At 40.1% G+C, this 539,142-nt stretch overlaps 4 protein-coding genes, 1 long non-coding RNA gene and 1 other non-coding gene across 11 annotated transcripts; 3 read left to right on the top strand and 3 right to left on the bottom strand.

The window, feature by feature from the left end:
* Positions 1 to 3,321: 3,321 nt before the first annotated feature.
* Positions 3,322 to 25,484, bottom strand: LOC101155535 (ferroxidase HEPHL1). Of its 3 annotated transcripts, XM_078931228.1 has the most exons (22): positions 25,292 to 25,484; positions 22,938 to 23,198; positions 20,658 to 20,902; positions 17,937 to 18,149; positions 17,658 to 17,849; positions 17,264 to 17,518; positions 16,371 to 16,539; positions 15,901 to 16,040; positions 15,644 to 15,775; positions 14,432 to 14,637; positions 14,207 to 14,351; positions 13,887 to 14,099; positions 11,168 to 11,384; positions 10,906 to 11,045; positions 10,703 to 10,828; positions 8,601 to 8,707; positions 8,295 to 8,529; positions 4,854 to 4,993; positions 4,601 to 4,754; positions 4,498 to 4,512; positions 4,381 to 4,395; positions 3,322 to 3,684 (listed from the first exon to the last, which is right to left on the bottom strand). In XM_078931228.1, the coding sequence occupies exons 2-22, from the start codon at positions 23,099 to 23,101 to the stop codon at positions 3,596 to 3,598; spliced, it is 3,312 nt and encodes a 1,103-aa protein (XP_078787354.1). In that variant the 5' UTR covers positions 23,102 to 23,198; positions 25,292 to 25,484; the 3' UTR covers positions 3,322 to 3,595. The 3 variants fall into 3 exon arrangements, with proteins under 3 accessions (XP_078787354.1, XP_078787355.1, XP_023818216.1); XM_078931229.1 differs by lacking the exon at positions 17,937 to 18,149 and having other exon boundaries at positions 25,292 to 25,411; XM_023962448.2 differs by lacking the exon at positions 25,292 to 25,484 and having other exon boundaries at positions 22,938 to 23,211.
* A 1,007-nt stretch (positions 25,485 to 26,491) lies between these two features.
* Positions 26,492 to 38,371, top strand: tmem135 (transmembrane protein 135). The gene is made up of 15 exons (XM_023962379.2): positions 26,492 to 26,755; positions 27,722 to 27,849; positions 29,934 to 30,023; positions 30,097 to 30,130; positions 30,212 to 30,277; positions 30,534 to 30,580; positions 31,906 to 31,947; positions 32,038 to 32,202; positions 32,271 to 32,340; positions 32,424 to 32,591; positions 33,242 to 33,305; positions 33,392 to 33,468; positions 34,683 to 34,781; positions 35,545 to 35,612; positions 35,718 to 38,371. The coding sequence occupies exons 1-15, from the start codon at positions 26,618 to 26,620 to the stop codon at positions 35,872 to 35,874; spliced, it is 1,413 nt and encodes a 470-aa protein (XP_023818147.1). The 5' UTR covers positions 26,492 to 26,617; the 3' UTR covers positions 35,875 to 38,371.
* Positions 38,372 to 39,104: 733 nt separating this feature from the next.
* Positions 39,105 to 54,176, top strand: ltn1 (listerin E3 ubiquitin protein ligase 1). Its single transcript, XM_011483357.4, has 32 exons — positions 39,105 to 39,263; positions 39,417 to 39,623; positions 39,731 to 39,829; positions 39,892 to 40,122; positions 40,202 to 40,254; positions 40,326 to 40,506; positions 41,033 to 41,206; positions 41,895 to 42,085; positions 42,167 to 42,305; positions 42,400 to 42,657; positions 42,728 to 43,033; positions 43,179 to 43,382; positions 43,463 to 43,504; positions 43,589 to 43,778; positions 43,856 to 44,095; positions 45,485 to 45,638; positions 45,749 to 45,899; positions 45,987 to 46,197; positions 46,807 to 46,963; positions 47,044 to 47,157; positions 47,245 to 47,372; positions 47,446 to 47,581; positions 49,187 to 49,331; positions 49,401 to 49,614; positions 49,693 to 49,930; positions 50,349 to 50,429; positions 50,497 to 50,683; positions 51,322 to 51,487; positions 51,574 to 51,794; positions 51,945 to 52,139; positions 53,598 to 53,765; positions 53,848 to 54,176. Exons 1-32 carry the CDS (start codon positions 39,222 to 39,224, stop codon positions 53,908 to 53,910), a joined length of 5,286 nt encoding a protein of 1,761 aa, XP_011481659.1. The 5' UTR covers positions 39,105 to 39,221; the 3' UTR covers positions 53,911 to 54,176.
* A 29,658-nt stretch (positions 54,177 to 83,834) lies between these two features.
* trnas-gcu (transfer RNA serine (anticodon GCU)) lies at positions 83,835 to 83,916 on the bottom strand. The gene has a single exon. It is a non-coding gene; the product is annotated as a tRNA-Ser (tRNA).
* Positions 83,917 to 89,949: 6,033 nt separating this feature from the next.
* On the bottom strand, positions 89,950 to 393,592 carry cadm2a (cell adhesion molecule 2a). 4 transcript variants are annotated; one of them, XM_023962767.2, is made up of 11 exons: positions 393,200 to 393,592; positions 170,312 to 170,338; positions 151,408 to 151,557; positions 136,129 to 136,281; positions 132,109 to 132,246; positions 116,676 to 116,837; positions 115,129 to 115,219; positions 114,867 to 115,045; positions 110,323 to 110,430; positions 95,533 to 95,655; positions 89,950 to 92,268 (listed from the first exon to the last, which is right to left on the bottom strand). In XM_023962767.2, exons 1-11 carry the CDS (start codon positions 393,258 to 393,260, stop codon positions 92,150 to 92,152), a joined length of 1,311 nt encoding a protein of 436 aa, XP_023818535.1. In that variant the 5' UTR covers positions 393,261 to 393,592; the 3' UTR covers positions 89,950 to 92,149. The 4 variants fall into 4 exon arrangements, with proteins under 4 accessions (XP_023818535.1, XP_023818537.1, XP_023818536.1 ...); XM_023962769.2 differs by lacking the exon at positions 110,323 to 110,430; XM_023962768.2 differs by lacking the exon at positions 170,312 to 170,338.
* LOC144983782 (uncharacterized) lies at positions 337,348 to 339,832 on the top strand. Its single transcript, XR_013647589.1, has 5 exons — positions 337,348 to 337,476; positions 338,274 to 338,342; positions 338,857 to 338,931; positions 339,241 to 339,294; positions 339,372 to 339,832. It is a non-coding gene; the product is annotated as an uncharacterized LOC144983782 (long non-coding RNA).
* Positions 393,593 to 539,142: the final 145,550 nt, after the last annotated feature.

The following is a 539,142-nucleotide window of genomic DNA, read 5'->3' as shown; positions in this document are numbered from 1 at the left end:
GATTCTTGTCACGTCTAAAAGACTTTTCTAAAATTCAATATTATTTTCACAATTTCAAAGAAAAAAAGTCAAGAACATTATATCATTTTTATTTTCTAAACTTAAATCCCAGAGGTTTTTGCCCCAAATCTTTCCATGAATGTAAACAAACAGCCAACCTGATAAGGTAACTGACTTCATCATCTATCTGATGGGATCAGTTTAGAAAAGTCCTAATGTCACAACAAGAAATTTAAAGGAACATTAAGATTGAAGAGCTGCAAAGGAAACCGAACCGAAGTTTTCTTACAGTTTAAAGTTGTTGTTTTTTTTTTTTAGAAAAGTTTAGAAAATAAACCAACAGCAAAATGATTAAATCCTAAAAGATGCTGAATTTTTGGTTTACATAATATTTTTAAAAAGTTTTTTTCAATTGGTACTTTGATAATAAAACAATCCATTTTTTGTCTGTAAACAGATCATCAATGGATCAAACCATTTTGACATGATAACTTAAAGAAAGCAGTGTAAAAATAATCACTATTCTTTAGGAAGAAATACACTAAGCATGTTTTTGTGTTTTTAGAAATAGAAATACAACAAATTTGTAAAAATTCTAGATTTGTCAACATTGTTGTCTGGTCTTATTTGTCATTTCTGTCAATAAATGTTTGAATATTGCATTTTAGAGTTTTTAAAATAAATTGTGTCCCGGATTCAACTGTCTGATAAAGTCTCCTGATAAAGTTCCTCTGAAAACGCACCCTGACTATTCCCTTAGTCCCAGATGTCTCCATATTTTGGGAAGGAAAACCATCATTAAGAAGTATAGTAAGAACCACTAATATCAACCCTTTTTCAGTGTTTTTAGAGCAGTTTTATGGATGCAAAAAAGCATAACCCTTTTAGCCTTATTTACATTTAAAAAATGTTTAAATATGGGTTAACCCTTGTGCTATCCTAGGCACTTTAACATTGGGAGTGGGGTCATCTAGACCCACTAGACAGTGCTCTGAACCTTTGTTCTTCAATGATTTGTGATCTTCACTGGTGTCCATGGATTACATGAAATCTTTCTACCTTTATCCACCTTTGTCATGGTGGGGAGAACACGTCAATGTAAGGGTGGGGTCATCTAAGACGGCACAAGGGATAAAAATGTGCAAATGTAGTGTCCAAGCTGATTGTTCATCACATTAGTAGCATTGTCTTGCTTTAGCTTAAAATGTCAGTATACCTTTTTGCAAAGTAACAGGGTGGACACATGACAACAGGGGGACACGAGAGGCCTAAATTAATGTATTTCCAATATTTATTTTGAATTGAAAATGCATTTATTTGTTAACGCTCAGTTTAGATTAGATAGGTTCAATGGCATGCATAGATTTGTTAGTAAATGTTGACTGTAGGAATTGAGTTTACTTAATAAAATCACTTAAATTTTGCCCTAATTCCATTGATACTCCCTTACAAAATAAAAGTCAAGTGTTGAAATTAGATTTTACCCTTAATAAGTAAATATCTCCTTCCAGTATAACATTTTTTTACACATATTTTCTTCTAAAAAATTTGGACAATAAAGTTACGGACATTTACACTAGTATAAAATGCAACGATTAGAAAAACTGTGCCTTCCAAAGACTATGACTATACTCACAGGGTGGACATTTTGACAGGTCTTGAGCCAAAATAATAATAATAATTTCCTAAGCTAGACCAACATTTTTTTCATACATTATAAGGCCCCTCTTCAGATGAGACAACAATAACACGTAATATATACAAATATATGTATGTATATGTATATATATATATATATATATATATATATATATATATATATATATATATATATATTTATACATATATGTATCAGTGGCGATTTCTTCAAGACTGCAAGGTAAGCTCGGCTTCCCTCATAATGTCACAAAATTAATGGTCAAATATGTACTATTGTTTTAACATTTTATTGACTAAAAATGCGTTCAAACGTTCGTCTCAAAGATGAGTTCGTTCAGAATCAGTTACATATAGCAGGTCGACTGACTCGATTTCCTTCTCATACATTCCAGCAGCGTCACAGCGAGGCCCAGCATCCATTGACATCAATGGGGCTGCTTTGAACGGTTTTGTTTGGCGAAATTGCTTGATTTCCATCATACATTTCACACAATTACACACCCCATTCCTTGTTTCAGTTTTACGGAGTTTATTTTTTTTTTTAGATCGTTCATTCTTCACTTTGATTCAGAAAAACTGAGGTCAGAACTTCAAGTCCTGTATTCAGATCAGGACCTGCAGGGTAACAGGGGAAAGCTGTGTGATTACTTGGTGTTCCGTAAAGACATGGAGTTGGACAGTCCAATGCCTCAGCTTTACAAACTGTTCTCATTAGTGGCAACAATTGGAGCTACATCTGCAGGTGTAGAAAGGAGCTTCTCCTGTTTAACCCACGTGCTATCTTACATGACCCCACCCTTACTTTGACCTGTTCTCCCTACCATGACAAAGGTGGATAAAGGTAGAAAGATTTCATGGAATCCATGGACACCAGTGAGGTTCACAAATCATTGAAGAAAAAAGGTTCACAGTACTGTCTAGTGGGTCTAAATGACCCAACTCCCAATGTTAAAGTGCCTTGGATAGCACAAGGGTTAAAGCGACTCAGGCCATTGAGAAGACACTGGTCAAGTCACTTGAAAAGATTCCTAGTTGGTACGAGGGTCACAGACCATTTTCTTAAAAAGGAACGTAGGGCAGAATTTACTTTTAAATGAATAGACAACTTTATGATGTAGGCCAAAAATGAGCTTCCCATCTCTGACAGACCAGTAGCCGCCACTGATACACTGATATGTATGTGTGTACACGCAAATATATATATATTTAATTATATATGTGTGCATACTCATACATATATACAGTATATATGTATAGGTATATATGTATATGTATATATATATATATTGATCTGTATACACATGTATATATATAAATATATATATATATATATATGCGTGTATACAGATATATGTGTGTGTATATGCATGTATCTGTTATATAAATTGTGTATATGTAAATTATGAAATTATAATTGCTCTTCATTATAAATACAAGGGTAATTATTGCAAATCTTCATAAACAGTTGAGCTTTTTGCATGCGTTTAACAATCATGTGTTGTCATTAAAGTTACGCCACCTTGTGGCTGTCAGTGAGAAAGCAGGTGCAAGAATATAAACGGTGCATAAAAAATGCCTGCTGGGACACGGTTGAAAATAAGAACGTAGTTTTTAATCTGGATAAATAATAGCTACATAAAAAATAATAATAATCAAACACCATTTAAATAAATGTTTTTATTGCACACTTGAACTCCCAATATTTTTTTAAAGCACTTCTTTACAAAAAAATGAAAGTTCACCTGTCAGTAGTCTCCTCAGTGCAACTTATCTTAAAGCATAAAGCTTTTTGTAATAGATCTTTATTTCTGATAAATGTAAGGACCTTGAAGTGTAAGCAGGAGTGTATGTTGGTTGAAAAACAAGCTCTATTTACAGAAAAGAGTACAAATCCATGGGGAGGACATGCGTTATTTACTGTCCTTTCAGTCTTTTATCAGTGGAGAAGAGTCCCAGCGAGTAGACAAGCAACTCCTAGTGAGAAGAGCAGCACCTTTAGGGAGACTTCACGTCCAGGAGCAGCACCTGGAAGGCAGAAAACATTCCTCAAGAGATACACTTCTGTTTTTAAGTGTCATTGTTGTTAAAGAAAGGGTCCATTGGAAGAGGAAAGCACAGGATATGACTTTTTTTCCCAATAAAGTCACAAGGAATGTCTGACCCAAATATTAATCTGTTCCTTCACTCTGAACACACTGAGCAAAGACAGATAAGATTTTCAAAGCTATTCCACCTGAATTACTCAACAGGCAGATTCCTGCTGTCCTCCTTTGAACATGCACTGGACTGAATGCTAACCTTTGAGGATTCACTTCTGTGTGTTTTACAAAGTTTTGCTGATTTCTGCATTTTCTGATTTAATTTTAATCTATTGTCAAAGCGCTCCCAGTGTTGTTTTCATCATAATTATGACATTTTTAAACCACAAATCATAATACCCTAGTCGCTTTGGTCACTAAAAAAATCACCTCTGAGTTGTGGGTGGGGCTGTTGGTGCGGAACAGACCCACCCCCACTTCCCATTGCGCCATTGCGGAGCGGAGCAGAGTTATTTTGCTCAGAATTACTCAGAAATGTCAGTTTAAGCCTAATTTCTTTTGCATTTGTCCTCCATTACCAGAAAAATGCACCAAGAACATGTTAAAAACACCATTTTCATCAAAGTGATATATACAAATGATTACATTTTGTGCATCAATATTTAGAAGTTATTTATCGTACCTCTTGCAGATCGATCTGGAATGGAAATAGACAAAGTTAAGGTAAAATTCTATGATGTTGAACGATAGAAAAGGCAAACATTTTGTGCAAAATTTCCAGGAGAAAAACTGATCTTACTGTTTGAACTTTTATCTGAAAGGGAAAAAGATAAACAACAAAAAAACAGTTGTTAAGGGTGAGAAATGAGTCAATTGGCAAAAATCCAAACACTGTTACACACTTTCGATAGTGAACGTGGCCTCCATCCCAGCATGGATGTGGTCAGTTACATGGCAGTGAAGTAACCACGTGCCCGGGTTTCCAGCAACCATCTCCACCGTCTGGAAAGTCCCGGGGAACAGATCGAACACGTCTGCACGGTGCACACGATCCGTCTGAGGAGACACACACCACCAAGAAGAGGAAATGAGCAAATACACACTTCAGCTGAACCGACATACTTCCTCTGTTCTCTGCAAAGAGCTCAAAGCAACCTTATAGGTGAAAGTCTCTGCGTGGAAGTGAACGGTGTGCATGTCCACCTCGTTGCCCATCCCCAACAGATACCAGTCTACTTTCTGGCCCTGTGTCATCACCAGTCCATGGAGGTTCCCGTACAGTCTGCCATTAATGCCTGCAACAGGGAGAACATCAACAGGCAGACACAATCAGACTACTGTGAGAAAGTCAGTTAAATGTGGATTTTACTCTATTTAGGACTATAATCTAAGTTTAAGTATCCAAATTTAATTTGGATTTAATTGATGCAAACAAAACAAAAAGATCACAAACATAATGGGCTTCATATTGGTAATTGTATAATAACCATGAAATCCTAATGAACATTACAGTCATAGAATTCATTAGGTAATGTCTAAACTATACTAAATAGACCCTGCCCTAAGACACTCCTTCTCTCCATATATGTATAGATATATATCTATATAAATATATAGATATAGATATATATATGGATATATATATATATATGGATATATATATATATATATATATATATATGGATATATATATATCTATATCTATATATATATCTAGATATATATATCTATATATATATCTAGATATATATATATCTAGATATATATATACATATATATATGTAAGAGAGAGAGGGCAAAGATCCTGTGGGACTTCCAGATCCAGACTAATAGGATGGTAATGGTGAACCAACCAGACATTGTAGTGGTGGATAAAGAACAGAGGAGAGCCGTTGTGGTGGATGTGGCAGTGCCAAGCGATGGGAACATCAGGAAGAAGGAACATGAGAAACTGGAGAAATACCAGGGACTCGGAGAAGAACTGGAGAAAGTCTGGAAAGTGAAGGTGACAGTGGTGCCTGTGGTAATTGGAGCACTCGGGGCAGTAACCCCCAAGCTGGAGGAGTGGCTACAACAGATACCTGGAAAGACCTCAGACCTCTCAGTCCAGAAAAGCGCAGTGCTAGGAACAGCTAAGATACTGCGCAGGACCCTCAAGCTCCCAGGCCTCTGGTAGAGAGAAACCACCCACAGAGGGTGAGAGTCGTTTTTTTTAATATATATGTGTGTGTGTGTGTGTGTGTATGCAAATACAGATGTAATTTATGCAATTATAATAGCAATACATGACCCTTTAAAACAATGAAATTTGATGTTTGTTCAAGAGAGTTCACTTAATTTCATAAAAATTGTTTATAGATGCTTAAAAGATTGTGCTAGCTAGCCTTTTCCAAAAAAGAGTTTAAAAGTTAAAAAAAAAGATCATTTACCTATTACTATAAAAGAATCCATATAATAATCCATAATAATGAAGATTTTTGTAAATTTGACAACATTAAATTCTTCACGTGTGTTTCAAATTATTTCATGACTTTGGTTTCAGTTGTTTTTTTACCAAAAAAGAAAAAAATACGTATTTCTTTTTTTAAAGATCCACTCAAATAAAAATGGTGCTTTTGTTGTTTTTAACACGTTCTTCTGGCATTTCTGATGAATGTCTAATGAACTCCTGCAGTTCCATAGAAACTTTGTCTTAGAAAACGACGTTTTTTTTAAATCTTGGGCTTAAAACAGCATAATCACAATTAAAATACCACTGGGAACACTTTTGCAATAGATCAAAAGATGATCTAAGATGGACTTTCAGCAGTTGAATGTTTTAATATGTATTTTTTCTACAAGGATCAAGGTTTTTCATAATGATGGGGGCATCAGAGCAAATATCTGAAGGTCTTTGTGAACCTATGAGTTACATAGAGCTTATCAGCCACATTCACGTTTAATTACTTATTTTAAATCCCACACTTTGAAATACTATCTGAAAGTTTCCGAGCGGGCCTCCATGACTAAAACTGATGGAGCTGTCAGCCCTTTAGGATCTTTATTGCTCTATTGGAAATCATTGACAGAAGCTAACTGATGCAATCTCACCTGACTTTCTTTCTTCTAATTTAGATCCTTGTGAGTCCCTGAGTCTCACGACCAAATGAGTGAAAAAGATTTTCAAAGTTTTTGCAAAGTAAGACTTTCTTTCTTATTCATCTTATCAGTTTTTAAATAGTTGAACTATTTTGTTCAGTTTTGACATACAAAATCTGCCTGTACATATTTGCTATAGACTTTAGATTTAGTCTGTCTGGAATGTAAAAATGACTTACTTCTATATATTAGATGACAAGTGTTTGCGTATTAAAACTACTCTACTCTAAGTTGATTTGACATTTGCACTTTGGTTTTGCACAGGATGTCTATTTTGCAAACCACATCCGTTTCTTTTTATTTTATTTTATTTTTTTAACTTGTCTTGTCCAACAAGATGAGAACTGAGGGCCTCTTGTGTTGGACATATTTTACTTTAACAACAGAGGTTATTAATCTTCAGACAAACCAAAGGTATGACTGAATAAACCCCTTTTGTAATCGAGGCCAAACTTTATTAATTTCAATCATGTTTGAAAATCTTTGGTGTTGGACCGGACGGAAAAGGAAAGGAGGGAAGAAGAGAGAGGGATGTTAAAGAGAGGGGGGGGTAGGAGGGTGATAATAGGGGGGGGATAAGACCATGAAGCAGCATAAAGCAACAAGTTTACTGGTTGTTTATCATTACGGTACGGTTCAAATGTAGTACAAATCTCAAAGGGCGGGGCCTGTCCACACACACTCAAATGTTATCAACACACCTGCTAGCTGCAAAAATGTCAACATGTACACAAAACAGATAGTGTTCACACACGCATACTTATGGCTTCAACCACATCCATTTCTCCTGCTCAGAAAAATCCTTCAAAGCAGAAAGTAAAATGAAAGTAAAACTAAAAACGTCATCTTTGGTAATAAAAGTAAAAAGTGGGAAACAATATTGACCCTAAAATTGACACTAAATTGACCTAAAACACAACATAAATAAAGATCATTAAGGATTAATTTTGCTGTTATTTAAACTTTCCTACGTCCCAAGTCACATTCAACTGCATTTTTTTCCTTATTCTTACCGAATCTGACAAAAAATAAGACTATCACAATTCAAAAATTCTTTTAAGTTATTAAAAAAAGGTATTTTTTAAGCAACTTTATTACTTTACTCCATCAAATGCACTCTTGTTTGGATAACGCTAGAAACTTCAGGATCTGACCCACTCACAGCTCACTAGTTGGGCCGTGTCGACCGGAACCACAGAGGGTTGATTGTTCGCCGACCCTGGCTCCACACTCTGTCCGTGTGTCCGATTCCCTCACTACTCAGCGCACTATTTAGTATGTTCACTATTTTTTTCATGGTGATCGGATCTACAATTCCAAAATTCTTAAAATTGTATTCAAATTTAATGATTAAAATAATTATACCGCTACTTTTAGTAACCAAACTGAGGATTGTTTCTTCGATAAATCTGCAGCCTTGTTAAGAAGGGCGTTGTGGGTGTGTCCTGTTGGACTCACTGTGCATCAGGTTACTCTCCTCAAAGTCTTCATCTCCCTCATAAGTTTCAGGGTCAACACCCAGGTATGTTCTGATGTTGTCGTCAAAGTACCAGGACTTGTTTTCATCGTACACCATGAAGAGCAGTGCAAACTCCCGATCTACGTCTGTCCTCTGCCTGTCGGAGCCCTCGCCGTTATTCAGAGTCCGGGGTCTGCACACAACCAAAGGGCCCAAAAGCCCGCTGTACAGATCCTGAGCACAAACACGAGAAAAGCTGTCACAACCTACAAGAGATGCACTGGAGGTCATCTATGAACGGGTACCTTGATGAAGTCAACAGTGGAGTAGTAAGCATAGGTGATGCAGTTAGGATCTGAAGGCCCGGGACCAGAACTTTCTAAAATATCCCAGGTCAACACCAGAACATGATCTGAGGAAGAAAAAAGGTTGAATGTTAAAAGCCAGAAATGAAAGTTTGATAATGTCCAGGACATTTTCACTTGGAGGACAAGGTGTGCCACAGAGCTAATGTGACCTGTAGCCAGGAGTTAGTGAATTCAAAAAATATGGTTGAATAAAATATTAATGCAAATATTCAAAGTTTCGACTTTTCTGGACAAACAGTCATAACAGAATTAAACTCAAATACAGTTTCTTCTGTGTTCAGATTCAGCACAAAGTTTGCAAACACTTATTTTCAGAGCAAATGTCCCTTTAGAGATGTAATACCTATATGAGAAATGCACAAAGAAAAATATGCCTTTTCTATATAAACTGATAGTTGCTGCGCTTTTGAGTGGTATGTTCAAAGGTCAAAGTTAACTTAAAATAGACGTATTAACAATATAAAGTCATTTTAAACCCTTAGTGTTTCTTCAATTCATGATAACTGGGGAAAGTTATATGTTTTTTTGTTATCAGCTGTTTTTTCCCTAGAGCTCAAAGTTGTGTACTTTGTCCTGCCCAGTCACTCGTGTTTGGAACGTTCCTAAGATGGCCGTGCCACCCTGGTTTTCCTTTGTCCCAAATCAAAATGTATGGGTGATATCAAAAAGGACCCACCAAGTATACCGTATTTTACGCACCATAGGGCACACTAGTCCATAAGATGTCCCTCAATGAATGGTCTGATTTTGTCATATATTATGTCATATAAAAGACACACCAAATTATAAGGTGCATTAAGCGAGACAAAAGAGTCAGAGATAAATGCATTTTACTGCATTTAAATGCACTTACTCAACTGTGTTCACACTAATTCTAGAACTTGTTTGTAACGACCTTTTTTTACAACATTTACATAGAAAACGTATACGACTAAAACAAATGTTACCGTGACGACGCTAACTCCCAACCTTGTTGGTTCGATTTATCAAGCACACGTTAGCCGCATTAGCGTATGACACCCAACCTTTTTTGCAACTCATAAAAAAACATACTGATATCCCTAATACAAACATTACTGTAGCTACGCTAACTTCCAACCTCATTTGTAATACGTGATAAAAACAGATAGACATAGCTAAAATAAATGTTACAATGACTACGCTAACTCCCGACCTTAAAGGAAGGAGTAAAAAAAAACGACTGACTCAGTCAACCAAAAGAGTCAGAGGTAAGCTGTCAGTCAGACTTTATTAACTGCATTCTCAGTAGTTCTGGAACTTATTTGTCACATGCTACATGTTAGCCATATTAGCGTAGTCACAATACCTGTAAGTCCCAAACCTGTTTGCAACACGTAAGAAGCCAGGCTCATACACCTTAAACTACAATAAACTACAGCCTTGTTAGTAACACATAACAAAACATAGTACAACACCGTTTCACTTTAGCCTCATTAGCACCTAATGAGCGATTTCTGAGGATCATGTCTAAATCCACTGAGTTCTGAAAATGAAAATGTTGATGGTTTATTAAAAAAAATACATTTAAAAACAATTTTTTGGGCAAAAAGTGTTCAGACCGAATGCATTGTGATCTATATTCACCAATCTAGTGAGCATCGATGTACACTGGTTTTTCGCAGAGACTTCTGGGAAATTTCTAGAGCCCTCAATTTGGGAATTGTCGATTCGGACAGCACTACAAAATGGTAAACGCACTATATAGTGCTCTATGTAGTGAGTAGTGAAGGTATTCGGACATAGCCTAACGTTTTTCTCTGAACCAGAATGACTCTTTATATAAGGCGCTACAGATTATAAGGTGCAGTTAGTTTCTGGAAAAAAAAAGGCTTTTAGTCTGTCTTATGAAAATGCTGTAAATCTATTTTATGAATGCTATATTAACTAATTCAAATGAACCCTGAATCATCAGGCTCTGAATTCTGTATGGTTGATTATTGTGGTGCCCATTTGTGTGGCCATGGCCCCCCTCAGCCCCCCAGTTGGACACGCCTCTGTAAAAAGGCCATCCTTCTTACCAGGCGAGACAGAAATGTGGGATCCACTTGCCCTGACCCCGTGTGCGCTGAGGGAGTACGGTCGACTGGCTTTATTCTTGAAGGTGATGAGAATCTGCTCTCCTACTTCTCCTCTGATTATGGGGCCTCGGGTGGAAAGGAGAACGCGTTCGTAATTACAGTCTGTCCGAAATCATAACAACATCCAGGGCGCAAAGTCTTACCCATAATGCCCAAATGTTGCTGATTAGGTTGCTGTTTCTTTTGAACTCTGAAGGTGTCATCAGTGTATTCTCTGTAGACCACTTTCTTATAGCGGGAGCCAATCCGGTCCACTCCTCTCTCCACAAATATACTGCCTGGACTAGGAGACATGTACCAATTTGCTTTGGTTAACAAACAGTAATAAGTTATCCTGCTAACTACAGGCTGCAAAATCCCAAAACAAACCAAAGCCATTGTCCCACAGCCACCTCACTGACACACCTGTCTTCTGCTGAGGCGTTGTGCTTCTCCAGCTCCCAGACTCTCTCGGGGGAGTAGTCCCACTCCATTTCCTCCGCGCTGATAAAATACTTCACCACCCTGGTGGGCTCCGCATTGGCGTGCCTCACTTTTTTATCTGGGCACGCATCGACTTTGTAGCGGTGCCTCATGCCTGCTGAGTAGTGATCAGTTGTTCTGCAGCTCACCTCAAACACGCCTTCCAGAAAAAGGAAAATAGAAAAACAAACATTTTTGTTCATTTAAGCAGGAAAATGAGGAACAAATGAGAAACAAATGCACATCTACCCTCGGATTTTGCGTTATCAGTTATGTGGGAGGGTTTCACTTCCATTTTCTACTTGTGTTACTAACACAATTACGTATTAACATTACGTACTTAGGTCAAAATAGAGAATAAAATCCCCGACTGTCAGTCATTGAAAGGAAACAGCACAAGGTACAATGCATCTTGGGTAAATTTACAAGTAGAAAGGCTTCACTGAAGATAGCAGTTTTTAACACATGACAGCTTCATTTTCAGGCATAAAAGGTTTTTAGGCATAAACCTAAACTGATTGAGCTTAAAAAGCTAACCTGAAACATTTGTCTCTGAGCTGGAATTTAACACAACGAATGCAAGACCTAAAGGAAGCCTTATTCAACATTTCAAATGTTTTATTTATCCTAATATTGATTGGTATGTGAAAATTGATTTTTAGGAGAAGGTGTTTGGATCATTTAAAAGGCAAAAACGTAGTTTAGAAACCTTCACTCCAATAAAAATTGTATTTATAACAAGTTCTTATGGCATTTGTCTGAGGATGGAGAACAAATATATATAAATATAAAAAAGAAAATGAAGCTCAAAGTTTCATTTCTCCCTGCTCCACTCCATTCCGATGCATCCACTTACAGACGAAACATCAAAGTACGTCTTGGTTTTCCTCGTTCGATCTGGCTCCAAACTTTACGGCGGCAAAGCTCGCCATTTTTGTTGCACCAGTAATATTAGATGGGGTGGTAAGCTAGAAGGAGAGCGCGTAAACAGAGAGCTCTCAGCCACAGGGAGGGGAAGGGGGCGGGGTTTCTCCATGCCAGCAGTCCCGCCCAAAACTCAGAGATGAATTTTTAACGGAACCACTGCAGAAACTATGTCCTGGAAAACGACACAGACTTTTCAATTTGGGCTAAAATGTCATAATTATAATTAATAGACCACTGGGTACAATTTTAAAATAAATGAAAAGATAATGGGAGATGGACTTTAAGCAGTTGAATGTTTTAATATGTTTTTTTCTACAAGGATCAAGGTTTTTCATAATGATTGGGGCATCAGAGCAAATATCTGAAGGTCTTTGACGAAGATTTTTGGAGTGGTTCTTTAAAAGAAAGCGGGTAAAGGTAAAGCAGTGCCTGATAAAATGTTGAAACTAGTAAAGAGGAGGAAAAAGGTTTTATAATAATTGAAACTTGAATGAATTACAAACACATTGAAATCATACATTTAAAGTAAAAACATGTAACAAACTCAATTTGATGACAGCAGAACAGCTTTTGTTTGCCAGTTTCAGAGCTACTTCATCATTTCCAGCTTGAAAAAATCTTTATGCACATTTTAAAGGCCTTTTACTGTCACAAAGACACTCTGTACCGAACAGATTTAAAGCTTTAGCCGTGTGTGGATTTGACCTTTGGATGACCTCTGCAGAAAATCAGCACAAGTCAAGGTCAAACAGTTTAAGTGCTCAAACTAAACCTACATAACTGCAGTCTGGTTATTGTGTTATACTGCAATACTTTAAGTGTGGGGAGTTTTCCATACTTTTTCTTCAGGTATAAATAATAATTTCCGCAACAAGCACTAATTAAGAGTAACCGTTAATCCACCCAGTTTTCCATATTTCCCTATTTTTCAAAACTTAACTTTAATTAACTTAAATCATGTAAGTATTTTCCGGACTATAAGTCGCCATTTTTTTCATAGTTTGGCAAGGGGTGTGACTTATACTCCGCAGCGACTTATATTTGAAATAAATTGAAATAAATACATTGTTAACCCTCCTGTTATGTTCATTTGTGAGGAACAGAGTTGATGTTCATGGCTAAATTTGATGTATGAGGTATGTTAAGTGTTAGGGGTTTGTTAAGTGACTCAGAGAATCAGCAAATCTTTTTTTACAATAAGATCTTGAAGGCTAAAAACATAATATTCTATTTTCCAATGATTTCATAGATTCAGAAATGCAATAAAAATGACAGCTGTTTCTACAAATACAGGATGAAAACAGAGTATCAGTTGAACAATGATGCTTCATGAATAGAATAAATAAATAGGGTTGACAAAGAATTACTGTGAAATTATGAGATAAACAGTCTGCTATGATTGTGTCATATGAGGTTGTGAAAGTTATAAGTTCTTGATCCCAGATTTTGTCAAATAAATTTCCCGTCGAAATGCGACTTATAGTCCAGTGCGACTTATCTGTGTTTTTTTCTACTTTATAATGCATTTTTGGGCTGGTGCGACTTATACTCCGGAGCGACTTATAGTCCGGAAAATACGGTGGCTAAGGTTAAATCCTCTGTATCTACAACACCTTACCTCTACGTTTGCTTAAAAAAGAAAAATTTAAGTCAGAATTTTGAATAAAAAACGGGTCACATGATAATGCCTCGTTTAACAAACAACAGTATTAAATATTAACGCATTTGGACTAACCAGGAGTTTTTGGGAGCATGCTGAGAGCTGCCGCCGTATGGGGGAAAAGGCTCACAGTGTCACGGGTTGTGCTCTGTCTCTGAAAGGTATTTCCCTCAAAGTAGACACCGTGGATGTCCGTCTCCGTCCCCAGCCCGAAGGTGTACCATACAACCCTGTCCCCAGCACACATCACCAGTCCGGGAAGGTTCCCATACATGTATCCGTTCACAGCTAAATGGATTTAAAAAAAATGGTTTTGTTAGGAAAATATGGAGAGGATCTGAAAAAAGGGAATTCTGATAGGAATATTTAGACCCAAAGTAACTTTCGACATTGACCGTGCATTTTGTTGCTCTCTTCAAAGACTCCTTCATCCTCGAAGTCCGTATTTTTGCCAAACTGATGAATATTGTTGTCCAAGTACCAGCTCAGGTTTTCATCCATCACAGAGAGAAGAAGGAAGAACTCCTTATCCACACCCCTCTGTAAATCAAAACACACTTGTAAGCCAGGCAACACCAGCAGCATGTTTGAAAACACAAATGGATCATTTCCATGATCACCTGGACTCCGTTTGGCCCCAGCGCTCCTTTCTTGCACACCAGTAGAGGTCCGACCAGTCCTGTGTTGGTGTCTCTGGAGGGATCAGTGGCAGAATAGTACAGGTAGGGTATGCAGGGGGGGTCAGATGGAGACGGGCCATCCAGAACCTTCCAGTTGTAGGTAAAGGTTTCACCGGGGCCAACGTGGGAACCCGGTTTGTCAACACCTCCAGGTTTGCATTAAAAGAAAATCATGAAAAGTTACTAAAAGACTTTTTCCTTTTTTTTTCAAAAAAATATTGATTATTATATAAGTAATTAAAATATTACAGTTTGAATATATTTTATTTCCCGTTTAACTTCTAATTAACTATTGAGTTGCCCAGCATTCACCAAAGTTGGAAGTCCCTCCCTTCTCATTTACTGAATGAACTGTATGGCGCGTTCACTGTCTAAATGAACAATTACTATATTCAGTGTCCAGGAAATTTCCCAGAAGTCTCTGCAAAAAACAAGTGTGTATCAATGCTAACTAGATTGGCGAATATAGACCACAATGCAATACAAAATGATTTTCATTGCAAAATTTTTGAATTTATGTTTTGTAAAGCATCAAAGTTTTCATCATCAGAACACAGTGGATTCATTCATAAACTATTCATATTTATCAGGTTATTACTTCGCAAAACGGGTGACATCATGTTTGCCAAAAAAACAAAAACAAAAGAAAAAGGCCATTAGACAGTCCCACAGTATATAGTCTTTTAGGAGAAGTAAGGGAATTCAGATGGAGTCTTTTAGAAGTAGAAATTAAAGTGGAAATATACTTTTTTTGAAAAGGAGGGGGAGAAAATGAATAAACTAAATACAAAAGATATTATATATCACCAAAAAAAAATCTTTAAACACAAAAAAATACAAATTAAAACTATATATATGTTTCATTCATTTATTTATCAAAAAAGACGTCAGTGCACGTTGGATTAATTCTGGTTGCGTTTACAGATTATGTTGTGATTGTAAGAGGTACATAACGCTCTGTCAAAATGTTTGCTTGGATGTCTCAATAAAATTTAACATTAATTGGATCTCTGACTGTCTTGTCTCACTGAAATAATCTAAAAGTACGGTTTGCCTTATATATGACCTATATTCAAAAACAGACCATTTTCTGACGGTATGTCTTATAATCCGGTGCACCCTTTAGTGGGGAACATGCAGTGAGGTCCTCACCATCTTCATAGCTGCTTCCCTGGAACTGTTTGTCATAGTGAAGGCCATGAGGCTGAATGCTGTAGTTTCTATCACCTTTATTCATGAACGTCACCCTGATAATGTCTCCCTGCTCTGCCCTCAGAACTGGACCTGCAAAGAAGTACAGAAAAGATACAGTTAGAAGGCGAAAAAGACACCAAATCCAATGTTTGTTACAATAGGACATAATCAACTTTTGGAAAATGTATACATGTCTGAGGAAAGTCAAGATTTACCCAAAATTCCCAGGTGTCCTGTTTCTGGTGTCCTTGGTTTTGGTTGGGTGAAGGTGCTGTCTGTGTACTCTCTGTATGTCACTTTCCTATACGTGCCTCCTAGCCTTCCTTTACTTGTCCCGAAGAAGACCTCGGAGGCGCTATGAAAAGCATTGTGGGAGAACAAAGGCGAGTGTTTACAAAGACAGAGTGGCTTTTTCCTGGGGAGTAAATGGGGAAACAAAACCAGACGGAATGACTTTGTCATAAACAGTCACAAACAAGCCCACTGCAAGTTTTCCACAAGGTTTTATTCCAAACACGGAACTGTCCACAGGAATGAGCAACAAGCAGATGACCAGACTTCTTACATATACAGAAAACTAAATGAAAACACCAGATTTGGCAATAAAAGAGCAAAACTCCCAACTTTAGCAACAGAACAATGACTTAACAAGGTGACTCATGAAAAAACACACACATCCACCCACCTGTCTGCTTCAGTGAGAGATGCGTTTTTGGTCAAATCCTTTCCAGAGGGAGCATAGTTCCACAGGACAGGCTCTGCAGTCAGGTAGAAATCCCTCACCACGCCACTCGTTGCCGTGGAGACAGCCCCACTGTCACATGACCGCACCGTGTAAAAGGCCTGCATTCCAGCTGGAAAAGACGTACAACAAGGGCTTCAGTTCGGCAACCAGAAAATGGAGAGGCAACATTAAAGACCCACTCAGACCATCTTCTCAGCTATTCATGAAGCATTCCCAGTGGTCTTTCAGTTATGATTATGCTGTTTTTAGCCAAAATTTAAAAAAAAAACAGAGTTGTTTTCTAGGTGGGATGGTTTTGTGTGGAGCAACTGGAGCAACTTCACCCCTTTCTGTTGCTGAGAGCTCTCTGTTTACACGCTCTCCTGCTAGCTTACCCCCATGGCGTAACATTACCGGTGCAACAAAAATCCATCGAGGCAAACTGAGCCAAATGCCAGCTCGGACCAGGAAAACAAAGACGCACATGGATCTATTACTCTAGCTCTATTACTCTAGATAATCTTCCAGACATATTAAACTTATATTCATATTTATATTTTTTCGTTATATTACCAGAATTGACAAAGCCTTTTGGATAAAAGGTGAAATGTCTTCAACTTTAAAAACCAAGTCCAGATGACAGCCCTTGAACCTACTATTATGATCTTATATTTATACACATTATAGGGATGATCAATACAATGTCAGTATATTTCATGTGGTGAGTGCTGCATATTGTGTATCTCACACAGGCAGACAACACAAAGCAGCTGACCCTCCCCCGGGAGGCATTTTCCCCTGTCAGCAACTCGTGTAGCACAGCTTAAAAAGGGGTCAGAGGTCAGGTGTCCTACCCTGCAAGTGGTCGTTAACCTGGCAGGTCAGGAGCCACTTCCCTGCTGCTTTCGGGACCATCTGAGCCGTGGCAAAGGTTGCGGGAAAAAGACTGAGGGTGTCGGTGCGGTGGCCGCGGTCCAGCAGGGTGTTCCCGTGGAAGAAGGCGGAGTGAATGTCCACCTCATTGCCCATGCCGAACAAGTGCCAGGCCACGGCTCGGTGCTGGCACAACTCGATCCCGGGCAGATTCCCAAACACAAAGCCATTAATGGCTGTCAGACACACAGAGACACAAAAACAGACTTCTTTATGACTACCAGACAGCTGTGGTTTCTTTGGAGAAATGATCAAAATCAGTCTGAGAAAGTAACTAGATGTCATGCTTCTGGAATGCGAGGTAGCGTCTCCTACCGTGCATCAGATTGGACTCCTCAAAGTCTGGGTCGTCTTCGTTGACGTCCTTTGGATCAAGACATTTCTGAATGTTGTCCATTAGATACCAGCTCAGGTTTTCATCCACCACACTGAACATCAGGAACACATCCTGGTCCACATCGTTTCGAGCAGACCTGTTCATTAGCTCCCTGCTCTCCTTTAGGGTTCCTACAGTCCCAAATGGACACAAGACAAAAGAAAGTCTTCTTTTCAATGCACCCTTTCTATCGATTTCATTAAGCGGTGGGACTGTACCTTTCTTGCAGGTAAGAAGTGCTCCGATAAGCCCTGAGGCAATGTCCTTGGGGGCGTCTATGTGGGAGTGGTAGACCCAAGTCAGGCAGTTGGCGTCGTCATCAGTAGGGGCGAACTCCTGTCTGACCTCCCAGCGATATGTGTAGCTACCCCCCGGCGGAACAGAGTCGTCCTGCTTTAAAATACTTGACGTCCTGTCTGGGTAGAGCGCCCCTGCAGGACACATTCAGTATTTCCTGTTAGAAAAGCTGAGCCTGGACGCGTCCAGCTGTTCTTGGATCGTGTAACGAGTGTTTTATCCATTGACTGTAGAAGAGAACTGGACTGAGTGAGAGTGACGTCACCCAAAGAAAATGACTTACTTCCGGCTCCAACCAAGTGAAGTTAATTCAGTCGCAAGTAAGCAAGCGATTGGTGCAAATCAATCAGTCAATGTTTCTATGGCTACCACTCTGACCAATCAGAAGTGAGCATGTCCACCCCTACTACTAGAAAGCGGGCTACATGAAATCTTTTAAAGGTTTCAAACATTTGACGAGGAAGCCAGCAGGCCCATTCTTTTGAAACTTGCACTACAGAAAAAAAAATGTATCAAAATACGAATAGCAAGAACAAGTTAATTAAAAAAAATGTAACACAGCAAGAAAAACAGCTGTTTATGTATCAATAGAAGTATATGGGAGCCAGTAGGGACTTCCTGTTTGAAATGCTAGGGGTAGGAGTCCCTCAGTCCAGTTCTCACACACAGTCAATGTTTTAACACTGATGGTTTGTTAAGTTTTCAGCTGCTGTAATGGTTGCAAACACACCTGACTGATCATGTGACTAAACCATGAATTTCTTTCAAAGCTTTAAAACTCTTTTAAAATGACTTTCTGCCGTTTTTCAAGCTTTTACTATATTTTCTTTTTATTGGATAGATTAATATGAATAACCTAGATTGATATTGAGAACCATATTGCTTTATTTTTTCTAAAGGTTTAGGTTAAAACTCTTGCTTGAGGAGCTCGTTTTTTTCCATTATCATTAGCTGCTCTGTCATGATTAGGATGACGGGGGCTGCTGGGGGCTATTGTGGCTATCTTTGAGTGAAGGCAGACTGCAGCCTGGCCACACAATAACATACTTACCCCTATAGGGTCACATTGGTGTCACCAATCAGTCTATCACACTATAGTTTTGGACTGTGGAGTATCCCTGAGCAGCTGGAGAAAACCCACACGTCAACTGAAGGAACCCAAATGGCGTTCAACTCATTTATATTTTTATGGTTGGACTTAAAAAAAATTTGAAAATTCAAGATCTTTGGGCACTTCCAGTTCCAGGTATTTTAATTACATAAATGTTCTGAATATCAAGTTTTCGGCTGCAAAAAATCTTTTTAGATTCAAACGGGCGTCTTCTTCTCCTTCCTTCCAGGTGAACGTGTGGAATAAAGAATTTGATGATTTAATCAGTTTTGTGTATCTGTTGACGTTTTTAACCCTTGTGCTATCTTAGGCACTTTAACATTGGCAGTTGGGTCATCTAGACCCACTAGACAGTGCGCTGAACCTTTTTTCTTCAATGATTTGTGATCTTCACTGGTGTCCATGGAAATCCTCTTCACCTTTATCCACCTTTGTTATGATAGGGATAACACGTCAATGTAAGGATCGGGTCATCTGGACCCCATAGGATAGCACAAGGGTTAAAGCCACTTCTGCTCAGGTTATTGTAATCTCTGCTGGCATTTCGAGGACATGTCCTGAAACACAATCCAGCACCGCTCAGAACATATAGCAGAGGACTGACCAATCCCGGTTCTGGTGTTCTACCACCCTACCTGCCTAACAATTCTCTCTGCACTTTTATCTGCTGGTTACCTGGATCAGGTGTGTTCAGCCAATCAGAATGAGGAAAAACCTGAGTCAGCAGAAAGCAGAGCAGAGAGAAGTGAGGAACAGGAAGGGGGGCCGATCTCGAGGACCGTCCTGGTTTAGCATGTTTCCGATATGATCCTCCTCCAAATTATTGATGCCCTCTACAGCTAAATCACTCAGAAAAATGAAGAAGATAGCTGCTGACCTTTAATAAGGTTTGTGGCTTTTATTTACATAAATTCTGGAAATTTCTCATGAAAACATGTTTATTTCAGAAGAAAATGCAATTTATGCTTCAGTCATTTGCATATATCGTAAATACCAAATTGCCTCTTAGTCTTCACTGAAAATATATATTAATACGTTTTGCTCGATTGTTTTCTTTTAAATAAAAAAGGTGTTTAATTGAATGCCTTTGATTTACCCCCCTAACCCAATAGCTAATATCCATTGATTATCAACTTGGGAATCAAACTTTGACTTGATGATGATGTTTTGTCTTCACATAACTGGGAAGAATTTATATATATTTTCAAAAAATACATGATAAATGATCATTTTTTTAGATTATACTCTGACATCCATCTATTTTATGAACTTGCTATAACCCTTTCTGGGTCACAGGGTGGCCATAACCGGCCCCAGCTACTGTTGGGCGAAGTCGGGCTCTTCCTGTGCCAGTCCACAGCCCGGCTAAAATACAGGCTTGTAAGGAAGGGCGTCTGGTGCCAAACCACCCGTGGATTTCCTAAGATCCACATCCACTTTTTCTGATGTATCAAAATGTGTCAAATATTATAAATGATTGGAATTTTCTGTGTATGTTTATTCTACATTCTCTTGTTTTGTGCAGCGTTACCCTCTGAGTCCTTCTTGTAGAAAACACCATGAGGGTGCATGGAGTAGCTCCTGCTTGCAAAGTTCTTCAGGTGGACGACGATGACATCATCCACCTCAGCTCGCAGTATGGGCCCCAGGAAGCCCAGCCAATCAGGACGAGGAGCCAGCCGGGTGTAGGAGGCGTCCGTGTACTCCCGAAACATGGCCTTCTTGTAAATGCTGCCAATCCTCTGCGGCCCTCTCTCCAGGAACACCTGAGCGTGTCTGAGGCAGAAAGAGTTCACGGAGAGATGAAAATGAGAACCATGTGTTGCTCTGATCTGTCATCTTTTCAGTCCGTTTTTGACTGAACAAGTACAGCAAATATTTAAAGAGGAAAAAAACAGATTTTAACAAAAGGAGAAGTGTATCCTAACTGTTAAGGTTAGGCCACTTTCAATGAAAAGTCCACGTAAACGCACGTGAACACGCTGTTCAGGGTCAGAATACTCGTCTTCACATGTCGCTACTCAAGTCCATTCTCAGGTTCTACATACAAACCTGGCCTTCACTGATAGCGCAGTGGAAGTTCAACCAGTTGAACTTTTGATTGCTAAAAGGCGAAACAGCGGAACTTTGACCAATCAGGGACTCCGATTTGGCAGTGACTTGTGGGTAGCGTCCTTTTTTAAAACCTGTGAGGGCAGAACCCGCTGCCCCACGGCTGAGTTCATTTGTTATATCTCTTTGTTGTTGAGTATTTGTTTTACACAGTACATAAGAAAATGAATGGAATGACATTCATTTTCATGCAGTTCATTTTGTTGAAAGTATTTCTCTTCTTTTGAGTTCTCTCTGAGGGCTGGTGCTGGGGCAGAGGCAGGAACACGTCCTTTTGGAGATAATGGAGGAGGAAGATGACCTTTATTCTTTATTTTGTATTTTGGAAATATTAAACTTGTTTTGAAGTATAACTTCAGTTTTGTTTTGTCAAGCTTAAGTAATTTACGTCTTTAGTTTATATTGATGTCTTGTATTGGTCAGCTAGTATAAAAGCTCCCATATGTCTCCTATTGGTGGGTCAACTTTGACCTCCAGTGATTTCATAAATTAAATTGAAAAAATGTTGTTGTTCTCCTTATTTCGTTAGGGGTCGCCACATTGGCAGAGATTTTTACAGCGGATGTCCTTCCTGACACAAGCCTGTGTTTTATCCTGGCTGGGGACCGGCACAGGGAAACCCAGACTTGGGGCCCCTTGTGGCTACAATACTGTAGTTTGACATTAGCCAAGGACCCACAATGGATGAAGATCATCGCACCCCCATGGGAATCCTGGGAATCTAACCCTGATGTACCAGTCCTACGCTTAACCAACTGATAAAAAATGAAATTAAAAAAACTGTTTCCTGGGAGCATTTTCGGATCTTAATTTCGTGATGGTTACAATATTTTAAACCAAAATTCCCCTCCTTAAAGCAAAAATTTACCTTCTTTGCAACTCAGTTATTATTTTTTTTAAATATAAAACCAGTAAACAGAGACATAAAGCATAAATAAACAGCTACAGGCGGAATGTAAACACACCAGCAGAGATTTAATCAGCATGTTACCTCCTTTAAAGCCCCTTTTTGAGTGAAGTATCCCCCACTAAGCAATACTTCATAATAAAACCAAAAACATTTATACATCAAATATAAAAATAAAAGAAGTGATCTTAAATCAAGATCCGTCCAAAAATAAAAATCATAACTTCATTGTTGGACTTCTTAGAGCAACAGTAAAATATTGTTTGTTTCACACAAGAACTTTGGCTCAATATAACAATACATTTAAATGACAAATTCGAAATTACTGAATAACCTAATGCAATATTTTATGTTTTGGGAAATAAAAGAGTGTGAAAGACTTCGTTTGTGCCTCGTGAAAACTGAAAGTGTCAGATTAGCTGAGGTCACTCAGGCAAGTCCAGAATTGTGTAACAGTGAAGGAGTTCAAGTTACATGAAATAATAGAGGTCTTGCTTTAATTTAAATACAAATCTTTAAGTTGTCACTTTACTATTAATAATGTTCTAATTGTTATTTGACAATAAATGTTGAGTTAAAATGTCCTAAACGTTTCTAGAGAGGACGATTTTTTTTTTTAAATAAACTTTTACGCAAAGAGTGAGAACAGAACTTCACTTGTGAGGCTTTCGAGGTTTGCGAAAGATGCTGAAGACCTGCAGGAGTCTGCAGAGTTTATTAGAAGCCCCCCTAAAGGTCTGCAGAGTTTATTAGAAGCCGGAGCGGTGTGTCGGTGCGCAGTGAGGAACTCACGCGTCCTTTTCCACGGCCTCCCCGGTGAGCAGGTTCTTCCCGCTGGGCGCGTAATCCCACGCGTCCTCGATGATCCCCACATGGTAAACCCGCTCCACGCCGCGCGCCCCCTCCGGAACCAGCAGCACCAAGGCGCTCAGGAAGAGCGCACACGTAGGTGCCATGTTCGGCTGAGCGCTGGAAGGAAGGACAAGCCTCCTCCTCCTCCTCTTCCTCCGGGGGTGCTACAGCTGCGGAGCGCTTACGAAACTGCCACACAGACTGAGGAGAGAAACGGGCTGCTCAGCCTGAGGACACCGACAGACCGCCTCCAGGCAGCGATGCCAGATCTGGGCATGGATCACAGCGGGGGAGGATTTACATCCACATTCAGCGCTAAAAGTGGATATATTCCAGTTTGTTTAGAGTTTATAGTGTTGAAAATACTGTTTATTTGAAAAAATGCGCCACTTTTGTTGGCCAGAAGTCAACAAGGTGAGGTTCGCACTCAGGAAAAATCCCCCAAACTTCCCCAGAACCAAAGGCTTCCGTTGTTTCTGCTTATTTATTTATTTTTTAGAATCTGGTTCTGTCAGCATTATTTCCACCACCTGAAACAAACAACAACCTTTCATGCATTTACCTCCCAAATAAACCTGAAACTGTGTCTGGTACTGTATGAGTACTAGGTAGTACTATATGATACTATGAAGTACTCATACAGTAGGTAGTGTGAAGGAATGGTGATCTGCTGATCTGAGGAACAAAGTCTGCCAGTAATGTCAGTTTTACTTATAACGTCAAGCTATACAGTAAAATAGGCTTATATTCAGTGGTAGTACTGTATAAAGTACCAAATAGTACTGTGCAGGAATGCTGATCTACTGATTTGAGGAAGAGATTTGATTCAAAGCCAAATCCTGCTAAAGGATGTCACTCCTACTTGTCTTATGAAATTCCAGTAATGGATTACTCAAAAACTATACAGTGAAGTAACTTGATACTATGTGTGGTTATACTCTAGTACTAAGTAGTACTATGAAGGAATGGTGAACTGCTATTTTGAGGAACATGTTTGATTTAAAGCCAAACTCTGCTAGTTACGTCAAATTTACTATTTGTTTGAAACTTCAGAAGGCTGCCTTATTATATCATAAAATAACGTTATATTCAGTGGTAAAACTGTAGTACTACTACTGTGAAGAGATGGTGATCTACTAATTTGAGAAGCTGTTCTTTTTTAAGTCAAAGTGAGTTATGTCCTTCTTACTTATCTTATGACACTTCAATAACTCAAAAAATGTACAGTAAAGAAACATGATACTTTGTGTGGGAGTACTGTGTGAAGTACTAGGAATTCCTTTGAATGAATTGTGATCTAAAGCCAAGTTAGAGTCAATTTTACTCATTGTATGAAACTTTAGTTGTACAAAACTATACAGAAAAAATACTTTACTTTAAGTGATTGTACAGCATGGAGTACTAAGTAGTATCGCGAAGGATTGTGATCTACTTATTTGTTTTATCCAGAACCAAAGTCTGCTAGTGATGTCAAAGTTACTTGTCTTATGACAGTTCAGTACTACCCCAAAACTATACAGTAAAGTAACTTGTGTGAGGTATTACTGTATGAAGTTCTGAGTAGTACCTTGAAGGAATGGTTATCTACTTACTAGAGGGTTAGGTTTTATTTAAAGCCAAATCCTGATAAATGATGTCACTGTTACGCATCTTATGGCATTTGAGTAATCTATAACTCAAAAACTATACTGTAAAATAACGGACGAGTTTGTACAAGAGTACTTCATAAAGTACTAAGTAGTACTATTAAGAAATGGCGATCTACTAATTTTAGCAGCATGTTTTATTAAGTATTTGTAAGTGATTTTCGTCAGTACATTTCCAAAAAGGACCCACTAACTGATATTTTGTGTTGTTTAGATTGTTCCTGGTAGAAGCATTGGAGGATTTTCAACGAGCTTCATTCATTAGCGGCTCTGATGTCATTTCCTTTCTCTCAGCTCTCCCTAGCTATTTGAACAGTGTATCTGTTCTTATCTGCAAACTGTGGCTCACTTATCACAGAGAAATATCCCATGAAGTATTGCTGCAACAAAGGAATAATCTAGCAAAAGTACATGTTTGTGCCAAGTGTTAAAAAAAACAACTAACTAACCCACATTTGCAGAACTCTCAGTTCATCGTCATGAAAGCAGAATACTGCAATTGTTTTTAGGAATTTGGGATGAAATCCAAAGTTTTCAGCTTCACTCACTTCCTGAACAAAGACTCTGAATCCCTTAGAAATCATCCAGATGCCAAGAACAATCCAGGAAGTAGGTTTGTAATGAAATAACAGGAACTAACATACTCACATCATTGGTCTTCTGAGCATTTGGGAAGCCAACATCAATATGCTGTTCTCTGAATCAATGTTGTAACCCTTGTGCTATCCTAGGCACTTTAACATTGGGAGTTGGGTCATCTAGACCCACTAGACAGTGCTCTGAACCTTTTTTCTTCAATGATTTGTGAACCTCACTGGTGTCTATGGATTACATGAAATCTGTCCACCGTTATCCACCTTTGTCATGGTAGGGAGAACACATCAATGTAAGGGTGGGGTCATCTAAGATAGCACAAGGGTTAATATAAAACAGATTTTATGAGTTTTAAAAAATGTTTTACTTCAAACAGAACCAGTTCAAACACAGAGAGGCAGTGCCACCTGCTGGCCAAGTCCCAAAACTACAACCTGGTAATCATGGGAAAGGAAGATGGCTTTTTCAAATAAGCAGGTTCGGACTAGTTCAGGCTTTTCATACATTTTTTATTGTTGAGTAAACATGTTAAGTACGCAGCACAAGTAAACTCATTTTAATGCATCAGGTTCCACACTAAGCCATTGTGCGAGTTCTGCCTTTAAAGACCCACTCTGATAAAAAAAAATGTTTCAGAAACATAAGTAAATTAAAAGGATAAATAAATGTCCAATACATCACAGAGCTGAGATTCTCACTATTAAATAAAACTAACGAAAAGAACATGAAAGTTTGGAATATTCCAAACATAAACTCCCCCCAAGATGCAATTTCCTTCAGTACTTAATAATATAAAAATAATATAAAAAGTTGCTTTTAGTTTAGTTTAGGTTGTTTCTACATATTTTGGCAACATTTTCTACAAGTTTCAGAATAATGTTTTTGCAAAATGTTTTATAATTCAGCAACATCGGGAATTATTTCATGATGTTTTATATATTTATGAGAGATTTATTGGTTGATTGTGTTATTGCACAAGGTCATATTTATTCATTTATTTAATTAAATATATATTTGTTTAATTATGAAGAGTTTAGGACCCCATAAAAGAGAAGGTTATGATGAAGATCTTCCATGGCATAAAATGTTAATTCAATCCTCTTTGAGACTTTTAAACTATTTAAAATGATTCAAGAATATTTATTAATTAGTTAAAATATTATTTGTGTCCAAACTCCATAAATTAAGACGAATTTTTCACAGAAGAGTTGGCAACATAATGAATTGACCTGAAAAAGACCAGAATGGTTCAGTCCGCAGGAGTTCATCACAACGTAAACGCCTCGTGACCGCGCACGTCAGCGCGTATCCGCCGCACAGCTCTCCCTCCCTCCCTCCCACAGTCCCCGGTTCCAGTGCTGTCTGTGCAGGCTCGCAGACATGGCCGCCCTCAGTAAAATACCTCACAGTTGCTACGAAGTTGGCCACACATGGGAGCCGTCGTGCGTGCAGTCCGCCGTGGACATAACCAGCGCCGCTCTGGACGTCTCCTTCAAAATATACGCCCCTCTTTACCTGGTAAGGCTTTCCCAGCGCGAGACACTGCGGCTCGGGAGTTAGCGCGCTAACCAAGTTTGGCTAACTCACTGGTTTGGAAACGAACTAATCTAGATTAGCCCGAAAGGTCCAAGTTCAAGTCATGCACGGTTCGTGGACAACAAGAAAAGCCCTTTTTTTCTTCTTCAAACAAATAACTTATCGAAACTCAACGGACACTCATGACACCAAATTCAAAACAAAACTTTATTTATAAAATTGCCAGACTCCCCAATTAATGCAGCGGGTCCATAAAACGGTGTTTTCCAGAGAGAAAACAGCAAAACGTGTGTGTTTTCAAATGACTGCAAAAATAACCAAAATAACACACTTTCTTATACACAAGGTCACTGATAAGAAGAGACGTGAAAATAAACCTTTAAAAAATACTCCTGTGGTGGAAAAGTGAAGCATTTCACCTCATTTTCCTCACTATTTGAATGTAAGGAAATGTTTAATATTTTAATGACGTGTTCAGCGGCACACCTTCAATTTAAAACTATTTTAGGAATCACAAATGTGTTAATAGTAATAAAAAACATCACTGTGTAGTTTAAGTGATTTAAGAACAGCTGGATCTGTCACTTTAGTTGTTTTAAATGTTTTATCTATGTCTATAGCTGTGAGATGTGTATATATATATCTATATAAATATATATTTATATTTGACTCTTTCAATACTATTTCTCTAAGTTTCCTTTTCATGTCTGTGGTAACTGTGCTGAACTCTTAGGTCAAGGTCACTAACTGATCAATACTTGTCTTAAAAAGGTTTCGTAGTTCATTTCAATGGATCGGCTAAGTCAAACATTTCACATCACCAGGCTTTCTCTGGCCAGTTTTGACGGCCTCTACTGTCGTTTAGCGAGCTCTGAAAGGTTTTTTTGCTTTTGGTGCTTGGAGGTGGTAAATCATTTCTCGTGGCGGCTCTCCAACTGTTCCTTGCAGATAGCGGCCATTCTGAGGAGACGGAAGAAAGATTACTATATAAAAAGGCTCCTTCCAGAGATCCTGTGGTCCACCTCTTTCCTCACAGCCAATGGAGGCCTGTTCCTCATTTTCTTCTGTATTTTCAGGTGAGAGAGGGATTTGGGTTTGTGCAGTTCTATAGCCAAAGTTCAATGTTAGTAAGATCTCTATTTATTTTTTTAACACCTGATATGTTTGGTGTTTTTTTTAAAAGATGTTTGCTGTAATTATTGACAGTTTTATTGTTCCAAAACTATCAGAACTTCTTCCTGCACTGATTAGCAGAGACTCATCGCATCAACACTTTCTTGTTGTGGACTCACTATGTCAAAACCTGCTGGGAAACTATCAGTTCCATCTTAGGAATGATGCATTGTGGGAATTATTTACAGAGTTTCCTCACGAGAGCGCGGTTCAACATCTCTGTTTTGCTGCTTTATTTTATTGCAACGTTGCACGCATTTTTTTTTTAACAGCACATTGTGTTCTTTGTCCTGATTGGCTGGAGACCGGTGTCAATCATTCTCCATGTCATGTCACCCGTACAGACGCCGTTCCGTTTGATAAATGTATCTAAAACTGAGTGCGATCAGGGGCCTCATTTATAAATGTTGCGTACGCACAAAAGAAGGCGTACGCCACTCTCTACGCAATAGTTGATATTTATAAAAAGCAAACTTGACGGGAAAATGTGCGGTCCTTCACGCAAGCTCTGACCCAGGCGTACGCACAAAAACGGGTGAAATGAGAAACGGCGACACCGTCGGCAGATGGAAGAAACACCTGAAAGTGAAAATGACAATACTGCCTCTCAGAAATAACATGACGACTTCACAAAGCAAGTCTTACAATTAACAGCCTACACGAACACCCGTTTAATCGATCAGCAGTGAAACAAACAAAAGAAAATCAAACGAAAATTACAACAGAAATTCAAATGAAGACTTATTTGCAAAAAGAAAAGTGAAATATGTTCTGCAATACTGGCATGTTGTGCAATTCATCCTCATAAATAATATAGTTAACAGAACGAAATAATGTACAAAACTGATATTCTCGTCAGTGTGTCCGTCTGGCGGAGCAGATATAGGTGCAATTAGACAGACAGATGGATAGATAGAGAGAGATGCATTAATTGTCCACTGGGGAAAGTTGTTTTCATAGCAAAACATTTCTTCATAAGCTACAGAATTATGGTATTCATACATATGCCTTTAGTTTGTTTTATTTTTGATAAAACAATGTATGGCGTATTTTTCAACCATTCACAAAGCAACAAGAAATTACATTTGCGCTGAGCAATTTCCCATTTCCACGTCGATTATTACCGACATCTGTAGCTTGTCAGATGTAATTAAATGGAGGGAAATAAAATGCCCCATCACAATGCGTAATGACGCACAATGGCTGATCTTGCGCTCTTAGAAGATGTGGCAAATGGAAGAATTCGGAGAGAACGCATCTTTAGACAGCAAGAAGACTTGCTGGCAAAAGAGGACGAGTGGCTTATGAGCCGGTTCCGACTTCCTCGAGCCGTCCTCTTGGACCTCTGCGGGCTTTTGGGGGGGTGTCAGGCCGGTGCATGTGGCGCGTCGTGTCCCCCTGCGCCTCAGTCACCACTCCACTAAGGGAGCATTTACGGCGTCTGCCGCCGTCTGCCACTCACGTGCCTTTTTGGCATTAGTTAGTAATGCCCACACTGTGCCCTCCAAACAACATTTTTCTCCTCTTTTCCACCTCGCCAACGATAACTTCTACTTCACATTGAGTGAAGTTACGTTTTGTTCATTTCCTCTCGGTGTGTGCCATGGTTTCGCAATCAATGAATATTAACTTGTGGGCGTTTCACGGACCATTTATGGGCAACTATGGGCGTGTCATGAAGCCGCAAAAGCTGCGCAGCATTTAGAATCGGTTGTGATTTATTAAGGGAAAGATGCGTAGGATGTGCGTGCGCATGGTTTTATAAATCCGAATATTTCTGTGCGTACGCACGTCCTATGTTTCATCCGTACGCCACTTCTGACGCAAATCCTACGCAAAGTTTTATAAATGAGGCCCCAGATCTTTGTTTTCATTGATGAAACTGGACTTCTGTGAAAGTTTGAGGTTCGAGCGAATAATGTGAAGATGTTCACGTTTGTCGGAGAAAAAGTATCATTTCTGAGCGAAAAAGTCTTTGTCATTTTAGAAAACTGTTTGGAGGGTTCTACCCCTGGTCGGGGTTTGGCGCCGCCCTCCCCGCCTCCTACATCGCCATCCTTCTGGAGCGAAAGAGCAGGTGCAGCGACTGTTTCATTCGCTTGTTTTTACCTGACGTCCAGTCTGTCTAACCCGCCGTCTTCCCTTCCCAGGAGAGGTCTGCTGACCATTTACATGGCAAATCTAGTAAGATACGCTTTGATGTCTCTCAAGTTTCACATTTGTGTTGCTCTGTGGCCGTGGTTGACATCCTCTTGTCGTTGTCAGGCAACAGAAACGCTGTTCCGCATGGCCGCGGCTCGAGGTGTCGTCAAACCCATCAAACACGGAGAGGTCAGCCTCTTTACCAGCACTTTTCAGCATTCTGTCTAGTCATCAACCAGACCTGAGCTTACTGGGGCGTGGAGTTGTTTAGAAACACTTGATCAAATGCACGTGAGTTAACCAGCTGTAGGGGGTCTGTGGTTTTAGCTGCCGCCATCGCTAACAGGTCAGAAATGATAGATTTTTGACCACGAGGTCTCCGTTTAACACTGAACTCACCGGACTGAGCTGTTGTGGTGAAAGAAATGAAATGTTTCTTTCTCAGGTGCTGCTGTTCTGCGTCACTGCGTCGCTCTTCATGTTTTTCTTCAGGTCAGACACGACTGTGACTCACACTCACTCATCTGTTTTCAGTCTCATCCAGAATAACTTCATGTCTCCGTCACGGGAGCCCCTTCCTATCCTTTCGCTCATTCTAAAAACATTTAGGGGATAGCAGGTGGATTCATTGCTAATGATTATGAATCTGAACAGCTATTTGTGAGAACAATGAGCTTCATGAAAAATGATGGGGAGAACCGAGGGGTTTATGACCGTCCACCACCTGATGGAGTTTGCTCAAAACCGTCATAAAAACCGTCCCAAACGAGCCGTCTGCGGATGAAAAATCGGCAAACCTGTTTGCAGGACATGTAAAGGTCACAGGCCGCGTGGCGAGCCCGGAGAGCCAAAATGGTTATGCACTTTCACGTTCCATGTACTCAAGTTTATAGACTCTTTTCGGGCTCTACGTACGAATAAACATACGAGTCAAAGCGGGTGGAACTTCCAGCCGCCAGGGACTCGGATTCTGTGGCGACACAGTGAAACTCGCCAAACTCTCTGGCTTGTCTGGTGAACCCAGACCGCGGCGACAAGCCGCTTGTTTTTAAATAAACTCAAACTGAGGCCACACGATGCTATTCCGCCATCCTAGCACTCACGGAGCCGTTTTTGTGAGATTTGCGGCGCTTCTACATTTTACACCACGCCTCTTTAAAAAAAAATGTTATTTGAGAACACAGGTGACCTACAACAAAGAACAAGAAAGTGTTCAGAGAAAACGCCAGGGGGGAGACAAACACAACATAAACTTATATGAAATTAGAAAGCTGAGCAAAATGACACGTTTTGTTTGTAATGGGGGAATTTAAGTCAAATCTAATTTGTGTTAGTAAATCAACAACATTTTGAGCTTTATTGCTACATTTTGTTCAAACTACAGGCGGCGGACATGCGCTAGTAAACAGTAGAAGAAGAAGTCCGTCCCTGCTTGTCCAGTGTGAACACCAAATGCTGGAAAATTGCACTTTTAGCGTGTTCCTGAATGCACCTCCGGTGTGTACATAGCTACAGGCTAACAACGGGGCCTCCAGCTGTACTTTGTGAACCAAGCCGCCCCCTCCCCCACCCAAGTGAAAACCTCCAGTCAGGCAGAAAGTAGTTTGTTCTAATCAATGCAATGCGAAGGGATCAGGTTGTGATGGCGGTCAAATCAGACACTGCTGTAAAAGCTGAGTGTTCCTGTTGGGCTAATCATGGAAACATGATCCAGTTTGATGTTTCATCAGAATAAAGTGCAGCTTAAAGCTGGTTTCAGTGAAATAATGGAGACCTAAGTCAACATTTCATGTCACCCCTGCCTCTCTTTATTCTAGGAGTAACGATGGTCTTAAAGGTTTCGTCTTCTCTGCGTTAAAGTAAGTTTTATTTTATTTTTTTCTGCTGTTACCTTAAATGAAGCCATCGGGGGGGTGGATGAAGATTCAAATGTGATTTGCTGGTGACAGATTCATCATCGGGAAAGAGGAGCTTCCCACTCATTCCACTTTGACGGAGCCCGTGGGTTCGAGGCCCGCGGAGGCAGCCGCTGGCGTAGAACCAGCAGCGCTGCCAGCAGAGAGCTCCAGGAGGAGGAACCTGCTGGACAGAACCAGGAGGCTGCTGGAGTCCATGTAGGTCTGAAGGAGACGTCTGTGGAGGGAGCAGCAGCTCTTACAGCCATGCTTTCTTTTGTCTCCAGATGCAAACGGGGTCCAAGACACACGTGCTGCAAACATCACCATGACAACTGCATTTCCTACTGTGTCAAAGTAAGACTTCTCCACCTCTCTGAAATAGATCCATTGCTGTTTTTCCAAAGGAAACCCAATCGTTTGTTTGTTTGTTCCTGCAGGGATTCATCCGGATGTTCAGTATCGGGTATCTCATCCAGTGTTGCATTAAAGTGCCGTCAGCCTTCAGACAGATTTTCTCCAAACCCTCACGGCTTCCCTCCATTTTCTACAACAAAGACAACTTCCAGCTGGGAGCCTTCTTAGGCTCTTTTGTCAGCATCTACAAGGTGCGTTTAGACCCCCGTCTGCTTGGTTTCTGCTTCAAAGACCCTCTCCCATCATCTTTGATCGACTGTAAAAGCTTCCTGCTGGGCTTTTGATTATATTTTAGGAAATGAAGAAAACTCGCGATATTAGTGATCAATATTGCGAAGATCATAGAACTTGCGATACATGAACAAGTAGCAAAACAACGTAATCCCTAGTTTCCATTTCTCTGCAACAGTCAACATAACTTAAATGATGGTCCAGATGACCGAGCATCTAACACAAAATGAGTCCATCCGATTGGTCAAATGCATGAAGGGCTTCATAGACGGCCATAAGATTGTTTTAGCACATTTAAGCTAACTGTAGCAATTTTCGCCGACTTTTGCACGATATCTTTTTGATTAATTGTGCCGGCTTAATGTTTCTGCCTATTTTAGTCCAAATAAAAAGGTCTCCTTTTCTACGATGGAGGTTCTGCAGAGCAGCAGTTCATTAGAAATTTGAATAAAAATTACGCAGAAATTCAATTTTAAGAATCATTTTGTTCATATATATCCTCTTTCATCAGAAAAATGCCACAACCCCCCTTTTCCTCTGAGTGGGTCTTTCTTTGACACATTTACGTTCTCCTCTTTTTGACTAAACTGTGCATGTGGCTTCCGTTCAGGGAGCGAGCTGCCTCCTGCGGTGGATCCGTAACATCGACGACGAGCTGCACGCCCTGGTAGCCGGTGAGACGGGACGAATTCCCCCACAGAAACTCCACAGACTCCTGGAATGTTTTCCTGCAACACATTTCATCCTTTTGTGTCTCCAGGGTTCTTGGCGGGAATCTCCATGTTCTTCTACAAAAGCACAACGATCTCCATGTACCTCTTCTCTAAGCTGGTGGAGGTAAAAGCGTCTCTACGCTCAAAGCAGACGCTGACATTGGATCAGATCAGGGATCCAGACAGAGAAAAATATCATTTGAAATGTGATTAAAGTGAGAAGAAACCTGTTCCCACATACATGAACCCTTTGTCACTCTGGACTGCAGTAAATCTTCTGCTGTTCACACAGTTAACCTCATTTTATTTATCATATTTTCCAGGCTATAAGCCGCTACTTTTGTCACCAACTTTCGACCCTGTGGCTTATTTAATGATGCGGTTAATTTATGCTTTTATTTCTCGGCCGCCAGGAGCGCTCCAGCAATCTCAGAGGGGAAACTGCCTGCGTGATTCTATGTCCAGCAACATGCATGATTGCTTTGACAGACACTCAAACAGCATGGACCTCACTTCAGTTGTTAGACACTCAAGTCATGGTGCAATAAAAGAAACACCCATGCTCAGCCGCATCCCACAATCCTGTGGTGCCTTTAGACAAAACGTGCACATGACCGCCACTACAATATGGCAGCGCGCGCAGAGGCGCCTGCCGTGCGCGCTTATAAGTCACCGTGCTCTCTTTTACTGGTATTTTTCATCCAGCCCTGTTATTTCCACATTGCTGCCGTGTTACTGCCGGAAGGAGGGGAGAGCTGCTCTCGCGTTCCGCTGCAGCTCCCTGCTCCTTCTTAAACACGCACACGGTTTCAGCACATATACATCCTCAATCTACAACACGGTGTGGCGAACCAGGGGTCAGCCCCGCCTTAAACCCCTAAGACTCATAGGAAGTGGGGAATCTGGGTGTGAAGTTTCACACCATAAGTGAGGGAGCTGTGAGCTGAAGTCAGCTCCATGCTGTTTGGCAGTTGTGGGTGTGTTCAAATAAATAAGCTAAACTATTGGTCAATCCTCTCTCTCTGAGACTGCTATGGTCTCAGTGATGTGCCACTTGGATTGCTACAACATGTGGCTTGTATACAAGTGCAGCTTGTGTATGTAAATAGTGGTTATTCCTGATTAAATTGGGAGGGTGCGGCTTGTAATCAGGTGCGCTCTACAACCCGGCATTTACGGTATTCATTGACACAGTTTGGAGTTGGAGGAACTCTGTTCCTGCTCTGAACGTTACTCAGTTTAGTAAAACCCTCCGAGTTCCGTCAACCAGGTTTCCTGATAAGTTGGAGCAAAGGAATGTGCGGTGTTCTGATGCAAACGCTCCTTCTGCCCCTTCAGACCATGTACTTCAAAGGCATCGAGGCGGGACATGTCCCCTACTTCCCCCACGCAGACACCATCATCTACAGCATCTCCACCGCCATCTGCTTCCAGGCTGTGAGTAACGTTCAGCACACGGACAGAAAAACAGACACTTTTTAAGTTAGGTCTGTTTCAAAACATACCTACGAGTTTCATTGTTTCAAAAACGTCTTTACTCTCAACTTCCTCCTGCGTCAGTTTCTTTAAAACATTTTTTAGGCTATTTCAGATGTTGATTTAAAAAATAACGCTTCCGTTTCCAGGAACAATTTTCTTCTGGGGTTTAATCTAAAGGGCCTGTATCATGCTGTTCTTAAGCCTTTCAGAGTAAACTATAGCCATAGATATCAGAGTTTATTACCTTTGGCACACTAAAGAATGATTTTTTGAATCAACCGGCTCTGGCTGCTGCACCGAAGCCGGTCTGGACACAGTGGGAGTCCGGAGCTGGCAGCACAGACTCCTCCTGGAAGGGGCTGTTCTCACTTTGTGACATCACAATGTGAGAACCCGCTGGTTTTCGTGGGTTGGGAGGGGCTAATGCTCAGAGCGCAGGTTTTTAGAGGAATACTTAGAAATGCATGAAGGGATCAAAACACCACTTTGTTTTTAGTGAAGAATGAACATTATTATATACTTAAACGCTCACAAAATTGGTTTTGCATTGAATGGGCCCTTTAAAGTTCATTTGACCTTTTTTTTTAAATGTTTGTTCATTTCGGGTAGCAGCATTTAACAGTGGCCAAATGGGTTCTCCAGGGTTTTTCTTTTGTGTTTTTCTTTTTGTGTTTGTGCTGCTGGTTCAGGAAGGTGGATCTCATTATTTTTGTGTTTTCAGGCAGTGATGGAGGTTCAAAACCTCAGGCCTTCATACTGGAAGTTCCTGCTTCGCTTAACTAAGGGCAGGTATGCATGCATGCACTCTACAGAGTATAGCAAGCTTTGTTTTGTCTTAAATGAGGCTGTGGCTGCAGGAACATCACTTCCCAACACTTTTCTCCGTTTCCTTAGATTTGCTCTGATGAATCGAAAGCTGCTGGATGTGTTTGGGACTCAGGCGTCCAGAGACTTTAAAGACTTTGTGCCCAAACTGGACCCTCGTTTCACCACGCCTCCCAGCGCGGCCGTGCTTCCAGCAGGAGGCGACCTCCAGCTGGGATCCCTCTGAGCCAAAGCCCCCCCCCCCCCCCCCAGAGCGCTTTGGGATCCCATCAACACGGACAGTCTGGCTGCTCTTCCATAGTTTTTTTTTTTCTCTGCAAGCGATGGAACTTCTCAGAAGTAATGTAGCCTTGTTTTAAAATGGGAGGAGCTTAGGAAGGCGCACAAACTGGAAGTCTGTGATGTCATGAAGGTTGACTGTGGGGCAATAGTTGGCACATTTCTTACAAAAGTGCAGCATAAATTAGAAGGCATACAAATGCATTTAAGTCAATATAAACTATTCAAATGCAGTGATTGACATAGGAAAAATGATGTCAAGTCAAACCAATTGACCATTAAGTACAAACACATTCAGAACTGCATCTGTACATCCCATCCATCCAGATCTACGGTGTGACTGGAGAGATTTCTGATTCCCTTCATGCAGTTTTGTCCGGGTTGAAGTGAAATTAGAACATTTAGGCAGCACTGAACTGCTGAACAGGAAGACTAAAAGTAAGAAGGGAAGATGGGCTTGGCTGCAAGTCTGCACTTTCATTCACAGACTAAACTATTAGTAGCTGTGTGATGAGATTCAAAGGGGAATTTAGTCCTGTTTTGTTAGGAAATAATATTTCTAATGGAGATTGGAAGGTTTTCTAAATGTGCTTAATGAGTAAAGTTCAGTATTGAGCAAAAGCTTTGAGCCAACGTCAATTCCGTTTTGACCAATATTTCCAATTCAAGCTTTGATTTGAAATGTTTTCTCTTTGGATTTTGGTTGATTTTTATTTAATTTTTTTCTTGTTGGTTGACCATTGATTTAATGGATACAGAATAATCCAAGTATTTTTATGCAAATAATAATTCTGTGTCGAGGTCATACAAACACGCAGTTTGGTTAAAAACAAATGAAAACACATCAGGAGCACTTGAAATCTTTGACATTTCCCAATTTCAAGTTGCATTAGAAAAAGGGTAAAAACTGAATCCCAACGAGCAGTTTGCCTAAAACCTGCTTTATTTTACAACTACAGACAGGAACTACACAGAAGGATAAGCAGGGCTTTTATTCTGGAAATAGTCTGAAATGGACTAAAAATACGTCATATATTTTTAGAACTTGAAATTGTTGCTTAAAATACCCTTTTTATGGAATATTTGAAGAAAAAAAGGACGTCAGACATGACAGTAATCATGGAAACGTAAAAAAAAAGAGGTTCAGCAGATTTTCTTCATAAAAACATTTTTATTTGCTTTCTCAGCACTTCAACGTCCGTTTCCATTAGTTTTGACTTGAGTTAGACCACAGATTGGATGCAAAACTGGGCAAATAGAAAACAAAAGAAATCCTGGCTGAGCCAAAGATGGAGCTGTAGACCTGTGGATCTTTGACGTTCTGAACGACGAGCAAAATGTGATGGTCATTAAATGCGTGGAGCAATCTGGCTTTCTTTGAGTTATTTTTTGAAGATTTTGATAATCAGATTTCAGCGTTTACAGCTGGTTAGTCAGTTCAGCTACAAGAAAACCCTGAATATTTATACAGAAAATTCACCAAGACGGGCAGATTTCAGACAAACCTCCAGAGATGTATTGGACCCAAAGGATTTACAGAAAGCTGAGGATTTTAAAAGATGACCTCACAATTTACAGAACTTCACAAACTAAAGTGTGATTATTCAATGAGTAAGATTGATATTTTCCAACACTGCTTTGTTTCTTCACCTGAATTTAGGAATTAAAGATGAAAAAGCTGGTTTTAACATCTTGTGGCATTTTTCTGATGATGGAGGGAAAAATATGAGAAAAATTAGCATTAAATTGCATTTCTGAGTATTCCTTAACTCAAATGAATAGGAAGCAGACGGGATAAAAGAGCTTATTTGCGACGCAGATGCTTCCACTTGCAGACTCATAGATCCATGCATTCTCTGTTTTCTTTTCCAAGCTGGCATTTGGCTCAAAACTGTACGACTGGAAAGCTCTGAGGGTGGGAGGGACTGTAAGCTAGCAGAGGGGCCTGTAAACAGAGAGCTCTCATTAATGAGGAAGCGTAGGGGGGCGGAGTTGCCCGGCCTAAACGTCCAACCCAAAATTTGTAGGCGAATTTCTGATGAACTCCGGATGATGCTAGAAGACGTCAGGTTTTTAGATTTTGAATATAAACTGCAGAATCATAACAAAAACAACCTCTGGGATTACTTAAAAAGTAGATCAAAGGATGATTGGAGTAGAGTCTTTTAATAGAATTCAAACTTGATATGGATCTTCAGCTGGAAGCAAATCCCAAAGCGATTCATTTTCTCCTTTTGGGAGTGTTTGAACAAAAGGGGTTTTTATTTTCAGGCTAATCCTTGTTTTAAAAGTTTGAGGAATAAATTTTGGTGCCATGAAAGTATCGGGTTTTGATTTATGATGACAAAATGTGTTTTTAGAGCTAATTACATTATAGGTTTTGTGAAAGTTGTTTAATCTGCAGTTCAACAATAAAGAAGTGTTTCCTGTTCTTCATATCAAAATCCAGGTAAACTGTCTCCATTTAATCTTTTTACTGGTAAATTACTGATAATTATGGTCCATTTTGACCACATAAATTCTCCAAAAATATAAAATCTGCAGTATAAACCAGCAGTATGTTTCAGAAATACGGCATTTTACTTCCAGTCATCTTAAGACACGGTAGACCTTGATAACAGTCCATGATTGTATGAAACAAGGAACAGAATTGTTTAAAGAGATCTTATAAAATACAAAAAGAAGTGATGTTTCAGTTTTAAAATATACATTTGTGCTGTTTTTTTTCTTTAATTTAAAGCGATATTTCAATAAAAGTATTTCAAAAGCACATTTAGCTCGGGTCCATTGTGTTTTTTGTTCAGACTAGTGACCAACTAAGACGAATTATTCTTGTTCTTAAGCTAATTAAAAGTTAGCTTTGCGGTTTCATTAGCCATTTTCAGTACTTGTAGTTTTTGAACACTATGGTAAATAAAACTTCAACTCCTACAATGAAGTTTCCATATTTTCAACAAATCATTTTAGAATTTAATGCTGAAAGAAAAAAACATCTTAGGCGATCACATTTATTTTAAATATTCACACCAGAATTTTCAGAAATAATGCATTTATTACAATTTTATAAAAAATACAAACCAATAACAAAAAAAATCAAAGCAATAGTAATGTCAATGTTTTTGCTATTTTTTTATATTTTTAAAATAATTTTCATTCAAATATCTTTGGAGTCGAAAAGTAAAGACAGGAAGTGACGTCTAAACTAGTTCCGGTCTTACTTCCGAGTGTAGCCCTGTGCTGTCCAAAGTACATCATTTCTTTGAATTTTGTGTTTTAAAAGGCTAAATCGTCCCCATGGGGGGTAAGAACAAACAGCGAACTAAAGGAAATGTCCGGGTAAGTTCTTTAAAAACATTTACGATGAAAACTCTCCGTCGTTAGCACAAAAAACCCGCGCTGCCTTTTAACGTTAAACTCTGACAACCCACCGTGGTTTACTTTTGGCTTTCATATAAACAAATGACGTCTGCGTTTCTCCCCCATGCCCAGCCGTCTAGCAGCGGCCGGGCTGCGGAGGTTCTTAGCCGGGAGGGCGGAGTGATCCCGGGCTTCGTGGGCTTCGGCTCCACGGCCACGTCTGAGCTGAGTTATGTGCCAGCTGTTCACGGCGCGGAGGACATCGACAGTCTGGTTGATGCGGACTTCCGGATGGTCCTGAGGAAACTCTCCAAGAAAGATGTTGTCACCAGACTGAAAGTGAGTGTCAGAGAACATTGCAGGGGGAAAAAGGAAAGAGGATGAGGGCCCCCGGTGGGGGTTTTAGTCCACATGTGGCGGGTTTTCAGAGCTTTTTCTCCTTCTAGGCTGTGCAGGACTTTGGATCCATGTGTCAGGAAAGAGATGCAGAAGAAGTTAAAGGAGTTTTGCCGTTCTGGCCGAGGATCTACTGCAAGATATCAATGGTGAGCTGGTTTGATCCCTTTGTGATCATGTTTTGTTGCGTTAACAACCGTCTGGCTGACAGGATCACGATCGTCGCATCAGGGAGGCTACCCAGCAGGCCTTTGAGCAGCTGGTGCTGAAGGTTCGCCGCAGCTTGGCGCCCTTCCTGAAGAGCTTGATGGGTCACTGGATTCTGTCCCAATGCGACACCTACACCCCTGCAGCCTCTGCTGCATGCCAGGCGTTCCAGGCAGCGTTCTCGCCCTCCAAACAGCCAGAGGCTCTCGGCTTCTGCAAAGACGAGATCCTCAACGTGAGCTTTGATGGAACTTTAATCAAGGAGGAAACTCCCTGCTCGAACCTCCCAAACTTTAATTTCCTCTCGGTTTCAGGTTCTTCAGGATATTTTGTTGAACGAAACGGCCGACTCGTTGAGCGATCCACAGTACGTTCAGCGCCACCGCTGCCTGTTTGCAGGTGTCATCTATCAGAGACTCAGCCTCTGCTTCTGTCTAGAAATGTCACAGCGGAGGAGAAGGAAGCCAAGTATCTGCGCATGCTGACCAGTTCCCTGCTGGGAGTGAGAACACTTCTTTCCCTCCTGCTTCCGAGCGACAGGGCAGCCCTGGAGGGTCGACTAGCCTCTCTGCTGAGTTCTGGGAAGTTCTGGAAGTACGGCAAACACAAATCCCCCCAGGTACGGCTGTGTTATCTAAATGTTCATGAACTGATTTTAGTTTTAGTCCTCATCAAAGTGCATGGATCCTTACTTAGGTTTGATTCGTGAATTAAGATCAATGATTCACAGATCAAACCACAGTTCTTACTATTTAATGTTTGATAGTTTGCTATATATATATATATATATGTTTGTATTTTCTACAGGAAGTATGAAAGTTAAAACATTTTGTATTTAGCCCGTCTGGGGCTCTTTTCACCTTTTTTTTCTACATTACAATTTGCTCTATTTATTTATCTTTAACATTCTTTTTCTTCTTTCTGACAATGCTTCATTTCCTTTTATTAGAACAACCCCAGCTTCTTCTTTCCACTCTTTTTTCCTGGAACAGATTGCAGACATCCGAGTACTTGGATTACAGCTGAATAAAAGTGTATCTGCAGATTTGTTTGAACCGTCACACAGAAATCTAAAGGCCTCAGCTTGAGTTTCATTCAAACTATATTCGAACTGGCTCTTAAGAACACTGTGTGTCACCCCACAGGTTCGAGGCGCTTTTTTTGAGATGGTTTGTTCCCTGTGCGAGTTCACGCCCGGACTGGTCCAAGCGGAGGCGGGCCGGCTCTGCCCCGCCGTGCTCCTCAGCATCGACGACACGGATCCGGTGGTGCTTCCTCCTGTGTGGGAGGCGGTTCTTCATGTTGTCTCCACGATTCCTGTGAGCATTCCATCAAGCGGGAAAAGCATCAGAGACCTCATCTTATGGGGCCAAACGTTTGGAAAACCAAAATACAAAAAACTCCAAACTGAAGGCTGAGAAAATCTAAATGTATAAACCTAAAACAGACTTTGAAGAAGTGAAGGAGGATTAATGCAAGTTAAATATAAAAATTTTCACTTTCTAAGTTCTTTTTTTACTTTCAACTTACAGTTTCAAATCAGAAATCTTCTGTTATGACCTTTGGTCCCTTTCTGGCGTATGGGGGCGGGGCTTAGATGTCGGGCCAATCTGAACGATGAGGCGGGAAACAGTGGAAACCAGAACATTAAAACACTAACTATTCCAGTGGTTGTTGTGAACAAAGTGGCCACGGTAGACTCTTCTTCCTCCTTTTCAAGGAATTCCCTCCTACGTTCACTCCGGCCGCCACAAACTCGAGTTCAAGCGGCGACTTTCAATGAATTAATCGTCAAACAGCTGAGCTTTGACCAACCGCGGTCTCTGATTTGGTGCTAACAAATGCATGGTGTCCTTTTCAAAAGACAGAAGTAGCAACCGTTGTAAACATGATCATGAAGGAGAACTTGTACTTAATCATCATTGACTTTTTCAAAGTCAGTTTTTGGTTTCTTTTGAGTTTTATCACCAGGTTTAAAGACAGACTCTCTTGTTTGTTTTCCTCCAGGACTGTTGGACCCACGTGAACGCCCGGAAGGCCTTCTTACCGAAACTCTGGTCTGTTTTGAAAGAGGGCGGTAAGGGCATGGCCAAAGCGCTTCACCCTAACTTGATGCCGCTGCTCAGCAAGTTGCCTGGAGAGGTCACCGATCCAAGCGTGGACTTCTACAACAGCTTCTTCGCTGCCCTCACACAGGGGTAACACACAACACTGGGGACACAACAACACTGACAGGTTTCTAAAAGTGAATCCGTATTCTGTCCCGGTGTTTCCGACAGTCTGTCCAGTGAGCGCGCTCTCACCAGCCAATCAGAAAGCGCCGCGATAGTGACTTCCTTTGTAGAGTGTCTAAAGTTCTGCGTTCTGAAAGTGGCAGACGGCCATGACAGGATGAGAACCGTTCTTGTTTCACAGCAGGTGGGAGAACTTTCAAATCCTTTTTTAATTTTTTTGTAATGAACATGTGTGTGAATCCGGAGCTTTCTAAGTCTCTGTTTTCATCCGCATGCAGCTTCTGCCTTTGATAGAACGAGCTCTGAGCGAAGCCTCCCTTCAGAACGGGCCTCTGTTTTATCTGCTCACCGACATGCTGCTTTCCTGGGAAAGAAAAGCAGCTGTGAGCGGCGAAGGAGAAGCTCCCGCCGCCAGTGAGAACTTTCAGAGTCTTCTGGAGGATTTCTGGGAGGACCTGGGCCTTCTGTGTGTTCGCTACGTCGACGACGAGCAAGCAGATCCACGGCGCCTGGAGGGGTTGGCCTTCCTGCTCCAGGTCAGTTTGTCTTCACTCCCGTCAAACGTCGTCCATAGGTCTTTGTTTCTGAACCCTCGTTTTTGTCCAGGTGATGCGTTCTCCCGAAACGACGAGGACCAAACACACGCAAAAGAAAAAATCCACCCGGATCTGCTTTTCCAAGTTGGGAAAAGCAGAGACAACCGCGGAGGACGGCGTGAAGAAGCCCGCTCAGGGGACGCCGGGCATCACGAACGAGAACGCCACCGGGGCGCTGCAGGATGGTCACTTTGAAGACATCGTGTGCCAGCTGGCGCTGATCTGCCTCACTCATGTTAGCGAGAAGAACTCGGAGAAGCACCTGGTTTTCCTCTCCCGCCTGCTGAGCTCTTTCCACACGCCCAGAGTCTTCAGGGTGAGCGAAGTTCAACTTTAGTCTGTCCGGCGCCGCCGGTTGCCGACCTCTGGACTAGATGGATTCCTCTTCACTCTGTTGCACTAAGCTTCATAAGGATCAGCCAAAATGGGTTTCCTGATTGCTTCCCACCGTTTCGTTTTAGACCTTGGCTGAATCCGGTGAGCAGAAAAGCGAGGAGGAGGAGATGAAGAACAACCCGGCGGTGCGGTTTCTCCTGGAGCGGGTGGTGGTGTGGCTGTCCGAGAGTGACCGCAGTGACACCGAGCCCCTGGTGGAGATGACCTTCAGCTCCTTCCGCTGCTGCAGCCAGCAGGAGATCACCCGCATCCTCAGCCACATCACCACGGTAACACCAGTGCTTTTGGTCACTTGGTTGCTCTTCGTCGTCATGGTGAAGTTTTGAGGGCTTCTGCTGTTCTTTTCCAGATGGGTTTACCATGTGGAGTCCTCCTGCAACTTATCCAGAGAGTAAACAACGTTTCCCTTTTCACTCATTTCTCTGCGTTTCCTCTGCAGCAAGTGTCTTGACTCGGTGCACGTGTCTCCACACAGGCTTGTAAAGACTCGGAGACTCTCTCAGCTTGTCGTGATTGGCTGAAAGGTTCCGTTCTGGGGCAGCAGCTTCTGGAGCTGACCAAGGAGCTCTGCAGGGTGGGGAGCAGCTCCCGCCCTTCAGCGTCTACCACAGGCGGCCACAGCTGGACGCTCATCAGCCTGGTTCTGTCCCGAAACCATGACGACGGTGAACTCAGTCGCCAAAAGAAAAAAAAGGCTTTTGTCATCAGCAGCTGTTAGAGCTCCAACCTGTTTGAACTGCAGAGTCTGTGATCGGGGACGTCTACCTGGAGAAGATCCTGGAGAAGCTCCACGCCACTTTGTCTGAGACCAAGAGTCTGTCAGACGCGGGAAACGCCGAGCCGCTGGTGTCCTTCATCTGCGATGTGGCCTCCTCTTTCTTCTCGTCGGTGCGAGGTTGTCTGTCGCTGCTTCCTGCAGAGGAGCTGCTTCTCACCGTCTTCCAGCTCGCCGCCCAAGACCAGAGACAAACGCGTCTGACTGGTGAGTTTACCGCACGGCGTCGCCCGAACCCGTCAGTGACTCATGCCATACTTTTGAGGGAATAATCACTCATGACCCACAAAAAGTCATTGCTGTGAAAAGCCTTATTTAAAAGTATTTTCATTGACATTTATAACATTGTGACGCAGTAAAAGATCAAAATAGAACTAAAAAAGTGGCTTTACAAAAAGCAACCTTTACTTTTTACCACCAATGAGTTTTTTTCTATTTTGATCAATTAAAAGAAACAAGAGAGCAGATATAAGAAAATAAGATATAATAAGAAGAGACACGAGGAACTGAATCCTTTAGACTTTAGAGTTTATTTCTTTGTTGTGACCGGACAAAAACAGATTCACACCTCTGTTGTTGCGTGAGCGAGGAGTCTGTCTCACAACGGTCAGTATGCTTCCATCGTCTTCGTTGTGTCTCCAGTCCCCCCCCCGCCCCCCCCTGGGACCTGGGTGAGTGGTTTCTCCTGCCACCCCCCCGCCGTGTCCAGCAGTTCGTCTCGCTCTATTTGCTCTTCCAGAACGTAGCCAGCCAGGCTCCATGCCCGCTCCTTCCTTGTTTGGGTCATAAAGAATGTTTTTTAAGCAATCTTTAAAATGAAACATTGCTGTCGTCAATTGCGTAAAGTGTACAACAATGCTATCCGCGGTGTTAACGTGCGTTATTGCATGGGTGATACACTTTAATATGAAATAAAGTTTTATTTTGAAAGTACAACGTAAGTTTTTATTTTGAAAACCTGGCCCTGTTTCCTGTTTCTCCGGCTTTTTTTGCCATGACATTGACGCGTCAGCGGGCTGGAAATAAAACTCCTGCGTTGCGCTGCAGACGTTAGACGCAGACGGAGGCGATGGGAAAATTTCGATTGATTGATCATTGTTCTATTTTCACGGAGAGGCGCCGCAGACGGACCAGTGGAACTCCGCCTTAAAAGGCCAACGCTTCCTCTGAAATGACGCTTTATTGTGATGTGTGGAACATACCACTGTACCTTGCAGAAGTACCAGCTTGGTGTGGGCTCTCTAGCTGTTACCATGACAACACGTCGCACAGCGTATCAAATACTATCGTTCTGTTTTTGTGTGTGAAAATGATTTAAACATAAAAATATAACACGATTAGAGGACCAATAATTGATTAAAACATTCTTTTTCGTGAGTGACCACGGGGGATAATGCCCTTTGAGGTTTCCATTATCAGAAATGAACGCACCTTGCGGAAGCAAGCGTCCTCCGGCGTGCGTGAATTTCTGATCATGCACACTAACTGACACCTCGTCTGGCATTATCACTTACATAGTAGATAATAATCATGGATTAAAAATCTTCAATAAAAATATATTCAAAAAGGTTATGGCGCCCATTCTTTTTGTGAAAGACTCTGTGGTGGAAAAGCTGGAGGGAGTGTGTGTGGCGGGGGTGCGGTCGCTGGTGCAGGACTGTGACCTGGAGCTGGACGAAGGCGGTTTCCTGCACAGCGCTGCTGTTTGGGTGAAGACTCATCTGCTCACTGCCTCTCTGGATGTTAAAAGGTATCTCCTTTTCATCCCTATTTTCGTTTTTAGGAGAACAAATGTGTGTGTTTTTTTTTTTCTCCCCTGCAAATTGTGGAGGTTTTTTTGTTTTGTTTCTTTTTTTGCAGCTTGCAGGTCCTTGCTGCAGCGGTCCAGACTTTAATCGAGACGGTCGGTTCTGTTAGCTCCCAAGCTCTTCCCATTCTCAGCAACTTCTTAAACCTTCTGATGCCCAACCAGACGGAATGGACGCGACTCCGGCAGGCCCTCCCTCCCCAGGTGAGGAGATGGTTTGGTCCTTCACAGACACAGAGGAGGCGTCATCCGTGGGTTTGATCCCGGAAATCCTGTTTTTGTTTTTTATAGTGGATCGCCTCGGCTGTGCTTTCCAGCCACTACAGAGGAGTTTTGGACAAACCCACACGGGACATGTGGACGTTTCGGGAGTTTCATTATCTGCCATCGCACCTCTGCGTCTGCGCACTCTTAGGGAGGGTGGCTCAGACGGCGGCGGCTGTGTCTGCCGACCACAAGGAGGCGGAGTCTTCTCTGCCTCTGCAGCACCTGACATCTGCAGGTACTCGACGGATGTTTTTATTTTTCTGTGTCTGGTCCAGATATTTTTGAATCCACACTTTAACCTTGAAACAGCGGCTTAAACTCGGCTTAAAGGCTGAAATACAAAATAAAAGTTTATCAAAGATACAGTAGAAAAAGGGAAAAGAAATCCTTAAGCTCAACTTTTGCTCAGTTTGTGTGGGTCTTTCAAATTTCATCCTCAGTTGAAGGAGTTTGTATTTTTGTCATAAACCGTTTATTTTTGGAGCCCAGAGACATGAAAGAAAAGAGAAAAAAATTAAAGTTCAAAAAAATGAACTACAAAAAGTGAAGAAGGAAAAAAATAAAGTAAAAAGAAAATCTTAAAAAATAAAACCAAGTAAAAAAGATATAAAAGGTAAAAAACAAACAAACTAAAAGATCAAAAAATAAAAAAATCATCGTTAAAAAAAAACACTTAAAAAAGGCAAACTAAAAAAAATCTAAGTTCTTTATTCTTCCGTTACAAGCAAATGGAGGATGTGAAACTGGCAATGTTGGGCCCAAAGCCCTGTATCTCACCTTGCTGAAACCTTCAAAATAAAAGCTGGAACTGTAGGAAAAATGACTCCATGTTGTTCGTCTTCAGTTTCAGAGCTGCTGTACGCGCTGCAGTGGTGCAGAGAGTTCAAGTTCAGCCCCACCCTAGTGTCGTCCTTTCACACACTCCTGACAGAATGGGGACTGTCAGACGGACGCCACAGCGGACTTCCTGTTCAACCGTTGCTGGAAAGACTTTATTCAAAGTAAGATGTGCCTGCCTATCTTTGACCGAGCGGAGATGTGCCGATAAAATCATTTTCTGACGTCGTCTTGTTTCTCAAAGGTCTCTGCAGGACGGAGGTCTTTGGTCTCTGACTCTCCACAACTTCCTGTCCACCAACGGCCAAGAGGGAAGTTGCGTTGCGGCTCTCAGGAGGTTGTATGGCAGTGCCGACAGGTCAGCGGTTTTTAGCAGCGGCGGCGGTCTGATGTCAGAAAAAAAAACAGGCGTTTCCTAAAAAGTGAAACTTTGCCCTCCGAACAGTCTGTTCCCAGTCTCCCAAAGCACACTGAGCACGCTCCAAGTGATCGTCACGGCGATGACCGACGAGCACAGAGAGACCCTCATCACGCTGGCCACCGCGGGGTTGATCAACTGGCAAGAGAACGACGGTGAGACGCCACCGCCAAACAATCACAGGGGAGGGGACACAGGCAGACGGACACATCTGGACTTGTGTTACAGATGTGCACGGGTGTCTGGCGGTGCTGCTCTGCTGCCTACATGCAGACGCGGCGGTGGAGGAGGACATCGTGAAGGCGGTGCTGGCCACAGTGATGGAGTGGAGGAGCAGCAGAGAGGACTGGTTTCTGCTCAGCTGGTAATGTGGATGTTTTAGGCCCCGCCCCACACGCCCCGCCCAACACGCCCCGCCCTGGTGTCTTATAGTGCAGATATTGAACAAGTGATCACAAAATGCACTTTATGGATGAAAAAAACAGTTTTAAACTTGAAGGAACACAAAGAAAAACTTCAAAGATCATTTTAATAATTAAAAAAATGTATATATTTTAAATTTAAAGAATTACTGAATTCTAGAATAAAAACAACTATAAACCTCAAACTGTTAGTATATGGAAATAGAAATGTTGATTTGTAAAGCTACGGACAGACCGGGACATGTGACACGTGTTCAAGAACACGCTAGACGTTTGCAGCTAGCAGGTGTGTTTATAACATTGGAGTGTGTGTGTGGACAGGCCCCGCCCTTTTTGTACTACATTTGAACCTTACCATAATGATTAACAACCAGTAAACCTGTCTGCTCTATGCTGCTTCATGGTCTTACCCCCCTTCCCCTCCTATTATCACCCCCTACCCCCCCTCTCTCTATCGTCCCTCTCTCTTCTTCCCCTCTTTCCTTTTCCGTCCGGTCCAACACCAAAGATTTTCAGACATGATTGAAATTAATAAAGTTTGGCCTCAATTACAAAAGGGGTTTATTCAGACATACCTTTGGTTTGTCTGAAGATTATTAACCCCTCTTGTTAAAGTAAAATATGTCCAACACAAGAGGCCCTCAGCTGTCATCTGTTTGCCTAGCTGTTGGACAGGACAAGTTAGAAAAAAAAATAAAAAAGAACACGCTAGACGTGCATTCTTCTATGGTGTTCATATTGGACAAGCAGGGAGGGGCTACACATGAAATTGCAATTATTAATTTAGTTGATTCGTTTTTTCTCCTCTGTGATCCATTTTTCAAACGGTTGTCACCTCTTAAAGGAGGCGCCATCCTTATGTCACTACCAAATCGGACTCCCTGATTGGTCAAAGTTTCACGTGTAGCGTGCGTCCAATGGCTGCAGGTGTTTATGTAGAGCCCAATAACGGTCGTAGAAACTAGCGTAGCTATGCATGCGTAGCTTTAAAGTTTAGTTTCTCTCACTCTTTGCTTTCAATCTTCATTTCAAACTTTCCGTTTTGGAAGTTGAGCCTGGTTTGGCGTGGGGGTGGGGCTTTGAGCCCATTCAAATGGGGACACGAGCGACAACAAGTGACAGAGGCTACGGCGGCGTCATTTACGCTCCAAAACGGCCTCTGCTGTTGGCGCCGCCTGGGTCGTCACACTTGGGAGAATTATCACAACTGTACGCCACATTAGAGGCAGGCCACGCCCACAACATCCATTCTGACCATAGATCCATGTACGTCTTTGGTTTTCCCGCCCGAGCTTGCATCTGGCTCCAAACTGTAAAGCTGAATAGTTCCACTATTGCTCGCCATTTTATTTGTCTCGCTTGGAAGTAAGCTAGTAAGCTCTGTAAACAGAGAGCTCTCAGCAACAGAGAGGGAAAGAGGGTCCCGCCCACAACTCGGAGGTGAATTTCTGATGAAACTTTTTTCTAAAAAACCACCCAGCTTTTCTGATTTCGGCTAAACTATCGGCTGTGAGCTCAAAAGCTTCCTGTCGTGTTTTTCTCCTCAGTGATCTGGCGGACACAGCCTGCGAAAGCGTGAACCTGACCGTGGAAACCATGCGCTTACTGTCCTGGGTGCTTGGTCACCACCCAACAGTTCTGGGTGGCAGCCAGTGGGACTTTGTGCTGTGCTCGCTGTTAGCCTGGCTGGAGGTAACGTCTCACATCCTGAAGGGACCTGGCGTGGTGGGCGTCTCCCACGTCTGATTTTGTCGTTCCCAGACGTGCAGCGAGAGCGTCGGCAGCCTGTGGAACCCCTGGGTGCAGCTGTTTGTGAGCGAGACCGCCGCCCTCGTCGTGCAGCTCAGCCAGTTCTTCGCCTGCGCCCCGTCAGACGTGCTGCAGAGCTTACCGCCTGACGTTTCCGCCGAGTGGGCAGATTTCTTCGTGGAGGGAATCTACAGCCTGCTGTTGCCTCTCGCCGTCAAGATCACCGGTTGGTGCCTTCAGCTTTGAAGCTCTCTGGATGGGTGACTCCAGCAGCAGCACTCTGACCGCTTTCCTGTTCGTCCAGAGGCCTTCCCTGAACCGGACGATCCGGCGTTCCCGACGGCCGCCCTGCAGTCTGTGGGATCGGCTCTGACGTACACCCCGCTGCAGCAGCTGCTGAAAAGCTCGCTGCCGCCTCGATTCATCGCCGACCAAAAGACGAACCTGCCCGAGAGTCTGCAGACGCTCCTCAACACTCTGTGCCCCCTGCTGCTGTTCAAGGCCCGACCTCTGCAGGTCACCGTGCACCACCTGCTGGACAAGTAAGGCTCCTGCAGCGCTGCGTTTGACCAAAAACAAACAGAGAAGTTACTCGGGAGTCGCACTTTTGGGAGAGAAATGCGATGTTTCTGAACCAATCCGCCAAGCCTTGTGTCATGCTGCGTTCACACCGAACGCCTATAACGCTTCAAATCCACGTACCCCGCCCCTTTTTCGGTAAATAATAACAAAAAAAAACTGTTTGTTTTAAAAAAATTGCACCCCTGGTCAAACTATGAAAAAAGACAAAACACGATAGTTTAGGGATACTTGTCACAGGATTATCCGACACCTTACATCATCAGTTCGGATGGAAACACTGAATGATTATTGAAACAGAACAGGATGACGCTGTCGCTTTGGCGTTGATGATGACCAGAACGCTTTCTAAACAATCGTTCCTGTCGGTCGTCGCTGCAGGGTGATGCCTCAGCTGCCCGAGTGTGACGGAGACGGAGACGCCACCAAGTCTGACGACGACGACGGAGATGAGCCGTGCCTGTGAGTGAGCGACAACGCGGCCCCATCTGTCCAGGTTTGCGTCCTCTCACTGCCGCCCTCGCCGCAGGTCCCCTCCGGCGTCCCTCATGGCCGTCCTGTCCACCTGCGAGGAGCTGTGTGACAACATCCTGGCGGGGGTCCAGGTGGGGGAGTTCGCCGTGGTGCAGCCGCTCAGTGTGGAGTACTCCTGCATCCTGGGGTACCTGCTGGCGTGGAAGCTGCTTCTGACGTTCTTTAAGGCCTCCCCCTCCCATGTGAGTGACTGTTCTGCTACGTTCACGTCGCCCGCGGCGACAGGCGTTTTGGTGACCACTTTCCATGAAAAGTCTATGGAAATGCTCACTCCGGGCTTCTGTGTTTAAAACTCTGGGTTCATGCGTGGCAAGTATCTACGACCGTTTTTAGGCTCAACGTCCAAAATGTGTCACAATTGAACGACGTTAAAAGTTTTCCCGGTTAAACTTTGACAAACAACCACTTCTAACTTCTAATGAAGAGTCTGTGAACCCGCCCGCGGAAAAGTGTCTTTCAGGCTTCTTGACCGCTGCAGATCTACTTATGTCGCTGATCACGTGACTTGGATGATGCCCTTTTTATTTCACGGAAATACCAACTGTTTGAAAATTGATCATGGAGGAAATATTAATAATTGTGGTTTCTGTCCGACTGGAATTCTATGACAGCAAGTCTTTTATATGGGAATAGAGCTGTGAAAGAAAAATCCTTCACCAGATTTACACCGCTTTAACATTTCCCACCGAGCTTCTTCCAACTGTAGGTGTGAACACCACGGGCTAAACGAACGGCGCTCTCATTTGAACCCTGCTCTCGTTTGAACGCCGCTTTTGTTTATTGGCGCTCTCGTTTGAACGCCGCTCTTGTTTGTCTCCAGTTGCGCGCCCATTACGCTCAGTACCTCAAACGAAGCGGCTCCCTGAAAAAGCTCCTCCTTCATCTCTTCAAACTGATGCCGGAGAACCCGGTGTACCCGGGTCAAGGGTCGGAGACGAAGGACGCCAAAACCTTTTTCACCGAAAGCATGACGCTTCAAGTTGACCGTAAGCTAAACCTGCACGCCGTTTTCCTGCAAACCCTCCCTTTCCTCAAAAGCTGAACCGCCTCTGTCCTTCCCCTCCGACTACAGAAAGGGAAGGTTTTGAGTGGGAGCTCCCCCACCTGGCGTGCGGCGTGTACTACAGCACGGTGCAGGACCTGCCCGCCATGGTGCGGCTGTGGTGGAACAGCCAGGAGAAGAAAGTGAGCACCGCCGTGGAGAGGTTCACCATCAAATACGTCAGTCCGGTGCTCTCAGCCCAGGAGATCTCCTCGGTCCAGAGCAGCACGCAGATCTTCGACAGCATGACTGTAAGTTTCCAGCACCGAGGACCACAAACATCAGGACCTGTGTTACATTAGAGCGAAAGCCTCAAATGTCATTTCCCGGTGATCCCGGATTGAGTTTTCCATCCTGGATTCAGCTGGTGACGTTTTTTGCACCGATCCCGTTTCTCTCAGGTGAAAGCTCGCCAAGCAGCCCGAGAAGTCATCGCCACCTATTCGGTTGACGACATCTTCATCGAGTTGGTGATCCAGCTGCCGCAGAACTACCCTCTGGGCTCCATCGCCGTGGACAGCGGGCGGCGTGTGGGCGTGGCCGTGCAGCAGTGGAGGAACTGGATGCTGCAGCTCAGCACCTACCTGACGCATCAGGTACGAAAAGCACTTCTGGGTTTTTTTCTCCAAATAATGTGAAAACTGTTTGAAAAAGACATTTGACAGTCTGACATTTTCATACATTTTCAGTTTGACCCGTACAAACTTGATCTCATTTGCTGTTGGATCTTTTTCAAGTTTTATTAAAAGAAAAAAAGAAGAAATGCACTTTTTTTTTTTTCAACCACTGTAGCAACTCTCACTTTTCCCCATTTTTTTTTCCAAATTCAAACACTGATTCAGAACACACTAAACAAAATTTCTACATCAGACGCACTGCTAGATGTTCATCTAAAAGAAACTTCCTAAATCTGAGGCTCTGGACACAAAGTCACATGTGGGAGGAGCTTTGCTAGCCTCATTGCTACATAGTGGAAGACTCCGATGTTGTTGAGAGATCAAGGCTCTGTCTGAATTCCCACCCTGACCCCTAACTATTAAAAAATTATATAGTGCAGGACTATGTAGTGCCCTGGATTTTAAAAGCAATTCAATCACCATGCTCACTACTTTTTATTTTTTCCAAACGGCAAAAATGACGTCATCGATTTCACGAAGTGGAATCTCATTGATATGAGCGTTTTGCGACAATCATTAATAACGTCCACTGAGCTCTGATGATGAAAAAGCTGATGTTTTATTAAAAAAAACATTTAAAGACAATTTTTTTGGCAAAAGGTGTTCAGACGCAATGCATTGTGGTCTATATCTGCTGGTGAGCATCGATGCACACTGGTTTTGCGCAGGGACATTCTTTGGACGACCGTAACTCTTCAACCGTTGTACGCAGTTGACATAAATCTAGCAGATTCTAAAGCAGGAAAATGTGGCTTAAAAAGCCGCTTTTTTTCCACGCCAGAATCAGCGGATTCGTGTTGACCGCGGCAGGTCAAAGGGCGTGTTTTATTTAGGTGTCGACGGCAACATCTATGGGAATGAAAGGGTTGAATCCAGCTTCTCTAGTCAACGCCTTTAAAAATGAACGAATGAAAAGCAGTCGATCCTATAGATACTAAAGTTTAAATGTAGGGAGAAGACACTCACAGTAACTAAAGAAACCAAACTTTTGTTTTTGTGTGTGAAGTATAAAAGTGGTAACAATTTTGTTGCATAGGCACACGTGAATGATAGAAAGAATGAAAATGGTGTTTTTATCAGGTTTTTGCAGCATTTTTCTCATAGATCATGTAAATGGTGCTCCGATTGCATTTCTGAGTATCTCTTTATTCAAATTGTTGTAAACATCAGGAGCAGACGGAAAAAAAAATGCAGTTTGAGAAAAAAGTGGTAGATGGTAATAGTAGGTTAAAGGTGGGAGGGGCTGTAAGCTAGTGAGACAGAGAGCTCTCGGTCAGTTGAGTGTAAAAACGGCATAATCATAATGAAAAGACCACTGGGATTGCTTTGAAAGATGATGGACCTTTTGCTTTCTTTCGTTCTGTTTTTTCTGTACAGAACGGCAGCATCATGGAGGGCCTGGCTCTGTGGAAGAACAACGTGGACAAGCGCTTCGAGGGAATAGAGGACTGCATGATCTGCTTCTCCGTCATCCACGGCTCCAACTACTCCCTGCCTAAGAAGGCCTGCCGCACCTGCAAGAAGAAATTCCACTCTGCGTGTTTGGTGAGGGTCACCGCCGCGTCGCCTCCATCACAACAATTCACTAAACTCCTTCTGACCTCCTGAATGTCTTCTCTGTCCACAGTACAAGTGGTTCACGTCCAGCAACAAGTCCACCTGTCCGCTCTGCAGAGAAACCTTCTTTTAGGCCCTGAATGAAAGCTGCTGATCCTGCAGAACACAGCTCTTCTATCCGCTCTCACTCCAGTGGATTTGAATATACTTGTGCTTCGTGTTGCAAAGACCATCAGTGACCTCCTGCTGACCCCATTCAGTCTCTGTAAGCCGGGCTGGTAAATGTTTCGGGTGCCAAAGCAAATATTTCCTAATATTTAGGAGTTTAAAAGGAGTTTTTTTCCCCCTGCATAAATCATGCTACAATGTAAGAAAAGATTAAAAAAAGGTGAAAAGTTGGACACGTCTGAAATGGTTTTTGTTGTCAGCCGCCGCATGAACCGTTGAGTTGATTTACTCCGCCTTCCCCTGCAGGTGGAGCCGTCTAACCTGCGCTTGTTTCCAAGAAAAGACTGTAATTAGCCCGAGCCCGCGACTTCTGCTCCGATCTCCCAGGCTCATTTATCCTGAGGTCCACCTCCTCTTCATGATGAATAATTTATCTGCTAACGGAGACTCGCTCTCATCACACTCGCTCCTATGGAATTAATTATGACAGATTAAGCCTGATTAGTTAATTAATCCCCTTCATTTGGGCCGCCGCCTGCTGGATTCTTCTTTTTTTCTTTTAGATTTATTTTGTAATTCGTCGCCACGGTCGGAATTTATCAATGCGTACAGGCGGCGTCTCTCATCATCTTGCCCTTGACCTTTTAATGGTCATTGATCTGTTTGTCTGACATCAATGTTTGCGTGGAAACTCTCCCCCCTCCCTCCTCATGGGTTTGGACAGAAACACTCGCACCAACAGCCTCCAGTCTTATTGCTCATTATCTGCTTGATTAAGCAGCAGAGCAAATGTTATGCACTGCTGTACAGTCCTGCGTCGGAGCGCCGTCTGTACACAACACATGCAGCGCCTCACCAGGAGATGGCAGTATAAGCACAAAAGCCACCTGACTCATCTTGTTCATATTTTATCATATTACATTTGTTTTGACCATTATAACACTTTTTTTTTTTACAGAAAAACTATTTGCTTTTAATGCATCTTTTAGTAGTTTTAAATAAATTAGTTGTAATTTCTTGTTTTGAAGTGACTAATACACTTTCGTATTATTTATAAAACACTTAGTTTTTAGTTCTTTTTTGTCCTATCCAACAGATGAGAGCTGAAGGCCTCTCGTGTTGGACATATTTTACTGTTACCACATGGGGTTATGATACATGATGTGTTATATATGTGAAGATGCGACAGATGAACAACATCACCAAAAAACATAGGTGGTCCTGCAGGAAAAACATGGAAATAGTGCAAGGTTTAATGCTACCATTGACTTTGTTACAAGATGAGCATAAACATTCACTGTTCTGAGAGTAAACTCACTTGGATCTACCTAAAATATTTTCTAGAAGTTCTCCTTACTTAGCTCACAGTAATAATTTACTGTAAGCTAATAAAGGAGAAGCTCTGTTTGTGCAATTGTAACCCACCAGTGATCCGACATCTTGGCCTTTACAATATGGCGTCCAACTGCGTAGCAAGAAGCTAACGTAGCGACTGTAGCCTATTTAACTCAGTTCATGTGACTATCTAGCTATCTTAGCTTAGTTAACTTGGCTATCTGTCTTAACTAACTTAGCTATTTATCTTCGTTTATTCCAGCTCTGTTTGTGTAATTGTAAACCAGTGAGCCGGCATCACAACGTATCTACTATGGCTTCCAACTTGGCGTGAGTACCAGGCTAGCGTAGAGTGGCCTAAAAAAACAAACTATATAACTATCTATTATAGCTAGCTAGCTATAGTAAGTATTTTAGCTATCTATTCAGCTATCTTAGCTGAGCTATCTGAGCTATCTATCTTCTTATTGTATATTCATTTGATAATTGGAACTTATGTACAGAAACTGTTACAAGAAGCCTTTTATTTTTAAAAAAATACAAAAACTGAGGATTCTTTGAGGTAGTTTTGTTTCAAACTAATTGTACATTTTTGTGGTCTTGTTTCAAGCAGATATTTCGTACACCATCCTGCTTAATCTCTGTCAGGGTCACAGGGGTTGCTGGAGCCTATCCCAGCTAATGTTGGATAACGGTGGGATCTGAACAGAGATGTCTGTTCACAAATTGCCTTCATGAAATAGAAAGTTTTTTTCTTTCTTGTATAGGCAACAGGACATATTAGCTTGTTTTAAATAATATAAATACACTTTTTTTGCCTTTTTCCTGAGTCCAAAAAACAGTAGTTTACATTTTTGGCAGCTGTGACCCCAGGTCTGCGTTAAAAAAGAAAACAAAGAAAACAGACAGGGTCACTCTGGACATCTGTCTGTTTTTTTTCCTGTGCAGAGAAGCTGCTTTCAGATGCGCTCTATCCCCCTGTTGTCCTCTACCACTGACCCACTTGCATGAAACTGACACCACAACAAGCTAATTAGCTGCCAACAACCAGTCAGAGCTTTGGCCTCGGTGGCCCTGGAGCCTGATTGGTGCAAACCTGGTTACTTCATAATTAGCCAGGCCTAGTTAGTTCTCATTTAGCTCCCCCTGACCTATTTGTCGGCCTATTAGTATTCCTTGCCACTCGTGGTGGTGCGGTCCGCTCCTGTTCAGCTACTCCACGGGCAATTGCTCAGCTCTGGAAATAGCTCCTGTTTTGTTTGTGTGTGTTTTGTGCATATATTAAGCATTTAGTGCGACTCTTGTGAGATGATTCCCACTCAGTTTTTTGTTTTGTTTGCATCCTTTCTCTGCCTTTCTGCCGTTTACTGCCACCTGCAAAAAAGAATAAAGAAAAAGCACACACAGCTCATTTTAGTTTCCACATTAAAATGGGATCTGAACACTCGATTAAAAATGTTGAAACAAATATAGAATACAAAAAGTTTTTCCCTTGTTATATTTAAAAAATAATTCCAGTGGAACTAGTAGAATTTGACTTGGTAAGATTTTTAAAGTAGGTTCTAATAAAATCTTCACTTTAACACTAAACACTCATATTTAGTTCTTTTGCTCTGAAAATTTGAAATCTAGGTCTTAACTTTACAGTTTTATCCTCTTTAAAGTAGTTATATTTATACACATTTCTGCCCAAAATGTATTTTAAACACAAAAACAGTCCGACTTTTCTTATTTCTACCATAATTATCCTGAAGTGAGACTTGAATTACACATTCAACCTAAATTTCTCCTAAAGATGATGTCCGAGTCATAAAAATCTCAGCTTCCCCGAACAATCAAGTCTGTTTCTTGTAATAAGACGAATAAAAATTCAAAAAGGATTCATAAATTCATAAAGGGTAAATAAGAAGAAAACAGTCTGTATTTATTAAGATCCACCTTGATGAAAAGTGGGAGGGGCTGTAAGCTAGCATGTAAAGAGAGACCTTTTGACCATTGTGATGGGAAGGGGGGGCAGGGTTGCTATATGCCAAAAGTCCCGCCCGCAACTCTGAGGTGAATTTCTGATGAAGTACTGCCGCTCTGCAGAAACTATGATCTAGAAAACGACACCGGCTTTTTTTTTAAATTGTATTTTGACTAAAAACAGCATAATTGTAATTTTTTAAAAAAACTGGGAAAGCTTTGAAAACAGATCAAAAGAGTACTTAAGTGGGACTAAATCTTACTGCAAAGTTAAAATTCGTTAAGTTTTACATTGAATGTAATAAGATATTAGTAGACAAACTGCTTGGTGGGATTCTGCAGAGAAAAGCCATCAGATTATTTCTGCTTAACTCAGCAGGATCAAGTTAGTTATGATTGGCCTTTTCAATCTAATAAACTACTTTTACTTACCCCAGACCTTTCCAGTTTTATTTTTTATGTGCATTAGCCATTATAAGCACAGGGAAGCGGCTTGTCTGCCACACTTTAAATCAAACGTTATTAGTCATCATATCGGGCCGTTTTATAGCTTTACTGCCGCCATGTTGCTGCAGCAGTGGAGGACACGACACACCAGAGGTTAGTGTGCTGTGTTCAGATGCAGCAGAGCCACAGTGAATGTTCAAGGAAGACATGCAGCTTACACTGCAGAAGGAGGTAGCCGAAAAGAACGCTGATCTGTGATCACTGCAAGTCCATTTCATTCAACGAGAAATCTGAAAAAAAAATATCTAAATTTAGAAAATGAGTTCCACTTAAGCTAACTTTTAGATAAAATTACTTTATTAATTGAAAGTCATACAGGCCAATACCAAGTTTGTTTTTTGCTGGTCCTGAGCAAATAGTTGTAATTTTTGAGTTTTTACGTACAAAACTGTAGTTTTTTTATGATTACAGTGACAGAAAACTAGTGTAATAATTGGACAGGACCCATTTTAGAACAAAATGGGACCAAAATGAGAATATTTCTATACATTTAATTCCCTTTTGTACTTAATTCTACATGCAACTTGTATTCTGTTCTATTCTATTTTATGATTATTAATGTTTTCCTTTTTTTTTTTACAAGGTACTACTATAGTGTGTACGGGTAGTTCCCTGCGTTTTTCGGCGAGTAAATCATCTCTTCCCATCACGAGGACCTCATTGCATTGTTGACCTTACTGTGTATGAGAAATGAAGCTTCATTCATTCATAAAATCTACAATTAGTTCATAGAACATAAATGCACATTTCTTTTTCCAAAATAATAATAATGAATGCCAGTATAACTTGTTAAATGTATTCAACTTTAAAATTAGTTTTTTTTTTTACTTTAAACCAAACAATACCGAAAAAATTGAGTTCCTTTTGGTCTTGAGTTAAACTTTTCTGTTGTCAAGAGTTTGGAGCAAATTGATTTGCTCTCATTTCAATAATAATTTCCTTATTTCTAGATCCTAGCTCTCAATGAGACAAAAACCAATCATGTGTGCTGATTTAGAGGAAAGCTAGAAAAGGTGTCAAAGATAAGTTGAGGTTTGGAAGCATCAAATAGTTTGCAGTTTTAGCGTCTCATATGGATCTATTATCAAAAGTATCTTTAGCTTTATATTTATATTTATTTTTAAATAATGAATTTAAATGCCCTAAAAGCAGCAAAAACTTTGACATTTGCATTTTAAGACCTTTTCTTCTGCCAATCATGCTCCACACAGATGGCTGTCTAACTGCGCTGCTTGGAGAAGATTGGGAATGTTGCAAGGAATCCATGCATGACCGGATGCAGCGAGGACAGACACACTTCCTGAGTATTTAAGGTGGAATGATTTAAAGGCTGCAGCACCAGAGCGACAAACCCAGACGTTTGGCATCACCTCTGCAGGGCTGCCGCTGGGTAGTCTGATTCCTGACTCACTGCAGACGCAATTAACCCACAAGTTCACTCAACGAGGATCTCTATCATCCTTCGTTTGCTAAATTTAGACAGGCCTGTAGGCTTGTCCATAAACTGAATGTATAGAGAGAGAGAGAGAGAGAGAGAAAGTGATGAAAAGTAGGAAAAAATAGGTTTCCGCCCCCTGTGGTCAGATTTGATTTACTGGGATATTTAAATGGCCACAGTGTTTGAGAGAAACTAGTGCCTCCATAACTAATCCCAAGGGCATTTAGATACAGAATAACAAGACGTTTAACTCAGACCACAGGAGGTGCAATAAAAAAATAAAAAGCCCTGCATTTGGCTCACTGTAATTAAATTCTATATTTAGACTCTGCAGTTGGCTCCCGCTTAGATAAATCACAGCCTTTTGTCAGAAAGCACAATAAAATTACCTGCGGAATAGAGATTTTGTTCACTGGCTGACTTCTAAATTTCAGGATATTGTTTGATTAAAGTCTTTTATTTGGTGAGCTTTACCTTATTTAACCTTAAGAAAAATAAAGGGAAAAGAGTGAGACAGAAACAGGCAATTTCTGAAGTCAGAGTGGCTTGATTTGCAATAATTATACATATACTATCTTGTTATGAAAGAGGCAACACTGTCAATTTTGGCGCCAATTTAAAGATTTTATTTTAACTTTTACAAAGATTTTATTTACATTTCCATCACTTTTACTAATTTTTAGTCCCTTTAATCAAAACAAACTATGGTTAAGTTAATAAAAACTCAGAAAATACCAACTATTTGATTAGAACAAGCAAAAAATGTTTGTATTTTCCGCACTATAAGGCACACTTTAAAGCCTTAACCCTTGTGCTATCCTAGGCACTTTGACATTGGGAGTTGGGTCATCTAGACCCACTTCAATGATTTGTGATCTTCACTGGTGTCTATGGATTACATGAAATCTTTCCACCTTTATCCACCTTTATCATGGTAGGGAGAACACGTCAATGTAAGGGTGGGGTCATCTGGACCCCATAGGACCCCTTTAACAAGGCCTAAAGGGTCTATATTTAGCAAAAAAACATTTTTGAGCTCTGGAGTGTATCATAATGTTCATCTCTAATGAAAAAAAAAACCCAAAGTGGCATTTCAATTCGTTCACGCATTTCTGAGTATTCCTCTAAAAGCCTGCGCTCTGAGCACCAGCCCCTCATGGTCCATGTAAACAAATGGGTTCTCACATTGTAACATCACAAAGTGAGGAACCGCCCCTTCCTGGAAGAGCCCGCGCTGCCAGCACTGCCCCCAGGCCAAATCCCCCCCCCACACACACACATTCTCCTCGGAGTTAGCAGCGTTTGGTAAAAACTCTTACCTTTACTTTGAACTATATGCACATCCGTCTTTGCAAACGTTTTTGTGGGCGAAATGCAGACATGGTGCCGAGAAAGACTCTAGGATGACGTCATGAAATGGGCGGCACCCACATGGAGAGCAAGGCAGTGCCACAGATTAAGTCGTCTTGTGAGAGACAAACTTGATACATCACAATAAGCATTGACACTGAACAATGTCAACATAAACATTGAACAAAATTAACCAAAAAAGGTGTTGGGTGAAACCAAGGCTTATTTCCCCCACCCTGATTACAAACATCATATCTACCTACAAATTGATAGAACCTTAAAAAAATGTAAAAAAAATAAAAAGAAGAAGAGGAAAGAAAAACAACAAAAAACACTTCTCAAAATTACTTCACAACCACAAGAGTCTGTCAGTCCTGAAGGTATATACGTAGGTCTTACTTCCTTGTAGGAAAATGAACTGCGAAATAATTCACATTTCATTTAAAAAATCATCCATTAGTGTGCCAAAGGTAATATATGATCATATATATGAATATAGTTTACTCTGAACAGCTTAAGAAAAGCATGATATAGGCCCTTTAAACTATTTTCAAAAACCAATGCGCTTTAGATACGATCAATTCTGGTTGTGTTTACTAATGTTGAAGGGATTTTGAAAGGTTCATGGTGCTCCGTCAATGTTTTATTTTCACGAGTTGCAAATAAGGTTGGCTGTTTTTGGAACCACGCTAACGAGGCGGTCACAGTAAAGTTTGTTTTAGCGGTATCAGTCTGATTTTTTTCATCGAGAAAGCCCACAGTCATTGTTAATACGCTAACGTGTAGCAGTGTCAGACTGTGTTTTTTTAATTTACATGTTACTAACAAGGTTGGGAATTAGCGTAGTCACTGCAACGTTGGTTTTTCGCGGTATCAGCCGTTTTTTTTTACACGTTATAAATAAAGTTTGGAGTTACAGGTATTGTGAAAAGGCTAATGTGTAGCATGCTACAAACAAATTCTAGAGTTGCTGTAATAAAGTCTGACTGATAATTTTTTTGACGCTTTTGTTTTGTTTAATGCGCCATAAAGTTTGCTGGGCCTTACTGTTTATATGACATAAGTTTGAAAATTGCCATTCATTGACTGTGCGCATTATAATACAGTAAGCAAATCCATCTACAGTAACTACGTCTTCCTGCAGTGAATAAAGTGAACACAAAGTGGATGGATGGAAGACGGAGTTATCGTTTTGAGTGTGTTAAGAACCAGACAAGGATGTGGCTGGTGCTTTGCAAACTTCTGCATTAGGGCTAGTTTTGTGTATATCTGGGGGAAGGGGGGGGGGGCTGTTATAGCAGAGAAAATGGCTTTTTTACAAGGGAGCACTCTCTCCATGCCCTCTTTCACTGCAGGGGTCTATTTTAAGCCAAAGTTCATAAATGATGCATGGGGAAGTAAGTGCCTCGATCCACGGGAGTCAAGGGTCAAACCTGTGGATGTACAGAGAAAACTGTAAGATGAATCCAACCGTGTTTGTCTCAGAGGGTGGCAGCCTCAGCATGTCTGACATCAGAGATCGTGGCACAACGGTTAGACCAAAGACTGAACACGCAACCTTTTTGTTATTAGTATTTTTTTTTAGATCAAAAGATCTTCTTGAACCAAAGTGAACCAAAGCTTTAGACTTATAAACTGTAGATGTTGGATTTCCTGCCAGCAAGCATTGACCCCTTTGTAATCCAGATACCGTTCAAAGCTATCCGGTGTCTGATACTTTCAGAAACCGGATAGCTTTCTAGGCGTTTTTTGAAGAAAAAAGAAACTTCCTAGTTGAATGAACCTCATAATAAATACAGACAATAAGCTGCTACAAACAATCAGCTGCTACCCTTTGGCGTCCACGAGTTTTTGAAGGTTCTCTCATATTTTTTCATTTCAAATCTCTTCCTTAACCTCATGACTTGTGTTATTACACATCAGCTCTATCTGAACTCCCCCTTGCACCCACACACACAAAAACATCTAATTTCAGGACCCCTTAACCCTTGTTAACCCAAGGCACTTTAACGCTGAAAGCTCAAAATTACAGTTCTGATCGTATTTTTTATACAAAAGGCTGTGAATCAGGAGCAGACAAAAACATGCACTCTCAGCAGCGAGGATGGGTAGGGGGGGTGGGGTTTCTCTGAACCAACAGCCCTGCCCACAATTTAGTGGTGAATTGATGAATGCCTGCCGTTCTGCATAAATTTTGTCCTGGAAGACCATTGGGAACACTTTGCAAATAGATCAAAAGATGATGAGAGTGGGTCTTTAGGCATGGAGGTAGAAGTATCATGGTGGGGTTGTTGTTTTTTCCAAGCTCGAAAAATTACACTTTGGATTGTCCTTAAGCTCTCATCTAAAGCAAAGTTTCCAAACCTTAATGTAAGGCCATCTGCATGTCTTTGGACACTTGTCCGTAACTCTTATCGTGCAACAAAAACAGCAGTCGGAGCAGGAAATGATGCACAAAACAAAAAGTTCCAGAAGCAAAAACTACAAAATATCCAGAACCAAACCTTTCTCAATTAGAAATTATTCATTTGAGGGGTTTTCAAGACAACTATCAGTAGCATTGTGGGAATTCCTCCATCAAGTTATTTTATTCTCTTGGTAAATCACGTGAAACGTCTCTCTGCTTGACAGTTTAACGCAGGAAGTGCAAACGTTCTCCGTGAGGTTCCGCAGCTTCTGTTCCGGCCTACTTCAGCCCTGTTGGGTACATGAAAATCTGTTCCCGGCTGCTCAGCTCGCCTCCATCAATCATCACAGCAACGCCACCAAGACGGAGCTCCAGAAGCTCAGTGCAGAGCCACAAACTGAGCCAGGAAGCATCAGATCCTGGAAGATTCGAACAATTAGGTAAATCCTAATGGGCAATTACTATGATTTGTAATCCTAAAGGTTTTTAATGAGCTCATTTAATGGTGCCATGGAGCATGATGGAGGATGGTAATTGGCTTTTAGAAGATGTGTGAAAAAAATCAAGGTGTGCCTGTGAGGTGGGTGGTGCTACGTCATTCTGGCGAGCCATAATGGGACATAAACAAAAAGTTTTCTCTCTTTCAGGAAACGTAAAGAAAAACTTTAGAACCTGAAGCTTTGGGTTTAAAGAACACAACGTTTAAAAGTAGACGGTTCTAGGAGGTTTTTAATGGTGGTTTGTTTGCAGATCCTCTTTTAAAAGTTTTTCTATTTTTAATTATAGTTATGCCGTTTTTAGCCCAAATAAAAAAAACGTTTTCTAGGATATACAGTCAGGACTATACATATTTGGACAGAGACACATTCTTTCTAATTTAGTTTCTGTACATTACCACAGTGAATTGTAAAGAAAACAACTCAGATGCCATTGAAGTGCAGACTTTCAGCTTTTACTCCATGGGTTGAACAAAAAGATCGCATAAAAATGTGAAAAACTAAAAGATTTTTTTAAACACAATCCCTTCATTTCATGGGCTCCTAAGTAGGTGGACAAATGAAATAACTGAAAACAAAATGGTCATCACTAATATTTGATTGAAAACCCTTTGTTGGCAATGACAGCCTGAAGTCTTGAACTCATGGACATCACCAGATGCTGGGTTTTCTCCTTCTGAATGCTCTGCCAGGCCTTTACTGCAGCAGCTTCCAGTTGCTGTTTGTTTGTGGGCCTTTCTATCTATAGTTTAGTCTTCAACAAGTGAAATGCTGCTCAGTTGGGTTAAGATCGGGTGACTGACTTGGCCATTCAAGAATATTCCACTTCTTTGCTTTAATAAACTCCTGAGTTGCTTTGGCTGTATGTTTTGGGTCGTTGTCCATCTGTATTATGAAACGCCGCCCAATCAGTTTGGCTGCATTCACCTGGATCTGTGCAGACAGTTTGTCTCTGAACACCTCAGAATTCTCTGGGCTGCTTCTGTCCTGTGTCACGTCATCAATACACACTAGTGTCCCAGTGCCACTAGCATCCATGCACGCCCAGACCATCACACTGCCTCCACAGTGTTTTACTGATGATGTCGTGTGCTTTGGATCATGAGCTTCTCCACGCCTTCTCCATACTTTTCTCTTGCCATCATTCTGGTAGAGGTTGATTTTGGTTTCATCTGTCCAAAGAATGTTTTTCCAGAACTGTGCTGGCTTTTTTAGATGCTTTTTAGCAAAGTCCAATCTAGCCTTCCTATTCTTGAGGCTTATGAGTGGCTTGCATCTTTCAGTGTACCTTCTGGATCTACTTTCATGCAGTCCTCTTTTTATGGTAGACTTGGATATTGATACGCCTACCTCCTGGAGAGTGTTGTTCACTTGGTTGGCTGTTGTGAACGGGTTCCTCTTCACCATGGAAATGATTCTGTGATCATCCACCACTGTTGTCTTCCGTGGACGTCCAGGTCTTTTTGTGTTGCTGAGTTCACCAGTGCTTTCTTTATTTCTCAGGATGTACCACACTGTTGATTTTGCTACTCCTAATGCTGTAGCCATTTCTGGCATGGTTTTTATCTGTTTTCTCAGCTTAATGATGGCTCCTTTCACCTGCATGGTGAGCTCCTTTGACCGCATGTTGTCTGTTCACAGCAAAATCTTCAAAATGCAAGCACGAGTCCTCTAATCAACTCCAGGCCTTTTATCTGCTTCACTCATAATGACATAACAAGGGAATTGCCCACACCTGCCCATGCAATAGCATGGAAGTCAATTGTCCAATTACTTAGGAGCCCATGAAATGAAGGGATTGTGTTGAAAAAATGCTTTAGTTTTTCACATTTTTATGCAATCTTTTTGTTCAACCCATGGAATAAAAGCTGAAAGTCTGCACTTCAATGGCACCTGAGCTGTTTTATTTATAATTCACTTTGGTAATGTACAGAAACTAAATTAGAAAAAATGTGTCTCTGTCCAAATTCCTGACTGTAATTTCTATATACACCCTAGCTTACAGCCCTTCACCCCTCCAGCTGAACAGTACCGTTGCTACAGAAATCTATCCAGCCGTACAGTTTTGATGCACATGGATCTACCTGTTAATACAGTAAAAAGGGGCGGGGCAGGGAGCTTGTGGCCCACCCATCATATTTTCTACTAGGAATGCAATTTTAATCTTATATTTTCAGGAAAAAAGTGACAAAAACATGTTAAAACATCTAAAACACAATTTTCATCATAGGAGTGGGTCTTCAATGACTATTTAACTAATTATTTGATCTTGAAAACATCTTATTTCAAGGAATATCTCTGGTCAAACACATTTTTCCCCGAATGATTTTCATTGCCAGCTTACAGCCAAAGTAATATATATATTTTTTTTTATTTCGAGATTTAAAGTTGTAAATTTATGACTTTAAATCTTGTAATTTTACATCTTTTTTTTTTGGTGGCCCCAAAATCAGTTGTATTTCTTTTTTTGTGTTTTTTTTACTTCAGTACTTTTAACCCTTGTGCTATCCTATGAGGTCTAGATGACCCAACTCCTAATGTCAAAGTGCCTAGGATAGCACAAGGGTTATGTAGATTTGATATTTATGAGTGGTCTTATTTCAAGAAACAGACTTGCATAATTTGAGGAAACTGCAGGGTTTTACACTGAAGTTTCCTAATTTTTAGGACAAATTTACACAAAAAAGTATCATTCTAGACCTAGACACTCTGTAACCCTTGTGCTATCCTAGGCACTTTAACATTGGGAGTTGGGTCATCTAGACCCACTAGACAGTGCGCTGAACCTTTTTTCTTCAATGATTTGTGATCTTCACTGGTGTCCATGGATTACATGAAATCTTTCCAACTTTGTCATGGTAGGGAGAACACGTAAGGGTGGGGTCATCTAAGATAGCACAAGAGTTAAAGATACAATCTTGTGTCTGTAGCATTTTTTTTTTTTTGATGAAGGAGGACATATACGAAGAAAATTAAGCTTAAAATTGCAGTTCTGAGTATTTCTTTATTCAAATTGTTTATTCAAATACACCCCCGCCCTCCCAATATGATATATTGGGAGGGGGGGGGGGGGGTGTATAAACAAAACCAACCCCAAAAGCTATTTTTACAGCTGCAAATGCAGTCACCTTATTCTTCGACTCTAACGAGGTCAAAGTTGATGGAAATAAGAGTGAGATGGAGACTAAAGTAGTCTGGCAAGACGGCAAAAAAACACAGGCAAGAGTCTTTTTTATTAATTTATTTATTTTACAAAGAACTGACAGAAAGAAAGGTTGGAAAAAACCATTAAAAAAAGAGGCAGCTGGGTAGGGAGAATAGGAGACTGGGACAAGTCAGACGGGGACGGAAGGTAATGGACAACAGGAGCAGACGGAGGGAAATGAGAAGAGAGAAGCAGGATGTGCACCCTGAAGCTGTGTTCCAATAACAGCTGTCTGAGCCTGAATCTGATATCAATTTATTCCACTGATAAATGCCTCTGCTCAGCTGACCTTTACCCAGAGGGACGCATGCACGCTGCTTATTATTCCATGTGAGGGAGTCAGTTCTTTGCTACCGTCTTAGATAAGTTATTTGTAATCTATCACTGTTGAATTGGCTATAACAGGAGACCATTATTGGCTGATGTGAAAAATAAATTTCCTCTCAAGTATCTGTGTCGCCTTTATCTTTATGTTATTAATGCATCTGTTAGCGGCAGTCAGCGGCGCTCACACGCACGCTCGCTCGGTTTTTGGCGCCCAGCTAATGGTTAATAAACACGGGTCCTTATTATGAGGAAAGAAAAGATAAATTGGCATCAATTCATCAGCCAGAAAATGCTGACTGATTCAAAGACCGAGTCACGAGAAAGATCCCTGAAACGGGCCGTGGGGTAACGCTCACATTGTGTCGACATTATCTCTCTGTGCAGTGGAGCCTTATCAACTAGCTAAAGTAACAAGGTAATCAATTAAGTGAGCCACAGAATTAACATAATTAATAGCGTGTATGCCCAAGAGTTTCCTGGGGCCCTGCGCTGTGTGGGATATTACTACAGTGGCCGGTGATTAGATTACAGAGTCAGAATTGCTGTTTGAGTCTCATGTGTGACACTTGCAAAGTGGAGTCCCACTGGTTGCTGTAGGCGTCTATCCCCTAAATTAACAGTGTCCTGCACTAGCAGCAGGGGCAGGGGGGGGGGGGGGGGGGGGGGACAGGGAAAATAAAAACTTTGCTACAACCTAAGGTACGGTGGCCCTAAAGTACAAATCAAATCAATAAAATCAAAGCAAATATGACAATTAAAAAAGCAAAACAAGTAATAAAAAACAACTATACATTTTAGAAATTAAAACAAAATGTGAAGTTTTTTGGTACCTTTTTTCTTTCTTTATTTCTTTTGAATTTTTGTGAATAATAATCTGTGTTTATGCTGTAAAAATGTATGCATAAAATATAGTAGGAATAAGGAATGGAACTACTTAGATTTGAATCCACCAACCCCTTTTTTGAGCACTTTTATTATTTTCTGTTTACGTTTATTTAACTATCTTTTTTTTATCCTGGAAAAAAATGTGTATAAAAAAATTGGCAAACAAAAGTAATTTTTGGAAATCAAAATGTTAAAAAACTAAACAAAATACGATAGCACAAAAAGGTGGGTATTATGGGATATCTCTGATTGGATTATGTAAAAGGTGAACAAATGTCATCATCCAACATTTCCAGTTTCTTATTTTGTGTCATTTTTTTAAATTTCATTTTGATTTCTGGAAATTATTTTGTTTTCCAGTATGTTTCCTTTCCTGATAACTATGCTAAGTTTTCTCTAATTTAGTAAACCACAAAAACAAAATGAATTAGATACATGAACTTTACAGACAACACTAGCATATTTATGTCCAAAAAAGTCTAACGTTACAGAATAAAATATATTAAAAAGAAATATCAACAAAACACTCAATACTAACCAAGCTAGCAAGCTAGTGTTTTAGCCATAGACGTAAACCTTAACCTTCTTACAAAACTTTATTACCAAAAAGTCCGGAAAGTTTAGCAATGCCGAAAAAGAAGATATTATGATGCCCACAGACCCACTCTAATGAAAATGCTGTTTTTAACGTGCTTTGTAGCATTTTTTTTTTCATATGGAGGAAATGAATGAAGAAAATGAAGCTCTTTTTTGAGTTTTTCTTCATTCAAATCGCAGTGAATCAAGAGGAGATGAAAAAAAGCTATTTGGAAAAGAGTGTAATTGTGATGTAAAAATAGAATGGGTGGGGCACAAGCTCCCTACTATGCAATGTGGAGGGAGAGGGGGGCGGCGTTGCAACACCTATAACTCAGAGGCAAGTTTTGGATAAATTTGGGCCGCTCTGCAGAAACTATGTCCCATGGAACAATAAAGGTTTTTTACAATAGTTTAAAAGATGATTGGAATGGGACTTCAAAAATGTATAAATAAAGCTCATGAATACACTAATATTCCTCTTGTATTACTAATAACACACACACAATGATATTTTGGGGCATTATAACAACTCAAAGAAAATCTCATCAAAAACAAAACAACAGCAACTCCTGTATTCTGATTACAAAGTTGGAAGATCGCAGTTTAGCATCTTTGGAACTTGAATCCATGAAGTTCTGTTATTGACAATTCACATTTGTCTTCACAAATGCAGGAAAACAAATCGTGTTTGTCTTTGCACCCACGAAAAAATGAAAGTGTCTAGAGTTTGAGGTGCTGAAAACCCCACACGCGCCTCACAAGGAAATTTGGAGCATTGATTTGTAGCCATTCGATTTGCAGTCATTTCTCTGTGCAGTTTCAAGGCAAATTAATTTCTGAAGTGCTCCACATTTGCAACAAACACCATTGGTGGATTTTAGTGGAGCAGGATGCGTTCCCCCACTGTCTAGATTTCACTGCTGTTATAATGAACATGCTGACAGTCCAATTAGCATGATGTCACAGGGGTAGCATTGGCTTTGTGAAAGCACAATGCACCCTGTTTCAGGATCACAGCACTTCCCATGAACCATGCCCACTGGTTTATGTGGAACATCCTGATGGGACTTTTGCATTTGTCTTCTTTGATCTCCTTTAAATTGCTTGATTTGAATAAAAAAAAAACTCAAACTTTTCTTTTGGGTTAAAACTCATTAATTGCTTGAACAGAAGTTTAGTATATACTATATTTTTCAGACGAGTCGCTTCATCCACCTAATTTGGTTCGAATCAAGTCCTGAACTTTGCATGTGGATCTGTATTTAGACTGCCGTCAACTGGATTTTTCTGTTTCGAACCAAAGCTTGTAAACAAAACCATGTGACTAAATATCTCGTAACCCTTGTGCTATCCTAGGCACTTTAACATTGGGAGTTGGGTCATCTAGACCCACTAGACAGTGCGCTGAACCCTTTTTCCCCAAAAAATTGTGATCTTCACTGGTGTCCATGGATTACATGAAATCTTTCCACCTTTGTCATGGTAGGGAGAACACGTCAATGTAAGGGTGGGTTCATCTAAGATGGCACAAGGGTTAAATAGTAGTCTTGGTGTTTATTTACACACTGTTATGTTGTAATAGTTTGTCATGCAGATTTGAATTTCGCTGTGCATATAGAGCTTACAGGAATAATCATTTATTTGTACCTGAATCCAAACACTCAGGTGAAGTTTGGGGGATACTAAAAAAAAAATAATAATAACAGCAACACAAAACAATAAATTTAATTGAGTCCCTCTGAGAAAGCTGAAGCCATCACTCAAACACAGGACTTATATTTTTAAACCCCAACAGCTAGAATGGAGAGCCCTGTGCCTAATAAGCTCCCTTGAGTCATGAAGTTATTGTTACTTCAAAAGCAAAAGACACAACGATAAAAATACAACTATGATGCAATTAAAGTCAGAGATAAACATAAACTAAAACAGACCTCCTTTAGCCTTAATCTTATTAAAACATGCTCAGAGAACAGAGGAAAATCTCAGTTTGGTTAAGTGTTTAAAGGAAGTGAAAATGTGAGAAAAGTACAGTATATACAGAGGTTTATTTTTAATTTTTGGGAGCAAAACATATAAAAAGGTTTAAAAATAAGGTTGTTTTAAATTTGTTTAAAGATTTATATTTCCTAAAATTCTTCATTTTATCATCTTTTAATGTATTGCAAAAGCGTTCCTGGTTGTTTTATTATTATTATTATTATTATTATTATTATTATTATTATTATTATGACTATGGTGTTTTTAACCAAAATTAAAAAACATGTTTTGTTTTCCAGGATATTTTCACAAAAGCTGAGCGGGAATAGTTCATTGGAAATTTGCCTACTTGACTTGGCTTGCCTGCCAAAGTCAAGCCCCCCCTTCCCCTTCCTATTCATGAGAGCTCTCTGTTTACATGCTCTCCTGCTAGCTTACAGCCCCCAACAACGTAAGACTACCAGTGCATCAAAATTGGTGAGCAATATTGTAGCTGTACAGTCTGAAGCGGAGCATGGAGCTTCTAGCCCCGCCCACCTTATTTTCTACATCACATACAGTCTTTTTTTTCCCCCTCAAATATTTTGTCTGTTCCTGAATTATAACAATTAATTATTAGAAATAATCAGAAATGTTGTGTTACACTAGGCTGGCGTTGTTGATAACACCGATTATTAAATCATAATAAAATCCATGATGAGAAACAGAATCCAGAGAAAGAAATCACACTGACACTCAGGAGCAAAACTCTGTGAAATTGCTTGTTTTGCTTTCATCTCCACTTCACTCCATCAAGAATAAAAAGCTCCAAAGATGTCTAAACAGGTCTGGCGATGAAAACGCCGATGTTCTTCCCTCACATCCATCGTCTGTGAACAACAGCTGCTCCGTTCTTCTGCCTCTGATTTGCATGTTGATCACAGATGAAGAGCGATGGAGCTTCAGATCGGACATGTTTGGCTTCATCAAGACTGTTTGTGGATAAGACTCGTTTTTAAAGCTAAATGGTGATGATTAAACCATTGGTTAAACAAACTCATTATTTAGGTTTGATTGAGAGAAGTCACTGAAAACCTCAAAACATAGCTGCCAAATATCTCATTTCAAACTGGTTTTTGCATGATATTTGCTGAGCATTACGTTGTTGTCACTCATTTAGCTATTTTTCACTCCTAATTGTTATAACCTTTACGTTTTTAATGTACAGCACTTCATTTAACTGTGGATATTTTCATGTTGTGTCAAGGAACCTTATAAATAAACTTAACCTTATTTGTTGAATTTGAATTGACTTTAAAATTTAAAAATTGAAATGGAATTCACACACCTACAGTGCCCTCTAGTGGTTGTTGCGTTTTTTTTAAAATCACATGTAATTCACATCCGCGGCCGAACTATGCAAAAAATAAATTAGTAAATAAAAAAGGGACTTCTACCCCAAAAAATACAGTACATATATGAACATTTTATATTAATTTGTCACAAAATAATTTTATTGGAAACAACTACAATGAACTTTATTACAAAAACAATTTAATTTAATAGATAGATAGAAGTTTACAGAAGACACTTATTAAGAAGAAACACTTATTTCTAATAAGCAAAGAACTCCCAGAGATGGAGAATCTAAAAATAGCTGTCAAGTAGAGTGCAGTCGTCCTAGTTGTAACTTTAGTAAGAGTAAAAAAGTAACTTGTGAGAAAAGTATTCAAGTAGTGAGCAATAGTGTGGCCTCATGTCCTTTATTATCCAAAACCTGACATAAAAATATCAATAAACTGTTGTTGAACATCAGAACTGATATGCAACATGAAAGCATTTGATTTCCTTTATAAATTGTACAGTGAATAAACCAAATTCACCTATCACTAGCCAGGATAGGCTCCAGCAACCCCATGACCCCAAAATAGATTTAGCAAGTTAAGAATATGGATGGATGAGGCAAAAAAAAAAAATTGAGGGCAACTACTGGCAAAAGTTACATAAGTTTATGAAACTGGGTAAGTCTTAGTGATTTCTGCCCACCTGTGGTTGTGCTACAGTCACTGCAAGGGCACCAGAGGGCAGAGTGAAGCTATAAAGATCCAAGCGCATGAAAATTTGATGAAAATCTCCCCCGATCTGAATCAGCAGTATTTGACATTCAACAGGGTTTACTTCCAAATTTTGGAGAACAAGCCTACTTTTACATATTTGACTTTGAAACACGACCGCCTATGTGTACTTCTACAACGTCGGCTCCAGAGTTCCCTCTGTTTACTTCTGGTCGAGCAGAGTGTCCCTTTGCTCCATCTTAATGGCAAATGTTCAATAAATATTTATAGGGAGCATTGGGGATATTAAAAAACATGACATGCTTAAGTGGGCTTTATTCTCGAGGAGATAGAGATCTGTGTGGAGTTAGCAAAGCACAAGGGAAAAAAAGATGGAGGCATCGCAGTTTGACTAACAGAGGACTTTCACAAGGACATCCAGGTGATCGCTGCTCTGTGTCCGTTTGCTGTTCCATCTCAAAAAGCTCTTTTTATTTTAAAGATCCACTGATCATCTTTTCATCTCTTCTAAAAGTGTTCCCAGTGGGCTTTTGATCATGATTATGTCGTTTTCCACCAAAATGAAAAAACTGTGTGCAGAGTAAGCCCACCCCCGTTTCCCATCATCCATCTGTTTACACGCTCTTCTGCTCGCTTCCAGCCCCTCAAGTCATTCTCAGTTTAGGCAAACATGAAAAGTCTGAGGACTGAGTGAACTGGGGCCTCATTTATAAACGTTGCGTACGCACAAAAGAAGGCGTACGCCACTCTCTACGCAGTAGTTGATATTTATAAAAAGCAAACTTGACGGGAAAATGTGCGGTCCTTCACGCAAGCTCTGACCCAGGCGTACGCACAAAAACGGGTGAAATGAGAAACGGCGACGCCGTCGGCAGATGGAAGAAACACGTGAAAGTGAAAATGACGATATTGCCTCTCAGAAATAACATGACGACTTCACAAAGAAAGTCTTACAATTAACAGCTACACGAACACCCGTTTGATCGATCAGCAGTGAAACAAATAAAAAAAAATCAAACGAAAATTACAACAGAAATTCAAATGAACACTTATTTGCAGAAAGAAAAGTGAAATATGTTCTGCAATATTGGCATGATGTGCAATTCATCCTCATAAATAATATAGTTAACAGAACGAAATAATGTACAAAACTGATATTCTCGTCAGTGTGTCCGTCTGGCGGAGCAGATTTAGGTGCAATTATACAGACAGACAGACGTACTAATTGTCCACTGGGGAAAGTTGTTTTCATATTAAAACATTTCTTCATAAGCTATGGGATTATGGTATTCATGCATATGCCTTTAGTTTGTTTTATTTTTGATAAAACAATGTATGGCGTATTTTTCAACCATTCACAAAGCAACATGAAATTACATTTGCGCTGAGCAATTTCCCATTTCCACGTCGATTATTCCCGACATCTGTAGCTTGTCAGATGTAATTAAATGTAGGGAAATAAAATGCCCCATCACAATGCGTAATGACGCACAATGGCTGATCTTGCGCTCTTAGAAGATGTGGCAAATGGAAGAATTTGGAGAGAACGCATCTTTAGACAGCAAGAAGACTTGCTGGCAAAAGAGGACGAGTGGCTTATGAGCCGGTTCCGACTTCCTCGAGCCGTCCTCTTGGACCTCTGCTGGCTTTTGGGCCCGGCGTTACAGAGGAGCACTCGGAGGAACCACGCGTGTCACCCGGTGCATCTGGCAGCGATTCAGACCTCCGCCGCGTCCTACGTCTAAGCTCTAGTGCAGGGGTGTCAAACTCATTTTCACCGAGGGCCACATCAGCATAGTGTCTGTCCTCAAAGGGCCAGATATGACTTATACATTCAACCAAATGTAATGAAAAATAAATGTAACTCCTCCTTAATGTAAAATAACTGATTATTTATTTTTTAAAACGTTTTAAACTGATAATTACAGCAGCATAGAAAACATATGTTTGCTTGTTACTCTAGCACAAGTCCTTTTACATTTTGTCCACTTATTAAAGCCCACGATCAAAACAGTCCAAGTTAATAAAGAAAAATAACATAAACTGAGCTGGAAAGAACATGTATTACATGTGTAACATTTTACAAAAAATGTTGTATCCAATGCCTTGCATCCAACTGATGGTTTGGTGACAATTTCTCTGCATACACACAAACAGTGTGCAAACATTGAATAATTACAACTGCAGCCACACATAAGTGTTATCAACTAAAGAAAAAAATTATTTAAGAAATTAAAAACTTTTATGCTCTCGCGGGCCAACTAAAATAACATGGAGGGCCACATTTGGCCCCCGGGCCTTGAGTTTGACACATGTGCTCTAGGGGTCTCATCCTAAACATCTGCTGCCGAGAGCCTTCTGTTCCCAGAACCATCCGCTAACTTGATGTTGCTGTTTTAAAGTTTTGTCACGCTTCAGATCGTTTGTGGGTTAAGAAAAGTTTACATTGGTCACTGTTCCTCACACTACTTTTGTGTGTCCCCCATTTAACCCCTTGTGCTATCCTATGGGGTCAAGATGACCATTGACGTGTTCTCTCTACCATGGCAAAGGTGGATAAAGGTGGAAAGATTTCATGTAATCCATGGACACCAGTGAAGATCACAAATCATTGAAGAAAAAAGGTTCAGAGCACTGTCTAGTGGGTCTAGATGACCCAACTCCCAATGTTAAAGTGCCTAGGATAGCACAAGGGTTAAATAATTGAAGACTTTGAGTTTAGTGCTGACAGATGATGCTTGGTTCAGAAAAGTCCTCAATATCTGCTGGATTATTTCATCAACCTCCATGTCTTCTCACTAGTCTAGATTGGCGGCAAAGCAGATGCAGAAATCCTACATTTTTGACTCATTTTTTTCTCCCATTACCTCCTCCACAGCCGATCTTACAGGAGCCGACTGCCAAAGACAGCAGTTAAGAGGTTTATAAGAGATCTTCTGCGGGGAATTTCTCACTTCAGCAGCTCTCTCTTGCTGCGCTCATCTCTACTTGTCCATTAATCAAACCGTGTCAGAGAAGCGTCTCCAAGGTTTTCTGAAGGTAATTGAAGATGTAGACATTTGTCTTGTCAGACGGGCATTTGATCTATGCAAAGTTGGCTTCTTCCCGCACTATTTCGAGAGACGCCTTGGAGCCAGTGGGTCTGAGGCGTTCAGGAGGTTGAGTCGGGCCGCAAGCACCCAGAAAAATGTGGGGGAGAAAAAGGGGGAGAGACAATGAAGTAAAGTCGGATGCACAGATGATGGGGAAAGAGAGAGGATTACCTGCAGACAGTAGATTCTGAGCCAAATTGGACGTGTGGGCTGAGAAAGAACCAGTCAAAGCGCCTGAGTGACGGAAGCCGGTTTCATCAGCGACTGCTGGGAGGAAACTGGCTGCTCTATGGATGGTTTCATGAAAAAGTTGCTCATTTGTTTGTGTGTTTCTTCAACAATCAATATCTCTAACTACAACTAAAACCCTAACATTCATTCTTCTGTTTAGTCTGTAAGTAAAGCGACACTTCATTAGTTTGCAGCTGCAGTTGGATGAATGAACTGCGGAGGCCAAGACCCGCAATCGCAGCAAAAAACAGCAACTCTGCAAACAAACAAAAGACCCTTCTACAAATAGTAGAAACGCTGTTGCAAATAGATTGAAAAGTTCTAATGGACAGAAAAAAGATAAATTCTGATTATTCCTTCCTTCCTTTTTTTTTCTTTTTTGCTTCAACTTGTTCTGTCCAACAACTGAGCAAACAGATGAGAACTGAAAGCCTTTTGTGTTGGACAGGTTTTACTTTTACAAGAAGGGGTTATGAGTCCTCAGGTAATCAGGGTGTAAATTTGTATATTTTGTATTTATCATTTTGTATTTATTTGTTTCATTTCATGTTTTAAGTATATATATATGTATATATATATATATATATATATATATGTATGTATATATATATATATATATGTATATATATATATATATATATATATATATGTGTAAAGGGGGGTGTGTGTGAATATTCCTTCCTTAACCCTTGTGCTATCTTAGATGACCCCACCCTTACATTGACATGTTCTCCCTACCATGACAAAGGTGGATAAAGGTGAAGAGGATTTCCTGTAATCCATGGATACCAGTGAAGATCACAAATCATTGAAGAAAAAAGGTTCAGAGCACTGTCTAGTGGGTCTAGATGACCCAACTCCCAATGTTAAAGTGCCTAGGATAGCACAAGGGTTAAAAGCACTTGAGCAATAGAAGTTTAATGCTTGTGTTTCTTTGTAGCTTTTAGATCAACGACTGAAAAAAAGAAATCCGGTGTTTCTCTGCTGTAACGTTTGTGTCGTAGTCTTTGTATTTGCAGTAGTGTAAATCCTTTAGAAGCATTTAAGAAAGAAGCTCCAGAAGTTTATCTATCTGCTATTTCTCTGGGATGGATTCACTTCTAGCACACTAGTCGAAAAATAATCAAATATTTTCCATAAAATCTCCCAAAAAAAACCCCAATAAATTGCATTAAATTGTCACACGACAGCCCCCTTCCATGCATATTTAGTACAAAGACGCTCCGTGTTAGTTTAATAGAAGTTGATTTATCGTACTATACTAACACACAGCAGAGATAAATGATCAAGAGGATTCATCCTTTATTTTTTTTCTTTGTCAAAGAGAATCCTCGTCTGTTCTGTCACAGAAGCATGAATCATCCCAGGAGGAAGACTGACAGCGTGATGGTTTCATGAATTAATAAAGCTCTAGCTATTCAACAAAGCCTTCAGATTAATCCAAATAAGGTCATAACTCAGCTGCATTTGCTTTGCACAAGTTGTACAACACCCCCAACCAACACATGAACAATTGCTCTGTTGCCTTCTTTTTTTCAGCAGTTTTTTTTCATCGTACAGAGCGCTACATGCTAATAGCTTTTATTCTGAAACAGCAGGGTGGTGCTCGGCTCAGCAGCAGGCCCATTTTTTAATAAACAGCTCTCTGCTAAGCCACACGCTTTCAGCGTTTGACAGAAAAACACGCAAACACTAAAGAGTTTAGTCAAATTAAAGGCAACAATTTGGGACCTTTTATTTTGGTTTGAGTATTACTTTTATTGCGTGTTTAGTTTTATAATCAGTCCTGAACTTTGATTTACAACTTTTATTAATTATTTTTTTCTGTGCTGCTAAAAAGGAGCAGCGAGAAAAACATGATCAAATGCTTCATTTGCAATCCTCCCCACAGACTAAACTCTTGGCTCGACCGACGCAGGAAAGGGAATTACGCCTCTATAAACAAGTTCTGCTCACGAGACTACGATTTTTTTCCTTCATCTCTTCATTCTGTTCAACTTTAGCCATTCATTCTATTAAAACGAATACTTTAAATTTTTTTTATTAATGTGTCACCATGGTTTGGTTTTGATCCAGTCATCATTTCTCTGCTTATATACAGACAAATTCATCGCCTCGGCTGCATTAACACCGTCAGGAATCTCCGAACAGACTAAAGAGCAGCTGTTCACACCGGGACGAATTTCGCCGGCGATTTTCGCCGACGTTTAACGCCTCGTGACTAAACAAAGGGCACCAATGTGAGTGTGCACACCGAGACGAAAAAACGCCAAGCGCCAAAGCGTCAAAAAAAAAAAACGCCTCGGGTTCGTTTTTTTTTTTCGACGCGTTGCGTCGAAATCTATTCTACCAATGAGAATGGCGCTTTTGCACACGTGTCTGGAGCTTCTGAAGTTACAGTAAAACACAACTTGGGGGCGCTCAAACACAAAACTGCCTTGCTGAGCACACATACCAGCGAAGAAGTTAGACGCCAAGTAGCGTCTACACTGCCGCGAAGAAATAATGACGGACATTCTTAAATATCCCCTTACCAAGTACCAGTTGGAGCTACTGATGCTTGAAATATTCATGTTTTCTTTGTATGATTCTGACAAGCGCGTAAATACTTGCTCTCTTCTTCTGAGTGAAAAGCGACTTTAAGAAGCGTAAAGTTGCGCAGCGCCACCTTGTGTACAGGAGTATTTCTGTTTACATTAAGCGCCATCTAATGTCAGGGAATGAAATTGCATGTTCGCTCGGCTCATCGTCAGCGAAAATCGCCTGGGTGTGAACACAAAAGACGTGGCGAAAAACGCTGGCGAATAACGCCTGGCGAATATTCGTTCCGGTGTGTACGGGCCTTAAAGAGCAGCTGTTCAGCCAAACTCTCGGCAGATGGTAGAATTTAAAGAAGCGTCTAAGTATTTTATGGCACAAAATCCCTATTTTTTCCCCCTCATACTTCCACTACCATTCTGTTCAGACTAAACCACTTTGCTCTCAGACTGTAGGGGTGTTCATAGACTCAGGAACATGGCGGCAGAACCTGTGGGATTCCATGTTCTATGTTCTCTTTATTGGAATTTTTCAAAGTGGTTTTGCTGCATTGACTTTATCGTGGTTTTGTTCAGTTTCTGTGTTTAGTGTTTGAATCTGGTTAATTGTTCACACCTGCTTTTAATGAACTGAACCAGCTGTTTCTAATCAGCTCGTTACTGTTTGGCAGATCCTTCACACCCCCACATTTTGATTTGGGTTTTTAATTTTTAAGTTTAAGTAAATAAGTAAAGTTTTTTTTATGTTGCTAACATTTTTTGTTTGTTTGTTTGTTTTTGCTTTAGAGAGTTCCCATTGACTATATAGACTAGGAACTGGACTGAGTGACTCCTCCCCCCTCACGTTCCAAACAGGAAGTACACGCTGGGCTCTGGTTTTAAGGAGCCAAAATCCCATAAACTCCTATAGAGAAATAAACAGCTGTTATCCAGTCTCTCTGTATTTGTCAGAATAAACATTCTTGCTCTGATACCTCTTTTTAACATCTTGCAAAGCCTTTTTTTTATGTTTTTTTTGTTCTTCAAGTTTTTAATTTTTTAATCTGGCCAATCAGATGCCTTAATAAAAGCAAGTGAAAACCCAAGAACCCTCTTCTTCTACTTGAAGCTTCATTTGACTTTTTCTTTGTTTGTTCATACAGCAGGAAATAAAAAGAACATAAAAAAAGAAGAAGAAAAAAGTAAAAATGAAAGATATATTACTTTTTAAAGTAAATATATCTATTAGTATATATATTAGTATATATTATATATATTAGTATATAATATATATACTAATATATTATATATATATGTATTATATATATTAGTATATATATTTTAAAGTACTTTTTAAAGTTATTAAAAGAAAATGATGCCAAATTTCAACCAGTAGGTTATTTGGAAATAAACTGAATAAAAAAAAACTAAATGAAACTAAATGCTGTTCACCAATCATTCACCTATTTCATTGGTTTATCCAGGTCATACAGAGAAGCTGCAGTCCACACAAAAACACCAAAAAGGTAAAAAATAGAAAAATATTACAGTTAAAATTCAATCTTAATTAAATAGTTTAACTCCAAAAAGTTATCAAGAAGTTGCTTCAGTGCAAATACATCAAACGGTTTAAAATGAATCGACTGTTTTTATAAAAGGAAAAAAAAAAAACAGCTGAAAGGGAAAGGTCACTAAAGGTCACCACAAAGGATCATTAACCAACCCACAGCAGCGGCGCATGACTGACAGAACAGCAAAGGGACACAACACTCCAACAATATGACCCCAATCAGTTTTAAGCCGGACTCCCACCATAGTGGGGTAGGGCTCAGAGTAATGCAACCCCCCCCGTGCGTAACATCTGCTTTATACTGACCCGTGTCTCAATAACAGAGGAGCCGACCAGAACATCTGCTCAAAGGTGACCCTGACCCCGTTTGGAGCTTGTAGGGAAGCTGGAGCTTCGTCTCCATATATAGATCATTATCTGAACCTGAGGGGGCCACGTTTGTGGAGGAGGCGCACGGGGAGGCTGAGTTCAGGGAAAAATCTCTGCTTCTTCCTGAACTGTTTGCAACTTTTGATCTACTCTAAGCTTTTCAGGCTTTTCTTTTCTTTTCTCTTTTTTTGCCGGATAGCTTCTTCCTGTCACGCCTCCGGGGGAGATTGGGAAAAGTGTTTAGAAATGATGTTGAACTTCCACAAAGAAAGACTTCCTCTACAGCGCCAGAAGGAATATTTTAGGAGGTGTCAAACATCTGTGAGGGAATACAGATTGGTTTTACTGTGTAACCATTGTGCTATCCTAGGCACTTTAACATTGGGAGTTGGGTCATCTAGACCCACTAGACAGTGCTCTGAACCTTTTTTCTACAATGATTTGTGATCTTCACTGGTGTCCATGGATTACATGAATATTTCCACCTTTATCCACCTTTGTCATGGTAGGGAGAACACGTCAATGTGAGGGTGGGGTCATCTAAGATAGCACAAGGGTTAAATCGTGAGCGAGACGCAGTCACGGCCCACGAATTAAACGAGGCAGAATCTAGGTTGATGTCATGAAATGGGCGGCACCCAAATGAGCGAAAGGCGGAGCCTCAGAGATCGAGTCGCCTTACATGTGGGTGGGAAAATAGTTTGTGAAAATAACTCGTGTTCAATAAAAAAATGTTTTTTGGCGTACCACAGGTAATTTATTATTATTATTATGCACATGGATACTTTGTTACTATGAGAGGCGTAAGAATAGCATGATATTGGCCCTTTAATATTCATCAAAAAAATACATCTCTCCTCATAATCTGCAGCGCCTTTTATATGGATTAGTTTGGTTACAAAGGGATGTCAAAGCGGTTTTGACGAGTACACAGCGCTGTTTGGTTGGGTGTTACTGTGAATTCACTAAAACAGTTAACGTAGCGGTGTCAGACCGCGTGTTTTTAACGTGTTTTAACGTACACACTGGGATGAATTTCGCCCGCGATATTCGCTGACGTTTAACGCCTTGTGACTAAACAAAGGGCACCAACGTGAGTGTGCACACCGACGCGAAAAAACGCCATGCGTCAAAGCGTCACTTTTTAAAAAACGCCTCGGGTTCGTTTTTTTGGTTTGACGCGCCGCGTCAGAAACTATACGACCAATGGAGAATGGCGCCTTAATGACGGACATTCTAAAATATCCCCGAACCAAGCACGAGTTGGAGCTAAAGGTGCTTGAAATATTCATGTTTTCTTTGTATGATTCTGACAAGCGCGTAAATACTTGCTCTCTTCTCCTGAGTGAAAAGCGACTTTAAGAAGCGTAAAGTTGCGCAGTGCCACCTTGTGTACAGGAGTATTTCTGTTTACATTAAGCGCCATCTAATGTCAGGGAATGAAATTGCATGTTCGCTCGGCTCGTCAGCGAAAATCGCCTGGGTGTGAACACAAAAAACATGGCGAAAAACGCTGGCGAATAATGCCTGGCGAATATTCGTCCCGGTGTGTACGGGCCTTTAGAGTTAAAGCACAATCACTCAACAAATGAGATCCCCTCAGACGCTGACGGTCATGGAGCTGAAGAGAGGAGAGGAACAAAACAGAAATGTGATGAAGGCTCGTCCACTTCGGCAGAAAAAGCATCTGAGGGGAAGAAAAATGAAGAGACGCGGCTCCGACTGACAAGCCTGGAAGAATGGCTGGTGGATCGTCGCCATGGAGAGGAGGGAGGGGTTTGGATGTGCAGAGGTGGATGCGACACCTTTCATACAAATCCTGCCCTCTGTGAGTGACGGGGACACGGCGGCTCATTCACACGGCATCAGAAAGTGGAAATTAGCTCCATCGGGACCGCTCCCTTTCTTCTCGCACAACAATGTGGGTGTCAAATCCAATTCCATGAAAAATCTGTTCAATTCAAGTTCAAAAGAGGGGGGGCAAATATTTTGTTGTATTTGCCACAAATCAGGATTTCTGATTTTTCAAAGAGCTTCGTCTGCTGTTGTGCTACTGGTGACAAAAGAGAAATTTACTTTTTAGATTTTTACTGTTTTGTTTTTTTTGGGACGAATGCCAACACTTTAGTTTGGAAAAATCAAAGGGAGGGGAAAAAGGGAATAGGAAATTCCAGAAAAGTTAAAGCTACTATCCTTTAACCCTTGTGCTATCCTAGGCACTTTAACATTGGGAGTTGGGTCATCTAGACCCACTAGACAGTGCGCTGAACCTTTTTTCTACAATGATTTGTGATCTTCACTGGTGTCCATGGATTACATGAAATCTTTCCACCTTTATCCACCTTTGTCATGGTAGGGAGAACACGTCAATGTGAGGATCGGGTCATCTGGACCCCATAGGATAGCACAATGGGTATGCATAAAGCACTGTTGGTATGTTTCTTGTATTTTTTTAACCTTTCATTCCAAAAGTAATACAGAGAAAAAAACGTCAGAGCTTAACCCTTGTGTTATCTTAAATGACCCCACCCTTACTTTGACGTCCTCTCCTCCTTACCATGACAAAGGTGGATAAAGGTGGAAAGATTTCATGTAATCCATGGACACCAGTGAAGATCACAAATCATTGAAGAAAAAAGGTTCAGCGCACTGTCTACTGGGTCTAGATGACCCAACTCCCAATATTAAAGTGCCTAGGATAGCACAAGAGTTACACAGTAAAAACAATCTTTATTCCCTCACAGATGGGATGGGTGGGAACCTTCATGCCATCCCACCACCATCCTCCAAATGGAAGGCTTTTTCCTAAGAAAGAAGCTCCTAACATTTAGAAAAGTTGGATCATCAGTTTCCCAGAGGAACACCAGCCTTTTGCCATAAACCTCAGCTCGAAAATGAATGAAATTCATTTATGCAAACTAACATTTTGCACCAAAAGGGTTTATTTCCGTCTTTGACAATTTGAGGGGTAATTGGGTTTTTCACTGACCCCTCACTTTCAATCAGCAGAGGAATCATACCTCTGCCGCAAAAGTGCCATCCTCTCCAGGCTGTATTCACTCCTGACAGATGGGCTGATTGCAGCTGCTTTCTTCAGTCTAACATGACATCTTACTGCCATTACCTAATTGCCCCTTCAGTCATCATGCCCCAAACTGATGGAAAAGCCTGGATTTCTCCCTTTTGTCTTTCAGGCTCTGTTGCTTCCATGTCTTTTTACACTATCCGTGGACACCAGTGAAGATCACAAATCACTGAAGAAAAAAGGTTTAGCGCACTGTCTAGTGGGTCTAGATGACCCAACTCCCAATGGTAAAGTGCCTAGGATAGCACAAGGGTTAAATAATAAAGATGCTTTAAGTTTTGTTGTATAGGTAAACAGATACATAAAAATAATACAGAAAATGATGCTAAATCATTCTATTTCAGTCATGTTGCTAAGCATGTCTCAATAAGACGATTCATTTAAAAAAAATCCTGCAAAGCATTTTACTTTTAAAAATAACTTACATCTTCTATTATAGTGCCAGGCTCAGTTTATTTTCTCTTGTAAGGCAGAGTATGAACGGGAAGAAAAAACAATTTCGACGAGGATGGGATTCGAACCCACGCGTGCAGAGCACAATGGATTAGCAGTCCATCGCCTTAACCACTCGGCCACCTCGTCGAGTCGACGTCATCCACAGAAGTATGGGAAAATAAAGAATGAGATGGACGTTGAACTATGAAGTCTCCCTAACCAATTGAATATCGGCAGTTGTTAGTTTTGAATCGTTTCCTTTTTGTAATGAATGATACATTGACCTAAAAAACTTTTGCATTTTGTTATACATATGGCTATGACAAATAACTAGCTTTTCCCTTTAATGTACAAACATATAGCAAAACAAAACCTACTTGTATTGTAATTCAATATTCTGCCGTATGAATTTTAATTTTTACCTATGTATTTTTTTTACAATAATTGCATCATGAAACGGCTGCATGAAATATAAGCCTTTCAAGCGGAGGTAGATCTTTGTAATTTGGGTTTAAAAAACTGCTTTAAGCTCTATGGCAAGAAATTTAAAGTAACATTTGTAGAAAATATGCTCTTTTGAAATTATCAAACAGTCAATGTGTCACAGCTGTTTGGTTGGACCAAACTGCATTCTGGGTAATGTGCTGGAGGAGCACTGCTGTTCTCCCACTGAGAGATAATGATTATATACTAAAATGGTGGTGTTCTGTACCCAAACGGCTTGATTATCTCCAGTTTGAATAATAGTAGTGTGCGCTCTGCTTAGTAAACATAGTCACGTGTAAAAAGGAACATGTGCGTTTGTGATGCACATATTACAGGGGCACACATTCTTCTATGGCTTGAGCAAAGTAATGACAGAACAGATGTTTTGGCATCTATTTATTCAACAATTTCCTTATGATACAAAGAAACCTCTAAATTGAGTAATAAACCCCAGACAACACCAGAGAAACACTCCACACATATCCTGCTGTCTCTGTACATCCTAATATGAATCAAGAATCTGAACTAACATGGATCTACCTCTAACCCTGGTGTTTCCTCCCCTTTGTGAAGTACGTCAGTGACATTGCCTTTAAAATCCTTCACTTGATGTAGACAAAGATTTGTGTTGAGTGTACACAAGCAAAAACAGAAAAAATGACATTTTGGAGCTCTGAAGTGTTTCACACCACAATAACCGTCTTGGAATTAGTGATTGTTTGCTGTGTGTTGTGCTGAATCTCATTATTTTAAGTCAGAATTTGTTTAAGAAAGTTAAATATTTCAATAACAGAGAAGTGCCAGAATTACCAAAAGAATCACGGAAGGACTTTTATTAACATTTCAGACATTCTGAACTCAATAAATACACGGTGTCGACCTACGGTGACCGGCAAAGAGATGGGTGCTTCCAAATGTTTGAGACAGCAGGGAAACAAAGATTTAGAAAGAAACATATTCCTGAGATGCAAAAAGACAGAGATAAAAAAAAGCAAAAAGCACATCACAACATACAACTGTGTCATCTATAAAGATAGTGTAAAGTTTGAGTTGATTGATTTGTCAATATTGCAGAAGAAGACAGCGCTGAAGCCAAACTGTACAGCAAAGACTGTAACAGGACATGATGGGTCTTCGTCCAACCTGTGGAGATCACTTGAAATGTAAACAAAAACAACAACAACAATAAAAGAAGGAACCCAAACTGCCATACTCTTGTAATTGTGTTTTTATTTTCCCGCTAACATAGTCCTCCAATGTTTCAGTCGCACAGGGAACTTCGATAGCATGGTGACGTGAGGGCTAAAAGGAAATCTCAATTCAGGAGCTGAGTGGATGAGTGGTCCTCAGAGAAGTTCAGTGGCTTTCCAACTGTTCAGCTTCTGCGTCTTTATCTGTCGATTTAGAGTGTTCTGTAGCACAAAACTGAACCGTCACCTTCAAAAGAGGCACAAAAAGGATGGAGCCCGGATGAACACATCTGCTAGAGAAAGTTATACTGAAAAGCATTTATTCTTAATCCATGTTTCATTTTGTGGACATATTTTCTAATGTGTTATGTGGTTTAACCCTCTAACAGCAGATATCTAGCTTTAGTGTTAACATTCTTTAGACTACCGTGACTCTTCAACTATTAACGCAATATAATTCCAACAGATGTGCAATACTTTGAGCTACAGTCACATCGCCCTGAGCAACGCACATTCGAGCGACCACTTCCACTTGGTTTCGGGCTTCTGCATTCAAAACCTTTTTGTTCACGCACGCTTTTCCTACTGTTTTTGGGCTCTACATACAAAACGCACAGCCATTGAACGCGGGTTGAAATTTAAACCAGGTTGAAGTTTGACCATCGGGGATTTGTTAGTGGTGTATGGATGACCTCCCCTTTGATATATTGAAGTGTCAACTGTGTAAAAATTGATCATGAAGGAGAAATTAATGGAGTTACACGACACCATGGCTGTGTCCAAATTCCCACACTAAACCCTAACTACAAAAAAACTATATTTTTTTTGCAAAGACTTCTTGGAGTTTTCTAGGGAACTCCATTTTGGAATTGTTGATTCGGACAACACTACAAAATGGCGAACACACAATTAGTGCACCATGTAGTGAATAGTGAAGGAATTCGGACACAAACCTAGTCTTTCATATATCGAAATAAAGCTGTAAAAGAAAAGGAGATTTGCACCAAACCTCTTCTGAGTGTAAGTTCATGTGCTAGTATCAGGTATCGACAGTCCAGTGTGAACACCGCGTTTAAGTAGGGATGGGTACCGAGCTCCGGTATTGAACGAGCCCCGGGGCTAAAATTCTTCAAGACCGCAGTATGGTTAAGATCTGACCTCAACGGTTCTGCTATCGGTACTGGAGAAGTAGCTTTTTTTTGGTGTCCCACAAGATATAAACGTTATCTGCCATATTTAACTCACCAAGTCAGTCAATTTTCCGTTAATTAATGACGATATTCAATTCACTATTCTCGATGAAGAAGAAAAGTCTGTCTGGCTATTTGTGTGCACGGGGGGCGGGGCTGTTGTTCAGAGGGTACGCGGAGCGCGCGTTAAATTAACTAAATCTGCGCCACAGCGCCCCGACTATCGTGTAAACCTGCTGCTATTATGACTGTATTTTGCGCTCTCTGTGTAGGTCACACTGAGAAGCGCGGGAAATAATAACTCTCAGCTGCAGAGGATGTGAACAGGTGAACAGGTAGAGAGGAAAAGCAGGTGCGGGGGAGGGGCTTTGGCTTCAAACTCTGTCATAGTGATGGAAACACGGGCGTCAGAGTAACCTTTGTGCTATCCTAGGCACTTTAACATTGGGAGTTGGGTCATCTAGACCCACTAGACAGTGCTCTGAACCTTTTTTCTTCAATGATTTGTGATCTTCACTGGTGTCCATGGATTACATGAAATCTTTCCACCTTTATCCACCTTTGTCATGGTAGGAATAACACCTCAATGTAAGGATTGGGTCATCTAAGATAACACAAGGGTTAAGATGCCGCTTTCACACTTTATGTTCTTAATTTGTTATGTATTTTTTTATTTTTCGTCCTCAAAATGTATCGATAAGTGTATCGTTAAAATACAGGATCGATAAGCAGTATCAACAAGAGTAGTAGTACAGTTAAAACCTTAACGATACCCATCTCCACGTTTAAGAATTTGCATTTGGTACGTTTGAGAACACGCGTCACATGCCGGGTCTGAATGTAGCATTAGAGTGGTGACGTGCTGACACAACCGAGTCAGAAATGTGACTTACATGCAAAGCCGCTTGTCACCACGTCAAAATTAGTTGGAATTACTTCTGTTGCGTAAACAGCAGAAGAGTTGTGACAGTTCAAAGAGTGTGTGTGATTTAAGTGTCGCCGGCGACATCTTCAATGTTAAAGGGTTAAAATAAATCGTTGGTTGGTTAGTTTTTGTACGTTTCCACTTGTCTGTTTACAAGATTGTGTTAAGTTTCATAGCTAACATTGTAGCTATTCCTGCACAGCTACCTGTGCTACAACACGTACTTTAAAAAAAAAGGGTTCAGAAAAAAACCCCAGAAAATTGGCACACAATTCAAGAAAATTGTATTTTCTGCCCGAAAAATAAAGACCCTGTAACTTGTGTTGTCTGTTACCGAATTATTACCCAGAAGCGAGTTAACCAGTAAGCGCTAACCAAACATACTAAAACGTAAGACACAATGAATTAAAACTTAGGAAAACAACAAAATTTTAAAAACATTGAAAAAAAAAGACAATTTTCTTTATGTTGAATGGCAATAAAATACAGCCACACTAAAAAATATGGACATAAAAAAATCACTAAAATAAATAAAGACCCTCATTGCCATGTTATATATTTACATTTCATTTCACAACCAAAACAAAGATGGGTTTCTTTTCTATGAACTATGATCTTCTGAATAATTATTTCAATTTTTTTCTATGGAATTACCGACTCATCCACTGCAAAGGTTAACCATAAAAATATCCCCGTGAATAATCCATCACTGATCATCGGAGACAGAAAAAAGGATTCAAAGTGGAAGCGAAAAAAATAGTTTTATGAAGACAGGAACTTGCGGAGCCCCTAAAGGGCCATTGATGAAAAAAATGGAGGAAAAAAACTTTTTTTGGAGTAAAATTTTTTTTTTTTTAATAGAAAAAAAAAAAAGAAAACTAACTGGTGCGCACCAGTTAGAATCAGGTGCACACTAGTTAGTATCAGAAGACATCAGATGCTCGCCTGCTTGCTCCTTGTGCACCAAGTAGCTACAGTTGTCTTGAGAATGGCTAAAGTTGAGGATATGGACCTTGTAAGCTTTCTGAAAAAACGAAAATGCTGGTGCGCACCTGAAACTAACTGGTGCGCACCTGAAACTAACTGGTGCGCACCTGAAACTAACTGGTGCGCACCAGTTAGTTTTTTTTTGTTTTTTTTTACTTCCAAAAATGTTTTTTTTACTTCAAAAAATGTTTTTTTTACTTCAAATGGTTTTTTTCATCAATGGCCCTTTAGGGGCTCCGTAGAAAGTGGAGCATTTAAGGTGGAAATAAACAAAAGAAAAAAATCCAAAAATACAGACTAGAGTTTAAATCCCACTTCCATGGGGACTTCATGACTCCCAAACATGTGATCAACTCCAGTAGAGCTCAAATTGTGACACATGAAGGAAATTGCTGGCTTTTTGCATAAAGTTGTAAATTGGCCACCAAACTGCAAGGTCCACCTTTTTCTTTATTGCCCATGGTAAGACTAAGCTTTCCGTAAGTGGATTAGTGAATTGTTTCAAGGCCTGCAGGTATTTGGCGCTCTTTTACAGGAGCGTTGTAGAGCCACATTCCTTTAAACTTTCATGTAAACAAACATTCACAGTGTAAAGGCCATGTCACACAGCCTCTAGGTACATTTTGTGCATATTGCACAGATGAAAATTGGTCATACGTTAACACACATGGAAAAAGTGAGAAAAGTTGTGGTCTATATGTGAAATTTCCACAGATGTGTCACGAATGAATGACATTAAACCACAAAAGAAGTACGTCTAAACCACGCAAAGAACACGGAAATCCATGTGCAACATGAACTGCGTGATTATTGCGCTGTTTGTATGCAATTTATTAATAATTTGTGCCTCAATGACCTAATTATAATGTCATATGTGCGCCGTATGTGCGATATAAAAGTTATTCAGCTGTGGGACATGCATGAAAATTCTCTTAGACATACATGGAACGGTTGTGGAAAGCCACAAATCAGCGTATGCATCTCGCCAAAATCACGCACAATTGCTTAATATTTCCTGAATAAATGCGTATAACTTACGTTAAATATTCTCAACCAAATTAAAGTAAAGACCCGTCGGCTGAAACCCTCGACGGGCATCTGTGCACATCAATGAATGACAAACACAAGAAACACTTATGAATGTCACGCATGTAAGACTGAAACTTCATACGTGGAAAATGTGCAAAATGTATAGTGGCTGTGTGACACGGTCTGAACTTTCTTTTGATGTCGGGATGTATTTAAAAAAGAAAAGTTTTAAATAGCAAATTCATACCAAGATTCCCAAATTTTACTTGAGTGTATGAATTTTGGATTATGTTTTCTTGCTTTAGCTCAGTGACCACGGAGGCTTTAGGAGGTAAAAGTTATGATTCTGGGAAATTATTATTACACACCTCCATCCATTGTGGGTTTGTCTTTAATAACTTCAGTGCAAATAAATTAAAACATGTAAAGGAACTAAAAAAAAACATGCTAATGTGTATTATAAAAAATGTAGTCTTTACACATTATGTTCATGCTTCGCATTTAAACAAAACACACTTGATTTAAAGTCTATGCAATGGAAAATGAAAGGAAAAAAGTGAATCAATAATGTGGCTAATATACAAATTTGAAGGAATACAGGAGTCCAGAATTTAACATCAATTTTCACACTTTAACCACATTTTAGAAGACACCATATACAGCAGGGAGCTCAGGACAAAAGATTGGACATTTTTCCTACTTTTTATTTTGAAAACACAAACACATGGTTTTGTTTAAAAATGTTTTTTTTTAACATCCCGAAGTGAATCAGCTTTGTCATTTTTCCGCTACCCATTTGATGAAAGCTACCCCTCCAGACAATTGAGCTGTTGGCAAAAGGGAAATAGTAACTCATTTAGACAGATGTTGTGCTTTTCTGTTTGTCTCCAGTTTTTAAGTTCAAAATGAGGCCTGGTACTTGTACCTTTTTCTTTCTTTCTTTCTTGCAGATAAAACGGGGACCAAAGTAAAAGGGGTTGCATAAACGGAATGTGTAGAAATCAGAAAAATCTAACAAATACTGGGTAGATTTTTACCTATCAACCAATGAAAGCCGCCTGCACCTCATAGAAGAGGTGTCCTTCGAATTGCTCAGTGGTACACGGAAAAAAGAAGAAGCCAAATGTTTGCACTGCTCAAACTGCTACATTCAAACTGCCCTCTGCAATCCGTGTAAATACGCGTTTCTGGCTTCGGCTTTCAAAACTCTCATGCTTCGCTACACGAGCATCTACAACCATTTCGGGGTCTAATGTATGTTCAAAATTCACATCCATTCAAAAGCGCGTTGAAAGTTAAACCAGGTTCAACGTTGACCAATCAGGGACTCAAATTTACATTTACGCGTGTTCAAGAACGTGGTAAAAGAGTGTTCTTGGATGCGTGTCACATTTCCGGTCTGAATGTAGCTTTAGAGTAACACCAGATTGCTTCCTGCGTTTCGTAGGGTTCCTGAAATGATTTCAGTTTGACAAACAAAACAAAACACGAAAAAACAAGATCGTCAAAATCCATACAGCTTTTGGACATTAGAAAATGATGGTGGTTTCTTTTTTTTTGTACCTTCAATACTAAATAAAACCTATAGCAGGCTGAGAGGCTGTGTCTCTAAACTGCAAGCGCGCACAGCGCAGAAATACATATACAGCAGAAAATTCCAGAAAACGCGTTTATACATCTGTTTGAGTTGGTGGAAAGCTTTCGTAGCTATCGTACGTGAGTTTCTCTGCTCTAAACAAACGCCACGTCACTCCAAATGATCACGGTAAGAATCGTATTTTACACGTATCCGACTAAAGAATCTTGCTACTGTGTTTTTCAGAAAACCTTCTTCGTATCTTACAAGCGCATCACCATCACAAGTCTATTCAGAGGAGGGGGTGGGGCAAAAGGGGGGTGGACCATCGAAAAGATATTCACGTGATAGATGTGTGTAAGGCGTCAACAGCGCAGCTTTTCTTGCGAAACGTAACGGAAAAAAAAAACGCGTAATCGAAAGCTGTGGGCCAAGCAATGAAATGACCTACGAAGCATTTACATCGCAATGGACAGACACTAAAACCAAGGCATTGACAGAAATTCCATGTGTTTCTTTTAGGCACCGTGTTGATGTGATATGTGTTTGTGTGGACACGGGATATGACGATGTGTTCCGTGTGTGTGCTTGGCCTGAATCTCGTCGGGAAAAAAAACAAAAAACGATGAACAGGGATGAGGTGGGGGTGGGGTCATGTAAAAAGCTGTCATGAAATATACAGATTTTCAAATATTTACATGAAAAGACTGCCAAAAAAAAAAAAAACTTTAACAAGAGTGAGAGCTTCAACAGTAAGAGCAAACCTTTAAAAAACATCATTTAAAAAACAAAATAATGCAAACAAAAACACACAATAAGAAAGTGAAATTATAGAAACACCCATGGTGAGAGTCTCTGTCTGCGGGCTTCTCACTGACTCGAAGAAGGGTCGTCCAGAAGTGAGGAAAAAAGTGGGGGACAGCCAGAGAGAAGAGAAGATATAGAGACTAAAGGACAGAAAGTAGAGGGTGAGCGTTGGACGGCTCCGCTCTGCAGTCTAAATGAAGTACTCCTTCTTTTCCTCTGCATGCGCGTGGTTACCCTCAGCGTTTATGATGGCTGTGTCGGCGTCAGGCGCATCATCTGCTCCTTTGGCTTCGTTTGTCAAATACGTTCCTGCACAGAAAAGAAAACAAAAGAAAAAGCAAGTGGCCAATGAACGTGTGTTGCCAGTTAAACCAGGTCGAACTGTTGAATCAGTGACTTGGATTTGGTAGAGGCGTATGGATTTGGTTTATTTGGTAAACCCGGACAAGCCTGATGATGTTTGCATTTGGTTTTCAGATAAATACTTTATAAACCAATGCCACTCTACTGACTTCTTGCTATTCCATATCTGCCATTCGAAGGACACTAGCAAAGAACTGAACGGTTTCCCCTTTGTGCCCAAATCACGAGATCTACACCGCTTCGACATTTAACTCTTGTGCTATCTTAGATGACCCCACCCTTACATTGACGTGTCCTCCCTACCATGACAAAGGTGGATAAAGGTGGAAAGATTTCATGGAATCCATGGACACCAGTGAAGATCACAAATCATTGAAGAAAACGGTTCAACACACTGTCTACTGGGTCTAGATCAGTGTTTTTCAACCAGTGTGCCGCGGCACACTAGTGTGCCGTGGGAGATGGTCAAGTGTGCCGTGGAAAATTGCCCTCATTAACTGATCTAAAAACATTTCCTATCTCCAGGAAATCAGCTCTTTGTTCATCCAAACAGGTCCTGATAAAACACTGAGTAGTTAGGAATATAAACGATCATAAAATACTTTTTTCTTTGTGTTTATTTGATTCTATTAAAGACATTTTGATAAGAATGACAGTAACGCGAAATAGCTGCAGCTATAACTGTGTAAGGAAAAGTCCCGCAGCTTTTACTGTCTCCACGACTCCACCAATCATTCTTGAAGGCTTAATCACATGTCATCAGTCTGACCAATCAGAAGTGGTTAAAGTCTCCACTTCCTTGTTCCAATTTAGCTCATAACTCAGTCAGTTCCGACAAAAACACCAGCTAAAGCTCGTCTTTAGCGGTGTAACTTTCCACAGAATCCGGTATCAGACCGTGGAACAAGTGAACAAAACCATGAAGCTCAGAGACGCGAGTCTTTCTGCCGTTTTGTCGCAGTTTTCACACTACATCTCCCATGATGCATTGGCTTAAAGGGACAGCGTCTTGAAAACACAACGAACATACAGTTTGTATGTAACTTAACTTTTATTACATCTTTTAGAAAAACATCTGCAACTTCCTGCTTTTTCTGCCACAATTATCACAAAAATGCACGTTAGATTGCCGGGGGGGGGGGGGGGGGCTGTAGATCAAAACAGACTATGAGTTTCTGCTTTTTTTTTTTTTTTTTTGGGATGCTGGTGTGCCGCGGGATTTTTGTCAAGGTTAAAGTGTGCCGTGGTTCAAAAAAGGTTGAAAAACACTGGTCTAGATGACCCAACTCCCAACGTTAAAGTGCCTAGGATAGCACAGGGGTTACAGAAGTCCAACTATAGGTGGGGGACATACGCTAGTAGAAATGTGACGGATTGGCCAACGATGAAACCCAGGAGCAGGATCCTCAAATGAATTAATGTATTAATAACCAGAGTGAACAGAACCATAAACAGGAAAGGTTTGAACACAAGAAGCTGCCTGTCTGGTTGAACACAAGAAGGCCACACCTATTATAGGATTTTGATAAGAAAGAGTGCAGCTGTGACTCTCACAGGAGACCTCAGAGAAGGGGAGGGCATCCAGGAGAAGTCACAGCCTGCCAGACTAATCAAAACATAAAATCACAACAATTAGGCATTTCATGACAAGACAAAGATGGCCATCCTTTGTCCAGTGTGAACACCATGGGTTAAACGCGTGTTCATGAATCTCTGTCAAATGCCTGATGTGTACGTAGCTTTAGAGTAGGGATAGGCAACTCCAAGCCTCGAGGGTGTTTGTCTGCATGATTTCCAGATATCCAAGTCCTACTCAGGTGTGTCCAACAGGTTAGATCATGCCAGAGCAGGAATTGGCTTCAATGCCTGGAGTTGCCCATCCCTGACTTAGAGTAACACTTTTTTTTGACATTATGTTGAATTTACACCCTTTGTTGCTGATCACCTAGCGTATCTCATTAGGGGTCGCACACAGACCTTCCTGACACAACCCTGTATTTCCAAGGCACAGTGAGACCCAGATAGGCAGCAGTGCAGAGGGTCTTGTCAAGGGACCCGAACTGGATGCACCGCAGACGATGCAGAATTCAACAGATTTAAGGATTTAAAATGATTTAACCCTTGTGCTATCTTGTGGGATCCAGATGACCCAACTGAACAGTACGCTGAACCTTTTTTCTTCAATGATTTGTGATCTCCGCTAGTGTCCATGGATTACATGAAATCCTCTCCACCATTATCCACCTTTGTCATGGTAGGGAGAACACATCAATGTAAGGGTGGGGTCATCTGGACCCCACAAGATAGCACAAAGGATAAAGAGTTTCGTTGACTTGTTGGCTTGTTCTTTATGGTTATCAGAATAATTGTCTATGTGTAGTGCTAATATACTAGAGTCCTCCTATGTTTCAAGAACCTAAACACGGTTATGGTAGAGAAGAGTGTATATTTTCAGTCTTGCTATCTATTGCATTAATATGTTTTGCCTTTCAAGTTTAAATGTCCATTTTTGGTTCTTGCTGAATACATTTCTGTGACATATAAATGATTTTAGTCTGAGTTTTTATGATATATGTTTTGGCTTCTGCGACATGGCATGGGGTCTTAGACCTAGTGGGTACTTTCTATTTGGACCGTGAGGGGGCGGGCTCACTCTCATGTATGTTGTGTCCTTAGTTCCTATGTTTTTCTTCTTTGATATTGCACTTTTCCCACTTTGATCTTTGCCCTGTCTGTTATGTCACACACATTGTACAGTTGTTACTTTGAATCTACGAAATAACAGTACTGAATTTGCAATTTTCCCAAAATGACAGGGTGGACACCAAATTCAGAAACATGCGCAAAATGTTCAATGGTATTATAAAAGGAAATTTGCGTGATCAAAATGACTTATTTTATCAAATAATGTGGTGTGACAAAAAAAAATGTATACCCATATTTTTTTTTATTTAGCAAATTTTAACTATTTATTCCACACCCTGAAGTTAGCAGAACAGCGTTTGGGACGTACCAAAATCGCATCCATCCAAAGGAAAAAAAAATGCATAAACTAAAGGAGTCACAATTTAAGAAACAAATTATTTTACAGGTATGTGTGCACTTATGATAAGAAGTCAGAGTTTCTGCTCCATTTTGTTCATGAATGAGTGATAACCATGAGTACACCAAAGGCACTTTACTGTGATAATGACCCATTAGGGTTTTTACCTTTATGCCTGGCCAGGTACCTTCCCAGAACAATGATTAAACACAAGGTGACAAAGACCACCACCGCCACCACTCCTCCGATCAGGGCGTGGTCAGTGCCATGCTGTCCCAGTGCGTTGGGATCTGAGGAGGAGAGACGGAAAAGAACAAACACACAACATCAAAAAGTCAGTTAGTGAGGTGACAGAGTGGGGGCACCGGGAAGAAAAAGAAAAGGTGGGCGAGTTGGATTTTTTCCAGATCGTTCCTGGATTAAAGATTGTTCTGAGCTGGCTGTCATTTCTCAGTCAGCTGACAGCAGCAGAGCCCACGCAGACTAATGAAAAACGAGACACACTGATACAAAAAGACACACAAACCCACATTCTCTCTGAGAAATGACGGAAAAACAGAAGGTAAGAGAAACTTTGAGGCGGTTAAAGTGAATAATTTAGGAGCACCTACATGCCGGAGGAGTCCCCAACATGCAAACCAGAGCAGTGGATACATAGCAACACACGGTAAATAAGAAATTACAGGAAAAAAAGCACATTTTTTGCTTCATTGAGAAAAACAATATAAAAAAAAGAAATTAGACACAAGAAAATGACAACACTGCCAGAAAAGCCTAAAAGAAAAAGCAAAATGACTCCAAGTCGTGAAAAGAGTTAGTCAAATTTTCATTCACCCACAGCTCAAGGTGTGCTCCAACATGACAGCTGCACCTGCCCCTCAGGGTAAAACTGAAGTGACACTAATAGTGTCAGGCAGATGTCTTCAAAAAACACATTTTTTGTCATTTTTCATCTCAATTAGTCATTTTTCCCCCGCATTGTTTGGCCAGGGGTGGGACTTATATGTGATTTTTTTTTAAATAAATAAATAGCCTCATGTGTTCGTTATTTTCCCACTAAACACCACTAGAGGGCACTGGAGGTGTGTGTATCAGTGTTTGCAACTGACAGCATTGTAGATGAAGAAGTGTCGGCCTCGGTGGAGCTACAGGGATGATGAAGAAGCAGAAGAAGCTTAATTTTTCCTGAAGAAAACAAATATATACATACATACATATATAATATATATTATTATTTATTTATGTATTTATTTTTATTTAAACATATAATAAGTCAACCATAAATCCATAAATGATGATGAAAAATTACAGGGATTTAGTGATTTGAAGTGATTTCAAGAATTTAGTTGACTTGTTCTCTGTGCAATTGTTATTGGAATAATTGTTCATATGTATCGCTAATATTCTAGATTCCTCCTATATTTCACGAACCCAAAAGTGCCCCTTATAGTCGGAAAATGTCCTGACGTGTGCAAACGTAAACGTAACCATACACAGATTTCCACATTGGTTCCCTTTTCCTATCCTGCTGTTGTCTTCACTACGTCTGCCCACACGGTCAATCCAACAGCCGGCGTTCTCTTGCCACGTAAACCTCCACTGCGGGTGGGAGCTGGCCCCTCGCCACTTCCCAGTGGACGCACAGCCACGGCGGCCCTCGTGAGAACAGGCGTGACTACTTTCACTGTACTGCATCTCTGCTTGGTTAGTGGAGCAGAAAGCGGAGATATGTACCCCCGGCAGGACCCAGCAGAGCATAGACAAGGAGGGGAGGGCCTCTGGCGGCGCCTATTTATTTTCACCTCCACCCGTCAGGGCGCCCCAGGCTGGACGCTCAGGATGCTCCAGGCTCCACCACTGCTTCTCAGCTCATGTTTTTGATGCACAAGAGGCCGGACTGTGAGTCAAACTCTCTGAATGCTCTCTGGAACATCACAACATTGATTCGGAATTCATGAAAACATTTGAATTATGTTTGGAAAAAGTCAAGGACAATCCACTTGGTTTTTTGCCGCTGACCAGGGCGGATTCCTTTTTTTGACCACTTATATGAAAGGAACAAGTTTTTAATAAATTTCATCAGCTCAAAAATAGTAAAAAAAAAAAAAAGAGTTAGATACTATCTTAATTATTTTTAAATGTAACCAAAAATGACATATTTAAAAATATAAAAAGGAACAGGAAGGCAAACTGAAGGTAAAGTAGTTTCTCGAGTCAAAAGAAAATATTTGGACTAGTTACTACATACTAGCTACTACCACTGAGACATCTCTATTCAAGGCTATGAAGCATCATAGCTGGAAGATGTGGTGTTACCTCGAGATTTCCAGGGTGATGAATAGTTTAGTGGATAAGTTCAGGGGATTGGTTTACCATATGCAACAAAGATGTACCAAAACAAGCAGAGATGTGTTCTTCCTCAGGGTACAGAAACCAAACCAAAAAGATGTTATTTGTTTCTTACAGCCCTGATTTTTGGAATTTTTGCAGCTTCATTTGAGAACATCCAAACAGAAAAAAAAAAAATGTTTTTTTTTGTGATAGGTCCCGAAATGGAAGTGAGCGTGGTTGTTCCAAAAGGACTAGTACTGAATAATTTGTTCAAGCCTTAACCTCATGCAGCCGTACAGGAGTGTTGACCCGGACGGGTGCTGCGGGTCTTTGGGTTGTAGATGACCCCACCCTTACATTGACGTGTTCTCCCTACCATGATAAAGTTGGATAAAGGTGGAAAGATTTCATGTTATCCATGGACACCAGTGAGGTTCACAAATCATTGAAGAAAAAAGGTTCAGAGCACTGTCTAGTGGGTCTAGATGACCCACCTCCCAATGCTAAAGTGCCTAGGATAGCACAAGGATTAAGGGGAGTGCAGGTGTGTCTTGCAGTGTCCTTGAGGCTCGCACAGCCACTCAAAGGACATCGTTGAAAATGGAATTTACCAAGGTCATCCATGCGGTAAATGTATCCATAAGGCTCGAGGAAGTAGCACCCACAGGTGACGTACGGGTGATGCTGTCATACGGGTCCTATTTACGCCACACTCTAGTCATTATTAAGGTGCGAGTACTGGCCCCTTACTGACCACATGGAAATGAAGCACCCGCGAGGTGATACACACAAGTGCAAGCGTGACACCTGACTAGGGATTCAACAGATTACCGACGATCAGTACAGTTTGGCGCCAACGTGTACCACAGCTAATGTGTAATGATGTTTTTTTTTACATGTTACTAACAGTGTTGGTAGTTAGTGTGGTCACAGTAATGTTTGCTTTAGCGGTATCAATCTTTTTTTAACATGTTGCAAACAAGGTTGGGAGTTGCAGGTATTGTGAATACGCTAACGTGGCTAAATTTAGCATCCAAAAGAAGTTGTAGAATTACTGTGAACCCAGTTAAGGACTGTCGGACTTATCTCTGACTCCTAAGTTTCAATTAATGTGCCTCATAGTTCGGTACGCCTAACGACATAGGTTTCAAAGTAGACCATTCATTGACGGTGTGCCTTACTATCCAGCGTGGAAAATCCGGTACTAACTGTGTCTGAGTGGTGAAGGAGCAGTCTGAGTGCAGCCACGGCCATCGTGTCTTCATCCCTTCTTTCAAAACAAGTTTCAAAAAGAGCCATCCAGCTCACGGCGCAGACCAGTACCGTCTGGCCTTGATAAGCTCATTACTCTCCAGGAGCTAACTTCCTTTGAACAAAGACGTCCCAACAGAGAGTTCAGAACGGAGCTGGTGTTTAATCACGCAGAGAGGACATTAGTTCCTCCACTTATTAACTTCCATGAGTTATTCATGTCTGCCAGCATCAACTTCAATTTACTAATGCTTGCTATTAAAGGGTTGCACTGAAGACAGTTACTCTCCTAAAGTGGATAACGCTCCTCATACCGAGGCTTCAAGGAAAATAGCCAGAGCAAGGAAAAAAACTATGAGTTGAATAAAAACATAAATGTTTCGTCTTAAAAAATAAATCCAACACATGAGGAAACAGAAATATAAAAATAACAGGTGGATTCAAAAAAGGTAAAAATCTGACTTAAACCGAAGAGAAAAAGGAACCAAAAAAAAAGCATTTTGCTGGCGACTTCTACCTTTTTATCACTCCTGACTGCATTATCTTTTAACAAAGGCATACATTCTCTTCAGTGGGATTTAATGCGAGCGCTGGGCTGAGAAAACGCTACCTTTAATATTCATGACGGGCTTCTTGTCACCTGGCCTCTGTGAGTTCAACTTCTTTAAAAAATTCAGAAGGGTTAAGGAATTTTCTGAACCGTTTTTCAGGTCTTAGAGAAGCAAAAGTGCTGGTTTGAACCCACCCTCTGTCTAATAACATGACTGTTTTTTGGGTTTAACAGCTTACCTTACACACAGGTCAAAGGGCGTCACAAAACACGGAACACATATTTAATTATATATAAAGTGGTGTGGTTTTTTTTTTTTAATCTTCAGATTACTTTACCTTTTTTCTGGTCTGTTTTTAAATTGCATTTTTATTCCTTTTGTGGCGCGCTGTCCCTTATAATAATCTCACAATCATATGCCACAGCCAAAGTTTGACCTTTGACTTTTTGAATTTTCCCCCCAAACTCCCTATTCCCTAATCTTAATACATTTTATTGTTGTTTTTTTAAAATATCCCATCAACCTTGCAGGTTTTTGACTGTTTTTTTTTTAGTAAAAGCATGTTTTGACTTCATGTTCCTATTTTTTTATTTTATGTATGAAGTTACACAAATATATACAATACATTGAAAAGTTATATAACATTTCTGGCTATATTAAGGCCATTTCACTTTATTAAGCCAGTACAGCAACCATTTATTGTATCATAAGAAAACATCTCTGCTTCCATCCAGGTCCTTGTTTTTCCTTATGTAAGCCGTCACACACAGCCTCCTTTAGCATGTGGTTTAAAGGCCTCCTCCACACTGCCGCTCGACACCCTCGACTTTAAATTAACTTAACACTAAAATTCCTTCCCTTAAGGCAACCTTTGGATTGTGGCTCTTTGGCTCTCAGTAGTTCAGATGCATCTCTGTGCAGCGACGTTTTCGGTCACACTGATCAGTAAATCACAAGCTGGACCGAGGCCTGGACTCCTGTAGCAGCAGGGTCCTTATGTGTGTGTGTTTGTGTGTGTTTAAGGGAGAGTCTTTGAATCTGCTCATGAACTTATCGCTGTCGGTCCAAGAGTTGGAAGAGTTTAGGAAGTCTTTGTAAACAGCACCAGACAATAAAAACTGCTTTAAGTCATAATAAATGACATTTAATTATTTTTATGCCGTTTTTTACCAAAATCCCAAATCCTATGCTGTTTTGTAGGACATAGTTTCTGCAGAGCGGCAGGCTTTTTTTTTTTTCTCTTTAGAAATTTGCTTCTGAGTTGATGGTGGGACTATTCCTCTCCAAGTCCATGAGAGCTCTCTGTTTACAGGTTCTTCCGCTAGCTTCCAGTCCTGCATTTTCCCAACCTAAAATTACAGATGCAACAAAAAAGGAATATTGGAGCTCACCAGTCGTACAGTTTTGAGCCAGGAGCCAGCCAGAACGAGGAAAATAAAGATGTACAAGGTTTTTGATCCACAAATACCGTCTTTTTCTTGCCTACTGTTGATTCACAACAATTTTAAATAAAGAAATACCCAGAAAGGCAAATTTGAGCTTAAATGTAGTCATATCTGTCTTCAGATGTTAAAAACACCAAAAACACTATTTTCCTCGGAGAGGGATTTTATAGTTTTGTATTCATAACTTTATTGAAACTCTGTGACACCTGTAGCGACAGGGAGTTTCAATAAAGTTTTGCCGTCGATGGGCTCCGGCTTGATCGGTAATCCTATTAATGGGATTTGGAGTAGAGGAAGCCACATCACAAGATATCTGGGAACCAAATGAAATTCCTCTCATCGGAGAACTTTGTTTGCTGCTAAAGAAACATTAGCGCTGCTTTGATTTAGATCATCAAAACTGATTACTCGACTTTCTGCTTGATGATTTTCCTCTAGTTTTTGGACAAACGAAAGTTTAGATCCGTGTCTCATTGTCCTCCATGTGTAAATTCAGGGATCAAACTAGACGTCATGATTATATTGTCCAATCCAGACGGACCTGCTTCCCACTCACCCACAGCTGGGTCTCCTCTGATGCCTTCAAGCCCTTTTCTTTTCTTTTTTTCATGCTGAAACAGCCGCAGATTGTTCATAGATGAAGCCAGTCAACCAAAGTAAATACCACTATAACTCATGAAACTTCACTGGTTACTCGCTTAACTGGAGTCTGCAGTTGGTTATAACTGCTTTATCTTCTTTCTCCATACCTGCAGTTTTTCTGCTATATTCCAGCTCTGAGACACACTTCACCATATTTTTGAAAATTTGGGCGAAACAACACTTTTTATTTCAGTTTTGAGGTCCTAAAACCTCCTATCGTGTGATATTTTGGAAATATTTAGTACTTATTGTTTTATTTAGCTGGACTCATTGTCAAAGGTAAAGGATCACAAATTTCCAAACAGGTTTTTTTTTTTGACAAATCCTAAGATGATCAAGGCCAAAACACATGAAGACAAGGGATGGACCGACATCTTTCAAGTCCCACTCCAACTGTCTTTTGATTGATTTTGAAAGCAGTCCCATTGGTCTTTAATAATGATGAAGCTGTTTTTCGGCAAAATCCAAAAATCTATGTTGTTTTAGGACATAGTTTCTGTACAGTGCAGATGTTCATTAATAATTTGCTTCGGAGTTGTGAGCAGAACCCACAACCGCTGTAGGAACCATAACCATTCAGCCTGCACCAACCGTTCGGGTTCCTTCGACTAGTGCTGACGTCACATTATGTGATTGGCTGTCCGTTGGTCCGATGACAGATCAGATAGTGATTTGTCATGATACTAGCGTAAAAGAAGATATTATGCGGTCCGTTGTAAACAAACAGAGCTCCGACACAGAGCGAGATTATCCTCTAAACATGTTTTTATTATTTTTATTATTATTATTAAGTGCATTGCAGCCAAACGGACTGCAGTCAGAACCCTTCTCTGGACCGCACACTCTAACAAAGCACCTTCCCTGCCTGCAAACACGAAGCTACTAGACTCCAGCTGCTCTGCTCAGAGACACGGTTCTCTAGTGTGGAGCAGCAGGTTGATTCTAACAGCCACAGATCTTTTTACAAAGTGGGTAAAAAATCTCTCAATAAACACTACAGAGAATAATGTCAGACACAACTTATGAAGGAAAAGAACTTTAGGTTACAAAAGGAAATGTGAAATGAAAATAGGTAGAGCCCGAGCAGATCTCCATGCTAGTTTGTCCAAGTGGGGCTACCGTAGTGTGACGTTATCCTCAGTCGTAAGGACCCCGAACGGTTATTGCAGGCCAAATGCTTATGGTACCTTCACTGGCTAGCTCCACAACTCCCTGACACCCACAACTACTTTGTTTAAACTCTCACCCGTTAGCTTACAGCCCCTCCCACCCCCAACCTAACATCGCTTTGCCCCGCCCTCGTAAATCCTGGCCAATGACTGAAGTGATCTTTAGTCATGTGCTTTTGGTTCAAAAACAGAAATGTCCGTCTGAAGCCAGTCTGACCTCAAACCAAACGCAAGGTTCCGGACTCGATTCGGCCCAAATTAAGCGGACTCAGTCTGGACCAACGCCGCACTTTTCCAGTCCGAACACACCCTTAAAACCATGACAATTTTAAAAAGAAATCTAAGACAAACGCAAAATCCTTCATGTTAAAAATAAGTAAAAGAAAAACAACACTAATTTGCATCAATCACCTACAGAAATGCTGTTTCGGAGAGACAAAAATTAAACTTCTCTTTCTGGAGATTCCCACTTCTCTTCACTGAGCTGCTTTTAGAGTTCACACGAGGCCTGAGAGACACGCCGGCCCACCGAGAGGCGCCTAAAAAAGACAATTACGAGCGAGCACACGCCGCCCTGAGTGGGTACGTTTGTGTTTGTCTTTGCGCGTTACAGCTTGCTGGGTCAAAGTGGATTAATTAGATTCCAAAAACAAATTACCTCAGCTAATCATTCAGTATTAGCCCACATGTGGACACTATCCTGAATATTCAATCCTCTTCTTCTTTTTTTTAAATTTTAAATTCCCTCTCAGAATAAAGAAATGGCGGTCAGCGGGGAATCATTTGCACGGCTAGATGATTCATCATGTGCATTCATTAGGTCACAAATATCTATCAAAGCTGCTGAAAAAATCTATAAGTTCTCCAAAAAGAGCAAAGGAGACAGAAAGATAGCAGCTCTCCTCCCATATCATTTCATTTTAGAGCATGATGTCATCATTGTAACCCAAATAAAAAGAGCAATTTGGAGTCTTTTTTAGATGAAAAAGTTGCATTCTGCACGTAAGGACAGCTAGAAGCGTCCTTTGCCTCCGGGATTTAATGAAAAGAATTGCTGCTCCGCGTAATTCATATCCTCAGGATGTAATGATTTCTGCTTCTGCTCAACGCTTTGTTCCAAATTGTTGCCATAACTCTTCACCCAAAGCCAGTTAATGTGGCGGCTCATCAATAAAAAAGGCCGAACAATAAGTGGAGGGACCTTTGCGTTCCGTTCGCTCCTCCTCTGCGCCTCGGCTTTCACAGAGCGGGGGGAAAAAAAAGAAGGAACAAATGCGGTCAGTGCTGTTCAATATTTAACAATTTCGCCGTTAAACGCAGCGACTAACCGAGGAAATATGTCCTTTGCTCATCACACCGGCTAACCCCTGTCTTCGCTTTTAAAACAAAAATCGATGGCAATGAAATCAAGGAATTACCAAATCCCTCCCAGGGAGGAAAACTGTTCCTTTCCCTGATTGAGTTTTGAAAAAAGGTCAGAGCTCGTCCTCAGTGAGGTTGAAGGTAAATGTCGAGTTAAGATCGCTTTCTGAGACCAAACACTCCTTTCAGTGAAAAGGAGGATTTGCCTTCTGGATTTAAAAAAAGAGTTTCAAACAAAACGCTCTTTATTATTTTGTCTGCTTGTCATTTGTAATTCTGACAGAAAAAAAGTCTTTTGTTATAAAGACAATTAAAAGTTTTGATGGAAAAGTCTTATAAACATTGAAATAAACCAGCTTTAACTAAGATTGTCTTTTTAAATTTGCTCTAAATATTTTCTGTAAAAACCATCCATCCATCCATCCATCCATCCATTTTCTTAACACACTTAAGCCCATTGGGGGTCACAGGGTTGCTGGAGCCTATCCCAGCTACTGTTTGGCAAAGGCGGGGCACACAATCACCCCCCCCCCCCCCCCCACACACACACACACACACTCACACTTACTGGGACACTACAGAATTAGCTGATTAACCCAGGGGGTGGGCTGTAGTTTGCCCTGTGGCTGTTCCTGTAGTTTTTTTGTCTTAAATATTAAAAAAAAACAAAAACACAATACCCATAAAGTATATGATGGTGGATCAGCTACCATGGTAACCTCTTAGTCCAGCATTAAATGTGAATGAGAACTGAGAAAAATGGGCAACATCTATCCAGCTTTGTGGAAACTTTGATTCTCTTTGCTTCTGCACCTTTTATCTCCTCTTGAGGAACAACTACTGGGCCTCAGAAAAAGCAAACTTTCACTCCACCAAAAGATGAATAGGTCCCATTTCTTTTTTTCCTGGTTCCCCTCTATAGGCGCGGACAGCGGGCATGAATAATTGTGGGCTCCACCGCAGCGGGCCCTTCTCCCGCAGTGGTAACAGGCGTCAAGGGCTGCACTTGGCCACACAAAAGCAGATTATGAGAGGTGAACGGCTGATACTTCAACCGCCAAAGAAACTCTTGTGCACGCTTCAACCTTTTTTCAGCCCAACAAGGTCAACAATTATTTCCAAGCCAAGAAAAAAAAAAGACATTTGGCAAATTCCAGAGAACTCAGTGGTGGAGGATGAAAGAATGCATAAGTGTGGAAAGAAGACCAGTGATACTTAGTGAAAGAGTTATTATAGCCATTAAGGCAGGCTGGGCTATTGGAACAGTGTGACTGTTGCTACCTGCCAGTACCTCATTAATAAAGTGAATCACCATCTGCAGTTGTGCATCAGTCCAGGTCATATCAACTGAAAAAGAAAAATACTTGGCGTATCTGCACAATAACTGGAGTTCGTAGGTCAAAAACAGGAAGAATTGGGGTCATGCTGGGCATGTGACGTGACTGCTTCCATATTCCAAAATGCCACCACGGGGCTACCTAAATGCAAGTTTCTCAGCCAAATCGGCAGGTGGCCGTGAGTTGGCATTTGTAATCGGGAGGCGGCAGTCGCGTTTTTAAACGCTGCGGGACGCTCGCTTGGGTTTTAAGCAAAAAGTAACATTTTACAGCAACCAGATGACTTTTTGACAAAGGGGAGTGGCTGCCCGGGCACATTTGGAGGTTTCATGGTGCCAGTCCAGAGACAGAGAGGCAGCAGTCCAATAATTGACTGATAGAAGGCTGGGTTTCATGGGAGGCATGTTGCCTAAAAATTATAATGTGTGCCACTTTTTATATACCACTATCGACCAGGGGCAAACAATATAGACGGCCGCCATCCGGAGACATTTACACATCGTCCATTCAGAGCTGCTGCTGGCTGGCTGGCGTTCCGGCTGCCACCGCTCTGTGGACGCCTGAATTCGTACCAACATAATCCCCACCTGACTGAGATTTTCTAAAAAAACAGGCGGCGACAGATTCTAGCATACCTCCCCATTGGGCGGTGACAGTTGTATTTGTGACCGTAGCAAAAATGCACATTGTTGAACGCAAGCTTGAGACGAGACAGGAGGGGCTTCCTCTGTTTTTTCTTTTACTACTGTTAACTAGCGCACGTCCACCACCTACGGGCTGAAGAGGCTTGGTGCAAAATGTAGATGGGGTACAGATTTCGTGAATCTTGCTCCAGAGTTTTTCCTTCACAGCTCTAATCCCATAATTCACATGTGTCAAACTCAAGGCCCGGGGTCAAATGTGGCCCGCCATGTCATTTTATATGGCCCACGAGAGCATAAAAGTTTTTAATTTCTTGAATTTTTCTTTTTCTTTTGTTAATTACATATTATTTATGTGTAGCTCCTGTTGTAATTATTCAATGTTTGCAGGTCTTATGTGTAGGCAGGCAAATTGTTGTCATCAAAGCATCAGTTGGATGGAAGGCTGCGTGTAGCCTTTTTTTGTAAAATAAAACACGTGTAATATATATTCTTTCTAGTTCAGTTTTATGTTATTTTTTTTATTCACTTAGACAGTTTGATCGCGGGTTTTAAAATTTAAAATTTAAAAGGATTTATGCTAGAGTAACAAGCAAACACATGTTTTCTATGCAACTGTCAATTTAAAAAGTTATGATAAATAAATAAATGAGTTATTTAACATTAGGGAGTAGTAACATTTATTTTTCATTACATTTAATTAAATGTATAAGTTGTATCTGGCCCTTTGAAGACAACCACTATGCTGATGTGGCCCTCAGTGAAAATGAGTTTGACACCCCTGCCATATTTGAGTTGAGATGAGACTTGGCTTTGCAGAATTCCGTCCGGACACCAACAACAAACGGTGAGTGCTTCCAAAAGATAAACTGGACGACATCCAAACTTCAGTAGCACATCTGAGTTAGTGATTGGTAAAAGCTCGACTTGGTGTAACTTGCAATGTGTGTTCAATGGCTGCATGCTTCCTTTGTAGACCCGATTAACGGTCGTAAAAACTTGCCTAGCTACCCATGGACGCAGTAGCCTGAAACACACATTTTTACGCGTTCCAATAGACTTTTTATTGAAAGTCTAGGAAACGCTAGTTTCCCAAGGCGCTGTATAACTGATGTTATGGCATGCAGCAACAAATATTTTCATTGAATGGATCATAATTTTATCGTCCATTAATATTAGCACCGTGTCAGTAAAAGGAAAAATGCCATGATTTTGATTGTGTCTTTTATTTGGTGAAATATATTGCGATGAAAGGAGCTAAAGGCCTTTGGCACAAAATGATTATTTGAAAAAAAATCAGATTTTTTCTCATCAGTAGCATCCACATTGAGACGCATCTGAGCGCTTAAATCTGACGGAAAGTAGGATTTGTTGGTGCTGAAGCGCTGCTTCCTGGAGGAACGGCTCTCCTTCATCCGGCTAATGTTGTCATGTCTGATGGATGATGTTGTGGGTCTACAATAAAATAACTCTTCTCTAAGTTATCTAAGTAGTTTTCTTCACGACTCCAGATAAATTAAATATTAGTTTATTGTAAAAAATAAAAAAAAAGCTGCTATAAAGGCGAGACTGGATTTCATAAATGACAAAATCCCCAAAATCCAAAACAAAAGCTCTTGATTTAAACCATTTGTTGTCATGCAGCTGTGCCAAAATCACATTTGGAAACTGATTTAGGGAATCTCTCCGTGCCCCCGTTCTCTTTTTCAAACTACCCTCTGCTGGGACAGCCGAGTTCCTTTTTCGCACAGAAGCCGCAGCCTTAATTTCCTGTCTGCAGGCTGAAGACTTTAATATTAAAACAAAAACATCCTTTGGGTTTTGGGGCTTCACACTTGTTTGCTTTCATGTGCATCTTGGTGTGGAAATGCTTTAAGCAGACACAGGAACAGGTATTGGTGAGACTGCAAAGCAGGAATTTGACCTTTGGGGTGTGCCAAAAGGTTCAATTCTATCCGTGTCCTTGGAAAAACAGTTGGGGAGAAGCCGGAAAATGCAACATCCAGTGGTTTTTGGATGCCTGTAATCTAAAGGCTGATTTCCACAGCGATGTCACGACACAAAAAATAGAACGTTTATGAATCAATTGGAATGTTTGCATCACCTCTGAAGACCGGCCATCAGCAACACAACGCAACGCAGTGCACCACAATGCATTGCAAGCTTTTCACGCTAGTTCCATTTCCCGTCCTGGAGGTGGCTGCTTGGGGGAGCGAGTTGGTCCTCTATCGATATGGGGCCCTTGAGGTTTGATGGGTTGGGGTCTCCACTTAGGCAATCGGTGGTTGCCACGGCTGGTCAGCTTCCTCGGTCCCATCGAGGCCTGACCAGAGTTCTCCCAGGGGCGGTGCTTGGGCTTGCTCCCAGGGGCAGCGCTTTCTTCGGTCCTCTCTCCTTGTGTGGGGTGGGGTGTGTAGGGTCTGGGGGGTCGGCGCTTCAGGCGATGGGGCCCCTGGGCTGGGGAGGCCTGGGCCCAATGCTGGGTGGTGGTGGGCCGCCTGTCTGGGGCTTGGGGTGCCCCCCTGAGCGTGGTGGGGAGGCTGCTCTACGGGTCGGGCTGGGGCTTGCACTCTCTGCCCCCTTCGCCCCTCTGCTCTCTGGCGTTTGGGGTCGCTGTGGCTGTCCCGCCGGCCCTGCCCGGGGTGGCGGATGAAGATGCCCGGCAGGCGGTCTATATCTATCTGCTGTACTGTGCGGGTGTTGGGGGGCCCTGGCTGCCCCTGCTGCTGCGGTGGGGCCTTGGTTGGGGGACGGCTGGGTTCTCTCCCTCTTTTTACATTCCACCATCCACCCCAGAAGCACAGGTGCTATCTCACCTTTGCACAAAGAGTTTGCGTGACTGAATGAAATGTTTCACATGTGTTAGTCTGAATGCATAAGTACGCGTGTGTGAATCTTAGTGGTAGTAGACTTGTTTGTGAGTGAACACTTTTGGAGCCAACAGGTGTGTTTGAAACGTTTGAGTGTGTGTGTGTGGAAAGCCCCCCCCCCCCTCCTTTTAGATTTTTTATGCATCTTAACCTGTGAGTTGTGATTATAAAGCTCCAGCAACTTGTTGCTGTCTGCCGTTTCATGATCTTACCCTCGCTTCTATAATCACCCCTCTAACCCCCCCTATCTGTTCCTCCTTTTCTTTTACCGTCCGGTCCAACAAAATAATATTTACAAATACATTATTTACAAATAACCCCTGTTGTAAAAGTAAAATATGTCCAATACAGAAGGCTTTCAGCTCTCATCTGTTTGCTTCGCTGTTGGACAGAAAAAGATAGGAAAAAAATAAATAAAATTAAGAAAACAGTTGGCACTTCTGTGAATTAAAAAAGGACATTAACCATCCATCACTACCAAATCCCTGAAACCGAGTCCCTGATTGGTTAAAGTTGAACTGCTTTAACTTTCATATAATGACCATGTATTTTGAATGTAGAGCAAACTTGTGTAGCGACCCATGAACCCAAGAGTTTTTGAATGCAGAAGCCCGAAACACGCATATACACGCGTTTACATAGACTTTTCATTGGAAGTGGCCACATTTCCAAGCCAAGTTTGAACATAGCATCAGACTTTCTGGTCTCCTCCCTGTTGGACTAGCCAAACAAATTCACAGTAAAGTTTCCGGTGGAGAAGTTGAGCGGACGCCCACAGCAACATGGAATAGGCGAAACTAACAACCACTGCAGCCAGCTCCCACTCCTGGTAATGACTTTGGATCTCCATTTACCCTGACATGCAAGTTTTTGGATTGTTGATGAAACCTGGCAGATCAAGAAAAAAAACCATATTCTCCCGGGGAGAGCGTGTGAGGTCCAATGAAGGAAAGCTTCAGCTCAAAGATGAACCAGCAAAGTAAAACCACTCAGTTTAGTATTTTTTAGATCTTCATTTTTGAAGTCTTCTTTTTTTAACTGTGATGTACAGCTTTTATTTTCACCTAGGTCACTTCAACTTCCCGTTTTATTGAAAAACCAAAGAAAAAGAAATGAAAACTTCTTTAAAAAGTTGTCAAAGTAGCATGAAAACTATGAATAATGTTCTGTAAAATAAATGCTAATGCTTTTGATGATAAACATGCACAGATAGATACTAAGTACAAAGAAAAATTGAACTCAGTACTTGAGGAGGGATTTATAGGGGCTAAGAAATAAGGAGACACAAAAGAAAAAGATAGTGAAGGCGGAGTAGCATGCTGAGGGGGCTCGCGGCTCTACATTGATGGTTACTGTACCTCTGCTGTCTGTGGGGTCTGAGGCGTGGGTGCTTAACTGTGCAGTAGAATCTGGAGGGATAGGATGTAGGAGGGGAGTGGTGGATGGAGGCAAGGTGGTGGGGACGTCTGGTGGAGGGCACAGACAAACATAAATATAACAAATGAAGAAAATAATTGACACAGAAGGGTGAAAACTGAACCAAAAATAACAAATCGATTTAAATTCAATTAAAGTAAAGTAAGCAGCAGAAAGAAATTCTGCCTTTTTTGCCAGCATTGAAAATTCAAAAACTTTATTGACAGTTCAGTTTCTTTGACAACATTGAAGCTCCGTCTCCAGCTCGTTTCATCACAAGTAAATGATACATATATTTTAATTGATGAAATTTCTTCTTAAATCTAAATACACAAAGATTAGAATAATATAATCTTTGTTTTAAAAAAAATTGGCCTACACATTTTTTTTGGTTTTAACTATCTTTAAAGGTAGCCAAATGGTGGCAGACATAAACAATTAGAAAAAATTAGGGAGGTCATTCATTGCACTTAGAAAAATAAAATAAAATAAATTGTTGCCACTAGAAATAATGTTTGCTCTTACTTTGTTTCATACTAATTTAAAAATTACATAAAATAACGGAACTTTTTTTTTTTTTGGTAACTATCCAACGCTTGCTTACAAGTCTAGCTAACTAACATTAAACGTCACACTGATTACTAAGGTATATATATATATATATATATATATATATATATATATATATATATATATATATATATATATATATATATATATATATATATATATATACACACACATGATCAATCAGACTGCCAAATCTACATTAACCTTCAATCACGAGTAGATCTTTGTTGACATTTAATAAAACTGGACTTATTTTTCAACAAAGATTTATATTTTCAAAGTTTAAACTGGAAAGAAAAGTAATGGAATGTTAATGTTTGTCTAATAATACGTGTAAAAAGTGTATAATCCTGCTTCACAGCTGTCATCTATCACATGCTTATTTTTAGAACATAACTCCTGCAATAAACGAGGGTTCATTGGACTTGAAATAACCTTTTACCCTAATTTAATATATTTAACAATTAAAGAAATGTAAATCAGTACAACATATTTTTAGTTCTGTGACACTGAGAAATAAGTGGGGACGTCTGAACACATTTTCTTTTTTTTTTTAAAGATAAGTTAAGGCTAAATTTTTGGACAAAAGAAGATGAGATTACCTTCATCTATTTCATATATATCTAAATTTACTGAACATTCAACTCAGCCAGATGTATGTAGACGTGGTTAAACTATTCTTCCTGTTCGCAAGTAAAATTGTTGAGTTTGAGAAAAATTCAGACTTAATCGCTGAAGTCTTTTACGGCAGGGAAGTGTTTTCATTGTTAAACGTTAGAGGGAAAGAATGAAAAACAAGGACTGAAACAATGTGTGACCAACTTAATGAGGTTACATTACAGCATTGGCTTTAATGTTTGTGTCATTCTGCATTTTATGGCGAGCTAAAGGCTTTTAATTGGCTTTGGTAGTATTTCTCAGCCAACCGTCCTCTGTGTCTTCATGACATTTCAGCGTGACTCATAAGGGAGCAAACTGCATGTCTGTAGGAAATGAGGGCGAGAGAAAACGTCTCCCCGTTCGAGCGGAACCATTAAAAAGGTATTTTTTAAGAATTATGGAGGCAGTTGTAAAAGGCTAAAAGGTGTGCTAATCACTAATGAAGGGGAGAAACAGACTCAGTGCCATTTCAGGCGAACACGGCGTGAATCTGAATAGGACTCTTTGACCCTCCTACACCCAAGAGCCTTTTTTTTTTCCAGGCAGAATTTGCCAATTTAATATCCCGCCATCATTTTGTGCAGTGGTTAATTCCGCTGTTAGCTTTAGCTGGCATTTAAAATATTTGTAAGGAATATAATGGAATGTGTGAAAGGTACACTAATTAAAACAGCTCTACAATTACTAGTTAGTTAGTTAAAAGGAAATGATTTAATCAGTGAAATGGAGGAAATGGTGTATAAAGAGGGTGAATAAGTGCAAAATCATGGGATCATTTGTTCTGACAGTAGCTAGGACATCCCACTCTGTTTCTTTTCTTCATTTCTTTGCTTACCTGCGCGTGAACTCTGCCTGTAAAAGCTACATGTCACGATGAAGGGTATAGACAGCATTTATATTTCAGGATGAAAGATGTAAATATTATATGAAGTGTATAATATTTATATTATATGAAGTATATAATATTTACTGTCAGCTTAGATCAGAAAGATTTTCACTCAAATGTTTACTTTTTTAGAGAAAATCTGTACAGTATTTGCACTGAACTGTAAACATTATGAGTCAGAAAACATGTGATTTAGTAGTCACCAAAAACAATGTTAAGTTTTCTTTCTACTTAGATCACAACTGCCACTTTAATTTGAAACTAAAGACTACAAGCTATAGATCAAGTCACCTGTTATATCAATTCTATGTATTTAGAGGCTATTACGCTATATTTCCATGACAATTGTCATTTACATTTCATTAACAACTTCTCGAATAATCTTTTGTCGTTTAAAGACCCTCTCCGATCATCTTTTGATCTATTCTCGGTGGTCTTTTAATTCTCATTATGCCCTTTTTAGCCAAAATCGCAAAAATATTCTTTTCTAGGACATAATTTCAGTAGAGCGGCAATAGTTCATTAGAAATATGCCTCTAAGTTGTGGGTAAGACTGTTAGCGCGGAGCTACCTTGCCCCCCCCCTTCCTCTCCATGTTATTAAGAGCTCTCTGTTTACTAGCTCTTTTGCTAGCTTACAGCCCCTCACACCTAACATTGCTATTGCAATAAAAATAGCAAGCAATATTGGATCTATCCTATCCTGACTATTTCATGTCACAAATATAGTCTACTTTAATGGTACTTTGTCATCTGCTGCTGATTCACAATAATTTCAACAAAGAAATTCTCCAAAATGGAATTTTAAAACTAATTTTACTTATATATGTCCTCCATTTTAAAAGAAAATGCTACAATAACATGTTAAAATAACCAACTACACAATTTTCATCGGAGTGGGTCTTTAATGACGTGACAAAAACAATTAGATTTGTGTTATTTACGTTTGTGTGTGTATGAAATACATTGGTAATAACTTAAATTACACACAATGGGGAACATTCAAAGATGTGCCGCCATACCATAAAGAATTGTTTAATCATTTCAAATGAAAAAATGTTCAGTTTGCTTGGCTATTTTCCCTTTAGTGTATCAGAACTGCTGCAGTTTATTTGATTTCTGGTGAAAATTGTATTTTTACTGCATTTTCCCAACAAGTATCTTTCTGCAGCCTTCATTACTGTTTGTTAGCGAGAACATGCAAGATTTATGTGTTTTCCAAGTTTGAGCACAGTACCTGAAGGCAGCTTAAACCTGCTTTTCATAAGGGTTTGTTTTTCAGCTAAAAGAACAGCTGAATCTCTCCTCAAGGTGAACACATAAATATGATTGTATTGATCGAATCAATTAGGTTTTATTTTGAAGTGCCCATCTGAGCCAAGAGTCTACAGTTGGTAAAGCAGGAGGCCATTAAAGGTTTAAGCCCTCCTCTTTTAGGAAAGCATTATTACTTGAGAGGAGGAACGGAAGGGAGAAGGAGCGATCTGTTTTCCCTGACAGTGAGTTCCTTTATACTTCACCTCCTTTGGCGTTACTAGGAAAATTACTTCTCCTGATATTCCTAACAGAGCAGCAGTACATTTTTGCCTCTCTCATATGTTTCCCTCTTTATGCTATGTATGTGGGTTCTGGGGCGCAGGTTTATTTAAGGATAAGCGTTGGTGGCAGCTGTGTCACCTAAGGGCAGTATCTTTCCTGGGAGAGATGATTGCTCTTATCAGTCTTTGGCTGATGCAATATGCAGATTTGGAGGCGTTGGTTTTTGCTGTAGTGTGATGACGATGATACATTTCTGGGATCTCATGCTACGTTCACATGAAAAGTCTATGTAAACACACGTATATGCACGTTTTGGGTTTTTGCATTCAAAACTCTTGTGTTAAAGCGTCTGTTTGAGGCTGTACGTACAAAATGCTCGACTAAAGTTCAACCAGTTGAACTTTGAGCAATCAGGGACTTGGCTTTGGTAGTGATGTTTGGCTAGTGTCCTTTTTCAAAACACGGAGGTACCAAGCATTTGAAAATTGATCATGAAAGAGAAATTAATATTTGCGTTTTCTAGGACATCCTTTCTGTAGAGCGGCAATAGTTCATTATATGCCGCCCTACAGAATTCTAAGTCTTTCATATCTCGTAATAGAGCTGTAAAACCGATGAGGCGAAATTTTTTCAACTGTGACTACAAACGCTGGTATCAAGTAGTGAGTAGTGTGAACACCAACGTTCAGTCTGTTCTCGAATGCGCCACACGTGCCCAGTGTGTACGTAGCACAAGTTTTTTTTTTAAATCAGCCTTTTGATCCCTTTGAACGCGCTGCAAAGGTAAAAAAAATGATATGAATCCTCCAAACAGCCACTCCTCTGAACTCACCGTAGACATAGAGCACGTACTCAGCGCTGCTCCTGCCCAGGTGGTTGCTGGCTTCACAGCGGTAGGTGCCATTGTCCGTCTTGTTGAGCGAAGTGAAGGTGAGCTCTCTTCCGTCAACGATCATCCTGTCCAGGTCTGGAAGTTCAACTCCGTCTTTCGTCCACATCACTGGATCTGGCCTGGAGTTGAACAGTTCATGAGCGATAACCAAACCATGGTAAACTGAGGATGGAGTCGTCAGTTTAGACTTCAGTTGACTTACGATGGGTTTCCTTTGGATACACACTCCAACTTTAAATACTGGCCCTCTTGAGGGACTTCAAGGGAGTGAATGATCTCCACACGAGGGGCATCTGAGGGGGTTGAGAGTCCAGGTAAGAGAACGATGGACAAATTTGTATTTTTTGCTCACACTAAATATCCATGAGGCTCCAATGAACCCTTTCATTATCAGAGGTGTCACTGGCAGCAACAAATAGCACACGCTATTTCAAACTACTGTGGCCCTCGACCGTTTACACAATTAACATAATTCCAACTAAATTACCTTACTACCGTAAAGCGTTGCATATCGGCACAGAGCTGTTTCTCCACATTAGAATCAGTTGCTTTTTCGTTGATTGCGTTAACACTTCACTACATTAAAGTGCTGCACATCGGCACAAAGCTGCTTTTCTCCACTTCAGAATCCGGTGGAATGACGTTAATTGCTGTTGAAGGGTAACACATCAACACTGGAGCTAATGTTCTGGCGTTAAAGGGTTAACCCCTTAAAACATGAAATGTCGCTGGTGACACGTAACACACGCTCTTCGAACTTCCAGGACTATTCAACCATTCACCCAATTAACGCAATTCTTTACAACTGTGGCTTTTTGCGTATCAACGCTAAGCCACTTTTCAGTCAGTTCACGTTGATTGCGTAAAATATTAACTACTCTAAAGTGTTGCTCATCAGCCTTTCAATCTTCAGTAACTCTTCAAGCCTTCATTCCATTTACGTAATTTTTACAACAATTAAGTGTTGCATATCGGCGCAAAGCCACTTTTTTTCACGTCAGAATCAGTCGGTTTACGTTGATTGTGTAAACACTTTACTACTGTTAAGTGTTGCTCATCAGCGCTTTATTCATTCATTCATTCATTCATTTTCTTAACCGTTTTATCCCTTTCGGGGTCACGGGGTTGCCGGAGCCTATCCCGGCCACTTGGGCGTAGGCAAGGGGTACCCTGGACTGGTCGCCAGTCTGTCGCAGGGTGGAATATCCTCAATCACACATCCATTCACTCTCACACCCACACCTATGGACAATTTAGAGTTGCCAATCAACCTATGTAGCATGTTTTTGGATGGTGGGAGGAAGCCGGAGATCCCGGAGAAAACCCACGCATGCACGGGGAGAACATGCAAACTCCACACAGAAAGGTCCCCCATTGATGTTGTGTTTTTCATGTCCCCCAGCCGGGGCCCCCTTGAACCGGGGGCCTTCTTGCTGTGAGGCAAGAGCTCTAACCACTGCGCCACCGTGCAGCCCATCAGCGCTTTAAACTAATTCCAAGGGATTCTGAAGCTGAGAAAAGCGTAGATATGCAACATCTAAATTGTACTTTACTACCGTAACACGCTGCATATCGCCACAGCTACGGAATCCGTTGGACTTCCATTAGTTACGTAAATGGTCGAAGAGTTATAATAATTCAAGGATCGTCAACCCTGGAGCTTAAGCTCAGGTGTTAAAAGTGTTACAGCCTCTGTCTACTTTCTTCCGTGTCTCTTCACAGATGTTGTGTTTGGGTGTGTAAACTCACACTGGACCTCCAGTACTTCGGTGGCCTGCTGCGGTGCCAGCGCTAACGCCACGTGGTCCACTCTGCAGGTGTACGCCACGCCGTCGTCGTTCCTGTCCACATGGAGCTGCAGGGAACTCTGCACTTTGAACGTCTTCCCTTCTGCGTTCACCTCTTTAGCACCTTTGGACGAGAGTTTCAGATGATTACAGCACATTATCGGCAGGGACGCCACTAAAATACTCCAGAGTAATGTTTATGTGTTACTCCAAATGGGTCTGAGAAACTCAGTTACATAATGGAACAGACATTTTTAGGTCAAAAATCCCTTTTAACAAACAAATGTTCTCCAAAAGAGAAGCTTTGGAAGCTATTTCTGCGTTATGTATTATAAATGACCATCATCCTCCAGACTACACACTCATGGAAGCATTTCCATGTCGTTTATTCCCGGGTTTCTCCAACAAGCAGCTTTGAACATCTTCCGTCTCTGAGTCGGATCTTCAGCCGACATAAATGAGCCAGACTGGTGTTCAGAAATGCAGCACTACAAAAAAGACGGTCCCTAATCGGATGACGGCTTCAGTGCAGCTCTGGAGATAACGCGCTAAATTCAAACGTGTTCCTTATGGAAATGTGTGTCCTCTTCTGTTGACTCAACGGTTTCCATCATGTCTTCCAACACTGTCTGTCCACTTCTACCCCCTGACGCTAAGAACCCACCCCCAAGAGTTTTATGACTGACAGTTTTGCAGAGTGAGCAACATCCAACCAATGGGACAAAGAGGAGCAAATATTTTGCAGGGTGAAAGGAAGTGCTAAACGGATTTTCAAACATTTTTTGTTTTTTTGCTGCCTCACCCTGCTTTTGACGGCTCATAGGCACAGAAGAGTAAAAGCCTTCAAATCTTTGTCCCCTTTTTCACTTCACTTTAACTCCTCAACAGCTATGGCTAGCATAAATGTCTGAGTTGGTCATTTTATTTGGGTGCAGTTCCAGTGTGGGAACTTTTTTGTTTGTTTTTTTAACTTGTCCAGTGCAGAAGTTGAGCAAACAGATAAGAGCTGAAGGTCTCTTGTGGTGAATCAGTTTTACTGTTACGTTCACATCACGCGTTCAAGCGGCCACTTTGTTACGGTTTCTTTTTCTTTGCCCTTGTGGTTTGTTTCCTTTTTGTTCTGGCATGAATGAATGAATGTTTTGAGTTACTTCCTGTTTTTATTTTGTAGCATTTCCTGTTTTGTTGTTGTCTCTAGTTATACCTTTCCCCATCAGTCCTGAGTGTTTCCACCTGTGTCTTGTTCCCTTGTATGTATTTAAGTCTTGGCTTTCCCTTCCTCCTGTGCTGGTCCATATCCTCCTCTTCCCCAGTTTTGCGTGATAAGTGTTTCGAGTTTCGAGTTGTGGTTTGCCTGCTTTAGCAGTGGTTTTTGGTTTCCTTAGTTTAAGTTATTAAATTCCTTCTCCACCTGGAACTTCTGCCTCCTCTCCTCTCTGCGCCTGGGTACTCCCTCATCCGCTCCCCGTAACACACTTCCTATTAAAAGTCTATGAAACGCCTGTAAATGAGAGTTTCATGCTAACGCTCACGTGTAGCTACGCTCATTTTTAAGACAGTTTTTTTGGCTCTACATAAAACGTGCAGCCATAAAACGCCCGTTGCGAGTTAAACTAGACTGAACTTTGACCAATCAGGGACTCAGATTTGGTAGTGTTGTATAAAGTGTGACGGGCAAGAAGTCCAGATTGGACGGGCCAAAAGCAGGTTCTTGAACACGCCTGATGTGTTCATAGCCGTTTTCCAGTAGAGTACTTCCCAAATGATACAGGCCGATCCTTCCTCCCCAATCAGAAGGGAGAACCACTGTAGATAATGTTCCACTTTACCAGTTAAGTCCTTAAGTTTTCCCACAGTATCAAATTGTTGGTCAATGAATAATTAGGAATGTGCGCTTCTTTGATTAAGTCACACATTGCTTCCCAAGCGTAGCGCCCAAAGAGTTATTAATTAAGCTGTGGAGGTTGCTGTCTTCATTCCCAGCCTCCGTTAATGGAGAAGCTGTTCATGAGGGAACAGATGACACATTTCTTTAGCAGTCCGAGATGACCAGGGGTTTCTAGTCATCTATTGGATGGTTAGAAATGTTCTTTTTTTTTCATAAAGAGAGTCCTGCTACTTTTTATTAAACAGTTTTTTTTGATGAGATCTGCAACGATGATATGAACTCAAATGAAATCTTTTGGGGACATTACACACCAGGTTTCTAGAAGGACATGGAGTGATTCCACTGGAGCCTGATATTAGCCTACAAAGAGTTCTCACACTCTTTGTAGGGTAAATATGAAATCCTGTATTTCCTGAGGTTAGCCTCCAAAGACCATAACATACATGCAAAGTCTTATATTGATCTTTCATCACTTATTTCATAATTAGCTACACAACGGATTATTTTTTTATTCATGAAAAATAACATGTCAACAACATTCAATCCCCCCCCCCCCCCCCCCCCCCCAAATTTGACTATATTCTTAACTTCTGCACATAAAAAATCCTTTAAAGTCTGTTTTTCTTCTTCCTGATGGATTTGTTTACCTCCTTTATTGAATTAAAGTTTGTCTTAAACTGCAATAAAAAAGCCACAGTCGGTGGCTCTTGTTATGACCTTAATATATCAGTCATTTGTTTTAAAAAAAAAAAGCTGTAAGACCTGTTTAAAGGAGGTTTAGTTGTGTGTAACCTCATTAGGGCATAATAACACAACTGTTGTGCAATAAGTGCAAATAGTTCAATACAGTGCAATATTTAAACCAGAGCAGCAACACAAGGGAGCTAATTTTGACTTTTTAGCAAAGCTTGGACCTTGATTTATCATTTTATATAAGGCAATGTTAAGGTATTTTGCAGTAATTACTGCTTGAGACTAACAAAAATAATCAAAAAAAACACAATCAAAAATGTTCTAAACATGAATTACGACCTAAAAAGGAAAAGAACATTCAGTGGGATTTAAATAACTTAAAGATTGACAGTGTTTAAATCGAAAACCGTGAAAAATGTAATAAAATAAAAGTCAACGAATAAAAGCTTTGGCCTTGTTTGTGCTAAAAGAGAGACATTTTTTTCTGCTTGTTATCATTTTAAACTCTATCATCTGGAGTTTAGGCTCTTTGGGTTGGGGCTACGCTTCCCGGAGGTGATTATTTACAGAAAGATTTACTTAAAGGGATCGAACACATTCACATTTACTATCCCTCATAAGCACAGTCGACCTTTAAAGCATATTTGACTGGTTCATCAGAAGTAAAATGTATATTTTTCATGAAGTTAAAACGGTGGGACTAAATAAACATTAAATTCATAAAATTGATTGAAGTCAATACAATTTCCCAATGTGGGTAGCTAGATAAAAGTGCATATATGTGTGTATCTGTTCATGTATTTACATACTTAAAGGGACCAAACATGACATATATTTTTATTGGTACACATAAGGTAAATATCATTTTTTAATTATCTGAAGTTTTTAGGCTTCAATTACAAATGGTCATAGACTGACAAAAGGTAGAATCTTACAACAAAGTTCTGTCAGATGTCTATTTGTGGTCCTCCCAAGTATAGGAAAAGATAAAGACATGTACACACATGGACACGGTGTGTGTGTATTAGAAATTAGTTTTAGAACTGGTTATCGGCAGTCAAAAGGTAAAATCCTACAGCAAAGTTTTGTTAAATATCTATTGGTGGTCCTCACAAGTATATAAGAACATGTACACATGCACACACACGGACAAAGTGTGTGTGTCTCAGACCTTAGTTTTAGGTCTTGGATACAAAAATGGTAATTGGCGGTCAAGAGGTAAAATTCCACAGCAAAGTGTAGTGAGATATCTATTTGAGGTCCTCACAAGTATAATAAAACATATACATCCACTCATGCACACACACAAACACACAAACGGACAAAGTGTGTGTCTCAGACCTTAGTTTTACATCACTGATTAGAATTGGTCAAAAGGTAAAATCCGACAGCAAAGGTTTGTTAGATGTCCATTTGTGGTCAAGTATACAAAAACATGTACACACAGTATTAATGATTCGATACTGGTTATAAGATCTTTTTATGTCTTGCTTAAATGCAAGGAATGTATAAATGTTTGATGTGGCGGTATATTAAAACTTTAAATAATAATGTAAGTCTGCAGCAAATTTACAGCCGTTCACTGGAACTTGTGCTTAATTTGACCGTACTGCAGTCTTTCTGAGGACTTTTTTTTATCGGTGCTTGCTGGAACTTAGTCCTTACTTCCCCTCTGAGTGAAACTGTTAGGATTCAAAGCAACTTTCCGCTCTGAAATGAGATGAATACTCGGGCTCAGCGCTCTTCGGTGTTTAAACACGGACAGGTGGCCGACCTCTGCAATGTTGCTGTTAATGGGCACAGGTGCCGGGCCGTTGAACTCTACTTACCCCCAGCTTTTGTGCTGAAGGCAAAGCGGCACCGTTCCGCACCGCCAGAGGCTAAGCATAACTTGGATGCACCTGCCTATGACTGTGATTAATCAAACACAGAGGAGATGATGCAGCAGTTACTCCATTCGGCGCGCTCTATATTCAGACCAACTTGTGGTTTGGACAAAAATGTAACTCATACATTATGCACCAACAGTGATACTGTCCGAATCCCAAAATACAATCTTAGGTTTCTGTATTGATGTATGTGGCATGCATGCTTTTCTTTTTCTTTTTTTGTGATGCGTGTGTAACAGGATAGAAAGGTTAAATATGTATTTTTGGGAGTGTGACTTGAGCATCTTTTATTCATGCCACTGTGACTTGCAGGAGCCATCTTGAAATTACATCTTTAATGGTCATTGATCTGCTTCTTCCCTGGGGGAGGGGGGCAGGCCGTATAAATGTATCCCAACGCAGACTCTTTTTTTTTAAATGTGAGCAGAGCGAGGTATTAAACATGGGTAAAGTGGCAGAAAAGGTCTTTTACTTTTAACTAGAAAACTTCTTTGAATTTCAAAACCTTGGTTCTAATTTTTTGTATGTAGGTTCTCATTTGTCCAGGAGACGTCTTGAAGTTGAGCCACGGCATCTGGACCTAAAATCTTCTGTCTTGGTTTCTAATTTTTTTTCTTTTTTTGTGTGTGCACCGATGTCGGGAATGTCATCGACATTCGGATCCTGTTGTTCGCCTCCAAAACCATAATCTGTCCTTCATTCTGATCTTATTCACTCTCTGTGACAGTGATCCCTGTCTGATGTTCAGCACAACTTTAAAAAGACTTTAACACTATTATACTGGAGTTCTTACGATTGTCACTCTTTAGTAGTTTACACAATTATTGTGATTCCAGTGGATTTTATAGCTAAGAAAAGCAACTTTGTGCTAATATGACATTTTACTTTACAGTGGTGAATAGATTATGCAATCAACGTAAACCGATTGATTCTGTCGCGGACAGAATCTTCTGGAATTAGGTTAGCTGCTTAAACAGTTAAAGAGTGAAGTTACGTCAGAGAGCGGGGGTTATGTAGGAGTCGCTGGCAAGATCTTCAGTTTTACCGGGTTAAAGAGCTGCATTTCCATCCTTTACCAGCGGGGGCATGGATGAGCTGAAGAATCAGGAAAAAAACAACAGAAGAAGAAACAAAGCGGCTTAGACGTGTTTTTTTGGAGGGCATCAAAAAGTAATGCTGGCGTTGAAACAAACTGAAGAACTGTTAGCCTAAGTGACTCGCACATGTGATTCTAAAACTAACCGTATTTTTTGGAGTACATGTTTTTGCATCGTTTGGCCGAGGTTGTAACCTTTACTCAGGTGCAACTTACGTGCATGATTTCAGAAAAATAAATAGGCTCATGTGTCTGTTATTTCCCACTAACAGCCACTAGATGGCACTTTCAGTATGCGTATATTTATTTCTGACAGCAACAAAGAAGAAGAAGCTGCATATTTGGCAGAGTTGTTTAAAAGTGACACAGAGGATGTTTAAAGTTATATAAAGAGCTTAGTTGACTTGTTAGCATGTTCCCTATACTACAGTTATCGGAAAAATTCTTCATATGTTGTGCTAATATACTATCCTATACACACATTCAATTCTGCCCATGTTTCATGAAGCTAAATATGTTTACAATAGTGAAAGGTGCTTATATTAAGTCTATTAGTGTTTTCCGTTCTGTTATTATGATTTTCTTTTTATGGTAAAATTTTCCCATCCTAACTATAATGAAGCAATAACCTCCACAGTTTAGGTCAAAGCGTATTGTAATGCCAGCGTCCCTCATTTTCAACAAATATTCATTTCATCTGGGCGGTAGCCGCACAGCTCCTCCCTGGTTCAGCGGTGTGTAAACAACTCCTGAGCGTGGCGATATTGGAGAAGTTCTCCCTGGGTTAGTGTGTGTAACTGAGACAGAAATATGATCACCGAGCGGGGACAATAGGGGAATCTCGGAGGACAGGGGGGCTGACAAATAAGAATATCGCATTCCGTCGCACACGGGTTATGGCCTCATACTCGGGCTGGTCTGCGCCGTCTGCTCCGTTCAGGCAGACGCGCAACAAAGACACACAGGCGCTTAGCATGGGGTGTCTGTTCACTTCATGGGGATGGGTGACGGGGGCTGCTCCAGTGGACTTGCTGGTAATATAATCTCCTCCGTTCCCCCAGATCCCACACCAATATGTCATCTATTCCCAGCATGGCTGCCCCACCATCAGATGACATTTCACACTTAACACACACTGATCCCGTCAGAATGATGAACACTTGGAGCGCTCCACACCCGCCCGCGTTCTCCAATGCCTACTGTATGTTAGCGTCTGTTCTGTTCGGGAATGACCACACAGTTTACTGCTGACACCGCTTCGTTTTTGCACGCCAAGCAGCTACATTCACATCCTTGACGTTGGACTGACTTTGACATAAAAAACCAATAAGCGCTAGAAAATTAATGGCAGATATGCATTAGTGGAGTAGCCAAGAGAGAAGATTATGTGGAAATGTGGGTGTCAATCACTCTTTTTATTTTTTTTCCTGAAGAACAAGTTGTTCGAAACAAATTATGCAAATCCAGGAAGCGGCTAATTGTCTTTGTAAATAAAGATGTGCTATCATTAAATTAACTGGGATTCTCTTTTCAACGAGGTAAAAAATTTACCAAAAGTGCAATACAATCAAAAACATGTTGATGGAAATGTTCCTGGAGTGTTTTAAGAGAACATTCTGTGAAACCTTTGGCTCGATAGAACCAACTTGTGAGAGTGTCTGAGCCAAGGAGCCGTTCTCTGCAAACCCCAACAAGCTCCAGCAACACAGATCCCATTTAAATGAGCCAGTAATTAAAATCCAAGATAACACTGATGTGAGTTCCGACCCGCGTGGAGGGACATCATTGATCTGGTCTTATCTCCTCGCTTATCCGGAAGCTGGAAATTAATGTCTGACTAAAGGCTGAGCTGTCTGGACTTAAGCCCGGATACAAAAGGTGGAGGCAGCGGAAGAGAGGATTGAATCTGGGGACGGCCAAACACCACCCATATCCAAAATCCTACCGAGAGCAGAAGTGGATCTGACAGCTATCGTTCAACGTGATATTTGCATTACCCATGAAGTTTTCTTCTCTGGGGGGAAATTTTCATGATTTGCTTTAGAGAAGTCAGGGGTAGTGTGAAGAATAGTTAGAAACTGCCTTTAACTTTTATTACACTAATGGTTTAAACTTAATTCACTGAGCATGTATTGTCATCTCAAAATTATATTACATTTGAAGAAAGCACAGCCAAACTATTGTTCTAACAGTTTCTTCCCATACTCCCTCTTTTCTGTGCATGTTTTCTGCTGAGCAGGCCTCAGACTTATCTTCACTTTAGCCTTGGAGCTTCCCTCCAGCAGTAACCTGTGGGCGTTATTTTCACACGAGGCCCATCGGACGATCTTCTGAATATGCAAATGCAGGGTTTTTATACCAAAGCCCATCCCTGAGCTCGTTGGTTCGGACTTTGAATGTACCATGTTCATGTCTGTCCCCTTCGTGTTTGTGCGAAGTAAAACCTCCACAAAAGCTAAGTTACTGTCTCTGAGTCATTATTCATTATTTCTGTGTGTAAGAAACTGACGGGGTTACGAACTAAAATTTAATACAGTCCTTTCTAGAGAATCCAGTTTCTTCACATTTGGTCCTTCGAGCCGGATGGCGCGCGCCCTGGACATCGCTGGAACCCCTGGGGGGGGTTGCCTGAAAACCGCTAGCGGTCTGAGATCACAGCCTCAGCATTGACCAATCCGCCTTCAGGATCGGCGGCCCTCGCCCTTGGGTCCGGTGGTGCCCCCGGTGACGTCGGACCCTCATCAAATAGCGACGTTCATTGCTTGAAGTGAGTACGCCACACAGAAAGTCTGTCCTCTCTTTACTTGTTAGGGTTTTATGTTGACTGTGTCTGTGTCTTGTGTGTGGGTGCCTCATCTCTTGGGGAAGAACAGAGAGAGCCGTGTGCAGTCACAGTGCTGCGCGTGCACGCTGACCACAGGAGCGCCTGCAGTCAGCCTGCTGCGGGTGCATGTGTCCTCCTTGTGTAGCGTAAGAGAAACCCGTCGGAAGCTGTGTGTCCCCGACGTAGGGATAGATTAGGTTGAAACCCGTCGGAAGCTGTGTGTCCCCGACGTAGGGATAGATTAGGTTGAAACCCGTCGGAAGCTGTGTGTCCCCGACGTAGGGATAGATTAGGTTGAAACCCGTCGGAAGCTGTGTGTCCCCGACGTAGGGATAGATTCGGTTGAAACCCGTCGGAAGCTGTGTGTCCCCGACGTAGGGATAGATTCGGTTGAAACCCGTCGGAAGCTGTGTGTCCCCGACGTAGGGATAGATTAGGTTGAAACCCGTCGGAAGCTGTGTGTCCCCGACGTAGGGATAGATTCGGTTGAAACCCGTCGGAAGCTGTGTGTCCCCGACGTAGGGATAGATTCGGTTGAAACCCGTCGGAAGCTGTGTGTCCCCGACGTAGGGATAGATTAGGTTGAAACCCGTCGGAAGCTGTGTGTCCCCGACGTAGGGATAGATTAGGTTGAAACCCGTCGGAAGCTGTGTGTCCCCGACGTAGGGATAGATTAGGTTGAAACCCGTCGGAAGCTGTGTGTCCCCGACGTAGGGATAGATTAGGTTGAAAACCGTCGGAAGCTGTGTGTCCCGACGTAGGGACAGAATCGGTTGAAACGTGCTGTCGGCTGTGTGGACGGCTTAGGGACAGATTCGGTTAAGGCGCGTCGTGCACGGCATTTGGGAATAAACGGAGCTCCGGGGAATTCATGTGTGTGTAACGTTTTTTTATGTCTCTGTCTGTGTCTGACTGTGCTTTCTGCGACGGCTTCTGTGGTGTGTGCTCGCTTTGATTAATGCCTCGTTCTAAAACGAAATAGCGACTCAGTTGACAAATAATTAGGTTTTCTTTTCTGATTCTCCAAGCTTTTTCTGCTGATTAGATTCAGTGCTGGAGAATCCATAAAACGGGTTACTTGGGTGGGAACTCTGGTTTGTGATTGAAAATGAGAAGCTGGTTCTCAGGACAGCCACGTCCGCAAAGACTAGCTTTGTAGAAGCTTGACGTGGTCGATGATTTCCTGAGAGCGTTTGTGGCTGATCGTCGATCAAAAACCTCAAAAAGATGGGTGGGACTCATTCGTAAAATCTAACAAAGATAGTAAGAAAGCACATTGATCAGGTCCAGAAAACTTTTCATAAAGTTTGGAAGTATGTGGAAAGTAAGGATCAGACATTAATCAAGTATTTGGATAAATGGGTTAAAGATTATGGATTTCATAGAAAGTTAAGCAGCCTCAGAGTGCAGGACAGAGTAGAAGGAGGGGGAGCAGCTTCTCAGATCAGAGTGCGCGTGCCCGAGCCTGCAGACAGGCTGATGAGAACTCGCAGAAAGGAGGGGTGATTTCTCCGTTGTAAGCAGGTGTAACAGCTTTCTCTGCTCTCCGAATAATGATAGGACGTGTTTTACTGTGTATTTTGGTGTTTAGGACATGGACTAGGGTAGATGTTCAGAAAAAGCAATAGAAAGTATCATTTCTTACAAAGCAGATGTGGATCAGTTTGTGCAGGACAGACCTCCCTCTTGTATAAACATGATCAGACTCGGATGGCTGGTGCAGCCTTCCCTTTTTTTTAGTTCACTCTCCCCTGCTCATAAAAAGTTTGATTGCAGCCTTCTGACCCCACTAATCAGGTCCCTGCATTTCTGCTTGTAAATCAGGATTGACCCCTTAAAAGCATTCCTGAGGGTCTCTGGTTCACTAACTCGCCTTACATTATTTTTAATGGACATGTCTGCTAATCTTTCTAAGTTTCAACTCTCAGGGCAATAAGTGCGGTAAAACTAAACTCCAGCTGGCCCAAGCACAGGTTAAATTTTTTGGGACATTTAGTTTCTGTTTCTAGCAAAAATTATTTCTCTCCCTGGACCTCACCACCTTATCTGATCAGCCCCCCACCTTTACTCACTCGCTGTAAGCTGCAGCTGCTTGTGCGGCTGATAGTTGAAACAATGTCACCTGTGATTCTCTTGTGCGAATTCTCCAGAATCACATGCAGTGTGCTCTACTCCCTTCCGTTCAAACTTTCCCATTAGTCAACGTGCCTGTTTTTACCGTTTTACTGTGTCCGTGTATGATTTATTTATTTACGACCTAACGCTCATGGTGCTGTTGAAATGAGACGCAGTTCTTGTCTGTTTCAGTTTCAATGTGTTTTTTCACAATTATTATTATTTTTTTTTTTAATTTTTATTTATTTTATTTTTTTCCTGATTTTTTTTCTACTCTCATGCCTGGCTCTACTGACATCATTGATGATTTACATGATTGTTTGAAGAAAGCTGTGAGAACAAAGGAACGCATTGAGTCTGCCTCCAGCTCTCTCCTCCCCACAGACTCTGCATCCTGACCAGAAGGCCTCTGTCGGTGACCTGCTTTACCCTGAAGACCATTTAACGGACTGATTGGTCACACCCAGGTGGACAGGACCCTTCAAGGTTCTCCTCACCATGCCAACTGCAGTACGAATTGCTGTACGACCCTTCTGGATTCACGTAAGCCACTGTAAATTGCTGAGAGCCTATGAGACTGACATTTTGAGACACATCCCTGGTTGAAGTCCAACTACGAAGCCGCCCCAGTGTGACACCACTCATGGCGAGGGGAGCTCCCTGGTGTGTTTCCTCTAGCGCTGCTCTCTTCCAGCTACAGTGAGCTTCGAACCAGCTAACATGGGTCCAGCTGTTCCTCGTGGTTTCATCTTGTACTTTTATTCCCTCTTCTTCTGGAGATCTCATTCACATCATCAGCGAGGTCAAGGCCCTTAAATCACAAATTTCTTCTCAGATGACTGACGCCTACTGGTCTGGGTCCCCACTTTATTGGTTTACTTCTGGTGGAGTGTACTGATAAAACTAGTCACTCCGGTCCTCTGTGTGTTGTTTTTCTTTTTTTCTTTTCGTCACCTGTTGGATTCCATGTGTCAAATGAATTATCGCTGTCAGGCCAACTCTATCAGCATTATGCCAACACTTAACCTAATTCGCATCCGCTCGTGGTTGAAACTGGTCTTTACAGATTTATTTTATTGTTTTTCTTTTGTTCGATTTCAATTTGTTTATTTTCTTTATTTCTTATTATGTTTCTTGTTCTATGTAACTTTAATTAATAATTTTGTGCCGAGGTCTGGACTGGTGATGCATGTGTATCCCTAGTGATGGCTGCTGAGGGGCACAGAGCCGTTGATGAGTTTTGCCCTCCCTGACTGCTCACTGAATGTTTCACACAGACGGTATAAGTTTAGCCCTGGAGGTTTTCGCATCAACACTCATGTATCACCTACCACCTCTGATATGCTCATTTATTCACGTTGATTTTATGTTTTCTTTTGTATTTACATGTACCTCTACATTTTTGTTTTCGATGCAGAGCCGATATGCTGCCTATACTGAAAATCTTCGTGAAATGGTGTATGGTTGATGATGACAGGAGTTCTGCTGACTATCCATGTATAATTTTAATATGACAAACAGGGGGGTATGTGAAGAATAGTTAGAAACTGCCTTTAACTTTTATTACACTAATGGTTTAAACTTAATTCACTGAGCATGTATTGTCATCTCAAAATTATATTACATTTGAAGAAAGCACAGCCAAACTATTGTTCTAACAGTTTCTTCCCATACTCCCTCTTTTCTGTGCATGTTTTCTGCTGAGCAGGCCTCAGACTTATCTTCACTTTAGCCTTGGAGCTTCCCTCCAGCAGTAACCTGTGGGCGTTATTTTCACACGAGGCCCATCGGACGATCTTCTGAATATGCAAATGCAGGGTTTTTATACCAAAGCCCATCCCTGAGCTCGTTGGTTCGGACTTTGAATGTACCATGTTCATGTCTGTCCCCTTCGTGTTTGTGCGAAGTAAAACCTCCACAAAAGCTAAGTTACTGTCTCTGAGTCATTATTCATTATTTCTGTGTGTAAGAAACTGACGGGGTTACGAACTAAAATTTAATACAGTCCTTTCTAGAGAATCCAGTTTCTTCACAGGTAGATTTATAAAGTGGACACATTTGCACTTGTTTGCCTGACATTGACTGAGTGTGAGGCTTGTGAGGCTTCTTTCACACCAACCATTAGTCACACCTGTAACTCTCCTTCTGTAGGTAAACTCTAAAGCTAACTTCACACCGGACATGTAACGCGTGTACATAGCATACAAACCGTCCATTCTCAAACGCACGTGTAGCCCCCGGTGTTCACACTGGATGAACAGGGAAGGGCATCTGTCACTTAAGCTTGGAAGACGCTTGGTTATGACATGTTGAAGTGGGGCAAATCTCGTCAATCTTGCTCCAAACTATTCCTTTCACAGCTCTATTCCGATATGTGATACACTTGATGTCATATAATTTCAGGCGCAAACGATTAATTTCTCCTCAGTGATCACTTTCAAACAGTTGGCACTTCCGTGAATTAAAACTGGGGGACATCAATCCATCACTACCAAATCTGAAACCCAAGTTCAAAGTTCAATTTGGTTTAACTTTGAACACCTGTTCAATGGCCGGGCATTCTGTATGTAGATCCCAAAAACAGTTTTGAAAAATGTGCACAGCTACGCATGAATGCGCGAGCTTTGAAAGCTGAACCCCGAATTGCGCGTTTACTTAGGCTTTGCCATAGAAATGTTGACTTGGACTGACTGGGACCCAAACTGCTTACTGATGTTGGCTTGTTCCAACACGGTGGCGTGCTTATCCCAGAAAAATGGCGACTGAATTGACTTTATTTGGTTGGAGCCAAGTCATTTTTTAAGGGTGATGTCACACTCATTCTGTCCAGTTCTTATATACAGTCAATGGCTACAACCAACTTTGACCATCACAAGAAGTAGAGATAATGGTGTTCTTTTCAGTTAAAGTATTAAGGAAAAACTTGTTACGTAACACAGAAATAACAGAGACAAGTCAATCCTAAAACTATTTAAATGTAACCATTGGTTTAACAGAGGAGTTGTTGCAACTCTGTTTATTTCACAGTGATAAGGTAAACTACTTGGAGGGTAAATATATTCACCACAAAGATGAAAAACTTTATCGGTCTAAATTAAGTCAGGTTTTAAAAACGGAGAAAGCCTAATTTAACTGTTTGGCAAGATTTAGGAGTGAATCACAGCATCTGACTTAAACTATAGCACATCCTTTAAAAACTGTCTTTACTTCAAGCCCTAACAACTAACTTTATATCACAACAAATGAAAAAAAATACAACACAACAGTTCAGGCGGGTTGACAAAGAGAAGGTTTTGTCGTCTGTGGCGGCAAAGACAGTCACAGTCATTAGTGGAGGCAGCAGTGAAACCAATCGAAATGCTTCGTTCTGATAATTACTCCACTATAAGATCGGAGTGTGTTTGTTTCTGGGAAAAGAAGAGTGGAAAGACTGAAAAGGCTTTAGCAGTTAAAGGATTACTTTAATTAGAAGAGAACATTATACAGTTTAAGGCGGAACTTTGAAACACTTCAGGAAAGCGAGAGGATTTCATTTGTTTCAACTGGCAGCTACTGTACGTCTCCTCCTGACGCTAATGAGCACAGAAACACAGGAATGAAATGAAAAAATTATTAAATAAAATACGTAAAACTAATTTTTCAAAAATAGTCATGAGGCAACAGAATTTTTGGGGAAAATCAATCCAGATGTAAGGCCTCATGATTCCACAAAGCCTCACGACTCCACAAAGCTTCACAACTCCATGAGGCTTAATGACACTTTGAAGCCTTATGACTCAATAAAGCCTCACGACTCCATGAAGTCTCACGACTCTTTGAAGCCTCACGACTCCACAAAGCTTCACAACTCCGTGAGGCTTACTGACGCTTTGAAGCCTTACGATTTTTTTAAGCTTTTTGACTCAATAAAGCCTCACGACTCCATGAAGCCTCACGACTCTTTGAAGCCTCATGACTCAATTAAGTCTCACAACTCCATAAAGCCTCACGACCCTTTGAAGCCTCATGACTCAATAAAGCCTCACAACTCCATGAAGCCTCTCAACTCTTTGAAGCCTCATGACTCAAAGCCTCAAAACTCCATGAAGCCTCACGACTCTTTGAAGCCTCATGACTCAATTAAGTCTCACAACTCCATGAAGCCTCTCGACTCTTTGAAGCCTCATGACTCCATAAAGCCTCAAAACTCTTTGAAGCCTCATGACTCAATTAAGTCTCACAACTCCATGAAGCCTCACGACTCTTTGAAGCCTCATGACTCAATAAAGCCTCACAACTCCATGAAGCCTCTCAACTCTTTGAAGCCTCATGACTCCATAAAGCCTCACAACTCTTTGAAGCCTCATGACTCAAAGCCTCACAACTCCATGAAGCCTCTCGACTCTTTGAAGCCTCATGACTCAATAAAGCCTCACAACTCCATGAAGCCTCACGAGTCTTTGAAGCCTCACGACTCCACAAAGCTTCACAACTCCATGAAGCCTCACAACTCCATGAAGATCGATTCATGAGTCTATCCAGCATTTTTGCTTCATACAGCCTGTTGAGCATTTAAGATAAGCAACACCTGGCTACTTATTATATAGAACCTGAAAGGGATTTGGCAGGTTTGGAAAATAGATTTTTGTTTTGCCAATATGGCTTGTAGAAAATATTTTATGGTAACAAATAGTTAAAGAAAAACATGGGAGTTTTTCTATTTAATTGTATTTAGGTTTCTAAATTTCCTCTGTATAACTGAAAGAAACACAAACGCACAATTAAAATTCTTCCGACTACGTGATTTAGCGTTACTCCTTTTCTGACTTACTGAGATTCTGCAATGTTTTTTTCACCCACTGTGCATCCAAAGCTGTAATCCGTGTGAATGCAGACCCCAGTGTGACTCACCTTTGACCTCCTTCTCGTTCCTAAACCAGCGCAGGTCGGCAGCGGGCTTGCTGCCCTGAGTGATGCAGGTCAGTGTGATGTAGTCCCCCTCCACGGCGGGCTTTTTCAGGCCGTTGATCTCTGGCTTTTCTGGCACTCCTACATGATTGGATGGAAATAATTCACAACAAAGAGCAGAGCTTTACTCAGGCACATAATGGAGAAAGTAATCGCAGCAAGTAGGACCCCCCCCCCCCCCCCAACATTTCTCATATTGGTTGAATATGTGCGTTTAGACTGTTCCAATTGTCCTTTTCCTGCCTAAATCTCCCTCTGCTTCAACTCCATGAAAAATGTAACAGCCCTTTATCTACTGTGAGTTTCACGCAATTCCAGGTAATTTACAAACCTTGGCTGGAACAGCCTTCCTGTAATTGCCATGACAACAACCAAAATAAAAAGCTGAAATGGCGTCAATCAAAGCACAGAGGGCAAGAGAAAGAAATCCACCTTTGTCTGCGCGGGTGTACATTTGTTAAAGCAAAAGGCCCACGAGCCAGGAAATGAAAATGACCGGCCTTCACTCTAATGACTGTTTTAAGCCACTTGCGTCTGCCCTTTATTGTCGCCGAGCAGTGAGTCTGCCTGCCCTGGGGGGGCTGAGTGACTGAAAGGTCCGTCAGTCAATGCCATTGACTTCCTGTTTCCGCGTCTGCCTCACTACCTGCTGCAGTCGTTTTCAGGGTTAAAGAGGCTCTTGTTTTCTGCATTATTCAAATCCCGTTTTTTTTTGCAGATTGGTTCTGGGCAGAGTATAGAGAGGCACAACTAAGCCGTCCATCATATACAAAATGAAGTGTGTGTAGAGGCTCCATTGTATCATTTTTTCCTGCGCTGGCTGAATAACAGCAGATCAAGAACGTGTTTGTGTTGAGTCGTCACAAGGCTGCAAAGCTTCTACCTCTTTTTTTCCCTTTGTCATTGTCTGAATTGAGAGTTTTATTTTTTTCATTTTTTATTAGATTGATTAGATTTTTGGCAGTGGGCGTGGCTAAAAGATGAAGCAGGTGTCAGGATACGTATGAGTGTTAATTTTGTGATTAATAATCTGGTTTACTGTTTTCAACTGCAGCTGAAGAAATTATTAAACTTCAATGGATGGAAAATTTTAAACCTTTTAGATTTGATCACATTTTCTTAAGATTGGACCAGATTAAACAAAATTTCACTAGATTAGATTAGATTAGATTAGGAATGACTACCCCCGACATTGGCAGGGATAGGCTCCAGTATCCTCGTGACTGTATATTCAACGCTAGTTTCAGAAAATTGATGAATGTCTGGATTGGATTGGATTGGATTAGATTAGATTTTTTTAGATTAGGATTGGCTACCCCCGACATTGGCAGGGATGGGCTCCAGTATCTTTGTGACCGTCAAAGGGAAACTGGTTTCAGAAAATTGATGAATATATAGATTGGATTGGACTAAATTACATAATAAAACGTGGATAAGAATACAGAATTAGTTAAGAAGGCTATTATTTATCTGAAGTCCTCTAGTCTTGATGTTAAAATGAATGGGACGGCACCAACATTCACAGTAAGTGGAGATGTAAGAAAACAGCGTTAAACATGAATAGTCTAGAGTAGCATATGCTACAACACAACATGTGCAGATTTAATGTAGGCAGGTGCTGTTGTTTGAAATATTCAGTTAAAGCTTCCTGTGTTGGTAATTGTTTTATATGCTGTGGTTCCGCGCTCAGAAGTGCTACTGGAGCCGAGTCATGTGTTAGCCTATAAACCAAGCTAAGTCAGTTAATTTCAAGAGATCACTGTTATATTTATTCAAGATTGCAAAATGACGATAATGTCTTTGTTTCTTAACCTTGACCGAAGGCTTATTTGTGCTATTTTTCTCATGGTTCCTTGTCCTGTGACTTACCTGAGACCAATGAGTTAAAACAGGAATTGAGATGGCTAAAAACCATAAATCCATCCATGCACTAAACCCATTAAATCCCTTTTGGGGATAATTGAGTTGCTGGAGCCTATCCCAGCTACTATTGGGCGAAGGCAGGGAACACCCCATACAGCCCATCAGTTCAGTAAAGGGTAGCTAAACATTGCTGAAGGTAAAAAAAAATAAAACTGCAGTAAAAATAGTTTCTGATTGTGTGATTGGTCAGCGTATGCTTTATTACTTGTTTATTTTACACATTGTGTCAATTTGAGATTTGATGGCTGCAACAGACTAGGGACCTGTACAAGGGATGCCCCACCTTCACTCAACCCTCATGTTGTAGAATTTTGTAAAAAATCTTAGCAAAATATTTTTTCAATGTCTGAAAAATTCCTGTTATTCTTTGATACAAATGCAATAAAAATTCCTGATAATAAATTTAGCTCATTGTGCAGAGCCATATTAGCTCCACAAATCTTTTTTTTCCTCTTTGTTTGCTGTAATATTTACAAGCTGGCTTTTATTTGTGCAGCAAATAATTTGAGCGGGAAGGCCTAAATGTTTATTTTCCAAATGATTATTAATCGTGTTCATTTCCAGCCCCTGCTGTCAGATAAAGCCGTCCCCGATCGTTTGCTACGATTATTGAAGCCGTGTCTCCGTTTGCCTCGTGTGGACCATTAACTATTGTTTAGTATTGCGCAATCATTTTCTCCGTATCTTCCCTGAGTGCTAGCCTTTAATGTCTCTCATTTTCCCAGCGCTTGTTAACACAGAGACTCAAGCTAATGGTCCTAGAGTGCTCTAACACATCTATTAACATTAGACAGAGAAAAAAAAAACAACTAATTGGAATTATAATAAGCAGACTAGCAGAAAATGAGACAATGTTTGTGCAGGGCAAATCTGCTGTGGCGAATCACAGCGCGCTACAACTGCGCACGGACCTTTGACACATTCCTCGCTAAAACATTTCTGTTTATCCGTGTATATGACTGAAAGGTTCTATCTGCACTTTTCTTTCCTTTCCTTCCTTTATTTTTAAATCAATTTTCAAATTTTTTTCCTTTTCTTTTAAAGTAAATTTTACGTTGATTATTTCTATGATGTATTGTGATTTTAATGCATTTTTCTGTTTTGTGAAGCACCTTGAATTACTTTGTGTACGAATTGTGCTATACAAATAAACTTGCCTTGCCTTGCCTTGCCTTGCCTCGCGAAAACCAATCTGTGTCCATTAATGGAACAAAGGGGGGAGGGGGTGTCAACCAATCAGAGTGCAGGACTCAGAAGATTTGGTAAAGTTATGAGAGACACTCCCAAATTCAGACTTCCGGCCTCAATAACTCTTCTGACAAACGTCCAAATGTGACAGCAAGTCTCTCAATCGTTGTGTATTAACACAGAGAGTGAACTACAAATGCATTTAAAAGTAAAAACGATTGTTTTTCTGTCTCTGAGTTCTGCACTCTGATAGGTTGACCCCCCTGGTCCATTATCGGAAACAGATCAGTTTTGACACAAATGTCTCGTAAGGAATGTGTCATGAGTCCGAGTGCAGTTGCAGTCGGCGATTTGAGGTTGTAACTCTAAATGAACACATACAAAATGGGAATGCAGATGCAGATTTGTGGTTCTCACACTCCACTTTACACGTTCTCACATCAAATCTACAAGCTCATCCATATGGACACATTTCTACATTCACAGCTTTAGTCTGACTCAACATTGCTATGGCAACCAGTCTCGCCAATCAGGAGAGGGCTTGCTGGAAGGCCCCACCCCTACCACCTGAAAGCAGGCGCAGAGAATCTGTAAGTCAAATATTTCAAATGAGCGACATACTTTTATTGAGGCATCTGATTGGTCAGAGCAGGATTTTCAACAACATGTTAAAATTAAAAAGGCATCAGAGCAAGAATGATTATTTTGATCAATATAATGACAGATTTTGGCTTCTAGGAACCAGCGTGTACTTCCTGTACAGTTGTCATATACAGTCCATGGGTGCTAAACAAAAGAATAAATGACTTAACAAAAAAAAAAGCTGAGTCATGAATGAACTTCTGCACTTACCCAGAACGGTCAGGTAGGCTTTGGCTGTTCTGACGGGCATGGTGAACAGGGAGCAGGTGTACATGCCCTCGTCGGACAGCGAGACGTCACTGATGCTGATGGTCAGCTCTGACGAAGACGCGCGCACAAGTTCAATCCTGTTGTCTCTCAAAGCTGCAGACGGAAACCACACAAAACGCGGAAAAAGAAATCAACAATGTTCTCACTGTTCCTTATCCGTCTGACCGTCTTAGCCAAATGTTACTACTTTTTTGGAAGAAACACATGATATGTTCTTACATTTCAATAAAAATATTGCTTGGAGAAAAACCCGATAAAAATATAATTAATTTGGGTATTTTTTAATGGACAAACATAAAAATGTACATTTGGAAAATCATTTCCAGCTAAACCTTCCGTCCACGTTACTCCTTCAGTTTTTGCTTCCTTCTTATGGCTGCAGACATTAATTTATATGACAATGTAATCTGCCAGAGGACATAAAGAGAAAGAAATCAATACGGCAATAAAAGGCGCAGACAGAGAGGCCTAATGAGAATTTGGCAAGATGCTGGAGTTTAAATAGATCTGCAGAGATGAGATGCTGAGCTGAAAGCGACTCGGCGGTCTTTAAACTTGACATCACGCTTTGAGTGAAACACATTTTTAACAATCCAGTGAAATCTCGATTATGAAAGGACAAAATGTGGCGCTATGAATAAAAAAAAGAATAGAAATGTGGAGTGTTAAAAAAAACAGATTCATGTCATTGTTTTGGTTCTAGCTGCTAAAAACATCACAGAAATGCAAATGAAGAACCATAGTTTTACTGTTTAAATTGGGCTGGTTGGAGGTGGTGGTAGAGTGGTATGGGGAATAAATGTGACCAAAGGCTTTGGGTTTTTTATTTCTAACATGAAATCAACATATTTTCTTTTAATGTTGGGTTTAAGTAGCTCTAAATTCAAGTTTGTGATGGTTTTGGTGTTGAAAATACTGATTTAGTCTCGTTAAAGTCTCGTTTAAAGCCAGAGCTCTGAGTCGACCTCATTCTTCGTCCCACCAAAAGCCACAGCCAACTCTGCTCAAGATGAACGCGTCAAGGATATCTTTCATTTGGCTGGAGCTATGCTGGCGAATTTGTAATAAGCAGATAACACTCGCGGGAAATTACCAAAATAAAAGCACAGAAATCTAAACCTAATTCTGTTTTATTGACATCACTTTTTTGGAGGATGAGAAGGTAAAAATATAGGCGATGAAAATAGTTCCTAGTCTGATTGTATACATTTATTAGTAGAGAATTGTTCTAGAAAACAAAAAAATAATGTTTCAGTTTTTGTAATCTAATATGCAGATGACTGCTGTGTTTTACAGAGAAATGTGATTTTTTTTAAATTAGTGAATCTTTTTGTTTAATGAGGGGAAATTATATGATGCCATGAATAATTCTTCTCATTCCATTATGAATGTTTTATTGCTACATAATTTGTTTTCTAACATATTTTCTCTTCTTACTTTTCCACTTGAAGGGGGGCTGTTTATTTATTTGGAGACTCAGGCGTTTTTGAACTAAATGACAGATTTGTGCACATACAATCAGCAGGGTTGGTGTAAGTGAAGCTCCAACTGAGCTCCAGCGGGGGTTGGGTGACTCTGCAAAGCGAACCTTTGTCACTGTCAGACATCGCTGAGTTCCTCGCCGTGGCAGGTGCAGTCTGCCGCTCGAGCTGCGTCACTGGCGAGGCCTCCGCTGGCGCAGAAATGCTGCCGGAACGCACCCTTTCATGTCGTCGGGCTTCCCAAGGGACAGACGGCTTTGGTTTGCCGCTTCCAGGCTAAACGCCATCGTTAACCGCTAACACAGTGGTAATCAGTTTGGCTGAAGGACAGCTGCTCGCTCTCAGCTCTCATCACGTTGGTGTTTTTTCCCTCCTGGTTCTTCAGATTATCTGGCATGGAGGCGGTGTGAGAGGCTGTTTTAGGTGATTCTCTGCTCCCATGTGCTCATGGGTAAAATACAGTTATCAGTGCGAGACCACCAAATCCCTTTCAGTCAAACGATCTGGCAGTTTGGGCAATGACGAATCCTGCCGTTGTGCTTTTGGGCATGCACAGGTATGTGTGTTCCAAGCACCATAAAGATGGGGTCAGCGTGAGCCTCACTCTCCTCTGAGAACACGTGGGACTCCGGAAGCTGCGGCGCTCCGACCCGGCTCTTTGCCCAATTTTTTGCTGGGCCAGAAACTACAAGCAGGGAAATGTCAAAAAACACATTTACTGGCTCACTAAACATTGCAATGAAGCCCCGCCTCCATCCTCCTCACCCGCCAACCCGCCTCACTGAACAACTCCTCTGACAAGCAGCATGTGACACATCCTGGAACTGGATGGTTTCACTTTATTTATCTCTTTTTTGGATTAGGCTAAAGGGCTGCACGGTGGAACAGCGGTTAGCCTCACAGCGAGAAGGCCCTGGTTCAAATCCCGGCTGGGATGCTTCTGTGTGCACGTTCTCCCCGTGCACGTGCATTTTCTCCGGCTTCCTCCCAGAATCCAAAAACATGCTTCATAGGTAATTAAAGTGTCCCTAGGTGTACATGTGTGAGCATGTGTGTGTGATTGTGTGACAAAAATATTAATACATTTGAGGTAATAGAAATAATTTTTGTCTCAATTATTGCAGCACTAGATATTATTTTATCACTATCATTCCCTCTTTCTACAAAACTTTTTATTAAAAAAATGATCCATTTTGCTTCAGCCACTTCTAAAAATAACTTCACTGGCAGGAAACAGACAACTGAGCACTGTCCAAAAGAACCCAACAAGTCCTTCTACCTTCAGCAAAGGGCCGGCAACCCTCTGCGTGTGTCATTGCATGTTAAGAACATGGAGTTGGCGGCGCGCACGTGTGCGAGGGTGGGGGGACATTTAAGTGGCATTTTCTTAGCGGCCCCCGACACGTTCCACCTCGAGACGTGACAATTGTTAGTCTGCCAGAGCATGGGAGGCTGGCTTCAGAAGCTCTGCGGAAGCGGCGACATTTTCCAAATAATTACAAGTGCTGATGAATGTTGGCTCAGCGAGCCGCCCGCGCCGAAGCTTCCCCCGGCACAGCCAAGACCAATCACAGAACACTGTGTAAAGGAGCGTGACACCAAAGCCACCAGGCCCTCTGTTCCACAGCAGAAATGGACAGAAGAGATGGGGGGGGAGGGGGTGATATTTTCTCTTTAAATCTAAGGAGGGGGGGGTTAAAAGAGAACCAGCTGAGTTTAGCTGCACAAAAGGATGACTTTTATTCCTTTAGAGCAGCTTTCATTTTTGACATTTACAGCGCCTGATAGTCGGACTAAAAACTGAATGAAACTCTGAAAGCAAATGAACTAAATACACAATTACTGACAATGACAAGTCTGCATTACATTACTCTTTGAAATGCAATTAGTGTGTGTAAATTATTCCTATACAGGTCGTTGGCAGCAAATAATGAAAATATATTTATTGCCCTCCCCCTCCCCCTCCCAATATGAGATTTATTTATATGAGATAGGAGCCATTTCGTTTGCGACCAACACATCCCAGTTTTGCTGCCTTCCCTTCACCCATACATGACAACAAAAAAAGACAACAGCAAAACTCTTAAAAAAGGGTGTACTTTTTCTTTGAAAAAAAACAACTATTAGTTTCCTAAAAATAAAAAATAAAAAGTAAAGGTGAGCCTTAATTTAATCATCCCAGAATACACTCCAGAATCTGCATTATAAAATGCGAGAAAAAAAATACCAATTGCGGTGGCGAAGAAGAATCACATACAGTGGGCGGAGCGCAGTGCGTTTAACCCGCCCACATTGAGCCAGGCCTCAGTCTACTCTACACACTGCAGCCTGGGGTAATTGGATGTCCTAGCATAACTGCATTTCCAACCTTTACCAGAGGGGGCAGTGGTGAGCTTAAATTCATGGAAAAGAGCAGAAGAAGGAACAATGCAAATCTAGTGCTTTTTAACAATAACCCTTGATGCTCTTTGGATTACCACAACGTAACATTTGAAATACTCTAATCTACATAACTACAATTGAAGCAGAGAAAGGCAGCGCTGCACTGATATGCAACATATTACGGAACATACGTTAATCGGCTGATTCGGGCGCAGAGGAAAGTGGCTGTGCACCATTATGCAATATATTACTTCTGTCAAGCGTTAGATTTTGACGCAAAACTGTTTTTTCCTTCTCTAAATCCGATGGAATTTTGTTATTTGCTCAAATAGCCAAAGAGTTACGGTAGTTTTAAGAGCGTGTGCTATTTAGCTTTCACCGAAGACAGCCCAGGTGTGGAGGTGAAACACAGTGAAACAAACATGATACAGATTGGACAAACTTGGTAAAATTGTAGTAGCATTACCTGGAAGATCTGCATTATGGAAAATCCAATTTCTGAAGTTTTCATAAGCCACAACTAAAAGAGCTAAACTGTCTGACAGATTCTTATGTTAAAAAAAGGCATCATTTCTCCATAAATTGAAAAAGCTGTTGGTTTAGGTCATTAAGTCAAAATAACTAAGCTATTTTATAAAAAAAATAGTTTGAGTTTTGATTCTGAATGGTCTGTTTATTAGTTTTTTCAGCAAAGACTTAAAGTATGGTGGCCCTGAAGTGCAAATCACATCAACAAATCACTCGATGCAAAAATGTTTTTTTTTACCGAATCGATGTTTTTCCTACACCCCTAGTATTAAAGGACATCGTGGTTGAAAAAAAAAAATCAACTTTGTACATTTGTCTTGAATTTCTGCACATTTTGAAATTTGAGGTCAGATGTTTTCTCTTAATGAACACGAGGCTAGAAGTCAAAATCTTCTGTGAGCGCCCCCTGCTGGTGCTCAAATCTAGGCGTCGACAACCGCCAATCCTTCTGCTCGTCTGTGTACAAACCAAACGGCATCTTTGAGCACAGGCAGCCTGTATCGTCCTATTCAGCGTTGGATCCTCCGCTCCTGCAGCTTTAAGGTCAAACCAAACGGCCACAATCCTTCCCCCTTTTGGCCCGCCGTGTTTGTAGATTTCATTTCACCCCTTTATTTCCTCTCCTCCGTCTTCTCAGTGCTCTCTTTTTTTCTTCTTCTTCCTCTTGGCTTTCCGCCGTCCGTCCTTCCCCTCCCTGTCCTTTCATGTATCCAGGGACAGTTTGTATTAGTACAGAACCGTGGCAGGTGTTTGCTCATTCAACTGACACAGTTTTATAATGAGAAAAGTGCAAATTTTCACAATATACATTCGGCTGTCTGTGTCTCGATGTGGCTGTTCTCCTTTCCATGTCAACAACCCATCTGGGAACTTAAATATGTGTGTGTGCGTGTGAGGGAGTGATAGCGCCACAGCAAAGCAAACAGAATTCGACGCTTGCTGAATAGCTTCATGTATATTCCGTATCGACACCGTCCCTCCACCTCTATTGCCCCTCATGCCTTTCTGAGGCAAAGCTGGGCTTTGTGGAATGTAAAATGGGCCATACTCCACTACGGTAAATGGCTTGTGGAGATTCTTTTTCTTTTTTTTTCTCTCCCAGTGACAGAAATGATTTTCTCTCAGTCTCCATCTGCCATGCTGAGTTCAGTGGGACACCGTCACCAGCCCTACTTCATTAAGTCCTTGTGAGAGGCAGGTCAGTGAGGAGACAGCTCTCGCCCATCAACTCTATTGTATTTTGCAGAGGAATACATTTTCCCCCTGCAGCTAAAAAAGTAGCAGAACAGCTGCCCCGGTCCATAAGGAGGAACATATTTTTCTGGGCACCCACTATATCTTATCCTTCACAATGACTTTGAGAAGCTTCTGTGGGTAAATGTGGACTTTTTTTTTAGCCCTATCCTCATTTAAATACAGACCCATCCCCAGAACAGATGCCTTTTTTAAAAAAAAAAAAAAACTCAACTCTATTCTTCTGAACTTCCATTCAAAGGAGAGAAAAATCCTCGTCTGCTCCCAGACGGAAGCCTTTAATATGAAAGAGAAATAGGGTTAGAACACGATTCGCTGTTTTTCTTTGAAGATGTCACCTTTCTGTCCCAAAATGACAAAAACAGAGCTGCCATTTCTTTGGCGGCCATATTGTTCTGATTTTGCAAACACTAGTGCATCTGCAGATCTTTGTTTTACAAAGTGAATACAAACAAAGATAGATTATTTTGAATTATTTAATGTCTAACTTTAACGGCACACTGAATCATGGTGCATGAATGAATGGTTTACTTTTGAATTTATCTAATAAATAAGGCTCACCAAACTATAGGGCGCATTTAACAAGACCAAAGTCAGTATGTTCGTCAGTCAGTCAGACTTTATCAACTCTTTAGTCAAACTTTATTATTCCAACTTTCTTAACTCTTTATTAACTGCGTTCATAGTAATTCTAATACTTGTTTGTGACAATACCGCGAAAACAATTGTTACTATGACTACGCTAACGCTTGCTTGTATCACGATAAATAAAAAAACACAGTCCAACACCGCTACACGTTAGCTTATTGACTATACCTGTGACTTCCAACCTTGTTTGCAACACGTAAAAAACAGACCGATACGGTAAGACTGATGTTACTATGACTACGCTATCTCCCAAACTTGATGGTATCAGGAAAAGAAAAACACAGGCTATGTCCGAATTCCCACTCCAACGCCTAACTACTAAAAAACTATATAGTGCAGGACTATGTAGTTCCCTGGCTTTTAAAAGTAATTCAAACACCATGCTCACTACTTTTTTTTTTTTCAAAGGGCAAATATGACGTCAACGATTTTCACGAAGATAAAATCTAATTTATATGAGCGTTTTGCGACAATCATTAATAAGTCCACTGTCTTCTAAAGATAAAAACATTGATATTTTGTTTTAAAAAATACATTTAAATAAAAAAGAATTTTGCCAAAATTGCTCAGACGCAAAGCATTGTGGTCTATATTCACCAATCTAGTGAGAATCGATGCACACTGGTTTTTTCGCAGAAATAGTGCACTATTTAGTAAGTAGTGAAGGAATTCGGACACAGCGACAGTCCACACCGCTACACGTTAGCCGCGTTAGCGTATTGACATACCCCGGAACTTCCAACAATGTTTGTAACTCTTAAAAAAGCGCCGGAGACCAGGAAAACAATTGTTAATATGACTACGCTAACGCTATCTTGTTCACGAAAAATAAAAAACACAGTCCCACACCGCTACACGCTAGGCACGTTAGCATAATTACAATAACACCCAACCTTGATTGCAACTTGTACAAAAAAAACGACCGACATTTAGACAGAGCGCTGCGTGCCTCTAAAAATATTTTCAACATCAGTAAACATTACCAGAACAATTCTATATTTAAGGCACACCAGATCATTAATACAACGCATTGTTGTTTTTTAAAACAGTTATATTTTAAATGTGTAATATGGAAAATACGGCAATCAAAAGACAGAACAAAACATTAACATGAACACAAAGAAGCTAGAAAGAATCCCCTCCAGTTAACAGAAGGAAAAAGAGGAGGTTTTTGCATCATTTAGTGTTGAAGAATTTTTCTAGGAGCTCTCATGCAGTGCCTCCTTAATTTTGCACCTTTTTTCCACCAAGACCTGTATTCTACTTCTCTTCCATTCTCCCTCCTTTTTTCTTTCTCTTTCCTCCCATGTTTTATGGTCCTTGTCTTGAAGATAGGGGACTTGTTAGAAATCTCTGGAGATTTACAGGCAAGGTCTTTTTATTTTCCTTTTCCGGAGAACACCTTACCAATCTTCAGGACTGATATGAAAGGATATTTCTTACACGGAGTTCTCCAAGAGACAGAGAAAAGAGGAAAAAGATTACTTCAAAAGTTTACCCTTTCTGTCTGTGTGTTAAAAAAGAAAATAGTCATCTTGTTTGCTGTTTACTGCTCAAAACTTTGGAAAATCTATCCCACTAAATGCTCTGGTGCTCTGAAAGCATCAGAGTTGCACACTGCACCGGCAGGACGCTTGGCATTCCACATGCACACACGCATGTGCACGTGGACATTTGTACACACCAAAAAATATGCCTGCTCACACACCCATAAACAGGCAGAAAATTGATTCAGAGAGCTGAATATTTGACATCTGAGAACCTGAATAGTTTCATATTGAGCTGCTCGGGGGCCTTAAAATGAGCAGTTGGCCCCTTAGTTGTTCACCCATAACGCTCATTTTAATGCCTAAACGGGTTCAGTCATTCACAGATGGCGCAATACAGGCAAGAGATGCCAACAAGCAGGGAGCGGTGGACATTTTTAGACATTTTTATAACATAGATTTTAGAAAATGGAGGGGAAAAAGCAACGTTTTTTTTTTAACACACAGTTAAAGTTAACATGTAGACTTTGTTGCATTCAAATCTGCAATTTAAGGATTTTTTAATTTTTTTTTTAATAATTTAAGAACATGTTTTAAAAAAAATGAATAATGAATAAAAAAAAATTTTATTGTGACTTTTTCATTTAACCCAAAAGTTAAAAATAAATAAATAAAGTAAAGTAAAGTAAAATAATAAAAGGCTTGATTTACGAAAAAAAATAAGGCAAATCTTTTATTTAATAAAAATAACTATTGTTTCTTTTTAAGAAAAACGTCAATCTCAAAAACTGAATGGATGTTTTTTCAATAAGATAAAAGTTTAATGGAATTAAACTGACTCATTCATTAAAATGACTCATTTATTCCACATTTTTTTGGGGGGAAACTAAATGTGTCTGCTCTGGATGACCTTCCTGAACCTGAACTTCATGATCTGGTAAAAAGCTAAATATTTTTATATAAATACAACAAGCAGAACTAAGTTTAGGAAAATATAAATAAATAACATAAATGTGTTCATAATTTAAAAAAAATACATACATCTGCCTGTACAATTGTTGTTGTTACGACATTAAAACTAAACTGTCAAAAAATAAAGTTTTAAAATTTGAATTTGAAATTCCTCGGAGGATTGCATTTTACTAATAGGTTTTCCTAATTATAAAATCCAAGCTGAAGACAATTTCACCTGTCAGACAAATGAGGATTAATCCTTTGTATCCACTTTTCCACCATTAATGTAATACAATTATTAGGAACGTGTAGCACTCGGAGCATTATAATGAGGTGGTAATCAGTGAAAGCAGGTTTAGGGTGCTAGACTTTGCCGATCCATATGCAATTACCTCTATTTTTACCTCAACGTTTCAGCCTTCAGGTCTGTTTCAAGAAAATAGCTCTGACACATTTTATAGGTCACGCTTCAGTCCCCCGCCTGATGGTGATTAAACTATTACAGTCTAACAGTAGAATGAAAGAGGGATAAATGCTCATTTTAATATCAAGTTGTTCCTCCTTCAAATAAATAAATCTCATGTTTCCCTTAAAAAAAAAAGTCATGTTGAGGTTTGAACGGTGAGCGCCTCCTCCATGTGGTAGTTTTGAAGTACTTTTCGTAAACTAAATCAAATAAATGCTACTTATAAAACTATACATGTAACTTACACCGTCACCACATATGACTTACAAAAACAAGTATTTCTTTCCCACATTTGAACTATTTTGTGGCCACAAACTAGTGATTTGTTTGCACAATTGACCAGTATTGTCATCCCAAATTAGCATTTTGTTAATACAACATAACTATTTTGTGGCCATGAAGTAGTATTTCGTTAGCCCGATGAAACTATTTTGTGGAAACAAATGTGTATTTTGTTTAACCCTTGTGCTATCCTAGGCACTTTAACATTGGGAGTTGGGTCATATAGACCCACTAGACAGTGCTCTGAACCTTTGTTCTTCAATGATTTGTGAACTTCACTGGTGTCCATGGATTACATGAAATCTTTCCACCTTTATCCACCTTTGTCATGGTAGGGAGAACATGTCAATGTAAGGGTGGGGTCATCTGAGATAGCAAAAGGGTTAAACAAGTTAACTATTTTGTAGCCACAAATAAGTATGCCGTTTGTAGTATTTAGTGGCCACGAAATAGTATTTTGTTCATGAGAGTTAACTGTTTTGGGGGAAAAAGTTAGTATTTGATTTGTATGATTAAAGCATTCTTTTGTCAGAAATTAGTACTATGTTTATAAAATTTACTTAGTGTAGTGTTTCGTTTGTATATTTTAACTATTTCAACGTCACAAATGAGTATTTTGTTCATTCTTTTTAACAGTTTTGTGGCCACAATTGAGTAATTTTTGTACGTTTGAACTATTTCATGGTCGCAAATTAGTATTTCCTTAATAAATTTTAACTATTTCGACGTCACAAATGAATATTTTGTTCGTATATTTTAACTATTTCGCGGTCACAAATCAGTATAACGTTTATATTAATGAACTATTTTGTGGTCACAAATTAGTGTTTTGTTTCTGATTTTTTAACTTATTTGTGGCTATTGTCTATTTATTTATTTTGTTTTAAATTCAATTTGTATGAAATGGGCTCTGAATGTCAGACCTCACTAAGTAACAAAAGTTGACAAAGATAATGAAACTATTTTACATCCTTTTTTTATCCTTGGTATATTGCTGTGATTCTTCATTTGTCTGCATGTTTCATACATACTTAAAAACATTAAATCAATAAAAACATGTTGCTGCTTTTTGGCCAAGGAGTAAATAAATAGCATAAAAGCTGAGAAGCAAGTTGTCAAAAAGGAGCTACATCTAAATGTCAGGCCACTAATTAGTGATCTCTTTCCAAGGATTTGTGCAAACAAGCCTTTTTTACCCGACACCTGCCCTCAGCTGCTTCAGCTCGTCCCGAACAAAGCTTTAATACACTCATTGACACCAAATATGTGCTGTGGGGATTTTCCTAGGTGAGCTGTGACACCTCCATAGTGAAAGCGAGTGGACTGAAGCTAAAGCAAAAAGACACGCCTCATACTGCAAACACAGTCGTTGGTGGTGCGACAACAATCGGCATGAAATTAGGGGCAGCAAATTGCATTCTCCGCATTATAAAGGAGAATTTATAGAACGTACCTTTGCTCTAATGTGGCGAGTCTACTAAATAGGTCTGCAAATTTAGCCTGGGAAGTAATTACACATACACAGGCTCTTTCTAGTGAAGGTGAAAATGAGGAAATTCTAATTATGAGTCTTGGCACATTTTTGGAAATAAAGCTATTATCAAGTCCTAAATTACTCAAAACCAAAAAGAGCAATTTGTTAGAAGATAGTCGCCTCTTTTGAATCTTAGAAATGACAGTATCCCTTTTCCCAATGCTCATCCCTCGCTTTCTGGCAAAGCCCAGCTTAAATTTCTCAGCAGTGAAGGATGAAAATGACAAAAGTGGCTGCTTTTGATTCAATGATTTATTTGATATTCAAAAAAAAAAAAAATATATATATATATATATGTATATATATATATATATATATAGAGAGAGAGAGAGAGAGAGAGAGAGAGAGACAGAGAGAGAGAGAGAGAGAGAGAGAGAGAGAGAGAGAGAGAGAGAGAGAGAGAGAGATGACATAAAAAAGCAACACACTCCACCTTTCAGTGGGTTGGAGATAAGGTAGCTTTCTTTGGACACACTAAACGTCTTAAATGTGAAATTGCAGGGTCGATTACATCTGAAAATTAAAATAAAAAAACTATTTGATAAAAAAAAGTATCTCGCTCATTGTATTCGTTCAACATTTTTGTACAAATTTTTTAAAATCTACAAAAGCAATGAACTACAAACAGGCTGGCCCACTGACCTCATCTGCTCATAAAAATGATAAGATGACAGGGAATTACAAAAACAAAGCTCCGCTTTACGATTTCCAGCCTATTTTGTTCTTCCTACTTCCTTTATTCACAAACGTTGGAGAAGTATGACATATTGACCAGTATGAAATGTTATTTTTTGTTTGTGGTGATGCAGAAAATGAGTTACAGACAGAGTATCTCAAAATATTGGCTCCGCCTCTAACTTTGGGGTTTGATTTTAAAGCATGTGAAACTGCAGAGGCAGGAGGCGGGGACCGTCACTGAAGTCCATCCCAGACAAACATCCCAGGCAAACATCAGCAATTTCCCAGCAACTCCCATAAATAATCTCAACACCATCACAAACACTCATTATAAACTTCACATTACTCTTTCTCCTCTAGTGAACCAACTTGAAAAAATGTTACAAATGAAAAAATGTTCCATAGAAAGTTAGAAAAACAATGATTTTGAAAATCATTTAAAAAATATCTTGAAAAACAACAAATATATCTCAAAAATCATTTAAATATATCTAAAAAAACAATCGTAAAAAAAATTATATTGAACAGTCAGAAATAAATTTACAAAAAAATACATCAAGGATCCTTAAAAGAAAATTTTGAAAGACAAACTGCGTGCCGTAAAGTTGACCACACCCACAAAATGAGCTACCTGGTGACCCACGGACTTTGCTGCTTTGAGCCCAATGTTGCTGTCGGGGATTGGCTCTCACACAAAAACAAAAAAACAGTTCATATTGGTCAATATTTCAGATTTCCCCAATGCTTTGCTCTGTAACATTCATAGATAAAGTAAGAAGGAAGAACAAAACAGACTGGTCATGATATCATGACGAGCACAAAGACTAAACAGACTTGGATCCTTTCTGATGACACGACGACATTTTGGGTTTTCCACTTTTAATTGCAGCTCATCTTCTAGTTTTCGAGAGGACATGTTTGAGGCTCTTTGCTTCAGTAGTTTTTAAAGAAATGAGCACGAGAAACACAATTACAACAAACAAAAATGCAATCCATAATCACCTTTTATCTTTTTAAGTGACATTTTTAAAAAACAAAACAAAAAACCATTTACTAGTAACTGTTGTACTGTTATGTAACTGGATGAATTGGAATAAAAGACAGAAACTCTGTGAGACTGAGACTTATTTTTGGTGTAAAATGGCCCGGCCCCTTTCATTTTTTCTAAACAGAAAGCAAAGAAAATGAATCTAAAACCTACTGTGATGAAAGACTTTTGCAGCTGAGACACGTCTTTGCTCTCACACTGCCAGTGGCACTTCAAAAACGCTCAGCATCTCATAGTTCCCATCAGCATGTGCATCTCAACTTGCTATGATCAGCAAAACAATTCCCAAAGCACGTGTGCACACACACCTACACACACACCCACATCCACACACAAGAAAAAAATGATCCACAGAAGCATCACAGTTCAGGGGCCTCAAAAGTACCCCTTTGCTTTTCTGATAATACAAGAGTCTTTGGTGGCTTTTTCCATTTACCATCCAAGAGCGCTGCACTGGAAATGCCAGGAAGCAGACCCCCAAGGTCAGCCCCCGGAGTGATATGGAATAACCTGCAGAGACCACCATTGAAGTTCAATAGATCTTTTCTAGTGCTGCTTTCTCTCAGCAAAATGATGTGCATAAACCATTTTCTTACTGTACACTCAAATACAGAGATGCGCAGATAATGGGACACAGGAGAGCAAAGATGTTTTTTTGGGACTAAATATCCTACTTTTAAGGTTAAATTCAAAGTATGCCATGGTTTTGTGGGAGAGGTGCACGGGGTAGCATGCTGAGTTTTTTTTTTTTTGCTTCCAAAGGATATTTATACTGGTCAGCAGTGGATGCAGTTTATTTTTCGAACCCTAAATACAATTATAAATGTTTAATGTTTGATTCTTTAAAGACAAAAAAAACTTAAATATGTAGCATTAACCAGCGCTTGCGACAAACCTGATCATTCATGTAAGGTATATTGTATATGGCAATGATTCTGCTGGAAAAATAGTGAATGAATCGACTTTTCTAATTTACTTTAGACATAAAGTATAAAATTCCATGAAGTTTCTGAACAAAACCCTTTTTTTCCCCCTATATTCCTTCGTGTTTGCAGTGTTTTTGTCTGTTCCTTTCTTAACAAACATAGCTGAGCAGTAAAAAGCTGCTTTCACTTGTTTTATTTTGAACGCTTCTGTTGTTCCACATTAATTACTATCAGTCTTTGAATCATTAAACCATCAAGTCAGATTTCTATTTGGCATCTATTTCATATATTATTTTGTTTCAGTATGTTGTGTGGGTTGGGGGGGAGGGGGGTGGCCAGGGTCCTTGAATTTTTTTCTTTTTCTTTTAGTTTTTAAGTTGAAAATGTTTTTAATACGAAAATCACTTTGAGTTACAAATGTCGGAAAAGTGCTTTATAAATAACGTTTGACTTTATCAGTTAGCTAACCCTCTTCTTGTGCGCATTTAAACAAAAAGCCAATCAAAAGACAGCTAGCGGGAAGTGGGAGGTATTTTTTTATGCTTTAAAGTCGTTTTCCCCAACCCTGGGCTGCAGACGGGGACCAGTCCTTGGGACAGTTGGACAGCAGAGAAAAACAAAAACTGCCCCCCCCCCCCCCCCCACTTTATTTACCATCTGTTTCCGACGTTTTATTTTGAAAAACTGCTGGATTGTCTTCACCCAATCCGACTCATTTTTGATGCACGTCAAGTCGCTCAGTCACTTGAAAATACATCCACTACTTTCGGCTGCAACGACGGCTAAACTAAAGCCGTCAATTCAACTTCAAAATAAAAGAAAGACAAGAATCAAGAGTTTTTACTCCAAATGAAAGTGACAGTTGTTTCCACACACTATAACCATAATGCAGAATATTCAGAGAGCTACAATGATGCTGCTAATAAAGTTCCTCATACGGGTTTATTCACTTTCATTATTGCATTTAGAAAATACCAGTTTTTTTATTCATTGCACCTTCAATATCGGACGAGGCTGCAGTTGGCGTGTAATTTCATTGCTTCCACTTTGATAGTTATGGGAAAATCTGTATCATATTTTAATGGTAAAGCTAGCTACTGAAAAAAATAAGAACTCTTCTGTCACTGCCGGAAAAATATCAAATCAGCTCAGAAACAGAGCTGGTCAGATTGGCACTTACCCTAAAGAGCTTCATATTACTGTGTGAATGTGTCACATGTTTTTTTTTTTTTTTGCAGGCGTGTGGGTGTAAAGGCAAACATAATAAAGGCCCACACAATCCCTCAGTGGAGGAAATGATAAGGAGGATTCTTTTAAAAGTGTGCTAAAAATGGATGTGTTTTTCAGTGAATACTGTTGCTGTGAATCGAGAAACAGACACTATGACACTACAAAAAAAAACTGACAGAGCAACATGAGGTGTTTTTTTTTTAATACCCCTAAGGCAGCTCTCCAATCCCCCAGCCACCGCAAAGCTGCTGTAACACAGGAAACACTCTAAAAGACGGTGTCTGTCCTGTGGAGGCTGCTGTTTGACAATCTCCTACTCACCTTTCTTGTCCCCAAAGAAGAGGGTTTGCTGTGCCGGGTTTGACCACTGGAGGGAGGTGTTGTCATTGTACTCCACACGGCAGGTCAGGTTCGCCGTCCCGCCCTGTGTGACGGTCACATTCTGAACCAGAGGGTACTGACCGCTGGCACCTGCAGCAGGACGACAACATAGATCCGTGAGGACAGAACTGCTGTTTAAATCAAAGTATTTTAATGGAATACCCCTGTTTTGGAGATAATCGTGTAAAAAAAAAAAAAAACCTTCTTAAAACAAAACCTTCTTCCACTGACATTTCATGACAGGAAAAGAAGAATAGTCTGTGTCTAGGGAGAAAAAGCTTAGCACTAATTACAACACAAACGTTCATGGAGGTTTGCCAGCGACGACTGTGTGCTAAATTAGACCCTCACACTCAAAACACAGGAGGCATTCAGCCAAGGGTATAGAAACCTAAGATAGACGGGTAAGACCAATTAAAACTGCTCTCTGCTGACTTCTGTGTGTGGATGCTGATGTGTGTTTTGCATCAGACCAGTCAAAGCAGACCACTAAAGTGAGGTTTACACGCGCGGTGACGTTGAGCGTACACGGGTTTTCAGCACCGCGGACAGCACCACTAGAAAACCGCCTTCCCCTCCAGCTTTCAGGACCCTGGACAGCTCCCCCCAGCAGCCTGAATCTGGAGGCGTGCTTGAGACACAAGGCAGGGAGCACGACGGGGGAATAACAATAATAACCACAAATCCCCCCTCCTCCTCTCTTAACCCCCAGAGAGGAGATTTTAAAGACTGGGAAGGCTTAAGCTGGAGAGATGACTCATCTCCTTACATCTCACACGGCATCTGAAAAACCTGAGGCATCGCACAGAAAAGATACAACTCACACGCTAAAAGATGGCAAAGAATAATGGATTTTGACGTCACTTCAAACAGTACTAGACAGGATTTTGGGGATTCAGAGCAGCATGCCGATAATTACAGGTAAAACGCCCTCAGACGGCGTTTAAGTTTGGACTCAGCCGGGGGTTAGGGTGAGGGGGGGTGAAGCTCCCATCGACAAGACATGTGGTGCAGGAAGGAAGGGTGGAGCGGCGGGAACAGGAGGTGAAGGAGGGAGAGGAGAGGGGAGGTGAGTCAAGGAGCACGGGTCATTTCCAGTGTTGATTAAGGCCTCCCAAGGTTAATCATGCGTGTGAAAGATAGGGAGGGAGGAAGGAGAAAATGGAAGGAAAAATAGATTTCCAGCAAAAAGGGAGGCCAGAAAAGATGTTTTATTCATGGAAGTTTTGCATGAAGCATGATCTGTCAATGATTTACCGTTCTCCCGCGCCTGCCTTTGCTCACTTTATTGCTTCTTCCCTTTTAAATCACTTACTTTTTCTCTTTTTCCTCCCTTCCCCTCCTCGCTCAAGCAATGGGGGCGACATGCAGCACAATGTGCTGCGTTGTAGCTCTTTTGTGCCCGGCCTCAAAGGGAGTTAATAGTTAACTGCCATTCCAGATGCAGGCGGTGAGTGAGATTTTTGGCGGAGTGCAATTTCACTGCCGAGAAAGTGTCGCTGTGAAATGTCACTGAAGCTGGAAACATATGCTTATCTGTTGACGGAAAAAAAAAAATATACCCAAAAGCTGCTTTCCTTATCCACCAAAGACACGGAAGACCTAATAGGTGTTTTGAATGTGTTTCTACTGTTGTAAAGCATAACATAATGTCTTTTATTGCCACAGTCTAGTAATCTGCATACATGATGACAGCAGATGAACATACAAGACAGATGCTGGGAGTTGAAAGTAATTGTGAGCGAGCAGTAGGCCTGCACAATAAACAAAAATGTACCGTCACTGCAATAATAGCCTGTGCGATTTTGCTCAATTTGGCGGAAACTGCCGTAAACGCGTCAAACGTAAATGGCGTATAAGCCTTGGAGTATTTAATGAATTAAATACAGCCTTTCAGACATTTGACCAACCAGATACATCAGGCGAGACAAGATCCATGTCAATCAAACTCACAACAACAGGATACTCAAAGCCACAGCATTTCCTGTTTGTTTGCCAGATCACCAGTTGCAGATAATGGATATTTCCTTCTCAGCACTGTCTTCAGTGACGTTTTAATGTATGCCTGACACATAAAGCCTTTTTTTTTTGTTTTTTTCAATCAGCCTTTCACCTTCTTAAGGAGTTAGTGGATGTAAAATAGAGGGTATTTTAACTGCATGGTGTCAGGGTGCCCTACAGGAAGTACAGCTCAATGACATTTGCTGTGTTGTGGAGGTAACAGGTTAAGCAAATTGCTAAAACTTCAAAAATAACAGCATAAAAGATGAAATAGCTGATATTTTTATTGGTAAAATTACAAAATAGCATAAAGGGAAAGACTGGGTGAGTTGAAATGGACAAAATAGGTGGAAAATTTAAGAAAAATTAGCTAAAATTCATTTTTCTCATTAAAAACCCAATTAAAAAAACAACAGGGTTTGGTTTTCTAGTGGCTCTATGACATTATGCTGTCTCAGAGGAAGAAACATGTTCATGTTTGCATTTTGCCGTCTACAGCACTGACAGTTGTTTGAGTGTGGTGGAAATACTGAGCAGTGTGTTTGCATTGGATGAGCTGCGGTTAGCTTTCTCGCATTATGTCCGCCGAGGAGTAGTCACTGCTGGGGCCTCAAAAACCCTTCCTGCTGGGTTGTTGATAACATTTGAAATCCTGGCTTTTTTCTTTTTTTTTTTAAAGCTTTTTCAAAAACTGCTTTGACCCTGGATCTCAATGCTGCTACTGCAACACCAGACTTTAAAAGCGACAGATGTCTTGTATCATACTGGTTCCACTATACTGTACATTGTTAATTCTATTGAACTTAATAGCTCTTGACTAATAAAAAAGTTGCAGAAAAAAAGTAAGTATGGTTGGCTAACATCAATGAAACCACTTGGCTGACTTAGTTTTGTTCTTTACTAACTTTAATTTACAATTCTTTAATATTTAGTTTCTAATTTCATTTGAATTTGTCATCGTTTCATCTATTTCAAAGTGTTCCCAGTGCTCTTTTATCCCTTGTTCTATCCTAGGCACTTTAACATTGGGAGTGGGGTCATCTAGACCCACTAGACAGTGCGCTGAACCTTTTTTCTTCAATGATTTGTGATCTTCACTGGTGTCCATGGATTACATGAAATCTTTCCACCTTTATCCACCTTTGTCATGGTAGGGAGAACACGTCAAAGTAAGGGTGGGGTCATCTAAGATAGCACAAGGGTTAATTATGAATTTGCTGTTTTTATTTTATGTCACTTTCTATCACAAAGTTTCTACAGAACGGCAGTAGCTCATTCCAAATTCACTTCTGAATTTTGGGTAATACTGCTGACGTGGAGTATGCCTGCCCTCACTTCCCGTCACCCATCTGTTTATACTCGCTCCTGCTAAGTTACAGCTCCTCACAACCCCAACCTAACATTACCGCCAGTATCTTTTTGTCCACTCCTGATTCACACCAATTCCAATTAATATATACTCAAAAATGCTATCTTAAGCCTAATTGTCTTTATATATGTCCCTCATCACCAGAAAAATGCCACAAGAACATTTTAAAAACACCAAAAACACTATTTTAATGAGTGAGTTTTTTTATACGTTTAAATAAATTATATATGTATTCTAACCATCTCTTGTATTTTTGAGGCTGTAGGTAAAATAAATGACTAAAAAAAACTGCAGTTTTTTTCGCTCTTGCGTTTAAGGTATACAAACTCTACTATCCTTTCCCTCCAGATTGAATCCCAGCAGGTGGGGGTGGGGGGAGGGCCCAGCAGGGTTTGCCCCATGCTCATTAACCCCACTTTGATGATCCTGAGCATTGCTCTGTGACCACAAAGATGTTTGGGCAGCTCCCAGGTGTGAAGGTGAACCTGTGAGTGTGAACGGGATCAACTTCAAGCAGAGAATTCAGCTTCATACAAAGTCTGTAAATACCCAAGTTGTGGTTTTGAAAGGGTAGAAGGAAAGCATAGTCTTTTTATTCATTATATTATTAACAAATGATGTTTAACCTGTAACCCTTGTGCTATCTTAGATGACCCCACCCTTACATTGACGTGTTCTCCCTACCATGACAAAGGTGGATAAAGCTGGAAAGATTTCATGTAATCCATGGACACCAGTGAAGATAACAAATCATTAAAGAAAAAAGGTTCAGCGCACTGTCTTGGGTCTAAATGACCCAACTCCCAATGTTAAGGTGCCTAGGATAGCACAAGGGTTAAAGGCCTGCCAGCCTAACCCTGTGCCTCAACATCTGCCACCCTGCCTTGCATTCCAGCTTTCTTTTCGTATCGGATTATAAATTGCACCGTCAATGAATAGTCATATATCTAAGGCGTACTAAACTATAAGGTGAATTAATCAAGACAAAAGAGTCATAGATAAGTCCGTCAGTTAGTCAGACTTTTACTGCGCTCACAGTCATTCTGGAACTTGTTTGCAACACGCGACACGTTAGCCACGTTAGAACGTTCACAATATCTGTGACTCCCAACATTGTTAGCAACACGTGAAAAAACAGACTGATCCAGCTAGAACAAACATTATTGTGACTAAGCTAACTCCCTGCATTGTTAGTTACAAGTACAAAAAGAATTACAGTCTAAAACAGTTGTCTAAAACAGTTGTACTGTTTTAGACTGTCTAACTTTCTAACCTCTCACATTCCTTCCTTTGGCCGATTCCTGTCAATAATTGTTTACGACACGCAAAAAACAGACTGATACCACTAAAACAAATGTTACTGGGACTACTTTAACTCCCAATGTTGTTTGTAACACAAGAAAAAAAATAGTCCAACACCACAAAACATTAGGCGGGTTTGTAGTAAGCACAACCAGAATGAATCCATACATAAGGCCGTCAGGTCATTTTTTGGAAAGAAAATGAAGGCTTTGGGTGTGCCTTAGTGCAGAAAATACGGATCCTGAACCAGGTAAGTTCAGTCAGTCTGAGTGAGGAGGCACCTGAGTCCACAAATCAGGAGAAACCAGAGCGGAGAGGGGCGGTGGGTCTCGAGGGTCAGGTATTCCTGGTCAGTAGTTTGTTTTGTATGTTGAAGGTCAAAGGACGTAGCATTTTCATTCCTCTCCTCTGTGAGGGTGCCGAAAAAGTCCCGGGATCCCTCTGTCTAAGTCCTGCATCTGTGTCTGGCAATACGTGTCCTCTGGGACAAAAAGGACTGAAGGGACCACAATGATGGTTATATTAGAGCAGTGCAGTGTTCAGTGCGCCTAATTGGCCAGTGGAGTAGGTCCTTCCATTTTCCCCTCTGGCCACCCAGACCTGATTTAAATGTATCTCCTGGGGAAAGAAGGCAGCTGTTCTCTCCTGATTTCCATGTCTAAATTAAGGTTCTTTGCTAACTTTAACTCAACTCTTTCTCCTACTTTCAGCTTCTTGCGCTGGATTTTCTAGTTCATATCTTTCCCTTTCAGTTCCCTTTCTTGCCTCTTTTTTCCCTCCCTTTCACATTCCTTCCTTTGGTTGATTCCTGAAGGGTGGCATTTCCACATTCGTGTCACTATTTTTCATATTCTCTGTGTCTTCTAAGGCTTGCTTGTCTATTCGTCTTGATGCCCCCCCCCCACCTTTTTTTTTAGCTAATAGGTCTCTGGCTAAGGGTGGGGTCGGATTTATTTGTCTTAACCTTTTACACCAATCAAAGGTTGAGACAACTTAACAATGATTTCATCTGGGACCAGGTCAAATCTGGTTTGAATTAGTCAAGTTTAAAGTTTGGATAAACCAACAAACAAACTAAAATAAAAATATGTTCTGCATCCACTTTTATTTAAAAGTAAATTGGTCTTTGCAGGAGTTTAGCAACTGACAATTTAATTGAATGGGATGAAAAAGTTTCACTGACAAATCTTTGGTAAAATCTATTAATTACACCATTCCTTAAGCTAGCCACATACATGGAAATGGTGCATTAGCCTGGATAGCCTATTACACAGGAACAAAGACATTTATCAAGTCAGCCTAAATAGACTACTTGGGCTAACTTGATGAATGTCTTGTTTATTCTAGGCTACTACACCGTACATGTGCCTTAAATTAGCTGGACTACTTCACCCTTCGTGTGCATACGCTTTGCTAGGCTAATGCACCGTTCACTTGCATTAGCCTAGCTATGTTAATGCACTATTCACACACATTTCATGTGGTTATCCTTTGTGCCAGGGGTTGCTGGCTTGATCTGGTGTTTTTGTCGTGGTTTCCATCCTTGCCGTGGTGACAGGGATCTGGTATAGCAGCCTCAGGGGCAGGTGGATCCTGCTGTTGTTCCGGTGTGGATGGACACTGTTACAATGTTCTTGTTGCTGAACTGGTTCCTATGAATCGATTCCCAATTTACTGTTTCCCCACAGCAGAGCCCAGCCTTAAGTTTCTTTTGTAATTTTCTGTTGTAGGAGTTATGCATTGTCTTTAGGGTCATGGGTGTGTTAATGTATGTGTTAATAGAGGTGATGGGGAAGGGTAAAGGGTGGGTAGGGTTTTTATTTGAATTTCTATGTTTTTTGTGTGTGTTTTTCCTTGAGCTGTACAAAGCATGAGAAGACATTTTTATAAATACATTGAGTTGATTAGTTTAGCTAGGTTACTGCACCATTTATGTAAATTATCTTAGCTAGGCTACTGCGTACACGCGCATTAGCTTAGCTAGGCTGCTGTTCTGCACATGTGCTTTACATATACTATATACTTAATGTAAAGCTTAATGTATACTGAGACCTTTGCTTATTGTAAAATGGAAAAATTTTAGCTACACAAGAGAAAAACATTTTCCGCCAAACTGTTCACAAGGTTCGCGCTAAGCTAACAAGATTATCAGCTTTGGATTTTCCTCACAAACACGTACAGTACATTGTTATTTTAAAAAACTAAGGCATGTTATGATGCGACTGTAACATAATATAGACTTTCAATTGTTAGTTTTTGTTTGTGCTAAACATTATAGCTTAAGGCCCTTAAAAATGAACTATGGCTGCTTCTGCTAAATCACTTGTAGTTTTCTCAAAACTACATTTTTCTGCTCAGTAAAGCAATAGAGAGAAACCAAGTACCTTTTGTTCAAAAGGCACTTGGCCTTCCCTGCACAGCAATTGAACAAATAATTCTGATAAGAATATGAGAGTATCCTGAATGTTTACTGTCTGCACTTTCTCATGACCTTTCAAGAAGAGCAGCCGAGTTTACAAGCAGTTCTTATTTAGGCATTCAGGACGCAGGGAAACAAGAGAGAAATGTAAGCAGACAGACACACAGACACTGGGAGCCGCTGACCTTTATACCCGAAGTGAAGCTCAAGCGAGCCGTGGAGCAATAAAGTATGGCTAAGAATACATGATTACAGAAGGGATAAAGACAATCCACAGATTTAATCAGTTTCATTTACTCAGTTTAAGTCAGTTAGACACAACTATTGATCAAGATAATTTATGAAAATGTAGCCTAAACCTAAAAAATGGCTTTTAGTCATGTTGTTTATAACAACATTACCAACACAGAAGCATTGGACAATTTGACTGAATAAAGATGTAGAATGATTTTTGGCGCCTTGGATCAAAGGCAGAGGGAGCTGTGTGGGTGGGTATGGTGATAAAGTCAGCACAAGGACATAGATAGAAGCATTTTCATGTTGATGGAAACACACATCCAGCCCGGTTGTACATCTTTACACTTCAGCAAACATTTGGCCTGATTTTCTCTCACAACAGCCCATGAAAGTAGAGGACACAGTTTTAGGCAGAAAAAGACGGGCCTCACATAGAGATGTAGGGATGTTGAAATTGGCTTTGGTTTGCCCAAATAAAAGTCTAGAAAACACAATTCTTTGCTCCTGTTCGTTTTGGTAGTCCAGAGGTGATTTTTCACAAAGTATATCTTCTATTGTTTGTAGAGTTTAGACCAAGAAGATGGGACATTTGTTGATAATATCTCCTTGTGTCTGATTCTTGGGCCGAAGGAGAGATTGAATCAAAAGTTTCTACTTTTTTACCGCGAATAGCTCAACTGTATATTAGTTTATACCAGTTTCATTGTACTTTTATTGAATGTAGTGTTTTTACACCCCTAATAATATACAACCCTTTAGGATCTAGTTTGGTAGATTGACTGATTTCTAGTTTTTAGGATAAACTACAGTTGCTCATAATCAAGAACAGCCAAACTAACACTTGGCATGAAACAATTATTCCTCTTCAGACTTTCCTGGTACCCTCAACTCAAATTTTCATTACAATAACTGTTCACCCTGAGGTAAATATATGAATTAAGGGTTTTTTGTCTTGTTGAGTACAATGTGGTTTGTGCCATTTTGAACAAGCCTTACCCAGCTCCGATCTATGTAGCAATCATGCAAGATTAGCAACAGAGTTCACTTGATCACGCCTGAAATCACAACACTGCGATAACACGAACATATCACACCAGATTTCAGGGGGTCAAACATTAGGGCCCTAACCTCCAGGCTAAGGACCGGAGGTTAGCTACAGAGCCAAATGACCCACAGAACCTAAACATTTTACAAAAACTGACAGTTTTTTTTAAAAAGGAAGTGAACTTAAGCAGGAGGCTCCCGGAGACCAGTCTCTGCACGTTTGGGATCAAGAAGAGACAATGAGAATCTAGCTACAGAGAAAAAAATATATGACTTTCATTATTTCCCATAAATATATCATCGGATTCTGCATATTTTTGACAGATGATGATTAACTTTCCCGTGGAAAGTTAAAAGAAACTGGAGGGTTAAAAATGATGCAAGATGCCAACTTCAGCCTTGTACAGTATGGTCAATGAAAGTATTAGGAACCAAGGTGCTAGGCAGCACTATGAAATGTGTTTATGCCCAAAATTGTATCTTTTTTGCCCTTCCATTATGGCATTTAAGTACAAACATAAAATAAATGACTTCACTTTCAAATGTATTAAGTAGATTTACATTATGATGACTTTTTTTGAAAAAGCAAACAGAAAAAGGATCAAATCAGCCATCTTTCTTTAAAAATTGTATGCTTATAATAATTTTCAACATACATTTTCTCTTTAAAAACTTGTTTGTTAGAAGTCTTTTCTCAGAAATTCTCACATGCGACTTCAAATGGCTCCATGTTAAAAAAAGTAAAAAAAAAAAAAACATCCCACCAGGAAGTGCATGAATGAGATGGAGGGAACTACATGGAACATGACAGCTTTGGCAGCACCAGTTAGTGTCTATAAGGTTACACAGGTGGCTACGCAGCTGGGTACTCGAGCTTTTCAGACTGACTGATTTTTGTGAGTGTTTGGCAGCGCCACGGCCTCTGTAATTGGAGAGTCGGTACAAGGTCGAGAGTCTGATCATCTCAAGATCTGGTGTGAATTTATCAACCAGACATGTATCCTGTCAAAGAGTCCTTGAGCAAGCAAACTCTTCAGCTCTTCAGAATTTTGCAATGGCTTAAGGTATCAGGAGAATACTGATCATAGATAAAAATAAAAATAAATGAAAATACTTTCAAGAAAAGCACGTTTTTTTCTTTTTAAATGAAAGATAATAAATATAGAGGACAACTGGAAAAGTCAACTTTGCTGTCCTTTCTTTGCCTCGTGTGACTCTTCGCTTCCACCCCAACACATTTTTACAAAAACTCCATTTTTCTCAAGAACATTCTTTGTGAACAGTGTTATTTTTGATATGACCTTTTCACAAGGAAATTACATTGCATGTTCCAGGGAGAAAAAGGCTGTTAAAAGTATGGTAAGAATACCTCGCTGCTTAAAACTCCAAGAAAGAAAAAAAAGAAAAAACGGTTGAGTCGTGTGTGACTTTTGTCTTTAAAATGTCACACAAGACGTGTAAATTGGAAAATATGGAGCCGTGACAGGTTGACATGGATTTTTACTGAGCATTAATCAAACATACATGTGATTTCATGAAAACTGGAAGGTTGTAATGTGAAGAAAATACAAAAAATATAACCCCTAAATATTGGTATGTATGCAGTCCCATATATACGCTATCCCATAACATAAAAAAACGACTTTTACGAGATTTTGTTAACAAAAATGGCAAAATATTACATTAAATTTGCATATCTATCTATCTATCTATCTATCTATCTATCTATCTATCTATCTATCTATCTATCTATCTATCTATCTATCTATCTATCTATCTATCTATCTATCTATCTATCTATCTATCTATCTATCTATCTATCTATCTATCTATCTATCATTTTTTATAGAACTCTTTGTTCCAAATTTAACAGCAGATTTAAAGATTTTGAATTTGATTTTTTATTTTATTGTTACCACTGGTCCCAGGAATGAGCAATGGTTTTACGTTGATACAACTATATCTACACCGTGGCATCTACACACACACACACACACACACACACACACACACACACACACACACACATATATATATATATATATATATATATATATATATATATATTTTTTTTTTTGTTACATTTTGATCACTTGTGGTCGACTCTTATGAGAGAGTAAAATGGATAAATGTCCATTTTCGTGGATATTTTGTGTGTGTGACCACTAAATCAGGCGCTTTCTCACTGATCCCACACCTGCTGTATACAAATGGAATTCAGTCCCTGCAGGGGGTGGAGGGGCCTTTGTATTCCAGCATCCAACCACCCCAGGACAGACATTTCTGATTTGAAAATAGGAAAATAATCCTCAGAAAGCGGAGTATGTAGGGTATTGCAGTGCTGCTGTCATTTACATGCAGTAATTAGACCGAGCGGTTGCCGGTGCATTCCATCATAAGCTGGGTGTGCATCTCATCCATTGTGGTCAAATGAAGAGGATTTTTTTTTTAATTGTTCTGTCCAGCAGCTGAGCAAACAGATAAGAGCTGAATGCTCTTGTGTTGGACAGATTTTACTGTTACAATAGGGCGTTCTAAATCTTTGGACACAGTAGGAGTATATTTGGATAAACCCCTCCTGTATTCGAAGCTAAACTATTTTATGTTAATTACATTTGCATACATATCTTTGGATTTTACCCAAAACCCATCACTGTGGTGCTTTAGTTATTATTTTTAACTATTATTCCATCCAAATTCAAAGCACCTTGGTTTGCGTACAGAGTAGACAAACATCCTTTCATGGTTGTTTTTTTTGTTTTTTTTAAACAGCTTCAAGCGTAGCTTTCGTGGGTCTTTGCTCTTCTTGAAACCAATTCTATATTTCAGGATTTATAGATAAAAAAAAAACACACTTATTACAAATTGGTGACCAGACTTGCTTCCAGACACATAATTTGCCAAGTATTCCTGTCTGTGATTCAGGCACATCAATTTAAAGGGCAGAGATATAAACCTCCATTCGTTCTGAGTGTAAGCCATCTAAGCTTAGGCTTTTTCAGCCCAGAATGGCTGAGGGGATCTCGCTATCCTCTCAGGGCCAAGGTCAGACATCTCAGGGTTTTATTACAGAGGTAAACCTGGCCTTCATAAATACTTCATACAGTCCTTTCTGGCAAAAAAAGAAGAAGCTGAAAGCGAAGGTGAGCTTGGTAGAGAAGTACATTTGACAAAAGAGAAAAGAAAAAAAGCAGAATGGAGAAGACGACTAAACGGAAAAAAGAAAAAAAAAATGAAAACGGAACAATGTTGGAAAAGTGTCTTTTGACCAGGAAGAGGAGTTGGGAATTTTTTAAAGTCAAGAAAAATGAAATAAAAAAGCCTTTGAAAAGGATGCTGAGAGTAAAAAAAAAACTGGTGTGTTGAACAGCCCCCCCCCTTTTTTTGCTGCATGTGTGCTGTTCAACACTTGACTGCATGACAAGGCTGCCTTTAAAAAAGACCTGACATTTCCTTACATTATAAATTCAAGCAATCTCATCAGCAACCACACAATTTCTGGGTAATTAACATTTTGCAATGCGTAGCTCCTAAAAGCTCATGGTTATGCAAATCTGCTTTATTGTGTTTTTCCTTTTTCCCACTTGTTGAAAACTGTTTTATTTACTCATCTTTTAATCACTTGAAGGAGCTTGTGTTTTGATGCTTTAACGTGGAGAGGAAGAAAAAGGATGATTGCAGGCAAAAGGTGAGGGGAAATCAGACTAATAGCTGCCGCCAGCGCCGTCAAACCTCCCCAAAGAGTCCCACATCAACACCACAGTGTCTGATTTGGTAATGCGCCATGGTAGTCTTCTGTTAGGTCTGTAAAGCCCACTATATCAAAGAATTATCTGAAAATGCTCTCTCTTTGGGAATTAAGATGTTTCAAAACTATTTGACAAATCTGCAAGAAATGTTGAAATATCTTTTTTTCTTTAAGAGATATACAGAACTTTCCGAACTATAAGTCACATTTAAAAGCCTTAAAATAACTGCGCTTTATTGTCCGGAGAACCATAAAGATGGATTCATGATGGTTGTGTTTACTGATGTCAAAGCGATTTTGAGAGGTTCACTGTGTTCAGTCAAAACATCAGTCTGTTGTTTTTTTTCAAGACTAGGCAAGGCAAGTTTATTTGTATAGCACAATTCGTACACAAGGTAATTCAAGGTGCTTCACAAAACAGCTTCAGTTCTGCTTCAGTTCATTTCCTTTAAAAAAAAAAAGTCAGTGTTTGTAACATGTTTAGGTTCTGATAGACTAGCAAACAAGGTTGTTTTTTTTGTAAATATGCTAACATGGCTAACGTGTAGTGGTGTGGGACAGTAGTATTTTTACTTATTACCTACAACTTTGGGAGTTAGCCTAGTCACAGTTAAAAAATTCTGTTTTGCAAGTTAGGTATTATTGTGAATATGCTAACGTGGCTAACATGTAGCGTTGTTGGACTGTGTTTTAATCTCAAGTGTCACTAAAAAGGTTTCATTGTTAGCGTAGTCACAGTAGCTTCTATTTTAGTGGTATAATTCTGCTTTTGTTGCATTTAATAAGGTCTAACTCACTTACAGACTTATTTCCAACTCTTTTGTCTCTATTAATGCACCTTATACTTTAGCGCACCATATACAGTATATGACAACATTTAAAAAATAAACCATTCACTAATGATGCGCTTTATATTCTGGTACGTTCCATAGTGCAGAAAATACGGTAGATGGTCTAAATTATGATACGATAAGCTTTTGTACACAACAATGTTAGCTTAAGATGCAAAAATAAGCGTTAAGAAAAGAAAACCTTATTTAGCCACTGTCTCAAATTTGATCCACACATGTTTAACATAGTGTATATATAACATCAAAAAATCATATATCAACACATTTTGCATTTTTTTTGTCATTATCAAAAAATAAAATAAAGTAGTAAAAAACTAGCTAAACGTTTTGCAACAAAAGTGAAATTTCATGGAGGCAGCCATTTTGAAATTAGCAGGAAAAGTACTTTTACTCTCCCTAGTGGACTGATAATGAAATACAGGGCATAAAGAATAGACCAAACGATACACATTATGTTTTTAAGGAAAGTTCTGATCATGCTAATGATACATTGGTCTCAGATAAGATCAATAAGCCTATAAAGTATGACATGAACGGCCATGTAAGGAGAGATTGCCTGCCACCCTCCCAGTGGGAGGTACGCAGCAGGAAGCAATGGGCAAAAAGAGCATGTTTTTATTTTATTTTATTATTTTATTTTAAGTGCAGCTTTTATCCTCTGGCTCTTGTCAAATTGACTTTACTGCAGCGTTTTGTCTGTGCCCGAGTCACTGCTCACAATGCCAGGACTGACACCAGATCTCCAGGCTCATGATGCTTCAATCTATCTAAAAAAAGAACATGTGGTAACTTGTCTGACAAGACAAATAACAGTGTCTACTGTCCACTTGAAAGAGTATCTTGTCCCTCAGTACTTTATATCCCCATTGGCTGTGGAAAAGAAAAAAAAAAAAAATATATATATATATATACACAAATTTCTCTTTTTCTATGCGCTATTTCTTTGCAAGAGGTTGGATGTTGTTTGTTTTCATTGGTGAGACTGCTGAGGCCGGCTCTAGGTTAACGTCATGAAATGGGCGGTACCCACAAGGAGCGAAAGGCGGTGCCTTAGAGATCGAGTCGTTTTACTTCCAAACTCAGGAAAATAAGTATTTATTTAAAAAAAAATTGTTCTTAAGTGTGCCAAAGGTAATATATTATCAGTGCGGTGGCACACTCTACAAATTAAACTTGATTTGAGGTTGGATTTTGGTCTTCTTAAGCTAAAAACCTTTTTCTTTTTGTCTTTTAAACCACATCATGGACTTGGAAAAGGCCAAAGTCCTCCGCACTGAAGACAACAGACACCGCAGATGGATCATGGAGGCGGTGGAGATAAGAAAGCGAGCCCACACTTCCATGAACAGGGATGAGGGGGCCTTCCTGCTCTCCCACACCTGGAGCAACATCCTCCATCAAAAAACGGACATCAAGGGGGGGATTAACTTGTCAAAGTTTGACAGGTGACTCCACCTCAGTCACAACCATCACCACCTGATGACGACCCTGACGAAGGCGGAAGGTATTCCATCGAAACATGTCGGTACGTTTTATAAAAAAACAATAATTACATTACAATGTTTACTCTTTTAGAAAATGTTTCAAATCTATATTTCAAATCTAAGAAATGAAACGCAGAAATTAAGCATTTACATGTGATTCTTGTGCAAATGCACCATAATGCTAACTTTTCCTAATCTGTATTTCGGTAAGCAAGGGTATCACGTCAAATTTTCCACACACACACACATAAAAAAAAGAAAATTTTAATCAAAATGCAGCAAAAAACAAAGCAAACGTTAAGACTATGCTCTCCTGCTAACAGTGCAAAGAAGCCTCCATGGTGCCACAGTCGGACAGAGAGGGGTGGGAATGGGGGGAGAGGCCCCGCACTGAAGGAGATGCTGCAGTCAGACATGCAGCTGGATGCAGATCAGGAAGGAAGGAGGGAAATGAATTACCGTACACATTTAGGCACAGCGGGAAAATGAGGAATGGTTATGTAGCGAAGTGTAGGGAAGAAAAAAACAAACATATGTTGACGTTGTAACTAGTGTTGCTACTGATGAGGTGGTGGAAGAAAGCTGCAAGGAGGCGACGGTGCTCTGAGATGAGCGGCATGTTGCGGCTACACAGGAAACTTTGAACACAAAGCATATAATGGTTTTTGACTAGAAGAAAACTGCATTTTTAATCAGACAAATATGGACAGATAGATCCTTTAGAATATTAATAAAAGGCAGGAAGTGTAAAAACTAAAGAGACATAGTTTTTTCTTTACCTCTTAAGAATTTTAGGGAGTTTAATCGTAAATTTCTATTCTGATACATATTAGAAAAAATCAAACCCCTAAGAGTTTAATATTCAAACTATTTGTATAAATAATTGGTCATTAGAAAAAAAAAAACCTCATCCTTGCAGACTGTAGAGCTGTTTTTTGTTCCAACGTCTCTTTAGGAAGGCTTGTCTGAGCAAATGCAGAACTTTTCACAGATTTCTCCACCTTTGTCTGCTTCTTTCTATTCACTGAACTCCAGACGGATTTTCATGGAGTTGATAGGTCGCAGTTTTCAAAGAAAAGAGAAAAAACATTTGTTTGATGAGGAATGCTTCGGCGGCGCTCACGAATCACTCCACCAAGGCCAAAAGTGACACTTCATTCAGCCAAACCTTTGATATTATTTCATAAAATTGATTGAGACTTGACGGTTATCTAATACATTCAATGGAGTGTTACAGCATAGGACTTTTAGCCTGATGCCATCATTATGCTCTAAATGAAAGAAAAATGTCAGCTTCAGTTGTGCAAAAATGCTAAACGGCTTAAACTCAAAGCAGATTTTGCTTGATTTTCTGTGTATTTACAAACACTTTTGACTCATAATTAAAAGTTGAGTGTGCACAAAAATAAGTAAAAAAATGTAAATAATTGAAAAAACTTCCCGTAACCCAGGACTGTCCAAACCTTTTGCAATGACGGCCAGATTTGGTGAGGTAAAAATGTGCCACCCAATTGGCCTGACCTTAGTTGAACTCTTATAATAACAATATTGCAAAATGAAAACATTATTGAAATGACATAGAACGGAAATATATCTAAATACATTTTTATTCAAATTTCTGATCCAAAGGCAGAAATGAAATGAAGTAAAAGTCTGTCTGGAAGAAAAAACCTTTCATCCATCACATTAAATATGGGTCCATATGAAATGGTGCATATTATACACTATTAAATGCTCACTGTAAACTTCTAAATTCAAATCATGAAGTTCAAACAACTGTGGTTTGGATCCCAGAAAAAACCTTTTCTTCTCATTTGACCCTTTAAGGTTCTGAAGGTCACGTAGCCCCAATTGTTGCAACAGCTTGGAACATAATTTACCCAATCACAATCAAGAAGTAGTAGTTATTACAAAGTGCAAGTGACCCAGTTTACTTGCTTATTCAGTATTGTCACATTTCTTTTGATTTATTGAAGTTGCCTTTAGTTTCACAAAAGGTTAAGTTTGAGTTGTAAAAGAACATTTTTTAAAACAGCGTTACTGCTTGTAATGAGTTTTTTTGTTTATTTAGACTCTTATTGTGAAGTCGCCCCGTACTTCCTGTTGTTCCATGCGTCAATTTAGCTGAAACAGAGCGCCATGTCCAAATTCCCTCACTACTTACTACATAATTTTTAGTAGTTGTAGTGTTGTCCGAATCTACAATTCCAAACGAGTACCCTAGAAATTTCCCAGAAGTCTCTGCAAAAAACAAGTGCATTGATGCTCACTGGATCAGCAAATATAGACCACAATGTATTGCGTCTGAACAATTTTGGCACACAAAAAAAAAAGTATTTAAATGTATTTTTTAATAAAACACCAAAGTTTTCATCTTCAGAAGACAGTGGATTCATAAATAGTTGCAAAAACGCTCATATCAAGGAGATTTTCACTTCGTGAATTCGATAACGTCATATTTGCCTTTTTGGAAAAAAAAAGATAAAAAAGCAGTGAGCAGGGTGTCCGAAGTGCTTTTAAAATCCAGGGCACTAGATAGTCAAGCACTATTTAGTTTTTTAGTAGTTAAGGGTTAGTGTGGGAATTTGGACACAGGCCAGAGAGTTTGGTAATGGCTGAGAAACAGATTGATAATTGTTTAATACCCAGCATCTAGCTAGAACAGGGGTCGGGAACCTATGGCTCGCGAGCCATATATGGCTCTCTTGATGGTCACATGTGGCTCGCAGACAAATCTTTAATTATACTTTTTTTTTTTTTCATTAGACCAGTCCTTCTCGGGCGCGATGCGATGCCAGAGGCGCGCAATAGTAGCGGTGCTTAGAGAGAGAAATCTGCGCCAGCACTGGTATAAGTTTACAATTATCTATTATTTCACAGAGTTTGTACCACCCGGAAACCTGTGAATTGCCGTGGCTAAAACTGCGCGCTCCCGTCTCTGAGAAAGAGCGCACAGTAGTGGGGACGGGATGTGTGAGGAAGAAAGCAGAGGGTGGGAGTGAGGGGACCGGCAGCAGGTGAAACGCGCAGGGATTGTAATAACGTAAAACCCACTGCCTGTCACTCACTGCAGCGTGTCAGTGTGTGTTTGGCTCCGCGTCTGCATGTGAGCAGTCTGTCTCACATCTACAAAACATTCATACAAACCTAAGACCACGTTTAAAGTCTCAACGCCTGCATGAAGCAGAAACTCACCTCGTATCAACCAGACTAGACCATCAGCAAAACTACCACGAGAAATACTCATCATTTATTAGCAACAGCATAACGATGTTATTAAAAAGAATCCACAGACTTATTGTACTTTAAAAATGTTGAAATTACATCAAATGCACACATTCATTTGTATATTTAGTTTTAAACATATTGTCGCGGACTGAGTTGGATGGCTGTTGGGCCGCGTTATAAGTTCTGGAGTTCATTAAACGCATCAAGCAGAGATCTGATTGGCCCTCAGTTCTGTCGCTCAGCCTGTTGTTAGGTAATTTGGACCAATGGGGTTCAGCATTGGGCCGAATAAGGGAAATGGGAGGGCTGGAGCAGGGGAATATAAAGTTGGTAGAAGCGCTCTCTCTCGTCTCGGCGGGAGAGATTCAGGAGTTGCTGAACTAATTGTACGGCGTTTGTTGCGGTCTACAGTAACCAGAATAAAGAACTTAAAGAGGTTAAGTCTCTGTGCCTCAGTGTGGGACAGGGACGCTACATTATTGAATGGCTCTTTCGAAATGACATTTCAAAATATGTGGCGTTTATGGCTCTCTTGGCCAAAAAGGTTCCCGACCCCTGAGCTAGAAGGTGATCAGATCTGAGTGTTGGTTACATTTATTGTTCAATTGTAGTTTTTGTTTTGTGTATAAAAAACAAATATGTTTAGATTCATCTGACAAGCTAATGCTAATAGCTAAACTGTCAATTAATGAGTTGGAATACCCCATCACCGTCCATCAGTTGAAATCATTGAGTGCATCACCTGAATTAAGTCCAGCTGGAGATCTACAGAAAGTGCTGTAAAATTTAGGATTTTATGACAAGAACCTGCGGGACGACAGAAATTTGAAAACAGGGCCCAGTTGGCCCAAGGGCCGGACTTTGGACATGCCTGCCTTTACTCTTTTGCGCCAGAGTTTTAGCTCCAGTATTGACAGTTAACGTAGTTCCATCGGAATCTATCGCAGAGAATATCGGCTTTGCACCGTTATGTAATGTTTCGCATATCTGTGCAAAGTCGAAATGAAAAGTGGCTTTTCTCTGCGTTGGATCAGCTGATTCACGATAATGGAGTAAACCATTCAAGAGTTAGGGTAGGTCACAGAGCGTGTGTTATTTATGTCAGTGATGTCGAAGGGTTTAAGTGAGTTGGAGAGAGAAGCAGCAGAAGCCACAACTCACCTTGAACTCGGCCTTTTGAAGCCATCACTGCGTTCGCCAAAGTACAGAGGAAGAGGCGGACGGACAGCAAGCGAGGAAGATGCCGGACAACAGTGGGGAAAAAGAAGAGAAAACAGAGAGCATGCTGTTAAAGGGCTGCAGGACAGAACAGCTCGTTCGCATTTTAGTCGGGGCGCTGCAGCGGATCGGTCGACTCTGAGAGGTAGAAAAAGTTCGGCTTCAGCACAAACAGACAGCATTTTCAAAACGCGACAGCAGTCTGGCTGTGCCGCTAACCCATGAAAGCCCATAACCCCCCCTGTGGAAAAACAAAGGCCTCCGTGGCAGCGGGGACCAACCCAGGAGCGCCAGCTTTGAGATGCTTTTTTTTTCAGCACAATTCAACAGGACAGTCAAATAAACAGACAGGACGCCTTCTGAGTGCACGCGTGGGCCTTTGTGTCTGCATGCACGTCCCATGGGGAAGCACTCCTCTGCTTTGCCAAACTGATGGATCTACTGGAATGCCTCCAGTGAGCCGGAAAAACAGCCGTGGAGAACAAAAACTATCTCAATTCAGGTTGCACAGCAATTATCGGGGCCAATAGGGTACATTCTCCTTTGAAAATAAATACATTTCTTAATGAAGAATTTACAATAAAAACAGCAACTGAACGTTAATCAAAAAGGGAAAAGTGGGGGTTTAATTCCACCGGAGCACTATGTGGGTTTCTCCCATATTGTTTATGTGATTTGTGGTCCTGTGACAGACTGGGGACCTGTCCAGGATGTCCCCTGCCTTCGCCAACTAGTGGCTGGGATAGGCTCCAGCAGCCCCGTGACCGTGGAAGGGACAAAAAGGGTTCAATAGAAGATGAATGAATGAATGAATGAATGAATGAATGAATGAATGAATGATTATGTGTTGGAACAGGGTCCGCATAGTAAAATGAAAATGTATTGTCGCGATCAACCAACCAACTGTCAATCTGTCAGTTCGTCCATCCATCCCTCAGTCAGTGAATCAATCAGCCAACCAACCAGTCAATCAATCAATTTATTTGCCAATTGTCAGAGTTAAATCACATTGTAACAACAACCGCAGGGCTCTCCCCCACACAACACAACAAGAAGTACTTGATAATAACGGTACATTTCAGCCTCTATGCCAGGGGTGCTCACACTTTTTTGGCATGTGAGCTACTTTTGAGTCGTTTATGTACTGATGATTAAAAACTACACAGTAAGATTACACAAAGAGACTTTTGTCCTAACGATGAGGCCTATTTTTATAAAGACAGAAAGCAGCGACCATCGTATGTCATGCTCTGCTGTAAACCATGCAATGTGGGGAGTGTGGCATTTCTAAAGCGCGTGCCACATAAAAAACAGCTTCCTTAATGAGCTTGTATTTATCGGGCGAGAACTGCAGAGGCGACAGCAGGAGGACACACGCAGGGCGGCTTCAATAAACACTCCGGTTGTCCGGAGTGGTTTTCTGCCGCGGGACAGAAAGCGACTTTCTGATGACAAACAGAATTTGCGCTCAGTTAATATAAACACGCATGTGCCGTGACGTATGTTTCAAAGGATGTTCGATTGGCCGTTCTGCATGTCAATCAAGTCCCGTACTTCTTGGTGAGGATTTTGATTGGCTGGTGGATTTTTAAGAAGTAAAATTTTTTTTTTTATCTTATCTATCTACCCTCATGTCCTCATCATTCATTACGTCGATCGCGATCGACGTAATGAATGATGAGCAGCCCTGCTCTACGCCATAACGTGCAATAAATGGTTACCCTACATCTTTCCACTCACGCTAAAACAATCTAACAGCAGCTCGATGTTTTTAAAATCAACTACAGTCCTTTACGCATTTGACCAATCAGACAGACCCCTCCATGCTGTCGACCAATCCAACACAGCCCTTTTATGTTAGAACTCCTCCCCCTATGTAGACCTGAGTCATCTGCAGTGTAAATGAAGTTATGTCGACTTTTAATTACACAACTCTAACAGTGAAACTGAAATGATGTTTTTTGTTTTGCTATTTGTTGGCCTGTCGTATCGCTAGTCATATCGTCATGCCGATATTAAGCAGTCACATAGCACAAGTTTTAAGTTTAAGTTTAAGTTTTTTAAGTTTTAAGCTCTAGTTAGAACCATTATATCCTGATAGCCATTTTTTTTTAATCTGATAGAGAGGGTTCTCATTTGTTAGTTCACAAAATGAGGGAGGGGGGGAGTCACAGAGAGAAAACAAACAAAGAAACAAACAAAAACTGATGTTTTCATCCAGCGATTTGTGGTAAATTGTTCCTCATCGTTTCCATAAATATCTAGTCTTAGGCATCCCTGATGACACACAACAATGGACAGGTGATTAGCGAACAAGCAGAAAATGTAATCATCTGAGATGGATTGTGTTTGATTGACGCTTAAGAGTTTTTTTGTGCGTTTTTTTTTTTTTTGACTTGTCACAGGTAGAGAAGGAGAGGACGCAGTGGAGAAATAGGGGAACCTTTTCTGCAGGCGCTGCTTTTCACACCAGACCAGAACGGTTTAGGGGAAAAAGTCCCTCCGCTTGCCTGTCAGACTTTGCTCCAATGCTGCCTCTCATTCCTGTTGGCAGAGTGTGATCTTCCCGGCAACCACTGAGGTTCTGTTGATCCGAACGAGTCGAAGGTGAGAGTGCTAGCTTTTCGTCACTAAAACTCGCAGCACCTGAGTTTTTTGCTTTGAGGAGGCAGACAGAAGACAAGGAGAAAAGCAAAAAAAGAAAAGGGGAAAAATGGTGGGAGTCTTATACACTAGAGTCTGTGCACTTGTATGGAAGAGTATCACAGTTACTAGGCAACCGGTACAACAGTTGAGTAAGTCGAGCTGAAATTGCATAAAACACTTTTCATTCCTCTCTCTCGTTCCCTCATTTCGCCATGCGCTGAGGCAGAGTATTCCCAATCGATTACACAATGCCCACCTCTCACATGCTCCAGACGCTCGCCGCCGATTGGCCAGAGCGCGCCGAGGATAAATAAGAAAACAGCTTCCAAATGAGATCTGAATTGGCTATTTAGGATTACTTTAGCCCACGGTGTCACATTTCAAACTGACACTCTCGGGACCCCTCTTTCCACATTGTTTTGTGCTCACGAAACATCTTTAAGAGTCTGTGAGAATCACACTGCGCCTACACTTATTTATTCATTTTTTCGTGATTAGTTCACCTAATGTCTGCGAAGATTGTGTGCAGATGGATCGAGCCGGGCTCGGCAGTGAATCAGACACAAATAACACTGTATAGATTACAAAAAGCAAAAAAAATCCAAATAAACTGGACTGAGTGACCCCTCCCCCCTCCAATTCCTAATAGGAAGTACCTGCTGGCTCCAAAAAGCCAAAATCCTAAAGACTTCTATAGAGAAATAAACAGCTAGCCATTCTGCGTCAGAAAACCATTATTGCCCAGATACCTTTTTTAACATTTCCTTTATTCTTTATTGAAAGTTATTCAAGTTATAAACTTACCAATAAGATGCCTTGATATAAGTATGTGGTCGTACACAAAACGATTTCAAGGGATAGTGGTGTGGACTTCCAACAAACAAACTCCTGATTGGCCAGGGTGGTTGCCATAGAAATTTTGACTCAGACTGACTCACTGGTAACTTCCAACTTCTGGCTTCAACATGGCAGTTTCCATACTGTGGATACATGGCGACTGAATTGACTTCATCTCATCGGACCCGGAAGGAAGCCGTTTTTTATGAAGTTGTCTTTTTAGAGCTGCATTGTTGGCATAGCTTTAAAAATATGCCACAAATCAGTTGTGATCTTGTTGTGGCTTCAGTTAGCCACTAGATGTCTCTAATCAGTTTTTGTCGTTCACTTTTCGGCATATCCCTTCACAGCAAATCTGCTTGCACGGATTTGCATGTTTGGTTTGACAGACACAACACTGCCCTTTATCCGGGCTGGGGACTGGCCCAGGGGGACCCAGACCGCTAAGGGTCATGCATAAGCACCCACACAGGACAAAGCTCATTCCTTCCTCCCATGGCGCGTTTCTACGGTAACCACTCTCACCAACCAGGAATAAGTCCACACCCCTACTAGTTGAAAGCGGGCTACATAAAATCTGTCAACCAAATGTTTCAAACATTGGATGTGGAGACCAGCAGGCACCACATACCTTTATTAAGGCATCTGATTGGTCGGTTTATAACTTGACTACCTTGCACTACAGAAAACAATATTAAAAAAGAGGATTAGCAAAAACATTCTGACAAATATGATTTATTTTCTCTTTAAAAGTCTAATTTGGAATCTTGCAGCCAGCAAGTACTTCCTGTTTGGAATGCAAGGGGGAGGGGTCATTCAGTCCAGTTGTCGCATACAGTCAATGGTTGTGGCCCACAGCCTTTTACCCCTAGGATCCATAAAAAGTCAAACATAGGCCAAAAACCTTTAGATGGATAGAAAAAATGACAACAAACGCAAATGATAGATTAAACCCAGCCCCCGTTTGAGTGAAAGCTTGCACAGTAACTGTGGCTGAAAACAAATAAAGAAGGAGTCCTTTGGGTCCAGCCAGGGACATCCAGCGGGGGATTTTCTGCAGGGTTCAGAACAAATGGTGTGCAAGCAGAGGGCCCTTATTTCCATCAGTGTCGCCAATTTCTGCCAGCATCTCCCCCCTCAAAAATCAAACAAGTGGTGTGATGTCATGTTGGTTTGGTCCTACCTCAACATTGCACTGTGAAAGTAAACATAACCAAAGAAAGATGTAATTTTTTTACCATTTGTGGCCACAGAAATCCCCCAATGTGCCCTAAAAATACAGATTATATGGAAAAAAGGGCTTTTTCCTTACAGCTCTATGACATGATTACCTAGTAATATTAATTATTATGAAAGAAGAACAGGGAGGGGAAAAATGTAGAGGATTGGTTAAATCCCCATCAAAAAGCTAATTACAAAGGAGTCCATACAGGCTTTAAAGAGCACTGAGAAGCGCTGAGCTGCAAGCATGCTGTTCTCCATCAGTGGGGGAGCCGTCATAAATAAACTGTGTGATAGTTCATACAGACACCACCTACTGTGGCCCCCCCTCTGCACACACTCACAAACAAGCGTACATAGCAGTGATCACAGTTTTCCCTTAAGGGATGAGTCTCTTGGGAGGAAGTGTGTGTATGTCAGTGCAGCATCCGTCCTGTTTTCTCCTCAATTTTCCTTTCCTGCAACTTCACAGGAGTTCATCTCAGCACCTGGTTTCACAATATTTCTTCTCTCCTTATTAACTCTTCTTATCTAAATTTCCCTCTTTTTTTCCCCTCATTCCCTGCCCCCTCAGGCTGCCATTTTCTGCTTTGCAGATCCATTCAGACTCTGACAGGCAGTGAAAAGCCTATGGAGATCGATGCGTGCAGCGCGCCTCTTAGAGCTGTCACATGACGTGATGGAGAGTTTAGCTTATCTTTGGTACGGCAGCAGCTGTTTCGCCGTGCGTCTGCCGCGCCCGAGGTGTTTGAAAATCGACCAAATATTCTGCCGCGGTGAGCAGAAGCGTCACAAATTCTTCGTCACCTTTTGACTCTGCAGGATACGGAGGCATCCCTTTGCTCAGATAGACCGCCGTGAAAAGAGGTCTAAGGAATGAATCGTGGCCAGCTCTTCACATGTGGGACTTTTGATTTGCCAATAATCATAGAAATGAAAAAAGAACAAAAAAATATAAAAGTTCCAGACAGATCTCTTCACATGTCATTTGGTCAAACAGAAACCAAATTCAGATCTCTAGATAACAAAGAAGATGCAAAACCATCATATGAAGACTGAATTAGAGAAACTTAATCTGCCAGCATTCAGCCTGATAAAAGCCGTACTTTTATTTTTACGCATCATATTGTAATTTCATCCAAACATATTGGATTTGGACTCATAAAGCCAAGAGCTTAAGCTTTAATCACATGCAGTCATACAGGAGGTTGACCTGGAACAAGATGTTTGGTTGTCAAGGGATGTGGAGGGTCCAAGACAGGTGCATATCTTGAGACTCACCTTAAGGCCCCTAATGAAAACGGAACTTACCAGTGTTCTGTGTAGTATCTGTTACTGTGATTAAATGCTCTTATGACGTACAGGTGATGCTGTTGTACGGTACCCTTATGCCGCACCAAAGTCATTAGCTTCTTATTCCTTAGTCACAACTGCCTTAATGGTTGAATATGGGCTTTGTGCGGGCGAAAAACGGGGGTTGACATGTACGGGGCATCCAGGTGGCCTGCACAAAATTTTGGGATCGTAGACCCCCTTGGTAAGGCTCTCACACATTTTTTTATTCCTTCTGCTGGCATCCTGTGGCCGGCAGGTCATAGAGAACACTTATACAAAAGGTAAGGGTAAGTAAGAGTGAAGTAGGTTAGATGCAGGCGTTTATTACCAAACGTTGGCACTATGCAAGGTGCTCAAGTGATAAGTGTGCACTCCGTGCTTGTAGCCTGAGTTGTTAGAAATTAGGAATTTAGACCATCAGAGTGCAATTTGCGTGGGCATCCAATGGGCGCCACACATGCAATTACGTATCAAGTTCACGTGCACACTCCATGCGTGCTGCATGTATGAGCAGTCAGTAAGGAACCAGTGCACTAAGGACATGGGTGTGGTGCAATGGCAAGGGTACAACAGCATCACCCGTACGTCATAAATGTCGCTCCTTAAAAAGTCCTTACAGCATACCTACCACATGGACAACAATGGTAGGTTCCATTTTCCTGACGTCCCTTAATGTGGCCACACGTGTCTCAAGCGAAGACACACCTGTGCTCCCTTTAAGGTGTAGCAGCACCTGTTTACGACCGTCCAAGGTTAGACACGAACCAACCCAAAAACCCATCAAGAGGTCAAAGCCCCATAGGGGTGCATGAGACTAAGGCTTTATCGATCACAAATGAACAGCACCAATAGGCTCCTTACGTAGTGCGCAGAGTTGGAGGGGTTGAAAATTCATGTATCACGCCCTTTGATCCCCTACTCCACCCTTACTTACTTTTGCATGTTGTATGTGTTTCCTATGACCTGTTGCCTGCTCACGCCTATAGAAAAATGGGCATGAACATTTTGGATCTACAAGCTCTACGGTCTACGACTTTGATATTTCGTGCGAGCCACCTGTACACATTTGCCCATTTTTCGCACACAGACAGCCTGTATCCACCCGTAAGGGCAGTTGTGAGTGAGGCTATACCTGTAGACAGCCTCACAATCTGAAAAATACTCAAAGGTGTTCCAACACTTGTGATTGTTTTTCTTTCTTTTGGTCAAATAGTCAATACAAAGATAAGGAATTGCTGAAAAAAAGAAGCTGATTTCACGAATTCCACTCTTCTTCAGTCTGCCGTGTGTTGCCTGCCAGTGCATCGATCTGCTCAAGCATGGACGTTGCATGTCCCTTATTAGTTATGTAAGGGATTTGTTTTGGCAGGTAAGCAACGACCCTGTTTCACAAGGTAAATGCAGAGCAGTGACCTCCCCTGTTAGGACCATACATCACACTCTGTTTCTTAGGTCTACAGAAACACCAAGACCCTATTTCAGGTCTTTGCCACAACCGCCTGCTGTTTCAGTGACTGTGTGGGCCTGGTCCAGAGGCAATGCACAAGGATAATGAGTCAAGGGATCGACAATTTATTCTGACAGGTAACGGCCTCCAGCTAAAGACACAGTGAACGTATTAGGGCTCTGGAGCTGATGGATTGCCAAGACTCAAGGGTTTTATGTGTATGTTGGTGCAGGTCAAGCACATGGCTGACCCTGAGAATAACAGCTCTTTTTCTAGCATGCTTTTTCCTGGCAGGACTTATAGTAATTCACACAGTGGAAGAAGTTCTAAGGGAAACAAAAAAAAGTGTCAGGAGAAACAGTTCCTCTACCAGTTACTGGTAGCTCTACTCCCTCAGTCAGGATTTAAGCCTTAAACCCTCAGAGTACCAAAATACTTTAAATATATCATACACACTTTATATATATATTACAAATTATATATATATATATATATATATATATATATATATATATATATATATATATATATATATATATATATATATATATATATATATATACATTGTGTATATGAAATTTATATAAACCTTTACAGAAAAATCCAGTATCATAGAATGTAAACAAAGATCTGCCCAGGATCAAAGATTGAAGTATATGTGGCAAACGGAAGGCATACTGTAAAGCATACAGGGCATAGAGATTGCTTGATAAGGTCAACAGCCAATCAGGATGCAGAACACAATGTGCTGTGAAAAAAAAGCACAAAAAAAGCATGCAATATTGTGCTAAAACTATCCTTAAAACAGCCAGACCGCAAAAGGTGAACTGCAATGTAGCAAGGGACTAATGTATACTCATACAAGCATGTGTGCCCTAGCCTGCTATCAATACCAGTTATTCAACTGATTAACCCTTTTCTTATTGTATTTTATGATAATCCTTCTTCTCTCTGTGTATTGCAAGAAGGTAACACAATGACTACATTAACTTACAACCTAGTTAGTAAAACGAAAAAAGAAAAAAAAACAGACTGATAGCGCTAAAACAAACGTTAAGTGACTATGCTAACTTCCAACCTAGTTAGAAACACTCAAAAAAACCAGACTGATACCGCTAATACAAACGTTAGGTGACTATATCACTCCTAATCTACAGTATTTAGTAATAAAACAAACAGATACTGCTAAAACAAACATTAAGTAACTACGCTAACTTCAACCTAGTTAGTTACACACCAAAAAACCAGATATGACTGATATTGCAAAATCAAACGTTAAGTGACTAAGCTAACTTCCAAGCTAGTTGGAAACAGGCAAAAACAAAAACAAAAAAATAACCAGACAGATACCGCTAAAACATCCATTAAGTGATAAGGTCAACTCCCAACCTTGTGTGTAACATGTAAAAAAAAAAACACAGTCCAACGCCGCTACATGTTAGCCGAGCCGCATTAGCATATTCACACATATTTGGACTTGTAAAGGAAACAGACTGAGGTTTTGACAAAGTTATTCCAGGGAAAAATCAGAGTCCAGTCTGTAGTTAGTGTATTAGGAGAAGAGTTCAGTGACAGCAGCCTGGTGGTTTTAATGTCAGGACATTTCATTTTCCAGCTCCTCTGTCACTTGACTTCACAGCCGCTCTATAAGAAAGGTCATAGCATGCACGGCTAACACAAAAACAACATGAGCAGGCCGCTTGTTTACAGCGGCACATACTGACGAGGGACGGCAGCGCACACACTGCACAGCCCCACGGTGGGTGCTGTATGAGTAGAGAGCCGGCTGGTTTCAGTCACAGAACCTTCACCCACGCTGCCACAAATCACTTCCTCCTCCTCCTAGACCCCACAAGACAGCGTTTGTGTGCACAGAAACTCCAAACGACTACACGCCATAAACATTTCCCCCCACCGAGTTTTTAATCTAGTTAATTAGCAAGGGAAATATACAAGAAAAAATAAGCTGGAGCCCGCTTTTATGACTGAAAACATCAAAGATTTACACCCTGGATTGGAAAAAAAGTTTTTTTTCTTTCATATTTAACTATTTCAAAGCAGTTCTTTTTTTTTTTTTAAGAAAACCTTTTTTCTTCAAAGCAAAGAAAAAAATAGACAAGCGTTGTATTTTGTGCATCCTTGCATTAATTTCTGTATTAATTATAAGGAAAAGACGAATCCTTGTATGTGAAAGTTGTTTAGTATCAGCTGATGTAACTGACAGTACATATTTTAACAAAGTTTATGATTTTAATAGAAACTAAAACAGGAATCATCTCACAAACACACACTCTTCTCCTATTTTTAACTTTCCTGACGATAATTATCAGGCAGCCACCTGGATGCCCCATCCACATGCTGACTTGTTTTCGTGGCTGAAAATAACCTGATCTCTTTTTCGTACGGCGGGCTCTCCAGTTTCGTTAAGTCAGAACAGCACATGTACCAACATGTGAAAAGCTGTAATGCGAGTGCGGGGCTTCGCTGTGGCCATTTTAGCGCCGTGTGTTGGCTATGTCTCAGGGAGAGATGAGCTCCCTTCATGTGACTAATGTCAAACCAAACTAACATCCAAATCTTTACATATATACACACACACACATCTACCTATGCTCAAGACTGCAAGTCACGACACACCAACCTGTGCACAGCCTGGATTGATTACAAGAAGGCTTATGACTCAATGCCACACACATGGATCACTGAATGCTTGGAGCTGTACAACATCAACAGGACTCTAAGAGCCTTCATAGGAAACTCAATGAAGCTGTGGAAAACCACCCTTGAAGCCAATGGGAAGCCACTTGCACAAGTGTCCATCAAATGTGGGATATACCAAGGTGATGCTCTGTCCCCACTGCTGTTCTGCATAGGTATGAACCCCCTCAGTCAAATAATCACCAAGACTGGCTATGGATACCGACTCAGAAATGGGGCCAACATCAGTCACCTCCTCTACATGGATGACATCAAGCTATATGCTAAGAGCGAGCGTGACATTGACTCCACACCACCAGGATCTACAGTACTGACATTGGGATGTCATTCAGGCTCGAGAAATGCAGCCGGATGGTGACAAAGAGAGGCAAGGTAGTCCACACAGGAGGGGTCTCACTCCCAGAAGGAACAATAGCAGACATCGAGGACAGTTACAAGTACCTTGGAATCCCACAGGCAAATGGCAACCTGGAGCAGGCAACAAGGAAAGCTGCAACAGCTAAATACCTCCAACGAGTAAGGCAAGTCCTGAGAAGCCAGCTCAATGGCAAAAATAAGACCCGGGCAATAAACAGCTACGCACTGCCCGTTATCAGATACCCTGCAGGAATAATAAGATGGCCAAAGGAAGAGATACAGACCACGGATGTTAAAACACGAAAGCTCCTCAACATGCATGGAGGGTTCCATCCCAAATCCAGCACCCTGAGACTGTATGCTAGCCGCAAGGAAGGAGGCCGAGGACTAGTGAGCGTAGAAGCCACTATCCAGAATGAAACATCCAAGATCCATGAGTACATCAAGCTCAAGGCCCCAACTGACAGTGTGCTCAGTGAATGTCTCAGGCAATGGAGAACAGAGGATACAGTGCTGGAGGACAGATCCTCATGGGAGGACAAACCCCTACATGGGATGTACCACCGGACCATAACTGAAGTGGCTGATATCAAGAAGTCCTACCAATGGCTAGAAAGGGCTGGCCTACAGGACAGCACCGAAGCGCTCATCCTGGCAGCCCAGGAACAAGCCCTGAGCACCAGAGCGATAGGGGCTCAGATCTACCACACCAGACAAGACCCAAGGTGTAGGCTGTGCAAAGAAGCGCCTGAAACAATCCAGCACATAACTGCAGGGTGTAAGATGCTGGCAGGGAAAGCATACATGGAGCGCCACAATCAAGTGGCTGGAATAATATACAGGAACATGTGTGCAGAATATGAACTGGAAACCCCAAGGTCAAAATGGGAAACACCTCCGAAGGTTGTAGAGAATGAGAGGGCAAAGATCCTGTGGGACTTCCAGATCCAGACTGATAGGAGGGTAATGGCGAACCAACCAGACATTGTAGTGGTGGATAAAGAACAGAGGAGATCCGTTGTGGTGGATGTGGCAGTGCCAAGCGATGGGAACATCAGGAAGAAGGAACATGAGAAACTGGAGAAATACCAGGGACTCAGGGAAGAATTGGAGAAAGCATGGAAAGTGAAGGTGACAGTGGTGCCTGTGGTAATTGGAGCACTTGGGGCAGTAACCCCCAAGCTGGAGGAGTGGCTACAACAGATACCTGGAAAGACCTCAGACCTCTCAGTCCAGAAAAGCGCAGTGCTAGGAACAGCTAAGATACTGCGCAGGACCCTCAAGCTCCCAGGCCTCTGGTAGAGGACCCGAGCTTGGAGGAGAAACCACCCGCAGAGGGTGAGAGGGGCGTTTTTTTTAATATATACAGTCTATATGAGAGACCCTCAAGACAATTTTAGGCTTTTTTATTTGTTCACATCACAATACTCAATAACAAAAAAGCCTTTATTTTAGGATTCATGACTCAGACAGGAATTAACGCTCTTTCAATAAATCCTTTTCAGACAGTAGCTGGGATTAACTATGGCAACAGCCTATAACAAATATTACTTTTGTCGCTTAATTTGGTGCCCCCATGACCTTTTTTCCAGTCACAAGGGATTGAACTGCTTTCCAAAAATAAGAAATCTCATCAAAAAATTGGTAAACAAACATTTTTAGAAGTTTATAGATGTTGAGATGCGCTAAAGGTTGAATCTAACATTTTATTGAGGAAGAACATCAAAATTATTGGGGATGATAATCCAGGTTTTTCTTAACGACCCTCTCTGATCATCTTTTGATTTATTTCAAAGCATTCCCAGTAGTCTTATAATTATGATTATGCTTTTTTTTTGCCAAATCAAAAAAACCTGTGTCGTTTTTCAAGATTACCGGTGTGGAACAACCCCCCATCCTGTTCCCGTCCCCCATTGCTGAAGCTCTCTGATCTGAATGGATTTCCTCCATCATTAGAAAAACGCCACAAGAACATGTTAAAACACCATAAACACTGTTCTCATCAGAGTGGATATTTAAGAATAAGAGTTTAAAAAAGATAGGATGAGTTTTTTTCACATGATTTTAATTTTTAGGGGTTAGTATTTAACGTACATGACGTAAAGCTTTCAGGCCTATGAAAATTCAAATGCAAGGCCATTCTGATACAGAAATCGTTGTCCGTTTTTGGCTAAAGAATTTTCATTAAACTTGTTGGAGACTGCAGTGGGCAGCCATTTTTTTTTAGTCAAGCCTTCATTAGTGAGGCAGCTGCTGTTCAGGAAGTAGGGAAGTTGGCTGCCAATTGGCATGTTGGTAGTTTGACTCCTGGCTCCTGGAACATGTCTTTAGGCAAAACATTGCACCCCACATAACATCTGGTGAATCCATTGATTTTTAAGGGAGAAAACAAGGAGGGAGGGAATTTTCTAGAAAAGAAAGGAAGAAGATTTCTATTTTTAAAATGTCTGTGTTTATCCTAATCGTTTCATTTTTCGTTCTCTTGAACACGTTTACTGGTTGTTCCATCTGTTGTTTTACGTTAAACTAGATATCTTAGATTGTAGATTTTACAACTTTTTGGTAAATTTCTATATATTTTAACCCTTTGATGCCAGACATGTTTCCGGCCACACCTAAATATCAAATGACATAACGTCAATCTATGACGCAATCACCGTCAATCAGCTGATACTAACGTGGAGAAAAGCAGTTTTTAATCTTGATCAATGTAAAAGAGAAAAATTAGCTGGAGCACGGTTTTATCATAGATAAGGTCGATAGATTAACACCCTGGATAGGACAAACAAAAAGTTCTTTCTTTAATATTTAACTATTTCGAAGCAATTTTCTTTTTTGGGAAGAAAACCTATTATCTTCAAAGCAAAGAAAAAAAGACAAGAGTTGTATTTTGTGCATTCATTTCTGGATTATTTATAAGGAAAAGATGAAGCCCTGAATGTGAAAGTTGTTTATTATAAGCTGATCTAACTGACAAAACGCACTTTAACAAATTTCACAATGTAATACAAAACTACAACAAGAATTGTCTCACCCTTCCCTATTTTTACCTTTCCTGACTATAAATATCAGGCAGAAACCAGAATTCCCCGTTGAGATGATGACTTGCTTTTGTGGCTGACTTGTTTTGCACCCTCATTATGGCTGGGAAAAAATCCCAATCAACCCAAAAATAAATCTTCTTTAACAGCAAATTGAAATAAATCGCTAACATACATTCATCGCCCACCCCTAGCGGAAAGCAGCTTATTCGACTGAGGATGAGAAGGCCATAGTTTCTACAGAATGGCAGTAGTTCATTAGATATCTGTTTCTAAACCCTGCCCCATGTTCCCATCACCCATAAGTGAGAGCTCTCTGTTTACACACCCCTTAGCTAGCTTACAGCCCCTTCGCAACCCCATGGGCCCCTGTAAAGCACTTATGTTACAGAAGCCAAATAATGCTAAATAAGACATAGACGGACAGATTGATTGGCCAATAAAAGAAGCAAAATGCGCAGAGAAAACAAACACAAAAGCTATATTTCAACAACGGCAGTGAAAGAATGTGCATACACGGTCCCACAAAAACACCCCATAAACGTTTGCCTTTTTAGATCTTTCAGAAATTCCTCCGGGACCCGCTGGGCACTTTTCAATTTGCACATAACAACTGAGAGGCATTGAAAGCATAAAAGATGAGTCGGACACAAACTGCTGTTCGACCGGACGGTGTACGAATCAGAATGGATACACACGCTTGCAATCACACACATGCCCCGTTCTGTCAAGCCGGTATAGCCCATCGATGATGGAGAGTCTGTGCATAGCCTATAATTCTGCAGAAGCTTTTTGTTACCTCTTCCTTAAATGAAGAGTTTAGAAATTGAGGTTATGTTGTGATTGATGGCTGGAGGATAACAAATGTCTTTCTGCAGACGCGGCTTTGGAGCAGATGCACACGTTCAGTCATCAACCTGCAATCTTCGGTCATTTATCAGGTTAAGGGGACAGGAGCCTTCAAAGCCTTAACTTTCAGACAAAGCAAGCGTCTTTTCTTGTTTTTGTAGTTGTACTTCTCGCAGAGGTCAAGAAACTGTGTGTGGTAATAATTTTTCACTCAGCTTCAGGGGCTCCCTTTAATTCGACCATAGCGATATTTCCAGTGGACTTTCTCTTTTGTGACTTGATCAGTCCCGTTAAGAGATCATGTTGAGGGGCGAAGCTTTTATCCTCGGAGGAGAGGAACACACAGCCTCCTCCCCCTCGATAGTGAGACTTTGATCAAAAATGTGTCGTAGCATTTTGCTCCAGATGAATTATTCAAAGGTCAGCGAACAAAAGCATGTTTGTGGCGGGTTGCCTTACAAAAAAAAGGGGGGGGGGGGGGGGGTTGAATGACGGTAAATTGGCAAAAGTGTTCGCTGGGTCTCGGTGGGGAGCTGGCCGCTGAGCCTCGCCCTCAAGGGACCATTTGGCATCAAACAACGCAAGCTCCCTGGGATTGTTGCAGCTCTAGTCAAAGCCAGGCTGTTACTCCGCATTTTCAAACCATCAACTTTATATCCAATTCTTTTCAGGGCATTATGATTTCTGCAGCTTTCAAGCACGTGGGGAGGAGAATGGACTTTTAACTAGAGAGACAAAACGTCTGTTCCTGTTGGGTTATGTGTGTGTTTTTTTTTTTGTCATGAGTGTTAGATTTTCTTGTGCGCTTTTGTGTGTGTGTGTTTTAATAATCAGTGAATTCAAGCAAAACTCTGTTGGCTCTATTGCACCAACACGTGTAAGTGTGACCGTGCAATTGTGTGTGAAGAGTGGAATCATGAAATCAGTCCTATCAGGATTCTCTAAGACATAAGGTCGCTATCGCTAAAGGGCAGTGACTCTGAAAAAAATTAAACTTAATGAATTGAAAAAATAAAATAAATGACAAAGTTAGGTCAAGTTCAGAATACAGAAGTGATGGGCGATACCACACTTCTGAGATTCGATACCTCTACTTTTTGCATAAAATATTCAATATATATAATATACGATACACTTGCCACCCTATCAATAATTTTACGTACCATTTTCATAAAGCCTCTTGAAGGGATTTCACGAGGACACACCTAAGCTTCCTAAAAGATGCAACGGCTCTCTATGAACCTCTATGATTCCAGACAACCTAAAAACTTGCAGCACCTGTACAAGAGGTTTCCGTATGGGTGCATGGGACTAAGCTTTTAGGTACCTCTTAGGGCAGGAATGTTGCCCATCCCATGCCTTTAGGGCTGGTATTTGAGCATGATTTCCAGGTATCCAAGCCCTACTCATGACTGATTCATATGTCCAGCCAATTAGAACATGTCAGAGCAGGGTAAGTTGAAAAACATGCAAGAAGCCCTCGAAGTCTGGAGTTGCCCATCCCTGTAGGTCCAACTCACTACATAATATTGAAAATGTGGCAAAGAGTTAGACAAATTACCATCTCTGGCTTGGGGTAAAGTACTCTGTCACCAATCGCGCCCGAGTACAGCTACTATATTCACCAGTCCGCTAGGTGATGAGGTTTTCTCCTCCCATTAGCCCTTCATATGGTTTCATAGTCTATGTTTGGTCTTTGAATAGGATCAATACATTGGGGACTCTGGGGTCGCAAGACACTGTAGCATAAGCGATGCTATAATGTAAAATCTGGGCTTACAGCACAATGCATAAAGTTTCAGTTTTACAGTACAAGAATCGGTGAAGGAGTCTACTCCTGCAAGCAAGCCAAGTGCTCTGTACACAAAAGTGGCACCAGAGTGATCGCAGCTTATTAAAAGCGGCTTATTACTGGAACAAATATTAGTATATTTCAAAGGCAAAACCTATGGATACTCTGCATTGCACAATGTGCAATAACAATAGTTTACCATGCTTTGCCCCCTGAGTGTGGGAGAAAACAAAGGAGCGATGAGGGCAGAGGTGGGAGGATAGGTCTGACCTTGAATGTTCTTATGGTTTATGTACTGTATGCATAACACGATTCATTACACTGCGGCACCTTCCATTATTTATGAAGTGTTTCTAAGAAAAAGTCAAGAAAGCTTAAGTGGGTTATGTGAATTGATTCATCAAGATGCAAAAAATGAAAAATAAAAGAAAGCAAAAAGGACAGAGACAAAATAAAAACAAGAGTTTGGCATTTAAGTTTCAGGGTTTTGCACAAAGGTCTTCAATTGCAATTACCCACCCATTTGGTATATGATCCTGGAGAGAAGAATACTTAAAATGTGTCTATTCATCCATGTTATAACTGCTTGGACTTACAGATAACCCATCTCCTCAGTCACCTTCTTCACATCATGTAACACTGATGGTACTGAGCCAACCAAGTGACATCACTCCACTACTGCCATGTACCTTCAAACTTTTATGTCCTATAGAGAGAAATTACGTAATTTATTTAATGTATAAAAGAGTGATTTAAAAAAAACATTTTTCTCACTTTTCTCACTGAAGTTGCATTGAGTGTATCATCAGCATATTTATATAGACATTTAAATGCAGCTCTGAAAAGTTTTGTAATAAAAAGGGGCATTAGTACACCTCAGTTCGTCCCTTGAAGCCACAAAAGTAGAGGGAATTTCTGAGGGTTACACGTGTTATATATCCTCAAACAATCTCTCCAGTGAATCTTGGATCTGTGCTGCGGCTTTTCTTTTAGCTGCTTAACCACGGAGACATTTCGACCAAACAATCAAACCAATTTTATTGGTTTCTTTCAGTATTGAGGATAATGTAGCGCTTCCTCATGTACCTAAGAAAAAAGGGAGATCAGCCAGCCTTAAGCTAGTATTTTATCAGGATGCAATTAGTTAGGAGGGAAAACACAAGGAGTACAAAATACTATAAGAAACCAGTAAAGGGAGGTACTATGGGACATTGCTGATTTGATGATGATATCCAGTTTCGCAAATATGTCAAATTACTTTCAGTTAAAATGATGGACAAACATATCATCCAAACACTGATGTCCCATAGTACCTACCTTTTCCAGTTTCTTGTTGTGTTTCGTTTTTTAACATTTTATTATGTTCTCTGCTTTCCGAAATGTTTTTGTTTTTGCTTTTTACTTTTTGGTTGTTTGAAATTTTGCTTTGTTTTCTAAAATTTAATGGTGTTTTCCTTTTCTTTTTTTATCTGTTGTGATCTTTAAAATTGTTTTGCATAAAGTGATTTGTTGGTTTGCACTTCAGGGCCACCTTACATAACTCATTTGACTGTGGACAATTTGGAAGTGTGTAAGGTGTGTTCTTTTGCCTGGTTCTTATTTTGTTTGGGGGCAAAATCTAGATTATTCTTTAAGTAGTCCAATTTATTAAAATTAATTAGGCAAATGTGACCTTATTAGAAATAGCTTACTGATTATACTCATTAAGTTCAGTTAATGGCGCACCTTTAGTCATCCACTATCTTTTGCCTATGGCTAAGAAAAAATTTTTACATCTTAGATTATATTTACAGAAAATAAAGAAACATCTTCAATTACAACAGACAAATCTGAACTCATTTGAGGTACTCGGAACAAATTGAGCTGGAACTAATTTATTTTTAAGGGCAAATTACCTACATAAGTAAATATAATTGTGCTTTCCCCCCGCTTTTTTTTGTTTGTTTTGTTTTATCAAAATAAAATTAAAACTGACCTCAACATGCTCCTATTATTGCTGTCCACGGGCAAGAATCCACAAGAGTCATGTAAGCACATTAGGGGACAGGGGAGTGCAAAAAAAAAAAAGACTAAGCTGTCATTTAGCCCTTGTAGGACGAAAAAAATAAATAATAAAAGAACACACACAGCCAATTATAAGAAAAAGGAAAAGATTTTTTAAATCAATATTTCTGTTACTTTTACACTCCCTACCACCTTTCTTGTTGATCCAAGCTTTCACTTGTTCCCACTCTCCTTTTCTTTGTCGTTCATTGTAAAGGTGTAAATTGGACACAGATAATTGAATATTATTATCCTGATAGGACACCATCTGTTAACTGTCCACCCCCAACATCACAGAGGTACCACACAGTGCGTGCACACATCCCAGAGCACCACACTGCACAAAACTCCAGGCACGTTTGGCTGTAGCTATGGGACACTGAACTCCTGCAAATGATTAAATTTAGTCAGAATCATATCTTTATGCATAAATAGTGTTTATAAACTCATTAACTAATTCCTTACTTTACCCCACACTTTGAAGGCATTTTGTCATTGTTTTGCTCCATTTGTCATGAGGGTAGCTAGCTTAGCAGGGCTACTAGCTTTTTAAAAATCTTTTATTGGCTAATCGTGTTAAATGTTTAATTGTTTATTTATCGATTTCATCGACTAATTCAGTCATAATGTCACAAATGCATCTATATTTTTTAGTTTAGGAGGAAAGCTCTGTTTTGTTGTAAACTAGTCAGATGCGATTAGCTTGTGCGGGGAGCCTTTAGCCTAGCATGTTTGGTAAGCGGTTCATAAAAACTGCTTCGTCAATCCAGTAACAGAAATGATAATTATATTATTAACATTAGAACAATCAATTCTGTTACGTAGTAGAGTAGTCGTTGATTTAAAACAATAAAATTGTATTTCCGGGAATTCTGACATACCACAAAGTCAATTTCAGGTCCATAAAGTCACTGTTAGACTATGCCTGTTTTTTTTTGTTTTTTTACTCTGGGCCTTTTTTCAGTCTAAAGCCTTTTTTTTTACTTAGTGGTCTGATACGGTACGCTACAGTCCGGTATGGCCCTGTCTGGTGTAGAATGGTCCAGGGAATTAAGGTGAGCGTTCCACTCAAAGTTGGACTGTCACGGCGCATGTGGGGTGAAGCTATCATTGCCATGTTGGAACCAGATATCCTCAGTCACCTGTGATTGTTCCATGTCCGTCTTAGTCCACATTTCTAAAGCAACCACTCTCTCCAATCAGCAGTGAGCATGTTAGAAGGCCACACCCCTTCCACGGAAAGTGGGCTCAAGAGAATCCGTCAATCAAACGTTTTCGCTTTTGACGCAAGGCCACCTACTTACTTGAGTTGAGGCATCTGATAATTTGAATAACTTGCGCTAGAGCAAAAAAATTAAACATGAAAAAAATTAGGATTAGCAAGAACATGTTAAAGAGATGTAGCAGAGCAAGTTATAGTTATTCTGACTAATAGTATGACAGAAATAGCTGTTTATTTCTCAATGGAAATCTATGGAATTTTGGCGTTTTGGAACCAGCGATTACTTCTGGCACAAGAGGGGGTAGGGGTCCAGTTCTCATATAAAGTCTATAGTGTTACCCATTCATGCCTGACTTTATTTCCAATTATATAAAACAATATTTTATTTAATGTTTTTTCCCATTTAATGTTACGCTAAATTAAGTGGAGTCCTGGATATAATGGTACGCTGCTAATTAGGGACATACAGCATGACGGAAACTAGAATCTGCACCAGGAAGCAGACTTAAAGTCTTATACAACAGGCAAACACAAAGCCAACAGAGAATCTACAAATAATAAAAAAAATAAAAATTAATTTAGGTTTCAAGCATATTAAAACCACAAAATACGACTGAACCAAAGTAACTACCATTAAAATCTTTCTTTGTTATTGAGTTAATAATTAATAATCAGACTGATTTATTTTTTCTTTGAAAAAATTTGGTTACAGCAGCACAAATCTTAACAAATGAACATCTTCAATGCGCTTACATTTTAACGTTCCTCAAAGCACCAGCTGAGGCAGAAGTTTGTACAAATGATGCACAATGACAGTGTTCCACATAACTCTAAACAAAACCCAAATGCAGAGTGGAGCTGGATCGTGATCCCAACAAAAAATGAAGAGAAATTCCTGAATGGACTTTTGAAAAGCCTTAATGGTCCCCTCTCCCGTCGTTGCCTCTCTTGTCTTCCAACACACATGGGTGATTAGCAGTTGGCATTTTGTCTTGGCCATGTACGAAATGAGCACACCAACATTACCATCTCAAAGATGCTCTCGTTTCCTGGTTAATGATCAGGACACAATGGCTGCTCAAACACTTGATGGATCATTGAAGGACTTTGCTATTTGGCTTTGTGCCTCTATAGTCACTTTGCGTGCGCGTGCACATGTGCGCTTGTGAAACAGAGTCGCAGCCACTCTGGGTCCCGTATGAGGACTCCTGCAGACCTTTCAATGGGAGCAATAATGTCAAGGAGCTCCAATGTCATATCCATCACGGCTGACTCTCTGTCAGGGCCAGACAAAGGTGTTGACACGTCAACACCACGCAGTGAGTGAAGAGACCATTCAAATGTCAGTTTGCTGACGCACAGCCATGCTCTCACAGATGGGCGCAAACCAGTGATTGTCAGCTGGTAAGTCAGGTAAAAGGCCACTGCATATAAAATGCTCAAGAGGAGCAATCCATTGAGGCTAAATGAAAGAAGATGTCTTCATCCCCAGAGGAAAATATTCAGTTGGTACAATCACACCTGTCAACTTGGGCAAATCGGGCCCGGGCGGGTCTATTCAAGTCAGAGTGTGTTAGGAAAGTGCTTCAAAATGCAGCAAATCTGGAAATGCATTTGTAGGTTTCATAAGAGAATTTTACTCTTATTATTTGAAAATCTAAATTTTGTCTAATCTTTAAAGGGCATCAAGAATTAACAGAGAAAAAAAAGTGTTTTAAATTATTTCTGCAGTTGTAACCTGTAGAGAGTGGCTATTAGATCGGACGAGTATTCTGTCTTCTCTGCACCAGTGAGGAGTCGAGCTGCAGCACTTCCAAACAGCTGCAGGCCAGATGGGACCCTTTGACTGATTCCTACAAACAACATAGTGGTCAAGATGAGATCATAAAACAGCATCAACTGCACACTACAAATATGGTCCCTGAGGGCCTTTGGGCAGTCCAGGGGCTTGGATGTCAACTGTAGCAATAGAAAAAACAGTGTGGGACCTCGGGAGATTAGACTCAGTTGAATGACTTATAAAAAATAGAAATAAGTTGGAGATTTTAGATCCCCTATGGTTTAGTCACATGCATCAATATGGGTGCTGTGGGTTTTCCGGTTGTCCGGGTCCATGGAGGGTTGTAGATATTTTTAAGGGAGTGCCGATTTGTCTTGCAGTTCCCTTGTTGCTACTGCGACCTAATGCTACGTTTGCTCCGGGCTTGGAAACAGGCTGTCAATCAACCACGTCCAATGAATAGTCTATGTAGACGGGCGTTCAGAAATCTCTTTCATTTGTTACTACACATGTTTTCAATTCAGTTTTCGGGTTCCACGTACAAAACCTACGGCTATTGAACGTGCGTCAAAAGTTGAACTTTGACCAGGGATGCAGATTTGGTATTGAGGTATAGTTAGCACCCTTTTCAAAACACGGAAGTACCAACTCTTGGAAAATTGAGCACGGAGAAATTAATAATTGCGGTTTGTACTCAAACTGAATTATTTGACCCCAAGTCTTTTGTATATCAGAATAGAGCTGTGAAAGAAAAAGCCTGGAGCAGGATTCTTGAGTTTCCAACTGTGAGTGCCTGCGCTAGTATTGCGTAGCGACAGTCCAGTGTGAACACCATATGCTAAAAAGCGCATTCAAGAATAACTGTAAGCTCATTCTTGAATGTGCATCACATGCCAGGTATGTATGTAGCATTAGGGACATCATGAATAAAACAACGTACCATTGTGAGGCATGTGGTAAATGAATCGTGACGTGTTTGTAAGGACAATGAAAGTTACACACACTTATGACGTACAGGTGATGCTCTAGTATGGTGCCATAATGCCACACTCTAGTCATTAGCGAGTGTTGGTCCCTTACTGACCGCACACAAATTCTGCAGGTGATGCATTACTGAACAGCACTATTGGGGCAGTTGTGCAGTGTACAGGTTTCTGAGTGGTTGAAAAATGACAAGTGTCACGACGTCTCAAACACTTCACCTTTACTTACTCTTACGTGTTGTTAAAGTGTTCGCTACGACCATGCCCGTAGAATAAAATGTACATGATTTTTACATTTTGAGCAGGTCGCCAACGTGACCTTACATTATTCACCTGCAAAAATGCCCAACTGTAATTGTGGTTGTAACAAAAGACTGACTGATGGGTAGAGAAAAAAACGTTGAGAGATTGAGATTTTTTTAAGGCAAAGCCTCAACAAAGGTGGTTAAAATCGATGATAAAATTCAACCCCAAAAGTTGAAACCACCATTTTTAGAATATGGAAATGATGTCTGATATTAATATGAGGCAGATTTGACATTACCTCAGTTTATGACAAATCTCTATGAACCTCTTACCACAATTGGAAATGTACGCATTAGGAAGAAAACAACTTGAAAACTCAAGAGGATTAGGTCACTCAAGCAGGAGAATGTAGAAATAAATATCATTTGCAGTTGTTTTCCTGCTAATGGAAAAGAGATTGTGGAAGCAGCAGATTCATTAAGGAGACACATTTGGATTAGTCTGCAGATGTGAGAAAGTTTATCTTCACTGTTTTCAAGCCTCCAGCAAAAGCTCCATCTGGGCTCCAGACTTAAATGAAGCTTCACACCTTTCCAGTGTGAAGAATCAGTCAAAACAGTGGCAAACCTGCCACACCATATTACAAGAGAATAAACTCATCACCATAAATGCATCAGAAGATGCAACTTTTTTCTTATGAAAAACTCCAGTACAGTTAAGAGAAAACTCATTTTAGATCCACTGATTAGCTGATTAAAAAGGAAGCACAGCTTCATATGTACGGCATTTGGTGGTTCAATCTGTCATTTGAGAGGACTTTGAATACATAAACAAATATTTATATTAAAGTGAAAACAAATTAAGTCAATATTAAAAGAAAAACGCCATTAATAGAATGCTAAGGAACAAACATTTTACAAAAAATATTCACATAAACAGTACTTAATGAAGGAAAAAGAACCATTTCAAAGTCGTGTCACACAGCGTAGTTCATGGATGAAAATTGGTCATACATGACTATATGTGAAAAAAGTGAGAAAGCTGTGGTCTTCACGTGACATTTTCTCTACTTTACCATGTTGGATGTACAAATAAACCAGGCAGAGAACACGTAAATCAACTTTGAAGATGAACCGTGTGTGATATTGTACTTCTTATATGCAATTCATGATTTGTGCATCAAATACCTATTTTGAATGCGATATGTGCGCCGATATATATAGTATGTGTGTATATATATATATATATATCTATATATCTATATAGATAGATAGATAGATAGATGACTTTATTAATCCCACAATGGGGAAATTTCATTTATCTGTGGCAGCAACACGACATTCAGAAATAATCTATATAATATAACATCAATAAAGGACATCACAAATTACATTTATATTAGATAATTAAAAATATTACTAAAATTATTATGAAAAATTATTATCAAAAATGAGATTCTTATTAAATAAAGAAATAAATATTAAATAAATACAGCTGCAAAAGTGTAAAAAACATGCGGTCTGCAAAACATGTAAACTGTAAAAAAACATTACAAATTTTTTCAAAATACAGAAATAACTAATGAAGTTCACACCAAGAACAAAAACAAACAACTGTTCAGGAACAAAAAACAATTTAAAATTGAAAAACAACAACTACAACAAAAGTAAATGAATCAATGACTAAACTAAACAGAAAAACACCCCTGGGACCGTGGAGTGTCACTTTGACATGGTGTTGTACAGTCTGATGGCTGTGGGGAGGAATGACCTGCGGTAGAGCTCCTTCTTACACTGAGGGTGCAACAGTCTTGTGCTGAAGGAGCTGGTCAGCGCCTCTACAGTTTTGTGCAGGGGGTGGGAGGGGTTATCCATGATGGATGTCAGCTTAGCCAACATCCTCCTGTCCGCCACCTCCTCGATGGACTCAAGTGTGCAGCCCAGGACAGAGCCGGCCCTCCTAACCAGTTTGTTAAGCCTCTTCAAGTCTCTGCCTGCACTGCCCCCCGCCAGCACACAACTCCATAAAGGACCACTGAGGCCACCACAGTGTCGTAAAAGGTCCTCAGCAGCTGTCTGCACACGCCAAAGGACCTCAGTCTCCTCAGCAGGTGAAGGCGACTCTGACCCCTCCTGTACAGAGCATCCGTGTTGTTGGACCAGTCCAGTCTGTTGTTCAGGTGAACACCCAGATATTTAAATGTGTCCACGACCTCAATGTCTGAACCCTGGATGTTCACCAGTGACTGTGATGGTGAGGACCTCTTGAAGTCCAGTATCAGCTCCTTTGTCTTGCTGGTGTTAAGCAGCAGGTGGTTAACTTCACACCAGCTAACAAAGTCAGTGATGACCCCCCTGTACTCCTGCTCACCCCCCCCCTGATACACAGCCCACAATGGCACTGTCATCTGAGAACTTCTGCAGATGACAGTGGTGGGAGTTGTAGGTGAAGTCTGATGTGTACAGGGTAAACAGGAATGGGGAGAGCACAGTCCCTTGAGGTGCCCCCGTGCTGCAGACCACCACATCAGACACACAGTCACGCAGCCTCACAAACTGTGGCCTGTCTGTGAGGTAGTTGATGGTCCAAGCAACCAGATGTTGGTCCACACCTGCAACCTCCAGCTTCCTCCTCAGCAGTGATGGCTGAATTGTGTTGAAAGCACTGGAGAAATCAAAAAACATGACTCTCACAGTGCTCCCAGGGGCCTCCAGGTGAGACAGGGCCCGATGCTGCAGGTAGATGATGGCGTCATCCACCCCAATGCCTGGTCGATATGCAAACTGCAGCGGGTCCAGTGCTGAGCTCACCTGAGTGCGGAGATGGCTGAGGATGATCCTCTCCATAGCCTTCATCAGGTGGGAAGTCAAGGCGACAGGTCTGAAGTGGTTCGGTTCCGTAGGACGAGGTACCTTTGGAACCGGAACCAGGCAGGAAGTCCTCCAGAGGACTGGTACCTTCTCCAGTCTGAGGCTCATATTAAATATGAACAGCATCACCACACAGAGCTGGTCTGCACACTCCCTGAGGAGCCTGGAGGTGATGTTGTCAGGGCCTGTTGCCTTCCTGGCCTTTGTTCTCCTTAACTCCATCCTAACCTGATTCAGGGTGAGGCAGAGGGGGGTTGGAGGATGGGTGGGCGGTGGCTGGTCTGGTGCTGTGAGTCGTTGGGGGGGTCCCTTTGCTTCTGTTGGAAGAAGGGGAGAGTGGACTGTTTGGTGCCGAGGTGGTAACAGCTGCAGCTGGGAGGAGACGCCTGAACTGGAAAGGTGTGAAGAGGGGGCCGAGTGGGTGGAGACTGGGGGCTGGGCAGAATCAAATCTGTTAAAGAACAGGTTCAGTTCATTTGCCCAGGCTTGGTCACCTGTGACCTGGCGACCAATTCCAGCCTCAGCATGTCCTGAGATGTGTTTTAGACCCCTCCACACATCACGGATGTTGTTCTGTTCCAGGCGCTGCTCCAGCTTCTTCCTGTAGCAGTCCTTGCACTTCCTGATCTTATATTTCAGGTCCCTCTGTACTCTGCGTAGCTCCTCCTTGTCCCCAGAGAGAAAAGCCCTCTTCTTCTCATTTAGGATGGTCTTCAGCTCAGGAGTGACCCAGGGCTTGTTGTTGGAAAAACACTGCACTGATTTTGTTTGCACTGTGTTTTCCACACACACAAAAAAAAAAAAAGAAAAAAAATATCTATATATATCTATATATATATGTGTGTATATATATAGATATATATATATCTATATATATATATGTGTGTATATATATAGATATATATATATCTATATATATATGTGTGTATATATATATGTATATATATATGTATATATATATGTGTGTATATATATATGTATATATATATGTATGTATATATATATATATATATATATATATATATATATATATATATATATATATATATATATATATATATATATATATATATATATATATATATAGATATAGATATAGATATAGATATATACATATATATATACACACACACACATATATATATATATATATATATATAGATATATGTGTATATACACACTTATATACTTATATACATATACTGTATCACATCACTTACACTTTGTAATAACTACTACTTCTTGATTGTGATTGGGTAAATTATGTTCCAAGCTGTTGCAACAATTGGGGCTACTTGACCTTCAGAACCTTAAAGGGCCAAATGAAAAGAAAACGTTTTTTCTGGGATCCAAACCACAGTTGTTTGAACTTCATGATTTGAATTTAGAAGTTTACAGTGAGCATTTAATAGTGTATAATATGCAACATTTCATATGGACCCAGATTTAATGTGATGGATGTTTTCATCGAGTAGTCCATTTTGCAATATTGTTATCATAAGAGTGCAACTAAGGTCAGGCCAATTGGGTGGCACATTACTTCAACAAATTTGGCCGTCATTGCAAAAGGTTTGGACAGTCCTGGGTTAAGGGAAGTTTTTTCAATTATTTACATTTTTTTTACACATCTTTGTGCACATTCACCTTTTAATTATGAGTAAAAAGTTGTTGTAACCACACAGAAAATCTGTCCAAATATTTATGGTCCTGTAATTTGACCCTGATATGTGCGCCAAGATTCTCAATTGACCAAAAATGTTAACCAGATCCACACGGAATTCACGTAGAGACCTGTTAGCTGGATGGACATGTGTGCATATCCAGATATGACAAATGCAAAAAAAAAAAGACTTATGGATTACGTATATCATGAAAAAACGAAATTTCATACATGGAAAATGCGCAAAATGTACATAGTGGCTGTGCGACCTTCAAATCAGTGTTGAAGGAATTTATTTTTTGTGGTTCTTATTTCTCCTAGGTTTTTATCTTATCTTTATTTCTTTGAAGGTTTTCTTTCTGGTTTACTGTGTGTGGGTTTCAGTCATTTCAATTAAAAGGGACTTCCTGATAATTGCATATGTAAAGAGGTTTCAGGAATGCAGCTCCAACCTCCAACCCCCTTCAGGAGAAAATGGTCTTTGATCTTCTGAGGCCATTTGGTTGTAGGTCTGACTTGGATCATGAATCAATCATCTCAATCCCTGGGAACCGCCACAGGCATCTGCTCCCGTGTGAAGAACAAAGCTCTAGGATCGACTTCCTGCGGTGACAGTTCCTGCCACCCATGGGGATTCCGTACCGTGTCTATCTGTGAGGTTCGCCCCCAGAGACCAGATGCTGTGATTCTAAGGATGGGCTGAAGGAAGAAGGCGGGCTCCTCTGTCAGCCAATCTCTAGCGACCAGAGGCGGAGATTCGGCGGCCATTTGCTCCCGGGGGAGGATGTTCTGCCCACATGCTTAAAAGTCTGAACTCAAGGAATTTTCCTGTGTCTCCAGACAAGCTGCATGTGAATTCGGAATGTAACCTCTTGCGTATTGCAGGCCTTGATTTTGGACACCCAGATCGATCTGTTTTTATTTTACTCTGTTTTTACTATGTTTTTAGAAATATTGTTAGGGAATAAATTTGTTAATCTTTAATCCGGACGAATCCCGTGGTTTTCTTCTTCTCGACTTTATTGGACATGCAACAAAGGAAAGTAATCTCAAAGCGACAGATTATATTTTTCCAACATTAATTGGTGACCCCGACGTGATAAGTGGGGAAGAAACGCGGAAGCGCAACGCGGGTAAGAGGACCGATAGTGGTTTATTATGAGATTTCTGGGACTTTCGGCGAAAAGTCGGTGACGCTCCCCCCACGTGCTTGACTTCCCTCGAGGCCTCACAAACAAAAGGTAAAGCAGGAACCTGTTCGTAAATTCTGCATATTGTTTACGTTATTCTTTTAGTGAATAACTCAAATTGTGGGGAAGTGAAGTATGTGGACGGCATAGCGCACCTGTATAAGTTTTGTGGGTTCACCCTCCTGAAACAGCAAATTGGACTAAGGAAATTCATGAAAATTAATTAGAGCTGAGCAAATTGTGCAGGTTTTGTGTCTGTTTAACCTGTCAAAATTGAATAAATAGTAAATTGGGAGCGGGTGATATTTGGATTACGTTAAAATTTAGGAGGTTTTGCGTCTGTTTGAGCCTGTACGAAATCCCGTACGAAAACAACAGTGTTACTATAGGAACTAATTTTGCGCGTTTTAGGATTTTCGGAAAAACCAGGAAGGCAGCGAACCTTCACAAATTATTTTTAATGCGTAGAGAAACCACAGAGAGATTCACAATAAAAATGAAAGGTGCACTAGGCAGAAGAAATGAGGAAACCGGTGAATTTTCTTTTGACGACAGACGACGCTGACGACTTGACTTGACAACAGCGGTGAAAATGGCTTGAATGAGAATGAATGGAATGAAATGTATGCGATTTTGGAAAGAATGGGATGAAAATGTTTGAAATCTGTGTATTTTAACTGTATTTTCCACATTTCCCTGTGTATTGTCTGCTCCATGGACGCAGCCATCTTGTTCATCATGTTTACATCGAACGGACCAATGACGGGACGTTTTACTTGTTTTCGAATGTGTAGACGACTGTGATTGGTTTTGTCTGTACCACGTGGTAAGCGTGACGGAGTCCTAGCCAAAATGGCGACGGTGGCTGTGATTTGCTTTGTTCGTACCACGTGGTTAGCGAGTCGGCGTTCCTAGCGACCAACATGGCGGACCGGCGCTGAACTTTCACAAACAAATCTGGAGAATTTGGGACCTAGTTTGCGGTACAATCATCGCGGGGATTGTCTTATTGGGCTTAATCATGACCTCGGTTGTAAAACAGCGTTGAAAAACAAATTTCAGTGGGTTTTCGGTTCGCCGAAAAAGGTTTTTATGTTGCACAGCGCCTCCGACGGGAGCCTCTGCTGCAACGGCGATCAGCGTGCATGGTTGCAGGGTCTAATACATTTGGGGTAAAATAATTTTGTAATTATTTCGGTTTTCTTATTGTGAATACATGTCTCTAATTTGTTTGTATGTCCTAATAACCGCGATTAAGTTCAGCTTTGTTTAAAGAAGTATTATTGACATTTTTAATTTGTTTAAGTTCGTTTTTCTGTTTGTTTTGATCTTGACTTGTGCACTGCTGTTTGAATGAGAAGCGAATGAGTGGCGGTTTTGTTTGTTTGAATCGTAATCAATAGTATTTGAAAATTGTTTTCAGAATGGGGAAAAGGACGAGGTAAAGGAAAGGGAAACATGGTTTTTGAGGATTTGGAAGGATGTTGCAATGTAGAGACAAGAAATGTAAGGTGACAAGAAGGAGAAATTAAAAGGCATTGTAAGTAAAATGGAGGGTCTGTGGGCATGGAAAAGTGTGGTATGAAAGTGCAGGGTATGGTAGAACAGGAGAAGAGGGAACATGAATGTTAAAACGCTAGTTATGAACGATTCATTTCAGTGAAATGGTTTATTTTTATTTGTGTAAGGTACCTTACTTGTTTTATGTCTTTTGCAAAAACGGTTAAAAGTTAATGTCTTTGTATTGATTGTCTGTGTTTTAGAGTGTGAATTGTGTTTTTGGTTAAATAAGGAAAAGCTTAAATTGTGGGATTTTGTTGCTTTTAGTACTTCTCCAAATTCTTTTTGTAGGGCAGCAAGTCCTTAATGGTAAGTAAGAACAATTTGTCTTTGTTTCTTGATTAAGAGTGAATGAAAAGCTGCCAGAATCCATGTAAGACAATATATTTTTCAAAGATTTTGCCCCAGGTCCGTCATTTCGGACAAAGACAATTTTAGGGATTTTCCCCTTTGCTGGTTTTCATTACTGATCAACTGACGGTGTTGGAGACGGTGAAGACTGAACATGACTAATACATTCTAAATCTCTTTCCAAGCAGAAGAGCAGCCCCCCCCCCCCGAGATCTCATAAAACTTTAGGCAGAAAACCCCCCTCTGCTACGTGGGTGAGTGACAAAGGCGCATAAGTTTACCATCCTCCGCAGCTCTTTACCTTCACAGGAGGGGGCCGAGTCAGCAGTGACTGACCCCCAGAGCACATTTGAAGAAACAGGACAGGAGAGGGGGGGAGGTTGAGCAGCTGAAGAAAAACAATTCTTTACCTTACTGAAATAATTCACACAGGATAAAAGGTGTTTTAAAAAAGAAAAGGAAACTAACATGAATTTTGACTTTTGATGCCCTCAGAAACAGCAGTAATGACGTGTCATGCTCAGCCATTCGGAGACCGAAACAGGATGACAGGTGGAAAAATCCTGGGAGAAGCAGGCCACCCAGGGGACCCCAGCAGCAGTTGGAAATGGCATCTATGGCGCTCTGAACCCTGACAGCCCACAACGAGGTGCCCAACAGCAGAATGTACAGACCAAGAGGCAGAGGGTCTGGAGGAAAAATGAACAGTACCCATGACCACTCCAAGCCCTCCTCCACCGTGGCGAGGACCACAGGGCAAGTCGGACAACACCACTTGATGCAGGAGCCATTGTCTTTTCCAAGCTCAAAGGTAACCACTGATGAGTCTACTGGACACTCTACCTGCTCTGACAAATGAACAAATGACTCCCCAAAACCTGCAAAAGACCATCCGACTGACTTTTGACCAGATGGTGGAACATTCATGCGTGCATTCACCAAACACGCCTGTGACTCTGTTGGGATGGGACAGTCTTGTCAAAACAGGAGACAGTAGACTGGATGCCATGCCGGACACCACAGCCGACCCCCACTGCAGACATGTAAAGGGCCCTGAAACGCCAGGTGGTTTAGTTAATTTCAGGTTTGAAGCCTGGACTCCTGTGTTTGAAGCCTCCGAATGGTCTGACCTGTACACTCCATTGCGACAGAGAGCATGATTAACAGTAAGAATTATTTCAGCAGGTAGAAGACCACACATGGCATTTGAACTACACCGACATATATTAACCCTGAGGGCGAGCGGCTTATTGTGCATTCATACACTCACAAATGCAATGATACTAGCTGTCAGACACAGCTGTATCTCACATAGGATTAGACTAAGCAGGACATTAACAACACATTGGTTGAGTTGTGTTTTTCAGGTGTTCACTTTCCTCCCTCAAATAAAATGTACAGGTTAATTTTGCCGTTCAACAACTGAGCAGAGAGGAGACGGCTCATGAAGATGCAGAGGTGATGTTAAAACGCTCTCTGATGCTTCATGGTCCACAGGTTCAGTTGATGTTGGTTCATTCTTCATCGTCCCCCCGGTGGTGATTCAGGTAACTGCAGGAGCACAGGTTTTTAGATCTCAGTGCAGCTGAGTGACTGATGCAGATGAAGGGAGGAAGGAAACTCAGTCTGGGCTGTAGAACTATAGTGTCATTGAATATTCGTATTCTTCATAGTTTACTTTAGGAAAGCGGTTTTAAAAGCTGATGGATCGTATGGCATATAATTTAAGCTAATGTTAATTTAAGTTGATGACGTTACCATTGTTATAAAACCTATCCGTCCCTGATCCATATTGCATGCTGTCACCTTTAACCTCACAAGGTGTGTTGTTTGTTGCTATTGCTTTAGCACACGTTTTCTTTTAATGGAATCATTACATAAAAATAGCAGACCATTGTTCGCATTATAGTACAGAGGGGTTCATAAAATCCTTCTTGCATTTTTGATCACTGTTTAAAGTCTCTCTGACAGAACATTATGCTATAAGAGGTTTGTGTTTTGCTAATACAGGTGGATGACATCTGCCTGCAATTAATGAAAGATCTTCTGTTGCAGTTGTATTATTTCTTCTTGTGACCTTGCCTTTTACAGGAGCGTGGACAGGACGTCTGTTCACCTTATCGATGCACCAAACAGTTTATTGTTTTCATGATTTTGCTTTACATTTAATTCGTTTTGTGTTTGTGTCCTGGGGTTTAACCCCAGGCCAAGAGAGGGAGGTAGACAAAAGAGGTCTTAATGATTAAAAGAAGGACATTATTTTATCATTATCGTTTAAATGTATTTGTCTAGAAAGAGATTGACCATTTAGAAAGAATGTTTAAATAGTAACACAGATTGACCATTTTTAAAATTTTAAAGCTTTGTGTGTCTGTTCATCTGATTTTCTCTCATCCACAGCAAGGATGAGTAGGTTCTACGACTGGGTCATTAGGCAACAGCCCAAAATAAACTTTTTTCTTTTTCTTGAATTTGTATTTTCCCCACTTGTGTTCTTCATAAAACAGCACGAGGGGAAGCAGACCTTTGAGAAGAGAAATGTGGTGGACCTTTTCCATCATATTTTCTCTTACTGCGCATGCGTAAATTGATTCTTGTCTCATTGTCTTTTGTGTTTTATTGTTTTTTATTTTTTAATTTCCTGACCCTAACACTAACAAAAACTTAGACCCACAGCAGAATCATCTTGGCAGAACAGTACCACAGCAGTGGACACCAAAGTCCTTTTGCAGCCGTTCTGTTGTATCACTATGTGTCACATCTCTAATAACAGGCTTATTGAGAAGTCCATAGGAGGCCAGGTCCAAGCTTGCCAGAGCTTGTGGGACATGCAGAAGGAGGACACGAGTGTTCGAGGCCCGGAATGACCTTTTTTGGACTTTGTTACATTTTATAAAATTGCTTACTGTTATGTTTGACAATTTTCTTTTTTCTTTTCATCGTCTGTGTGATTTTGTTCTGCTTTAACATTTCTCAATTCCCCCCTTAATTCCAGGTGTTCCTTTTCCTTACAGGAAGTGCTATTTTTATTGTCTTTATCTTTTACTTTTTAGAATAATTTGAATTTTTATTTGTGCATTTTCTTTATTTACTATTTTTTGTCTTGTTCTTTGTAAATGCCAATGTGCCAAATATCTAGTGAAGCATAAGTATCCTTAGGGATGGTCGCTGATGGGGCACAGGACCGTAGCGAGAATTTTCCCTGTCCAACTGAACGTTTCTTAAAGATGGTTAATGCAAGCTCTGACAGGTTTTCGCTCCTACACTTATGAACAAATCATTCACACCTTAGAAGGGCACATTGGTTCTGATAAAGATTGTGAGGGCGAAAGACCACAGCTGTTTTGATTGCATGATGTGATGATGTGTTTTTATTTTTTGTGTGACCTCACTTCGTGAGGTCAAGAGAGGGAAACTGAAGGAATTTATTTTTTGTGGTTCTTATTTCTCCTAGGTTTTTATCTTATCTTTATTTCTTTGAAGGTTTTCTTTCTGGTTTACTGTGTGTGGGTTTCAGTCATTTCAATTAAAAGGGACTTCCTGATAATTGCATATGTAAAGAGGTTTCAGGAATGCAGCTCCAACCTCCAACCCCCTTCAGGAGAAAATGGTCTTTGATCTTCTGAGGCCATTTGGTTGTAGGTCTGACTTGGATCATGAATCAATCATCTCAATCCCTGGGAACCGCCACAGGCATCTGCTCCCGTGTGAAGAACAAAGCTCTAGGATCGACTTCCTGCGGTGACAGTTCCTGCCACCCATGGGGATTCCGTACCGTGTCTATCTGTGAGGTTCGCCCCCAGAGACCAGATGCTGTGATTCTAAGGATGGGCTGAAGGAAGAAGGCGGGCTCCTCTGTCAGCCAATCTCTAGCGACCAGAGGCGGAGATTCGGCGGCCATTTGCTCCCGGGGGAGGATGTTCTGCCCACATGCTTAAAAGTCTGAACTCAAGGAATTTTCCTGTGTCTCCAGACAAGCTGCATGTGAATTCGGAATGTAACCTCTTGCGTATTGCAGGCCTTGATTTTGGACACCCAGATCGATCTGTTTTTATTTTACTCTGTTTTTACTATGTTTTTAGAAATATTGTTAGGGAATAAATTTGTTAATCTTTAATCCGGACGAATCCCGTGGTTTTCTTCTTCTCGACTTTATTGGACATGCAACAAAGGAAAGTAATCTCAAAGCGACAGATTATATTTTTCCAACATTAATTGGTGACCCCGACGTGATAAGTGGGGAAGAAACGCGGAAGCGCAACGCGGGTAAGAGGACCGATAGTGGTTTATTATGAGATTTCTGGGACTTTCGGCGAAAAGTCGGTGACGCTCCCCCCACGTGCTTGACTTCCCTCGAGGCCTCACAAACAAAAGGTAAAGCAGGAACCTGTTCGTAAATTCTGCATATTGTTTACGTTATTCTTTTAGTGAATAACTCAAATTGTGGGGAAGTGAAGTATGTGGACGGCATAGCGCACCTGTATAAGTTTTGTGGGTTCACCCTCCTGAAACAGCAAATTGGACTAAGGAAATTCATGAAAATTAATTAGAGCTGAGCAAATTGTGCAGGTTTTGTGTCTGTTTAACCTGTCAAAATTGAATAAATAGTAAATTGGGAGCGGGTGATATTTGGATTACGTTAAAATTTAGGAGGTTTTGCGTCTGTTTGAGCCTGTACGAAATCCCGTACGAAAACAACAGTGTTACTATAGGAACTAATTTTGCGCGTTTTAGGATTTTCGGAAAAACCAGGAAGGCAGCGAACCTTCACAAATTATTTTTAATGCGTAGAGAAACCACAGAGAGATTCACAATAAAAATGAAAGGTGCACTAGGCAGAAGAAATGAGGAAACCGGTGAATTTTCTTTTGACGACAGACGACGCTGACGACTTGACTTGACAACAGCGGTGAAAATGGCTTGAATGAGAATGAATGGAATGAAATGTATGCGATTTTGGAAAGAATGGGATGAAAATGTTTGAAATCTGTGTATTTTAACTGTATTTTCCACATTTCCCTGTGTATTGTCTGCTCCATGGACGCAGCCATCTTGTTCATCATGTTTACATCGAACGGACCAATGACGGGACGTTTTACTTGTTTTCGAATGTGTAGACGACTGTGATTGGTTTTGTCTGTACCACGTGGTAAGCGTGACGGAGTCCTAGCCAAAATGGCGACGGTGGCTGTGATTTGCTTTGTTCGTACCACGTGGTTAGCGAGTCGGCGTTCCTAGCGACCAACATGGCGGACCGGCGCTGAACTTTCACAAACAAATCTGGAGAATTTGGGACCTAGTTTGCGGTACAATCATCGCGGGGATTGTCTTATTGGGCTTAATCATGACCTCGGTTGTAAAACAGCGTTGAAAAACAAATTTCAGTGGGTTTTCGGTTCGCCGAAAAAGGTTTTTATGTTGCACAGCGCCTCCGACGGGAGCCTCTGCTGCAACGGCGATCAGCGTGCATGGTTGCAGGGTCTAATATATTTGGGGTAAAATAATTTTGTAATTATTTCGGTTTTCTTATTGTGAATACATGTCTCTAATTTGTTTGTATGTCCTAATAACCGCGATTAAGTTCAGCTTTGTTTAAAGAAGTATTATTGACATTTTTAATTTGTTTAAGTTCGTTTTTCTGTTTGTTTTGATCTTGACTTGTGCACTGCTGTTTGAATGAGAAGCGAATGAGTGGCGGTTTTGTTTGTTTGAATCGTAATCAATAGTATTTGAAAATTGTTTTCAGAATGGGGAAAAGGACGAGGTAAAGGAAAGGGAAACATGGTTTTTGAGGATTTGGAAGGATGTTGCAATGTAGAGACAAGAAATGTAAGGTGACAAGAAGGAGAAATTAAAAGGCATTGTAAGTAAAATGGAGGGTCTGTGGGCATGGAAAAGTGTGGTATGAAAGTGCAGGGTATGGTAGAACAGGAGAAGAGGGAACATGAATGTTAAAACGCTAGTTATGAACGATTCATTTCAGTGAAATGGTTTATTTTTATTTGTGTAAGGTACCTTACTTGTTTTATGTCTTTTGCAAAAACGGTTAAAAGTTAATGTCTTTGTATTGATTGTCTGTGTTTTAGAGTGTGAATTGTGTTTTTGGTTAAATAAGGAAAAGCTTAAATTGTGGGATTTTGTTGCTTTTAGTACTTCTCCAAATTCTTTTTGTAGGGCAGCAAGTCCTTAATGGTAAGTAAGAACAATTTGTCTTTGTTTCTTGATTAAGAGTGAATGAAAAGCTGCCAGAATCCATGTAAGACAATATATTTTTCAAAGATTTTGCCCCAGGTCCGTCATTTCGGACAAAGACAATTTTAGGGATTTTCCCCTTTGCTGGTTTTCATTACTGATCAACTGACGGTGTTGGAGACGGTGAAGACTGAACATGACTAATACATTCTAAATCTCTTTCCAAGCAGAAGAGCAGCCCCCCCCCCCCGAGATCTCATAAAACTTTAGGCAGAAAACCCCCCTCTGCTACGTGGGTGAGTGACAAAGGCGCATAAGTTTACCATCCTCCGCAGCTCTTTACCTTCACAGGAGGGGGCCGAGTCAGCAGTGACTGACCCCCAGAGCACATTTGAAGAAACAGGACAGGAGAGGGGGGGAGGTTGAGCAGCTGAAGAAAAACAATTCTTTACCTTACTGAAATAATTCACACAGGATAAAAGGTGTTTTAAAAAAGAAAAGGAAACTAACATGAATTTTGACTTTTGATGCCCTCAGAAACAGCAGTAATGACGTGTCATGCTCAGCCATTCGGAGACCGAAACAGGATGACAGGTGGAAAAATCCTGGGAGAAGCAGGCCACCCAGGGGACCCCAGCAGCAGTTGGAAATGGCATCTATGGCGCTCTGAACCCTGACAGCCCACAACGAGGTGCCCAACAGCAGAATGTACAGACCAAGAGGCAGAGGGTCTGGAGGAAAAATGAACAGTACCCATGACCACTCCAAGCCCTCCTCCACCGTGGCGAGGACCACAGGGCAAGTCGGACAACACCACTTGATGCAGGAGCCATTGTCTTTTCCAAGCTCAAAGGTAACCACTGATGAGTCTACTGGACACTCTACCTGCTCTGACAAATGAACAAATGACTCCCCAAAACCTGCAAAAGACCATCCGACTGACTTTTGACCAGATGGTGGAACATTCATGCGTGCATTCACCAAACACGCCTGTGACTCTGTTGGGATGGGACAGTCTTGTCAAAACAGGAGACAGCAGACTGGATGCCATGCCGGACACCACAGCCGACCCCCACTGCAGACATGTAAAGGGCCCTGAAACGCCAGGTGGTTTAGTTAATTTCAGGTTTGAAGCCTGGACTCCTGTGTTTGAAGCCTCCGAATGGTCTGACCTGTACACTCCATTGCGACAGAGAGCATGATTAACAGTAAGAATTATTTCAGCAGGTAGAAGACCACACATGGCATTTGAACTACACCGACATATATTAACCCTGAGGGCGAGCGGCTTATTGTGCATTCATACACTCACAAATGCAATGATACTAGCTGTCAGACACAGCTGTATCTCACATAGGATTAGACTAAGCAGGACATTAACAACACATTGGTTGAGTTGTGTTTTTCAGGTGTTCACTTTCCTCCCTCAAATAAAATGTACAGGTTAATTTTGCCGTTCAACAACTGAGCAGAGAGGAGACGGCTCATGAAGATGCAGAGGTGATGTTAAAACGCTCTCTGATGCTTCATGGTCCACAGGTTCAGTTGATGTTGGTTCATTCTTCATCGTCCCCCCGGTGGTGATTCAGGTAACTGCAGGAGCACAGGTTTTTAGATCTCAGTGCAGCTGAGTGACTGATGCAGATGAAGGGAGGAAGGAAACTCAGTCTGGGCTGTAGAACTATAGTGTCATTGAATATTCGTATTCTTCATAGTTTACTTTAGGAAAGCGGTTTTAAAAGCTGATGGATCGTATGGCATATAATTTAAGCTAATGTTAATTTAAGTTGATGACGTTACCATTGTTATAAAACCTATCCGTCCCTGATCCATATTGCATGCTGTCACCTTTAACCTCACAAGGTGTGTTGTTTGTTGCTATTGCTTTAGCACACGTTTTCTTTTAATGGAATCATTACATAAAAATAGCAGACCATTGTTCGCATTATAGTACAGAGGGGTTCATAAAATCCTTCTTGCATTTTTGATCACTGTTTAAAGTCTCTCTGACAGAACATTATGCTATAAGAGGTTTGTGTTTTGCTAATACAGGTGGATGACATCTGCCTGCAATTAATGAAAGATCTTCTGTTGCAGTTGTATTATTTCTTCTTGTGACCTTGCCTTTTACAGGAGCGTGGACAGGACGTCTGTTCACCTTATCGATGCACCAAACAGTTTATTGTTTTCATGATTTTGCTTTACATTTAATTCGTTTTGTGTTTGTGTCCTGGGGTTTAACCCCAGGCCAAGAGAGGGAGGTAGACAAAAGAGGTCTTAATGATTAAAAGAAGGACATTATTTTATCATTATCGTTTAAATGTATTTGTCTAGAAAGAGATTGACCATTTAGAAAGAATGTTTAAATAGTAACACAGATTGACCATTTTTAAAATTTTAAAGCTTTGTGTGTCTGTTCATCTGATTTTCTCTCATCCACAGCAAGGATGAGTAGGTTCTACGACTGGGTCATTAGGCAACAGCCCAAAATAAACTTTTTTCTTTTTCTTGAATTTGTATTTTCCCCACTTGTGTTCTTCATAAAACAGCACGAGGGGAAGCAGACCTTTGAGAAGAGAAATGTGGTGGACCTTTTCCATCATATTTTCTCTTACTGCGCATGCGTAAATTGATTCTTGTCTCATTGTCTTTTGTGTTTTATTGTTTTTTATTTTTTAATTTCCTGACCCTAACACTAACAAAAACTTAGACCCACAGCAGAATCATCTTGGCAGAACAGTACCACAGCAGTGGACACCAAAGTCCTTTTGCAGCCGTTCTGTTGTATCACTATGTGTCACATCTCTAATAACAGGCTTATTGAGAAGTCCATAGGAGGCCAGGTCCAAGCTTGCCAGAGCTTGTGGGACATGCAGAAGGAGGACACGAGTGTTCGAGGCCCGGAATGACCTTTTTTGGACTTTGTTACATTTTATAAAATTGCTTACTGTTATGTTTGACAATTTTCTTTTTTCTTTTCATCGTCTGTGTGATTTTGTTCTGCTTTAACATTTCTCAATTCCCCCCTTAATTCCAGGTGTTCCTTTTCCTTACAGGAAGTGCTATTTTTATTGTCTTTATCTTTTACTTTTTAGAATAATTTGAATTTTTATTTGTGCATTTTCTTTATTTACTATTTTTTGTCTTGTTCTTTGTAAATGCCAATGTGCCAAATATCTAGTGAAGCATAAGTATCCTTAGGGATGGTCGCTGATGGGGCACAGGACCGTAGCGAGAATTTTCCCTGTCCAACTGAACGTTTCTTAAAGATGGTTAATGCAAGCTCTGACAGGTTTTCGCTCCTACACTTATGAACAAATCATTCACACCTTAGAAGGGCACATTGGTTCTGATAAAGATTGTGAGGGCGAAAGACCACAGCTGTTTTGATTGCATGATGTGATGATGTGTTTTTATTTTTTGTGTGACCTCACTTCGTGAGGTCAAGAGAGGGAAACTGAAGGAATTTATTTTTTGTGGTTCTTATTTCTCCTAGGTTTTTATCTTATCTTTATTTCTTTGAAGGTTTTCTTTCTGGTTTACTGTGTGTGGGTTTCAGTCATTTCAATTAAAAGGGACTTCCTGATAATTGCATATGTAAAGAGGTTTCAGGAATGCAGCTCCAACCTCCAACCCCCTTCAGGAGAAAATGGTCTTTGATCTTCTGAGGCCATTTGGTTGTAGGTCTGACTTGGATCATGAATCAATCATCTCAATCCCTGGGAACCGCCACAGGCATCTGCTCCCGTGTGAAGAACAAAGCTCTAGGATCGACTTCCTGCGGTGACAGTTCCTGCCACCCATGGGGATTCCGTACCGTGTCTATCTGTGAGGTTCGCCCCCAGAGACCAGATGCTGTGATTCTAAGGATGGGCTGAAGGAAGAAGGCGGGCTCCTCTGTCAGCCAATCTCTAGCGACCAGAGGCGGAGATTCGGCGGCCATTTGCTCCCGGGGGAGGATGTTCTGCCCACATGCTTAAAAGTCTGAACTCAAGGAATTTTCCTGTGTCTCCAGACAAGCTGCATGTGAATTCGGAATGTAACCTCTTGCGTATTGCAGGCCTTGATTTTGGACACCCAGATCGATCTGTTTTTATTTTACTCTGTTTTTACTATGTTTTTAGAAATATTGTTAGGGAATAAATTTGTTAATCTTTAATCCGGACGAATCCCGTGGTTTTCTTCTTCTCGACTTTATTGGACATGCAACAAAGGAAAGTAATCTCAAAGCGACAGATTATATTTTTCCAACAGTGTATACTTGGCAGAGAGTCACTTAGGGATGTATGAAACAAAATAAAACAGATACAAAAGGAACTGAGACATTTTAATCATTTTTGAATGGGTCAAAATTCATATACACTTTCATTGTTAAAATTTAGAAATTAAAGTCACTTACTTAAAATGTAATGGATTTTCTTTTGAAAAGATGATAAAAGTTAATAGAGTAAAATAAAAGAGGGAGAAGTCTGTTTGCTTTCCTACTGGTAGCGGCTGATGGTGAGGTCATCTTCAAAATCTTTCAATTATCTAAAGACAAATAAACGTTGTTGGTCTGGCTGGAAGACTTCTTGCTGAGGGCACCGTGACCTTTGAAACACACTTTTCAGTGGAACAAAACAAACTTTTACCATAGATATAAAAGAAATGGCATAATAACAACTTGTATGAATTTTTCCATTTGGATAAAATAATGTTTTATATTAATATTTTATATATAAAAATACAGTGAATCTGGATAGTTTAATACCACAATGCCCAAAATTGGAAGAATCATTGGGATTCTGCAGTGTATTTGATCTTCTACAGCTTGGATGGCAATCAGGAGGGATTAAGGAGTTTTTGTTTTTGAATTCCCTCAAAAATTCTCTGCCAGACTTTAGGGTTTTGCTTCAATGTTTCATGTCAGATCTAAGAAAAATATATTTATGTTATCTGCCATTTATGTGTGGACTTTTGGGTTTAAGTGTCCATAAAAAAGAAAAATTAAAATTATTTTTGTTATGTTTTTTTAATTATAAAATAGAAAATTAAAAATGTGTTTGTTGGTAGCAAAGATCACAAAAATCTAGTTAAAAATAAAACCTGTTTTACTTAATTACATGAATTGGAAGTTTCATTTGGACGGTGGGATGAAGCCGTAGACCCCGGAGAAAACCCACATATACACGGGGAGAACATGCTAACTCCACACTGAAAGGTCTCCCCCTAGATGATCTGGTCCAGGTCCCCCAGCCAGGACTTGAACCGAGGGTCTTCTTGCTGTGAGGCAAGAGCGCTAACCACTGCGCCACCGTGCAGCCCGTGGAACAGAGCTGTGAAAGGGCGAGAATCACGGGATTTTCACCGCTTCAACATTTCGTAAAAAGCCTCTTCCAACTGTAGGTGCCAGACATGGGCTAGTATTAAGTAGCTATGGTCCAGTGTGAACACCTTGTGGCAAATGTGTATTAAAGAGCGCCAGTCACCCAGGAAGTCTCTAAACAAAAGTGCTTACCTTCAACATTATGATTGTGTTATTTGGATCCATTTACATCATGTTATTACAAAACCGTCACCTTTATTTTCTTCAAAATAAAAGTCACTTCAGATGCTTTACATCACACTTTACAGCAAGAGAAGACCTAATATGCGTTCTTATGTTTGGCTGCGTGTTTGCTGTGTTTTAAGTCACCTGAAAATGAGCAGCAGCATTATCTTAATCACTGTGACAACACGCTATAAACTATTCTGTGTGTTTCACCTCATCTCGCAAAGCTGACACTAAACCAATCGTCGGTCTGACGCTTGACTTAATGGCTCTCCCTCAATGGCGCTTTTTAATACATTAACTTCCGAGCTGTTTTACGGCTTTTATTTTCTTCTCGTCTATTAGTGCAGCTTCCTCCATCGTAAGATCTCCAATGCCTGTCACCCCCCTTCCCCCCCCAAAGGGCCTCCTAGGCAATCCCTGTCTTTCATCGTAAAATGAAATGAACGCCGTCTAAAAATATATTTTCCTGTCCCGCTTGAATTTACGGTTTCCATTATATTATTATTCGGGTTCCTCGTAATTTTGATTAACGGCTGCCCTCATAGCAGCTTGATGTGTTTATATTCTTTTTATTGAAATGGTTTTTTTCTTCACAGAATATTCTTTCATTAGTTGATATTTGCACACAGCCAGGTTGTTTTACTTTCAGTTTTTTTTCTATTTCTCTTTAGCTTGTGTTTGTTTTAGTGCCACCCCACAAACCAGCAGCTGCTCTAATGGAACCCTATTTTCCCACGTAGTTTAGTCCACGTTAGCGAGGAAGCAAACCGTACGAAATTAAGATATGTCTCGCCTAGTTATGGCCAAAAATTTCACGAATAAACACACACGGGGTGAAGGACCAACAGTCACAAACAAAACCACACACCCTCTGTACACTAAAAACCAACTCTACCTTTTTTACAAGAGTTATCGTTGGACGATGTTTTTTAAACATATTTACGTGTGGCCAAGCACAAAAACTGATGCAAATTCATGTTTGCCACACGTATTTTGTGTGGCAAACATTGCTGCAGTGCCTGCCCGTATTTTAGCCCTGTAACCCTGAACCCTAACCGTGACCATAATTGCTACCTTCACCCAAAGCGTTACCCTAACCCTCCCCCAATTACGTGCGAATCGTCGTTTTCTTATAATTTTTCTTTCTTTTTTTTCTTCTTCCAGTTTTTCGCCCCAAGTTTGATCCCCTGAGCATGTGCAAAAACATCAAAATGTCTAAAGTCATCCAGTCTAGTAAAAAAGATCAACAAGCAACGACATCACAGTGATCTCAAATGTGTGCTCTGCTTTGTTAAAAAACAAAAATAAACATGGAGTCCAAGTGTCAAACCAACTTAACTATATAAAAAAAGAAAAGATCACTACGGTGATGACCTTTGACCTATGAATTGGACACGAAATTTGTAATCACCAAATTTATGACAAAAAATTGCCCAACCTAGCCTTTTTCCAAGCTAGAAACAATTTAAAAAACAGACTTTCTGTAATGTATAGAAGTTTTTTTACCCATATTTCAAAATGTTATTTCATTCTCAATTGACCATCTGATTTCCTATTCAGGCTTCCTATTAGAAAATGCATTTTGCAACATAGGGTTCAATATGACAAATCACAAGTCAATCTTACATTTTAAACCAAAACAAAATCAGTTTCAACAAATGCAACAAATCAATTAATTTGGCATTGTTATTGATTTAATGATTTCAATTCTATTGGGTGCTATTTAAGTGTTATTTAACTCACCAAGCCATTCATTCAAAAGCATGTGATTCAGTTGTGCTACAGCCTATACAGGCACACCAGCAAATAAAGGCTTGAAAGTGGTTCATCATGACGGAAGTAATGGAGGCGATAAGATCAGCAAAGCTTTATCAGACATGCAGACCCTGCAGTTAAGTGTTGAGACACCAGGAGGTCTGAGATGTCTGATTGGATGAGGAGTAACTGCTCAAAAGGAGGACAACGTCTCCTGTAGTGACTCAACACTAAACAATATTTAAACGTCTGTGTCCGCATTTACAGGAATATGATCAGAACGTAAATTTACGAGAAAAAAATCTTGTATATTTACAAGATTTTTTCTCGTAAATTTGCAACTTAAAATCTCGTAACTTAACGGTTATGACTTTCTTTCTCGTAAATTTGCAACCCTGTATCCTAAAAGTTTGAATTTTTACTTTTATTTGTGTAACGTCAAAGTACTCAGGGTATTTAAAATGTTCACAATTCGGAACATTAAACACGATGTCTGATATTTTTATTCTTGTGATGATTGTCTGTTAATAAAACAGCAGATACAGCACTCACTCGCTATTTTGCTTTTTTGATGTAACAAATAAGGATTTTGTGAAAAAGTAATTAGTTCCCACGTAATAATCAAACAATTCCCCCAAAATAGTTATTTGTTTGAACAAAGAAATATTTAAAACAAAGAAGATCCTAAAAGATTACTTTTTTTCCCGCATGAACCGTAAATTGTTGGTTGTTCAATTAGGCAAATGTTATCAAGTTTCACTTTGTAAAATGTGTAGACAACTCTTTTATATAGATGCAGTCGCAAAATCCATTTTATTTATATTATTTCTTCAAAGAAGTTATCTTATTTACAGTAAATATGTAACCGGAGGCATTTACGTTGGCTGATCAAAAGGTCACAATTGCCTCGTTTCCACTGAGTGGTTCAGTATTTGAGCGTTTCCTTTAGAAAATGGACACATTGACTGAACCGTACTGTACCTGTATTGTTTCACTCGATAAGATCTTTTCCTGTCGCACTTGAATCACAGTTTCCATTGTATTATTGTTCAGGTACCTCGTAATTTTGATTAACGGCTACCCTCATAACTAAGAATTTCAATTTTCAATCTGCACGAAAAAAGCAAGGGAACAAAGTAATAATTCGTTCAAACTAATTATTATTTTAAGGGGAACGAATTACTATTTCATGGGAACAAATTATTTTTTTTCTTTTCTTTTTACCCGTCAGGTTACGGGCTTCATATAAAAACAAAAAAACAAACAAAAAAAACATATACCATACATGTGTCACAGCAGCAAAACATGCTAAATAAAAAAGTCATACATAAGTCGCACTTTTAGGGAAATATTAATTTAATAAAATACAGGAAATAGAAGAGACATTTCCTCTTGATAGGTACATCATATTAACGGAATAATTCAGGGTATGAACAATTATATAGCGTAAAAAACATGCTAACAACTAAACTCTACATAGTGCGGGACTATGTAGCGCCCTGGATTTTCAAAGCAATTCGGACACCATGCTCACTTATTTATTTTTCAAACAGCGAATATGACATCATTGAATTCATAAATCAATATGAGCATTTTGTGAAGAGCATTTATGAATCTACCGTCTTCTGGAGATAAAAAGATAGATGGTTTATCAAGAAAATACATTTAAATACGTTTTTTTAGCAAAAAATTTTCTGACGCAATGCATTATGGCCTATATTCGCCTATCTAGTGATCATTGATGCACACTGGTTTTTAGCAGAGACTTCTGGGAAAGTTTTAGTAGTGAAGGAATTTGGACACAGCCTAAATCACTTTAAATCTGTTAAATTCTTCATCCTCTTCTTCTACGTTGCTGTCAGTAGAAAATACTGATACACACCTCTACAGTGCCCTCTAGTGGATTTTGCTATATATTTTTTTAAAAATACATCTAACTCGCTTCCCCGGCCCAACAACGACAAAAAAAGTGACTTTTACTCAGAAAAAATTGGTAATCAAAGGCTTATTGTATTTTTATGCAACATTATGCAACAACTGTATCTTTTGCAGCACTCATCTTATTAGAATCATTACAAAAAAAGATAAAAGTTATGCCGTTAAAAGAGAATGTTTATGAATAAATGTAATGGTGAGACGGTTGTGTTTCTATAAGAACAACAGTCTTTTTGCTGTTTCCCATTCATCACTGATGTAGTGAGCGTAAAGACAGACCGAGTGCAGGTTTTCAAAGCTTATTAAAATGAAATGGATGAAAGTACCTTCCCATATAAAACAGCAGTGATAAAACAACACTTGTAAATTCAAAAACACCTCATAAAAATGCTTTACATCCTTTTACTCAAAGATGATGAGAGAGAGTTTACATGTTAGAGTTTGAATGAGACTTGTGAGCACAGCTGCTGCTGCTTTTATGGGAGTCTTAACAGACGAGTACATTAAGAAATGCTCTGTGTCATCATTTTATGTTTCATGAAAAAAAGGGTGAAAACCCATTAAAAAGATTAAAGATACAAAAATAATAATAAAAAAGGGGGTTAAGAGTTTTGGAAACTTTCTGGGTATTATGGGATGGTTTTTTCATGCAATCTTTTAGAGAACTTTGTGTTGGTGGAGATGCTCTAGTCTAGATGAAGAGAACCACTAAGTTTAATAATAACATCCATCCATCCATCCATCCATCCATCCATCCATCCATCCATCCATCCATCCATGTTTCAACATACAAAATACTCAAAAATGACCCTCACTACTAAAGCCTAGAAATAAAGCAGCTTAATTCCATTTTTAATCTAAAGCTATGTACACACCGTGTGCGTGACGTGCATTCAAGAACTCGACAACCAAAAGAATTCGAGAAAAAACAAATGTATGTGAAAAATTTATTTGAAAAGGTACGACAACCGTTAATTTCTCCTTCATGATCAATTTTCAAACAGTTCACAAGGCCATCCATGTCACTACCGACATCCGAGTCCCTGATTGGTCCAAGTTCGACCTGGTTTAACTTTCAACGCACGTTCAACAGCCACGCGTTTTTTAACATAGAGCCCAAAAAACGGTCATTAATTCATGGATCAATCTGAATGAAATGGTATCACATGAAATCTGAATGTGTAAGGAATGTGGTCGTGGTTAACGAAAAACCTCTGTTGCCAAGGAAATTCAAAAAAATCACTTCTGCCAATTCTTCTAAGAATGACCTAATCATTACCCACAGGCAAACAAAAAATGAAATGGTTGCTATGGAGATAAAATCAACTGAAAAGTTGCCATTTTAAAAAACAGGAATAGGTCACTTGCACCTCTGACTAGGATAACAGGGGTAAGGGGGTGAGAGTGAGGGCATGTAAAAAGGGGGTTAAGGGGGGCGCTTGGGGCTTTCATTTCACTTGTCTTGTGTAAAAATATTCAACAAAGCAAAAGCACACAGCTACAGATTTAGTTCTTTATCCCTCAAAGGATTTTTTATCAAGTGATTAAAAAACAATACTTGCCTTAATCAAAGTAGATGCTTTGCTGTTGTTGTTTTTTTAAATATTTGAAGAAGACTAAATTTAAACTCAAATTTAAAAAAAAGCTGCTTTCCCCTTAAGTTTGTGGGTGAGACAGAAGATCTTTGCGAGACTTGGATAAAAACCTGATTTGTGGAGGACGGTGTCTGCTGTGACATTTACAGCACTGATGTCATAAAAGGAGGACACACCTAGAGGCCATGATCGTACGTCTTCCTATTTTAACAGGAGGTAGTAACCCCCCCCCCCTATTTTCATCAGCATCCTTCCACCATTTAGACCCATCATCACACTTCCTCTTTAGACCTGCCTATTAGTCTCAGCTGGCTGCTCTCTCCTCCCCCAGGAGAGGATCCATAAAAACACAAGATCTTTTCCCGTTCATGTGCATCCACGCATTCCAGCACACGCAGACAACGAAAGAAAGAAATAAAACAACTCAAGAAAGCATTCCTGTCTGACTCAGGCTGGTGGAAACTTTCAAAACAATCAAAGACGGTTAAAGTCGCTCTCTAGCTGTCTTACCGTTCAATTTGATTTTAAGAGGAAAATAAACGCTTTTTTTTACTGTTTCTTAGCCCCGCAGGCTATAAAAGCCCCTAAAACCGAGACTGAAGCATAAAGAACCCGTCAGGACTTTTATTATTTTTTTTTTAACAGCTGTCAAATGGTAACAAGGCGCATCTAATATTAGCGGTTTTGCCAAAAGTGTCTGAAGCTACGGAGTCAAGAGTCTGATCAGAATTGGGCGTGAGCCGCTGCAGCAGACAGAGGAAGATTGTACTTTAATATCTAATAATATGTGCACAGATAGCAAACCCTTTTTTTTTAAGGTTAACTAATATATTTAAACAGAAATGGGAAATGGGATCCGTGGCTTTCAGGGAGAATTTTTTTTTGCGTTACTAACGGACGGTTTTCCTGTTTCGGGCAGTTTATTGGATATGTCTCAAAGTCGGCAGACTGGTAAGGGCTGGGCAGAGGATTTAAACATTGATGTCCACATGAGAGCATACAATTTTGCTAAATTGTTAATTTTGCTGACAGCAACACAAACGCTCGGTGCCGGCATCCACTGTGCACCCTGAAGAAAATCCTTCCTCTGAGCTGTATCGATTGTGGGGTTCCGCTTCACTGTAAATGGATATGTGGTTGTTTATACTAGTCTGTGTGTGTGTGTGTGTGTGTGTGTGTGAGACCATTGCATCGATCCCTCACTTTGTTCCAATTATCAGTAAGGTTATAGGGCCTAATACTGCTATTCACGCAAGCTTTACAGCAGCAGAGGGAAGTACATTTGAGAAGAAGGGGACATGGAAGGAGCATGAAAAAGGAGTTGGAGGAGATTACAATGGGGGCTTAAAACACATACTGAAGAAGTAATATCGTCCTTTACAAAGAGTTTTCCAAATTAGGTGTGGTTGAGTGTCTCTGTATCTGTGGTGTTGATAACTGCCGCTGTGTTGACTGGATCTAGGGCTTATTATTACCGTGGAAAGTTGTGAGCGTTTGGCAGATTTTGTATATAGCCTGTTTTCGAGTCGACTTCGAACTAGCTCCCTCCTGATTGGTGAAGAGTGGTTGCGATAAAAAAAAAAAAATTGACACGGACCAATCACAACTTACTGACGTCATCTGATTCCAACATGGCGACGTCGATATCACAGAAAAGAAATCGCGACTAATTTGATCTCATTTTCTTTGGAGCTGGAAGCAAGTCTATGGATGACATCACACTCACTCAGTCCGGATCTCATAAACAGTCAACGGTTCTGGTGATCTGTTGGGGGGGTAACACACCCCAACAGTAGCTAGGATAGGCACCAGCAAGCCCATGACCCTGAAAGGGTTTTAGAGGGATCGCAAAAAGCATGGGTGGATGGATTGTGAACGTGATTAATAAAAAAAATCTAAAATAAAAAAAACAAAAAATACACTCTGCTTAAAAAGGAGATCCCAAAAATGTAATTTTGCCAATGCTTCCAAAAATTACATAGACCTATCCGTCACTCTCATGCGAACAAAAAAAAAATGGTTGCTATGGAGATAAAATTAACCGAAAAATCCCCATTTTGAAAAAAGTGAATTGGTCACTTGCACCTCTGACCAGGATGGCATGGGTAAAGGGTTAAGGGTTAGGGTGCATTCAGGTGAACGACACAAAAAAGTTTTTTTTTGGAATGCCAATGTGGTTTCAGTAGAGTGTAAATATTTCATGAGCTCACTGACGATTTCTAGTTTTATCCTCATGAAAGCCTGCAGTCCCCACATGTTGCCACCTTAGCAGATGGTTGGATTATTGCCGCATTAGCAGAGTTTTGGCAGAAAATAGTAGCAGAAGAATGAAAGTCAAAATGATTTTTTTTTCCCCTTCAAAGTCTCACAGTGGGTTTAATCTTACAGAGCAAAAAGCTTTCAGAAAAACCTCCCCGTCCCTTTACGCATGTCTGCCTGCTGAGTGGCTTTTCCCCCTTTGCTCTCCAAAGGACACCCGTGGTGTGAATTAAAAGATTTAGTGTTGTTACAAATTGATTTTCTCCTTACATTAAGTGCCGCCCTTAGGATTTTACATGAGCGTGTTGCCTGAGCTGCTCAACAGCAATCAGGTGTAACCTATAAAGTCTGCGGCGGTGGTCAACAAGGTTGACACATCATGTAGGGATTGATTGCTCCTCACATCAGGGGAAATGGCAAAGTTTAAAGGCATTCAAGACTGCTACAAATCTGAGAAAAGTGGTTGTTGATAATAATAATAAGACAAAGCTAATAGTTTAAGGAAACCTTAGAGAAGCAAAAATTAGATGCAATTGTGGAAGTGTGTGACTCAGAACTTTTGTTTTGTGTCCCCCCCCCCCCCCCCCCCCCCCCCAAGTGTTTATTAAAATCTCTCTTGCTGTTTTAGCAGCATTGTTTGATTCCACTGATTCCACTGTAAGAGCCGCCGGGGGGCTTGTTGCCCGGATCCGGCGCAATTGAATTAGGGATTTGCCATTCCCCTCTCGCTGCTATCCTCCTGACCATTTCCTGCTTCTGGGAAATCCCTGCAGACTCTTCTTCTCCATTCAGCTGTGGACTATAATTGCATTTAGGATGCCTGTACAGAGCCCAGCGGAGTACATGACAAGGAGAGACAAAAAGAGATGCAAATAGAGCTGAAGGGCTGCCTCAACCTGACCAGGAGTGTGTGTATGTGTGGGGGGTGGGGAGGGCACAGAAATAAACCAGTAAAGACAGGAAGGAAGTTGGACACCTGTAGTGAAAGGAGGGAATTCGAAGCTGTAGATAAGTCGGAGCGTGTTGGGGACATTTAATAATAATAATAATGGATTGGATTTTTCTGCGCTTTTCCAGACACTCAAAGCGCTTACATTGTGTCCATTATTCATTCACCCGTCATTCATACTTGGTGGTGGTTACTACTGATGTAGCCACAGCTGCCCTGGGGCAGACTGACAGAGGCGTGGCTGCCATTTCGCGCCTATGGCCCCTCTGACCATCACCGGGACATTCATACACATTCACACACCTGTGGAGCCACACTGGAGGCAAGGAGGGTGAAGTATCTTGTCCAAGGACACAACGACATTTGGCTGGTGGGAGCGGAGATCGAACCGCCAACCCTTCGATCATTGGAAGACCCGCTCAACCGCCTGAGCCACTGTCGCATTTACGGCATTAGCGCTAACTCAGCATCAGGGTTCTGCCTCGTCTGAACCAGTGGGAGACAATAAGATGTTTGGGTTTTGCCGACTTTTGACGAGACACACATTGAGCTGGTACTGAAGTGTCATGTAAGAAGAAGCAAGAACCAACAGCAAGTCAAGTCGAAACGGCCAATGGAAGAGTAGCAAAATACGTTAAAGTAGACATATAGCAGCCATCATGGTAAATGCTGTGTTCTTATAAACCAAAATTTCTACCTTGGTCATCCCTTTAACATTGGAGAAGTTGTTAGCTAGACCAAGATATCACGCGCTCCACTCTAACATGCCGTAAATCTTTGACCATTTATGTGATCACCGTGAATCTGGTGATTCTTTGGCAGACAAAAGTGGCTTTGCGCTGTTATGCAACACTTGTAATGTGTTGCAAAACAGCGAATCCGCTTTTCTCTACGACAGAATCAGCGGATTTACGTGGATTGCATAATCACTTCACTACTGTAAAGTGTTGCATATCAGCGCAATGCCGTACGTTTATGTTATTTGCATCAACGGTTTAAGAGTTACGGTAGTCGAAAAAAAATGTCAAAGGTTAAGGTTCAAAGCACATCAAAGTTCCTGTTTACCCAAGCACACAATCGCACACAGCGTACCATTCCCGTGACCACCCGGACCAATGTTGTGTTTTGCCCAAGGACCCTTTGACACTTGGGGTAAGGTGAGAACTGTACCTGTAATCCTCTGATCAGAGGTCGACAACTCTACCTCTGCACCACAGCTGCCCCAGATGAAACACAAGGTCACGGTTACCACCAAATTCCCCAACCGAGGGATTTTAAAAAGGGTTAGATGTAAATGCACTCATGCCGTGAAGACGGATTCAGAGGTCACAAGAAGTTTTTTTGGTGTCCCATTCTTTGTTCCGTTTTGGGATTGTCAGATAATAGTTTTTATTTGTTTTGGTATTTTTGTTGTCTTTGCTTTTTACATCGAACACCCTTTCTAATGTCAGCATTTTTCCAGACTTGGGACCAGCACATGAAAGCTCTGGGTCAGTGATCTTTAGCATTCATGACCCGAGCAAACATTTTCCTCCATAAAGTCTCCATCTTCCCAGTAACTGCAAAGGAAATAAAAGCTCCTATGATTCAAGTCCATTTTTTTAGAAACACTCTACAGTACATCACAATCAAAGCAGCAATAATAAAATGTCAGTGAAGTAATTCATTGAGAAACTGCTTCCCTGCCGTCTGGTTTGCATAATATGTGTTAATAAATTCCTGTGTGGATTAATTCACCACATTAGTGGAGCTATTAGTCCAAGTTTAAATGACAATGCATTCCTGATGTTAACATAACATCAGGTGGAGCACACTGGGAGATTTTAGCTAAAAATTTTCTGAACATCAAAGTGTAGCAAAAATATCTCTTACACCCAATAACCTTTTAGCGTGGGACCCCTGAAGCCTCCTAATCAAGACTTCCCACTGGTTTCCTTCCGGTGCCTGTCTCTACAGTCCTTGTTGTTGTTGTTGTTCACCTTTTGGCATATCCCTACAGGGGTCACCCCAGCAAATCAGCTTTCGTTGATTTGCACAGGTAGTTATGGCAGAGATTTTATCACCGGATGGCCTTTCTGACACAACCCTGTATTTTATCCTGGCTGGGGACCAGCACAGGAGGACCCAGATTTGGGCCCCATTGTGGCTACACAGTTAGGCACTAGCAAAAAGGGTCTTGGCTAAGGACCACAACCCACATTGGATGAAGCTCATTGAGTCTTTGGTAAATGAACCCTAGTTTTCCATGCACCAGTCCTACACGCAACAGACCGAGCCTCCAGCTGCCTTGTCTCTACGGTCCTTGTACTAATTCCTGGTTCGGCTCAGTTGGCTTTCGTTGAAGTCATTCGGAGACAAAGGACATGGTAAATAATGAATGTGGTATAAGATATAAGTCATTTCTGTTCACCTTTAATCCAATAAATATCAAAGGAGTCAACACAGGCCGTGAATTCCTGTAAGCAAAGGGTTCTACCTACGCTATAAAAAGATGGAAAAGCAGAAAGTTGTTGATCGATAGATAAATGTTGATATTTGGCAATTTCAAGCAACGCTGAACACTCTCAATTAAGAGTGACACGTCCACCACACGATGAGGCTTAGTGGATTATGATTGGCTTTGATTTACACTGCCACCTTGCAGCTAAACGGGGCTAGCTGACACATTACACTAAGAGCATTGTATTGCCACATTGGATAATACTCACACATTTGGTCGCAAACACATTTTCCTGTCCTCCTAAACAAGTACAACTATCTCTTTCCAAGGCCTCATTCGGTCAGTGAGAGCATGCCCAGCTCACCCTATGGCTTCACACCCTGGCTTGCGTCCAGTGGAACCACAAAGCTACCTTTGATGGTGTCCAACAGTTTTGTCAGACATGTGTTGATCAGAGTCTGTCCTTCTGTTGCACCAATTGGATCAAAGGGGGAGGCTACTCCTCCCATCTGTGTCACATTTAATTTTCTCACATGCACAACACACCTCGCTTTTTCGAACCGCGAAGGGTAGAACCGTGTAATCACGCACACAAAAGAGAAAAACGCGATGTAGATGATAGTCCGGTTAAGTAAAGTACTGGACTAGAGAGAAAAGTATGAGACATTTATTTAGAAAAGAAATAAGTATGAGAAACGTGCCAATTCATACTCTTCCTCTCCTTTTCTTTTGCCCTAATTTCTTCTTCCTTCTCTAAAGATGAGAGCCCTCTTTGGTCTTTGATGACCAGGTGCTGGGCAGGTGGTGCGGAGTGACAGCATGTCGCTCTGCATGTGTGTGTGTTTATGCGATTGCATGCATGTGTGTGTTGGCACCACAGAAGAAAATCCATCCCCACAGTAATAAGAACGGTGCCAACTGCTCCTCCATCTGGCATTGAGAAAACTTTCTCTTTCCGCCCTTCCTCCTCCATTTCTCACTCCTACATGTCTTATCAGCTGTTAATTTGCCTGTACCTCACCATCACCTACTTTGACATTTCCCAGCGATGTGAATGCATGACTACCCACACACTTCACCTTTCAATCAACACATCAGATCTGAGAAAAATCAACATAAACCTCTTTACGTTTAAATCTTCTGCAGTGGTTCTTATTTTATCTAATTTACAAGGTACTATCATTGATAAATGGATGATGGCGTTTGAGTTTTTTTAAATGCTGTCTAATGTCTGCATACCATGAAAATTTTTATGATTAGTACGGATCACATCCAGTGTCGCTTCATGCCAAATAACTTCAAGTTAAAATAATGGACAATCGTCGTATCGTGTTTCATTTTTTAACGTTTAATTTTGATTTCTGGAAATAAATCTACATTTGTTTTCTAAAACAGTTCATTTTTTGGAATTTTGCTTTGATTTCCGAAATTTAATGTTGATGTTTTTTATTTGTTTTGCTTTTTTCATTGTTGTTGTGATCTTTATTATGTTTATGTGTTGTGATTTGCACTTTAGGGCCATAATAAAATACAAGGGGAAATTCCCTTTTGTTGAATCAATAACGTTTTATTCCATTTTATTCTAAACAATCATTATATTACTTTTACTTACTTTAGATAGTTTTATCTCAAATTAACTCTATAAATATTATACCTAGGGCAACACTATAGCGACTAGAATTAGTAGCTGTGTTTCCTTTACACACGTGGGCTAAAGTATCGAAATTCTAGAAATGTTACTGTTTCATAAAATCATAAATGTAAATAAATACAAACTAACTCACACGATAAGTCCTTCAAAAATATGGCAAAAAAAGGTAAACAACACTTTGATTTCCAGCAGATAGGCTCAATTTTTGATGGCCTGTGTAAAGCTTTGGGACCTCTTGTGGCACTAATTCTGCAGCCAGTTCCTACAAATTGGAGCATTGCCATCCGGTTGTTGGTCACGTGACTCTTTTAATTCAGGAAGGGTTTCCAGTGCAGTTTAGCAATATATGTAAATTTCAATATGCCTCAAAACCCACCTCCTCCAAGCGCACAGACTTATTTTCAATAATCAAAATTGTAGTGTTTCCATTGGGCAAATTTATTATCGCAAATCCAATTTGCGCAATATCAAAGTCGATGGAAACACAGGTAATATTATTATACTAGGGCGACATCGCAGCAGCTAGCATTAGCTATGCTAGCTTGACTAGCTACGCCATCTCTACAGGAACTATTCTATTTTTAAAGGGCCTATATCATGCTAATCCTAACGAAGATGGCACCACAAAGGGAAATAGAAAAATGAAAAGAAAAAGAATCGCAGTAGTCATGGTGAAAAAATTTATTCTAAAAAGAAAATCATTATTGACTTGCTCCTATTTTCTTTAGATAGCTTTCGCTCAAACAACCTATAATTAATATTAAAATGAAGGCAGTATTATAGCGGCTAGTATTAGCTATGCTAGCTCCACTAATGCTTCTAAAGCAACTTTTCTATATTTAAAGATTAGTCAGTGTAATCAATAAAATAAACGTATGCAGTTTTTTTAATCATAATCAAACCCTAAAATTATTTTTCCTGAGATTTTTCACGAAAGCATAGCATGTTAGCGCTACTGCTAGCAAACATGCTACTACAAGTTTGCGGGGAAAAAAAAGAAAAAAAGAAAGTCAGTTACGAAAAAAAAACAAAAATTTATCGTGTAAGCATAATCATGTTTAGGATATATTTAGGAAACTATATTTACTTTTTTATTTGTTTATTTTTTATTCTTCTAATTTTGCTTTTTTTTTGTATGTTTTTGTTCTTCTTTATATTAATTAAGTTTCTTTTTATGCCGAGCTTTAAATGCTTGGTGCTTGATTCAATTTTTTATTTATCCCCCTTATAAATAAAGGCCATCATGACAAAGATCCATTCTACTGCATACTTTCCCTGCTTTGATTTAATAAACAGAAAAACACCTGGTTTTACAATTAAAAGTAAAAAAAAACGGAAGCACAAACAGATGCCAATACTAATCGACTAATTGAAACATCATTAGTTGGCAAAAACTTTAAAAGGCAGCCAGAGGGTTCTTGTTTTTAGAAGTTAAGGTCACACTTGTTTCTTTAAGTGCAGTATCTCAATGGAGCCTTTAAAGAACATGTCATTTGCAGGTAATTGTAAGTCTGCTTGTGGTTTTGCCCTTGTCTAAATGGCGAGGCACTATGGAAGGACAAGAGTTAATTACTGATTCACTTATTATTCTTTCTGCATTCCACTGACCCAGATGCAATTTACTCCACATCTGCAGTCACGTGCGCCCCCCCCCACCCCTATCCCCCCATGCATCTTTCACAAAAACACACACTATAAGGTGACCTGACATGTAGACAAACATGCTTCTACACATTAGTTGACTTTCCAGCTTCTTCCAGGCGTTTTGATTGACAGAGGCTGCCAGGGGAAATAGGTTATGATGAGGCATCTGGCAAATGGGCTGATGGGTAATGAGGGACCCAATGTTGGCAGCTGATAGTTAGATAGTGAGTTAAATGGCATCTACCATGTGCTAAAAGCTGTATACATTCAAATATGCCATTCTCGGGGTGACAATGTTCCCAAAATGAAACTCAAACCCTATATGTAACATTTCACACTAATTTGCTATAAACACAATTTAAGGTATTTACATTTTTATTTATTTATTATGTAAAGCTGTATCCATTAGGACTTGACTTGTGCAGGAACTTAACACTGTTTATATCAATTTAAAAATTTTCAATATCAGTCATTTTAAATGGTGCTGTTTAGGTAATTAATGGGGCTTTAACATTTTTTTATCAGTTATTAACAAAAAATTTTTTGACAGAATTTACAAAGCTCTATTTAAAAAAAAAACAATAACACACATATTATAAATTAGTGTGAATGGATACAAACAAAACTAGATGCTTTGAGATCATTGCAATCAACTGCTCAAATACTATAATTATAAATAGATTACTTCACAACATAAAAGCTGTTTGTCGTTCTAGTCTAACGATAACTTGACAAGTTTCCCTGTTCTATTTAAAACTGACAAAAATTTAAATAAGACACTTTTTTTCCTCAAATTATTCTTTTAAATGGTTTACTATTTGTTGGCTTGGCTGTTTTAGCAACTACACACCAAAACATGAGTCACAATTGTGTGAGAGTGTCTATTAATATTGGGAAAATGATGCCCTTTCGGCATTACCCTTCAGGGGTCGCTGCAAAGCAAATCAGCTTTCACTGGTTTACACAGCTGGTTTGACAGAAATTGCTACGCTGGATGTCCTTCCTGACAAAACCCTGCCTCTTATCCAGGCTGGGGACCCCCACAGGGGAACTCAGACTCGGCCCCCCTTGTGGCTACACAGTTAAGCAGTAGAGGAAGCTCATCGCGTTCAAATCCTGGTTTCCAACGTTGGGACAATTCAAAGTGAAAATGATCTCATTGGTTTGCATTTTTTATTTAGTGCTTTGAAATCACTCTTTTTAAACGTCCCCTAATCTTGTGAGTATCCCCTACATTATGCTCAAATTTAGTAAATTATACAGCTTTTTGTCAAAATAAAGTACAAAGGCTAAATTCCTTAAAGACCCACTCTAATGAAAACCATGTTTTTGGTGTTTTTAATGTGTTCTTGTAGCCTTTTACTAATGCTGGAAAGTACATACAAAGAAAATTAAGCTCAAAGCTGCATTTCTGAATATGTCTTTTTTCAAATTGTTACATTGAAAATACACTGGGCGGGGCTGCAAGCTTCCTGCTCCACCCAATCCGATGCATCCACACCAACGTCTTTGTTTTCCTCGTCTGAGCTGACATCTGGCTCAAAAGTGTGCGGCTGGAAAGGCTCCATTATTGCTCACAATGTTTATTGTATGGAGAGAGTGTAAACAAAGAGCTCTCAGCAAGGAGGAAGGGGCCCACAACTCAGACGCAAATTTCCAACAAACTCTTCCTGCTCTCCAGAAACCATAGAAAATGACAAGTTTTTTGATTTTGCCCTAACCCTAACCCTAAAAACAGCATAATCATAATTAAAAGACCACTGGAAATGCTTTGAAAACACACCAAAAGATGATTGGAATGGGTCTATAAAGGTCCAATTTAGAGTATATGTTTAAGTCTACCAATGTACTCAACTCCCATGCTATTCTATTGAAGCCATGGTTGAGTACTGTGGCTAACAGATTGTGCTTCAGTGGTCCCTAACCTTAAAAAAGCAAACACACTAATAAACTTCAGAAGTGGAATCTCCTGCTGACATTAATGGGAACTGAAGAAGGCTTCTGGACTTACTGCTGATCGAACATTGTCACTCGATGTTCCCATCCGCCCCCAAACAAACAAAAAAGTTCAAATGGCAGCAAAAGACTGACATTAGCTTTCGTTCGATTGGCAGAAATTTATAGGGGTTGATTTTAAAATCTTGAGGAACGCCACAAGCCTTATTTACCCCCTACGCCTTGAGTAGTCAAAAAGATAAAGGGGGCCGGCTGTTCTCACTTTGGGTGCTTACAGTGGCAGACATTGTCCATTTGGGATACCATTAGAATGATGTAGTGCCTGGCTTTCTGCTGACAATAGCACAGGCCTTATGGGCTCTCTGTTTATTATAGACCATTACGGATATTTACTGCAGCCACCAACAATGGCCTGACCCCTGAAAGCTCTCGACTAACCTCTCACTCCTAACTGTTTGTGGTTGTGACTCTGCTGCAAGCCTCCATTGTTGGAAATGACTGTTTAAAGGAGGTTTCAACTGCTGCATTCATTTTCAGATGCATTACAATGGTATGGATAGATCGGTCTTTGTTTTAATCGCATGTGCTTGGACTCTTAGTCATTTAGGTTTCTCACAGAAGCCTTTGACAATCATTTGTTCTCTTTTCTAGTTTAAATTAGTCATCTTTTAAGATATTTTACATTTTAATTATGATTTTAGTGGTTTTAACCAAAAATCAAAAACTTGTGTCTTTATCTACGACATGGTTTCTGCAAATAGGCAGTAGTTCATTAGAAATGTTGTTGTGCGTGGGACCGTTGCCATGGAGCAACCCCACTCCCCATCCCCATTGCTGAGAAATTTTTGTTGAAACCTAGGTCACATATGCCAAAATGCGATCGAAATCCAAGTTTTTCGGCAAAAATGGCAGGTGGTTGCACGGTGGATTTGAAATCCGTAGGATGCGGTTGCAGAGGTTTTAAGAAAAAGTTAAAATCTTACAGCGAACAAACAATTTTTTGACATGGGGCAAAAGCCCCTGGGCACATTTGAAGGTTGCGCAGAGGCAGTCCAGTGAGAGTGGGTGGCAGAAAGGCAGCAGTGAGAGGAAGATCTCCAAGGTCCCCCAAATCGTCTGATGATTGGCCGATTTCAGACTGTCACCCTCAAGCTACCCCTTTGTGTACAAAATTTGCCGCTATGGAGTGCATGTTGAAAGTTAAACCGGGTTGACCTTTGATCAACCAGGCACTTGGATTTGATAGTGACATATGGATGGCATCCCCTTTAATTCCTGGAAGTGTCAATTGTTTGAAAATTGATCATAAAGGGGAAACTAATAATTGTGGCTAATTTTGTCCGGCTGGAATTCTATGACACCAAATCTTTCATATACTGGAGTCAGTAGAGGTTTTAGGCATGGGCCATACGGGCAATTACCCGGGACGCAAGATTAAAGGGGGCGGCTCAGAACTCCCACTGACTGGAATAGAGCTGTGAAAGAAAAAGTCTGGGGCAGGACTTCGCACAAAGCCTCCTCCAACTGTAGCTGGCAAACACGTGCTAGTAAACAGTAGAAAAGGGAAATGAAGAAGCCCCTCCCTGCTTGTCCAGTGTGAACACCACACGATTTCTGAGTTTTGGACGGGCGTCAAATGCCCGATGGGTACTGTAGGTTTTAGGTGCCATCTTTGAAACCAAACCAAACCAAATAAAAGTGTGAAAATTAAACAGCCTCCACTGACTATCCTAGTGGGAAGGAACCCAAATGTCCTAATTTCCAGGGATTGGTGGCGTCGGGCCCAAATGATCCCTACAGCGGCATTTATTTCCAATTTCAGTGCACTCAACGGACTGACCTGTTTTGGAAGAAGCACCCAGTGTTTCCTTAGTGACCTGTGCCTTCCTTTAGTTCTGTGAGTTCTGTACATTGGTATGCAGTGATGGATGAGCAAAGTGAAAGTTTGGGATAGGCAGACATTCCCATGAGCCATGTTCTCACCAAGACAGAACCTGGATGGCGTGCTGGTCCCCCATTCTACAAGTATGTCGCCAGTCCAGCAGACAATTACAGGCAAGTCAGTTTACACCCTGCTGATCTCATTTGCTTATCAGATCTTGGGGGATGAATCTATAGAGAGCTGCATTACGGTCTACGAAAACTGAAGTGAGTACTGAGTGTATTTCTTAGAAGAGGGATTGGTGTGTGAATTGATCCCTCAAAGCTTGTTTCCCAATTATTGAGAAGTATCCAAGCACAAAAACAGAAAAACATCACATTAAATGCAGACATATCATTGTTTTATACTTTTTACTGGAATCAGGATTGGTTAAGATATAACACGGCCCAAATCACAACATACAGTATTTTTTCCCCTTTTCTTGTATTTTTTTGAGTTTCCTGTTTCTAGTTTTGGACAAACATCACCATCCGTTTAAGAACAGGTCCTTTTCTGTTGAGTAGTCTACCAATCCACTTGCTTGTTATAGATAATCACCAAAAAGAAACTCAGCTTTTCGGCCGGCAAAATGCTCTCCTCTCTTTTCCAACAGGCATCCGTTCACAGCTGCGATATAACATAGGGTGCAGAATTTACCATTTAGCCCACTTATATCGACAAATTACCAAATAAAACATTAAGGTGGCAGGTGGTTGGACTGCAGCGAGCAACCTGTAGCTCCAGGCTGCACACTTGTTTGACATTTACTTAGCTCCCCAACCCCAGGGTTGCAGGTAAAAATGTGGAACCTGAATTTGGACCACTGGAAACTGTTAGATGGACAATGATTGGATCGTCCAACTGCTTGTGGAGCTATTATAAAAAAATTGCATTTGGTAATAGAGTAGCTATTTATTTTTCATATTCTAAGATATACAGTGGTCCCTTGTGTATGGCATAATTTAGGTTATAAAATAGCCTGCGATAGATAAAGCCAGTGAAGCAGTCGTCTTTATTTTTCATAATTATTACAGATGCTTTAATGTTGTAAACCTACTCACTCCAAACGTTATACACTTTAATGAGACAGACATGATTTCACACTTTTCTCTCTTGTTTAAACTCTCAAAGTTTCAACCTTCATAGAAAAATAAATCCAGTATTACACAAAGAAACCAAAGATCTGATCGCAATTGACGATATATGGCAGTTTGGCAAACTGAACATATTCTGCACAGGGGACATGGCATAGAGAAGATTGACAATGGTCGACGGTCAATAAACACAATAGGCAGTCAGTAATAAAAAACATAAAAACAAACAAACATACAGTGGCATGCAAAATTATACAAATGTCAAAGTTCAAGGCTCCGTCTGAATTCCCACCCTAATCCCTAACTACTAGAAAACTACATAACGTGGGACTTTGTAGTGCCCTGGATTTTAAAAGCAATTCAGACACCATGCTCACTACTTTTTTTCTTTCTTAAACAGCGGACATGACATCGATTTCACGAAGCTAACATCTCATTGATATAAGCGTTTTGCAACAACCCTTTATTGTCTTCTAAAGATAAAAATGTTGACTATTTATTAAAAAAATACTTTTTTTGACAAAAATTGTTCAGACACAGTACATTGTGGTTTATAGTCGCCAATCTAGTGAGCATTGATGCACATTGGTTTTTCGCAGACACTTCTGGGATATTTCTAGGGCACTGGATTTTGGAATTGTACATTTGGACAACACTACAAAATGGCGAACTCCCTATATAATGAGTGGTGAATTAATTCAGACACAACTCAGCACTGTAAAAGGTGAACTGCAAAAAAGTGAGGGATCACTGTGTACAGTTATGTGTTTGTTGCTAAAAATGACAGCAAGGAAGATGGATGGGTGAAAAACGTTTATCACTCATCTAATCACAAATGTAAAGCCCATATCCCACAGCCACTACATACATTTTGCGCATTTCGCATGTGTGCATGATATACGAAATTCATACGTGTTTCTTGCGTTGGTCATTCATCAATGCGGGCAGATGTCTGTTGAAGGTTTCAGGCAACGGATCTTTTCATGAATTCAGTTTTGAGCTGTTCAAAATTTTTGGACGGTTAAGAATGATACAGTTTACAAGTATTTTACGTAGTTTATACACAACTATTATGTAAATCCTTTTCGCGAACGTCGGTGAGTTTTGCAAGATGTATTCGCAAATTTGTGGCTTTCGGCGACCGTTCCAAGCACGTCTGACGGACCTTTCACTATTGTACCTCTGATGTATAACTTTTATATTGCTTATACAACACATATCGCGTTAAAATTACATTAAAATGATGCACAAATCTCTAATGACTTGCATATAAACAGCGCAAAAATCACACACGGTTCACGTTGTACATTGATTTACGTTTTCTTTGCGTGGTTCATTCGTACTTCTTCCATGGTTTGAATGTGAATCATTTGTGATACATTTGGGAAAATTTCATGTAAAGATCAACATTTTTCTCACTTTTACCACTTTTATTCACGTATGAACAATTTTCAACCGTGCAATATGTGCGTAATGCATATAGAAGCTGCGTGACACGGCCTTAAGGTTCCAGTCTTTAAAACGTCCACATGGATACAGAAAAGAATTTTTCAACAAATCAGGGCGTTTAGTGCATAGGGAACTGGGGTCTTACCTGTTCAGGAAATAACAGAGGTCAGGAAACAGGTCAGCATCGATGTGGGGCGGAAAAAGGAGAAAAAGGAGAAACACAATTAGTGCAGGAACAGATTTCTAAAAAAAAAAGTGCAAAATTATGAAACTTTTAATCTAAATAAGGACACAGCATCATTTCTTCTGAAAGCCTCTAGCATATCCTCTGCCATGCCGTGGGATCTATTTCTGGTAATGTTATCTCTGCTCATCTACGACGGAGTTTTAGGGCCACGGTGAGGAAAAATAATTCTGGCCAACGTGGCGAGATTAAAGTTGTCATGTCGACTTTAATCTCGTCATGACGAGAAAAAACTCGACACAAAGTTTCGAGAAAAAACTCGTCTTGTCGAGATTAAAGTCGAAACAAAGTTTCGAGATTAAAGTCGCAATGTTGCGCGCGAGCGAAAAAAACTCATAAATTTACGAGATAAATTGTGGAAGTGAGCAGCACGCAGAGCAGCAGGTGAACGCCGCGCAGCAGCAGAGCAGACCGACTAAACTTTGTTGAACAGGTGAGCTGAATGTTAATTGATAACGTCCCAGATGTCTGGAAGCTCATTTGTTTGATTTACAAGTTATTAAGTTTTATTTATTGATGGTTGGTTTGCAGGATCACTGCAGCCCGATGAAGCCGTCATCGGTTGTCCCTGCAGCTGTTTGCTTGAATCCTTTCTTCCTCCACCAAAGACAAGATCTCTATGTTTGTGTGATGCTTCCGTCTGAGGAGGAGAAGCACTTTTTGCCTTTTTCAACGTTGTAATGCTAATATAACAGACTATTTTCATTCATCTTTGTTTTTTAATGATCAAACGGGTCGCTTCATCTGCAGGAGGGGGCGTATGTAACATTGTTTTGTATTGATTTTTTTACATTCAATAAAGTTTGAAAAAAAAAAAACACTGTTTACTTCCGCATTGGTGATCGGATGACAGATTCATGACGTAATGTGACAGATGAACTTCAGGTTATGTGAATGAAAAGGAGAATAAAGGCTGCAGCGATCCTCTACACCCAAACGTGTCTCTGAGCTCCTTATTTTACATATGAAAGTCCGCTTTACCGACACCGAACCCCGGAAAGACTACTACACGGAAAATAATCTGATTTTGAGTTGCCAAAAGGTTCAGAATCTCTTTGTTTTAAACCTATAATCCGGAAATAAAGCTTCACAAAAGGCTCCACATATTTCATCTTCAAGTGATGCTCCGATAAACAGACAACTTCGGGGTTTTCTCCTTGTTAATCTATGACTTTTTTCCCGTAAATTTACGAGTTTTTATCTCCTAATAAAATTTATTTTTTTGGTGGCCATAAAACTCTGTCGTAAACTCTTAAATACAAAGCCACTAGCTCACTAACGTTAGCCATAACACTGAATATTCCTGAAAGACTCAGCTTCACTTCTCTCTCGCAACATTGCGGCTTTAATCTCGAAACTTTATTTCGACTTTTATCTCGACAGGACGAGTTTTTTCTCGAAACTTCGTGTCGAGTTTTTTCTCGTCATGACGAGATTAAAGTCGACATGACGACTATAATCTCGTCATGTTGGCCAGAATTTTTTTTCCTCACCGTGGCCCTCCGTCGTAAAACTCCGTCGTAGCTCATCAAACACCATCCGCAGCTGCCCTTTTACATACGCATCAGACTACAGCAAAGAAGCCAGCGCGAGCTGCTTCCACAGCTGGACATATTCCCGGGAGGCGTTTGGGGTGATCATAAAGAAGCAGGAGGAGGATAATGGTAGTAACGGTTTGATTTTTTTTTTTTAACAGCTCGGGTTGTAAAATGAAGAACATTGGTAGCTGTTTCAAATTTACACATATATTAGTGATATCTTCTGAAAAATGGAAACAATCTAGCACCTGCTGTCAGGGGATTCTGCATGACAGAACAGGCTGTTCCAACCTGAGATTTGTCCTCCAGATAAAACAAAACTGTAGTTTGTAAGAGTCATTCTATGAGGCAGAATAACCATTCTTGTTCTGCTACCTTTTTTTATATTATAAACTAACCAATTGAGATTCCTCAATAAAAGTATGTAGTCTAACGTAAAACATTCAAAATGTATGATTGACAGATTCCCTGTGGTCCACTTTCAAGAGGTAGGGTGTGGTCTTCCAACAAGCTCACTCCTGATTGGCGAGAGTGGTCGCCTTAGAAATGTAGACCAGTTTGGACCAATCACAGCTCACTGACGTCGTGTGTTTCCAACAGCAAAAATGTCGACTGAATTGACTTCACTTCGTTGGAGCTGGAGGTAAGCCATTTTCTATGGGTAACATCACACTCACTTGGCACAGTTCTCATATACAGTCAATGGATACTGACAACAAAGATATACAACTAAATATTCATAAAAACCTGAAATATAACCTATTAATGCAGCCCATTTCTTGGTAGAATTCCTTAGAACATGTTTAAATTCTGGTACAGTATTTTCTGCACTTTAAGGCGTATCGTATAATAAGCTGCATCATCAGTGAATCATCTATTTTCAAAAATTAAATATATTAAGTGCAACAAACTATAAAACGCAATAAGCGAGACAAGAGAGTCAGGGATTAGTCTGTCAGTCAGTTACACTTTATTAACTGCGTTCACAGTAACTTTGTACATGCTACACGTTAAAACATTAGCAGCGTCAGCATATCCACAATTCTCTTAAATTTGTTAGCAACACATAAAAAGCAGACCGATACCACTAGAACAAACGCTACTGTGACTGTGCTAACTCTCAACTTTGTTAACAACGAAAAAAAAAAAAAAACACAGTCCGACAACGCTACGTTAGCGTATTCACAATTACCGTGACACCCATAATTGTTTGCAACACATAAAAAAAATCAGACTGATAACGCTAAAGCAAATATTATTGTGACTATGCTTACTAATTAACTCCCAACTTTGTTAGTAGCACATAAAAAAAAAGAATAAAAAAAATATATGAATAAGTTAACGTGTAATGGTAAATGGTAAATGGCGTATATATATATATATATATATATATATATATATATATATATATATATATATATATATATATATATATATATATATATATATATATATATATATATATATATATGTATGTATATATGTATATATATATATATATATATATATATAGCGCTTTCTACCTTCTTACGAAGGCCCAAAGCGCTTTACAGTCACAGACCCATTCACCCATTCACACACACATTCACACTCTGGCGGTGGCTCCGCTGCCGAACACTGGCGCCAACCTCCCAAGGTGGGGTTCAGTGTCTCTTGCCCAAGGACACTTCGACACATGGGCGTGCAAGGCGGGAATGGAACCTGCAATCTTATGATCATGGGTCGACTGCCCTACCGCTGCACCACGGCCGCCCACGTTAGCCTGTGGCGTTAGCCTGTTCACAATAAGTGTAACTCCCAACTTTGTTTGAAACATGTAAAAAACAGACTTATACCACTAGAACAAACTTTACTGAGACTATGCTAACTACCAACCTTGTTAGAAATGCATAAAAAAATCCCAGCCCAGCATAGCCAAATGTTAGCCACATTAGCGTATCAACAATAATAGCCAACCAAATATTATGAAAGAGTGCTGTGTACCGTAAAAAATTGCTTCAACATCAGTAAACACAACTAGACTTAATCGGTATAAAAAGAGCTCTGGATTATAAGGCTTTTTAAAAAAAATATATATAAAAATTATTAAGCTTATGAGTGCACCTTATAGTGTGGAGACTATGGTATATCAACAAAGCATTTACAGATGTTTGACTCCAATGGAATGACCGACATTTATAGCCATGACAGACAGTAGGGCTGCACAATATGAGGAAAACTCGCGATTTGTGATATTAGTGATCAATATTGCTATGACGATATAACTTGCGGTACATGAAAAAATAGCAAAACAACCATTTCACTGCAACAGTTTAAAAATGATCCTCCAAATGACCCTTGTCTACATAGGAGGGGAACATCTAACATAAAAGGGGCTCCATCGGTTTGCTCAAATGCATAAATGTTTTTATTTGATTCTACAAATGCCATAATATTGTTTTAGCAATTTTAAGGTAACCTTTTATTGCAATTGTTTGCCATCATTTGCAATATGTGTATTGCACTGCTTTATATCGTGATAACAAAATAATTCAGATTTCTTGTGCAGGTCTAACGGACAGCATCACCACCAGAAAAAACAATATGCAGGTGACACAGACTAGTACCAAAGCAAAAAATAATAAAAATAAAAATTAGAGACTCATGTGTTTAATAAGTTGAAGGATACCTGCAGATATTACTGCGAGGAACAACTCAGTGAAGTTAAAACTGAGGGAAAATTTTCTGTTATTCATTTGAATAGTAGAAGTCTACCAAGAAATTTTGATAAAATTAAATCTTTTTTGGAAACATTTAAAGGAAAATTTAAAGTAATTGCTCTGTCAGAGACTTGGATAATTAAAGGGAAGGAAAATAATTTGAAAGTTTAAGGTTATGATTTGTATTTCAATAGCAGAACAAATAGGATTGGAGGGGGAGTTGCCCTTTATATTGACAACGGTTTAAAATGGAAACCGGTAAAATGCATGACATCTACTATTGATGATTTAATGGAAAGTGTTGCTGTGGAAATAGAGTTACAAAAAAACAAAAATATGACTGTTGGATGTGTATATAGGAAACCAGGATCAAAAATTGAAACTTTTAAGGAAAATTTAGAAGACATGTTAAGTAATCTAAACCATTATACACAAATAATAATTTGTGGAGACTTCAATATAGATCTCATAAAGCTAGATTCACATTTACAAACATCTGATTTTTTTGATTCATTATACAGTAAAGGACTGTATCCTTTGATTACAAAGCCTAGCAGAATAACAACAACTAGTGCAACTTTAATAGACAACATTTTTACCAATATTTTGGAAACTCTGACACTCTATGACATAAGCCATCACTTGCCTGTCTTTGCTATATTTGACTTCAGGTTGCAAAAAAAGTCAGCAGAAATCCACCAAATATACAAAAGAATAAGGAATGATGAAACTCTGAACGCTTTCAGAAATAATCTCATAAATCAAGACTGGAATGAAATTTATACAAATGATGTAAATGGTGCATATGAGGCTTTTCTGAAATGTTATTTAGATCTTTACAATAGACACTGTCCAGAAGTTCTAAGTATACCTAAATCTAAAAATAAAAGAAAACCCTGGATAACAAAGGGCCTACAGAATGCTTGTAAAAAGAAAAACAAACTCTAAAAGGAATTTTTAAACTTAAGAACAGCAGCAGCTGAAAAACGTTATAAGGTTTACAAAAACAAGTTAACAAATGTATTGAGACAAGCTGAAAAGAAATATTATCATAGGATTCTGTATGAAAATAAACATAACTTAAAGGCTACGTGGAATATTCTGAATAAGGTCATAGGAAATAAGTCAGGATCAATAGAACTACCTCACTTCTTCCTTAAAGACAATGTGGTAATCAAAAAGCAAGAGGACATGGCAAATGAATTTAATTCATTTTTTGTAAATATAGGACCAAATTTAGCAGAAAATATTACATGCAATATACAATCAAAAGATATTATTAAAAATAAAAATTGGATTTCCCAATCTATGTATTTATCTGATGTGACTGAAAATGACATTTTGACTACAGTATACAAACTAAAAAACAAGACCTCAAAGGACAGTGACGGGATTGACATGAAATTAATAAAAATGACCATAGATTGTGTTGTAAAACCACTACATCATATCTTTAATCTTTCACTTAAATTAGGAATTTTTCCTGAGAAGATGAAAATAGCTAAAGTCATTCCTTTTTTTAAAAATGGAGACAGACATACTTTTAATAATTACAGACCAGTATCATTACTTTCTCAATTTTCTAAAGTTTTAGAAAAGTTGTTTGTTAACAAACTAGACAGCTTTATTGAAAAAAATAAATTGTTAAGTGAGAATCAGTTTGGGTTTCGTTCTAATAGGTCCACTGGTTTGGCTATAATGAAAACAGTTGAAGAAATTTCAACAGCAATTGACAAAAAGAAATACACAAAAGGAGTTTTCATGGATTTAAAGAAGGCTTTTGACACCATAGATCATTCTATCTTGATTTCTAAATTATATGCATATGGGGTTAGAGGAATCGCCCTGAACTGGATCACCAGTTATTTAAAAAACAGACAACAATATGTGCAGTTTGGAGGTAAGAAGTCTGATCTTATGAATATTATTTGTGGACTCCCACAAGGCTCAATTGTAGGACCTAAACTTTTTATTTTATATATAAATGATATTTGTGATATTTCTAAGTTGTTACAGTTTGTTTTATTTGCTGATGATACTATTTTTTTCTGTTCTGGGGATAATCTGAAAACCTTAGCTAAAAGTATTGAAATGGAAATGATAAAACTCAAAATGTGGTTTGATTACAATAAACTATCTTTGAATCTAACAAAAACAAAGTCTATGGTATTTGGTAATAAAAACAGAACAGAAGTGACTTTGTCCATTGACAACATAAAAATAGAACAGGTGTCTGAATTTAAATTTTTAGGGGTTATGTTGGACGACAAATTAACATCGAAATCTCATATATTTTATGTAAAAAATAAAGTAGCCAAGAGCATTTTTGTTCTGAACAAATCTAAATATGTTTTACCATGTCATATTATGCATATGTTATATTGCTCTTTGGTTTTACCTTATTTTACATTTTGTATTGAAGTGTGGGGAAATACATATGAAACTAATATAATGCCCTTAATTCTACTACAGACTAGAGCTATTCGAATTATTCACAAAGCTAATTTTAGAGATCACACAAATGAACTTTTTATTAAGTCAGGCTTATTAAAACTTAAAAATTGAATTGAATTGCAGACCTTATTAGTTATGTTTAAAGCCAGAAACAGAGATTTACCAGAAGACCTACAAAAGCTTTTTATGTTTACCACAGGAGAAGAAAATCACAGGAGAAAATTTGATTTCAAACAACAGATTGCTCGAACAACATTAAAGCAAAAGTGTTTGTCTATAGCAGGGGTAAAGATGTGGAATTCCCAGGAGAATCAGTTAAGAAGTTGTCAAAATATTATTAAATTTAAACGCATGTATAAAGCTAAACAAATTAGTTTGTACAAACTTGACTGTTGAATGCAATTTTTGGAATGTATGTATTAAATGAATGGAATGTATTTACTGTTTAGTGGAACTGTACATTGTGAAATCTGAGTACAGGTGATGGTGTGAGAAATGTAAATGTAATGTTTAAAAGGGAGCAGATAATTATAAGAATTGTGTTCTTCAATTCTGCTCCCTTCCAATCATGAAAATGTTCAATATGTAAGACAAACATGTAAACATTTGAACATCAATTTTCATGAAAGGAACAAATAAATAAAATAAAAAAAATCTTATCTATTTTGTCTTTTTGTTTTATTCCAGAATAAACAAATGATGTTGTGTAAATGACTTGGTGATCTCTTTTGGATTCAAAAAGGAGATTGACTATAATCCACTCTGCCTCTCCTTTCCTTTGCCCTCCTCTTCTTTGTTTACACTCAACTGTACCCCCCTCCCTCTAAGGAAGGATAAGAGGATTAATGAAAGTTCTCTGAGTGTGCTGTCTCACGTACGTGGAGGGCGCTTGCATGAAAACAAGCATTTATAAAGTGAAAAAAAAAAAATCAATAAAGATGGAGTCCTAATTGTCACATAAACTGTTTGGGAAAAAAACTAATCCTACTTAGAAATCTTTACATATACGACTTGAACATAGCAGTTTTCATTTGTGGGCTCCTCTTCCTCAGTGGGAGAAACACAGCGTGTGGTTAGCAAACTGACGGAAGTCAAAATCTGGCCGCGTTTGTGTCAAGCACGGTCCGTCGAGGTAAAAGCCATCATCAGCTGAACCAATTAAAGACCAGCAGGGCTTGACGGAAACGGAGCCGGACGTTGGTGCTGAGAAGTCTAAGAAACCGCAAACCACCAAGGCTTTGATGAGAACCTTTCCCGTCGCTGTGAACTCACCCGCTAGAGTTTGTGCACATTAAACCGTCGCAGGGGAGGTGGGATTGACAGAGAGACGGTCATTGGGGAGAACAAACAAACAAACAGAAAAACAAAACAAAAAAAAAACACCCAAGATGCCATTAAGGGTTTTCAGGTGGATGACCTGCTGGAGGACAGACGAGACAGAAACACAACTTTGTTCCTGATCACAGCCAAAGCCTGTAAATCAACACTTAGACATAAACTCTGTTTGGCATTTAACTCTTCATCAATATATAAATAATACAAAGCAAAAAGTCTTAATTGAAAGGTGGACTTTTAGTTTGGGTTTTGACGTTTTGTGACCTACCGTAACTGTTCATGCAATTAATGCACAATTACCGAATTCTGAAGTGAGCCTCAGGAAATCTCAAGGTCGTAGACCAAACTGGATGTGACCAAAGCTTAAGTGTTTTTGTCGACGTCTCCCGTATTAACCCTTGTGCTATCTTAGATGACCCCACCCTTACATTGACGTGTTCTCCCTACCATGACAAAGGCGGATAAAGGTGGAAAGATTTCATGTAATCCATGGACACCAGTGAAGATCACAAATCATTGAAGAAAAAAGGTTCAGAGCTCTGTCTAGTGGGTCTAGATGACCCAACTCCCAACATTAAAATGCCTAGGATAGCACAAGGGTTAAAAGGGTCACTGGACAGTAACTGCACCCTTACAGTGGAGATATATAACACAAATGTCCATAGAAAACACATAAATCTGACACTATAATATATTTTTCTACATAACACAATAAAATAGAAAACAAATGTTGCATCACAGTTTCTTGACAATCAGAAAACCTGAAGCAGGTTTCATGGCAAACTTCAATTAATATTATGTAAAAGGTTTAATAACTCCCCTAATCTGCAAAGGAAACACAAAAAGCCACAGAGCCTCAGAAGTCAGCAGAAGCTAAAAGTGAAATGCTGATCTCAGCTTTGCGCTGAAGAACTGATTTAATAAGTGCTGCTCATGAGCACGAAGAATAATAAGTCCCTGGTTTTCTTTGAGATCCGTCTTCAATTTAGCTCTGGACTTGGTGTGGATGAAATAGGTTGGAAGAAGATGCTGAACCGTTGATGCGTGAGAGCACGAGCAGAGGCAGGTAAGCCGTGCAGTAAAAAGTTCTCACCCCCCAAAAAAAAGGAAAGAATTCTCACCCAAACCCAAATCTACAATCAAATGTAGACAAAACTGAAAACGCCATGACGAAAAAAAACAAAATGTGGAGCAGGAAGTGTTGCTTCTAAAGCCACTAAATTAGTGAGAAAATGGCGTTGGTTAACTAGAACGCCCATCGTGTTTACTAAAACCATCTGTTTGCTCATCAATACTTAAATGTAATCTATAGTTTTGTAATTAGAAATCATCTGGCAAACATCTGTTAGCCACCTAAGAGGGAAATATGTTACAGGAGCCAGATGTTTCACTCCTGCCTGCATTTATTAGAGAACATAAGCCTTAGATGTGTATCAGAAATGGTTGTTTATTTTTATTGTGTAGTCATTTTGTCGTTATTTAGGTGAGAGCTTAAACGTAAAGAGCTGCTAACAAGGTGTTATTTTTAGAAAGACAGATGGGAAGCAGATTTCATAATTTAAAGATGAGACTTCATCTAAGAAATGTAAAAAGTTCAGGATTTCTACGGTTTGTTTTGTTAAATCAATTTTCCATCCTTTGATTTATAAAATGTCATTTGAGACACCAGAACCTGCATAGGAACAATAAAAAAAACAATAAAAGAGTTCTTAGGATTCATGGTAAAAACATAGTTCTAAGGAAAAAAGAGCTAAAGCAAGAGGACATTTTAAAGCGGCGATTTTCATAAAGACAATTGTGCTGAGCAAACAAAAGCTGAAATAAGCCATTTTATATGCAAGTCAGAAAAGGCACGTGTGAACACAACAGCCTGCATACTTATACATCACTCACAATGAGTTAGGGATATTGTTATTTTTTATGAGTGCTTTTCTTATTTGGTCTGAATTTGATTTAAAGTTATGGCTGATAATGATTGAGAAGAAAAATCATTATCATTAGTCTGATATTTTTTAACCCCCATTATGAAGACAATAATAACGATAGCCCCAAATAACAACAACTGACCACGTCAATAACGGGTATTTCTACTGTTTGCCCTACGTCAGTGGTCCTCACTAGCCTCTTCCCATCATGCAGGTCTGCCAGGCCACTAAGGTGTGGGGTACGATCATCCAGTCTCTGCTTTAGATAGTCCAAGACGGGCTAAGTGGGGTTCAGGTCAGGGATCATATATATAACATGTATACACTCCGACTTTCTGAAGTCCAGCTGTGGCTCCGTGTGGTGGAGCTTTATCATCCATGAACAGAAAGTTGGTGGAATTTGGGGATGATGGTGGGTTCTATGATGTCTCCTATGTAAGAACCAAATTGTTTTTGCGCTGACTGGCGATGCCTGTCCTGACTGTTCCATCTTCTTCACCAAACTGAACCCTGAAGACCAAGTTGACCTCAGCGTATCGCTCACCTCACCTTCTCCAGCAACACTCATTTCTGTGCAAGGTGACCTTGCGCTCAACAGTGGACAGGTCGGTAGACGATTGTAGCATTGTCCAGGTCACATGGTCTCTGCAAACGTTCACGGCGATGTTTTGGTGTCAGTGGAGTCAGCTGCAACAGTTGTCTGGCATTCAAGTCAAAGCGGTGGAGTCGGTTGTGAATGGTTGGTCTGAAAACCCTAGTACCCCTCCCATCTGCTGAATGGGCCAGCAGCTGTGTGGCATTTGAGGTCAGTCTAAGGTCAGAGGTCCTTAGATACTGGTCATGATTGTGGTCTGTCACTGGCGGGGCTCCACTCCTGGCTCTGTCACAAACTCTACCGGTAGTTCTATATCTTGAAACAAGTCAACTGATGACACTTTGAGACAAGTTCACCTGCAACATCTGACTGTCTATTGTAAAGTTGTGTAATTGTAAACTCTTCAACACAACACAAAAGTATTAAACACTAGGATACAGTACAGCTACATTTATTTACAATTAGGCTGTCACTATTGACTAAATTGAATATTAAATAGAAAATCTGTAAATTTTTTCATAAGATTCTAATGAATAGTAAGACAAGATAAACAATGTAACTCTGTACAGGTTGTACAGCTGAGCCGTGTTTTCATTTGCCATTTGTCAGTTTGTGAGATGATGAAGAAAAAAATAAAACCTGACAGTGATTTCCTTTTGTTATGGATGAGGCTATAGCTTTGAACATTACATCTGTTAATTACTCCAAATGGTTAATGGTCTGAATAAGTCAATTAATCCGATGATTCACGTGCTCCAGCATGCCAGCATCAAACACAGCATCATTACTTCCCATCTCCACCAATGATGACGGTAATGGCTGCTATATAGCAGCCATCTAATTCTATTTACAGCAAAACGAAAAACTAAAACATGGAAATGAAATTCTCTTTGGTAATAAATAAACTATATTATTGAAATAATCAAATCTTTACACTCTGTTTTTATTTTCCTCTGCATGTCAGAATTCATTTTTCCTCGATCTCTTTCATCTTCTTTGATCCGGGAGGAAGAAGCGATTGCGATGATCAGGTTGCACGAAAACGTCCACAGGAGGTTGCTGACTGACATGGCTAACGCCAAGAAAGTGTGAGCAGGCTAAACGCACTACATTATTCCAGCGCACGACCTGTATTTATCCCAGCAGGTAAGCGCTACTCCAGAGAAATTTTATTTGGAGCATAGAAGTGAGAGGAATGCACACTCATTCATGCACATGCACATTCCTACAGTCGCTTTTTCCCTCTTCAATCTGTGCCAGAACACTAGATAAAGAAAGTGGAAAACAAAAGAGAACTGATGATTTTAACGAAATTTAGAGACATAAAAAGATCTGATCACAATTGTATGGATTCTCATGGAGTTGTTAAGGCAACACCTTTAAAAAAGAGAAAATCTAAACAACAAACTAGTGAAATCTGTCAATTATTTTTTGCTTAAACTCTGTTAAAAAGCCGACGTGCTGTAAAGCGGTGTATCATCAGCATAGCTCGGAATCTTAATGCCAAACTTTCTGAGGATGGACACATTTAAATAAAAGGACCTTGTTTTGCATAAACTCCTGTGTTCTGCAGCTCTGAAGTTACAATCATACCGCCCTCGGTCATGCATGTTCAAGTGGCCACTCTCAATGAAAGGTCTTTGTAAATGTACGTAAATGCCTGTTTTGTGCTACTGTGTTCAAAACTCTTGGTTCAGACGTAACTACACTAGATTCTATTACTGATTTTGGACTCTACATACAAAACCCACAGCTATTGAAGGCTTGTTGAAAGTTAAACAAGGTCGATTTTGGTAAGATTCACAAGATTTGTACCGCTTTGACATTTTGCACTAAGCCTCTTCCAACTGTAGGTGGCGAACATGTGCTAGTAAACAGTTGAAAAAGAAGTAGACGACGTTCAAGAATGATGCCGGATGTGACCCTAGTTTTAAATGTTGAGCCGTCCAAATAATTTTAAGATTAAATGGCGCTGCTAATATTGTAAGATATACTGTATGGTATTATAGACTTAAAACACCAGCGTGTCTTTGTATTAAAATACTCTCTCAGGTAATGCTAATAATTTAAATCTACACTAAGGTGTATTAAGGCTGGAAAAGTCTGTTGGTCTGGACGAGTCTGCTTAATTTGGTCCGGATTAAGTCCTAAACCTTGTGTTGTTTAGTTTGTATTCAGGCTGCCTTTCAACTGGACATTTCTGTTTAGAACCAAAGCTTGTAGACTAAAGTTCTCTTCAGTCATTGGCCAGGAATTATGAGGGCGGGAAAAAAGTAACTAGAAAAAGAATAATGGACGTCCTTTTGCAGTCCTTGTCAGCAATGGTCCTCAACCTTTTTCAGACCACTGACCGGTTTAACATCAGACGATATTTTCACGGATCGGTCCGAACGGTGCTGAAGTTTGCGTTAAGCTTCTGGTTTCTGAAAAACGTACTTTTCAAATTAAAACGCTTCTACAAAAAATTTAGTTTTTAAAACAATCTGAAAACATTACTATATTTTTTATATATTAATTTTTCTTTATTAATTAAGTGTCTACGACATATACCGGTAGATTGTCAGGAAAACAGAGAGCGCTTCCTGGTCCGGGACTAGGGTCCACCTGATGTATTCAGACTGAACATGTGTTCAGGATTATTGGGGGGAAAAAACTCTGGTTCACTTTAAGTGAACCAAATGTGTCCAGTCTGAATACAACCTTATTAACAAAGAATATTAATACTTAAGTGTCAACAATGAGAAAAGCAAACAATCTACTTTTAAGTTAGTTGCTCATTTGTGAGACAACAGGAGTCAATCCAGAAGCCAAAACAACGGATGGTGTCAGCGAGAACTGGTGGGAGGAGTCTGTTTATAGTGACATTTTTGCAATCTCTCAATAAATCCCGGCAAGATCCACAGCAGCTCCTTGAACAGCTCCCTCCTGTCAAGCCCCAATAAGTGTTGTTTTTGAAGTGCAATAGGAAGCCTCCTCTGCTCTTTTGTTTTCCACCAGCCGCCCTCGATGTGCGAGCGCGAAGCATAGAAGGAGACTCTCGCTGCTCTCACAGGCATGTGGCCGCGTTGATGTGACAAGCGGTTTGAGATAGCGCGGGGTTGTATGCAGCTTCTGAAGAGTTCCTCCGCAGGAATTTAATGAAAGAACAAAGAAGAGCCCAACATGGTACACAAAAAGCCCCCCCCCCCCTCCTGTTTTCACATTGAGGCTCAGTTCAAGCCCAAGTAAGATTGAGAAAGCAACAGGACAACTGAACAAGCATTACCTGATCCCATTTCCTTCTCATCCCTTTAGAAACTATTTCTTCTACCGCAGTAATGTGCCTTTACTCACAGCTTTGCTATTTTGTTGCATCTACAGTCCCCCAAGGTTTTTTTAGCCTTTCCAGAAACGCCACAACCAACATCACTACCAGCTCATCCAAGGCGAGCAGCTTGTTGGTCAATACTTCACCAGCAGCAGGAGGACGTTTAATGACTACGGCGACCAGACGACGTGTGTCATATAGCTGGAGAGCTGTCATCAAGAGGGTTAGCCAAAGTGAAACAGACAACTCCGATGCTAACTACGTAATGACTGTCAAATTACTTTTGTTTTCTTCTGTAAAAGTAAGCATGCTGACTGTGCAGTACTGTTGAATGCTTTGTGCTCTTAGTCAGACAGGTGGCTCAACAAAAAGGGGGAACAATTGAACTTCCTGTTCGTAGTTTGTCTAAACTAGAGCAAAAACTTCAGTTCAAAAAGTAACCACAAAAGGAAGTTAGATCTCACCGATGCAAAATAGCAGTTAAAGTCACCCTGCTATGCTTTTCTCCCTCTGTGGTTAAACTGAACTCTTTAACACCAAAGCTGTAGCTCCAGTGTTGACATTCTTTTAACTACCGTAACTCTTCAATCGTTGGCGCAATTAATGTACCGTAATTTCCGGACTACAAAGCGCACCCGATTACAAGCCGCACCCACCCATATTCACGTGTTTGACTGCTTTTATACATACACAAGCCGCGTCAGAGTACAAGCCGCGCATGTGTTAGCCGATATTGTCATCCTGACAGATCACGCCCAGCATCCCAGAGTGAGTGCAATTCATTAGCACATTGTGGAGGGGGCCAATTTTGCCTCTGGGTCACGTATTTGAGTGTATCGACATCTGACAAACAGCATGGAGCTCTATTCTGTTCACAAGTTCCTCAGTTATGGTGTTTTTATTTCATTTTTTTTTTTTACTTATTGACAATCTAGGTATCATACATAAAATTACAAACAGTAACCATATAATCAACATTACATCCCTCAGTTATGATGAGGAAATTTACATCCGCGATTCCCCATTTCCCATGAGTATTAGGGGCTAAAGGCGGGGCCAACGCCCGGCTCGCCATTCTGTTGTACGTGTTTAAGAATTAGCAAATATCAGCAGTGCATGGAGGGGTGAACGGGAAAAGCTCTCCTTCCGCTTGTGTCGCAGCAGCGTTATGGGAGTAACAGGACTGGTTAGAAAACACAACGGTAAAATAAAGCAGCGGCGACTGAAAAGCGCGCGCCTCAGCGCGATACGCGTGCCTCAGTGCGGCGCGTGCGTCAGAATTCAGAAGCCTCTGCACTCCGCGGACGCCTCCGCGCTCCGCTCCCGCCCCGCGCGCTCCTTGTCTCCCCTTCCTATCTACTCCGACACCTCTGGCCAGGGCAGCTTCAAGGAGGAGCACTTCGTCCCCGTTGCGCCGGTGGATGGAGCAAATCGTTTCTGTGCAGAGCAATCGGACTTAATACTGTACGTTTTGTGTATGAGGGGCGGGTGCGTTGTTACGTGTGGGAGCCATCAGACTGCCATCGGCCCCGCAGCTCAATCAGCAGGAGAAGATGTCTCCAGCTCACACGGAGGCTGTGAGTTTTTCAAAGCAAAATTCCGCTTTTACGGTTTCCTTAGAAACCGTAAATGGAGTGTACATTCACTCCATGCGCTGTTCTCTCCGTCACGCAGCAAACCGGCTTTTCCAAACCCGTTGGTGACGGTGGACTTTTTTACGCTGCTTTTAACGATTGCTTTTAACTTGAAAGCTTCAACATAATGTAGCGGCGATCACATGCACGTTGGGTCTAATGGCCCCAAAGGATTCTGGGATGCGGCCGGGCATGCGTGTTTCGTTTTGTTGAACCATGACTGAAGTGTCTAAGACCTGAAGTCAAGTCCATGCTGTTTGGCTGCTAAGAGGTGTGTTGAATAAAAATGCCTCGTCAGGGCTCCAGACTAACTTTTTTCACTAGGAGCACAGTGGCCCCTAACTGAAAATTTTAGGGGCACATACCGTAAATCAACATGCTGACCAAATCTACTAATTTCCACTGTATAACTAATAAATACTTTAATAATAGATGCAGAAATTAGAATGTGCTGTTTCTAATTCAGTGTCACATTTTATTCTTCACTTTTGAAAATGCAACAACAGGTAAACTGACAGCAGCATCGCTGTCATGACAGTACAAATAGTATAGAAAACGGATGGAAATTTATCTTTGTGACACCAAATAGGTGCAGCCAAGATGCACAATAAGCGTGTTTGAGATCACCCAGGTGGACTCAACGCTGCGCAGATCATCTGGTGTGTGACATATATTTTTATTTTTGCTCCAACATTAACTGTCAATCATCACAAAAATATTGCGAGAAAGGGGTGGGAGCAAGGGGCAAACCTACCCGGACACAGCTGGAAACTGAACTGACTGAAAGCTGCCCTACAGACTACAAAACAATGCATTATGGGACACGTGTCCTGATGGTTTTTGTAGTTGAGTGATTAATTAAAATAATTTAAAATACCAATTCATTAAAAAAGGCTACATACATCACAGAACATTAAAATAATCGTAAAATAAATATATAATAACACAGATCACACTAAGGGGGAGAGGAATATTAAAACTAAATTGAATGTTTAGGACAACTCCAACTTCCTGTTGTCCTTTAGTCTTGCTGCAGATTCGCCTTTATCCCACAGCGCCCCCCCCCCCCGGCCTGGTCTCCCCAACGATCCAGGCGAGGTGCCGGTTCATCTCAAACACGTCTATCGTTGCATTTTCCCCACGTAGCCCCGTTTTCAAGCCCCGTTAGCTGTCACGCACGTACGTGGGGGACATTTATTCTCCTCAGCTGACCCGACTCCCGCGGGAGCGGTGTGCTGCCGTAACAACCGTGCATAAACCGTTTGATGCGCCGCCGTAACCGTAACCAAAACTTAACCTTCCTCCGGGTCTGTGTGACCCAGAGAAAAGTTCAGCACGGACTGCATGTATTTAGAAAATTACGAGCGAATAGATACGTTCTAGAAAGGAAAGTAAGGAACTACTTAATGTGGTCCGGGGAGGGAGGGGGCTGTCAGGTGTCCTGCTTTCAAGCCCTGTCATTGTCCCGCCCCCAAGAGTCATTTACCCCACTGTGATTGGTTGGTCATCTCCGTGCACGACAATGAAAAAGTGTCATTCATTATAACTGGCGGGCTGCAGTAACATTAAATTTTCATTTAAGGCGGGGGCCGCAAAATATCATCTTTGGGGCCGCAAATAGCCTGCGGGCCGCGAGTTTGAGACCCCTGCTGTACACTCTGGCACTGGTACACTAGCCGCAGGTCGGAAGAACGAATCAATAGTTCGCTTACCCATAGTTCAGACGCACATATCAGGTTGTGACTATATTTGTCTCCGTTTCCTTCCCACAGATGTTTACGCGCGCGCGAATATCTCTAGGCCCCGCCCCCTCCACATATTTTAGCCACTTACAGTGACTTATTCTTCTCACACGCAGTGGCCGCCTCACAGACGGGCATCGCGCGAGAGTGTGTGCTCGCGTTTCATGAGTATGTGCGCGAGTTTGTGTGTCTGCCTGCGTGCGTATGCGCTCGCGTCTCAGATTATTTCATTGATCATTGACGTGCCCCTTCCACATTTAATGTATAAAAAAATACGGAGGGTGGGGGAGGCAAATTTACTGGTCGCACATGTGCGACTGGATGTAAAATTTTGTCGCACACTCTCAAATTTTGGTCGCAAAATGCGAGCAATTGGTCGCAGTCTGGAGCCCTGCTCGTGCTTGGTGTTAGAGAATTCAAACTATTCACTGAGTTCTAAAATACGTACATGGCGGCCGCCAATTAAATCCATAAATTAGCCGCGTCACTGAATAAGCCGCAAGGCTGTAAGCGCAGGAAAAAAGTAGCGGCTTGTAGTCCGGAAATTACGGTAATTGCATCGGATTCTGAAGCAGGCTTGCACTGATGCACAACACTGTATACAGTTAGGACCATAAACATTTTTTCTAATTTAGTTTCTGTACATTACCACAGTGAATTTTAAAAAAACCAACTCAGGTGCCATTGAAGTGCAGACTTTCAGCTTTTATTCCATGGGTTGAACAAAAACATTGAATGAATGAATGAATTCTGAGGTGTTCAGACACAAACTGTCTGCACAGATCCAGGTGAATGCAGCCAAACTGATTGGGCGGCGTTTCATAATACAGATAGAACAACCATCAAAAACATACAGCCAAAGCAACTCAGGAGTTTATTAAAGCAAAGAAGTGGAATATTCTTGAATGGCCAAGTCAGTCACCCGATCTTAACCCAACTGAGCAGCATTTCACTTGTTGAAGACTAAACTTCAGACAGAAAGGCCCACAAACAAACAGCAACTGAAAGCTGCTGCAGTAAAGGCCTGGCAGAGCATTCAGAAGGAGAAAACCCAGCATCTGGTGATGTCCATGAGTTCAAGACTTCAGGCTGTCATTGCCAACAAAGGGTTTTCAACCAGATATTAGTGATGACCATTTTGTTTTCAGTTATTTCATTTGTCCACCTACTTAGGAGCCCATGAAATGAAGGGATTGTGTTTAAAAACTGCTTTAGTTTATCACATTTTTATGCAATCTTTTTGTTCAACCCATGGAATAAAAGCTGAAAGTCTGCACTTCAATGGCATCTGAGTTGTTTTCTTTAAAATACACTGTGGTAATGTACAGAAACTAAATTAGAAAGAATGTGTCTCTGTCCAAATATGTATGGTCCTGACTGTATACAGTGTTTTACATGTACTGGCCCTTTAATTAGATGCTTTAAAATCCAGACATGTTGATATTTTCCAAATAAATGTAACTAAGCTAAACCGCACAGTCATCCACAAAGAAAAAGATAACTAATAAAATAAGAACATCCTTTTTGATTTAAGTGGTAGATTTATTATTGCACAACAAAATCAAAGCTTCAAAACTATTTCGTCATAAAAAAGAGACTTACCATTTTCCTTTTTAACGATTGTCCTTCCTTCTATCAAAAGTGGTCATCTGTATTTTGATGAAGCGATACACAGACAGATAAAACCATCTGTGGCTTTTAAGAGGGCTTTGAATGGCTGGAGAGACAGACTCTCTGCAGCTCACTGTGAGAAGCTAAAGTCAGCAGGTGGAGGAAAGAACACCCAAGAGGCAAAGAATACTCCTTCTGAAGGATTATCCACTGTGTAAGTGACCTTTTACTGAGACACCTGATAATGATTTTGCTTCTTTCAACCTGCGTCTGTGTTAAATCCCCATGTAAGCGTCTGTGATCCGACTGTTCGAACCCTTTCATTCAGATAGACTGATGCGGTGTTTTGTTTGTTACTTTCTCAGTCAAAAACAAGATGGAAACGCTTCACTGAGTCCGCAAGAAGAAAAAATGCACACATTATGTTTTAAAATTGAAATCTAAATATCTGATGATCCATAAAGTGTATTCAGTTGTCAGTAACAGTATATTAATGTAGTGCTTTTTAAATTTCGTTGAAACTTTTTCTATTTTTCAAATTAAAACTCCAAAAAAGAACATCCTAAATGCTTTTAAAGTGGAAACAGGAGCCAAGGGGAAGGGGGGGGGGTTGACTTTCTTTAATGTTCTTTCTCTAGGCAGGTCCTTACAATTGACATTTATAATGTGCCCTTAGGTTCCAGATATGGACAAAAAAAGAAACACCAGCTGAAAATGACACTAAATTACCTATATCCTAGCACGTTTATTACCATTTTACATTAAGAAATCTTTGATGTCTTCATTTGTCTCCATTATACATCCACTGTTGAAGATGTTCGGGGATTGTGTGTTCTGGTTATACAAAAATAGTGAGTGGAAATTAAAAATTAAAAAAAATCCAAACACTATTGTGAACTTATCTAGACTTATGTCCCTTGGGTTGATACATCATGGTCACCAGAATGGAGGCGCCAAGGTCATTTATTGTTTGGATCAGTGAAAAAAAAAGGATGTTTTTCATGGCCACATCAAGGTATTTGTTTTGATGCCTCTGTGCTTTTGCCCTTTTCAGCCACACTCTAATTATTGAGCCTACTGAGCTGAGGAAAATAATCACTCTTTCCTTTGAGATAAATGCTCAAAAACACCCAGCTTTTTTTCTGCGAAACATATTTAGGCAATAAAGCCACCAACAAGACTTCATATTGGTTTATTTTTTGGACTTGATTAGTAAGGTTGGGGAGTATCCAGACTGGAAAGTTCGGCCCACACTAGTATAACCCGACAGTCTTTTTTTAAAGGTGTTATGGCTTACCTGAACTGTGCTAGGACCAAAGACTTCAGCTCTGGGTGTTGGTTTGTGCAAGCAAACAACACGGACGTCACTAAATTGAAGATGTAAACAACAAACCTGATTCACCAGAGAGTGAAAGTAAACTGAAGATTGTACTGATTGTATTAAATGAAAAAGGGTCATTTTGACCCAAACCCAAAATAAAAGTTAATTGTTAAAGTTTAACCATCAGTATCAAAATTGTAAGAGAAAAAATATATCTTCTGTTATGAGTAGCTCAGAAAATGAAAATGGGTCATTTTGACCCAAACCCAATATAAGGGGTTAATTAAAGTTTAACCATCAGTATCAAAATTGTGAGAGAAAAAAATATATCTTCTGTTATAAGTAGCTCTGAAAATCAAAATGGGTCATTTTGACCCAAACCCAATAAAAGGGGTAATTGTTAAAGTTCAACCATCAATATCATAATTGTGAGAGAAAAAACAACTTCTGTTATGAGTAGCTCTGAAAATGAAAATGGGTCATTTTGACCCAAACACAATATAAGGGTTAATTGTTAAAGTTTAACCATCAGTACCAAAATTGTGAGAGAAAAAACATATCTTCTGTTATAAGTAGCTCTGAAAATGAAAATGGGTCATTTTGACCCAAACCCAATATTAGGGTTAAATGTTAAAGTTTAACAATCAGTATCCAAATAGTGAAAAAAAGGATAAATTCTGTGTCTATGTTAGGTGTCTGAAAACTGCTTGAGGCAAGGTAAATGTTTGAAGAAAACAGCAGGACAACGATCATCTTCTGTTCTTTGTATCATGCAGGATCTTTTTCTTTCACGTTGGGTTACAGAAATCGCTGCTATAACAAAAAAGTAATAGTAGTATTAAAAACCCATGTAAACTGCTTACAAAAGCAGAGAGGGATCCATGACTTCTCCATAAATGCCCTCCACTGTGGAGCCGATAAACAGTGAATCCAACATGAAATTGCTAATGAGATTAAAGTGGAGAGCTGCTTCAACAGTCTACATATGATATTTCAAAGAGCTACCCACATGTCACAAATTAGCTAGTGACATGCCTCAAATTAGCCTTTGTTCAGTTCTGAACCACGCTGACTCGGAGTAATTGGGAGACTGTGATGCAGAATGAGGGAAGGGATGAGTGTGAGGCTTACACAGAACATGTGAGACAGAGAGGCTGAAAAGAAACCACTAATTCTGGGTCTTTGTCACCATTAAAACAGACTGTCGGTGTTCCACCAAGACAGATTTGCTGTAAAAGCATATTAAAAAGAAAAAAAAAAAACGACTTTTGGGTGTGTTTTTACAAGTGCAGTTAGTTTTCCACTACTAGAGTAAAAATGGGAAGAAGGGCGGCAATCTGTGGCATGAACAGAGCCTGTGTTGGCTTTAAGAGGACACCTCTAGAGCAAACATCGAAGACAGATGTTGGCGTTACCAACAAGAATGTAAAAAAATAGAAGCCTGTGAGTAGAAATCATCAACAAATAGCATTCTGATTGTATTTTCTTCTGTACATGTACACAACTTTTGAATTTCAGCTGCTTTATTTTTATTTTCTATTTTTTGTCTTGTTTTTTAGCAAAAACAGTAAAAGGAAAAAAAATGGACTTAAAAAGGTGATGAGTCCTCCAAAAACTGATAGGAGGTTGACTACTTAGAAGCAGTTTTGGGAAAAAGGCAGAAAAACTTGTAAGTTAAGTAAATTTTTGAGCAATAAATTAACATTTTTTTATGGAATTAAGGCTGGATGGAGAAAAAAAGGTCCATAGAATTCACAAGACATTGATGAATCCTAAAAATATTTGCTTATTTTGTTTTTTGCAAGTTTATTACTTGTGCAAACTAACCCCTAACCCCTAACCATGGCCCTCAGAATTAAAAAGTTTCCTTTTTAAAGCTCATATTAGAGGGCATTTTCTACCAAACGTTACATCCAAGCTATAATTTTTTTATAATATAGAACTTTTATTTTTTACAGAGCCCTGAACATGACATAAAAAAATTGGTTCTTTAAAATAATATTATGTGGCCACAAATTAGTATTTCGTGGGAACAATACGTAGATTTTTTGTATTTCATGGGCATTTTTATTAGCTCATTTGAAACCAGGAAATGCTCATTTGACTGCATAGATGAGAATTGTGTGGTCAACAATTAGTATGTAATGCATAAAAATTAGTATTTGAGTATTATCAGTTCCTAATAGTAATTTAAGCCCAAAAAAACCACCAAAATGTGTAAATAAAATAGCATTTTTTTCCGCACAAATCAACATTTTGTGCATACAAATTAACATTTTATTAACATTTTGTTAAAAAAAAATTTGTATTTGTTGGTGTGAATTAATATCTTAGTATCATCAGTTCCTACTAGTAATTTTGTGGCCACAAAGTACTAATTTATGTAAAAGATATGCTACTTTGTGCTCACAAAAAAAGAATTTCTGGCCAATTTGTACCCATAAGATAATAAGTAAATAGTGGCCACAAAATATTTATGTTTCCACAAAATATTAATTTGTGCCTACAAAATGCTAATTTGAATGTACAGAATGCTCATTTATGCACAAAATGCTAATCTGTGCTCACAAAATATTTGTTTCCACAAATTGCTAATTTGTATGCGTAAAATGTCAATTTGGATGCGTGAATTGTTAATTTTTATACACAAAATGTTAATTTGTATACACAAAATGTTAATTTGTATGTATAAAATTTCAATTTGTGTGCATAAAAAGCTAATTTGTAAGCACACAAAATGCTAAATGGTATGCACAGAATGCTTATTTGCACCGAAATTGCTTATTTGTGCACAAAAATTACTAATTTGTGGTCACAAATTCTTTCGTTTCTCTTTTTTAATGTCACATCTAGGGATCCTAAAGTTAAAAAGAAAAAAGAAAGGTTGGAAACATCCACAAATATATGAACTAATGCAAGTTGCTCAAATAGAAAAGGTAAATGTAGCGTTCAGGTTTAAGGGAAGCTGAGAAAAACAAGCAACCGTCACCTCTCTGGTCTGCACTGTTCAGTGGAGCAGCACCAAAAGGATGACGGTTAAATGAACATCGGAAAAAAAAAAAAAGGCTGGGGCATTCTGCAAAACACCGAACTGCACAACAAGAAGAGGAGAAAAAAAACATAAAAAATCCAAACACAAACCTGCTTTTTTTATGTGTTTCTACCTGACTGTTGCACCACTGTGGGTGTTAATAAATTCAAAGTAAATTCCTCTGTCTCAGCCAAAGGAAACGTCTCACAAATGTCTGCACAGACTTGTCATAATGCGATAATGACATGAGACCTCTCACTGTTTTTATTTTATCGGATTTTTTCGCCGGAGCTCCTACTATTTCGCACAATCAAACTGATTGTTTGTTCCTTTGGACGGCACGACAGGCTGCAAAACCCAGCAAGTTAGGAATGCATTATCAAAATGTATTCAGAAGAAATCCACCAAATGTGGTCATTTTTTACCACAAGGGTGGATAAAAAAGAAACTTTAAGACCCAAACTAATGAAAATTGTGTTTTTAACATGTTCATGATGGAGGACAGAGACAAAGAAAAAATTAAGATTGAAAATGCATTTCTGAGTATCGTATGTTCTGCCTTATTAGGGAACCGTCAATGAACCGTCTATTTGAGCAATAATAAGGCGCACCGAACTATAAGGCACAATAAGAGAGACATATAGATAGGCCTGTCAATCAGACTTTATTAACTGTTTTCCCAGTAATTCTAGAACTTTTATTGAAACACGCTACATGTTAAGGGAGGTAGGTTGGTCTCACCCACAACTCAGAAGCGAATTTCCACTGGACGAGAGCCGCTCTGCAAAAACTATCTCCTAGACACAGTTTCTTCCCTCCTCTTTGGCTAAAAATGGCATAATTGTAATAAAAAAAAAAAATCAAAGGCTGCATGGTGGCGCAGTGGTTAGCACCCCTTCCTCACAGCAAGAATGCCCCTGGTTCAAGTCCCGGCTGGAAGACCTGAACCAGAACAGTATTGGGGGACCTTTCTGTGTCACGTTCGCATGTTCTCCCTGTGCATGTGTGGGTTTTCTCCAGGGACCCCAGCTTCCTCCCACCGTCCAGAAACATGCTTCATAGGAGTGAATGTGAGTGTGCATGGTGGGACATGTCCAGGATGTCCCCTGCCTTCGCCCACAAGTGGCAGGGATAGGCTCCGGCAGCCCTGTGACCCCGAAAGGGAGTAAACAGATTGGAAGATGAATGAATGAATGAATGTAATTAAAAAGGCTTAAAGTAGATCAGAAGACAATCAGGGGAGACCTTAAAGACTCTTGACAAGACTGAAGAGTCAAAGTCTCCAGAACTTCAAGCAGATCTGCCACTGTCTTTTTTTGTCCAAAATTACTCAGCACTGGTAGTGTACTCCCTGCATCCTAACCTATGGAAAGAAATCTCTAATGGAACACATGCACCGCCATTGGTGGTTGGGTTCCACTTGTTTGACAGAGGTGAAGGAACTCGGGTCACTGGGCTTGACAGGAAATTCATTGGAGCTGCAAGCAGAAAAGGGATGCTGGGAGAGAGGACCGATGGGGACCCCCCCCCCCCTCCCCCTAATGCACTTCCTTTTAAATAAGCTGCACATTAAGCTTTCATGGGATTCCCACTGCTACTCTAGTCGAGCCGAACTGCCCGCACTGCCGGGGTACAGTACAGCTTGTCTTTTGTGTTTTATCTAATCTCACACTTTGCAGACACTTATTTTCCTAAAGCTAGTAAAACAATTTCTTATGAAGGAGCGTCACCAAGATTTCTGTAAATGGAGTCTTACCCTCCTTTTGGTGCATTTAAGAGTCTCTTTCACACCTGGAGAAAAACTTTTGTTTAAAAAAAGAAGCTGTTGTGAATATATTTTTACACATTACCCGTTATTTGTTCCATAAAACGACAGTCCGCCCCATAATCCAGAGCGCTTTATATATGGATGAATTCTGGTGCAAACGCAAACACAGATAACGTGCAGCAACGTAAGACTAGGGTTGTGTCCGAATCCCTTCACTTTTCACTACATGGTGCACTGTATAGTACGTTCGCTATTTTGAATCACTAATTCCAAAATCCAGTGTAGTAGAAGGTCTTTGCAAAAAAACAGCATGTGAATATAAACCACAGTGCATTGTGTTTGAATGCTCAGCAACAGTACGTCTGCAGATGGACTATTTATCAAACCAAAGCGCACAGGTGAAGTAAATAGTGACATTTTCATTCAAAATAAAACAGCGCCCTGCAAAAATCTCAAAACACAACAAAAAAAAAAGCTAAAAGATGTTTTGCAGATAAATACTGTTAAACGGGGTCGTGGAGGCGCTTCCTAATAAACATTGTGTATTGTGCAAGAACAGAAAGACAAACTTCGATAAGGAAATGGTGTTTTCAACATGTTATTGTGGTGTTTTTCTTATGATGGAGGACATACATAAAGCAAACTAAACCTAAAATAACATTTGTGAGTATTTCTCTTTTCCATTCGTTGTGAATCAGGAGCAGACAAAAAAATTTGTTGGAAAAAAATCTTATTTGTTACGTAATAGTAATAACTATGCTGGGTAGGCTACAAGCTCCATGCTTTGCTCCATTCTGATACTTCCACTCGTCTGAGCTGGCATCTGGCTAATGCTAGGTGAGCTAGTGGGAAAGCATGTAAACAGAGAGCTCTCAGCAACAACAGATGATCGGAATAGGTCTTTAAAGATCCGATTACACTATACTGTGAAAACGAAACTAACTTACAAGTACCTTTTCAGGTAAAAAAGGAACTTTTATAAATCTAGAATATCTTATTGAGTCATTTGAACTTGAAAACAGAAGTTTTTTTTGTGAATGCTGAGCGGTCTTATTTCAACAAACAGCCATGCCTCATATGAGGAAACGGAAAAGTTGTGTGAGAATTTAGTCTTTCTTTAAGATAATTATGGTTTAGAAATAAGGATAGACTGTTGAAATGCTTAAAACAGGACATTTTTGGGGAGAAACTCCTGAATATTCCTACTTTAAAGAGTTAAAGACATAAACATATTTAAAAAATCTTACCAAGACTAATTCTACTAGTTCCTTTTGGAAATTTTATTATTATTAAAAAAACTGTCCTTTTACCTTTTTTTTAAAACTTTTTTTCCAATGAAACAAAGCACTAGCTTCTCATTTTCAAAAATTGTTTTATACATCATTGTTCTCCAATGAGTATTGGTTGCAACCATAATTTTTTTCTGGTAGTGTTTTGTAAAAGCAAACGCAATGATGATGTGTATTTTTTTGTTTTTCTTCCACCCGTTCAAAGTGAATTAAGTTGTCTATCCAAGTGTAAAAATGTGACCTTTTTTCTTCTTTACAGATTTTAAACCTTTTTTTGAATCATCAACCAGGTTTTCTTTCTGTGTCTTTATCTCTCCTAAGAAGGACATTTTATTTTGAAAGAATGAGAACTAGTCTTTCAGTCCTTCGGAGAATTGAGGTCGTTCCAGAGACACAAATATTAAAAGCAGCGAGAGGGCACTGCCTTTATTCACATTCTGTGTGTTCATGGAGCCTGAACCAACATAATGGCAGCATTCATTTCTGTTCAGTGGGTGTTTTTCAGGGTCAGAGGTTCAGTCAGCAGAGTCTTCAGAATTTAGAACTGTTTCACCAAGACGGCAAAGAAACACGGAAAATTGTGAAGCATGAAGAGAACACCCATTCAAACTCATATATGTGTAATATCTAAAATTAAAAATTCAATCCAAGAGTAATAGAGTGCTGAGTTATTGATTTTTCATTAGGTACTCTTTTTTTTAATTTATTTATAAACTTGTCCTGGCCAGCAGTTAAGCAAAAAGATAAGAGCTGAAAGCCTCTTGTACTGGAAAGATGAGACTATATTAGGGGGTTGTACTTGGAGTATATTTGTATAAACCTCTACTGTATCCATGGCTTAAACGCATTTATTTATATTATATATATATTATATTAATTATATTTGCATATTTTGAGACCAGACCACATCCTATTGAATTCTTATTCCATTATAAGTGAATATCTTTTTTTTTGCCAGTTGCAAACAAGGTTGGATGTTATTGTAAATACACCAGGGGTTCATAAAGTTTTGGTAGTGGAGGGCCAAGTTAAGAACTCTACATTAGACTGGGGGAGAATTTTGGTGAAAAAAAATTGATAAACAGAAAAAGTTGTTTTTAAAAACTTTAATGACCAAGTGTCATTTGTACACGTAGCCAGGCCTCCAGATCTTTTCCCAGTTGAGGTCGGAGGTTGCTGCCCAGATCTTCCACTTGTCTAGTAATTGTATCATTTGACAGACTTATTTCTTCAAACATTTTCTTCTGTGCTGGACAAAACAGCTACTTTCAGTATACATCCTTTAGGGCTTGCCACACCAGGCCATTTCTAAAGCCACAACGTAGCTAGCTTGTCTCAGCTTCACTGGATTTAGCCATTTTTGTAAACATTATCTGCGGTGCAGCATAGCCTCATTGTAGTTGTTGGAGTTTATTTTTGTGCCCCTCACCGGTAAATTTGTTTTAGTTTTTATGATTTTTATCATTGTAACAATTTATATTGATATCTTTGAGCATTGCATTTAGCAGCTTGGAAATAAGGCACATGACTTTATCCAGGTCTTGAGGTACAACAAAGTAACCGTTAGTCCACTTAGCTTGAAAGCGCCTTTTCTCCTTGCCAACACAATGTTTTTCTTCAAAAAAACCTGCTCTGGCACTCTTTTTTTGAGGGCCATAAAAAATCTTCCCTTGGGCCTCCATTGGCCACCGGGCTGCACTTTGGGAACCCCTGAAATTCACTAACGCAGCTAACGTGTAGCGGTGTCAGACTGTGTTTCTTGACTATATGCTCACTCACCATCATGTTTGTTTTTAGCGGTATAAGTTTTTTTTTTTTTTTTTATGTGTTGCAAACAAGCTTGGGAGCTACAGGTACAGTGAACACACTAACGCGGCAAACGCTTCTAAGTGCTTCTAATGCTGCTCACACTTTTAATGTTGCCAACTTGTACTGTGTTATAAACAAGTGCTAGGGTTACTGTGAACATTGGTAATAAAGTCGTTTCTCACGTAATGCACCGTATATATAAAAAAGTTTGAAAATAGACCATCCGTTGACAGTGCATATTATAATCCGGTGTGCCATGTTGACATTTAAAAAAAAGCCTCTGTTTAACTGCTTGAAGGTCTTCAGTTAGTGACTCTGCCCTGGTGAGTAAAACTTTAAGCATGTGATTGTGTGTTTTGGTGTTTGTATAGACAGGTTAGCATAAAAACGGAGTGTATTCTCATAGCGCACTCTGGCAGAGTCCATAGAGAGCTAATCCTATAAATCCAGACACAGGGATTGTGGCACGAATACACTACCACTGTTGCAAAGAGATCCACCAGCACTTCCCTCTCGTCTCCCATGCCTCTCTGAGTCTCTGCACTCCTGATTTATTCATGCTCCTTCTGTTGAGGAGAAACAACAGTCTGTGTGTGTTGGTGTGTGTATTGGGGAGTAACTTGTGTGCACGTGTGTTATACGTGCCTAAAACCTCACGTGCCTCTTTGAATACGCCGGTCGCCACTGGAACACATCGGGCTCTAGAACAGCGTACTGAATAATCGATGGTCGAAAGGCTTTGAAGGAGTAACAACAAATTCAAACCACGCGTGTTGTAACAGATTTGACCTCTTTATATGTCATCTAATCGACATCTAAAGCCCGTACAGGGATTGAACAGGTTGACCATGGAGAGTCAGAGACAGGAGCGGCCACATCTTAAAGGGAGTCCAGGTGTGTCTTGCAGTTCGCTTGAGGCTTGAATGGCCTTCTTAACCCTTGTGCTATCTAAGGCACTTTAACATTGGGAGGGGGGTCATCTGGACCCCATAAGATAGCACAAGGGTTAAGGGACGTCATAAAAATGGAATGTACCACTGTTGTGTGTGTGTGCTTAAGTATTCTTGAGGCGAAGTTGCATGCACTCATGACGTGTGGGGAATGCTGTCGTACAGTGCCGTTTCGTCATACCCTAATTGTTAGAACAGTGTGAGTACTGGCTCCTTTCTAAACTTGCATGTATGCCGCATACATGGCGTGTAGATGTGATATGTAAGTGCCCGTAGGATGCCTAACTATGCTATGATTTTTTTAATTTACTTATCTCCAACAGCAAGGCAGAATGCAAGTAGCGCCCACTCTGCGTGAACAGCACTTAACGGACATTTACCCTAGTCCGCAGAAATGAAAACTTGATACGACATGCTTGCTTCGTACTTCACCTTTACTTACCCTTGTGTGTTGTATAAGTGTTCATTGTGACCTGTTGCTCGTACAATGGCAGTAAAATACAGTTTGCGCAAACATTTCTGTTCTACGAGCTTACCAAGTGTTCTACAATTTACCCATTTTGTCTAGCCAACCAGCATTTCACGTACGGGTTTGCCCATTTTCGCCCACAGACAACTTGTATCCATCCTTAAGGGCAGATGCTACTAAGATTTAATCAAACGTTTTGTTGCAAAATCGCCCCCCATAACCCCCCACTCCCATACATTGGCATGCTAACATGTGATTCCCGAACAAAGCTGTTTTTGGGTTGATTGACCAGGTCAAAATGGTTACGTCGTAGACCGCTTCGTAAGCCCGGAGGACAAAGATGTTTACGGGGAAATCCAGTTGACGGGGAAACAGATTGAAGCCATTAACGATCAGCTAAGTTGGGAAAAAGGGACAGAGAGGAAAACAACAATGTAAAAAAAGAAAAAAGAACAAAGACAGAAAAAGACAGAAAGAACAGAGTTGGAAGCAGATTGATGCCAAGGGAGTCTGTGAGGCAGCTAGAGAATGAGCAAGCGAGTGAGAGGTCCCTCCTGAGCGAAGCCTGTTGAGCGAATTTATTTGAGTTGTGGCCTCTCAAGTGAATCCCCTGAATGAGAGTAAATAGACAGCAGGCACTGCGAGGCGGCCTTGCCTCACAACAGCTGCTGAGTGAAAGAGAGGAGAAAGGCAACAATAAAAAAGGATCTAACGGGTTTGCAGGCGGTGGAGGCGCAACACACAAACAAAAACACACAATATGGGAGTGAATATGATGAAAACAAGCTCTTTATAGCTATACAATAACAACCAAACAAAGGGAATTAAAAAACAACCAACAAAAGCAGATGGACTAGATGAAGACGACGATTAGGAAGTTGTTGCCATGACGGTTTCCCCCGCAGCTCACGGCTCAATCAGTTGGGAGACGAGGATTTCTGAAATTGGGATCTAAGCTAACGGCTAATCTGCACGGAGTCCACTGAAGAGCAAACTTTAACTGTAGGCTAGACTCTCTTCAGAGACCCTAGCTGTGTTCTCAGAAATGCCAGAGCTGCTTTGGACCTCCCATGACCCGGCCAGCAGAAGAAAGGATGGCTCTTTTGGGCAGAAAAGATGTCAGCAGATCCTTTTGTTGATGAAATAAAGAACAGTCAAAACTGAACAGGCTTAAACCTTTAAGCTTTAGCTCCAGCGTTGCTGTCCTTTTGTCTACAGTAACGCTTTGACCGTTTACGCAATTAACGTAACTCGGTAGTTTACCATCAGCAAGTATGAATGCAGAGTGAATGGACACATTTGAGTGTCTGTCAAATAATTATCCCAGCCTGGTTTAGTAGTGGGACTTGAACCAGCAAACTAAACTATCGAGTGACATGACGTCCTGGCCAGTGAGGATCTACTGAGGATTTCAGAGCAATAGTGTGTCAGATGTCAGAACTCTGTCTTCCCCTCAGGTCACCGGCGGGAGCCATCCCCAGGGTTCTATCAACACTACAACTCCCAGCAACCCCAGCGTACACTTCCTGCATGCCGCACACCTGACTCTCATTCACTCAATCAATCCCAGCATGCTTAAGCATGGTACTGAGCCTCACTCAGTGCTAGGTATCGTTTGTGCTACTCTGCGTTCATTACCGAGTGTTGTATCTGGAACTGATCTTCTGTCTCCTGACCCCATTTCTGACTTTGTTTTCTTGCCGCCTGCCCTGACTCTCGCCTGGATCCTGACTACCCCGTTTCTTCTCCGATACTCTCAACCTATTTTTAACCCCTGCCTGCCTGACCTTGATTTAGCTTTTTGGACTTTTAGCTAAGATAATAAACCTGCTGCATTTGGATCCAGCCGTCTGCCTGTTCTTGTGACACAGTGACAGATTGACGCTTGGACAGCTTATTGCAAACTGAGCAAAAACAACAAATTATAAAAAGAAATACATTTCTTGGAATAACAACTTGCCGCTTTTAAAGACTCACCGTCAGTAGTTTCAACCTGAGGAATTGTTTTCTTTAGTCGTGTTCCTGCCGACAGCAGCAGTTCAGAAACATGAGCTCAATCAACTCTGATAGTAGCATTTCTTTTTTTCACAGTTGTACTTTTCTGTGCTTTGAGCGGTCACTCTCAGAACACAAACACATGTTGCTGAACAGAAACTCTCTGTGGAAAGCTATTCAACCTGCACCTCCAAGACCTGACAAAATGGAGTGTCTCAACGTCCACCCTGGTAGTGTTTTAAGGTCTTCCCTCCCGTCTAAGCCTTTGTGGTCAAGTGAGTGTTGCCAATGAGTCACATTTTCTAACTCTTTCTGTTGAGCGTTGGGGACGACTTTAAGCTTTTTAGGGTCACTTTTGTTATATCATGATGCCTTTTAGTCATTTACCAGTCTGCCAACATTTCCATGTCTCTTCCGAAAAGGAAACAAATACCAAACAAGTCATCATATTTTACTCTACAACTGACTTCATAAAAAAAAAAAAATTAAAGCTGCAAGTGGCACTGTATGGCCTGCAGGCACAACTTGACCCCGCCCCCCATTTCCACCATCACCAGCTGCGTGGCTGCTTCAGGCCCTTCACTCCCTTCTTTTGCTTCTGACAGCACAATCAGGGCTGCATGTCACAAATTTATGAAAATAACCCTTTTTATCTCCAAAATGCTGGCTTTTCTGTTGGTTTCATCTCCATAGCAACCATTTTTTGGTCACCAGGGGATGACGAACATGTCTGGTAACTTTTAGAAGAATTTGCAAAAGTAAACTTTTGGATTTCCTTGGCAACGGATGTTTTTTTGTTAACCACGCCCACATTTCTAATATGTTCACATCGTATGTCATATAATTTTGTTCAGCTTAAGGCAACGATTTTTCTATCAAATTTTCACAATATTCCAAAAAATAAATGTGCGAGCAGTAAAAGAACGGCACTAATATCAAGGTTTTTGCCAAGTAGCTTCCCAATGATGCTCGAGCAGTTTGGAGGCTATAAATCAGAATTCGAGTTTAAATTTGTAGGGTAAAGGTTCTTTATTTTGGAAATTTCAAGATGGGGGCCGAGGTCAAAGGTCCACCAAACTTTGGCTTTGGTTGTAGACTCAAGCTGGCACTATGTGTGTGAAATTACATGAAGTTTTATTTCCATGTTGTTCAGAAATGCAAAAATCACCAATTTTCTGATTTTTGTCACAAAATGGCCACCAAGGTGTAGGACCCGTGGCCATCCCATAATAATTTCAACACTTCCTTTGGATATCACTGATGCACGGTTTAGGTTTTGTTAGTGAAAATGGTTGGCGTGGTCACAAATATAGACGGCAGGTGTCTGTCGGGTGGGGATGACACCATGACCAAATCCAGTGCCCGCCCTCAGGACGCTGGCAGCCGGATCGGCGGCCAGCAGCAGCTCTGATTGGACGATGCGTAGATGTCCCCGGATGGCAGTCGTCCACATCAGGAGCCATTGGCCTCCCCATGACAAATGCCGGCGCACTGCCACCTGCCGAATTTGCTGAAAAACCTGCATTTAGGTCGTTGCTCAGTGGCATCTGGCATAAATGCAGTATTTCAGGTGTGTGTACATTTACATAAACACACAGGGTTTATGTCAACGAGAGTGTGGTCCTGTGTCAAACAACGCCAAAGCTTTCAGATTTTCTGATTTAGCTACTCATTTCCATGTCGCTTGTTTCCATTTGCCTTTTTTTCCCCTTCTACAAATGTACCAGAAGTGGCACTTCAGAGTTACTTGGAGCGACTTGCAGGTACACGTACGAGGCGGCACAATGAAAAACCGAAACAGCGAGGCGTAATGAGTCGCTGTGCTTCCTGGCTTTAAGGCGGAGTGTACCCCGTCTGGTCGATGGCGCCCGGTGCAGGCATCTCATCCATCTTCGTCAGAGTCATTGTCTCAGACAGCTGCTTTACAGCCCAGCATGCACAAACACACACACACACAGTAGATGTCCTCACACCTGATTTCACCGTTAGACTTACAGAAACACACACAGGCGGAAAAAAACAATATGTTCTACAGCTCCAAAGCACCACCATGAAGTCCCTGCTGCAGCCCCCTGACCCAAAGGACACCTTTAATACCTTTAATATCCCAGCTGCCGTTGTTTACTATAACTCCAGTTTTTTTCTTCATCAAAAGACAAAAAACTTTTTATTGAATTGCAGTCTTCTCATTCTTTTGTGCCTGTGTTTCTCTCTAGCTGTGCAGATGAATCTTTAAGGAATATGAGTTCATTCCTGAAATAAAACAAAACATAATTGTTTCCATGTGAGCCTGAGAAGCAAAAAGGAAAAGTAAAGAAGAGTAAAATGCTGGTAAGGAGATCAGTACGTGGAATAAGGAGATTGAAGGCAGAATAAAGAAAGTCAATGGATTAAGGCCCAGCAGTTAGACAGGCGAGCTCAGATTAGCCGAATCGAACAGCTTAACTGGAGTGAGGGAAGCAATTCCTTACAAGGCCAAAATAACTGGATCCGAGGAAAGCCGGCCACATATTCCGCTTTGTGAAGATGAGGATGGGTAGTTCTTTAAACAGACAACCAACAGTTTATTTCCATTTAGCGTAGAACGTATGCGACGCGTTCCAACCTGGTCTTCAGCCGCGTTAACGATGCTGCTGTCTGCTAAGTGGTCGGCATTCAACCATAAGGTCAGCACTTTAATTCCCAGCTCGCCCACGTATCAAAGTGCCTTTCTGAAACACAAAGGACCCCCTTTCTCCAGGCGCACAACATGATACCGTCTCATTATGGACACCATGCAGAAAGCATCAATGCATAGACAACAATATGTGGCATAAAAACAAAAGTAACTTATAGCTAAGGCTTAGTAAAACCTTCCATAGAACCTTGGAATATTTTGAAAGACTTAAGTAAATGCAGACTGAGATAAACGACAGAGGTATGAGCTAGAAAGGGCCGTGTCACACGGTCACCACAAACACTTTGTGCATATACCATAGATGAAGGAGTGATCATAAGTCAATATATGTGGAAAAAGTGAGAAAAGTTGTGATCTTTATGTGAATTCTTCACAGATGTATCATGATTGAAACCCAAGGAAGAAGTACAAATAAAACACACAAAGAGCACGTAAATCAGCATAACAAATGAACCGCGCTTAATCACTGCGCTTTTAATATGCAATTTAATACTGATTTGTACGTAATTTTAACGTGATATGTGTGCCGTCATATAAAAGTCATACATTGGTGGTTCTTGCGTCAAAAGTCAGTTAGACATACATGGACACATGTGGAAAGGTTGTGGAAAGCCACAAATTTGCATATATGCTCCTACAAAAATTACACACCATTGCGTAGTTATACAAAATCATGTCACAACAGAAAAAAAAAAAAGGGGAAAATTGCATTTTGTGTATTCGAGGGTGGTCTCTACATGAGCCCTCATGGCTCCTTCCACCTCCTTGCACACTTTACTGTTCTACTCAAAGTAATTTTCCAGTTTATCTTCTGTAATATTATTTTGTCTTATGTCATGATACTATTCATGTGCTGAATAAATAAATAAGGCGACCCAAGTCTGGGTCCCCATGTGCCGGTCCCTAGCCCGGATAAAATACAGAATTGTTTCAGGAAAGGCATCCGGCATCTCTGCCAAACCACCCGTTTGAAAAGCGAGACTTGATTTACTGTGATGACCCCTGAATTGTATGCAACAAGATAAACAACAATGATCATTTTAACTTCTTTTACTTTGGACAGCAACACTCACTGCTTTTTTCAAAATAAAATCCATCCGGTGTCAAATAACATGCTTCTGCTGCAGCAGATTTCCTTGAGTTTCAAAAGTAAGAAAGTCAAATCAAACATAAAACTCTCTATCGACATGACTTCAATTCCCCTTTATTGTTTTTGTATATAGGATATATTTTTGAAAATAGACCATTCATTGAAGATGCAACTTAAAAATGATTTAAAAAAGCAAAGATGATAAAAAAAAACCTGAAACAGGTGCAATAACTTTAGGTGACAGAATTTAGTGGGAAATTGCTTCCTTATGAAATCTGCCTTCAGTGGTTTCTGGTGAAACTGCAACATTTGGTACTTTTTGGTTGGCCTTAAGGGGGCTGGGGTTTAGAATCCTTCAGACTTAAATTTGATCAATAAAACTCAATATTGATTTTGACGAATTACCACAATTGATTATTGATAACATTCTATTTTACCAATTTCTTCAACATTTTCAGGCAAAATGTTTTTGTGGTTATTTATAAAGAAACAAGTATATGATTTTTATATCAAAACTGTTTGTTTTCCAACCAATAAAATTGGTTTTGAAGGAAGAGTTTGACATTTGAATTGATATATTAATAAAATTATAATTTGAAATCTTATGGCATTGTGTACATGAAAATTCATTATTTGTGTGCACATCAACTGTTTGAAAACAAATCGAATCAGCAAATTAAGTTATTTTAAAAGAACACTGGGTTTCTGACTCAATGCCTGTAAATCAGTTTTGATCTTAGACCGTTCTTGCATCCGTTATCGTTAAAAGTGATTGCATAAGTGATCAGACAACATCTTGTAATCCAACTCCTCTTTTTTTTTTTTTAAATCCCTGTGCAGAGAGAATATGACGGTTCATCATTAACATTAAGTGATGCAAACATGATGTAATTAATTGTAAAACAGCCAGAAAAACAACTTCCGACTTTCAATCATTTTACAGTAAAGTATGAAATGACAACTTGACGCTGCGCCTCAACTTTAATAAAGATAATGTAGGGAAAAATGCAATTGTTTGATGCCAACAAAAAAAATTTAACAAAAAAGTAAAAGGGTGGGAGACGAGAAAAAGGAGAATTACAGTGGAGAGATGGAAGCATTTCCTGCCCTGAGGACAGATCTGAAGAGGATAGAGAAGAATATAAGAGAAAATCGGCTGAAGTGTGGCACTCCAAGGGAGCGCTGAGCATAGATAATTACGCTATGTATATGCTAAGGGAAAAAGTATTGAGTATGTACTTAGATAACCACTGAAGAGTGTGAAGAAAGGACATCAAAAGGCTGACATATTGGATGGAGAAGGAGCCATTTGGTAAAGAGTCCTTTCCCCATAAAACCCACAAAACGAATTTGTGTTTGCTGCCGTGGCGCACTGCAGTTAGTGAATGATGCATATGGATGGGAAAGACAAGCCTTGCCTGCCATAAATCCTTCTCTTTGCACACGTGAGGACAGACTTACGCACAAGTGCACTGATAAGGATACAAACATACAAGTTAATGCACAAACACACATATAGGGAAGTCCCCTGGTGGATCTAATTGAAGAGATTAGATGTTATCCTGTTAGATCCCTGCCAATTTCTGCCCATAGCCAAAAGTAATGCCAGAGAATTCCGAGGATAAAACAAGCTCCTCACGCAGACGAGCTGTTCCCTTGGAAACAACAGCGAGGCGCTTCATAAGAACCAGCCCTAACAAACACTTTATTTCCTCTCTACTCTTTCCGTTTGCCTTTATTATTCCTTTAAGCTTGATGTTGGAAAGAGCAGATCAGGGATCTTGATCTGCTCTTTCCATATGAGTGGTTATTGTTTCTCTTTCTCCAAACTTAAGTATGCAATAGACAAAAAAAAAAAAAAGAAGTTAGCGATAAGTCATACAGAGAATAACAAATTCTGTTTGGGTGTTTTTCCTTTTTTTTTTGTTTTATTTGGGAATTCCTGATGTAATCGCTCACCCGTGTAGCCGCAGTGGAAATCCAGATAACAACAAAAGCTGACAACACTGCAGTTTTGTATTTGCAGCGTGCATCCATTGCTTAGTGTGAATCGTATTCAGAGAAAAAAAAGAGGGGGGCATGGAGCAAAGAAATTCATAAATGCATAAAAATATACATAATCACAGAGGAGTAGTGCAGGGCGCATAATTTTTCCTCATCCAGAGGCCCTCTCTCTCTCAGCAGGACCCGCAGCTAACAAAAGTCTAAAAATATGTCCACTAACAATTAAAAGACCACCGATGAGGCCGGAGTGGAATATAGCGAACAGAGCATGTGCAGAGCATGAGCTCAGCGTGGTACAGGTACAAGCACTCGACCACTTGTAGAGAGACCAGGAGCTTCAAACTGAGCAGATGAAAGCAAACATATCAACAGTTTGTAGCAAAAGAGGAAGTGCAATGGATGTACTTTAAGCTGTAGTCGCATGTACTCAGACTGGGGGGCTGACCCATTTGGTGCTGTGGGTTTTTGGGTTGTCGGTCCCCCCTGGAGGGTGTAACATCTTGATGGGAGCGAAGGTGCGTCTTGGAGTTCCTTTGAGGGTCAAAGGGCTACCTTAAGGGACGTCATGAAGATGGAACATACAATAGTCGTGTGTGGGACTCGCATCGTGGAGTGTCTGTAAGTGTAGGTGACGCTATAGGACGGTACTTGTTCGCCGTCATTACGGTACCGCTTACTGACCGCATGCTAATCCCACAAGTACAGGGTGTGTACATTCTGTAACTGTAAGACACACACACACACACACACACACACACACAAACACACACACACAAGCTATGCTCTGCCTGTCTAATATCCTCATTTTTAACAGTCAGGTTGCATGCGAACAGTGTACAAGGAGCATGGACAGCAGTAACAGGTTGTTGTCAATCCTTGACTTTCGCTTGTCCAACACAAACCGTACAAGGAGAACAAATCAGTTTACCTCTGCTGTCATGAAAAATATTTGCGAGGAGCGTGATCAGCATTAACAGGCCCTGGGAGGGTTAAAGAAAATGAGAAATCTATATGTGTTTCACCTACTTCCCCTGTACCTAGGCTGAAATGTTGTACAAGTATCTTCTACGACCTGCCGCCAAGACCATTCTTCCATGAATACTTTTGCTCTATAGGCTTACTAAAATGGTCCACGATCTTGAGATTTCATGTGAGCCACATGCACACCTCATGCAGGTTTGCCCATTTTTTTGCCCACAGATAGCCGGTACCCACCCCTAAGAGCAGTTGTGACTAAGCTTGTGTCCAAATTCCTTCACTACTTAATACATAGCGCAGTACATGCGTTTGCTATTCCCAGAAGTCTCGGTGTGCATCAATGCTCTCTAGATTAGCAATTATAGACCGCAATGCGTTAAAACACGTTTTGCGAAAATAATGTATTTAACTGTAAGCCATCAACGCCGTTAGCATGGTGTCCTAGTTGCTTTTAAGATCCAGGGCACTAAATAGTCCTGCACTCATCGTCTGGCGTCAAGGATTCAACAAGATGCGGGAACGGAAAAAAAAAATGCACATCACCGAAGAGATCAGAGCAACGACGGGTCACGATACAACATTTCATCTTTTCTCTAAATGGTTTCTTTGGCAGGAAGTCCATGTTCATTTATCCAGCATGACTGCTTGTTTTACAGAGCTCAATAGAGATGACAAAGCCGACTGCTTTTAAAAAAAGATGCTGGGGTTTTATACTTAATTATTTTTTTTATTTCCTTCAATCTTGACTACCACCCAATTTTAGAGCAACGTTCCCATCCCAGGAATGAAGACATCAGTTACAGAATTTTATTTATTTATCTTTTTATAACCTCCCCTCCCCCGATAAGGCTTCAGAACCTTTTTGGATCAAAGGAACGGCCTGTGGACAGGAAGACGGCCCGCTTGGTTCAAAAAGATTCAACTTTAGTTGACATTAAGCTACCATTGAAATATTAAAAACATGGCCACTCTTAGTGTTGTTTTGATCCGCCGGGTGGAATTGTTAGTTTAAAAAAAAAAAAAAAAAAAAAAAAAAATCGAATAAACACAAAAAATAAAACCCCTCCCCCACACACAATCACAATTAAGGGAAAAACAAGAAAACCTTGATGAACGGTAAATACTGGCTCAGCAAAGCTATCAGACTGACCCATAATGAGGGCAAAAAGGCATAAAAATCCATCCCCATCGTGGCAAATTCTATGATTACTATTGATGCCGCTCATCAAGGATCCCATTGCCTGTGTGAGAATGATTGGTTCTGTCTGCCAGGGATTTCCATGTCTGAGTGTGTGTGCTGAGGCTGATAGGAGTAGGAAGTGTTGGTGAGGTGGTCTCATGATTAATACTCCTATTTGCAGCTGCCCCCACCCCCCTCCACCGCCGCCACCGCCACCACCTTCAGCCCTTTATTGGCTCAAGGTTAGCGGGAAGCGTGTTTTCCAGAGGTTAATTGGAACCACAAAACACACAAAAAAGTCAAATTTGACACAAAATGTCAAGTCTGGCACTCAATTTGAACAAATCCCATCGTCATAAAAAATGAAAAACCTTCATTTATGTTTGTCTTTGAGTGATAAAGATGAGGGAATTCCAAAAAAACCCCATAAAGCTCCTGCTCCAGTTTGATGATCATTAAAAATGAACCCTTATGTTGTTTAAATGGACCCGTTTCCACACTTAAAAATGGGTCAAGTTGACCCAAAGACAATATAAGGGTCAAGTCAAACTAACTGCTTACAAACTAACAATTTGACAAAAGGGAGATTGACACTATTGAGGCGGGTCCACTTTGGTTCCGTCCATTCTAATTATTCCAGTGGCCCAAAAGCCGCATCTTAAGTACCAAATAATCAATTCTTTCTTGGCCAGAGCTTCAGACAGTTACGGCTGTGCTGCTCTGTTCCAGGGAGTCCAAGGTGGAGCTGAATGTGGTGAATCTATCCTACTCTCTGATTAAACAGGGATGTTCACTTGAGATTACCAGAGATTTATTAGCAAACTCCACCAAATCCTCCGTTAAAAGCCAATATATGCGCTCGTTTACTAGCTCATCATTTGGTTTCTGTCCACCAAAGTAGGTTTACAGTCTTTATTGCTGAGATAAAGCTTTGTTTTGTTAAAAGAACTCCAAAACAAGGAATGGTGGACATTAGACGCATGTGAGAAATAAAAAAAAAGCAAATTCTTTGGTCACACTTTCACCTAAAAGGTTTCCAATTCTGACCTAGCAGGATCTGTTTTTGAGATTTTTGAGGAACAAAAAAAACCTACAGTTGAGATTTTTTTTAAATTTCTCAAAAATGATTTTAAACAAACGGCGATGAGAGGATGGATGAATTTGAATGCAACTGTATTTTATCCAGTTTGTTTAAGTCCATTTGTATGTAACCTTATTAATAACCTTGTTATTAAACAGTAATTGATTAAAAAATATGCGATAATAATGTTCATAACACTGCTCTGATAAATTTGCCAAAAAAACAACCAAGATTGGATATTTGAAAAGTTACATATATTTACACACACACACACATATATATATATATATATATAAATATATATATATGGGGGTAATTTTAAAATTAAAGTTATTAAAAAATGTTTACCCATTAATCTTCAAATTGAAAAAAAGAACATGTATTTAAAAAATAATAATTTTCAGTGTAATTTCTAATTAAATTATGATCGTGTTTCTTTAAAGTGAAAGTGGAAAATTCAAACATATTCAATTACTACAAATCCATTATCAACTCAAAGAAAGAGAAGATTTTCTTAAAGTGTAAAAAACAAAGGGAAAATGAGATCTAACCAAAAAAAAAAATGTCATTCATTAAAATGATTTATTCACAATCATGAGTATGTTAGGTATGAATGAGCTATTTAATGGCTTTTATTAAGTAAATAACTGCAATAAACAAAACATAAAAATCATTAAGACCATTAAAGTGGAGAAAAACTGTTCCTTAATGAATTCCTATATTCTTCCTACAATAGATTCAGATACAATGCAGGCAGGTAGACATTCAAAACTGCACACAGGTTGATCTAAATATTTGTATTTTGTTGTAAACAATAAAAGTAAACTAATCGTTTATAGTTCAATCTGCATCATATAGTAGTTCTATAGTAGGTATTCCCACGCAAACGTTAACAAGGATGTTTGACAAAAATATCTGCAACAAACTGCCAAAAACGTGGGATTAAATCTCATCCCGGTTTAAACCAGGAGGCAAAGACTTGAAATCATAACAATACTTCTACAACCCCACAACCCCCACAACCTCAGTTTCACCAGAGCATCCAGTCAAACGTTAGTAATTACTCCCCAATTAAGTTGCCTATCATCATCCGTCATCTGTCACTCGGGGTTGTATTTTTTCCGCCACATTATCATGTAAATTAACAGCTCTTCAATCAATTAACACACTGATCCCTCTCATTTAGAGCTTTGATAATCAGGGATTATGAAAAATTATTCAGCACCTCTGACAGCAGCGGGAAGTTTACCAATAGATATAAAACTTTTTTTGGACTCTTTTTGCTCTGTTTTGGTTCCGAATTTTCCAATTTAGCTTTTTAACGGTACATGAACCTTTTTACTGTTTGAATAAAAATAAAGTCTGACTGATGGACTTATCTTTGTCTCTCTTAATGCGCCTTAACGTTCAGTGCTTCATATATGACCTAATTTCAGAAAACGACCAACGACGATGGTGCTCATCATCCACTGCACCGTAATTAGTGCGGAAAATACGGAAAGTTTAAATTGAAAATTTTAAATAAAACATAAAATTAATAATAATTACGCAGCAATTAATGGTAAAAGTGAGCTAAATAATATCATTCTCTTTCATTCAAATGCACAAAAATGCGAGAAAAGGTCTTTTCATCAGTGAAGGAGAACAAAAGTCGGTCCTCGGTTAAATGCACTCTAGTGTAAAAATATTCACGCTCAGCAAAGATGCTCGCCAAAATCCCGACAGACTCAGCATTCAGTCACTCTGCAATTAAAAAAGAAAAAAAAAAGACATTTCTTTTTCCTGAGGCTTAAACTATGTTTATCTCGCTTTCCTTCCCCAACCTCCACCCTGGTTCTCCATATCTCAATATTTCTGCCTGATGACAGCTTGATTATGCAGAAACAGTCGGAAAGACAAGTGCTTGCGAATAAATTGATATTAATAACTATGATTTGGCTGGCAGCGTCTCACCCTGCCATTTCTGCTTTTTTTTTATAATGTACTTGGGACATCATTCAGAGAAATGACTTGCTGACTCAAAGAAAAACAAAAAAACAAAAAATGGAAGGTTGTAATTGTAGCGATTCCCCCCCCCCCATGGTTTCACCTCTGTACCATTGATGAAATGCGACAGGGTTGTCCGATATACGCAAGCAGCCGGGCTCCATTCCAATTAAAACGAGCACTCATGAGAGGGATTGACATGAAAACAGGTCGCAGCTTTACGATATTTGAACCAGAGAGGAAATATGATCCCAGTTGGGAGGTGACAAAGTCTCAACATCAACATTGTAAAAAGCAAATGGAAGCAGCAGAGAGACGAGCCCACATCTGGACTGATCCATTTTTCATGCTCCTTTTTGTTGCTCTCTTGTCTGACAGTCATCTGCTGTTTGAGCTGATGTGAAACGTGCTGATATGATTTACTCGTGAGTGGTAAGCCCCCACCCCAAAAAAAAAACAACCCTCCCCTTTCAATAATCCACCCCGTCAGGGGTTGACAGGGCGTGGCCCGGGCTTTGCCAACAGACAGATTTGGGCAGACTAACGTGCACAGCGAGCTCTGTGTCAGACTAAAGCGAACAATAAAAACACAAAACTGTATTAAAGTTCTTTAAAAAAAACCTGGAGCCCCGGCGCACTCCAGCCCCGAGGCAAACAAAGCTTTGGGCTCGGCAGGTAATTGACAGAACAAATGAGTTTAACAGCAAATTCTGCTTTTGAAGATTTAAGCACACATAACTGACTCAATCTGGCGCCACAAAAGCAGAAATCCAATGGTAAAACTTCCAAAATTAAGATTGTGCATCTTTTCCTCTCACATGATTTAACACACATCTCGATTCATGTGTAACCCATTGATACACAAGAGATTCAATTAACTTTGTGGCGATACGATACAGTCCAATTATTATACCTAAATGGGTTAAATCTAGACATATATAATGCATTTGGCATTTAAAAATATAATTGAAAAATGTGTTTTAATTGCACTTAATATTATAAGAAACAAAATCACGATTCCTCCATTCATCTTTTAAACAGCGTTCCCAGTGGTCTTCTAATTATATTAAGTAGTTGTTGTTTCCTATGACATGGTTTCTGCAGAGTGGAAGTCGTTCAATAAAAATCCACTTGAGTCTGGTCAGGGTTTTTGGCGAAGAGCAACCCCGCCCCCCTTTCCTCTCCCTGTTACTGAGGGCTTGGAACAGGGGGCTTGTGGCCCGCCCAGCGTATTTTCTATGTCACAAATACACTCTTTTTAAACTGCTTTCTTTTGGTCTGCTCCTAATTCACAACAATTTGAATAAAAAATGTCAAAAAATGACATTTTGAGCTTACATTTCTTAATATACGTCCCCCATCATCAGAAAAATGCCACAAGAAAATATTAAAAACACCCAAAACACAGTTTTCCTCAAAGTAGGTCTTTACCATAACAGTTTCAAGCCAAAAACCTTTTTAAAAGTGTTTGTTTTTCTGGGTAAACATTTAGACAAAAGAGACAAAAGAGTCAGAGATAAACCCATCAGTCAGACAGACTTTACTAACTGTGTTCACAGTAATTCAAGATTTGTTTGTGACACGTTTAGTAGCAATAGTTGCGTTAAAAGCATTAGCTGAGTTAGAGGCATTAGCCATATTAAAAATGTTAGCCACGTTAAAAGCGTTAGCCATGTTAAAAACGTTAGCCACGTTAAAGCCTTAGGCTATGTTAAAATTCTTACCCTAACCCCTAACTGATAAAAAAAACTATTTAGTGCGGGACTATGTAGTGCCCTGGATTTTAAAAGCAATTTTGACACCAAGCTCACTACTTTTTTTTTTTAAACGGCAAATGTGACGCCATCGATTTCACGAAGTTAAAATCTGATTGACATGAGCACTTTGCAACAATCCTTTATAAATCAACTGTCTTTTGAAGATAAAAACATTGGAGGTTTATTAAAAAAAATACATTTAAAGACAGTTCTTTGGGCAAAAACTGTTAAAACGCAATGGGTTGTGGTCTATACTGACCAATTTAGTGAGCATTGAGGCACACTGGTTTTTCGCAGAGACTTCTGGGAAATTTGTAGGGAACTTCATTTTGGAAATGTAGATTCGGACAGCACTATGAAATGGTAAATGTACTATATAGTGCACTATATAGTGAGTAGTGAAGGAATTTGAACACAACCTCAGTCACATTAAAAGTGTTAGCTATGTTGACTACGTCAAACATGTTAGCTACACTAGAAGCGAATGCTGCGTTAGCAAATTAACAATACATAAAACCCCTAACCTTCTTTGCAACACGTAAAAAAAAACGGACTGACAGATAAAACAAATTTTACTCCGACAATGCTAACTCCCAGTCTTGTTGGTAACATAAAAAAACACAGTCCGACACTGCTAAACGTTAGCCACATTAGCCTCTTCACTATAACACCCAACCTTGTTTGCAACTTTTAAAAAGAAAACAAGCATTTTGACAGAGTAACATGTACCTCTCAAAGTCACTTTGACATCTGTTAACACAACCAGAATTAATCTATGTTAGTCTATTATAATCTATATTATATTATCTATATCCCCTATAGGCTCACTGCAGTTTTTTGAAAGACAATAAGGCTTTTAAGTTTGCCTTATAGTGCAGAAAATAAGGTCCATAAAAGGCAGACAGAAGAGAGCCAGAAACCGATTATTTAGTTCCCAATTGATTTCATACTGTGTTTACCAACATAATGTTGTTCGCATCTGTAGTTTTGAACCTATCTTGCCGTTACTCTCAGTACTGGATCAACTTTTTGATATGTATCAGTACCCTGTACTTCAAAGATGATCTAATGGCTGACACATCATCTCAGCTTAGTTCTTTTTCAATCATCTAAATAATTTCTTTAAACCTCCAGTTTGTAGACCCTCTCTACAGACAACTTTCTGGATTATCATGTAAAGCACGTGATAAAGACTCTAAATCCTGAACATAGAAGGCCAGAGGACGATGCACAGGGCCGAGAGTGGAAAACTGTATAGCACGAGTGAAATCTGTGGGAGCAGAGAAGCGTGTGCGATGGAGTCACTGCATCGCCTCCGGAAGGCTTTGCAAAAGCAGAATGCATTTCAAAGTCAGCACGTATGACGGTAGGTATGCGGGAGGTTTTAGTGTCCATGGCAACACTAAATGTATGGATCAAAAAAAGCACTGTTCATTTTCTTTTTTTAAGCATTTAGACGTCTCCTTCAAGGTGATAAACAACATAAATATACAGCTCTGCAAATCTTTTTTCAAACTTAGGATAATTATTCATGCTATTAATTGGTAAGGCCATTTACATACATCCACACACACTAGTAAATAATTTAAAGGTTGCTCTTAATCCTAAATAGATATATTTACTCTGTTATATACAAAACGCAACAGATGAGACTATAAAATATAAATTTGTCAAAAGGCGTTTAAAGAAGTGAGAGGAAGCGAATTTATATAACCCCTTTGGTTTACTTAGCTTGGATTATTTCTTCAACCTATTACCTTGATTATTCATTTTTTTGGATTACTTTTTGGAGCAATACTGATGTTTTAGGTTACAATGGTTTCATTTGAACATTATTCATGTTTTTTTCCTGATTTCTTTCACGAGTTAAAAGAGCCATTAAAAAAAAGAAGTCCTTTTTTAACCTCAGAGTTGGGTTCAAAACAACCCACCTTTATTTTAGTGTGCACCTTTCAGTTATTAAAATATTTCGATGAACGAATCAAAAACTGTAATCGTAAAAAAATAATAATAATAATTAAAGAAAGACAAAAAAAAACGGTTAAAATACCCCTGTTTTTAGCTGCACTGGTGATTGACATTTAAATTTTGTTGTTTGTTTTTCACCACCTTAACGAACGCGACTCGTTTTTCCTGATCCACACAGGAAAAAACAGAACCATCCGCCCCAAAAAATCCCTGCTGGAGTCCATTCAGACCCAGGAAGTAATCTGCATGTTTTACTGCCACGACTGTGATGATTGGCAAATACTTGGCTGGAGTTCTCAAGTGATGTTTCCTTAAAATGTTGCTTTTAGTTTTTTTCAAACCGGCAAAAAAATGAAGACAAAATGTAAAAAGCAGCTACGTTGAGGTAGAAAAATGCACACACTGATGTAAATAATTAGCTGAACAGCTTCTTTTTGTTTCTACGGTATTGTCAGTGATTACTTTTAAATAAAGTTGCATAAAATGCATTTATGAATCCATTTATGTAAAGAGTGCAGAAATGAGAGGCCTTTTCCTACAGAGACAATATTCATTTCATAATCTGAAATTCAACATTACAACCTGAAAGACAGATTGGAGCAAAATGACAGATTATCTTCCTATTAGCAAACATTCAAATTCTGCATGTTTACCCACTGGTTGTGCATGTCTCAATCATTTCGCAATTAACCTGTTACAAACTCTTCCGCGACGTTTGTAAGTGCGCCACGTGCAAATTATGGCCCCGCTGAGAGGAAAGGGGGGATCTCAAAGGGGCTTTACAAAGAGGGTTTTACAGACAGATGCGTCTCACAATAGAAGAAAATTGCAAGCGACCTGAGCAGACTGGAAGCTCTCAATGAAGCAATTCACTGGAAAGAAGAGTCCAATCAAAAGCAGCATGACTGGTGGAGAGCCAGACGTGCAGATCACCAAAAGTCTAAATCTGACCCCCTCCAATCTAAATGTGAGGCGGGCTCCTGGCGTGGTGCCACTGAAATGTACATCTTACTATAGGGAGCCAAACAAATCGATATCATTGCTATAAGTAGTGGAGCTAAAGAATAACCGGGAATAATCGAAAAAGGCTAAAAGTAGAAGGCAGAAAGTGGGTTTCTTAATGTTAGGGCTCAAAACCTGAGCAGGGATGAAACTTCCATGAAAAGGTGTTTTCCGTGTCCTTAACATGTTCTTTAAATATTTTCTGACAGAGGAAAAAAAATTAAGCGGAAAATTGCTGAAAATTTCAGAGTATTTCTTTATTAAAAAAAAAATGCTGTTCGAAAAAAATCGTTTTATGTAGACATAAACTAGGTGAAGGGAATTGGGGGCGGGGTTGCTCCTTCCCAACTCAAGGCCATGTCGCACAGCCACTACATTGATTTTGCGGATATTACACAGATAAAAAAATTGGTCGTACGTGAACATAAATGGAAAAAGTGAGAAAGTTGTGGTCTTTAAGTAAAATTTTCGTAGATTTATCACAAATAATAATAATAATAAAAATAATAATTGAGACTTTCTTTATCCCACAATGGGGAAATTCTTCTCCGCATTTGAACCATCCCCTGGCTGCCGCCGAACCGCGCTCGGGAGGCAGTAGCGTTCAGGGTCTTTCCCAAGGGCCCCCACTGGGTGATGTTAATTGCTTGCCATTGATATGGTAATTGCCCCACGATTCCTACATGGTAGCCTCTCACCTTACCAACCGAGCTACCCAGCCGCTATGAATGAACCACATTAAAACCACGGAAGAAGTACGAATAAACCACGCAAAGAACAGCATCATAGAACATGAACCGTGCGTGATTATTGCGCTGTTTATAAGCAATTTATTAGCAATTCGTATGTAACTTCGGTAATTTTACTTGATATGTGCTATACATTATATAAAAGTTATACATCGTTGGTACATGCGTGTTAGTCCGTTAGACATACATGGAACAGTCGTGGAAAGCCACAAATTTGTGTAGTCATCTCACAAAAGTCAACGCGCAATTGCGTAAGATTTATGTAATTATTGTGTATAAACTACGTAAAATACGTGTAAACTACGTAACTCTCAACCAACCAAAAATTGTGAACAGATCAGAACCGAATTCATGAAAAGACCCGTCAGCCAAAAGCCTCGTCGGCAGAGCGATGAATGACAAACGCAAGAAAACACTTATGAATGACGTGTGTGACACATGTATCACGGAAATGTCCATAGCAGCTGTGGGACATGGTCTTCAGAAAAGGATCCACACAGGATTTTGGCCCAAAACAGCATAATCATAATTAAAAGACCACTTGGAAGGACTGGAGTGGGACTTTAGGGCTGTAGACATGTCACATGTTAAACTGCAAGAAAAAAACAAAAAAAACTAATGAGAAAAGACTTTTTGTCCAACTAAACATGTCACCCTCCCATCTCAAATCATTTGTTTCATGCTAAGAGAAATCCAATCTATCATAATTACATGGATGCCTGCCTATATTGATCACATGTTAGTCAGGCAAGACTGACAGTGAGCAGGAAAATTAAAATAGATGTGTGAGTGCCAGGCCCGAGCCGAGGGACTTCCACTTCACTTTGGCTGAGTAACTCACAGATCTACAAGCCTTTAAGTGTCATTTTGATAGATCTCTTTTGGCGTCCCACACGCAGCTCTGCGCACACATCGCGATTCCATGGATACATGGGACAGAGTGTTCAGTGCAGACGTCCACAAGGAGACCTGGGTTCTGACACCCCTGTCGTAAAGCTACACGCACCAGCTGAGATTCAATCATTAGTGGACTGCATTCCCGAACTTTAGTGTGTGTCGTTTGGGCGTTTCTCAAGAGCACAGATCAGTGTGACTTCCCCATTCCCCATGGAAGGAACAAAACCTTAACGATTTCTAATGGCTGACTTCAGAAGACGAGAGAAATGGCGACATGGTCACACGGAAAGGGTAAGAGGAAAAAAAAAAAAAACCTGACAGATGAGGTTGTGAAAAAAATGAAAAGGTGAGAAAACACATTAGAGGAAATGTCTGGAAAGAATGTGTTGATGGGACTGGAGTGAATATAGCAGGAGGATGGTAGAAAAAAAATCCCTGACATGTAGAGAACCATTAATTTAGGAGTTATGATGCTGTAATAACTAAAGAGGAGACTCAGGCCATGTCTGAATTCCCTCACTACTCCCTACAACCCCTAAAAGACTATTTGCCAAAGTACAAATCTGATAAATATGAACATTACACGAAGACTAGACAGTGTTCTTAATTTTCTTTCAGCTTTTCCCTTCAGGGGTCGCCGCAGTGAATATGCTTCCTCTCATCTGACCCTGTCTTCTGCCCTCTTCTCTTTTATTCCTAAATACACGCCTTTCTCCTTCTTCGACTAACAGTAGTCCAATTTTGGTGAACAGCACCGATGGCGGACGTTGTCAACCCGGTCCTAAACCAACCCGTTACGGATATCATAAATTTGATTCCCATATTTGGTTTGACAAAGACTTTTTTCCTGACACAACCCTCTGTATTTATCCGGGCTGGGGACCAGCACAGGGAGACCCTGGCTTAGGCCCTCCTTGTGGCTACATTTGTATTCTTGGATGATTTACACAAAATACATTTAAAAACTTTTCTTTTTTTCCGAAACAAACCCATCAATGCATTGTGACCTATATTTGCTAATCTAGTGAGCATCTTTGCACAATAGTTTTCACAAAGACTTCTGGGAAATTTCTGGGGCACTGGATTTTTGAATTTTTGGAATTTTAGGTTGTGTCCTGATTCCTAGATTGATTTAGACCACAATGCATTGTGTCTGAACAATTTTTTGTGTGAAAAAACTTATTTTAGGTAATCTTCTATAATTCCTCCACGTTTTCCCTCATCAGAACACAATGGGTCACACACAGTCTTCGGAAAATGCCTATATTTATTTGATTTTTACTTTGGAATATGGGTGACATCATATTTCCAATAAAAAAAAAAAGAAGTAGTGAGCCTGGAGTCCTAATTGCTTTTAAAATTCAGCGCACAAGATAGTCCCGCACTATATCGTTTAACAGGGAGTAGGGAGGGAATTCAGACATAGCCCGAAACACCCCGAACACCCTATATAGTGCACTATGTAGTGAGGGAATTGAAAACAATCACAGACTATACTCCTCGACAGTAGTGTTTGTAAACTGCCCATGCAGGTGTACAAAATGTAGGTTTGGTGACAATACTCCCGCACAGCTGGCAGCAGAGTTTCTGTAAATGTCTACAGAGACTTTCTTTGGTTTTGCATTTTCCCATTGGCGATGTGTTACTGCGCATAGGCAGGACTCATCTTGCAAACTGGTACAAGTTGATGACCACTTTTAACCCCAGCAGCAGGCTGATGGGGTAAATGCAGCAAGTGTATGCGGGATCACACCCCACGCCGTGGCAAAGCACACGTCCCAACGCGGCCCCCGGTCCTGAGCACTCACTCGCACGACGGGGACAAAACAACAGTTGAAATTAACAAATGTGTTTACTCCAAATCAGTCAAATCAGTCAGGTTGGAGCGCAGCGGGAAAACTAGCAGGTCAGGGAGGGGGAAGGAGAAGGAAAAACAGGAGAAGAAAACTGAAAACTCGTCCTTATCACATTCACCTTTAGTAAAGAACGATAACTTCAACAAATAGGAGGAACCGGCACCATCAAGGGTTACCAGACCAGTTAGAAAACACTATTTATAGGAGTAATTAGTTACCACCAGATTAAATTTGGCCGTCCTACACAGTGAGGAATGCTCAATGAGGTGAAGAAGAGTGTCTGCTAAGGACTGTCAGAAATCTCTACGACGTGTTAACATTTTCATAAAACACAAAACAAGGATGGGGTTCATGGGAGGACACCATAGAGGTTATGGTTAACCACTGAAACTAAATGTTGTAGCACATTTGGAAAGAACACACAACTCTATCTATGTGTAAAAAAAAAAAAAAAAACGAAACGCACACCACATTTCAAATTAGAACCTCATTCTGAATGTAAAATGTGGTGGTGGGAGCATCATGGTTTGGGACTGCTTTTTTACCCCTGAGTCTGGACGGATTGCCTTCATCAATGGAAAAATTAGTTTTAGACCATCGATCCACTAACTAAAGCTGAAAAGAGGATGGGTGACACAACAGAACAACAACCCAAAACATAGAAGTACGGTAGGTCAACAACATAGACGTAGACCTGTGTCTCCTAGACAGAGTCCGGACCTCAACCCAACCAAGAAGCCGTGGCATAACCTAAAAGAGAGATTCACACAAGGAATCCCACAAAAATTGCTCAAATGAAGCAGTTTTTTAAAGACGGATGGACCAAAACTCCCCATAACCGTTTGGAACTAAAAGAAACGTTAGGTTGAGGTTATTGCTGCCAAAGGGGTGTCAACCAGCAATTTTGCTGAAGGTTCACTTACGTTTTCCACCCTGCACTGATTTGACTGATTTCTTTTTTTTTTTTTACATATTTTATTCAATAAACACACAAAAATCTATGAAGTTTGTTATGACCTGGATAAACATTTGAACATTTTCTGTTTAATTCCTGCAGAAATGCAATCATCCCATGGGGTTCACATACTTTTTCTTGCAACTGTAATAAACTGGGCAACCCAAACATAGCGCCAGCCGCCGACTCTCTGTCAGAAGGGGAAACTAAGAGGGTTAGCAACAGAATATGCAATTACGATTGGCCGAAAAATTAAACAAAAACTAACAGCTGATAATCAGACTTTACCAGCTTAGACAACAGCACTAAAAAAAAAATTTCAACTGCATTAAACTGGATATTTTATCCAGAAGTAGTGGTTTAGATGCAAAAAGCAGTTAAAACCCTTACAGCTGCTGTCCAGTCTGGTCAGTTTAAGTCTACGCGTTCACAGAGGAGAGGGGAAAAGGCAGAGAGTGAATCACAAAAGAGGCTCTGACAAATTCAATTTCCAAGGCCTTGAGCCGGTGCATGCAAACAGGCCTATATTAGTATTACTCATATGATAGAGCAGCCGATCCATCACAAACACAAGAGAAAACAGAGGAGAGGAGATGAGAGGAACGAGGGGGGGCGCGGAAGAGAGAAGAACAATGCATGTAAATAGCATCCACCAGTGACTGAACAGTAAATTTAAATCGATTCCCTCTGCTCTGAAGGCATTTTTTTTCTAATAAACATCTATAGAGTTGTACGGAGCTCTGGACATGACATACAAAAAATAAAAAATAAAAATTGTTCCCTGAAATTAAGAATTTGTAGTCAAAAACTAGCATTTCGTATGCAAATATGTATTTTTTGCACAAAAATTCTTATTTTGTGTAAAAAAAGTAGAATTTCTGACAGGCAAATAGGTAATTCGTAGGCACAAATTAACACTTTTTGTGCAAAAACTTGTATTTTGTGATCCCAAATAAGTATTTCGTTGGCCCAAAATCGGATTTTGTGCACAAAAATTGGTATTGGTATTATTCTTGATACAAATGACTATTTAGTGTGCACAAAGTAGCATTTTGTAATTGTATTTTGTGAACACAAATGCATATTTTGTGCACACAAGTTGTATTTTCTGGACACAAGCTATTATTTAGAAGGCACAAGGTAGTGTTTCGTGTGCACAAATTAACACTTTGTGTGCAAAAAGTTGTATTTGCGACCACAAATAAGTATTTCGTTAGCACAAATTAGGATTTTGTGCACACAAAATGGTATTTTCTAGACACAAATGACTATTAAGTGTGCACAAGGTAGCATTTAGTATTTGTTTTTTGAGAACACAAATGAGCTTTTTCTGGCCACAAATTAGTAGTAGGACTTGATACCCAAATACTAATGTGTCCTCAAAAAACAATCTTATGGTCACAGAATGCCAACTTCTGTTCACAAACTGCTAATAAAATGCTAATTTGCGGCCACAAAATGTTAATTCGTGCGCACAAAATACTTGTTCGTTTGAGGGAACTTTTTTATATCGTGTATACAGGTAGACTTGTTGTGTTTTTGCTTTCACTGACCTCCAGGGGGGTTAACTAGATTATCCAAGCTACCCTTTTATATAAAAACAAAGCTGAAGGTTGCGGATACGGAACGCCATGTGGGTCAGCATTCCCAAGACAAGGCTTTTGGTTTTTTCCCTTTCTTCTTACATGTCTCACTTAAGAGTGTGTTTGTAGCCTGGAAGAGAGGAAATGTGTGGAAAACGCTCAAGTAATTACAAGGACCAGTGCACACTAAGGCCGAAAAGCACAGAAAAAAAAAAGAAAAAAATGCAGCCGGAAAAACAAACAAAAAACACAACATGCTTTAAGGAATTTAAAAGACAATACTAATTTGTTGCTTTGTGTGAGTTTGCTGTGATTTACCATGATTTAAAGGGACAAAAATGTTTGCAGGCTGAAATAAACTGATCAAACTGCAGCTGTCACCCCCATAAAAAAACACGCTCATTTGCCTTGACTTCTAACGCGGTGACCATCTGTGCTGGAGTTCAAGAAAACAAGAAACAGCCCAAAAAAGACGAATGTGTGTTTAATTCTGAATCCTTATGTCAGTGTCAGCAAACATAAACTGTATGGTTAAAAAAAATAAAAAAAATATTTTTCTTTGGTTATAGCTTTAAAGTCCAAATCCGATCATCCTTTCATCTGTTTTAAATAGTTCTCAGTGTTGTTTTAATTACAGTTGCAGTCTTTTTGTCATTTTCTTAGACGTGGCAGTACCTTATTAGGAATTTGCCTCTGAGTTGCAGGCTGGATGATGGCGTGGAGCAACCCCGCCCCCCTTCCCCTCCCCATTGCTGGGAGCTTTGAGGAAGAAACTTGTGGCCAGTATTTTAAGTCACAAATGCGCTCTTTTTCAAACGACAGCTGCGCCTGATTCACAACGGTTTGAATAAAGGAATGTGCAGAAATGGAATTTTAAGCTTCATTTTCTTCTCCATCATGATAAAAATTCTACAAAAACATGTTAAAAACACACCTTTCATCAAAGTGGGTCTTGAACTTACTAAAAATCCTAAAAACCGTTATTCTTTTTTTGTTAAAAAAACAGTTTTCAACTTTAACATTCAGTCCTTATTTGCTGTTTCGCTCCCGTCTGACTCTGAACAAAAGCCTTTTTTCCTCTCCCTGTGGTTGACATGAAAAAAATAACACACAACATGTTTCCTTCTCCTCATTTTTCCTCGCCTCGATTGTTCCTTTGCTGTCCCTCCCACGACATCGAACGCCATGGCTACCTACGCTCTGCTTTAAACTGAGCGCGGAAAAAAAAAAAGCTCATCCTGCATGTGGCCCGGGGGTGTGCGCGGGGTTCATTGGAGTGCAAGAAAATAAATGAGCAGGTAATGCTTTTATTTTGACGGGCACATGTTATCCAGCTGCCTTAGAACAAAATGAATCGACGCCTTTTGTTGTCAAGCAAGGAGGGAAAAAATAAATTAAAAAAAGAGGCTAGAAAAGGCTGCATTACAAGTGATGGGAAAAGGGGGCGGGGCCAAACACACACCCAATTAGAGGGTCACCCTCAAGGTTCAAAAAGCATTACTTTGTTTCCAAATGAATCCAAATATAACTCACTAATAGAATTATTCTTTCAGCCACTTTTGGTGAGGGGCAACATTGCCTCTGAAGGGGCAGAAAGCGGTAGCAGCCCCAGCGAACAATTCCAAAAAGATAAGATCAACCCAAACAGAACTTTTAATCCTCTCAACCAACAACTTGAAGCATTCAAATGCATTAAAAAAATCTATGAAATACAATGTAAATAATGAAAAACATCTTTTTTTCCCAACTTGCAGTACTGCCAGGTAAATGCTTGAGCACATGAACCAATTATCTGAACTCCAGCCGTCAGCAAAAGTATGAAGCCAAGTTTATGCCGCCCTCTGATTCGATTAAAAGTTCGCGTCAACAAACGTAAATGCAAGTTTCGGACTTCTGCGTTCAAAACTCTCATATTGACGTGTAGGTCCGCGTTTTTAAAACTTGTTTCAGGTTCTAAACGCATGTTAAAGGTTAAACCAGGTTGAACTTTGACCAATCAGGGATTCGGATTTCGTAGTAACGAATGAACTGCGTCCCTTTCGATTCACGCATAGTAATAATGGATTGGATTTTCTGCGCTTTTCCAAACGCTGAAAGCGCTTACAATGTCTATCCATCATTCATTCATACGTGGGAAGCTGTCAATGTAAGTACCGTAGTAACATTGGACATTTGATTGAATTGAATTGAATTGAAGCACTTTGCAACAATTTGTAGATGGAAAAAGAAACTGCTAACCAAACTTATGCTAAGCTCTGTTTGGTGAAACACATTAGTTTTGTTTCGTTCATTTTGAGTAGTTAGTCTTGTTAGACTAATCTGGATGGGCGCACACCTAGAGGGGCGTGCGTCCTGAGTTGATGGGCGCATGCCTTGATGGGCGCGTGCCTCATGGGGTCCTGAGTTTGTGTGGCGCGTCTTGAGTCTTGTGTGGCACGCTAGTTTTGACCATTTTCTGTAGATGCTCCACTTAGGATTAATACTTCTTTGGGATAGAAGTTTTATCTTGGGTAGGGGGATGTTACAGCTGTGGCCGTATTTGGTTCTTTCTTTTTGTTCTGTGTTTTGTGTATTTTATTTCTATCAGAGTGTTGTTTTTTGTGGATCTTTGTGCAACTTTTATCGGGATATGTTTTTGTTGTAAACAGTCGGGGTGAACTGCCATTTGATTTGTGACTGTTTTCTCCTGTTTTGGTTAAGGTTTAGGAAGACAGGACAGACTCTGTTAGTTCTTTTTCTTTTGTTTTACTTAAGGTCAGACAGAGCATTTGACATTTGAGTTAGTTCTGTTTTGTTTATTATTTTGGCTTGGGTGCACCCTGAAGGTAGAAGCTACATTTTTTTTCTTTTGTCATATTTACATTTGGGACAATAAACCCTTTTATTATTTGTACAGACATTGGGCTTGGCAGCTTTATTAAATTTGGTGAATTTGTTGGCATAGTTTTTGGCATTCGGGGTCATCTCCTTCTTATTTATATTATGCCCCGCAACCCCAGACATAAGTTGCATAACACCAACCACCTGAGCCCAGAATAAGATTGTACTTGTGATGTAGAAAATACAATGGGTGGGCCTCAAGCTCCGCCCCATTCTGATGCATCCACTTGTTGACGACTAGATCCACGTTCGTCTTTGTTTTCCTCATCTGGCTCAAAACTATACATCTGGATAGCTCTAATATTAGGTTGGAGGTGTAAACTAACAGGAGTGCATGTAAACAGAGAGCTCTCAGGGAGAGGACTATTGGTTGCTCCACCTGAACAGTCCTGCCCACAACTCACAAGTGAATTTCTGATAAATTACTAGGACTCTACAGAAACTATGTCCCAGAAAACAACTTTGCTTTTTATATCTTGCCTAAATATGGCATAATCATAAATAAAAGACCACTGGTTTAAAAATATATCAAAAGATGATCAGAGTGGGTCTTTAAGAGAGACTTACGTCATCATTTGTTCTGCAGAGTTGTTTTCAATTTGCGTCCGAGAACAAGAAATGAGCACTGAAAGGTCTGCCGCATTAAAATCTATTCCAGGATTCAACAAAGATTCTCATTGGGATTAATGGGTAATCCATGTGGGAAAAATGGCATCCCATGCTGACTAAACCGACATACCCTGGCACAGTCTTCTTGGAATCTGTCCAGGGCTAGAAAAAAGCTTTTGATGTTTCTCTATAGTGAGAAATTCTGACTAAACCTTAATTTAGCAGCATTAAAGTGCTGATTTTACCAACTGTAAATGGCAACACAGGTAGATCACACTTATCCTGATTTACCTGTTGCTTAGGAAAACGGAAAATATGGTCTTGTAAGACATATTTTAATTAATCCAGTCTACATTATGAGCTAAAGCTTTTATTTTTAGCTAAGGTCTTTAAATAAAAAAATTATAAAAATGTGTCTATCCCATTGGTGTTCCATGCTCCTACGCTCCCTGGTATACAAATGTTTTTTTTTTAAATATATTGACAAAAAAACGCTGTATAGGAGAACACAGATGTTAGAAGATTAGGGAAAAAGACTGAATAAATCAGAGAAAGCACAAAAAGGACTTAGTGCTTTACAATACTCTTCTCCATGTGATCCAGAATTATGTGAAACTATTTTTAGAACCCATAGAAACCAATGTTTGTGCCTGTTTTTGTCTCGGGTTCTCTTTATCTTAACATTGACTTAATATTTATATATCTATATTTTTATAACCCATTTTATTGAACAGGGTTAACTTTCTTAGTAAGTTTGCTGGAAACATAAAGTTTGAGAAAATAAATAAAAGAAAATAAATGACTCGGAACACACAAGGATTTTTGAAATAATGACACGCCAGGCTGGAATTACACAGCTGAGACAGATAGCACATGTAAAGTCAGGTGGTGTTATGCATCTCCTGCAAAGCTCCAAGCCAATTCCCATCGTTCTTGATGGTGTTAGATGTTATCCAGGAGTTCTATAGCGACTCTGAACACTCTCTGTGTGTTTGAGAGAGGAAGATAATGCCAGACGATCAGCAGTATTTCATGTGTTTCTCTGGTCGGTGTGCTCCTCTGCCAGCCATCCCCAGTATGATCTAATAAAGAGTCTGTGGTGTTTCTCAAGCCTATATTTAAGAGGGACCAGAGCCAAGATCCCAAACCACAGTTTCCACCCACTCATTCCGACTCCTTTCACATTCACCCAAAAGGCTGTACTTTTATCTCCAGCCACTCATCTTGGAGACAGAAGCCTAGAAACGGGCTACACCCATGTGTTCCCCTCTTCTCGTCAATATACATTTCAAATATGGGGCCATTCAGAGCTGTTACAAAAAGGAGATTGTTGTGAGGATAAAAGCATCTGTTTGCAATTTAGTCACTTCATCATCCATTTGAACTGCAGTGGAAATAAATAAACGCCTCTTTTGTTTATGATCTAGTAGCGCGTTGGGAGCTAATGTAAAAGGCTTTATTGTGTCTGATTGTAAAAGCCTAGACGCTAAACTGCGTGTAGAGTCATTTTATGGTTGCAATGACAACACAGGTCAAGAGGGGAGGCAATTTGTAGCATGACTACGGTGAGTCCAAGCACAATTTGTATGAGTTTTGAAATGATTTAAGAATTGTTTTAATTTCTTTAAATTTCTAATAGCTCATTTCTATGGTGGCCTGAAGTGCAAATCGACAAATTAGTTGACACAAACACATTTAATATCCCAACAATAATTAAAAACAGAAAACAAATAAAAAAACAACAACATTATATTTTAGAAATCTAAAGATGTGCAAGAGTCTGTGCTGGCAAACAAACAAAACCTGCATGACGTACATCACATGACACCAGCATCACATGCCTTAAGGTCTAAGTAATATGTATCAAACTGAAAAAGGGAACAGATTCGGGATGTGCTTAGTGGACAGGGTAGTGTAGAGTCGCTGTATATGTGTCACTGATTGCTGCAGGGTTCAAATCTTTGACATTTAAGAAAGATGACAATCACTTCAGCTGCTGCACCATCCTACCACATGCCATGACTGGAAATCTTTGCTCTATAGTGCACCCAGAAACTGACAGTGCGTAGGTTTGCATCGGCTGTTAGAGCAGAAAATGTTCAGCTAAAGCTTTATAAACTCGCCGATAGCTGGCTGTCTTTCAAAGCCGGAGGTTAACCTTAGAAAGACAATAATGAAACCACCAAATACATTTTTTTTTTTTTCGTCCAAGGCATCGACACAGACATATTCCCAGTTGTCAAGGTAAACACACAGTCTTCTCTCTATAAGCTCAAAGATTCCAGCACAGGTGATTGAAGGGCACAAGTCACAGGAAGAAGAAATCTGCTTTTAATAATTACATAATTTTTGAAAGCATTGCAGTGTCTTAATTTAGATAGTTTTTAGGATTGTTCCACAAAAATTCACAACTGATCTGTTGAAAATTTGTAATCTTCTGCACTGTAAGGTGTACTTTATATGTTTCTTTTTTAATATTATTAACAAGATCGGGGGCTAGCGTAGTCACAGTAACTTCTTTTTTGACTGTATCAGTCTAGTTTCTTTATGTGAAGCAAACAAGGTTGAAAGTTATTGTGAATATGCTAACGTAGCTAACGTGTAGCCGTATCTGACAATGTTTTGTTTTTTTAACATTTTATTAATAAAGTTGGAAGTTAGCATAGTCAGAGAAATTTCTTTTTTTGCGGAATCAGTTTATTTTTTACGTGTAGCGAACAAGGTTCTGTGTTATTTTTAATAAGTTAACGTAGCTAATGTGTGGGAGAATTGGACTGTGTTCTTTTTTTTACATGTTACTAACAAGGTTAGGAGTCAGCATAGTCAGAGTAACGTTTGTTTTAGCGATATCAGTCTGTTTCGGACATGTTGCAGACAAGGTCAGTGTTGTGAACATGCTAACATGGCTCACGTGTAGAAGTATCTGACTGTTTTTTTAAAATATATGTTATTAATGAGATTGGGAGTTACCGTAGTCACAGTTGCGTTTCTTTAAGAGGTGTCAGTCTTCTTTAAATGTTGCAAACAAGGTTGTAAGTTACAGCTATTGTGAAGATGCTAACCCTGCTAATGCTTGTAACGTGGCTAACCTATAGCATGTCTCAAACTTCTAGAGTTACTGTGAATGCAGATAAGAAGTTCTGTGTGAGTGATGGTCTTATTTCTGACTTTTTAGTCCTATTTGATGCGCCTTATTGGTCAGTGTGCCATATATGAAATATGTTTGGAAATTGACCAGTCGTTGACAGTGCGCCTTACAGTCTGGTGTGCTCCGGAGCTGAAAATACGGAATCTTTCTAAAACCAAGGGGAATTTCTGCATCTTTTTTTTTTTTAGCGATATAGATTTATTTTATTTTTAGAGCAACTGGTGACTTAAAGTTTGCCTTCATTCTGGTCCGATCTGTCCTGTTGCTTTAGTGAAGCCTATGTGCCAAGTGTTCCACATGGCTTAGGCTTTTCCAACCACCAAAGGGGGCTGTGTGGGCTCGGGAAATGTCTTCCCGCGTGTGATTGTGTTCACAATCTAAAGCAGCATCTAAAGCGGTGTGACAGCTTCAGCAAAAAGGGAAGGCTACGCCGGTCGCCAGCCAGAGTAGAGGTTGTTTACACCCCCAAAATGTGACACATCACACTTGAAAGGAAGGAAGGGGAACTGGCAGAGAATGTGATGAGATCTGACAGCTTTTTTTGAGCTGGGGTCTTTGTTTGTGTGATTATATCTGCGGTTTGTAAAGAAACGAAGAAAAGTACAACTCCGTTCTGGAGTCTTTAATTTACTTTTAAAAAGAATTTGTTGTGCACTGGTCTGTCAGAATGGAATGCGCTATCCCAAACTAATATCAGAATCTACCACCTCTAGAAAAGAACATGTAAAACAAAAACAACAGACTCAACCTAATTTCATTTTAAGTTTTAACATATTTTATTATTACATATCTTTCCTTTTTTTACTTTATCATGAGTCAAACTAGCATTTAAAGTCTCCAGTTAACCACTTAAAGGAAGAGAAAACATGAGGGTGGTCTCCACTGCAGAAGCAGACATTTGTCCCAGATGAGTAAAGACTTTTTTAATGCAGACCAGATGCGTGTTTTGGAACTGAGCTAACTGCACCGCAGCCTTGTTACTGACGGTGGGTTTGCCTGTTATGTGACTCAATCAAAGCAAACAGAGATGGGGGCAAAAGTTTCACTTCTTTCTGAGTGTTTTATATGCTTGCTATTTCTGTAGCCGGGCCTTATTGGATGATCAAAAACTGGTTGCTTAAAAGTTTTACCACAGGACACTGTTAGCCCAACTGTGTGTGTGTTTGTGTGTGTCAGAGCATGTGTGTATGATCCAGTGCCAGTTCATGGTGACTGTGTTTGGATGGAGCAAAAGACTAAGGGCATTGCTGCTTCTAGGTTTCTCTAATTGACACAATAGCACATGACTGGCAGTAAGATTTGGATCAAAGTGAAAGAAACTGAAAACAGAGCAAATACTCAAAAATGTAGCCAAGAAAACAAACACACAAAAAATGAAAAAACACCCAAAAAGTTCTCAGTTTTTAAACTGTACATTATAAAAAGGGCCATCTGTAACCATCGTGTACCTTGACCCATGTGAAAAGTAATGGGATAGCTATAGCTGGATTTAGAAAGAAATACTAGAAAGGTTCCAGTTAACCCAAAAGTTAGGGGATTGTAACACATTTTGACTTCTGTTTTAACTTAAGTGTTTTCACGCTTTTAGTAGTAACGCTTTAAGATCAGAGAACTTGGTGGGGACATCTAGAACAGGTTTTTTGACCAACTTTAACTCCTCAACCGTTGAATCGTTTGATTCTGACGTGGAGAAGAGTGGCTTTTACTATGGGCTATGCAACACATTACTAAAGTATTGCATGATGACCAAAAGGCGCTTTTCTCAGTGACAGAATCAGCTGATTAACGTCGATGGTGTAAACACTTCCCTACTGTTGAGTGTAGCATTTGAACCCAAAGCCACTTTTCTCTGCTTCAGAATCAGGTGGAATTACTTTAATCGAGTCAAAAGTTGGAGAGTTACAGTAGTTGAATGTTAACTTTGGAGCTAAAGCTTCAGGTTAAAGGGTTAACTTAAAGTATATACACTGGACGATATTCTCTGATATATCCATGGGCCGACCTGTAACCACCAGGATCAATGTGGGGTCCGGTTTTTTACCCAAGACTCTGACACATGGACAGGTAAGGCGGGAAACAAACCTGTGATTTTCTGATCAGAGGTCAACTGCTCAACCTTTGAACCACAGCTCCACCAGCTACAGCTACAACTACACAAGTGAAGCCCAAACTCATTTTGACTAGAGTTTACTTCACCCAGCTTAAGGATTCCAAAACCAGGACAATTAAGTGGAATAGAACAAACGGAGGGTTTTCTGAGTACGCACATTGGTCCACCCACCTGCCAATCAAAAACTTGGCACAAAGCGACAGAAGAAACTGATTGGACAGCCTGGCTCTGTAATCGGGGGCAAAATGAAAACCTTCGAAGCTGTGATGGAGAGGAGGACTTTGAACAAACTCGTATCTACCAAGCATCCTCTCGATCCTGAGCAACTTTCTAGGAGGCTAAAACAGCTTCGCTGTCACACCAACCGCTGCAGGAAATCCTTCTAACCTCACTGCATCGGACATTATAACCCATTATCCTTTTGCCATAGATAAACTCATTTGATGTTTGTTTTCTAAAAGCTGTTATCTGACTGATTGCTTCCCTGATTTTCTCACATATACACAAATTTAAGCTATATTTAAAATAATACACCAAAAGAACACTAACAACCTTTTGCCACACTACACTGAGACCGTCCATATCCAGGTTGGCCTACAGCCTATCTGGTTTTTGGTTCATCCTGGTTGGTGTTTCTTCTTTTGTTTGTAGTTTGTTCATGTTTAAGCTCTGATGTGTCTTCAATGCCTTAAAAATGCATTCTTCTGAAGTTCCTCATAAGCCCAATTTACTATTTTCTGGGTCTACAACAACCAACTCTTGATATAATGGGCTTGTCAATGCCGTGTTTGTACTACTGCATGCTAAATACGAACAGTTTCCCCATTGATACGCTTGTGTGTTGATTTATAATTGTTTTTCTTTCTGCTGTTTTTATCTCTCTGGTTTTACGGGGCTGTTATGCATTTGTTTTGTTATCAGACTGTAACAAACAGCAGCAGAGAACAAGGATGATAATGCATTAATCTGCCGGAGCGCATTCTCTTTTAAAATGGCTGTTATGCTCGGAAAAAAAGCCCCAAAAACATGAGCAGATCTAATTCAGACATTTTTTGCTCTAGTCTACACTCATGTGTGATTAGGCAAAAAAAAAAAAAAAAAGGAAAAAAATTAGATGTCAAAATAAAAGCAGGTTTATTAGAGACAGAAAAATCTGATGTGATAAAGTCCAAAACGGAAATTGGATGGATATTAAAACGACGTACTAATTAGATTTTCAAACAAGGTTCTGTCAAATGAAGGAATTTCCATCCGAATATTAGACATCAGTTTATGATGTGGTCTAATCATTTTTGCATAAGTACTTTGAAGCAAAGTGTGTACTACTTTATTATTACATTTTACACCAATTCCTCTAAGTTTCAGTAATCCAGATCTTACAGATGTGCCTGCGAGGGGCTCCATTGGGAGTAATGGGATCTAAAGGCACAACTGCAGGTCAAGAGACACACAAATATGGCGGTCTTTATCTCGCACAAATCAAATCTGTTTAGTTTCAGCCTGATACTGTCATTCTGACTTGATGGAAGCCGCTTGGCAGAGCCGGCATGGTGTGTGACACTCAGCACGATGGTGAGCTGGTGTCACCTGCAGACAGGACACTGAACAAACTGCTTTTCTATAATAGACAGTGGAGTCCTGCTCTGAAGACTTTTAACCTGAGTGGCATGTTAAATTACAGGCTGGTGCCACATAGCCGCTCAACAGACATGCTCTGGTAGATTGTCCACTGAGTCGTCCATCTGTCTAACCTCCAGGGTGACAGGGGAAGAGGAGTCTAGATCGACCTGCCCTACAGGTCTATCCTGGATTCTTTTTCTTCCTTAAACTTCTTGTCTCGTCATTTAAGCAAGCGAATATTGAGTAGACTCACAGGTCTACTTACTGTATTTGCAAGAAAAACAACAACGTTGTAGCGACTGCAACGCCTCAATGTTTCACTGTCAAAGTGACACCTTGAGGTCACCAATTGTCAGTCCCTTTGACTGAGGATTCTTGGGGACTGAAGATTCTTTGTGAATTTTACACATCTTGACTGACGGAGGTAGTGATTTTGGCACTACTTCCTGTCCCAGATCCTATCTGGACCTCAGGACTTCCCCTTTTACCACTCCCAATGTTTAGTTTTACCTCAACTATTAAATGCATTGCTGTTTCCTTTTTCTTCTGTCTGTCTCTCAGCTACTCTGCCAGATTAAGTGCTCTGAATCAACTCTTCTGATCATCTCTACTTGAACCTCTGATACCGAACCCTATTTGACCTCTGCCTTTGGCCCTTCTTTCTTCCTTTCTACCCACTTCATCTGTTTCTTCCTCTCCCTTATGGATTCTACAGAGTGGATCTCTGGATTTAAATTTGACAATGGATTAGGGTTTTGGATTATTAGACTCATTTCTTCTCTCTCCTTAACCCCCTTTACGAACCCCCTGTTGAGTGTTTCCCACCGAGATCATCAATAAATCTGCATTTAACTTTATTTGGACACCTGGTTTCGTAACTGTGTTCTATAAGTCATTTGGTGGGCGTAACTGTCATAATGGACGATCCAAATGCCGAAAACCAAGACCGAATCTGAATCGAATTAATTTGACTTTTATAGCACCTTTCATGTAAAAAGAACAGCTCAAAGTGCTGTACATAAAAACAAACAAGAACACAAAAACACCAATCCCCACACATGCAATAAAATTATAAAACACACAAAAGAGGAATGATTCTAAAAAGCTAAAAAAGAGAGAACCCAGAAGGCGCTGTCAGCCCTGCCCTCGTGTTGGGTGGGGTGTCAGCATCTAAGCAGCACGAGCACAACTCATCCCCAGCACCTCCCGCCCCACAGTCCCCCAACCCCCGGGTCCAATGTGCCCGACATGGGCACACCAGGCCGGGCAGCTCGCAGGACCCGCAAAAAGAGACGCCAGAGGACAAACAGGGACAAAACTCTGGGAGCCTGAACACAAACACCCCAGCCAAAGGGTGTGAAGACACTCGTATATGATCTAAAATGTAGAGGTAATGAGTAGAAAAGGTCAAATATAATAAAAAGCTAAAATATGAAAATATAAGTTAAAAAAAGCTAATGCACAAAAAAGTGCATTAACTTGCATAAAGAAACTAGAATATAAATTATAAAGAATTAAGACGTAATACGTACGACTTGATGAAAATGCCTTAAACAAATAAATATGTTATCAAATATCATATAAACTACAAGCGTAAAATTTAGATCCCACATACGAGATCTAATTAAAAACTGAATTAAATAGATATGTCTTTAGTTTCTTTTTAAAAACCTCAACAGTAGATGAGGCCCTCATCATCCTCAGGCAGGCTGTTCCACAGACAATGTCCACAGCATCTAAACGAGGCCCCACTGTGGATTTTTGTCCTGACCCTCGGGACCTTAAGCAGGTCCGCAAGATGGGAGGTTCATAAGCTAAAAGCAAGTGTGGGGTAAAAGAAGGACCAAGACCATGAACAATTGAATAAACTATTAAGAGAATCTTCAAATCAATCTTAAAGCTGACAGGGAGCCAGTGTAGAGATTTTAAGATTGGTGAAATGTGCTCCCTCTTCCTGGTTCTTGTTGAAAGGCGTGCAGCTGAGATCTGGACTAAGAGTGGTTTTCTTTACACCAAAAAGGAGGGCATTAAGGTAATCTATTCTTGATGAATAAACCTTCACAAAGAAGGTAAAGACAGGATCATAGAAACCATGTCTCTACTTGTACTTGTACAAGCATGTACATAAGTGACAAATTTTACAATTATAGTTTGTCAATCTATTTTTTTTACAGGTATAAATAAAAGAGTATATCACTATCGGTAGATAGTAGATACTCCATAGAACTTACTGAAAATATGCTCTGGTTTGGCCTCGACTCTGTTGTCTTTTGATTTTCTTTGCGCAGAACAATTCTTGGGTGGCTTTGGAGTTCTTTTAGTTTCCACTTGTTCCTCAACTTAACCTATGTTATTGAGAATTTCACAGGGGCACTGCTGGCTAAATGCTTTAATTCACCAGTGAAATATTATGACAGCTGGCAGGACACGACACAAGAAGAAGGCAGTTCTCCAGGCGGGATTGTGAGCTTCATTTTATAATGCAATGTGAAGGGCAAGCCTGCTTTGACCATCCTGCATTGCGGCTCTGCGATAAAGCGTCATGTCATTGCGAAAAAAAAAAAAGAACATTTGGATATTCTGTCATCGTCACTGGAGTCTTTTCTTCTCCTATATGAGTGATTCTATCTGAGTGGATGGATGCTTCAATAGTCCTTAAGATGAATAAATGGTTCATTAGTCCTTGTTAAGAGCATCAAAACATCCCTTAAGTATCATCCATGGCCTTTGGTAGTAAAATGACAGATATGACTAATATAAGCATGCGGTGATGCACTTGTGTCGCTATCACTGTTTGAAATGGAAATATAATGAGTTTTACATGAAGCTGAAGGTTAAAAATGAGACAGTAAGACAATAAAATGATGAAACTTTACCTTGAAATCTTAAAATAACTGTTAAGCTACGATCACACTGAAAGCGAATGGTATGGCATGGACGGCCAGTATCCATGTTAAGTCAAGTCGATGATATAAGCATCGACAAATTTCCAGCGCACAGAGAATATTGGGCCATGCAAGTTCAAATATCTTAACCATCTACAGTTGGAAGAGGCTTGGTGCAGATCTTGTTCAAGGCTTTTACTTTCATGGATTTTTTTTCCCCCGGTATATGAAAGATTGCGGCCGGACACAGACTGCAATTATTCAAATCTCCTCCATGATCAATTTTCAAACGGTTTGTTCTTCCGTCAATAAAAAGGGACACCATCCCTACGCCACCACCAAATTCAAGTCTCTAAATGATCAACGTTTGACCCAGTTTAATTTTCTATGCACGTTCAATGGCAGTACATTTTGTATGTAGAGTCGTAGAAACGTGCGTTACATGAGTTTTGAGCATGTAAGCCCAAAAAAACACATTTTCGTGCATTTACATGGACTTTTCATTGAAAGGGATTGACAGCGCATTACCAAGAGGGATGTAAACAAAGCCTAAAGTAATTTTTTCTCACTTCTCTTTTTTCTTACTTAATCCAGACGCTCAAACAATTGCAAGTTCCCTAAAGTTTTTTTTAGATACCCAACTTTCAAATTAAGTACTGCCTATTTAAAAAATGGAAGAAGACAAAGTTGATGTTATGGAAAGAAAGGTCTTGGGTGTTTTTGGCTTAAGCCTCCTTCCACAGAATTGTGGAAGGAGGTTTCCCTCCATGTGCAGGAAGCCTAAATGAAAAGAGTTTACTGCTTATGACTGGCTTTGGGGCAGAAAACTCAGAATGTAAGAAAAATGCATGGTGTGTCTCAGAGGCTTTTCAAAGGTTTATTTGCTGCTGAGATGTCAAATTGTTTGCTGGAATGTATTGCATAGTGCTTTTCCCTGGTTGACCCATGCTCAAACATCCAAATTGAACTCTTCTATTTCTGCCGTAGGGCAGAGTCGAGGTTCTGGTGGAGACTTCATATCTTTTTGGCTCGGTTGGGAACACCTGGGTGTTTTAGGAGTTGGATGGGGATTCCCACTAAGTCCCCTAGTGGGAACACAGTCCCTAGTAGAGAGTTCCTGAAGAGAAAACCCCCTAAAGGTAGAAGGCTTCCTGAAACTGTCTGGCCATCTTTGGACTGACCTAGAGACCATTTTATATTGGAAGTGCTTTGCAATTTTAGCAGTTTTCAAGGCACAGTAAACAGATGAGATGCAAATATGTGCTCTTTAAAGTAAAAAATAGAAAATAAAAAAATATCTCACAAAAAACAGCATACGTGCCTCATCACTCACAGCTCTGTTGTGCATCAAAGAAAAGATTTCGTCACAAACTCACCTGTGGAGAGAGGAAAGAGAAAACACATACAAAAATGAAAAACTATTTTAAGAACGGCATTGCTTTAAAAATTTTTTAAAATAAAAACCAGATAATGTGATGCAACAATCATACTATGGACCAGTCCCAGCTCTTTTTTTATGAGTTGTTGTATGCTATAAATGGGGCATTTGGTGAAGCAGAACATTCAGGTAATGTAGTATGACTACACCACCCAAAAAGCCTACAGGACCCAAGATGCAGGCGATTGGTCAGAGGGATCGATGGGAAGTTTTAACAGTGAACTGTGTTGGTGTTCATGTGCATCTCTTAGATCAGCAAAAAGCAATCTTTGGAGAGAGCATCAAGGCAGATAACCTTATTGATAATAACTCTCAACACTGTTTAGGTTTAAAAAATGAAATGCAAAACAATACTTTGAAATTAATTTTTTTTATTCCAAGAATGATTACTATTATTTTTTTAAATACTGCAATTAAAAAAGTAGAGTGCTCAGATATACTAAACCCATTTTCAGACATAAATTAATATATAAAGCAAAAAATGTGAAAAAAAAAGATGTTGACAGTGTAATTAATCATCATCATAAATATACATTTTTGCTGGAATGCAAACTGTACACACACAACGTCACCTGAGAGCCATTCAATCTGATGGTTATCAAATAAACTCATGTTAGGTTTGATTTGTTGCTTGAAAGGGAAAAGTGAATATTGGATTACACACACACACAAACACACACACAAACACACGTAAGGATAAAGTCATAAAATTATGTGAAAAGAGTCTTAATTTTTTGAGAATGAAGTCTTAAAAAAGAAGTCACAATTTTAGGATTATAAAAGTCATAAAAATATGAGGAAAAACATGGTAATTTAAGAGAATAAAGTCCAACAAAAAATAATTAATTAAAAATTAAATTTGACAAGAGAAAAATCGTAAAATATAAGTAAATTATGACAAAGAATTTGTGAATTTACAAGGGGAAAAAAACATACACTTTTTTCCTCATAGTTTTACAGCATTATTTCACAAAGCTTTGACTTTATTCTCATATCCTTTGTTTTATTTTTATTTTTAAAATGGTCCTAATACTCCCGTCATAATTTACAGATGCAAGCCAAACAGCTGTTGTATTGCTTGTTGGTTCAATCCCCCTCCTGCCGCCCTCTCATCTAAAGCTTTGTGGATCCTCCACAGATCCAACCCCAGGACTACAATCTTTATCAAAGGAAGATCCAGATGTTTCTGCTCCCCTTTTCTTGCTGAGTGACTGAGCGAGATTACAGAGGGGGCGGAGAGTGTGTTTCATCTGAGAGGAGAAGATGGGCGTTTGCAGATTTGCAAGTGTGTTTCAAAAGACTCGTGGGCGGATGGGATCCCAGCATCTAGTAGAACGCAGTGTGGTTTAATGTCAGCCGCTGGCAGCTCCATCTTCTGATGAAGGTTTTGTTCCTCATTTCCTCAATGGACTCCACAGCATTTGCATCTAGTCATAACCGATGGTGCAAATTATTACAAAACTAATTCTTTCACCGAAATTTACTCAGCGATGGTTTTTTATTTTTTTAAATAAATGTCCGGCGTGAAGGTGCACCTGGAAACAAAGGTAGACAAGGGCAGGAAGTGAAAGCGGAGGGGTAATGAGGCCTGGTCTGAAGTTTAAAGTAACGTGGAAGCTCATCTGCCACAATCAGATGATTGCTGAGCTAATGGGGCACAAAGACGGCCTTAGAGAACCTCGGAGCTGCTTTTGTTCCAACCAGGAGCTTTCACATTAGCTCGGGTCATTGAGATAAAACCTTACATTACAGAGACAAACTCACCTCAGTGAGCAAGCGATCTTCAGTCGGCTAAAACGATGGTTACTTTTCGCCGGTAAACACATTAGGTCCTGCCTGATCTGTCTTTAACCCTGGAGCACTATCGCTGGGGGATTTTTACCCGAGCAAAACAGTTTACATGGATTTTAATATGTCGCGTGTTAAGGAGTTTGTGCCTTCACCAGGGACGTCTCACATGTCCCAGGAATGGGTGGACCAAAGACCACGTGTCTAGTATCATTTTATTCTTTTTTATGGATTTTTTGTTCTCAAGTTCCTAATTTTTCTGTAATTTTTGAGCATGACTTTGGGAACTTCCCATCTTTCCCTTTTTCATTTTGTTACACATACCACAGTTAAAAAAATAAAAGAAAACCGCTTTAATTTATCATGTGTTGTCATATTTTTATCTATTTTTTATGACAAATACTTAATTTAAAGGGTTTATTGTCATATGCACAGTAAGAACCGGGTTTCCCTGTATAATGAAATTCTTCCTTTGCTGTCTGCTCTGAATGCCAAGGTTAAATTAAATAAAACAAAATAAAGACAAACAAACAAACAAACAAATAAATAAATAAATGGCTGCACGGTGGTGCAGTGGTTAGCGCTCTTGCCTCACAGCAGGAAGGCCCCTGGTTCAAGTCCTGGCTGGGGACCTGAAGCAGGGGCCACTCATGCATGTTCTCCCCGTGCATGAGTGGGTTTTCTCCGGGGGACTCCGGCTTCCTCCCACCGTCCAAAAACATGCTGTTAACTGGTTACTCTAAATTGTCCCTAGGTGTGAATGTGAGTGTGAATGGGTGTGTGATTGTGGACACTCTTCTGCCTTCGCCCACAAGTGGCTGGGATAGGCTCCGGCAGCCCCGTGACCCCGAAAGGGAATAAACTGAAGAAGATGATTGACTGAAGGAAGCAAGGAAGGAAGGAAGGAATCAATGAATCAATGAATCAATGAATGAATAAAGATAGGAGTAGGATTTATACAGGAAACTGAAAATTCACACATAACATAATAAAAGTATAACTATACAAAAAAATGTCGTGCAAATTCTAAATGTGCAAGAACAGCAATAATAAACAATGAGGATGTGCAAAGGTGCAGTTTGTTGTTCCAGACTCCTGTCAGCTGTTAAGGAGTCTGATGGCAGAGGGAAAGAAAGAGTTCCTGAGTCTGGTAGTCCTGCACTTCACGCTCCTGCACCTCCGTCCCGAGGGGAGGAGAGTGAACAGACCTCGTTGCGGGTGGTTGGAGTCCTTGATGAAGGAGGCAGCTCTCCTCAACCCTGCGTTTGTGGACGCTCTGCAGTGGGGGCAAAGGAGTCCTGGTGATCTTGGAAATGGGGTAACTTTTAATAGCAAAAGTGTTCAAGGGTTCTTTGATAGTGAGCAAAAAGCAGTCAGTCACAGCTCTTCCTCCTGCTGCTCCTGCATGAAAAACACGCTATACCTTGCGTGTGGAGCCACACTCGTGACGCACATTTAGGCAAGCGCTAAATGCGGTTAACCAATAATGTTCACACTGGACAAGCAGGGAGGGGCTTCTTCTTCTACTGATTCTTAATTTCTATGATTGGGATCCAGATCTCATCCCAATCCTCCCTGATATTATTTCTAGGATTAACTAAATAAACTCCAGACTGGCTTCGTAAAAAGGAATTAACAGACCAAAAGAGCCAGTCTTTTAAACGGCTCTTTGAAATGAACTGATCCAAAAGATTCGGCTCCCCAAGAAGAGCCATAAATCCCATCACCACTTCACAGATTTCTTCCCACATATGAAAGACTTAGTGTCATATAATTTTGGCCAGACACAAACTGCAAATATTAATTTCTCCCCTATCATCAATTTTTTAAGGGTTTCCATTTCCATAAATGGAAATAGACGTCACACGTACGTAACCACCAAATCCGAGTCCCCGATCGGTCAAAGTTCAACTTTCAGTCCACGTTCAACGGTCGCAGTTGCAGAAACTTGTGTAGCTCCATGTGAATGTGAGAGAAAATCTCAAAATGCATATTTACATGCGTTTTCATTGGAAGTGGCTGTTTGAACATGGATTACCAAGGGCGATGTGAAAACAGTTGTAGAAATGTGTGTAGCTATTTTTCAACATAAAAGTTTTGAAACTCTCGAAATGCATATTTACGTGCGTTTACATCCACTTTTTATTGGAAGTGGCCGCTTGAACATACAATACCGAGGGCAGTGTAAAAATGGTTGAGGAAACTTGTGTAGCTACATGTCAACACAGGTGCTCAAAACTTTAGAAATGTATATTTACGCATGTTTACATAGACTTGCCGCTGGAAATGGACACTTGAAGGCATGTTTCCGAGGTTGGTGTGAACGTTGGACGACGCTTTCTTCATCGAAACACACGCTGAACCAAAACCTATGGCCTCTCTGAGCGTGTACGAGTCTTTGTGACTAAGTATGTCCATAAAAGAACCTCAGAAATGTGGTTTTCTTCTCTTCTTTTTAAAGTAAGAACTTTTCAAACATCAGCCAACCGCTCAAAGCGTGACCCCGTTCTAACCGCCAGTGCTTTTCATAAAAACTGCATGATAAAAACTCCAGACAGGACAGAAGCCCCAGACAGCCCAGTACTCCGCCGCTGCTGTCAAACACACTCAGTGTCTCACACACTCAAGAAGGACCAAAATACTTTTAAGTGTTTTTGTCTGAGCGCGACCTCCAAGTTGCTTTGCGACCATTTGGAAATCTCTAAAATGATTCCGGAGAGAGAGAGAAAAAGGCATACAAGCTGGGAAGAGAGCAAGAGCAAAGTGTGCAAGTAAATGATGAATGAGACAAAAAAGAAAAACCTGCAAGCTAAGTCCTCCTTTGTCATTCTTTCCACAAGGGCTCATACATTCTCACCACAATACTCATGCTGGAGAGTTTGCACCTGCTCTCCTTTTGGTTTGCTTCACAATGCTGAGTCTGCCTTCAAATCTCCACAGGTGTAAGGTGAAGTGGTCCTCCGCGGAGAATAGTTTCAAGTAACAAGTAAGGGTCTATAGTCTTGGTGGAGGTGGCTTTAAACACGCAAAATAAAATAAAATAGAAATAAAATGGAGAAACTCATGATTGAGGTCTGTTGTGCAGAAACTGCTGCGGTTGTTTGGTTAAAGACCCACTACGATAAAAAAAAGATGTTTTTGCTGTTTTTAACATGTTCTTGTGGCTTTTTTCTGGTAATGGAGGACATATATAAAAAAAGAGCAGGAGCAGAGGAAAAAAAATGCAGTTTGAAAAAGTTTGTAATTGTGATGTAGAAAATACAAAATGTGGGCCACAAGCTCCTTGCTCTGTTTCATTCTCATGCATGCATGCACCCATTTGCAGAAAACTAGATCTATGTCCATGATCGCGATTGCAGTATTCGCGTCAAAGTTTTACCACACGCCAAAGGGCATGCATCCTTTATGGTCTGGTCTGATATTTTGAGCGTTGGTTTTAGGTCCATAGACAAATTGAATGGGCCGGTTAGGGCGGATCTATTGCTGAAACCCCTTTGATTGGCTGAAGGTCAGTAAGACCAAAAAAATAAAAATAAAAGCGCCAAGAAAGCAGCTGTGCTCCTCTTCTCTCAAACAACATTAAATGCTTTGTATATACGAAGTACCAAAATTGTTGTTGAAAGCTTTAACCTGCATGCGCTTTAAGTGGAAACGCTCACCTAAATTACCTGGACCATTCTAAACCAGACCAGACCACGCAGTGGAAATGAGGCTTTAGTGTTCTTATTTTTTCTAGGTGTCTTTATCTACAAATCTGAAATCCAGACCCTAGAAGTGTCCCAGATGTCTGAATACTAGTGTGTATTGATGCTCACTAGGTTGACGATTACAGACCACAACACATTGTGTCTGATCAATTTGTCATTTGAAAAACATGCATTTAAATTATTTTTCATCCAAGTTTTCGTCATTACATTACAACACAGATGTTTGAGGTTTTTTCTACAGCAAATGGGTGACGGTCATATTAGCCGACTAAAATAGTCTTTTAGGGGTTAAGGGAGTAATACGGGAATCGGGACATAGCCCACGACTTCCTCTTTTGATGTTCTACCTGGTTGGCTTTCTGTTAAATACCTGGATCTTGTGTGTTCAGTCAATTTTAAAAGTGGAAACACCTGAGCATCCCTCCAAACCAACATCCGGTAGATTTGCTGAAGTCCACTATTTTCATCAAGTAAAGGGGAATGATAAAATTACTCAAAAGAGTAAAAGAGAGATTAAAAAAATATTTATACTGTCAGTTCCCTTTAAAAACTATCAGTATTGGCTCCAGAAGCACCAGTGTAAAGAGTAAATTAATATATTTTCTAAATGAAAGAGCACATAACATCCATTTCAATAACCCAAATCACCAGGACTTAGAACATCAATGCCTGATAAAAGCTCCCGCAGTCAGAGAGAGAAAACGGCCCTTATGAAAAATCCAACACCTTCCTTCGGAGCGTTCCGACACTTTTATGCATCACAGGATATAAAACGCATTCATGCGAGAGCCCGTCTGCTGTGATCGTTCCCTCATTGGAGCCGTCTGACTGCGGTCTGTAACGCGGCAGCTCCTATTGCAGACATCATGGCGAGAAGTTCAACCACAGCAGAAAAGAGGAGTCAACATATGGTGAGAATTAGTTAAGAGAATTATTGAGAGTTTAGCAGGAGGACACGGGTTTGATCTGCTGAGAGGTTCGGTTTTTTGTCTTTTCGACAGATAGAAACAAAGCTCAGACATTTGACTAGGAAGCATCACATTCACTGAAATTCAACTGGATCTTTAGCACAAACGTCTTCACTGTCTGGTCGATAATGAAAACAAGGAAAATCTGATCTTTTTTTGCAACGATGAGACACTCCATAAAACTCTTAGATTTAAAGGTATTTTGTGGGAAGGCATATGTTCTGTCACTCCTGTATATCTTTTTACGTAAACCTTAGACACAAAAAATGTCACTTACATAACATGCATAGCGTAAAGCTACGGACAGCATGTGACGTGCATTCAAGAATGCTCTAGATCGTTTTCTTAGTCCATGGTGTTCACAGTGAACAAGCAGGGAGGGGCTTCTTCTTCTTCTTTTTCTACTCTTTGATGGCTCATGTCGCCGCCTACAGCTGGAAGACGCTTGGTGCAAAATGTTGTGGCGGTGCAAATCTCACAAATCTTGCTTCAGGCCTTTTCTTTCCCAGGTCTCTTCTGATATATGAAAGACTTGGTTTCGTAGAATTCCAGGCGGGCACAAATCGCAATTATTTATTTCTCCTCCATAATCAATTTTCAGATGGTTGGCACTTCTGTGAATTAAAGGGGACGCCATCCAAACATCACTACAAAATTCGAGAGGTGTAAGTCTAAGCTGGCCTAACTTTCAACACGCGTTCAATGGATTTTGTCCGTAAAGCCCAAAAACGGTCTTAAAAATGTGTGTAGCTACGAGTGAACGCAAATCCTTTAAACACTAAAGCCCAAAACAGGGATTTACAAATGTTTACATAGACTTTTTGTAGGAAGTGGCCACTTGAACAGGCGTTGCTGAGAGCGGTGTGAACGTAGCTAAAGAGTTACGGTAGTTAGAACAGCGTGTGTCATTTCCTGTCATTAGTGACAGCTTTGGAGTTAAAGGGTTAAAAAATTGCATATTTCCCCACTATGGTGAGGGTTTTTACTAATATTCCCCCTCTTGAACAGTGATCTGTCTTCATTTCTTCCCCCTTTTTTTTTTGGGCAGCAGTAAATATGTATTTCACATAACAGACACACCACACACAAAAATTCACAGCAGGAACAAATTGCAGTTGAGATACCACTACAACAAATGAGTCCAGGTGGCAGAAGTGAATGGAAAACCAGTGTACAAAAGCCATTGTGTTTCATCCAAATGATTTGTTTATGTTCTTTCTCCCCTTGACCGATTCACAGTAGTCCTGACCAACAAAATTCACAAATGGGACACTTACAATTTCAGCAATTAACAAAAATACAAGAAACTACCAGTACAATAGGGATCAAGTTATCCCAATTTTAGGATTTAAAGGTTAGTTTTAACTAGAAGTCTTTTATATTAACTTTAAATGAACATAGTTGACATGTATTATGATTTTCTGACTTGAAAAAAGTAAAATCGAAAAGGTTTCTCTATATACAAAGACCTTTATCCCTTGTGCTATCCAAGGCACGTCAAGTTGGGAGTTGGGTCATCTAGACCCACTAGACAGTGCGCTGAAGCTTTTTTCTTCTATGATTTGTGATCTTCACTGGTGTCCATGGATTACATGAAATCCTCTTCACCTTTATCCACCTTTGTCATGGTAGGGAGAACACGTCAATGTAAGGGTAGGGTCATCTGGACCCCACAAGATAGCACAAGGGTTAAAAAGAGCACTTCATACCACAAACAAAGCTTACATTTGAAAAGCAGTAGGTTCCTTTACAGTCCAAAAGCAGAATTAACAAAGTCTATAATTATTTGAATCCCCCTCGCTCAAAAGCAAAAACACACTAAAGCCCCCTCTGGATTTCGGTGCCTCAGACTCGTGCAGGTAGGCTGGGATTGACATTTAGGGAACGTCGGGTTACTAATAACAGCTGCAATATATTTCTAATGAGACACCTGCCAGGCTGCAGAGCTGTTAATTCACTCGTATATTCAGCTGAGCAGCTCCACTCTCTTCAGCTCAGCGGGGGACGCAGACTCACACAGAGACCGAGAGGGTGAGGAAATTTGTAGAATTTTCTAGATAGTAATAGAGATAATAAAGCAATAATTACACCCCACCTCAGACACACCCACCCCTCCAAAAGAAAAAATGAAAGTGCCTCTGCTACAGGACTAACATCATCATTAATGAGAACATGTTTAACAGGTTCTCCACAGTAATTATGTTATTTACATCTCCAGCATGCTTTTGAGGTTAAATGAAAACTATAGACTCATCTGTATTATCAAGAGTTTTTGGAATTCCAAACACATCGTTTTTTTCTTTAGCAAATGTACATCTCATTCTTGCAGATGGTTCAGCCCACGTCTTTGCTTATAAGACCTGCCTAATGGTGTCATCCACCAGCATCCTCCATTTTTCGCCATTCATCAACATCGTCCATTTTTCGTCATGTTCAAACATCGTCCATTTTTTGTCATCCACCAACATCGTCCAATTTTTCGTCATTCACCAGCATTGTCCATTTTTTCAACATTGACCACCATCGTCCATTTTTATACATGTTCAGAAATCGTCCATTTTTCTACATGTTCCAACATCGTCCGTTTTTCGTCATGTTCCAAAATCGGCCAGTTTTCGTCATTCACCAACATCGTCCATTTGTTTCGACATTAACCCACATCGTCCATTTTTCGTCATTCACCAACATCGTCCATTTGTTTCAACATTAACCCAGATCGTCCATTTTTCGTCATTCACCAACATCGTCCATTTTTGCGACTTTCACCAACATCGTCCATTTTTCGTCATGTTCCAAGATTGTCCAATTTTTCGTCATTCACCAGCATTGTCCATTTTTTCAACATTGACCAGCATCGTCCATTTTTCTACATGTTCAGAAATCATCCATTTTTCTACATGTTCCAACATCGTCCATTTTTCGTCATGTTCCAAAATCCGCCATTTTTTGTCATTCACCAACATCGTCCATTTGTTTCGACATTAACCCACATCGTCCATTTTTTGTCATTCACCAACATCGTCCATTTGTTTCGACATTAACCCACGTCGTCCATTTTTCGTCATTCACCAACATCGTCCATTTTTGCGACTTTCACCAACATCGTCCATTTTTCGTCATGTTCCAAGATTGTCCAATTTTTCGTCATTCACCAGCATTGTCCATTTTTTCAACATTGACCAGCATCGTCCATTTTTCTACATGTTCAGAAATCATCCATTTTTCTACATGTTCCAACATCGTCCATTTTTCGTCATGTTCCAAAATCCGCCATTTTTTGTCATTCACCAACATCGTCCATTTGTTTCGACATTAACCCACATCGTCCATTTTTTGTCATTCACCAACATCGTCCATTTGTTTCGACATTAACCCACGTCGTCCATTTTTCGTCATTCACCAACATCGTCCATTTTTGCGACTTTCACCAACATCGTCCATTTTCCGTCATGTTCTAAGATTGTCAAATTTTTCGGCCTTCGCCAGCATCTTCCATTTTTGCAACATTGACCGGCATTATCTTTTATCCGTCATGCAGCAACATTGTCCATTTTGCGTCATTCACCAACATCGTTCATTTTTTCTACATTGACCAGCATCGTCAATTTTTCGTCATGTTCCAAAATCGTCCATTTTTCGTCATTCACCAACATCGTCTATTTTTCGTCATTCACCAACATCGTCCAATTTTTCGACATACACCAACATCGTCCATTTGTTTCGTCATTCATCAACATCGTCCATTTTTCGTCATGTTCTAACATCGTCCATTTTTCTTCATTCACCAACATTGTCCATTTTTTGTCATTCACCAACATCGTACATTTTTTGTCATTCACCAACATTGTCCATTTTTTTACATTGACCAGCAGCGTCCATTTTTGGTCATTCACCAACATCATCCATTTTTCACCATGTTCCAACATCTTCCATTTGTTTCGACATTGACCAGCATCGTCCATTTTTCGTCATTCACCAACATCGTCCATTTTTGCGACTTTCACCAACATCGTCCATTTTTCGTCATGTTCCAAGATTGTCCAATTTTTCGTCATTCACCAGCATTGTCCATTTTTTCAACATTGACCAGCATCGTCCATTTTTCTACATGTTCAGAAATCATCCATTTTTCTACATGTTCCAACATCGTCCATTTTTCGTCATGTTCCAAAATCCGCCATTTTTTGTCATTCACCAACATCGTCCATTTGTTTCGACATTAACCCACATCGTCCATTTTTTGTCATTCACCAACATCGTCCATTTGTTTCGACATTAACCCACGTCGTCCATTTTTCGTCATTCACCAACATCGTCCATTTTTGCGACTTTCACCAACATCGTCCATTTTCCGTCATGTTCTAAGATTGTCAAATTTTTCGGCCTTCGCCAGCATCTTCCATTTTTGCAACATTGACCGGCATTATCTTTTATCCGTCATGCAGCAACATTGTCCATTTTGCGTCATTCACCAACATCGTTCATTTTTTCTACATTGACCAGCATCGTCAATTTTTCGTCATGTTCCAAAATCGTCCATTTTTCGTCATTCACCAACATCGTCTATTTTTCGTCATTCACCAACATCGTCCAATTTTTCGACATACACCAACATCGTCCATTTGTTTCGTCATTCATCAACATCGTCCATTTTTCGTCATGTTCTAACATCGTCCATTTTTCTTCATTCACCAACATTGTCCATTTTTTGTCATTCACCAACATCGTACATTTTTTGTCATTCACCAACCTTGTCCATTTTTTTACATTGACCAGCAGCGTCCATTTTTGGTCATTCACCAACATCATCCATTTTTCACCATGTTCCAACATCTTCCATTTGTTTCGACATTGACCAGCATCGTCCATTTTTCGTCATTCACCAACATCATCTATTTTTCGTCATTCACCAACATCGTCTATTTTTCGTCATTCACCAACATCGTCCAATTTTTCGACATTCACCATCATCGTCCATTTGTTTCGTCATTCATCAACATCGTCCATTTTTCGTCATGTTCTAACATCGTCCATTTTTCTTCATTCACCAACATTGTCCATTTTCTGTCATTCACCAACATCGTACATTTTTTGTCATTCACCAACATTGTCCATTTTTTACATTGACCAGCAGCGTCCATTTTTGGTCATTCACCAACATCATCCATTTTTCACCATGTTCCAACATCTTCCATTTGTTTCGACATTGACCAGCATCGTCCATTTTTTGTCATGTTCCAACATCATCCATTTTTTGTTATGCACCAACATTGTCCATTTATCTGTTATGCACCAGTCTTCACAGTAAGTGCATCAGTCAGCTGCACTAAACTGATGCACTAAATTTAAAAGAACGGGATTTCAAAATAGGGCTCTATAGAAGAGGCGATGTCCTCTTCTATACAAACCACCTAAATAAATTACTGCACTTGATACGCACACGGTCAAAAAGAAGATGACCCAATTTTCTGTGATCAGCGTGGATACTACTTGGAAAAAAAGAAGTTTTGGGTGAGTTATAGCAAAAGTGTTAATGTTTTACTGCTTTGAGTTGTAGAGCAGTACAGCTATGCCTGTCCAAAGCTTGGTTGACATAATTTATTTGACAGATTTTCCCAGATTTTTTCTTTCCTGATTAACTTTATACAAATTAAGTGATAATTAGGCAGTGACATCATCTAGCAACTTCTTGGTGTACCAATAGCCATTTTTCTTAGAGTTGTACAGAAACTGCACAAAGGTGAAAGAATAGAATAAAAAATAAACATTGAAACCCCAAATATGATAACACATTTAATTTAATTTTTGGTTGTTTTGGATGCTTTCTTTACTTGGTATTGTAACCTCCCACACATGGCATATGGCAAAGTCTTATCAACAGGCAATGCCAATGTTATAACTTCCACCGATATGAATCAGCGGCGCAATCAAGCCGGCATGAGCTACACAGACGTCCAGATAGAAAAATCAACATAGAATAGTAGATTTTTTTTTACTGTCTGTGAACAAACTGCATGCTGCTTGCTTATCGGGCGGCTGCAGCATGACAATCTGGAAACTCTGCTCCCTTTTTTAGAAATACATTTAAAGTCTGCCATGCCTGTTCGAAAAATAAATAAATAAATAAAAAACAACCCAGATTTCAAGCCTTGATTTCAATGCAGATATTAAAATAGGTACTGTGTTATAACTTTTATTGGATTTTAAGTGGTAAAGCTATTGACATTTCTATTAAAAACATCTACTAATTCATTCAGATTGGGATGAAAAAAATTATTTTGGTAAATGTGTCCCAAATTGCCAAAACGTACTAAAGAAAGACGTTTTTTTGTTTTTATTATGGTTGGATTATCTGATTTAAATCCTGACCTGTTGAGATAATAAAAGCGTCTGTCACACTTTGCATTTGCAGATTTTTTTTTATTTTTTATGATGTTATCTCTTTCGGTGTGAATCGTAAACAACAGTGGAGCCGTCATTGTGTTAGTACAGTCCATAAAACAGATAGAAGGTGTTTTTTTCAGGCTGTGCAGTAGTCATATTTCAGTCTCTGGGACTACAGGTGATGTTGTATTTTGGCTGCTTCCATTGTTTGACTATGACGGTCTCTTTCACTGTTAAAGAGCTGTCACAGCCTGGAGATGTGTGGACTGGACTGTGTGCATGTATTTTTTTTTTTAAGTTGAACATAGGAATTATCTAGCCTCCATTGAAGAAAACATTTGAAATAAACCTTGAACAGACATTGTCTGGGTTTTTCTTGCAGGTTTGGCATCAAAATGTGTGCAAAATGAATAGTATCTGTCAATTTCAAATCCATGCCTATGAGCAAATCATACAGGTCTGTGTAACGTCTTTACCAGGTGGAAGAATCTTATTATTTTTGCATGTTTGTGTGTGTTTACAAGTGTCAAAGTGAGAAAGCAAGACAGAGGTAGAATGCACGCAGAGCAAAAGGTGGGGAATGTGTTGATGTACTCAGAGGAGCGAGGTGACAGCCACTTGCTAAAGAATTGATGAGTACAAAAGAAACATGTTTCACCAAAGACATTTCCTGCTGTGAAACATGTCTTCTGTCATCACTTCCTGTCATCAGTATTATTGCATCCTGCCATGGTGAGTTGACAAAGGTGTGTGTGTCTGCGTCCCTCCAAGACTGAAACCTAACGTGCAAGTTAAGGAAACAGAGATCCAAAGGGTGTTTTTCTTTTAAAAAGTTAATCTTCAATCATTTTTAAACTACTTTAAAGGTGTTGTCGGTGGTCTCTTGATTATAATTACCCTATTTTCCGCACAATAAGGCACACTCAAAAGCCTTCATTTTGTTCAAAAAATGACAGTGCGCCTTATAATTCAGAGTCTGCAAACAAGGTTGACTGTAATTATAATTAGATTGACGCGGCTAACGTGTAGCGGTGTTGAACTGTGTTTTTTAACGTGTTATAACACGGTTAGCAGTAAGCGTAGTCACAGCGACGTTTTTTTTAGCGGTTATCAGTATGGTTTTTATGTGTTGTAAACAAGAATCGATGTTATTGTGATTACGTTAACGCGGCTAACGTGGCTAAGGGGTTGAGGTGTCAGACTATGTATTTTTACGTGTTATTACAAGGTTGGAGTTAGCATAGTCACAGTAACATTTGTTTTAGTGGTATCAGTCGGTTGTTTTTAAGTGTTGCAAACAGGATTGGGTGTTATTGTGATTACGCTAATGTGGCTAATGTGGCTATCGTGTTTAGGTGTCAGTCTATGGTTGTGTCCGAATTCCTTCACTACTCACTCGCGTTCGCCATTTTTCCAAGTGCGCATCGATGCTCACTAGATTGACAAATATAGACCATAATGCATTGCATCTGAACATTTTTTGCCCAAAAAAAATGTATCTAAATGTATTTTTTTTCCTTAAAACATCAATGTTTTTATCTTCATCATCACTGGATTCATAAATGATTGTTGCAGAACGCTCATATCAATGAGATTTTAACTTCGTGAAATCCATGACATCATATCCGCCATTTAAAAAAAAAATAGTAGTGAGCATGGTGTCCAAATTACTTAAAAATCCAATTTTTACGTGTAACTAAAAACCTTGGGGGTTATCATTGTCAAAGTAGCGTGTAAATCTGTTTTTGAGATTTAACAGGTTGGGAGTTGGGAGTTAGGTTGGGAATATGCTAACGCTAATCCTCACCATTGCAGGGCTTTAAGTGGCCTCCCCAGCAAATTACGCTTGTTTTCAAAGCCATTTTTTCCATCTGCTTTCTATTTACGACAGTTTAAATAAAGAAATACTCAATTTCTACCTTAATTTTCCTTATATCAATCCTCCATCATCAAAAAAGCCACAAGAACATGTTAAGAACACCAAAAATAATATTTTAATTGTAGTGAGTCTTTTAAAAGCATCGTAAAGCTATTGTACATCCTGAAACATTTGATTCTGTATAGTATTTGTTAAAAATAAAACTTTGGACATATTTTTCAAATTTAAGATAATGTAACTTGACAATATATTCATTATATTTATAATATAATGCAGGATTTAGACTCACTAGAACTTTAGTGGGCTGCTTTTGACTGCGTGAAACCTTTTTAAAGTGGCCATAGATCCATACCAAAATGAATACTTTAAGAAAATTAATGGGAAATTTTCTATAATTAAAGAATAATTTTCAAAACCAAACGTTTTGAGCCTCGATTAAACTTATGTTTCTCGGCTGAAAGGGCCTCATTTCATTGGAGAGGTCTGAAATATCAGTCAATCTACTGAAGGATATTGAGGCATGTATGGCTGAATATTCAAAGGTATATTTTTGAATTTCTGCCACAAAGTAGAGCTTTTATTTTGAAGAAGGACTTATGGGTCTTCACATGAGCTACAGCTGATATCTGGTTAGGTGTACTAATTAAGCTACTCCTGCTATAATGCTCTGATTTTCATTAGCGTTAAGACTTCAAAATGATCCAGCACCTAGTAAGCTTTATTTTGGACGCAGCCTCTTGTCCTTGTGAGCGCTCAGCCAATTCTCATTTAAGTAATCTGCATACTTGAGGGCGTCGCACCACCTGCACTTCATACTTCACCCTCTGGTGTATTCTTAGTGCAGCACTTTAAGTGATGAAACCGTTGTGGCCGTTACAGTGCCGTACCACACATCTTTATTTAGCGGTTTGTTCAAACTGTGCGGCCTAAAAACAAAGCTTCTACATCACTGTCAGTCATACACACATAGCACTGCTTTAATGTATACTTTGAAGAACAACAGTTATATCCTTTCACTTGAAATGTATCTAAAGCGAAAATGTACCGTGCAAGCATTGGCTGTATAAGAGAACTGGACTCAGTGAGTGTGACATCACTAATAGAAAATGACTTCACTCCAATTCCAACCAAAGGAAGTCAATTAAGTCGCCTTTTTTTCGATAAGGACGCCGCCATATACGAGCCAGGTGACGTCAGTAAACAAAGATTGCTCTGATTTAGTCTGAGTCAACGTTTCTTTGGCAACCACTCTCGATCAGGAGTTAGCTTGTTTTAAGGCCACACCGCTACTACTTAAAAGCAGACTTGGGCAAAATGGTCAATCAAACCTTCGCTGTGAGACAACATACCTTTATTGAGGCATCTGATTGGCTACTTTATAACTTGTATCTCTTACACTACAGAGCATGTGTGGCAGAGCAAGAAGGCTATTCTGTCAAATATAATAACTCAGTTATGGCTGTTTATTTCTCAAGCAATGATTTTGGCTACTAGGAGGCAGCAGGTACTTCCTGTCCTTGAGGGGGGAGGTTCTCATCCAGTTAATGGCAAACCAGACGGCTTTCTTTGAGGCTTCTAGTCTGCAACACCTCAACCCAGTTAAATCCAATGATGCCCCATGAGAAACAGGAAGTCACTGACTTAAATCTAACAGACAAAAGGCAAATCTAATAACGGCTGTAGAACATATAGATTATCTTCAGCAGCAGAGGTGTTGTTTTTTTTTTTTCCGCAGACTGTCAGTCTCCAGGACTCATAACATTACTACTCTGAAGGCAGAGAGCGTTGTCGGCTCTTTCAGACAAAACACAAACAGCAAAAATGTGTTATTATCACATCACAGTATTCTTTAGGATCTTATTATTGTGATCATGAATACCTTTTAAAGGTGTCTAAAATTACCCTGTAACCAATCACAGGCTACAGTAGAAGACATTCATAGTGATTTCTTCTATGCGTTATTAGATTAAATGACCTAGAAGTACATATGAGAAGGGTTTCGCTTCCCTTCAGACCTTTTTTTTTCTCCCTCTCTTAATGCCATTTTCCACTTTAACTGCACGGGTACAGCACTGCATCAATCAGCTGACATACATTACATTTAAAATTTGTTTACCTCTCATTTGAAATCCTTAAGAGCAAGGAAAGGTGTAATCGTGTGCCATTGTTAAATGGCAAATTAATTCTAAGTTAGCAAGCCAGCTAACATTTTTTCTGCATTACAGGGCACACCAGATTGAATGGCACACTATCAATAAATGGTCTATTTTTGAATTTATTTCATATATAAGACACACCGAATATAAGGCACTTTAAGCATGAATTAAGAGTCAAAGATAAATCTGTCAGTCAGACTTTATTACCTGTAACTCTAAGGTTGTGTCCAAAATCTTTCACTAATCATTATATATTTCGTTTGCCATTTTGTAGTGTTGTCCGAATCTACAATTCCAAAATTGAGTGCCCTAGAAATTTCCCAGAAGTCTCTGCAAAAAACCAGTATGCATTGATGCTCACTAGATTGGCAAATATAGACCACATTGCATTGCGTTTGAACAATTTTTGCACAGAAAATGTATTTAAATGTATTTTTTAATCAAATATCAAGCTTTTCATCATCAGTGGATTTATAAATGATTGTCGTAAAACACTCATGTCAATGAGATGTTCACTTCCTGAAATTGATGACGTCATATTCGCCGTTAAAAAAAAAAAAAGTAGTGAGCTTAGTGTCCAAATTGCTTTTAAAATCCACGGCACGACATAGTCCCGCATTATGTAGTTTTTTTAGTAGCTAGGGAGTAGGGTGGGAAATCGGACATAGCCTATGACTACGCTAGCTCCCAATGTTCTAAGTAGCACATAAAAGAATAATGTCCAACACAGCTACATGTTAGCCGCACTAGCATATTCACAATAACTGTAACTCCCAAATCTGTTACTCAGTCAACCCTTATTAACCGTTTCCACAGTAACACTAGAACTGGTTTGTAATTCGCTACATGTTAGCCACGTTTTAAGTATTAGCCTAGGGTTAGTGTATTTGCAAAACCTCTAACCCCCAAGGTTGTTTGCAACAAGTAAAACCAAAAATGATACCACTACCCTTGTGCTATCTTGTGGGGTCCAGATGACCCCTCAAGACAGTGCCCTGAACCTTTATTCTTCAATGATTTGTAATCTTCACTGGTGTCCATGGATTACATGAAATCTTTCCATCTTTATCCACCTTTGTCATGGTAGGGAGAACACTATCAATGTAAGGGTGGGGTCATCTAAGATAGCACAAGGGTTAACAAAGATGCTGTTTGACACAAGCAAATCTTGCTAGAACAAATGTTACTGTGACTTCGCTAACTTTCAACCTTGTCAGTAACACGTAAAAAAACAATGACCGCACAGTCTGACACTTATGTGTTGGCCGTGTTCTCCTATTCACAATAAAATCTGACCAAATATTTTGAAAGAGCACCACTTACCTCTCAAAATCGTTTTAACACCAGTATGCTCAACCAGCACTAGTTCACAATAAGGCACTCCAGCAAATAAGTTGTACCATCATTACTTTTTTTCTTTTTTTATTAAAGCTTTAAGGCAGGATGTAATTTGCTGTAATGCTGTAAAAGCAGCATTTATATTTAAGGAAAGCATCTCTCAACGCTATTAAAAACTCACCAAAACACAAACACATCAACAGAAGAACTTTATATTTCATCCAAGTAAATCCTTGCCTTTACAGTAATGTATAAAATATATATATGAACAGATTCGAATGACTTGTGATAAAAGCAGACGTTTTCTGGACTGATTCTTTTTACTGCTGCTGCTACCTGGTAAATATTTGATAAAAGTCACATTTCCGATGTAGCTTTTTTTTCCAAAAGCAAAGCCTGATATAAATGGGAAACAAATTAGGACATGTATCTGGTCTTTAGTGTACAGAACAGCTTGTGCTGTGCACACCGAAAGGAAAAACAAACGCCACTTTCAGGGATGAGAAGAAGACGACAGCTCTTTCGGCGCTCAAGTTTCCCAAATGGACTAAAAAGTGTGATGAAGGTTTTCAGCTCGCCATCTCAGAAGTGTTGAGTTCAAAGAGCACAAAGGTTGAGGGTTTTATGCAGGTCTGTGTGACTTGCTGACCTCCATAACCACGGAAACAGAGGTTTTTAAATAGAAAAAGGGCATCTGAAGAAGAAAGATCTGATGGAAGATGGAAGCAGATTTCAAAAATGTAAAGAAAGAACATCACCAAGCACAATGTAGATGTCAACAGAATCACTTCAACCCTTTAACACAGAAGCTTTAGCTCCAGTGTTGACATCATTTCGACTACGGTAAAACACATCGCCTTTGACACCGTGCGTTCAAACGACCACTTTCAATAAATAGGTCTATGTAAAAATACGTGGAAATGGGACTCCGTGTTCAAAACTCTCGCATTCATGTGTCACTACACAAGTTTCTTTGACCTTTTTTGGACTCTACGCACAAATTTTACGGCCACTGAGCATGCTTTCTAAGTCAAAACACTTAAAACTTTGGCCAATCAGGGAGTCAATTTTGATTAACCCCTTTTACGTCCAAGGCACTTTAACGTTGGGAGTGGGGTCATCTGGACCCCACTAGACAGGGCGCTAAACCTTTTTTCTTCAATGATTTGTGATCCTCACTGGTGTCCATGGATTACATTAAATCCTCTTCACCTTTATCCACCTTTGTCATAGTAGGAATAACACGTCAATGTAAGAGTGGGGTCATTTTGACCCCACAAGATAGCACAAGGGTTAAAAAAGATGCTGTTCGAAAATGTATGCGCGGGGATGCAACACTTTTTTTTTTTTTTGTTTTAACTTGTCCTGTCCAACAGCTAGGCAGACAGATGATAGCTGAGGGCCTCTTGTGTTGGACATATTTTACTTTAACAAGAGGGGTTATTAATCTTCAGACAAACCAAAGGTATGTCTGAATAAACCCCTTTTGTAATTGAGGCCAAACTTTATTAATTTCAATCATGTTTGAAAATCTTTGGTGTTGGACCGGACGGAAAAGGAAAGAGGGGAAGAAGAGAGAGGGACGTTAGAGAGGGGGGGGGGGGTAGGAGGGTGATAATAGGAGGGGAAGGGGGGTAAGACCATTAAGCAGCATAAAGCAACAAGTTTACTGGTTGTTAATCATTATGGTAAGGTTCAAATGTAGTACAAAAAGGGCGGGGCCTATCCACACACACACTCAAATGTTATAAACACACCTGCTAGCTGCAAAAATGTCCACCTGTCGACATGTACACAAAACAGATAGTGTTCACACGCATACTTATGCCTTAAAACCAACTAGTGTGAAATATTTCAGTCATTCAATCATGCAAACTGTTAGTGCAAAGGTGAGCTAACACCTGTGCTCAGGTGAGTGTTTACCTTCTTCTAAAATGAATGGTGGAACGTGAAAAGAAGGAGGGAGAGTGCCCAGCCATCCCCACCCCAAGACCCCCACCGCAGCAGCAGCGACAGCCGAAATCCCCCCGAAACCACACGGGAAACGGCAGGGAACAACCGCCGCCCGGGCGACCAAGCCCGCCACCCAGGCCAGGGCCAGCAGGACCGCCGCAAGGCCCCCAGAGCCAGAGAGCAGGGAGGCACGGAGGGAAAGAGAGCGCCGCCCCAGCCCAAACAGGAGAGCAGCCCCCCCGCCGCGCCGGGAGCGCCCAACGCAGGGCCCCACCGGAGAAGGACGCCCACAGCCCCAGACGAGCACCCCACCACCACCCAGGAGTTCCGGGCATCCCCCCGCCCCTACCCCAGGTACGAGCCAGGACCCCCCAAGGGAGACCCGCTCCGCACTCCAGGCAGCCATCCGCCCGGCCCACGGTTGGTCCAGGGAGGAGCAAGGCAGGGGCCCGCCGCCCCCGCCCAGGAGGGGGGAACCCCGGGGAAAAAAGAGGGCCCACAAGGGGTGTTATAAATATGGCACGACCAGGCTCGGCCATGTTGGAAGTTTGGTGGGGCCCAGCGCTCAGGGGCAAGGACCAGGACCCACCCACCAGGGACACGAACACCCCCGGCTCAGGTGTAATATGAGCCCCCCCACCGTGCGGAGAGAGCACCGTCGGGCCCAGGGAGCCAGCACCCAAGGGACACGGCCGCCATGGCCAAGGGGCCCGCACCCCCCACCAGGGATGGGGTAGGGGACAGATGGACCCAGGTCCCACCTTCCTTGCAAAATGTGTGTGCGTGTATGTGTGTTTGAAAGGGTGTGTGTGTGCATGTGTGTGTGTTTATGTTGGAATGTATATATTGAAGGGGGAAGGGTGTGTGTACTAAGGGGGGTGCAGTTAAAATTGGCGAGTAGGGCACTAAGGGGACATCTCCTGATTACTCACAGTGATGTCCCCTCACCCTCCCCACCAAGGGGCCCTAAATGTCTAAGGTGCGGTTAAAATTGGCGGGTAGGGTGCCAGGAGGACATCTGCTGCTTGCTGGCAGTGATGTCCAAGCACCCCCCCTACCAAGGACCCTACATGTCTAAGGTGCAAATAAAACCGAAAGAGGGGGGGCCCACTCCATACGGCAACCATAGGAGGGGGGCCACTGCCAAGTAGCCCCCCCCCCAAGGCGCATCGCAGGCTAGACCCCCCACCCCCTCACCCTAATATGAGGTTATATGAGGAAGGGGGTAAGTTGGGGACAGCTGGTAGACTGTCCCCCGGTGGTCAAACAGCTGTCCCCCAGCCCCCCAGCCCCCCCCCCCCCCCAGCAAAGGGGCCAGTGCCACCCAGCCCAGGGGCCCCACCCCCGGAGGCGCCGACACCCCAGGCCCAGCACCACCCACCCCACACAGAGAGAGAGAGGAGCCAGAAAGCGTCGCCCCCCCCGGAGCAAGCCCAGGCCCCCACCCCCAAACGCCGGCCCTAGAAGAGCCCTGGTCAGGCCTCGACGGGACCGAGGCAGCCAACCGGCCGGGGAAACCGCCGATGGCCTCAGCGGAGACCCCGACCCGTCAACCCCCCCTGCCCTGTACCAATAGTGCCCCCCCCCCTCCCCCAGAATGCCCCCCCAAAGGACAGGGCCGACAACACCCCCCCCCCCACCCCACCCCAGACCCCGCAGCCGAAGCGGATGACACCCAGAGCGACCGGGGGCCCCAAGAGGGCCGTCCCGTCCCGCCCCAGAGCCAGGGAAGGGCCGATCCCAGCCCCAGGTGTAGATGGACAGCCCATCCGGCGCCGCTGGCCCCCCCCCGAGCAAGGCCCCCCGCCAACCCTCCCAGCACAGGCAAAGGGACCACCCCCCCAAGCCAAGCCAGACCACCACCCCACCCCCCCACCACGCACCCCCACACCCAAGCCCAGAGGACAACGCAGCACCCCAGCCCGCCCCACCCGGGCGCCGGACCCGACCCCCCGACCAACAGAGCCCCCACCACCCCCCGCCAGGCACCGGAGGCCCCGACCCCCACCCCAGCTCACGGCAGAAGGGCAAGGAGCAACGACGACCAGGCCCCCCCACCCCCTAAGTCATGGAGTTATGCAACACTTTACAATAGTGATGTGGTACGTGTTAGCCATTTGCAGCGACAGTTCACGCAATCAAAATCCATTAATTCGGTCATAGACGAAAGCAGTTTTGCACCCTTATGCAACACTTTACGTTAGGAAAATGGATATAAAAAGCCTCTTTTCTCCACATCCGTATCAGCTGATTCACATTGATCACATGAACTGTTGAAGAGGTACATCATGTCAAGGAGCGTTTGCTATTCGCCGGTGATAAGGGTTCAAACATCGCAAAAACGTATCAGACCACAGATGTAAGCAAATTTAAAGATGTTAACTGTGTGTGAATTAGACATCAGCCAATAAAGTACGCTCGTAAAAAAAAAAGAAAAGGAATTCTTTCAAGAATTGTCTCAAATTTTTGGACAAATTGAAGCAAATAATATATTTTTACTCTAGCCAATGAATGTCAAAATCTGCTAAATGGACATTTAGCCCAAAAATTGTTACTTTTTAAAGCTCTGAAAGTATTTTGTCGGACTGTAAAAGATGCGTTTTAACAGATGTTTGTCGACTGTGTTAGAACTCCGTTTGGTTTTAATGTCAAAGGCAATAGATCTCATGCGTGTAGTCCTTTCTTTGAGCCATCAAACTGAATGTAATTGTACTGAGCATGGAACAGAAGGTACAGTACACTAAAAGCCTCCAGTGACACGAGCAGTTTTGGACTTTCACATCAAAAGCTCATTTGCTTTTTGAAAACAATGGCACGCCCCCATCCCAAACCATTACCATGAGAATGTACATCAGAACCAAATGATGGGTTGTCAATGCATCTGACAAGTGAAGGCAGACTTTGATGTTTTATTCATGCAGATTTACAGACTGTACTTGCAGGGAATGAATGCAGTCTGACCTTGGGGTCTTGAATGCAACATAACGCCGCACACAGGTGTCAGACAACCTCTAACCGCTTCATTTTCAATGAGGATATTCAGACACACAAGGATTGATGTAGAATTTAGATGTATGCACTTTTACTTCCTTTTAAAATATTATTCATAAACCAACTCATTTAGTTGTATAAAGACTAAAATTTAGAAGAGGAAAACATAATTATACGAGATTTGCCAACATACCTGAGTGAAAACAGAACGACAGAATAACGTAACATTTAAAGTTTCTAAAATTTCTTCAACCCTTGTGCTATCTTAGATGACCCCACCCTTCCATTGACGTGTCCTCCCTACCATGACAAAGGTGGATAAAGCTGGAAAGATTTCATGTAATCCGTGGACACCAGTGAAGATCACAAATCATTGGAGAAAAAAGGTTCAGAGCACTGTCTAGTGGGTCTAGATGACCCAACTCCCAATGTTAAAGTGCCTAGGATAGCAAAAGGGTTAAAACCAAAAAATTTCAAAGCTTTAATATATTAAAAATAGTAAACTATTTAAACATGTAGTTGTAGATTTAGATAAGCCAATTATTTTCGTTGAGTTCTAGTACATCGCCTGTCTGATCCGTCCTTCATGTGGACATCCCTGAGGTTTCTTCTATTTTTCGGAATCTACTTTTTTTATAGGAGTTTTTCCGTACTGAGAAGAAGAGTCTCAGGGCAGGGAGGCCCAGTTTAGTTTAGATTAGTTTAGTTTAGCAATTACTTACTGAATTGTGTGACTGATTTCATGTTCTCATACAATTACTGGTATGAAGCCTATTAAGACAACTATTGCTGTAATATTGGTCTATATAAATAAAATTATATTCAATTCAATTAAATAAATGATGGTGATTATATACAGGGCTCGACATAGCCATTTGTCCGCTGGCCCGGTCCTGTTTTTCGAGCAGTGCGGACCACAAGACTTTACTTTTCACTTGTCCGCTCGGGCCACTAAAATATCTAACGGTTTATATATTCTTCACCTTTTTCAATAAAGTAAATTTTGCGAAAACGTGTAGATTTACCTCGTCTTCATAATGTAGTTTTTCTGCTAGTCCTGTGTTCAGACTTCAAGGGTTTCTATGGGAAACCTTTGATCACTTCTCCTTCTCTCCCGCCTGCGCGCGCTCGGCTTTCACTGCCGAGCACCACGCGGCACGCGCTCACTACTTTTTTTTTTCAAACTTTATTGAATGTAACAATTCAATACAAAACAATGTTAAACAGCAACAACGAAGGCACAAGCCAGTGGGTTATTATTACATTTGATTATAAATCCGACACCGTCACTGAAGAGAGACTGAAGCATGTCAGAGATGTGGAAGACATGGCAGGAATAGATAGGAATATGTTGGATGGAGTAGTGGGTATAATTAGTAGTATGGACAGCAAGATATTTAATGAATGCATTGAAGATGAAACTGTATGCACTAAGCTTTAAGCTGAATGTCAAAGAATCAAAGGCAACTCCAAATACCTGAATCTCAGACTCAAATGCAGTAGAATGTTAAACTACTTAATTTAGTTTTTCTTTACAACACTGTAAGCAGTAAGTATTTCTAGTTAGCTGAATGATCTCAGTGAGACCTGCACAATATGAGGAAAACTCGCGATATGCGATATCAGAGATTAAAATTGCGATAACGATATAATTTGCGGTATATAAACAAACAGCAAAATAACCAAATAACCATTCCCAGTTTAAAAATTATACTCCAAATGACCCACGTTGACATAGGTTACAAACATCTAACATAACAGGGCTCCATCTGATTGGTCAACAATGTGAAGGCGTCCATCCGATTGGTCAAATGCATTGGGGGATTTATTTGATTCGTTAAATGGTTCAAGCTGCCATTAGATTGTTTTAACACATTTAAGGTTTATGATTTATTGCGATATTTGCCGTTAGAAGCACCATGAAAACTTCTGAACTAGTGTTACCTACTACACTGCAGTGCTCTCTTCAAAACATCTGAAACAGACTAGAGCAGATTTAAGTTTGATATGGTCTATTTTCAGTCATTGAAAAGTGTAGAAATAAGTGATGTCACCAGAATGCACCAAATTGTACCATATTAAAAGTTTCCGGGGGGGCATGCCCCCAGACCCCCCTAAAGTTGCAAGCACCTGCGGAGCGGCGGGTCCCGCTATGCGCGGTGTCGGGCCAGTAACTTTCAGGCAGGGCCAGTAAGTTTCAAAAACTACTGGCCCTGTGGGCCAGTGCAAATTTCTGGGCTATGTCAACCCCTGATATACATATTTTAGTTTTTATCCATCCAGTAAAAAGACACAAATGAAAGTATTCAAACATAAAATACTAAATAGTATGAACTGTGGTTTGAGCTGTGAATCATTGATCTTGATACATAGATACAATCAGATAAGTCAGTCAAAATTGGGTCAACTGCCACTCCGGATTCTCTTTATTCGGGTCATCTGAGCTGCAACCTCAGCAATAAGACGCAGACCTTCCTATTTAAAAAAGAAAAACACTTTTTGATCCTGAAAAATGATCCAGAGTTTTACACACCGGCCAGGACGTGTCATCTCCTCATCGCGTGCAGGAACTGTGACGGGACAGAAGGGAAATACTGTACATGAAAGCTCTGAAGTCAGACGATCAAACCAGTGTAGATGACTCCTGGTGATTTAGCCCTGGTGCTGTCTTGTGGGGTCCAGATAACCCCACTCCCAGCTGGAAGTGGGGTCATCTAGACCCACTAGACAGTGCTCTGAACCTTTTCTCTTCAATGATTTGTGATCTTCACTGGTGTCTATGGATTACATGAAATCCTCTTCACCTTTATCCACCTTTGTCATGGTACGGAGAACACATCAATGTAAGGATCGGGTCATCTGAACCCCACAAGATCGCACAAGGGTTAGAGGAGCGGTGGAACTCCTCTAATCCCGTAGCTGTCCATATAAAGCTCACTTTTCATAGCCCATTCACATCTTCCAGCCAGTGACCTAAAGGTGGTGACATGACAAACTTCGCTCAGTTCCCACCACTGATCTTAAAGGTCAAACGTCGTTGGCGATTACAGGGTTTGAGAATCTTGAATGTCAGGAAATCTTCTTACAGTTGTGAATGCAGCTGTTTATTGCTGTTAGGAATAAATATACTTGTGTTTTGATGCACTTTGATTCACAGCAGGGATTATGAGGCAGAAAGACCTGCTGTTAAAACAAGACCGCCACGGTAACGTTTATCCGTTCAAGCAGATCGGATGTGATGTTTGTGTGCGCATCCGCCCGTGCCGCAGAGCTACCATTTTGAAAATGCGTCTTACCAAACAGTCTGCTGATTAAAGCATTTAAAGAAAATTAGCCCCACAGGCACCATAAATCTCAGAGCTGCGCTTTAATGAAAGCGGCAAATCTTACCTTTCATTTCTCATTTGCATTTGAAAATCGTCACCTTCGCTTCCACCGTATCAGCGCGCAAACTGAATCGCAATTCAGGAAATGAGGGCTGGAGAAACTTCTTTTTTTTTGAGCATGCACAACACCTGCATTTCAATTTATGAAGTGGAGGAAACCTTGAAGAACCTTCCCTCTAATGACATAAGCAGGAGATTTCTCCATAACCTCCGTCTGTGACATCAAGCATTACCCACCGTGACACTCCCGCCCGATCCCCCACGAACTGTATCGCCCGTCACTCCAGCGGACGGGAAGGCGGCGCAGACTGCGGACAGCATCCATGGCATTTCAGTTTGATCAATACTTGGCTTTTTGGGGGAGTAAACAACGACGCCTCAGATGGTTACCGAGGCAAGAAAGAAGGAATAGAGCAACTTCTGTACGGCATTCACAAAAGTCCCCACTTAATGGAAGTTTGAATTACCATTTAAATAGGATTTCTTTTTTGGGGGGGAGGGGCAGCGGAGCTCCATACAGAAAGATAAATTACATTGTAAACAATGTCAAAACAGTTTAATGACACATATGAAATGAAAGTACACAGCCCGTGCTTTCTTAGCTACTAAGCGATATAAAGAGTGAAGTGAATAAAAAATGAGTTCGCCGGAGGACAAAAGCAGCTCTGCACACTTGTTTTGTCTCAGACTGGGCCTGCACTTTTAATTGACTCGAATAAAAAAAAAACACAATTACGGCATTCTGGCCGCTGGAGGGAGAGTAGGGGGAAAGTGACAGGGAGGACGAAAGGGAGAGCCGAGAGACGAGTGAGTGAAGCGCGGTAGAGGAATGAGGGAGTTATTGGGTCAGAATGGCACCTCGGGGTGGGGGAGTCAGGGCAGCAGACAAGGTTTTCTGCAGTCCAGTCTGTCTGTGGGAATTACAACTCCCTGAAAGGTGGAAGGGGGAGAACTGACGGCAACAAGAGAAGGTGGGAGAAGTGCTTTATCAGAGCCTCCGAAAGGATTTTATGCATTTATTGTCATCTGTCCTCCGCTATTCCGCCGAGGCTGACGGTGATACTGATTGAAGGTGAGGGGCATTAAATCAAGTGAAATCAGTAAGCAGATTCACTCAGCTGCGGCGCTGATTTAGCTTCCACAGAAGTTGACAGGCCTTGTACTCGGTGAGAATTAAAGTGCAGAACATGCACAGATAAGAGCGCCCAGGACGCTGATGTAATGATGCAAAGGGAGAAGAAAGTGGCGGCGCTTTGTGGGGAGCGAACAAAAAAAATCTCCTGCGCAGCAAAGTGATGACTTCAGTCTGATAAAGCGTGACTGACTGAAGGTCTTTTAACCCTGTAAAGCCTACTATATCAAACACAGAGAACCAAAAGGGACACGCAAGTGAGAAGGTATCTGGTAGTCATTTGTGCACGAGGAGACTTTTTCAGAGTCGGTTAGCTGAAAATGACATTATGTGAGATGGTGGGGATTTAAAGAAAGGACCATTTGTTTACAATTTGCAACAAAGAAAGTCTTAAAATCCATCATGAATTGAGTCAGAGGATGTCTATGAAGACTTTCATTCATCCAGGTTGATTCCATCATAGTAGTAGGTTTAAAGGTCGTCATCTGGACTTGGTTTTAAAAGTTGAAGACGTTTCACCTCTTATCCAAAAGGCTTTGTCAATTCGTCTGAGGTTTTACTAAACACGAAGAGTCCTTTGACAATTTAAAATGACCATAGACTCAAAGAGGGGGCATTGGGTCCACACCCCTCTGTTTGTTGTCCATCCCGCTTCCCTTGCTGGCTTTGAGCCCTGGCAGCGTGTCTCTTTCTCCTCCAGCGGTGCGGCCCCCGCGTTCTCTGCTCTTCTCCGCTCAATCAAAAACGAGCTTGTTACGCCCACCATCGCCACTAGTACTGTGGCTCATTCTCTTCGGGGGGACGGGTCATTCCTGACTTTCTCCTCTCCCAGGTAACCCCCTTCCCGGCCTGGTCTCGTTTCTCGTTCTGGTGCTCTCCCTCTGATAGATGACAGATACCAGGTGCACACCTGTTGCCTGTCTGCAATTATATCGGCGAGAAGTTCAAGGTCCCCGGAACACACCCCGTCACAATTACAAGAGCTCTTTGAGATTTATTTTACATTGCAGCTTTGCTTGCCCAGCGTCACCATTACTTCATGTCTGAACCTCATCTAAAACCAGTTCTGAAGTCATGTAGTTTGTTTCGGTGCAGGGAATACACCTGCTTTGATCACGTGGCATGTGTTCCCTTTCTTGTGCGCACAAGAAGCCAATACAACATTCTTTCTTTACTTCTATGACCCTTTAAGGGCTCTGTAATCAAAGAATTTATTGGAATCCAAGATGTTCTGTTAACCCTTTGATGAAATCCTCAAAAGAACGATGAGATATAGATAGTATCAATTCTGATCTGTTGGGTGATTTGCTCAAACAATGTTAGCTAAAGATACAAACTATTGCCTTTAAAGTTCAGGAAAAACACAATTTATTTACCCACTGTCTTAAATCTGATCCACAAATTTTTCACATTGTGTAACTGTATTAAAGAACTAATTATCTACTAATTTAAGATTCTTACACTACAACAATTCATCATTTAAAGGTGGATAACAATGGATGAGTTTTTCTCACCATTACGTTTTCAAAACTAGCTAAACTTTTTCCCACCAAAAGGTTTTTGAAGGTAAATGGAGGCAGGCATTTTGAAATGAGCGGGAAAAGCCCTTCTGCTGCTCCTAGTGGAATGATGATAAACTACAGAGCAGATAACATGGAGCAAGTTATTTACAATGGGTATTTAAGGAATGTTTTATTCACGTTAATGAATAGTGTCTCCGAAAAGTGTTTATCAAATGTATTTTGAATGGTTTATCTGGGGTTAACGGGTCGGTGTGTGAGGGAGATTCCTGCATTTGAAGGTACAGCGTGGCTAGGAGTTACTAGTGTTGACAGCGAATGCAAAGGCGGGGGTATGATGTGGAAGCCCTCGATATCGCCAACAACAGATTCTTTGTCAGCTTCCAGCTTCCAATGCAATGTTTGCGGACAGCGTGCCAATAATTTCGCTTTGTGCGTGTGTGGACAGCGGGCTCTTGTTCCCATGGTTGTGTGTTATTGATTAGTCATCTCTGTGGGCAATAGGAGCTGTTATCAGGCCTGACATGGAGACAGACGGGGGTGGATGATGCATGGGACGGGAAAACTGTTCAGACGCAAAGATAATGGAGTCACACAAACACACTTGCTAACACACACACACACACACAAACACATCAGGACGGACAGGTAAACACAACCACACACTTCCATAGATTCCTGCACGCAAAATAGACCTATTACACAACTGAGCGCAAATGTATTGGCAGAAATAGATTTGTTTTCAGCACCATGGACAGCACTCTAAATCTTGAGCAAAGCCAGTACACGGCTAATGGATATCTATGGAGACGGCAGCAACTTTAATCAGCCATTACTCAGGGAAGTTAAGTGTATATGTGCTCAAATATGACAGTGAGTTTTCAAAAGGAGTTTGAGGAAGTAAAGAGGAGAGTGGGTAGGTGTGTGGGCGGGGCAAACTGTTTCGACCAAACCTGCAGGTCCCATGAAGATGATGCATGCGTGCAGCTGCGGCCTTGTTACTCACCTAGGAAAGGGCAGAAAAAACGGTGGTCAGAATTGTTTAACTCTGCAACATGGACCAGTATATAGCCAGATGAGGACACACATTTTTATATTTCTTGCATTAATAATCTACATATTGTCGCCACAAACACCAAATTTTGTGTTTTAGTCCTTAGGGTGAATCAGGTTCCAACCTCCAAAGACATTCTTTCAGCTATCATAGCTGGTTAACATAATTCCATCTGATTCTGAAGTCGAGAAAAGCAGCCTGGTACACTAGTGAAGTGCTTACGGAATCCGCGTCAATCAGCTGATTCTGTCGCTGAAAAAAGTAGCTTTGCGCCGTCATGCCCAGTTTATGCTTCATAGTAATCCGCTATCACATCAATCCTATCAGGTCCCTGCCGCAATCGGGTGTTCTAGTTCATGCCAAGGTTGGTCGGTTTCGCTTGCGACTGTCCACGAAAACTGTGATGAACTTCTGAGCTGCGTTTATAGTTTTCAAGCCAGACCTGATGGTCTCCAGCATTTCAATGCTTTGGTATTTTCAACGTGGATGAAAACTTCCCGATACATTTGCTACATTGGTGAAAGCGCAGGTACAGGATGAGGCAAAGGAAGTTCGTCTACTAAGCAGAAGCAAGAAATACATATGCATATATTTCTTAAATTCTTCAATTAAGTTTGCACTGTCAGCAGTGTTGAAAAAGACACAATTTTCTCTTTCTTGGATCGTGTTTGCTCCGCCATCATGAACTCTAATCACTCAAAATAAGTAAAGGTTAAATGGCGCGATATGCAGTGGCTGCATAGCTCAGTTGGTTAAGTGTACACAGAAATCAGGGTTCAATTCCAAGAGTGTGCAATGAGCTTAACTAGTGGGGGTCCTTGGGCAATACCCTACACATTACTGCCAAACTATGTAGCCACAAGAGGGGCAAAGTCTGGATCTCCCCGTGCCAGTCCCCAGCCCGTACAAAACACAGGGTAGTAGAAGGAGGGACATCCGGCCCTTCCAAACCACCCATGCTAGTCAGAGAAAGTTGTCGCTGTGGTAACGCCTGAAAGGATATACCTTCCAACGGCCTTTGGACCAATATGACCCAAGCAATTAGAATTTGCTATTAAGAATAAACCAGGCATATGCGACACCTAATGTCAGTATGCAATAGCCATAGTGATTGCAAAAATGGTCAAAGGCGGTAGCTCAAAGAGTGTGCGTTTCCAGTGACATTTCAGGGCTCTCAGGTGATACTTTACTTTGAAAACCAAGCACAATCTGTTAGAGAAGACTTCCTGTCTGCTAAACCCTCTTGGTTTAAAACAGACCAACTTTAGCCACATCCATTCATATAAATAGCTTGGACCCCATCTTGAGCCCCATCACCTCGCCTACAGGATGATGTGTGTCTGGCATGACGAAAATCACATGCACTGCTGTCACCCCTGCGGGTCATGAATGACCCCTGCCAGTGCACATATCTACTATATGGTCTCATAAAATTTTTGCATAAAAAAACCCTACTTATGGAGTCACAAGGTAGGACAAAAATCAAGCTAATATGCAATAGTAGAAACGTAAAGGAATTGTTTTTAAAGGACTGTTACCTTTAATTCTTCCAGCTTTTGATTTCATTGACACAAAAATTTGGTGTTCTATGATTTTATTCGGGAAGTGATTTTCACACCTTAAAACATGAAAACATGTTCTATGGGTTGGTGAATATTTGATCCCTACCCCTCGGGAAAATAATGCGTTTTGGTTGAAGCTGCCAGAGTCGACTGTCAAAAAAAACCATGACTTCTCAGGGAATAGACTGTCATGGCCTGCACTTCACCATCATTTCTTTTCTCCACGGGGGAACCGTAAAGTCAGGGTCTTTCTTTCACTCAACCAGGTAAACGTCTAAGGTCAGGCAAGGTACTGTGTCCTCAGCTCACCCTAACCACAAGGATGGGTTGGACTTCAGATGTTCAAAAGTGATCCAACAGAGAGGATTGAAGCAACATCAAAGATTAGCGCAAACTAAAATAAAAAATGCGTGTATTTTTTTTTTTAACGTTGTTATTTTGGGGAGAAAAATTGACAATTTTATAAGGTAATACCATAAAATAAACCCTGTAAATTGGATACACCCATTGTATAACATGGTGTAACTGTTTTATAAATAATTTTTGATCAACAAATTTTACATTTTTAGAATACAGAAAGGAGTTATTTTTCATAAAAATGATAACAATGGATGAGTTCTCTCATAAAGTTTTGAAAATTAGCTAAACTTTTTCCTGCCAAAAGTGTTTTTGAGATTTCACCGAGGCAGACATTTTGAAATGAGCAGGAAAAGCCCTTCTACTGCCCCTAGTGGACTGATGATAAACTACAAAGCAGAAAACATGGAGCAAGTTTGATTCGGTTTGTTTTTAAGTTTGGATCATGCTAATGAGATAGGGGTCTCAGAAATGTGTGTATCAGATATGATATCAATGCTTATGAGGAGTTAAGCCCAAATCTACCGTTTCCTGCTAAATTTGCATTTTGAAGTCCAAAGTTTTAGAGTTTTGCAGCAGCTTCAAAGCACAAAGCTTTGAGTTTTCTGACACATTCATATTTGTTTAGCATACATTTTTTATTTACATTAATTTCCAGTTTTGCTCCATAACTTTGATATCCAGGGTCAACCAGCATTTACTACTACTTCCTGTCAAAAAATTAATAGGTAAAAATTCATTAGGATTAGCAAGCATTTTCCTTTTAAAAAATACACATTTTTAACATTTAGTTTGAGGTTTTAACTAATAAATACTTTATTTTTTTCTGAAATTAAAAAAATAAATTGCAACACGTTTCTTGAGAGTTTTTTCTTCTTCTGTAAAGCACTCTCATTCTCCTTTAAGGCACAGGTCTGTGTGAACCATGTCATTTTTATTTGAATAGAAGCTCACATTTCTCTAAAGTTGCATTGTTTCTCCGTTTAATCGTTTGATTAGAAGACACTGGAACCTTAACCTACTGAGAAAATCTGTTGTAACACTGTTAATGTGTGTTTTTGGTTGCCAGAATGTAGAACTAAACATCTGATTGATAACCTTTGTTAAAGACTTTTAGACTTTTAGACCAAAACAGTTCGACGGAGTTGGTTTAAATAAAATTTGTGTGGCGCTAAAAAGTTATTGGCGCATAAAAGGTGCTGTAAAAGTTTAGGAAACTGTTGGAAGAAACAGTTGAGTGAAGAAAAATTGTGTGAACAACAAAAGAATTAGGATTTTATTAGCTTGGTGATCCATTTCAGGAAAAAACAGACATAATGCAAGCAGAAAAGTGAAGAGAGCATGACACCTAGACAGTCGAATACGTTTGCAGGACTCTAAAGATAACACACTTTTACACTTGTCACATTTAGTTTATCAGAAAGTGAACAAGATACATTTTATTTTGGTGGGAAAGATAAAGGAAGATGTTTCATTGTTTTGTTTTTATGAAGCCAACAAATCGACACTGTTGTTTGTTATTCAACTTTTGCTCTTTGTGTCTAGATTGTGTTTGTTTTTTTTACCATGGACTTTATATTAGACCTGGACTGAGCGTGTGTGACATCACCCAAACAAAATGGTTTACTTCTGGCTGGAACCAAATTAAGTCATTTCAGTTCCATATTCTTGTGATGCAGACACCACAGTGGTTGGTCAAAGGTGGTCTGAGTCCATGTTTTTATGGCAACCGCTCTGGCCAATCAGGAGTGGGCTTGTTGGAAGGCCACACCCCTACCACTTGAAGGCAGTCTATATTAAATCTTTTGATCAAAAGTTTCAAACGTATTTTTTCGATTCATCTGATTGGTCAATTTATAATTTCAATAACTAATAAAAAAAAGATCACAAAAAAATAGGATTAGCAAGAACATGTAAAAAAAAATAAAAGGTAGCGGAGCAAAAATGGCTATTCTGACAAATAGAATGCCTGAGTAATAATTGTTTACTTTAAATAGTAGTTAGTGTGATTTGGTTTTTTTTTGGAACCAGTGGGTACTTCCTGTTTGCAACGCGATGGGGTCTCAATAACCCTGAATCTTCACTTTTGTAACATACAACGGCAACAACACACATGCTAATGGGACATATAGCATTTGCCGCAAACCGTGAATGGAGCTGTAGGGGTCAAAGGTTGCCTTCCCTAAACGTGGCGGTAAATCTCTGCTGGCGTCCAGGGAAGCAGACCTTTTGCGTTTGGCTTTCCGTGCACACAAACACACCACAACATGAACATATTGATTTCTCTTTTGCCCTCTGTTCTCATCTTCGCTGCTCTGGCAATACCTGTTTTTTTGTGTTTTTGTTTGTTTGTGGACATTTTCACAAAGTTCACTCTGATGGAAAACACAATCTCGTCTTGTCCTTATTTTTTTTTTTTTTTTTTTACAATCATGCTTTTTACCCTTATTCTTTTCTTATTTACTTTTTTCTTAATTAATAGAAATTGTGTTAGTATTTTTGTACTGGATGAGAGATGAAAATTTTTTGGTGGAAGGGGGAATAAAAATGACAAAGGAAGGGAGGGAGTGGGTGATAAAAAAGAAAAAAAAAGACAAAGGATAGAAAATCGATGGGAGATGAAATACATCAGAACTCCTGGAGCAAGGTCAAGAGGATATGATCTCTCACGACACGCAGTTGTGCCTCACTGAGCTGGGGGGAGGAGAAAAGATGGAGAGAGGGGAGGAAGGAAGAGTAGGGGGAATAAAAAAAAAGAAGGGATACAGGTGAAAAAAATGAGTCACCAAGAGAGAGAAACGAGGATTAAAGCCAAGGCAGACAAAACAACTTTTCCTGAGTGAAGACGCTGCTATCTATCAAAGCCGCTATAACGCCAAGTTTACCCACAGGGGCAAAAATACTGGAACCACAAAGCAGTGGACATGCAGTCTGCTGATGCTAGCGTATTATGCTACAAAGGGATGACTCTTCCTTCACTCCAACTTTCTTCTCACGCTGACTAATTCAGCAGCTAAAGGGGGCCGGATCAGCAGGCTGCGTCGCTACCACAGGTCCCCGGTTCAGGGCTTCACACGCCATTAGAGCCCCGCTCTCACCTCCTGCAGAGAGAAGGTCCAGATAACATTTGTCAACAGCTACCTCCCAGCAAACACTCAGCCAATTAAAGAGCCATTAGCGCTCAGGCTTGACGGGTGGTTGGGCGGGTCACTTTGCCTGTTTGGGTTCTTTTAAAGATGAACGCCCGTTTTTGGGGGGTTTATTTTTTATTTTTGATACAACCCGGTGGCAAAGGTAGAGCATTTAATATGATCTGTTTTATTATTGAGAATGTGTTTTTCCAAATATAAGTCAAAGGATTTTGGTTGCTTAGAGGGTCCCAACAGCAATCACATACATTACAGGGGCGTAGCAAAGAATTTGAGGGGCTCAAGATTTCATTTTAAACTGTTGCTTTTGTCATGTCTGCAATACTTCAAAAAGCTTGTATTGAATGTTTCTAATATTCACTCAAAAATGGGATGGGGGGGGGGGGGGTTTAAAGGGTTGCTGGCCCCCCTTAGTTACGCCCCTGATCCAACAACTAGTTCGATTACTTATATATATGCTGGCTCTGAAGTGCAAGTCACATCAACATATCACTGATAAAAACTTTTAAACATGTTCTTGGGATATTTTTCTGATGATGGAGGACAAATAAATGAAGAAATTTAAGCTTAAAATTTCTTTTAATCTTAATCTTAAATTCTTTTTTAAATTATGATAAAAATGCTACAAGAACATGTTAAAAAAGACAACAACAAAAAAACCACATTTTCATTGGAGTGGGTTTTCTGGCCACACCCACTGCAAAAGTGAGGTGATTGCTGAATTGAGCAATCACCTCACTTTTGCAAAACATTTCCGTTTTCCTTGTTCTTCAAAACTCAAACAACACTGAAAAAACGGGAAAAGTGGGGTTGTTCAATTTACAAATACTAAACATGTTTGTTTAATATGAACAAATTATGTTTACCTTCGAAACATAATATAATCTTGAAAATCACACATAATTTCTTGCTGTGTTACTTTTATATATTTAAATCATGTTGACAAAACATGAAATAGTTATGCTTGATCCTTTGCCCCTTAATTTTGGATAAGTAAACCCCATCGGTGAAGAAGCATTCCAGGAGGAGAAACATTGCAGTCAGCCATTTTAGAGAAGCTGCAAGCACCTGCTGGCCGGAGGAGCTTAAAAAAGGTAAATTAATTTAATCTAACAAATTGATTTAAGGAAATGAACGGCGTTCATTTATCATTACTGTTATTTTTTCACGGGGAAGAGCTTTGTAACCCACTTTTGTCGTAGTTATCAAAGTTAAGGCTCTGCGCGCCACTTTTGTCGCTGGCGGCCGCAGCCCTCTGACGGCAGGTAGGGGGAGGTGAGCGCGGTAAATTCTTTCACGTCGAAGACAGATTCAGCGGTAAACACGGTGATTTCAAACGATGTGCGGGGAAGAGTGGCGAGTAGTTATGCCGTAGGAATTCGCTTTCGACAAAGGGGCAGTGGGCGCTCGCGGGCACGGCGGTTTATTTTTTTCCCACAGGCGAAAACCTTTGCCATGGGGGTTCATCGTCACTAAGTGGATTTCTTTTTGCTAAATTCTGCGTTGAGACCGAAATTGAAGGAAAATGTGAGAAGCTATCATTACTATCATTATTTCGTTTTTCCATACCGTTCCACCATGAGCTAGCTTAAGGACGGCATTATTTGACCAGCAAACAGCACCGCACTTCTGTCTCAGTCAGCTGTCAATCATTCTCCGTGCGCGTCTCGTGCACAGAATGCGTTCGGTTTGTCCAGTTTACATAGATCTTTGGTTTCAATCAGAGCTTTGTTTTCATTCTATGATGCTGAACATATTTTTCTATGGAGATTTTAGCTTTGAGAGTTTAAAATGGAGTGAAAATATTTATGTCCTTTTGGAACAAGTGTATAATGTGTAGTAAAAAGTTTACAGCCTTGGTTATAATAATGTCTGTAATACTACTTCACAGATTCCCCCTATTTGATAAATTAATATGGTGTGACGGGGTCCCGCCGAGAAAGGATGCAGAGGAGCCAAGGTGAGGAGGATCTGTTCTTTATTGCCGACACTGATGCTACACGCAGGGCCACGCAGCATACAGCACACACTGTCACTCCTCTCTTTTCGCCACCTGCAGTGCTCACCTTTAAGTGGGATGCCACGCCCACGGGGCGTTGCTCTCAATCCCAGCCAGGCGGCACCACAGGTGGTAATCATAGCATACAAAATACAAACAATAAAACCCGGTGTGGCCCCCCCTCGGCATCTGACGGGGCCACACCGTCACATATGGGAATCCTTTATGGGTGGGGGGATTAGCTACTCCCGATCTGCTAGTTTAGTTTTGCAGTTTCCATCTCAAAATTCGCGGGTTCTCATTAAGCGTGGTTTGAATCCTGTGGTGGGAGGGGGGTGTCAAATGTTCTTTCTGGTCTAATTTCTTCAGAATATTTTTGCAGCTATTGATTTCAAACCAATGCATGTTTAGTTAGTAAAATTATACAACAAAGCTGTGGAAGTGTCACTATATTTATTTCCTGATTAATTTACAGAGCTCATCACACAACACTTCCAACTGCTCCTCCCTGATCATGCTGGGGTCCATGCTCCAGTCTTCACTGAGTTAGGTGGGTCACCATGCATTTACTATATATTATTGGAATTATTGTCTCCTGGATTGTCATCGAATCCTGAGGTAATCAAGATTGCCAGCCCTACTCTTTACACACAACTTTTATGCAGAAAGATACATACATAATAAATAATGAAATTGATGATTGATCAGTTATCCTACTACCTCTGTTAACATGACACTAAGGATATAATGATTTTGTTAACCCAGTAACTATAACATTTATTGATGAGCCAAGGGTAAGAATTGTATTTTTCTGAAGTTTTCATGTGAATTTAAAATTTGTTGTCTCTTTGTATTTAAGACTGCTGACCTTCTCGCCAATATAAGCAAGTTCAGGGGTTTATTCAAAGTACAGGTGAGTTGTGTAATCTAGACGTTTTAACTAAACTTCAAATGTAAACTGTGCACACAAATATTTTCTGTGTTCTTTAGAATGAAGACCATGCAGCAATCCAGGAGGCAATCGAGGACACCACGGTGGGAACTGGCAGTGGTGAGGAAGAGGACATTCTCGTGGTCCACATCTCCCAGGCTGTGGTGGTCGACCCACCAAGTGTCAAGAGTGGCAGTTGCCAAGGCTTTTTTGACCTTATTTACAGCACAAATCTGATTACCATCCTCATCTCAGAAACACCTTTGAGGTAATTCAAAGAAAAACTGTAATAGAGTTGTAGGGCAAAGTTGTGTATAAGGTTTCAGGCTTAAAGAGCCGACTCTTTTAATAAAAATGACCTTTAAAAAGTTTTTCCTAAGAAGAGATTCCAGCTGTCTGCTTTGGCTCTGTTATCTTCTGTTTAATAAAAATAGCAAGCCCAATTTATATTGATTTGTACTTTTTGCTACACTGTAAACATATTTTTCAAGTTTAGATAATAAAAAAGTTAAATCTGAAATTTGTGTTCAGTGTCATATGTTCATTGGACTGTAATAATGCACAAGAAAGTATTTGCTTTAAATAATAATCTGCAATTGCAATTTTATTTTTCAATTTAAATTTTATTAAAATAATTTATAAATTAAAATGAACTATGTAGGTAATTTCAAAATAATAGTTTTGCTAAATTTTTATTGTCTTTTAAATTTTTGAAAAAATTATGGTAAATGACATAATAAAATCTTGTTTGTTTCTGTAAAATTATTAGGTGCAGAAACAAAGAAGCATTCATTACGGTAGAACATGATTTTATTATGTGCAATAATTATATTGGTTCAACATGATTTTTTTGCGCGCAACCGATGTCCATGATTTTTTTATGTCAATCCAACAGATCTTTTTTTTCAGTGAACATCATCCAATCAGTGACATCCCATAATACCTGCCCTTCCTGGTTTCTTTTTTTTCTTCCTTAACATTTCATTTTGATCTCAAAATTTCTTTTCCTTTCTTAAATGAAACGTTTACTATCGCTTGTTTTGCTTTTTCAATTGTCGTTGTGAACATTAATATGTTTTTCCATTGAGTGATTTGTTGATATGATTTGGACTTCAGGGCCACCGTACCTACGCACAAAATATCCACAATCCCGTTTATCTGCCTAACCTTTTTATTTTTATTTTTCATTATCTTTCACTCACTCAGCACCACCGCCCCCCACCCCATCAGCCACCCCATGTAACATTCATCACTTGCCCCAGTCTCCCTCATACAATTTTAATTCATAATAGAGACAGAAGTAGGTCATTTGACAAACATGTCACATCTGCTCCAATCAAAGGCGCATCTCTTTTGAGCGTCTGTGCTGCAGACGAGGGGAGAAGTCTGAGGCTGGAGAGCGCTGCAAGCACACCTGAAGTCAAGAGAAGCTGATGAAATGTCACCCCCCCCAAAAAGTCAAATATCTTACTGACGCGCTGAGATGCAACCATCACACATAGAAGGCTGGCTTTTTTTAGGTTTGTTTCTCAAGGTCTATGGGGTTAAAGACGAGGCATTTACGGTAAAAAAAAAGCTTTTCTTCTGCATTACAGTTGTTTACAAAAACAACAACAAAGGTGCCGTAGGAATAAAAACCCTATTCTTGCACTATTGACATCCGTGCAAGAGAGGCTAAAGGAATTAAACTTTCATGTGAAGAGACTGTTGCCTGGAGCTTTGTTATTTACCATGTCCTCCTGTAAATATGGGAAATAAAAAGGAATATTTTTACTCATCACAGGTTCAAAAGCAGAAAAGAAAGGCATAAAAACAGAAGGTTTATGACTTTCATCACAACGGGGTGTTAACACATTACAATAGACGAGAAAAGATTTGATTTCACACTTCAGTCTTAAAGGGGGTTAAAGTACCTGGGTAACCTGGATGTGATGCATGATCCGGAAATGTTATGATTACAAGATTTGTTAGTTTGGAGGAGATTAAGCCCATTGGTTAAATATGAGAACTGAGAAGTGAGTGTGACATCACCCCTTATCAAATAACATCCTTTTTTTTTATTTTTTTTTTAAATAATGGAGCCACAAGGCATCAATAAGCAGTGATTGGTCTAAGTCGGTCTAAGACAACGTTTCTATGACAACCACTCTTTCCAATCGGGAGAGAGCTTGTAAGAAGTCTACACCAAAAAGCAGGATCGGGAGAATCTGTCAATCAAGCATCTACTTTCTGTTGAGGCACCTGATTGGTGAGTTTATCAGTTGAATAACTTGGACCACAATGACATTTAATAATAATAATAAAAAAAAGGATAAGAAAGAACATGTTAAAACAAATTACCAAAGGAAGAATGGTTATCTTGGCAAATCCAATGAGTAAAATCTGTTTTATTTATTTCTATATAGAAGTCTAAGGAGTTTTGGCTTTTTGGGACCAGCTTTCTGTCCCATTTGGAACACAAAGGGGGAAGGGTCACTCAGTCCAATTCTCATGTTCTGTCATTGCACTCTGAAACCAGTTAGTCTCTATCACTCTTCTAGTTTTTGCACCAGGGTTCACTTGCAAGTAAACCAGTCTCCTTGCTTTCATGGAGACCAGTTCTTCGTGTGGTTTACACCAGAGTTCTGTCTTTTCAAAATAGAAATTCACTATTTAAATTAAAAAATAAAGTCCTGTGAGAAAGTGCACTTAGATCTCATAGAGTTTTTTTTAATTTTTCATGTAAAAACAAACAAAAACATCGATATTTTCTTAAAGTCACCAGTACTGGCATATAAAAACGTCTTGAGAAAACATGAAGTGCAGGAAAGTGAAACACGGAGGTCAGATGAGCTGCAGATTCTCTGTGCGCCCCATCTGTCAGCCAGCCTCCTGTGTGTCTGCGCCTCGCCTCGGCCCCCGGGGAGGGGCCGTGTCTGCTGTCCTCCCAGTGCCCCGTCTGTCTGTCCACAAATAGGCGTCACACCGAGCCTATGTGTTTAAATCTAAGATGCACAGCGCAAGAAATGTGCCTTACCAATATTCACTTTTGCCATTTTTCTATCAAAAAATTAAAATACAGCTTTCAGCCTCAAAGCTGCCAACACATCCACTTCTGCAGAGGATATGCAGGATTTTTTTTTATTTTTAAATCCCCATGTCCGACACGAGTCCCCCGCTCTGCTTTCACACTGCTGCCAGCTATTAATTTGTAACCATAGCTTAACATGCTGCTGTGACTTCTGCGAGGATGTATGCACTGAGTTTTAAATTGTCAAAAGGGAATTGTCAGCGTCTGTGTATTCGCTCCACACAAGCAACTTGTGAAATCAATGATGAAACAGATCAGCACATGCTGTGACTGAATATTCTAGAGGTTGGGCGGTGGGGGGGGAGAGAGGGGGGGGGGGGGTGTTAAGTCGCAGTGCTCTGGGATTTTGCTGGTATAATGACCCAGTCGGCTAGTAATATGAGAGAGAATATTCAGTTTTTGAGACTCACTTCTTGGATTTTCAAAGTGTTCCCAGGGTTTTAATTTTTATTATGGTTTAAGTCTTTTTAGCCAAAATCCCTTGAAATCGGTGTTGTTTGCTAGGACATAGTTTCTGCAAAGCGGCAGTAGTTCGTTAGAAATTCGCCTTTGAGTTGTGGGCGGGGACATTGCAGTGGAGAAACCCCGCCCCCACTTCCCCTCCCCGAGGGAGGTTTCGTCTGCATCACAAATACGCTCTTCTTTCAAACGCCATTCTTTCTGCTGCTCCTGATTCACAAGGATTTGAATTAAAAAAAAATTGTCAGAAGTGCAACTTAAAGCTAAACTGTCTTTATTTATGTCCTTTATTAAAATAGAAAAAAATCCACAATATGTTAAAAACACAATTTCCACTGAAGTGTGTCTGTAAGGAGATGTGACCAACAACTATAACAGTTGTGCCGTTCGTCTCTTTTTTGACATAGACTTTATGGAATGTCAAATTCCGCAAAATCCCAAGAAAAATTGTTATTTGTCCATCCGACAAATAAAACTTACATTTCTCTGAATGCAAAAAAAGCCCAGAGGTGAGGAGAGGACAAGAGGGAAGTAGATAGGCAAGGAGAGTGGGTGATGCATACTTTCAGACAACCTCTGTCTCCTCCACTTATGTTAGAAGATGAATATTTATGCAGGCCTCACTACCCAACAAGAAAACGCTGAAAGTCTTTCTTTTTTTTTTTTTTTAAAAGAAGGCGGCCCACTCCACACAAACCGACGAAGATTCACTCTTATTTTCATGGCACGGTTATTATTTATTTATTTTTGTCAGGATGAGAAAAAAACATTAACATGCGATTGGAAAAATGGAAACTTGATCGTCTAGTGGATCATTCACTACTGTGTTCTTAGTGCAGCAGAATCATGCAAAAATAATCAAAGCGGTTTAATTGTGCCGTTTATTTGCATATGCCTGCAGCTGTTGCTACAGAAACCACAAGCCGGTAAAAAAACATTTGGGCTCTTTTACTGTATCTTTGCTAACAGCACATTTTAGCAGGGTCTTCCGTTGGTGCCACTTTTTCGGTTTTCTCGTCTGCAGATTGCAGATTTATTGGTGCTGATGCATGGTGGTGTAGTGGTTAGCGCCACAGCCTCACAGCAACAAGGTCCTGGTCCAAATCCAGGCAGGGACCTTTCTGTGTTTGCATGTTCCCCTTTTGCATCTGTAGGTTTTCTCCGACAATCCCAAACCATGCTTCATTGGTAAATTGGTGACTCTTTCGCTATGTGGGCATGTTCAAGAACCCGCGTTCAGCGTGTTCTTAAACGTGCCACAGCACGTTTAAGAACACGCTAAACGCGGGTTCTTGTTAATGCTTTCAGCAGGCCGGCTCCCTGTCCCGCCAGCTCGCCTCCCGGGAGCTGGCATTGTGATGGCTCCAGCTCCATCGGCCCTGCGACAGACTGTCCAGGATGTACCCACCTTTGCCCAACAGTAGCCGTCCTGCGCTGTGTGAAATCGTCCTGCTGCCAGACCTTTGCGCCACACCTGTTGCTCCAATCACGCCGCTGCACCTCAGATCGCGTCTGTACTTTGAACATTAAAACTGGCAGCCTCTGCTGAGCCAACCACATTTTGTCTTAACCCTTGAGCTGTCTTAGATGACCCCACCCTTACATTGACGTGTTCTCTCTACCATGACAAAGGTGGATAAAGTTGGAAAGATTTCATGTAATCCATGGACACCAGTGAAGATCACAAATCATTGAAGAAAGAAGGTTCAGAGCACTGTCTAGTGGGTCTAGATGACCCAACTCCCAACGTTAAAGTGCTTAAGATAGCACAAGGGTTACCCGGAACCCGTAATCCTAAACTTAACCTTTCCTCTGGTTTCGTGCGGCCAAGAAAATAAGTTCAGCACTGGACGCAAGTGTTTGGGAAATGTTATATAATGTGCAAGTGAATTTAACAACCTGCAGGTGCTAGCATCAAATCAGTCCTGAGCCACAGCCAGTGCTGTTCGCTGCCGCAATGTCACCTCAATTATAATGTAGTTCAAAGTATTTTTCATGGGCTCATCAAAGTTATGTTTGTGTGTAATTTTATGAAAACAGCAGGGGGTTTAATAAACACATTTGTTCGGTCATTCCACACATTGTTCAAAATGTGTCCCTATGGAACCTTAAATATGTCACTAAAGATAAACTTTTGAGCATAGAGACTGTCAGTTAGCGTCATTTGTGCTCCACTAAGTTCAAACTCTTCACTCATGCAAGACGCGGTTTGCAGAAAGGGCGGATCAGGGGCGGGGCTACTCTGCTCAGCAATGGCCACTCCCCTGTAGAGGAGATTTTGGAAACAGTGGCTCCAGATAAACATGAAATGTGGCTTTAAGATTTTTAGGTTGTGGGGTTTTGGTTCATAATCATAATTAAAACATCATCTGGAACGTTCTTATTAAATAAAATGTCATAAGGGGACTTAAAGGTGTTATCACGGTTGAATTTGTAGCTCACTGGTTTCAAATATAAGAATTTTTAGCAGCAAATAAGCTGCGTTCGAGAGCATTTGTATTAATATTCTCTTTGCAATATTTTACTTATGTAAAAAAGTAGATATATACATGAAATGGCAAACCAATAAGTCCATTAGCTGAGTATTTCCATCTGCAAACATACCATTTAAAGATTCAGATCCAACTGAAAACAGATGGCTGGTATTTGCTGCAGTCATTTGTCATTTGCAGAGTTTATATGTCATGTACACTCCATCACAAAATGTTATGGTCTCGCACGCTGCACTCTCGCGGACTTGTCAAACACAATAGTAGATGTCAGATTCATTTGAGGGAGATGTGTTTTGCGTCAGGCCTTGAATTAGCAGTCATGCCTTTTCTGCTTTAAGATATGGGGGACACGCCATCACTGACACAGTGCATTTCTCGCTCCCGTTAGCTACTGGAAGTACGGAGTAGTTGATCAGCTGGAGGGGGGGGTGGGCACACTGGAGTGTGTGCTTGTTGCTCAGCGGCAGTGGACGATGATTAAACAAACACGCAATAAAACCGCAACTTCCAATACAACTCCTAACTGCTCCGACCGTAGCTTCTCTTGTCCTGGTGACTTACCCTGACAAAGCACATAAGGGAGAGGGGTAAGAGGAGAAAAGGGGGAGCTGCCTCCCCCTGACTCATTTGTGCCAGTTGCCACACTCTATAAAATCTCCCCCAAGTTGTGCAGAGCATGTCACCCGCCCACAGAGTGCATTCCCAGCCCTTCACCCTCCGCATGGCCAGTGGGAGATGAAGGCAGGATAAGGGCAAAAATACACGCAACCCCATTGGGTTAATCCCCTACACTGTCACGCACAAAGCCCAACTCATCTACAGCAGGGAGAGTTAGCTTCCACCCAGACTGAAGACATTTTGGAACCTGTGGGGTTGCAATGATTTGATTATTTAAACAAACCATATTTCTATTTATGGTGGATGAGCATTTATGCGATAAATCCCTTTGTAAGATGTTATCCCTTGTGCTATCCTAGGCACTTTAACATTGGTGGTGGGGTCATCTAGACCCCACTAGACAGTGCTCTGAACCTTTTTTCTTTAATGATTTGTGATTTTCACTGGTGTCCATGGATTACAAGAAATCCTCTTTGCCTTTATCCACTTTTGTCATGGTAGGAATAACACGTCAATGTGAGGGTGGGGTCATTTTGACCCCACAAGATAGCACAATGGTTAATGACTGTTTATGAGGTCTGGACTGACTGAGAAAATGACCTATTTATTTCTGAGTCAACGAAATTTCATCAAAAAAGTTGCCAGTTTTTCGTAATGTGGACGCCACCAAGTTGGAGCCCGACAGCATTTCCATGGCAACCCCTCCCACCAATCAGGAGTGAATTTGTTGGAAGTCTACTCCCCTACCACCTGAAAAAGCAGGCTACATGAAATCTGTCAATCAAATGTTTGACACAAGACCACACATTTTTATTGAGGATTGGTCATTGGTCAGGAGAAATATCCGTGTCGGGCAAAAACAATTATATCCCTAAAAATAATCATGGTTGAAAATTTAAATTTCTCGACAAAGAAATGTTAAACAGAAGTTTTAGACTGCACATTTTTTATGGGTCAGATATCAAGATTCAAGACTTTTATTAAGGCTTTTTTAAGGTATAATTTCCCAATTCATAAATTCAATACTTGAGACTTTTTACGACCCCGCCGGAACCCTGTACAAATGCCACTGTGCAGCCATCTGCCGGATTTGCTGAAAAACGTGCACTTAGGTTGCTGTGCTGTGACATTTTAGGATATGTGATGCAAAATTCAAAATAATGAGACCATAATAAATGATAAATACAGATAAATTACAAAAAAAAGAACGTCGACTAAACCCACTCAGGAGGCCATACTTTTCTGTTTCATACCAAACCATATGTTGTACCGTTAAACCAAATCATGGCTAATCACTGTAATCATACTGCTTACCAGTATGTTTACGTTGAAAGTTGTTTAACCCTTGTGCTATCCTAGGCACTTTAACATTGGGAGTTGGGTCATCTAGACCCACTAGACAGTGCTCTGAACCTTTTTTCTTCAATGATTTGTGATCTTCACTGGTGTCCATGGATTACATGAAATCATCTTCACCTTTATCCACCTTTGTCATGGTAGGGAGAACACATCAATGTAAGGATCGGGTCATCTGGACCCCATAGGATAGCACAATGAATAAGAAGGATTTAGTATGTATTATTTTATTACATGACACCAGGCTTAGTATAAGTCAACTGAAAGTTTTTTTTTATTGTTTCTCATTTATCAGAAAAATGTTCGAATATTTTGTTTTTGTCGTTTTGTATTACCCAATACATATATCAAACTGAAACAAATCTGTGACCCAAAAATCCAGGTTTGAACCGCATCGTGGTGAATCATTGCATCCCAAGAGCCCACAATGTGCTCGGTCCAGGGGCAGAGCTACAGGGGGGGAAAGGGGGTTTAAGATCAAGAAATCATCAATACAAACATCTTTAAGCATTAGGAATTGCACCTGAGCTTGAAGCAACTGCTGTTTCAACATAAATAACGATGATAAAAAGGTATTTTTCATCCTTTCTTTTGAAAGGGTCCGTCCACTCTGCTGTTCTCATTTGCCCCCCTTTTCCAAAGCCTTCAGCCCCCTCTCCCATATAAAACGTTCTTGCTCCGCCACTGGCCCGGTTTCCAAAAACGGAGTGCAAAGGCATGCATTAGAATTCCCCAAAGCACATGTTTTTGAGTTGGAAACAAAAATTAATAGGGGTGGGGGGGAAAGTGATCACAAACACAGAATGAATTTCAATTACCTTCCTTTCGCCATCTAAGACTTCATGCCAGACGCAGCGTCGGCATGGAAACGCATTCCCAGTATAATAGAATCTACAAAGCACACAAGTGAAACTATTATCCTACATTAAAGTTTTATTTGAACACATAACTCAAACAGTTCAACTTTCTGCTATGTGTAAGAAAAAGCTTCTTTCTCTTCTCTCCATCCATGCGTTTCTCGGTGATTAAAGGCTGCAGCGTGAAACCCAACACAAAGAACTTTAACTGGTAATAGCAGGAACACTGCACAATCCCAACAGCGATGAGGGTTTTATCCAACACAAGGGGCTCCGGGAGAGAAAAAAAACAGTCAACCGTCTTGCAAGCAAAAGGGAAGTGCACTTAAAACGTCTTTCCATTAGTCACATAGCAACAGCAGCAATCTTTCCTCCCCAAAAGCATTTGTTAAAATGATGCATTGCTGTTAAAAAGGACAAAGCCTCCCTGAGCTCAACAAAAATAGATATATTAAAGCTTTTTTTTCTTTGCATTGCCAACCATTCGGGTGGATGCAGCTTTGCATTTACTGAGAAGCTGCAGCTAAAAACACACGAGCCCAAAAGGCGAAAAGCAGACGGAGACAGATAACTCCATGTCCCGCTTTCACCGAGGTGGATGCTGTCTCCTTCTCGTCAATCTGTCAAACACTGTAGGGTCCCGCGTTAGCATGCAAGTCCCCGTTCGGCCGGCATTAACATGCAGGGCCAGGAGCCGCTAGGTGGGTCTGAGCGGAGCCTACGGCAGGTGGCAGATAGTCAATGTGCACGCTCCTAAATCATTCATGTGGCTTGGCTGAGGGGAATTCTGTGTGTGTGTGCAATGAGAGAGGAGGATTTTTCTATTGACGTTTTAATACAAGGAAGAGAACGAGAGGAAAAAAAGAAAATGACAAGGGCCATAAAAATACATTCCCAAAGCCTTGGTGAAGTTCCAAAAGGACATGTGTACCCTTTGTGAGTTTGTTACGACCGGGAATTTGGGGGAAATAAAAGGAAAAGATGAAGCCGAGCCTGATGAGTGTGAAGCCACGTCCAAACCGACATCGGCGACACGCATTCGAGCAAACACTTTAAATGAAGACTCTATGTAACTCTACCCGTGTTCATGCGTGTTTCTGCTGCGTTCAAAACACTTCACACGAAGCTACAAACGTTTTCAGGCTCTGCATACAAAAGGTTGAAAGCTGGTTCAAATGAGGCTACGTTCACGCCGGCCTCGCCAAAGCATGTGGTGACCAGGTTTAGTGAAAGGTTTACGTCAACGCGCACATGGGGGCATTTCGGGCTTCCTGCGTTCAAAACTCTCGTGTACGTGTGTCGCTGCGCACTTTTCTATGATTTTTTTCGACTAAAAGCGCAAAGAGTTGGAAGCAAGTTTAACTTAATCTACGTTCACAACACCGCCCTCTGCGACGCACATTCAAGTGCCTATATTTGATGAAGGGTTTGTGTAAAAGCGCATATTTTCGGGCTGCCATGTTCAAAACTCTCATGTTCATGTGTCCCTACCAACGTTTTTACGACTTTTTTGGGCTCTACGTACAAAAGGTTGAAAGCTGGTTCACCTTAAGCTACGTTCACACCGCCCTCGGCAACACACGTTTAAGCGACCACTTTCAATGAAAGGTTTATGTAAATGCACACATATACGCGTTTCAGGCTGCTATGTTCAAAACTATTGCATTCATGCAACACTACGCAAGTTTTGACGGCCGTTTACGGACTCTACGTACAAAACATGTTGCCATTAAAGGAAGCGGTGAAAATGAGCCTAGACCAGGTCAAACTGGTTTAGGCAATCAGAGACTCAGATTTGGTACTGATGAATAAATGGTGTATCTTTAATTCACGGAATTACCAACCGTTTGAAAATTGATATAATTATAGGTTGTGCCTGATCCAGAATTCTATCACATCAAGTCGTTCATGTATCGGAATAGAGCTGTGAAAGAAAAAAAACTGGAGCAAGATTTACACGTCTTCGACATTTCGCACCAAGTCTCTTCCAACTGTAGGCGGCGGACATGCGCCAGTATCTGGTTGCGCTTTTTGTTGAATGTGTTTACATGCTCAATGTGAACGTGGCTTAAGTGTTGATGAAATTGGAGATATGAGAGCGAAAGCAAGGAAGGTGACATTCTTCAGAGAGGGGTGGGGGTGTTAATGAATTAGTATGCATGGCAGCCCCGGCACAATGACCTCAAGCAAAGAGCTGGCATGCCACAGACTCTCGGCTGAAACTAACACTAACAGCACAAATTATTACCTTTTCATTATGGAAATTAGCCCTTCCTTCTCATTCATCCCACTCCGTCTCTGCCTTCCCTTCTCTGCCCGGCTTGCTCTCTTGCTTCCTCACATCTCCTCTGTGATATTTGGAGGAAGAATGGTGTTGACTCTGAAAAGCAATTGCCTGTCATTTACCTGTCTGCCTCTCCCTCTGATAATGAATTTTAGGCACACACAAACAAAGTAAAATAATTATCTTTTCACTCAGCAAATCAAAGCTGTAGGCGGAGAAAAATACACTGTCACAATATGCGCCGTGGCATGTGGCGTTAAAGCCTTCCTCGGTAACACATCCAAGCGGGGCTGAAACGGTAAAAGCGGTACAAGTTGTCCCCTTTGCAGCATTTGAGCGTACACCTCAACGGCAGACAGGTAAGTGGGTTATATTGCGCTCTTCGATTGACAGTCAGATCTGAAAGTTCAGATCAGACAGTTCCTCCCTCTTGATTTGCGGCAGCGACAAACTGTTTTCCAGCCTGCAGCAAGAAAGCAATACATCCATTTGGAAGAGCAAAACTGAATCACTGTAACTATTGCACAGTCACAGATTCCAATATCCAACAGCCACATTTGTGCAAGTGCAAAGAAAAGAAAATTGGTGGTGGTGGTGGAGGGGGGGTTACGCTTTCCATTGGGGAAACGAGGGAGAGCTCCAACAAACACTGAGCAGCAGCAGAGCAGACATGTGGCAGCTCTAAAATGCAGAGATATGTCTGCTGAGATGCTATAAAACAGAACGGACAAACTGACCAAAATAAGAAATTATCGGGGGGGGGTTTGCCCCAATTTAGCTTTGAAAATTTTGTTAATTAATATGTTTTCATTCAGTAATTACAATGTATTTATCGGAATAACTCCAAAAAAAACTGGACAGAGTGCAACTTTATTTGCACTTTATAGCAACACAATCACAACTGCGATCCTTATTTTATTTTATTAAAAAAAAAAGACATTTACAGTTTAATCAGTAAAACAGACATTTTTTAAGCCCCAATTCTAAAGTTGCAGAAGAATCTCCATTGGTCATTCATCAGAAAAATAACAAAGCCAACAAAAGAATCTTCAAAAGGAACAGGAACCTTATATCTAGCACTAGATGCGAACAATGGGAATGAATGTTTGGGAGTTAGAAAAGAAGGCGGGACATCCCCCTGTTCCTCCAGTCACCTTTGGGTGGCACCTTAGTGGAGCCTTTTATCTGGAGGAGCTTCGCTTCTAATCCAACTGGTTTTGGCAATTTACTGTAGAGCAGTTCCAGTCAAAGACACGGATGACATCAATATCTAAAATAAAGACCAAATGATTCAACCTCTATATAAACCTAACTTACCTTCAGCTGAGTGCAAATTTGACCTAATATCGGGTTAGGCCGTCCAAAAATGACCACTGTATAAGCATGTCATCCAATATGGGTAAAAATTGGTCCATGAACTCTGCCCTATTGTTCTAAGAAGCGCAGCATAGGTTAGGTCTGTGTGAAATCTATAAGCCTTCACAGCGGGCATTTGCTCAATGTCAAAAAATAAAATGAGGTGATAGGACAAAGGAAAGGGGAAAAAAAAGATAAGGATGGCACAGATGAGCAGAACCCGAGGAAGCAACAGGAAAGCGCTGCCTGCTGTTGTTTTTTTCCCCCTGTGGCACGTTCAGGGAAACAACTTTCAGCCACAGGAAACAAAGAGGAAGCTTCAAAACGAAAACCGTTGCATAAAGACAATCTGCGAGGCTCCAGCGTGCAGAAAAGAAATGAGTTTGGAAAGGAATGAAACAGCAAGGTGAGCAGGAAAAAGTGGGAGAATGAGGAGGCTGCAGATGCTGATGATCTGCATGGTGGCCATGGGAAAATAAGTATGACTCCAGTTATAGCTCAAAGTGTGATTCCTCTGTCAACATCCCATTGATGAGAGAAACTGCACTCAAACCCCTGGGAGCAGCAGACATTTATCCACTCTATACAGGCTCCCTCCTGATAGAGACTCAGCCCCCTAAGGTTCTCAAAGATCTGGACAGTTTCCAGAACCTCAAGTTAAAACTATAAAGGGTATAATTTTATATACCTTCGATCGAAAGATCCTTGGTTCCATTCCACCCTTGCCCGCCCTTGTCTCAAAGTGTCATTGGGCAAGAACCCCACATTGCTTTTGGTGGTTGAGGTTGGTGCCAGAGTTAGGCAGCAAAGCCCCCATCACTGTGTGGAAGGGTGAATGGGACTATGACTGTTAAGCAGCCATGGGCATTAATCAAAGTAGAAAAGTGCTACATAAGTACCATTTCTTTCCTCACTACAGGCCACAAGTTATAGCCTCATTTTGTTTCCAAAAATCGAATTTGACGACATGCTGTCAAAATGTTTTTTTTTTATGATTAGCAAACAAGTTTGGGTGTTTGGTAACGCAGCTAGCATGTAGTGGTGTCGGATTGTGTTCTTTTTTTTTGTACATGTTACTAACTATACTAGGAGTTAGCGCAGACACCTTAACATTTTTTATAGCAATATCAGTCTAGTTTTTTATGATTGTCAAACAAGGTTAAGTGCTGTTGTGAATATGCCAACGTGGCTAACATGTAGTGGATTGTGTTTTTTTCCTACGTGTTAGTCAATAGACTAGGAGATAGCGTAGTTACAGTAACATTCGTTTTAGCGATATCAATCTGTTTTTTAACAACAAGTTTGGGTGTTTTGTAAAAACGGTAACACAGCTAACATGTAACTTGTGTTTTTTTTGTAAGTGTTGGTCAGTAGTTTGGGAGTTAGCGTCGTCACAGAAACGATTGTTTTATGGGAATTAATCTGTTTTTTTATGTGTTGTAAATATGAATGGGAGTTACGTGTATTGTGGATATGCTAACATGGCTAACATGTAGCGTCAAAAACAAGTTCTACAGTTACTGTGAATGCAGTTAATAAAGTCTGGATGACTGACACTGTTGTCGTTTAACGCTTGTGCTATCCAAGGCACTTTAACGTTGGGAGTCGGGTCAATTAGACCCACTAGACAGTGCGTTGAACATTTTTTCTTCAATGATTTGTGATCTTCACTGGTGGAATCATGGATTACATGAAATCTTTCCACCTTTATCCACCTTTGTCATGGTAGGGAGAACAAGTCAATGTAAGGGTGGGTCATTTTGACCCCACAAAATAGCACAAGGGTTAGTGCGTCTTATAGTTCTGTGCACTAAATCTGACAAAAAATTGGAACACCATCTATTTGTGTTGTAATCTGGTGGGCCCTACAGTGGTAAAAATATGCTAAACGCCATTTAGCATTTAAAAGAGGTTTATTACCCCGACGTCAAGTTAACCAGTCACTTTGTTTCAATTTTTTTGGAGCTGGCTGGGATAAAATTACATTTTAATCACATTCACAGATTTGCACGTCCTAAAATTCACAACTAAACCTTAAAGGTGTTCAAATTTAGTTTTGCCGTTTTTTTGGCGCATGGAAAAAAAATTAGGGTTCCCACAGCGTCTCAGTCAGCCAGGTTTATTTCACACAACATTAAAGAAAACATCATCAGAATGTCTTCACATACAGTTTTTCCACTCTACTGATACATAATAATAGGGCAGAGCACAATCATGACAAAAGAAAAAAAGGGTGAATTTGTTCCTCTGAAGTTGCTCAGCAGTAAACATCAGAGACAAGGTCTGTTTTAAAAAAATAAAAATTAACTCCCAAGACTGACGGGACAGATCAAGAGATTTGCTGCTCACAGCAGTTCACTCTTGCCACGGAAATTAATCAAACACGGGCAGAGTCTTTTCTGTGAATTATACATTTAGCGAGTTTTGGAATCGCTTTTAGGCTAATATTTCTCTCTGAAAATCAGACAAGCGAGAAAGGAGCATTCGGAAAGAGGAAGCAGCTTGTGGAGTCACAGCAGGTGAGTGGAGGGTTCTTCTAAGCGGTCTACCACACATTTGCATTTGCGCAAGAAAACAGGGCCCACCTCTGAACAAGGCCTGGGATTTGGAATCTGTATCAAGAGGGACTCCTAGTTCCCCTGCGCTAGTCCCCAGACTGTATAAAATACAGGTGGTCACGAAGGGCATCCGGCGTAAAAACTGGTTAGCTGCGGAGACCCCTGAAGGGATGGGTCAAAAGGTGAATGAAAAAGATAAAGAGTGGCTTCTATCTATGCTATCTGTTTGCAACTGGATTAGAAAGGCCTTAACCTGTTTCACCCGTTGACCCGTACGGGTGCTGTGGGTTTTTGGGTTGCCCGGGCCCATGGAGGGTCGAATCTTAAAGAGAGTGCAGGTGTGTCTTGCACTTCACCTTGAGGCTTGTATGGCCACATAAAAAACATATTGAACGATTGTCATGCGCGTGGTGAGTGTATATTAAGGTCCATAAGACAAGTGGAAGTTTCACATACATGTGTTGCTGTGGTACCGGGCTCTTATGCCACACTCTAGTCATTAGTAAGGTGTGTGTACTGGCTCCTTACTGACTGTATGCAAATGCTGCACAAATTGGATATGCAGGTGATGCGTAAATGCTGCAGGACTCTTGTAGGATCCCCACACAAACTACACTCTGATTGTCCAATTTTCTCATTTCTAACAGTCAGGCAAGCTAGCCACGACCCACACTTATCACTCTATGGCACTAACGACCGAACAACGCACAGGGTTTGAAGTTGAAAAAATGTCAAATCTGTATGGCATGCCTGCGTCTCCACTACTTTACCCTTCCACCCTAACATGTTAAGTCTTCGCTACAACCTTTCATCCGAAACAAGCCCGTAGTAAAATATGCATGAACATTTTCGCTTTATGGGCTCACCAAACGGTCCACAACCTTAAAATGTTGTGTGGGCAACCTGCGTACCCCGTACAGGTTTTGTCACAGTTTTAGGTTCTTTGTTTTTGTGTTCTAGTTGTTTTTTGTTCTGTGATGTTTTGCTTTGAGGTAACTTCCTGTTTTATTTTGTAGGGGTTCCTGTTTCGTTGTTGTAGTGAGTTTTACTTTGGGTCCCCATCTGTCCTGAGTGTTTCCACCTGTGTCTCGTTTGTCTGCATGTATTTAAGTCTTGTCATTCCTTTCCTCCTGTGCTGGTCCATAATTTGTAGTTTTGCTGTTACCCTTCATGAGTATTGCGAGTTTTCAAGTTTGCTGTTTATGGAGATTCTAGTGTTTTAAGTTTCGAGTTTCGGATTTCCTGCATTGCAGTGGTTTTTGCTTTTTAGTTTGTTTAAGTTATTAAAGATCCTGTTACACCTGGAGCCTCCTCCTCTCTGCGCCTGGGTGCTTCAACCTTCCCTCGTAACAGGTTTGCCCATTTTTTGTCTCCCGCAGAAAGCGTTGACAACTCCAGCAGGTAAAGACGACCAAATAAAACAGGAAAGAATTCTTGAACTGATTTTGTTGTATGTGTGTTAAGTGTATCTCAAAGTATCTGTAAGGCTAATGGGAGTTATTCGTACTCATCACGTACTGGTGATGCTATCATACGGTTCCCTTCTGTCACTACTGAGAGGGGATTCTTTATTGTTTTTAGAAAAACAAGTCCCTCCCACCACGTTTACTGCCTTTTGCTCAAAATGTTTGCTCATAATTCGACCAATTTTCAGAGTAACGCCTGAAAAAGTCACTTTTTTATGTTAACTTGTGTACTTCGTCTTGATAAAACTTACAATTAAATCCAATTAATGAGTGTGTAATGAAATTCAACAAAACTGACACACTGTGACACAAACAGCATCACTGAAGCTCTGAATACTAAACACCTTTTTCCTCTTTTTGCAAGTCTGAGCCAATTAGGATGTTTTGTCATTTTCACTTGCAAATGGTTCCTTTTTTTTCATACTATCTGTCAATCATATTTACAACTGTGTTTAAAAGAGCTATCCGAACGCCCTTTTGTATTTAAAAATACCACTGTTAGTGCTTAACCAACAGATTGAAGGTGTGGTGCAGAGTTGGTCTGCACCTCATCTACACCACTTATAGCTTTAGGTTTTCTAAAGCTAAAAGATCAATCTGCAGCATTTCCTTTTGGGTGAGAGCTCACGTAAAACAACCTGGAATGTGACGCAGCGCACACAAAGTTCAGGAAACATTTTGTGATCTACAACACAGATCGAAGAGGTAAATATAACATGAATTCAGCTCAGGGCTACCCAATGCTGGTCTGGGAGATCTACAGCCCCACCGCTTTTCCAGCTTCACTTCACTGTTTGCTGCCAATTACATGGATCAGGTGTGCTCAGTCAGTCAGGATGTGGAAACGTCTGAGTCAGCTAATCAGTAGCTGGTGGTGGGGGGTTGGAAAACAGGCAGGGTGGTAGATCTTGAAGACTCGAGTTGGGCAGCTCTGATTAGCTCTACGACTGCTTGTGTTTTTATGCAAAGGTCATGTAGGAAGTGTAAGCAGAAGCCAGTCCATCTTCTTTCGATTTATTGGCAGAAGGAAAACCAAACAAAAGGAATGTACACCGCCCCCTAGTGTATGCAGATGTGTAAACTATTCATTTCTGAGTACAGAACCAGATTGGGGAATCAGGAGTCTTGCTCCTCGTCGTGTTTGTGGAAAAATGTCTATTTATCCTGACACGGCACTTTTAAATGTGACTCAGTTATACTGGAAAGGATTCATAATATGTCCATGTGGTTCAGGAAATTTACCGACTTAAGAAACTGTTTAACCCTTTAATACCTGAGATATCGCTGGTGACACACAAGTAACTCATGCTCCTTGACATACCATAACTCAGGGTGGACACTTAACCAGAAGGCCACTGACCTTGTACTAAACCCACTGACCCGGTACCAAACCTGGTACTAAACCCACGCATTCACACAGAAAGGTCCTAGCTGGGATTCAAATCAGAGCCTTCTCACTGTGAGGCAAAGGCACTAACTATTGCTCTACCGTGCATCTTAAAATACAACACTTTAAGTTAGAATAGTTTTTTGCGAAGATAACCAGCTTCCAAAAGCACTTTTCTGATGTAAAATGTTGCATATAAGTTCATAACTAAATGGTTGAAGAGTTGCAGAAGTCCAAAGAATACCAACTTTAGCTGCAGTGTTGAAGGGTTTGGGTTACAGAATGGACATTAGATAGTTTTCAAGTCTATTTTTCAAGTTACATGATTGTTTATCAACTTGTGTACCTTGTTTCAAATCAGTTTCTAAAAAAAAAAAAGGAATGAAAAAGCACTAAAATGAGAGGCGATCCATGAAGCAATGACAGGCTGTATGATGTCTGGAGAACAAGTTGAATAAAACGTTTGAGGAGACATGTCTATGTCATATATGCACTTGTGAAAAACACATTATCAGTTCCCCCTAATGTCATAGCTACTATGCATCAAAGTCATTGGCAAGGAGGGTGCTGTCCCGCTGTGTTTTCTGATGGACACATTTGGGTTGAGTAGTAGTGACTTTGCTCTGCATGTTCAGCTTCGCCCGCGCCCCACCTCCGGCATAAGGCAAGCCGGATGCCATTCAAATGCTATGCAATGGTTTCAAAGCACACCTTATTTGAACAGCACTGCACGCTCGAGCAAAAACACAGCACGCCTTATTGAGCCTCAACAGGTCGCCAAGGAAACGCTCCCCACCCCAAACCATGCATCAAGAAACAAAAGAGACCTGGAAGTGTACACTCTAGTTATCTGCAGTTAAAAAAGTCCAATAAGCCACACAACATGAGGATTTGTCCCTTGACTGCAGAGGTATCCAATGACATACAGGTCCTGTGTTGCTTGAAGTACCAAACTACAAGTAATGGCTGCTTTTGCATCCATCACAGGCACTTAGCTGAGCTTTTGAAATGGAAATTTTCGGATTAAAGACAACAATAAGCCGAGTCCTTTTTTAGTTAAAATTGACAATAAAAGGAAGAAAGAAAAAAACTATGTAGAGATTCTCTTCTTCTCCAGCACTGTCAAAATAAAGTCCTATCTCCATACATCAAAGCACTTTTATTCTTTTCAAGCAACAAAAAGACAACACATTCACACTGTAACGACATCTACAGCAGTAAGAAAGAGGAGCGCGCAACAAACAATGACACACGAAGGGAAGACGTCCACGTTTGTGTGCGTGGGCTTTGCTTTTTATGGTAATGAACGGATGCTATCCATTTTTCCTGGATCAAAACAATGGCCGACAACGATGGTTTTCTGGATTGTAGCCGCCTAAGGATTACATGAAAGAGTCCTCTCGACGCAAAGATGAGACAATGGGGCGTCTTTTTTGGACAGCGAGTGTGGGATGCAGGGATATTTTTCTCCTGAAGAATCCTCATTCTGCTGAAGCAAATGAAAAGTTAAAAGAGTGATGAAGCAAAACGTAGGTGGTATGGGTGGTGGGTGTACATTTAGTAAATAGGATTTATGCATAGAAATGTTTAACTGTTTATGTGTAGAAGCTAATATGTTTAAAGTCAAGACAAACAGGAAGTAGGAATGCTTTGTAGTCTGGTATATCATTTTCTTTGTACATTATCAGCACTTGTGTCAGCTTTGAATTCTTCTTTATGAAATATACTATTATTAGTTTGCTTTAACCACCACTGCTTAAAAATAAGATGTATTTTATTGACAGCAACTTTTCTATTCATCTATCCATTTTCAGAAGTCCATTTCGGGTTCATAGGGTTGCTGGAGTCTATCCCAGCTACTGTTTGGTGAAGGTGGGGTTCACCATAAGCAGGTCTCCAGTCTGTCGCAGGGCCAATTTCAACCCAATCTTTAATTATTTAATGTGTGAATTAATATTGTTAATTTGCAGTTGTGTTAAAAAAAATCAATCTAAAACATAGGGAATATGTCTGTATATGGTTCTGTGGTGGATGTATCTAAGACCTAGAAATTATTCTTAAAAATCTACAGTTTCATGTTATATGACCCCTTCAGTCCGAAATCCAGGATAAGTCATTCCTTGCTTACAGAAAAAAAGAATAAATAATTCAATGAAGAGTAACTAACCAGTTTGTGGAAAAACAGGAAAACATTCTCAAAAAACATCATCAGATAATGTGATTCAGCAAAAAGGAGTTCATATGCAAGCTTTAAATAAACTTATTAAAGGAAACTAATAAATATTAACATTCACGCAATTTAGTCACCATGTTCCCTATGTAGTTTTTTTTTTGTTGGAGGCTGTGGGAGGAAGCCGGAGTGCCCGGGAGAAAACCCACACATACACAAAGAGGATCCAGCCTGGATTTAAACCAGGGCTTCTCTCTGTGAGGTGAGAGTGCTAACCAATACACTATCGCGCAGCCTATGCTAGACAAAATCGAAGGACAAAACATCCAAGGTCATTGCGATTCAATGCAAGTCTAACTTTTGGTGCAGGTTGTTCATGGATGTTCCTTTGGCATGCCATACACAAATGACTGTGGACCATTCATCCCAACACGATGGGAAAAAATGAGACGAAGCCACAAGGACACAATGGCGCGTCCAGCGTTGTATTGTCCGTGCATCCAATTCTTATCAAACATCGGCAAAACTGGTGGTTTGCGATAGTAGTGATCAATATTGCGAACAAATAGCAAAACAACTAAACACATCATTTCCATTTCACTGAAACAGTTTAATTTAAATAAAAGTCAACATAACTTACAAAATACTCCGAATGACCCTCGTCTACATAGGAGCCAGGTATCTAACATCAAAAGAGTCAATCCGATTGGTCAACCATGTAAAGGGGTCCACCTGATTAGTTAAATAATTCAAGCTGCCATAAGAATATTTTTAAGGTTACCATTCATCGCTAATTATGCCAACTTTTGCGATATAGATATAGATTGTGCAGGCCTAATCGGCAGTATGTCTTCCATAAAGAAACCAAAGAATCAGAATTCAGCACCAAGATAACATAACAGGAGAGCTTAAGGCCATAGCACACAAGCAGAAAATATCTTATTTCTTTGGGAACACAAATAGGATGAGTGCATATTGTTCAAATAATGGAAAGCACTTTCCTTTTTTTTTCACCTCACACAAAACTAATATATTAAGCGTTTAAAATTAAAGCTTCAAATTTAAGAAGAGTTGCGGCCAAGAAGCTAATGGGTCTCGCTTGGCCTTCACTTTTAAAGATACATGCAGCACTTTCTCATGGGCCTCAAGCGAATGAATTTCACAAATTTATTAAACCTGAGGACCAAGGTTAATCAGCTCATATTTTAGTAAAAGACAGCCTTCTAGTATCCCCCCTAATGGAAGGGAGGGAGGGGGCTCATCTACATTCCAGACTGCAGAGAGAATTAAATAAAAAAGCTTGAAATCTGAAAGTTTTAAACCACATTTAAAATTATTTAGAAATCGTTTCATAAACTCCTTAATGCAGATGGTGGGACGCTGATGGTAGCCTAAGGTTATTTATCTGATTAGACTCTGGGGAACCCATCAAGTTCCCAATTAAAGTGGGTATGGCTTTCTGAGCTGTAAAGAATATTTATTTATTTGTGGCATGTCTAATTCAAGACGTCTGCGTTTGCACTTTTTCCCCTTTCTTTTACTGTTATTTTTGCTTTATTAGCTCTATTTTTTTCATTCCACTGGTTTTTTAATTACTTTTCATTCCCTCTTTATGGCCTTGTTTTTCTTTTCCTTTTTTACTTTAATCAAAGAACTTCTTTGATAGTTTTATAAGTTGAACCCGCGGCTGTGTGGTAAGCAGATTAATAGGAAAGCAATGCCATTAAAATGGTAATGTGTAGACTTGGGCGAGATGCTGAAAACAATTAATACTTCACTTGATTTATGATACTTTAATGCATGGGAATCAACCCAAATGCATAAAAGGGACTTCTTTTTTTTTTTTTTTTTTTTTTGCAAGCGTTAAATTAAATGGATATGTTTTCATTTATCTCTCAATCTCAGGCATTCTTGCTGAGATTACACCATAGCTGTCAAGCTATTGTGCAAGGACACTTGAGCCACCAAAAGAGCCGAACAAAATGAAAACAAACAATGTGCCTAATGCCATAAAGCTGCTAATTAGACCAATGAAGAGATGAGGAGCAATTGAATCACTTCAGTGTATAGTTCTCCATGATTAATACTTGCTTTGAGAAGACTTTAAACAAGTTTGCATTGTTGTGCGAAAATGACACCACACATCCTCATACGTGATAAGGAGGATTCCACCATAAGCAATACAGCCTTTAAGTTATGTGATATTTGAATGATGAGTTTCCTTTTCGCGCCTATATAAGCCTTAAACAAAAGAACCCCTTTGATGTTTCGGCTTATTGTGCATTAAATATGTGCCTACGTTTTCCTGCTATGTATATAGCTGAAGTGGCGATCTGAAACACGCCCCTTTTGGCTTCCAACCACAAAAATATGGAATCTGTAACATTGAATAAAAAAATAAAAAAAACTTTTTGATGAAAAACCAAGCAAAATACACAATTTCCATTAAGGAAGTTTTAATCTTTGGCCAGTAAAAAATGACAATGATTGTGTTTTTTAGGCAAACTTAAACCTTTATCAGAAGTTTAATTAACATCAGCTCAAATAGGCAGTGGGGGTAAAATAAAAATGTATTTATTCCCACCCCTAACACATTCATAAATTAATATAATATAATGTACCTGGAGGCTTATATTTAAAATATATCCTTTTAATATCATTACTATCTTTCAATGTAACCATTATTACGTCATCATAGTCCACATTAAAACAATCGCATTTCAAAAATTAAGTGCCATTAGCCTGTATACTAGGATTCAAATGTTTTTTTCCAATTTGTCTCAAAGACCATTTTCAAATATTTCTATTAAGGACAGTTATTATTTTAGCTTTGTTTTAGCTGAGTACCTATTTCTACAATAGATATTGTATATTATATTTTATATGATATTTTCTTTTTTTAAACAGCGTTTTTGAAGAAATACTCGTCAATCCTATGTCGAGTTTAAATTTCTGCATACTGTATATATACGTTTTTGATTCAAGTTATGCTAAGGTGTGCATGTTTTTCTTAAGAATATTCTCAAAAAGCAAAATTGATAGAAATCTTGGCAAGATTCCCGTGGATCCGAGAACATGATTCGGTTTAGGAGACTGTTGAAACGCTCAAAAAAGCTCCCGTGGTGGTTTTTTGTGGTACCATGCAAATCCAGTACCCCAAAAACCTGAATGAGTTTGGCTGAAGTTATTGTGTAATGAGATGAAAAATGGCTGCTAGTCCACAAAGCCTGTCACATTAACTCAAGGATAAAGACCCACCCACAAATCCCCTGCATTGTGTTTTCCTTCTGGTTTTATTCTGAAAGTTCTGGCAGACTGTGATTACTGGGATCTCTGATGCTTTAGTCCAATTTCAGCATTGCCTCTATTAATTATCCCTCCTCTCTTTGTTTACAAAGCATTTCACCCTTTCAAGACCCATTCTGCGTCCAATGAGTGCTGTCCTAATTGTGTCACAACCGATCACAGTTTTACTTAGTCCACAGAGTGGTAAAACCTTCAGCGGAGCTCCGGTTTGTTCTTTTAGAAGGGTAAGCAACACATTTAGAATTCTTTCAGGGCCTTGAACGCTTCATCCCTCTATTCAATATGGTGCAAACCTTGTGTTTGTCTCCTTATCAATTCACAACAAACAGCATCTGCATGGGAAAATGGTAAACAGCCGGAGCACATTAAAGTATTTTTGGGTTTAAATGGATTGCTTCTCATCGTTTCCCAGCATCAAAACAATTTTGCGCAATTATGCCTGCTTGAAGTGGCCCTGTCGGGCTCCTATAGGAATACATTTATCTTCTGGGCCACTGCTATAGGATGAGATCCTACGGGGGAAAAAGGCCCACACACTGCAGCAGAGCATTAGTGGAGTGTCTATTCTGTCTGACAAGAACGAGAGGTACAGGATAACAGTGCCTTGAATAATTAGGAAAATAGCAAAGGGATATCTGGACAGTAAAACATTTCCAAAAGCTGGCGAAGACATGCTGCAGCATGCGTTACTTCTACATGTATGCACACAAAACGGAGACACACACACACACACCTCTGGGCCAGTTTCCAGGAGGGAGTCGAGGCCTCTCAGCCAGATTGGCGTCAAGGGAAGGTAGTGTCTGATCATTTAATGGGCCTGGCCCCTGACAGACAGCGCTCGCTTCATCAGCCTGTCAGGGGGCCAAAGCCGAACCTGCAGAGCTATTTCAGCTCTGGCAGGCTGCATGCTGTGAGGCTGAGAAAAACAACAAACTAACAGCCTTGAGGATTCCACCTCTTCCACAACCGCTCAAACCGTCATACCATTCAGTTAGCATCATTTTCCTAAGGGGAGCCCATTCATTTTGTATTAAGTTATAAGGCGCACCGTCAATAAATGGTTGAACTTACTGTATGTAATTTATCAGGCGCACTAAACTATGAGGTGCATTAAGTGAGACAAAAGAGTTGCAGATAAGTTTGCATGTCAGACTTTATTTGCAACACGCTATACCAGGGGCGATAATGACGTTGATAAAGGATGTGGCGGGAGATCGCGGCCCGTCAAATATTAATAGACAAAACAATAAAAAATGTTGTTTTTTTTTAATCTGTCAGCGAATCCTCATCCCTTTCATTCATTCATTCATCTTTACCGTTTATTCCCTTTCGGGGTCACGGGGCTGCCGGAGCCTATCCTGGCCACTCGTGGGTGAAGGCTCACTGTATAATATGTCACTTGATTGACATGCAGAACTGCCGATGGAACATGCCCAGGTCCCCGGCGGAGGACCACCGTTTACTAATGCCGTTCCGGCCAGCAGGAGTGTTTATTGAGACCCAGGACGGCCCGCGTGTGTCCTTGATCAGAAGCGGGTCCAAAACGCCCCATCTGACCCAGCTGTCCTGCCAAGGCGCCTGCTGCTGGGTTGGCGGTTCCCGCCCAAAGGGATCCCAGCCCTCTCCACGGACCAGGCCAGGGCCGCTGTTTGCTCAGCCGTGGTTAAGCCAGCCACGCTCCCCCCATAACACGGTTACATTAGGGCATGAAACACGATCGTCGCTGCTTTTTGTTTTCACAATAAAACGTCTTATCAGTTCTAATTATGTATTACTACAAAAATATTTAATTCACACAACAAAACTATATCCGCAAAAAGATTTGTGTACTCTTACTCTTACTATGAAGTTAAGTTATTAGTACATAATAGCGCTGCACGATATGTGGTATTAGTGATCAATATTGCAATGACGATATCACTTGCGATACATGAACAAATAGCAAAACAACCATAAAACATCAATTCCATTTCACTGCAGCAGAATCAGAGTCAACATGACTTAAGTTATCCTCCAAATGACCCTTGTCTGCATAGAAGGTGAATATCTAACATAAATGGGCTCTATCCGGGTCCATCCGTTGGTCAAATGCATAAAAGGATTTATCAAATACTTCAAGCTGCCATAAGATTGTTTTAGCACCATTAAGCTAACCATTTACTGCAATTTTCGCCGCCTTTTGTGATAAACTTATTGCACGGCTTGATATCCAAATCGAAACATTTTTAATTTGATTGCGCAGGCCTAGAACATAAACATTGTACTTTTGACTGAAGATATATTAGAAGTTGTAAACTTTGAAGATAATTAAAGTGACTTTGGTGCACAATCCTGGGCCATGACTGGAATTGTTCTACACAATCGTGTTTGTTTGATCCAGCTAAAAAATCCATTACTGTGACTAAGCTAACTCCTAACTATGCTAGTAACACTTACAAAAAAACAGTTTAACGCAGCTACACGTTAGCCACGTTAGCGTATTTACGATAACATCCAAACGTGTTTGCAAATCGTATAAAAAACAGACGGATATTTTGACACAGTGCCTTTCAAAATCGCTTCAACATCAGTAAACAAAGCCAGAGTTAACACGAATCATAAAGGACTGTAGACGTCCTTTATGATTTGGGACGGCGCCTTAGAGTGCGGAAAATACACTACTTGAAGCAGTTAGAAAAGGGGGCGGCCTGTGTGTGTGTTTGTGCTATTTTGTTGGCTTTCATTGATTGGCAACAGACGCATGAAGCAAAAATAGTAAATTTTAGTAAATTTTTTTTTTTAACCTCTTCAATTTTACACTACAATGTGCCACTGGGTACAAGTCAATTTGAAATGCACATGCTAATGGGACTCAAAGAAAGAAAAACAATATCAGGTTCCACAGCGCAAATGCACCTGCAGCAAGTCAAAACCGTGTTTACTCATGAGGAGCACATGTACCAGTGTAATACCCCCTCACATCAAAAACAACAACAACAAAAAACTCCAAGGCAATGGGGGTAAGTGGGCCACACAAAACGCAGCATCAGCAGCTACACCTTCACAGACCAAATGGGCTCTGCTTGACCTTGGTTGAGGGTGGCTGTCTGAGGCCGAGCGACAGTCATTACATCTGACCTGCATGAGGCGGACACATTAACATGGACTAAGATCAGCAGCTGACACCACGTGTGGAGGTTTGAAATCACTTACAAAGTTAGGGCACGTCGTCAATGGCCCATCGCTAATGAGGGGAGACAGCTGCTAATAGGTAGCAGGTTTCAAAAAGATTGGATATTGGTGAATCATTTCGGGGTTTGATGGGAGAAGGAGAGGAAATATTTTTCATCTAAATGCAAAAAAAAAAAAAAATGGTCACAATCTTTAAATGGGTATATGCTTTTTAAAGGTCTAAAGTCTAGATAAGTGAATTAAAATGAAATAACGCTAGTGATTTGCGGTTCGCTTTAGATTGGTTCCAGTAGATTCCTGTCTGAAAAGCTATAGGGCCTTTTTCAATGAACGAAACTATTACAGTTGGTTATTTCGGGCAAACAGGTTTGATTTATCAAATCAAATCAAATCTTCTACATCTGACTACTTCTCTGAGAGGCTGAAAATGTTTGACTGGTTTTCTAAAAGAAATCTAAGGAGCATCCCAAAAAATACATTTTTCCTTGACCAAAAAAGAAAAACAAAAATATTGAATTTCCAGGCTCCACATTTGAATATTCAATTAAGCCCAAAGGGAGACAATATTTCTTGTAAGTTGAAACGGATGAATGTTGCTGGCAGCGTACGCCTCAGCCATTGACAGTCGTCTCTACTGGCACAGGCGTGACGCGTCGCAAACCAAACACTCTCCAGCTTTTGAACGCCTTTGCCAGCAGGCGCTGGACGACGGCAGAATCAAAGCAATCCAAATGACGGCCTGACATACGGGCTTGCTCATCTCCTGCTCTGCTTGATCAACACAGATTTGACTGACGTCCCAACATAATGCTGACGAATTCAAACGGGGGAGTTTGATTTCTCCCAACAGTCAGTTTTGCTGTTTTGGCTTGATTTGTTTTTCAGTGAGGGAAGCTCACAGGCAACCTGTTTACAACCTGCTGCAGATGGATTATTTGCTGAGGCGTAGTAGGTGGTGGGGGTGGGAAGTGGTACGAGAGGCAAGATGCTGAAGGGATAACGTGGGTGTGCGCATTACGGCAAAAGTACGCTTCTAATCAATGCTGGGGTGAGATCTTGTGTGTGGGGGTGGGGCGCAGGGAAAAAAATATATATCATAACTCAAACGAGAAGAGGGCTACTAAAGGTCACCGCAGAATAACCGGGCCTCCGCGGGGGCCGAAGAAACGGCTGAAAGGGCCCCTCGTTTACTTATGCATGACCAGTCCATAATACACTTCTGCGCTTTCACTCTCCGTTGGCAGGACAACAGAATCGCTGAGAAAAGGAATCGGGGAGGCAGACGTTGCCAAGACTGTGGGAACAGCCAGATTCTTTCTCCCACCACAAAGGAAGGAGGAAGAGCAGCTTAGCTCCCTTGTACTCCTACACAAACATTCGGGGAGGCGAAAGCAAGCCTGACAGTATCGGCGTCCACTCCCGCACCTGACGCAGCGGCCAAATTACTTTCCTCCTTCAACCGCAAGCACGCATTAAAGAGAGGTTAGTTGAAATAAGGTGAATTAGTGTATGGAAGAAGAGATAATGACGGCAAATTGAAGCACCTGCAAGTAATAAACTTAAGGCTGTGGACTAATCTGCGGATGCGGACGTGTGCGTGTGTGTGAGCGAGCGCGCCCAAGTCCCCGCTCCCGACCGACCATTGATCCGTCTGGCTCCCCACAAAGCAGATGTGAGCAAACAACTAATGGAAGAGCTAGCCTAGCCTCAATTAGCCCACTGACTGATGGGAAATGTGATTTCATTTATTCGTCGCTACAAAGACCATAAACAAGTCGTGTTTTCCTTCAGGACGCCGGATGAGAAAAAACAGACGCACAAAACGTACCAGCTAAGAAAATGTATATTTAAAAAAGTTTGAAAAATTAGATTAAAAAGAAAATATTATTATTTATAAAAACTTTTTAAAAATGTAAAATGTTTAAAGTTTTAAGATATAAAAAAGTGTAAACATTTAAAATTTACATTTTATATTTTAGGAATTTTACATTCTTTAAGTAATTAGCATTTTAAAGACCCACTCTGATGAAAATCGTGTTTTTATTTATTTATTGAAAGCGTTGTACATCAGGAGCAGATGTAAAAAAATGAAAGAGAATATTTGTGACATAGCAAAAAAACGCTGGGTGGGCCACAACCTCCCGTCTCCGCTATGTAAAGGGGAGGGCAAGAGGGGGCGGAGTGGCTCCATCCCAACGGTCCCACTCACAACTGAGAGGCGAACCTTTAATGAACTCCTGTCGCTCTGCAGAAACTATGACCTACAGAGCGACAAGCTTTTTTGAACGCTTTAAAATTAGATTAAAAGAAAATCGGAATTGAACTTTAACCCCATAACACTCCAGATGTCACTGGCAACACTTAAATAACACAGGTTCTTTGACATACAATAACTTTTCTACCATATATATGTGATCAAAGTGAATTAGACAATTCTGCTTGGGAAAAAAGCCGATATGCAACGGCCGCTTTTCTCCACGAAAAAATGAACTCTACTAAGTGTTTTATATCAGTTCAGGGCTCCATTTCTCTGCTTAAGAATCTGCTGGTATTACCCTAATTGTGTCAACGGTTGAAAGCTATGTTCACACCGCCCTTGGCAACCACGTGTTTATGTACATGCACGTAAACGCACATTTTCGGAATTTCGAGTTCAAAATGTTCACGTTCAGATTGCGCTATGGAAAATTTGTGAGATTTGCACCGCTTTGACATTTTCGCACCCAACTGTAAGTGGCTGACATGCTCTATGGTATCGGGTAGCAACAATCCAATTTGAACACCAGGGGCTTAAGTTTAGCCCGTTCTTGAACACGCATCGCATGCCCGGTCTGAACGTAGAATCACAGTAGTCAAAAGAATGTCACCACTGGATCCAAATCTCTGGTGTTTAAGGGTTAAATCAATTGCATACTTGTCAGGAATCTTTTTAACTATAAACAATCACCAAAAATGTATACAATTCTCATCTGTTGAAGCTTTTAATGGCTGTTTATCCTTTATGTGAAAGGGACTTCTTTATATTTTAGCTTAAAAATGTGTCTTTAGCCAGTAAAGAAAAATCTATTCAACCCTCTATTCGTCTACTTTGTCATTTATGGGAAGAGGAGGAAGGAAAGATTCCCAGACCTCTGTCTCTCTACCTACTTTGTTCTAATGATCCTGAAATGGGAGATTAAAAAAAAAAAAGCCTGCACTCTATTTATGTCAAAACGTATCCACTAGAAGTTGCGATGACGAGACGCCAATCGATCAGGTTTGTATGCAAAAGAGAAGATTTACTCAAAAATCATTCCAAAAAAAGAACCACAAGAAAACAGAGCAGTAAAAATAGCTGTCAGCACATCCATCTCACATAAGGAAAGTCATTTCCATCATTTGTGTTTTAAATCTCATTCTTTAGGTCATTACTTGCATAGTAAGAGTCATTTTTTTTATTAAATATCTGAAACTAAATCAAAGTTAAGAACTTCCTGTCTGCTACTAAGTAGGTTTTCTTCCTGCCGCCAGAGCAGCTCTGACCCATACGGCCGTGGAAACAGGGCATGAGAGGCGTCCTGTGGAGTATGGCATCAGTCTGTTGGCAACACATCCTTTGGGTCATGTGTTTTTGGATGCCAGTGAGGCCTGCGTGAACTGAACTTATTCTGCTTCATCTCACCAATGCTAAGTCTGATTTTGGCTGGTAAAAGCCTTGCTCTTCACATTAACGTCTTTTAGCCCATTCCAAGCAGAATTTGGAGAAAAAAATAAATAAATAAAAAAGGAAAAAATAAATAAATAAAAAAGGAATGTCCTTTGAAGCCCCTAAAAATCATTTATTCTATTTTGTTTGCATTTAATTTTGATCCCCAGTCAATGACATGTCGTCATTTAACCCCATCTAGTTGAAGATTCACATCCTCCAATAATCATAATGCAGCATTTATTTTTCCCCCATTAGTATAATTTCATAATGCATGAAATTATACTTACAGTCATTCTGTTGAAAGCTTATTTACTGATAAGATATTATTCCATTGATCCAGCAAGTGGCAGTGGAGGAAGCTCATTTCAGCCGCTTGTATTCAGGACCTCGTTTTTTCGGTCATGACCCAAAGCTCATGACCATAGGTGAGTATTGAAACAAAGATCCACCGGTAAATTGAGAGCCTCGCTTTTTGGCTCAGCTCTCTCTTCACCACAACAGACCAATACAGCGACCGCATAACTACGGACGCTGCTCCGATCTGCCTGTCAATCTCACGCTCCGGTCTTCCCTGTCTCATGAACAAGACCCCAATATGTTTAAATTTCTCCACCTGTGGTAGGGACACTCCCCTCACTGAGAGATGGCAAACTATCTTTCTCCGGTTGAGAACCATGGCCTCAGATTTAGCTGTGCTGACCCTTATCCTAGCTGCTTCACACTCTGCTGCAAACCGCCCCAATGCATGCTGGAGGTCCTGGCTCGATGAAGCCAACAGGACAACATCATCTGCAAAAAGCAGAGAGGAAATCCTGTGGTCCCCAAACCAGATCCCCTCCGGCCCCTGGCTGCGCCTAGAAATTCTGTCCATAAAAACTATGAACAGAACCGGTGATAAAGGGCAGCCCTGCCGGAGTCCAACATGCACCGGGAACAAGTGTGACTTACTGCCGGCTATGCGAACCAAGCTCTTGCTCCGGTCATACAGAGAACGGACAGCCCTCAGTAAGGCTCCCTCCATACTCCCAGAGCACCCCCCACTGGTTACCACGGGGGGACGCAGTTGAATGCCTTCTCCAAATCCACAAAGCACATATGGATTGGATGAGCAAACTCCCAAGAACCCTCCAGCACCCTAAAGAGGGTGTAGAGCTGGTCCACTGTTCCACGACCAGGACGGAAACTGCACTGTTGTTCCTGGACAAATAAAATTTAATATGTAAAACTAGACATGCAAGAAAATATGGAATATAATAACTAAACGTATTTGTACCCCTGTATTTAACTGTGTATAGGATTGTTTAAAAGACATGAGTAATGCCCAGAGGGTTCATTGTCTTTATGGACAGAATTTCTAGGCGCAGCCAGGGCCCGGAGGGGTCTAGTTAGGGGACCATAGGATTTTGTCTCTCCTCTTTGCAGATGATGTTGTCCTTTTAGCTTCATCGAGCCACGACCTCCAGGGAGAGGGAAGTCTGGGCATCTTTACTAAGATTGCTGCCGCCATGACCTGATCCTGAGTGAGCAGACGAAGACAGATGGATGGATAAATAGATAGTGTACTACCAAAATCAGAGTTAATTCTAGTTTAGTGAGTGTTTAAACTTGCACGGCTTTGGTATGATCCAACCGTGAACTTGAACCCATGACCTCCCAGTCAGGGTGTACAATCCTCCACCAGCACTACAGCTGCTGATAAACTTCTGAACTTTATCTTCTGTTTAGTGAAAGGCAACATGTTTCCTTCTCTCTTATCTTGGAATGCGAAGAAAAAAATTCAAAACAAGCTTTAATTAATAGCTAAACATTTGGAAATAATTTGGGATTATTATTGGATTAACTACAGATATTATGCAGTTATTGTGGGTAAAAATATTAGGTTAACTGACAAGTAAAATGGAAAGACTTTAAAGCAGAAATAATTAGCAAGTGTATTATAAATAGCATACATGAACTGTATTTTGCTCGTGACCTTTATGTGGTTAAACCGATCTGGTATTAAGTCTCACTGCTCTCAGAGTTCCAGACAAGAAAAGTCGACTCAAGACGTATTGAGTAGAATGAAACAAAAAGAACAGAAGGCTGCTAGTGAAATAGTTTCATCACTCCAGCCTGGGTGCAATCTCTGAAGAGAGGAAATGATATGTCATGGTCAATAAAGCAAGCCCTTCATATATTTTCAGAGACGCTGCTCTCATGGCTTAAATCATTGTTCTGAGGATGTAGAACACCAGTTCTGATGATTTCATCTTCTTTTAGGGTATGGAGGAGCTCAGAGCTGATTATTACTTTGCTTTAGAACAGTTTTGTCAAACTCTTTTGTATATATATGTAAAAAAGCAGATTAAAAGTAACTGTATAAGGGGTACTACCATAAATGTGCTTTAGTCACAACTGCAGCTATGGGTGCATATGAGCTGTAGACTGCTTGATGATCTCTTGAAGTAATAATGTTCATGCACATTTGATCGTAGGTCAGGTCATAGCGAACAATTAACACATACGAGTAAGTAAGGGTGAAGTTGTTTTTTTCTTTTTTTTTTTTCTTTTTAAAGTTCTGCACATGGTGCGTGATTGGAACTACAATAAACACATTAAAACACATTAAATTCACTTTTTCTGCTAGTCCTGTGTTCAGAGTTCAAGAACATTTTCTTTTTCCTGGGGGGCCTGGCAAAAAATAATTGAGAAGTACTGCCTTAAGGGAACTGAAGGACACGTTTGTACTTAAGATGTGGTTGCTCCTGTCACTCCGGGCCCGGACAACCAAAAAACCTGCAGCGCCTGTGCTGGTCAACCCCACATTTGGGTATTATGTGACTACGGCTTTCAGAAAACTATTTTTGGCATCCTATTTATATTAGATATTCTTTTAATATTTCCAATTTTTACAATTTGTTAAAAACACGTTTAAAACATGATTTTGAGCCGATTTTTTTTTCATTTTTAAAAGAAAATGCATAGACTGAATTAGTCAAGTAAATTAATAATTAATAATCTCTCACTTTATCATAAAGTTACTGTCAAATAACTTGACCCTAATGCACTCATCGCAGAGTAAAGTTGGACTGTGTCCATCAAAAGTTATTACAAAAATATCCAACTCTGAAAACACAGATCAGGATGCAACCGAGCAAACACAGCAAAGCAGTCTGCAGTCCAGATTCTCCACATATTTCTGCAATGTAACTCCAGACTGACCAGCTGTAAAGCTCTCGGGGCTACACCAGGAAAACTCGAAGAAAGTCAACACAAGAGCCTCCAAGATCAAGGCTTGGTCACAGGACGGAGTGTGCAGTTTTCACTGAAGCGGCGCAAAACTCAGTGGAGCTTGTTAAGAGACTTTTCATATCTAAGCAAGTGCAATGAATGGTGTCTCACAGGGGTGCTTGTCTGCCAATTTGGGTGTTATTATGAGAGAAGCACCCTGCTGGGATGAAAGACCAGGGTGACACTAGAGAATGAGGTGTCTGCAGCAAAAGGAAGAAATGAAGCATCCACATAGGAAGGAGATGGAGGTGAAGGAGGAAAAAAACAAGGCGAATGCTGGGAGGAGACTGAAGAGCATGTAGAACAGAATATATTTTTTAGGTATTTTAACCAACAGAACAAGGTTTAGAAAGAAAAACTTCATTTTATGATTTGAACCGATCTCCTTACAAGATGGGGTATCAGTTTATAAAATGCATTAATCGTTTGTTGCATCTCTGAGGCAGAAGACCGCATTTCTATTTGTAACCGTAAATTATTTCAACCCTCTGATGCATAAAATAACATGTTTTTATCAGATGTTTTAACATTTTCATGGGAAAAATTGTTTTTGGGTTTTATTTTAGAGTAGCTTACTGCAGTTCCATACAAGTCCCCACTTTCTATTCTGCATTTGACACAAACTAGGTCTCAAATGTTGCAGTTCCCTTAAAAGACCACTAGAGGCAGGGAATGGTTTGCTTTTTACTTTTACTTTTACACCAACAATTATTGTGTTTTCACGATTTTTTTTACCATGTATACTGCTAGTACAAGAGAACTGGACAGAGTGAGTGTGACATCACACCTAGAAAATAGTTTACTTCTGATTCCAATGAAATAAAGTCAATTCAGTCGCCATTTGGGTGTCTCCATGATGGAACCAGATAATGTGAGAAAGCAGTGATTGGTCAAAGTCAGATTAAGTCGACATTCTATGACCACCACTTTTGCCAAAAAGCTTTTTGGAAGTCCATACCCCTACCTCTTAAAAGCAGACTCTGTTTTTATTGTGTTCCCAAATTTGTTTATATTTAGGGCCATCATTTTGATTGGCTTGACCAATAGGTGAACCAAATAAAGCTTCAAACCTTTCCTTGGTAAATGTCACATTCTACATAAAGTGGGGTTCAGTGTCTTGCCCAAAGATACTCTGACACTTGGGCGGGACCACGTATCCCACCTACTTTCCGTTGTTGAGGTTAGTAAAGATTAGTGTCCCCAACTCAAACTAAGCTTCATTTTTCCAGTGCAGAGCCCAATCGATGATGTCACAGATTATCTGTCCAGTGGTATGTCTGTGGTTCCACCATCGTTCCATCATCAAGCCATTCCATTCAGGAGGAAGTAGCTTTTGAACATATGTCACAAATACAGAATGTACTTCAGATTAAAAGATGCAAGTTCCACCCTTGTTCAGTTAAAAGGTTGCAAGAAAATCATTTTATTGTCATTAAGCAATTTAAAAAAAAAAGTTTATACTAGAGTCAAAATTTACTGTTGCTATTATTTGGAGAAAAAAATGTTTAAAAAAACAACAAGCAAAACTTTATTTCTACCAAAAAGAATTCAATAGGTACTAAATTTTTCGTGAAAAATCTAACTGCACCAATCAACTGACCAGGAACAGGAAATGGACCATTTGTCACATTGCAAAAATAGGAAATAAATAAACACTATTTCCAGTTATAAAGTGAATTCTTTTCATAATGTCTTTCCTTTGTCATTTATCTTAGAAGGACATCCTTTTAGAAAACAGAGCACTTCACAAGCTGTGTGTTGTTTTTGCTACATTATGAAAAGAAGACTTTTAGTATGAAAAGCTGTTGATGTTGGTGTATGCTGTCGTTTAGAGAGGCCAAAGAGAAAAAGCTGGAATTAAAACTATCAAAACGTTGATTATTGTTGAACATCTCGTCTTACTTTTTCTTCCTGTGTGGAAAAAACAACAACCGAGGATTATGACTTAATCTCAAAAAAAAAAAACGGATTTTCTGAATAAACACATTTAGCTTGCTTCCGTTTGTTTAGAGACCAACTTTGATCATCTTTTTGATCTATTTTAAAAGCGATGTTTATATGCCATGTTTAGCCAAAATCCAAAAACCTGCATTGTTTTCTGCGACTGCAAAAATGACCAGATCACCAGACTGCATTTTTCTGTATGCTCCTGATTCACAGTGATTTTTAGTAAAGAAATACAGCGAAATGTAATTTGAAGCTTAATTTTCCTAATATATGTCCTCCATCATGAGAAGAATGCCACAAGAACATGTTAAAAACACTACTTTCATAGAAGTGGGTCTTTAAAGAGAAATACAGTGTGTCAATAACCCTTCCTCATTTATCTCTCCTTGTCAATTAAAACCCATGCATGGAATCCACCCTCTTCATCATCACTCCCTTTTTATTGTGTACACCACTGGATGGTGTTTTGCTGTACCAGTGATAAAAGCAGAGACCTGCAACATTTCATAGCAGATGCTAGGAAACGTCAGAGGAACAACATCCACTTGCCCATCTCCAACACAGACCATCACTTTTTCCCCCTGTTTTCTGCTATCTTCGTCTGCTTCAGCTTCTTTTCTTTCTGTCTTCTACCTCTTATCTAGATGGTCTTCACTGAATGACAAGTAGTGAATGTCACAAAAACAAGCGCATGCTGCTAATTCTTGCAAATTCGAGCTGGAAAGGGATAAAAGCAGCACAAGCAGCATACAGTAAGTCCTAATTTAGTTTGGTTGAGCGTCAAATTTTAAAAAGCCCTAATTTGGTGCAAATTGGCAAGTTAATGTCTACTTTCTTCACGTTAATTGAGCAATAGTGTCTGATATTTCCTGCTGTATTGGTTCAAAAGAACGACATTGGGATAATGCTGTCTGAAATGGTCTCTTGCTGTTCTTCACAATACTGCTTAATGTCAGTGATTTTAGCATCTCCTCAAACTGAGGAAACCATCATTCTCGGAAATGTCACTTTTTCTGTGGGAGGGGACACACTTGTACCTTCAGCCAACATCTCTCAGTAGACAAAACAAACCCAATAAAATCGGAGGCGCATCTTTAGTGCACAAAAGCAAAAAAAAAAAAAATAGGCCGCTAAATTATACAAATATTTGGGGCATATTAGCATGAGGCAAATATGAGGAATTTATCAAAAGAAATATAGGATTTGAATGTCAGTTTATATTTGCATGTTTCCACATATTCATAGTGGACGAATGACAGAAACCAACTGCTGACAGAGACTTTCTCACTATTACACTGGTGGTTGAACCTTTTTTTTCTTCTTTTTTTTGCTGCTCTGTGCAATGTGATCCCAGAGCGATGTTGCTGCGTCCACACTAAACGGGAATGGGAGGAAACGTGAAGGTAAATCTGATAGCTGCGTTAGCTATTTGTGGCATCTTAATGTGAAAAGCCATGGCTGCACTTCCTGTTCCTCTAACAACCTAAAAACATGCTTCATGGTTTAATTGGTGACTCTAAATCGTCCCTAGGTGTGCATGTAAGTGTGTTCCGGGTCACAACTCCCTTTGTAACAACAGTAGCTGGGTTGGCTCCAGCAAGCCCATGACCCTGAAAGCGATTCAGCGGGTTGTGAAGATGGATGGATGAATTTTTGGCAACTCAAGAGGAGATGGAACCTTTGAATTGAATCGTACTTGACAACTAGACAGAGTGAGTGTGAGTTCCTCCATAGAAAATGACGTACTTTCAGTTCCAGCAGCATAAAGTCAATTCTGTCGTCATTTTCTCACCATGCATATATTGCCATGTTGGAACCAGATGACGTCAGTAAGTAGTGATCGGTCTGAGTCAGGTTGAGTCAACATTTCTATGGCAACCACTCTTGCCAGTGAGGAGTGAGCTTGTTGGGAGGCCACATCCCTTCCACTTGGAAGTAGGCTAAGACATCTGTCAATCAAGTGTTTAATGTGAGATCACATACTTTTATTGTGGCATCCAGTTGGTCAGGTTATAACTTGAATAACTTGCAATAAAGAACAAATATCATTAAAAAATTAGTTTTGGCAAAACCATATGAAAAAAGTTATCAGAGCAAAAATGATTATTCTGACAACTTTATGGGATTTTGGGGTCTTGGAACGCGTTCGGGGAGGAGCCACTCACTCCACTTGTCATATACACTCACCAACTCCTGTTGGCCCGTTTCCATACCGATGCCCACTAAAACACCTTTCCCACTGGCAAACACGGCTTTGAAACGGTCATGCTATGGGTACAGAACAAGAAAAGGATGGAAAGAGCCATTGACCATCGAGTCATGACCCTCCTTTCTGCTTCCAGTGCTTTTTATTTCAATGAGACCGTCCAAACACCACCAAATGAGACAACTTAAATTAGATAAAATCAGAGTAGCTCAAGAAGTAGCACTTTAAGTATGGTTTTATATATCTACACATCTTTCTTTTTGAGATAATTCTGTCTCTCACGGTTAAATGAGAATGATAGACGGCTCATTTCTCTGTCAGTGGGCAAATGTACAAAATCAATAGCGGTGACTGTGACTATAAAAATGACTGCAGTTGGACAGAAAGTGAATGTCTCCTCCTCTCACACAGCCTCGTCTGTGATCTGGTGGATGAAAGAGCTTCTCTTTGGTTATAGAGTCATTTTTTCAAGAAGGTCGGGTTTAGAGGTGACCTGCGCATCAAGGCGAAGACTTGGGATGGGTATTTACTCCTGAACGCCGCGGCTGCCGTTTTTTATCCGGCTGTAACAGCGGTTTCCCCTGAAATGTCAGGTGTATTTTTGCAGCAACAATGCATCTGCATGTGTCCGATTGTGAAGGGAGGCGGTGTTTGCCGGCGAGGGGATTGTGCGAGCACCAACTGTCATGATTTAATATTTGCCGTACTTATGTCTCCATTCAGGATTTCTTTGCCTCCTCTCTCCCACAATCCATCTCAGCTCGGAGTGGCATGATCGCCTTGCTCTGAGGGGCCTTCTCAAAGGATTAGCAGAGATTAGCATTAGCTGGTCCATTTGAACTGGATACACATGCGGCAGCATTTGCATGTTGGCAAACTGCTTCGGAAATGTGGTGTGAATTCATAGTGGAAGGTAAGAAACTGGCGAAAGTGAAATAGATGCTTGAATACTTTCTCCTTTTCATATTCACCATCTTTTTACTAGAGACACACATGATGAAGAACAAATCTTCTAGAGCATTTATGGCTGATCGCTCAAGGGCTGTGGATCATTACTTAGGAGGCGATTTGATTCACTAATCAACGATTATTATTATTATTCAAAATCAACAATTCATAGATCAAACCACAATTTTTAACAGACAGATAGAAACACAAAGATTTTTAAAGACAGAGAGGATATTTGTCACTTTAAACAATGTCAAAGTCTTTAAAGTTTTTCTGTCAACTTCCTGGTTAAACTCATCAGTAAACAATACATAGACATCACTGTATCTCTGTATCCTTTTACAACATTCATTTACTCATTCATCTTCTTCCGTTTATTCCCTTTTGGGGGTCATGGGGCTGCTGGAGCCTATCCCAGCCACTTGTGGGCGAAGGCAGGGGACATCCTGGACAGGTCGCCAGTCTGTCGCAGGGTCACAACAAATACTGAAAATGTTTTTCCCATCCATCCATCCATCCATCCATCCATCCATCCATCCATCCATCCAAATAAACAGAACTTCAGTTTCATTTTGTTAGCCATGAAAAACATTTTACAGTTTTACCTTGAAAAAGAGAAGCATCGCCAACACTTTACCATTAAGATGTATTTACTTCTGGTCACAGTAGCGCATTCGGTGCATTATTCTCTCTATTGCAGATTAGTGAAATTTTTCATATATAGTAGATTTGACATCTAAGTCAACAAATCAACACAATTTTATTTTGAGAAAGGAAAAGTTTCTAACGTTGAAACATTGAATTCATTGAAGTTTTTTCAGGCAATCCCCATTAAAACACACATTTGATCATGTCTGTGATTAATAGAAACTGCTCATTTTTCTGATAAACTCTAAGATGCTTTGATGGGACTAAACAATTTTGACTTATAATTTAAAGGATGGCCAGATTTGCCAAAAAAATAAAATAAAAAAAGGACTGCTACTATTTTGTAAGACTCAACAATTTTACAACCTCCAAATAGTTTTAAGAAATTAAACACTTGAATCAAATAAAAAAAATAAAAAAAACATTATTTTTTGTCAAACCAGTCCTTACCTGCTGTATCAAAATACTTTGACATTTTTTTAAGTAGTTCTTGTGAGGTTTTTTGCAAAAATTTGCTTAAGGTTAATTTTTCATCAAAAAATTTATCTTTCTGTTCTAGTAAAAAAATTGCTCCCGTTTTTAGTTTAAAACATTAGCTATGGAAAAAGCTGATTTCAACAAAGTTATTTTAAAACAAAATTTAAAAAATGAATGGATATTTAACCCTTGTGCTGTCTTAGATGACCCCACCCTTACATTGACATGTTATTCCTACCATGACAAAGGTGGATAAAGGTGTAAAGATTTCATGTAATCCATGGACACCAGTGAAGATCACAAATCATTGAAGAAAAAAGGTTCAGAGCACTGTCTAGTGGGTCTAGATGACCCAACTCCCAATGTTAAAGTGCCTAGGATAGCACAAGGGTTACTTAAACCAGCTATGATCAAGACTAAATGGTGCATTTGTGAATTAAATGGTGTATATATTATAATACACCTAGAACACCATTGAGCAGCATTTTTAGACTGCACTCTAAGTGGACATACAAAGTTAAAACAATTCCAGAATACAAATCATCCCAATAGACGCGGCAGGACGATCAAACTTCAGGAATTGCTTTAGAATTCGTGAAGCAAAAAGAATGGAGGGGAAGGACAGAAATACCAGCCAGATTTCTTCCAACTTATGGCTTATGCTTTTCTCAACAAAACCAATAAACTTTTCCAAACCGACTCACACGTTTACGGCTGATGTAAGCTTTTAACTGAGTCTCTGCAACACCAGCTGCTGTTCTTCAACTTCATGTTGTCTGATAAAACACTGCATTCCCCCGAAGTTCCTGTGGACAAGCCAACTGCTCGTTCATTTTCCCATCACCGTCTGCTTTTAAAAATTGACTTTTGAACCACTCTGTTTTTGGAAAATTGCACTTTGCAGGCCTTCCACTTTTGTGGTCTTCATTGACCACAACTGCTCCAAAACTGGAGAAGTCAGACATGTCAGCGATACTTAATTGTAGTGTTCATAACAAGCCCATTTGTGCTTAGTGCAGCAGCTGACGTTGGGGAAAGTTACACATTTTAACTGTTATTGTGTCACTAATGCAGGACGGAATTAGATTTCCACATTTTTCCGCTACTCTTCTAAACGGAGAGATGTTAAGTTGTCGCTCATCGTGAAACAAGTAAAAAAATGTGTTTCTCCTCCCCCCACATGTGCGACGTGGATCGCTCTACTGGTGGAGGGATATCTAGCCCTAAGCTTGTCCCTACTACTGTCTTTCCAGCAGATAAATGTTATGAAGCTTAAAATCATAACAGACTCAATTTAGCAACTTGGCACTTGTATCCCCTACCTTTTAACTTCTACCCCCCTTTTCACCTTTTTCCCCTCCCTTTTCCCTCTGTAAAAGAAAAAAAAAAACGAAAGAAAGAAAATGTATAATTAAAACATAAAATGTAATAAATAAAAAATTTTTAAAAAGGGGGTTTATACAAATATACACCCTGGTTATCCAAAGATACATAACCCCTTATTGTAATAGTAAAACCTGTCCAACTCAAAATGCCTTCAGCTCTCATCTGTTTGCTCAGTTGTTGGACAGGACATGTCGAAAAAAGAAAAGAAAAAAACAAAAAAAGAGGAAAATCGTCCAGGGGCACTTGCAGAGGTATAGCAATAGAGAGAAAGGTACGTTTCAGTAAACAAATGGCGGATTTGCGTGTCTGCATTTGCACGTCCATGCACGTGTGTGTTTGTGTGTGCGAGCGCAGCCACCAGCTGACGGCCGCACACCGTCACAAGGTCTTAAACTCACTTAGATTTCGGAAAACTTTCAACCAGAAAAGTTAGGTTCGTGAAAGATTCTTTTGACTAAGGCGTTCAACCTTAACTCCATAGAGCCAAACTGAGCTTCTCATTTGGTCATTAACGTCAAAGGAAGCAATACAGAGAGATTGCTGCCAAGCAACAATGATGTATTTAAGTTGTCTTGCATTAATGTCAAAGGTTTTTTCAAAAAAAAATGTATAGGAAAAAATGCAAAAGTTTCAAAAATACACCGGAGATGTCACTGTCGACGCCTATATAACACACACTCTTTGACATACCATAACTCCTCAACCATTGATGCGATCAACGTCAATCAGCTGATTCTAACGTAAATTGTTACATAACGGCACAAACCTGCTTTTCTCTGTGTCAGAATCAGTTGCTTTCAGTGCAAGGCTCCATTTCTCTGCTTCAGAATCAACTGAAATTATTTTGTGTAAACGGTTGAAGATGTACAGTACTCGGAAGAATATAAACACTGGAGCTACAGCTCCAGGGTTAAGGGTCCCTTTTTGTCAATACCATACCCCTATTGCCATGGTAACCACGTACTTATAGCGAATTAATGATAAAGGCTTAGAAAAGTCAGACAACGTTTACTGTATTTAATTAGAACAAATAAAAAGTAATGAGTACGTAGACCACTCTGCTTTTCAAAATAAAGCATCTGCTGTGGGTCTCACACTTGTCCAAGGTGATTTTTGTAAAACACGTTTTACACAGCTGGAGCAAAGTGACTAAAAAAACAAATGGCTCCAAGATAGTCACTGAAATTAGCAGTAATTGGAGAGCATTTAAAAACATAATAACTTCTTTGTTTTCTCAGCAGGACATTTCGAGCTGGGGAATCTTTTTTGATTAGAACTGGAAATGAGTTTGCTATAAAACCACTGAGCCGAGCCTAGGCCAGATTCGTGTGTACCTTCTTGTGTTAAAATCTTTCATCCAGAATGCAACAACAAAAATTAATAATTGGGAGTGTGAGGCGAGATTAAGATTAAGAGTCTAGCGCCGATTAGATGTGATGAAAATATCTTGCGACTCTAATATCCTCTCAGATAGGCTTGTAGAACACAAGAGCGACAATACCAAACACTAACTTACAAAAAAAAAAAACGATTTTAATGGAGTATGGAAATGCGCATTCAAATCCAGCTGGAAACACGCCACGGCGTCTGTGACAAAGATGTGTACGCGGTGGCAAATTGTCACCGTTCCACCGAGTCGCATGGTGGAAGTAAAGCTTAGGGGTGTGTGCCACTTAGCATGGGGGGAATAATGTGGTGTAGCATATAATGGATTTGCAGTGTGGCAAAAGAGACAGATGGTGAAGGGGAAATGTGTATCTGTGTGTGCGCGCGATGTGTTTCCAAAAATTGGCCACACGCAGACGCACACCCTTGCACAGAAGAAGAAATCCCTAAGGCGCATTATGTATGCTGCCGCTCGTTCACCCAAGCCAAGGGTCTCAGTTCATTTGGTTTTTAACTGTTATAAATTGTCTCACTTGACTTCATTTTCCCTCCCCTCTACAACACGCCTGGAGCCATTTCTATCCACATCCCAAACTTGGAGCCAAAATAAGTTCTCTCCCCAACTTAATCATACTGTTATAAAAGTTGAAACCTGGTGAGAGCTCAGCGATAAGGAGAGTTAAGAGGCTTAAACGGTAAGACCATTATCGTTGACACACTGTATGCGCATAAATGCATAAATAAAGCGGCCTCTGTATTTGCACAGATTGACACGAAAGTACACCGAGTGCAAGGAGAGACCTTGTCATTTCAGCAACGCTCTTGCTTTTGCTCCTAACAGGTATTCGGGGCTCAAGGTGTAAAGTCTTTTTCAACCGGATGAAATTTCACACCGTGCTTCTCAATTGCGATCCCTCTCTTTACAGCCCTGGGATGTATTGTGATCTCAGGTTTCACACAGGCAGCAACCGTTGTACACTCGACATAACAAATCGCACGGCGCACACCGGCCTAATGACTTATTACTAAGGTACAAGAAGAACTCAGCAACGAAAGCTGCATTAAACAGAATTTAGGAACGCATCAGATGATTCCAGCAGCATCCAGTTAACAAATCAGATGTATTTTATTAGAGTTGATGCAAAAAGAGTGTCTAATGACTTTCAAAGACTAAATTAAGATGTATAAAGCTGGAAGCCTCCAGCTGATGATTAGAAAAATGACTAGAAAGTGACTTCCGGCGGTGGGAAGAACAAAAAAAAAGACACACACACTTAAGGACTCACACAAACGCTGGCATGCACACGCAGTCAATTAACATGAACATGTGTCTTTAGGGAATTACTTTTTTCAATTAGCTTTAGCCTTACTTCTGAGGCCTTTATGCTAAAACCAAGTGCATAGCGTGTATTTGCGGCTGCAATAAATCCAACTTTTCAATTAGTGTAATTTCCTGCCCTAACTATAACTGTGTATTGTTACATTTTAAGTGCAGGTGTTAAACAGTTAAGTGCTAAATCAGTATCGGAATTTCCTGACATTAAAAATCATGTACATTAAAGCATGTACTGTTTTTTTTGGTACTACAAGGCGCACTTAAAAATTTTTTTTTTTTGTTTTTTTTTTCTAAAAATGACCGTGTGCCTTATCATCTGGACCGCATTACCGTAATTTCCGGCCTATAAGCCGCTACTTTTTTCCTGCGCTTACAGCCCTGCGGCTTATTCAGTGACGCGGCTAATTTATGGATTTAATTGGCATGTACATACTTTCGATCTCAGTGAATGGTTTGAATTCTCTATCTAACACCAAGCACAAGGCTTTTATTTTTCTACACACCTCTTAGCAGCCAAACAGCGTGGACTTGACTTCAGGTCTTAGACACTTCAGTCATGGTTCAACAAAACGAAACACGCATGCCCGGCCGCATCCCAGAATCCTTTGGTGCCATTAGACCCAACGTGCACGTGATCGCCATTACGGTACGATGCAGCTTTCAAGTTAAAAGCAATCGTTAAAAGCAGCGTAAAAAAATCCACCATCACCATCGGGTTTGGAAAAGCCGGTTAGCTGCGTGACGGAGAGAACAGCGCATGCTCAGGAGTGAATTTACCTCTGAGTCATAGTGACTCGGCTGGCTGCACGTAAATATGTGGGAATAACATCAGCCTTTATTTTGTCGGGACACGACTGGAAACACAAATCGACGTGATCCTTTTTACGGTTTCTAAGGACTGAGTGGAATTTTGCTTCCAGCTCACAGCCTCCGTGTGAGCTGGAGAAATCTTCTCCTGCTGCTCTTATAGAGCTGCGGGGCCGATGGCAGTCTGATGGCTCCCACACGTAACAACGCATCCGCCCCTCATACACAAAACGTACAGTATTAAGTCCGATTGCTCTGCACAGACACGATTTGCTCCGTCCACCGGCGCAATGGGGACGAAGTGCTCCTTCTTGGAGCCGCCCTGGCCAGAGCTGTCGGAGTAGATAGGAAGGGGAGACAAGAAGCGCGCGGGGCGAGCGCGGAGCGCAGAGGCTTCTGACTTCTGACGCACACGCCGCGCTGAGGCATGCGTATCGCGCTGAGGCGCGCGCTTTTCAGTCGCCGCTGCTGTATTTTACCGGTGTGTATTTTTAACCAGCCCTGTTACTCCCATAACGCTGCCGCGACACAAGCGGAAGGAGAGCTTTTCCCGTTCACCCCTCCATGCACTGCTGATACTTGCTCATTCTTAAACACGTACAACAGTATGGCGAGCCGGGCGTTGGCCCCGCCTTTAGCCCCTAATACTCATGGGAAATGGGGAATCGCGGATGTAAATTTCCTCATCATAACTGAGGGATGTAATGTTGATTATATGGTTACTGTTTGTAATTGTATGTATGATACCTAGATTGTCAATAAGTAAAAAAAAAAAAAATGAAATAAAAACACCATAACTGAGGAACTTGTGAACAGAATAGAGGTCCGTGCTGTTTGACAGATGTTGACATGCTCAAATACATGAGCCTGAGGCAAAGCTGACTCCACCCACAGTGTGCTAATGAATCACACTTACTCTGGGATTCAGGACGTGATCTGTCAGGATGACAATGTCGCCTAACACATGCGCGGCTTGTACTCTGACACGGCTTGTGTCCGGAATTTACGGTAGATATGAATTAATTCTCGTTGTGTTTACTGATGTTGAAGCGATTTTGAGAGGTACACAAAATGACTAAATGTTCTGTTGGTTGTTAATGTAAATACGCTAACCCGTCAAACATAAAGTGTTGGACACTGTTTTTTCTTTTTATGTTACTAACAGGATTGGGTGTTAGCATAGTTGCAGCAACATTTGTTTTAGTGGTAACAGTCTGTTATTTTACGTGTCGCAAACTAGGTTGGGAGGTACAGGTATTGTGGGTCCAATAATGTGGCTAACGTCTAAGCGTGTTGGACTTTGTTTTGTTTTTTTACAAGTTGATAGCAAGATTGGGAGTTAGCATAGTCACATTAACATTTGTCTTAATGGTATTAGTCTTTTTCTTAACATGTTGCAGACAAGATAGGTATTCGAGGTATTGTGAATATGCTAACTATATGCTAATATAAGTTATGCGGTTTTTTTTTTTTTTTTTTTTTTTTTTTTTTACGTGTTAGGAGTTAGTGTAGTGATTTAGTGGTATAAGCTTGTTTTTCAAACCCTTGTGCTATCCAAGGCACTTGAAAAGCGACCGATTGGGAGTGGGGTCATCTAGACCCCACAAAACAGTGCGCTGAACCTTTCTTCTTCAATGATGTGTGATCTTCACTGGTCTCCATGGATTACATGAAATCCTCTCCACCTTTATCCACCTTTGTCATGGTAGGGAGAACATGTCAATGTAAGGGTGGGGTCATTTTGACCCCACAAGATAGCACAAGGGTTAAGTGTTGTAAACAAGGTTGGGAGATACAGATATTGTAAAAAAGCGAAAAAGGCTAATTGGTAGCGTGTTACAAACAAGTTCTAGAATTACTGTGAATGCAGTTAATAAAGTCTGACTTACCGAAAGACATATCTCTGACTCCACTCCGACAATGAGTTAAAAAATACTGTTTTTGAAATAAAGCAGGAATTGTAGAACTTGATTTCTAAGGCAACTTGAAGCAGCAAAAAAACCCCACAACATGAGATCAAAAAAGACCATCAAATAAAACCATCTGTCGATAGCAGCCTGGAAATAGAAGAAGTACATGGCTGCTGCTTATGTCTTTACCTTGTTTGACTAGGCAGAGCTGAGTTTCCAGACTCTAGCCTTCAAAAATTCTATGAAACGAAAAAAAAACTATGACAATACGATGAAAAAGTACATGACATAAAGAGAGCTGTTCAAAGCAAGGTTCTTAAGAGAACATTTAGTTCGTTTGAAAGTGCATCAAATAAGACTATGCTTTTTTAAATGCAGATTGTGTAGGGGTGTACGTAAAAGAAAATGAATTTTAATTTTTCCATTTGGAAATATAAGTACATTTTCCTTTCTTCCCAAAAAGCATTAGTTTCTTAGTTTATGTACAAGATTACTGTATGCAGTTTTAAAGTATTTCAATCCAGACCTTGCCTGTGTTTGTCTCTTTCTTTACGAGCGTTTGAGATTAGTGACACATGGCTAGTCAAAGACTGGAGCTTCAGATTAGCCACTCTGTAATCCTTTGGAATTCCAAGGCTAATACAGACATCAAATATGCATGCATGCGCACGTACATGCTCACACCATAAAGAACATAAGCAAAGCTGTTGCTATCTGGTCAAAAGTTGATCAAAGATAACTGTTATGGTTGGAACAAAATGCATCTGATGAATCATTTCAATATGTGTGTATGTGTCAAAACTTTCAGTAATATAGATTCATTACCAAAGCCCACCAAGTGTGGGCAGTACCACACTTTAAACATAGCTAATAGCTATGCAACCGAGAGGCAACCACTTGATTTCCAGAATGATGCTCTATTAAAAACTCAAGTTACACAAGTTTAATTCACCAGTTACTCATGTAAAATGATTGATCTGCGTATTAATAGAAAAAAGTTAATTCATATAGATTCATGGGTGGGGTCTTTTGAATGATAGATCACGCCTTCATAGACCTGTTTGTCCCGCTTGTTTTCTGAGTTTTAGAAAAGCCCAAGATTTGGAGATCTTATTTCCAACCAACTGTGGAGCCTATGAAACTATGGAGAACTCTGAAAAAAAAAAAAAAAGTCATGCTACGTAAAAAACACCAGGCATGTGTCGCGCATTCAAGAAGGACCTGAAGGTGGGCTTTTGAACGCGCTTACAGTACTGTACACTCGTGTATAGTCATTTTATAGAAATCAAAGGACAATGACAAAAGAAACAACAAATATTTGACGAGATGACTTCCAAATTTACCACAAACCAAGAAAGAGGAAAGACTGCAAATAACAGTCGATTGTACTACATTACATAACACAATAACATTCGCCAGTGTGTGTAACTCCAACGATGTAGAGTACCGCATGAACAAGACTCTTAATCAACTGACGATGTTCGTGCTGCAGTCTGGGAGGTTTTCTGACTAAGAAAAAGTGGCAGAGCGTTCGTAATGAGCAGTGAGAGTTCATGGGCTATTATTGTCTACTGAAACCACTCAGCTGCTCCTCCATGTTTGCGTCCAGCGCCTTTTTGACTGCGGCACGGAGAGTAAATGACGACAGTGAATGTTGCATTAACGAGCTGCTTTGGCCATACATTATGCAGAACCAAAACTGAGCCAGGAATTTGGGTCAGCAAATGTTTGACACAGTAAATAAAACATGTTGACATGTGTGGTTCACATTAAGGTCATTGCATTACTGCCCCACTTTGATGGTACTCACAAAGGGGAAGAAGCACAAGTTCACTCATCATATGTTGTATAGGAGTTGTCTCCTTTTTTACACGTTCTGATATAGCAAATTGTCAAACAAAAGCACAAAAACCAAAAAGTGAAATGACGACATCTCTATTGCTGTATTTCTGGACTAATTGTACAGTAAATATTAAGTTTGAGTCTGGAAATCCAAGAAAGCTTCAAGATTAGGAGGCATAAGAAGCTTTTAGCTGACTCTGGTGTGGCGGCGCACTGTTCTACTGTGATAAGCTGCATGTACAAATTGGCCCTGATTGAAGAGTCATCAGAGGAAAATGTTTGCTGTGTTCTTGCTACAAGCATTCACCGCGAGGAGTAACATCTAAACAACTTCTATGCATTTTGGAAACATCCAAAAATTTCAAGCATGCTCTCCTGGGATGCAAAGCAACCTGCTGGTAATCTGAGGGTTAAAAATGAATGAAAAGAGCCTGTTTCGAACTGGTAGGACCATGACTAAATTGATTTTTCTTGCAGGTTTATTTGTAGGAAATGTAGGAAACAAAACTGTATACCTAGGAAAGGGTAGTTTTTAACCCTTTAAATACCAACTCCGATGAAAATGGTGTTTTTGGTGTTTTTAACATGTTCTTTTAGCATTTTTCTGATGATGGAAGACATAGATAAAGAAAATTAAGCTTAAAATTTCATTTCTGAGTACACAGGGAAGGGAAAGGGGGGTGGGGTTGCTCTGCGCTACTATCCTCGCCCACAACTCAGAGGTGAATTTCTAATGAACTCCTGCCGCTCTGCAGAAACGATGTCCTAGAAATTCAAAAGGTTTTTTGGTTTTGGCTAAAACGTCATAATCATTATTCAAGGACCACTGGGAATGCTTTTACAATACATCAAAAGATGATCGGAGTGGGTCTTTAAAACCAGAGATGTCCCTGGCGTCTGGCATCACCTAAATAACACACACTCTTTGACATACCAGAACTCTTCAGCTACGTACCCCATGGTGTTTACTCTAGACAAGCAGGGAGGAGCTTCTTCTTCTTTTTTGCTGTGTACTAGCGTATGTCCGCTATGTCAAAGTGGTGATAATCTGGCACAAACGGTAATATTTTGGTTCATTGCTAGCATCCCTCCAATCGCAGCGGCGGAGTTCCATCATGTAGGAGAGTGGCCTTGATGTTTATCTTTATTTTTAGAGACAAACGCTGGTTTATTTGGGTTCACCAAATAAACCAGCTACGCCATGTGTTTGGTGAGCTTCCGAGCCCCTGATTGGGTACAGTTAGCTGGCGCCAATCGTTTCCGCGATCATGGTGAATCAGCGGTTTCTGACGCGGAGAAAAGCGACTTTTCTCATCAGTTTTTTGCCGTTATGTAACACTTTGAACACTTTCGATATATGAAGAATTACTAACGTAAAGTGTGGCATAGCAACGCAAAGCTCTTCTTCTCTGCTTCAGAAACTATTTGAGCCACAGTAATTCCATAAACAGTTGAAGAGTTACAGCAGGGTTAAAAGGGTTAAAGCTCGTTTTAAAGTCGCTTAGTGCATCTACACCAACAACTGACCCATTTTATAAGAAGAAACATGTTTTTTTTTAACCAGGACCTTCATTATCCTGCAACTGAGATACCATTAAATATATGTGACTAGATCTAAATGAGCATCAAATGCAAGATGCCTCCCAAACCTTCAGTAGATCAGTGAGAGCCCTGCAGTCCAGTTTGCAGTTAATTAATAAACTGCTTTCAGCTGAACTGTGTTTTCCCACACAAGAAGATAAGCTTTCAGTTCCAAACGAGGCCTCAGCAGCTGTAGGGTCATGTTCTAAGCAGGTTTATCAGTGAGTGTAAAGGCGGGAGGGGGCTTTTATGCACAAAACTATGCAGCACATTCAGTTGTTAAAACCAAAGATTTAGCAGATTCAGATAGGCCTTAGTCACAACTGCCCCTACGGGTGGATACTGGGTGTCTGCGGGCAATTATGGTTAGGTATACAGATCTACATGAAATATTAAAGTCGTTGAAGAAAATGATCATGCACATTTTTTCTACGGGCATGCCGTAGGCAACAGGTCGTAGTGAATACTTAATACATGAGTACGTAAGTATGGGTGAAGGAGGCACGTTGCATGGATTTTATATTTTGTCAATCCTGCAAACCCTGTGCACTGCGAATTGACATTAGCCCTACGATACGTCACGATAATGGCCCGTTCGATTTCCAAGACGTCCCCTAAGGTGGCTGTACGAACCTCAAGAGGTTCGTACACAACCACAAGACACACCTGTGCTACCTTTAGGATTCAGCTGCTACTCTCCACAACCCTTGAGCCAACCCACAAACCGTACGGGTGCATGTGACTAACACATTGGAGGCATTTTGTTGTACTAATGTGCTGTGTGTTTAAGTAGTATTCTCCTGGTGAAATCCTCATGTTTATGTCAACCATAAAAAGGTGCTGGATAGGCGGTGAGTCATTCCGGCGTGGGCATGTGTTGATTATTCTACAGGCTAATAGAGGGCTGTGAAATTTCCACGTGCTGCTTTGGTAAACAGATGCTCTGCTCGCAAAAGGACATCTGCATTCCCGTTTTGGCACCTCCACGTCTCCACGCCCGTCGCCATCTGCATCAACATGTGTACGAAGGCGCAAAATGCTTCTCTTCTCTTTATGTTACCCCTATGTCGCAAGCTTGCCACCACACCTGCCAGAACGCAGTGGTGCACCGATGTGCCAAACAGTGAGAGCAGGTTGAAGATAGCTGTGACTGTTTCTGCAGACACGCTCCAACGAAAGCCGACACGGTGAAGCTTTGTGCGCACTAGAGCGTCTTGGGATACAAATCGAGCCAGCGGTGCTCTATTGGGAGTTCTAAGCAGTGACGTCGGGTGTCATGGGTATAGGGGGTAAGGAGCGACTCGTGTGAAAGCGAGCAGACACGCCGGAAAGTGCAAGTAAGCAAGAAAAGAAGGAACATCTTGTTTTCTTGCGTGTAATCAGCAGCTTCGCAAATCACACAGAAGGCTGCCTATTATCAGATGCTTTCCCACGCTGCTGCTGTACAAAGCCTCACACCAGGATGGGAGGATGAAGAGAGAGGGAGGAATGGACGGAAGTACAGAGGGACGGAGGGGTCAGACTTCAGCGGCTTAGTCTCTCTGCGGGGATAAACACAGCCCTCTCAGAGGGAGTTTGGATTTAGGGGACCACGATCAAAGTAGGAAAAAGACGAAAGCGTCCCATACCATCAACAGCTCCAGCTGTGGCGGCTGCTCATTCCCCACACCTGTGCTCCCCCACATTACTACTCTAGCATTAACTCTACTGTTCTAGAACATCTCCCCTCCGTCTGCCTCGCTCAGCTCTTACGTAAGAGGCCCATTTGCATAACAGAATGTTTTCTCTGGCTACGGCATGGGCACAGGAGGCACGCTGGATAATATGTTAACAGCTCGGGCTGTTGGTAAACAACGACCTCCATCACTCCCGCTATACGGGATGCAGAAAATTCTCAGGATCTCCCCGTGCCGGCTGGGCGCCGGGCCAGTGGAGCCCAAAACAGCTGTCCCTTGCACAGAGCGAGGATGAAGCGCACCTTCTCTCCATCATCCACGACGCAATAGAGCTCCTCACAAACTGTTTTCATGTTTTTCGGGTTAATTGTTTTGGTGCTAATAATTTTTGTGTTTTTCACAGGCTTTTATTTTGTGTAGTTGTCTATTTTTGTGTGTTTTTGTACCATTTCTCCCCCTGTTTTTTTTGTATGAATTTTTTTGTTTTTTAAATTAATTTATTTTAATGTTTTGGTTCAAATTTTTTCTTTTTCTTTCTGTAGTTATTTTTTGAGGGGTTTTCGTAGTAATTTATTTTGTTTTTTGCTCCATCTTTGTGTATTTTTGTACTATTTTTGGGGTTTTTTTTCATGATTTTTTTTTGTGTTTTTCAAATTAGGCTTTTGTTTCCTTTTTTGTGCTGATTTTTTTCATGCTAATTTATTTGTGCGATTTCTGTACTGATGTTTTTTGAGTCTTTCATGCTAATATTTTTCGGGATTATTGTTTTTGTGTTTTCCATACGAACGGCTTCTGTGTTCAAAACTCTTGGGTTCACACGTCGCCACACAAGTTTCTATGACGAGGCAGCTGAGCCGCCAAACTTTTTAGTCTTCCGCCAAGAGGTGGCTCCTCAAATCAGGAAACCTGGTGTTATCCTCTTCAGGGAGCTGGAGGTGTGACTGTGACTTCAGCACGGCGCCTTTGCTTTGGCCTCTAACATTTTTTGCGAGAGTGTTCGATCATAAAGGAGGAATAAAGAAAGCAGAAGACCTCTGAACATCAGTAAAAACGCTGCTGTGGAAGCTGTCAGATCCACCCTAAGATACCTCATTACACACCAATTCATTAAATCAAGAATGCCTTAATCATGCATGCTTATTAAGGAAGTGCTGTTCTCTGTCTCATTTGTGAGCACACTTCAAAGGGGCTACAACAGAAAATGATCAAGGCAATCAAGAACAAATGATCTCTCATCCGGAGCTGCTTCTCCCCCTCGTATGGAAAACAGTTGTTCAGAGTCAAGATGCTCTTTTGTCTTTTCTGTTGGTAAACGTGGGACTTAAATATGGAACATCTTAGTGTCATTTGATGGAGTAAAGTGGCTTAAAGTGGTCAAATGCCCAGCATGACCCTAACAACATACTTCCACGACTGTTCAGCTATTTATTCCAGATTATGTTTTACTTCCACAGATATAGGCGACGCTCCACTATGATTGGAAGATCAAAACACAATTTTATTGTATTTCATAGCCTAATTGTTTCCTCCTCGTTCCCTCTGGCTTTAAATTACAAATAACCAGGATTTATCATTCTCACTGCTTTAGCACTTGAGCCAACACGGATTACAGTTAATCCAAAATACATGACGGATTTTTTATTTTTATTTTTTTATTATTCCAGAAAGAAAATGGAAAGTTTAGTGCCAAAGAGACTCCTTGGGGGTTGTTGTCTGTAGCTAATGGGCTGAGTTATCAGCAAATGAAAAAAACAAAAAGGCGCATGTTTAATCCTGGGGGGTGGGGGGGAGGGAAATGGCTAAAAGCTTCAACCGAAAACCGCAGATCGGTGCGTAAAAGCGCTCCTCCAGGGCATCACGCAGGTGCGCAGTCAAACGCAGCCACGAGTTCAGGGATTTGCCTGCGAGGTGTGTCTGTTTGCATTCGCCATAATAACGTCTGAGCAAGCACTCTGCACGTGCTGTGGAATAGGAGTGCAACTGGAAAGGCTAGTTCAGTTGCTCCAGCATCCGTGCCGCGCGTGCAGGTATAACAGGTGAAAGGATGCGCGCAGAGGCGCATCTGGGAAAGAAAACAAAACAGACAGAAGGAGAGAAGTCCCGTCCCTCCTGCGTCCTGGAACGTGCGCCCCTCCGCGCGCGCAGAGCGCACGTAAGCACACTCCACACACTGCTCGACTAGGGGGTTGGGGGGGGGGGGGGGGGGGGGGGGGACTCAGATTTGCCTACCTTTCAGAAGAATCCCATGGATGGTGTAGAGGGTGAGAATCAACCGACTCATCCGATTCATGCTGCCTTTTTCTCTGTTTTGCTTCCTTCTCTGCTCCTCTTCTCCTCCCAGCAGGACCTCGAACCGGACCGGCTTCCTTAGCTATCCAGGTGGTTCTCTGACGACTTCAGCGGTTTTAGGGGCGATCCTGCTGCTGGAAGGATGGAGATAGATTTGCTCCACAGAAGCGAGAAGTCGTGGGCTGCTACAGGAAGGCTCCGCGCGCGTGGCGCACACTGCTCGGGGAAAACTCTGGGAGAGCCACCGCGCACCTCTGGGAGACTCAGGCCAGCCGTCCGAGGAGGAGAAACCGGATCAACGTTCCTGTGCCACTGCCTGCCCTGATACTGCTCTGCTGTGGCGCACAGACAGCCGTTCCGCGAGCACGAGTGGATTGTTTGAGTCCCGCCCAATGCTTCCTGACTGACACCAAAGATGAACCAATCACAGCTGAGATTAGGAGAACATGGAGAGGGAGAACAGGAGAAGGGGGGCAACGGATTGGACACTGTAAAAAATGTCAGTTTCACCATTTCTTTTTATAAATATGCACAAAATTATGAAAGATTATTGAATTTGGTTTAAAAATTTGGTGTTTTTGTACTTTTTTAAAATGTTTTTTATACTTTTTTTCCTTGTTCTTAAATACTAATTTGTTTGTGTTTTTCATACCAATTTTTGTGTGTTTTTCATGCAATTCTTTTTTAATACGCTTTCTGTGCTTATTCTTCTTTTTTGGTGTTTTCTGAACAGATTTTTTGTTTTCTTTTGGTATTTTGTGGTATTCTACCACTTTTTTCCCGTACAATTTTTTTCCGTGTATTAGAGCTACTTTAGTTTTCGGGTTTATGACATTTTTTTTTCCCCAGTTTGTGCGAAAAACTAGTGTATTGGATTGTTATTGAACATGGTTTTGTACTGATACAAGTTTACAAAAGTATATGAATCAATGTGCAAGCACTCAAAATACAAAAAAATAAAGTAATGATAAAGAATCAAGCTACGTTCACAACGCCCTCAGCAATGTAAGTTCAATCTAAAAGCGTGTTTTGGGCTTCTGCGTTGACGCACCACTACACAAGTTTCTATGGCCGTTTTCAGGCTCTACTTACAAAAAGCCATGGAACGCAAATTGCAAATTGAGCTTCAACTAATCAGGGACTCAGATTTGGCTGTGACACATTCCTTTTCCTTCACAGAAGTAGTAACTATTTGAAAATAGATCATGAAGGGGAAATGAATAATTGCAGTTTGTGGCTGGCCGGAATTATATGACACCAAATTTTTTTATAGGATATGATAGAGCTGTGGAAGAAAAAGCCTGGAGAAAGATTCAGGAGATTTGCACCGCTTTGATATTTCACACCAAGCCTCTTCCAACATGCACAACTAGAAGAAACCCCTCCTTGCTTGTTCAGTGTGAATATCACAAGCTGTGGGTTTAGACACAAAATCCGTGTTTGTTTTGTTTTCTAAGTGCTTGTCACAACATCGAGATATTTTTTTCGTTTTTAGACAGGACAAAAAATATTTAAAAAGCACAGAAAACGAGAAAAAGCTCCCTTTTGTTAGATTGAATTTTTTTATTTATCGAATCAATATACCATCATATAAAAAAATAGAGTTGAACATTTTAGCAAAAAACTATTTGGCATTGAAAAGATTTGGCACATTTTTCATGCTCACAGCTCCACTGCTCATCCAACAAACACATGTTCTTCACAAACACTATTTAATAGAGAAACAAATTAGCCTTCCGAATAGTGTGAGATATACAGCAGTTTTATAACCAAAGAAATGATCTACCACACACAGACATTTCGTTACTATTAGTGCTAAATAATAAATTGGATTTAAAATAATCCAAAGTCAAAAAGTTCTGGATCCTCACACTGCCCGTCTTTCTCCTCTCAATCTATGGACAGACCAGGTCTGTGACTCGGGTTCAAGAACCTTATAGCAATCTTAGCACACAGGATTCACACTGGACAAGGAGGGAGGGGCTTCTTCTTCCTTTTTTCTATTTCTACTGCTTACTAGCACATGTCCACCACCTACAGTTGGAAGACTTTTGGAGCAACATACAAACCTTTTGAATCTTTCTCCAGGCGTTATAAGTTTCTCCTCCTTGATAACTTTTCAAATGGTTGGCACTTCTGTGAATTGCAAGGAACGTCATCCACATGTGCCTACCAAGTCCAAGTTCCTGATTGGTTCAAGTTTAACTTGGTTTAATATGCAGTACATGTTCAACGGCTGCACATTTAGTCAGTAGAGCTGGAAAATGGTGTGTAGCGCCGCGTGAACGTAAGAGTTCTGAACACAAAAGCCCGAATCTGAGGGCAATATGAATATAGCTTCATCCTTAAGTTTTTTCATCTTTCTAGCATTTGCACATTAATTCATATTTATTCTAGTATGTAGAATAAAATCTGTATCAGTCCAAACAATGCTCAATGTCACCAGATACATTTTAGCACAAACTATTAAAAATATCTTTATCAGAAGTTTAGAAAAACACAACAAAACAAATCAGTAAATTTACACAGTTTTTAATCATAAATGGAGTAATATAAAAATGTGGTGCAGGAAATCGCTACTGTGATCCCATAAAACTATGTATTTCACGTTTTTGAAGGAAACTGATGTTTTGTCAGAAATGATGTACTGATCATCTGCAGAACATAAGTCTTCAGAACCGATTTTTCAAGATATAAAAAGCTAACTCTTTCAACAAAAAAAATAAAAATCTTCACGCTAAGCTTCCACTATTACTGTTGCTGTGACCCAGTGTTTTTCAACCTTTTTTGAGCCACGGCACACTTTAACCTTGACAAAAATCCCGCGGCACACCAGCATCTAAAAAAAAAAAAAGAAAAAGCAGAAAATCATAGTCTGTATTGATCTACAGCCCCCCCCCCCGCAATCTCACGTGCATTTTTGTGATAATTGTGGCAGAAAAAGCAGGAAGTTGCAGCTTTTTTTTTCTAAAAGATGACATAAAAGTTAAGTTAGAAAATTTACAAACTGTGTGTTCGTTGTGGTTTCAAGACGTTTAACAAGGATGACTCATTGTACGCTGAAGCGCTGTCACTTTAACCCAATGTATCATGGGAGATGTAGTGTGAAAACTGCCGCAAAAGGGCAGAAAGACCAGGGTCTCTGAGCTTCATTGTTTTGTTCACTTTTTCCACGATCTGATACCGGATTCTGTGGAAAGCTACACCGCTAAAGACGAGATTTAGCTGGTATTTTTGTTGGAACTGAGGGACTTTATGAGCACAATCTGAACAAGGAAGTTAAGACTTGAACCACTTCTGATTGGTCAGACTGATGACATGTGATTAATCCTACAAGAATGATTGGTGGAGACAGTTAAAGGGGCGGGACTTTTCCGCAAAGAGCTTTAGTTGCAGCTAACTCGCGGTACCGTTGTTCTTATCAAAACGTCTTTAATAGAATCAAATAAACACAAAGAAAAAATAATTTTATGATCTTTTATATTCCTAACTCCTCAGTGTTTTATTAGGGCCTGTTTGGATGTTTGGATGAACAAAGAGCTGATATCCTTGAGATGGTAAATGTTTTTAGATCAGTTAATGAGAGCAATTTCTCACGGCACACTTGACCATCTCCCACGGCACACTAGTGTGCCACGGTACACTGGTTGAAAAACACTGCTGTAACCAACACTTTTACACACATTTTCCCCCTGGTCATTTACTAGAACTTGCTCTTGGACACCATGACTTTTGGTGCTGCACCTTGACACAACCTCAGCTTTAAAATAACAATTTATACACCAATTGAATTCAAAAGTCTGACAAGTTTCTTTGTTTGAGTGCCTATCAGCCAAAAACAATGTCCGTTTTAGGCTTTTCTTATTTATTTTTGAACATCTCTTGCTGATTTGTTTGTTTGACACCAGCACCAAATACAAAGAAAGAAGCTAAAACTTTTCAAATCAGTTTTCTGCTCATCCTGCTGAACAAAAGTTTTTCATTTTTATTTTTTTTACAGTGTACAAAAAGCACAGGGTCAGGTTCAAAAGTGAGAAGGAGCGTGCAGACACCAAGCTGTCCTTCTGCCAGAGCCACGCCATAAACTGAAGGTTTCAATGCTTTCTTCTGCTGCAACAGTGACGATTCCGGTTGCGGGTCTGTGAAGTATTAAGGCTGACAACTGCCTTGGCTGTGAAGATTGTCTGTTCTGAGGACAATCAGAGGGGTGGAGAGGTGAGGGGGGTGGTGGTGGGGCAAAGCGTTTTCATGGGTGCAGGGTATGAGGGTGAAAAGCAGTCAAGAGTCCTTTTGAAAAAACTGCTAGAGCTGAAATAGAGAGTGAGAGAGAGAGCATGATCCACAATGAATGCATGGATGGGGAGGGGGGACACGGATAAGTGGAATGAACACATTCAGAAAGGCTTGCTTCTGTGACTGACTTCCGTCAGGCTTTCACTTGGTTAGTCGTCTTTATGTTGAGAAGCTTGACAGAATTTGGAGGACTTCCCTCAAACATAGTGCTTTGCAGTACAGCATCATTATTATATTAGACTCCATCCACCCAGCCATCCATCCATCCATACATCTATCCATCCATCTTTTATCCAGTTATCCATCCGTCATTCATCTTTCATCCATCTTTTATCCCCGCATCATCCATTGTCCAGCCATCCATTCCTCACCCATCTATCATTTATTCATCCATCTACCGTCCATCATTCTATTATTCATCTATCCATTCATCCAGGTCTCGAGGGCCGGTGTCCTACATGTTTTCAAACTTACCTGCCATTGAAGCCCCCTACTGGCTAAACACACCTGATCCAGGTAATCAGCACCAGGGGGGTATTCCAGAAAGCATGTTTAAACGGAGATTTTAATGACGGCAAATGAAGATTATACGTCCATCAAAAAAGTAACCAGGCTGCATCAGCAAAAGAAAGAGTTTCTGCTTGGAGAAAAAGAACAGACAAAGTAAACGTACGAGTTTCTGACCTTATTTTCTTTGTGACGCATATATATGTAACTTATCCAACCTAAATTAATTCTATTGGTAACAAGTAATTGAGTTAAATTTATTCAACCTAATTTCTTATGTCTATCAAACTCAATACGTTTTTTACAATTTAACTTTACATATTTATCTAACTAAATGTCTTATTACTCCAATTCAATTAATGTTTTTTCATCTTAATTTATTGTAATTCTTGAACTCTCATATGTTTAAATTGAGCCTGCAGATATACTCATTTTTATAACAATAAAATGAATTAAACAAAACATATTTGAATCATGTAACCATATACCATATCTCTGAGTTTATCTTTACACCACTACACAGTAGGGGTGTGAAAATAAACTCATCATCCTCTCCCTCCCTCTCACTCATGGTGCAGAAAAAATTAAATATAACAGGACAAGTAACTGGGCAATACACAGTAAAACAGCTAAACAACTAAACACATTTGGTCAAAATTCCACACTTAAACCCAAATCCGTCCAGACAGGCAAAGGGAATTTGCCTGTCTGGGACCTATTTTATGTGTTTTATGCTTTATATTTTTATGTGCTTTTATTAATTTTTGTATTGTTCAGCACTTTGGTGAACCTTGTTCTGTTTAAAGTGCTTTATAAATAAAGTTGAGTTGAGTTGAGTTGAGGAATGGTATCCCACAATTCCTTGCAGTGCCGATCTAACAGCAGCACCAAAGTTACACCTACTTAATTAATTTAATTTAAATGAAAGTAAAATAACTGTCTGATAACTAAGTGTTATTTTTAAGCTGACTTAACTAAAAAGAATTGATTTATCTTAACTAAAGCAAATAATTAAGTTAGATCAAATTAAAAAGGTTTATCTTTCCAACATCCATATGTGGTCTTATCACCCTCTCATGGTGGAAAAAGTATTATCTGAGCTTCTTCATCCACTAAATCATCTTCAAATGGACACGGCATGCTGCTTCCCCTCTCTGAAAACAAACTAATCTTCATCTAAACCTGCTCCAGACCAGGTTATGTTCAGAGCATGAGTTGCCAGGGGAACTAAGCATATCCTGAAACATACCTCTGTTTTTGGAACCGAAAGTGGTGGTTGTACAATTCTTTAGCCTCAAACTTACCGTGGGAGCTAACATAACCTTCTTTCTGGAATACACCCCAGATAGGACAGGATTTCTTAAAAAACAGCAGAAAGCTGGTCCTTGAGGTGTGGATTCTGACATCCCTGACCCAGAGATACAACAAAAGGAGTGCCTTTGATTAAGGCTTTACAAAATTCAGTGAACATTTATGTCAAGGAAACTTAAAAAAACAAAACATTTTTTACTGAACAAACTTGTGGTCAAAGACTTGCATTCAGTGAAGTGCACAAAAAAGGAAAAGGTCAGGAAAGGACACAGTTTATAAAAGCACCAAAACGAATAAAAAAGAACAAAAAATCACCCTCTAAAGGTGACTTACAGCCTGAAGCAGAGTAAAATTCATGAATCTGAAATCTACAAACAAACAAATAGCCGGTGACTTCTGAGAAGCACACACCATTTACAAGGATGGATAAACGAACTGAAGTGATGTATACACATGCTGGTACGAGCAAATAACAACACAACAGAACTCTACCTATTGCTGTTTTTTTTAAGGGTCAGCAACAAAGACCCATACCTAACAAAGACCAATAAAACTTCTGTTGTTCGGTTTTAGAAGTGATATTATGACGAAGATACATTGAGAAATAATCTCCCTGCCCCCTCTCCGTAGAATTCTGTTTATTTTTGTGAGACAAATACAGTTTGTTAAATACTGCATTGCTTTTAACGTTGGAGTGTGGAAACAAAAGCGACAATGGTTAGACCCGTGGTGGTGGTGGTGGTGGTGGTGGTGGGGTGCTTGGACATCACGGCTAGCAAGCAGAAGATGTACTCTCAGTGCACTACCCGCCAATTTTAACTGCACCCCTTAGTACACACACCCTTTACCCCACAAAGATACACTCCAACATACATACACGCACACACACATGCTCACAAACACACATACATTACACAAGGAAGGAGGGACCTCTGAACTTCTACTGTCCCCTACCCCATCCTTGGTGGGGCGATGTACCGGGCCTTGGCCAATGGCGGCCGTGTCCCTTGGGTGCTGGTTTTCTGGGCCTGGCTGCCCTCTCTTCACGCAGAGAGAGGGATCCCTGAGTTCTCTGGCAACACCATGAGCCAGGGATCACATCACATCTGAGTTTGGGGGTGTCCGTGTCCCTGTGGTGGGGGTTATGGTCCTTGCCCTCGAGCGCCTTCTCCAAAATTCCAACTATGGGTGAGCACCCACCGCACTTAGGCGACTTCCTCCTGGGCACGGGTGGCCGGCCCCTTTTGCTCTCTCCTGGACCAACCGTGGGCTTGGTGGTTGGCTGCCTGGAGCGTGGAGCGGGTCTCCTTTGAGGGGTCCTGGCTCGTGGCTTAGGTTGGGGAGATGCTCAGAACTCCTGGGTGGAGTGGTGGGGTGTTCATATGGGGCTGGGGGTGCCCCAGGAGAGCAAGCTCCAGCCCAACCAAGAGAGCAGGGGGCTGCTCTCCTGGTTGGGCTGGAGTTTGAACTTTGTCCTCTCTCTGGCATTAGGGTCCCCTGTGGCGGTCCTGCAGGCCATGGCCCGGGTGGCCGATGCTACTGCTCGGCGGTCAGTTTTCCCTCTGCCACAGGGCGGGTGTTGAGGGGGGGTCTTGGCTGCCGCTGCCAAGTCTTGGGGTGGGAATGACGAGGCACTTTTTTAAATTTTTTTTTTTTTTTTTTTTACATTCTGTCATCCACCTCAGAAGAACATGAACACTCAGTCGAGCACAGGTGCTAGCTCACCTTTGCACAAGTAGTTTGCATGACTGAATGAAATGTTTCACGTGTTAGTCTAAATGCATAAGTATGAGTGTGTGAACGTTGGTTGTATTATGTATCATGACCAACTTTGCATTTGCAAATCAATGTACAAAAGTTGAAAGGGCAACATGCTTCATTAAATTTGCTTATAAATGTACACATAAATGAATAACTAATATAATAAACCTAATTTTAAAAGACATATCAAAAGCTCTGCAAAGACAATGTGCCTGAAAAACACTTTATGCAACAATTTGTGTACACAAAAGCTGTAAGGCCATGTCTTTAGCTTGATTGTAAGTCAACTCTAAGTTCATCTTATGCATAATTTATAAAATTAGCTTTAAACACCGTCTCAATCACGCCCTCCAGACAGCACAAAGGGAATATTGTTCGTCATCAGTAATCATTGTTAAAACTGTCTCCACTCCATTTAAGGATCAGAGCCCACGTCTGACAAATAAAGTTTAATACAAAAATGAAGTTATAGTAGAGCGTGGGCTTGATTGCCTTTGGTTCGGTCTGAAAGCTGCTTTCAAGTCTCCTGCCTCTCCGGAGTCACTCGCATCCTCAACGCATAATGGCTTTATTCACTGTTAAAGATGGGAATCAGTTTGTTGAGGATGTGCTATATATAAATTAGAGTCGCTTTGGCTCGCTGATCTCGTTTTGGGTCAATCCACTTTAAGAGGGGATGCAGTCTTGTGGAGAACACCTTGAAATAGATCGTTTCACACTCTCAGAATTGGTGTGGGGCATCACCGGAGGCATGGAAAGCTGCTTTTCTTAAAAAAAAAAAAAAAAGCCAGAAAGGGTTTGGATCCAGGAGAGAGGCTAGTCAGCGAAGTGACGGGAAGAGCACATTCAAGTTTCCGCTTCACCTGGGATTGTCTCAGAGCTCCAGATGGCAGACAGACCAGCCTCTCCCTCACACACACACATATGTGCTCTACAGCCATTAATGCACAGCCTCCTCTCAGAGTTGCAAGTAACCACCACCTGCTCCTGGCTGAGACCATTGTTCAGCGGTCCCCCTAATATGGGCTGATACATGTTGCCAAGCTGAGGACTCGGCACATCGGCTTAGATGGAACAAGGCGGGGCACAACATAAATCACCTGACCTTTTGGTTCTGAAGCCGCCTTTTGTCAGCTGGTTTTTGTGTCTTCAACTGAATGCCCTACTTTGAAAAATGATGCCTTAAACAAGTCGCAAAACCAAAAGTGAAACACAAACTTAGTGGTGAAGATGGAGGAAAATATGTTAAAGTTGATACAAAACATCTTTTTTAAACATGTTAATGTGGACAAAAATACTACAGAAAAAAAAATATATATATAAAATACTTGTTTTCCATACAATGTACCAATGGTGACCTGTCCACCTTTGTCCAACCATAATTGGGCTGGCTCCCCTTGATCCCCAAATTGCCCAGATGGCTAGAATTTGAGTGGACCGGCTCACTTGTTTGACAGAAAGTGAATCGTTTAACCAGAATGGAGCGCATCAGGAACATGCAGGAATTTGTGCAGACTTGAACAGAGCGGGAGCTCTCAGTGTGAGGACAGAGCAGCCCCGTTTAATCAAGGCAGGCGATGCGCTAACAGTATGACAGAGAGTGGATAGGTGCAGATTTGTATGAGCTGGTGATGATAGGATATTGAGCTTTAGAGATACCATCACTGCATGCTGTACTTTACACTCAATAAAAAAAGGGAGCTCTGTGCCTCAGCAGTGCTCCCAGGCTAGTACCTGTGTTTGTAACAAAACCATTCTGTTAGCCTGAGAAGAAGTCGGTTTCACACCTACACACACCCACACATGCGGTTAACTTCTGGTAAGAAGACAGAACGGCAAAGAGCGCTTTTTTGAAACATCTGAGATGTTAGCCTCCTAATGTAAATGGCCTGATCATAGCAGGTCGGCCAGTCAGAGCAAAATACACAATCCCCTCAGGCAGATCCGACTCAAAACAAGTGCAAGAACTTTTTCCGCTCAAAATCCAAACTGCCCACATGAATTGTGCACCAGCAGCCCTTTTTTTTTTTTTGAAGCCCCTTCTTCTCTGCAGCTCTTCCTTGCCATCTATTTTTCATTTTCCTGCTGCTGGCTTTCACTCACTTAGTTGCAAAGTTTACCAGCAATCTGGGATCAAATTGAACGCATGAAAGGACGACCTGATTAGTGTAAAATCACAGCGACGCAAGGACGGAGGAGAACCATCTTTAGGCCGTGTCACACAGCCAACACGAACATTTTGTGATACTAAATGTAGGATAATTGGTCATACGTGATTATACGTGGAAAAGGGGAGAAAAATTGTGGTCTTTACGTGAAATCTTCACAGATGTTTCACGAATGCACCACATTAAATCCACAAAAGAAGTTCAAACAAACCAAGCAAACGACACGTAAATCAACATAGAACATGAACCGCGTGTAATTATTACACTGTTTAGTGATTTGTGAGTCAATTACATAGTTTTAATGTGACATGTGGAGGCATATTTGCGATATAAAAGTTAAAGATTGGTGGTACATGTGTTAAAAGTCCATTAGACATGCGTGGAATGGTTGTGGAAAGCCACAACTTTTCGTATGCATCTTGCAAAAATCACAATTTACGTAACAAACAACGTAAAACACGAGTAAACTGCGTACTTTTCAACTGACCAAAAATTTAGCTCTAAACGGAATTCACTTAAATCCCTCGACAGACTTCTGCGCACATCAACGAATGGCGAGAAATATTTATGTATAACGATTATCACGCAAGACCAAAATTCATACGTGGAAAATGCGCAAAATGTACGTAGCGGCTGTGTGACACGGCCTTCATTGTCTGTGCCAAGGCTGCGTTTGTTCATGTACCGTTCGGCTAGGAACACATGTCAACTCTAACGCTGTGCCACGTCTACGGAAGCAAACCCTGCGACATCAGAGCCGGCCCAGCAGAGAGCAAGCTGGAATGTTTTTGCTGCAGTCCTGCCAAAAAGGAAGTGCATGGAGAAAATTCAAAGCCTCCCAAAAAAAAGTCAAGTACACGGCTGGCTCCTGCTGCAGAAACCTGAGTCTAGTTCTCCCTCTGTGTTTGGCTGCATCAGTGACCTTTCCTTCAGCTTTTGGCAACGCCGTTCAACCACAACCAGAGCTGTTGCAGGCTGCCACACCACCAAGGACGACTGCCAACCAACTTCAACCAGAACCAAATCTCGGCAGCAGAGCGGTGATGAGTGGCACAACAATTGTTTCAGTAGCCCTCACTCTGCACAAAGCAAAGTCTGCACACTAAGATGGCAGGGACTGCCCTTTTTGTTAATGAGAATGGAACGGCTCCACGTTGATTCAGAGACGAATAAAAAACTGCAGATGCCCCTGATGAATCATATATATTCTAACATTTAGGTTAAAAACAAACACATGGGATGTTTATTTGTTATCTTTTTTTAACCTTCCTCTTGTGTTTTTAGTTTTAAAAGCATAACGGTAAAAAAATTAAAAAAGAATGTTATAGTGCTGTAAGGTCTTTATCCCAACAAAATGAAAAATATATACTTTATTTTTGCCAGATTATGAAATGTTCCTAATGAAATCATAGCGCTCGTCTTGTCAAAGTCAGTTTCCACCTGATTTTAGGATGATAAATTTCAAAACTAAAATTCTAAGTGTAAGTCACTGACAAATCAGCTCCTCTCTCGATCATGTCCTGCGTTTACCTGCGCAGAACTAATCGAAACAAACAAACCAATCTGGGCGTGTCCATATTTTGAACTACAGTATTCTTGCCTTAGTGACTAAAATATTTGATTCATAATGACAAACCTTCCATGAAAAAAGTCTGTGTTGACATGTGGAAAGACACTGATGAGGAACACCCTGGGATGCATAGGAGGGCAGAAATAATGTTTGACCAACAATGTCACTTCTTATGTTCACCTTTACCTGCCAGTGCAGAACTAGGAGATGTTTTTCACAACATTCTTGATGGATCTGCTTTTGATGCAGTTGTGCTGTGGACCCATATGCACCTGAACACACTAATAACAAGCAGAGAATGTATCTTGAGAAGCTGTTTCTCATGTTTCTTATTGTTATCTCACCCAGTGGTGTGGTGTCACTAACGGAAAATGTCTTACCTCTGGCTCAGGCGAAATGAAGCCAATTCAGTCCCCATTTTTCAGCAATATGAATGTCGCCATGTTGGAGCCAGATGACAGTGTAGGTTCCTAGGGGGTATTCCAGAAGGCAGGTTTAAACTACCCTGACTATATGAGTAAGTGTAATCACGCTCGACTTGGTAACCCTGGGTTAATTCAAGTACATAAATACATTCTCAATGGATCCATTGTCAATGGATTGCCGATTTCCGGAGTCACCATGGAAACGTGTGGAGAAAAATTCAAATAAAATAAAAAAAGAGAGCGCCATAATTCAGTGAGATGGAGATTATTACGGCGATGATAGTTACGGTGTATGAAAATTAAACGGCCATCAAAAAAGTAATACGGCTACATCAGCAAAAGAAAGAGTTTCTGCTTAGAGAAAAAGAACGGACAAAGTAAACGCACGAGTTTCTGATCTTATTTCCAATTAAATAATGATACACACACACATACATACATACATACATACATACATACATACATACATACATACATACATACACATATATATATATATATATATATATATATATATATATATATATATATATATATATATATATATATATATATATATATATATATATACACACACACAGCTTATACAACTTAAATGAATTGATTCAATTGGTAAAAAGTAATTGAGTTAAATTTATTTAACCTAACTTCTTATGTCTATCCAACTCAATAATTGTTTAAACAACTCAGATTTACATATTTATTAACTAAATGTCATATTACTCCAATTCAATTAAATGTTTTTCCATATTAATTTATTGTACTTCTTGAACTCTAATATGTCTAAGTTAGAGGGTGCATATTTTCTCATTTTTATAAAAATAAAATAATTTATAAAGTGCAGATTTACCATGTATACTTTGTGTCATGACTCTGACTGTAACTTCAGTTCTAACACCATGTTATCACAATAGTGGTGCTAAATAAACTCATCATCCTCTCTCAATTTGAATAAAAGTAAAATAAATGTCTGATAACTAAGTGTTATTTTTAAGTTGGCTAAACTCATAATAATTCTTTATCTTAAGTGACGCAAATAATTAAATTAGATTAATGTAAAAAAGTTTCTTTACAACATCCATACTTATCACCCTCTCACGGTGGAAAAAGTATTATCTGAGCCTCTTCATCCACTAAATCATCTTCAAATGGAAACGCCATGCTGCTTCACCTCTCTGAAAACAAACTAACCTTCAACTAAACCTGCTCCGGACCAGGTTTTGTTCAGAGCATGAGTTGTTATGGGAACTAAGCATATCCTGAAACATACCTCTGTTTTTGGAAAAAAAAGCTGAGGTTATCAACTTCCTTAGCCTCAAACTTACCGTGGTAACTAACATAACCTGGGGCCTGTTTCAGAAAGAAGGTGTGTAAAGTGTAAACTCTGAGTGCATTAACCCTGAAATCAGGGAAACCCTGGGTTTTCCGTTTCAGAATGGGAGGTTTGTTAAACCAGAGTAAGCAGAGTAAGTCAAACCTGTTTCTGAAAGAGAGGTAACTTATACTCGGAGTCAGTGTCCATGGTTACTTACGCTGTGAACCTAACCTGGTCGGGAGCAGGTTTTATTCCCTAAACTCAAGGTTTCTGCCGGTCCCCTCCCCTTTTTAAAGACGAAACGGTATTTTTTGCTTTAACCTTCATTGCCCAAATTTCCGTCACACAGAGACAAGTGACAAGAATGGCTTGTGCTTTTTTGGAGGACCCAATAGACGAGGAGGCTGCATTAATTCGTAGAGAATTACATTTACGTCGTGCGAGGATTTTGAGACCTAGACTCGATTTTTTGTCATTTCCCCATACGTTTTTGTTTGAGCGTTACCGTTTTTCGTTGCAGTCAATTACATATATACAATGAAAACAACATTAGATATGTATTTTTATGTAGATGTTTCATATGTCAAATATTGTCAACAAAGCCTACATCCATGACATGCTCAAATTTGACCTGATTGAATTAGGTTTTTAAACTTCATTTTTAGCTGCTGCCATGTTCTTTTAATTCCTGCAGGATTGCATCTACATGAAAATGAAATCAGGGACATTGGATTAGATTAATGTAACAATTACTTTTAGGAAACACAATTTGCTAGTACTGCTTACTTTCTTAATCCCATATAAACCTATACCATTTGATCAATACAAGGATAGACAAAAGTTCACTTTTAAAAACACAATTGCATGTATTAATATTAAACTGACCAAGAGGGGAAGGTTAACAAAAAAGTCCTCTAAACATTACCGACGTTAAATGCATTCCCCCCCCCCGATTGGTTCTGTACACTATGCAGCATTTCATGCAATTACACCAGGAATAACACTTCAAAAGTACACCTAAATATCACCATTTTTATTTCACACCTTACGCTATTTAAAAAGTTATTACAGCCAATATTTTATGACAATGATTTAAATGCAAACTTACGCATTAACTTGAGCAGCTATGTTTTCCCACGCTAACTGTCTCTGTTTTGCAGATGCAGCGGTGTTGCTTGTCTTCCGGAATATGTGCTCATATTCACTGTAACTCTGCAGCAGCACGTCAAGTTCAGCTGGCGAAAAATACGCAGACCTCCTTTTTTCCACGGTTGCCATGGTGACTCGTGATATCTGCGCTCCATTGATAATGGCTTCTTATAGTCGCGGTGGGGACGCTTACCTCCGAATCAGTCCACTCAGAATTGATTGATCTAACTCCGATCAGCTTCTCTGAAACAGAAAACTCAGAGTTGTTAATCTCTCGATTGACCAACTCAGAGTTCAAGTTTAACCTCAGAGTTGGTTGAACCTCCTTTCTGAAACAGGCCCCTGAATACCCCCCTGGGAAACAAAACTAAACATACTGTTGTAAAACAGGCAAACAGGGCAGACGACAGACAGGGAAAAGACGGTATGGACCAGCACAAGAGAAAGGAAGAGACAAGACTTGATACAAAACAGGACTGACACAACACAAGTGAAAAGGATCAGGAGAGATTGGGACAAAGGAAGTAAAACTCAAAAGCATGACAAAACAGGAAACCTTCCAAAATAAAACAGGAAACAGAACACAACAATGACAGAAACAAAACGAAGGAAAAACTAAGGCAAAGCCATGACACCGTGGATGTATTATTTCAAGAAAATACTTAAATTAAACACAATTATTAAAGAGGTTTGTGTTATTGTCCTTCGGTGAAAGTTCAGTAAGCTTACTGAACTTTCACCGAAGGACAATAACACGATGAAAGGCTGTTGTCTAGACAACATTTATTATTATTATTTATTTATTAAATATATGTTACTTTTTAAAAAAATATTTATTTAAAGGGTAGGCTGAAAGAAAAGGCTAAAAGATGCAGACCAAAAGCATTGAAACAAATGTATTTTTTATGGATAGGGAAGCCAAATAAGATTACCAAAAGCTGGAAAAAAAATTAGATGATGGATAATAATTTAATTATATTCTATGGCTAATTTAATATGAGGGTCAAACTGAGCCATTTACACAAGGCATACCAACAGAAAGCTAACACAGGAGGAAGGTTCAAAATATGTTAAGATAATTGTTTGGGATATATGGTGGAGGCTGCATTGGTAATAAGCAAAACCCCTGGTATCTCTGGCTTTAACACAAATACTTTAATCTAAAATTTGCATTTGATTAAATGTATTTTGCATGAAATAGTTGCATTGTAAAGAATGAAACGTATTTTAAATAAACTCAATATAAATATTGTTTTAATTTAGATTTAAGCATTTTTTTCCCCATTTAACCCTTGTGCTATCTTAGATGACCCCACCCTTACACTGACGTGGTGTTCTCCCTACCATGACAAAGGTGGATAAAGGTGGAAAGATTTCATGTAATCCATGGACACCAGTGAGGTTCACAAATCATTGAAGAAAAAAGGTTCAGAGCACTGTCTAGTGGGTCTAGATGACCCAACTCCCAATGTTAAAGCACATGGGTTACGAAGGAAAAACATGTTTTCAAAAAAAGTTTACATGTAGTGCCTTTAGAGAATTTATAAAATAGATGTACCACTAATAAGTTATAATTACTCTATTTTTTCATCTATTTCTTCACTTTTTTTTCTTTAATCTAAATAAATCCACTAATGCCTTGCTTTGGCGAATGGTTGACCGCAGCCTGTTAACAGGAACATCGCCATCATCATTAAAGCCATAAAGGCTGCAGCTCTTACCTGCTTTCACACTGCCACCATAATCAACAGTTAACCATTACCTTGAACCGTGTGCACTCCTGTTCCTTTGTGCACAATTATCTACTGACAACTCACAATGCAGCTGATTTCTCCTTTGTTCATCAAAGTTTTAATGTGAAATAGGAAAAAAATGTAGAATGTGAGAGAATATTCTCTCTTTTCAAAAGCTGAAAGTCATTTGGAAAAGGTTTTAGCTGAAAGGAAATTAGATAAAAACTCAGTTATGAACAAAATGAAACCAATGTTAGCTACGAAGATGGAAAACAACCAGTCGCCTCAAACTGATTTGATGTTTAAATATGATTGGAGATATAAAAATAATACTAACATAGTGTCATAAATGTGTCTTTTTTTGGAGGGGTGGGCGTATTGATTTGAGTATCGAAACCCCATCAACGTGAATCAGCTGTTTCTGACGAGGAGAAAATGTGGCTTTTTCTTATCTATTTTACTTTCTCGCCCGTCCCGTCAGGGAGATGGAGCCTGAGAGCGTGCGATAGGACCCAAAAGATGGCGAGCTATATGCCTGGGCAGGGCGATACCGTAGGAAACTCCGCGGCGGTCCTGATGTGCAAATCACATCGACCTGGGTATAGGGGCGAAAAACGAATCAAACCATCCAGTAGCTGGTTCCCGCCGAAGTTTCCCTCATCTGGTAAAGCGAAATCAACATTTTCTTCAAAAACTGCTTTTCTTCACAACAGAATCAGCTGCTTTAGGTGGATTGCGTAAGCAAACTACTACTGCGGTAGGTTGCATGTCAGTGCAAGACTGCTTTTCTCCAGAATCCACTCAACCACATTGTGTTAAAAGTTGAAGAGTTTAGTTGAAAGAAAGTAAACACTGATGGTAAAGGGTTAAGAAGATTTTCAACTTGTTTTGAACAAGCAAAAACCTCAAAGATTCATGAGACAGCTGTCTGCTAGACGTGTTTTCACAAAAACGTTTCATTTTGTCCCTTCTGTTCCACAATATTGTCTTCTTTTGCCTTGTGCTACTTTACTTTGGGTGATTCATTTCCAGTAGCATGTCCGAAACGCAAAGGGTCACTAAAATAGCATTTCTGTCAGCAGAACATCTTCGATCAAAACACAAAATACAGAAAAGTATTGAACATGTTTGACAGATAAATGTACATTCTGATCCAGAGACGAGCAGCAAAACAAGAAAACATACTGTCAGTGGTTGTAGCTTATGCACCTGAACGTCTGTACCTCATAGTATCATATCGCATAGTAGCTGTGTGCAGAAGACTAAAGTGCTCTGCAGTGCATCTCAATATTATCATTTGAATACATTTCAAATGAGTCAAACCATTTGCACCATTTTGTTTCTTTTCTGTCAGCAAGACCGGCTTTTTCTGTATTTAGAGGGAACATGCAGTGAAGGTCAAAGTCTGACGATGAGACAGCATGGAGAGCATACTATTCTATATCCTCTGCATTCTGCTTGCCTCCATGGTTCCCTTTGTGTGCATGTGTGTGTTTTTTTGTGCCTGCCTGTGTGTCTTTTCAGACAATTTCTTTTTTTTTTGCAATACAATATCTGCTTCAGTCAGATCCAACACAATTCTAGTTGAAGATAGATGCAGAATATACCAGCTGTCTCTTGGCAGGGGGGGATAAATTAATAGCCAGTCCATTTAGGTTACATTTTAGCGTTTGATGGCCATATCCAGCTACACAGTGCCAGTGATGCTAAATCAGTGGGTGGAAAGCAAAGATCAAGTGCTGAAAAGAGTCTCTTAGTGCTTTAATTTTCCATCTTTTATGTAAGAAACAGACACAGACACATACCCAGTGATACGCTCCATCATCTTTCATTTTTTCATATTAGGAGTGTGACTGTCCACAGCCGAGTTAGGGGCCATAGACCTCCACGTGATGCAGAAAGCCAAAGACGTGAACATTCACTGAGCCCAGAACAAAAACCTAACGGAGCACATCTTACACAGACTTTGGAAAGCTTCACTTGTGAGCTGGATCACATACACACATCCAGACACTCTCTCTCAATCAGCAGCTTCAGCCTCTAGGTAGGAGAAGGCTCACAAAATTGAGTTCACGGTGCTCGCTTAGCAGTGTTGAGCAGAGGGTGTGCTATCAGGCCAAATTGTTCCGGTTCCTCTTGGCTCCCCTCAATTCCGTTTGGGTGTTCAGGGGTGGAATGGCGGCGCCGTGATCTGGCAACGGTGACATTTACAAAGGGAGAGCGAGAAACTAAAAGTCATGATGTGAACCTTTATCAGGCTCCTGTCAAAGCAAAGGAAACGCTGCAGTTTAATGCAGCGGGCACGTGTGGTGCATTCAAGAATGCATTGAACGTGGTTTTTTTTAGCATACCGTGTTCACACTGGACTGTCGCTACCACATTCTAACACATGCACTAATACTGTTACTAGGAAGGACTGTTACTAGGAACTTCCAAGGTTTTTTCTTTCACACCTCTATATATGAAAGACTTGGTGTCATATAATTCCAGGCGGGCACAAACTGCAAATATTAATTTATCCTCCATGATCAATTTTCCAACGTTTGGCAATTCCATGAATCAATAAGGATGCCACCCAAACGTCACTACCAAATTAAAGTGTCTGATTGGTCAAAGATGACTTTGTTTAACTTTCAATGAAATTAGACAATTTTCTCCTAGTTTTGCCCCTTCCTATGAAGCTGCTTTCAAGGACAGTGTTTTCCGGAAAAAACAAGTCGGACCGGATTATAAGTCGCAGGGGCCAAAAAAATGCATTATAAAGAATAAAGTAAAGTCGCACTTTTAGTAGGAAAATTGCAGTGTTTGTGTAGAAATCCGCCATGCCCAGTCTATTGCTGCATTCACACTGAACTAATGCCTCTTTTATGACACAATTCAAATTTTCATCCGCTTCATCTTTTGTCGCACATCAAGTTCAATGCTCAATGCTTTGTCCAAAAATGTGTTCATTGACTAGGAGCTTCTGTTGCGTGTGAAAGAAACTACCGTCAAGTTTTTAGCCTCATCAGTACAAAGAAACGTTTGCTATAGATCTCATTTACAAGACATGGAAGACACGGATGGAGTTAAAAAAAAATCAAGTTTATTTGTCTTAAAAAGGGTTGTTAAGTACAATTCCAGATCTGGTTCAAGAGAACATTTAGTCTTGATCATTACCTTTTGTAGTGATGGCGCCTTTAGCTGTTCTTTGGCGGTTTGGATGACCCACTGTCCCTATGTTAGTCCAAGGAAGGAAAAAATAAAAACAAGAACAATAATGTATTGATACAAATAAAATAAAAAAAACATTTTATATTTCATAGGAGGAAAATGATCAACCTCCTTGTTTGTTTAGAATGGCATGTCTTCTTCTGTGCTGCTGTCAGTAGCAAACACGCCTGCAGTGCTCTCTACTGGTTGTAATTGGGAAACAACTGCTAAAGGGCAAAAGGTTGTTAGTGGGAAAATAGTGAATATATGAGCCTATACATTTAAAAAAAAACAATCAAAGAAGTCGCTCCTGAGTATGAATCTAGTCAAACTATGAAAAAAACAACTAACACTCCAGGGTGTCCCCTGTCTTTGCCCACAAGTGGCCGGGATAGGCTCCAGCAGCCCCGTGACAACGAAAGGGAATAAATGGAAGACGATGAATGAATGAAAAGATGAATGTACACCAAAGATGTTGCCAGTGACACCTAAATAAGGCACACCCTTTGACCTACTGTCACTCTTCCATTGTTTATTCGATCAAGGTGAAGCAGCTGATTCTGACACGGAGAATGGCAGCTTTTCCTCAACATGTAACACATTCCTAACGTAAAGTGTTAAAGCCGCTTTTCTCTGTAACAGAATCAGATGATTTATGTTGATTACATAATCACTTCACGACTGGAAAGTGTTGCATATCAGTTTAAGGCTGCTTTTCTCTGCAACAGAATCCGCCGGAATGATGTTAATTACATAACAATTGAAGGGTTACGGTGATCAAAAGGATGTCACCACTGGAGCTAAAGCTCAGGTGTAGAAGGGTTAAACAGACTGAACCCAGCAGCTCTTTCTTGCTCCACCAAAGAGTCTCTATAAATGTCTGTATCTGTATCTCTGGCATGTCTGAACCTGCACTGGAGCTGCGTTTCTGCCCTGGAGATCCAGTGTGGGACCAGGCCCCTACTTGTACCTCTGTTTGGATTCTGGGAAGACTTTTACTTTGAAAATGATGAGAGACTTTGGCATGGGATTGGGGACAGTAGACTGGATATTTTGATATTTTGGTATGTTCCCTGGATCAGTAATTCAGAACTTTTCTTCACTGAAGAAAAGCCCATGGAGGAATTCTATTGGTTCTTTTCATAATTACTCCCACGCTCATCAGTATTATCCTTCTATAGTTTAATGTTTGGGGTAAGATGTAGAGCATTTTATCATGTTAAGCCCCCATTTTTAACAGCATTCTCCATTGGAAAAAGTTCTTCCTAAGTTTTCTGTTGGAGTCGTGCAGCTGACAGTTGGCTGATTTGAGTACAGAAATTCTGTCTGGAGTTTGCATCTGTGAACTTTATTCTGAACTCTCTGGAGGGATTAGGACATAAATGATGCACTAACAAGCCTCATGGCTCCAGTTGCCATTTTGATTATGTGTTCCCAGTAAATTGAGACACAAAACAACATGAGAGAGAGGCTACGCAGGACAAATTCAGATTCTTTCGACATTTGGATGAAAAGTGACGCCTAAATAAATTGATACCAGAAAAGTTCTTGTTGTTCTTTCTACCAGTATATTATTGAGAATATTGGGCTTGTTTGCATCACAGTAAGATTGTGAATGCAGTCCCTCTGTTTACAATTGTTTCTTTTGTTAAACTGTACATTTCAGAGTTTGGTTTTAACATAACTTACAGGACTTGTACCCTGCCCTCACCCCAACAGTATCCAGGACAGGCTCCAGTGACCCCATGACCTCAAATATACCGAATTAAGTAAATGGATGGATGGATGGATATTTGACAGTTTTTCATGATTGACTGATTGTAAAAGGCAAAATTGAAAAAGAAAACAATCAAAACGTAACCCCAGGACAGGAACTGAGGTTCTCTGCTGGTTTTATCCTGGGACCCACATTTATCCATGGTCATTAGGTCATGACTCCATTTTGCTGAATTAAAACCAATTCCATGAGATTATTTCATCTGGAACATGCAAATGTTAAATGCTGTAATGTGTTTCAACAGGCGTTGAGGAAGTCCACATTGATGTTTTTGCAAGATGGGAGGAAAAATAGTTCAAACAAAAAATATGATGTAAAAATTGCAACAAACGTTTGAGTTTTTGATGTGTGCTATGTAGTCTATGTCTGTGATAACCTACCCTTACGGGTGGACAAAGATGTCTTCTGGTGAAAAAAAAGGGAAACCTGCATGGGGCAGGTAGCCTATGCAAAATGTTAAGATTGTAGACCATTTGATGAGCCCGTATAAAAAAACCACATGTTAGTTTGTTTTTGTAATGGGCACGCTTTGGGCGACAGATTGATGCAAAGCGTAAGTAAGGGTGAAGTAAGTGACACATAGGCGTGTCGTACGAATTGTTCCTTTTTTCAATATCCTCAAATCTTGTGCAATGCGCCCATTTGTGCTGTTCAAGCGATGAGAGTGTGCTCCTTACACACAGCCTGACTGTTAGAATTTAGGATATTTGCTAATCTAAGCATTGTTTTTGTGCGTACATTACCTGCACAACCCGCATGCGATCAGTATGGAGCCAGTATGCACATCTGACTACTGATTCAAGTGTGGCTATGCAGTGTTGTGTAAATTACTTTGAAAGAGTAATTGATTACTTTACCTAAGTTCCTACATGCAATTGTAATGAAATTACATTACTCATGATCCATTTAAAAAAAGTAATTCACTACTCATTACTCTACTTGCAAAATCTTAATGAAAAAAAACTTGCACAAACAACATCCCTTTGTCTTTGTTATAAGATAGATAGATAGATAGATAGATAGATAGATAGACAGACAGACAGACAGACAGACAGACAGACAGACAGACAGACAGACAGACAGACAGACAGACAGACAGACAGACAGACAGACAGACAGACAGACAGACAGACAGACAGACAGACAGACAGACAGACAGATAGATAGATAGATGACTTTATTAATCCCACAACGGGGAAATTTCATCTGTGGCAGCAAAAACGACATTCAGAAATAATCTATATAATATAACATCAAAAAAGGACAAAAATGACATTTATATTAAATTATTACAAATTATTATTAAAACTATTATGAAAATTATTATCAAAAATGAGATTCGTATTAAATAAATAAATAAATATTAAATATTAAATAAATAAATACAGCTGCAAAAGTGTAAAAAACCTGTGGTAAACTGCAAAACATGTGAAAATGTTATAGGTTATAATGTTAATGTTAGAGGTTTTCAAAAATCAAACTTCTCTTTATTATGTTTCCAAGGGACATTTGCTTTTATTTTACCTCAACTAATTTCATGAAAAATATCAATTTCCACTTTAGTTCATGAAAGGCTAATAAGTTCAACTAGAACTCCTTTATTGTTTAATTATTTGTACTTTTTTTTACTTCTCTTTTTTTCGTTGTTATTAATATTTGATTTAACATCAGTGATTGTTAATAAAGTTCAATAGGAGTCAATTATTTTATGTAATAAAGGAATTTATGAACGATGGATGGGTAATCACTGCTTTTTCATCACTGATGAATACTTTGGGTGGTTTCTTGTTAGGTCTGATAGTTTTTAGATGATTTTTAGGCTGGAAAATCATGATTCTATCTGGCAACACCGGCAGATATTAAATGATGATTCAAAGCAATTTTTCAAAAAGTGGTCAATTGAAGCAGATTGATCCAAGGGGCCGTGAAAAGAGGAAAATGCAAAGAGAAAGCCAGAAATGTGTTGCTAAACTTCCGAAAGTGCTGGAAGACAGATAAAATGGAAAAAAACCCAGAACAGAATTAAAAACTCTGTTTCTTTTGTCCTCTTTAGTAAAGCCTGACAAATTAAAGACAAGACAGGATTAACAAATTAGTGCATGTAGTAAATGTAACGTTTTTCCAAGTAAAACTAATGTTCACAATTTAAAACACATTTTTTTAATTATTAAATGTGATTTTAGTTTTTAAATTCTGATCAAAACATTGACATTATTGACATTGACGTGGGAAGTTATTCTACGTTTTACCCTACAGGGAAGAATTTAAAAATAAAATAATGAATACAACGGCTGCAGAGGGTCCCATGTTATGGTTCACAGGGGCCCCAAACCTGTTAGGTCTGCAGCTGGGTCACTCAGTCCAGTTCTCATGTACCATAAATAGTCTAGACCAGGGGTCGGAAACCTTTACCACTCGAAGAGCCATTTGGATCAGTTTATCTCTGAAATGAAAAACACAGGGAGCCGCAACACCCTTTGGAAAACCTGGTGTTTCCAGTGAATGGCATCATTTTAAAGTTCCTGAAGAGATGTTCATTTTTTTTTTTTATATCCTCTGTCATTTAATGGGTTCCAATGAGAACTGTTTCCCAAGAGGCCACAGACATAGAAAATATGTGTTAGTTAATGAGCAGTTATTCCGCTTCTCCAATAGATTTTTGTCAACAAACATTGACACGGAACATTGTTGGGATTACACGCCAGCAGGAGTCGTGGTGGTGACGCAGGTCAATAGTCACAAAGAACTTTACCTAGGAAATGTCTATATCTAGATTAAAAAAACAAAAAACCTAATAATCAGCCCGATAGTTTTTTGTCTTGTTTTTTAAAATGATTTTCAGGAACTTTCCTGTTTACTGCTTGCCGACCGAGTCGTCAGCACAGGGGAGCCGCTCCAGGGGACGAGCAACTCCCTGGTTCCAACCCGCTCCTGGTTCAGACCTGCTCACAGTCTTGGAACATGATAGTTATTTTACTAAACCACAGAGAGCCGCAGCACAGGGATGAAAGAGCCGCAAGCGGCTCCGGAGACGCCGGTAGCCGAATCATGGTCTAAAAAAACATATTTGAAAAAGAGTGATCTAGAAGGAGTTTTGCTTATCTATTTTAAATTTTGGCCACACCTCTGAAGTAGTCAGCACATAAATACCCAGGATTCCCCAACAGCAGGTAGAACTGAAGAAGCTACTTAAATGAGCAGCGAAATATCAACCTTCAAAGTCCAAAAGTTCTTAAAAACAGACTCGTCATGCAATAATAAAGAGACCTGGATCACTGAGAACCTTCCCAGATATCAAAAATGTAAGCCTTCAGTATGTTTTACTTATAATTATTCATTGATTTTTTTTTTGAGAATGAGTATATTTCTGTTATTATTAATTATTGTTAATTTATTTTGAATTAATAGGAATCTGGACATCTCACAGCTGACAGATTTGATCCTCACACCCTTTGTGATTCATTTTTACCTACACAGATATCTGATAATACCAACGCATTCTGCTTAATTTACACTTTTTCTTAACCTTGATCTTTCCTTCTGTTTGCTTATTCATTAAATCTGTTCTATTGGTAACGATTGGAACGCTTACTGGATCAATCCCAGACCATCTGTGTGAACTAAAGCCAGCTGGTCCACACCAAACTGGCCGTCCTACAGAGCATTCAGGCTGCCCACCGAGGTGCCCAAACCGGGTCCCACCACCTCGTCACAACCAGCGTGCACTTAAACAGTCCGCATGAGCTGCCGCCCAAAGATGTCAGTGCTTTGTCTGTGTGGGTTTCCTCGTCTCATTACAGTAAATACACCAGTGATCTCTGCCCTGCTGCGTTCCAAAACTCATCATATCCAACAAAAGCTGCTCTAATGACACCGTTTAATAACACGTTGTTGATTTAGCAGCGAAAGTTCTTCCGCAGAATTTAGCCTTTTTCATCACTTTAGTGTGACAGATTTGTTCCTGACTTCATTTGCCCGGCTCATTGTCATCAATGCCATAAAAACAAAGCATATGAAGAATTTTGTCACTTCTGGCTTATGGATCACCCCCTCCCCCACCCTTTTTATTACATTCATTGTAAAATGTAATGGCGTATGAATATTACAGGCAATTATTTGTGAGAATCTTTGCTTGATTAATGACTTTCCTGACATAATCCTTTGCAATTATGGGGGTTTTGTCAGAAAATGTTTTATTTTTCCAATGATGAGAAGCATTTTTCCTGAATTAGTTCTGCTTGATGCACTTCCATAAAGTCTTACTTACAGAACCTCAAATATCTGAAATATCTGAACATCAGTTCATTTGAAACAACATCTATTTGTTCCACTTTATGAAGAAGCACTGACAAAACATAAAAGGCCAACCAAAGCTGTCATAAATCCAAAGTCTGCGATTTTGAGCCTTTAATACTTAAGATGACCCCAGGTCAATTCTGTGATCTAGAAAAATGTTGAAGGTGCAGAAAAAAGATGCTGCAAGTTCTCAGTTATTGTTCTTATTTGACGTCTTTTCAAGATTTTCCGATTTTCTGCTTAATCCAAGATTTTCCTGCAGCTCGCTGACAGAGATGCTCAAAAGTCACATTTTGCAAGCATCAAGTCTGAGTCAAACCTTCAAAAGGTAGACTGTACAAACTAGGAACAATAGTAATAAATTACTATCTGCCCCCTCATGAATGCAGGAAGCTGGCAAAAGCACAAACAGAAAAAAATAAATCAAGTCAGCTCCTTGCATTTCAACTTAAATGAGATTTCCGACTTGGATCCCATCACTGTGTTTTAAGTATTTTAACTACCAGACTTTCTGCACTATATGGCACACCTGAACGCCGCCTTCTTGGATTATGGATTAATTAATGGATTAATTCAGGTTGGTTACTGACTTTGAAGAGATTTTGAGAGGTACCTGCTGCTCTGTCAAAATGTTTGGTTGGTTGTTATTGTCAATATGCCGTCACAGCTAACATATAGCGGTGTCGGACTTTGGTTTTTGACATGTTGCTAACAAAGTTGGGAGTTAGTGTAGTCACGGTAAGGTTGGTTTAGCGGGATCAGTCTGCTTTTTTAGTTTAGAATTGGCACAAAAACCCGGCATGGTAGCAAATGATACTTATTAAATGTTGTGGGTTTTTTTCTTTCTTTTTTTTGGTGATTTGATAATTAGACTTTCCACCACACTGGATATATATACTGGAAGATTTATGTTTTTATAAATTCAGCAATTTGATTGAATTCATGATCAAAGTTGTTTTAACTGATCAGGACCAATAAGTAAATTCAATTCCAGATTTCCATTTATCTACTCATAATGGGATCTTACAAATGTTTTTTCTAGGGAAAAAAGTACTGTAATTTTGTGCCAGCCAGCAATACATGCAGGTGGATTAATTATGTGAGTGACGAGATCACAAAAGACCACCAAAATTCAAACCCTTGAATAAAACCCAGACAGCATATTATTCATAATGATCAGCACATCAGAGGATGGAAAAAAAATAATCTTTTTTCATCTCTAAATGGTGCAGATCCAGGTACCCCCATGACATTGCATAACCTACACACCTGGCCTGACTGCTATCGGCTTTGTTACAGATATTTTTTATTGTGTAGCCAGTGTCAGTGCCGGGCGTGGCGGCACACATGATTGATCATGACGCCGCATGCAGCAGAGCATGCAGAACAGCCAACTGAGGCAGTTTGAAATTAATCAGAAATAAACAGTCATGTCCATGTCCATGTATGTCAATGTTCTAAATCAGGGGAAAGTGTACGTCTGCTGTGAAGTTTGAGAGAGTTTGAGGAACTGTGGTGTGAAGAGTTGCAACATTTAAAATCCACATGCTTTGATCAGTCTATTTCTAAAGCGTGATGATTGAGCAGATTTTCCACCCGGGGTGGGTCCTTGGGCAAGACCCTTCACGCTACTGCCCGATTGTGTATCTACAGTGGGGCCCAAGGTCTGGGTTTCCCTGTGCCGCTCCCTAGCCCAGATAAAATACAGGGTTGTGTCAGGAAGGACATGCGGCGTAAAAATCTACCAAACCACCTCTGCGGATTGGTGAAAGTTGATTTGCTGCGGTGACCCCTGGTGGGATGTACCATAAGGTGAACAACTGTATCCCTATCTAGTAGGGATGCAACGATTCTCTTTCACCACGATTTGGTTCAAACCTCAAAATTTGTATCCCAGTTTTGTTTCAGTTCAATATATGACACAATAAAAATTGAACATTTGAGCTTTTTTTTTTTCATTTTAGGCAAGTGACAATGAAGAATTTTTTTTTTTCATTTTGCTTGTACTTAGCCTAGTGTAATTTCATAAAACAATAAATAATAATTCCTTAGTTTAACACAACAGGTATTTGATGACATACTGGTGATACAACGATTCACTTCTCCCACAATTTGCCTCACAAGTGTGCCACAGTTGTTCACCGTTTAGTATTTGAGGGTCGCCACAGATGAAGCTCATTGCGCCCCTTAGGCATGGAACCCTGGTTTCCCATGCACCAGTTCTACACACAGCCAACAAAGCCATCCTGCCACTTCGTAGGTGTAACATAGCGGTTCGGTTTTAATCAGAGGATCGTGGAATCCCCATCATCTACCAATAGCTTTCCTGAATGGAGTCATGTAGGAACCCCAAAGATGAGAAAACACGTACACTGAGTACATGTAACCTGAGTTGGACCTGTCCACTGTCACACTGTCAACACCCTTTTATGGACAGAGACTCCCCACCACAACAAATGGAGAAGCGAGATAAAACACTGATGAAGGGAACGCGTTGAGGCAGTTCATGTCCCACCTCCACTGTTAATTGTCAGCACATATGAGTGCAGGGTGGGAGGTAAACTTGGTTACATTCATGAGCCAATAGGATGACTTTCAGCATGCTTACAACTCCCTGTTTGGTCACTTCTTACCCTTTTTTCCAGGCTTCTATCCAACTTGATGCATTGATTGGCTTCTTTACATACATTACTAATTAACATTGCAAGATAGTCATTCGAGATCTATTATGCTTTTTTAAAGTTTTTTTTTGGGGTTTTTGATCTGACTCCAAACTAATTCATTGTTGCCGCTGAACTGAGACTGGCACACAAATATTTTCTGACACACACAGGTGATTTTACCCTGTTAACTGGAGCCCTACAGTCTGCATGCATACAGTCATCTTGCCATTTGACTGTGACATTTCAAGGACTATTATTTGTGCATTGGTACATTTTTTTGCTGAGCAGAAGTACCACCGGAATCATGTGAATTTGCAGTTTCCGTGAAATTAGTAAAACAAATCCTTCTATTTCTGGAAGTAAAGGACAAACAATGTGCTGATTTAAAAAAAAAAACCTCAAAGATTTAAAGAAATAAAAACTTTAAACTGACAGTTCCTGCCAAGCATTTTTCCCCCTCATCTTGATATCTTGTATTGTGATACTAGCGTATGTGTGTGACTGAAAAACACATGCGTCTGTGTATGTATGTGTCTGAACATGAATGGGAGTAGGTGAGAGAGAAGGGGATTAGGTGTCAAACTTCAACGCCTTTCTTTGGTCTTTGGGGGAAAAGCTGGAATGAAAAGACATGTTTCTGCAATATCACCAGTCTGAGTCAGCAGCGCCTCATTCTTCTTCTGCTGTATGCCCATTGTGTTTGCTCTCAGGTTACTTTGCATTGGGATACTGTCTTCTCTGATGTGAAAAAGCCTAATGTCAAGTCTAATGCTACGTTTACACTGTCCTCGTCAATGTGCATTCAAGGGACCACTTCCAATTAAGTCTATGTAAAGTCCATGTGCGCGATCAAAACTTGCCCGATCATGCAAAGCTATGCAAGATTTTACGACCATTTTCGGACTCTACGTACAAAACGTGTGGATGTTGAATGGGCGTTGAAAGTTAGACCAGTTGAACTTAGTCCAGTCTTACCAACCTTACAAAATGCGAGACTCCGATTTGGTAAGTGATGTATGGATGGTGTCCTTTTCAATTCACAGAAGTGTCAAGCATTTAAAAATTGATTATGGAGAGAAACACATAGACACTGGTTCTAGTCTGGTTCTAGTCAGGACTCAAGCAGCAGCGTTCTGGACGTACTGAAGCTGTTTTACAGCTCGTTTGGGGAGGTTAGTGAGCAGGCCGTTACAGTAATCTAACCTTCTGGAGACAAATGCATGGATTAGTATCTCCAGGTCTGGCTTTGGCACTGTTTTTTAGATGGTAAAATGTTACCGACTTGATATGGCTGTTAAAGTTCAGTTCTGAGTCCATGATTACCCCTTGGCTTCTGACTTGATTTGAAGCTTTTAGAGACTGCTGACAATTTCTCTGTTTCTGTGGACCAAAGACGATGTCTTCAGTCTTGTCTGAGTTTGGCTGGAAAAAGTTATTTTGCATCCAAGCACTGATCTGTTGGATGCCATAACTGAGTGGATCCACTGGCCCATATTCACCTGCTGTCAGTGACACATAGATCTGAGTATCGTAGAGGTTGAACAAAAAGGGTCCCAGGATTGATGCCTGGGGCACACCACAGTTCAAAGCCATGCAAATAGAAAATTAGTATTTTTCGACAGAATGGGAGGGGGTGTACACTTCTGTTTCCAGATTTCCGATGTCTGATGGCCATCTTGTTGTCTGCAGCCAGGTTATTGTGTTGAACGTGCATCACATGTCCGAATTAGGTCTTACAATATTTTCCTCCTTATTGCTCTCTGACACTCTTAAAATCCTTTTGTGATTTCTCTTTTTTCATCACTGGGTCACAGAGATGTCATTAATTCCCCTCGCGGCATGAGCGAGAGCACAGGAGAGCATAACCAAACCGTTCACAGCTTTGCAGCCCTTTGGTCCTTGGGCCGAAAGAAAAACATCCCAGTGGGCCACAGCTTTTGCACATGTGCGTATGACAGCGAGACAAAGAGTAGAAGTGTTTAGAGAAAAAAAAATCAAGAGAGAGTGATGGCTATCTGGAATCAAAGCTGTTGTTTCAAAGGACGCTCCTTTGAGGAGAACTGCCAGTAATCTTATCACACTTCCTAACATCAAGTATTTGGGGATTGTCTGGAAGAGTCCCACAATAAACACACTTCCAGACCCCTCTTGACACACAAATAGGTGTAAAGCAAAAAGAATTTGTGATAAATAAGTGAAGATATATCTACAAGCATGATGTCAAAAGGGTATGTTTAGGTATGAGTCAGCGTTTGCATGACTCTAAGAAGCTGTTACTAACTATTGCGGATATGTGGTGCATGTTGACATGCCTCCTGCCAGAGGGCAGCAGGGTAAACAGCCCATCAGGGTGGAGGGGGGAAGTTCCTGTTCAAGCTGGTGGATCATATGATGTGTGAGATCCCCATGATCTTTGCAGCTTTCCTCAGCAAACGCTGCAGGGACTCCCAGTCCAAGACGCCTCAGCTGTTCTACCAGATGGAGATGCAGCTGGTCTGGAGATCCCGTCGTAGAAGGTGGTGAAATCATGGGGGCGCGGGTGGAGTTTGTTTTATGCGCTTTACTTAAAAACAAACTTTTTGGTTTTTGTTGAACCCTTTCCTGTTCTGATCCATCACTCAAACGATCATGTTCTTATAGCCAGAGGACAGGAAAAATGTGTGATACAATACTGGGCATGTGTGAACCTGCTCAAAGCGGGTGCTTGAATGTGAATGTGTGTTTATCTTATGGTGTCAATACTGGACTATAGCTACCCGATACTAACGAAGCGGTGAAAATCTGGCAAATCTTGCTGAAGGCTTTTTCTTTCTCCACTCTTTTCTGATAAATGAGAAGCTTGATTTCATATAAATCCAACCGGGCACAATCCGCAATTAATAATTTCTCCTCCATGATCAATTTTCAAATGGTTGGCACTTCCGTGACAGAAAAGGGACGCCAACCTGCACCACCAAATCCTAGTCTCTGATTGGTCAAAATTCAACTGTTTTCATTTTTAATGTTCAATGGTTCAAAAATGGTCTCAAAATAGCAACGCATGGGAGTGAGAGTTTGGAATATGGAGGCCTGAAACAGACATATTTGCGCGTTCAGGTAGACTTTTTATTGAAAGTGGTTGCTTGAATGGGCATTGCTGAGGGCGGTGTGAACGTGGCTTCAGCATTTCTGGTCATATTAAATCCTTCAAATGAGTTTTAACGTAAAACATGACTTATGGGTTCATGCTCTGAAGTTTTCATGGGAGGTTCTTGATTGACCTCCCAGGGATCTAAGGGAAGATGCCCCAAATTTCCAGAACTATCCAAATTTGACTTGAAGGATTTAAACAGTTAAGATGTAAAATGTCAAACGTAAAAAGCAGATTGCCTGTTTTAGAACACTTGTGTTGAGTCAGACTTAAAAAAAGTTTTTATCCACACCCAATTTTTACTGTCAGTATTAGGAAAATGAGTGTTGAGGAGTGTTAGATTTATAGGAGATACTTTGATAATTTGAAATAAATAAGAGTAGGACTAAAAATTACCGACATTTTTAATATTTGCTTTGTGTCTATGTTTTAAGTTATTTGTCACGTCAGCTAATTTTTTATTTATTTAAAGAAAAGAAAATTGAAAAGATTACAGGTCAATGATTTGTTTATTGGTATTGTCATTTACTAAAGCAGTGGTCTTGTGGCCCGGTACCAGTCCATGGGACACTTGGCACCAGGCCACAGAGAAGGAGAAAACTCAGCCTACATTTTTTCAATACGATTCTGAAAGAAGTTTTATTTTGAAAAACTACTGGATTTTTCCAACTCATTCTTGTCAAGTGGCTTGGTCACATGTTGAAAATCTGTCTGCTACTTTTTTAAAGAGGCTGCGCCGACTGCTAAACCAAAGCCCTTGAGCTAGCAAAGTTTACAAAAACACAAACGTATTTGGAAAGTTTCTTCAGCCTCGTTCAGGCCGGTCCATGAAAAAATCATCTGACAGGGATTGAAAAAGGTGTGGGACCAGTCTCTTAAAGATTTCTAATTTGAAATACTTCCTCTTCAGGACTTAAACTTACATGTTTTCATTATCAAAGTATGTTGTCCTAATGCAGGGTCTTTTTCTGTGATCTTTCCTCCGGTATGTTTATTTTTTTAGCCATACTTACATTTAACCCTTGCAACTTTTTTGGTGTCTGGATTTATACCTCCTGATTTGTTCCTGTCCTGCTTGTGAATTTTCAGTCTGATTTTCTGCTTCTTGCTCTAAATTGCATTTTACCAGTTTGATCTGGCCTAAATCCCCATTGTATGTGTATGTTGTGAGCAGGAATTAGTATTTTTTGTACACAAATTAGCATTTTACTTGCATTTACATTTACATTTTGTGGGCAAGAATTAATATTTTGCGGGCAGGATTGGTATTTTGTAAACAAATGAGTATTTCAGGAATTCAAATTAGGTTTTTGTGGCCACGAATTAGCAAAATGTGCACACAAACCAGCATTTTGTATAGACTAATAATAATTTGTCAGCACAGATTCGTAAAATGTGTGCACAAATTTGTATTTTGGAGGAACAGTTTAGTATTTTTTAGAGACAAATGGATGAATCTAAATTTTTCAGTCACTTTACTTATTACACCCTCTGTATTTACACCCTTCTCTTTTCCAAACCAGCTTAGACCTGGGGTTACAGGGTTGCTGTGACCCCCCTGTCGGGTGGAGGGGGGGTACACCCAGGATGGTTCATCGGTCCATTACAGAGCATCCTAGTATTTACTTTTTCAATTTTTTTTGTCATAAAAGCAACATGTTTTTCAATGAAGATATTTTGGTATTGACTCCATGAAAGACTGTGCTCCACCATTAACCAAATAAGCTGTTTTTGAAACGTTCCCTTTTTCCTTAATTCAAATCCTTCTAAATCTCTTAACAACAGGGAGTAACTAGCTTGCAGGTCAGACAGCAATGCCCCATTGTGTTTAGTTAACCATGAATGACCTAATTATCCATTTGTGTGAAAAACATCAGTTGATCCAAAAAGGTAGCGTTTCTATGGATGAACATTTCATCAAGAACTGGTTTGGTGAAAGCCAAACTCCTGAGCTGAATTTGGGATAAGCTGTTGTAGACATGGCTTTAACTTTTTGCAATGCTGCAGGGATGTTTTTTTTGCAGGTCCTTGGCAATGTTTAAACATCTCGCATGATTGCCTGAGGCTGCCCTTCAATCGTCTATGAATCCGATTTTACCAATGCATATAAATGTGAATGTCAAACTGCTAGCAGAGATGGAATATTCTCGAAAAATAATGACCTCATTTTACTTTTGATAGATTTTTTTTACCCTCTTTTAGAAAAGCTAATAATCAAATAGGTTATCATCACTTTTCAAACACAATGGTCTGACCTTAGCCTTTAGTAAAAGCTGACGTTTTGATGCCCCTGAAGCTTAATACTGATGACTCACGTATGAAACTACACCAAGTCAGCATAGCTGAATATAGAAAAGCGGGCTTTGCTAACATGAGTCTAGTATTCTGTTTACTTACGGTGAGAATGTTGAGGTGTATCTCGGCAAATACAAGGAAGAAGGCAAAGTGGTAGCCCAAATACAGACACATTTAATATTACTGGCTGCTTCTTGTGTGCACAAATTATGCACACAAATGAGCATTTTGTGCACACAAATGAGCATTTTGTGCATATTTTATTGAAAATTTTAAATTCATTTTTCCCAGTGAAAAGCAGTGCATTGTGGTCTACATTTGCCAATCTAGTGAGCGTCGATGCACACTAGTGTTTTTGCAGACCTTTGGGAATTTTCCAGGGTGTTGGATTTTGGAATTGTAAATTTAGACATCCCGACAAAATGGTAAATGTCCTATACAGTGCACTAAGAAGTGAACAGTGTGAGAATTCAGGCACAACCTTAGTGTCCAAAGAGATGTCAGGAGTTAGTGTTTTTGAGGTTTTTGCTGTGCTTTCATGCCTTAAAGGAAATGTAGTACCTTACACAAAGCTCCCTTAAATTATTAATAATGTTGGATTAATTTTCTTTTTTTTTTTTTTTTTTTTTTTTAACTTGTCCTGTCCAACAGCTAGGCAAACAGATGAGAGCTGAGGGCCTCTTGTGTTGGACATATTTTATTTTAACAAGAGGGGTTATTCATCTTCAGACAAACCAAAGGTATGTCTGAATAAACCCCTTTTGTAATTGAGGCCAAACTTTATTAATTTCAATCATGTTTGAAAATCTTTGGTGTTGGACCGGACGGAAAAGGAAAGAGGGGAAGAAGAGAGAGGGACGTTAGAGAGAGGGGGGGGTAGAAGGGTGATAATAGGAGGGGAAGGGGGGTAAGACCATGAAGCAGCATAGAGCACACAGGTTTACTGGTTGTTTATCGTTACGGTACGGTTCAAATGTAGTACAAAAAGGGCGGGGCCTGTTCACACACACTCAAATATTATCAACACCTGCTAGCCGCAAAAATGTCCACATGTCAACATGCACACAAAACAGATAGTGTTCACGAACGCATACCTATGCCTTTAAACCAACTAGTGTGAAATCTTTCATTCATTCAATCATGCAAACTATTAGTGCAAAGGTGAGCTAACACCTGTGCTCAGGTGAGTGTTTATGTTCTTCTAAAATGGATGGTGGAATGTGAAAAGAAGGAGGAGGAGCGCCCAGCCACCCCCACACCCATAACCCCGCCGCAGCAGCAGCGGCAGCCGGAATTCCCCCAACGCCACACGGGAACAGGCAGGGAACAAACGCCCCCCGGGCGACAAAGACCGCCACCCAGGCCAGGGCCAGCCGGACCGCCGCGAGGCCCCCAGAGCCAGAGAGCAGGGAGGCGCAGGGGGAAAGAGAGCGCCGCCCCAGCCCAGCCAGGAGAGCAGCCCCCCCGCCGCGCCGGAAGAGCCCAACGCAGGGCCCCACCGGAGAGGGACGCCCACAGCCCCAGACGAGCACCCCACCACCACCCAGGAGTTCCGGGCATCCCCCCGCCCCGACCCCAGGTACGAGCCAGGACCCCCCAAGGGAGACCCGCTCCGCACTCCAGGCAGCCACCCACCCGGCCCACGGTTGGTCCAGGTAGGAGCAAGGCAGGGGCCCGCCGCCCCCGCCCAGGAGGGGGGAACCCCGGGGAAAAAAGGGCGGCCCACAAGGGATGTTATAAATATGGCCCGACCAGGCTCGGCCATGTTGGAAGTTTGGCGGGGCCCAGCGCCCAGGGGCAAGGACCAGGACCCACCCCCCAGGGACACGAACACCCCCGGCTCAGGTGTAATATGAACCCCCCCACCGTGCGGAGAGAGCACCGCCGGGCCCAGGGAGCCGGCACCCAAGGGACACGGCCGCCATCGCCAAGGGGCCCGCACCCCCCACCAGGGAAGGGGTAGGGGACAGATGGACCCAGGTCCCACCTTCCTTGTAAAATGTGTGTGCGTGTATGGGTGTTTGAGAGGGTGTTTGTGTGCATGTGTGTGTGTTTATGTTTGAATGTATATATTGAAGGGGGAGGGGTGTGTGTACTAAGGGGGGGTGCAGTTAAAATTGGCGAGTAGGGCACTAAGGGGACATCTCCTGATTACTCACAGTGATGTCCCCTCACCCTCCACACCAAGGGGCCCTAAATGTCTAAGGTGCGGTTAAAATTGGCGGGTAGGGTGCCAGGAGGACATCTGCTGCTTGCTTGCAGTGATGTCCAAGCACCCCCCCTACCAAGGACCCTACATGTCTAAGGTGCAAATAAAACCGAAAGAGGGGGGGCCCATTCCATACGGCAACCATAGGAGGGGGGCCACTCCCAAGTAGCCCCCCCCCAAGGCGCATCGCAGGCTAGACCCCCCACCCCCTCACCCTAATATGAGGTTATATAAGGAAGGGGGTAAGTTGGGGACAGCTGGTAGACTGTCCCCCGGTGGTCAAACAGCCGTCCCCCAGCCCACCCCCAGCAAAGGGGCCAGGGCCACCCAGCCCAGGGGCCCACCCCCGGAGGCGCCGACACCCCAGGCCCGGCACCACCCACCCCACACAGAGAGAGAGGAGCCAGAAAGCGTCGCCCCCCCCCGGAGCAAGCCCAGGCCCCCACCCCCAGACGCCGGCCCTAGAAGAGCTCTGGTCAGGCCTCGACGGGACCGAGGAGGCCAACCGGCCGAGGCAACCACTGATTGCCTCAGCGGAGACCCCGACCCGCTAGCCCCCCCGACCCGTACTAATAATGGGCCCCCCCTCCCCCCCAGAACGCCCCCCCACAGGACAGGGCCGACAAGCCCCCCACCCCACCCCACCCCAGACCCCGCAGCCGAAGCGGGTGACACCCAGAGCGACCGGGGGCCCCGAGAGGGTTGTCCCGTCCCGTCCCAGAGCCAGGGAAGGGCCGATCCCAGCCCCAGGTGCAGATGGGCAGCCCATCCGGCGCCGCTGGGCCCCCCCCACCCGAGCAGGGCCCCCCGCCAACCCCCCCCAGCACAGGCAAAGGGACCACCCCCCCAAGCCAAGCCAGACCACCCCCCCACCCCCCCACCACGCACCCCCACACCCAAGCCCAGAGGACCACGCAGCGCCCCAGCCCGCCCCACCCAGTTGGATTAATTTTCTTATTTAATTTCATATTTATACCTCTCTGAGCAGTTAAAAAAAGTAATGCACACTTGTGATTTGTCTTTTGTGGTTTTAGTAACACTTCCTTTTAATGAATACATTGCAGTGTCATGGCAGAAAAACAGAATCGGGCAACACCTCTGACTCTGGCAAACTTTGCATTCTGAGTGATGCCCTTGGTTGATCCTTCAATTTTTATTTTTTTTTTATTTTTATCACTGTACTACTTTTGAAAAAAGATTAAAGTGAGAATGTCTTGGCCCAAACATTGCGTATAAACTGAGGTTTATGACAAAAGTCCAGATGATGGCTGCATTTTATGGTTTCTGGTTGCAGATGCGTGTCCTTCACCGTCCGGTTTTCCGCATTTACAGCCCCTCCCTGTGCTATCAATGCACACCTGCACCTACTACGCACAACCAATGTCTGTAGGCACGCAAAAAATGAGGACGTGTGGTAAAAAAGTGATTTTCTTTAATGTTAGAGGCATGATGATTTGAGAAATCTTACAATCAGATGCTGCATTTTACAGCATTGTGTCTGATTCAGATGATGGAGATCCACCTTTCAAAAAGATTCCTACTCTGGATGGAGAGAAGAAACAAGATTAAAAGAGGGAAAGGGGTGCAATAATACCATAATACAAAGGGATGAACCACAGACCTTAAAAAGTGCACAGATCAGGAGTGTGTGTTGTGTAAACTGCCATATTCTTAGTGGCTCCCTAAAAAGATGTGTTGAGGTGATTGCTGTTATCAGAGGACGGGCAGTTACTGTAACACAGATACAAGCGGCCATAAGACCCTGTCCGGCAAAACACTGCAGCTGATAGGAAAAAGTCAGATGGCAAGACGGAAGATGGAGGGGAAACCACGTGAAAGTCTGGCATCTATAAGGACAAAGGAGGAGCGACAGAAGCGAATGAAGAAGAGGTTCTCATAGGATAATAGGGAATTTAAGTAATAGTGTTGTCCATTGATCTTTCCTTATATTCCTTAAAAGTCATTCCATTATATGCACTTCCTTATCGAGTGCTCTCATCTTAAGCACCTCATTATTAGGACTGACCAACGCCGATTTATCGCTCTGCACCTGTTGTTACTCTCTTTGTCCACTTTCCTTTGTTGCATTACAATGATCTCATCCTTCACTTAAATTGAAGTATTCTTTATTTTTTGTTCTTCCTGTTGACTCTGTCCACCCTTCTTTCTGTATGCTGTTCACACTGAAAGAATCTTTAAAGCTACGCACACACCGGCCATTTGACGCACATTCAAAAATGGGCTAAAACAAGTTTCTTAAATGTGCATTTAGCCTTTAGTGTTCACACTGGACAAGCAGGGAGGGGCTTCTTCTACTTTTTTTAAAAATTATTTACAGTACTTTCACTTTTGGATGAGGCTTGGTGCAAAATTTATAAGCGATGGAAATCTTTCTCCGGATGTTTTCAACGCAGATTGCAGTTTGAACGCGGCTTTAGTCTTCTGTTTGGGTCATTGACAGTACAAGAGCAACTGGACTGAGCATGTGTGAAGTCACCCACAGAAAATGCCTTACCTCCACCTCCAGTGTGCTTTGCTAACTTAAGTCTAGTATTCTGTTTACTTACGGTGAGAATATTGAGGTAAATTTCAGCAAACACAAGGAAGAAGGCACAATAGTAGCCCTAATACTACTGGCTGCTTCTTGTGTGCACAAATGAACATTTTATGCACACATATTAGTATTTTGTGCACACAAATGAGTATTTTGTGCACAAAATACTCATGCGGTCCACATTTGCCAATCTAGTGAGCATCGATGCACACTAGTGTTTTTGCAGACTTTTGGGAATTTTCCAGGGTGCTGGATTTTGGAATTGTAGAAACCAATTCAGCCGCCCTTTTTCCACAATGTGGACGCTGGCATTTTGTACCAGATGACAGGGTTTGGTCCAAGTCAGTCTGAGTCAATGTTTCTATGGCAACTACTGTCGCAAATCAGGAGTGAGCATGTTGGAAGTCCACCCTGAAAGTGGGCTCAAGAGACTCTGTCAATCAAACATTGAGGTGGGGGTCAGCAGGCACCAAATGCTTTTACAGAGACTTGTGATTGGAAAGTTTTTAACTGAATTACTTGGAATAAAGAAGAAATATCATGAGAAAAAAAATATAGGATCAGCAAGACGATGTGAAAAAATGAATTAGAGCTAGAATGATTATTCTGACAAATAGAATGAATGAGTAATAGCTGTTTATTTCTCTATAGAAGTCTATGGGATTTTGGCTTCTTGGAACTAGCAGGTACTTCCTGTTTGGAACATGAGGGGTAAGGCTCAGTCCAGTTCTCATATACAGTCAATGGTTTGAATTTGGGAGGAACAGATAGGAAATGATCAGACTAATGACTGGAGGCTGTGATCGAGAGACAAACCACAGAAAACAAAAAACAAAATGAAGAAAATGTCACAGAGATTCATCCAAAACAGGCACAAATGCAGTGACAGGCGCGACTCTCAATCTTTGACTAAAGCCAGTTGACAAACTGTCGACATTTGTAACATTCATTAAGAAAAGTGCAGAAAAAGATCTATTTGACCTCCTCAGGTAGCATTCAGCTTTTCTCAGTGATTTAAAGACCTTCTGACAGGTCATTCACTGCTACGTCAAACTCAAATGTCTGTATAATAATATAGATATTTAAGTTATGTTATGATAGTGTTCAGGAAACATGAGAACAAATTTCCATCGATTCATGTTAGACACTGTTCTATGTCCCATTAGACTTTATAATGAGGTAGTTAACCAAAGTCTTCACTACTGTGCGACTTAAGATCAGATGTTTTCCACAAAAAAAAAAAGCCTGAAATGTTTTTTTCTTTCAACATTTCTAATATAATTGCTGTTAAACAACATCTGCCTCAACGAGCAGTTAAAAACGTATCCATGAGGTTAAACAGAACTGTGTCACACTTTAACAAATTCCCGATGCCCCTGACGTTCAAGGACGTCGAACACAAACGAAGAAGAACCCACGCACTAATAGAAAGAAACGTCAGGAGAATCTCGGCTGGCAGCTCATCGCCTCACACACCTGTGTGTGATCGCAGCTTGTTAGAGGTGCTACAACAGCTCCATCAAAATCAAATTACTTGGACACACCTCAAGGTAACACATTCAGCTCCCAAGTGGCTCTGCAGTCTGTTTTCTGGGGATTCTTGCTCAGATTTCCAATTGTTGCCTGAATGGCCTTTTGCTGTCACTCCAACTACTAGAGTCTCTTCTTTTTACAACTATTAACATATCGTGGATCAAAATTTGCAGATACTTTAACCCTGTTAAGTCCACTATATCCAAGAATTGACAGAAAAATCAATTTTTCTGGGATTTCTTATTTTGATGAAATCCACAGAAAAGTTTCGCAATTTTTTTTTTAGGTGAAAGCTTATAAGAATTATGATGTGTTAAGTGATTTAATAGTTCACAGCAATGTTAGTTAAAGGAGCAAAAATATTGACTTGCGTTTAAGGCAGAGGTGCCCAAATCCAGGCCTCGAGGCCCAGTGTCCTGCTGGTTTTCCATAAATCCCACCTTATTTGCTGCTGATTACCTGGATCAGGTGTGTTTAGCCAATGAGGACCTTTACTGGCAGGTTGATTGGAAAACCTTGAGGCTGGATTTGGGAAAGGAAAAGGAAAAGCATCTTATTCAGCCACTGTCATATATCTGATCCACACATTTTAACATGGTGTAGGTGTAATATAAAGAATTAAGTATCAGCAAGTTTTGAATGATCCAGTATTCAATTTAATTATACTTTGTATAATGGACCATTCACGTTGAACATGTCTTCCCTGCGAGGATTCTTTCTCAAACATTTCCCAGACATCAGCTCTCAATGCGACTGGCTGAGAGATTTATTTAAACAGAGCTACGCTCAATATTGAGCATGACTTGAGAGTTGCAGTAAAAAACCTGCAACCTTACTTCGAAAAGATGTGTAGCACAAAGACAGCACATTGCAGCCATAAACACAACTTTGTGTTTCTTTTTGCACAAAAGTTCAATGTTATTTTTCTTCCAAGGTGAATGATCCTTTATTTGATTTTTTTTCTTGTCTCTAGCAGCAGGAATGTTTATGACTTGGATATGTATTCAAGATGAACATATTTGGCTTATTTTTTCACAGTTTTTTCGTGGAAGGAGGGGTGAACAAGAGAAAAAGTTTGAGAACCACTGGTCTGAGACATCAGCATTCATATCTCCAAAAATATATATACTATGAAAGAATCAATAAAAGTGACCTCACATGAGCATGTCCATATGGCACATATATGTTCATTATAATTGATTATTTCAGGTTATTGGTGAAATATATCCCAATCCCCCAATCCACACCAACCCTAACCAACAACCTCGCCCCCGGGAATCACATGTCAATGAGGTTTTTTTATTCAATTGTTTGCAAGATTTCATTGAAATCCTGTGTACCCGCGTCATATCTCTCACAATTTTCTACCTCCACACAAAAAAGCGGACATTTTTTCAAAAAAAGGATTGTGTTTTTGTAGCTACGCTATGTGCACGTGTGCCAGTTTCCAGCTGTTGTTTTGTGCAGGGCAGACTGCATTGTGTTGCACTTCCTCAGACATGCTTGGATTGTTCAGAGTTAAGCTGCCTTGGTGCAATTGACAAGCATGCTCAGGAGAGGTGCGCTAAGCCTGCACAAGAAAGTACAGTCATTCTTTCCATGTATCATCTCAAGCCAAAGGAAACTGGGCCTGCTGAAGAGCAGTAAAGCCTACTCGACATTTGACTAAACGTGATACGGCGTGCTTCGACAGACGCTCCTGAACACATCGGCCCCATTTGGATTGGTGATTGAGATCTTTAAAAAAAAATGTAATCACTTGTTCTTTTTATTTTGTATTTAATGAAATGTTAATATGCACTTATTTGAGATCATTAGACATGTTACAGAGTGATTTCAGCGACTTCGTTCTGCAGATTTATCCAGTGAAGGTTTTTACGCCGAAAACGACGGTTTCATTCTTTTTCCTTTTTACTTCAAACTGCTACGTTTTGTCTTGACAACACTCTGTAGAGATCATCTCCATTCCTCTCAAATCTTTCTGTGTAATCCGTATTTTCAGAAACAGCCCTTTGTCATTTCTTTTGGTCCCCACACGATACAAATATCGTTCCTCACTTAAGCACAAAGCCAGATTTCTACTTAACATCTTATTAGTGAACCACTTTATGCATTACTATGTTGTGTGTGCGTATGTGTGTGTAGGGTGGTGGGCACAGCATGGGTTGTCTTAATTTTGGCTTTTAAAATTGGATTACGTTTTTATGTAAAGCACTTTGAGAAAAAATAGTTGGAAAAGCACTATACAAATAAAGTTTCATTTAATTTGAAACATGTAATTATAGACATTAGAAAAATTATAACTAAAAATTAGCTGAGAAACTTTGGCTGTCACTGTATAAATTGTAAAGCACATTAAATCAAAATAAACATAAATAACAAACACTTTTCAGTCATTCTGTTTGGAAGAAAAAGTGAGTCATAAGGAAAATGTGTGCTTTGGACAATGCATTCTTTTTATAAATCAGTTTTGATTTAATACGTTTGTCAATTCTAATACTTTAAATAAATATTCATGTAGCATTGGGGAATTGGAAAATGAAAAAAATGCAATGCTATCATGTTTAGAAACGTTGCATCGGACTTTGACCTGAGTTTGACATGAGTAAAATAATATACTTCAATACATACAGAAAAAAAAGAAGAGAAGAATGGAATAGAATAGTTTCCTTTCTTTCTTTATTTATTCATAGATTTTCTTCAAGAGGCCAAAGCCTATTGACAAATTCAGGCTAAAATCACTTAAATCACAGTTTTTAATTTAAATATAAAACAAAAAAATGGAGAACTTCATAATTTCAAATTTTTACAAACCTTTGATGTTAAAAAACACTATTTAAAAGCGTAGTAGTCAGCAGTAAAAAATGTCGAAGTGAGGACAGGAAGAGATATTAGCATCTGCTGAAACACAAATTTGGCTAAATGTGCCAAATTCCCCTGTTCAAACATGAGCAAATGGAACATGAAATAAAACAGTTTGTGGTGTGTTTCGCTGTGGCACATGGAGTCCAAAGCAGCCTAACAGGAATGAGGAGTCAATTTTGCTGGTCATTATGTTCCTTCAAAAAAAAAGAGAGACTTTGGGACGCTAAAAATGTTTAAGAGATCTCGATAATCTGAAGATGAAGCTGAAGTCAAAACTGGATGTGTGCCTCTGGTTCGACCAGCCAGTCACACGAAGAATTTGCGTTAAGCCTTCTCTTAGCATTTTCATAGTGAGCTGGGAGCCTGAAGACCAAACGATGCAGCCGTGTTCCAGAACGGGGCAAATGGTGGCCTAATATGCAGTTATAAGAGCTTTTTGGTCACATCTTTCACCCTTCAGACTCGTCTGAAATGATCAGAAGAGAAAACCTATGCTTGAAAAAATAGAATAGAATAATTTATTATCACTATTTTCATGTACAATAAAAAAGAGCCAACTAGTTAAGGTGCAGTGACCGTACATACATTAATCAACATTAACATTCAATTAGTATTTAAAAAATAAATAAATTATGAAATAAGATTTAAAACATTAATCATAACTAATTGTTATGGAATAATAGCATAACGTTTCATTGCAAAAACTGAATCTTAAAGTAAAAAAACCCTTGTTTCAAGAAAAATGATCGTACTTTCTGTCTTGCAAGTAAAGAATGTGAAGTATGATTCTGACTGGTGTTTGCAACAGACACATTGTTTCCTGCTTTTCTTCACATATTTTCTGCCTATAATCTTTAGCGCACATTTTTCAAGGCTGCAATCTGATGTCTTCTCTTGTATTCTAATCCAATTCCTATTACCTGATAATAAAAAGTTGCTTCATAATTATTGACCTGAGAATTTCCCCAAGAAAAGTGGAGTGGTTAGTTTGACACAGTCAAATTTGCATATCACCCAACTTCATTATTCTTTGTTAAACCTTTGCGGCGATGCCACAAAAGACTGCTTGTTTTATTAATGCATTGGTTCTAATTTAGTTTTTACGCAGTCAATTATACTTATTTTTCCCACCAGACTGTGCTGCATAATTATGACCGGACTTGAATGGCTTTACTCGGACTGTTGCCGATGCAATCAAAAATGAAAATCCCCAGATGATAAGGTCCAACAAAAGCTAGGAGCGGCCATGAACGCTTGAGAGGTTTGAATTGAAAAGAGAAAGTTGAAGTTGTTAAAAAATGTTAATAAAAAACCCACCTAGAGTAAGATTTGGGAATAAATTAGAGGTAGAAAAAAACTGGGCTCCATCTTTTTCCTGCACTCAAACAGGCATTTATGTTTTAAAAAAGATGTCTTCATTTGACTTGTTTGTGTTGCCTGAGCCTCATTTAAAGAAGAGAAAATAAAAAAGGCAAAAAAAAAACGACAAAAATTGTGTTTTCTCTTTTTTGATAGAAAAACTTAATATAATATTTTTTCAATTTAGAGCTGGCAATTTATTTTAGTAATTACATTTGTTTAACAATTAGAAATGAAGTAAACAGTTTTGATAAACTATTTAAAGTGCTTTTCTGTTTATTCATGTTTTCTTAAAAAAAATTATAAAAGCTGGAAAAGCTTGCTATGTTGTCAATAAAATACATTTTGAGTTGGTCGGCTTTTTGCATTATGCTACGTACACACCGGGCATGTGTGGTGCATTCAAGAACACACTGAACATGGGTTTTTGAACGCATAGTGTTTACACTAGACTGTTGCTACCTGATGTGAGCGCTTGTCTGCCATCAACAGTTGGAAGATTCTCGGTGTGAAATGTCAAAGCGGTGCAAATCTCGCACATGATGTTCCAGATTTTTTCTTTCACAGCTCTATTCCAATGTATGAAAGACTTAGTGTCATTGAATTCCGGCGAGACACAAACCGCAATTATTCCTCCCTCCTCTTTGATCAGTTTTCAAAAGGTTGGCCCTTCGAACGTGAAACGTTCGAACGTGGCACTTCGAAAAGTGAAACAGCATTTAGCAAAAATTAACAGAGAACATTAAAAAAACAAACAAAAAAAAAAGCTAAAACACTTGTATCTTCCTAAGTTCAAACGAATTAAAAGACGCCATCCATACGTCATCACTAAATCAGAGCCCCTGATTAGTCACATTTCACTTTGTTTAACTTTCAACGCACCTTCCATGACCATGCATTTAGTATGTCGAGTCAAAATCGACTTAAAAACTTGCACAGCGCAGAGTGAACATAAGATGACATATATGTGCGTTTACATAAACGTTTCATTGGAAGCACCCACTTGAATTTGCTTGGCCAAAGCCATATTGAAGACAGCATAAGGGATAATAGTATCCTTAGTTTTGCATGATTAGCAAAATTAGCCTGGGAGTTCTGCTTATGATGTGTTCACATCAGACTCAGAAACAGGCGTTCAAGTGGCTACTTTAAAAACATGTCTGTGTGTTTTCAGCATTCAAAACTCTAGCGTTCACACGTCCCTATACCAGTATACAGTTTTTGGGCTATGTACAAACAAAGCGTGGCCTTTGAAGGCCCATCGACAGTTAAACCAGTTGAACTTTGAACAAACAGGGACTCGGATTTGGTTGTGACATTTGGGTAGTGTCCTTTTTCAAAACACAGAAGTGACAACCGGTAGGAAATTGATCATGAAGGAGAAATCAACAATCGCGCTTGGTAATAATTTGGACAGAATTATTTGACACCAAGTCTTTCATAAATCAGAATGGAGCTGAGAAAAAAAAAAGCCAGATTCGCAAGATTTGCGCAGCTTCGACATTTTGCAGCAAACCTATTCCGACTGTGAGTACCTGTGCTAGTATTGGGTAGTGTGAGATGTGTGAAGACCGCATAGAAACGTACTTTCAGCGGGTTCTTTAACACATGCCCAGTGTGTACGGAGCTATTGATGCATCTCCTAAACCTGTATGCTGGTAAATGATGCTTTTATTGAACTTTAACCAATTTTTCTTCAGATAACATTTGTAATTTTTATATGGAAAATGTTTTTGATTCTGTTTTTACCCTCAAAAACGCTTAAATCTAAAAGATTAGTCATGGCTCACAAAGAGAGATGATTAAAAAAAACTTCTAGGATAGATCACGATAATTCTGAATCACTCCTCTAAGAAAGAGAAGCACCATGGGAGCATCTGTATGAAACCCTGAAGCAAAAGCAAAAGTAGGAGCTGAAGTAAAAACACATGAGACACCCACTTGAGGTGTTTAATGGGTTTGTCAAATGAAAGCTTAAAGCAGTACCTTTAATAAGCCTCCTCTACTCTAGAAACGTTGAAAAGAGAATGTATATATCCAAGTGCCATCACGACAACGTGGTGAGGAGGCTTCCTGGTTTATTTTTACCCATCAGTGTGTGTATCTGTGTGTGTGCGTGTTGGTCCTTAAGCGGAGGAAGAGCGCCGCTTTGTAATTATGTTAGTCATCCAGTACTTAACCACCTTAGGCACGCAACGGCGCCTCATCTACATACCGTTTTGTGTATAATGTGATTTGCCTCAGCAGTATGCAACGACGTCGGTTTTGACGCAGAGTAATGGTCATGAAAGGAATCCGCCCTGTATGCACACTGTTTTTTTTAAAACAAAAACAAATGAACAGGAACTGTACAGTTGTAGAAAAAAACACCATAGATGGCATTTTTCTCAAAAACTTAGCAGAACAGTGCAGAGGCAGAGACTTTGATCTATTACTTAAAACAAAGTCTCACTTGGGTCTCCCACCGTATCGATGTGAATCCTCTGATGACTTAAAATTAGACCAGGGCTTGGAGGGTAGGCCCATCAATCCATCCATTTATCTACCGTATCTTCCACAACTGCTTTACGTCAAGAGGTTGCTGGAGCCTGTCCCACCCACTGTATTCAGGACATTTCTGATTCGAACCAAAGCTTGTAATCAAAAGCACGTGACTAAAGGTCTCTTCAGTCATTAACCAGGAATTACGAGGGTGGAGCAAAGCAATGAGAGAAAGAATAATGGAAGTCTTATGCTTTGCGATCCTTGCCTGGATAAACTTCATATTTTGCTGACCAATTTGGAACATCTGTTTCAACGTTTACTGAGGAGACGACGGCTAAGAGGTTATTCTTCTATGTGTTTATGACATATAGATTGTCGGTATAACAGTATCAATCAAGTTAAAATGATTTTCTACTTTGTTTACATCCCGTAATCCCTGGCTACAGTGGCCATTTTGGTCAAGTTGTTCCGCTCCAATCACAGAGGCTATTCAGACTGAGGAATCTCAGAGCAAACCGGAGTCCGTCCGGTTAGGAACGAACCGAGACCACCTAGAAAGATGGGTCCGATAGCAGTTCCTGATCCTGGACCAGGGTTCTCTTGGGTGTCTTCAGACTGAAAATATATTCTGGATTATTGGGGGAAACGAAATCTGGTTCACTTTCAGGAAACCAGATTTGTCCAGTCTGAATAAAACCATGACAATGATTTTTTTCAAAACTTTATAATTTGTTTACTTTACTTTGACCAAAAAAATACACCAAATGGGTAAGTGCTCCTTTTATGACCCCAGACATTTTCAGCATGACTAAACCAGCATCGGCTGTCGGGCTTGCTTGTCCTGTGACAGCAATCACGCACTCCTCCGTCTCCTCCACTGAAATAATTACACCTACAAGCTAACAAGATGTAACAGGAAGCAGAGACAGATTTCCCCTAAAAAAATAGAAGCTTATTTCAAAAACTGATTTGAAAGGGAAAATTAGCCCTTAGGCACAAACGCCTCCTAAATTGGTGATAAATGAATAAATCATGACACTTATTAAAGAAGGATGCCAGAAAACTGTTGTAATAACCTAAAATTCGTTAACTAATTTCTAAGTTCATCAGTGTATGTAAAGACAGCTGTGATTTTGTTTTGAAAAGCAACTTGCATTTTTATTATATTGCGAGCTGGAGTGCATCTGATGGGAAGATGCATCAACATATCATGAAGGGCAGTCAGAACATTTGGCTCGGATGCATGTTTAAAGGTGATAATGAGGTGGCAGGTACTCTGTGAGACATTTGCACCGCAGACTGTAACTTTCAACAGCCGGCTCCATGAAGTAGGCTAGTTAAAAAAGTTAATCAGCTCAGAATATAGATTGCTTTATTTTTATCCCAGTCATTTGTGGGCTTGAATTGGACAAATGGCTCTCTCTGTTTCTCTCAATGATGGAATGAATCGCCCTATTTAAAATGTAGGTTATGGTCATTGCTCTGATTAATGAATTAAAAAAAGAAAAGTATAAAAATATAAGTTCATCCAGTTGCTGGATGGATCGGTTCATCCACAGTGGGATTTTCTTTAACTTTGTGTTATAATGGTGGAAATTTCTGCTTCACTCCTAAAGACCCACTTTAATTCTAGCAGGAGAACATGTAAACAGAGAGCTCTCAGGATCGGAAAGGGGGGCGGGGTTGCTCCAACAAACAGTCACGCCCACATCTCAAAGGTAAATTCCAAAGAACTGTAACAAACTTTTGTTGCGAAAAATGGCAACACTCAGTGTGCAGAGATATTTCATAGAAACTGAGAAAATAAACAATTAAAAACAGAATGAACACAAACTATGGAGAATTGACCAAGTCCCAATGTACCCACACAGTTTTACAAATAGCTTTAAAACAGGAAACCCAAGTTCTTATTTTTTTTTTTTGAATTTTGTTGTATCAATATTGTAACTGTTTTGCTTGTCTTGGTAAACCAAATGCTCTTCCTCTCATCTTTTTGCCCCCGTCGGATCTTGGTGTCTGCAGTACTGTTGTGTTCTGAGTTAAATCCCCCACTTTTTTTCCCCCCAGCCTCACTACATCTGATTCAATTCACTCATGGTCTTCTAGGAGCGGATTAGCTGAATCAGGTGTATCAGAGCATGAAAATAAGTCTAAGATGCAGGGAGGCGGTGGCGGGGAGGTCACGTGAGGACATGACTCAGGAAACATTGTTATGCTCAACACATCCAATTTTTTTCTTCCAAACAAACTTTTTTAAAGACCCACTCTGATGACAATCAAGTTTTTGGTTTATGTAACATGTTCTTGTGGCATTTATGAAGACGTGTATGAAGACAATTAATCTTAATATTGCATTTCCGAGTATTTCTTTATTTAAATCTTTGGAAATTAGGAGGAGACGAAAAAATGCAATTTGAAAAAGAGCTTATTTGGGTTGTAGAAAATACACTGGGCGGGACACAGCATCCCTGCTCCATTTCATTCAGATGCATTATTGTGAATAAAGGGAAGGGGCGGTGGGCCCACAACTTAGATGCAAATTTCTAATCAACCATTGCCACTGTGTTGAAACTATCTCCTAGAAATGAGACAGATTTTTTTATTTTGGGAAAAAAAAACAGCAAAATTTTAATGAAATGACAAATGAGAACGCTTTTAAAATAGATTCAAAGATGATTGGAGTGGATCTTTAGGAAAATTTAACGGTAAGTGAGAATATTTTTTAGTTTTTCAGCATTTTTAGGTAATTTTCCCTTAGGGACCCTCTTTATTTACGTGTCAGCTTTTTAGGCAGCCTTTCTCAAATAACATTCTTTCCATACCTCAAGGAGCGCCCTTATGCTTTTGCCAGGATGAGCGTGTGGCTCCTCTGTTACAAACACAATTAGAGACCAAATGCGGTTTTTAGCCCTGACGCTGCTGCAAAAACTGTTTTTTTTGCACAACCCCAGAGCAATTACTGATATTTTACCTCCCCAAAAAAAAGACAAATCTCAAGTTTTAGAAGCTTCTGTCTCCAACGTTTCTTAGCAACACGGGCAGATGAGTTAATGGTGCTTTCACAAATGATGCAAAACAGTCCCACATTCAAAAGATTTACTTAAAGACAAACCTTCCAAAATTCCCCATGGGAATGGAATAAACTAATAAGCCAAAGAAAAAAAAAATCTCAACAAAGAACGGCACGGTGAAATAAGTGTGAAGTGATTAATTCTCTTGTATTCTTGATTGTATGGATTCCAGTGGGATTAAGAAGAAACCGAATACCCCAGCATGGATTAAAAGAAAGAAAAAAAGAAGAACATTCTGACATTTTTCACAGCATTTCTGTCGTGTTTACACCAGTATTTTCAACCACCCACAGACTGCGGCTGAATGGGTCATTTAAATCGCAGCTGTCTTCGCATTTCTCGATCAGAAGCTATCAAACAGGAAGCCGCTTTTAGGCTTCCCTTAAATCTCTTTGTGGCTTTTATTTTGTTAATTTGACTCATTTTCATTTTTAAATTTGAGTTGATCAAAGCTTCTAAAAATAAGGGGGGAAAAAAGGTCTGTGAAGATTCTCAGTCCATAGATTTGACAGATTTTGTTTTGGATGTGGTACGAAGAGAAGAAAAAAAAGGACAATCACTTTTCTGGATGGGCTTGTCAGATACAAAAAATTACCAGGTCGCTGTTTTTTCTTTTTCTTTGACAAAAATGAGGTCAGGCAGACAAAAGCATCAGGATGTCTAGACTGTATATTTTTCTTCTTGGTCGCAAACTCTTAACTTGTCGCTCACTATGTTTAACTTTGCATGTGCGAGTGTGTGTTTACAGATGTGAAGTCTTGGCGGGGAGCTGACCACCTGGTGCTTGAATGGCGTGTTTGCTGCACAGCAGGTACCGGGGGAGGGGGCACATCTCCAAAGACATCCCTGCTTTTCCCTCCGCTTTCACTCAACTACTTAGAGCGGCATTGTTTGCCCGACGGTTGAGGCCACTGTCTGCAAGAACTATAGGACCAAAAAATGCATTGGGGTTTGTGGCTGCACATTCCGATGAAAGTTGTGTTTTTGGTGTTTGAACATCTTTGGGAATATTCAGGACATTTATTGATAAAATAGGCTCAAATTTGCATTTCTGAGAATTGTATTTTCCGCATTACAGTGCGTATCAGATCAGGCTGTAAAGCACACTATCGATGATATTTATGAACTTATATCATATATAAGGCACACCAAACTATTTAGGTGCATACTGAAAGACAAAAAGATAAGTCTGTCACTTGAAGGCAGCAAATGATCAAGCATTCATAACATGTATTCATGATCCTTATGAATTTATGTTTACTTTACAATTACCGGTACGACGCCCACTGAGACGACTGTTGTTGTGATTTTGGGGCTATATAAATAAAATAAAATTTAATTGAATTGGATAACAGTCAGATGTGTGGAAACACTTTATATTTAGCAAAATTGTGTGACCATACGGTGTGTTAGAATGTTCTAATAATGCTCCCTTTGGATTATATTTATGTGGAAAACAGAAGTGGGCTGAACTTTAGGAGACTAAAATGTGAATGGATTAGCCATTCAGTCTTGTTTATTTATTTGTACACACATTTAAGTTACACTTGATGATCTTGCAAGAAACACAAGGAATCTGGAAAACTTCTGGGTAACGCTTTCTTTTACAGTACAGTACTTACAGTGTACTTAAGTGTTATTTACATGGTACTTAATGTGTAACTACTGGGTACTTTCAGGGTACTTACATGGTACTTGAATTCATGGCCAAAGATGCTCTGGATCAATGTAAGGTCAGTGAATCAGATCGTTCAAAATGAACAAAGAACTAAGAATTGGATCAGCAACCATAAATTATGGTATAAATTGAGTCTTTGTTAAATCAAGTAAATCTTGACTGTAAATAAAAATGTTGACGGAGCTTTATGGAAAAAAATATTTTAGTTGATTATCGTACTAAAGAGCTTGATAAATGCTGAAAATGCACCTCCTTTCTCATTTTCTTTTCTACTAATGTCGGCTTGTACATCTTCATTCTCACTTCAAATCTTCCTCCTAAGCAATCTTCCAGCATTGTTCTTTTTTCAAGGACTTTTTCAGAGATACATTCATTTTTCTGCTGCATGTTTCACGTTTACTTAAGCATTAGGTTTAATTTTGAACTATCAATCACAATAGTGTTCAGAAAACTGTAGGAAGCATTTCTTGTTTTGCTTGTCACGTTGCGAACAAAGCAACCTTCAACAAAAATATGCCTACTTTACTGTGAATAAACTGAGTGACCCTAGACAACAAATCAAATAATATGTATATGTATATTCTCTTATAAAGATAAAACGTTCATATTAACAAAAACAAAATCCAGATGTACTACAATTCAGCTTTTAACCACTGGTAGGTAAAATGTTAGTTTTTTTCTTTTAAAACAAATTTGAGGTGATGCAACACAAAACACTACAACCATAAAAAAATACAAATTAAAATGTGTAAAACAAAATAAACAACAACAACAACAACAACAACAAAAAGACCTTCATTTACAGTAAAGGTTGACTCTGTCTAAGCTTGGAGGAGCTGATCTGGGTTCTTCTGTTAGTATTGATCTGCCCTTTTCTGGAGAAAATTCTATTTTGCTTTAATTTAAAATTATTCTCAGATTTTGCTTTATTTTAGTGATGGGATTCATGGCTCTTTTTAGGGAATCTTTTGGATCAGTTCATTAAAAATTTTTTTTTTTTAAACGTTATTCCAGCCTGGAATATACTCTTTAAATCCTGGGAATAATCTCAGGGAGGATTCATAGGCTGAGCTCTGGATCAGAACAATTTAAATTCAGATTTGGTATGGCGTACCTCTGCCAGATCTTATACCGGTACCAGTACCAGTACCAGGACCGTACGGCTTACTTTCAGCCCCACTGCCGAACTTGTTTGCGAAAAAACAGACTGATACGGCTAAAACAAATGTTACTGTGACTACGCTAACTTCCAATCTTGTTAGTAACACGTTAAAAAAAAGAACAAGTCCTACGCTGACACACGTTGGCCCCTTTAGCATATTCACAAAACAACACAGGCTTGTTTGCAACTCGCACAAAAAACAGACAAATACAGCTCAAACAAACATTACTGTGACTACACCAACTCCCAACCTTGTTAGTAACTTGTAAAAAAAAACAACACAGTCCAACATTGCCTCACATTAGTTGCGTTAGCATATTTCCGTGACACTCAAACATTGCTAGTAACATTTTTACAGTGCGTTTCAGAATCACTTCTACATGAGTAAACCAGAAATAATGTATGTAATGGGCGCTTCAGATTTAAAGACGCAGTTGTTTAAAAAAAAAAGTAAACCTTTTAAGTGCGCCTTATATACGTCATTTTTTGTTCCAGCGATAATGTTTAGATCAGGGGTTTGAGGGGTTTGAAGCTAGCAGGAGAGCATGTAAACAAAGAGCTCACAGCAAATGGAAGGGAACGGTAGCTCCGAAGCCAATTATCTAGCCCTTAACTCGGAGGCAAATTTCTAATGAACTGCTCCCGATCTGCAGAACCTATGTCTTAGAAACCAACAGTTTTTTTGTCTTTTTTTTTGCCTAAAAAGGGCATTGTCATGCATAAAAGACCACTGAGAACGCTTTTAAAAAAGATAAAAAGATGATCAGAGTGAGTCTGTGAAGGAACCAAATGTGTTGCAGTTATTCATTTGTGGAAAATTGAAAAAAAGAAGTGTTGTTTTTGAGCGTGCATTAGTGTTTCTTTTAGTTACCTCATTAAGACTTTTTCCTGACATAATCAGCGGCCTCGTCTGGACAAGAAGACCCCATTAAGAGGAACACAATTCTAAGAGTGCTGGTTAGGTTTAGCATGGGAGGTTGGCAGAGGTCAGACCAAGGTCGTGTTGAATGGAAGTTAGTCTGGTGCATGCAAAAGGATGACTGTGCAAACCTGCATGGGACTGCCTCAGTGCCACAAACCCTTCAGCCATGAGAGCTTACAGCCCTGAGGGCTCAGCCCCTCCAATTAGAGCATGTTAAAGGCAGGATTCTCTTTACTTTTCTCCGTGGGGAACCGACAGAGAAGGCTTGTCGAGTTTTTTTACTCTACCCAGAGTAATAATTACCTGAGATAATTACTTTCCTCTTTGAAGCAATTAACGCCAATTCCAGGGGCGACGCTTTTGCCCTCCATCCGTGACTGGGGTTAGAGAAAAAGCTCAGAAATGAACAGGAAGAAGTTATTATTTTTCTTTTGTCTTTATTTGACATGTAAGTCAGGTTTAATCTATTCTTCTGCAATATAGTGTTCTAATGACCTCATCTTAAACACGGCTTTCAGAATAAAAGCTCTAGAAATTCATGCATGATAAGATGAATCATACACATTTTTTGTAGCTAAAAAAAAAGGCTTTTGATCATATCACCTTGAGCTGCAATTATTTGAGTGGAATCAAGATCAAAACCGTTCGTGTGCCTGACTGATCCTGCGGTGTGCACGTGTGTTGTGCTTTTGCATATGTGTTTTTCTGTGAATAAGACAAGCTGATGGCTGTCACATGCAGCTGCCACCCTGGGCTGAGAGCTCCTAACACTGGTGCCAGTTACTCAACATGGGGTATGCAAAACATTGGAGGAGCAGAGAATGTCCTTGGAGAAGGTCTGCCTCAAATTTTTTTTTTTTTTTCATGGTTTACACTCGTAAATAAATAGACTAAATGATTTTGGACCTCCTTTCAAGCTGTCCATTTCCAGTCCTTTCTTTTACCATGTGCAAGGTCACAGAAGCCCATCCCAGGGTAAGCAAGACACAAACAAACAGATACACTCCTAAAGGTTTAGTCACAACTGCCCCTGCAGGTGGATGTGGGCTGTCTGAGGGTGAAAAAAAGGGCAATCCTGTAAAGCAGTGGCCCCCAAGCTTTTTAATGCCACGGACCGGTATGACGTCACACAAAGTTTTCACGGACCTGTCTTCTACTTGTAGGCGGATGATTATTGTCACTACGCTACAATGAAGGAGGAACAGGGTTGTGATAAGACGTAACCTTAGCTTTTGCTTTGATACGCGCACCATTGTACATCGCACAGGTGTCATCATCCTCTCCCCTTTCCACACTCATGGTGCAAAAAAAGAAGTACTGACTATTAAATGCAGCTTTCTTTTTTTGGAAGTGGAAGGCTTCTCTTCTGTCTCCTGGCTAGGCATTTTCCCCTTGGCAAAGAAACTTTCCAAAGACGATTGTTTTTTACTCATTTTGCTAGATCCTGGGTTTTGTTTTAGCGGTAAACTATACGTGACCGAGAAGAGCGCCTTGGCCTGCATCTAGAGTGACATAGATGGATGGAACAGAGAATCGGGCAATTGTTTTAAAGTAAAACATCTTTCAGATTCCGAAATAAATAAAATGGAAGTAATGCAAGTTATTTATTCTTTCTCTGCGGCCGCGGTCCGGGGGTTGGGGAGCGCTGCTGTAAAGGGCACACTGGTGGGCTGCACAAAATGCCAAGATTGTAGACCGCTAGGTGATAGAGTACATATTTCTTTCTATGGGTGTGCTACAGGTCGTAGTGAACACGTATACAACCAGGTCATCGTTGTTAATGAAAATTTGCTCTCAACTGATCCTCCTGGTAAAATAAAGGTTGAAAAAAAGAACATGCAAGGATGCAACGATGGGCAACGATGAAATAGGTTAGACGCACCACGTTCAATGGATTTTCCTTTTTTTTGCAGTGTGCACAAGGGGCTTGTGAGGGCTGTTCACGTGATAAGTGTGTGCGCTTTGGACACAACCTGACTGCTTGAAATGAGGAAATTTGATGGTCAGAGTGTAGTTTTTGTGGCCATCCTACAGCCACTTGCAAATTATGTTCAGAATGTGGCATTTGCGTGCGGTCAGTAAGGAGCCAGTACTCGTGTGGTGTGAGGGCACCACATAACAGCATCACCGGTACGTCATAATGTAAGGGTCGGGTCATTTTGACCTGAGAACTGCAAGACACACCTGCATTCCCTTCGAGATCCACTCCTCTCTACGACCCTCAACAAGCCTGGAGAACCCAAAAACCTGCAGCACCCATGGGACAACTTCTGTATGGTTGCACGTGACTGTGGCTTAATGCAGGGGTCTGACTTCAGAGCAACCTGGAGCCACAATATGGCCCATTTTTGGCTTTCAAGATAAAAGCTAAATATTTGAATAAACTAATGATTTGTTAGATAAGATTTGTCATTTATTTTTAGATTTTTAAACTGAGGGGATCTTACTTTAGAAAAATGCAAGTTTCGTTTTATATGACCAGTGCTGACATATCACTAAATCAAGAGGCGTTAAGAGCTTCACCATTCCTCCAAAATACACACGTCAGATAAACAAACAAATGTTGGTAAAAGATCCAATCTATTGTTAGAAGTTTTTTTTAGTTTATTATTAGAATAGGTTTAATCTCATATTCTTACCTTTTGTCTAGTTGCTGTTCAGAGGAAAAGTTTGAATGTATAATTTTTGGGCCCCCTCGTGGCTACACTATCAGGATCTTATTTGATACATCATATAATTTATTTTGAAAGAAACTTGTTTATGTTGCTGTCAAAATAATTTAATAAAACTGTTATATTTCAATAGTTGTAATTATTTATAGGCTACATTGTATCAATAAATGCCTCAATGGCCACAAAAACATAAATTATGTGTGCTTTTTAATTGGTGAGGTGGGACTTTGCGGCCCTTGTTAGAAACTGGACCAAATGTCCTTTAGCATTATAGGTTGCAGAACCCTTGATCAACCTAACAAGCATGTTTTTGGACTGCCAATCCTTAAGTTTACAAAGTAAAATCTTGTGTAAACAGGATGAGTTTAGTAATGTATTTAATTTAGAAATTTATTCAGAAATAAAATGACAACACAGTGGGAGATGGCATTTAACGCCTACATTAATAATTATGTGTTTTGCCAAGGGAAGCGTGATATTTGTGACAGACAAAACGCAGAGCTATAAGATGAACATTGAAACAATGCTTGCATTGGCTTTTGTGCACAGAAAGTCAGAGAGCTGGTCTTTTCTTTTTGGATGTTTTTGGCTGTCAGGAGCAGATAACATGCTTGTTAAATATTCATCTAATTACTGTAGATGTGGAGTGTTTCTTGTGCTGCGAGATGACATTTTAAATGACATTCAAGAAACCATTTGGTCTGTCCCCTATTGGTTCAGGTTCAAATGGATCAAATGAAAAACTTAATGATTTCTTCTTGTAGGAAAAAAAAAAATACTTTCAGGAACTTTAAATTAAAGGATTCAAAAAGACAAGAATCTTTGGCGGATAAAAGAAATTCAACTGCAGTTTGGCTGTGGAGGAAGACTACTCCTGTGTCTGGTTAAGCTTTGAAATGTAGAAGCAATATTTGAGCAGAAATAGAATTTGTAGCAGAATTAAACCAAATTTCTTACATGTATAAGCTTCTCATTACAACTTGGTTAATTTTAACAAAGGCTGCTTCAAAACCAAGATTGCATCAATAGCAAAATGTAATGAGAAGTAAAATTATTTAGTATGCTCTGTTTGCTTCCTATTAGAAATTATAAAGAACAAGGATGGCATATTATTGAGGGCGCCTGGTGCTCTGGTTATGTTCACAGACACAATATAAAATTGGATCAGTTGTAGACTAAACAAAGCGAAAATCCACATCACAATTCTCTAAAAAGACCATTTTTACTGCTAAAAACTATACTTTTCCGCAAAAACATAAAAAAACTTCATAGATGTACTTCAGGATTATAGATGTAACACTAACTCAAATTGCATAGATGGTGACTAGAATAAACCAGTTATGAGTATGTTAGATAATAAAGCTTTGTCATTTTTGTGCAAGGAAAAAGAAAATATGTTTCGCTTTCACGTGTCTCACAGAGCCACTACGTTCACTTTGCACACATTGCAGGAATGAAAACTGGTCATATGTGAATATACGTAAAAAAAATCAGCCAAGTTGTGATCTTTATGTGAAATTTTCACAGATGTATCATGAATGAACCACGTTACAACCATGGAAGAAGTACATATAAACCAAGCAAAGAACACATAAATCACCGTAGAACATGAAGCGTGTGTGATTATTGTGTGGTTTATATGAAATTCTTTAGTGATTTGTGCCATAATATTTCACCCTTTTTAAAAGAAAAAAAAATCACAATCACTGATGTGAATTGTGCACATATCATCTGTAACATTTAGGAGTAGTTATTTATTTATTTTTGCTAAATTGTTTTGTTGAATAAAGTTAAAATTACAGTAAAGCAACATGTCTCTGTGTTTTACTGAGTCTTATGTCTTTTCTCAGTTTTTGGTATTTAAAAACAGACTTCATTGTGTCTCAATAAATAGATAAAGAAATTCTTTAGTACCGTAATTTCCGGATTATAAACCGTTACTTTTGTCTCACACTTTCAACACTGCGGCTTATTCATTGATGCGGCCAATTTATGCATTTTTTTCTAACGGCCGCTAGGGGCGCTCGTGTGCAGAAAAGGTAAGCGTGAGACACGGTAAGTGCAAGATGTCAAGCAGATGGTTCAAATTGTCAGTCATCTTAGCCGTTAATCAACCAACTAACTGCACTAAGAAGTTTTCATTTCCCATTCATCAGTTTAACTCTTACCTGCCTTACAGAGGAGGAGGCAATGACAGAAGTTGAATGCATAATCTCATTTGCAACTTGCACGTAACCGCCACTACAATATGACGCAGCTTTCAAGTTAAAAGCAATCCTTAAAAGCAGTGTGAATAAATCCACCATCACCAAAGGGTTTGGAAAAGCCAGTCTGCTGACTGAGAAGACAGCGCAAGCTCAGGAGTGAATTTGCCTGAGTGACACTGATGACAACGAAGGAGAGACAGAGAGAGTGTGTGGCGAAGAATGTCTGACGCTATTCCAATCCAACACTGAGGAGGAAGACTTCCATGGTTTCAGTGCAGAGGTGGAAGAAGAGGAAAGCTCTCAGTGACTTTTATGTCCATGGCTTTTAAACCAGCCCTGTTAACGGTGTTACGGTGTGTCACTGTAGTGGAAGAAAACTTCCACGCACCCGCTGCGGAGCCCTTGCCTCTGCGCAGAGGCGGGTGCCGCACAGAGTTGCGCGAACCTATAAGTTACTGCTGCTCTCAGTGACTTTTACGGGTATGTTTTTTTAACCAGCCCTGTTCCTATCATATTGCTGCCGTGTCACAGGCACTATTTGGAAACAAAAGCTCAGGTATATTATTAAAACTTTGAAAACTCTTTCTGTGCACCGTCTTCCTTTGTAAATATATCATGTGTTGAACTTTTCCTGCGATTGCTTTTTTCTTTCTTTCCTCTCCGCCAAAGGCAGATCTTCCTTTGGTTGTTCACTTCCCCGTTCGGTCCCTCAGAGCCTCCAGAGTGGGTTAATAAAGAATCATTCATCTTCTTCTGGGGGAAACCTTTTTTTATTACAGTTCTCTTTCACTCTGTATAAAAAACATTAACACACACCCCCAACACACTTTCGCTGCTCTTGCTGTTACTCTCTCTTTCGCTGCACTCGAGCTCTCCCCTCATTCCGCTACCTGCTCCTTCTTACACACGCGCGCGGTTTCAGCACATACCCTCAATCTACAACACAATGTGGGGACCTGGGGGTTAGCCCCGCCTTCAGCCCCTAAGGCTCATGGGAAGTAGTGAATTGTGGGTGCAAAGTTACTCACCATGAGTGAGGGGACTGTGAGCAGAAGTGAGCTCAATGGTGTTCGGCTGTTTGTTGGTATGTTCAAATAAGTTTAAATACCATGAGTTTCTCCCTCTCTGTGACTGTCTGGAGTCATCAACAGCAAATTGGCTGCCTGCTATGTTGACGGACATGTGGGGAAGGGGGGCTCATTGATAAATGTGGATTGTGAATGTACAAAGTGGTTTATCCTTTGAAAATGTAATGAGTGTGGCTTGTAATCAGGTGCGCTCAATAGCTTGGAAATTACAGTAATATTTATCTCTATAGTAAAACCTGGAAAGCATTTGATAGGTCTAAAAGTTTGAATTTAAGTGTGTTCAAATTTGTGTGCTAGGAGAAAAAATATAGAAAAAGCAGTGTCAAAATCTTCACCAGTGCTCTTTACTTTTGATGATGCCATTTTTAGGCTAAATTAAAACCTGTTTCGTTTTAACAGACATAGTTTCTGCAGAGCGGCAGGAGTTATATCCGTGTGTGAAGCCTTCACTGATTTCCCATCATGCCTTTGTTTACACGCTCTCCCTTTAGCTAACCGCTCCTCACAAGCTCAGATAATACTGGTATTACAAATATTCTGGTTTACCAGAAGAATTATTTTTAAACCACGTTCTCCATCCTATTGCAGTTCTTATCTGTCAACCCAATCAAATATAAAATAACTGGTGAATTTGCTTTGTCCCTATTGTTCTATTGCTGCTGCTGCGGTCAGGACATCCTCTCACTTTACCATGTTTATTATTATTCATGCACTACTTTTGGTTATTGCTACTTATTTTTACTATAAGCAAAAAGGGAAACAATAAAGTAAAAGAAGATGACTGACAAATAGGTCTCTAACTCACCCCTGATGTTCCTGAAAATTTATAAAAAGTCTTTTTTTTTTTGCTTTAGTGATAAATATGTTGGATCACCGAGGTCTTTCTTTTGGCAGCTAATGGCTTACTATCAGTGCTGCACCACCCAGTGGCTCAGACTGCGCCTCGGGCTTCAAACATGATGAGGTTTTGTTACTCCTTTCTGCTTTGTGTTTAGCGAGCTCCATAAAGGCAACAAGCACTCAAAGTGAAAAAAATAAAAGTGAACAGCACTGACAAAAAGAAACTGCACTGCAACAATGTATGAGCTTGCATACATGTATGCAAGCTCAGTGTTTAGTTTTTATACCTTTGATACTTTGGATATCTCAATGAATTAGGGGTTATATAGGTTTATTTGGATATGGTCCAAAAACATTTTCCAACTAAATATTTTTTGTAAAAATAAAATGTTTATACAAAATGAGAGAACATAAAAATTAAGAAAACACATCTGAAGATGTCTCATCCTCCTAATGATTCTGCAACAAACAGCTAAGCCATTATTAACACTCTCTTTAATAATTTCCAGACTCTATACCTGTGTTTTTTTCCTTAAGGAGCTTTTCTTCACTTGTCAAATTCTGTAAAGTCGTCTGGTAAAAAGGATCGCTAACAATCGATGTGTCAGTCCTGTCTAGACAGCAGCGTTTCACCTAATTATGCTGAAAATACAAACAGGATTCCAACAACAATGGTCCGATCGCCAACCGTATAAAAGAGGAGGAAGACATGTGATTAGGGATAAAAGTGACAAAAGGAAAAATATGATGACTTGAGGACATCAATAGCCGAACATATGGATTGTGTTTAGACTGACAAAGCGAACACAAACACAAACAGGCGGCGGATGCTTTTGAGAGCGCAGAGGAAATGTCAAAGGGAACACAATAACTTCTCCTCACCAGCACCTTCGCAAATCCCAACACAAAGAAGCCCATTTAATCGGTGGTGCTGTGATGCACAAGAAGGAGAGCAGGCAGTGGAGTGTCTACTTTAAAGCTTGTGGAAGTAGGGGTAATGGAAAAAAGAAATCGACACAGTGAAATATCACTATATTTAATTTGGCGATACTTGTATCGATTTGAAAATTCTGCCAAGACAATATTTAATTGATCATTTATAAGCAAAGATATAGTTTAGCGTCTTACTTACCGCTACGTAGCAGCACACAAGATCTTGCCAAAACCCTCTTGTGTTAGATGTTTACTCATTTAACTCATGGGTTTTGTTGTTGCAGAGCTCAAAGAGACATGTAAAACCTAGTTTTACCTTGGCATGGGTACTGAACCAAAACTCTGTGCCAAGTTGCTACGGGTACCAGTTAAAATAGGGATTTTGGTGCTTTGTGGGAGCTCATGTAGTAGCGAGTCAGGCCGTGACGATGCGTATAGATTCAGTCAAAGCTGAAGGTGAAGCGAGTGAAGGTTCTGCTGTATCTCACAGCAAAAGACTCAAATTCAGCGACCTGATAAATAAGAGTGACATACAGGTACAATGCTCTGAAAAAAAGACATTAATTGAGGCGATGAGCTGTGAAATCCTCATTCACTTCTGCGGGTGTGTAATCGGAGATGCAGTGGTGTGGTACAGACGATGAAGGAAATAAAACATCTTAGCTTGAATCAAGCGCTCTCCTTCACTCTGTCATTCTACTTCATCACAATAAAATGTTTCTAGAAAAGTTTAGCCCGTTTTTAATTTTTATTAAGCACCTGTTCAAGCACCTGAACTGTTTTAAAAGTACCGGTTTGGCAACATTTGGCAGTGTTGGAAACAAACAGCACTTTATTTGCACAAGGCTGGGTCTCGCTGTGCCGGTCCCCAGCCCGGATAAAATAAAGGGTTGCCAGGAAGGGCATCCGGCGTAAAAGTCACTGCAAAACCACTGGGGCGAATCAGTAAAAGCTGTGCCGACGGGATGTGCAGAAAGGTGAACGACAGCATAGAACCTTATTGGAAAAGGCACATTCATTATTATTATTTTTTTCACATACTGGAAACTATTTTGTTGTGAAAGTCAAGCAATGCTGAGTATTAAACAAATGTTTAATTTACCAATAGAAAAGCACCATGAATTTGTTTGGGTAAAAGCAACTATATGAGATACAGCTGTAGTACTTAATGCTCTGATCATTAAATACAATGTATTTGACCATTTTACACATGTGAAAAGTGTATAAATATTGAGAATAAAGTTTTTTCGAAGTCATAACCTTAAAAACAAAACAAAAAGTAATATTGTCACTGGTCCTGTCTTGGGATGTACTGTACTGGGATATGCATCATATCATGACATGTATTGTGATACGGATCATATAGAGTCGGAATCAGACGATTTTGTAAGAACTTGACAATAGTAGAGCTGCTTTTCTTCGCTTCAGAACCCACTGGAATTACGTTAATTGCATAAATGTTTAAAGATTTACGGTAGTTAAACAAAGGTCAACACAGGTACTAAAAGCTCTGGTGCTAAAGGGTTAAAGCTTTAGTCACATAGACCCTCACAGGATTGACTCGCACGGGTACTGCAGGTTTTTTGGGTCGTCCGGGTCTGTGGAGGGCTGTAGACGAGGGCAGCTGCATCTTAAAGAAGCACAAGTGTGTCTTTCGGTTCCTCTTGTGGCTCATATGGACATCATGACAATTGACGTATGATCGTCGTGTATGTGGGGACAAAACGTAAGTTGCTTGCACTCATGACGTACAGATGATGCATACGGATTATGACCTTGTGATGCCGTTGCACACCGCTCTTATGCCACATTCTAGTCGAGGTGCGTGCACTGGCCCCTTACTGACCACGCCCAAATGATGCACCCATGGAGTGTGCAGGTAATTTGTAAGTGCCTGAAGGACTCCCTGTAGGATGGCCACACCAACTACGCTCTGATTGTCTAATTTCCTCAGTACTAACAGTCAACTGCGTACAAAGAGGGCACATTTATCACATGAGTGGGCAGTCTTCAGGGTTTGGTGGGTTAAAAAAAAATGAAACTTCCATAGGATGTACCTGCATCTTGCCTACTGTTGCCTACCTGTTGTATACTTATTGACTACAACTTGTTGCCCACATCATAAACATAGAAAAATGTGCATGGACATTTTTGCTGTACAGGCTCGCCAAGTGCTCTATGATCTTGATTTTTCATACAGGCCACCTGTGTCCCCCATAAAGGTTTGCTAATTTTTCCCCTGCTAACACCTGTATCTACCCGTAAAGGCAATTGTAACTAAGGCTTAAACTGTAAGAGAATAAGGGAAATGTGTTTTTTTTTTTTTTGTGTCTCTGAGCCTCACACCATCGGCAAGTTAAAAAGCTTTTTTCCGAGGCCTCGCAGTAATTATCTGGTCTAGTGTGTGAAAATAATAAATGCTGACATGACTGACTCCACGAAAAGCCGTTGTGTCAGACAGTTAAAATATGATCCGCGGAGAGATCAACTCTTCGTTTTAAGGTTTTCATCCTGGCTGGAACTCGTCTCTGTGGTTCCTTTTGGCTCAGATGTGTAAATGTCAGGAGGAGCAGAGTGCAGGTGCCTCACTTTTGTGTGTTCTGCGTCCTGGCTGCTCTCCTTCCCTTTGACTCACAATCGAATTCACCTTTGGAAAGGATCCTCCGCGGTTATGTTGCTTGTCGCTGGTCGTGTCTTTTATATGTGACTCCAACTTCTCAGGTGATATTTCACTGGAGTTTGTGATCTGAGACAGAAAATTCCTATTTATCCAGAAAAATGTCCAATAAATAAATTAATGTTTATATTTTAGAAACTCTAGTGTTTGACACAAACACTAGTGGTAAATTTGTAATAGTTTATAAATTAAAAACTCATTTTTATCCACTATTGCCCACAATCCCTAACATGTGGAATCCAATCACAGAAAGGAAACCTTTTCCAAACACCAGAAAGTCAACTCTGATCAGAGAAGCAGAGAAGGTACCTGACGGCAGCCAGGAGAAGCAAACCGAAAATCCGTCTCACAGCAGGTACAGGAGACGGGTCAGGTGAGTCAGGCTGAATAACTCAGGAGAATTAGATAAAGCAGCAAAAAAGCACGGTCCTTGGGTATTATGAAAGAGCAGGGCAAGGATGAGACTAATGCTGCTAATTAAGAGAAGCTGTTGAGAGAGAAGGCCCAACCTTGTCTCTGATTTCACCTCAAAGCAGACTTTTGTGGCTGGATGAAAAGAAAAAACAGCATTTCAATCTCAAATGAAGGTTGAATGACTTTACTGTAGCTAAGTCATTTTTTTATTTCCTGAGAAATGTGTGATTTTAGGTCAGAGGAGGTAAAAAGCAGCAGATGGGAGCATCCTTGGATGGGTGATTACAGCTCAAGTGGGTAGAAGCTGTTGGGTAAGAGAAGACCTGAACACAATGGAGAACAAGGTGAGTGAAGCAGTTGATTCACAGGAGTTCACAAATCAAAGTTCATTTTATTTTAATGAATTTTGCTAAGCGGATAAGGAATCGGTGTCTGCGCTGAAGTGCCAATGAGCAGCACGCATGTTTACAGTAAACACGTAAAGTTGTGGTGAATCCATAAAAATGTGAAGCGCGGATCTCAGCATCTCTGCAGATTAACCTATGGTGCTGCTTCCTAAATCCTCGCCCATGCCAATACACAATACCCTTTTATACAAACTCTCGCATTCAAGCGTAGCTACTCGACTTTTTACAATCGTTTTCACGATCTACGAACGCATCACATGGCCATTGAACATGTGCAGAAAGGTCGTACTTTAACCAATTGAACTCGGATTTGTTAGTGACACACGGATGCTGTCACTTTTAACTAACAGAACCGCCAACCATTTGAAAATTGATGACGGAGGAGAAATTAATTCCGGCCAGAAATTGATTCCAGACAGATTTATATGACATCAAGTCTTTTATACATATCAACATTTCACCATTCTCTTCCAACTTCCAAAAAGCTCTAGTAAACAATAGAAAAAGTAGAAGAAGCCCCTCCCTGCTTGACCAGTGTGAACACCATGGGCCAAATGCGTGTTCTTAAATGCGCGTTTTTGAACGTGCATCTAATGCCCAATGTTTATGCTGCTTTAAAAAAAAAAGAATTTATTTCTTTCATCTACTTCATAATGTTAATCATGTCACATTAAGAGGGATGAGAATAAATAAAGCTGGAGGATTTGCATAAAAGCATAAATAACATAAAGCCATCCCGGATAATATTGTGTGATCAGACGTGGTTTTTTAAAGCAGAAAATGGCAGCAGCTAAGCATTTAAACATGCTTTAATTTATTTCATTTTTTACAACATTAGAGTTTTGTAAGCATCAGCATGCCGATTAAGTCCCCCTGCATCCCCCTGCATCTGAATTTTGACCACATCATTAGTGATTCATTGGAAACGGCGCGAGCTGAATGAGAAACGCGGCTTCGGAAAGTGGCACCGACTGCCTCTGAGGCCGGCGCGCTTATAGAAAAGTTAATTACATCAGAAGTAGGCATTTTAATATATGTACTTTGACAATAGCAAAAAAATAATAAAGGGTCAGAAAAGTATCCTCCAGCCCCCTGATACCAGACACTTTTAATTGCTTTGTCTCGGGTTCCACACAGAGTCATTTTTCTGATATTGAGACCGTTACATATTAATCTCGATGGTGTCTGCGTATCTGAAAAGTGAGGAAGTTCTGCATGTACATGCAGAATGTGCTTTGAGGCCGTGTCACACAGCTGCTACATGCAATCTGAGCATATTGCACGGATGAAAGTTGGTCATACGTGAATATACATGGAAAAAGTGGGGAAAAAAATTAGTGGTCTTTCAGGTGAAATTTTCACAGATCTATGACGAATGAACCACGTTAAAACTACAGAAGAAGTACGAATAAATCACGCAATGAATAAATCAGTGTATATGAACCGTGTTTGATTGTTGAGCTGTTTGTATGTAATTAATTAGTGATTCGTGAGTATACAAGATATCAAAGTTGTACAAGTCGTGAAAAGCCACAAATTTGCAAATGCAACTACAAAAATCACGCACACATACATAAGATTTACATAACAATGATGTGCAAACTTAAAACACATGGTGCAAAGGTCAATGGTGCAAACGTTTTGGTTGTCTGCAACACAAGAGAATGAGTCTTTGGAATGGAGTTGCGATTCTGTTAGGGATGTCCCAATCCGGTTTTTCCCATTCACACTGGTGACAATGAGTCATGATCCAATGCTTTTGTAACACAGTAGAAAAAAAAATTCAAAATAAGCAGATCCCTTTTTTCCCTGATTTTTATTTTATTCACCTTTTTTTATTCTGTAACCCTTGCAAAATCATTGTCGCGTAATCATGACTAGCAATGTAACCGTTCATTAGTTTTGGTTGTTTTTTTGGGACCAAGTTTTCCCTGAGTTTGCACTTTGTGGACGGTCCCTTGGCAGCCATTTGTTTAATTTAAAAAAAAAATAAAAAAAATTTTTTCTTTTGAAATGCTATTGTAAGTCTTTAAAACTGACAGCAAGTGCCTCTATAGGTCTACAAACGTTTATAAAATAATTATTGAGCCCAGGAGTCGCAGTAAACCAGTGCTGTATTCTGCTGTGTTTTACGGAAATAAAATGGGATCCGTTAATGATGGACAGAATTCTAATAGAGTATTTTCCAGTAATAATAAGCTTGAAATAAGAAGTGCTGTTCATAATAATGATAATAAATTAAATAGCCAATATCAATCGAGTCTGAAACTACATGATCAGGCCTTGTTTTTGCGATCACGTGATTGGATCTGGATATTCCTAGAGTGTGTCTGGTGCATCCATCCCTTCCATACCCATAGCAAGAGAAGTATTAGAACTGAGGAGTTTGATCCGAACAGTAAAAAATAAAAATAAAAAACTGTGTGAAACCAGTAAGAGAATCCCATCACTGTTTAACCAGTTGTTCTGAAAAGCCAGTGTGAGGCGCTGGGCTCCACAAATGTCTGTTGGATTCTCCAGAATTACCACATATTGAGTTTTTCTGTCTTCAGAAGGGTTCCTCACTCTCCATATAATCTACCACCTGTCTTTACACAAAGTTATTCTGGGCTTTGGAGCGCAGTTAATTTGCCATGATCCTTCTAATGAGAAATTCATGCAAGAATAAAAGCAAGAACAGCAGTCATCTGCGGGTGATTTCCCTGAACAGCATGACACGGGGTGGTGTGCGGATGGAACGACCACGGATGGTTCTCACAGAACCATCTGAGATTTCAGTTGTCAGTACCTCGCGCACAGCCAGAGCAATCAGCTACTTCTTTAATGCATCCGTCTTCCTGACGACATATACGCTTCACATAAACGTGGGGCTCTTATGTTCCAACTGTTCATTTCATTTTGATCTGTAATTTTGGCTCAGCCTTGATGATTGATACTTTCAACCTCACTGAGAAAGTCAGCGGTAAAGAAAAATATCTGTGAGAACGAGGCTACATTTAAAAAAAAAAAAAAGGGTAATCAAATGCTCACTTAGAAAATTCAACTTCAATTAGTCAAATCTAAGAATCAAATTTCCTTTAAAACGACTTTTAACATTTATTTTCAGATAAAATAGCTGCTAGCTCAGATTTCTGAGGAATAATTTAAAAAAAAATTTCATCACCGACAAAAAGTCATGTTTTCAATTAATGATATATGAATGAAACTGAAAATTACTAATTTGAAACGTAACTTTTTCTGGATACATTTTGTTGACCAAGGAACTTTAAAGACACAACACATTACTGCTGTTTTTTTTTACTTTTTTTTGTTTTACAGAATTTGTATAATATTCATGGTTTTATTTAAAGAACAGAGGCAAATTGGAGCCCATTTAAACAACGAAGCATGGGGGCGGCAGCATCATGATGTGGGCCAGAAGTTTTCTGTAAATCCCCCCCCCCCGAAAAAAAAAGTTGCTAGTAAGAAAAATTGTGTTGATGTTCACGGAAGAGGTAAATCGAGCACGAAGAGCTAAACTGCTCGGTATTGGTCATGTCAAAATAAGAGTCAAAATCCGGAGTGTGACCAAGAGAAAACCGTGAGTTTTTGTTTGACACGAGTAAAATTTATTAAGTGCTGTTCAACCAAATATGAATGCAGTGTTTGTAAACTTTAAGATAGTGTAAAAAACTGGAATCATTAAAAAGAGAGAAGTTCTTTTAATATTTTATGTATTGTGTATAAAGTTTCGTTTTTTAGAACTAATGTGTTTAATTTAGAGAAAATGCTAAATAAATTCAAATTTTGCAGTTTTGCAGAAATGAATGTGAGCAGGTAGGATTTATATTTTGATGTGACGCGGTCGGGGTTTGACCCCCTTGTTGTTTCTTTAGGGAATTCAGCAACTATGAACAAACGAAAAGAGGTTACGAAAAAACATTTATGGGTGTTCTTGGCAGAGTGAAATCTTCTTTAAAAAACCAACAAATTCACTAGGGGTGTAACGAATAATTGACTTCATTGATGAAGCAACTTCTATTCCTACGATCCAACCAGACTGATTGTTAAACGGATAGAACTATACCATTATAAAATCATTTCAAAAGAAAATACATCGATTATAATCAATATTGGAAAATACCATTTGGACTGAGGTTTACATAGGTTTATTTTACTACAACGTAGAAATGATCACGTGACATCACAGCGAACAACACTGACTGCAAAGGTAGAAGTGTTTTTTTTTCCCCTTTTCTGCAAGCTCTTGTAATTCTTGAATGTTAACAGGTTATGGAAAACCAAATTATATCTTATTCTGTTAGATAATCTTTTGCAGGACAAAAGTTTACAACATAACCTTAAATTGACTACAAATATAAAAACATTTTCAGTCTGTTCTTGGCTGAGCTAAGCATATCACCATACTTATCGTTTCTTACCCTCCAGGCTTTTGTTTTACAACACGACTATAAGTCTTGACTCTCACCTTGTCTCCAAATTGTCCTACTTGAACTGTCACTCTAATGTTCTTATCCCTGATCCTTCTTTGTCACCACCCAACCACAGTGTCAACATCTCGGCCTTTGGTCAGTTCCACTACAGCTCAATGTTGTCTGCAGACGTAAAGATCCAATCCTGCTCGCTCTCATCCTTCATCCTGTCCATCGCCGCTGCAATAAACTTGGAGTTGATCCTTGAGAGAAGCCAACCTTCACTTCAAGTCCTTGGTCGTTCCACCTGCACACCTCCCTGCTGTCACGCTGTCCTCACTCATTTCCTTTACTACTCTAAACTCCTCCTCTCTTCCAAATTCACTACCATGGCTTTCTTTGTCTTCTTTTCTCCTCTCTGTCTAGTTTGCACTACTTACTGCTTGTGCTGCATGAGGTGGATGATTAACTTTATGTCTCAATAGTTGCTACAACTCTGTTTATCCCCCTTTTATGTAAAAGCTGAACCAACAGATTAAAATTAATAAAGACCCACTTTGATGAAAAAAATGTTTTTAACATTTACTTGTGGCATTTTTCTGATCATGGAGGACATATATTAGGACATTTAGGCTAAAAATTGCACTTCTGAGTATTTCTTTGGTCACATTACGTAGAATCAGCTGTAGACGAAAAAGCAGTTTGAAAAACAGACGACGAAAATTCACTGGGCGGACCACAAGCTCAGCAACAGGGAGTAGCAGAGGGGGTAGGGTTACTCCACGCCGACAGTCCCACCCACAACTCAGAGGTAAACTTCTACTACCATTTAGGTGGCGGGCCCCGCTGCCTCGCCAAAATTGAGCAGCAAATTTTGGCCAATCTGATCAACCAGAAAGGTTTCCACGTGACAAACACACCCCTGAACACTGCCCCCCAAGTGACAAAAATGCCCCCTTAACAGTGAGCGCAAATCCTGGTGAGGGCGCAAAGGAGGATTGCAGCCGTGCAGCTGTAAAATGCGGGGTCGCTCGGTTAGAATTGCGCCTTGCGCGGTTGTAAGGTTCCTCACTCAGTTCCTAAATACGCCCACTCAGTTGTCTTTACGCCCTTTCACTTTAAGGCAGATATGAAACGCCATACCCATGGCCCCTCCTTCCTCACTGAGACCTTGTAAAATGCATGTTTTAAGTCATTAATAATGTTATCATTTTTTACTGCCAAAATTGAACGCTTTTGTCGCCCATGGCAAAAATGGACGCTAGTGTTATATGTAGTGTTAACGTGCGTTATTGCGGGATCATGTTAACTTAAATATATGAATGAAATTTTAAGTTTTACTCTGAAAGTACAACGGAAGTTTTTATTTTGAAACCCAAAACTTTTTCCCGTTCCTCCAGCTTTTTGCAGCGACATTGACGCTTCGTAAGACTAGAAATAGAACTCCTGCGTAAAGCTTAGGTTGCGGTGTAGAGGAACGGACGTTGGTCGCAGATTTGACGGAGGCAATGTTAACATTCCGACTGATTAATGAACGTTCTATTTTGTGTCAATTCATGGAGAAGGACCGCAGCTGGACCGCAGACAGACCAGGTTTAACCAGCCGCAAGTATCTCAATTGGCCTGGAAACACCTTGGGACCCCTTAGAGAAGCTGGAGGAAGTGACCAGGTGGAAGTCTGGGGATCTTTGCTGAAGTTGTTCCCCATGAGACCCGGGAAAATAGAAGGATGGATGAATGGGTTTGTATGAGGATGGGATGTTCCCCACGTCCTTTTTACTAAGACTGTACTCCGTGGTACACAAGTTAAGCTACAACAACATAAACTACATTCAATATAACAGTTGAAGTTATTTTTGACATAGATGTAAATTTTGTTCATTATAGAACCAAAACTAAAAACGTCTTGACTTCCTGCTTAGAACCTTCTGTAAAATCAAAATAACAAACACAAACAAACTCCCATACATTATGTTTAAAAGAGTTTAGCTGCGGTTTTTTATGCTGTGTTGGTGTATACAACATCTAGCCTTCGATGAGGAGCACAGCAATAGAGAAGTGGACAGATGGATGAGCGCAGTATGCTTATGGCGGGACATAAACCACATTAATCATCTCATCACATGTGATTAATTTGGAACAGAGGACCGTTGGCAACACGGCGCACTGAACCCAACATCCCACTGACAGGTCAATATGTTTACACCGATGGACATGATCTCATACATGTGCTTATTCACACTTCTGATAAACGAACACACAAATATACCCGCTCAGACACACACCACACACACGCAAAACAATAAATAAAAAACATCCAGTTGTTGGGAAAAAATATTGCAAAGACCCAGACTCCATGTAGCAGCAAGTGGATTTTCACTACAGTGGTTAAGTGCTTACCCAACCAACACATATCAGCTGATTCAGTTGCAGAGCGAAGCAGCTTTTGTATCATCATCCAGCACCTTACGTTATTAATTAAGTGCTGCAAAAGTTGATGTGTAAAGCCACATTTCTCTGCTTCAGAATAAGCTGATTCACGTTGACCACATAAATGGCCAACTGCCATTTTGACAGAGCACTGTGTACGTCTCCAAATCGCTCCAACATCAGTAAACATAGCCAGAAGTAATCCATATATAAGGCGGTCTGGATCAATGTAGTTTTTGGAAAAAAATCATGGCTTTTAGGTATCGCCTTGGATTCCAGAAAATTCTTTATGTTCAAAAAATACCACAACGTTAGGACTCCGTGGGAAAGCTGAAAAAAAAGAGCTAGACAGAGCTTTTCCTGAAAAAAGTACATATACATATACATTTTCTCCATGAATCAATAAAGTATAGAGCTATACACACTGCATATAAAATATGTATGTATCAAAAGTTTTCTTGTGTGAAGGACGAAAAGAAAGCCTTATGCAGAAGAGCATTGACCTGCTCAGAATCCAATGACCTCTCTCACAGAGCACTTCAATAGGCCCATCTTTACTCTGGCAGGAATCAGAATGCACAAGGGAACACAGTGGGAAAACAATGGTGCGTCACCTCATAGCTGCAGCATGAAAAAGAGAGAAGCTTTATGATGTTTTGCCTTTCAAACGCACAGGTGCGCTGGCAAGCGACTCAAAGTGTGTGTGTGTTTGTGTGTGTGTGTGGTTATCTGCTCACCTTTACTGTCCTCCTTTTGAACTGCCCTTGATCACTGAAACGTACTTTGTCATCAAAAAAAAAATAAAAATAAAAAAAAAGAACAGACACATCAAAACAGAGTGTTTGCAAAGTCATGAGAAATGCTCCCTGGGGGCTTTGGTGACTCCTGTGTTCCTCTGGGATCCGAGGAAGAAAGGCGGAGAGATGGCAGGAGAGCTCCGCTGTCAGTCTTTAAGAGAGAGGAGGAAAACAAAGAAAAGAACGCTGGAACGGTGGAATCTACTTTCCTTCGGCTGCCCGTTTGTCTCAACAACCTACTTACGAGTCATTTCATGTAGACTCAGGATACAGCGTAAACATACAGAAGCTTTGATTGTTTGGTTTTAGTCCCAACTTATTGATGGCTGCTGAGTCAGTGCTTCATGGTAAATGATAATAATAATAAAGCTGTTTATTTTCTGCATAGCTTTGACTTTTTCAGTATTTGTCTTTGGAAAGTAGGATATGTGCATAGTTAACATATGAAACAAATTTCAATATAATAAATTAGTCTACAATATACAGTCAGCGGTGGAGCAAGAGCATTTTATTTAGAGGGAAGGGCAGAAGACTTTGGAAGAGTGGCAAATAAGACAATTTTTATTACATTTAAATTAATTTATTTTTATTTGAGAAATACTTAAAGAAGTTTCAATTGATAATTTCCAGATCTTATTTAACTAATATTGACTCAAAAATTGGGGGGCATGTGTGTGTGCATGGGGGCAAAGCTTTTTATAAAAGATTTTTAAGTTCCGTTTTGAAGAATTTCTTGATCCTTTAACACCAGGGATGTCGCCAGGGACATGTATGTAGCACAGGTTTTATGAAATATCGTAAATCTATGACTGTTTACGCGATCGACGTAAATCAGCTAATTCTGACAGAGAGAAAAGTGACGTTTCATATCGGCTAATGTAAAGGATGCATGGCTACTACTACTACATAACCAGCTAATTTATATTGCATAAACACTTTTCTACTGTGTTGCATATCAGCACCAGGCTGTTTTTCAGAATCCACTGAAATTGTGTTGACTGCACAAGCGGAGGAAGAACTAATGTGCGTAGAAACGCTGGAGCTAAAGCTATATTGTTAAAGAGTCAACCCCTTTACCCCTGAATTTGTGTCCAATTATCAATAACTTTGTCAGGGTTCTGACTTTTTCCTTAATAAAGAGAAGAACCACACAGGAGATGAGGACTTTTGCTAGACTTCTGCAGAAGGAGAATTTGTCTGTGACAGCGCCAACTGTCACAGAGGAGTTCTGCCTACTCAGTGTATCCAGTCTGGTTTTATTGGTGGCCAGGGTTGATAACATAAAAGTGGGTCATTCAATCAAGCAGTACAGGAACATCATATTCTTGTATAATCAGAACTTTTCAGGTCATTGTTTTCTACTGAAAGGTAGAACTGAGACAATCATATTAAGGTAATTAAAGTGTGTAAGCAAATGGTAATTACATAACCCTAACAAACTTTTTTTTTTTTTTATAATCCGGTAGTATTTTGAGTGCATTTTGCACAGAAGCGGTTCGATCTGCATCTGTTAGCATGAACGGGTTAACAAGTCACAGCATCATTTGAAAACCCACTTCGATAATGTTTTTTAACATGCTCTTGTGGCTTTTTTTCATGATGGAAGACATATATAAAGAAAATTAAGCTTAAATTTGCATTTCTGCGTATTTCTTTATTAAAATTGCTATAAATGAGGCGCAAACAAAAAATGCCATTTGAAAAAGCTTGTAGCTGTGATGTAGAAACTCCTATGGCGGGCCACAAGCTTCCTGCTCCGCTGTATTTAGATGAATCCACTTGCAGACAAATAGATTCATGTACATCTTCATGTCAGCTGACATCTGGCTCAAAACTGTATAGTTTTGACTGGAAAGCTCCAATATTGTTCACCATTTTTGTTGCACCTGTAATGTTAGGTTGGGGGTGTGAGGGGCTGTAAGCTAGCGGGGGAGAGTGTAAACATATGGATGGTGGGAATCAAGAGCAGGCAACTAAACCACTGCCACTCTGCAGAAGCTATGTTCTAGAAACATCACAGGCTGGATTTTGCTTAAGAAAAACATAATCATGATAAAAAGACCAGTGGGAACACTTTAAATAGATCAAAAGATGATTGGAGCGGCAATTTAAAGGCAGATTCTCCACTAAAGAAGGTAAAAGCTTCTCTCATTTTTGACACCTTTTACCAGCTCGGACCGTCAGCATGTCGTCACATGAGTTGGCGCTCAGGAAAACCCACGAAGGTCCTTCAAATATTGAATAAATTAATAAAATTTATAAAAGAAAACAAAAGAGTGACCCTTTTCTAGTGTGGCATTCATTCCATGATGGCAACTTTAAAACTGTGGGCATTTCTAACTTTTGAAAGAGCAGGTCACCTTGACTTACCGCCTACACACACACACACACACAAACACACAGCTCTGAATGTGCCAGACATGTCGCTCTTTTTGGATTGAAAAAAGGCCTCCGGTGTTAACCAGTTTTCTGATTCCGTGTTCTGTATCTTGCAGTTGGTGGGAGGCCGCTGTAATTGCCCTGTAAATGTGTATTTCCGTGGATGTGAAGAGTCTTTTTTTTATATGTTTTCATGACTCTTTGAATCTGCCAGTCTGTTTAGGGATTCCTGAGGATGTCAGCGTGCATACATTTTACCTTTTTTTATTTTTTTTGAATTCACTGGCTCAGGCACCCAATTGACGATAATTCTAACTACTGCATTTGGAAAGTCTACAAACAGGCATGCACAGTGAGCTGGCAGATGCTGTATGTTGCTCTGAAAAGCTGGCTGAGAGATGACAACATGCAAATCAGGGAAATCAGAATATTGGAGATTTATTTTGTTCTTTTAAATACGGAGAGAACAAAAATCTGCGGGTGACTAATTATAGGAGGGAATGCATTTGTTTTGCCTGTGTCAGGATTAGAGCCCCCGTTGCTTTTATCTCCACAAGATCTGCCATTAATATTTAACTTTGCTCACTGTATTATTTCTGCTACTGACTGAATGTTTAAGCTCCAAAGAAGAGCAGCTACTGTCACCTATGTCACACAAAAAAGGAACATTAGTTCATATGATGCCAGAAGCAAGGCCAGATTGTGTGTGTGGGTAAGTTGGTGTCGAAGTGCAGCTGATCTGATGGTTTGGAGCGGAAACGGGCGGTGTTTGTTGCACAACTGGGGGGTGGGCTGCGCCTATCAGCCTCCTGCCATGTGGCGTGAATTCACATTCATAGAGATGCTGGGAAAACCCCCCCACAAATGTTGCACTCGCATAACATAAATCCACACGGAGGATACAAATGACACTGGCCTGTGGACTGTCAGTCACCCCCGGGGATTTTTCCTGCCCATCTGTGGTGACAGAATGACCACTCTGCCCCCACCACACACTCCCTCCACCCTACTACTCAAGCAGAGCTGTCTACTGCCACACACCCTTAAAGAAAAAGTCTGAGCACAAATAGGCTTTTTTTTTTCTTCTAAATAAACGTAAACAACCTGTTAAAGGCTAATTGCAGTATATGACTACTAATGCTTATTAGCTTTCTATTATAAAATAATTCAGAAGTTTAGTTCTGTTGTCGGTGACGTGAATACGAAAATCAGCAAAAATGTTGCTATTTATGTCAGTGATGACAGAAATAAAATTGATTATAAAAATATAAGACAAGATGAAAGATCCTAATGAAATATAGAAAAACCTTCATTTCTCACAAGGAAACAAAAACAAGATTAAAATGTAGGGGTGTAATGATTCATTTTAACAATGATTCGACTCATATCATCGAGGCTGGATTACTGAAATTCTTTGTTAGCAGCGTGTCCTAAGAGTTCCTTAAGAAGTCTTCAGGTTGTTCAGAACGCAGCAGCTACATTGTTAGCAGGAACTAGCAGAAGAGATCACATCACTCCTGTGTTAGTTTCACTTCATTGGCTCCCAGTTGATTCTAGAATCAAGTTCAAAACCCACTTACATGGTACGGCCCCGTCCTATGTTAAAGACCTCATGGTGGTTTACCAACCAGACAGAGCACTTCGTTTGCAAAATGCAGGACTGCTTGTGGATTCCAAAATTTATAAAAAGCACAGTTGGAGGTAGAGCGTTTAGTCATCAAGTCCCTGTTTTATGGAATAAGCTCCCAGCTCATGTAAGAGAGGCCGACACAGTTTCTACATTCAAAGTTAGACTTCAAACATTCCTCTTTGGACAGGCTTATTGTCAGACTAGCTAGTGTTCAGAGAATATTTACCTTACTTTTAATTTGTTTAAATTGAACTTAACAATAACAATACAGTTGTTAGTAGGCTGCTAGAAGTTTGAAGCTGGGGAAACTATGGTGTACTGGGGTTTTGTCCTCTTTTCTCATCCTCTCCTTCTCTCCGCTATTCTTGATCATTATTCATCATTTAATTCTCCATGCCTCTGTTTGGCAGATTCCAGTTGGCTCATCCGTGCTCCTGTACCTGACCTCATACCTCGTCTCTGGCTCTGCCTCTACTACTGCTCCTACAGATGGCTGTGGATCCTGCGTCCGGCTCGTCTCGCACCCCCAGCCGTCCCCCAAATTCATCTGCATCAAAATCATTTGCTGGACTTTAAATATGTAGTTGTAGGGTTAGATAAGTTAATTCTTCTCCATGAGTTCTGGCACATCGCCTGTCCGTTCTGGGGGAGGATCCCTCCTTCATGTGGACCCCCCTGAGGTTTCTTCGTTTTTTCCGGAATCCTTTGTTGTTGTTGTTTTTTTTAGGAGTTTTTCCTTACCGCGAAGGAGGGTCTAAGGGTGCAGATGCCCAGTTTAGTTTAGTCTGTCTAGTTAAAGTTTAGTATTATCCTATTGAATTCTATGTATCTATGATCCTTTTTGATTGTATGTTTACCTTACAAATCACAGGTACGAAGCCCATTGAGATGACTGTTGTTGTGAATTTGGGCTACACAAATAAAATTGAATATTATAATTTGTGGTTGCCGATACGATTCGTTGTCTTTATTGGTTCATTTTGAACGATCCGATTTACTGACCTAAAATGGATCCAGGACATCTTTAGTCAAAAATTAAACCAGAGTGACTCAGAGATAAATACCTGGGTACTGAACAGTGCAGGTGAGGTTTTTCAGATTCCTTGTGATTATTTTGCAAGATAATGGCATATGTCAAACAAGTACACAAGAATTCATGGCAAATCCATTCACATTTTTCACTATTGTAGTTTTTCCACATCAAAATAATGCATAGGGAACATTATTAGAACATTCTACCACACTGGATGGTCACGTCTTTACTAAACTTTAAGTGTTTCCATACACTGGACTGGAATGATGGATTGATCATTTTTTGCTTGATAGGTCAGATTGTTACGCCCCTTTTTAGGTCCAGGGATACCTAGAGGGGCATAACATAAAAAGTAAATGTTTTTGCCCGTTTAAACATAACAAAAGACCAAAGAATTGTCTCCATTAAAATCAGACAAATTTATTTACGAATTAATAAATAACACAAACAAATAGCTAAAAGTGAAGCAAAAAAGACTTCAGGGTGAACCAAGGCCAAAATAACAAACAAAACCCCACCTCTGAAATCTCTTTTCTTACTGAACCAAAAGAAAAGGGAAAACAAAGAAACTCTAACCTGTCTGGACTAACATAAATAGGAGAAGATGAGTACTAAAGCCAGTTCACTTAAAACATAACTACATACAAAAAGACTACACAGAGTGGGCCTGCACAGAAAACCAAAAAAATCACAAAATTAAAAAACTACAAAGTGCAACACAAACTAAAACAAGTGGAGGGTAGGGCCAAGCTGCAGTGGAGACCGGTTGCAGCCAAGCTCCCTTCTCACAGGCTGGAGGTCCAAATGGAAGACACACCTTCATGCACCACACCTGAAAATAATCACAGACAAACAGACACACAAAGATGCACAAGAACACAGAAGTCCCACTCTGTTACAGAAACAAGATACACAAAAAACAACAAAGTCCCACTCTGATAGAAATATAAAAGTTGGAAAATGCCACAGAAATAAAGTTTGATCATCTCAGGGTTACTCCAGTGCCAAGGGTCCCGCCCTCTGTTGAGAGCCAAATTTCCAAGAGTCCTACAAAATGACACAGGTTTTTCTGATGTTGCCTAAAAATGACGTAGGCTTATCATGATTAAAAGACCACTGGGAACGCTTTGACAAAATATGGTTGGAGTAGGACTTTAAATTAGATAAGGTAATAGTAAACATCTAGACCTCTTTAACCTCGTTAAGTATTTATCTTTCCATAATTTGTTCTATATAGTCAATGTTTTTATTGCGCCAAAAATGTCTAAACACATTAAAGTGTTAAAATTATCGTTTCTGACGCAAATGTGTGAATATTTTTTGAATCATTTTTGTAAAATACAACACTACAGGCATAATTCTGAAATCTAAAGATAAGCAAATTATCATAACAATTTCTAAAAATATATAAATAAATGTTGAACAAACATTGTATTTCCTTATAGTTGCTGTTTCTCTTTAATAAATGTTTTTTTTTTTCATAGCTAATTAAATGGATGCAGGAAAAACATATGTAACATTTGTTGCTGTGGTATTTATGTCTTATAATTGCTTATTTTATTTTAACAAAACAAACATTGGAGTTCTTGCTTCCCTCCCGTTGGAAACATGCAACTATAACCTTTGCATCGCAAAAAAAGAGTCAAACCTTTATTTTCTCAACAAATATCGACAACCAGCTGTTACGGTCAAACTGTAATTGGTTAATTGCTTTCCCGGCTTTGTGACTGGAAGAAAACGTTGAATGTCACCTTGTTGGATTGTTTTGCGGTAAAAATCAATGTAAGTCTGTTGCTTAAAGCCTTAAGCTGAATGCGGTTTTGCAAAAGATCTCCAGGCTACATGCACAAACCATTTCATAAATAACTTGTGTTGTTATCGTCCCCTACCAGCAGTTTATTACGAGGTCTTTAAGAGAGAACCTGTGTCACAGAAAGATGACTAAAACAGAACTCAGGACAGACAGCCTGGCAAAGGTGTACATGTGTTCAGAATTGATTGATCAAACCGAATCCCAGAAACATGATTCAAAACACTGCAATATACATGAGAATGAATTATTTATGTGGCCGTACAGCTTCAATCAAGGAAATGAGATGAGCTAAGCCCTGATCATTACAGGGATGGCTTACATCAAAGCCTTTTAATGTGTGCCTATGAGTGAGTGACTTTGCAAATTCACACTCTGCCTTTGCGGTCTTGGCGAGTGATTGACCCGCGGTGCACTGTGAGGAAAATGATATCTTTGGACTGAATGCAGCTGATGATAATACAGGGAGAGACACGTGTGTGTCTGTTAAACCTTTGAAATGCTTGGTTTGTTCCGTAGAATGAAAACAGGATCCTAGCTTAAGCCTTTTAAACTGAAAAAGTTTATATTTCATTTAGTCATGATACACAAACACAAAAATCACAGGATTTTTGAAAACACTTAGCTGTTGGTATGAATTTGTGTTGTTTTAATATCAAGACATAATACTTCACAAGGTTATTCATGTTCCCCCATCACAAGAATATTTGATTCTGGCTTTCTGAAGCCTTGTTTCACCGTTCGGTCTGGTATTTTAAGCGTTTCCATTATAAAATGGACCCATTAATTTGGAGCAAACTGTACCATTTAATTTCTTAAAATAAAAATAAAAATTGGTGTATTGGTGTAACATTTGATTTTTGAGTGGATTTTTTATATGAAATGGTTTATTTCGAGCAATCAAATAAGAATAATACACAAAAAACATTACAATCATCAGTTATACATTCATACAATGACCTATCAAACTTAGGATAATTAAACAAGAAATTAAATATTGCTTGAAAGGGAGTGGAAGGAACCGAACTTATATAATCCCATCCCTGTTCCACCGTAACCATTTTATTACATGATTTATCATTATCTGGTTCCTCACTTTTGTCAGACAGAATTAAGAAACCTTATGTATCCCTTGGGGGGGGGGGTTTACTAGGCAGTGGCCCCCCTCCTGTGGTTGCCGTATGGAGTGGGCCCCCCTCTTTCGGTTTTATTTGCACCTTAGACATGTAGGGCCCTTGGTAGGGGGGGTGCTTGGACATCACTGCCAGCAAGCAGCGGATGTCCTCCTAGCACCCTACCCGCCAATTTTAACCGCACCTTAGACATTTAGGGCCCCTTGGTGGGGAGGGTGAGGGGACGTCACTGTGAGTAATCAGGAGATGTCCCCTTAGTGCCCTACCCGCCAATTTTAACCGCACCCCCCTTAGTACACACACCCCTCCCCCCTCAATATATACATCCCAACATAAACACACACACATGCACACACACACTCTCTCAAACACACATACACGCACACACATTTTGCAAGGAAGGTGGGACCTAGGACCATCTGTCCCCTGCCTCTTCCCTGGTGGGGGGTACGGGCCCCTTTGCAACGGCGGCTGTGTCCCCGGGGTGCCGGCTTCCTGGGCCCGGCGGTGCTCTCTCCGCGCGGTGGGGGGGTTCACATTACATCTGAGCCGGGGGTGTTCGTGTCCCTGGGGGGTGGGTTCTGGTCCTTGCTCCTGAGTGCTGGGCCCCGCCAAATTTCCAACTGTGGCCGAGCCTGGTCGGGCCATATTTACAACACCCCTTGTGGGCCCTCTTTTTTCCCCGGGGTTCCCCCCTCCTGGGCGGGGGCGGCGGGCCCCTGCCTCGCTCCTCCCTGGACCAACCGTCGGCCGGGCGGATGGCTGCCTGGAGTGCGGAGTGGGTCTCCCTTGGGGGGTCCTGGCTCGTACCTGGGGTTGGGGCGGGGGGATGCCCGGAACTCCTGGGTGGTGGTGGGGTGCTCGTCTGGGGCTGTGGGCGTCCTTCTCCGGTGGGGCCCTGCGTTGGGTTCTCCCGGCGCGGCGGGGGGGCTGCTCTTCTGGTTGGGCTGGGGCGGCGTCCTCTTTCCCTCCGTGCCTCCCTGCTCTCTGGCTCTGGGGGCCTTGCGGCGGCCCTGCTGGCCCGGGCCTGGGTGTCGGGCTTGGTCGCCCGGGCGGCGGTTGTTCCCTGCCGGTTCCCGTGTGGCGTTGGGGGGATTCCGGCTGCCGCTGCTGGTGCGGTGGGGGTCTTGGGGTGGGGATGGCTGGGCACTCTCCCTCCTTCTTTTCACGTTCCACCATCCATTTTAGAAGAACATAAACACTCACCTGAGCACAGGTGTTAGCTCAACAGACTGAATGACTGAAATATTTCACACTAGTTGGTTTTAAGGCATAAGTATGCGTGTGAACACTATCTGTTTTGTGTACATGTCGACAGGTGGACATTTTCGCAACTAACAGGTGTGTTTATAACATTTGAGTGTGTGTGTAGACAGGCTCCGCCCTTTTTTTTTTTTTTTTTTTACATTTAAACCTTACCATAATGATTAACAACCAGTAAACTTGTTGCTTTATGCTGCTTCATGGTCTTATCCCCCTTCCCCTCCTATTATCACCCCCTACCCCCCCTCTCTCTAACGTCCCTCTCTCTTCTTTCCCTCTTTCCTTTTCCGTCCGGTCCAACACCAAAGATTTTCAGACATGTTTGAAATTAATAAAGTTTGGCCTCAATTACAAAAGGGGTTTATTCAGACATACCTTTGGTTTGTCTGAAGATTAATAACCCCTCTTGTTAAAGTAAAATATGTCCAACACAAGAGGCCCTCAGCTCTCATCTGACTGCCCAGCTGTTGGACAGGACAAGTTAAAAAAAAAAAAAACAAAAAAAAAGAAACCTTATGTATCAATAAAGCACATGACCTTTTTATTTGAGTGTTTTTCATGCTTGAGAATAAATACAAAAACTTTGTGGGACATAGAGCATATTGTTTAGTTTTGCAACATGACAAACAATGAACCGTTGCAAATAAGTGCAAGGCGACATTTCTACGCTTCAGAATCTGCTGGAATTAGGCTAATTGCATTAAAGGTTCAAAAGAATTCAAATGGATGAAGAAAGGTTTAAGGAAATGTAAGGGAAAATCCATTATTTTTACAATACCTGGCATGTAGTGGTTATGAATACCATTTATCTGATTTGTACCTCCTCTTGCTTCCCAGCCATTGCTGCTGCACGAAGAGGATGGCATAAAACAGTATGGAAAAGACCATTAAGGCATGCTAAAAGCCTGTCTTTTCCACTAGTGCTCACACAGATACAGTCTGACAGCCAAAGGCTTGACTCCTCATAAGCATCAGCAGCATTTGGAGCTGTTGGCAGATGAACAAAATAGAGCTGTTGTTATAGGCACCGCAGTCAGCTGTTTCCACCTTAGAGCTGTTACATCCTCCCTCTTTCTGCCTCACATCCACACTTTACCTCTGCTTTAAGACCACACTAATATCTCCCAGAATTTACCGTTTTGAAGATGTCTCATCTAACCGGAGTCGTGCCAGGGACTTCAGAGACATTTAACCTCTTTTTGTCATCACGGATTTTGCAGAGTAAAAAAAGTCGTGCGTGACGCAGAACCTGCACAAAAGCTGCAGACATGCAGCCATAAAGGAAATAACAGAAGCTTTTATCCGTCCTTAGCTATTAATGTATTTACTGCAATGACCCCTTGTTAATGAAGTATTGAGGCGTATCAAACGGGGACTTTCTCATCCTCCTCCTTTCATATCCTTTTAACTGCTTTGCCTTGTCCTGATCTTTTTTCGCAGTCTGTGCGAAGAATCACATTAAGAATAAATAGCAAGAAATGATGGGCAGAGAAATCTAATTGTTTAGACACCATATTGAATTTCAGATGCCTTTATTGAATTAATAGGCTATGATATCATCATTAAAAATGCATGGGGAGATTGTCTGGATGTTAGCTTTAATCCTGAGAGCTGAGAAAGTCCAGACAAGCAAGGCCCCTCAAAGAAACGGAAAAAAAAAAAAAAAAGCACGACTAAAAGACTTTCAAATAAATAAATAAATAAATATTGACCTTATTTTGGTTGTAAAAAGCTCTTCAGGGATAATTAAAATGAGTTGAGCACTACCGAAACCAGTGAAAGTCTGTTCTAGTGCCATTAAATGGCAAAACAAGCTTAGTCATGCATATTGAATTTTCTTTTTCAATAATACAGAAGATAAACGCTTCATTTTTACACTTGGGCAGGTGTACTTCTACCCACTTGGACGTCAGAGGTCTTGTCCGCTTTTACACCTTAAGGAATGGATTGGAGGCAGTAGTTCCTATTTATCAGACTGTCAGCCATCTGAAATCAAATTTCCCCTGAAGACACCATGAAATTACAGATATTTTCTCTCCCAGTTCACTTCCCTGCCAAAGCCCACAGGATAAATATCACAACTCTAAGCCCTTTCAAGCCACCATAAGCTGGCATGCTGATGACATTTGACCAGACTTGTTTTTCTCCCCAAAGCCTAACTCTAGGTCACACGCGCGTGCTCGTTTTTTTTTTTTTTAATCAGTGCACACGCCAACACTCCAGTGTAAACTCTGTCCAGAGTTTCTCCTCTCTTTGTCTCCCTCCAGTCCCTCCTCAAGTGATGGGCTTAGCAGTGCAGTGATCCATGGTGCTGCGCGCCTGTTTATCCAGGGTAAGTGCTCTTTGCTGTGCCACCCCACTTTTCTCTGTTTTCCTCAGGTCCATTTGATTGATAAATATTGCAGCTAGCAGGCAAAGCCAGGCCCTGACCTTCAGATAATAGGAATAGTTTGGGAAGCACATAACAAAAGCCGAGGCTCTTAAATCTCCACCAGCTTTTTGAGTATGTTTTTGATAAAATAAAGAAAGGTATGTCAAGTAAGAAGGATGGAATAAGGTAATTCCCAATTTATGCTTTAGTCACCCCATATGGGCGCTGTGAGCTTTCGGGTTGTCCAGGCCCATGGAGAGTATTAGACAAGAACAACCGCGTCTTAAAAAGATGCTGGTGTTTCTTGCAGTTCCCTCATGGGGTCACCTTAACTTATGTCATGAAAATGGAACAGATACTTGTCAATGTGGTAAGTGTTTTAGGAAGTATTCATGAAGATAATATAAGTTACACAGACTTATAACGCATGGTTGATGCTGTGGTACAGTGCCCTTACGCCACCTTTAGTTGTTAGTAAGTTGGGAGAACTGGCCCTTACTGACTTACTGTCTAATTTCCTAAATTCTGACAGTAAGGCCTCAAGGGTGGAGCGCACATTTATCACTTGAACAGCACTAACATCCACTTGCGCAGTGCATAGAGTTTGAGGGGGCTGAGAGAAAAAAAAATCCCTACAATGTGCCAGCGTCAAGAATGCAAACTTGCTATTTGAAACTAGCACATGTCCACCATCTACAGTTGGAAGAGGCTTGAATGTACAGTAGAAGCTGTGCGAATCTTGCTCCAGGCTTTTTCTTTTGTAGCTCTATTCCAAAATATGAAAGACTTGGTTTCGGGGTACATTGGTGAGCCATAAACCACAATTATCAATTTCTACTTCATAATCAATTTTCAAACGGTTGGCTCTTCCATGAATTAAAATGGACGCACATTTATAAGTCTATAAATCTGGTTTCCTGATTGATGAAAGTTCAACTGGTTTGAATTTCAACTTGCAATCTATGACTTCATGTTTTGTACTCAAAGCCTGAATAGTCTTAAAAATGTCCACAGGCGTGAACGCAACAGTTTGAACGCAATAGCCTGGGATGTGCATTTATGTGGACTTACATAGACGTTTTATTAAAGGTGGTTGCTTGAACACACTGGTTGTTCACTGTAATTTGTCACCTGCAACATGGCTGTATAAAGAAATGTGGTCAATGAGTTCTCTACGATCTTATAATTTTGTGTGAGCCACTTGCATATCACCGGAATATAAAAATAGATTTATTAATTATAGGTCACGGTTAATTAATTGTGCAAAGAAATTATGGCATGATGGCACTATCCAGCACCATCTTGTTCCACTCATCCGGGGACTGGGTCAGCGGGGCAGCAGTCCAAGCAAAGATGTTCTTGGGGGACCCCGAGACGGTCCCAGACCAACCAAGAGACGTAGTCTCTCCAGCGTGTCGTCCAGTGGGACATGCCAGGAACACCTCCCCAGAGAGGCGTCCAAAAGTAATCTGGACCAAATACCCAAGCCACCTCAACTGGCTCCTCTCGATGTGAAGGAGCAGCAACTCTACTCTGAATTCTCTCCAAGTGATCGAGCCTCTCACAGTCTCTAAAGGGCAGCCCTGCCGGAGTCCAACATGCACCGGAAACTCACTGCCGGGTGTGCAAACTAAGCTCCTGCTCTGGTCATACAGAGACCAGTCAGCCCTCAGCACTTGTTTAAAGGCAAACAAATTTGTAGTTTTAATAATGAATCTCTGTAAGCAGGGGACCATATTGCATAATCTATAGTATTCTATAGGACAGCATTAAATGATTTAGCAACATAACCATTCCCAAAACAGTATCCATGCTTTATTTATCCAACAACAGCAAGATGAAGATGCAAAGTAAGTTTTTGCTGCTCCTTGTTTCAGAAAATCAACATTTTCTGGCAACTTCCTCCAAACTATTGTCCAAATATTGCCTCAGCAAAAGGCCAACAGAGAAACAGCAAAGCCGCGCTGCAAGCATGCCTAAAAAAACCTGTCACATTCTCCTGTGTGAAAGGCGGCGCTGTCACAGAGACAGTAAGTTGGCTGGTGACTGTCAGCAAGACGAGGGAAATGTCTGTTTGAAGCTGTTCTGTGTGAAATTTGTCCAGTGGAAAGCTGTCATATAGACTTAGGCATCAGTTGGGGGACAGGTGCCTTCAATTCTCTCTGTGCAAAAACCCCAGAATCATGACTGAAACAAGAAAAAATGACACTTTGACTTCATAGCTGCTATTGCTGTTCTTGTTGTGCATTCATTTAATTTCCCCTGAGACAGCTTCTCTCTAAACAAAATGTTGGCCTTTTACGAAAAGCCAGTCATCTAGCTGACCCTTAGACCCTTTATTGCACAAACTACCCCAATTAGATTTCCAAATCTTTCAATTAGACGGATTTTATGCTTTGAGTTAAGATGATTGGCTCTTGCATGTCTTCCTATGCATTCAAACTCTCAGCTTCTATAGATGTAAAAGCTTCATGTGAGTCAATTGCAGAAGCGCATCGTATGAGACGAACGGAAAGCCCCTTAGTGAAGGGTTTGAGCTTTGTAAGACAACCTGAAAGAAACAAAAGGAAATCCAAGTTGAGCAGGCTCAGGGTGACACAGACAGAACCTGCTGTGATTTACACAGTGACAGAGAAAGTTTTAGATGTTTCCCAGCTGTCTCCGCTGCCAGAAAGGCAGCCGGGGAAGAGAGAGGCTTGCGGCGCCCGCAGCAGTTAGAATGCGAAGAGATGTGAAGCCATGTTTCAGGGGAATGCAGACCTGAATTCCAGACGTTACAACAGACTTACAAAAATGAAAATGGAGGAAGAAACGAGCGTCTGAAAGGTGGCTGCAACTCAATACCAAAACAGAGGCTGCATACATTGAGAGACTCTGCACATCCTTTTGGAAAGTAGCAAAAACAGAAGTATTTATATGCTGCTTCTTTTGATTTTGATCCATCGTTGATGTTTTCACGGTTCCACATTCGATAGGTTGAAACATGCTATAAACATGATCTTGTCAGCTTTGTTTCAGAAACGCATCTGAACCTCTGATGTCAGAAAAACATGGATTGGGATTAGCCAAGCAGGTATGAATCTCCTCTCTGTGTCTGTGTCCCTGTGGATGAAGAAGATTGTGGGTTCCACCCTTGAATAGTAATGTCCTAGTCACAACTGCCCTTATGGGTGGATACAGGCTGTCTCTTGGCGAAAAATGTGCAAATCTTAACAGATGCCTGTATGAAAAATCAAGGTTGTAGACCGCTTTGTAAAGCCTGAGGGGGTAAAATGTTCATGCACTTTTTTTTTCTACAGGCATGTTGCAGGCGACAGGTCATTAGAAACGATTAAACAACATGCAAGAGTAAGAAAGGGTGGAGTAGATGAGACGCAAGCATGTTATTCAGATTTTTATTTTTTCACCTGAACTAAACCCTGTGCACTGTGAAGGGAGCCTGTTTAAATGAGGAAATTAGACAATCAGAGTGTAGTTTGTGTGGCTCATCCTGTGGGTACTTGCGTATCACCTGAACATCCCGTATGGGATGAAAGCATTTGCATTTGCATTCTTCATGATTCACTTACTACAAACACGGCAATGATAGGTTCCATTTTCATGACAATTATTAAGAGGGCCGCAAAAGCCTCAAGGAAATTGCAAGACACACCTGCAATCCCTTTTGTTATTTTATGTATTTATTTTTTTAAAACTTGTCCTGTCCAACAGCTGAGCCAGCAGATCCGAGCTGAAGGCCACTTGGACAGATTTTGGACAGATTTTCCTATTACAATAGGGGTTTATGAATCTTTAGACAAGCAATGTGTATATTTGAATAAACCCCTTTTGTATTTGAGGCTAAACTTTATTTATAATAATTGTGTTTATCTGATTCCTTGTTGGACCGGACAGAAAAAAAAGAAGAGTAGAGGAGAGTGTGATGTTATTGATGGGGGATAATGGGTTAAGATGGGGGAGATAGAGGGGTGGGGGGGCAGTCAATAATACAGAGTCGTAACATAGGAGTTTTGCATGACTTGCATGACGCGCCCCCAGCCGTTCCCCCACCCATCTTGATGAAGCCCATCAGCTTGACTATTGAAACATGTAGTTGTAGAGTTGGATAAGTTAATTCTTCTGGTACATCGCCTGTCCCTCCTGGGGGTGGATCCCTCCTTCATGTGGTCATCCTTGAGGTTTCTTCTTTTTTTTCCGGAATCTGGTTTTTTAGGAGTTTTTCCTGACCGAGAAGGAGGCTCCAAGGGCAGGGATGCCCACTTTATTTTGGCCTTTTTAGTTTAATTTAGCCAATACCTATTGAATTCTATGACTATTTTCTTCATGATTCATGTTAATAACACAAACTACCGGTTTGAAGCCCATTGAAATGACTATTGTTGTAATCTTGGGATACATAAATAAAATGGAATTGAATTGAATAGACACCAAAAAATACCATACACACAACTATTTACAGGTTTCTAATTGTATTTATACATAGAAGACTTATCTCACAAGGTGCACCAACTGATATTAATTTATGCACACAGGCAAGTACACACAAGTTTTACATTACCAATATTCTGGGAGAGGGGTGTAAAAAACCTTACCCATGTCCAAATTGTGCAAACCTAAATAAGCAGGTGGGTTGAACAAATGTGTGCTTCTTAGATCGTACCTTGGCCCCATCGAGTGCTCCAGCAAAGGCAGAAATCCCAGCACCCCACAGCCCAGAGCCAGCGCAGCTGATCCAGGCAACTAGGTGCAGAAAAAGACCTGGGAACAACCACCCTCATCTGCACTGGACCCTGCAATCCCTTTTAAGATGCTGTCCCTCCTGTCTATAACCTTCTACAGGCCTGGACATCCTGCTAACGGCGCAAAGATGCTCTTCTCCACGACAGAACCAGCTCTTTTACATTGATTCTGTGAGCACTTCACTACTGTAAAGTGTTGCACATCAGTGCAAAGCTGCTTCTCTCCATTTCAGAATCCTCTTGAATTATGTTAATTGCGTGACTGTTTGAAGAGTTACGGTAGTTCAAACAATGATGGGTCACAGGATTGCTGGAGCCTATCTCAGTCACTGTTGGACAAAGGTAGGGTAGACCCTGGATGGGTTGCCAGTCCATCACTGTGCTTGTTCAAAATTAAGGTAGTTAACAGTTTTGAATAGACATAATTTCTGTAACTCTAATATTTGCAGACTAATTTAGTGTTAACATGTTTAAATACGTCATTATCCTTTTGTTGGTTACAAATGCTGAGGTATTATTTTAATTGTTTTTTTTTTTACTATTTTTGTTTGCTTTAGTCCTGCACCTATACACAATGTACTAATTCTACACTTATGTTGTAACAGAAAGACAGTCCCTTCTTTTTCTTCTCTTCCTGTTGTGTTTATTCATCTTATGTCAGCGTGCATCCCTCAGAGGGCAAAAAGGACAACATTTAAGTCAATGAAGGAGTCCAATTCAGTGTGAGAACGCGTGGATGGAAAAAACAATGTCTGATTTAAAGTCTTGTTTCTGGCCAATCCCACACAAAAATGACAACTCAAAGCTTTGTCAACAGTAGCCTACAGATTCCGACAATAATGAACCCAACACTGCTGAGGAACATTGTCAAAACTTGATTCCAAACTTGATTGAAAGCAATTGAACATTTTTCCTTCTTTGCATGAAAGATAAGTGTGTTTTCTGACTGTTCGGGATTCATTTTCATCTGCAGTCTCCTCCAGGATTCTGTCATAAATCATTTTATAAGGTGGATGCAAACCTTTGGTTCAGTAGCAGGTTCCCTAGCTCTCTAGTCTCTTGTCCATTTATTCCACTCTTTCCTTCCAGCTGAGCCAACAGGGGCAGTGACCTCATCTAAACCGAAACTCTGTGACCACAGGGCTTCCTGTCTGTCGGATAAGAGATGAGAGCACAGGACACCTCTCTTATTAAACCTCTTTTGGCCATCAAGCTGTTTGGGGAAAAGGGGAGGCAGGGTGAATTGGTGGGCTGGACCAAGCTGGGTCTCTTTTGTCATTTCCACCATTACACTCTAATTGGCTCCCAAAGGTCTTAGGACTGCTGGAAGAAAATTGTGCACACAAACGGGGAAACACACACATGCATTCATAACTTCAGAGGAAATGAAGAGGAGGGACTTGGAAGGACTGAACAAACTATCTACATGTCAAACCATCCTCTCCCAACTTTTGAGTTCGGAGAAAATGGTTTGACATGTGCTTAGTTAACATCATTGCTTTTGCAATTTTAACATTATTCTTTTTAAAGGAACTTGTTTTTTTTTTTGCTGGCAGTAAACCATTGAAATCTACATAAAAAACACCCTCTTTGACCTATTGTAACTATTTGAATTTTAACGCGATCAATGTAAATCAGTAGTTTTCTGACGTGGAAAAAAGCAGCTTTGTCTGTCGGCTTTGCAAAACTTTTCTAACGTGTAGCATGATCGCGCCAACACAGGATCAGTCGATTTACGCAAGTATTTCCCTACTATAAAGTGTTGCACATGAGTGCAAGGCTGCTTTACTCCACACTAGAATTAACTGAAATTAATTGAAATTAGTGAAACTAGCTCAAGTTAATTGCGCAAACGGCTGAAGAGTAACAAAACCGTAAGGGTATCAACACTGGAGCTAAAGCTCCAGTAGTGCCGGGTTAATTTTATGGTTACTGTACACTTATTACTGTACTGTACACAAACACACAGCAATAGAACAGCATAAAAAGTCTTTATTCTCCAAAACAAGTACCAGTCTCTGCCCATTGTTTGCATTCAGGCAATACCTAACTCTATAGTCCAAATCAGGACAACAGAGCTAAATTACAGACTTCAGGGCAGTTCAATGTTTCTGCCTGGTGCGTTCAGTGTAGCTCTGGAACATAGAACATTTAGTAGCAGCTAACCTGCTCAAGTTCAGTCTGCAACAGTACCATTCGCACACCTTAATGGGTCGTTTGGTTCCAACGGTTTGTTTAACTAACCCTTAATTTTTATCAAAGCAGTTGCAGTTCCTAACAATAGTGACACATCAAAGGTGTGTGAACTGCCGTCTACTTTAATCGATTGAGAACTTGACAATTCCCACAGGGGGTGCCATACTTGCGTCTCACGGACAACTCAGCGCAACCCATGTCATATCTGTGTTTGAGTTTTTGTATTTTCTTACTGTTTTACAGTTTTTATTTTTATGTTGTCCTTGTGTTTTTTTTTAACCAGTTTTTTAATGTTAGCCATTTTTTTGCTCTTTTCCTTTTTATCTTTTAGAGCGGAGGCTTGTGCCTAAATGAATTTTGCAGTTCAGCACAAAGACAAATTATGAAGTTATTAAGATCTTTGAAAGTGTACACTAATGAAAATTGCATAAGTTAAAAATGCAAACTTGTCTTTTCATCATCAATTGCTGTTAGAAACCATTTTATTTATTACCTTTTTACATCACAAGGCATATATTATTTTTAGGTTTGTGTATTTATAGATTATTTGGACTGTTATACATTTGTTTCCACATTAGTTAAAGAAGCCAAAACTGTGTCACAAAATTATTTTCTAAAAAAAAAAGGATGATGTGAATCCAAAACAAGCATCAGATTTAGATCTTAGAATATAAAAACCCTGTTTTGCCCCCCGTTCACATTTGTGTCTTTGACTTTTGTCTGTACTCGTGTACTTTATGAATTATGTGGCTCGATCATTAAGACAAGCATCCCTAATAAAAAAAAAATATAAATAAATAAAAGGTGCAGTCATTTAAGAACTCTGTTTCTACATACCGTTGCCTGAGTCCTTCCAGCTTTTATGTCACCAGGATTGTCAGATAAATCATCTACTCTCTAACATACCCTGCCATCAGCCGGATCCTGATGGCACATTCATAGACTACAGATTAATTCTCTTTCTCATATTACAGTGTTTAATTACACAGCTTTCAGAGCAGCACAGTCACGGACAGAGATTTATGTGTGTTTGTCAGCCGATATGAAGTCTGTTTAACTGTGTATTGTCGTATTCATCATTCCAATAGATGAAACTGGCGTTAATTCCTCCTTCTGTTGGGATGTAATTACAGAGGTTTACTGGGATGGAGAAGTATTCTGACAGAAATACATTCAGAGGTGCACACACTATGAAAAAAAAAAAATCAAAGAAAAACCACACACTCATGCCAACAGGAATCCAGCTTTTCACAATTTTTTTGCAAAAAGGTGTATGAAAATAGGTTCTGTGCTGCATATTTCAATAAGAACATACTTCTTTTTCATATATCAGGATGGCTGTGGGGCAGAGGTAGAGCTGTTGATCCTTGATCGAAGAATCGCAGGCTCGGTTCCTGTCTTGCCTTCCCATGTGTTGTTGTGTGCTTGTGCAAGACACTGAACTCCACAATGCTCCTGGAGGTTGAGGTTGGCACCAGTGTAAAAGAGCAGAGGTGTCATTGGTGTATAAATGTGTGTGTGCGTGCGCGTGGTGGAATGGGACTGTGACCGCAAAGCGCTTTGGACCTTGAAGCAAGGTAGAAAAGCGCTATATAAGCAGAGTCTGAAGTTGAAGCTCGCCATTCGCCAATTACAAGCAAGTAAAAGTTAGAGGGCTACTTGTCATGGTGTCAATGACGTAACAGACCCAGTTGCTGAAACCCGGAAGTAAACTCAGACTCAGGAACTTGGTTGTAAATTTAATCACTATTACATATCCAAGAAATAAGCGTAGAGCTTGGAAGCAAGAGAGTCTGGCATGAAAACTCCAGTGGAGAATCCGGAAGAGCGTCTGTTGATCTGCTCCGGGACGTCAGTGAGCGCGAGGATGCGCAGTGGCGAGCGATCCCGAGCGCAGCGAGGAGGACTCCGTGGCTTGAGCGGCTTGAGGCATGGAGGAACCAGCGGTACCCGTGGAGGAGGAACAGACCTGAAGGCGTAGAACAAGGCAAGGTAAGTGCGTGACGTGACTTGGCAAAAACGAGACTTAATTTGAGACCAGGCGTAGGCACCGGAGAGATTGTAACGGACTGGCGTAGAATGTTGGGATGGAACAACTTATGAAGGTCTTCCGGTGATGAGGTGATGAGGTGCAGCTGGTTCCAATCAGGGAGCAGGGAGGGGGAGGCAGCTGACGGAGGCACCGTGACACTACTTGCCACATGTCAAGCAAATGTTTACGTCATTTTTATGCCCTCTTGTTTTGGTGTTGTACTTTTCATGCTCCTCCTCTGCCATCTGCACGCAAAGTTGACAAGCGTACACAACACGAGAATGCCACCCCCTATATCACTTATGTTAACAGCGGCAACTGAAAAGTTTAATGAAAAAAAGTCGATTTTGAAGATAGAGGTGTCAAAGTGATGACACTATGTCCTTGATTATGACTCTAATGTTGCCAGTATGTGACCACGGTTTGGTTTATTGTCAGAAGGTTTAAGGTGTGGCAAAATTAATGTGACATTCATAAAAAATGTATTTTTTCTAAATAGCATAACAAACATGAATCCAAACAGATTTTTTAATGTGCTGGCCAACTTGGGTGGTAATTCAAAATTCATATTTCGGCCATTATGCATGAATTTTACTTCTGAAAATAAATGTTATTTCACATGGCAACTTTTTAGACAATTTTGGGTGCAAATGTAAGATTACAGTAAATAAGGAACCATAACAACTGTACATAAAGCATCTCGCAAGCACCTAATGAGAAAATGGTCAGAGTGGTGAACATGAAATCCCACTGATAGGAAACAATGACTGCTTCAATCCCTGTTTGTGTTTGAGCACTCTTTTGCTTTCTCTGGGCTTTCTTTGGATTTGCTAATTGATAAGAGGGTTTCTATTGATTACAAATGGGAGGCCGCTGTCTATTTCTAGCCGCAAAGGAAAAGCTGGACCACTGTAGCCGGTCAGCGCCACAAAGAGGGGAGGAGCTGGAGCAGAGAAATACGCATCAAATAAGTGGGGGGAGAAGAGTTTGAGTCTGTATAAATGGTTCAATGGGGAGATGAGCAACAAGCCAGAGTTGTGCTGTATTTCTGACATTTTCTCCAGTGACTTGCTGTTCCTCTGCTCATTCCCTCCACCAGTATACATTCACCCCACCATCCCCTCTTCACCAGCAAGCTGTCACAGCCTTCAGTTACATTTGTATCGCCAATCAATCACTGGTTCCGCTCTTGCCAATCACTCCTTATCAATTTCTAGATGTATGTCAGTTTTATCAACCTTAAGCTTCTATTTATTTCCATGTAAATCCTTTGGTAGGTCACTGTAAAGATTTGAGCAAGCAAAAACCGGTGGCCTTGGCCTGCAAATGTTTAAGTCAAAGATTTACATGGGATGGTTAAAACTGCATGAGTTTCACATGAATACTGAAGAAGAAGAAAACAAAAGCAAAACATCTCCTTGCTGAGTTTTTACTTTTTCCTGTACAAAGAGGTCTGTGAGAGACAGTGGTGCTTGAATGTTTGCCCCCTTTAGAATTCAGTTTCTCAGAAGTTCTTCAAATGACTTTTCATCAAGACCAAAAAGTCGATGAGGATGTGGATTTAAGTTTGTTTCTGAATTTGATATAACATATAATATATATATATATATATATATATATATATATATATATATATATATATATATATATATAGCAGCTTGATATCCTGTTATAAAAGTCTGATTGTGGTGGTGAGCCCTACAGGGTTAATATTAAGTGCTCTGGTCCCAACCCAACCTCTCTTGCTGCAAACATAAAAAAAAAAAAAAATATGAGGAAATGTTGAGGGAAAAATATTCCGAAAACTTGATTTTTATATGAAACAATAATTTAACATTAAAACCTGTGAATCTTAGTCTTTAAAATATTTAATTTAAGAAGATTAACTTGTTGCCATTCATTAAGTGGTAAAATAAACTTTTAATATAAAAAATTTGACTCTTGAATTACGCTGCAAATACCCCAAGTCTCAAATCCACCATGAGGACTTCCAGGTTTAAGTGGTGGGTGCTACTTTTGCACACTTGAACTCTTGTGTGGGATTCTTTTGTTTTGGCACAAACGTGCTATTCCCTTTATTTATAAAGGAATAGAATACACTCTGAGATCAATGTTTGCTTGTTTACCTGCTAATTTATTAATACATTGTTGAAAAGTTCTTTGAAGCTGAACAACCTTGCAGATTCCCTCCGACAATAAGCAGAGCCTCGACAATGCGAAGATCCTCGACTTTCTTACTACAGAATGTAACCCACCAAGGGGCTCAGCGAGTTGTAATGCGCCGCTATACTGCCTTACATTTCAAAATGGAGAAAACAAACATCTCCTTGAAATACACCCTTTAAACTCCATCTCAGCCCTTTTCTACTTACACTCCTAAGCTGTTCTTTAAGCAGAGGAATGGCACTTCTTGGATAAAATCCTCTCAGTCCTAAGCTTTTGTTTAAGTCAATATTTCTCTAAAGGAATGGGAATGCACTGTAAAAATGCAGAGATACTCTTTCCCAAGGACAAAGACTGTAGACTTAGTGTGTCAGGAACCAAAAGGACAAAAAAGTGGAAAATTACATTTTTGTTTCGGTGTCCTAATTTTAACAAGAGAATGCAACAAATGGAAACAAAAACAGACCATTTAGCTATCTAATTTGGCCTTTGAGATCATTTGGTATAAGCATGTGGGATGCAAGCATTTTAATAAAGCATATTAATCAAAACTCCACAACTGACATAGGAGAAGCCTTGAATAAACCAAAAATCAACAGAGGGTGCACAGGCCAGAATGTGGACAAACCGATTTATAAGTCAGTGGAAAAAGCATTGACTGTTCATGAGAAATGGACTGAGTGTGTGTGACATCACCCATTTAAATTTGAATTAGTTCTTGCTCCAGCGTCATTGAATCAATTCCATTGCCACTTTTTTTTGCTATACGGATGCCGCCATGTTGGAGCCAAAGTTCATTGGTTAGCAGTGATTGGTCTGAGTCAACGTTTTTTATGGCAGGCCCTCTTGCCAATCAGGAGTGAGCTTGTTGGAAGTCCACACCCCTTATCACATGAAAGCAGGCTTGGTAGTTTCTATCAATCAAACATTAGGAATGTGTGATCTGAGGGCCAGCTGACCCACATGTAAAACTTTTCAGAATTTTAAGAATGCTGTTTCTGCCATGAAATTGGGCTATTTCTTTATTGTTTGTGCAACAAGCCATCTAGTGGCTGTATAGAAAACTGGTTCCAGTTAGTTTCTGTTATCAAATCGTCCTCAAATGGGAACTTGATGTGTTGCCTGTTGTTGTGTAATTTTTGTATTTAGTTGGTTTGAACTGCACAAAAAATCTTGTTGTCTGATTGTCAGGAGCTTTTTTCTGTCTACTGTGCCCTGCATTCTAAAGTGAACATGGGCAGATTGCAGATGTTCAAGTTTCAGCAGCAGACCGTCTCTTCGTTAATCTATTCAATGTTATATAACAACATCCCACTTGTGCAATAAAAAACCTTTCCCAGCATCCTAGTTAGCCAAAAAATAGATAAATAAATAACTGAGTTTTCTTGACTTTCCCCTGCAGCAGAAACAAAAAGACATTTTGCAACATGCATTTTATCATTATACCTATAATAGTATGAGTCATATGCTAATGTTAACAATTCTGTTTAAATGAATGCAATATTAGAAAATGTTTCTCTAAAAATTGTACAATGAAATGATTACACTTTTTTTATCAATTAAAACAAATCTATTTATTCTCTCCTCAGCAAACATCCAGAAATGCTTATATAAACCACAACACAATACTGAGACAGTACCGATAGGAATAGAAGATAGTTTTCACATGGTTCCCTCTACTTGTCCCGGAGGGCAACTGTAACATTTTGCCCTCTAGCTAGAGCCAGGGAATAATAATGTGCCTGGGTTAAACCCCTGCATAGTTATTTCCTGAACTGAGAGCTGCTTTACAAGTGCTTGCCCACTCGTGTACACATCTAAACACAATGAGGAAGAGCTTTTGAAAACAGCACAAGTGTAGGAGAGGTTGCATGATTATCTGAGAGATATCATACAGGCTGACTTAAGGAGGAAATCTTGAGTAGTCCTTACTGTTAAAACAGCTGGTTTCATGCTAGATTGAATCATCTTGTTAAGGGGGAATGAGGGTCACTCTACCTTAACACATGGGTCCCATTCCCAAGCAGATGTTATAATCTGTGCCGGGGATTGCATGTGTGATCAGGTGATACCTGTGCAACCAAACCTAAGGCCATGGCATGCAACCACTACATACATTTTGTGCATATTGCACAGATGAAAATTGGTCATACATGAATATACGTGGAAAAAGTGAGAAAAGTTGTCGACTGTACGTGAAATGTTCACAGATGTACTAAGAATGAACCACGTTAAAACAACGGAACAAGTACGAATATACCACGCAAAGAACACAAATCATCATAGAATTTGAATTCTGCTTGACTACGGTGATTTTTAAATGCAATTAAATAGTGATTAGTGTGTCAATTACATAATTCTAATGTGATATGTGCGCCGTATACGCGGTATTAAAGTTACACATCGGTGGTCCGTGCAGGAAAAGTGTTAGACATACGTGGAACTGTTGTGGAAAGCCACAAGTTTGCGTATGCATCTAGCAAAAATCACGCACAACTGTGCAAGACTTCCTTAATAATAACATATAAACTACATAAAACACACATAGACTGCGTTACTCTCAACCGATCAAAAGCTTAAAACCAAATTCACGTAATTTTTACTCGGCTGAAACCCTTGACGGACGTCTGCACACATCGACAAATGACAAACGCAAGAAACACTTGTGAATTACTCTACGTATATCATGCATTAATCACGAACGACCAAAATTTCATATGTAGAAAAAGCGTAAAATGCACCCAGTGGCTGTGTGACACGTCTCTTAGCTAATTAAAAAAAGAAAGAATCAAACAAGAGCAACATCAGTTTTTCAAAAGAGGCATGGATGCCCTATTTAACGTTTATTCACCTTCTGTCCCTCACCAGCATTAAATTACAGCCCTCAAGAAGGCTACTTTTCACTTCTTTTCAGGCTTGTACCCATTACAGTTTTTAGAAGTGTGTAGGTGAGCACACTTGTATATTATGTTTTTTTTTGGCAAGACCCAGAGAAGTACTGTTATTAGACATGCTTGCTAACACAAATGTGTGAAAAAGAAAGTACACTCTGTTATCAATTTTTTGCTATTATATATTAAAACAAGATTTAAATGAAAACATATTCTTTATAAGGTCTTTAAATTTGGTATAAGCAACATCGGTGAACATCAATACATGCCAAAATGTAAAAACAGTGTCTAGAACAGGCGGTCAAACTCATTTTTACCGAGGGCCACATTAGCAAAGTGGCTGTCCTCAAAGGGCAAGATACAACTTATACATGTAACTAAATGTAATGAAAAATAAATCTAACTACTCCTTAATGTTAAAAAACTCATCATTTATCTATTGTGACTTTTTATAGTGACAATTACAGTTGCATAGAAAACATGTTTGCTTGTTACTTTAGCGTAAATCCTTTTAAATTTTGTCAGCTTATTAAAACCCCCATAACTCCATTAATGAAGGATCAAACTGAATAAAGCAAAATAACATAAAACTGAGCTAGAAAGAACTTGTATTACACGTGTAACATTTTACAAAAAAAGGCTGCACGCAGCCTTGCATCCAACTGGTGGTTTGATGACAACAATTTGCCTGCCCACACACATAAGAGCTGCAAACATTGAATAATTACAACAGGAGCTACATGTAAATAATATGTAATCAACTAACGAAACATTTTATTTTTGTCATGGTTTGGGTTTCTTTGTATTGGTTTTTGGTTTCTGTCTTGTTCTGTCATGGTTGAGTTCTGTTTCCTGTTTTATTTTGAAAGGTTTCCTGTTTTGTCATGTTTTTGAGTTTGACTTCCTTTGTCCCAATCTGTCCTGATCATGTTCACCTGTGTCTTGTCTGCCCTGTCTGTATTTAAGTCTCATCTCTGCCTTCCTCTTGTGCTGGTCCATTAACGTCATTAATGTCTCTCATGTAACATCTTTAACGTCTCTTCCCTGACTGTCTTCTGCCATGTTTCCATGTTTACGCCCACATTGAGTTTTAGTTTTGTTTTCCTGCTCTGCAATGCTTTTTGTTTAATAAACCCCTTGCCCTGGAACCTTGTGCTCCCGTCTCTGCATTCTAGGTCCTTCCTGCTCACCAGTCCCCCTAACCTGACAATTTTAAGAAATTAAAAGCTTTTATGCTCTCGCGGGCCACATAAAATGACATGGCGGGCCACATGTGGCCCCAGGGGGCCTTGAGTTTGACACATGTGGTCAAGAATGATCAGTCTTAGAAATAATTACTCTCTTCTTTCTCTTTCGGCTTTTCCCATCAGGGGTCGCCACAGCGAATCATCCTTTTCCACCTCACTCTATCATGAACATCTTCTACCCTAACGTTAGCCAACTTCATGTCCTCTGTTAAGACATCCATATATCTCCTCTTTGGCCGTCCTCTTGCCCTCCGGCCAGGCAGCTCCATCTCCAACATCCTTCTACCAATATATCCACTATCCCTCCTCTGAACATGTCCAAACCATCTCAGTCTGGCTTCTCTGACTTTGTCGCTAACACAGGCAACGTGAGCCGTCCCTCTGATGTACTCGTTCCTTATCCTGTCTAACCTGGTCACTCCTAAGGAGAACCTCAACATCTTCATCTCCGCTACCTCCATCTCAGCCTCTTGTCTCTGTCTCACTGCTACCGTCTCTAACCCATAGAGCAGAGCTGGTCTCACCACTGTCTTGTACACCTTTCCTTTGAGTCTTGCTGGCACTCTTCTGTCACACAACACTCCTGACACTTTCCTCCAACCGCTCCAACCTGCCTGCACTCGCCTCTTCACCTCTTTTCCACAATCCCCATCACACTGAACTGTTGACCCCAAGTACTTAAACTCCTGCACCTTCTTCACCTCAGTCCCCTGTAACCTAACGCTTCTACCTTGATCCCTGTCGTTCAGACACATGTATTCTGTCTTACTACGACTGACCTTCATACCTCTTCTTTCCAGAGCAAACCTCCACCTCTCTAGCTGTTCCTCCACCTGCTCTCTACTCTCACTGCAAATTACAATGTCATCCGCAAACATCATTGTCCAGGGAGATTCCTGTCTTACCTCGTCTGTCAGCCTGTCCATCAGCATAGCAAACAAAAAAGGACTCAAAGCTGATCCTTGGTGTAGTCCCACCTCCACCTTGAACTCCTCTGTCTGACCTACAGCACATCTCACCACCGTCATACTTCTCTCATACATGTCCTGAACTACTCTGACATACTTCTCTGCCACTCCAGACGACCTCATACAGTACCACAGCTCCTCCCTCGGCACCCTGTCATACGCCTTCTCTAAATCTACGAACACACAATGCAGCTCCTTCTGACCATCTCTGTACTTTTCCATCAACATTCTCAAAGCAAAAATGGCATCAGTGGTGCTCTTACGGGGCATGAAACCATACTGCTGCTCACAAATCTCCACCTTCTTCCTAAGCCTGGCTTCCACTACTCTTTCCCACAGCTTCATTGTGTGGCTCATCAACTTTATTCCTCTATAGTTGCTGCAGTTCTGCGTGTCACCCTTGTTCTTAAAGATCGGGACCAGAACGCTTCTCCTCCATTCCTCAGGCATCTTCTCACTCTCTAAAATCCTATTGAACAACCTTGTTAGAAATTCCACTGCTGTCTCTCCTAAGCACTTCCATACCTCCACAGGTACGTCATCAGGACCAACGGCCTTTCCGCTCTTCATCCTTTTCAGAGCCTTCCTAACCTCATCCTTTCCAATCTCTGCTACTTCCTGCTCCACAACAACCACATCTTCCTCCCTTCTTTCCCTGTCATTTTCCTCGTTCATCAGCTCCTCAAAATACTCCTTCCATCTTTTCTGTACACTCTCTTGGGTTGTTAGCACCTTTCCATCTCTGTCCTTAATCGCCCTTATCTGTTGCACGTCCTTCCCATCTCTGTCTCTCTGTCTGGCTAGCCTGTACAAGTCCTTCTCTCCTTCCTTTGTGTCTAACCTGTCATAAAGCTCATCGTAAGCTTTCTGTTTGGCCTTTGCCACCTCTCTCTTCACTCTACGCTGCACTTCCTTGTACTCCTGTCTACCTTCCTCAGTCCTTTCTACATCCCACTTCCTTTTAGCCAACCTCTTCCTCTGGACGCATTCCTGTACTTCCTCATTCCACCACCAAGTCTCTTTACCGTCTTTCCTCTTTCCAGATGACACACCTAGCACCTTCCTACCTGTTTCCCTGATAATCTCTGCTGTAGTTTCCCAGTCATCTGGAAGTTCATCCTGACCACCCAGGACCTGCCTCAACTTCTGCCTAAATTCCTCACAAGTTTCTTCATTCTGTAGCTTCCACCACTTGGTCTTCTTTTCTGTTTTCCCTATCTTCTTCTTCCTGACCTCCAGAGTCATCTTACACACCACCATGCGGTGCTGTCTGGCAACACTCTCTCCTACCACCACTTTGCAGTCATTAACCTCTCTCAAATGACCTCGTCTACATAGGATGTAGTCCACCTGAGTACTCCTACCTCCACTTCTGTATGTCACTCTATGTTCCTCTCTCTTCTGGAAGTAAGTGTTGACTACCGCCATTTCCATCCTCTTCGCAAAGTCCACCACCATCTGTCCCTCCAGATTCCTTTCCTTCACACCAAACCTGCCCATCACCTCCTCATCACCTCTGTTGCCCTCACCAACATGCCCATTAAAGTCTGCTCCAATAACAACTCTCTCTCCTCTGGGAAAACTCTCTATGACCTCATCCAACTCACTCCAGAATCTCTCCTTCACTTCTAACTCACAGCCAACCTGTGGCGCATACCCACTGACTACATTCACCATCACCCCTTCAATTTCTAACTTTAGGCTCATCATCCTGTCTGAGACTCTTTTCACCTCTAGAACACTGTTTACAAACTCCCCCTTCAGAATCACTCCTACCCCGTTTCTCTTCCTATCAACACCATGATAGAAAAGTTTGTATCCTCCTCCAATACTACGTGCCTTGCTGCCCTTCCACCTTGTCTCCTGCACACACAGTACATCTACCTTCCTTCTCTCCATCATGTCTGCCAGCTCTCTGCCTTTCCCTGTCATTGTGCCAACGTTAAGAGTCCCTATTCTCAAACCTATGTTCCTGCCTTTTCCCTTCTCTCTCTGGCAACGGACCCTTCTGCCTCCCCTCTTTCTTCGACCAACAGTAGTCAAATTTCCACCGACACCCTGTAGGTTAACAGCATCGGTGGCGGTCGTTGTTAACCCGGGCCTCGACCGATCCGGTATGTCTAAACTATTGTGGATGATTCGCATGGTTATTTGGCAATTTTTACGCCGGATGCCCTTCCTGACGCAACCCTCTCTATTTATCCGGGCTTGGGACCGGCACAGAAGTTACTGGCTTGCAACCCCTGTGGCTAGATTCTTAGAAATAATTACTCTAAAAAAAAAATATTACTCTAAAAAATATAAACAGTATCCATATTATTTTAAGCACCCTTTATAATTTTGAAATAAATGTTTGGCACATAATTATATTTCTTATATATATTTTGATATTTTGTTATATATCTCTATTTTGATGAAAGTATGTCCATGTGGCATAAACTGAAGTTTATGGAGGCATTGGTGAGGGAGACCATAAAGAAACAAATTGCAGTATGTAAATAAGAGGTGACAAGACTGTAGACAAAGACTGTAGTAGTGTAGAGCATAAGCTACATTCACAATGGCCTCAGTAATATGCATTTAAGTGGCCACTTCCAATGAAACATCTATGTCAGGCTTGCTCATTCCTGCTCCTCGAGATCTTCCAACCTTCCTGTTTTACAGCTCTTCCTGGATTGATTGCTGCTGATCACTTGGACCAGGTGTGTTCATTCAGTCAAAATCTGGAGACATCTGGTTGAGCTAAACAGCAACCAGCAGGGCGTGGACATTTGGAAAACAGTCCGAGCGGTAGATCTCAAGGCCTGGTCTATGTAAACGTGCGTCAATGCGTTTTTAAGGCTTCCTTGTTCAAAACTCCTGAATTTAAGCGTAGCTACGCAAGTTTTTTATGACTATTTTGGGGTTCTGAGTACAAAATGCGCAGCCATTACAAGTTAAACCAGGTGAAACTTGGACAAATCAGGGACTCGGATTTGGTGGTAATCAATGGATGTTTTTCACATATCAGAATAGACCTATAACAGAAAAAGCCTGGAGCAAGATTTGCACCGCTTTGACAGTTTGTACCAAGTCTCTTCCAACTGCAGATGGAGGACATGCACTAGTAAACAGTAGAAAAAGAAGAAGAAGCCGCTCCCTGCTTGTCAGTATAAATACCATTGGCTTTTGTGTCACGTGTCCGGTGTGTCCATAGCTTAAAGAATCAACAAGCGAGATTACTATTGAAGATTAGGCATAGTTTTTGATGTGAGACTGAAAAATCAGAATAGTTTACGGTCAAAAATAACCCCAAGACTTTTAAAATAATTAAAGGTAGAAACCGAGAAAGGAATAGAGAGAACAGGAAAAGTTATTGATTTTGGATAGTGTTAATTTTGAGCCAAGAACAAGAATCTAAGTTTTATTATTGTTTAACTGAAAAATAATCTAGGTGAAACAAGGACTTGCCTCTGGCCAAATAGTCAATGGCAAAGGCGGATGAAGATTGGAGATGGGTTTGTGCATGTTATAGTTACCAAAAATATTGCAGAGAGGAGGTAGAAAGATAATAAATAGAAAGGGTCCAGGACTGAGCCCTGGGAACACCTGAGGTTACAGCTGAAGAGTGAGATTTAGAAGATTTCAACTAATTGAATTGTGAAGTACAATCTAAACCAGTCTAATCAAGTATGATTTTTACTAACGAAGACATGATCAGACCAAAAGTGTGACATTTAGTCTCAAAGGCTTACAGAGGGGCCAAGGACAGTGAGAATAGCAAGGAATCCAATTTCAGCTGCCATGAGGAGGTTGTTTGTGATTTTTACCAGTGTAGCTTTAGCGCTGTGGATGGAACGAAAACCATACTGGAGTTTGTTTAAAGACAAATGGGAATAGTTGAGCTAAAACTGTATTTATTTTTAGAATTTTGGAAATAAAGGGTAGAATTGAAATAGGAAATAAGTTATAGAAGTTAGAGCAAGGTGGGCAAACGACGGCGTGAAGCCAAATGTGGCCCATTAAGATGTTTAACCTAGCCTGCCAAACTGGAATAAATTATATAGATAATGCTTTTTAATTGTTTTCTTTTTCCTGTAATTTTAGTTTCTCCCTATAGTTGGTGCACCATAAATACATTGACCTTTGCGTTGGTGCACAAATATATTCTTCATTCATGGGGTGTTTAATAAGTCAGACACTCAAATTCCCAAATAACCCAACATCACCTGAACGAAGCATTTCTCAAAGTTTACTATTTTTTCTTTGGGACATCGACAGGTTTTTTAAATAAAGCTCCAAAATACAGTGCTTCTAAACATATATATTTTTTTCTTTCAATCCAAACTAAAGAACGTTTTCTTTACATTCCATGGTATTTCTTTCTCTTATAAGGTGGATTAACAAAACACTTTTAGAAATTTGCTTGCCCACCCCTGAGTTAGAGGTTTATGAGAGGGATTTCTTTACGGCTGTTATGATGGCCAGGCCAGATGGGCCCTGTTATTCGACAGGTTTAATTTCTCTCTTTCCTACCGGCCGGGCAGTAAAAATATCAAGCCTGATGCTCTTTCACGCCAGTTTCAGCAAAGGAGGAGTCTGAGGGTTCTACGGCAACCACCACGATTATTCCTCCCTAAGTGGTGCTTGGAGCTTTTTGATGGGCCTTGGAGCGCAGGATCAAATCTTTAGTTCCTTATGTGGCTGTTATTCCTGCTGGATGCCCTGTTAACTGCCTGTATGTTCCTCCCTCTCTTCGCCCTGCAGTTCTCAAGTGGGGTCACTCCTCTCGGTTGGCCTGTCATCCTGGAGTGACAATGACTGCGTTCCTGGAAGCCCAGCTGGTTTGGTGGCCCACAGTGTCCTTGGACATCAGAACTTTCGTGTCTTCATGTCCTGTATGTGCCAGTATCAAGGTACCCAGAAAACCACCCGCCGGTTTCCTGCAACCTCTACCTGTGCCCTCCAGACCTTGGTCCCATATCGCTACGGACTTCATTGCCCAACTCTAAAGGTAACACTGTCATCTTAACCATCATAGACAGGTTCTCTAAACTGGTTCACGCGGTGCCTCTGCGGAAGTTGCCAAACATCATTTCAACCAGAATTTGCAGACAACCCTCTGAACCATGTGTGCCACAAACCCGAGCACTTGGTCTTCTCAGATGCCCTGGGCCGATTATTCTCACAACACCCTCCAAAATTCTTCTGGTTATTCTCCCTTTCAAGCTGCTTACGGCTATCAGCCTCCTCTTTTTCCTCACCAGGAACAGTCAGCTTCTACCTCTGGTCCAGCTGCTTTTGTAAGGCATTGTCGACGTACGTGGAGCAGATACCGACAACAACTTCTGCAAAACCAGGAACGATTTACTGCAGTGGCAAACCGTCGCAGATCCGCTGCTTCAGATTACAAGGTGGGGGATAGAGTGTGGCTTTCTTCCTCCGATGTGCCACTGAAAGGGGGCGCTAGGAAGATGCAACCCGGTACATTGGGCCATTCCCCATCACCCGGATTATCAACCCCGTTGCTGTCAAGCTGGACCTCCCAAGCAGCTTGCGGATCCACCCAGTCTTCCATGTGTCCAAGCTGAACCTGTTGAAAGACAGTCCCCTCCACGCCACTGTTCCGTTCCCTCCTGCACCCCGTTGTGTGGATGGAGGTCAGGTCTATACCATCAGCCATCTTCTTGCCTCCAGGAGGGGTTGGTCGTGGTGTCCAGGATTGGGAGGGATAAGGTCCCGCAGATCGACGATGGGTTCTGGAACGTCATATTCTGGATCAAGATCTGATCAAACGCTTTCACCGAAACCACCCTGACCAACCTAGTCGTCCGTCTAGGAGCCGACTTTGTGAGGGGGTTCATGTTATGGATGCCCTCTAGTGTTGTTTTTGGTTATGTTTTTGGCAAGTTCGCTGTGGTTTCTCCCTGATTGATCACAGCTGCCTGCAATTATCTAGCTTACTATTTAAGTTCTGTCCTTTCTGTGTTTTGTGTTGGAGAGTCTTCTGTTCTGGGTTATTTGTTTGGCCACTTGTCTTGAGTAAATCTGTGTAACCTGACTGACGTGTTCGAGTCTTCCTGCTCCTGGGTCTTTCATGACCAACGGTAACAGAAATAAGAGTGAATAATGGCATAGATGAGTCGGATCAAAGGTTTGCATTGACAAGAGCTGCGGGAGAGGTCAAACTGACAGGTGGCTTGGACTCATGGATAATGTTTGAAATTTCAGAGACTGTTGGAATCTGGAAAGGACAGATGCAGGTGGAGGAGAGCCAGCAAGAGTGCTGGGGAGGGGATTTGAACCAAGCTGCTGGTGAATCTTCCGGATTTCATCACTGAAGAAGGACATGAAGGCAAAAGTATCTGAATGAAAATGAGGTGGCAAAGAGTCAGGAGGTTCGGTTATGTGCTTTAACAAAGAGAATACAGTCTTGGAATTCACTTCATTTGAAGTAATTAATACAGTGTAGTAATTAGATTTAGAAAGATGACTTTTGTACATGTCCTTGTTGTGTGGAAGAATTTCTGTAGAATAATTAAAATAAAAGTCAATACCAGATATGCTTTTTCATTTCAAAATGAAGCTGCATTTGTTGACTCAAAATGTATATGATAAAGCAATCCGCCAAACAGCTTTGTCTTTTTCTTCTGCAACATTCTGGTACTTAATTAAAATGATAAAGAAAATGATATTTGACATTTCATTTTCAAAAAGTTCTCTGGTAAATGTGTAGCAAAATTCAATCAGAAATATCTCATGTGACAATTAAAACGGATTAACAGAAGTGTTTTTTTTTTTTCATTTTCACAAAGTAACTGGATCAATTGACTCAAAAATAAAATAAAGTTAATCCTTCAAAATGCTTTTTCATTTTGTACTTCAACACAGCTTATTCTGTGATGTAATTAAAGCGAAAATGCAAAGAGGGAAAGGTATTTACCTTTTCACATCCACCCTGCAAAAAGTGTAGCAAAATTCAATTCCAGACAGCATTTCCTGGAGGTAGGCAAGGCAATGACGTCAGTGCTCACCCTTTTACTGCGTTGTTAGCCCTACCAGCAAACAGTGTTGCCAGATTGGGCGGTTTTGGTTGTAAATTGGAGCATAAAAATTTCGCAGAATTTCGGCAGTATAAGGGTCTGTTCAGTGGTTTTTATTTTCTCACGAAAATATAGTAGCAAACTAAGTTAGGCTGGGGGGCCGTTAGAGTTCTGCTAATCTTCTATGTACTGGAGCTCCGTGAACGCACCAGGGCGCATGTGGGAAGAGTTATCAGCTAATGTTTTTAGCCTGATCGCTACATGGAGCGGTGTCTGTGTTTATCTCAATTACAATGCATGGAAGACATGACAAATATTGAGAAATCAGGTTTATTTATTTTGAAGAGTTCTGCATGGTAATCATGTTTCCATCTTTGGGTTCATGAGATCATGCTAGAGAGTCTCTACTTCTGCTCCCTTATGACGGCGGCTTCGGCGATGTTTCCATCTCTCTCTGACTGAGATTAAAAGCTTGCTGTCCCACATTAACACGAGAGGGAAAAAAGAAAACCAGGGAACCTGATCTATAATTATTGTCTCAATGACAATTGAAAAAAAAAAAAAATCGGCTTTGCGTCGTTACGTGGATTGTGTAGGCGCTTCACTGCTGTAAAGTGTTGCATATCAGCGCACAGTTGCTTTTCTTGAATAATTGGATAAATGGTTGAAGAGTTACGGTATTTGAAAGAATTTAAATACAGGAGGTGAAACGCTAAAGTTACAGAGTTAAACTATTTCTTCAAATCTTTTCTTCAGCTTTTTAAAGAGAATAATCACCAAATAGATTTCTAAATGACAAAAATAAAAAACTTGGAATCCAAGCTCAAAATTGTGGATTTGCATTGAACACTCATTGTCATTGTCTTTTTTCAAAACTCGTTATTGCTAAGAATTTCTGAGAAACTATTAAACGAGTAAGGTTATTTTGTCTTTATTTGGAGCATCTTGCACCAACTTCTGTCTTGCATATACAATGAGCTGTCAAAACTCTTTCCCCTATTCCATGCAGCTGTTCAGGATTTTAATGAGGACTCATTCATTATCTGCCAGTCTGAGCTGCACATGAGAATGGCTCCTTTAAATGATGGATCTCGCCAAAAACAGGCACCCATACACGTGATTTTCATTGCAAAACTTTAAAACTGTAGACTTCATCCAGATGCACTGACAGTAACCATGGGGTAAAGACAATTTTAATTGAAAACAAACCCAGTTAAGGAGTTTTACCAGGAATCCTGGCTCTACTCTGAGGGATTCCATTTGGTGAAATTGAAATCACAAAAATATGAAACAATTTTCCAGAGAACATCTTCATGGTCAACTGACTCTGAGGTAGGTCACAGTTAAGAAATCACTGACTGATAGACTTTTTCAATTTGAGATTATTTTGAAAGATTTGAACCACTGGAATCAATCAATATGCTTCTTTAATCGTCTTTGTTCGACAGTTGATTTAATCATGCATACCAGTTGGCCACTATTAATATTCATCTTGTTTAGAGAGTTAATTAGAAATGCAAACTGTTCTTTATTTGCTCCTCCTGTATATTTTCTAATAAGGTTAAGATTTCAGGAAATCACATCCGTCTCTCATTGTTTTACTGTTTAGAAGTTGGATCTACTGTTGTGTCTGTGCAAACAAACACAGACAGGTGGGAAGAGATTTACCTGGAAAAGCTTTGTTGACTTGCAGATGTAGCATGTGGTGTGTGTGCATATGTGTGTGCGTGTGTGAGTGTGTGTGTGTGTGTGAGGAGGAAGACAACCTCAGATGGTTTTGTTTCCCTATCAGATAGTGGAGCAGCTGCTTTTCCCTCCCTACTCCTGCAGAAATACTCTTCAGTCATTTAAAGTACGTAAAAAAAAAAAAAAAAAGTACGGTATTTTCCGCTCTATGATGCCCACTTAAAAAAAAAACTTTTTTTTTCTTCGAAAAACTACAGTGTGCTATAGAGAGCGCTTTTTATATGGATTAATTCTGGGTGTAATTGTGAATATTTTAACGCGGCTGTTGTGTAGCGGTGTCGGACTGTCTTTGTTATGTTTCTAACAAAGTTGGGAGTTAGCGTAGTCTCTGTAACTTTCGTTTTTTTGCTAGCAGTCAGTTTTTTTATGTTAGAAACAAGGTTTGGAGTTACAGGTATTATGAATATTCTAACATGGCTAAAGTTTCCATGTTGCGGAATCTGTTTTTTTTTTAAAGTAACTATGCCTATACCATGTTCCAGGTGAACTCAACATAAAACAGAGCCATAATTATTAATTTCGTACAAAAAAAAGAAAAGAAAACTCAAAATTGAATAAAGAAAGACAGATGAGGAAAATTGCACATCTTAAATGTTTCATTGTTTTAAAAGTAATTCAATGTAAACAAAAAATTGCCAGTTTAATCAAAGATTAGTTAACAGGTAAACGCAAAGATATGGAAAACATAAAAATGTATCTTACCAGTGTTACTTTATCAGTGTAAGGAATAGTGGTTTGTAGGAACCAAAACAAGACTCATGCAAATAGTCTGGAATATAGATGGAGCCCATCTACATGACAAAGAAAGTGTAGATAAAATATTCATTCAAGTCTTGAATGAATCAAATGATGACTAAGGAATTGTAAAAGAGTAAAAACCCGAGCATCTGCCATTGAGAAAATGAAAACAAAACTCTTAAGTAGACTTTATGGAAATTATCTTGTAGTTTATTGAAGGAAAACCCAGTGTGAACACAAAAAGGAACAGAAAACCATCCTGCCATATTTAACCTGAACACAAATTATGACCTCAATGACAAAACCAAGAAAACTAAACTACAAAAAAGGCATCCATCCTTACAAAGAGGGTTAACAATTAGCATATACTAATTATTATTTTGAGAGTAGTGAAGAAAGAGAATACAGTGTTTCCTTCCTCTGATCACATAAAAGGGAGGGATAGAAGAACATGAAAGACCATATTCCTTCTAACATTTTTCTTAATGGCTCCTAAAGCACAAAAAATGTTCTTTTTTATTATTATTTAAGTTCTAGAGCAAAAACAAAACTGTTTTACAAGAAATTGGAAAAGAAGTCTGTTTGGTTACTATTGCCAGTAAATATGTAAAATCTATGAGTATTGCCGAAATGTGTGACATATTGGTGATTTTTTGCACTTTTTGAAAAGCATTTACTTGCATTAACTTTATTCACACTGTGATTACACTGTTTAGTTTGGTTGTTTTCCCATTTTCCCAAATCAATCAAATCAAAGACTTGACTTGATTTGATTGATTGATTTGTGACATTAAAAATGAAGATAACTGATGGAACATTTTTGAGATATTAAAATCTCAGCTGGTTTAAAGCTGCTGATCTGATCAACTTCCACTTCCGCTGAAATTAAAGCATTTCAATTTAGTGCCACAAACCCCCAATGCGAACACATTTCTCTGCGTTGACCACATAACCCGTTTTCCGCACAGTAGCGTTGAAAGCCTTGCAACTTTTATTGCCCTTGACCCTTTCTTGCTGCATGAATAATATCCCATTAGGTCTGGAGTGACAGATGAACTAAATCACAGCCTGGCTTTTAAGAAAGCCATTGGCAGGGAAGAAAGCTAAGTCCTTACAATTTTCTGAGGCCAGACAGGGGCCAATGGAGTGTGAAGTACTTAAGAAGCTAAACATGGTCCACTATGACTTTGCATAGCAATTCAGATCAGTGTGTTTCAGAGCCTCCCACACTCTGACAGTATATCATTGCTTGTAGCATATCAATAAAACATCAAAGTGCCAGTTTAAAGGTTGGATTCTCACCAGTTTCTTATCCCTTGGCTGAGTCAGTTTAATAAGGTTAAGTCAGGCATATTATCACAAAGTGTAGACTCAGTGATCTGTGTTTTATATTCTTTTTTGCATAGGTCACAGTGAGGAAAAGGAGATTTTACTGAACAATTTACATATCATGAAGATGGCCTCCATCGATCTTTTAATTTGAAATATTTATACTTTTACTTGATTGGGTCAAATGCAGTGCTTGATAAAGGTTTTTAAGAACTCGAGATAGTAAAATAGACAGGTAAACCAACAAGGGGCAGACTCAACTCAACTCAACTCAACAAAACTCAACTCGACATCCTAAGCAGGCAAAAACCAATGAACTTGACATGAATTGCTCAAGGGTAGAGAACACAACAAACTGCAGAGTGTAAGTGAAGGCATGGAGCTTAAATACTGGTTCACCAGGATCCATCTGCTCAGAATGATCAATCAGTGGAGTCAGGAGGCTGAGTAGGTATGGCAAGCCATGAAGACCAAAAAGCCCCTAGATCCTGACATGAACAGCTATTACTCAATCTATTTGTCAGAATAACCATTTCTGCTCTGCTACCTTTTTCAAACGTTTAAAAAAAAAAAAATTTTGTGTGCGCAAGTTAGTCAAGTTATAAACTGACCCATCAAATGCCTCAAAAAAAAAAAAAAGAAAGAATGCAGTGCCTTTTGACCCCCACATTTGATACATTTGACAGATTCTCCCAAGCCCGTTTTCAAAAGTTAGGGGTGTGGACTTCCAACAAGCTCACTCCTGATTGGAGAGTGTGTTTGCTACAGAAACTATGACTCAGACCAACTCGAACCAGTCAGCGTTCACTGACGTCGTCTGGCTCCAACATGGCGGCGTCTGTATCGTAAAGAAATGTCAACTGAAGTGACATCATTTGGTTGGAGCTGGAAGCAATACATTTTTTAAGGGCGATGTCACACCCACTCAGTCCAGTTGCCATATGTTTGCAACATTTAACAGCATTTTCTTTATGTATTTATATCAACCTATCTCTAAGTAAAAACTTAAAATCCTAGTTTATTTTATTTCTTTTTTTCATAACAGAGGTTATAGAAATATAATGTTTGAAAAGTTTTGATGGATGTTTGTTTATTTTTTTAAACCCTTTCGTGTTTCAAACTGCACTCTCATACAGAATATGGTGCAGTAAAGCTCCAAATGCGTTAATAATAAAAAAGGTTAGTCATGCAGACGTGTGTCTTGGTGACTGTTTATTTGATGTTAAAATCTTGCCACTGAGTTTAGAAGAGAAGATAAAAAGTTCTACCACACAACACACTTGGGCACAGGTGTTCAAAATTCCCCCCAGCAGACAGAAAGGAGGCTGAGAACATTAATCTTCAGGACATCCAGACATCAACTCTACAGAACTGGGGTCAGAGGGAGTCTGGTCGATCAGAAGAGACCTTATAAGTAATTATTTTTGTCCACAAATTTTGAGCATCCATCTTACATTTTGCAAATGTTTTACTTGTTGCGTTGCCAGATTTGTTTCTCCTTTTTTATTGGTTAAATCCTGTCAGACAATCTTTATTGATGTTAAGTCAGATTTGCATTTTCATGGTTTTTCCTCATGGCTGGTGTTTCAGTAATGAAAAGAAAACAAAAGAACTTGAGGAAGAATCTGACATGTTAATGTGACCTAACTATGTGACTTAAACTATCCTGCAAAGAGTATATTGCATAAAGTTGCTGCTTTTTTTTTTTTTTAAGAACATAGGCCTTTCTGTTATTTTGTGCCTTTGAAGATGTGGTTTCACTTATATATAAATGCTAAAATTCAATAACAACACATTAAAGGTCTTACATAAGTTTACATGTAAAGAGCAGTTGAGGTTCTGGAGTAGCTCTCTGCATAAATCTGCATGTTTGGAGGGAAATTGCCATTTGGCTGCTTAAGCACCTCTTGTTTGGAGTAGTTTTAATATAGGATCATTCATCAGCCACTGCCTTGATGTTTGCCACATTGCAAAGCTGAGAGTTAAGGTTATTTCTGGGAAGATTTTTCCCTTTGCTTTACTGAAATAAAAGTTTGGTGGACCCACGTGGAAAGCTGAAATCATTTTTAGACCATTGAACTAAAGGAGTTTCTGAAGTTAAGTGATGCTATTGTCAGATTTCTTTTGTCTTATCATTTTTTCTGTCAGATCGTAAACAAATGTTTTACTTTCACTTTATAAACAATGGTTTTTATCTTCTATTTTACTTTTAGGGAGCAATAAAATAATAATGTGCATGCCCTTGAAGAACAACGAATAAGTGGCAAGAAAAAAAAGAGGAACACATTTAATTCGGGGAAATTTCTGGAAATAAAAAACTTGCTATTATTTTTTTGGATGGATGAAACATGCAATTCGATATTTCTGTAAAAAATAATTATTTGGTAAAGACATACAGGACACAGTGACATTTAAGACATATATCTCTCTGTGTTTTAGATTGTGCAGCATTTTTCATCTTGCTGTCCATCCCAGATAATTAGGAGGATGTCCAACTATTTTTTAGGCTCCATCTTTTAAGTCGGGAGTATATAATCAGAAAACTAAAGATTGTTTAGTGCAGCATGCTTTTATTATAGATAATACTCAATAAAACCTTTTTTATCACTTTTATGTGATTCAGGTATCACAAGACTTTTTTGTTATTGTCTCGATACAAATAAAAAGTATATCTAAAAGTTCAGACAAAAGGCACAATCAGCTTCTCCCCAAGTTGGTTTTGGACTTTAGTCATGGGACAGGTCAGAACAGAGGTCCTTATTGAATGACACAATGCAAATTCCTTACCAAAGTTTAGATATTAAAACTCTGGAAACATTGGGTTGTGTTGCATCATACAGTGCCACAACGTCGCAAACACACTGCCACTAGACCGCCGCACTGCGTCCGGAGCTCAAAACCTGTCACAGGACCTCTCAACGCGTCCTTACAGTGACGTAACATTGAAACTGGACGCCCCTGCCATGCAAATCGCATGTGAAGGAAGAGCAAAATGTTTATTTACATTCACTCCCCACTGCTGATCAGTAAACTAAGTAAGCTCTCTGTCCTATGTAACAAGAGCTGTGGTTATTTCTTACACTTTGACTACAAAATACTGACAGATTTGTCAAATGCATTGATTGTCTTATCACTTGTCAGCTGGAATAGTTTACAAGGAACCAAATAGAAGAGACCCGACGACAATAAGGGGGAGGATTCCCTAAAACCTCTTGTGTCAGGGAAGGGGAGACACTTGATAAGTCAAGACAATGGGTCAACATTTTACGTGAGTGTTTTAACTAATGTAAATATTCATGTAAATGTAGAAGGTGCAGAAGACATCCTGAGCTTCCTGAAAGTGTCCCTGGCAATTTTTGACTGGGCTTCTTTTGAATTGAAAATTACACAAACGTCCCCAATGAGAGGCAATGGAATAAGAAAACGTAGAAGTGCTTAAAAAAAATAACTCCGACATATTTTTGGGCACTTGGCACAAGTGACATGTCTATGAGGGCATCACTGAAGCTCTAAAACCGTACAATGTCGTCTTTATTATATGCCAATGATCAGTGCCCTTTAGTTCCAAAATGGTTAAAACAGTAAACTGTTGTAACGTCGTTTATATTACTTTTGTGCACAACAATGTTTAAGATTAACACTTAAAAAAACAAAACAAGGAGTCAACCAACATACTTGAATTTGAAATTCAGCAAATAGCAAACTACCACAAAGAATTTGGAGATGAGCTTCAGGAATACTACAGATAGGATTTTTAGACAGATTGAATAAATTCCTAACTCTAGTAGTCTTTCTTTGCTCTTTACTCCAGTGTGGCTCCACTGGTGTGTGAATGTGCATGAATGCTCCCGGTGATGGTCAGAGGGGCCGTAGGCGCGAACTGGCAGCCACGCCTCTGTCAGTCTGCCCCAGGGCAGCTGTGGCTACAACCGTAGCTTACCATCACCAAGTATGAATGAGGAGTGAATGAATAATGGACACAATGTAAGCGCTTTGGGTGTCTTGAAAAGCGCAGATAAATCCAATCCATTATTATTATTATTATTATTATTATTATTATTATTATTATTATTATCCTCCCTACTTAGTTAATGGTATAGAGGATTCCTGTGGATACTGTTAAAACATAAAAAAACATGTTATTTCAAGCTTGTTAGGAGACAACAACTGTCACCTGAGGCCCACATAATCATATGACAAGACAGAGTGTGTGTTTTAGTCAAGCATTGTCAGCAAAAGCCTACTCCAGCTGCCACTGGGGAGCTGATGCTATGTTTTTCCTGCGCACTACCTTGACACAGTCCCTCATGAATATGAATTTTATGCAATTTCAACTTTTAAAGAAAGTTTTCCCTAAGTCACCAATTCAATGGAAATCTCGCACATGTCCTTTGAATGCAGCTCATTTTATTCAACTGATGTCCTTGTGTAATATCAGAATCACTCTATGTTGTCTATCACAGTTTTGGGAAAATAATGTTTTTTCTTTTTTTTCTGTAAAACAAAACTAGAGGAAATGCTAATTTGTTTTTCATTTGTTTGAATCAATTTGCATTGTCATCTTTTCATTTACTATCACTGATATAGAGCGTGGCATTTCTAATCCTAAATGCATCTCATTTTGAGCAGGAATTGCACCTGCAGCTCTTTTCCCTTACCTAAACATCCTATCAAATTATCTTGACAAATTGTCTGTCTATTGGAGACAGGGGGTAATTCTTAGGTGGCTCCAAAAGAGTAAAATCACGGTAAATGTGACGGTCAATATTTTACCGTGCTTTCAAGGAGGTGGGTATATTTACTATTTTCATACTAAGACGAAAATGTGAGATGTTGGTAATAAATCTCATACATTTGTCAAAAGTGTTACAGGTTGTCTGTTTTTGAGATTTAGTTTTTCCTTTCCTCTTAATAATTTCACAATCAATGGCAGACTTAGCAGTTTGGGAGCCCTATAGGCAAAAAATAAAAAGAAAGCTATATTAATCATTAAAAAAAAAAAAAAAAAACTTTAATTGGTTGAAACATTGAATAACTTCTTCATTGGTCCACTAGTAGACTTAATCGCTGTAAAGATTCTAAATGTTTTGATCAACTTATGAAAGCTGAAATCACATTCAAAAATGGTAACACTTTATATTAAGATTCCTTAACAAGCTTTGTTAACACATTAACAAGCATTATAAATGAATTTATAGGGTCTTAGTAAGACATTTATTAGTACAATAAGTCTAATAAGGTTTATTAAATTACTTAGTTAACACATTTACAAGCATTATTGTTAGGATGTTTTTAAGATGCTAATGATACATTTACTGATATTATAGGTGCCTAACAAATGTGTCAGTGTTAATAAGCTTAAGAAGATTTATTAACAACCTTTGTTAACAAATTAAGAAGTATTATTATTGTTTGGGGTTCTAGTAAGATATTTATTAGCATTATAGATGTCTCACACAAGCCTAAGTGTTCATAAGCTTAATAAGTTTTATTGACTAACTTAACAAATTAATAGGCTTTATTAATGTGTCAGATGCTTGTAAGATATTTATTAGCATTATAGATGTCTTGCAAATACCTGAAAGTGTTAATAAGATTTATTAACATCTAAAGTCAGACCATTGTCTTCTAAATCCATATTACTAAACTGCTTATAAGCTTTACAAATGTATTAATTAACTTTGTTAATAGTTTATTAATTGTTTTGCAGCACCCCATCTAAAGTGTGGATGTTTTTTAGCACAAACAACCACAAAGCATAAAGATTGTAAAAAGAACTTTATGACATTAAAACAGACTAAACATACACAAATCGTTCTGTAAAAGATATATAATAACTTAATTCAGACAAATGATTTTTTTTTGTTAAAAACATATATACTGGCGTTTGATGACTAGCATCATAGCTAATATAAGGATAAGTATTAGCATCTATCCTGAGTAAAACATTCATTGCAAATCCCATCACCAGGAGACAGTTCTCTGCATTCAATGCCAACTGCATTCAACCACTGTTGCGTTGCTTCAAAGTCCACAAGAAAGTTGCACAAGCCAGTCATTTTTGAAGAACGAAGACAATAAACCCACAGGAGCCATGCTAAAGCTAACACGCTAACGACCGACCGGTACAGAATCAAAGATGGGCGGGGCTTTTTTCGTCACCTGTGTGAAAGCAAAGTCTAAAAGGCCATTCAATTGGCTGAAAGTGAGCACGCCTGTTTTGCTGATGAGTTTGATTGACAGATTCATTAGCCAATGGTGACATTAGTTAACCTGGGCAGGTTAGCGTGTTAGCTTTAGCATGGCTCCTGTAGGTTTTTTGCTTTCGGTCTTCAAAAATGACTGGTTTGTGCAACTTTCTTGTGGACTTTGAAGCAAGGCAACAGTGGTTGAATGCAGTTGGCATGGAATGCAGAGAATTGTCTCCTGGTGATGGGATTTGCAATGAATGTTTCACTCAGGATAGATGCTAATACTTTATCCTTATTAGCTATGATGCTAGTCATCCAACACTAGTATATATGTTTTTTTTTTTTTAATTATTTGTCTGAATTAAGTTATTATATATCTTTTACAGAACGATTTGTGTATTTTTAGTCTGTTTTAATGTCATAAAGTTCTTTTTACAATCTTTATGCTTTATGGTTGTTTGTGCTAAAAAACGTCCACACTTTAGATGAGGTGCTGCAAAACAATTAATAGACTATTAACAAAGTTAATTAATACATTTGTAAAGCTTATAAGCAGTTTAGTAATATGGATTTAGAAGACAATGGTCTGACTTTAGATGTTAATAAATCTTATTAACACTTTCAGGTATTTGCAAGACATCTATAATGCTAATAAATATCTTACTAGCATCTGACACATTAATAAAGCCCAATAATTTGTTAAGTTAGTTAATAAAACTTATTAAGCTTATGAACACTTAGGCTTGTGTCAGGCGTCTATAATGCTAACAAATATCTTACTAGAACCCCAAACAATAATAATACTTCTTAATTTGTTAACAAAGGTTGTTAATAAATCTTATTAAGCTTATTAACACTGACACATTTGTTAGGCACCTATAATATCAGTAAATGCATCATTAGCATCTTAAAAACATCCTAATAATAATGCTTGTAAATGTGTTAACTAAGTAATTTAATAAACCTTATTAGACTTATTGTACTAATAAATGTCTTACTAACACCCTATAAATTCATTTATAATGCTTGTTAATGTGTTAACAGAGCTTGTTAAGGAATCTTAATATAAAGTGTTACCAAATATTTTAAAAAAGTGTGTTATATTATATACATCATTTTAACTTACATTAAATTATTTGAATGCATGATCTTTGTTGGCCACTCACTGTCTCAAAGGAAAAAAATGACAATCTTCTGTCATTTCTTTACATTTTCAGGTTTTAATAAAGAAGCAAAAGAAACAAAAATACTGAGTGAAATAACAAAACAGTCTATATAGACTGACATCAATAAAAAAATAGAGAAATCTTTTCAAAATGACCATTTTTTGCCCCTCCCTTTGCCTTTCCTCTCCTTTTCTGTACCTTTTCTCAGTCTTGGCTTTCTTTCTGAGTTCCTTTGATTCTGTTCCTTTTCCTGTTTTTTCTTATTTTCTCTTTGCCTGTTCTTCTTTTTACAGCCCCACTTCATGTCTGCCAGTGTTACCAGATAGAGTTACGGTTTTCTGGTCCAAAAGTCATCTAAAAACCGCGAGATCAAATAAGAAATTTAAAAAAAAAATGAATCAGTGATTAGTTAGCAGTAATTACCAAAACCATTATTTATTACTTCCCAATTTGATTGAAAGTTACACTTTAAAACTTTTTTAAAAGATAACACATCCGCCATTATTACTGTCGGATAACAGACTCCTATTGAGCTTTATAAACAACTTGTCTAATTATTTTCATAATAATATAATATAAAAGCACAGTCGTTTTGCCCCGTTTGCCTCATTCTGTCTTTTCAACTCAATTAAGATTGAAGATTTGAACATTAAATAAACGACAGATAAATGTTAAAATAATTTAACTATTAAATGGAAAAAGGGGGGAGGTAATAAAAATGTAACGAATATTTAAAACGTTTAAAGCATTACGTTATTAGTGTGCGTTGAGTAAATTATAGGTGTTGGGTTGCGACAACAACTTCACATTGGATTACCGCAGGCTGCGAGTCACCAGACCAGCTCTTTCCGACATTTTCAAAGATGTGTTTAATAGGCGGCCAATAGCATTTCTGTCCTTCCTTGAGTCCATTTTGATTGATAGTCCCACTGAAATCATGAGTTTTAAAGACATTTGTTTCTTTTTGTTCTTTTTTTTAAATAACAACTTTTCTCTCAGGGTTGTTGGTCTCAAGTTACAAAAAAATGGGGGTGGATAGGGCAGGGATCACAGGAGAAATGCCTGGTGACAGACAGTTGTGGGTGGATGACATTTTGAATTTGTCACATATTCAAACGCAATGCAGAAAGGCACAACTCTACTTGAAATAAAATAAATAAAATTGTGATTTAAAAAAATGGTTTACAGCGCTTGAGGATACCGGTTGTAATAAATATGGAAGTAAAGAAGGAGATGAAGAAAAAATGTGGCTTTAAAACAAAGTTAACATCAGCAGTGACAGTAAAATAATTAAGATAGTATTTCTGAAGGAAATCAAAGAAAATAGCCATTTTCCGATTTTGTGAAGTTTTCACTGCTTTTCCTCAACCCAAAGCACATTAAATTCACTTTAACATTTACTGCTTCTGGACTGTGGAATTTCATCACACAATCCACCCTCCCCTGGGAACATTGGATAATCTCTGCTAAGCTTGCAGGAGAAACGGATTTTATTTCTTTACTGACAGATAGAGAGAGGCAAAACGAGTTGGAAGGAGGGGGCTGGCTGCAGGAAGATAGCATGGCTAATAAGTAAGCTACTGAAAAATAAGAGATGTCTTGACCATCTTCAATAGATTTTACCTGTATAATGTACAACATTCAACTCAACCTAATCATTTCTTAAATCAAATCAACTGATAATTGTCTGGGATTTCCTGGTTTCTATATTAGATTTCTGCTTTGACATGAATTGCTCTTGGTTGTTAGTTGGACTGTGTTTTTTTTATTGTAATCATCCATCCTTGTTTACTTTAAAGTGTCCGTAGGTGTGAGTGTGTGTGGGAGTGCTTGTGTGCCCTGCGACTGACTGGCGATCTGTTTAGAGTGTACCCCGCCTTCGCTCAACAGTAGCCTGGGCAGGATCCAGTGACCCCGAAAGGGATATAGCGTGTATAGAAAATGGATGGATCGCGGATTTGAAATCATATTTAGGTTTTAAAACAATTTCAGCGTCCTTGAAGTTTGCTCCTATTAATGCATTTAGCCATGAAATTAACACAATCATTTTATAATTCAGATCAATACCTTGTTTCTTCCTTTTTTTTTTTAATTGATGCCTATTGTTACAAATATGCATCAATCCACTATCTGAAATTTATTTTAAATTAACATCTACTTGAAGGCAGACACATTAGTTTTGTCAGGCATCAAGAGGCTAAATGTACAGAAATCCATGTAAAGGAAAGAACAAATGGGGCCATGTATCATCAGATTTTGAGTAAAAAACCTCCTTCCATCAGCAAGGGCATTGCAAATGAAAGGTGGCTGGGTCTTTCAGCATGACAACGATCCCAAACACAAACACACGGGTGACAAAGGAGTGGCTTCGTAAGAAGCATTTCAAGGTCCTGGAATGGCCTAGCCAGTCTCCAGATCTCAACCCCTATAGTTAATCTTTGGAGGGCGTTGAAAGTCCGTCTTGCCAAGCAACAGCCCCAAAACATCACTGCTCCAGAGAAGATCTGCAGGAAGAATGGGCCAAAATGCCAGCAACAGTTTATGAAAACCTTGTGAAGACTTACAGAAAATGTTTGACTGCTGTCATTGCCAACAAATGCTGAAATTTTTTTATTGACAAAATCCGTATTTTCCACCATAATTTAAAAACAAATTCTTTAAAAATCAGACACTGGGATTTTCTGATTTTGTTTTTCTCATTTTGTCTTTCATAGTTATAGTTGAGGTATATCTATGATGAAAATTACAGGCCTCTCTCATCTTTTCAAATGGAAGAACTTGCCCAATTGGTGGCTGACTACTTTTGTTGCCCTGCTGTACAGGAGCTATTGCTTTAACATGTGAACATTGTCATGACAAAATCCCACCTGACACCTGCAGGCAGAGCAGCAGGGCTCTGGCATATATGACCAAACCCAGACTGACAACAGAGAGATGACACTGGCAGCTGCAATGGGAGCCATATTGACAGATGGGTGGGGCCAGTTAAGAGAAGCTGTGCCTCGAGCAACAAGCATGGAGAACACACACATTTTGCACATCTACCGACTCCAAGTCTCTGGGAATTGTTGTCAGATAAAGATCAGGAATAGAACAGAGAGAAATAACATGAAGGGGAATACAAAAGTGTTTCAAAGTTCACTCTTTCACCAGGGATGTAGGTTAGAAAAGATTGTCTCCAAAGGACAAGATGATGCATTGTCACTTTGACAGAGGTCCCTGATATGATCAAGACGTAGCTTTTTCTCCAGCTAAATTAGTCATTGGAAATTGTTTAGTACTTCAGAAATAAACTAAACTTTTAGACTTACCTTACAAAGAGTACATCTTGAGACTACGTATAGGACGATGCTGACTTATTACAATAAAAACTACATTTAGCTGTCTTAATTTTATTTATTGAAATCCTTTCTGTTGCACCTTTTTCTCTCTCTGATTCCTTTAAAAAGAATCATACATAATGTATCTCACACTGTGATCAGATATTCAGTACAGAATAGCTGTAGGACCAAAAAGTACCTTTTCATAATAATTCAAGGCCAGAAGAGATGAAAATGCATCTTTATTAGAATTCACAACAGCCTTTCTGTGGGAGATAGAATTCCTCCGACCTCATTCACAAGAAGGGTTTTTCCATTAGTCAAGTGCTGTTGCTGCTTGCTTAACCAAGAGGAAAATAGGTTTTTAAAACTGCCACTCATGAATATGTTCTGTGTGTGTTTTCATGTGTGTTGGACGAAGTGTGTGTAATTATGTTAATATATTTATTCCTACTTAAACACCTCTGAACATTAACTGTTAAAGCCTGTAAAGATGAGACTGTAATGTTTAACAGGTCTTTCAGTGGGGTGTTGGGTATTTTTGTTGTTTTTAAATTCTCACTCGAACCATCTTTTGATCTGTTATATAATTACGCTGTTTTTAGCCCAAATCTAAAAACTTGTGTCGTTTTCAAGAACAGTTTGCAAGAAGTTCGCATCCGAGTTGTAAGTAGAAGACTTTTTGCACAGAGTAAGCCTGCCTCCCTTCCTATCATCCACAATCTTACAGCCCCTCACAGCCCCAACCTAACATTAACCGTGCAACTAAAATGGCAGGCAAAATCAGAGCCATCCAGCAGTACAGTGGTAGCCCAGACAAGGACAACAAAGACGTACTTGGATCTAGTCGTCCTAGAGCTGATGCATCGGCATGGAGCAGAGCAGGGAGCTTGTGGCTCGCCGTAGAGTATTCTACATCACACCTGTAAGCTTTTTCCAACTACATTTTTTCGTCCACTCCTTATTCACCACAATTTAAATTAAGAAATACGTAGAAATGCAATTTTAGGCTTAATTTTCTTCAAATATGTCATTAGAAAAAAGCTACACAAAGACACAGTTTTCATCCAAGTGTGTCTCGAAGGAATTGAACGCACTTACATACTAGTTTTAATCAGTCTGATCAAGAAAAGAGCTAAATTACATTTGTTTTTACTTCAAGAGCACTAATATTTACAACAACAATACATTTTTTGGTTGTTGCCTTTCATGGAGCTTAAGGTCACCTTAAGCTCCATGAAAGAGCTTAAGGTGACCTCAAAAACAAAGATAAACTCAACTTCAGAGTATTTGCGTTGAATTTTGTGGTCTAGAAGTTTGCATCACTGCATTGTTATCAGTCATCCCAAGCCATATTTATTTTTTCCATCTATCCTTTTTCCAGACCTGCTTAAAAAGCTTTGGAGCTGCTTGAGCCTATCCTAGCCACTGTCTGGGAAAGGCAGGGTTCACCCTGGTGACTTTGCCAGTCCGTTGCAGGGTTGTACAAGACTCATTTAGGAAAAAAGTAATCGAAATGGGCTTTTTGCATCAGAGAGAATAAGTTGGCTTTCTCTGTAAATAGCAATTGATAGTAATTTAATTGTCATGTTTTGAGTTTGTTGTGTCTTGTTTTTCGTCTTGGTTCTTGTTCTGTCTTGTTTGGTTCTGTTTCCTGTTTTATTTTGAAAGGTTTTCTGTCTTGTCTTGTTTCTTGAGTTTTACTTCCTTTGGTCCCCATCTGCCCTGATCGTTTTCACCTATGTCTTGTCTGCCCTGTCTGTATTTAAGTCTTGTCTCTGCCTTCCTAGGTTAAACGTATGTCACGCCAGTCTAGTGTCACAGGTGAGAGTGGAATTGTTATGATTGGTTCTGTGACATTTGAATTGGTGTGTATGGGGGGGGGGGGGGGGGGGGTGTCTTTCCAATTATAAAGGGCCCAAACACAAACTGTAATCCTTGCGTTAAACTCGGCTAAACTTGGTCTTGGATTCCAACTTGGGCCTCCAAAGTGATTATCCCACAACTTTCCCAAGTGCTGCCCATCAGATTTCTTATGCAGACTCAGTTACTCATTCATGAGGCAGCTGTTGCCTACAGAGTGAAATACCGCGGCAGCTGCTGCATCATGGCACCAACATCACAGCGTAGCTTGTGTGTGTCTTGTCCCCCTGGGAGGGAGAATAGGTTGACTTACCAGTCACATACAACAGATACAGGTGTCATCCTCACCACTTTTCCTTGCTGCACTCTCGTGTCAGATGAAACAAACGCAAGAGAAGAATGAATGTGACAAACCCCAGTTGGCCTCAGCACGAACCATCGACCTTCCAGCACCAACGCCTTTCGTTTTATTCCGAGACACCGGGGAAGAGTGTGACGAGTGCCTCAACATTTATTGAGACAGAGTGGTTGAGAGGTGATTTTACACTCATGGGATCCCTCATGTGTCACTCACATATAATGAGAAGGGAACAAAACAGAGTAGTGACTTTGACATCCTCTCAGACATTTTCCCACAGTTTTTCTATCAATGTGTGGGGTATATAATAAACTGGAGAAAGTGATATCTTCTCTTCTTTTAAAAGGACCGCTGAGGGTCTCTGAGACGATTATGCCAGTGCTGCTTATTAACCAGAACTTCTTTTGACACTAACTTCAGTAAAGGCCCACACCGATTAAAATCTTGGTTTTTGGTGTTTCTAACATGTTTCTGTCATGTGTCATATGTCATGTAATATATAAGCTCCGCCCCATTCTAATAGATCCCCTTGTAGAAAAATAGATCCATGCACGGCTTTGTTTTACTCGTCTGATCTGGCATCTGGATCAAAACTGTACGGCTGGATAGTTACAATATTGCTCACCAATTTTGTTTCAATGGTAATGTTGGGTTGGGAGTGTGCAGCGGGCAGCACATCAAAAAACAATGAGTTGGGCTCAGCCAAAGAGTCAATATGTGATGTGGAGGGGGGTCCCTACCATGCATCCATATCTAACAACTTGGGGTGAGAATGTGTTGGATCAAAAGATGACCAAACTGGGTCTTTAACCTCTCCAGACCTGGCGTCTTCGCACGTGGACGTCCCATTTTGGTTTACATCACAACACAAGTTAATTCTGCTGGTTATGTAAATTTTACTGTTAGATTTCTATTTTGTTTATGTGGAAAACCCCATGGACCCATTAAAATCTGACATGTGTGGGAGAAGCAGAAATATATGTTGTTCACACACAGATGTATTTACCTTAAAAATAATCACTAGAGCACATTTTTTTAAGCTTACCATCCTTTGTCTTCTCTTGCATTCTGTTCCAATTCTTATTACCTGAATTAAAAAGTTGCTTTATAATCATCGATTTCCATTTTCATGCATACACTTTTAGACAAATAGGTCCATGTACATTTTCATTTTCCGGTTGGATGTTGCTCCGACATTGCTCGCCATTTTTGTTGCACCTGTAATGTTAGGTTGGGGGTGTGAGGGGCTGTAACAGCAGGAAAGCGTGTAAAAAGATAGTGTGGGTGAAGTGAAAAAGGGTGCGGGGTTGCTCTGCACCGAAGGTCCTCTTAGAACTGTCCAAAAAAATGACAGTTTTTTTTAATTAGATTGAAAAAAACAACAACTGCATAATCCTAATTATTTGACTACTTGAAACACTTTTAAAGTAGATTTAAAAAATTCTGAATGGATCTTTAAATTAATATTATCCTGAATTCTTATGCAGGAAATAAAATCACATGTATCCCATAGATAAATTGGTAATTCATATTTCGTTTATTGCAGAGAACATTGCGTTGCTGAGTTTATCCTCATTTAAAAGGTTCATCCAATGTAGCTTACGTATAGTAGATCTTTTGCCTTAGGCTTTTGGAAAAGTTTTTCTCAACTATTTTTTTCATAGTTTTTTTCTGACAACTTTTGAACTAGAAATGAAAGCAAGTATGGACTGGGTTCTTCCAAAGTGTCAAGGGATTGTGCGTGCAAGTCTTTATACCTTACAAGCATCCTTTGTCATCTTTATTCCTCCCTTTTTAAAATCCCTCCTGTGGCTTTTTCCTCGTATTGTTGTATATAAGAAACATAGGAAGCGTCTGTGTTTGCGACTGTTCAGGCAGACGTGGGTGATGCAGGCAGGCACTAATTCTTGTCAGTCAAAAGTGCAAAAGAAAAAAGTTAATTGTTTGAAATCTCAGTAGATATTGAAATTTTTTGTCCAAAAAAAAAATATATATATCTGAGTACAATTTATTCTCTGGAGCAACAGATTGCAGATAACTGTAAAGGGAAATGTCCTTCAAGCGCATTCAAGTTCTATTTTTCTGACCAGATGAAGCCTCAGAATAATGAAGGGGTACTCAGGCTAGCGTTGGTCCCTTATAATAATTTTGGTTCGCCGTTTTTGGTTTCAATTTTGTCAAATTCTTTCATTAGGACAATATATGTTTCCCGTTTTCTCTGGAATTTCATTATTTTCATCTGAATGTTCCCTATTCAAGTGTAATTTGGTTCAGTCTGAGCAGCCAGAAACTATCTTGTGCCTTAATGGGGTTCGCTGAATTGTATCCCTGAATAGGGCGGCAGATGGGGAATTGGGAACTGAAAACAAGGTAGATAGAAAATTTGCTGTAATCGCCCATATTCCTTAATAGTTAAAATGCTTTAAAAAAATGATCAAAGTATTTACTTTAAAGGTGCTTTGAACAAGAAGTGTTCAGCTCAATCAAGAGCTCAGGTGGAGTTTGAACATCTGTAAACACTTCAGTGATCCGGGTCTGTAAATTTAAATAGGCAAACATTTAGGCGGATTTTGAAATTACACTCAGAAATCTGCTTTGCAAGCCACGAGTAAAAGATTTTGTGACTTTGTATCCAATCAGCTATAAACTGTTATTATTGGTGTGGAGCAGTAACAGCTCCAACAGTAAAAACTGAATCGCATAAATGCCAGCAGTTCAGTGTAATAAAACCCTCATTCAACGCTTCAAAGTCTTTCTAGATTTGAAAATATTCTGTGGAGTGTCATTTATATTTTATCGCACGAGGAAAAGTCATGCAGTTCTCCGCCTTGTATTTCTTTTTCATAGTTTCTTTTTCAATAAGTAAGGTTAAAATCTGATTATATCAAGAGGGCAAAACTGAAGAAGATTTAAGTTCAACTTTAATGCAGGGACTGTTCTTCAGACCATTTTGGATCATAAATTATTTTCTTTTCCGTTTAATTGTGAGTTGGATTGTGAAGCTGATAAGCTGTCCTTCGAAGCACCAGGTCTGTATGCTTTGGTATCAGTGCAAGTTCACCTTCTCACATACTGTATAGCCTTACAGTGTTTCCCCGCGTGTTCGCGGTTTTATGTATTCGCTGATTTTTTTTTTTCTAGTTATGTGACTCCTCCGGTTCCTCACAAAAAACTCCGCTCAAGACTCTTCTATGAGATTTTTGTGTCCGAAGGAGGTGCAGGAGGGGAGTGGAGATGAAGAGCATGCCGGCCAGTCGGCTTGATATAGGCTCTTCAATATAAAATATCTGTTCTTGGTCCCGTATTTTCTTAAATAAATTACTCCCAAAAGTCAAACTTATACTCCAGCGCAATTTTTTTCTTCTTCATTATGTTTTTTGGCATCTGCAACTTATCCTTGACAGTGATTTGTAGCCCCAAAAATTAGTTTTTTTTAATCCCAAGATGCATTATGGTGACTTGAAAACATTTTTTTTCAGAGCTATGCTTTGTTAACCTCAGGTTGTTATAAAGGCTACAGCCCACTTGTGCTTGTAGGTTTGTAATAAGAAGAGAAAACATTTTAGCAATGGCAGAAAACTTTGGTTATCTGTGTAGAAAAGCAAGAAAAGGCAACACTCCCTCCTATTGAGAGGTATAACCCAGTTCTTCAGGACACATCTTCAGAGCAAAAACAAACTTTGAAACATCTATTCTGTTACAAGCGTGACTCCTCAAGCATTTGATATTTCCAATCAATGTGCCTTTTTAGGTTGCAGCTCTTCCCATGAGAGCACAGAAATCTCCTGCTCAGGACTTGAGGGGAAATAAAGGACAGAGACGCATAAACCGGCTGACAGTCAGACGCACAGTCAGCCTGAGCTTTGTGTTGTTATGTTTGTGTGATTGCATGTTTGTTTGTTTAGGACCACAGTGTTGTCAGGTTGATGCCCTGGGCGAGTTATTAAGCTGAGATCCTGGTGCCCGAGGCCACAGTACGACCTTTACCGTCTCCTGACGGAGCCGAGGGACTGTTTGTGTGTGTATATTTGTGAGCATATGAGCAGTGGGAACTGTGTGTCATTTTATTTTTGTATGTCTGGAATACTGAATGATGGTTCAACAATACAAGTCACTATAAGCTGGGGCAAACAGAAAGGAATCTGGAGATAAGCTGGGGATAAAGAAATTTGTGTTTGTGGTTGCACCCAAGTTTTCTCCAGGGATAAAATATGTTTGCTGCTGGTTTGTGTGTGTGTGTGTGTGTGTGTGTGTTTTCTTATCAGGTCAACAAAACTGCATCTTTTTTTTCCTTTCCCACTTCAGAGTTTGCTTAGATTTGTGAAACATTTTTTTTTACATGTAGTGATAAATCTTCTCTTTCAGACTCCAGTGGCAGGAAGCTCAATGTGCTGCTGGCACCCCATGCTCGTTCTGATGTCCCTGAAGCCATGGTAACAGGCTTTCAACTCAGCCAAAAGAAAGGGGTTTGGAAGGGATTTTTTTTGTGTAGTTGCATTTGAGTGCAAGAAAAAATACATCTGATACCTTGTACGGAGCATGACTATATAGATTTAGATACATGGTTGGGATCAGCAGTCCTTTAAGGGAGTAGCGACAAGCTCTAATGCAGAGGAATGGAATTTAAAGACTTAAACCGTGTACTGTACCATTCCATTCATTTTCTTGACCTGTTGTGTGCTTTTTGGAGTCAGAGCCTGTCCCTGCTATTGTTGGGCAAAGACAGGGTAAACTCAGGACAGGTCACCGTCTGTTGCAAACCAAGGGATAATTTAGACAACGAAGCGCGTTTTTAGACAAAAACCAAAGTGCCGAGCAAGTACAGGGAGAATATGCAAACTCAGCATGAATGGGATTTGAACAAGAGCCCTTTCAGTTCAAAGCAAGAGCGCAAACCACTGCACCACCATACAGTCCTGTAATCAATCCATTTAATGCACAATCGTTGCTCTCCTAGACGGCAGGCAGTGAAGACAAGTTCATAAGGTTCGTCTAGCATCTTTACATAAAATACAACTACCATTCACATTTTTCTGTAAAAGTAATGAAACTAAGGCAGTATAATATTTGTTATTTTATTCATCAATTCATTTAAATAATCCTAAAAATGTAACAATTGCTTAGATCAAAATTTAAAGGTTAAACCAGAATATTTGTTTTTGACCATAAAAATGTGTCATTGCAGTGCCGTGTGGTGAGGCGTGTGGCTGGTGAGACAGTCAGATTTACAAATAAATGTGAACCAAGAATATTTTTCAACTTTTGCATTATATCTAATATCAGCATTCGTTCCATACTCATAGCAGATACATCTTGGGCCAAGGAAGAATTGAAAATCGGTAGCGCTTCCGTATGACTCCTAGAAACCACCAAGGGGAATGCTAGAGACAGACTATGACAAGAGACACAGCAACACAGCGGACACACACATGATTCACACACTGCTCTTTTACTTGTAAATGAAATCTAAATGCCTCTACTTTTGGAGAGGTAGTGGAAGAAAAAAAACAAGTTTGAAGTGCTTGGATTCATCGTTACTGTGGCCAATTGCCAATTGCTGTTTGGCTTAGTAACAGGTTCCATTAACCCTTTCACCCTTTTGCCTGATTTGCTGCAATTTGGAAAAAGCCTGGGAAAACTTGATGACCTTGTCTAAAACTCACTAAAATATGCTTTTGTCAAAATGGGGAAAGTCTATTGAAACGGATTCAAATGGTGCATTTGTGAGTACATGACACATTTAGGCTCTGCTCTGCACCTTTGGTTTCTTTTGAACGATGCATTTCAGACCTGGAAAATGAAAAATGAAATGTCTGTTTGTAATCCAGGACAGTAAAATTTCTTACCAGCCAGATGTAGATCTGCGTTTTGACCCCTTCTTGCTCTTACAATCATAGAGATACACTCCCTTGTTTGTGGTCATTGTTTTTTTTTAACTCTTGCACTTTCAACACATAGAGCAACTTGCATCTTTTCCAGCAACAGTTCACCTCCACTCATTTCATACTGTACATACAGCCTCAGTTCTGCTCTGCTGCAGTCGTTTGATAAACCTGTCACGATGGACTGAAAGCTCAAACTCTGGATTAGCTCTTTGTTATACTTCAGACTAGATTGTGCACGGCTAGACGCAGATTATGCACATGAAGAAGGAAGTCGAGTAGTGTCTTGCTACATCCTTTTGTCAGCTGATTATAAAGCATAGTTGCGGCTTTCTCAGCATGACAGTCTCTTAATATCTCTCAGTCATTAAAGCTCGTATTGCTCCTTTACCAATTTCCAGTTCAGAATAGCCTTTCCTTTGAATGTGGTGCTCCAGGTTCACTCATTGTTTTTGCAAGTTGACTCATAGACGTTTTCCATGAAGACCGACTCTGGTGAATGTTGTGTGTTTTTAACATGTTCTTGTAGCATTTTTCTCATAATGGATGACACATATAAAGGAAAATTAAGCTTCATTTTGCATCTCTGAGTATTTCTTTATTCAAGTTTTTGTGAATCAGTAGCAGACGAAAAAAATTGTTTGAAAAAGCTTGTGGCCTTGGTGTAAAAGCTACATTCGGCAGGTCCCACGCTCCCTGCTCCGCTCCATTCTGATGCTTCCACCTGTAGACGACTAGATCCATGTATGTCTTTGTTTTTCTCGTCTGAACTGCTATCTGACTCAAAACTCTACGTCTGGATAGTTCCTGTATTGCTCGCCATTTTTGTTGCACCAGTAGTATTAGGTTAGAGTGTGAGGGGCTGTAAGCCAGCTGGAGAGCGTGTAAAAAGATGGATGATGGGATATGGAGGGGGGCTTACTCCATGCTCATTGTCTCGCTTACAACTCTGGTGAATTTTTAATGAACTTTTGCTGCTCTGCTGAAACTACGTACTAGTCCTGGAAAACAACACAGGTTTTCAGATTTTTAACTAAAAACAGCAAATTTATTATTATTGGTTGGCAATGGCTTTTTTATTTTATTTATTTTATGTATTTATTTATTTTTAATTTGTCCTGCCAACAGCTAAGCAAACAGATGAGAGCTGAAAGCCTTTTACTATAGGGGGTTATGAATCTTATGATACACCAGATGTATATTTAAATAAACCCCTTTTGTTATTTTAGCTAAACTTTATTCATGTTAATTATATTTGTAAATATTTTTTTGTTGGACCAGACAGAAAAGAAAAGGAGAAAGGAAGAGAAAGGGATGAAAGATTGGGGGGGGGGGGGGTAAAAGGGTGATTATAGTAGCGAGGGTAAGATCATGAAGCGTCAGAAAGCAACAAACAACAAGTTGCTGGGGCTTTATAATCACAACTGACAGGTTAAGATGCATGAAAAATCTAAAATGAGCGGGGCCTGTCCACACACACTTACTCATACGTTACAAACATACCTGTTGACTCCAAAAGTGATAACAGACAAACAAGTCTACATGGACATACTACCACTAACATTCACACACGCCTACTCATGCATTCAGACTAACACATGTGAAACATTTCTTTGAGTCACCCAAACTAGGTGACCTGTGCTTCTGGGGTGGATGGTGGAATGTAAAAAGAGGGAGAGAACCCAGCTGTCCCCAAACCAAGGCCCCCACCCCAGCAGCAGGGGCAGCCAGGGCCCCCCAACACCCGCACAGTACAGCAGAGAAAGACTGTCTGCCGGGCAACTTCATCCCCCACCCCGGGCAGGGCTTGCCAAACGCCAGAGCAGGGGGGAGCAGGGGGCAGAGAGTGCAAACCCCAGCCCAACCCGTAGAGCAGCCTCCCCACCGCGCCCAGGGGGCCCAACGAGGGGCCCCGCCAGACAGGCAGGCAGCCCACCACCACCCAGGAGTCCTGAGCATCCCCCCGCCCCAGCCCAGGCATGAGTCAGGGCCCCCCAGGGAAGACCCGCACCCACGCTCCAGGCACCACCCCCTCAGGCCACGGTTAGTCCAGGAGAGAGCAAGGCAGGGTTGCCCCCCCCCCCCCCCCCCCCGCGCCCAGGAGGACGACGCCCAAGAGGAGCGAGGGTCCCCCAGGGGTGTTATACATATGGAAAATATATGAAAATGTGCGGTCCTTCACGCAAGCTCTGACCCAGGCGTACGCACAAAAAACAGGTGAAATGAGAAATGGCGACACCGTCGGCAGATGGAAGAAACACGTGAAAGTTAAAGTGAAAATGACAATACTGCCTCTCACAAATGACATGAAGACTTCACAAGGCAAGTCTTACAATTAACAGCCTACTCGAACACCCGTTTGATCGATCATCAGTGAAACAAACAAAAAAAAAATCAAAACAGAAATTCAAATGAACACATATTTGCAAAAAGAAAAGTGAAATATGTTCTTCAATATTGGCATGTTGTGCTATTCATCCTCATAAATAATATAGTTATTGCTGTGTTGGCCCCGACCCTGAACCCCATCCCCATGCATTTGAGCCAAATGCTGCTGCTGTGCGCCAGCGTTTGGGAGTGATGTGTCGCTTGTAAAGAACAACAAAAGGTGTGGAAAATATTATTTATTTAAGAATTCCCTCATCGTGCAGTTCATTTCAGTCAGGGCAGTCTTGATTTCGCCCAACTCCTTGGCCACCTCTCTGATTGAACTAATGACTTCCCTCTGCATTTCAAGGACTGCATCGGTGAGGACACGTCCACTGCTGGAGGGTTGAGAGCCACGTGCCGTGGAGATGCTGGGTCCAGACGGCTGCTCAGCTGCAGCATGGTAACCGCTGGCCCCACTGGAACACCCAGCAACTAAAATAAAATTGTTCTACATCAATAAACTGTAATTGTGTAGCCTGCATACATGTGACTTGACTGAATTCATTTTAATTATTTCTCTTACCTGTGTCACCCGGTGCATCTGGCGCGTCGGTGCCCCCCCCCCCCCCCCCGCCTCAGTCACTACTCCACTTAAAAGGGATTCCCCAATAATTGCCGCCAGTTTCTCATCAAGAGGGGTCAGCTCCGGTGTCCCCCCCCCCCGTGGCAGACACACTCTGGCGATGGACACTAGACGTTTTTTCGCCTCGACTTTGATGTCCGACCATTTCTTTTTTATTTCGGCCACAGTCCGAGGTTGTGAGGCTACAGCATTTACGGCGTCTGCCACCATTTGCCACTCAAGTGCCTTTTTGGCATTAGTTAGTAATGCCCACACTGTGCCCTCCAAACAACATTTTTCTCCTCTTTTCCACCTCGCCAACAATAACTTCTACTTCACAATGAGTAAAGTTACATTTTTCCCCTCTGTGTTTGCCATGGTTTCTAAATCAATGAATATTAACTTGTGGGCGTTTCACGGACCAATTATGGGCAACTATGGGCGTGTCATGAGGCCGCAAAAGCTGCGTTACATTTAGAATTGATTGTGATTTATTAAGGGAAAGATCCGTAGGATGTGCGTGCGCACGGTTTTATAAATCCGAATATTTCTGTGCGTACGCATGTCCTATGTTTCATCCGTACGCCACTTCTGACGCAAATCCTACGCAAAGTTTTATAAATGACGCCCCTGGACATTCTCTTAACTTGAGCTACCACCTCAGAAGTCACCAATGAGTTTGAGTTCCATGGCGTCATCGCCAAATCTTTTACAGAATTTAAAAGCAGTTCTTCAGATTCCGCATCTTCTGTTTTAATTTAAGAGGTCTACTTCATTCTACACTAGTCAACTCCAGAAGAAGTGTGGACTAGAGTTTAACATCTAAAACTCATTGCTTGACTCGCAATTTAGCCTTTTTACTTGGAAAGACTTGCCAGTTTCCCCAACGTCCAAAACTGTTGTTGAAAGGACTTGAAACCTTCAATGGTAGGACTTGGAGGTGAATTGGAACTTGTTGGTCTTGATTTTGGACTTGACTGGGGACTTGATTTTTTTTACTTGGTACTTGATGTTTGACTTAAGGACAAAGACTTAAGAGCAAAACAGCAACTTGTTCCCACCTCTGGTCAACTCCATAAAACGTACATTTCTTTCATTTCAACAATGAAGGTCAGGACTAATTTGGATGCATCTGTTGGCCTTACTCTGTGACAGAAAGTCCTGCCCCCTAGGGGTGACACTGATAAACTGCAACAATCATAATATATAGTAAAACATTTTAAAAGATTAGCGTTGATTATTGAAGATGTACCAAACAAGGAACCACACACCGACCATTAGGCAGCCTATATCAGTGGAAATCAGTGCAGTAAAGTGTGTTTGAAAGAAGGAGTTTTCTCCTCTGAAGAAAAGGCTGTGAAACTTTTCGGGTCAAATCTCTTTATTGGATTGCTGTGAATGTGTGTGTGTTCCAAACAGACGCCTCCATAGCTAAATGTTATTGCTCAAGTCTGAGATTACCCTCTTTTTATCCCTATTACCAGCTTTCTCAGCCTCTTCCCCTGCCATATATTCATTTTGCTTTCATATGCCCTCCCTCTTCACAACATATAGGTCTCCGCTTGTAATTTGCCGCTTCTCTAGGGCAGCAACAGAGACGGGGAAAGGGCTCAAACGTGAGGGTATGGGAGGTGATATTGCATTTTGACACGCTTCATATTATTTTGCCTTCAATTTCACTGCTCGGCAAAGACGGTTGGACATACTTTCTCCACAAATTTCCTCTTCTCACCTTTTGTCCTTATCTTGCTGTCGTAATGCGCTGCAGGTTGGAGGCCAGAGCAGCCGTACATATTGCACCGCACCTTCCAATTACCACATTTTATTCGTTTATTGGCTGTCCTTTGTACTATAAAATTGAGCTGCAACACTACCAAGGGGACGGCAGGGGAGAAAGGTGGCGACGAGAAGATGCAGTGAGATTAATCTCCACCAACTGATGTTGCACTGCTTGACCAGTGAGAAAAAAGTCAAGCGATCTAATTTTCCAAGTTAAACTTAAGATTGCTCTGCTTTGGCCACATCATCAAATACATTTATAAGCTTTTAATCTGATTTCTATTGGACTTGGAAGCACTTGCAGTGCTTGCAAATTCAGACTGATATTTTATAGCTGTTGGTGTATTCAGCCTTTCTAATAATTTTGCTAAATTAACTGTTTATTGTTTATAATTGTTCAACAATTACTTAGTTACAGAGAAAAACAAAGACATTTACTTCCCAACAGACCAAAACATTTTTTAAACACCTTTGTACAAACTACCGGTAAATAATTTTAAAGAATGAGGTGCCTATTGAACATCAATAGAAAATATCTAACAGAAGAACAACTATCAAAACTACAAAGTCTTCTCTTTTGTACTTTCACCCTATTTATGGATGTCAGTTTTGTGATGGACAAGAATAAGGTTTTTGCCCTGATTTAGTCTGAATGTTTAGGTGACAGCTCTTGCAGCAAATATCTATCTGGCCCAATTGATTTAGATATTTAATAAAAATAATTTTTAAGACATTGCTCAGTTAAAGTGAACTTATTGACAAAACGTCATCCAGATGTCAGCTTGTAAGCCCCCCAAAAAAGAGAAAAAAATGTTGTAATAATTTCGTGAACCTTGGAAAAACATTCAATAGTTATTTAAAATAATTGCAATTAAATTTTAATACTTGTTAACCCATAGAACAACTTCTACTTAACATTTTTGACAGTGAAACCCTCTTGTCCTGTAAGTGGTCCAAGTGCAAAGGTGCATAAATTGCTTTTAATTTTAACAATTATATGAAAAACTTTAAAAATTAGATTACAAAAATATTGCAAAGTCCAACTGGACGTTATAAGAGTCAGATACAGGAAAAACAAAGACATACATGGATCTATTTGTCTACAAGTGGATGCATCAGAATGGAGCAGAGCAGGGAGCTTATGGCCTACCATTGTAGATTCTATGTCACAGCTACAAGCTTTATTCAATTACATTTTTGCATCTGCTCCTGATTCACAACAAGTTGAATAAAGAAATACTTAGAAATGCAAATTTTATCTAAATTGTCTTTACATTTGTCCTCTGCCATTAGAAAAACGCCACAAAAACATGTCAAAACAGGATTTTCATTGGAGTGTGTCTGCAGTTTTAGAAAAAAATAAATAAATCAGTGCTCCACCGATGTCAGAAATAGTCTGTCCCGCCTCTTACTAAGCACTCTGGATTGATCATTTGGGCATTCTTAAAACTCCATAGAAAGCAGAGGTAGATAAATATGAAAATTGTCAATTTGCTAAAATCTGAAACTGATAAAAGATGTTGGGAGTTTAAATGACACTACTTTTATTAATTTTAGCAACAAATTGTGACCCCTACACTGCAAATGACACAATACTCTGTTCTACTAAAATATTTGTTTAGAAATTTTGACAAAATGTGTTTTTATAATAAGTGGCATGCAGGTTGTTCTTCTGTGTCAATTATCTGGTTTATTTTACGGTATAGCTACAGTAACTGAAGGATGATGATTGATGATTCTACTTTCGACACTTGACAGTGAACAACTCAGATAGTCAACAGTGGAATGAGTTTTTGACCACATGGGCTTGCCAGCCTGTCTATGCTGTTCTGTCTACCTGCCTCCCTTGACTGTCTGACAGGCAGATGTTTGAGTTGCGAGGTGAGGAGGTGACTCCACTGGGACTCCTCTCCCCAGTAATTGGCTGTCACACACAGCTTCCCAAAGTTGGCAAATCGGATTTCTTGGCATCCGTGAGCATTGGAGGCAAGGCCATGGATAATATCGCAGGGTGAAGTCTTTCACTGCAGGTATAAGTGTGAGTGCTTAACCTCTTACCAGCTCACTCCTTCCCCTTTTCACTTATCTATGTCTTTACCCGACTTTCTCTCACTATTACTCTCTAACCCTCTCCTGATCTGGTACTCTCACACTGTCTTTGGGAGTGTGTGCCAAAGGTTTGTTGCATATGTGCTGACTTTTAAGGTATTACTTACCAACTTTTAAATCCAAAGACATTCAAAAGTTAATAAGAAAATGTCTATTGAGAGTAAAACCAAAAGGAAACATCCCAAAAACAGGGATGTCCACCTCCCTAACCAAAGCAGTAAATTAGTAAAACAATTTTTGCTGCGGAAATAGTGTCAAACCAATAATCCCGTATAGGTTGAAAACAAATTATTTTCTCGTAAAATCATCAAGCAAACATTTTTTTCGTTTTAAGATAATAATAATAATAATGGATTGGATTTATCTGCGCTTTTCAAGACACCCAAAGCGCTTACATTGTGTCCATTATTCATTCACTCCTCATTCATACTTGGTGATGTAAACCACTGATGTAGCCACAGCTGCCCTGGGGCAGACTGACAGAGGCGTGGCTGCCAGTTCGCGCCTATGGCCCCTCTGACCATCACCGGGACATTCATGCACATTCACACACCAGTGGAGCCACACTGGAGGCAAGGAGGGTGAAGTGTCTTGCCCAAGGACACAACGAAATTTGGCAGGTGGGAGCGGGGATCGAACCGCCAACCCTTTGATCATTGGACGACCCGCTCAACCGCCTGAGCCACTGTCGCCCAAAGATGGTCCAAAGCTTTAGAGATCGGTAGAAAATGTTAAATATTTTAAATATTTTGTAGCATTTATGCATGTATAGTGTTTTTTATAATATGTTTTATCATAAGTATATACAGTAAAAATACACATTTTTTCAAATAAAAATAATGTATTAATTGCCATTATTGATATTTCAGACTTTATTTCCACAAATACCAAAGCATGTGTGACATGCCTTGATATGTGTAGTAAAATCTGATTTTATACATCACAACTGCACAAGAGTAGCATGGCAATGCAATTATTTACATCCTCATGAAAAAGACCCCATACAGGCACAGAGCAGCGAAGTAAAATTAATGAACCAAAATAAAAATTGGGTTGGCATAGTTTTTTGGGGGGAAAACAGCAACAAACAAACAAAAAACATTCAAATGAAAGCTAAAATATGCCATAATAACAAATTTAGGATTTATACAGTAAAGTTAATATGCAAAAGTCCATATTCCATTCCTTTTTAGTTCATGATCCTATTGAGACCAGCATCAGGCCTTCTACTGAGTATTGATCAGTTTAGAATTCATTTCTCACGCTCTCCATTCCCCCTTCTGACAGTCATGCAGCACCATGAGTGTGAGCAGTTTTTATCATCGGAATTGAACTTTTTCCTAAATATGGCAAGCTGTTGTGACCAAAAGAGATACCAGTTTTAAGTAACTTAAGTTAAATTTAGTATTCAATGGTCCCTCTTTAATTGCAGGAGTAATAACCTCAAATTGGCGAAATCTGCAAAGTAGATTTATAGATGTTTTAACCCTTAAACACCATAAGCTTTAGCTCCAGTGTTTACACTTTTTGACTAGTGCTGCAAATCATTTTTTTGTGTGATTAATTAATCTTGACATGTAATTAATAAATCTAATAAATCTATTTTTAATCTAGCTTATTTTGAAGTATCTTTATTTAAATGTTTGACATTTTTGAATAGTAAAAAGAAAACTTTTAAAATATGTTTTTTATTGTGATTTTTATTTTTTTTTAAACATGACAGACTTACTGCTCACTATTGAAAAGGACGTTTTCCATCATTTCAACCGAAATTTATTTAGCATGGAGCGAGACCTCAGTACTCATCATAGACGTTTTATAGGTGTGCCATCAATGAAAATACATTTGAAAAATCTCAAACGTCATCGTCCAATCAGCGATGTCCCATAGTACCTACATTTTCCAGTCTCTTATTGTATTTTAAGATTTCACTTTCATTTCTGGAAAGTACTCTATTTTTTTGGAATTGTGTTTTGATTTTTAAAATGTCATGTTTTTTTTTATATTATTTGTTCTGCTTCGTTAATTGTCATCATATGTTTTTGGGTTTAGTGATTTGTTAGTGTGATTTGCAGTTCAGAGCCACCCCACTTTAGCACCACTCTAGTTTTAGGCAACTTACTTCAATTCTATGTCATGTGCATTTCAGACATTATTTAATTTGGCCTTGTTGTGGATAAAGAACTATAAAAATATAAAGCTTGGTCTTGATAATTTAGTGTTGTCTCACGTGCTATTCTAAGATTTTTTGCAGCCTCTTCTTATTATGAATAACATTAAACATCTGGGAAGAATTGTTTTTGTAAAGTGTCCCTAAATAATTCCTTAAAATGACACTTTGAAATATGAGACACTAAATGCCTGATTTCAATAAATGAGCTGCTGGGAGACAAACCATTAAAATTGAGAGAAGTTTGCTGAATATATGCTAAATGGTTAGATCATAAAAAAGTTTTTGGCAAAGTAAAGTCTGCTGTAGCCTGTTTTCTAACTCAGAAGATCAAGACTCAAACTTCTGTGCCCAAACCTCCCATTAATGGCTGCTTTTCTTAGGACATACACAGTCTTAACAAGCCTGGGTTGCTTGGATAAAGCTGAGTTTATAATGAAAAAACAAAAAAGTGTTTTATCCTTATTCTCTCACAAAAAAAAGAAAAGAAAAATGCACAGACTTCTGTTTTGTATAGCTTCTTTTTAAAGATGAAACAGCGCTAACACTTAAAAGCACAAGCAAAAAGTCATTATAATAATTGAAATATTACATATTCACATGAGGGTGTAGAGACCACAGAGTGGTAGTAAATCTTTAAGATTTAATATTTTTCTTATCCATAAAAAGAAGATACACAATCACTGGCCACTTGATTAAGCACACCTGTCCAACTGCTAATTAATGCAAATTTCCAATTAGCCCATCACATGGAAGCAACTCAATATATTGAGGCATGTATACATGGTGAAGACGATGGTCAGAATGGGACAATGAAAGAGTAGAAAACCTTTCATGGTCTGATGAGTCTCGATTTTTGCTGCAACATTCGGTTGATGGGGTCAGTTGGCTTGTATCAACGGTTCCGGCTGGTGGTGGTGGTGTAATGATTTGGGGGAAATTTTCTTGGCATACTTTGGGCCCCTTAGAATCAACTGAGCATGGTTACCACACCACAACCTACTTGAGTATTGATGCTGACAATATCCATCCCTTTATGACCATAGTGTACGATTCCGCTGATGGCTACTTCCAGCAGAATAAGGCGCCATGTCACAAAGCTGGAATCATCTCAGACTGGTTTCTTGAACATGACAATGAGTTCACTGGACTTAAATGGCCTCCACGATCACCACATCTCAACCAGTAGAGCACCTTTGTGATGTGGTAGAACGGGAGATTAGCATTATGGATGAGGAGCCGACAAAATTGCAGCACCTGTGTGATGCTATTCTAATTTATATTTTAGACTTTTTTATGCACTAAATTATCTTATCTTATTTTATTTTAATTAATATTTTCATATTATACCTGTATTTATATTTTAACTTTCTTATTTTATTACTTTTACATTTCAGACTGTTTACGAGTGTTTTCTCACCCTTGGCTGGGGTGTTAATGTTCGGGCTCCAAGAGATTTTGGCCATGCATGTCCTCTGGCATCTCTTGTTCCGGCTCTCCGGGCTGCCGGGCCTGGTGTGCCCATGTTGGGTGCATTGGGCCTCGGGGTTGGGGGTCTCTGGGGCGGGGGCTGCTGGGGATGAGTTGTGCTTGTGCTGCATAGATGCTGACACCCCGGCCAACAGGAGGACAGGGCGGATGGCGCCTTCTGGGTTCTCTTTTCTTTAGCTCTGTCATTTCTCTTTTACTTGTGCTTGTTTTTGTGTATTTTATTATGAGGGGCTTATTTAATTATTTAATTACATGTGTTGGGATTGGTTTTGTTGTATTCTTGTTTGTTTTTCATGGAAAGCACCTTGAGCTGTCTGTTTGACATGAAAGTTGCTTTGTAAATAAAATTAATTTGAATTTGATGCTGTCATGTCAATATGGACCAAATTCTCTGAGGAATGTTTCCAGTTCCTTGTTGAATCTATACCACCAAAGATTAAGGCAGTTCTGAAGACAAAAGGGGGTCCAACCTGGGAGACCGTGGGGCAGTTCTGCTAGCCCTGGTCTGGGTGTATGGCTGGACTGCCCGGAAGGCGGATTCCCTCTGTCTGCTATACCATGCTGGTGTTGGGGGGGGCCTTGGCTACCGCTACAGCTTCGGCAGGGGTCTTGGGCCTCTTTTGGCATTCCATCATCCACCTCAGTTGAGCATAAACACCAGCCTGAGTACAGGTGTCAGCTCACCTTGCACAAACCGTATGTGTGACAGAATGAAATTCTTTACATGTGTTGGTTTGTCCCCATGTGTGTGTGTGAAGTGTAGTTGTGTTGAGTACATGTTGACATGATTGTATGTAAAGATTTTTGGAGCAAACAGTTATGTTCGTACCACCACAACCTCTGCAATCATCGTCCAGATTTTCTTAACTCCCTTTTCCCCCCTTTCTTCTGTGCCCTTACCCATGTCTCCAACATCCGTCCCTCCTTTCCTCTTCTTCCTTTCTGTCCGGTCCGCCAAAAAAAAAAAAAGACAAATGTAATCACTATAAATTAAGATAGTGTCATGGTGCCTCTGTCAGTTCTCCTCCCCCTCCCCTCTCTGCTTGGCTCCTGTCTTTATTCAGCTGCGTCCATTCACCTCATCACCCACCTGCCTTCATAAGGAGATCCAGGACGAGTATCCAGCGCCAGTTCGTTGCTCCTCTATGGTGCATAGTATGGTCGCCTCTTTCACAGCCACTGTTGTTAAGCTCTTGCCTAAGTCTTTGCTCTCCATCTGTCCTCAGGATTCCATTACTATGAGTGGTCGCCTTAGTCATCTTCGTTTCTGGAACCAAGCCTCAGAATTCCTCTGGTCACACTCTGCAGATTCTAACCACACCACGAGCCGCTACCGATTTAAGGTTATATTCACCAGTGACACCACGGGCCGCAGATACATTCCATCATCGTCGTGGGTTCCCCTCGGACGTTACAGCTCCGTCAACCGTCTACAAAACCAAGAACTGAAAAATAAACTCTTGACTTACCATCATACTCACCTGTTTATTCTCCCGGGTTCCAGCATCTGGGTCTGTTTTCCACGTTAGTCATGACAATTAGCCTAAATTACAAAAGGGGTTTTTACAAATACACACTTAGTGTGTTAGAAGATCCAGAACCCCTTGTTGTAATAGTAAAATCTGTCCAACACAAAATGCCTTCAGCTCCTATCTGTGTGCTCAGCTGCACAGGAGAAGTTATATAAAAAAAGAAAAACAATTTGGAATGCAGGGGTCCAACCCAGTACTAGTAAGGTGTACCTCATAAAGTGGCCGCTGAGAGTATGTGCAATTACTAAAGCATTGGCAGGTTACTGCATAATTACAGATTAGAACAGGTCCTGCTCCCTGGGGGATGCCGTACACACCCTGTTCTGAGCTTCCGGTTCCAGTCTCCTGTCCCGACCCACTGCCCCAGACTCCTGGCCCGAGCCGCCTGCCCCAGACTCACACACCTAGGGAGAATATGGAGTCACCAATGAAGCATGTTTTTAGAATGTGTAAGGAAGCCGGAGTGCCTGGATAAAGGACCCAGCTGGGATTTAAACCTGAGATTTTTGGCATTGATCCAATATTCATGGATAGTCTGGAAAAAGTCCTGGAAGATCCTATTGCATTGAAATTATTAAATACAAATTACTGATAGAAATTCACTGCATAGGCATAGGCCACAAAGACAATCATCAGCAAAAATCTGCATTGACCATTTTTGTCAGTTTGTTATCAAAGGACATTTTGGCCCAGTGTGAGCTTAATATCTCTTATGTGTGTTTAGATTTTAGGCCTGTCAGTGCAGTAAATAAAATGAATTATTTAAAAACAAACATTGAGAAAAACTCCATGTAGTTGCCCATCACTCTCTTGGCTTTTTGCTCGCAGTCTTCGATTTGTTTCATCCTGCCGTCCGAAAAAAAAGGAAAGTGAATAGAAGGATGAAATCTTATTTCTCCACCCAGCCAGTCTTCATTTGACAGCCTTGTTGTTCCAGATTACATCAGGGGTCTCAGTGGAGGAAATCTCTATCTATATTTGAATGCAAGAATTCCAGTTGATCCGATGCTGTGTTTTATGTTCAAATGAAGACATTTGAGTCGGTTCGGACTGTCGTAGAAAAATGTAGATATAGATACATTAGTTTTTGTTTTTTTAATTAATGTCTTGAAATTTATTCAATAGTATAAATAAATTATAAATATATATGCAGCTGTGACACAAAAAAACCCTAAACTTTAATTTTTAAATGTAAATTTTTACAAAAACTTTGGTTAAAACGTCATATTTATGGATATATGTGATGAGAATTGTGTTGTGAAAATGTGCAGTTTTAAAAACTCAAAGAAGATTGCAGGCATAACAACCATCCTTCCTGGACTTAATATTTAATATCTGTTTAAAGACCAATTCTGATTTTTTTAAAAATGGGCTTTTGGTGTTCTTGTTGCATTTTTCTGAAGATTGAGGACATATAGAAAAAAAATTAGGCTTAAAATTGCATCTCTGGCTATTTATTTATTCAAATGAATTCTGAATCAGGAGCAGACGAAAAATGTAAAAAGGGTTGTTTTTGTTTATGTAGTAGCTCCCTGTTCTACTCCATTCTGACGCATCCTCTGATAGAAAAAGAGGGAAGGCTTTCAAAGTAGCTCAAAAGATAGTTGGAGTGGGTCTTTAACCTATAAAGAAAACACATTGCTACGAAAAAAAAACCCAAAATCTATAAAAAGATCTAAAAAGCCCCTCATTAATGCTTTTAATGCTTAGCATAAACTAAATAACTAATGACATAAAAATCTGTTTGACTTGTTTATATAAAATAGGACTTCTATTACTTCAGAGAATAAAGCTAGGCATAGAATTACCCGGAAAAAAATGCATCCACGCATTAAAGGATCTTTTCCTGGACATTAAATGCGAGTCTGCTGATGAGATTTAATGGCTGCTACCCAGGAGTGCAGAACAGTAAACTTGCCTGAGGCTGTGCATTTCTGCTCAGGGTTTATTTGCTGAATACTTTAGAACACATAAGTTCAAAGCTAAATATTTAAATAAAGCTGCCTTAATATGAAAGTGAAGGGAGGGGGAAAAAAATAAAAAGGCCACCATGAAATCTTCTCTGTGAGACTGAAAACAAACGTATGTGCTGCTGCAGGAAAAACTCACTCTAAGGCCGGGAACACACAAGTATCTTAAAAACCTTCATCCTGATTCTTCCTCCATTTATAGAGAGGGTTTTTGATATATAACACTGTAAACATCCTTCTTTTTTAAATTTTTGTATGCAAATAGGAGCAAATATTCATATATCAGCACTTACATGGTATATTCGAGAGAAACGTGTAATAGTAGATTATGTTTTATCAAATGCTTGCTCTATTTTTTAAAGGCTATGTGTTTAAAATGTATAAAATAAGGAAATGCTTTCAGTGATTCAGCAAAGTGAAACAATTTTCTGTGGTTTTCCAATCTGAATAAAAAAGAAGAAAAACTTTCCAGTATATAAGTCATTAAAAAAATTATACTTTTTACGTGGTTTTTTTTTTGCATTAATTTTTGTCTTTACGCACTTTACTGGGGCACCATCTGCAGTGCTGTCTTTGACTAGACAACGGAAGGTCAACACCAAACCAATGTTACTGCTGGGTTACTTATGGGGTCACCCATACACACAATGCCCACATAATAAATACAAGAGTTAAGGGTTTCTGAACGTTATTCCAATAAAACAAATTGTGTGTTTGTCCCTTTATTGCAGAGAAAGAAGCTAAATCTGGCTAAATGTTGTGTATAAATGTGAAGGGCCTATAGCATGCAAAATCAACAATTTTAAGCTTTTAAGAGCATTATAATGTTAATTTGTCACAAAAAAAACTACAAAGCGTTTTTTTGATCCTTTCATGCATTTCTGAGTATTCCTCTAAAAGCTTGGACTCTGAGCACCAGCCCCTCCCAATCCACAAAAACAAGTTCTAACATTGTAATGTAGAAAAGTGAGGAACATCCTCTTCCAGGAAGAGTCTGCGCTGCCAGCACAAAAACCCACTTTCTCCACAGAGCTAGCGGTGATCGGCAAAAATGCTTCTGATTTTACTGTGTATGCACATTATGCTCATCCATCTTTGCATAAGTTCTGATGTTTTTTTTTTTTCCTGGGCAGGACGCAGACACTCTGCCAAGGCCGGCTCTAGGTTAATGTCATGAAATGGGCGGTACCCACAAGGCGCGAAAGCCAATGCCTCAGATATCGAGTCGACTTACTTCCGGGTAGGAAAATGAGCCTTGAAAATAACTAATATTTAATGAAAAATGTGTTCCTTAGTGTGCCAAATGTAATATATTATCATATATATATATACATAGATATAGTTTTTTCTGAAAGAGATAGGCCCTTTGAGGCCTTAGTCCCACCATATGAAGATTGACACATATGGGTGCTGCAGATTTTTGGGGTGTCAAGGCCCATGGAGGGTCGTAGAGAGAAGTGGCTGCATCTTAAAGAGGATGATAGGGTTTATGGAGTTATCATTTGCTCACACATGCTGTTATCCCCCAATTATGGTTGTATCTCAGTGCTGTCTTTCAGTGAAAAAACACTGATGTGCAAAGTTCTGATTATATGTGATATGATGTTCCTGTTCTATCTGACTGAAGGACCCACTTTCATGTAGTCAACCCCTGCCAACAATAAAAACGGGCTGCATGCACTGGGACGATAGAGTTCCTCTGTGGCAGACTGGCTCTCCTGCGGAAGTCTAACAAAAATTCTCTTTTCCTGTGTGATTCTAGTCTTTGTTAAGACAGAGTCAAAACCCTGACAGGGAATGCAGGTGTGTCTTGCAGTTCCCTTGAGGCCCGTACAGCCACCTTAAGAGTTGTGATGAAAACTGAGCCCGGCCGGAATTATATAACACCAAGTCCTTCATGTATCGGAGCAGAGCATGACAAAGCCTGGGGCAAGATTGCAAGATTTACAGCGCTTCTACATTTCGCAACAAGCCTCCTCCAACTTGTAGGTGGCAGACATGCATTAGTACCGGGTTGCAACAGTCCACATGCTGAACGCACTTTTCCACTTCAACCTTCTGTAAATATTTC

Source organism: Oryzias latipes, chromosome 14 (genome assembly GCF_053564925.1).
Source record: "Oryzias latipes strain Hd-rR chromosome 14, Olatipes_Hd-rR_3.1".
NCBI classification, from domain to species: domain Eukaryota; kingdom Metazoa; phylum Chordata; class Actinopteri; order Beloniformes; family Adrianichthyidae; genus Oryzias; species Oryzias latipes.
This window is presented reverse-complemented; position numbering and strand designations above follow the sequence as displayed.

Bases quoted from the DNA above. Each gene is read 5' to 3' on its own strand.
- LOC101155535 (XM_078931228.1), bottom strand. From the start codon at position 23,101: ATGGCACCTACGTGTGCGCTCTTCCTGAGCGCCTTGGTGCTGCTGGTT. The intron at 14,100-14,206 runs GTCAATGTCGAA...AAATCCATTTAG, and splicing joins AGAGAGCAACAAAATGCACG to CTGTGAACGGATACATGTAT. The intron at 11,385-13,886 runs GTTAGTCCAAAT...TTTTTCTGGAAG, and splicing joins CATGCTCCCAAAAACTCCTG to GCGTGTTTGAGGTGAGCTGC.
- tmem135 (XM_023962379.2), top strand. From the start codon at position 26,618: ATGGCCGCCCTCAGTAAAATACCTCACAGTTGCTACGAAGTTGGCCAC. The intron at 32,341-32,423 runs GTAAGACTTCTC...TTGTTCCTGCAG, and splicing joins GCATTTCCTACTGTGTCAAA to GGATTCATCCGGATGTTCAG. The intron at 32,592-33,241 runs GTGCGTTTAGAC...GCTTCCGTTCAG, and splicing joins CTTTTGTCAGCATCTACAAG to GGAGCGAGCTGCCTCCTGCG.
- ltn1 (XM_011483357.4), top strand. From the start codon at position 39,222: ATGGGGGGTAAGAACAAACAGCGAACTAAAGGAAATGTCCGG. The intron at 39,624-39,730 runs GTGAGTGTCAGA...TTCTCCTTCTAG, and splicing joins ATGTTGTCACCAGACTGAAA to GCTGTGCAGGACTTTGGATC. The intron at 43,779-43,855 runs GTGAACTCAGTC...TTTGAACTGCAG, and splicing joins GTCCCGAAACCATGACGACG to AGTCTGTGATCGGGGACGTC.
- cadm2a (XM_023962767.2), bottom strand. From the start codon at position 393,260: ATGAATCGGATGAGTCGGTTGATTCTCACCCTCTACACCATCCATGGG. The intron at 136,282-151,407 runs GTGAGTAGGAGA...TTCCGTCTGCAG, and splicing joins CTTCTTTGGGGACAAGAAAG to CTTTGAGAGACAACAGGATT. The intron at 95,656-110,322 runs GTACAGTAACCA...TCTCCTCCTCAG, and splicing joins AGACCCCACAGACAGCAGAG to ATCCCAACGCACTGGGACAG.